A 576,716-nucleotide genomic window follows, 5' to 3' on the forward strand; every position below is an offset into this window, starting at 1 on the left:
TACGTATCTCACACAGTGAACCAAGTTTTACATACAGGGTTGTATTATTTTTCAACAATATTTTTGCATATGGTCTTTCTGTATACACTAATAAACCATTCATGTTCCTGTGCCATTAAAGTGTTCAAAAATGAATCACCTTTTGGTAGTAACATTGTTTAGAGGTTTTATCTATAGCACCTTCTGGAAACAGAGCTTTGAGTTATTATCGAGTTATTATCAGAAACTCAACTTATTAAAAGGTCAAAGTTTGATTGATTGATTGTCTATTTGTTAGCAGTCTAGCATCCACAGTTTTCAAGATAGTATCTTCACATTTTGTGTGATGACAGATACCAATAAGCTAGAGCTAATTTAATTTTGTTAAAAATTGGCTCAAGGTCACACTAAAGGTGAAAATCAGTAAAAACTTTATATTACCCACATTTTTTATGGATCATGTTCAAACTTCATAACAACATACTAGGCATTGGGGGACATGAGCACCTAGGTGGGCTAATCATTTGACCTTGCATTTAGATGTATTTGACTATCTCCCAGATCTTTTAACTGTCCCACTTTGCCCCACACAAATACTGTGTTTGTCCCACATTAGTTTGTCGGGATGTGGACGCTCGATTTCCTGTTTCCAGTGGTTATACACTGTGAGCTACACCACCTAAGCCCTCTTTGTAATGTAACAGTGACGGTGTAGTTCGAACTGCCGCTCGGGTGGGGTAGCTGGCTCTTGTGTGAGTGTTTCTATCTTTTCTTTTCTTTTCTTTTCTTTTTTTTGTGCCGACCAGACAACTGCAGAGGGCTCGCTTTGCGTTATGCTCGTTCCGGGGTTCCGCTGCCAGCCGCTGTACTCCGTACGCTTTCTGTCGGTGATACACACACAAACGCACACACGCACGCACACCGAGTGATGCGCGACCAGCCAGCTCCATCTCTCGCAAATCTCAACACGAGGTGACTTGAGCAGCATATGACATTTCCCAGGTAGGATGTGTTTTGTTTTGTTTTTATTAAGAAAAGATACAAGCACGGTTGATCCCCGGTAACGGTTACAACCTCTACGCCTTCTTCCCAGGCATCGGGAATGGGGGACAGGGTGCGTGGATGCTGATCGCCCTAGCCCGTGGATCTGCCTTTAGCATCATTGTTAACAACGGGGCGCTGAGCTTTGACCGAAATCGTTTCTTGCTGCCGAAGTTTATGATTCAGAGTGCTTGTTCTCACGGACAGCTCAGTTAAAAAGAAAAAAAAAGAAGCTCGGAGTAGGTCTGCTCAGACCTGCTGCTACAATTCTCGGTGATTCATCCATGCGCAGCCGAGTCTACGCCTAAAATTATCGATTGTACTTATATTGCAAATAGGCCTTTAGTTTCTCACGAGACGAGGAAGGTCATTAAATTTGGATGTCCTTAATGGGCACACATCTTCTCCAGCATCGTTTTATTTAAGGGGGGTGGAAACCTCAGGCGTGTGCAGTTCTCTTTGTGGAAATGGCCCGTTTTCCATGATATGTGCCCATTTTCTTATAAATATACCCCATCCATGCCATTTTCCCACACGTGCCTAGTAATTGAATGAGATATTAGGTTAAGGAAGTAAAGTTAAAAACAAGTAAGGTGCTTTAGTCCCCACCACTTATACTGTTATATCCCTTTACTTGAAATCAAGTTAAGCAAACTTGAATGTATCTGAAGCCTGTGTTTAATATTAGATTTGTGTATCATGCAGTTCCAGCCACAGATGCTGGTGAGGACAGATGCTGACAGCATTGTGTCTGGCTGTTCATTGTGTTCAGAGGGAGCAGGGGACAGGCTCACAGGCTCTGCTTTGTATCACGCAGCATTTACCCTGATCCAGACATGCAGAATGAGTTTCAGTGTAGCCATCATCCACTTGTATGGCATCCCCCTTTTTAGCTGTTTATAGTACAACTCTTGTTTTGTTGACTTCCCTGACAGCAGCAGCAGCAATGTCGATGCTGACCCACGGTCGGATAGATTTTAAGCTCCGTAATGTTATTACGAGTTACATAAGCCTTAAAGGATTCGCAGTGATACAGCCATTCAGTATTTTATAGTGAATCTCTGTGGCATGATCAGGTGGCGTCGTTTGATCTGTGAAACAGGCCATGATAAGATTATGTTCACAATCTACAAACATACAATGAAAGCGTTTGGATAGTAGGTCACTGACATTATATAGATACATTTGCAGCATCTTACCCATGATTATAAAAAAGCAATCCTGCAGCCACATATCACCCGTTGCCAAAAAATCTAAATGCTTTATAACTGATTTACTAATCTTTGCAATTTGTTAGTGTGCAGGCAGAGGAAAAAATGAGGAGAAATTTATAAAACTGGTACAAGTCAGGAGGTTAAAGATGGGATTGTGCAACAGCCTGAAAGAGAAGAACAATGGCTGTGTTCAGCTCAGGAAGAGGGTGATGAACAGGACTGTGGAGGATGAGTGCAGAGAGAGGAGAGTAATGTATGGCTATTAAAGGAAGTAAAGGGCCCCTGGAGAGCCATGACAGATACTCATAAGGATGTGCACAGCATGTGAACTCGCTGGCGTGTTTAGAGCAGAGATGTCAGGTTTTTATCATTATCACCCCCTCCTACCAGCCGACCCCTCCCCAATCACCTTCCACCTTCAGGGCCACGCTTTCTCTATAACATCCTCCTGTGCGTGGCTCTTCCACCACCACCCCTGCTTTGTCTCAGGGAAGGGATCGTTTTCTGTGTAGCACCTGCAGTGAAGGACAGTCACCTTTTCTGCAGCCTGTTGGGATCTTGTTCAAGGCTGCAGTCGCAGGATACCAGATTGGACTTTGGGGGAAAGCCAGAAGAGGGCAACAACCTCTAGCCCTGCAGCGGAAATAATAAAAGATAATTAGTATTTGGAAATCTGTGATTAAATCATGAATAAGCTGCTCAGTGTAAACATGCAACGGCATAAATGAGTCTGTCTTAGCATTGTGGATAGCTGTGCCATAGGGGAATTTCAATATCCATTACATGATATCATGAGCAATATCTTCTTAAAAGATTTGGTCTGTAAGCTGTGGATTTCATGTGCAAAATGTTTACAGTTTGTAATCTGTTCATAATGTTTGCATAACTGAAGATACAATAAAAGACTATCGTGCCCTTGAGCGAAACATTCCAAGATCAAACCTACGGATATACAGTATCTGTTCATTTTCACGTGCCATTAAAATGAAATCATGACTTATGATGGGCTTTCTCTACAGTCTGGTGCTGTAGTGTTGTTACATTGGGTGAAAAATTAGAGGAAGCAAATTTCCTACACAGAACGTCTTGATGCATTCTCAATCATCCAGGAAAGTAAATCTCCAAAAGTTGATTCTGTTCATCTGGACGTAGCGTTTTGTGGGAGAAACGTTTCGTCACTCATCCAAGTGACTTCTTCAGTCTCAGCTGACTGCAGGTTTCCCCAAATCTTACAACACAGAGCGAACACCATCCCCACTGACACAGCGGCCAGGGAGGCAGAAGAACAGCACATCAAGAAGGCCCTGAGTAAATGTGGTTATCCCAGCTGGAAGCGGGAAAGGCACCTAAAGAAAGCTCCAGCCGATCCAGGAGAGAAGGACAACCGCTGCCCAAGCGAAAACCTGTAGTGATCCCATATGTGTCAGGAGTATCGGAGCAGTTGAGACGCATTTTTTCTAAACACCGGGTCTCTGTGGCTTTTAAACCCCAAAACACGCTGCCCCAAAAATTGGTCCACCCCAAGGATTGGGTCCCCGACACAAACAGAGTAACATAGTGTACGCTGTTAAGTGCCAGGAGGATTGCCAGGATTTATACATCGGAGAAACCAAACAACCTGTGGCACAACACAGAAGAGCTACCTCATCAGGCCAGGACTCTGCAGTCTATTTACACCTTCAGGCCAGTGGACACTCTTTCAATGATGAGGATGTACACATCCTGGACAGGGAGGAACGCTGGTTTGAGCATGGAGTCAAGGAGGGCATTTACGTGAAAAGGGAAAGACCATCTCTGAATCGAGGAGGGGGCCTAAGGGTACATCTTTCGCCATCTTACAATGCTGTGATTGCAGCCATTCCCCAACTCTCTGTGAATGGTACTCATGGCCATTGATCAGTGGTCTTTGATCAGTGGGTTTTGGTCAGTGGTTGTTGATCAATGGTCATGAGAATTTGCATAATTATGATTAAGGAACTGACCTCCCAGCCCATTGTCCCTTCAGTGGGCTGGTTTCAGTCATTATGCAAATGTACTGTTTATAAGATTTGGGGAAACCTGCAGTCAGCTGAGACTGAAGAAGTCACTTGGATGAGTAACGAAACGTTTCTCCCACAAAACGCTACGTCCAGATGAACAGAATCAACTTTTGGAGGTTCCTACACAGAATTTAGCATGAAGCAGACAATCTACAAACCACAATGTGTCTGTATGTTAACTAGCAAACAGAGAGGTGCTGAGAAACTACTAATAAGTGAGATATAATTTCCAGCTCAGAGTTTGTTTCCGTCATCCCCTTTAAAATGAATTTAAATTAATATGACTTCCGTTCAAACAGAGAAACCAACCAAAGACATGAATCTCTTACCTGTTTATATCAATGCATAATTTATTAAATTTTTGGTTTGCACTACAATCATTGCATCCATTTACTTAACTGCTTGTCTAATTTTGGGTCATAGTTAGGCTGGAGCCTATCCTACTTGTAAAACATAGCCTGGTCACCAGTCTGTCTCCAAGCCAGGTTTTGGACTACAACATCTGATATTTTGCAGCAATACTGACTCTCTCAATACTGTCGGTAGATGTCCAGGCCTGAATCCAGTCACCTCTTACTTCTGTATATTTTGCTTCCAAGGAGTCAGACTTTTTGGTAATCTTTCGGTAATTTTGTTAAGTGGCATTAAATAATACTTTTCCAGGCTTCTGAAGAACTGTCAAAGTTTTGCTTTGGACATTGGCTGCTTTTTCACTCATTTTCACTTCAGTCCTTGGACCTAACAAGGTGATTCCCATAGAACTAATAGTTGAAAACATAGCATGTCTAGGCATGGTGTGCAATGTGTCCTTGAAAAAATTGAGGAAACTGGAGAGGTGGAGGACAAAAGAAGAAAATGATCATGCCTGAAAACAATATAGCCAGTAGGACAGTATCTGAAAGTCTTAAGAAACAGTTGATCCATCTGCTGTTCACTGAAGACTCATCAGAAATGGTCTCGGTGGAAGGTTAGAATTAACCTTTACTCAAGAATTACTCAAGAACTGGACTGAAAATCAGCAGTAACAAGTCTGATGGAGTGTTGCGTCTAAATTTGAAGTATTTGGCTCAAATTGTCGTCAATATCTACAGAGGAGGTCAGGAATGAGGTATAACAGTGAATGTCTACAGCCACTATTAAAACATGGTGGGGGATCTGTCATGGCTCTGTTAGCCAGTGGTGGAGGTTTTGTCAAAAAAAGAGTTTTGAGTGTCTTTAAAGAAGACTGGAGAACTATTCCTGAAGACTGCTTAAAGAAATTACAAGAACGCTTGCCTAAGAGAGTTCTGACTGTGTTGAAGAATAAAGGTGACACCAAACATTGACTTACAACCTTCTTAGAATTGTAGATATTTGCCTTATATACTGTATTTCCATGAACATTTGCACATTTTCAGGAAGTCACTGCACCAACTTTGCTAGCAAAACATTAAGTAATTCGGGTTGGCTTTTGCACAATCTGATAAATTATATATATTTACAATATGAAATGCCTTCAATAATGTACAAACCCAGAGAAATGTGTTTATTTCAGTGTAAGGGACATTTAATTTTTGGTTGTCTGTCAATGCAGTCGTTTCCCCTTTAGCACCTATAGACAACCATGGTAATAATGTTACTACAGCATTTATAAATGCGCATGTAGTTCATTTTAGTGTGAATATTTGTACATGGATATCTATCTACTTTTTGCTTGACTTCACAACGTGGCTGTATGTGTAGTCCACCTCAATATCATCGGTCCACCTGTTTAATGTTAAGCAAGCAGTTATCATTACATTAGCGATGTAACAAAACTCCCATGATCCCACACTACTTCACAAACACCGTCAAATTGGATCTTTTGGTATTGACTGAGAAGCGCCTAGTGGCAGAAAGCAGTCTGATCATTGAAAGCTTTTGAGATCACTGCTCTGCTGTCGTATTCTCCTGTCGGTATGAGTTGTTCAATTATTCACCATCTATGGAGGGTTTATATCCAGATGGCATCATCGCTAGAGTCAGTCTCGTTTCTTCATAGCTTCACAAGCGAAGAGCTGTGCAACACAGGGACAAAACATATATGAATCAAAATGAGCAGCCAGAGTCTGACTGCTTTTTTTTCTTCTTAACATGATTTCTTAATAACACTTAATGCAGTGGTGGCAGCTATTCACACAGTTTCAAAGGGTGGACTGTGTAAACCTCTGCTGATTTTGTTAAATTAGTTTTGGTGCCGTAAAGAAAAAGCAACTAAAATCCAAAGTAATATCTTAAAAAACAACAAAAAGTCGTCTTTTGAGCAAGCTTAGCTTAACTTTTATTATCCTGCTACCTCATGTGAACCAGAGTATTTGTGTACTGCATAACAAATGCCTGATGATTTTCATGGTTTCTAGCATGTAATTTGAACTCATTATGCAGCATCTTTAAACGTTTCAGTGTTAAAAGGTTGTGCTCATTTTGTGAATTTTTGTCAGGACTAATTGGCTTCCCCCCACCCGCCAGACGTCAGTGGGATTGCTCATCATTGCTCAGTCTTCACTCACTCAGATTTAGATTTGGATGGAGATTAAAAATAAGTCTAAACATTTAAGCTGTTAAAACATATTTAGAGGAGAGTGCATCCTTGGTAGAGGTATGTGCGTTTTAAATGCAATGTTGTTTGGTTTGGCAGTCTACCATATGGGGCTTAAATTAGATTAAAATACTGAAAAAAATTGTTGCAGCCAGCCAAAATAGTCAATATGAAGAAGAACATTTTGAAAATTAGAGCTGACAGAACGACATCTACATGTACAGGGAGTGCAGAATTATTAGGCAAATGAGTATTTTGTCCACACCATCCTCTTCATGCATGTTGTCTTACTCCAAGCTGTATAGGCTCGAAAGCCTACTACCAATTAAGCATATTAGGTGATGTGCATCTCTGTAATGAGAAGGGGTGTGGTCTAATGACATCAACACCCTATATCAAGTGTGCATAATTATTAGGCAACGTCCTTTCCTTTGGCAAAATGGGTCAAAAGAAGGACTTGACAGGCTCAGAAAAGTCAAAAATAGTGAGATATCTTGCAGAGGGATGCAGCAGTCTCAAAATTGCAAAGCTTCTGAAGCGTGATCATCGAACAATCAAGCGTTTCATTCAAAATAGTCAACAGCGTCGCAAGAAGCGTGTGGAAAAACCAAGGCGCAAAATAACTGCCCATGAACTGAGAAAAGTCAAGCGTGCAGTTGCCAAGATGCCACTTGCCACCAGTTTGGCCATATTTCAGAGCTGCAACATCACTGGAGTGCCCAAAAGCACAAGGTGTGCAATACTCAGAGACATGGCCAAGGTAAGAAAGGCTGAAAGACGACCACCACTGAACAAGACACACAAGCTGAAACGTCAAGACTGGGCCAAGAAATATCTCAAGACTGATTTTTCTAAGGTTTGATGGACCGATGAAATGAGAGTGAGTCTTGATGGGCCAGATGGATGGGCCCGTGGCTGGATTGGTAAAGGGCAGAGAGCTCCAGTCCGACTCAGACGCCAGCAAGGTGGAGGTGGAGTACTGGTTTGGGCTGGTATCATCAAAGATGAGCTTGTGGGGCCTTTTCGGGTTGAGGATGGAGTCAAGCTCAACTCCCAGTCCTACTGCCAGTTTCTGGAAGACACCTTCTTCAAGCAGTGGTACAGGAAGAAGTCTGCATCCTTCAAGAAAAACATGATTTTCATGCAGGACAGTGCTCCATCACACGCGTCCAAGTACTCCACAGCGTGGCTGGCAAGAAAGGGTATAAAAGAAGAAAAACTAATGACATGGCCTCCTTGTTCACCTGATCTGAACCCCATTGAGAACCTGTGGTCCATCATCAAATGTCAGATTTACAAGGAGGGAAAACAGTACACCTCTCTGAACAGTGTCTGGGAGGCTGTGGTTGCTGCTGCACGCAATGTTGATGGTGAACAGATCAAAACACTGACAGAATCCATGGATGGCAGGCTTTTGAGTGTCCTTGCAAAGAAAGGTGGCTATATTGGTCGCTGATTTGTTTTTGTTTTGTTTTTGAATGTCAGAAATGTATATTTGTGAATGTGGAGATGTTATATTGGTTTCACTGGTAAAAATAAATAATTGAAATGGGTATATATTTGTTTTTTGTTAAGTTGCCTAATAATTATGCACAGTAATAGTCACCTGCACACACAGATATCCTCCTAAAATAGCTAAAACTAAAAACAAACTAAAAACTACTTCCAAAAACATTCAGCTTTGATATTAATGAGTTTTTTGGGTTCATTGAGAACATGGTTGTTGTTCAATAATAACATTATTCCTCAAAAATACAACTTGCCTAATAATTCTGCGCTCCCTGTAGTCATTTAAAATATGCTGCACCTTTCTCTTCCTACCGGCTGTGCTTCCTAAAGGTAATATGAAAAAGTAGCGTCCAGCAATAGTATAGTGTTCATCATTTTCCCTGCACAGCTTCACTGGCTGCTCTGGATGCGCAGCAAAGACTTTAATCTTGTGCTTTTCAGCTTACGCCAGCTGTTTTTTCTTCTTTTTTTTTAAGTTTGTAGTCTAATCAAAATTCAGTGTTTGTCACAACCAGAAATGGTTTTCTGGTTCATCTGTGGGCTTGATTACAGCATCAAAACTCAGAGGAGACAAGATGTGACTCACCATAACACAATGATGAGAATACTGCTCCCAAGATAGCCTCATGACATATTCAATTTGACAATCATTACAAAGTTGTCCTTTTTAAAAAATAAAAATCATAATGGCACAACATATTTATCCTTTTTTCAAGCTTACGTGATTCCAAATCATGAAGCTGGTGAAAGATAATTCTCTCTGTCTTAACCATATAAAATGCCAGGCTGTTTAACATCTACAGTCAGATGTCTTTGAATGAACCATGAATATCCTGAAGGACTTAGGTCAAGTTAGGTCAGGCTCTGTTGTCCAGCTCTTGATTACGCCCATGAATACGACAGCCGTATCAGTGTTACTTCATTTGTTTGGACAGCCGTGTCTCATTGAATTTCAGTTTTTCCTTGAAAGTGTGGCTGTGTCTTCCCCTGTTAAATGCATTGGTATGGTTGGTATATAGATAGCATGCAAAGTTTACCGCAGTTTGTATTTATAGACAAGGGAAAAGATGAAGAAAATAACCAACATTTATCGGCTGTTGGCTCTACATGTTATCCTTCTCGTCAACAACAGGTTTCTTTCGTGTTCCTCTTGTTCGTTTGCGAAAACCAGAGTCTCCTGATTGTGTGAAACTTTTCTTCACCTCCTTCAGTGCATTAGTGGCCAGCACCTTCAAGTAATCAATTTCAAAGCAGTGACGGACGAGTTGAGGCATGAAAGATGGCGAGAAATGTTTCAGGCCAGAAGGAAGTGTTTACACGCTCCTGTGTTTTCAAAATGACACCATGCTGAATCAGATGTGAAGAGCAAGAGCACATTGTCTGGAGCTCTTCAAAGCAGACAAGTGGCGTCTGCTACACAGGTATATTATCTAATCGAGGCATCTTCAGTGTAGTAATTAAGTTATTACATTCTTTTAATAAAAATACAATGAAAAGATATTGATGAGATGATGAAGGGGAGGATGCTGAACTAAACTGGGAGACTGGCTCCAGACAGAATTACTGGCCACATATTCATGGATTAGAATTGAATTAAACACACAAACATATAATTAATTCAAACCTTTTAATGAGCTGATTAGAAAAAAACCTTGACTTTCAAGACATAATGTGTATATGAAAGCATGAACTTCATGAAAAAAACAAACACAATGCAGTAATACCAACATTAAAAACGTCATTTTCTACACAGCAGTGCAAGCATTTTACCTCTTTTTGCACGTAACTGTGAAAATGTTGTATAGCACTTAAAAGTGTGTCCCTTCGTGTTGTTCCCTGGTTGGATTTCTGAACAATGAGTCTGTGAATTATCGAGTTTATACTGCACATTATTTCTTCCAAATGCGACGGTGTCTCCTAGAATCAGTGAGGTGATACTTACACATCATTTTACCTCTCTTTATGGAATTAGCATGCAAATGAGTCCAAATCAGTTTCACACTCTGTGACTAAATCAGGTCACATTGGGAAGAAAGCAAAATGGCAAAGGAAGAAAGAGAGAAAGAACGAAAGAAGCTGTTCTCCCACAGTGCTCGGGTGAAAGAGAAACCCATTCATAGCTGCATTAATCATGGGTGGCAATAAAGAATGGCTCTGAGGCGGCGCTCGGGGAGGGAGGAAGTGAGAGAGACGGGGAACGGAGCAGCATTGAAACCGTCGTATTCGTCAACTGGATCTGCCTGAATTCAAACTGTCCTCTGTAATTGAGGTCATTGCAACTTAAACATCTGCTGAATGTACAGTAAAGTAAAATGTGTTTGCCCTCTTCTAGATTTCTTAGGTTGTTTCAGATTATCAAATAAAAATTAAATGATGATTTCATTTATTAAGGGATGAGAAACTCTTCCTGTCAGTATTTTATAATACATGCTAAAATAATGTCTAAAATAATGTTGTACATACTGTATGTTCCTTTCCAACTTGTCATGAAATTACCAAGCAGCATTATTGCAGGGTGAAAACTACTGCTCGTTAAATAAAAGAAACATTCAAAGGACTCAGAGCAGCAGGTCTTCACGTTTTACAAAAGACTCACAAAAAACAGCGAGAAAAATCTGTTCTGTGTATCACACACATGCCAGAGTTTATCATAAGAGGAGGTTATGGAGGACCACGAAGGTTGTTGTAGAAGCTCTGCTTCTTTTCTGTGCATTTTAGTATTTTTAGGTGTTTTCACTATTTTCTTTCTGCCCCTTGTGCTGCTGTAACAAATGAATTTCCCCAGTGAGATGTTATGTAAAGTCCATGTCTGATGTGTACAAACCTGTCCAAATGTACGTAATTGAATGACCCCCAAACCTAATAATTGCATGTTTTGCTCTTGGCATCAAAAACTACAGTCAAACATTCGTGATAGCTTGCAATGACTCTTTCCAAAAACAGATTTGATGTAGGGCTGTTCGATATAACGATATATATCGGATGACGATATAAAAACGTCTATCGTTTCATTTTACGCTATAGTTTGTTTCGTGGTGTCGCAAAATAAACTGTTTACGGCAATATTTTTTCATCGTTCTGATGGTCACTGTGGTGCCTATATTAATTTCTTAAAGTTCTCTCTTTCTTAATATAACCACAATACCGACGGAAAAGCGCCTGTTTTTTTGCGTTGTGGTTAGCAACAACAACGGTAACAGCATCGCGTGTCCGCTTGTTTATGTTCCACATAAACCTTTCACAATAAAGCTCAAGATCCTGTTGAGACTTTTCAAAATAAACTGAATCACGTGAAAGAGCAGATTATTTACGGATGAGAAGTAAAAAAGAGCCGCCAGGTGCTAAAAAATAAGCCTTAGACTCAAACGTTAGAACAGGCTAACTACTTCAGGAGTGTAATAAATACTCACAAAGAAAACGGCGGCCTTTACAACTTATGTCTAAAAATGTAAAGTTTCATGCATCGGTTAAAACACTCGACTCCAGCTACATGACGCGCAGCTGGAAACACTTCCCGCAAGACGAGCTGCCCGAGATTCACAGAATTTACAGAAAATGTTACATTTTTGTGATTTATATCGTTATCGGGACGATAGAATTTTTATTGAGATTTTGGTCATATCGCACAGCCCTAATTTGAACGTTTGTGGGTGATTAAAAGCTTTAAACAAGATTCAAAGTTACAGCTGAGATCTGTAATTAAGGTCCACACTGTCTGAAAATAGACTACAGTTTTGACTGGCAGGTTTATTAACTTAATGTTCACAACCTGTAGCTACAATTTGATAATGAAATATGCCACTGTCTTCCCATGTAGAGTTATTTCAGAGATCGGTTTTTCTTCTGTGATAAGATTATCTGGGCCAGACTGAAGAAGGTGCCTTCAGAGACGTTAAAAACATGAGAGCATAGGTAGACCAAAATTAAGAAGCAGCTTGTTTTGGTAGTGAATGCTGTCACACGGTGAATAATGGAATGAATACTTACAAAAAGGTTTTTTAATACAGTTGAAACCCAATAAGGAATATTGTCTTGACAGCCTTAAAAGAAATTGTAATGAATTTCTTTTTTGGCTCAGCAGGGCTCCATTTATTCATTGTAAGCTGCTCATCACTGGCTCTCAGCAGGTCTCTGCATCCCATTCATAATCCCAAGTCATCATTCTGACTCTTATTCAGGACTTAAAGCCTTTGCATTGTACTTGCATGTACTGGATACCCCTTTTAGTTATTTTTCAATAGCAATAAACCCTCCCGGGGTTGCAGGATGCATAACTGTGCCAGCCATAGACATTTGCAGTATTTTGCAGATGGTAGAAGTTTGCCTTTTAACTTGTGTAAAAAACTGTGAATGCCTGTGTTTTCCTTGCCGAAGCCTAACAACATAATTTTGAACCTAAACCTAACCAAACAGAAGAAAACCAAAGTAAGAGTCCAAATGAAAAAGACTCAGAACTCCTGTCTTCATGCTGGTTGGTCATGTGATTGTGCCATTCACAATCTCACCTCTCTCCTAAAGCCGTAATAACAGGATATCAGTGTAATTGTCATAATAATGCCCTGTGTCGAACTGTTATGTTAAAATAGGATGAGACGAGCCCAGCATCAGTATTTAACTAGCTCGGACTAATTTTTAGTATTTTTCCCTTGTTTCAGTTCAGACACTGTTGTTAGTATCCGTGCATATGATAAGACACTATGCAAACAATTGTCTTATGTGACATGTGAATTTCAATTTTTTGCGCAAATGTGCATATTCCAAAAATCTCTATTGCAGCATTTTCAGACCATATAGCATAGCCTGTCAATCCCACTTCTAATACTAAGTCTGGTGCATTGAAAATAACAGTTACAGTTAATAATGTCCATACCACGACCCCCAAACACCTCAACAGTGATGTTATATAATGTCAGTGTGTGATGAAAGTCTTGGCTAGCTAGCAAGAATTGACATTTCCATGGCCACTGATGACATGTCCTTCAACTCCTAAATGAAAATTGCAGAATTAACTGTAATGAACTGCATGAAGCTGTAGTTCCTGAGTGTGAATGCACTTACATGCCCAAAGTATAAGTGAGTATAGACTTACATGGCTTGAGATATGCATAATTGCATGTACTTCTTATCGAGCATTTAAATTATTCCTAAAAACAGTCAAGTTTGTTCATACAAAAGTGGAAATATTGGTATTAAAAGATGTCATTAGAAAACCAGGAGTTACAATAGAATAAGCATTTGGCCGTGATTAGAACTAGTGTGTGACCTTGGCGCACCCTTTTTAAATTTGGTCCTGCTGTGTTGTGAGTCATAAAAAGAGCTCTGTCCCTCAGTATGCTGTCACTTATGTCATCAGTTAGACTTTAGATGCATTCACCAAGCCAGCTCATTAGCTACCGCTATTGTCCGAAGAGCAGCATGACATTAGCATTTAGATGTGCAGAGAGCCTCACCTGCTGCTGTCATTGTTACAATGTGCAGGCAAGTTCACGTTGAGTAAATTTATTTTCTTAGCTGCTATTCCATAAAGCAATGTTGTCTAGAAGATGCAGACGTAAATGTTTTTTATTTTTCTCCATAATGCAACCTTGTATTGTTATTCAAGCATGATGAATGCGAGCCAGGCTGATTTTGTATTGCATTGGAGTGCTAGCCTCTGGGGCATTATTTCTATAGCCACACATGTTTGTTGATAGGCAGCACAGATTACTGTTTATCGTTTGTGTGATAAAGCTGAAGGAACGTAACCAAATTGATGTTTTATCTATAGTGTCAGGCTTGCTCTGGGAGAAAAGCATGAAAAAGTGGAAGAGAGAGAGAGCGAGACGAAAACAATGTAATTCTGAAACCTTTTTATAAAAATGGCGCAGATGAGCTGGCAGCTTTACTTACAAAGGATTCTTTTCCTTCATACCTGATCATAAGACGTGTTTATTCTCAGTGAGATCAGCAACTCCAGCTTGACTCAGTGTTGACAGTTGTGCTTAACCCTGATGATCGGTTTACTTAGATTTTGACTCATAAACGTCACCGAGTTATCGTAGATTTACTGAACTGAAAATATTTCTTGAAGTCTTGAACGTTCAACTGTATAGTTTGTCATGATGTTCTGAAAAAGATTTGAAATACTTTCCTTGTCCATGACAATATACCTCAGACCCTAACGCATATACACCAGACTCACACTCCTTGATGCATCTCTGCAGTGCCATTCTGTTTCTTTGGATGTTTTGTTATAGGTTACGTGTTATAGCAGGAAGGATGCATTTAGATATAGCAAAAGATCCCATCGAGGATGTGCTGTCTATTTCTGGGTGTGTTTGGTTGTTTTTTGCCGTATAATTTTGGGGTTTAAAATGAATTTCCTCACTGGACAGTTTATTAAGTATGGGTTGGACCCCCTTTTGCTTCGATTCTTTGTGTCATAGATTCAGCAAGAAACATCCCTCAGAGATTTTGGTCCATTTTAACATGATAGCATCACACTGTTGCTGCAGATTTGTTGTCTACACATCCATGATTTGGATCTCCTATTCTACCACATCAGAGATATTGTACTGGTGACAGTCGAAGGCCATCGAGTACAGTGAACTTATTGTCACATTCAAGAAAACAGTTTGAGTTGATTTCACTGTGGTCATAAAGTGATGGACATGGTCAGCAAAAATCCTCAGGTAGCCAGTGCCGTTTAAGCGATGCTCAGTTGGTATTAAGGTGCTCAGAGTGTACCAAGAAAATATCCCCCACATCATTACGCAGCCATCACCAGCAGTCTGAACTGTTATTACAAGGCAGGATGGATCCATGCTTTAATGTTTACACTAACTTTACTTACCCTAGCAGACAGTTTCCCAGTCTTATTTGCACACGCTTATTTTTAGTGAGCTTGTGCACACTCACCTAAAAAGTCTCGTTTCCTGACATGAGTGGTTTTCTGCTCTTGAGCGCACCTAACTCAAGGTTGAGTGTGTTTGGAGATGCTCCTTTGCATACCTTGGTTGTAATGATGTAATACTTGAGTTACTGTCCCCTTTCTCATGTCCTCTGGCATTAACAAGGCATTTTCACCCTGAATATTTTCTCTTTTTTGGACCATTCTCTGTAAACCCTACAGATGGCTATGGGAAAATCCCAGTAGAACAGCAATCTGTGAAAATTCAGACCAGCACGTCTGGCACCATTAACCGTGTCACACTCAAAGTCGCTTAAATTACCTTTCTTCACCATTCCGAAGCACAAATTGAACTTCAGCAGGCTGTCTTGGCCGTGTCTACATGTCTAAATGCAGCCATGTGATTGGCTCAGCAGATATTTGCATTAAGGATCAGTTGAATAGATGTCGCTGGAGAGCAAACGTCTTGCTATGATGACTGCAGGGTATATATGCGTGTCTCTGTGCCTTATCTCGCCTTGAATGAAAATTTGCATGAACATCATCACACGTACAGTGATTAACATCTAAGCCTATTTTTTTTTTTAAAAAGACAGATTTATTATAAATCCAGATTCTTTGGATTTTCATATATTTTATGTTATTTCATCATCCCCCTGAGAATCCTATGTCACGTTTTTAACCGGTTTTCTTCACCGGAGTTTCTTCTACTTATGCATCATACACAGGCTTGTTTCTCAAAACAGGCCCATTCTGAGCCATCTATAATCTATAACGCTCATCAATAATTTTGTTGTTGTTGTTGGTTGGGAGTGACTGCCTTAGCTTTTGTTTTCCCACGACACGCTGCAACATTTTAGAATAACATTTGAATGAAGAACAGGACAGGAGTCAACAAGTCTGGGTGTGTGTAGCTGTGCCAGGATGCCTAAAAGACAGTCAGTATTTCAGTAATACTCCTGAGCCTCGATTATGTTGTTGTGCTTATTCTTTTGTTGTCATTTTATGGTACACTGAAGGTTTATTTTGGATGCTTTATATAATCCACAATCATCAAAGGACAATGCAAAACACAAACATCTGGTTTAAATGAGGACTGCAGTTGTGGATATAATCTGCAGTTATCGCTTGTGCTTTATGCACGCTGGTGTGCTCAATGGCAGGAAAGAAACTGGGAATTGTATGTTGGAAAACTGCAAGCATTCAAAAAAAGATTTCATTTTTTTCGGAGATAAGCAGCTAAAAAAAGAAAAGAAAGTCAGCTGAAAATAAAATATTGGTGCCTGACATTGAATGTAGCACTGCAGACTTGAAAGGTGCACGCCCTTTTAGAGAGTACTCACACTGAACCTTCAAGCAAATAATGTTCACATCACTGGGAAACTGAATAAAAGGTAAGTAATGCTGCATTGCTACACTGCACATTTAAAAATCTGTTGATCATTTAGGGAATAGTAGAATATTCAGACAGACTGACAGAATATGAGACTAGCTTTCACCAAACCATTCTGTTTCCTGTTTGCTGCTTTCTACAATGAGGTGTTTTTTTGTTAAATTTTGAACACTATAAAATAAAAAGCAAAGGTTCAGGGTTTCTATAAAAGACTATGCATCTGTAGACACACAAACTAGAAACCCTGAATGTGTATTGCACTAGATTAAGCTAATTGCAGATGCACTGCATCAGAGAATTTCCCATGCCTTCTGATTGTGGTTCAGGAGGTACTTAAAGGTCATGAAAGAGCTTCTGTACTTACGCCAAAAAAAAGAAAAACAGTATGTGTGTTTGGTCTTACACGCTGAAATCGGAGCTGCCTGTGCTGACCTCTCAGCCTCGGTCGACGTGAGTTGGCTGAGGAATACTAATGAGAGAACTGGGTTTCAGCTGAATGGATAATGAATTTAAAAACAACAACACAAGTTGTTGTCTCAGTGTTCACAGCGCTGCTTTGTCATTACGCTGTTGTGATGGTAAACCCTCTATACGGCAGTATAAAACAGAATCGGTGGAATAAAGCATTTGCTTTGGCTTAGCACTAACTGCTAAACATTGCTGCAGGTCAGGACAGCTTGTTTATCTGTGCTCTGCCTTTAAATCCCACTCAGTTCACCCTCTGTTCAATCTTTAGGTGCCTTAGGTCTGCAAGACAGAAAGGATTGCTTAGTTGTTGTTGTGGAAAAGGAGGTCAAAGAAGCGTGGTGTGAGCAAACCTGTATGCTGATGGGATGCTAAAACCAAGGAGAGGCCCATGCGAGGCTTCAGAGTGAGCATAATATATGTTTTTTACCTTTCATGATAGAGGAGGAAGGGAGGATGGAGATCAGTGGGGTAGATTTCCTACTGGAGATGAGCTCTGAGTGGATGTGTGGGTGTGGCTTCAAGGATGCTGTAAAGCTGTCAGCTTGCTTTTATGTGCGTTTTCACCCATACAACATATGAGTAATATTGAGGTTCACTGGCTATCTACTGCTTTTAGCCCTAATTAATAATTTTTGCAGTGACTTCAATCAACAGCAAATCATTTTACATTTTAGTAGCTGCAGCCTTACTACGAATATTAACTGTGTCAGAGTTCTGGGCAAAATGCCGTTTTGAAATTTCTTCTTTGTGCTGTCAAACAGTCTGTCATTCCTGTCAAAAGTAAAACTGTCATGTGAATAACTGAAAGAAGAGCAAAGTCTCTGGATAAACTAAGAGGTTCGCGGCTGTCAAAACAAAGGGAACTTGACATTTTCTGTTGGCATGTTTGTTCCCTTCAGTTTTTTTTCTCATACAGGTTTAAGCCTGATTGCTCTGTATTACCACCAGGCGATGTCACGCTCAGCTAGCGGAAATCAAATCTCTGAAGTTGCATGGTTATTTTACCAACCTTTGACAGTGTGAGCCAATACTTACATTGAAGAGTTTGAACAAGTGCTGTTCTACATAGTGCAGTGCTGAGACTGAGTACAGACAAATAACACTGCTTAAATAGTAACTACTCTTGGAATAAGGGCAAAGCATGACTGTTTTTAATTGCACTAAACAAGCCCACCATTACCTTTGAAGAGTGGCTATGTAGGCTAATTTCCATCTAATTTCCAAGACTTGCAGTTGGTGGGGAGGTGTCTTGTAATACCATAAAAAATAAATGCCCTTAAAATATGTATTTAGTATTCAGTCACGAGTGCATGTGCATAGAGTTGCCCTTCTAATTTCTGGGTTGAATGCTCACAAACAATTATTACTTTACAGTAAATCAATTTGTACTTAGAGCTGTATGGCTTTGATAAGGCAATTAAGAAAAGCAGAAACAAGAGAGGCAAATATTTATGAAAAGTATTGCTTATGTAAGAAACTGAAAAACATGTGCTCTTGCCACACTGGATCACATTGGCCTTAGTTAATATGGTGCTGGGAATTACACTAGTCCAAGGTTCCTAGATTGCTGCTGAGTTGAGTTTTGTCTGCTATTGGAGGTTTGTTTTTCTTCCCCTGATTGGCCCGAAGTGTGATCTGCTGAGGGTTTTGTCTTTAACACTGCAGTGTGCTGCAGTATGAGTTGGACTTTTGGGACCAAAACAAGCCTCAGGGCTGCATGCAAGTAGGAGAGGAGCCATTGTAAGCTGTGCTAAAAAGGAAGAGACACTTTCACTGCTAACATGCATATATTTGTGTCGTTGTGGGCACAAAAAATAGTGGAGATTGATACCATGTGAGGACTAAGACTGAGTTTGGGTTTCACCCTGGTCAAGGTTAGGCGAAGCATGTCATGGTTTATTTTGTGAAAAACCTTTAGAGAGTTAGAAAGTCAAAGCAATTTCATTACGAGCACAGTACAAATTACAAGCGTGTGCTGCCACAGATAATGAGAAAATTGTCTCGAATGTATCCTTTGTATTTCAGAACAAATCACAGAATAAATACAGTGCCTGTTTTTCCTCACATTATTTTAGTAGCTCCTTTGTCTTCTGTCTTTCGCACAGGTATTGCTCATCTCTTCTCCCATGTGTCTGCTAAACTTTGTTTTTTTAGAAGAGTGACTCACTAAGTGTTCACTTGCAGTTCAAAAGACTAATTTATTCCTGTCTTCATTCTGTCTGTGCAACTTTTGCGAGATCAACAAGATATGTTGTGTGAGGACTTAAGAGTGTTTGAAACCTGCTGTTTTGAAGCATTTTTAGTACATCTTGTTCAACGGTACCTATTGCATTGGTTTCTTGAGCTGTTCTATTTTATTTGGCATAGAAGTGCCGCCGTTGCTGACTTCATCACATATTACACACACCGGTGCTTGACCACCTTCTTTCTGACCCCTGTTGCTTTTATCAGCACATCCCCCACTGACTGTCGTGAAGGAGCCATTATACTGATGCCAGCAGTGTGTGTGTGTGTGTGGTGTGTTTTACGGTTGATCTGATCCAACTGCTAAGTGAGGACAGCAACCCTGAAGTTGTCACAAGAAGGACTCAGGCTGTGAGCACGAGATGTGACATGTGGGTTAGGCTTAGCAGCAGATGGTAAAACCCAGCTGATTTTGGGAGAAATTGCAGCTGAGCTAATGTTGCTGATTCAGTATGTCTTGCCACATGTCTGTGAAGGTTCTCAGTCATCCAGGTCATCGTAGTCAAAGGAGCTTGCAAAGAAAAGCGTCTGGACTTCTTTAAGTTTACTTGAAGACGTTTCACCTCTCATCCGAGAAGCTTCTTCAGTTCTAAGGTCAAATGGTGGAGAGTCCCAGATATAAACCTAGTGGGAGTATCCCCCCACAGAGGGACAAAAGGACCCCCTGATGATCCTCTAATCGCCTGAGCCAAGGTGTGAAACTGGGTGTGGGTCCCAATCAGCCAGAGTTTCGGGTGTGTTCATTGTGAAACCTGGCCCCACCTTATCATGCGAATCCATACCTCTACCTGTAGAGAAAAGTAGTTGGTTTGATAGCTCTATTTGCTTTCTGAGCTTTTTGCTAAATAAAATTAAAGTCTTGAGACCAGCATAAGTTTTACTTTACAGTTTTCCTAACTCGTTGTGTAATTAAATCTATTGATTTTCTTTACCTTGAAATATAAAGCACCTTGATCTTCTCCCGTATAAATAAAATTGAAAAAAGCTTTATATTACCCACAATTTGTATGGATCGTACACAGACATATATATATATATATATATATATATATATATATATATATATATATATATATATATATATATATATATATTAAAAATGTTTATATCTCAACCTAAACCGATTTCCCTAAATAGCAAAAATTGAAAGAGGCTCTAAATCTTTGGATGCCTTACATTCAACTGCAAAAACCTCTGCTGTGAATTTGAGCCCTTATTTTCAGTCCAGTGACAGCCGGCCGCTCTCGGATGCTGTATCACCTCTCTGACCCAACAACCCCTGCTTGACATCATCACCACCCCCCTAATTCTCTGAGCATCCTGACAGGAGAAAGAAATCAAAGCTCAGTGTTCCCGCTGGATTGTGTCTTTCATGTGGCTTGTCAGTTTGATGCTTAGTTTTCTCCTTTTGTGTTTCAGGTCCTCCTTTGAACCAAATGCTAGAACTGCTCTGCCCACTTAAAGATATCAGTAAGTTTTCTTTACTATGCCTTGGCAGGTTATTATATTGTAATGGTATACTGGGGAGTGTGGGAGGAAATTCTTATGGAGCCACATGAAGCATCCTACCAAATTGGTGAGACAGCTTAGACTTGGAGAATGTGCACTGCAATAATAAAAAGATGATAGGATGTCCAATATTGCAGCCTCCTTTGTGCTGCTACATTTGGACTCTAAGCTGGGAACTGAACCGAAAAGCATAACAATGAACCCTTGGGAGCTCCTTAACTTGCCTGGATGTCCACTGAGGTTGTGGTGTAGACACAAACAATGAGTAGAGGAGGGAATAAGAAGGAATAACAAAGGAAGAGGAGGGTGAAGAAATGTTATTCTGGTGGTTTGTTGTCTTTAACTAATTGATAAATGTATCCTGAAGCTTGGATCTATTGTTTTAAAGCCTTTGTTCATTTTAATGCTGCAAATGTGCAAAACAAGTAAAACTTTTCTTGACATTGAGGCGATTGAAGGAAGTGACACCAAGAGAGAGTGAAAGACACCGTTGATTTACATACGAGGGAGAGGTAAATACATTAGAGGTTTGCCTAGGCAACCGAAGCCTGCAGTGTCTTCTCGCAACCAACCGTTAGCTGATCCACGAGGAGCAAATTGGTTTGCATGTAGGCACAAGGGTTTAGTTTCACACAGAGGATTCGCACACTTTAAACAGCCTCAGCATTTGTATGAATTAAGGCCATTAACTGATTTTCAAACTATAACACAGCCATAGCTGACACGTCTTTTGGTTACGGCTGACTCAAAAACAAAGAGTAAACTGTCACACAGACTTACACAACTGTGCTTTTTCATTTCACTTTCATTTTTATTTATATGGCAAGACAAATGTCGCCTCAAGGTTCTTTATATCGCAAGGTAAAGATATAAAGAAGAGTGCAGTTTTGCTTCATTTACCACCTTGTCGCTGTGGAGTTTTTGAATTCAGCAGCTGTACTGACTGAGTGCCGTTACTGTTGATGATTAAACCTGTTAGCACCGTCTCTCACGCTATTGAGTTTAAAGTTGTTTTAGAAGAATACTTTGATAAATATTCACAAATACAAGCTGGAGACGAAGAAAGTGAGCAAAGATTTTGTGCTGATGAAGGTGAAGGAGGAGCACTGTGGGACTACATCACTGAAGACATACCATAAGAAGGGGTGAAGAGGGGAAGATGTAAGAATACTTGAGCAATTCAAAGTGTTGTGAGCCTCTCAACACTGCCTTTCCTCATCATTTATTAATTATCTGCTAGAATATTCATCCTCCCTGGCACAGCACTGTTCTCCTGTAGGGAGGGAAATTAACAGAGCTCTGTATCATCCTGACACTCAACAGTGTATTACAGTCTTTGTTATTGTAGTCACTTGAATGTCATCCATCATTAACCAGCGTCCCCTGTCCACGTCAAGTTGTCCTCTTATATGATGTTTACTGTTGATTTTGACTCTCTCTTCAACAGTCAGTCTAAAATTAAGAGTCTTCATAGAGAGTGTAAAAGATGGGCACCTTTCAATAAAAGAGGCCACACCCTTACGTCCAGTATGCAAAGGAATAAATCATATTCATAAAATAATTCATCCCCCTTAGTGTTGAATGAAGGAGTTAGGGAGTTCATAAATGGGAGGCTCTGGAGATTTTTTCTTTGGCCACAGAGGTTGCCACTTGGGACTAACTTTATCTGCACTATATATAATATAAAGAGCTGAAGCTTTAGACCTCTTTGATGATGGGTGCAATTAGAGTCAGCCAATGCATTGCAGGGTTGTGCGTTTAGAGTGCCATCTTTCTGTTGTACCTTACTAATTAAATCCTTTGAAAACGAAGGGAAGGCCAAAGAATCATTAATATGTACACTGGTTCTGTGGTACAATACTGTGAAATTCTCAGATAACTAACCTCTAAATCATGACGGGATTTTGGTGGCACACTGTAAAGTCACATCTGTCATCACATATGCTGTTAACTGTGTAAAGAATCATTTGTATTTTTTCCTTTCTTCTGCTCTTCATGGTGCCTGCAATTATCTGAGTACTGCAAAGAATCTACTGTGTATCTATGCACGCTCGCTCAGAATCAGCCTATCTGGGTTGACTACCTGCAGTGAGTTCACTGTAGAGTCTGCATTCATTTATGCATTTTCCTTTTATTTCTTTAAAAAAAACAAGAAATGAAATACATTTCTAACAGCACTGGTAATTTTCCTTTGGCTCTGGCTAAAATCTCTCTGGCTAAAATAATTTCCTGAAGTTTCCCTTAAAGAAAGACCTTTCAGTAGAGACGATGTAGGTGAGCAGCTGGAAGCAGCTGAGGTGGGTGTGTTTTACTCAGGGTACAAACTGAAAGACTCATCAGGTGGGATGAAAGGGTCCTGAAAAGACAAAAAACATGCACTCATAGCTGAAATCCAGCAGGGATGTTTTATTAACAGGTGACTAAAGCTGGTGATTGTGGATGCAATGGGTAAAATGAAGCCAGTGGCAGTGGCAAAAACGGCATCTCCATAGACTTTCTTGTCAAGCACATTTACAGCCTGGTGGAAAATATTAAATGTCCTCTATGGACAGCCTCACCCTTCATAACAACTCTGAGGTGACGGTATTTATATTTCCTCCACCTGGATAACTGAGTTAGGGGTGGTATGTGTGTGTGTGTGCTGCTGCAGCATTTTTAATGGATTGTTTGACTATTCATTGATTGTTTTACATCACAGAAGTCTGCGCTTCAGTTTTGGTGAGTGAGATTCTAGTTTTCTCTTAGCCCTTTAGATAGCACTCATAGACGGTAAGAAAAAAAACATGGATGAAGTTTCCAGGTCAGAAAAATGTGCCTTAAACCTACATTCTATCTGAAGGCCACCAGATGGTGATAGCTATGACTGCAAAAAGACTTCTGGTCCTTTAGAAGTCTATGGGAAAACTGCTTTCTGTCTTGGCCTCTGCAAAGATTTTCCTGTTAAGTTTATGGGCTCAGTCACTTGTTTTGAATCATAATCAAGAAAAAAAAAAATTCTGTTTTGAAAATCTTGGTGATGCCGTGTTTCAAAATGAAACCATATGCTCATTTGCTAATGGTTTGTCAGTAACAAGTCAGTAGCCAATGAGCGGGCAGTTTCACAGCCAGCTCCGCCCCTTCCTCTCAAGCGATCGCAAGCGTTCAAAACAGGGTTTCACAGTAGACTGTCACGGCATCAGCATCACGTGGCTTCGTTCATATTTTCTTTCTCATTTAATGAAAGCATTTTATGTTACCTTACCTAAATGACATCTACATATTTTACTGTCATTTTTTACCATTTAATAAACAAAACCGTATTTGTTCTTGAGGAAATTAAACACCCCTCTATATTTATTTATCACTGTGTTGGTAGGTGGTTGGTTAGAGCCTTATATGCAGGAGCATTCCTACAGCTGAGTCAAGCCTTGCAATTTTAACCCCAGCTGAAGGTATTTGGTTAAAATTAAAAAGAAATTCTTAAATGTAAATAAATATTTTTTCTTTTCTTAATTGCATGGACAGTCTTAATCGCTGTCAGTATTCTGTGTTATAAAATAAAATTTAGTTTCTGAATATTAACTGAAAAAGTAAACATGGGCCTCTATTCAGAAGAGGCATAAACAAGAATCAAACAAAATAGTGTGACGATAATGTCACGACTTTATTCACCACTGTATTTCTAATGGTTAACATACAATCAGAGTGCATGGTCAAATACAAAAGGCTGAACCTGAACCTTTGGTTAGCATCCAGTTGACTGCTTTGATCCAGAGGGCAGCGGTAGGAACCTTCAAAACATCTGCAGTGCTGTTTTAGCGACCAGAGACAGCAATGTGATGTAAGGGGATTCAAATGAGAGATGCAATAATCCAGATTTCTGGATCAGTGCTGCGTGTGCCTCTGTTGTGGTCAGCCTGTCTTGCTGAGCCCCGTCAGACCTTCCTCTGCTCTTGCTGTCTCTTATGATTCTTGGCTCCATCCCCGGAGAGTGAAATTAGTACTCAGCACACCACAATGAAGTGACTGAGGCAGTGTATCAGCAAGCTGCCATCTTTGCATTGATTTTTCCCCCACCTCCTTTTATCTGTCATTTTGTATAAAGATAAAAGCATGACACTTCAGTTTGTAAAGGTTGATGGAACATAAACATTATCAATTAGAATATAATTCCACATTTATTACCAGAGTCTTGATTTTTAAACATATGTAATTATGCTTGGAGAAACTTCCCTTTACTTTTTGCATAGGCCAATTTATCCCACATCAGTTTGCAGCATGCTAGAGGGGAAATAATCTTAAGAGCAGCTATAGAGACATGCATTAATAGAGCAGGCTGTGATAACAGTAGCCGCAATAAAATATGGGAAACAGGCATATCATTGAGAAAATAAAGGGTGGATGCAATGCTGTGTTTTATTCATTTTTGTGAGTCTTTTCTGTGATATATCTGTGCATTGTAAGCCTGTGTTTTTATTAATAATCCTTCTTATATTTTTCTGTCTGGCAATTTATATTCCACTTACCTTTGGTTTATGCATATTCTGATTTTATGTGTGTGTTTTTTAATGCAAGAAAATACTGCTTTTTTTTCTGATGCAGTTATTACTGTAGAGCAGTGAGGTTATTGAAATGTAGCTTTCTTTTAACTGGGAGACGTTACTCTAGATTCATGTGCACATACAGCAGCGGACATTCATTATGCTGCCTGCTCTCGCTGTAGCATTTGGGACTCCCTGTGTCTGCAGTATTTATGGGAAATCCATGGATTTTAAACCAAAGAGGGAACTGAAGTATTAGACTAGTTTTAAGGATGGTTGCATGTGCAATTTGAGTCAGCTAGTGCATTGCAGGGTTGCTAGCTGGGCATCCATGTAAACCCTGGGAATAGAATCAGACAGACAGTTTATTTTGTTTATTTAATTAAATTATTGAAAATATTACATCACTTTTGTAAGGACTTATCAGTGTGAGAGAGTACCTGAAGAGAAGCATTTACTCAAAACATCTTGAAATGGTCCAAAATTCATTCTTGTTCAGTCTGTTCAATCCTGCACAGCTAAGAGAGGTGCTTGGAGGTGCTTTTCCATATTTGCTGACATATATATTCTGTAAAACTGGTTTTGAAAAATGATGTGCACAATGTTCCTGACAGTTTTTTTCTGTTTTTGGCTCCATTTGATGTCAGGGAAAATGGATTTTCCTTAATACGGTCATGTTAAGTACATAGCTGTGGCAGTGAGAGCAGAAGCCCCACTCACCTGCTGTTCAACCCTCCTGTTTGTGAGAAGCAGCCAATCAGAAAAAAAGTGACTTAAAAGGAGGGAAGCCTTAAAGGGAAAAGAAATAAAATGGCTGAATATGAATTATTCTTAACCGTTAATCACAGAAAGCTAATAATAGTAATAATAATAATAATAATAACAATAATAATTTAAATAACAATAATAATACTGCAATAAAACTGCAATGAATAGTTAATCCATTAGTCAATAGACAGGATTGTTGTCAGAAATTAAAACTGTATCAGTTTTTTTTCTGTCTATTTTAAAATGGCATTGCTATTCCTACTTATTCAAATAAATGACTATTTTACATGATCATAAATGTTTGGTTTTTGGGTTGGTCGACATCATGCAGACATCATGTTTGTCTCTAATTGCTTGTTTTGCTGACATGTTGACAAAGTGATGAACCTGCAGGCTGAAAATGGTCCTCAGACTGATCATTAAGGAAGACGCAAACCAAAACACCGGCTTATTTGTTGCTTTACATCTGCCGCAAGGGTTAAAAACATTTGGATGAACTAGAAAGAAATTAAACGTTTAAACAATCTTCATCAGGGATTAATCATCTAAAAATGTCCCTCATATTCATGCAATGATTCTAAATCAACATCATATTTTATGTGAATGTGTTGTGACTCTGACCTTTCAGGAGGTATTAGTAAGTTTAGGTATTAATTAATCATAAGAGAAATGAAATCCTTAACAGCTCATTTGATCTTGGTGTAATTTCCAGTTTTCTTTCTTTAGACATGCTGAGGATTTTCACTAAGATAGGAGGGGGAGAGAAAGTGGTGCTGGAGACGGCTGTAATCAGGCCTACTCTCAGTTACCTACATGTCCTGCCTTCATATCCACTATTTAAGCCATGACAACAATGACGAGACACAGCCTACCAACTCCAAATATTGCAGAAACATGTTCCCCACCTATTCTTGGTAAAACACAGAGCCCGATCCAGCCTGATTACCAAAAACGAGCCACTGACTGTGCTCCTACTTGGCATAGTTTCTACTGAGCGATGTGAGTGAGATTTCCCCAAAGAAATCTAGGTTTAGCAATTCACAGTCTTAAAATAGCTTAGAATCATACATTATTACATAGCAGGCCTGCCTCCTGTGTCAAAATGCGCTTGCTGCTGTAATTATTGTCTCCTTGTTTTCTCCAAACTTCCACATTCGAAAAGATACCCTAACCTTATTAGCATAGCTTTATAGCTGATATGAAGGGACTCGCAGGTGTGCTGTAAGTTTCTAAAAAGCAAAGTACTTTGTAGATTGAGCAACACGTGTGAATAGAAATTGCTAAAGTTTGTAAAATAAAAGCAGTTGCTGGGGAATACAGAAAATATAGTTTGTGTCTAAGTGGAGTGGAGGTGGCCAGATTTCAATCTTCCAGCCTGACTCTGTGTGTTTCCTTTGGGTACAGTAAAGCATAAAAGATGCTGAGAGGTGTGACCCCCCGCTGAAACCTCCACTGCTTCGAGAGGATTGATGTGACAGTTTCACACATAACGAACATGCGCGCATACACACGCAGTACGACAGGCAGTCAGATGCACCAAACTACTGTGTCAAGTGGCAGGTCACACACACGTGTGCACACACAGATAAATAAAATGTCAGTGCAACACGGGGCTGCACTGATTATGAAAACCAAGCCTCTCCGTGTGTCATCTGACTGTCTTTTGTTCTTTCGGGAGTGCCGCTGCTCCTCTGCGTGGCCGAGCAGGCGCTGTCTCAGTCATTAATCCTCGCCCTATCGGCTGGCCAGTGATACTCGAAGCAAACAAAAACCCACACAAAGCTTAGCAGCGTGCTCGCATGGTGCTTTTCAGGATGTGCAGGCATGCAGGCTGGGCTTGCAAATAGAATCAGTGCAAAACAAAGAAATGAAAAACATTAAAGCATCCCCCCCCCCCCCCACCCCCCACCCCCCCACCCCCCAAAATACACACACCCACTGGCAAACAGTGACCCTTTGGAAAGCTTGCCCTCAATTTACAGTTAATTTTAGTCAACACTTAGACGTGTTGTTTTCGAGACATTTCCATCAAACTATGCATAGATGTGGGGAAAAAGGTGAGAAAGGCAGGCTGGGGTTGATGGAATGAGTATTTCTCTCCTTTTTCCCCGAAGGTGATTGTGATTGACCGAAGCCAGAAGTTATTTCATGTGCCTGACTCCAAACTGTATTAGCGGGCCTGGCCGTTACCGCTCAGTCTGTCTGTCTCTCAACAAGATAAGGGGATATTACCCTGCCCAATATTGCTCGCTCTTTTCTGCACTGTCACTGAATACAATGGCCATCACTGAATCCTATGAATATTATTAGCATTTTCCTCAGGATTCTATCAATGTGCGAGACAGCTTTGTGGGAGCAGAAGTACACTCTGTTTTTGCTGTGGTCTGATATTCGAGCTGTCTCTTGGTGAATAGAGTTAATGCTGCAGTGTATTGTCCAACTTAAATCCAATTATGAGGACACTGTCAAATGTCCATTACTGCTGCTAATTAACAAAAGGTTACCTGGCTCAGCAGTCTTCCAGCCGTGGCCGGCGTTGCGATTTGAAAAGACCTGACAGAAGTTAAGAGAGTGAACACTGCTGAAGAACAGCCGCTGTTGATTAGAAGTTGACAAAGAATGAGGATTAGAGGGCCGAGAAGAGGGGTCAACATCAAGGAGGACTGTGAAAAACCTCTGACTGAGGGATCAGGTGGAGCATTGTGCCGGCTTGGGAGCAATTCAGAGATAACACAAGAGGAATGGCAGGTCAGTGTGTGGCAGACTCCTAATAATGTCCATAGCCAAAGTCTAAGCAATAAAAATGACCTACTCCTCCTCAAATTAATGTTAGTATTTATTATTTAACTGTGTAATTATAATACATACTTATATAGAAATCAAAAGGGTAAAATCCTAATTTATCAATTAAATTCCAATTATATTTTTCCCAATTTATAAAGGAAAAAAAGATCACTTTCGCCTTTCTCTTTTTTTCTTTCTACTCATTTCTAGTCCTGTTAATGACAGAGCATGGACAAAAAAATAACGAATTTAATCAGCCAAGACTGCAAACAGCCATATATTTTAATTAGCAACATCCCCATGTGCAGCTACATTGAACCCCATATATGTTGCTGTCAGCTTTCAGCCTGTTAGGGAAAGAGCAGCGTGGAGAATTTCTCATTGCATCCAAGTCAAAATATTTTCCCTGCCAGTGATGTGGGTGCACGGCGGCAGTCCCGACCATGAATGGGAGCTGATGGGATGTCAGGGCTGCTTTTCCTGTTTTCCACCAAGTTCATCTCTCTCAACTCATTCCTTCTCATCAGTAACCAAACCCAGTTGGCAGCTTCAATTAAACCCTGTGAAATTGCCCCAGTATCTGTCTCCCTCTGGGGCCATTTAGCTGTGTTTAGCTCTCTGCAAGCTGGGCTTGTCGCCAGGCAATCTTTATGAAACAGTGTTTCATCTTCTTTCTTAAAATGTAGGTCAGTGTAGCCCTACGACCCACCTGGCCAGATCATAGATGTACTCACTGTGAGTAAACCTGCATGATGATCACTTGTTCTGGTTGTATTTACGTGTAGTAATGACACGGAACAAGTTTCAAAAAGGCAGTTTGTCGACTCAAAGACATAAAGATCAGAAACGCTGCATCGTTTTGAATCATAATTCAGGTGTTTTTGAACAAATCAAAGACAACAGACGGCATGCAACTGCGCACTAAAATGTGCACAGCATATGTGAGAAGCTGCATTTATTATCATTTTTTTAAAGTTTCAGAATTCGTTTTGAAGTTATACTGTTATATTGCATAATCACACTCATTTCTGTGGTTGTTTAATGACAGCCTTCCTGCACAAAACAAGCATATCTCCCATCTGTTGTTGTGGCTTGACCACGCTATAATGAAGCAACATTACATAAGAGGGAATCCTGAGTACTGAATATCAGAGTGGCTTTGAATTAGTCGTAGGCACAAAGCCGCAGGACGGTCATTTATTTAGCTCAGCTGGCACAAAAAGTTCTGCAAGTAGGTTGGAAGTGGATCGCTGCCAATACAGGAATGCTTTCTGCACACTAACTTAGTTTGTTTAGACCTTCACGTTACCAGAGGCAGCTACTTTGTGTCAACTACATTTACTGAGTGTGTTTTTCCATTTGATGTGTAACCAGTAAAATGAGAGCTTGTCAGTAGTTACTTCAATACTATGTGAGACTTAGAAGAGATCAGAGGTTAATCTGAGAGCTCTGTTGCTTTTAATTCATTGTATAAACTAAACTTTTATTGAGCTTTCAGACAAAGTTTTTTGGTTTCTAATTTTTGTTTATATTTCAGCAGTGACTCTCAGATTTTGGTGTAAGGTAGGTAACTCATCTGACTGCTGGTTACCCCTGAGGAAACAGAACCCCCCTGTTGAAGCTGTTACCCCTCCCAGGGCTGCAGATAGAGGGGCTGGAATTTTGTTTTTTCAGAAATACTGTCAAGCCAAGGGGATTTTTTTCATTCCTCAAGAATTTTTTTCTCCCCGTCTCTCTCCAGTGGCTCTTGTTTCCTGTGTTAATGCCACAGTGAAATCCATGATAAAATTCTTGTCACGTTTTATGGCAAATTAATCAGTTTCGAGATTCGTATTAGCACACTTCTTTTATTATCAGAATATGCTAAGATGTGCTGCTCTTTAGTTGAAACCGGGGGATTGTGTGTTCTTTCCACTTTTTCCTCCCCTTCCAATGGCTTTTACAACACCTTTGAAGACATTATCTGTTGAAATAAATTCTGAGCCCTGCATTAAATCCCATGAACAGTTAACCTGAGGCTCATTCACACAGCAGTTTAAACCCTCCGTAGCTGCCGGTGCTCCCCTTTTGTTGTCCACATGGATCTGCAAAACTCCCTCAAATATTCAGTATTCTGTGAGGCCTTCTTAAAGAAATGAAAGTTTATTTTTTACATTTTTTTAGTAAAGTCTGAAAGAGGTTCAAAGCCCACGTTGTTTGCCTTACGGTATTGCCTTCATTTTTGCTCTTCTCTAATTGTCCAGTTCGGCTAATTTTATATGAGCAGGATGCTCTTTGTGAAAAAAAGACAGAAAGAGGATGTTTTTGATTCAGAAAGCATAGTGGGCCTGTATAAGCCTACTGAGTAACCAATATTTCTTCTGCAATATCCTTCATGTCATCTTTGACTTTCAAGGTCGATTTGGAACTGAAAACTGTTGTATAGATCAGCGGTCCCCAACCTTTTTTGCGCCATGGACCGGTTTATGCCCGACAATATTTTCACGGACCGGCCTTTAAGGTGTCGCGGATAAATACAACAAAATAAAAGTAGTACCGGTACCGAAAAAAATAAGATTCATAACACCCAGGAAAACCGAGTTAACGATCAAAACGATAACAAAATAACGCTGAAAACCGATAAAAACCCTGAAAACCATACATTTCACACCTGAGCCTCAACTCTCGCGGCCCGGTACCAAACGACTCACGGACCGGTACCGGTCCGAGGCCCGGGGGTTGGGGACCGCTGGTATAGATTCTTTCAAAGTGCAGCACCAACATAATAAGAGGGGAAGATACTAGGAGTGCAACAATACTCGTATCGATATTGAACCGTTCGATACAGTGCTTTCGGTTCGGTACGCATATGTATCGAACAATACAAAATTTTTTATTTATTTTATCAACTTTTCTTCTGACGATGCTGTCTGTGTTGAGCGCTAATTGGATCTGCGTTCGACTACTCTGCCTAGGCTGCACTGTCGAGCGCATTGGATAGTTTCTTCTTAAGTTGTTTATTTGGTGGCAGTAACTTTTTAGATATATGGCTATAAATCAGTATAAAAAAGTGACGTAGCCACTGTGATGTTTGGCTAATGGAGTCCCATAATTAAACCTCAAACGAGCTAGCGAACACATAAAGCCATCAGGAAACAGTTTACAGAACAAATTAGCCAAGGGCCATTTTTCCTTAGATTTCTATCCAACTGTGGGTCTGATTCAAGGCTGAGGAGATGCCCCATGCTGGCTATTAGAAAGAATACAGGTTTAAGGCAGTTCCACATTGGTTTCACCTTTCAGCCCTATAAGCTGCGTCCATGTTTTATATACAGAATATGCTTGCTTATGTAACTCAACACCACTGTGAATCTCAACTGATCCGTGTTACTTGTGTCCTTGTAGCTACTAAATATCGTCCTCTGATCCACCCAGAAAGCAAAACACCCATCTAGTGGATTCTTTGAGGATTCATTTTTGCAGAGCAGAAATTTAATCTCTACACCAAAAGTCTCACATTTTTCACCCTGCTATAAAAGGTGGTAACGCACAAATGGATTGTTTGAATCATGCAAACGGGTGTGTTTATTCTGAACTAAGGTTTATTTGATGATTGGCTTAGGCAGTCGTCCTCAAGAGACTGAGCTGGAAAACAAAGAGTTGCCATGGTAACAGTCAAGGGTGAAGGAGGAGGGTGTGTCTCTGGTGTTGTGCTTGAAGTGGCAAAATGGACATTGGCAGGCAGGATGGCGGGGGAGCGAGCGATGCGTTCTGTGGTCCTGTGCCATTCCTGCTGCTCACCAAGCCTCTCTTTTTTCCTTCCTGTCTTCCACATATTCTTTCTTGTTGTCATCCTGAAGTGAGTGGGAGACCATGAGGAGAACAAATGTTGAATCTTAATGAGACAGCTCAGAAGAAACTCATTTTCTCCCTCTGTCTCTCTCTGATAGTATTTCTTTATTTACAAGCCGCATAACTCAGCACAGTGATGTTATTACACAATTTATCAGCATGTGTGTAATGGTGTAGAAGCGCTGTAAGGTCAGGTTAATGCCACACTGTTAAATGTTTACAAGATCATGTGATTGGCGCTGGCCCTAATAAAGATGAAGGATGAATGGCAGCCCTGCTTATTTCATGGACCACTGGGTATTTACATGCTTGGTGAATCCCCATCATGCTTGAATTACACTCCTTGGTTCATCAAAATGTGTCCAACAATTTAACACAGCTGGTTGTCTGAAGAAGAATAGCACATTAGCAAGTAGGTACACTGATTAAAGTTTATCCTGGGCTTTATCTGTCTGAACTGTGCCCAAACAAAAGAGTTAATAATGCTGAGATGCAGCAAAATGGAACTTTTATAACAAGCCACGTGAAAAAAAACAGCATTATTATCAATAAAAATTATTTTTATTTACAAAACAAATCACATTTACCTGTTTATTGTGGTTTTCATTTTCCTTTTTTGTTATCACCTATTTAGAGCTAAATAGAAAACAGTTCCATTTAAGGATGATTTGACGGTTGTTTGTGATATAAACAGTTTGATCTTAAGCCATAAAACTGCCATTCATTGGATGTCTTCACTTTTTTTGGATGATTCTCTATAAATCCTAGAGGTCGTTGAGTTAGAAAATCTCAGTAGGTCAGCCTGTCTAGCCCCAGTAACTATGCCACAGTTAACAGTCACTTTTCACAACCTTTCTTCTCCATTCTGATGCTCGGTTTAAACTTCAGATGGTCATTTTGACCATATCGACATGCCTAAATTCATTTGGGTTGCTGCCTGTTCATTGGCTGGTTAGATAATTTTGATAACAAGGTGTTCAACAGGTGTATATAATAAAGTGACCCGTGAGTGTATGTCACAAACCGAATGATGATTTGTTGATGACCCGTCTTATGTAGCTAGCAAGAAAACACCATGATGAAAGACACCTGAGAAACAAAAGTGGATAGTCAGAGAGTTGACATGAGAGTTTCAGCTTCGCTGCGTATAATGGGTGCTGTGGTTCAGTTGTGATCCAGTGGAAATGTTGGTTTCATGCATGAATATTCTCCAGAATGCATATTTTTGTGCAAAGATCAAAAGAATGAGCTTCAGGGTAAACAAATCTTTAGTGTTAGGTCAAATCTAAACAGAGCGAGGCACTCAATAGTCAGTGACTTTGAAATGTCAGTGATCTAGCTAATGCTAATAGTGTTTACTTGTTTAACTGCATGTCAACAGCACTTGACATGCAGTGGCTTGTTGTTGGTAGTTTGCCTCAGTTTTGAAATTAGCTTGTAAAATGAGAGACTGCAATGCTCCAGCCTTTCAGTAAGCTAATTTCTCCACTCCCACTGCTCCACTTTTACTCCATAGAGGTCAGAAAAAGTACCCATTTGCTCTTAAATGATGATACTTGTGGTAAATAAGCAGCTGATCGGCAGCAAACATGTTAAACAATGACACATTTCAAGTTAATTTCCATCCATTGACAAAAATAATCAAATTTCCTCCCTGTGCTTGTGTGGGCTTTCTCTTGGAGCTCCAGTTTTTCACACATTGAAAAACGTGCGGTATTAATGCAGCCTATCAGGGACCAGGATGCTCTCACAAAAGAGGCTCTTGATCTTGAGTTTCACTTCCTGATTTAATAAAGCTCGATAAAAATTCAGTGCAAAACATGTTACGATCTAGAAGTGTGTAATGGATTGAATGTGGAAGATTGTCACTTTAATCAAGTTAACCCCCATCAAGAAACTTGATCTTTTTGCAGGACGCAAAAAAAGAGAATAATAAAAAAGAGAACCTTTAAAATATGAAAAAAAGCACAAAACAAGAATCCAAAAGACAACTTAACGACTCACATTGGGGAGAAAAAATACAAGAAACAACCAGATCCAAAAACTGATGTCTGGGAAAGAAAAGACTATATAAACAACAGGGTAATAGGAGCAAAGCACATGATCAAAACAAAGGGGAAAAAGGAGGAAGTGAACCTGGAACAAGGTGCAAGAAAAATAAAGATAAAAGTAGTGGAACAGGAAGTGACCAAGGAACAAATATCTACACTGAGCCTAACTAACTAAACAACATGATGGAGACGGGAACACACTAAAGGCACTACCGAAAAAACAGGGAGAGGCTACACTGGGAAGAACTGGAGAAATCAGAAAATAAGATCATTATTAAGAGTTGAAATTGAGTTTCACTGGAAATGTTAAGAGTTAGGTAAGAAAACAAACATTGAAACATAGTTTTGTAGTTTTACACCTTCATCACACCATTTAGCTGAATGTTTATAAATGAGAATTGCCCAGTAGAAGCAATATCTGTGATAGACGGGTCGCCTTTCCAGGGTTTACCCCACTTTCCACCTTATGACAGCTGAGATGTGCTCCCACAACGCTGAAAAGCAAAAATGGAGAAAAGTGGCTGGATGAATGGAACCCCCATTGGTGCAATCTCGGTTAAATAACTCAGTGATCATTACTTTTCCACCACCTAATCATTCCTATCCTAATAGCATCAGTGGAGATTAATTTCTGTCTTATAGCATTTAAAGATGATTTGAATAGCTGTGTAACAACTCGGTCGATAACCTTCAGTCTTTGTCTTTCTGTCCCTGCCTTATCTGTTTTCTATTTCTTCTTCCACGGTGAAGCCTGGCTGTCTAATTCAGTGGTGTGATCAGAGGTCATAACTTGAAATTCAGAACAGAGAGACATTAGCATTCCCAAATCTCACACTATGACCAAGCCATCTGCTTCCCTTGCCCTCTGTCTGCTCCTCAGCTTTGCACATCCACACATATGCACACACTTTAAGACATACATGTACAAGGGGAGTGTCCCAGGATAATTTAAGGCTTTGTCTTACTGTAGCTGAGTGGCCCCAAGAGCAGCAGAGAACAAACAAATGGGATACTGCAGGCAGGTCGGCTCATATGCTGCTGTTACTGCTGCCTGTGTGTGCGTATATGTGTGTGTCGAGCCTCTTTTAGCGCTGAAGGTTGCAGCTTGAGTCAGTGCCTGTATTTCAAACGTTTGTGTGGGAGACAGATACTTGGTGAGCGTGCAGGTGTGGATAAATAAGTGTACAGTGATGGAGCCAGCTGGATTTTGATTTCTTTGTGCACCAGGCACTCATTTGTTTTCTTATCCATTGCATTTCTATTCAGATATTCTATTCCCGTGGGGCTGGAACATTTCCCTGCATGCATTAAGTAAAAGACACAGAAAACAGCTTGTCCAGGAGAGACTAATATAGTTAAAGTCTTTCAAGTTCAAACAGGCAGACATGTGCAATTTAGAGGTCAGACACAGTCACAGCGTTTCTCTGAAGGGCTAACACAAAGCATCGTGCAATCATGCATACAAGCTGTGTAGCAGCAACTTCTTTGCAGCTTGTCGAAGTAGAAAATCGAAGAAGACCAAAGAGAGAATTAATTCACAGTGAGTCAATCCAAAACATTTTCAGCTCTTATGAAAAAAGGCTGACTGCATTCCTGTACATTGCCCCAAACTTAACAGCTAACTTTGAGCTACACTTCCCATTTAAAGTTTCACAAACTGCAAAGACTACCCCTGAGGGCGAGCTGACAGAGTATAATCGCATATATTCAGCGCTTGCAGAAAAGTATTAGTCACTAGTCTGAATTTACCTCCTGAAAGTATCGCTGCAGAGCAGTAAAGAAGTTAAACTCCTTCGTGATTTTCATGCCACTTTGAATGTAGGTAATCTCATCTCGAGAATGTGTCTGAAAAATAACAGCAACTGGTGCTTGTCTTATTATGACTGTCAAAGAGGAATGGAGAAAGTCGAGATGAAAAACACTGAAAAAACCTGCACTGAACGGACGTCACTGATACAATGAGACGGTGAGACAGGACCCCGCCCCTTCCTTACTGAGTGCTTCCTTTGGCAGTTCAGCATCAGCAGCCGCTGTCTTGAGCTGACAAGAGCTACCTGCGTGCCCACACATAGCCTGATAACATCTGACTACCAACTCCTGGCCTAGAGCATGAGAGCCCGATATTTTCAAAACTACATTATCCTTTAATCAGCAATGACGCTAAACTTGATAGAGGTAACCACACACACTCAAGGGGAAAACACAAAATGCAGCATGCAGCTGACAATGTGCCTTTATCTGGTTAAAAATGTTTGATATTTTACTCTGTTGGAGGATTGTTTTAACAGCTTATGTCTCGTTAGCTGTTTGACAGCTGCTGTTTCCAGCTAAGGCATTTCTGTCATAATAATGCTAGTTATAGCTTTCTGGGTTTTTCTCATTTCACTCTAATACAAGCTGCTGTAGCTCAGTTCACAGAATTTTGATGGCCTACATTTGGATATTTGGCTTATCACTGACAAAATGCTTGCATCACACGTAGGCATATTGAATTTCAGGATCCCACACTGTTCCCATTCTTCCTGCTGATGCCTCATGTCTTATAGCCGGAGTCTGCTTCTGTTTCCTGCAGAGCTTGGTTTTTTTGGTTGGCACCATAATGAAACATAGCTGCTGTTTTTCTTGTTAGGAGTGCACCACATTTCGGTACAGAAATTACTGTTGTGTTGGGCAGAGAGAATGTTCTGGGTGCAAACCTTTTGGTGAGCTGGAGCGTTTCTATGTATGTTTGCATTTTTTTAAAACTCCAAAGGTTTTCTCACACAGTTTAAAGACATGCATCTTAGTTTTATGTGATTGGCCGTAGGTGTGTATATGAGACTGTGTGGTGTCTGTGTTAGTCCCAGGCTGTACCCTGCCTCTCACCCACTCACAGCTGGTATAGACTCCAGGTCTCTTGCGACCCTAAATTGGAAAAGCTCTTAAGATAATAGATGGATGGATGTTTGTGCTTATAAAAGTGGGAAATGTGGGTGGATTAGTAGATAACCAAAACATAAACAAACCAAAAGAAAAAAGTAAGCGCCAACTGACTTTTTACCCGTGTAAAAGCACAGATGGATTGTGTGCCGTGATTTATTCTAAAATTACAAAACAGGTGAGACACACCCCTTGTGAGTGTTGTTATTATGGCATTATCATTCAAGTACAAATTCATGCAAAGTGAATAAACACAGTCAAATCCCAAATACATGCCACACAAAGCTGATTTGGGAAAAGCCACCTGGCTAGGGACTTACCGGATTTCCAGAATTACATGGCAATTGTATTGGCGCTGGGGTGTAAATAATCAAAAAATGTGATGTGAATGCAGTTGCTGCATCAGTCAGGCAACACCACATGAGGAACAGGTGACTTTTTTTTTGTGAATCTAGGAAGCCAAGAGGAGGTCAGAGGGTATCAGCCCCCAGGGGATGCAGTTACCCATAGTTACCGATCCTTCCCCCCAGCTCTGGGGATTTGTATGAGGCGTGGCTGTGCTCCAACAGGATGATGCTGGGTTACAATGTGAAGAAAGAGGGAGGGTGGAGTCACAGAGGTGCATGCTGTGGAGCAGCTGGTGGGGGATGGGAGGAGCGAGGAGCAGAGGCGGAGGGAGGACTGTTGTTACAACAGATCGTAGTGCTATTGTACAGCAGACACCAACCTCAGGATACCAGGTAAGAGATATGAACAATACATGGTTTAGAATACGTTGAACAGGTGAAGGTTTTAATAGAAATCACTGCCAATAGAACAGAAGGAAAATCTTTCGGCGTGTCGTGTCATGTACAGTGACGCCTCATTAGGTGATAGTGTTGCTGTGTTTCATCAGGTGTGTCCATGTCTCTGCACTTGCAGAAACTCGGTGAGCAGAAACCTTCATGTTAGCGATGTCATTAGAGCCCGGTACATATGTACATATCTTTGTGTGCACATTTAATCTGACTCCCTTGAACAATCTCTTGTGTGTGTTTCTGTGTGCTTTCCCGCCTGTGTTTTATGCCAGGTTGTGCAGAGCTAATTAACCAGTTTAATCGCTGGTGATGGAAAAATGTTATTATGGCGAGTGAGAATGAGGGGAAAGTCGTAGCAGCAGCCCTCTGAGGGAAGTTGTTTATGGCAGCTGGATGGCACAATAGAGTAAGGGTGGTGGCAAAATGGATGGCAGTGCACAAAGGATGCATCTAACAGAAAAGTACACAAGAGCTGAACTTTTTCAGTTGGATGTTGGGATTCAGTGCAGCAAATATATCTTCATAGGGCCCTTGTGATTTGTTTGTGCATTTATATCATACTATGTTCTTGTTTTGGAGCTATGTGTTTGTTCTTCGCTTGTTACAGTTGTGTTTGGTTGTTCTTAGTTCTTAAATATAATCTGTGCAAACTAGCCTCTTTTTCTTTGACTGGATTGTCTAAGACAGCACATGCATATTTTGGTTATTCAGTCTTTTCATAGTCCTTTTATTCAGTCTTTTTGTATTTTAGAGAGTGGCATATGTAATGTTTACAGCAGTGGGTTTTAGTAATGGTGTCTCATTAATAACTATTTTCATAAAAGTGACATCTACTGTTTGATCTTCGCAGCTGAAAGTACAAAAAGTGCCACCAAATACCGGCTTCAAAGAAACCTCCTTACCAAGAACCTTTTTCACAACTTCTGTTAACCATCTATAAATCATGAAGAAGAGGGCTTATATTCTTTGAATACAAAGGCCCTAAAGTGAAAAATACATCATAAACTTGGACCGTTGCTCTAAGACACAGCATGACACTGACACACTAATGCCTTTTTCAGTAATTCCTCTTGATTTCTCATTTTCATTTTCGATTCCAAAGGGAAAAATGGTCATTCATATGCGAGCAAAAATCTTTCATCATTCTTTTAGAGAACAGAGACAATTTGTTGTTTCTCTGTCTGCCTTGCGTAAACAGATCTTGCATAGGAGCAGCTTTTACCGTGTCCCCACATTGAGTATTCCCGGCGAGTAAGCTTCAGAAGGATCAATAAGTGTCTTGATTGACTGATCATCTGCACTGGTATCTGTGCACATGTTCAGCACCTATGTGGAGATGACCTTGATTTAACTATTGATTCTTTGTCTGGCAGTGTCCCATTAGGTTTATGTGCAGGCGGTATGCCTATAAAGGCTCTGTTCTTTGTGTTTATGGTTATAAAACAGCCTGAGCAACATGTCAAAACCACTGTTGTGAATTTGGAGTTTGAAATTTGAAGTAAGCACCAAAGTGTTCTTTAGACTGTACACTGTGAATAAACCATGTCTTATTTAATTACAAGAATATATTGGAGTCCCAGAATGTGTTTGTTTGCACATGGGTCTGTTTGATAAAGGGAATCTGTTTATAGAAATGTGATAACACATTTCATGGATTTGTCCTAAAACCTTATAATTATACCATCTTTGGCCTTTATTATTTTCTTCCATTACTGTAGAAAACTCTACATGTGAACAATCATGTAATGCATCTGAATTTTATGCCATTCTGAAGTCTTTCTCCTGTTTTTCCTCTGTCACGTAGGGTAAAACCCACAACAATGCATGGCCTGTAAGCCGCCAACCATGGCTCAAAGGAAGAGGCCAGGGACCAGCGGAGGAAATAGTATGACTGCCCCAGGTCCCGCCTCCTGTCCTACCACTCACGCTACAGAGTCATGTGATCTGAAAGCAGTAGCGGCGCGGCAACGCCCACACCGCTACCCCAAAGAATCACATGAGCCGAAACCTTTCCCTCACTCCTGCAAGGCACAATATTCTTCTCCCAAGTCTCAAGACATGGGGCGCAGTCATCCAGAAGCGGATGCAGATCAGGAGGAGGAAGTGAAGCGGTACAGCAACCACGAACCAGACGCAGAACTTCAGGATCAGCGTCCAGCAACACCATCCACGCCGGAACATAACCACAACCGAGATGACCCTAACCAGGGGGACTTCCACGGTGGAGCCGACAGCCTGGATGATGATTCCAGCTCTGATTATATAAACAACACCTCAGATGATGATGACTATGATGACGGTAAATGTGTACATGGTCAACTTTTCTGTTTTACCTTTTTATAATATTTTAATATCTATTATTATTAATTCTGCTAATTGGCACAATATTTGCAGTACTGATTTTTTTATTGGTTCTACAAATCAAAGGAAAACCCATACATAACATTTTGTAGCTACCAAAGTTTGTCCTTTAATTAGAAATTGAGCCTGCTCATGCTTAGTAACTGTTTGCGATTTAGACATCAGTAAGCTAAAGTATGCATACAACTTATAGACTTATATTAGTGAAGAAGCTCCAAATATAAGGACCACAACTTAATGTGATTATAAAACTTCTTCAGGGTTGGCAGAGGAGGATGAAGGTGTTACTTACTACATCCGCTACTGCCCAGAGGATGACAGCTACCTGGAGGGCATGGACTGCAACAACCAGGGAGACTGCAACCACAGCCACAGCCGGGGGGACTGCACCAGCACCATGCAGCTCGGCGGGTCCCACACTGATGAATGCCAGGAAGCTGTGGAGGGCTGGACCGAAGAGGGGGAGGGGCAAGCAAGAGACGAAGATTGGGTGGAAGATGAGGAGGGGGAAGGGGCAGCGAGGGAAGAGTGGAGAGAAGAGGAGGAAGAGGTGAGGGAAGATTGGAGAGAAGAGGAGGAAGAGGTGAGGAAAGAGTGGAGACAGGGAGATGAGGAGCCGCGAGAGGAGTGGAGGGAGGAGTGCCAGGCCAGGCAGGAGCAGTGGGCGGGTCGTGAGAGGCACCGAGTGGAGGAGTGGGGTGAGGGAGAGGGAGAGGTCCGCTGTGAGGTGGTGGAGCAAGATCCCGATGAGCAGATATACAACGGACGACCGGAGCCCATCCTGGACCATCACCACCACCATCATCACCACCACCAGCCTGCCACGCAGGATGCCGCACACACCCGAAGGGCTGACAGAGAAGAAGAGGAGGCGGAGAGCGAGGACTACTGCCCTAACGAGGATGAAGAAGAGGAAGGCGAGGAGGAGGAGAGAAATGGAAGGGCCTACACCGGAGACTACTACGCCCCTGAAGACAACGGGAACTCGGTGCGAGTCTCTCCCTACCGAAGCCGTAAAGTGCTGGTGGTTGAGGGGGAAACAGGGGAGGAAGCTGAGGAGGACATTGATCAAATTGTTGCTGAGATTAAGATGAGTATGAGCATGGGGAGTCTCAGCAGTGGCACAGACCAAAGCCCGGAAGAGCTGGCACAGGACCCCGCACCAAGTGACTACCCTCACTCCAAGCCCGACGCAGCACCTTACCCTCCACCTCACCACCGACACGACAGTAGGCCCAAGTCCCTCAACCTCCCCTCCATGCACCACAACAACCCTGATCTCCAGCGGGGCCACAAGACGCATCCACGCTCCCCTGATGACAGGCAGAGATGGCCCCAAGAGCAGGTGAGCTGAAGAGTATTGCTGTTGTGTTATATTTATATTTAATCCCTGAACTGAATGAGTTCAGGGCCTCATCTTCAAAGTAATTTATTGCACAGAACAACAGAAGAACTAAAGAGATGAGCCACACATTATCAGGCTACACTGATTTAATTATATAGCCCGAAGTAACTGTGTTTACATGGTTTCATTCCCTTGTTCAAGAAGAAGGCTTAGTTTGTTTTTACATAAATACACTTACACTAGAAATAGGGGAAGTCCACAGTCTATATAAATGTACCCCCATAGGGTTAATTACTGGACCTCAAGGGCGATCGTGGCTCAAGAGTTGGGAGTTCGCCTTGTAATCGGAAGATTGCCGGTTCGAGCCCCGGCTTGGACAGTATTGGTCATTGTGTCCTTGTGCGAGACACTTCACCCGTTGCCTACTGGTGGTGGTCAGAGGGCCCGGTGGCGCCAGTGTCCAGCAGCCTCGCCTCTGTCAGTGCGCCCCAGGGTGGCTGTGGCTACAATGTAGCTTGCCATCACCAGTGTGTGAGTGAATGGGTGGATGACTGGTTGTGTAAAGCACTTTGGGGTCCTTAGGGACTAGAAAAGCGCTATACAAATACAGGCCATTTACCATTTAATTATTGGACCTCAAGGTAACTGTGTGTACCTTCTTAATGGCCAAAAAGGTGTGTACATGTTCCCAAGCAGTAAAAAAAGACCATATTTGCACCGTTTCTCTAAGATTTTGAGGTGCAACCCCAGGAGATTTGCCTTTGTTGGGCCAAACGCAAAAAGAAATTGGGCAAAATACAAATTTTACTCTTTGGTTTTAAGCTTTTATTGTTTCTTTGTTGATCTAACTTACATGAAAACACATTATTTTATGAGGAAAAATTGAATAATAATCATGCTGACACCCCGGGGTTAATAAACTTGAGCCAAAGCCTCCTCATGACGATTATGCTGACAAATTTGACTTATTTCCTGTATGTTTTTCTTTTATTTTAATGAGTTCTATAAGGAAAAATATTGTTCCAGTGAGTTGTTGCATTTTCATTTTCATTCTCAGTTACTAAAATGTTTTGTATTACTCATACCTTTAGGTTTTAGTTTCCTTTTAGATGCCATAATAAATGATAAGCTTGGCAATGCTCCAGTAACAACAGGATACTTTATTTTTATAAGCATGTATATATTAAAAAAATATCAGTGTTTAAATTCCTTTACTTTCTTAATTTGGTCTTTTACATCATCTGTTCTTATGGGCATTAGAAGAAGACATCACAGGGTATTTTCATTTCATGTTTATAGAGTTTGGAAAAAAGCATGAAGGTGCATTACTTCTTTGTCCAGAGGTACGTGTATATATTGCCCTCCAAGTATAAATAAGCAAAAAATAATAAATACCGATAAAGAAAACTGTCTGCTGTACGCTGTTCACTGAAGTCGAGGCTATAAGAGAAAAACAGAACATGAGAGGACATGAATGTAAGCCCCTGCACAGTATATTCTGGCCATGTACAACAGACCGCTGCCACTGGATGTGATTTAAAGAGATTTGTGGTGATAAGAAGGAGATGAGTTACAGGTGACATGTTTGTCATTACCACCTACAGAATAACAGGAGTGTCACCCCTCCCCCGCGTTACCTTGAGATGTGCCCCTCCTCATCTCTCTGCTTCTCACGGATCTTGATTAATGCACACATGCTGTACATGCACGCTGATAGATTCGAACACACGCAGAGCCCCTCCACCCTCTAAAAGTCAGATGGTAAAAGGAGAACAGGGATAGTCTCCTGTGGGCAGCATGCTGATACCCACCTGCTCCACGGTGTGCACGAGCGCTGGTACATTCACTGTATATATGTAGCTCATTTGTAGCACAGAAGTGGGTCAGGCAGTGTAGTGGCTTGATGAAATTGAAAAACACACACACACACACACACACACACACACACACACACACACACACACACACACACACACACACACACACACAAAAAAAAAAACAGTTAAGTGCAGATGGAGATGACTCCCAGGCTCACTGAGATAATTCGGTCATTTTGTTCTCTCTTATTCAAAGAAATGTTCTCTGTGCACCACTTCAGAATGACCCTAGACTAGACTGGGACAACAGTGAATTTAAAAAGAGATGTGTTTTGCACAATGTGGAGCCAAAAGATTATGTTAACTGAAGAGTTACAAGACTGTTCAGGGAGGTCATCTACACACAAATACAAGTATACACAAAAAGATGCTGTGCTGATGTGTTTTCAGCGCCAGTGTGCTTTGACATTTGGCAAACAGAATTTCTCACAATAACCTTTCTCAGTTACTTTTCTTTTTACTTGCTTAAAATTTATTCTGGGCTCTTTTTCCTACCGTAAAGCAATCCAGTTGGGTTTTTTTAGAGCTTGGTGTTTGGTTCACTAAAAGAAGCCATTTTCACATTAATAACGGTGCGATTTTAGCAGAGTTTATTTAGGTGGATCCAAAGCTTTTCTTAAAAAGGCCAGTGTTTAAAGACTATGCTTGTACACAAGTAGTATTGCAATTAGCTATATTTTAAAGGAGACCAACTATGTGTTCTCTTATTTTCAGTCATAAATACAAAGCCAACCTTAAACAGTCAAAATGCTGGGCGAGTAAATAAAAATAAAACATAAGAAAATAATTACAAAATCTCATAAGTCTAGATTTTATTCACAATACAACACAGGAAAAAAATGTCAAATGTTTAAATTCTGACATTTTAATATTTCAGCAAAAATATTAGCTCATTTTTAATTTGATTTCAACAACACATCTAAAAAGGTTTGGGCATGGCCACGTTTCCATCTGTGTAGGTGACCAGTGTCCTGGCATTTTGGAAGAGGAATGTTGTCCCATTTTTGCCTGATATAGGATTCTAGTTGTTCAACAGTCCTGGCTCTTCTTTGTAGTATTTTTCATTTCATTATGCTTCAAATGTTTCAGTTGATGAAACGTCTGGAGTGAAAGCAGGCCATTTCATTCTGGACTCTTCTACTACAAAGCCTTGCTGTTCTTATAGCTGGAGTACATGTTTTGCATTGTCTTGATAAAACATTTAAGGGTTTTCCTGGAAAAAAACACCACGTTGCTCTAAAACCGAGCGCTGATAACAAGCCTGATGGAGCCTCTCCTCTTCGCTCTGCAGGACTTGGAGTCCATGTATTGTAAATGAATTTCAAATTTGGATTCAGCGGACTACAAAACAGTTTTCCACTTTGCCTCAGTCCATTTTAAATGAGCCTTGGCCCAGAGGATGGTGATATTTCTGGATCATATTCACAGATGGCTTCTTCTTTGCATCATAGAGCTTTAACCTCCATTTGTGGATGGCACATTGAACTGTGTTAACAGACAGAGATTTATGGAAGTCTTCCTGAGCCCATGCAGTGTTTTCCATGACAGAATCAGGCCTGTTTTTAATGCAGTGCTGCCTGATTTTGATTTTTTTTTAGCCTTTTGTTTCCCAATCCCAAGTTTTTTGATAGTTGTTGCTGTCAGCAAGTTCATGAAATAGTGAAATGTCTCACAAGTTTTTTTTTCTGTGGCAAATTCTCGTATCTCAAATCCAGGGTGTTAAATATTGAGATCCCAGTTTTTTCTGCTGTTGTCTATTTATAATGTCAGATATAGCAGATATTCTCAATATGGTAATCTAAGACAAATGCCCCTGTCTGAGCACAGAAAATGCAACTAATGTGCAAACCTTCTGTGTGGCAGCCAATCAGAAGATCTGCATGGAGCAATATTAGATAAATTAATTAGAACTAGAACTGATCTAGTAACAAAAATATGGAGCTTGACATCACAGAGAGACTACTTGAAATGCTTTTTACATTTTATTTTATGTGCGTGCCATTATGTGTTAATCTGATGAGCATTCATCACAGCCTGATAAAGGTAATTATCGCTGAAGACAGCTGAGTGATATGTTGCTTCTAGCTGAAGATACTTTATAGAAAAGTAGCGGATGTCTCCTAATTTTAGTTCAGACTTGAGGGTGATTGGATAAGTGAGTCCTGTCTTGTACATATGCACACATTAGCAGAAGCTGCCAATCATTTGGTGTTTGTCTTGTGAATGCTATTTGCACCGATGATTGAAGCAGTGCTGATTTATTGATGGTTCAGTTGCACATAAAGGCTATTTGTAAAATGTACAGTGGGCTGGATTCACTTGGGATGCTGCTCATAAATGTAGTTTTGTAGACCATCACAGTTTGGCATTCCATCCCTCCCAACAACAACATGAATCTCATCAATTTAATGGTTGTTTGCACAACTGAGTTGGGCGGCACAGTGAATACTGATTAGAACTTTATGTCTGCTTTTCTGTTCGCAAAGGAGGCTATGCAGCTGCATGACAGCATGGGCTTTTCCTCTGAATTTCACATTTCTTTACTGCTTTGCTGTGGAGGAGGAGTGGGGGGATTTCTTGGAAGGAGGATTTTATTTGCGGCACTAATACAATTAAATGTTAATGAGCCATTGTGGACTGCAAAATGGGCATCCAGGGGAATGAAAGGGTGTTTTCCATCCTACTAAGTTATGGTTCTGGCTATACTGACTGCTGCACTGGATAATTGAAAGACGCATGCCATCATCAATGATGCTCCAGTTTTTGAACAAGTCTGAGAACAGACAAAGACTAATTTTCATTCATAAAGTTTAAATACCTGTGGTCAACCAGCCAAAGAAATGGACAGTGCACAAGAGAAATGAAAAAGAGAGAGCAGGCAGGGTGGAGTAGGTGGATTCAAGTTTCAGGGTGATTTGTGACAGAAGGATAGCTGCAAGAGTGAAAGAGAAGGTTTTATCAGATTGTAGTGAGACCTGCTGTGATGTATGGTTTGGAGACATTGGCACTGATAAAGTGATAGGAGGCAGATTTGAAGTGGGCCGAGCTGAATGAAGACCCACAGGACCTAAGGAGAGGATTAGAAATAAGTACATCAGAGGGACAGCTCAGGGTGAGCGGTTTGGAGACAAAGTTAGAGAGGCAAGGCTGAGATGGTTTGGACATGAGCTGAGGTGGGATATTGGATATACTGGACAGTTGAATATGGAGCTGCCAGGCAGGAGGAATAGAGGAAGACCACAGGGAAGACTCATGGATGTAGTGAAGGAGGGCATGCAGAGGGTTGGTGTGACAGAGGAAGATGCTAAGGATACGATGAGATGGAGGCAGATGATCCTAAAACGAGTAGCCGAAAGGAGAAGAAGAAGAAGAATACTGAATGTGATGATAGACTCTAAATGATTAATCCATCATTAAAATATGAAATACATTTAAAATATGCATCTGTGTGGCATCTATTGGATGTATTGTGTAATCGACAAAAGAGCAGACTGTTAAAAGACCAAACTGAACTATATTCCAGTGGTTTGAACCGATACTGCTTGTTTTCTTAACCTCTTAAGCCCCAAGCCTAACTCATCTCCTGCCTTTTGCCCCCGTATCAGGGGGCGTTGGGGCTTAATTTCAGTAGTATTTGTGGTTTAAAACTTCAAACAAGTACACAAAAAGAGACTTGGATACAGCATTTTGACTCACCTTGTTGGTTACAGTGCTGGCTACACATTAAAAACCTCGGTTTCCTGCACATTGTAATTTAATTGCACCTGTCCTTCTGTGTTGGCATGCCAGGTGAGCAATGGCGCAGAGCAACCCAGAAAACAGCAGCGGTCCGACCTCAACGTCCCCCTGGAGAACAACAACGTACCAGAGGTAAGACGTTCTCTGGATATCCTGTCGCAGCGTTTCCTTCTTTGTCATTTATCTACCCCGAGGTTGTTTGCACAGGATATATTGTTGTTTATGTGTGCGTGCATCCATATGGTTATGTTTGTGCGTGCATGTGTGTGTGTGACCATTTAAGTAAATGAGTAATTGTGTAATTACAACCTCAGCTCATGTCCTCTGCTTTCGGCATGATAGCATCCTGATAATTGACTAGCATTCTGCTTGTGGTTTTATGAGAGCCATTTCTCATCGAGACGTCTGCGGTGGGAGGATGCCCCCGTTCCACCCTCCCACCACCCTCCCTCCACCCTTACTTCCTTGTCCTTGAGGGGAGTAGAATCTCTGAATATGGAGGGAAGGCTCAGTAGTATCACCAGGATCAGTGTTTGAATTTCATGAATCTCCCTGTGGCCATCTAAAGCTTCCTCATCCCTCGTGGATACGATATCTCTTTGCAGTCGGGCTTTACCTGCTTCCATAGTGCTTTTTAGCAAGTCAGGCACGTGGAGATTCTGGAGCTGCAAGGTTTAAATGCTTTTATCTGTGTCAGTTTTCATTTTGACAGCAAATTCTGATCTAGCTTTAGTCATAGTCTTGTGACTAAAATGTCATGCAGCTGTAGTCATAATTTAGGCATCTAAGTTCTTTTAGTTTCAGTCTAGTTTTATTTGACTAAATTTGACTTGTTTTGCTAGTGCGTCTTTCATGATGGCAAATTTAAAGTCAAGTTTATTTAAAGAATTTGAAGTTTAGCACGTTTATTTTCAAACAGCAGAGAAGTACAGTATGTAATTCACTGTAAGTCTATTCATAACATTTATCTGCTATTACCTGTTTCTGTCTTCCAGCCTACAAAGAAGGTCGCATCCTTCCCCAGCTTTGTCGATGGTAAGTTCATCTGCACATCCGTTTGGTGGTGAAATTAAAATTTTGGAATAAAAACCAAGTAATCACAATAAGCAACACTACTTCCCTGCCTTTGGGCATGATCTAGGGCTAACAGTATGTTTTAAAAGGCTTTAGTTGCCATCAGATCATGGTGGCACATTGTGCTCCAAAGTGGGTGTCTGAGAGTCCACATCTAGATATCACAGGATATCACAGATGCAGATTAATCACAGCTCCTGTTAGCACTGCACCTCCATTAGCTCACAGCCGGTGGCCATTTCACTGCTGAGGCCTATACAGCCGTTTATCACTATATCTCCAGTGTTTGGCTCCTTTTTCTTCACGCAGCACACTGACTGCAGTAATTACAATACCTTCTCCGCTGCACGCTCCACCCTTTCAGTCTAAACATGCTTTGTCTTTCCCTTTGTCTCCCTCTTAATCACCATCCTCTCTGCCTCTCCCTGGCTCAGTCCCAGGACCCTGTGAGCCAGAAGACCTGATTGATGGGATTATCTTTGCTGCTAACTACCTGGGCTCCACTCAGCTGCTGTCTGAGAGGAACCCCTCCAAGAACATCCGAATGATGCAGGCCCAGGAGGCCGTCAGCAGGGTCAAGGTACTCAAAAACACCCACTCGCGCACCGATTCACGCACAGTTACCGCTGCATTTCTGAGTCATACAGACAATCACACTTCCTTATGCTTTCACAATATAGGTGTCACAATATACTGGTGATAGTAAATAATATGAAACAGCAATATCATGTCAGAAACACGGATATGACAACATGGTGATAACAACCCAGTGCCAGCACAGCCATGATTCAGCTCAAGAGTCAAGCTTATTGCAACTCTCCAATTTAATCTGTGCTCACCTACACAGGTGGAGTCAGGCTGCTGTTGGGTTGTTAAGTGAAGCAGTTGGAGATGAGCAGGCTGGACTTAATTCTTAATTTAATTACCAATTTGTTGTCTGCCCTTGTTACTGCTTTTCCTTGCTTTCTTAATACTAGCCTCTTAAAATGTGCAACTGTGCCCTGCGCCTTGTGCTCTGCACTTTCCAGCTGGCCCGATTGAGTTACAAGAGTTTGCTGCTCTGTTCTAGCTGTGCAAACTGAGCACTGCACATGTCAGTGACATTTGGTCAGGCTGGTTTAGGCTTGTTATTTGCCTTATTAGAGACAACAGAATAATCTTTTCAGATGTTCCGAAGACATTTACACAGTTTGTTGGTTCTGTTAGATTACAAATGGCTTTATCCTGTTTTTCCTTTTTTAAAAAAAAAAATTGCAACCCACCTCCTCTCTGCACCCACATGGTTCACATAGCCTCTGTGTCAGATCCACAAAGCACAGCAATAAATAGAGCTAAGTGTGCTAAGGTATGCTGAGGAGAGGACACAGAGGGAGACAGAGTGAACCGATAGCAAGGCTTAAGAGGGCTATATATACACGGAGAATTGATTGAATGATGAGACGTACGTGGAAAACTCTGGGGATAATGCAGACGATCACAAAGGAGTAAAAATGCAGCTGTCAAAGCTAAATAGAAAGTAAAAAAAGACACAAATCATTGTAACAGAAGGCAGAGGAAGGAAATAAGTTCTCACAGAAACCACAGGGACCATTTTCATTTCTTTTTTTCTTTATTTTTTGCAATATTTCCTATGGCTAACATAACTATGTAGGGAAAATCTCACATCGTGACAGCCCTAACAACATTAAAGAGTAATTTTGGTTGCAAAGTGTCTTTCCTCTGGTTCCATAATGCTTTGTAGTCCCTAATTGAGTCTGAAGAACTGTGAATATCAGAGCCAGCTGGGTCGGTCATGGGTTGTAATTTACAGCTGCCCTGTTGGGTAGGCAGCTACATCATTTGTAACTTCAACAAATATTGATGCTGAGAAGTAGCACTAGTAGCAGCAGTGAGGCTGCGGTAGTCCCAAGTCACCAGGAAGTACTGCCGGTGATCCTAAGTATCTGGAAATATGTATTAGTTGAATAAACAGTTCCTCCAGTAGGAAGCTGCTGAGAGGCCGTTCCCCTCGGACGGAGCTTTTTATTCAGTGACGGTTCTCTAATTTCTAACAGATGTGCCATCATTCTGTTGTTGTTTAAGCAGCACCAGAAACATTCAAATGTACCTAAAGACATATAAAAAGACATAGAAGCCTTACAGGAACACTCAGTGGCATTACATGACTAATACAGAAAGTGTATTCCTGATACAGTGTCATTTTTCACATTACTGTACATGCATAGAATGGGAAAACATAAACAAAATCCTGGTACTGCAGAATATTCTGTTATATTTAGTCATTTATAACAGCTATGACATTATTTCTTAACTCATACCCACAAACTTCCAAATGAAATATACAGTACATGGATATTAATTATTTTTTCTAAGCAGTATAGTCATGTATTAAGCATCAGTGGTCTTTTAGGGCAGCTGAAAAACTTGGCCAGATTAGACTTCAGGGCACGTGTGTTCGTCACAGCCGACTGGATAATGGGGCTTCTGGCATGTGAGCTTCCCTGCTGTTCACTAATATCATTACAAAAATGATGTTTCAGAAAAGTGCTGTGGATGGTGCCAGTGCAGCTCAAAGAGGCTCATTTGATGTTAGTTTGGAGAAGCTTTTCATCAGTGTTGCTCTGTCCAGAGCTCTTGTGATAAAACATCTCTTATGACAAACTAGACTGTCAGACTTATGGTACTGGTCACATTTATCTGTTTTGGGCTCGCAGTCCCTCTGCCAGGTGACTGATGTCATCTCGTGTCGTGACGAGATGACATTAGTGCTAACGTTCTGGTGCGTAGTTGCTAACCGAGCACCGGCCTCTTTTATCTCCCTCTCGTGTGAATACAAGCTTTGATGTTATTCTAAATATTGCATGACCGCCTCCGTAGTGGTCTACTTTTAGAAAGTTACATGCTGAAATAAGACTTTTTAATCGACGTGTGACCAAAGTCTGTTTAAGCTTCTCATATTGGTCGTATTGTCTCCGTTTTAGACACTTTTTGCAGGTTTCTTATGCTTGTGTGAAATAAACAAACATATAATTTTGTTCATGTAATTATTAAGGGACAATCCTACATAATTAGAGTTTCCATAAGGTTTGTATATGAAAATATAGGGAAAACACACATAAACTCAAAGGAAAACGTATGTATCTTGACTGCGCTGACATGTTTCACAAATATAACACACATATCAAAGTGTAGTCACAGCCTGCTGCTTCATGGTACTCGGTGAAGCTGCTGTGAGGTGGCATTGATATCTAAAAAGACAATATGGCTAAACATTTATACTTTTCTTCAAATATTTAGGTTCATTTCAGCTCATTCACTGAGCTGAGCATGTGTACAGACTCATATGGATGCTGTGCTATCCTATGTCATGGTACTTAATGGGCAGGCTTAATAAATAGACATGTGCATGGGAGAAGAGAGAGTATATTTCTGAGTCAGTATTGAGCCAAAAAATAACATTATAACTACTGTTAGTAGCCCTTAGTCTTTTTATATGTCGCTGAATCAAAACGAAATAATCCACATCACTGAATTACTAAATTGATTTAACAGTAAATAACATTCGTAGTAAAAATAAACAAATATATGCAATCTGGAAGTATACTAAAAACTTCTATAAGGTCATAAACGAACAAAATCACATGTTACCATTTATAGCTTGAAAATGCCTATAAGTTATATATCAATATATTATTGACTACTATTGTCCTTCATTTATGATAAGGATTCGTTTTAGAGATAACACAAGTATGGTTCACTAGACTGGTGTATGTCTAAAAATGGACTTCTCATGTCTTGTGCTAATAAACCCAATTTCCCAAATTCAGGAAGAGCACTGCTGATTGATCAGATGCAATAACATCCCTATTTGTTACATTGTCGGATCTTTGCTGACCGGTTAGGAGAAATCCAAATTCAAAGAGTCCAGTCCTACACCTGGTTCAGGGCCCGAATAGCCCGGGGGGAGAAGCTCCTCCTCATTCTCTCTGTTTTATCCATGTAGTTTCACAACTTCACAGTGAGGCATGAGAAAGCCAGTTTTGATGTCAGTTTAAGTTAACATTTAGTTAGCATTCCTAGCTTCATAGCTTCCTTGCCCTATAAAGGGTTAAGACAGAACACTAATTATGTCACATAGCCCTCAGCCCTATCCTTATTGTCGTGTTCTTCAGATTAGTTTAGGGTTGAGAGTTAGCAGTGCAAAAATATTAATACATATCAAAATGTTCCTGAGCATTGCTAGAAATGTGTAAATGTTAATATGAAAAAAATGTAGTGTGAAAACGTCAATACAAAAGTTAATGGGTGTACATTTGTTTATGACAGTACAAATTTTGGAAAAGCTACCGAATGAATGTTTAGTTGATTTCCTTTAGTTATTTTTAATAGAATATCTATTAAAAAAAGTTGAATCTTCAGTGTTGTCGGCCAGTCTTTCTGAAAGAGTTACAGTGGGTTTCGCACATGCCCCGAAGGCCTGAATTTTTCGAGGCATCACCTGGAGAGGCAGTATGTGATAGACCAGCATGTGTCCAGATCAGTCAGACTCAACATTAAACAGACTTCATTCTGCCAGCTCTACACTACAAAGACTGCTTGTGAATAGAGCAGGTACTGCAAGGGAGTCCTACCCCCTGCATCCTTACCCAGCATCCCTAAACCGCTTTTCAAGAAGTGAAGACATGACTGACACAAAGGTCTCTTATAGTGTGTTAATTAAATGTGTCATTCAATCAGCAGATTTCACTAAAGAATGAAGGTTGTTTACAGCCTAGGAACTGAGACCTTGGTTGAACAGGCAGAGCTGCTGTAAACATTGCCCACAATGTCATCATCGCAACCATGAAGCGCAATTTACAGAACTGTGTCGCTGGCATGACTGTCCATGTGCACTTTTATCACTCGCTCTTTGCCACACAGTTGTCTGCCTGCACAAAGTCTTCTCCAACCGACTGCAGCAAATCAGCTGTTATCTCTCAGTGATCTCCCTCGATTGGCCCTTCATTATATAATTCATTTATCCCTTGTGAACCGAATGAATAGCACTATAGCAACCGACCTTAAACGCTGAAATGGAGACTGTCGGCTTAACGCAAACCACACATAGAAAGAACCTCGTGTCCTCTCCTGTTCTTTATAAATATGTGCTATTTAAATAAAAACAAGTTGACTAGAGTATATTTCAGCCACACTTGTATTTTTGCCTCACATCAACCCAAGGAAGCATCTGTGTAGTATAGTAAAGCACAGGTTCGCACCCTGTGGTGCTGAACTGAGCAAAAAGAAGTATGGCAGGTAAATTGTAGCAGAGCTGTGTAGGCTGTTTATGCAGATCTTTGTGCCATGATGTCAACTCGCTGTTTGATGTAATATTTATGAAGTTTCAACCCCCCCATTCCCTTTCACTACCCCCCCCCCCCCCCCCCCCCCCCACACACACACACACACACACACACACACACACACTCTGCTCCTCGTCAGCAGAGTAGTAGGTGTTGCTCGAAGCCTCAGATGTTTGTCTTCCTGAGAGCTGATCACAGAAGAGGAAACTTTACAGATTGAAAGCTGGAAAAAGACACTTCCCTCTGGGCTGTTATTAATACTGTGTTGGTGGTTACAGCTTTGCAGCAGTGGCTCAGGCAAACATCCAGTCCTGCACTCGCAAATGTAATGTCAAGATAATTTCCTCTGGTCGATGGTAGATGGAAGGAAGGCCAGCAGCTCAGCTTGAACTTATACGGAGGGGATAAATTGAAAGATTAACGAGAGCTAAGAGTCCTCCTAAAGATTAGTTATCTAAGGTCAACTGTTAGAGCCCACTACATGAACAGTGTTACTGATGAACTAATCACACCCATTAGCTCAGTAAAACTGTCTCCATATTAGCTAAGCTCTTTAATTCCAAACACAGTGACTTGACCTTGAAAAAAAACCAACCCAAAAACCAAACAAACCCAAAGCAGAGAGTTGAAATCCTTGCACAGGGCTTATCGCCCCCGTTCTCTGTGTGTGTTGTTGATTGTTTTTTCCAGCATGTCTTTTCTGCTAGCAGCATTTAGACTGTGTCGTAAACGTGAAAGTCGGTAAGAGCAGCGCCCGTGCGTTTGATCTGAATGACAGAGTTTGTCTGCGTGTTGATTAAATGCTTTGTTCAGCACAGTAGCTTAAAAAGCTTTGTGAAGAATGCAGGAACAGTGTCAGTCCATGTCTACACGCTTTTTTTTTTTTTTTTAAAGAAGCAATTATTACCATCTGTAATTGCTGTTGTGATAACCAATATGGCTGTGCGAAACGCTTTCTCAACAAACACACTCCTCCTCTCTCGCTCTCTTTCTGTCACTCTTCCTGTTTGTGAGAGCAGCGACAGCGCACCTGCCTTTTGGTTTGGGGCTTTACTGTCTTACCTTCTTTTATTTACCTTCTTTATTTCCTCCTCCTCTTCCTCCTGTTTTTTGTGCTCCTGTATCTGCTGACCTTGTCCCGTCCCGTCCCAACGCCTGCCTGCCTGCCTGCCTGCCTGCCTGCCTGCCAGAGGGTACAGAAGGCTGCCAAAATCAAGAAAAAGGCGGTGTGTAATAAACGGAACAAAAAGAAAGACCCTTTGGCCACTTTACTTCCACTCTCACCTTTTTTACTTCATATTTGCCTGTCTGTGTATCCTCTTCCATTTGTGTCTCAAACACTTGAATGTTCATGCACTGAGTTCAGCAAATCTGTGTCAGGTTTATCTCTGTCCTTCTGTCTGCGGAAAAAGAAATCTGTATCTCCAGAAATATTGTAGAACTCTTTAAAACTAACAATTATATTGTTATTTATTAGGCAAATACCAATGTGAGTCATTTTATATACCCAAATTTGAGCCAGCCCACTTCTCTGAGAAGCCATAAATTATTCAAGCATAACAGTCAAACTAATGTTTTTGTTCAGGAATGCAAGTAAATAACTGTAATTTAGGATTTTAATCAAAATTAAATGATGTGTTTTTCAGTCTTTTGTTTTTTAGTATTAGAAATATGATTTCGATCAAAGAGCTTGCACATACTGCAGGATTAACCATTACAGAAGCATTAAAATCCTTTGGGTTATAACCAGTACTGTCACTTAGACTGGGTGGTGGGCTAAAAAAATTGTCAAGCACTGTATATGGAAAGAACAAAGAAATAACTGAAATAAATGTGATGCAAATACATCCCACGCACACACATTAGAGACTATTTTTTTCTTTTATTTCCAGTCATATTGTTATTCGTACATATTGTTATTCTCCAAAACATACCGTAGGGTTAGAGTTAATTTTCTATTGTACTGATATATCAGGGGGTATATTTAATGTGTTTTTGTATGTTCTGCACGTCTCATACTGTGACTCATTCAGTGACCCTTTTGCCAATTTCTTATGTAAAATAATTAGGATAAATTGAACCGAGTGAATATTATGTTACATCAGAAAAATGCGAAAGAGATCAGTTTAGTGATTAAATCACATTCCCGTATATACAAGATAAGCATTGCCTATAGACAACATTAACATTTACTATTGTAGGGGCTAAAGAGTGCTTTGTTTACCTAGAATATTTATTTTCCTTATATGGAAACAGAGGTGCTTTTATATTAGACTAAACAACCACTGAAACAAAGTAGCATAACGTGTTACTGACATGAATTATTATCATGAATTTATAATAAGAGGATATCCCATCAGTTATTCTGTGTCTGAAGCTTCTATCCCATTAAGACTTAATGCTGATTGGCTGTCCTTCTCAAACAGAACAGCAGGTGGGTAGGGCCGCTGTGCTTACAACCCAAGCTTTGTGTCCGAACTGACCATATTATGTGTGTCTCCAAGACACAGTACAGACCAATAGTAACCAATAGTGTCTGAAGCGTTTAGATCAATGTGAAGCCTGAATATTTTGTCTGTCAGATTTAGTCTGACACTGTTACAGTATAAATATAAGAAAAAATAAGGAAAAGCATAAGAAGTTCCAGAGATTAAAAATATTTATGTATTTTCTACCATAGGTTCAAAAATCTATAATCATTTTAGTCATTAAAGTGATATAACTGGCTTTAATCATGTGTAAGAGTTGTCATTTCTTCTTTCTAACCAAAAAATCTGAAGCTTAAAGGGTTTGCAAGATTTCTAGAAAAGGGTCAGCGAGCCAGCGGTCGTAGCTTCCTCACACATACCAAGACCGGACAAGGAAATAAAGCGTGACATATTGAACAGAAAAATCTTCTACCTCAAGGCCAAATGCAGGCAAATGTAAATCACATGGCAGCCACAATTTATGTTTGCAAAAACTAGTTTGTCCCCTAAAGAAAATTAATTACTATTCATTGTATTTTCTGATACTGGATATGGACAGAAAATGATGAACTAATGACAGGTCACAGTCCCCCCCACCCCCCCAAAAAAGGTTTACCGTTTATTGCTTGAAACAAATTTTAACCACGTGTTTTATTTCTCTATGAGATTCGCCTTATTTAAGTACATAAGACAGTTTTAATTCAACTAAAACAAGCATAGTTTTATTAGATTTCTGCACAGAGTGATTAGAGGGAAATGTGCACAAGCTTGTTGTGTGCTGAGGCTGCATTACTCTCACTGGTGTAACAGCCAGCTGGTATGGGTTTAGTGTTAAGCTGTTTCTTGTTTCCGTGCCAGCTCGCCCATCCTCGTGCCAGGACTATTGATGCAAACTAACGCTACTGCCAAACACTTTCTTTTTCTTCCTTTGCCACCTCACCTCTAGACTCAGTAACATGTCCATGTAACAAGGACTTTTCTAACTGGGCACTAAGCTTTAGATGCATGAGTTTTGGCAATTAAAAAAAGGCATTCCCACATTTAAAACAGACACTATTCAGACAGCTGCGTGCACAATGAACAGTCAGGCTTGACACAAACATCTTAAACAGCCAGACGCAGGTGATTTAACAAACTCTTCTGTCTGTATGTTGCTTCAGAGCGCAGATGGAGACGCCCAAACCCTTACCGAGGTTGATCTGTTTATCTCCACCCAGAGGATCAAAGTCCTCAATGCAGACTCACAGGTAAGTGCTCCATGTTTCTGTTAAAAGTACGATTTTTCACCTGTGAGAACAAAAGCTGCTTTCCCAGAAACTATGAGTCAACGCCTCAGGGGAATGATGTTATGTCATAATTGTCAAAACAACAGCTTAACTGCTGACACCAGCTGCATCCTACAGCTACCCCAGCTCTGATTGTTGTTTGTTTAATCTCATGACGTCACTCTGTGAATTCTTTTTGACCGTGGCTAAAAATAGATTCTGCAAAGCCAAAAAAAAAAAATGGTGCAGGATCATCTGTGCAGCACTGCCTTTACTTTAATGTCACAGCAAAGTGGTCCTTCAGAAGTTCGGACCCCAGACTTAATGGATGCACACAGCAAAGTTAATGGCACAATGATGAATAGTATTAGCTGTACAGAAAAGGCAAGAAGCACATAAACAGAGCATCCTAAACACAACAAAACTACAGTGACTAGGAAGAGATCTCAGGTTTGTTGTTTAGCACTCAATAAAAGAATTAACATTACCAAGCTCACCTTTTTTGACTTCAGTGTGGCTACATAGTACAAGGATTCAAAGGTTAACTAAAAATAAGTGTAAAAATTAAGTGTAAAAATCACAAAATCAGTGATACAACAAATGACCATGTAGCAAGTAATTCAATCAGTGTTAGCTAGGTAGTGTGCTAGCAAACTGTTGCTATATATGCTTCTGTAGAGCTAACACGTGCCAACACACCAGCTCCACAAAGCAAAATAAAGCCTTCATAAGGCACAATGCAGTCCTGTGAAAAACTGAGTACGGTGTTATTCCCTCCATAGCCACGTCCCAATAGTCAAATGGCCTTGATCGATTGATCATCAGTAAGTTTGATCACCTCTATAAAGGCTAAAGTGTTGGCAGTTTGTGAGTCTTGCTCATTGAGATTGGGATGCATGGTAACACAAAAAGCCAAACATTCTTCCCAGGAGTGGATTATAAGGCTTTTCAAACAATTTTGTCCATCATTCTACACTAACAAAGACTACATGGAAAACATACATACATACACACTTGTCCCAGCAAATTCACATGAAGTTCAGACCTGGAATGCTCAGAGAAATTGCAAAAAACACAAGAGTAACATGTTAAGGACCCTAAAGGCCTGAGATAGCAAGTGAAATGTTAAAGTTCATAGCAGTAAAATTAGAAAAAGACTGAACAAATATAGGTTATTTGGAAGGGTTGCTGGCAGAAAGCAACTTCTCTCTAAAAACAACATGGCAGCACAATGTATGGTTGCAAAGTTGTATCTGAACAAACCACAAGTCCTCTAGAACAATGTCCTGTGAATAGACAGCACCAAAACTGAGACGTTTGGTCATAATGCACAGCACCGCATTTGGTGATAACCTATAACAGCAGGTCAGCATAAGCACGTCATATCAACGGTCAAGCACAGTGGTGAATGGGTGATGATTCGAGCTTGTTTTGCAGCCAAACAACCTCCTGAACCTTCAACCATCAACTGCCGTGTATTATAAAGTATTCTAGAGTCAAATGTGAGGCCATCTGTCCAACAGCTACAGCTTGGCCTAAACTGGGTTGTGCAACAGGACAATGACCCCCAAGCAAAGCAGCAAATCTACAACAGCATTGCTTGGAAAAAAAAAAGAATCAAGTTGTCAAAGTCCAGACCTCAACTTGATTGAAATGCTGTGATGGGACCTTAAGAGAGCTTTCCATGAACAATACCCACAAACCTCACGCAACAGAAACAAAATTATAAAAGAAAGGGCCAAAATTCCTCCACATTGATGTGAGAGACTGATAATGTCATACAGAAAACAAATACTTGAGATTATTGCTACTACAGGTAAAGCAAATAAGTCATGTCATACTTAGTTTTTGGTGGAGGGTACAAAAAACATTTTTTGCAGGACTGTATATATTTCAAAAGTATTTTTCTTTTCTGTGGAACACAGAAAATTTCATTTTCACCATCCATCAAGAAGAAGCTCTTATCCTCATACATTTAAGCTCTGAGGCCTCTGCACTTGAAAGCCTCACAGATGGTGAAGCAGCTCTTTATCCTTTTCCGATCATAGCCCTTCTTTCTCAGTTTTGATTCTTCTGACCTTTTCCTCTTTGGCTGTTTCTCCGCCATCTCACCTTCTTGACAATGTGATTATGTTCAGCTGTCCCTCTTGTTCTGCTCCTTTTCCCCATCCTGTCTCCCTCTGTCTTGTTTACAAGCACAAACATGCCCAGTTGTTAGTTGTGTTTTGTCCATAACTGACATTTAGTAGATAAGTGTATAAGTGTATTAAATCAGGAAGAGTTATTCCACCTCCAACCTTCAAAAATGCCTAAAGTTATAATATAGACTAAATTTTCTCAAATCATCAATCCCTCTGAAACTGGACAAAAAGTCAAAAATTCACCTGGAAGTCTGATTTTATCTGTCGTATTTCTCCACGTTCAAGTTTTTACATGAAACCCCGTCTCTGCACGCTTACAGAAACTTGCCTTTTAGCTTTACAGCAAGCTGTGTTGTGAAGCAGCCACACTAGTCTTCACAGGAGGTGTAGTGCTTTGATGGAAGCGCTACACTTCCGAGAGATTTGCTGTTCTACAGATCATGAATAGAGCCTTGTGCTCACAGTAACAGTTAAATGTATATGCGATAGATGATTCATTGGCAGTATTTCAGGCTTAGCTGCTGCCTGGCCATCTGAGCAGTGTCAGAATTGAGTGTGTTTGTGCGTGCGTGTGTGTGTGTGTGGGCAGCCGCCTGGCAGAAAATAACGTGCTGCAATGCGGTGTCTATCTTCCTCTCATTTTTCCATCTGGTTGCCACTGGTCCCAGATTTTAAATAAAAGCCTTTTTGTACACATAAAAGCTCGATGTAGCTTACATGGGGTTCCTGACATTGATTCATAATAAGAACAACTCCAAAGGTGGGCTGGAACAACAGCATTTATTAGGCTGATGTAATAAAAGTCAGCTCATAGTTAATGACATTAAGTAACTGAAATTAAATTTAGCATCTTACCTTAAAACGTCAATGAACAAATGCATGCTCCTCTCAACAAATCCACAGGTTCATGTCTAGAGTCCAGCTTTTCCTCATACATTATAACCCAAGACAATTATTAGGCTGTCCTAACAAACAATCTTTTTTTAATTAATACGAATGCTCTTAGTTTTTCGTGCACCTATTCATTGCTCTTAGATGAAAATCTACTCAGTGTTTGCTGGGTTGTCATTGAGCTATAATCAGATTATACAGCAGGCTTGAATTCAATCAAAAGTAGGCATGTTTGTTCTCTGTCAGCGATACTTTCATCTCACTTCTCACCCCGAAATGAATGCTGCAGTTTTGATAATGAGAGGAAACAAATATGCTGCTCGGTGGTTCTTTAATTTTCAAATATTATAATAATCAAAGGAAACCAGCTGCTGTCAGAAACAGGATAATTAGTCGTAACTGTTACTGCTTTTCAAATGCATTAGTAGGAAAAAGCTCATTTCCGTAAAGCTTTTTGTCAGTTAAAATGTGTAAATACGAAGACGTTTTCCGCTTTTTGTGGGGTTTCTGCATGGATTCGTTGTACATGGGTTGTGTATTTTCTCTTTAGGTATGTTGTTTAGTGCAACTAGTTTTAAAAACAGTAGTTGGGGAGGATTAATTTCATATTGCGTGGGCATTGTGTCGAGACTGGATGAACTCTAGCTCCTCTGCAAATCAGAATTAGACGAGTGGTTAATAAAATAGATTGCTTGATGAATAGACGGCATTGTGTCATTATGGCAGTGAAAACAGTATTAGCGACAATTAAATATTGACACTGTGAGTGTGACATAGCAAGTCTGTGATTAACCCCAAGGGGGGATTTTTTTCCTACACAGGCAGGCTGGGTAAGTACCAAATTAATATTTACCCATACTCACTAATATCAGGTAATTCAGATAATTCCAGGTTTTGATCAGCACCATGGACAGCAGCCACAGTCAGTGGTCACATTTATAGACTCGTTTATCTAACTCAAACTGTCTTCGACTAGTCTGCCACAAGCCCAAAATAGATTTGACTTTGCTAAAGTATTATGAAGACAACTGTAATGTATATAAGCATGGAACAATAATAGTGGTAACAGTGCTTTACGCTCAGCAAGTCTTTGACAATACCACTTAAATCCAAAGTCCTAGCAGTATACTCACTGTGCCCTCTTCTCTGCTTTCTCGTTTCAGCGCAAACTTTTTTTTTTGCTGTGCTGACAAACTGCTCTGTAAGATAAAAAAAATTAATTGTTGCGTAGTTGATGTCAACAATTTCACGGGCATATAAGTAGTATACATCCCAGCATGTCCCAAGTTTTCAGAAAAGGCCCTTATTTTTAAGTCTGAGGAGTATAAAATCATTAAAAAAATATCTGCAGCCTAAATTCAGCTCATAAGGAAAAATATACCTTATAAATAAAGTTACGCTTTGACACACATGATCGAACCGTGACTTAGACATTTAGTGGATCACTTATAATCTGTCCAATGTTAGTTAAAGGCAGCAATGTCATTAGCAAAAGGCGAAACAAACCAGAGACACCTAACTTTCTGCAACTAGAGGAGCCCCCTGCTGACCTTTGGAAAAAATGCAAGTTCACTTTTCAGACCCAGAGGAAACATTCCTCCTTTTTCTTATCTTGTCAGATATTAATATTAAAAAGGAAAAGCCCACAAATTCAGAATCATTTCTGCTTTCATACTGCTACTGCATGCAGTCATAACAACCATAGCAAAGGATAGATGGATAGGTAGATAACTCTCAGTACAACAACAAAAGTGGCATTCATGCTGAGCAGGTAGTGTTAAACCAACAGCAGCAAGAAAGTGACAAAAACGAAACAAAAACATTGCTGTCATACATGTATCATTACAGCCTTGCCTATGTTAGCTTATAAACTCAGAAACAGAACAACAGAATGCAGAGCATAATTAAAACGTGATTTTGGTTGACATCCCAACAGGAAACGATGATGGACAACGCACTCCGCACTATATCCTACATTGCCGACATTGGGAACATTGTCGTCCTGATGGCAAGACGCCGGATGCCACGCACAGCCTCACAGGACTGCATTGAAACTACACCCGGAGCGCCCGAGGCAAAGAAGCAGTACAAAATGATATGCCACGTCTTTGAGTCTGAGGATGTAAGCAGCTCTTAAAGAGTTTTCCGAATGACAAACCCACTGTGCCTCTATGTGTTTATGGGAGAATCGTCTCAAGAGAGTGGGTACACAGATGACAGATGTTATTTTTTGTCATTATGTAAGAGTTCTCATTTGGCAGATCCTTTAACATCTAAAGATAGTGAAGATGACACTTGCGATTGCCTTTCAAGTGCTATGTGAGTGTCAGAAAATATTTCAGCTTCCCACTTCTCGCTGCTTTTTAACTTCCACAGTTTGACTCCGAGACACAGTTTTCTTGCGTTTTTTCCCCTGAATTGAGTGTTGTTAAATTATCTCAAATGCTGTCGCTAATATGAAGAAGTTCTAGAAACATTTTTTGGAGCACCCTGCAGTAATCACTTAGGGCAGCCCAGTGATGTGAAATGATGTAAATTGGTTGGGCACTTTTGATTTTGATTTGCTTTCCTCGTTCAGATTCAGCAGGAGCTGGCAACATGAACAATGTTGCGCAGAGGAGCCAGCGACTCAGTTTCTGTGCCAGTCAGTATAAAGGCTGGGCTCCAATCTGCAGCCTCCTCATCTAATTTTGCTGCCAGGCTTTAAAGGCCGCCCAGAGTTATAATGGAACCATTCAGCCGCTCATCCATCAGCTTATAAACAGTTTGTGTTATTGTGGTTCCACTGGCTGTATGTGGTGATTCCTGTCTTTTTTTCTTCTTCTTCTTCTTTTTTATTTTTTATTGTTGTACATAACTAGTTCATGGTGGGACTTGGGGCCATTACTGTCTGCAAAGAGGGATTTATATGCAAGTGTAGATTTCAATTAAACAGAGGAAGTATGGTTATATCATTCAAATGTATACAAGGTTTATTATTGCTGTCTGTTGGCTTCATTAACCTCGATTTCACCTGAATGAGAGAGCAGGAAACTGGAAAGTGTCTTTTTTCTTAGTGGCGAAATACAGCTTAAGACAGAGAAACTCAGTAGAAACTTAAACACCTTTATATTTATTCCACTACTGGTTGATGCCCTTAGCTCCCTGTGTTGTTATTTATATGCTGCTGGGTTTGCTTTTGTTTACAGCCTGACATTTCTGTCCGCAGGCCCAGCTTATTGCTCAGTCCATCGGCCAGGCTTTCAGCGTAGCTTACCAGGAGTTCCTGAGAGCCAACGGCATTAACCCCGAGGACCTGAGTCAGAAGGAGTACAGTGACATCATCAACACCCAGGAAATGTACAATGATGACCTCATCCACTTCTCCAACTCTGAAAACTGCAAAGAGGTGGGTATACCTCAGAAGGAAGAACTGGGAATAAACAGTGAAAGACTTTGCATGTGGGACAAATCACACTGGCGCTGCAGGGCTATTAGAGAAATGTACTACTATAGTTGCTGTTAGCTAATTAGATTAAGAGGCAGATGGTACAGTAAAATCTACTCCAACAGTGTCAGATCTAGCTTATTTTCGCTGTTGCATTTTTGCTTTAGCTAATGCCGTGCCCTGAAAACATCGCCGGAGGCTTTTGGTGAATTACAAACTGTGAAACGTTTACTGGTTTATGAGCACAGAGGCTGCAGGGGCACCATCACACAGCTGCTGTATTAGGGGCACATGAGTAATTTACAGTAATGAGGAACCTGGGCTTTCTTGAAGTAGTAAAGTTTTCCCACCTTACTAACTGTTCGAAGAATAAAGTCATGTCTTGAGGCTTGGTGTGTAGATGAGTAGTATCAGCTGGTCTGAAACAGGAAAACGTATCCGGCATTATGACAGTACTGGAGGATGAGCAAAAGCTGAATCTGAAAAGGTCTGTAAAGTCAAACATGGATGCGATAAATCAATACAGATAAATTATTGGTAGTTCTTCGTTGTTTAAATACATTTTACAACCAAAGTAAATTTGTTTGTAAAATGTTGTTCCTCTTAGCAACCTTTCCAACAAGCCAAACGTTTTCAGTCTTTTTTTTTTTTGTACTTGCAAAGCAGGTGTTTTTCATACATTGCTATTTGAGACAACCAGTACAAACAGTGCTGACTTGTTTGCTAAAGACAATTCTGTTCTTTGTCAATACATCAAGAAGTTCAAGAATACACTGACCAGTCACATTTATATCCATGTCTGTCCAGGCTTGGCCTTTGACCCTTTGGATCTAAAACGTACCACTTTATGATGTTATCCTACTATAAGTTTGTTTTGGAAGAATTAGTGTAAGATTTATTGAGTTCAACATTTAGCCCTGTTCAGTTCGCTGTTGAGTCCAAGTGAGCAAATCTGCCAGATTTAAAGAAATTCTCAGCAGTTGGCTCAGATGCATTAAAAAAAGACAGAAAAAGATCAGGGGGATTGTGTTACTGGAGGCATGTAATCCATTATGTACTCCAAATGCAATCATAGGACTTCTTTTGGCATTTTTTATTATTGTTATTAAGGCTCAGAGGAAATAGGAAGACCACACAGTAATGGAGTAATGGAGAAAACACAATGTCCTTAATTAAATTAGGCTCCAAAGTGTCTGTAATGTGGTGAGTGTGTGTGGAGGTATCTGAAAGAAAGAAAGAAAGAAAGAAAGAAACCTCCTAGGACCTGGTGTCCACATATGTGGGTTGTCTAGACCAAAATACTAAATTTTGTTCTACAAAGGCCTGATATCCACTTAGGAGGACATCATACTGCCGCTGTTCTATCGGAATTTAAAGCGAATGTCTTCATATGTGGATCTCATTTTTCTCAGAAACAAAAATCAGGTAAAAAAAAATAAAAAAAATCACGTAATTCTTTGTTTTTACATTCATCAGGTCCCAATCATCCCAAATAGCAAAGAGAAATTAAAAATGCATGCCATGGAAGAGTTCAGGTCTTAGGAGGTTAAATGACAGGCAAACAAAACCCAAACCAGCCATGACCCCTGCCTGCTGGAGAGAAGCAAGAGACATGTTTAGCACTAAACCCTTTTAAAAAACAAGTTCTAAGCGGAGCCAGACACTTACCTCCTATAAAAAAACAAAAAAACAGAAAGATGAAGGAAACAAGGGAGACACAAAGTAGTAGAGAGGTCATCACATGCCATGTCATGTCAAATGCTGTTATTAATCTCCACTGTTAGCGAATGTGCTTTAATGAGTATCTCATGCAAAACAAGACATGCAGATAAAATATGCAGATAGAAAAGTAAAATGTCATGTGAACTAGGGCTGCCACAAACGATTATTTTGATAGTCGACTAGTCACCGATTATTTTTGTGATTAGTCGACTAATCAGATCATGCATCCATTGGACATAAGACGTACAGCTTATTGCACCAGCATGCATCTGCTCTTATATAACTATCATTAGCTTACAGCTTGAAGTGTTTCAGGTATGTGCTAACTAAAAATAAAGACAAGATGATAGTTTATTAAATTTTAATGAATTTTGCAGATTGTCTCAGTGGAGTTTAATAAACTCAGACATCTGCTCCTTGCTATCTAAACTATAACAGGACATTGGAGTAAATTCTACAATTTCACACTTCTGTTTAATCAGTTTTCTGTTTGACATTTATTCAGCTGTGTAAAAACTTTAATCTCAGCCAAACTGATTTATTCAGGAACAAATAAAACACTGAAAAAAGCCAAATAATAACAGTTTTAAGTTATCTAAGTGACTTATATATGTTTAACCTGAGTAGCGAAAGACCGCGGTGGGTTTGAAAACGATTTGCCGGGAGTCCGGTGTTCTCACCGGCTCTAGTGAGCCTTGAACCCCGGCTAGCTATCGAGCTGGTGGGTAACAGACGTCTCCGAAAACGTCGGCGCACTTTTACAAATATGTGATGTCTTGATAAACCGAACACATATTTGAAGTGTACACAGCTACATTCTCGCCTGAAAAATATGTTAAAAGTTTATTTTGTAACCTAGAAAGAGAAATAAAAGTAATATTAAAACTAAGTAGCTGCCGCCATTGTTAGAAACTGGATTGGGCTGAGCCGTGCTATGAATTCTGGGATAGGTTGGGCCATACGCCCGACCCATCCTTCAAATCTGGGGAAAAGTAGGACGCATTTGTCGGCTGCATTTGCAGAAGTCTTCGAATTTGGAAAGCCTTCGTCGCGTCGCTGCAACGTAACCGGCCGTCAAATGTGGCCGCAGCTACGATACCGGACACTGCTCTTTCTTCTTCGGGGTTTAACGGCAGCTGGCATCCTTGTACATGCAGTGTTGCCATCTTCTGTTTCAGTCCGTTATTACACTCTTAAATCCTACTACTTACGTCTTTCAGGATCTTACAAGGCTTTAAACGACGCGTCGACTATTAAATTTGTCGTCGACGATTTTGGTAGTCGACTAATCGTGGCAGCCCTAATGTGAACTAATCCAGACATTAAGGTAAGAAACCTTGGACCAGTAGTCCTCACTGATTTTCAACATTAGCTGTAGCGTTCTAATCTGACCAGAGATTTTAATCTATTTCTGTATAAGCAGTCATCCGTAATCCATGTTAAGAGACTGTACAGTCTCACTGTTGTAAGTATAAAATAAAGTATACATTAATATATATGAAGGATATTAAAAACCCCACCATTGTGGCTCATGTGTTTTCAAATGCAGTTGGACAGTTTCTGTTCATCATTAAGGTTTTGGTTTTTTTTAAATAACAAACAGACTCCATCCCCTGCTTACTTCTCTCTCCACAGCTGCAGCTGGAGAAGAGTAAAGGGGAGATCCTGGGTGTGGTGATTGTGGAGTCTGGCTGGGGCTCCATCCTGCCCACAGTTATTTTAGCCAACATGATGAACGGCGGCCCAGCAGCTCGCTCTGGCAAGCTCAGCATCGGAGACCAAATCATGTCCATCAACAACACCAGCCTAGTGGGGCTGCCGCTCGCCACCTGTCAGGGAATCATTAAGGTACTGAGACACTGAAGAAGTGGATGGAAGAGGCAGCTGAAGTCATGAAATACACCCTAACTTGTTATTTTCAAAATTCAACTACATAATTTCTGTGAAAAAACCTCTTATGTTTGTGTGTTCTTCTCTGTGTTAAAGGGCTTAAAGAACCAGGTCCAGGTGAAAATGAACATTGTCAGCTGCCCTCCTGTTACTACAGTCCTCATTAAGAGACCAGATCTAAAGTATCAGCTGGGCTTCAGTGTTCAGAATGGCATTGTATGTATAATTTAATAGAGCTGTAAGTGGGTGGCTCTGATACTATTAGTTATTAGTTATTATTAGTTAATTAGTTAAATGATCAGGGGGTAGAACGAAATACCTTTATAATGAGCTAATTTTCTTCTTTGTTGTTGTTGTTTGTCTTTCCTCCAGATATGCAGTCTGATGCGAGGAGGCATTGCTGAGCGAGGTGGGGTCCGGGTAGGTCACAGGATCATAGAGATCAATGGTCAGAGTGTGGTGGCCACAGCACACGAGAAGATTGTCCAGGCTCTCTCGAACTCTGTTGGCGAGGTGAAACTGATGCACACAAACATTTCACAAAAAACCATCTACAAAGAAAGCCATAATTTTCAGACACAAACATTTGCAAATCCAGTGCAAATACTGTGATGGTTTCAGTACAACTACCGTTTTTTACTTTTGGCTGAATATAAATGATGGATTTCGTTATTGTGGCTTCACACACTCGTTGTCTGAAACCAGACATCACGAGCTAGGAGTGGATCAGACTGACAGTCACTTACAGGGTACTGCTGTATCTAGTTTATTATAGATGGGAGCATAATTTACCAAATAAAAATCACATGAAATAAAGTTGTTAAGACTATAAACTCATCAGGATTAAATTCAGTACAGTTTAAAATGTTTAAAAGGTTGTTTTCTCATAGGGATGAGTCACCTGTTATTGGCCATCAAAGGAAATAACTGCTGATGGTGCAAAGTAGGTGAATCCTGAATTAAATGCTTGCCCTCTTTGAGACCAAGTATTGAAGCAGCTAACAATAAGAACAAATTTATGCTGATTGACATATGACAGTGGGGTTACAGAGGCAGCCAGAGCCTGGAATGGTTGCTAGCCACCGACTATCAGCTACAAAGTGATGTGTGATGAATGTCTTCCTGTGTGAACGCTCCTTTATACACTGGTTTCACCATCCTGCATCCATCTATGCTGTCATGGTCACTAAATTGAATCATCTGTAAAAATAATGCACAGCAATGATTGTTGGTAAATAATCGCAACAATTACTGCTCTAAAGCAGGCATGTCAACTCAAATTACATAATGGGCCACATGCTTGATCTTAACTGGGTCACACTAGTGAAATTCCCCTTTCTGTCAGTGAAAAGTAGTTTAATTACACATTTAATCCTTGAGATATCTTAATATAACAAAATCAAGTGTGAATTTAACATTAGGTCTCGGTTTTTCTGCATGATATAGAAATCCTGCTGTAGAATGAAAGAAATCTGTCAGCATTACTCTTTGAGCTTAAATTATAAGAAAAAGAAATTGTTGAATTAGAGAAAAGGTTCTGGTGTCTCATTGACTGTCCAGAAATTTGCTTTTTTTTACTATGTACTTGTAGTGAAAAACTACAAACTTTTCTGTCATTTAATTACTTATCTGTTGCGTAATTCGTTGGTGAAGCCATTGGGGACGTCTTTGTCAGAAGGAAAAGTTCTTAAAATATGGGTAAAAGTCATGCACATTTCCAGCGCCATCCACTGGGTCAGATTGGAATTGTTGCCAGGCTGACTCTGGCACCTGGGCTTTATGTTTGGCACATCTGCTGTGAAGAAAATAACTTTTACATGTGTCTTTAACCCTTTAGACCTCTACATCATCACTGTGGTTTTTCTGACCAGAATAAACAAACCGTGAGCGATAAATTGCACAAAAATGCCGTATATAGCAAAAATGATACAAATGAAAATGAATATATGCTAATTTATATTTCATTTATCTTTCAGAATTTGTCAGAAGGTTCAATAAACTGTCCAGTTTCAAAACTTTACAATTTTCTGACAATTATTTCATGGTTCAGGCTTTACAGGGTTAATTTTGACAGATGACATACTTTTAACAGAAAGCCTGCAGTATAAGCAAACAGTGCCGTTGATGTAATTCTTACATTGCTAGGAAAAATCGTAAACACGGAGTAACCTCGGATGAGTGAAGTGTAAGAGCAGAACTAGATCACTGTCAGAGCCAAATAAGTCACACTGCTTAAAAAAAATACCCAACTGAAATACACGGTAGATGGAAGTGTCGGTTCACTTATTCACTACTTAGTGTTCAGGCACTTCGATGTGGGAGACCATAAATTGTGTTAGTACAGTACAGTAAAATATTCTGCTCAGATCATTACTTTTATACAGTTGAGAACCCTTTAAATTGTCTTTTTTTTAACTGTGTCCTTATTGCCTGGTGACATTTTTCAGTGAGTGTCCATCGATTTCATTTGAATTTTATGTTGTATTTACAAGAAGAAAAAACCGTCTTATTCTTTAGTTTTCAGCTGATGGTCCATTTCACAGAACCCCTGGTGTTTTCTCTCTCCGTCAGATTCACATGAAGACCATGCCGGCAGCCATGTTCAGGCTTCTAACGGGACAGGAGACCCCCATGTACATATAAAGAACAGCCAAGAACCGCCCCACGGGACAGGCAGTCAGCTGCGGTGGGTTATCATACAAACAAACCTGACTGGTTACGGGGTGGAGGATTACTCCTCCCTGTCCTTTCAATTCTCTCTTCTTTTTCTTTTCTTCGTCTTTGGGCTGATGACTCCAACTCCTCATCATCTCTCTAGTCTGTGCTTAACATGCAACAGCCATTATATTGATACTGGATGCCTAATCCACTCGACCAGCTGAAGAGACAGAGTGTATGTGTTTGTGTGTGGATGTGCGTGGATACTGTTTGCTATTTATTTGTCCTGTCTGTGTGGACTTACCGAACGAATACGTCACAGTTTATTTTTTTATATTCATGTAATGCAATATGATACTTCTACTCTACTTTCTTGTATATTTCCATTTTCATTTCTGTTAATTTATTCTCATGTAAATACATATTTTGCTAATATTGTGAGTGCAGACGGGGGGGCAGCGCTGTATTGTAAATATTTACTGAATCTTGCCATCGAACTGAGGCCACGATGATGGCAAAGACACAACTTAATGCCGGATATCATCAAAAGGGGAACGAGTTACGTGTCTGAAATGTTGGGTTTAGATGTGCTAAGTGAATAAAATAACGTACACGTGACTCAAGCCAATTCTTGGAGCAGGGGTGTACGGGAGAAACGCCATATCCTTTTACTTTACGACATTTTAAGGCAATACACGAGTTCAACTTCTGAATGGCAAGTTTTTTCTAAATCAAACATTCACATTTAAATAATATTAACATGCATCAGTTATGCTTTGGATATCAAGTCACAGGTATGAAAAGTTTCTTTTGTGTGCTTCTCTGCTGTGTGTTCATCTCTAGTGTTCTGACTGAAACTCATGCATACTTTGAGTGGACTGTGAATGTAACTTTGTTGTGTGAGCTGTCTCATTGCCATACGCAGTATTAGAATGTCTGTACATAAATAAAAAACTTGTCTAGTATTGTGCTCATGTTAAAAAATAAAATAACAAAAAAACCCAAAACCTCACAGGTTTAAGTCACCGCAAACGTCCTCCCAGCTATATGTTGCCCTTCATTCTTGAGAGGGAAAGAGAGAACTGTGAATCACACACTGTGACAGACAAAAAAAAGCCTTACTGGGGAGTAATGGCTTTCCAATGCATTGTAGTAAATTTTAACCGTAAGAACATTATCTGTGTGCATGCCTCGTAAAGTAGAATCATGTCATTGTGACAGGATAATAAAATATGAGCTAAACCTGGCTGTGATTTATTTTTTTAAACTGCAAATGCTTTAAATTACTCCACAAAGACTTAACTGCCTGAAATCTTCATGATTCTTCATGAAGGTTCAACGAGGAACTGCAAACAATCCTTAGAGATTTTGGTCTATATTGACTTGATAGTATCACAGTTGCTGCTGCAGATTTGTGAATCTCCCAATGCACCACATCCCAAAGGTGCTCTGCTGGACTGAGATACGGTGGGGTGAAAAAGTATTTGCCCCCTTTATGATTACCTACTTTTTTCCTACTTCAATGTTTCAGATCATCAAACTAATTTAAGCATTGGACAAAGATAACACAAGAAAATATAAAATGCAGTTTAGGTGTTTATTATTAAGGAGGGGAAAACAATCCAAACCTACATGGCCCTGTATGTAAAAAGTGGTTGCCCCACCCGCTCCATTATAACATAAATTAATTGTGGTATATCACATCTTTGGAAAGCTGAGTTCAACTTCTCTAGTCACACCCAAGCCTGATTACTGCCACACCTGTTCTCAATCAAGAAAAATAGGACCTGCCAGACATAATGGAGTATCCAAGGAAATTCAGAAATGATGAAACAAATGAGAAACAAAGTCACTGAGATCTCTCAAGTCTGCAAAAGGTTATAAAATCATTTCTAAAGCTGTGGGACTCCAGCAAACCACAGTGAGAGCCATTATCCACAAGTGGCGAAAACATGGAACACTGGTGGACCTTCCCAGGAGTGGCCAGCTGACCAAAATTACCCGATTCTTCCAAGAGGTCACAAAAGACCCCAGAACAACATCCAAAGAACTGCAGGCCTCACTTGCTTCAGTTAAAGTCAATGTTCAGGACTCCACCATAAGAAAGAGACTGGGCAAAAATGGCCTGCATGGCAGACTCAAGACTAAAACCACTGCTGAGCAAAAGGAACATTTTTGCCAGGAAACATTTTTATTATCCCCAAGACTTCTGAGAAAATATTCTGTGGACTGACGAGACCAAAGTTGAACTTTTGGGATAGTGTGTGTCCCATTACATGTGGTATAAAAGTAACACAGCCTTGCAGAAAAGGCATATCATACCAACAGTAAAATATGATAGTTTGATGGTCTGGGGCTGTTTTGCTGTCTCAGAACCTGGAAGACTTGTGTAGTAAATGGAAGCATGAATTCTGCGGTCTGCCAAAACAGCCTGAAGGAGAATATCTGGCCGTCTGTTCATGACCTCAAGCTGAAGTGCGCTTGGGTTGTGCAGCAGGACAATGATCACAAATACACCAGCAAGTCTACCTCTGAATGACTTAAGAAAAACAAAACGAAGACTTTGGAGTGGCCTGGTCAAAGTCCTGACCTGATCTGATTGAGATGCTGTGGTATAACCTTAATAAGGTGGTTCATGCTCAAAAACCCTCCAATGTGGCTTGGAAAGAAAGCAACTGGACTTGAAGACGTTTCACCTCTCATCCAAGAGGCTTCTTCAGTTCTAAAATCAGTGGTGGAGTTTTATCTGGGACTTTCAATCGTTTAGTTTTAGAACTGGAGAATCCTCTTGGATGATTAAAATAAAATAAATCAGGCTAAATTGAAGTGTTTATGATGCAAGTTGAAATTTTGATTGGCTGCTTTAGTCAGAAGTAAAAACAACTTAATATCTCTGGTAAAAGAATTGTTACTTATACAGCACATTTCACACACACACAGACACACAAAGATGACACTCAGGGGCAACTCAAGGTTCAGCATCTTGCCAAAAGATACTTGGGAACATGGTCTGTAGAAGCCGGGGAATGCTCTACCAACCTACTGAACAGTAGATGACCCGTTCTACCACAGCCATCACATGAGATGATTACTATGACTAAATAATGAAATTACTATAGACGCTTCAGGTAAGACTGATTCTGATTTGATTAACATCTCTCAATTGAGCAGTGAACAGTAAAACATCTCTTGCTGTTATATATTATGTAGTGTGAAATTTCAATGCAGCTGTTTTGACTCGTCAAAAACTACAAATGAGGTCATTCAGCAGGGATACAGGATACCCAAGCATTATCCAAACAGAATAGAGGGAGCCTTAATTATCAGTTTTACTTGTGTTTTTCCAAGGCGCATAGGATTATAATTCAGCCTGTGTGTGATGAAGGGCACTTGCTATGTGAGTTTCATAATAGGTATTCATTCGAAAGCAAGGCTGCAGTGTTTTCTTCTTTTGATTGCCTAAAACTGTCAGTGTAGAAAATACATTAAAAAGCAGCTTTGCAAAGGCATTTCTTTCAATGGTCTCTCGTGCACATAGAATTAGTCTCAGATTGAGACCAAGCATAAAACAAAAAAAATGGTTTACCATCAAATATCAGAGCCATGATAGAGGTGACCAATTAGCTGTTAGAACCTCATTTACAGCCATGCAAAAGAGGAATATTGCATAGCATGATGCAGGATGCTTACTTGCTTCTCAACAAATACTTTACTGAACATTGTTTGCTATTATTTAATTACATGCATGTTTTTGCATAAGGCAGCTTTGTGTAATTATAAGTGTTCCGAGTATTCATCACCTTATTGGGGGACAGGAGTTTATAAGTATATGAAGTCAGTATTACTGCTTCAGAGGAACCGTGTGCTATAAAACTCAGCTAGTTTGTCCATACTGTGCATGACTCATTCTGGTGGCACTAGTCTCCAAACAACCCACTGCATGAAGAAAACAGCAGCTCCAGAGGAGAAAGAACTGTGAGGCTGCTCCCGATTTGGATAAACACACTGTAGCATAGTATTTCAAGAGTAAACTCCATTTGGCAGGTTTCTTTGCTCAGTTCCAGTTTTCTGCACAGCTGAGTACATTGATTTCCTGCACACCCACTATAAAAACAGCACACTACAATTAACACATTGTAAGCTCCAGTACGACTGACATCGATTCAACTTTGAAGTTCTTATGCCCCCTAGTGTTGACATTTGTAAATGCAGAACCTACAAATGTACTCTACTTTAGAAATACAAACTTCAATAATTCAAGATTTGTTTTTATTATTACAATATTTAAATTAATCCTTAACTTACAGATACCAGAAAATTGCACATTACATACAGTCATACAAGCATTATGTTTTAGTATTAGAATCATTAGGCACTATGAAATCCTTTAATCGTACCATTTAATAATTCTAATTACATGTGTGCCCTGCAAGCAGTGCAGCAGTCACTTCTTTCACAGTGTGGTCAAGTTAAGGGATTGTTTTGAACTAGCTCTGTTATCTTTGTTCAGGTCAATGTCCAGTTTGTGCTAGTCATGCAGAGTTGATCCGTTCAGGGGTTTTGGTCATTTTTGTCACACTTCAACATAACCTTTATTCCAAGACCCTGACGTGTGGTCTCAAAGGCTTGGACTGCCTGCTCCAGAGGGAAACGATGGGTCACAAGGGGCTTGACATTCACTTTACCTGACGCCAACATGGCAATCGCTATTGGCCAGCTGCAACACAAACAATTGTTTAAGTGCAATAATTACTTTAACTTAGGCCAAAGAGTTAAAGTCCACACATTACTGCTTTTAAAATTGATGGGACCTAACTGTTAACATCTGCTTGTAGATGAAAAAGTATATATCTATATGGGCGTTAGCTTACGTATTGCAGTAGCGGAAAACTCCTCTGATGTCTACTTCTCTTACAGCAGCATTGATCAGAGGAACTGTAGCCAGCTCTGAGCCAAGCCCCACCAGCACCACGACACCTCCTGAACGGGTTGCCTGATAAAGGGGAAGAAGAAAAACAAAACAATGTGATTATTTTATGAGTCGGCAGAGACTGAACCCTGTTTATGTTGGGACAGATACAGATAAGATGGTGTCCCGTTTTAGTTGGTGCCGTTTTTACCATTTCACAGTGTTTAACCTTGCATCATATCTCATGAGCTCATCAGCTATTATGCAACTAAAAACTTTTGCCAACAACTATAGCAATCAAAAGGACATGTCACTGCTGAGTTGAAGTACAAAAGCTGCATGAAACTTTGAAATATTCAACTAAATTAAAGAACTATACTTAATGTGTGAAGAAATGAGCTTTAGATCCCACCACTGATGGCAGGCAAGAGAACTTCAAGTTTCGACATCTCATGCAATAATGTAATGCAGATTTTAAATTCTTACTCGCTCATCTATTACTTGCATGGAACAGTTTCAGAAATGTGACTACAACTTTTGACTTTACTGGGCCACATACATAGATGGCAGTTTGGATGCAGCTCTCAACACCAGTGCATTCAATGGTAATGTGAGGCTGTGCCCCCAACATTTCCTCTACACTCTTTGCCAGCTGCTGGGCTCCATCTCCTCTCTTCACAGTCAGCAGGAAGTCTGCACCCAGGTCTTTGGCCATCAACAGACGCTCCTCAGACAGATCTGAACACAGCAAAGGATGGTAACCAGAGTTAAGCTGAATTATCAGAATGAATACTTCTGTTAAGATGAGTGCTTAAAATGACAAATTGTGTTACCAGATATGACGACCTGCGAGGCCCCCGTTGCCTTGGCTGCAAGCAGACAGACCAACCCGATAGGTCCTGTGTAAAGAGGGGAAGCATGCACAAATACTCCAAGTGAACATGTGTTACACAAATGTACATTTAAAAAGAAGGTTCAAGACTGCATCACGTATTACTGACAACAGAGTGCTTAAATGAACTTGTTTCCAGAGGGGGAGGGGGGGGGGGGGGGGTTAAACATTAAGGAGATTTACCTGCATGCATCCCCACATCACTCTAGTTTTGTTAAGTCAGTAGGACTCACGTTTTAGTTGACACCCACCGTGTGCCAGAGATTCCTTACTTGCATGAGCATCTTACTCAAATACCCTAGTTCTCATCTTGTTTATGGAATATTACTAGCAGTTTCGATGACTTTTGTCTAATTTTTACCTGCACCACAGACAAACACAGTGCTACCAAGGGTCACTCCAGCCCTTCGGCAGGCATGGATTCCCACAGACAAAGGCTCAATGAGCGCTCCCTCCTCAAATGTGACATTATCAGGCAACCTGAACAGTTTTTGAAGAGGGAAACAAGGAAAGAATTTATGCATGTTAGCCAACAGACAGATGAGGCAGCTTCGCAATTGATGGCGCAATCTTGGAAAAACACCGGTACTTGTAACAGAAGTTGGCACTGTGCGTGTAATAGCGACAGAGGTTTCCATCGTCAGGGGGTGTGGCACAGAAGAAGATAGTGGGAGATAAATTATAGCGTCCAGTTTTGAAGAACTCGTCCATCTCACGGGGCACACCAGGCTCAATAGCCACTCTGTCACCTAGAGAAAATAAAAGTACAAATTAAAGCAGATCGTTTCATCTGTGCAGCTATCACCACATAGCTGAGTGAAAACTAGCATAAGGTAGAAGGATTCCATAGCTTGAACCTTAATCTAAATTCAGTTTGTGTGATGGGTAAATTTAGAATAAGTTTCTTCAGTTCAAACTTTAGGAGACACTGGCTTTGGTGCACAGCTCAGAGTTACGTACTATATTTGCACTTACCCACTTTAAGGTGCTTGACCTCTGAGCCAACCTTCGCCACTCTCCCCGAGGCCTCGTGCCCCAGCACCATGGGTTTTTTGAGCACAAAGTCCCCTATCCGGCCATTCTGCCAATAGTGCACATCCGAGCCACAGATTCCCACAGAGTGCATCTGTAGCAAAACCTCTGAGTACAAAAGGCAAACCAGGAACGCAGTTAGGACACAGCTGCACTCCCAGACTGGTCTGAGTAGAGATCATGCAATTTTCTACATTTTAAGCTGCTTGCTTCAACACCACACTAATGAAAAAAGGCAATGCCCATGTGTTTTAAGTCAAACGCTAAGAAATGAATGGCATAATTAAAATATAATGACCAATAACTCTATTCATTGAAAAAGCATTTAACATAGCAATAACAGCTTGTTTGGACGTTTGGGTTTGTTTGCTCTTTGATGACGTATATAATATAAGTTGCACTTGAGTGCAGTACTATACCATTAGGTCCTGGTTCCGGGATAGGGCGATTTTCCTGTGACAAACGACGAAAATGCAAAAACGTTGCAGCCAATTGAAGTCACACAGCGTGTAAATGAACGTGAATATGTAACGTCACAGCACAGTTTCATACCAGCCGCAGGTCTTCTTTAGCGTGCAGCACCAGGGACAGATTGTCTTGCGCCATGACAGAGAGAAATGCTGGGCTTACAACGACGTGAAGTCAACAGAAAGCACGGCAAAGTGCAAACAGACAGACCGGCCAGGCCGTGTCGAGTTCCCCTCAGCTTCAAAGTACTCAAAGCAATGGCAGGGCACTCCTTCCTAAACAAACCCCGTGATTGGCTTAAAACGCTGCGGAGCAGTCCACTTTGTAGGGGTGGACGCTGCGACGCAAAAACATAAAACTGCACAAGTGTGACACCAAAACTACTCTTTGTCCCTCGAGTAAAGATATAAACTATATTTTTATTAATCGCAAATTGATATTAAATCTTCATCATTGATATGGAGCGATTTAATAAGCAAAATTGTTTTTAAATTGCCGTGGTGCTACTTGAGTCAAATAAGAGCGTCCATTTGAAAAGGGGAGGGAGTAAAAAGGTAAAACTGAGTGGATCGTTAACCAATCCGCGGTACAGAGGTCAGGTAGTAACTAAAGTTTAGATCAGATTTACTTATTTCAGGTCGATAATGAATAATTATATGTATATTTATTCAGACACTAAATCAAGAGGTGATAAGAGGAGGTAATGCTCAGAAAATGTGAAAAGACAAACAAACAAACAACTGGCTCCACAGGTGGGACGCGAGCACTGTGCAGTATAAATAAAAGTCAAAGCAATTCATTTTCAAATAAAAGAGAAAAGAGTCAATCTATTTTAGCTTAAGAGTAGGTCGCATAAAATTATATACGGCTATGTAATTATCAGGAAAACACAACACAGCACAATGTGACGAGGTAAAGAAGCAGTTCTGATGTAATGGAGTCAGAAATGCTTAAGAAACGTCTAAACATAAATACAGGTTCAAGAGGGGAAACAAATTCCATTGGGGTTGGGTTGTGATGAGCATCCAACATAAAAATCTGCCCAATCAAACACGGGAAATCATGCAATGTAGCAACTCTTGTGGATATGGGAGCAGGCATTAAGTTTAAGTGCTTTATTGCATGTTGTGTTTTTAAGATAAACAGGAAATATAAATAGAATCTGGAGATGAAACGTGAAATCCAGTAGTTGGTTTCTGTAAGGGTACAAGTTCTTTGTGGGATGGGAATCTGCAGTGCTTTCCAGCAGGCTTGGAGACTAGTACCATCACCCAAGCCAAGCAGGTAGCTGGAGTAATGCTGTTAACAGCTGAAAAAGAAGAGGGACCCCAGCTGGCCAGTGGGTTCAAAACAGAAGGTGTGTTTTTGTGATGTGACAGTGCTAACCACTGCCCCGCTGCACCACCCTCACAGTTTCCAAATTTGCAATTTGGATTCTTGTAACTATGCCTCAGTCACGCAGATAGGTGTAATACACGTAAATGTTGTACGTCAACAGCCTAAACAGATGCAGAAGAAATAGTAGCAATATTTTTGTTATTCTCAAGGTGCCCCTTGTTAGGTGGCTACACTGAAGAGAAAACCTTGTCTACTTATCTTATCTTTTTGTTATTCATTAATTTCTTGATTGCTATCAGGGGGATGCAGGCTGTCCCAGAGCAAAAGTCTGAGGTGCACACTGGATGGATCAAAAGTCTTTGTACTCGTGGGAGCTCAGTGAAAACTCTGCAGGTAGATTTTTTTATGAATTTAGTAAACCTCCTGTAAACTAGAAGACTATTAGCTGGTGGCACACCCATCTCTCACCCTCACTAGAGTCAATCCAGGTCGCTGTATTTGTCATGGAAGTTAGCAAAGTTAAAGCATATTCAATGAGCACATAAATTTAATTCCTGTCTCAAACTTTGATTTGTGGATTTAAATAGACAGAAAAAAAGTTTATAATTTTAAGTGTGGAGCCACTAATATGAGCCTCCTTTCAGCAATGGTTTCATCAGGCAACAATGAAAACTAGGGACAATGTCAGAGGGATAACATAAATAAAAGGTCACAGGACAACCAGCATTGTGTGGCAAATCACCATCATTTATGATATGAAAGTCAAAAGCTAGTGGCACACAGAACTGTAACAAGAGTACAATAAAATCACAAAATGACATCAGCAGTAGCTATAACATACTGATTACTAATAAATCAGTGCAGGAAGGCAATGTAAACATAATAAACAAACATAATAACTCATCTTGTAAAAACTGCTGGTTTTCTCTAACTATTTGCTTGCTTATGAGTGTGGCAAACAGCAGAGTGTTTTACATCTGAAGCATCGGAAACACCCGCAATAGAAATCGCACAGGTCACCCGAGTATTTCTGCAGCTTGTCCATGCTGACGTACCCTGCAAGGAGTAAGAAGAAAATAATAATGTGTAGCACACAAATGTCTTCTGCCTTTTACTGTCATCTATTATTACACTACACCTTTGATACAGGTCAATAATAAACTGTGAAAAGAACAGTAACTAACAATTCTTCACCTGTAATCATGCTTTTAACTGGATATTTTTGCATATGACCACAAAGTGGTGTTTCATTTTCTGATGAGTCGGCGTCAGATAGTCCAGAACTGCCAACAGAGTGATGGAGGCTTTATTAGTTTATTAGTCAGTCTAAATTTTTTAAAATCAGAATCACAATATTTATAGTTGCAAGTCCACATACTACCTTATGCTGATTTCTTCTTCACTGAACTCATCATCTGTTGGGCAATTAAAGCTTTTCAGGGAGTGCTGTAAAACAGGAGTTACTCTAATTAAGTTTATTTTAAATCCCATTACATGTAACACAAAACACAGCAAGTTCCTGAGCAATGTGCCGCGATGCAAGTTCAATTAATCCAATTCAGGGTAAGTGGAAGAAAATGGATGGATGAATGAATATTCTTTATAATAAATAGCCTAGCAGACATCTACAAACATTTGTGAAAGAAAGGGTCGTTCTCAGGAGCTCAGTAAATTCCAGCGTGGTTCTGTGATAGGATGCCACCTCCGCAACAAGTTCAGTCGTGAAATTTACTCGCTATTAAAAGGGGACATGAAATGCTACACACATAAAAGCTCATTTACATTGCGGAGCCCTCCTCTCAAAAACTGACATACATGTAACTCTGTCTGTGGATTTAAGAAATAAGTGCTTAAAGTTAAAGTTTTAAAAGCATGTTTAGCATCATCTTCTGTCCAGCTGTTGGCCGTAATGTTCAGGTTTGTAAAGCACTTTATAAATGAAAACAGTGTGGAGGAGAATTTGTTTGAGTCACCAGACCGGCATCTATGTCAGTTTTTGAGAGCAGGGCTCAATGGTGTAAATTACCCTTTATGTGTGTAGCATTTCATGTCCCCTTTAAATATTCCACAAACAGCTGTTAGTGGAATTATAACAAAGTGTAAGTAAATGCGAACAACAGCAACTCAGCCACAAACAGTGTATACTGGTTTATCACAAAGGGAGTGTGGCATGTTTCTGTATAACTGCACGACCAACAGAGGACTTGTTTGGCTAACTGTTTCAGCATCTCACACACATTAGTGTGGAAACAAGAATTACAGGCGTAACCTGTGTGCAGCTTATCTTGCTGCTGTCCGTACCTCATCCGCTGACTGCTCATTACACTCCCAAATCAGCTGCCCAAACACTTTTCTCACCTCTGAAATGATACATAAATGAGAAGCTGTTTCCATCGTCATGGCAGGTTGACATTTTTTGAGCTGGACCACTCAGAAAGTGACAGTTCTTGTAAATGTTTTCAGGAACCTGAGGAAAAACTATCTTTTTTTTTTTTTAAATGAAGAGGCAAAAATCTAAAGAAGTGGCTTATGTAGAAAATAATTCAGGGTTTTTCCTTCATTTCAAAAAGAGGTTGTGGTCCTCCCGCACAAATAAATGACCAGGATTGTAATATATAATATTTTTTTAACACTTTTTTAGTTAATTTATCCACTCATATAATATATTTTTATTTATCAAATGTCCAGAAAAAGCAGTGAACAAACTTTAAGTAGGTTAAATCAATATCTGTCAACATCTCTTTGTTATTTCCTATTATCTCTGTATGCCTCAGTCTTATCTACCAAGGACTTAGTATTGTTTAATCACAAATTAATAGGCGTAAATTGATCCTTACCATCTTGTACGGAGGCTGGAGGCAGCACATACTGACCAATGCTCAAAGACTTCACACTCTGCCTCTTTTCACAGGCGGACAGAAACAAGCTGTGAAATACTGTCAGCTTGTTCCAGAGGTAATCCTTGCTCTCAAAGATCCTGAAAAACAGTATTTACATGTTAAGCTTTAAAGGGATTGTGGAAAAAATGCCTTACAAACACAAATGCTCCGGAGGATGATAAATGTAAAGCTTTTCAGCTCAGCATGCTAACCTAAGAGTATCAGGGCATGTAGCATCTTCACTGAAAAGGTAATCCGCTGTCCTCCAATGAGCAATGGAGCCCCCCTCTGAAGCTAAGAGATAAAAAGCGATCAGAACAAGCTAACAAAGGTGTTTCTATAAATGCCAGAGCACAGTACTGTGAAAAACACTTCCTCCAACCCTCAATTCTTGATATTCTGCTAGCAAAATGGTACAGTGATTTATTGAAAGGTACAAACATACACTACAATACAGTATGTAAGGCAAAAATTGGGCTTCAACTAAAGAAATGCAGATTTATTATTATTTTTAAATATATATTTGAATAATTAAACAGGTCAGTGTTTGGGTCGGTCAGGTAGAAAGAGTGGACTTGAAAGACCTTCAGAAAGATTGGAGAACTATTACTTAGACTACTTTAAAAAATGCACAGAAAGTCTGGCTTCTTTGAAGCAAAAAATAAAGACATTAGTGGTACCTCAAGACTTGTGCACAATACTAGAGGTCCCTTTAAATCAAGACTTTGTTAAATTACTTTAAACTTACCTTATGACAGCAGCAGCATCTTTAAGATAATTCTATAAACTTTCTTTGGTTGCTAGGTTTATTTCGATGGCTAGCTTAAACCAAAGCTAAAAACAGGATACTTACTCCAAAACATGTGACAGGTCTGTGGCACACTGCTAGAAAACCAGGCAGTCTTATAGCGAAACATGGCCAGAAAACTACGAATTAACTACTATTAGTGTAGCTTGTTTTTCATCTGCTTCTTATTTTCAAACCGAACCCCTCATCTGTGCTGCCTTAGCCATCACAGCCAGAGTTGGCGCTTAAAATGCTCTGCTGCATTCAAATGCTGTAAAAACGGTAGGAAATGTTTTAGATTAGAGAAAGAATCTGTAGAATCTCTGGCCTGCAGGTAGCCAAGTGAAAATTTGGCAAGAAAAACAACTTTTTATAAATTATATTTTCTTAGATATGTCATTAAACAACAAAGCCAGAAAACCTCAAACATGAATACTTGAAATGAAAGTGACCAAAATAAAACAAAATAACTTTTTTCTAATTTAGTGATCTGAGTTAGCTGTGTTAAATCATTGAAAAATGACAAATTGCATGTAAGTACCTGATTTAACTGTCATTGTTATTTATACTATTACCGTATCTGACTGAATGAATAAAAGGTATTAAGTGGCTGTTTTTAATTTGCTTCCTAAATGCAACAAAGAGAGAAACAACAAGGAATGCACCAGGGATTTTAATTCTAAAACAGAAAGTTTCTTTTCGTTCACACAAAACGTCCTGATGTTTTCTGTTTGTTTGTTTTTTACTGTGGACCCACTGCAACAGAAAACTTCTATAGTGGATTGTGGAAAAAGCCAAACCAAAATAAACTCAGTTTTATGATGTAATATGAATGGCCATGGGAGAAGTCATCATCAGCAGGAAGACCTGTGAAAGAACACTTAAAAGTCCAGAATTTATGCCCTCCTTTATACGGTCCAGATTGGAATCTTTGCCAAGCCAAGTCTGGCCTCCAGGCTTTATGTTCACAGCCCTGAGCTACACACTGTAAAGAAGAAAGACAGATGAGTTATGGGCTTTGCATGTTCTTCAGTGCTCTACATTTTACAGGTAAAGAACGTACAATTGACAATTTATATTTAGCATTATTTCTTACTTATATTGTAAAGCCACACAGGGATATGCTCTTATGCTCTTCTCATAAGCATGAGAAGAGCAATAGTGCATCCTGCCGACTGGATATTGTGCATCTGCCCGGTCTTCACATTGTTGTTGTTACTGAACATGAAGCTTACTTGAGTTTGCATTAATAAAGTACAATCCTGATCTCAATCCTGCATTAAAATACTCAGTATTTGTAAACTCTTTTACGACCACTTTTAACACACAGTACTGTAATACCAACACTTTAGTATGTAGTTCATTAAAAAAAAATATATATATATATATAAATAAAAATATAAATTCTTTGCTGGTAATGCACTTTTATTCCCCAACTTAACTTTCCAGAATTGTAAGGTTTAATGTATGGTAAAGGAAAATACACAGTAAAGCATCTATTCTTATCCTATTAAAGCCTGAGCCATGAAAACGTTACCAGAATCTTTTTAAAAGGTTTATTGAACCTTCTAACACATTTTAAAAGAGAGAGAGAGAAAGAAATGAAATATTAATTTGCACACACCAGCTTTAATTTCTATCATATTTGTTACATCTGTGTTATTTTTGTTCTTTTTTTTGTTTTGTTTTGTTTCAATTTATTGCTTTCAAATTTATTGTACAATTTATTTAGGTTTTTCAGAGGGATACTGATGATGTGAAAGTCTTGTATCAAATATGATACACTTAACATTACAGGGTGAAAAATACATTTGCTAAACTAGTGTTTTGAATATAGAATAGGAGGACAGGATGATTAGTACTATTTTTTATCCTTGTCAACCATTCAGTTATATTTCTTTTGAATATATTGTGGTTTTCCTTTTAGCTTATCCCCTGGTGTCGATGTAGCCAAAACCCTCAATGAACACTACTTGATTGGTAAAGGTTTATACTTAAAACTATAGCATGTTATCAGCCCTCTGACATGGACTATTAATGTATGGCACAGCAATTTCTGCAGTACTGTATTTTAACACCAGATGGTAATATTTGCAACATCTTATACAGTAAGAGTCCACATTAGATGGCTGTTAACTACTTAGTCTGACAATACACGATAAGTATAAGCCTGCCTTAATGAAGCAGTTTTGATCAGTGCTTTTTAAAGCACACAGAAGCTGCCACTGACTTTGTCTAAATTCAGCAACCCCCTGAAAGCAAACCTGGCTCGAAATGCAGCTACATTTGTAGCAGATGTCTGATTTATCCTGACCTCATTTAAAGAAGCTATCTATACTCAGTGAGACAGCATGGAGGTAAATGTGTTATATTTTTATATTGTCAGTTTTCTCACTTGTACACCGTAACATAATGAGGTACACAAAGGCTTGTAGACATTGACAGCAGTACAGATGGACTGTATGTACAGCAGCTTCTCTGCTTTGTGTTGTTTAACCTCCTCGTTGGGGTTGTCTACAGGTCATGTTTTCAGTGCTATTACATGGCCACACACTCAGAGTCAATGAATAGACAGTAACCTTGTGCTTTATAAGGAAGATATTCCTGCATCCTGGACAGCACTATTCCCACATTGCTGCTGGTATAAATCCAGAATATTGATAGTGGCACATTTGAATGGGTTTCATCCCATGCTATTACATGTCTACGCAAAGAAATTGCTTAGAAAACCACCAAGCACCTGCTTCTCCATGCGTGTGCTCAGTTCTTGCTTTGCACTGGTATGTCAGACATGACACGCATGCACAGAGGCTCAGCCTGAGCCAGTCGGCTTAGCTGAAATATTGTACCAATAAGCATAAATAATGTACATCACCAGCTTCGCACGTATATTGTTATTGGCGGCTGAGTTTCACCACTCTGGTGCTGGAGCTGGTGAAGCAGTTTAAAGGCAGTGATAACTCTGTTGCCATGAGAACAGCGAAGCCACACCCAGTATTTCTTCCCAACCTTCCCCCAACAACCTGCTCGAACAAAGCACTGGAAAGAGGGGCTGGTTGATGGTACATGCACTGAGGTTTAACATGTGCAGAGAAGCAGGAGAAACACGAGAGTATCTCTCTATTTTTTTGTTTTGCATATCTAATTAATCTAGAGATGTATTATCACGGTGCCACTTCGTTTTCACTGTTATATTTCACATGCGCCATTCTTTTCTTCAACTCTGGCCATGTTGTTGTTTGTTGTCCAGAAATTATTCAGAAAATCTCAGTTATGTAAATAAATAAATAATAACTAAATACAGGGTTTTTCTCCTTCCCTTTTTGCCTCATGTCCTGATTTTGTCCTTTCAGTGTCGCTCATGCTGGACAGAAAAATGTTCTGTGGTGGCAGAGCTGAATGCCCAGAGCTCATCCATCTCTCCTCTGACCCTCATGATGTTGTTCCTTTGTGTGGTAGCCTGGAGTTTTGCGCAGTATTGCCATAGTTAGTGTGTTGCTGTTGTTGTTATTGTTAGGGCTTTAACTATTAATTTTCATTTTGTTCATTTGATAATTATTGTCTAGATTAACTGATCAGTATGCGTGTGCTTGCCACTTTGTTAGGTACACATTGCTAGCACTGGGTTGGACCTTTTTTCCTTTAAAACCGTCCTGATTCACATGACATAGATTCAACAAGGTGCTGGAAACATTCCTCGGAGATTTAGGTCCATATTGACATGATAGCGTGACAGAGTTGCTGCAGATTTGCTGGCTGCACATCCGTGATGTGAATTAGCCGTTCCACCACATCCCAAAGGTGCTCTGTTGGACTGAGATCTGGTAACTGTGGAGGCCGTTTGAGTACAGTGAACTCATTGTCATGTTGGAAGCATTTAGAGATGCTCTTCTGCATACTTTTGTTGTTACAGTAGTTGTTTGAGTTACTGTTACCTTCCTATCAGCTTAAAGCAGTATGCCCATTCTCATGTGATCATTGACATCAACAAGACCAACAAGACTCAGAGAACTACTTCTCATAGGACGTTTTCTCTTCTTGGATCTGTTCTCTATAAAACTAAGAGATGGTTGTGCAGGAAAATCTTTGCTGTGTCTAAATCGAACTTGTCATGTGACTGGCTAATTCCATATTTCTGTTAGAGAGCAGTTACCTAATCAATAATTTTAAAAAATGTGTACAGGATTTTGACTTCATAAGAAAGAAGATTGGAAACCTAGTGAAAACTGTAGCTTTTTTTTTTTTTTTTAAGATGGCAGCACATACACACACATGTATTGACACAGCACTCCCATCTAAAGTGCATCTTTTTATATTTTTGTGTTTTTTTTTAACTGCGTTTTCCTGCAACGCACTGAGCACTTTCAGTCGTCAGGAACCGATAGACTGGAATAGACAGCCTCAGTATAGGACTACAGGTCTATAACCCTCACGTCTGTAGTCATGTGTAGCTGATAGTGTCTCAGCACATCAGAAACTGTTTACCCCCTGCCTCCCTTCCTGTTACATCCCCATGTAACAGGAAGTGTTGCATGGAGATGCTCTTCGTGGACTATAGCACAGCGTTCAACACCATAATCCAAACTGCAAGTGTTCCAGTTTGGACATCCTTACCACCAAACTGGAGCACCTCCACGTCCTCCCTGACATTTCATCATGGATCAAAGAATTTCTCATCAATCAGCCTCAATGAGTCCAATTTGCAACCCCATCACCAGCTCCTCCTGTCTCAGGAAAACCAGGGCCATGACAGGTGACCCCTCACAGTCCGATCACCACCTGTGTGACCTGCTGCCCTATGGCCGGTGCCTCAGGGCATTTAGTTCCCACACCTCCAGGCTCACAAGCAGCTTCTTCCCCTGGGCCATTCAGACTGTTAACACTATCCCTCCCACACACCCCACCTCTACATCCAAAGCACTTTGCAACTCGTTTTCTAATGTGTGCGTTTCTATTATTTTTGTAAAAATTTCTCTTGTTTTGTGTGTGTCCCTATCGATTGTTTGTTGTACATGAAAATAAAGGGTTATTCTATTCTATTCTATTCTATTCTATTCTATTCTATTAGATTATAACTGGCTTAAATTGTTGACCAGCTAACACATTTTATCCCACATGACAAATTATTCAAGGATTTTAGCTCAGATTTCTTTCATAATATATGAAAAATATAACATCAGTAGTCTCTATTTCTTTTCTTTTTTCTTTTTTGCATACTAGACTCGTATATAGTCCTGATTCGCTGATTTATCAGAATTTGCTAAATCCCTGCTGTGGATTTATTTTAGAGGGACTGAGATACATATGAAAGCTACAATCACAGAGGAATTCAAGGTTGTAAATGGAGTTAAATGTTCAATGAAGCACATTGACCAGAAGCATTTAAAAAATCAGCAGAATGACTATAAATCAAGATAAAATAAATAGGATAAGAGGAAAAAAGTACACTTGTCACTGACTTCCCTGCCACGTGGGGGCTGTAGAGGTGTTTCTCGTGTGAGGGGACTTTCCAGCACAGAGAGGTCTCGATCATGACGGGATGTGTATAAAATAGTGTCCAGAGGTCTCAGACAAGCTGAGTGTCTTTATGAATAGTTCCTTTCTCTGAATTTTATATACTGCTTCCAGATGTCACCAGATATCCAGTCAGTGGTCTCAGCGCAGCAGTTTATCAGTGCGATGGAGCAGTAAACCATCCTGCCGTTACATCACTGAAGGTTTCATTTTCTATCCACACCGGTCTGTCACTTTAACTTGCATTCAGTTTAGTTCTGTGTTAAATGAGCAGCCTATTATCCACACATTTCTCTCTCCCTCTATCAAGTCTCTTTCTCTCCAGCTGAACCAACAACATCAAAGGAGTGTGCTTCAAATCGCAGGTGTTGAAGGATTAAGGCCACCGCAGGATGGGGTTTTTATTCTCGGTTTCATCTTTGATGTTGTGTCTCTTTCACTCAATCGTGTCTCTAACATGTAACATGGATTTGTAGCCTAAAGGCTCCACTGATAACCTTAAAGTATGGAGTGTCTTCAGTCTCACACAGCTATGCCTTAATTGATCAATGTTAGTAGCTGCACATATCAATCAGAGGAAAGGGAACAGGTAACAATTGTATTATTATTATTATTACTATTATTATTAATAAATGAATATTAATCATTATAAATTACATAATTGTGAGCAAAACGTTGATCCAGACAGTTTTATGTGACCTGTCATCTTGGTCCAAACCAAATAAGCTCAGGAACTGTGGGACAAAAGCTGTAAAGTCTTCATCCATAAATCCATTCATGATGTCCAGAGAACTAATCCTAATGACTCTGGTGATCCCCTTAATTAAGAAGTGCCACCTAGGTTGATGTGTGTTTGCTGCAGAAAGGGGAAGTGAATACATTGACCATCTTTTCTTTCATTGTAATGCTGGGATACACCTTTAAGCTTGTTAATCATGTGTATGTTTTTCACATGAACTATCCACTTAAACTTCACTGGTAAGCACAATGGCAGCTTTCTGCCCCAACAGGATGGTGTACCTCACTACATCAGAACACCCAAGGCAATGATTTGACCTTTACATTCCCTAGATCCCAGACCAATTGAACAAGTGTTACCCATGGAGACTCCCCCTTATAACCTGTAGAACCCAAAGGATCCACTGCTACAAATCATCAAGACAGAACTTGAAAAACTTGAAACTTTCATGACAAATACTTTTATGACAAAAACTGACAAATAGTCATGAAAAGCTGTTATGTTTTTGTACATATAGACACAAATTGTTATGCTTTGTGTCAGGATATCTCTGTGTTGTCCTTTTAAAATTGCTCTCTGAATTCTTGGCAAGCGAAGGGGGAAAAATAAGAAAAAATAAGCATCTTAACTGACACATAAACACTGATATTAAAAACTATTTTTTTCTAAAATATTGGGTCAGGGTTGGATTATCACCAGTGAAGCCATAGAACTTGGAAGATTACAAGTGTGAATTATTTATTCTTCTACATGAGGTTGTATGTATGGGATTGTTCATATGATAATTTGTGTCAAGGAACACGAATTCATACATCACAAGATGTGAATACAAAAACAGTTGCCATCAGACTTAGGATCCAAAATGGAGGAAGCCAGAAATGACAGGGAAACTCAGAAACGGCTTTATTGCTGGCTTTATGGAAATTAAGACTCAAAACAAGGAAATTAGGCTAAACAAAAACTAAGAACTCTTTCACTAGGAAATAACACAGAACCTACAGGGTGCACAGCTACAGCAAAAGAGGGATGAAACAACACAGAACAAAGGGAGACGGAAACAATAAATGCACACACGGGATAACGAGAGGACAGGAAGCAGGTGGGGGAACAGCTGGCAGCAATCAAGGAAGACAATACAGGGGAAGCAAAACGAAACATAACACACATGAGACAAAGACTAGCAAAATGGAAGTGGAGATTTGACTTGACAAGACACAGGGGAGGCAGGATGACGCAAGGAAATAAACAGAACCCTATAACTGTAACTAAGAAAACCCGAGAACACGAATACTAGACACAACAAGAACAAAGAACAGCACTGAGGCGGAGAAATCAGGAAACTAAAGACTAGTATGTCTTAATGAACATAAATTAAAATGAATGATAAAAAGTTCAGAAACACAAAACGTTGGACCAAAATCTTGGATCATGAAAAGACTGTGGTGCCCCATAGGCTTTAACAGGTTGTAGGATGTTTTGAGAGCATGACAGGGGCATAAAAAATACAGTCTGAACAAAAGTATGGGGCTATGTATATATTACACCTGTAAGAGCTGCTGGAACATGAAAACCCATATAATGAAGCTCCTAGCGAACACATTTTGTGCTTATGCAAAAGCCAGAGGAGGTCTGGAACAGATATCGAGACAGCGGGGCATTGGTGACTTTGTGCACTTTGTGCATCAGTAGATGGTGACCACACTGGCTAAATGCTTTCACTTTGTAATAAAACCTTTCACAGATGATTGGGGAATATCTAGAATGGGAAAAATAACCACACTTCAGTGAACTCTTTAGGGACGACCCATTTTTGGCAAATGTTTATAAAGACAGACTGCTTGGCTAGGTGCTTGGTTTTATACACCTGAAAACACCTGCATTCAAATCTAAGATGGGGTAATCAGGGTATGCCTCCACTGTTATTGTATGAATCACTATCACTAATTTTAGCATCCTCAGTTTTGTATTTCATCAAATTAAAATGTCTTCTTTGTTCTTCTTCGTTTTTCTGAGCAAATTTCCTTGCAAATGTTAACATGCAAACACACTAACCTGGTGATCGTTGCCTTTATTATCAGAAAAATTTCAGTTATGTATCCTGAGATTTTGGAATACATCCATCAGTCATCCTTGTCAGGGGCTTTTTATTTTTTAGTCTTTTTTTATGGAACTCAGTCTGGTAATAACTTGCAACACTGTGTGCTTATTTTAGCTGTAATTACTGATTACCTAGACAGGTTTGAGCTGCTTGGACTGCCTATGGCCAAGTTATCTACATATAAAACTAATTTGATATTTAATGAAATGCTGCTATTGCCCCCACTCCCACATGTAGGCCACAGCCACCTTTTAAAGCAGCGTCTATGAGTCTAAGGCCCATTTCAACAGGAAAAAGCCTCATCACAAAACTGGACTGTTTTCAAAATCAAACTCATTTTTACTTCATTGAATATCCTCAAAGTAATGCTCCATTTAAATAGCTTCAATATACACAAAGTGTCACTGTGTTGTTTGATTATGGAGCCACGAGACACAGCACTTTTTAAATGCACAGATCTTAGCCTGATAGCCAGAACTATCATGTTCATCTTGTTTTGTTCCTTTTCAGTCCAATGGAGCATCCGCTCGGGCTGATTTACACAGATGTGGAAATTTGAGTTTCTGATTTGCTAACTGATCACTGTACACAAATGTATCTGCCTGAAGCTAAAAGCATTTCAGGTTGACGCTGATGTGTTTATCCATACGTACAATATGTGGGTTTTGTTGGGGTTTTAAGACTGAAACGGAGTGGAGTAAAAACAGTTTGGTATATTCCTCCGTTTGTCGCTAAGTAGTGATGTGTCCAGGGTACCATATACAAAGTAATGTTCCCTGTCATGGCGCAGATTGGGTAATTGCTCATTCTGGTGCAGCACTCATTGGATAGATTGCTTTTTATTTTTTTCTAAATGAAGAAACCACCATTTAGTGTTACATTGCCTGGTGAATCAGTCAGATAAATGGAAGATTCTGGATCCCGGCAAGCATCTTTTTCATCTTAATGAAAGGATCTCAAAACCCTACTTATGCTATGAGTAGCTGAAATCAAATTAGTTTTGTGAGAAATGCAAACTGTCACAGGCAAATACTGCTGTCCAACTTTCTAAAATCACGCTTTTTCACTTGTCGAAAGGGGGGACAAGGAAACTTTTCAGAGTGATCGTTCTGATGCTAGCTGTAGGCTCTGTGCCGACCTTTAACCCCGGTTGGGTCATTGGGGTGTGTTGGTGTGCTGAGGAGGGACATTGCTTTCCCGACCGTATGAACCAGTGTAGACAACAGCCGAGCAGCATCTGACAGTAGGGTGAGAGGAAATGTCGCAGCCTCCACCGGCTAACCTTCAGGGCAACGGGCTCACTCTTAGGCAGGCATATATTGAAGACTCATACATGTCTCATCACAGTCATGTGCAAACACATGGCACGTGTTCATCAATCTGCAAGACTGCACGGAGGTGTTGGTTAGGCAACACACAGAGAGAAAGATGCATTTGAACAGAGGACACCTGCGAGACAGACACTGCCAGCAGAATCAAAGTTTTAACTGACTTGATGAAAGTTTGTATCTCACCAAGGACTGTCGTGCTGCTAGGCCAGACCACGTGTGAATCTTATTTGCCCTTTTAGTTACTTGGGTCCATGATGACTCATCTTTTGGAGTTTGGAGGAAGGCATCACTAAGAAATGGTCACTCCCTGGGGTTAACATCATGCTGAGCACCAGCCATGTAGACTAATGACTTCACTCCCGTCATCTTCTGTCATCTCTAACTGTGCCCTTGAGTTTATGAACTTATGTTTCATCCAACTTTCCAACGAGTCATCCAGCTGTTATTTTCAGGCTTGAAATTGTAGTTGATTTTCACAAGTTGTTCTAACCTAGTCTCTCAAATTAATATGACTTTAATGAAGACGATGATAGAAACACACCCATTTGAATTATCTCAATGCTCTCCTTATTAGAACCACACCTGTGGTTATCTGCTAGGGGGATCTCGGTGTTTATTCAAGGATAGTTATGTTAACTACTCTATAAATTACCTTAAAGCTGGTTGGTTAAAAGCAGATGCAAGGAGACTCAAAGATAGCTCAGGTCACCATTAATCAGATCAGCACAAAAACTGAATTCTCCATTCTCCTTTGTCAACTTTTGGCTTAAAGTGGACTCAGTGAACAGACTCAAAAAACTGTCAGTAGTTTTAAAAGGTTTATTGAAAGGAAGGTGAGTTTTTGCAACCAACTGTGAGTGAATGGGGAGGTTGAATATTTCACAGGGCAGTGACCGGAAACTCTGCCAGAGAAGATGTTAGCAGCTGCCAAGGTGAGTTGAACAGTTTGAAATGAACTTCCAGTGGCTTACTTGTTTGTTTTCCTCAACAGGAACACCAGAGGGGTACGCGATTTGCAGGGTCGAATCCATGACTGACGAGGAAATGGAGGTGGAAAGTGGAAAGGCAGGTGGAGAGCTGGTAAGTCATTTCCCTCCAGGGAATGAGAGAAGTAAGACTGGAGGTGACAGGTTGGGCTGAAAGTTTTTGCAAGACTTCCTGGGATAAGTGAAGATGCAGAAGGACAGGTTTTCAGTTCAGGCTCCAAGCAATGAACAGGGAAGAATGATGGACATAAGGGGTTACAGAGCAAATAGGTAAAACGCTGCCAGGTAACAAGCAAGGTCTGATTAGCACCATAATGGCAATGATGATCTGGTGCAGAACAAGATGTATAATCCAGCGTTTTAATACCAGGAGCCTAATTACATAACGCAGAACACGTATGGAAAGGAGACTCTGTGCAGGGCGGTCAGCAAAGCAGAGCCAGCCCAACAATTCCACCTGAGACTAGAGAGAAAGGGTCAGAGTTAAAACCAGATACAAGTCAGTGTGCAGACTATCTGCAATAAGACCAGTACGGCCATAAATTCAGATGTTGCAAAGAAGTTGTGCAATCTTGACTGAATCTAAATATCACAAAAGAGTGATTCAGTGCTAGTATCAGAGATACTGATACTAGGTATCAACACCCAACTAATAACACAACTGATACTAGGTATCAGTATCCCTATACAGCATAGGTGTCAAACTCTGGCCCACGGGCCAAATTTGGCCCGCAGCCTAATTACATTTGGCCCGCGAAGCCATACCAAATTATTATTAGAGCTGGCCTACTGGTATTATACAGCTAATATGTATATTGTTTAGTATTAAGCTTTGCTTGTTCCATATTCAGTTTTTCAGCAAAACTTGTTTGAGTCCATAAGAAGAGATTCATTCTTAAATCTGGAGGAAGATTTTTTTTTCAATAAATATTAATGTTAGCCCACGACCTTGTTCCAGTTTTGAATTTTGGCCCAATGTGTATTTGAGTTTGACACCCCTGCTATACAGCAATTGAAACCTTTGTATTTGGGTCTTTTTACTTTTATAAACCACTGAATTACAAATAAAACATGTTATGTATATAAGTTTTAAGTAGCACTGAACGGCCTCTATCACCTTTTTATGTGTATTTTATTACTACCACTGAATGAATGTCAAACTAACATTAACTAAGTACTACATTATCCTCCTATCATTGTAATACAAGTACAACACAGAGAAATACAGTACATATGAATTTGACCAATTTAAGAGCTTTTATAGAAACATCAAAATGATTGGAGTAATTACCAGTACTATTAATTTAGGCCAACTGTGGCATAAACAGTACACCGAATCGTGGTGTGATTAATTTATTTATATTAAACATAGCATTTTATTATTACTACTGACAAATTTTTGTGTCACCAAATGTCAAGCCAGTTAGTAAGTATTATTTTATCCTCCTATCACTGTAGTATAAGTATAAAGAAGAAAAATATCTAGTATAAATGAATAATTATACTATATAAAAGTATGGTGCCTGGAGAACATTGGAGGGTATATGAAAGCATTCTCCAACATCCAGATATTTATGCTCAGGTTTCTCAGATGTGCTTAGCTTCATCCTCTGTGATCAGATTTGTTGCTTGTTGCTTGCTGCGACTATAACAAATGAATAGCAGCCCTTTAAATGTTTGAAAGGTTTTGTTCCCACATTAACAAGGTTTACACGCAGCATCCCTAAAACAGAAACTTACTTAAGCGTCAGCACGAACTGACGTAAACACGGGACAGTTGTGAATAACCTAAAGAATATTAATGGATGTCTGGCTTCTTTCACATTGCGACGCTGTGATCTCGAGACGCGCTCCCGCTCGTTTTTTCCAGCGCAGGATGCCCCTGTCTAAACACAGGCCACATCCTCTTCTTATAACACTTAACACACATGCAGCTTGCGTTTTGGCAGTGTCTCTAAAACCTACATCTCTGTTTTCTGTTACCTGCTGTCACAGTAAAAGAAATGAATTAACCTAAACTGTATCTCTTCAGTAATAAGCCTCTGCCATATCAGGGAGAAGCTAACAGACAATTTACAACAATGTCAACAATAAAAAAAGCTACATTAAGAAGAAAAAGAAAAACGTTACTGTGAATAGTTTAAAAGCATCCTGGTGTTTGTAGAAGGCTGCTTAGTTTACGGACAGTTTTTCCTGCTTGCGGAGGCCAAATAGCACAGAAGCTGAGGCTATCATTATTGTGGCAAATTCTAAACTGTTGAGACTTATCTGCCAGTTTGGGTTACTGTTGTAGATCTCCCCTGAGAGGCAGCAAAAGCAGGGGACAAGCTGACTGGAGTTTTACACAGAGGAGCGCCATTTTGTTAAAGTGTTTCTGACTGTTGCTCTGCATGCCTCCGCAGGGCATCGAAGCACAACGTGAGTCACTCCACTGTCAAAACCCCTGATGAAATGGCCCACTAATTTACCTGAGGTCATCTATGATTTCATCATTAACATCTCGCTCCAAAACTTTAACTTTCTGTCGATGACATCAGTGATGATAAAACGCCTGGTGCGCTCCTCCACAGCCAGCTCGGATGTTATCTTGTATTAATAATTGAGGGTAAGCTGTGTCTAACCTTGACTTTATTGTGGATTAGTATGGGAGGTATTTATATATATATTACCATCTTTGATAACCAGTGCCATATCTACCATATCCACCCATCTGAAACATTGAGTTTAAGTGTTTCTGACACTTCTATGGCCACAGATGGACATAATCAAGCAACTGGACATGCAGACTGCTTCTATAAACATTTGTGAAAGACTGTTGTGGTACCTGTGCAAGAAGTCCACTCATGAAATTTCCTTGTTACTAAATATTCCAACAAAGTGGAAGTGACTTGGAACGACAGCGGCTCAGCCATGAAGTGGTAGGCCACGTAAAACCACAGAGGTTTGCGAGGCACATAGTGAAAAGAGGTTGCAAACTTTCGGCAGAGTCAATCATTACTCACCTCAAAACTTCATGTGACCCTTAGATTAGCTCAACAACTGTGTGGAGAGAGCCTCGTAGAATGGGTTTCCATGCCCAAGAGCTGCATCCAAGCCTTACATCAGCAAGCACAATACAAAGTGTCAAATGCAGTGGTGTAAAGCACGCTGCCACTGGATTCTTGAGCAGTGGAGACGTGTTCTCTGGAGAGACAAATTTTGGAAGGATTGTCAAAAATTCCCACAAATATATTCCTTAACCTTGTGGAAAGCCAGAAGAGTTGAAGCAACACCCTACAGATGAAGAATGGGATGTTACTCAAGTTCATATTCTTGTGATGACACATGAGTGAATACTTAGTACAGCAGTACAGTGAACCTAATCGTAACATAATAAATGTTAAGCTTGCTGAACTCTCATATCAATGATTTGATACAGTGAAGTAAAGTGGAAGCAACACGAATGCCATTAATGTCAAGATGAAATGTTACAGGATTATTTATTGACAATGGGATTTATAGTTGATTATAATTTAACAAACGCCTCATCATGCACAAAGGTGAAAACAAGACAAAACTGAGCTCAATAGTAGACCTGATAGACATTACCCTAAAAAAGAAAAGCGTCAGGCTATCTCCAACAAAGTCAGTCAATTCCCTTTGCTTGTATGTTAAAAATGTGCCTGTGTTTCCTCAGCTCTCTGTTCACACCGGCACAAGGGCAGGCATTTTTCATTTCACACTCAGGCTGGAGATTGTGAGTTCTCTCTTGTGTTGCAGTTCTTGGTTCAGGTTACCGCTAACTCTGGCGGGAACTCAGCCTGCTGTGACCTTCACCTTGGCCCTGCATATCTGCTCAGTGCAGCAGGATCTCAAATAGCAAAATACCAATACTGTATGTATACGTATGTAGAGTTCCCTAATTAGGATGAAGCTGCAAATACACTTTATACTAAACATTCACTGATTACTGGCTTAATGCGGGTGCGATATTGAAAAGCATTTGCCCCTTTTTATTAAATGAGGCTAAAAACTTAAAGGTATTTTGTTCTTTTGGCCAATGGTTTAAATAGTTTGCAGCATGTAGTGTTTAAATAACAGAAATGCTTCTGAATATAATGCACTGTTATTACAAAAGGTAAAAAGTCTGTCAATCACGATGTTGACTCTGATTATCCTGTTAATACTTGGTTAAATATTGATCCTGCTGTTATGTGTTTTTGAGATGTGAACAAACAGTAACAATTCTTTGTGTAGATCAAATGCTGATCGGTTAAAAAGGTTAGTTTTAACAGTTCACCATGATGGGGAAGAAGTGTGAATATAAAATAAATGAGCTGGTAGTTATGCAATGCTTTTGTACTCTAAGCACTACAAGTGCTTTTTACTATTAGCCTAATTCATCCAATCACCCACACATTCACATGAGCGCTTCTTTTGATACCTAAGGGCCTCGTCTAACATTTAAACACATACTTACACTCAAATGGATGCACCAGGAGCACGTCGGGGTTCAGTATTTTGCCCAAGGATGCCTCCACATGCTGACTGCTGTAGCTGGGGATCCAACCACCCACCATCTGACTGGTAGATGACCTGATCTACCCCCTGAACCACAGCCACCTGCAAAGTCAGGGATGAGAAGCACAACAAGGGTTAAACTGTTTTAACTGTGTTTCACTTCATTACTCCAACAGTCTTTGTAAGTTTGTTCTGATTTCTCTCTTCTCCACAGCAGGGACTAAGCTAAAGAACCAACAACAGCATCCACGAAAACAAGAGTACACACTTTACTGTCATCCACAGCTACAACAAGTAAACATGGGTCTGCAAAGCTCTGTGTAGCACCTATTATGCCTTTAAAGAAAAAATGAATGTGGATATCCTGAGTAAAAGGTCAGAACTCAAATTAAAATATATTTGACATGATTTTGTTCTTTAAAAACAAAATATGATTGCCAAGGACATTACCCATCTATCATTATCCACCCTCAGCTATCTCTGCTGATGTAACAAGCTCGTGCTTGACTGGTTTTTATTTGTGTTCTCATATTGCATGATGTGGCCTGAGATTGTTCCTGGAGGAGTGTTTTTTTTCCCTTAAAAGTGCATCAGCTATGTGTATTAGGGAGTACACTTTAAGTGTTGTTATGTAAGAAATGCATCACACGGTGCATTCATAGTAATAAAAGGCAAAAGATTTTTCTGCGTGCAAAAACTGCAGAACTACTGACCAGACCGGATTCTGAGTTTTCCCTGTTTCCAGTTTGTTTTTGACGTGCAAGTTGACTGGCACTGCTATGGTTTGCTTGCTTGCAGAGTTAATTGGCTGGAAAAACCAGACTATCCTTTCCAAGTGAATATCAAACACAGCATGTTGAGCGACACTTTGGATTTCAGTTCTCCAAAGACACAAACCAACACACAGTGGTGCTTTTTTTCTTCACCCAGTTACTTATTTTGCTTTTCCCAACTGTTTTTATGCTTGCCTGACTAAAAACCTTCATCTCAGGATATTCTGCTGTAAATCTAATTTACCCAAACTCTTGAACTAAGTGCACTTTATGATACGAATAAAGCAGCAATCTTTAAGAAAAATATTTCAAGCCTGTGCATTAACATTGCAAAAACCATGCCTCCGCATAGCGTGCAGTGACATTACTGTAAACACATTCTTTGGCCCATTAGGTTTACAGTGAGTCCTCATGACATCAGTACTTTAATGTCTGCTTCTGGGCTTTTACTTGTTATTACTGTTTGTTTAAGAAAAGCCGCAAAGCACTTTTTTCTGCTAATATTCATTAAGAGAATGAACTTAAAAATCAATGACAATGACACTTAATCATACATTCTTTTAATTAAACACAACTATTGTCGCAGGACTTTATGTAGTCCTGTGAAAATGCCAGTCTGGAGTATTGAGATGTGCACAAAACATCACAACGTTCTCAACAAAGTCACTGACTGTACAATGCTTTGAGGAATTGCAAAAAAATAATAATAACTTAAAGTGCATGACAGAAAAAGACTTGACAAGTACAGAAGGGTTGGAGGGAAACCTGTTCTCTCTAATGGCAGCGCAGCTTAGGTTTGCAAAGCTGTATTTGAACAAACCACAAGGCTTCTGGAACAATGTCCTTTGGACAGATGAGACCAAAGTGGAGATGTTTGGCCATAATCCACAGCACCGTGTTTGGTGAACACAAACACAGCATATCAGCACAAATACCTCGTACCAACTGTCAGTACGGTGGTGGAGGAGTTTGTTTGTTTTACAGCCAGGGGACACGGACATCTTCCAGTCATTGAGTCGACCATGAACTCTTCTGTATACCAAAGTATTCTCGAGTCACATGTGAGGCCATCTGTCTGATGGCTAAAGCTTGGCCTAAGCGGGGTCATGCAACAGGACGATGATCCCAAATACAGCAAACTTGCTCTAGCAGCAAAGCAGAATGGCTGAAAAAGAAGAGAATCAAGGTGTTGATTGTTTTAACCTAAACCTGAAGCTAAATGCCCGCCAACCTCAACGAACTGAAGCAACACTGCAAAGAAGAATGGAACAAATTTCCTGTGATAAAGTCATACCTGCTTAAAGTTATTGATGCTGGAGGTGGTTCATGCATTATACTTTTTTATTTTTCACAGCACTGTGTAGTCCTGCGAAAACATTATTTTTCATGACCGTATATTTGTTATGGCTGATCCAGAACTGCACTCTTAGAGCAGCAGATTTCCATTCTGCATGACTTGCTTATATAAAGCAGGCATACTTAGAGCATATACTTCTATATTTTCACTCCGCTGAAAGTGCTGTGATAAGATGCATGACGGCAGCCTACACAGCACGCATATCGTTGCACGGCAGCACCTACAGCACCTCACTGTACCGCACATTCAACTATTATTAGTAAAAATAAATAAATAAAATCGCTCTTGTCTCCTATTAATAATTTAACTCCCGTAATACAAAACTAAGTAGATTAAATGATGATAATGGAAAATGTAGAGTGAGACTACAGATCTAACCAAACACTGCAGCTTCTTTGTGAGTATTTATGTATCTATGGGGATGCTGACCAAGACATTATTTAAAAAAACAAACATCACTAAGTAGCAAAGATCCATGGATTGTGTCATCTTTGTGGCAGCCGTTAAGCACTCAGGAATGTTGAAGCAAAGCTTATCTCATAAATCCTCTATTATTTATCCTCTATTATTTATATTGTTCTTTACATTGTTTTTGGATCCCTGTAGGCAGCGTACAGATTTCAGAAAAAGGAGCCCTAAAACTTTTAATATATATTATCTTTACAAAGGAGATGCACAGTAGCTAGTGGGACAGTAGCTAAAGTTAATGTGCAGCATTAATTCAGGTGGATCGTTCATGCTATAAAGATTTAATTACATTTTACTTATTTTCATAAGAAATGCTTACACAGGGAGACAGACAACCATCTATGAGAGGAAGCCGGATTACCCTGAGAGAACCCATGGAGTCACGGGGAGAATATGCAACAGCCACACAACCCAAGACCTCAAAAGTAACCCACGCCACTGTGCTGCCTAAACTGGGGCTTTAGTCATCAGTTTCACAGAGACTGTCACTAACCTCTTGCCAGCCAGGTGGGACCTTTGTGATTTGCTTTCTGAAATTTTTAAAATGAATAAATATCAACAAAAGCTGCGGTGAAGAAGAGGTAACTCAGGCGCAGAAAAAGATGCAAATTTAATGAAATGATCAACAGTGGCCTTGTGCCTTTTTAGGAAATGCTTTTCTTCTTCAGTTATACTAATAATGTATCAAAATAGATGGTATGGCAGAATTGCTTTTTTACGATGAAGTCATTAGTCTGGTATTTCCGCCTCTATTCATATTCAGTGAGGCTTTGTTTTGATTGGACAGCCTCAAAAAACCAGTGGGTACTAAAGAGTGGGTTTTATTACCTTCCACGGTGTCCTTGCGTCCAAATATGCAAGATGCAATAAGTAATGTAGTCGTGTTAGCTAGATGAAAGACATAAGACATCAAATATGCTAACATTATGTTGTATGTTTTTTTAGGAGGGGGCAGATTAACTTACTTCGGTAAGTCGGTCTACTGTATTGCAGTGTGGTAAACAGACTGTATATTACTGCTTTGTGGTACCTGTAAATAGTGCTTTTTAACACGAGACACACCTGCTCCCTCCCACAGGCTCTGTGTACCTCAGCTCATCACTTATCTCAGCAAATCCGAAGCTACATTGGGACACAGGAGAGAAAGTCTGCACCTGGCAGACAGTTAATAAAGGTGACAGTGGGAGAGCAGGAGGAAAGGAAGCTGCTGGTGTGAAACCCTGCTAAGTGGAGGCACAGGAGTCGAGTATTGCTATCTCTGAACACCTTCCGCTCCAAAGACAGTCTCACACACAAAATTCAGTTTTCTGTGCAACTGTCAGGCAGGTCATCTGTTTACACGAGGATTCTTCTTCATGTTCAACCATTCTCTTTTTTAAAAAAATTCCCCACACACCCTACGCCACTGGACCGACACAATAAATCACTACAGCAACAGCAGTCATTTGGTATCCAGGGATCCTGGCGTTCATACGCCGTCTCTCCGTCTGTTTGTCGTCTGCTCAGCTTCCTCACAGCCTCCATGCATCTTAAAACTGTGCAACGCTTAATAACAGAAGCAACAGATGGTAGAACTTCTTTTTTTAACCTAACATATCTTCAATGAAAAACTGTTTTTTAATCACATTTTTACCCTTTTCATTGTAAGTGTGACCAGAAATAGTGCAAATGAAAAACACCATACAGTGTGTGCATCTGTTTCTGCTGAATCTTGTCCCATGCAGATCTTGTGCACTTTTGCAGAAGTAACAGCAGGCGCTTTCCTTTCTACAAATGTTTCATTTACATATTGCATTACCCTTGGTTGGATTCATGTATTTCATGCATCCTCTGCAGCTGCCATATCTGGCGGTCCATGTGGGCATTGTTATCACAACAATTCTCTCTGGCAAGTCTCACACACCTCACAGGCGGGTTTTTGTCTTGCAGATACTGCTGCGAGTTATTGCTTTTTTTCCACTGTACATTCGTTGTAGTTCTGTACTGTATAGTGTTTTTTCCCCTTATCTTACATATAAACCAAGGATAAGGAAGGTAAAGTATACATTCCTTAATGACGCATAAAAGACATTTTAAAAACATAGCAAGCTCAACATTGCAATCTAGCAATACATCATAGCTACATTGTCCTGTAACTCAAGTCAAATGCATTTGTATAGCACTATTCAGGCAAGACTTTATATGAAAAATGTAAGTAGCCAACATGACAACATCCATCCATTTTAAAGCTTACATTGTAGCATTTTGCACTTTGCTATTTTTGTTTCTACTGAAGTCAGAAATGACCATAATAGCAAGCTTCAAGATTCTTCACCCTCAATAAACATGAAGCTATCATTTTGAGTAAAATGCAGCTGATATGTACAAAAACAATGTTTTATTTATTATAATAAATAATTAATCACTGAGGAAAATGTGCTTTGTTTAAACTGAACGTATACCAATCAAATAAATTTCATATAATTTCATATATAAAGTGAATGTTAATGTAAAAAAATTACATGGAAAATTTACATGTACTTAAATTAGTTAAATGTGCCAAAAGGGTACCACTTTAGGCAAAATTTGTTCCTTTGATTGTTGTTTAGGAATCAGGCACACAAGCCTAGAGAGACCAGTCACGCTGTGACAACCTTCAGTCACTGGGAAAGATGTGTACTGGTTAGCAAGGTGTTGCTGGCAATGTGCTATATGGGTGCTGTACCAAAAACCTTTCCTGTGATTGCTTTGGATGCTAGCAGATGGCCGTAGTTTGAATGGAGGATGCTGGCTTAGTGAGACTGTAGGGAAACTTGAAAAATGTGACATAAACCATGTGCGTGTTCACTGTACAGACAGGTACTTGTGCTACGTAACATACAATTAAAATATTACAGGCTCACTAACAAGAACCTGAGTGCAGCCTTGCGGACCATCTATTTGTACTCAGATAATAATTTAAAAGATAATTCAATTTAAATGTGTCTAAAGGTACCAAAACAAACACCTTTGACAGGTTCAGTTCAGTGACCCCAATTATCTGAGGTGACAGCCAGCAGAGAGATAAGAGCCTAGTCATCATCCACTTGTCAAAGACGTTCAAGTTCATAATCATACATAATTTAAATATAATTTAAACAAGTGATGTAGTTATATCACTTGTTTATTCAATTCAGTTTTATTTATATAGTGCCAAATCACAACAACAGTTGTCTCAAGGCACTTTACATTGTAAGGTACAGACCATACAATCAACTATATGAACCATACGTCACAGAGAATAAAACTGTCCTATGCAATGGATAAAACATTTTGATTTCCACCATCATGATTGATCATGATCATTAACATGAATCTTTGGGGGATTGACTCCCATGAACAGCTGAAGAAGTTTTTGGTTTCTTTTTTCAAAGCTTGTCAGTTGATTCTAAGTCAGTTTGCAAACAGAGGGACTGAAATCTTAAATTTCATTTCGACTTTACAATAACAGCTCAAATTTACCAGCGGTCTTCGCAGCCTCACAGTGACACCATTTTAGTGCTTATATCATCTTATTCAGTGTTATTTTAGTAACACTTTCATGTGCATTGAGTAACTCAAAGTATTGAACTTTTACTTGTTTATCTTACATCATCTTGCTGTTGTGTATGAAGCCATATCAGGTGTCAGGGCAAAATGTGGCCAAGCCAAGAGACAGTGATGCTCTGCAGTGGAGTGTTGAGTTACAGCAAGAGTGCAGCATCCACATCGCACTGGGACACGGCTATCCTGGTTTTGAGTCTTTTTTTGGATCATCGATAGGATATGATGTTTACGTGGAAGACGGAGAAATCGAGGTATTCATACCCCCAAAGGTATCCTGGGTAATTCTAAAGTGGCTAACCCAACACTATATCCATTAAATGAACTTAACCGACTTTCCAGACTTTTCCCACTGTATGCTCTGGGAAACCAGAGTTGTGTAATCTCTGACTCTCAGACTTGAATCGCTCTGCTTTGCCTTTTGCTTCTTCACATCTAAATTTCACACTTCCACTACAGAAAGACATAACTGATTTTCTTCATCACTCAAAAAGTGACAATTTGGCCTCTGGCAGTGTTTTTTTTTTCTTTCTTTGGCTGTCGTTGAAGGGCATGTGAGTATAGGACACTTCAAAAAGTGGTCTATAATAACAACTGGGGCAGTCCCTGTGAGCTGTACAGACACCACTCAGAGCAGGGAGAGACAGATGACAGGTGAATGATGACACGCATCAGCCATTCGGTGACTAATTTTCTGTGCTTACTCAGACGTAATAATCTGCCGCTGTATGCTCAGCTGATGTGGTCCATGTGTCTGCTCCTGCTGCCTGCTTATTGGTATGAAAGAGAGGCCGAGCAAGAGTGAGACAGGAGAGCAGTCCAAGGCTACAGATTTAATCTGGCTGCTGTGGTCATGTGATTAATCGTGGCCAGGGGCCAGTGGATAGTGTAATTTATGGCAGTGGGGGGGGATCAACACATTTGGATGGTTGCTGCTCCTGAGGGAAATCTCACTCTTAACCAAACCACCATCCCTCTTTAACCCACCATAACATCACATCTGTGGCAGCCGGGCTTGGGGACAGTTAGCCTTGTTTTGTTTATCTGTGGCTATATAAGGAGGTGTAGTTTTATGTTTGAGGCCATAAAATAAGTGCAGAAGAAGCTAAGTGAAGCCCGGAGAATCTATTTTAAACATTTGGGGCTAATGGAGTCAGTAAATTGCATTTAATACCAGAGATTAAAGGGAATATTGACAGCCTGCTGAGGACTGTGCGTCAGTTTTCGCTGTCCTTTTTGGCTTAAAACCATATCACTGCTGTGGTGACCTCACCCTCCTTCAGACCACTGGCGCGCTGGTGGGTGTATGTGTGTACATGTTAATTTAATCCTCTTCCCAACTCCAAGAACTGTAAATAAACATCAGAGGAGTTTCATGAGAGGCTGTGTTCAGTTTTTTGGGGTGAATTTTCTGTTGTTTTCAGAGCTGCCAATATCAAGCAGTGCTGATAACAGCAGTTTCCTCCTGACCTTCCCCACCAGCTGCTCACCAGCTTGCTCCATCCAAAATCTACCTGCCTTTGCATTGGCTTGCTTTGCATTGGCTTGCTGGTCAAAGATAGAATTTATATCTACATTTGCTTTTTTCTGGTGTATGGGCTGTGTCAAGGGGACTATGGTTTATACTCAGTCCTTCTCCCATCCTTCATTCTGTTTATTAGTCTGAACAAATATGTAAATACAGGGATAGGGACATGCTGTCTCCCCTCATGGTGCAGCTTCATTATAAAATATGCAGGATGCAATCCAGCTTCATTGCCAAATTCTTTAATGGGAAGTGGTCCTGCCCAAGGGGTTTATGCAGAAGGAGTCTGTGAACTCTCTTTATGGTTACATCATAATCTAAATTATTCGACAGCCCTGAGAAATGCATTTTACTTGTTTGACAGATGTCACGCACACGGGGAGTCACTCCTCCTTAGATCATGAGCGCACAGGCTCCTCTGAGTCCCCTCGTCCTTCAGGTCTCACTAAAGACTTGTGTTTACTGGGCATTTAAATTTGACACCGAATCAATCACTGAATTGATTATCATCTGTAGACACTCTGTGAACTATCAGCCCCTAAAGGGTAAGTAATTGTAACCTCAGCCTTGCATTTAGTATGGCTTGGCATTAGGAGGTATAGCATAGATGTTAAAAACAAAACACATTCGTAATCCATCATAATATCTACATTATAATGTCAACTATAATATTCTTTAATCTAGTTATTGGCAGAAAAATGTATTCATGTGTGTATAATATGCACCATTAGCAAGTATATTAAAATAAATTAAGAGGAGATATATATCTTGTTGCTTATTACAGTAATTTTGATTGTCCATTTTATTCAGTTGGAGCTGTGTGGTGGTTTAAGATGATCCAAGATTTGAATGCACAGCTCATACTTCCAAAAAACTGGAAACTGAGAAAAATGTCTAAAAAAAAATAGTATAATGCAACAGTTTGCAAGCTCTGTATTTAACGAAAAATATTACAAATACAACATGTTGTTGCTTATGTTGAATTTGTTGCCCACAATATGTTTCAAAAATGGTGGTACAGTGTTTTTTTTCACTGTTTTATCACCTCTTCTGTGAAAAAACAAAAAAAGAACTTGGGAAGTGGAGAGAATAATACTGAAGTATTTAAAGCAAAATGTTTTCCTACTCCAGGCTGATGTGCGAGGTCGGCTTTGTGTAGAGCAGGGATGTCAAACACACGTTACCACATACGGCCCCCGTTGATCTTACGAGGGCGGGACCAGTGAAACACCCCTTTCTGTCAGAGTTACCAACTTTACACATTCGATCCCTGAAGTATTTTAATGAAAGAAAAAGACATACAATTTCAACAGTACATCCCATTTGTTCTACGTGATAAAGAAAAGTCTGTCAGCATGACTCATTGGGATTAAATGTGTAAAATGACAGAAAAAGTTCTGGTAGCTCATTGTGTAGACAGCCCTCTAATAATATTTTTTTTTATGTAAACCCATTATCAAAAGCACAAATTTCTATAACAGACAGTGAAAAACAAACTTTTAGTCATTTAATTGTTTATCTATTACTTAATTTGGTGTAATATGAATGGCTGTGGGGGTGTGTCCAAAATGTATGTTCTCCTTCACATATTCCAGAGCCGCTCAGGGACCCATATTGGTGTCTTTGGTGGGCTAGTTTTGGCCCCTGGGCCTTATGATTGACAGCTCTGGTCTAAAGCATAATTTTTTGTATTTTTAATTTTACTGAACATTTTTTCAGTTGGTCAACAGACATGCTGTTTTAATACATGTAGAGCGTGGTCATTAGTAGAGATGGCACGATACCACTTTTTTATGTCCGATACCGATACCGATATCATAAATTTGGATATCTGCCGATACCGATATGAATCCGATATAGTGTGTTTTTTAATCAATAAAACTGTTTTTTTAATATCTTGCTGCTTTTTGTATAAGTTCATACTCAACTTAAAAAACAACAACACTAAAGCTATTCTGTTATACCTGTATGTAAAAAACAAACAAACAAAAAAAAAAACACTGCACCCAAAATATTTCATAGATCAGCAACACTGATCAATCTAATAAAGTTAAACCTACTCCATCCTTCCTATTCTGGTATTTTAAAGAGTACTTAGCAGAAATATTAAGCAACCTAACTAATAGGGTTGCAAACTCCCAGCAAAAGAAAATAGGGAACCAGCCTCTTCCTCATGATGCTTAATCAATGTAATCAACTTTAATTTGATGCAGGGTGAAAAAAATTCACAGAAATAAATTATTTTTCAAGAATAATTAAATAGATTCAACATCTTTCTTCAACAGAATTGCAGAATTCACAGATGGTACTTTCCCAAAGGAAAAAGTACTACAGCTTACTAGGGTATATTAGACTTAACAGTTACTATATATAGTAATGGACTTCTATATATTTTACATCAGATTAAAACTTTGGGTGTAAGATTCAGATAATTATTAAATAATTAAAAGCTAGATATTTTAAATGAGAATAAGAAAGAAAAGTATGTCTTTGTGCCCCCTTTTCCCTGTTAATGCCCTATCGGCCCCCCTGGCTAAACTTTGCTAGATCCGCCCCTGCACAGTTACCAGCTGTCAGCTGCGTAGAAAAAGATCCTGGTGTAGAAAGTAATATTAAATAAATTCTAACAACAGCTTATCAAGCTTAATAGTGCTGCTGTTGTTCAGCCGCTGGTTTCCTCTTTCTGGTGCAAAGTGGGCCAAAAACAAAGAAGAGAGAGGGACTCGCAACAGAAAAGCCGATCAGCTGATCATTAAGCAGTTTCACGATTGAAGTAGCAGCAGGAGAGAGAGAGAAGAGGCAGTTGCTCTATATATCGGTTGTTAAGCTTAACGCGGGAATGCTTTACAAACATTCAGAGATGAACTTACACACTTGCTTTACTTCTCTCTGGGATAACTTCATCGAGATGAAATGTTTGCTAGCAGGCTACAAATACACACAGCTCTATCACGTGACCACACTGCTCTGACGTGCTACGGTTATGAGCCGAGTTACTCCGTGTTGCAAGTTTTGTGAGGTCCTTTTTTGATATTTAATGGATCGGATTACATTTTTTATTTCTCTCCGATATCTGATCTAGTAATTTAGGTCAGTATCGGACCGATACCGATACGTAATATCGGTCGGTCCATCTCTAGTCATTAGTAAACAACATCATTAGTAAATGTTGCGCCAGAACTTGTATTAAGCTTTAATGGTGCCTTCACAGATTTGCAACTTACCTCTGCTTCATGGTCAGATGTGCCTCATAAAATCATGGATGCTGACTTTTGTACTCATTGGTCTCTCTGTCTTTAGTCTGGAAAATATGAGCTCAGTGGTTTAAAAAAAACAAACATATTTTGACTTCTGCAATTGGAGGACATTTTTTTTCCCACTTTGTGTGAAGCTCAGAAAAAGCAGCCTTTTTCCTGTATCATTTGTATTTATGTTTTTAGTCTTTATATAGGGGCAGGAATACAGGAATAGTTCTCCTTTGCAATACATGGTTTTGTTTCCATTCTTTATACTTAAAGGTCCAGGTTACCAAATCTGGTCGTATTAGGTTACTTACTTGCCTCCTGATTATTTAATTCCATATGAGCTGATTTGTTCCTCTCCACCTCCACTTTATGATATTTAAATCCTGCCCATGCTTTAATTCGGCTTAATGGACCAATCTCACAGAAAGCAAGATCGAAAACACACCTTTGTCTCGGTTTTACAATTCTGGGATTTCTCTAAGAATCACTTAGACGAACCCCCCCAACACACACACACACACACACACACACACTAAAGCCATTACATAGCTTCCTCTCTCCTCCTCCTCCCTCCCTCCTCCTGTGTCACTCTCCTGCTCTCTCCCTCTCTGGCTGAACACACGCGCACTCTCTTTCCTACCTCGCAGACGCTTGGGTGCCGTCGCCGCTGCATCCTACCGCTCACTGTTGAACCGCCTCTTTCTCTCGACTCTTTTTCTCCACACAAACAAACCGGCATTTCACGGTTTGGCGGCCGGGAAAGTGTCCGCCATGCGAGGCAAACCACAACAATGACCCGGTCCTGACTAAAATTGAATAGATTAGCCAATCTATTCTGAGCTCTAATGAGATTAGAGGGTCAGCGCGGGCATGGGTCGTGGCGGCGTGGCACTTTTCCTTGAACTCCTCCGGGAACGTCCTCCCTATCAGCGGTGTTTCCAGCGTGGAAATGGCGTTTTTGACACCGAGGATGCCACGGATGACGCGACAGGACAATAACAGACATTTGAATGCACGCTCACCTGTGCCGCTTTGGTGGCGCGCGGATTCCTAGAAGTAGCAGCACCAGCAGCAGTAGTTGTAGTTGTAGTAAAAGTAGCAGCAGCAGAAGCGGCAGCAGGAGTTGCAGAAGGAGAAGATGAAGTACCAGAAATATATAACGGTGATGCAGATGGCCATGGGAGTGACAGCCTCCAACAAAGACTGCCTCCCCGCGAAGAGACAGCTGTGGTGAGTATGGACAAAGAGGAGAAGGAGGAGGAGGTGCGCGCTTTGGTTCGGAGCGTGTGTTGGTGCGTGTGGAGCGTGGGGGAAAACAGGTTTGAAATGAGCCTCTGGGCTTTGTTGTCTTGTTTGAGAAGCTCCAGTCGCGCTTTTCTGCTATGTCTGTTGTGAAGTTGAAGCTCAGCAGCTGCTGGCGGAAGCGACTACCTCCATCCGCCTCTGTGTCGCTCTGCCTTCAACAACAGTTTGATGTGCTCGCCGGTGACATCGACACCCAGCAGGTATTTAGGCGGGGAGGAGGAGGAGGAGAGGGGTGGACAGTGCGCGCTCGCCCCTTCTCCGTGTTCCTCCTGGTGGTCTCTGAGTGTTATGATCCGCTGGTGAGGCTTTCACTAAACATAGCAGGTGGATTTACAGGAACAGCGAAACGACGCGGACACACACCGCTTTCTTCTTTCACCCGCACGCGCTCGGCGATTTCAGTTTTCCGAGCAGCTCTCTGGTCTCGCGTCTATTTCTGCGATCACGTGTAGTAGTAAAAAAAACCAAAACCGCTCATCTCTTATTTAGCAGCTTCTTGCCACCTGGATTTGTGTAGGAGCGGTGCTTGTGTTTAACTCTCATTGGCTGATCACGTCTCCGTGCGTTTCCATTTAAATATGTCCACCTAGTTTAATACACGTCCACGTTTGATACCATTTATCCGTCTAAAATGTTCCCTGGTGTTTCAGGATGAATCAGCAAAACGTAACAGGCAAAAGACTTCTAAAAAAATTTTTTAGAAAGCTGTCTCTACATCTCACCTCTGTTGCAATTAATTCCCTATCGCTTTCCTTCTCTCCAAAAGTTCCCTGGATGCTTTAATACTGTAAGATTTCTTTTTTGAAACAAAACGAAACAAAATCTATCTTCTCTGCTTCTAGCTTTCACAGCTACACGACAAGATGACAGCAAACCTAAGATATTTTGAAGAAATCATGTCAACATTTATAAACTCCAGATATTTTTTTACATCACAAAACTATTAAAATTTACCTGAAAAAAAGTTTGATAATGCTGCACTGTGCTTCTCTTCAAAGATGATTTAAATATGATACCAATGACAAACTGACCTATTTCTTTGTGCACTCCATGAATTGATTAGTTGGTGTCAGGGAGCAAGATGCTACTGCCTTAACCTTAGCTGGCTTCTGACAACCTGTCAGAGGCTGTTATACTGTGATACAGTGTGAATGTGGTTGCACTGTAGGGCATAATAAAGGAAACTGTGAAGAACGTTTCTTTTACTAATTGAAATAAGGAGCATTATAAAGAAGAAAAGGAACAAAAAAAAGAAAACGTGACACAGCAGAGTGGTGTTCAGTCTAATTATAGGATCTTATCACAATGAGCAGATTCAGTCTTTCTTCTACTGTAATCCACGCAGATAACATTAAGCATGCAGCACAATCCTTACAGATTTGCACTGCTTTACACTGAGAAGACAAACTCTGGTTCCTTGCGTAGGATGTGCAAGGCTTTGAGGGGGTCCATCTTACATGTGGGAGCAAATAGGTCCATTACTTTGAATCAGAAATGATCTCACATGGGAGAAAGGATAGGTTTTCTCCTCTCCAACCACTGTCAAACGTGTAGGACAGCGTACAGCGGCGACTTGGTTTTGACACTTCTCCCTTAAGAGAGGCGCGGTGGTATGTCCGGGGCCATCACATCACGGTGGGGGAAGGGACACGGCCATTAAAAGTGGATTACTGTATCGCCTCCGACAGCCACTTTAAAGGAGCGTAGCTGAGCCAGCGTGTAGCTGCAGTGTGTGTTTCATGGAGTCACCCTTGGATTCGCCTGCCTGCCATTTCCGTCTTTATTCGGTGAAGTCAGAGTCCAGAGTCAGTAGGCTCACGTGCACATAAGTAACTAAAATGTAAGGTCTGACTTTAGGTTGGAATACCGAAGCAATGACCCAAGTTTAGGTGATCAACGTGCATCATAGAAGTTTAATCCTGATGTGTTTCAACTTGTTATCTAATAGAAGTTGACGAGTCGTAGTTTCAACTTCAATCTGTTTTATTTAACTGCTTTCATATTTAGAAGTAGTTACTTTCTTAATTTCAGTCCTCCAGAGGGAAAAATGCATTGCTTTACATTCACCTTACTCTTTGACTTGTGCAACACAAGAAAGGAATTTAAACACCCAAAGAAGCCAGGCTGAACAGTTTGTATCTTCATAACTAAATGAAATGTCAGCGTCTTTTCAAAGGTTGAGTGAGTGGTCTGGTTTCCTTCCATTCATACCACAAGGTTGAAATTGCACAACACAGAAATAAGCTGCTGCTGGAGGACCTAGCTCATATATGATTTATATCAGACTCACTTGCACTCAGGTAATGGGAGATGTTGTTCCTTAACGAGCGTAAGAACAGGAAGAGACTGGCCGTGATGTCGCGAGAGAGACCAGAGACCACGAAAATGTCTGAAATTCAGCGAGCTGCAGCGATAACATCCCAAATAACTGCTGCCAACATCAAGTAGGCGTGTAGAGCGATTAACTAATCCCAGCATCAAGGTTGGACAGCGACTGCCTCCAGTACTGTCGTGGTTGCGACAGTACTGCAACTGGTTTGAGTAATTTTGACTGATGTATAATTATTTTGTATAATCTTGAGATCACAAATATTTGTCAGGATTCTTCACTGATTTTAGTGGCAAAAATTGTTTTATGTAAGCAGAACATGCAAAGATTTGTGTACATCTTCACGTATTATGAGATTATTAGAATATTAAAGGTAGGGTCTTTCACTCCATTCCTTGCACCTGCATGATGGATAATATTAATAGTAGCTGTGAGATCTCTTTATTTTACTCCTGCGACAGGTTTTGTCTCTTTGGAAAACAAAGAGTGTGAGGGGATAACACGTCTTTTGCACGGTGTGACCCTTGTTTTTATCGACATGTGAGCTGATGATTAATGTTAGCATTGCACAATTTTTCTTTGACTTCATGCATTAATTATACTGCAGTTTTTGGTGTTTTATTTCAGACAGCTGAAGATGCTTTGTTGCTTTGCAGTGCAGACACACACCACTCTTTGCAGATTTTCTTCACTTGCACTAAATCCAAAGTATTTCCAAACAACGGACGATGATCTGCTTTGAGAAATTAGATTTTTGTCCCAAACATTTGATTGTTGTTGTATCTGTCTTTGAATGTAGTATTACTTACTAGTCCAGGTAACTTCACGGTATGTGGTGCAGAGAATGGTTGGTTACTTTGTAACCTTGGTTCTCCGAGTGAGAGACTATCTCTCCAACTTCATGCTGGAGAACAAAATTGTTTAAAGTGTTACCTTTACAACTATAGCTTAGCGATCAACTGTTGATCACTGACAGATGGTATATACGCGAGCCAGTCTCTTTACATGCAGAATGGCTTTCTCTCTGCAGAGGAAACAGGAGGAAAGAATTGAAATAAAACTTTTTTCCACAGTCATATAAGCAACAAATATGAAGAGGCGGCTACGCAGCGGCCCAAAACACTCGACCCCCAGCGATTAATAAACGACTCGAGGCCATCGATCACGCTTAAAGAGCAGCTAATTGCTCTGACACAATAACAAATCACAAAATAATGAACTTTATGTACCTCAGCTGATTTACATCAGATGCTACATTTGCATTTCGCTGTTTTTGTCACTATTGTTTTGTACCTGCGGCAGGAAGAATGAGATTTAAATAATGTGGAAAACTACAGCAGCATCTCACGTGTTTGTGTTTATGAAGCGTGTGTATTTAGAGAGCTCATTAAGAGCTTGTTATGTTTCCATTCCTGTGTTGTAATTGGTCTTTCATGACACAGTGGACATAAGGGCTAACACTGAAAACAGGCGAGGGAAAACAAACATAAAAGACACCAAGTTCAGAGTGGAGTACTGTTTTGCTCCAAATGCCAGATTAATCGAGCTTTATCACTGGCTTTATTCTTAATTGAATTACGACCTTAATATCAGATTACTTGGTTAAGGTGGTTAGCTGTAGTAATCTGAGCATTGTCTTACTCTTCTTATAATAAGATAAACACAGTGAACCTCGAGCCACAGTACAGCCCCACCACCACAGTACAAAACAAGCCAGCACATTGTTATTAAACAAAACACATGGTGTCCTGTGATAGCCAGGACACTGTAATTACTTTGTGATCATCCACATATGACAATTAGCCCAATGACGACTGTCTAATTTGTAGGCAGTTTTCCATAATATGTGGGTGTATCGCTGTGTATTGTGTGCCAGATGCCTGCTCAGCTCCCCTCCACGGTCACAGCTCCGCCTGGTGTTCTCAGTCCACCTGCCTAATGATGCATAAAGTCAGCGTCTCCTCTTCCCCCCGCCCCGTGCCACGAACACACACATGCAGGCGCCCTCTCTGCCCTCTGATTTGCCTCTCCACACTTCCTCCCTCCTCCACATTTAACAACTCCTGTCTGCCTCCCCCCCCTGCTCTCCACTCCTAGTCCCACTCACGGAGTCCACGATGCATAATCTCACACAAACTGACAACGCCTTGCATTAGTTACCTCGGCGGGAGCCCAAGTTTATGGTGGCCCTGCCATGATAATCAGTACTTTTCTAAAAATAACATGCTGACATACTATTTTTTTCACACCTACACTCAGTAAGTCTGATCTTATAAACATGAGTCATGGCTTTAATCTTTGAACATACTACTCTTGCTCTACAGCCTTCACGGCCCTCGTATAGTAAGTATGAGGGTTCACACACGTGTTTGTGTGTCTGAGTGTGTGTGAGTGAGTATTCAGTGTTTCTGTCCATTAGGAACTCGCATGTTCTTACTTTGGCAGAACGGTTGTAATCGCCTCTCAGATGGTTTATGCCACTAAAGGGAACAGATTACACAGGGTTTATTGACTCGTGGCTCACCCCCCTTACGCCCTCCCACTCTCCGAGCATCCCGTGGGTGTGTGGTTGTTGCTGTCGCTGTGTGTGAGCGTGTTTGTTTGTGTCTGGGTTAGGCCCTTTAGTGAGAACTTTTCTGGTCTGATTTAAATGGTGCTAACTGAGGAAAAAACGTTATTTTTTTCGTAGTATTGGCTTTGTTGGATGTGGTCACAATTGGAAATGAGTTTATATATACGCTGCACTTTATTCAGATGTGTTTTTGCACTTCAAATTGTGCAAAAAAATTACTATTTCTATCTTTGCATTAAGGCTCAGTGTAAATGTGCCACTGAGCTCAGTTCTGACTGCAAAAACATCCATTGGTCAATGCAGAAACGATGTCATCACATGACAGGTCTGTCTGAGCAACTTGGATTCAGTTGTTTACAAAACTGTCGACATCGTCTGCAGCGCATGTAGCAACGTATCAGAGCTGAGCAGGTGGTGGCAACGCATATTTGTGTGTATAAAGGATCTATGGAGCTAATACAGAGTATGCCATTTAGTGGTGTGTTAAAGCCTTGACCTTTTGGGCCATCTCAATGTTTGACTGATGAATATTAAAGCTTTCCTTATTTATTAGCATTTTGTATTGTAATGGGTATAAAAGTGTAGAAGATGAGTATCAGTTTGTATTAAATAAGACTTTAAATTAGTGCCAGAGGCCATAAATGCATCAACAAAGTGTTCACAAAGTTGATTTATGAGGCTTTTTTTGGGTTTATGTTTTTTTCCCTCACAGACATTTAGTATTTTTGAAATCAGAAGAGTCGCTTACCGCTGGCCAGTATAAATAATGTACATTTAAGGTTAATGATAATTAAATGACCCCTGATGAGCAAGCAATTAGCGACAGCGAGAGGGAAAAACTCCCTTGGAACAAGAAGAAACCTCTGACTGAACAGCCATGACCGACTGGGAGTGAGTGGAGGGAGACTAACTGAGATGAGCTGAATAAGAACATATGATGCACAAACTACTTTACACAGTAAACATAAAGCCAGTGTAATAAAGTCTTTATAACACAGTATGCTGGAAAATTCTTAAAAAACAAAACTCTGAAAAAGTAGCATTCATAACAGAACAACAAGATGCAAGATGCATGTGTGGTTTCGTTTTTCTCTCCATGCAACTTGCCGTAGGTCACTGAAAAACTCAATTGATGATGTTATTGCTGCTGATTAGTTACTGAAATTTGTCTCTGCAGCTGCATCCTCCTTTTAACATAGTTGCAACCCAGCGCATGTCTGCGTTCATGTAATGTTGAGTCTAAATAGGCGTCTGGTAATCGCTGCTTAAAGAGCCTGCTGGCGACAGTGATGCTAGCAGAAGCCTATCAGAGACTCATCGTCTCCAGTCAGAGTCAGGAATGACTTTAAGAATCTGTGAGTCACACGTTCGGGGCCTCTGGTGACTCCCGACTGTCACAGTGGCTCACTGGGGGGCCGACAAGATGGGATCCATCACTGCTGCCCCACAAACAGAGAAGGACACAGCAGAGGGGATCTACTTAAATTTGACAGAGATCCGAGTGGTTTTTTTTAGGATGTTATATTTGTACACGGCCCTGCCTGTCAACATTTTTATTTTACGTAGTTGAATAGTCATTCAGCAGCATGAGGGAGTGATTTAAAACACTTATAAGACTGATTTGGGTTTCAAAGATCACAGTGTAATGATTTAACAATATTGATGCATGCAAACAGAAAATTTTGTTTGAAAAGCTGGACAGATATGAGGATGCACACACTGAACGGCTGCTCATCTATCACCACTAAATAGCAACGAATGCCAGGTTTAATTAGTTGCTTCCTTTGACGTAACCACCTCAGTGATAAGAGAGATCGTCTGACAGCTGATAGCTACTAAACATAGTGTTCAAAACAATTTAATATCAGTTGACAATAAGTTTGCCGAAAGAGCTGCAGTCGGTGGGTGAGGTGCTGATCATGCACACATTTGCACATGCAGAGTGGCCTGCAGCTTTCCAAACATGATGTATCAAGGGAGGTTCCCTGCTGAGACGTCACTGCGTTTGACTGATGTCAAAGTTTAACGGTAAACAACTTCTAGCCAAAGTGTGAAGACTGCTTAGTTTGACCAAGCTATTTCAAATTGACACTGCACTTCCTTGGGTCTGCAGAAATACATCGTCCAAAGCAGTGAGTGGATTGGATTAATCGCACATACAGTCCTTTATTTATTAGACAGATGATATAATACCTGTAATCTGTGGAGAATGTCTAACGTTGTTTGATACTGCCGCAAAACAGGTTGATATGTGTCCTTACCCACAGGACCATCTTAGTGATTACACAATTCTCCTTATGATCCATTTCAGATAAAAAAAAAATTAAAAAAATAACTCATGCATAGAAACAGACCTAGCAATTAAGTAGTTTATGACTACACAACAAATACAACCACACTGGGATAGTACTTAAAAGATTAACAGCTGTTAGTAAACATTAGATACTTGCTGACAGCTGTTAAACATTTTAAATGGCTTTGGTTTTCGGTCTTCTGTGAAACTCGTATGTTGGGAATAAGTGTGACCCTGCTTGCAGCCATGGGTGGTAATAGTGTCATGATAAAAACATTAGTGTTCCACTGGTACAGGTTAATTTGATCTAAGAAAGTTTTATGTCCTTAAAGGTTGACTTTGACAGCATACTGAGGTAAAACAGGTTTTGGGGCATATATGATGTGCAGATGCTGAGCAGAAGTAATTTATGATGCCTAAGCATGCAAAATCATTACTCAGTCCACATTAACTATATGCTGCATTTATACAGTTTACCTTATTTTAGCATTTTCTTGCTAATGTTTGCTTTTGCCGTGACTTGTCTTCACTACAGATTTATGCTCATACCTGCATGGTGCAGTACTGTGCAAAGGGCTTGAGCCGCCCCTAATTCCTTTATATATTGCTAGGAAACTGGGAAATAGTCAATTTAGCTAAACATGTTTATATAAAGAAGTATTGAAATATAGTATTGATGCAAAAACTGTTCAATTCTAATTGCTTTTCTTGGCATTTCTTTATTAAAAGAAAGCTCTTCTTTGGATGTTGGCTCCCATTTGTTCTGTTTTCAGTCAAGATGATCCCACACTGTTTCAGTAATGTTGAGACCTAGGTTCTGGGGAGGCCTATCCATTGTTCCATTGTGTGTGTTTTTTATCCACATGTGCTCTTACTGCATTATTTTGAAGGTGCTGCTAATCAGATGCCTTCCAGAAGCGATACTGTAGCATCCACTGTGGTGGATGAAAACTGGATGGTGTCTCTGTCTCTGTGTTCATAATTTCATCACTTTTAACAAGATGCTCAACTCCACTGGCTTAAATATAGCCCCAAACCATAACAGTCTCCTCCTTAGACCTGCCACTGTTTTGTCCTTTATTTTTTCAGTTTACTTAATTTTTTAAGGACAAACTGAAAATTGTGTTGAAGGTCCTCTCTTACGTTTTCAGATTATAAATCTTTAGGAATCACCAAAAATACTATTTCATGTCTGTCAAACCTTGTTACCTTTAGCATCTTTTGTATATTCAACTAAAGAAATCTGGTCTTTAAATCTGACGTCATTAGCCATTTCCGGGTCCAAACTCCGCTTCAGGTCCCAAAGTAAAACGAACACTGCAGCATCACTGAGAGTTAAAAACTGTCTAAATTCTTTCGTTTTTAGTAAAATGATCAGCGTTGCTGCTCTACCAGGTGTAACAATTAAGTTTAACACCCAGGCATCCATGAAAACAGAATTTATTAAATTTAATGGAGAAGTTAAGTTAGCAGGAAGTTAGCTCGCTAGTTCCCACCTAAACATGATAAAGCATGTTCTGACTGAGGGATTTCTGAAAAATTAAAACGTACACTCTGCTATCACTTCCAACATAAATGAAGACAGAAAACTAAACAGCAGTGACACTTGTAAGGTTACTGAAGTTGGGCTAGCTGGTATATAATGATGTGCTACATGGTGGCTAGCTACACAGCTATGGTTAGCATAATATAAACACAGTGAAGCTGGGGGATGAACGCTAACTTTTTTCCACTCAATAAAAGTTAACATGAGGATTCCCAATGGTTAGAGACAAATGCAATCGCATGGCAGGATGCTGTAAACGGACCAAACTTCAGTCAGGAGAACAACTGAGATAATCCATTTGTTGTCCAATGTCCAATAAAACACCTTCAGAAGCCCACTTTAAAAAGTTACAAGAAAGTCTGGCTCCTTGATAGCAAAAGATAAAGTAATGAGATGAAATTTAAAACTTTTGTAGAGTTCTGTACAAGTGCTTTGAAGTTGTGTTTGTGTAATTTTGGAGCAGCACTTTTTGAAATCAGCCGCTGACCTTGCTGTCACCCTCCTCTCCGCGGGGGTGAGACAACACTCAGACATGACCGTTGTCTCGCCTTGTTTGATACATGTCTATATGACTAATCTGGTCTGTCCATCTGTCAGACCTGTCTGGCCTAATCAGAGTCTTGATCCTGCTGCAGATTTTCATTCCCGCTCGTTTCTGCCCAGGTGGCTTTCAAATGGCTTACAGGCTCCAGCTTTCAAAGATGTTTCCTTTATTTCTTTTGCTTTTAGACACCCAGTTAGTCATATGTTTCATTCCTCTGTTTGGGGACATCAGTGGGGTTTTCTAGATCAAGAGGATGTGTCATGTACCTCTTGTCGCCACTTGTCCCATGTAGCAGGAGGGGCACCCAAGAGCAAAGTGATGCATGTTCATCGGCCACCATCACTTCGAGCTGAACAGTCAGGCATTATGAAGCAGTCAGGGCGACCTCTGAGCCATATGCTGACTGTGTCCCTCTGTGCTTTGTCCCTTTGCATTATGGTCATTCTCCTTCCTTTTTTCCTTTGTCCTCTTTCCACCAACTCTGCCTCTCAGCACCATGTTCCTTTATGCTTTGCTCACCTGTCTCCTTTATTCCCTGGTTTCTCTTTTTGTTCTCAATTTATTTTCCCCACCTGTGCAATGGGAGCAAATGGTAAGTGTTTGTGTTTATATGGAAAGTAAAATGCTGGCTAGGTAAAAGCTTCTTTGAAAAGGTCTAGGAATATAAATGGAAAGAGAAAGTCACTGGAGCTATTTTGGACGCGCCGCTGCTGCCTGATGAGCTGGAAGATATGAACAAAGACAAATCCCAGGGTGGAGAGGCATCCCAGGACTCTATTTAACGTTCTGGTTAGAGCACAGTCTATTGTTATTGGACATGAGCTAAAAACATAGATAAGGGTCAAAAATAGTAAGACACCTGCCTGTAGTTGTAGAAAGATCTGACACCAATGTTAACTTCTAAGTGCTCTCCAACTCCTCAGAGGAATTCCCCCAAAACTCAGACTTCACCTCGTTAACACAAATGAAGGAGGTTAGAGTTTAATTTAAAAATTGTCCTCTGCAAACATTTTTGAATATTAGATGTTTAGATTCATATTCATCGCATAAAACAACAGTCAAAAAACAAACTACCTTGGCAACAGTTGGAAATTTTTCTAGTCTTCTGCTAACTAAATTTCATGGCAGGCCGTTGCTATAGTTGCTGCCACTCGGCAACATCATTGTTCGGTGTTTAGAGCTGGCAGCAGCAGCAGGGTGGTGGAATAAGTCTTATGACTCCCATAATTTCTTTTAAGATGTTTACTTAAATAAAAAAAAAGGCCACAGTACTTGAGTCCATGAAAATGAAAATTTACCCAAGTGGGGAAGAAACAAAGGGAACAAACTGAGGGACAGAACAATAATACTCTAATGAAGGCATAATCCAGCAGTGGGCAACAAGCTGTTGAACAAAAGGGTAGAACAGAGTTCTCGATGGACATGAAACAAAATGAAAGTAAAGTGATCTTACCAAATAAAACAGGAAATAAAACTGCCTCACTTAGTATATCTGTCTCAAATAAAACACAGCTAGCTGTGCACATACTGGAAACAGAGATTTTAGTGTTGGATTGGGATTATCAGGCCAGCTGGAGTTGTTTTCCAGGCTCTGAACACAGCATGAACTGCTAAATACTGAAGCTCACAGTTCAACATGCTTCCACACCAAGAAAACCCACAACCCTTGTAGACTTAGTGCCTGAAAGAAATCAGTTGGTAACTATAAAATCACCAATGGCAACTGTATCGGCACTGACAGTGCACTCTTTTCTAACTTTTCTAACGTTGTGATCATGTGTAGTTTCTACTTAAAATTGTTTGGTGACTACTTTTATGTTATATAGCGAAAATGACATGTACAAGTGTACAGCTCTCCACATTCAGTGCTCCACCAGGTACATGTTCCTATACTTGGTAATGTGAATGCACTTATGCAGAAGTATGAGATCATGTGTAGTTTCTACTAAGCCTACTGAATAGATATTTTCTTGAGGGTGTTTGTTTCAAATGAAAGTTTGTCAAAAACTAACTTTTTTTGCTTCTTTTGTTCTGCTGATGTTCTTCTGGTGTCCTAGCAACAATGGTGCCTGTATACAGTATTATTTGAGATACTATTATCTTTTTCATATCTAACTCTAAAGCTCTTCACACACCGAACACGTAACTTTGTGCAAATTTTATGAGCATTAAAAATACTTGTCAGACTCACCTGTTCTTAATGCAGCCGCTCACACCAACTGCAGGTGTGATAATTTGGCAAGACAAAGTTGCAGCATTTATTCTTTTAGAATCAAGTTCAGTTTTTCAGATTTTCAAATGCATTCGGCAACAAGACACTCAAAACATGCCCTGGTGCTGAATATGCAAGGATATCTACAATGCAAAATAATACTATTTTACCTCAGACACACAGCTGGGTCCTGCCCCGGATCAGATGTGGTTAGGTCTATTAACAATACTGCCCCACTGACATCCTTAAATATACACAATAGCGGTTGTGATATATCTTCAACTCCTGGATCAAACCATGAAATTCTCCTTGCTGCTGCCTTCTCCTGAGAATTGGATTAACCCAGAATCTCAGTTTTTTCCTTTTTTCTGTATATATAATATATATAAACCCACTGAATTCTTAATTTAAGCTTGCAGCTTTCAGAGAGCAGCATTTGTAAGTCTGAGTAATACAAGGGCAATTTCCATCCTTTTCCAAAGAGCAGCTCTCATTGACGATAAACTTTTTACCTTGGTGTGCAGCATTATAGTACAATAGTAGTGATGCAGCAGAAATAGTCAGAAATAAGTACAAAAGCAGGCTGGAAATTATAAGTAAAAGTATAAAAATAACTACTTAACACTCTAAGATGACAAAAAATAAAGTAACTTAACCTTGTAACTTGTCAAGAGCTGCAAAATGTTGTCACCTAATAAGACTGAAAGATGTTCTCTACCTGGGATGCTGTTTCTTGGGTTGAGCTTTTTAAACAACTGCTTAAATCATGGCTTTTCCCACTATTTCCACCATGTACTGTTTGCTCTTCCTGTCATATAGAGCGAAGCTAGCGAGCGTTCCTGCGAAGCTCAGTTTAGCATCAATTGCTAGTTTCGTTGCTAGTATTGTTATTTCCACCTTTAGCTAAAACAGTTTTCTTGCATATTTTGCAAGAAAACATTTTGCTTTGTTGGAAGTTGTTGAAGTAGCTTCGTGGTTAGGTGTTAAATCTCCGCTGGGCTCTCGCTCTCAGACATGCCCGGGTTTGTCTCATTGTTGTGGCGCTAGGAAATGTAAATGCATGGCCTTCCTATAGCAATGATATCACAATATGACATTTTTATATCACATAAAAATTTATACCAGCGGTATCACTGGCGATAAGATGTGGCACAGCCCTACTTAAAACATTAATCAAAGAATGTTTTTTAACATAAATAACATTACTTACTGGATGAGGTAATCTGTTAATCTTAGCTAGTGGTATTGTTAATCTGTGGACATGAGGGAGATTCTCTATTTTGGGCTGAAGTCTCATGTAATATTTATCCATTTCACCTCTCTCTACATTTAGTGCCTGATGTGTCTGAGTATTTCTTTACTTTTTGTGCTGTAAGATCCCGTCATTGTCTGTTCGCACTGGAGGGAACACTTTGAGTTTAGCTCCATGAGTGCACTCCAGCCTGTTTGTGAGTTTCTCTGTATTCCTCCAGAGGCAGTGAAAAGTGAAACTAACATCTGTCTGAACAGACAGAGAGACTGAGTCTAATCCACTGCCTTGCACAGCTAAAGATATCACACTAAATTCCTGCAGTATAGCTGAAAGTATAGTAAAAAAGTCCACAAAAACCCCCCAAATTGGGCTTAGTGGAAAATCGCTTTTTAAAGAGTTTGGTTTCAGCAAAATGCTTTGAAAAATAAACTTGCAATAGGGCGCTTAGTGCAATAGGGCGTATTGCATTACCTCTTATTTTAACAACGCTGAGTATTTCAGAGCTCTGGCTTTCTGCAATAGTCCAGCATGTCTGTCAGCATAATAGGGGATTCATAAGGGTGTGAACGTGAGCAGGAATGTTTGTCTGTCTCTGTGTCACCTGTTTTCCAATATTTGGGAGTTTTATAAGGTGCCAAATATAAGTGACAGGTCCAGATTGCAGTCAGGTCAGTTTAGCACCCCGACTCTTGTGCTGCAGAGCCGTGCTCCTGTTTAAATCTGCAGAATTTGGCACCGTCTTGCTCACATTCACATACACAAGGCGTCATTTGGATGTCAGCATATGTATTGTTTGTTCTTTAATGTCTCATTAATTAACAGCATAAATGAAAGACCACAGAGGAGTTTCATGGACGTTGTGAAGGAGGACATGGAGAGAATTGGTGTGAGAGCAGGGCGATATGACCAAAAATATTTATCACGATATACATTTGAAAATTTGCAATAACAATATAACTGACGATATAATTGACACTAGACAAAATGCTTTACAACTCCACAACTTTATTAGTGCAAAAAACCCCATCAATGTATTTTCACTTAAACAAGCAGCTGTTTTTTATGTGCATTAAAGTTATATAAAACTGTAACAGTGCAAATTCCTTGCTGACAGTTTAACCAAAAGGCATTTACAGTGGAAATTGGCCAACATAACCATCAGCATAACCATGTATAATATCCACAAAACTTAAAAAGAGGTTACACACACACAATACGGTAATATTATGTTGAAGCACAGTACGTATCACTCCGCGAGGCGCCTGCCTAATATAGCCGTAATGCTCCGACGATCCATCAAGCGGTGCGGGTTCGTAGCTTAGCAAAGTTGTACTAAAACATTTGACAGATTTTTGAGCGCCGTGTACCACATAAAATCGTTTCGAGGTCAGTAAACACAACCAGAATTCATACATAAGGCACACGGGATTATAAGGGGCACTGTCGATTTTCAGAAAAATCAAAGGATTGATTTTAAGTGCGCCGTATTTTCCAAACAACACGGTAATAACGACGGCCCGCTAGCATGCTCTACCAAAAATAGTGCTTTGTTGTGTATCTGACGGACGAAAGCTAAACCAGTTCCACACCACTGAAGTTGCAGCATTTTTACAAACCAATTCTGGTTCATCCGTTTCATTTAACGATCCACTTTCGCTCTTCTCATTCTGCGTCGCCACCATGTGCGTAAGTAAACAAAGGCACTGCGCATGCGCGTTTTACCCATATTCTATCGCGATATTTCATTTTCCTATCGTTGCCCAAAATTACACCGGTATTACCGTGAACGGTATGATATAGCCCAGCCCTAATCCTAAATGAGCTCCTACCCAGAGAAGGCAGCAGCATTTCCTGGTAGTTCATGTGCATGTGCTTGTTTTCTTGTGTATGCCAAAGTCTCAATTCCTATTTTCGGATGAAGTGTGTTTACTGGCAGTGGTTTTCAGAAGTATTTCTAAGCCCATGCAGTGATTTCCAGCAGAGAACTGTGTCTGGAGTTTCTGTTTTGTTTTTTTCAAAGATCACGACCATTCATTATTGGTTTTTGGCCTTGCCCCTTGTGTGCAGTGATTTCTCCAGCTTCTCGTAATCTTTTAATAATATTGTGAGCCAGAAATGATGAAACCCCATGCTGTGTTTCAGTGTGGCACCCACTCCATCTTTCCTCAATCTCTCTGTGCACAATCCTGACCGTTCACAGCCAACATGACTAATAATGCGTGATCATCATATAAATTAAAAGTCTGTTTTCCATGTTATGTCATATCATTGCTAATATGCTGACGTGTTTTCTGTTGAATCTACGGGTGATGTATGAATCTTGGTAACATCTGCATGAAGCTGCTGCCTTGTCTGAACCACATAACGATAATGAGCTATATTAAAATAATAAAAGTCAAATGTTGTAAGAAAAATTCAGTTTGCATTAGTTATGTCCTCATTGTGAGTTCTGCTTTATTGCCAGCAATTAATTATTATGATTATCATTATTTAATGTGACTTTAGTCTCAGATGCTGAAAGCCTTTAAAAAAAGGCAAAAGTTTAAAAGTTAAACTGGATTTTCTTCAGCGGGAAGATCAAATATAAGCAGGCAGGAGGGTGAGCAACTTTACTTAATACAAACATTTCTCTTTGCCTTTGTTCTGGTAACTTGTTTTTTTTTTTTTTTAATTCCAGGCTTTTCAGGAAGTCACGTTAATCACTTTTACTACATTTATCCAGCTTGCATATAATAAACTGCTAAGAATGCACAGGCAGACATGTGTAAGGTCTAAGTCTAAACATGGTAGTGTGACCACAGCAGACCCACATCAGCAACAGCTGCTGTTGCAAAGTTATGTAAGTGCAGTGAAACATTGAGCAGTTCTCTTGTCCTCATGAATTCTCTGTTATATCTTTCCTCGACCTCAAAAAGTATTTGACTGCGACTCCAGCCTTTTCTTGCTCCTGTTCCAACTTTCCTGAAACACGTTGTTGGCATCAAACCCAATATTACCACGTAGTTTTATTTTAAATCACTACATATGTTGTTTTTGTAAAAGCTCCTGTAGGCTCCTCCCTTACATTTTTTATTTGGCAGATGTTTTACGCTGGAAACTCTTCCTGATGCAACCCCAAATGGATTCGTGTCTCCTCCCATATTTTCTTTGTACTTGCTCTAAATTAATCATATCAAATAGCACATCAAAGCAAACTATGGTGGTCTGGTTTTGTTGAAATTTATTTACAGGATACCAGCTGCTGTTGGAAGCAGCGTTGTGCCTCAGCTGCAAGCGTGAACTTGTTCATCTTCTGCTACTTCTAGTATTCTGTATAGTTTTTATATTTGTGCTCTGTTTTTACAGTTTTTGTTAAGCAGAAAATCAGCAAGCTTACATTTTCTGACTTTCAGCATATATGTTATCTATTGATTATAGTTCAATTACTGCAAAAATAAAAACAATTGTTAAAAAAAAAAAAAGGCCCTATTCAAGGTATATTACATTTTTATAAAGTCTCCTCACAGATTTTGGAAAGCACTGCTATAATAGATTTAGATGAAACAATGATGAGTCCATTAGGGATGTAGGACTGACAAGTCTTACAGTCTCTATTACATCATAAATCGTATGCTCTCGTACATGACTCAAAAGTAAAGCTGCAGAAGGTCTTTCAAAGTTTTCTTTAGAAACTGGCTGCTCTTTCATTTTCAGTCCAGTCCCTGTACCTGACTATTTTCAAAAATGTGTTTGTTTTTTAGTCACTAAACACTGACCAATGAATTATCCAGTCATAAAAAGAGTCTCTGTCTGAAGGGTTGAACCAGTGTTGTGGCTACACATAACAGACAACTTAGCAAAGAACTTATTTTAAATTGTATCTTTAGGGAAATTGTTACTAGCAGCCTGTCGCAAAAAAAGCTTCATTTGTCAGCATGGCAAGGATCCCAAACACACTGCCATTACAGTAAAAGCATATCTGGTAAGAGGAACACGATCAGTCGTGGATAGGGAAAGCTTGGACCTTAATATTATTGAATCAGTCTAGGAAAGTAGAGCTTTGAATGTCCTTCAAGAAGCCTGGAGAACTATTCCTGAAGACTACTTAAAGGATTTACAAGAAAGCTCGGCTAAGAGAGTTTAGGCTGTGTTGAAGAACAAAGGTGATGACTTTCAAGCTCATTAGAGTTGTAAAGACTCATTTTTTACCGTATGTGCTTTATTTCTGTGTTTATTTGCACATGTTTCAATAAATGACTTAACCTTTTTCTCATTTTCTTTGCATAATATAAAGAAATGGCTCAGGACTTTTGCACAGTATTGTATCTTGCCAAAAAAATAAAACAATTTTATTTTATGTAAATAGACATCATATTCATATGAACATAAAATGCAGTGCCATGTAAGCACTAATACCTCAAATCCTTGAGCCACATAGTTCCGGTTTCTGTTACCCTGTGATGTCATCTATTAGTGTAGGATTAGCAGGATGACCTACAGGTTGTAAACCAGCACACAGATACAGGCCCTATCAGCGCTCCTCATTCTTAGAAGTGTGTTGTTAAAACCAAAGAGCTTCATAAGCTTTGTGTGTAAATGAAATCCCCTTGTGAAAGTAACACTGGGATTACAGTGACAGAGACTGAGCTCTGTACGTGCGTTCTAGCTGTTAGTAAATACAAAGATGAATCAGGTGCAGGTCGCATATAGAAAAGGCAAACCTTGAAGATGAAGGGCAGTGAAACTTTGCAAGTACTTCTTGATTCCCTCAGTGTTAATTAGGGAATTAACACTGTAGCCACAGTGTAGCCACAGTGTAGCCACAGTGTAGCCACAGCGCCCCAGGGAGGCTGTGGCTACACTGTAGCTTGCCATCACCAGTGTGTGAATGTGTGTGTGAATGGGTGGATGATTGTGTATAGTGTAAAGCGCTTTGGGGTCCTTAGGGACTAGTAAAGCGCTATACAAATACAGGCCAATTAAAATGGCTTTCCTCGAGTTCACGTTGTGTTAATGATAATTATCAAATGCTGGCATGATAAGACGTTAAACTGAGAAACTGAATATGGAGAAAACTGCCCTCTAACACAGCCTATAAAAAAGAAGAATTCTACCTGATTTAATACCCAATTTAAATTTGGGTGAGTTTCCTCTTTAGTGTCATCACCTTGGGAAGTACTTCCAGCACAGATGCTATTTTTAGATCTCTATTTTTAGATTTCTGTCTGAAGGTCCAGTTCAGACCAATTGCACCAGGGTCTCCGGCTCACACTGGATCTACTCCAGTATGTCAAAATAATCACAAATACGACAGATAGGACTGGTGATGATTGAAGATTGTGCTGGTGTATCCAAAAAAAAACTAGCTGGCATGCACCCAAATTCATCCAGTCTCTTACAATATATTACAGTAGAACGTAATGTACAGTTTGACCCTTGGGATGAATTTACAGCACGTTGTTGACATTAAAAACATTATTTTTAAAAATCATGAGCTTCCTCCTGGTCACTTTCCTGACCAGATGTCCCACCTGCAGGGTTGGAGAATGTGAGCTCTTCCACTAAAAACTGCTGTTTGGTCTCTTTGTCGTTACTCTAATAACCTGGGATCACTGAGAAGAAAGCTGAGTTAGTTTGTCACAGATATTTGCCATAATGTAATCACAGAGGTACAGAAGTGGTCATAAAAACCTTGTGGAGTGATGTGGAAGTAGCAGCCACACTGGTAGCCGTGGTGCAGAAAGACATGGCTTTGAAGGAGAGATCAGCCAAATTTAACTCCCCCCCCCCCCACCTGCAAAACACTATGTTAGCATTATCATCATTATCATTAGCATTATCATCGTCAGTATGTTAGCATGCTTTGGTTAGCATTTAGCTTCAATCATCTATGTGCACTAAAGGAAACGTCAAAGAACTGCTACTAAGATTTTACATTCTCAACTCTTGTTAAGAAGTATGTTTTTAAAGTTGTTTAACGCATTTGCTAAAGAATTGGAGGCAAATCAAATCTATTAGCTCGGTCACCTTTTATCCATTTTTAAAGGATCAACAGGATAGCAGGACATGATGTCTACTGAGGTCTCAAGGCTTACATTAGTATTCAGCTCAGACACTGTGAAGCTATCGATCTGCATTGTCTTTTTTTATCCTGTTCCATATTAAAACAGAGTTGGAGCTGCAGAAAAGGGAACACAAAAAACACAATATATTCTATTTAGCTAATTACACTTGAAAGTGTTCCTTAGATTTCACCCCCTAAATGTGAGGCTATAACTGAGCCTTCTGTTAATAGACTCATCTTGAAATCCAAATCCTTTGCTGGACAAAAACAAGCAAAAACAACGTTTATTGACAGTTTCAGGTCTAAATGCAAGTGCAAAGTGCTTAATGTGCATGCATTAAGGCCTTCTGATACACAACACACCACAAATAAATCGTGCTAAAATTACCACAAAGCGTGTGTTTTCAGAAACTACTATGGCTTTTGCTTCAAAGTTGACAGTGAGGAGACTAGCTGGGAACAAATACCATCATATAAGAGGCTTAATGAGCTTTAGAAAGGAGCAGCCAGATGTATTGACAGTATAGGCATATAATAAAGTGCTCTGTCATGTATGGCTGTGAAGGTTCTCAGTCATCCAGGTCATCGTAGTCAAAGGAGCTTGCAAAGAAAAGCGTCTGGACTTCTTTAGTTGCTTGAAGACGTTTTCACCTCTCCGAGAAGCTTCTTCAGTTCAGAACTGAAGAAGCTTCTCGGATGTATGTCATGTATGTTATGTAGCCATGTTGCCGTTGGTTAAGAAATAAGAAATAAGAATAAGAAATATTAGTTAAATATATGTGGTTAGGTTTTTTTATATGTTTGAATGGCATACAAATTATTACCAGGAAATCAGTCTTTAGTTTAAACGAGCCTTTGGATGGGATTGGATGGTTTTGAGCGCAGTATGTGTAGCATGTGGTGCCACCTTCTTTTCTTTTTACTTCTGCTTGGTAACTATAAAAACAGGCTGGCTATTAAAATGCTCAATAGACAGCGAAAACCCCTGATCATGTTCCTGCCGTCCTCATGCTCAGAAAGACTGACAGCCTGTCAGTAGGTTTTTTTTTTTTTTTCCTTGACACTGTCATGCGTTGTCAACTTTAACACATGACAGTATAATACTTTGGTACGAGTATTTGATTGATGACTTGTCATTACGATAGATTTGAAGTGCAACAAATAGCCCAGTGTTTGTTTTAAAAGGCCTCTACTGCAGAGCCGAGATGGCTTAGATCTTAAAATGACTTAAATGCACTGTGTTATTGTGTATTTAAGAAATATATTCGTGAACACCTCTATGAAAGCAGATAATTGGTCAGTTTGCTGGTCTGAAGCATTCAAGCATGTGTAAACACGAAGCCACAGAGAAACGATATCAGCAATGATCTTCAGTTATCATCAGTTATCATTAATCATTAGTTATTATTAATCTCTGGTGCTGTGAAGCCAGCCACCCCTCCCTGAGCCTGGTTCTGCCTGAGGTTTCTTCCTGTAAAAAGGGACTTTCCACTGTTGCCAAAACGCTTGCCAATAGGGGGTCGTGTGATTGTAATCAGAAGGTTGCCGGTTCGAGCCCCGGCTTGGACAGTCTTGGTCGTTGCGTCCTTGGGCAAGACACTTCACCCGTTGCCTACTGGTGGTGGTCAGAGGGCCCGGTGGCGCCAGTGTCCGGCAGCCTCGCCTCTGTCAGTGCACCCCAGGGCGGCTGTGGCTACAATGTAGCTTGCCATCACCAGTGTGTGAATGTGTGGATGACTGGATGTGTAAAGCGCTTTGGGGTCCTTAGGGACTAGTAAAGCGCTATACAAATACAGGCCATTTACCATTTGTATAAATAAAACTTGGATTAAACTGAATCAATCTGGGAAGGATTCTGAGAACAATTTGAAGTCTGTCATTCTACAGTGAGAATGATTTTTCACAAATGGAAAACATTCAAGACAGTCACCAATCTTTCCAGGAGTTGACGTGCCAGCAAATTCACTCCAAGGTCAGAAAAAATCAAAGAGCTAGATCTCAGACTCTACAGGCCTCAGTTGGCTTGTTAAATGTTAAAATCCATCACATTAAAATTAGAAAAAGACTGAACGACGAGCTTCTTCTCTCAAAGTCCATGGCAGCACGGCTTTGGTTTGCAAGGAGAGCAAAGTGCAAATGCACACCTGCACACCACAACTCCTCTGCACACTAAAGCTATTGCCACTAAAGGTGGTTTTAAAAGCTACTGAATCATGAGGGGTACTTAGTTTTTCTCACACTGCTTCTGCACTTTGGCTTAGTTTTTGTTAAATAAGTAATGAAATGTGATATGTCACTGAGCTTGTCTTAAAGTAATTTTAAATTTTGTAAGGACCAAATTATTGTTTCATGATGTCTTAACATGTTAAACCTTTGAACTGACAGAGTGTTCTTTCTCTCTACCATGACTGTATCTTTATATCCTTTTCCTTGTAAACCACGTATGTAGGTGGTGTTTTTTAAAAGTATTTATTCCTTTGAAGAATTTGAAATAACTTAAACAATTGTATTCTGTTAACATTTTAAGGCGTGATTAAGGAAACAATCAAAATTGCAGTGACTTATTTTTCCAGGCAGTTCACCTTAAAAGACCTTTGCAGCCAAGCATGTAAGAAGCAAAGCGTCTTCATTGTGGCTTAATAATAGAAGACAAGTGGATGCTGCCTACCTAGTGCCCATCTGCAGGCTACCCGCTGACATTCAGCCCAATTATTCACACTTGCTTAAATGGCACTACAGCCAACAGGAGAAGATGTCCTTTAAAAAGTAAAGACAGCAAGAGGAAAGTTATGTCACTTTGATGCTTCAGGCATCTTTATGTTTTCCCTCAGATACAGCAGTGCTGTCTGCTAGCATGTGTGTTTTTTGTGGCTCGCTCTTGGGAGAAATCATCTTCATTGTGAGCGCTGTTGTTTTTAATAGATATAGCTACATCAAGTGTTTGAGCCCACGAGCAATGCATTATGAGAAACAGTCAAGATTTTGGAAGATTTTGTCCCCAGAAATGTTAAATATGAGTGTAACAGGTGAATTCAAGTGAGACGTATGCGTGTGTTCATTTTCTCAATTTATAGCTATTTTCTCAAAGTTTTGAATGAGTAAGGCTAAATGCTGAGATACCTAGCTTGAAATTTTGAGATAATAACCAGAAATATTGACTTACAGGTGGCATAAAATAAAACCAGGGGCAGAAATGATCTTCCAAAGATTTCAACTAACTTTTGCTGTAGATTTTTGGATTTTTATCAACTAAATGCAGTTTGGTGCTGAGTAGATACACTACATTTCCAAAAATAGAGTTGATTTGATGAGTGTGAAACTTAACCCCACTGACTCTTTACTGACTATTTCTTGACTTTTCATTGACTTTCTGTGTTTCTGTTGCAGGGTGACCCCGGCAGATGGAGAGTTATCCCCCTCAGGTGCTCCTGGATGTTTAGACGAGCCTACAGGTGCTACTGGTGGCGCTGGTGCTATGGCTATGCCTGCCACATCCACTCTCTCGTTGCCTATGAGCCAAGGTAAACCTTCTCTGCGTCGCATCAAAGGCCGCATTCACCGCAGCAAGAGCCTGGACAGCCTCGATCTGCTTGACTCCAATGTAAGGCCCATGCACAGCTTCACTCTAACTTAACTTGTACAGAAATAGGAGGAGAACTGGTGATAGATACTAACACCACGACAACTGACCACGTTAGGAGTTTGAGTCTTATAGGAAATGTGCTGTGTGTATAGAATAAAAGTGCGAATGAGGGAATGTGACTTGTAATGTGCTTTGAGTGGTTAATAAGATGAGGAACTTGCTTTTTAAGCAAACTCCATTTTAACAGAAATAGAGAAGTTGAAGGGAAATGATTTACTGTAGTTTCAATGCAAACTAAAGGCCCAAGAGGTATCCTAATGATTTCATTCAGATTGAAGCCACAGCATTAATACACACACACACACACACACACGCAGAGGCTGACCTTCGGTTATGTAATATTTCTGTGGTTTTCAGATGAGCACAGTTTAACACTTTCCATATGTCTCTCTCTATGACTGGTTTATTCTCATGAAAAGTATTAATCTGATAAATGATTGGGTAAGCTGCTTGGACTTAAAAACCCTTCCTATCTCTGGGATTGTCTATTGAGCTGAGAATGGCGTTTGGCCCACTCTCACCGCTGGTTAACTCGAGTGTACTTGTGTGTGTTTGCTAGGGTGTGTGCGTGTGTGTGTGGGCAGTTTGGTATTTGGGAAAGCAACCAGCGGTTTATGATGTTAACAAATGCCAACCTGCTACTAATGCATGCTGGGTAAGGCTGTGGTCACACAGATAAAGATCTCCTTCCCTGCATGGTGCTACTGTATGTCTTTCTTTTCCCTCTACTACTGTCTTTGTGTCTTGACCCTCTGTAGATGTCTCCCCCAATAAATGTTCGCAGCCTGATGTTTCCTCATCTGCACCCGACCTTCCTCTCCATGCTGACAGTCTGCAGTGTGTGTGTGTGTGTGTGTGTTTGTGTGTACACATGTGCATGCTTGCTTTACTTGTTCAGGGCATCAGCCGGCCTTAATTGAGAGTTGCCCGGTGTCTCTGTGCACGGAGCCTTTGTTCTTCACAACTGGGACTCATTAAGATTACGTTCAAGAGAGGCAGCATTTGCAGCTTGCACAAGTTAATCCATTTTTGATGTGAAGGTGGGTTGAAGGTTGAGAGAAAAAGTCACAGGGTGGAGGTGACAGTCAGGAACATGCTCCGAGATGACACAGCACAGCATCGGTCTGAACGATGCAGCAAACACACACAAACACACACTTACGACCGCTTTTGTCAGTTTGATTGACTGCTGGCATGAGGTCTCCTGTCAGTTTCTAATTTTGAGACAGAGGCGAAAATATCTCATAGATTTTTAAAGCAACCTTGAGTGCCCTGCTGCATAATACTTGGCAGTGAGCCGTCTGGTCTAAATCAGAGCATTTTTTTTTTCCTACCTTGCAGACGTGATTGAAGTAAGACCAGAGGTGGGTTGCACTGGAGCTGTAGAGGCAGATGGTCAATGAAAGTTAGACGTGAAAACAAAAACGTGCAGCACTCATGGCAGAGTTTTGGTTGAGTGGGAAATGAGCCGTGCAACTACTGCAGTGCTGTTGCCAAGGATAAAAATAGGGCTGAAAGATTTAAGGAAAAAAGATATATAAGTAGGCATATATTAATTCTTTTATTGACAGTAATGTGCTTTCATTGTCCTTCCTTTTTATTAAACCCCTTTGACTGGTTTCAGAAGGGCTTAGGGTGGAAAAGGTGATGCTTGCTCTATTGGTTGTTTTTGCTAGTGTGAAATACTGAAATACAAAAGCACTTTTTCTTTGCTTGAATCAGAATTTTTTTTAAATAAGACTGCCACCAGTCTCAAGGGTAGAAGCTGTTTATATACCAGCAAACCCAACTTCAGCAACCTTACAAATGTTGCTGCCATTTAGTTTTTTGTTTTCTGTTTTCTTTTATGTCCAAAGTGACGTATTTGTTTTGTAGAAATCCCTCTGCAAGAACTTGAGATGTCGCTAGTTTCCGGAAACTAGCGAGCTAACTTCCTGCCAGTGTTGGGTGTAATTAAATTACTTTTCCACTGAAAAAGTAAAGTAACTGATTACTGTTCATTTTTAGGTATTTTAATTACAGTTACTTACAATGTACTTGCGTTACATTGTAAAATAATTAAACTCGCTGAATATCATTATTTAATTTTAATAATTTATCTTCTAAACGTAGAAGTTAACTCTGCCGCTTTAACATCGCTGTATTACAGCTGTACGTCATTTCGCGCCAGTTTGCTGCATAGTTGTATTCTAAAGCAGAAGATGTCGGACTCGGCTGAAGCGAGTGGCTGTTTTATGAAATGGAAATATTCACGTCACTTCACTTTTCTGAAACAAGCAGACAAGAACATTATGGTAATATGTAAGCTATGTCCTGGGGAGAAAAAACTATCGGCCGTTGTTAATAGCACGAGTAATCTACTGAAGCACCTGACACGAGAGCATAGACGAACACTTCTGAGTGATCCTTGTTCATCATCCATGGATAACACCGCGGCAACTCCTGCTAAGCAGGCAAAACGTGATTTTACTTCAGCAGCACAGAAAGCGTCTGAAGGTGAGCTTAAAAAAATGATTGCAGGCTACATTGTGGAAGAGATGCTACCGCTGCGTACTGTAGAGTCTCCGTCTTTAAAAAAATGTATTTATTATTTAAAGAGTTTAATTTCTATTGTTTGTCCACTCAAGGTTTATAGGGATTTTAAAAAGTATTTAGTTAAATTACTTATCGAGTAATTAAGTTTAAAAAAAAAAACAGCTAAAAACTCAGCTTTTTAAACTTGCTTTTGGTTGATTTTTATTTTTAGGTTTTAGCTTCTGTGAAGGAGTTTGTGATTTTTATCTTGAAAGGTGCTACATAAATAAAATTTTACTTACTTACTTACTTTTCTGACACAGTAATTAGATAAGTATTTTAAATACAATTTTGACTAAGTAATTAGTAATTAGTAATTAATTACTTTTTTAAAGTAACTTACCCAACACTGCTTCCTGCTAACTTCTAACTCTTTTAAACTTCCTCTTTTACATTGATGCCTGGATGTTAAAATTTACTGTAACACCCACTGAACACTGAACATTTTAATGTAGAGTAAGGAATTGTAGTGTGGTTATATTAAATATAAGAGAAAGAGAGAACTTTAAGGAATTCTAAAGTGACCATCAAAACCATGAAAAAATATTGCCGTAAACAGTTTATTTTGCGACACAATGAAACAAATGATAGCGTAAAATGAAACGATAGACGTTTTCATATCATAACAAACTGTTTATCTGTCCTATAGGTAATATGTATAAATATTAGCAGCACTGGCATGAATGTACATAAAAAAGATTAGAATTTTGTGTCACATCAAATTGAAAAAGAAAAAAACGTTGCTTCAGTTTCACGAACTTTTCACTTTTGTTCTGGCACAAGTCCTGCACTTCCCAATCTGTCAGCTAGCGCTCAATTTGTAACATGCGCCGATGTGACTCCTGCAGGAAGTATTTTAGGCATCAGTGTAGGGAAGCCAGAGTTGCTCTGAGACTCAGAGTCAAAGCGATGCTTCACAGTCTTGTCTTTAAAGACCATCCATCAGCAAAGATAGTCTTCAAACACAGCCTTGAGAAAACCTGTGATTTAAAGCAAGCCTTCCTTTCTTTATTTATTTGTGTTTATTTTTTCAAGCTTACCTTCTAACTGAAACATAATAAAAGTAAATCTCAATACTTTACATTTTGCATTAAATATATAGACGCTGCAGACTGCAGACTATCCATTTCATCTCACTTGCTCCTCGCTCCATGTATCAGAGCATGTTACACAAATACATTTTCTCCCATTCGCTTGCCCTGCTGTGGACCTCCGCATGACGTCCATGAATGTAAATTCGTAGCATGAATAATAGATGGAAGAAATGATCCACGTCGTAATGTAGCGTTTTCTTTCTTTCAGTTGCAGCTATTTTTGCACATTAAAAAAATCAGCTCAGTGAGGACTACAGAGAGGAGAAGCTGAAAAAACTGTGGTTAAACTGGGTGAAGCCATCTGAGATTTTAGTTATTATTTATTCAATGCAGACCAATAGTTCATCTATTTATCTTCTTATGCAAAATACCTGCCAATGTATATTTCAGTAGGGGAAAACACTGATTCCCTACAACGTTGTCAGTGCTTAGATAGATGTGTGTATGCATATGTGTTGGTGTAAACTGTGAAGTGTGACCTGATATGCAGAGACCTTGAGCTGAAAGTACACAGTGTTTTAGTGAAATCTGTGGGGCACAATGCCGCGTCTGCTGCACTGTAGCGTTTATTTATCACTTAGTCTGTCCAAATAAGAAAACAAGAATTGCAGATTTTAAAAAATAAGAAAAAAAGGTTCATAAGGTAAAGTTAATAGTACTTCCAACACCTAGTAGCTTCTGGACTTTTTGAGTGCGGTGTTAATATCTGGCAGGAACATATCCTGTGGACAGTGAATAGCCTTTGATGAGCAGTTGGCGATGAGGTAGGCTTGCCTGCTTTCTGTCGGGATAATGGCCAGACCAAAGATGGCAAACCCACAAACACAGACTGACAGACGGGTGTGAAAGAGAGATTACAAAATAGAGTCATAAATAAAAGGTTATGACATGAATGGCCGAGGGAGGGCTGAGTGAGTGGTTTGGCAGCGGGTGCAGCATGTACCTATTAGATGAATATATTTCCCCTGGACAGACAGAAGGCTCTGCAGACACCTTATAACTCATTCTCCTTGTCCCTTGTTTTCAAGGCACAGTGGCACAAAATTGCACATCACATAAAGTCGTTTATTTCACCAGCGCTGAAACAGTCTGCAGCCTTTGTGGTTATGAACGATATGCTGTGCCTAAAGTGTGTGTGTGTGTGTGTGTGTGTGTGTGTGTGTGTGTGTGTGTGCATGGACTGAATATGGTATTACAGCAGCAACAGTGGTTATTTCTGAACAAATTATTAAATCTGCAGTAGCGCTAAGCTTCTGGGATCATCATCATCAGTGTGGGAAATGAACAACAAATAGGAGCCAAGTGCTGGTGGGTTTTGTAAGTTACATGGCTCAGCCAGCAATGGACTATGAAAAAAATACATGTCATCAAAATACATGTAAAAACTAAATCATAAAATGAAACAGATATACCTGAAGTTCACCACCTTAATAGAGAGGGAGTATGTATGCATGTGTCCTGTTGCCAGGTCAAACTCTTAAAGCTGTCCCGTTTCTTGGCTGTACAATGTTACTGCTGTTCTGCACAAAAGCAGTCCTGATGACGTACACCAACACAATGAGATCGTTAGATGTGATGCAATCGTGAGAAATCTGCCACAAAAGTCAGCATGCAACATCTGTCAGAGACCACAGCTCTACTCGTTCTTTGCCCGCCTCAAGTGGAAGCACAAACGCATTTCATGTTGACACTGGCACATAAATCCAAAAGCAGGTATGGAATGTATGATAGTGTAAACCAAAAACTGGCAACATGAAGTCAGATGTGTTTTGGCACATTATTATTATTTTCTTGTCATGAAGAATAAAATGAAAGAAGCTACATTTAAACAAAACATGAGAAAGTTAAACATAATGGGGAATTTAATTTTATTTAATTTTGTTGGGCAACAAATTGCATGTATGTACGGTGGCCCTGAGAGGCCAAACGGACTGCAACTTAAGAAAACACCAACATTAAGAAAAACACTGCAAAAGCACACAATACACAATGGAAATAGGAAAAACGAAAACGGAAATAGAAGAAAACAGATTTCCAAAAGCACAAGGGAAGTGTTTCCTGGGAGACAATAACCCAACGGACCAGTTGCAGCACTTGTGGTAGCTACCTGGGTAATGTGCCACTAAAGTATCTATTGCTGTGTGATTTATTACTATTAATGAAGGCTACATTACAACCTGCTAGCTACAAACAAAATCATGTGCAGTTGTGATGTCCACCCTAATCTTACTCATTTTAGATTAAGATTTAAAAATGTAGTTGGTATTGCTTTCAGAACTGCACATGATTATTTGCAGCTAGCAGGTTGTTAATGCTATCCATCAAGTCTAACAGTCTGCGGTCTACGAACCAACCTCAGCTAACACCAGCTAACAATGTTAGCTTGGTGACAAATAGCCTTTAGTAATAGTAACAGATCAGTACACTCATGTAGTTGTAAAAAGCATGACAATATATCAAGTAATCCAAAGTATTCAGAATATGTTACTCACATTGAGTAACTTAACGGAATACATTACAAATTACATTTTGGACCATTTTGTATTCTGTAATCTGTAGTGGAATACACTTTAAAAGGAACCTTCTCAACACTGATTATATTGAAGTATATAAATAAAACTGATAAGACAAATAATGCTGTACGATTAATACTTTTTCTTTTGTTACTTACCAGGATTCTTGCTTGTGCTCCTTTTACTTGAATAAAGAGATCTTGATTGGCAAATGGGACATTCAGTGAAGCATTATCACTCCTCATTATTTGCATTAAGCAGCAGCACATCTATAGGCTGTAGCTTTCATGCTCCCTATGGCTTTCGTTTTGATTCCAGTGATTCATTAGCTTTGTAAAGACCAAAAGCCCTCTGCATAATGACATGCTTTTTGCCTCTCGTGTTAGCTCGTGCTGCGGCCGCTGTGCATTAGTAATGTCAGGCAGGAAGGGCGTGCAGGATCAATGATGGCTCTATAGATAGATGAAGCTATGATCTATGCCAGCCACAGCATGAAAGTGAGAAAGCTTTATATTTAACACAGGGTCATTTGGAACCATTCGCATTAAACTGGTTTAATCAATCTCTCTCAGTTTGCAGGGTCAGTTGGATGGGACATCAGTGGTGATGTAGCTAAAGGAATTCCCGGCCTCATTCGTTGAAGATAGCGTTCGTGTTGGTACGTCTGGCAGTCTGCTGTCCTCCGTGCAATATTGATTGGTCGCATTAGGGAGTCTGCAGGTCAGCGTTTCTCTAATGGGGGCAGAAGAAGATGGAGGAGAACAGAAAGTAGGGGATGAGTAGATAGAATGAGGTAAGAAAGGAGGGGAAAATTAAAGGCGATGAGACTGACGGGATGTCTGACTTAACGTGTAGCTGTACTGGTGTTGTTTTTCTCACGCGACCTCAAGCACAACCCCATCACCGCTCTGCCTCACAGTATTGATTAGATGTGCTATAGTTAGTTAAAGAGGACCTGTTGTTCTCGCCTTGATGGTCTTTGTTTACAGCATATTAATACAAATGTTTGCCCACCTTCACCTGGGCAACTGTCAATATTAAATAAATAACATCAGCGAGCACTGTACTGTGCTACTTAATGGCTCAGAAGAATTAATTTTATTGATCAGGTCTGACTGGCTGACATCACAGTGGCATCCATGTGAGATGTTTTTGGACAGCAAACTACTCGTGGTGCTTGTGATAGGTAAGCTTTAATTTTGTCTTATTCACTTGCTTGTTATTTAACAGCCTCAGTGAGTGGCAGCGTTTCCTCAGTGACCTTCGGTAGCTCTGGTGTTTTCGTGTAACTTTAGATCTTGCTTTCACATCCATCCTTGTTTGAGTCTCTGGGCTGTTTTAGTAGCGCTGAAATGTTGTCTTCTGAATAATTTATTATTCTTAAAAGCAACACCTTGAAGCCCCGGGTAAAATTAAGCCAAATGGCACGACGGATTCCCCATTGTTTGTTTGTTTTTTGTTTTTTTAAATGTTTGGGTTGGTGATGTGTCCGCTGGAAGTAAACAACGGGTCCTGCATGAAACGTGTCGGATTATGAAAAGAGAAGATCGGGTTAATGTATGACTTCAACATTCATCCACATGTCCACAGCAGCAGCAGCAGCAGCAGCCGCGTCTAATTAGATGGGATGGAGTCTCAGCAGCTCCGCTGTTTCCATGGTAACACAATTACTGTGCCCTGGGTGGGAGGTTAGGGTGATAATGCATGTAGGTTTACACAATGTCAGCGGACAGTTTTTTTTGTTTGTTTGTTTATGTAAAGAGGAAATATTATATTATGTTTAGCTTCTCAGATTTATTTTTCTGTTTGTGTGTGTAGAAGAAGGAAACGCTCACACAGTAATGGCGAACATAAAAATTAATATTTACCATCTGATGTCGAGGCTTCGTATATGATGTTGTTCATGAGTGTTAAGAGCTTCAAATATTTCATTGATTTGATATGACTAATGTGATGGTCTTCAGTCTGTTCTATGTTTGTAGAGAGATCCAAAGGAAAAGAAGAACTGATTGTAGCATTATGTTATGTGCTGTAAGATATTTGAAAAGCAAAAAAGCTACTTTATGCACAGGCTACTCCTGTTAATGCAGTCGAATCACTCACAAATAAAACAGTTCCCTTGATGAAATACGCAGAGAAAATTCAATTCAATTTGAAGCTGGCAGAAAAAGATGCAGACACTCGAAGGCATGGAAGTGGGAAAAACAGACAAGTGCTTCAAGGAAGTTGCAGGATCAACCGACCAGAAGTCCGACCAAGTCAATCGGAACTCAGAGGGCAATGTTGATCCAAGAAAACAGATGAAAGCCATAACTCTGGGAACAATGGTCCATAGTCCGATTATCGTGTCATGCCCCTGTGGTATCATCAATAACCAATAGCATCACCGCTAGAAGATGAATGGTGCACCCGTTATGGTGGGACTAGCCACCCTCCATAATGCACGATGACTCTTTACCTCCAGGTAAAGTGGAGAAATGGGGGGGTGGGGGGTGGGGGTGATGTTGCAGTGGAGAAGCCTCCACCTCTAAGGCAAGAAATCCTGAAAGTCTGAAGAAACCGATACAATTATCTCCAAAGAGGAAGTTAGAAAAGATGCAACTTTCCACAATGCTTCCACAGTTAAAAAACAAAATACAAACAAAGAAAAAAAATAAAACAAACAAAGTTTGGACATTAAATATCATATTAAAGAAAAACTAAAAAGTAAACCTAATTCTCCAGCATCAGTGGGATAGCACCATGAAAATATTCTGCACACACCTAGCAGTGACATGTTATTCTTGTACACACAATTTACCCATGCCTACTGTTTCTAAATTATGGTCAGCGTGTGGCCCAAAAAACAGCAACTTACTTATTACTAAGTAGACGGATATCAGCTGAACAGCCAAAACAGTATTAAGTTTTAACATTTGCCAACTCTTTACTTCTCACCTTGGAAGTGCACAGTTCATAGTTTGTTTGTACTGTTTTCTACTGTGCACAATATGGTCTCTCCTTCCTGGGCCCTGCACTGCGCCCTCACCACACACAGCCCAGTTTTTTACTGAAATACCCTGAGACATGAAGAAAATAAAAAACTTAGGACACATCTCCTGAAACGCAGTCACACTCCAATTTAAAAATGAGCCCAGCTGTCAGAAATATCCTCCGACTGGATCAGCGTAGCCACTCCACACACACACACACACGCTTATGTGAAGATGCAACGTGAAACTGTAACGAGGCCTGCTCAACTTAGAATGGTTCTGATAAAAAAAAAAAGTTTTTAAAATCTCTGACAGGACGTACGCAGCACGATTTGCTGGGTAACTTAGCACACGTACAAAGACTGATGAAAGACCACAGAATGAGCAGGAGACATGAAAGGAGAGCAGCCTAAAAAGAGAAAGGTGAATACAATCAGCATCACTGAAGACACATGAGAATGACTGTCAAAGTAAAACAGGAAGTGGCAAAAGGATTCAAAAAAGACAAAGTACAGAGGACACAAGGAACGGGAGAACACTAGTAAGAAATACACACACAGAACAATGACCATAAATATCCGCCCTCATTTGTAAACTTTAAAATTGCATTTAGTTTGCCTTGCTTTTCTTCAGAGTTGATTATGAAAAAGAAAGTTGCATATAGTAATATAAAGTTTATGTATTAGAATTTCCTAATATCACTTGTAGCCATTTTTATTCATCATCAGCAGCTTGTAAAGCAGCATTGTTCTACTTAGTATCTAAGATGTGTAATTAATGACACCAGTGTAATCATATACCTGAAAAATAATTCTACTTTTTCGACCCATGATCAGACTTAGGGATGTTTGTTTTTACATATAAAAAGTATTTATTTATACTTTTATATATTTTTGACTTCTTCACTTTTTTTTTGTTGGTTTACCTAAAAATTGATTGAAACAAAAAAACAAAACAAGACTGAATTTGCAAACCAATTGTATTGTCTAGGCATTTTATGCAGATTACAAATCTTGAAATATGAGTATTTATTATCTTCATAAACCCCTGGCTTATCTGATGTGTGCTGTAATATTAGTTAAAGCGAAGATGATCGCGTGTCTTTTGTCCCTTTTTATCATCTTTCTATGTTACGCTCTTTCAGCAATGTCAGCCTCTCCGATGCTGCTGTACACCGAAAGATCTCTCTAACCTTTCCTACCGTGCAGGCACCTTCAGGGGCTCTCATTACACGTTTGACTTTTATTTTCCCTCTCAACTAAATCGACCACCAGAAATGTGAAACTTTGTCAAGTGAGACACCCCCAGGGGAAGTCACGATGGCAGCCTGCACCCTGGCTCTGTGGCATCTGTCTGCAGAGAGGACTAAATCGACTGAGTCGAACAAACAGAGGACCGGAAAAACAAGGAGAAATGAACGGGTTAATCAGATCTGATGGATGGAAGGAGATACTATGTGTGTGTCTTTCTGCTTGTCACTGTATCCGTGTGCCTCAGGAAGACTGTTTGCTTGGGGACAAAGGGGCTCTCAGGATGGATTCGTCAGAAGCCGGGGGCTGTGCTGTGCACCATTAGGATCAAGGATGCTATTTCAGGATGCTACCTGCTGAGGGATGTACTCTGCTCACAGTTTTGATGGCCCCCTCCGCTCAAGTCCATTAAACAAGGCAGAGATGGCCTCTGCGGCTGCTGAGTAACCGTGATAGCGCCTGTTTTCACAAGCTGACCACCTATTTTAGGTCTGATATTTATATGTTTAATGCTTGCATTTTGTGAATGATTCTGGTCTTCTTCTATATTTAAGCTCCTCACTAATATACAATCTAACTCCATCACTGACGAGCGTTTGATTTCATCTCTATCTAAGATGCTTGTCCTTAAGGCATGACCTTTTGTGGGGTTGCATAACTGTCTCCACTTTAGGTGGGGTTATAAAAGCCATGCAGAGAGTCTTCTGCTGCTTTCCTAAAAATTAAAACAGGTACAGGTGAAAGTTCTTATGATACTGAGTTTGTGGGGCTGTGAAGATCTTTAAACAGTCACTTTGTACGTACTCAGCTTTTTTGGAATTTAAGTTTTTAAGTTTAAGACTTAATTAAAGGTTTAGGTGAAGAGCAAGCAGCTAGTCTTTATGGTGGTATTGTTGTTAGGCACCTCACCGGGATATGAATATGCCTGTGTGTGTGTGTGTCTGTGTGCACGTCTGTTTATTTGAGGAAGATGAATCAGCATTGTTTGCTGACTGACTGGTGCAGCACGGGGATGCAGAGTGACCTTGGTGGCCTTTGGGGTTAAAAGTCATGTCTAGTATGACATGTTGTTTACATTTTTGTTTTTGTTTTTTTCATTTTTTCCACGTAGAAGATGTGCGATTAAGTAAACTGAAAGGAATAAAATGTGATAGACTGGCAACCCTTCCGGGCTGTTCCCCACCTTTTCTCCAGGATCCAGCCCCCCTTCAACTCTTAATTGGATAAGTGATTTTTTTTTTTTTTTACAATTAAGATGTGGTAACACTTAAATTTTTGTTTTTAGCACTTTGTTTCTATTTGATTAATCTTATTTTAAAAATATAGAGACTGTAGGGTGGTATCCTCTCCTTCCTCCTGTTGTCACAAGTGGCTTGTTTAGTGTGGGCTGTAACGAGTTACTCTTTCTCTGACATTATTGTTCTGTAATTCACCTGTGTGGCCACTAAAAGTGCTTTTGCTGCACCAAAAGAATTAAAAAGGCTCCGAAGCTCATCCTCCCCACCAATCAACACGTCTGGAAAACAGTGAGGGCTTTAATCCTGCAGAGGGCAGAGTTTCACTACGAACCTCCTTAACCCTGCTGCTGAGGGGACTACTGACCTCCTCAGCAGTGGTCTCCATTTTAAAGGACAGCATGATATACCCATAAGTGGATATATGTCATATGCTGCACACCAGATTTAACTCTTACATAGATAATTATATCTCTACCATATTTTTGAAATTCAGTTTGTGATGAATTGAAAAACAAAGATCAAGACATCAGAAAAGCAAGTCATCAGCTTTCATGTTAGTCTAAAGACAATTAGAATCGAACAGCCTGCTTTACTGACATATGAACAGACATAATGAGAGTCTCCGCAGTGAATTTCTACTATCCCCAAATTCAACCGCACTAATATTACATTGGATAAATATTACAAGGTAGGCCATTTATATGGATACACCATAATAACATGTTTCAACATAACTTTATTCTTTCATGAGTTATTTACAAGTTTCTGACCACTTATAAAATGTGTTCAATGTGCTGCCCATTGTGTTGGATTGTCAATGCAACCCTCTTCTCCCACTCTTCACACACTGATAGCAACACTGCAGGAGAAATGCCAGCACAGGCATCCGGTATCCGTAGTTTCAGGTGCTGCACATCTCGTATCTTCACACCATAGACAATTGCCTTCACATGACCCCAAAGATAAAATTCTAAGGGGGTCAGCTCGGGAGACCTTGGGGGCCATTCAACTGGCCCACGACGACCAATCCACTTTCCAGGAAACTGTTCATCTAGGAATGTTCGGACCTGGCACCCATAATGTGGTGGTGCACCATCTTGCTGGAAAAACTCAGGGAACGTGCCAGCTTCAGTGCATAAAGAGGGAAACACATCATCATGTAGCAATTTCAAATATCCAGTGGCCTTGAGGTTACCATAATGAAGAATGGACCCACAGCCATTGACATGTCAATGGCTGTGAACAAAGAGAAACTTGTAAATAACTCATGAAAGAATAAAGTTAAGTTGAAACCAAGCACACCATTGTTTTTCTTGTGACATTACCAATAAGTTTGATGTGTCACATGGCCCTCTTCCTATTGAAAAAACAAAAGTTGTATCCAAGATGGCCGACTTCTAAATGGCCACCATGGTCACCACCGCAAATCGAATCGCAAAACCTTATTGTGGATGTAAGAGCCAAATTATGTGGACAATTTGCATCCAAGTCATTGTGTAACATTTTATTTGGTGGTATTTGATGGTTTGGGCCCCAGGAAGACTAGCAACCACTGTTGTGGAAGCTAATGGGGTTCCTTATAAATAAACAAATAAACAAATAAACACCCATCTTGAGGAATTTGCCCCCTCACATATACTAATGTGCCACAAACAGGACTTTAATATCACCAACCATTCCCATGTTATTATGGTGTATCCATATAAATGGCCCACCCTGTATATTTAATTTGCAATAAACTTCAGGCCTGTAGCTATTGTGCATCCCTCTGTGACTTCATGGGTTAGCCTTCAAAGCAGATGCCAGAAAACTTGATTAACTGAAATCGACATATTGGGGATCGCGCTGCCAAGCAGAGAGAGAGAGAGATCTGTGTACCAACGGAGAAACAGAGGGGCACGGGCACAGATTCATCTGCAGATTAACCACATGCTTCTTGCTAAACATGCTATCTAGTAGTATTTGAAAAATGAACTCAGAATCTGGCTTTAGCATGAATGTAATCATCATTACATCTGCACTGAAGAGGAAGAATGAGTGAACAGTGAAATATAAAAGTTCTGACGTTCTGTTCTTGTTCTCGTTCATGAAACTGTAAGGGGCGACGTGAACTCCCTGGCAAGGCTGGTCACATTTATGAGGTGGTGTCGAGCCTTAGCTGGAGATATTTTATTAAAAATAAGAGAGGGGGCAGAAGGGAGAGCAGGAAGGGATGACTGATCAGTCAGCTGACAGGGATTTTATCATCCATGGGTCAGCGCCTTCACTTGAAGCCTGCCATGGAGTATTCTCTAGCTTTCTTTTGAACATTGAATGCAGTGTGCCTGGTGCCACTGGTAGCCTTGAAGTTCAGCTGGACTGTGCACAGTTTCAGAAACTCCGCATGGTCAGAGGAGCAGTGTTTAAAGAGGCGCCCTCAAGCAGTATATATATCTCTGGCTCCTGTTCAGTGGACGCTCCCTCTGAGCCTCAGTGATGTTGCCAGTGGATTAGCTGTGCTCATATCCCTGTATCCTTTGTTATATCGTCTGCTTGTTTTCTTTTAATAAAGCTTGCTAGCCTCCTTAGTCCCGGTGGAGGCTGGCAGACTGACAGGCATACGAGACACCGAGCAGGTGGACAGGAATAACAGGTAGGGAGGGTGTGATGGTGACAAACTGGGCGGAGGGGGAGAGGTGTTGCACGGGTGCTAGAAAAGGTCACAGCACCACAAACCCCTCTGTTTGTTTGGCGCAGTCACAGTTAGCGTCACACCCTGCGATGTTGTCGCTTTTGATTGTGTCTTCTTCTGTGACGAGCTACGTTCTTGTCAGTCGGAGTTGGAGCCAGATTTGCTTTCATGCATATGGGCACTTTTACAGTCACAGGCTTTGGCACGAGCAAACCTGCTCGGAAGGGGGAACATCGCTTACCTTTGACACCCCCTCCCGTCAGTAGCAAAGTACAAATTTAGCGTGCAACATGAAATGTTGTTGCTCATTTGATTCTCCGGTGGAGGCAGGTGGATGTATTGGTGACCCCTCATCGACTGGCCGAGCTCCACCTTCCTGCAACGGCAACTTAGTCATCATAGCCGCTGATGGTTTGTCCCTAATGGTGATCCATAAATAAAGGAGCAACCAATGAAGAGAATTGATTTCCACAAGCATGGAGGAGATTTATGCTCTGACTTGGACTCCTCTTCGCAGCTGTATATCACTCCTCCTGAGATGTTTTGCCCTTCATCTTTTTTTTCTTTCCTGTCTCTGACTTTAACATCCAAAACAGAGAGCTCCCTCTCTCTCCCTTTTTTTAGACAATAACATTTGCCAAATGTCTTTCTCTTTTGCCTTTGATCTTTTTTCGCTTTCGACTCTATTTTATTAGCCCACATGCTCCTTTCACCTGGCCTGTAGCAGTTGGGTTTTTCTCCCTGCTCTGCATCTGTCTGTTGTTTTCTTGTTTTCTCATTCGCTCACACGCAGACAGATATGCACGCACACACACCTTCACTGTGTAAAAATTGGCCAGACTCTAACACACCAGCCTCTGACTTTTCTGGAATTTGCTCATTTTGCTGATTTTTCTGTTTGACTGACTCAGGTTAAGGATCTGAGAAGTGGACGTTTTAACTTCAGCATATGCAATAGCAGTGCTGTATATCAATAAAAAGATGTTCTGGGGGGGGAACAGTTTAATTTTATTAAACTGATTAATAAAATGTCATAATTTGCTGGTTCTTCAGCATTTTATTGACCTGATCTATTGGGTCTGCATGCTTTAAAGGATCATACAGTTTCCTGTAATCCAGCCCTCTGATTCACTTACATAGTTAATCCACCAACGTAGCTACATATGCATTGGTTTGCTCCAGATTTGCATTTCATGTAGCAGATGTTCTCTGTGCTTCTGTGTGTTTGTGTGCATGCTTTTATGCTGGTCCACCCTGCCGTGGACATCCAGGTGCTTCTAACACTAGGAGCCATAACAGACCTGAGTTTATTAATGTTGTTCATTTCCTCTCGTCTGTTCGCCTCTGGCTGCCTCGCTGCTCGACTCTCCAGTCCAACATTCCACACACTCCACTGGAATTAAGGGAGAGGCCTGCGGCGAGGCAGGGAACGAGCTCAGGAATGTCTCTGTTATCACAGGGAGAGATGATGGAGGGAGGAAGGGAACAGGAGGTCAGGCTTGAGGGCCTCAGCGTTGTTAGACTGATTTCAGTCAGGACCGCTGGAGTCGTAGGAGTTCCCAGCATCAAAGCTTTGTGCACTACACACAGCTCTGCCCATAGGCTCATATTACCACAGAGGTGCGGGCCTCTGGCCCAATCAGAACACATAGGAATCTAATTTTAGAGCTGCGGCTTTTTAAATCAATATCTCCAGTCCTATCAGTGGCAGTGTCATGTAGATTATCTCACGGCTTTCATAGATGTCACACCAGGTTGGCTCTGCTCTCAGTCCACAGCGTGCGCTGTTGAGGATCACCCCACATTCACTCACGCAGGCAAATGCACTGGCTCGCAAACTGCACGTGCATACGGAGGGGCACATACGCGGGCAAAAGCATCCCTCTGGGTTAACCATAGCTGGAGTCAGAGCGTGTGCAGACATATGCACATGTGTGTGGTGAGTGAACGTGAGAAACAAATTGATATGGTATGACGAGGACAGATTAAAATCAAATGCCATATTTTGGGAGGTTAGGCAGAGGCATCATGTTTTGCATGTGAGTGTTTGAATATCCGTATGATTAATTCAAGCGTTTGGTCTTCTGGAGAAAGAGGATCAGAGTGCAATTTTGAAGGTAAATGTTTCAGTGCTACACGACATAAGGATATTTTCTTGTTTTCAACACTATATTTTGAACAAGAAATACAAAAAGGCGTGCAGTATAGTTTTAATGGGAGTGTTATTTTGTTGGTATTTTGTGCTCTGACTGATTTCAGTCATCTTTCAGCTCTTGTGTCTCTGTTGTGGGCTTTGGTGATGGTCGTAAATTAGAAATGAAGAGAAAGAAATAAAAGAAATACAGAGCTTTTGAACATTAATGACAGTGACATCAGAAATTCCGGGTTAAACCAAAGTGTTTTCTGAGATGTTCATAACAAAGCAAGAGCAGAAATGACGGTGGAGCACAGCAAGAAAATTTATGGATGTAATATTAAAATGTTTTGGTTTTTTTGTTTTTGACCAGCGAGGAGGCGTCGGTTTGTTTGGAACACAGAACAAGAAGATCTTGTTTCAAACATCTTTCTCCCTACTTGCCTTGGTTTCCTATAAATACTCTAGATTCCCTCTACCCCAAATCCATGCATATTAGGTGTAATATTACAGTGTAACAATTCCCTTCTGGTCTCTGCAGAGGAGTTGAAACCTGGTTTCTGCTCCTATAGTTTATGTGTAAATGCAGAGGGCACATTTCTCCATGGGAAGTAAAAAAAAAAAGTTAGTAATGTTTACAGTGATGGTTTCATATTGAGCTTTAGCTGCTCTTCAGTTTTTCTCCTTTGTCATGTGAGATAAATGAACTATTTATCACTTTTTCCTTACAGGCAGTTCAGTCCTTTAAACAGTTCACTGTGTCAGTGTGAGCTTTCAGTGAATGGATTTCTGTGTGAAATCCACTCAATCTTAGGCATGCATAATGTTGAATAGTCTACCTATTAAAAATGATTGTTTTCATCCTTTTACTAGTTCTACTATTATAGATTTAAGACTAGGCTTACCATGCAACAAATCAGAGTTACATTAAATTCAAGTTAAATTCATTTGATGAATAAAGCTGAATGGAAGAGATGTTTCCTTTAAGTATTTAAAAAGTCAAGCTGTTTTTACAGTTTAACATTTATATATCTAAGCAAAGGTTAACTGCTGTGATCCAGATGCTTTCTGGTAGAAAATCCTGTTGTCCTGTAATGTGTCATGCAATCTGACCTTCCCACAGGACTGCTGCCCCTGCACATTACACACTGACTAACAGCATGACAACAGAACTAATCACAGCCTTGTAGCTGTGGTCTGCATAATGTTCCCTCACACACACACACACACACGCACACACACACACACACACGTAGCACCTATTAGATTAGTTTTTAAATCCTTCGTCATTTTAAAATTATTCTCTTTTTCCCACTGGTGTATTTAAAGTGTTGTCTCTCTCACAGTAGAGAGATGTGATATGAATTTTGATTTTTTTTTAATGAATTTTGATTTAGAGAATCTCTTCAAAATTCATGGAATTATGAGCCGAACTCTAATTTCTTTTTATTTTGTTTCCAAGGAGCCAGACTTCCTTTTCATTTTTTTAAAGCGGTCTTGAGCAAAAGTTCTTTCAAAGTTTCCTTTGGACATTGGTTGCATTTTTCCAAGCAGTTCTTGTACTGAACCATGATTTTTTTTTTTTTTTTTTTTTGGGGGGGGGGGGGGGGGGGGTTGTTTATAAAGCCTCCACTTAGCTTGTTGTGCAGTATGGACAAGTGGAGATTAGAAGAAGTGGCAGCCCTAAAAAAAACTATGTACAACAGATAAACAGTATCTGAAAGTCATGTCCTTAAGAGACAGGGAAAAAATACAGCAAAGATCTGACACAGGACCTCAGAGATGCATCTGGACCCTCAGTTGATCCATATGCTGTTCACTGAAGCCTCATCAGAAATGGTCTCGGGGAAGGGATGGCATCCCAGGTTCAGGCTGCATTTTAGCCAGGGGTGTTTGGGATCTTTTCAAAATTCATGGAATTATGAACTCAAAAATGTTTGGTCACATTTTGATCCACTATACAGTATTTGTTTGAGGATGACAATGATCCCAGACACACTGTATTAATACAGTAAAAGCATACCTGGTTAGAAAAAACCCACAATGGAGCACAAAGAGAAGCTTTGAATGTCCTTCAAGAAGCCTGGAGAACTATTCCTGAAGACTGCTTAAAGGATTTACAAGAAAGTTTGCCTAAGAAAGCTCATGCTGTGTAGAAGGTGGTCGTAGCAAATATTGACTTTCAAGAGTGGTAGAATTGCTGTTTATTTGCACCTATTTCAATAAATTGTGCCACCTGTTTCTTTTCCTAGTGCAATATAATGAAATGGGGTTGGCTCAAGACTTAATATAATGTGTAATAGGCAGGTAATTATAATACTATCTTTCAGATTTGTAAAACCTGTCAGATCTATGAAAGCAAAACTCAGCTGGCTTGTCTGCTCGGTAAAGTGAGGCTGTGGTGTTTTGTAGGTGTATTTTTGTTTTTTTAACTCCCCGGTGTTGTTATCCTGGCAGTGCTGCTTCCATATGCGGTTTACTGTACATGTCACATGGTTAGGCCAGTGGCACTAGTTCAGCTGAGGGAGGACCCAGGTGATAAAGAGCTGTAAGCAAACAGAGGCAGATAACAACTCTACGCAAGCCTACATTCCCTGTTGGTGGTGCAGCAAACGCAACAACAATGTACACACGCCGCCATTTTTAAAAAATTTCTTTCTTCTATTTTAGAATGTGGCACAAAAAAAACACATTTTATTCCAAAATTCTCTCATGTGACTCTTAAAAAAAGGGTAAGTTCATTTTGTGTATTTTGAGAGTTTAAGGGGGTCATACAACGTTAGAAACAATGGGCTTCATTCACACAAATCTGTGCTTAGACCACGCCGACGAATGAGTCACGCACAAATCTGGGATGTTATGTGAAAAAATTTAGAAGTGCTTCAGAGAATCTTAAAACAGTTAAACACCCCCAATAATAATAAAAACAAGAATAAGAATAAGAATAGGTTCATTATTTTCCAGTTTTCCAAGACATCAGCATAAACAAAATTAAGTAAAACTCAAAAATTTGTGTTTTTCCTAGTCCAATCAAAGCTTTGGCATCATTTATGATGTCACAGTGTGTGTACCAGGACATTCACTGTACTGCAACCCAAATGCAGTTATTGTAACACTTTGGAAATGTGTTCATTTTGTGGCTTCCTCCTCGGACATTTGGATTGTTTCGCGTTCTTCAGCTGTAAAGTTATCATGCTTTTTTGCTTTTAGCTGCCAGGCTTCTCTTGTACCACAGCTTCTCCACTTTCACCCCTCAAGCTTGTGGTAAATGCTCTAAAAATGGAGAAATGTGGGCCTGGCAGTATGCAGATTGAAAAGCACAAGCCTATCGATTTAGAAATGATTCAGATTCACTAACAGATTCATTCACCTACAGTTGGTGGTCAGGGAAAAGATAGCTGGCGTGCACATTTTTATGAGGGCTAATGTATTCCCAGCTCATGCCACTAGTATGCTTCAATAGCTCAGTCATTTTAGAATTGTGGGCCTGTTACACTCCTGTTGTTTACAAAAATGTACATATCCGCTTTCCAGGTTGGCACCCATCCACATGTCACTACAGACTTTAAAATCAAATATATGCAAATGCTCTGTTTGCCCGGTGGATCCGGATGTGTGCGTTCAATGAGCTCACAGGAACTGGCTATATACTGGAGGATAGGATATTGTAAATCCCTGCCCGCCACCCAACTCAGTCCTGACCCAGCTCAGGCCCCACAGCGTCCACCATCAGAAAGGTGGCTTAGAACAGCTTTTTTTGGTCAGCCCCCTTTGTGCTGAGTTCATCAGGCTCGTCCTCTAAACAGAGAGCCAGGGCCATTGCCTTGTGGCTCTTTCTTTCTTTTCAGGCAACAAATGTGCTAAAACAGCACTCCATAATCACTTGGCATTAGGGGCTGTTGTGTTGGGCATTAGAGGTTAGAATTGACCAGTGGGACGTTATAAAAATGAGTCTGACAAGGGAACACCAAAGCTGATGAGTCTGGATCCTGGCACTGGACGGCTAGAGGATTAGTCAGCTAACACACTGGCTGGGGCTTCTGCAGGGTCGGGTCCCATCGCATCTCATCACCACCAGGCTAGAAGCGGCCCCTGTGGCTGCCGTGTCTCCATCCGCCTCTCTGGCTGGCGTGCTAGCTTTGGTACCCATCCTCCACCGCTCTCCGTTGGACCATCGTGTCTTCTTGTAGCACGGTCCTTTCACTGGAGGAGCGGTATGATGTCATAAGCTTAGGATTGGAAGGGTTAAGTGGCAGTGGAGGGGCATGATTCAGTTGAGTTCAGAGAAATTTTGGTTATCACAGGTCAAAACACTTATCAAACACACACAGACTATATTTAGTCATTTTCAAGTCCAGCTGAATGCCCTTTGTCTCTGCTGAGACTCTCGCTGAAGTGATGTGTGTCGATAAGGAAAGCGAATACACAGCAAGCTGCTCAGTTCGCTTCTCATTCTCCTAATCTACCGTATCACATTCGCCTTTGAAAACGCTTAATCGACGCTAAAAAAAGGAGCACAAACGTTATTTTTTGCAAATGGAACTCAGATTTGATGTTCCCCTCGGTATTATCTGCCAGTCACAAGGAGAAACGCATTTACCTCGTTATCAGTGAACCATTAAATCACATTTACCGCGCAGCAACTAACCACTTATTTTGCTTTTGAAGTTAATTCAATGGGTTTTTTTTTTTTACTGAATTACAGCCGCTTTTGTCCGACAGGCACATCTCAGCCTCTCCTGCCTGTGCCTGTTTCTCTGGAAGCTCCTGCTGTTACCACTTCTTTGCCCAGTGTGAGCAGCTTCATACTGCTGGAATGTAACAGTAACAGGCAGTACCATGGGAAGAGTCACCGACTGGGGGTGAGCTGCACGCCCTTTATTCAGGCCATTGCCGAGCTCACTGGACTTGAGACATTTCCTCATTCATCTTCATTTTTTTTTTCGCATTGTTGTGTAGCTTGGCCCAATCTTTGTTTGTGTTACCCCACCCACTGTTCTCTACTCATCAGCTCTCACTACTTTCCCTCTTTCTGCAATAAACTTAGTCTTCACTTTTAATTTCGTTCTTTTCCTGTTACTTTCTCCTGTTTTAGCTTTCCTCTGCTCTTTTTCACTTCATAGTCCTCCTAACAAATTATTTTTTCTCTCCTTTCAGTGTCTCGCCTTTCCTTTACCAGTTTCCTTCCTCTAGAACATGGGATCTCCTCATGATTTTGTCCTGTCAGCATAATAAAGGAAGACTTTTTCTCAGTTATGATACTCTGTAAAAATGTACAAATACTTTACTGACATAATTAGCTGGAAATCAAACTATACTGTAGTGGTCACACCTCCTAGTATGAGGTCAGACCTGCTTTTGGCTTCAGAGCTTGTCTTACAGTAACTCTTCATGGTATTGACTCAATAAGTCGCTGAATTTTCTTCCATATTGACATGACAGATGGAAGCATCACACAGTTGCTGGCGATTCGTTAGCTGCACATCCATGATGTGAATCTCCTGTTAGGGATCCACGCTTTCATGTTGTTTATGCCAAATTCTGACCCTTCCATCTAAACGTCACAGCAGAAATCAACCCTCATCAGACCACGCAACATTTTTCGACTCTTTTACTGCCTTATTTTGGCGAGCCTGTGTGAATTACACCCTCAGCTTTCTGCCCTTAGCTGATAAAAGTGGCACCTGGTGTGGTCTTCTGTTGTTTCAGCCCATCTTCTTCAAGATTTGACTTGTGCATTCACTGATGCTCTTCTGCACACCCTGGTTGTAACTAGTGAGTATTTGAGTTACTGTTGCCTTCCTATCAGCTCAAAGCAGTCTGGAACATTCCCCTCTGACCTCTGGCATAAACAAAGCATTTTTTGCCCAGAGGATTGCCACTTGCTGGATATTTTCGCTTTTTTAGACAGTTCTCTGTAAACCCTAGAGATGGCTGGTTTGGATTTTCCCAGCAGTTTCTGAAATACTTCTGAAATGCTCATACCTGCCCATCTGGCACCAACAACCACATTCAAAATAACTTAAATCACCTTGCTCGCTTTGAACTTCAGCAGGTCGTCTTGACAATGTGTACATGTCTAAATGCACTGAGATGCTGGCATGTGATTGGCTAGTTTGATATTTTTTTGTTGTATGTGATAATGAACTAAAGATTTGGAGAGGGGGGGGGGGGGTCATGGTTAGTCAGACAAAGCAAATATTAAAGACTTACTGTTCTGTGAGAAAATGAACTAGTCTCTTATCAGTTATGGCAGTTTCACATTGCTCAGAAAGAAAGTAATTATCAAATACTGATGTTTCTCTAACTCTGTATCTGTTCCTGTGATTAAAAGTGACAATTTCAGAACAGAGTGCTCTCATAGCAGCTTGTTCCTTTTTCTAGATACTGTATCTTTGTAAGGTAACTTTATATGGATGCAACATGTTGATCAGAACTTTGAGAAAAAACAACCCTGAATACAAACATGTTTGTGTTCAAGGTTGTAAGTTCCCTGTTGCCATTACAAACAGTGGTGTAACTTGCATGGCAGCATATAGAATTTCTTTTCTTTTGGTCAGCCAGAAAAGTTAAACAGTTAGATGGAGTGAGTGGATCCATTCAACTGTGTCTTATACACAAATACATAAACACATAGAGACAAACAGTGAAATGACACTAAATGCCTAAAACCTGGTCCTTAAAAGCCTTTATTTACTTCTTTGTTTTAAAAATACTGACTTACTGACTTGTTTTTATGTTTTCTAAAGCATCGGTATTGAGTTTCAGGTTTACATGAGCGACTGTTGGATAGCAGCAAAGTAAATCTTCTTTCTAACAGAGGTTAGTTGTGTTCACACAGCTTGAAATGTGCAGTTGCCCCCTCTGTTAGCCCTGTAAGTCTTCACTCTTCCTTGAAAATCAATTACATGCCACTTAGAGTATGTGTCAAATGGCATTTTGGTGCCTGCTGCCCGCTGTCAACACAGTAACTTGAGCTGCAGCTGTTGGACTTACCAAGACATAATCCTGACTCTCAGTTTAAGTGGGGCAGATTTGGAGGCCTTGTCTCCAAAGCTGCCTATTTATTAAGACGGAGATTCAACACATGCGTGGCCTCCGACATATGTTGACACGCTGACATTTGCACGCGCGCAAAGTCACTGCCTTTTGGAGAGCAAGACATCCCTCGCTTGGCATCACTTCTGATCTGTAGCCAACGGTTATTGGCACGCTGAAAATGTTAGGAGAGCACTGCATTTTTCTTTAATTTGGCTGAATAGAAACACACTGGTTCTGGCATAAAAGTGCAAAGTCAAAGTAGTGACTCTGGCTGCGCAGTGTTGAAGTCATGCTCCTGTTTAGACAGGCAATGGAGCGGTTCAGATACATTATATATTCAAAGCAAACGCAGACCTTTTATGGCCACATGTAACAATTCTCAGCTGTTAGGTTTCAATACAGAAAAGAATACATTTCTGAAAAAAACATAAAGTGAAGCTGACTTCAGGATGGAGAAGGTCACCAGGAAAGTAACCAGCTGTGTGTTGATGCCTGCTGACTGCAGACTCATATGATGACATATGATGTTCTGCCCTGCTTCACCTAAAATTGTTAGGATGAATTACAGATATATTGTAATAATATAGCTGTTGTATTGTTTCATATCCAGCTTGGTAGAATAATGCACGAGCAAAGGAAAAAGTCTCATTATCCTAATACTTCTTGATTTGAATGTATTTCTATTTGTGTTGTGATTTATGATGATAAAGAAAATAAACTGCACAGTACACATTTTGTTTCTGGACTGTTATTATAGCCTGAGGTGAGCCTTTATTGGAATTGATGGCGGACAGTTTAACTGCTCCTTTTATTAGACCCCTTAACCCTGTGGTCTGTGGTGATCAGAGATGGGCAGTAACGCGTTACTTGTAACGCGTTACTGTAATCTGATTACTTTTTTCAAGTAACGAGTAAAGTAAGGGATTACTATTGCAAAAACGGTAATTAGATTACCGTTACTTTCCCGTAGGAACGCTGCGTTACTGCGTTACTAAAACCGTGATTTTTTTGCGAGAATGTCTCATGACAGTGACGTAAGCGAGTGCGACGTTCGTGACAACAGCTGTGTGCAGATCAACAATGGATAATATATCGAGTGCGGTGAGAGTATGAGCGTGCAGCGTTTAAAGCGTGGAAGTACTGACCTTACTTTGAGTTTGATTCCATAAAAAGTGACAAAAACATTAGTGTCCGTTGTGCGTGGGAAGAAAACTTCTTTTTACACCGAAAAAAACCCTAAACAAGCTCGTGCGCAACGACGTAATGGGAAACTCACAGAGAAACCCGTGGATTCTTCCACTGACCGCTGCAGCACACCTGCACCAGGGTAAACCTCCGCCTACCCAACTCCTGCTTTACAGGTGAAAATAGAGCAACAGGACCGCTAGTCTTTGATTTTATTTATTTTCTGCTGTGTTTTACTTGCATCTATTTGAAAGACTGAGTGTAAACACAAAAAATATTTTATTTTATGTGCTGGAATGTGCAGAAAATAGGTTTAAATGTTAAACTAATTTCTTCAAGTCAGAGAATGGTGCATATAATTGAATTTTTGCTTGATGCATAAAGTTAAAAGATTAAAACTAATAAAACAATTTTAAAAAAAAGAGACTTTTCCATTTGATTACATTTTGTATGATGGATTATACAGAAAAAGTAGAATTGGGCTGAAAGATCTATCGCTTTATCACCTATTTTATCACCTATTCAGGTTGTAAATCGTGTTTTTAAAAAGTAACTAAGTAACTAAGTAATTAATTACTTTTGAAAATAAGTAATCAGTAAAGTAACGGGATTACTTTTTGGGGGAAGTAATCAGTAATTAGTTACTGATTACTTTTTTCAAGTAACTTGACCAACACTGGTGGTGATATGCAGAAACAGTATGGGATAATTGCTGTATTTTTCTGCGAGGCTAAAATTGAACTAATAGCACATCTCTGACACCAGTGCCACTGTTTGGCTGTTTTATTTTTGTAATTTAGACCCGGTAAAGCCTTAAAAGAGGAATTTACTACATTGACATAATGGTTTGCGGTGTAACCTCCAGCTGACAAGCACCTTCTGGAAGAACTCTGGCTGAAGGAAAGGTGAATGTCCTCTTGTCATGGTAACAAATTATGTGGGCTGAGGAAGCTAAGCGTGCAAAATATTGTGACACATTCATTCTGTGACCTTGAGCGCAGGTAAACATCGGCCATACTTGACAACTTCATCAAACTGTTTGCGGGAATTGCTTCCAGAATTCCTGGACTAGTCAACAGTGGTTTTAGGGCTTGCAGTGGCAAATATTAAGGCCATTCACGGTTCCCAATGTGTATGTAATGTGAGGATTTTCAGTAGTTCACTGCACTAATGCACTGTTAACTCAGAGTTTTCCCTTTTTAAGCACTTTCTCTCTGCAGCTCCACTGTTATAAAAGATCACCGAAAGTTTCCATTTTACAGACTCGTGCATGTTTTCTTTGAATTTATGTATTTTTTCTGTACCTATTCTCACTCCCTTAACATATTTTTGAGTTTCTTTTATCTCCCGTAACAAAGGAGCTTGGAAAACTCTTATACCATGTCAGCAGATTTCATGCACCAAGCTGTAACCTAGTGCGCCTTAGTGTGTAAGTGGGTGATAAAAATCACATACAGCTGCAGCCAAGGTGAAAGTTATTTGACACGCTTCTGTGATTTTTTTCTTACTTGCTCTTTTCCCTATTTTTTTTTCTTTTGTACAAGTTGCTTTATTTTATTATCAGCCTGCACAGATTGTGGTATGAAATTTTGGAAAAACACTCGGCACTTTGTATCTGCGTAATGATTTGGAGGCCACACTGGCTTGGCACAGGCGCACTGTAATCCATTTATCTTAACAAACAAATTGGACTGGGTAGCAACAAAGTGCTGCTTGAAGTTGCATTTGCATTGTATGCCAGAACAACAATGAAAGGAAAAGCTTGAATTGTTGTTCATGAGGTATTTACCGGGAAATCACACACAGACACACACACACCGAGACACAAACACACACACTAGATTGAGCTGAGAGAATTGCAGCATGAGATTTGACATGTTTTCAATTTATTGTCTCATTCTGCAGCAAACAGTGGGGCTGTCACGTGGATGTAAAGCAAGACGTAATGGCTTAGTTTCAGTAACAGATTTGTAAAGCACGCGAGTGTTAACGGGTGTGGCCCACACACTACACAGAAATAGTGATCTGATAGTCTGTATTTAGGTTTTTGAGGGGAAGAAAATCTTATCACCCTGCTGAATGGTTATTTGATAGACCTGCAATGAGGCTTAACTTTGGCCGTCCCTTGCTGAGCTGCTGTACTGCAGGTATTTACTGAGAAGCAGAGTGAAGTTCAGCCAGGTTCACTGCAGCACCGCTTCTGCTCTCCAGCTATAAAAGGCACAGCAGCTCCTGTCTGATGAGAAGAGAGAAAGAGGAAAACTTTCTTGGTTGGTTGATCACAGGCTGCCTCTTGGAGTAAATGTTTTCAGAAGATTAAAAGGAGCCAGCTTCACTACTATCAGCCACTGACCCACCGTGGTAAATTTAGTACTCCAAAAGCTTCTTTTTTTTCTTCCCTTCATCACAAGAAGAAGTGGAACTAAGTGTCGCTCGAAATAACAGCACTTCAGACTGTTCTCGCGCACGTTAACTTGTGAATGATTTGGATAAAAAAATATATATATAACTGACAATGGCAGGGACGACAAGCCAGCTGCTTTTAAAAATAATGCCATTCTCGGTTCGGTTTATCTGTGCAAAGCTCCTCCAAAATAATGTGTGCTGTATGTAATCGGGCTTGATTGATGACTCATGAAAGAAGGGCCGCATGACTGGTCGCGTCAACAGGTTTAGAGGCTATGAGCGTGAACTCCTCGGCACTGTGTGTCCTCTGCGAGAACCCTTTTCTGACATGTGGTGAGATATCAGCTCAGATAATGAAAGGCTTTGGGCAGTTTGTTATACTATTGTTTTTTTTTACCCCGTATTTTGAATTATCTGCATAGTGGAATGTCTATTTTTGATTTTCATGGTTTTATGGATCAATAAATTTGACCTTGGAGATCAAACTATTTTTTATGACATGTTAAATCCATGTTTCTTGAATTCCTGAGCCCACATGTGTGAGCGTGTGCCCATGGGTCTGGTGGACACACAGCATCATTAGGTTTTGACTACAATTGAAGGATAAGAATTTATTTAAAATTCCTATTCTTAAATTTCCTAATTTCCTTTAGTTTAACTCTGTACTTCTAGATTCACGGTGTCTATGTGAGTGTGTGTGTGTTGCACTTCTTGCACTCAATGGCATGTGTACTTTGTCTTCTTGTCCTACTTGACTACACAAAGGCTACATTGCAGCACTTCATTTTGTTGCTACTGGCTGAAACCTTGAATGATGAGAGCAGTTAGTGCAAGAATAACGCCTCTCTCTTCCTCTCTCTGTCTCTCTCTCTCTCACACACACACACACACACACACACACACACACACACACATACACACACACACACACACACACACACACGAGGAGGGAAAGGTAGGAGGGAAACTGAGAGAACAACAAATACTTTTATGTTATTTTCACCTAAAATTTCCTACGACATATGACACGCAATCTAAATGTGTAATGAACAGACACTTTGAACTTTTTTCTATATGAATGACAGAAATGAACCTAAGCCAAAGTATTTGGTTAAGAAGAGAATTCTTTGAATAAGTTCTTGTTTCACTAAACACTGAAATCAAATCCCACAATCCTGAACTCCACACAAAGCTTAAGTCCTCACAAACCCTGAGCAATATTGATCTAGAAGGTCAGGGGTGCGTTGGTGAGATGCCTACTAATCCTGTCATATGATACTAATCTGGTTAAAAACAATTGACCTCTTACCAGAAATGTGACATTATATGCTGATCATTAACGATTCATACCACACCCCTTCCCCTTGTACTTTTTTTCTTCTTCTTTCATAAAATCCAGTTGAAAAGTATATTTAAAGTATAAAACTGCAACTGATTGGATTGTAAACTAATCTCACTGAAAAAGCAACACACACAGTTGTGTATAATAATTAAAAAAAATATGATACCTGCATGTTAACAGTTTTATTATTGTCAAAGCTGAGGATTAGCTATACTTCACTTGTGTGACATAGAGAACTTCGGTTGCTCTTGTCTGTCCAGAAGGTTTCTATTAGCATAAAGAAACAAAGAAACTCGTGCTGGATCTGCAGAGCAGCCTTGAGTCAACAGAGAGCAGGAGGGATCAGATGGCCTCTCAGAGACTCCTAACTCAGGACAGATGAAAACAGGGAGTCAACATCTGCTTAGGAGCTTTTTCCCGTGTTAAACAACTGGTATAGATCAAACATTGCATTCTTCTTTATTCATCATGGTGTAATTCAGTGCCTTGATGTTTGTAGGCGCATCTACATCCGGTTTTACATTTTTGGGGTGTGCAGTGCACATTAAGCGGTTTCACTCTACATTAGGCTTTTCGCTGCAGGAGCGGCAGGGTTGAGTGAACCTTGTGATGTGCTCCAGCCGAATGCAGGTCTGCATGTTCACTTTTGTTTTCCATGTGCCTGCTCTTCCATGAGCGCACCTGAGCTTTGAAGCTGCCTGTTGTCCAAAAAGAGCTACATCTCCGTGCTTGTGTGTGTGTGTGTGTGTATTTGTGAGAGTGAGAAAAAATAGAGATGGGATCAGGGATGCGAGCATAGAGGACAAAGATAGCTTTCATCACACGTGTCACTAATGTCCCGATCCTCTCTGTAAGAACATCTGAGGTACCATCACAGCTGCTGATGAGAGTGAGATGCGAGCAGCAGAGGACTTACTTCTGTTTTTTTGTCATTTTAGTGCCATTTTTAAAGGCGGTTAGTTGTATTTTTTTTTTAAATTGCCTATTTTGATTTTAAATTATTGTTATTTGACACCTGAGTGACCATGTTAAACATCCTGCTGTCTGCCCTGATGGATCCTGACAGGCGTTTAAGGAGCTTCAGGAGGAGCGAGCGACTTGCATCCATACTAGTACGTATGCCCTGGTTTAAATGGGTTTTTTTTTTTGCCTGTTTTGTGCATGCACTTTTGCAAGACTGTTGTAAAAACGTTACCAGGAATCTTTTCCTTTAATATACTTTAAAAGTGGTCATGTGTGTCCCTGTGTTAATTATGGCTGCAGGTTTTAGAGTTCTTTGTCTGTGTTGATCTTCTCAACTTGACCTAGCCTTTTCCAGTGGTGACCATTTACTTGCAGCCTTCAATATATAACCTGACACTTCTGCTTGGTGGTATTTATTTTTTACTTGTTGGATTAGATCTGGTGGAATTAACTCCTTAGACCACCTACACTGTCTCCAAACCCTCCTCCACGTTTGAGGCACAGAGGAAGAGATCATTAGAGGAGCTAGATTGGGGGATGAGATTGCTCGGTTTGTTTGGAAAAAGACAGGGTGTGTCTTTGTGTTCATATGCTCCTCTTCACGTTTACCGTATGGCTGGACACTGAAAACCACTGCTTCGTCATCTCTTCTCCTCTAGCCTATTTTAATATTTCAAAGGCCATTGTTTGCTGGAAAGAGAAGTAAACTGTGAAACAGTGCAAACTGAGATTGTTGCATCCTGAGGGCGGATTCTGGTTTAGGAAGTCATAGAAATTTCACTGCATTGGCTTTTGGGGTTTCCTGTGAGGTGACTTATCAACCGCAAACACCGGCTGTACCTATACGTGCTTTTAAATACGGTCTCCCTATTTAGTTTATCGACTCATTTTGTAATCTGCCAAGCTAACTGCCCCAATACGACTCACACAAACACAAAGGACAGGGGATAGAGTCTCGATCATTCCTTATGCAACTAACTTTAGATATTCTGCTCACGTTGTTTTGCTCTAAGGGCAGGCATCCCGTGGCCTATTTTTTTTTCCACGCCGATATGCGGTGAATTTCACTTCTCTAAACAAAAAGGCCCAAAAGGTGTATTTATAAACAGAGTGCAAGCTGCGATTTCCCTCTCCTACAAAATTAAGATTTGAAAGGCTGCAGTAGTCCTTGTGTAATAAACCATTCCCTTCGTCACACAGGGAAAGTGAGCATTCAGCATCAGCAGGGACAGCGGCGTCGCTTCTCCTCATTGTATCCCGGACTGTTAATTCCAAGCGATAGTGGGGGTGTGCACTTTATCGGTAGCGGTAAAAGTAGATTCAGAACAAGAATAAAAACAAAAACACGATGAGGTAATAATATATGGATGAGTAAAGTTTAACAGGAAAATGATGATAGGATGGTCATAAATAAAGTAAATGCGCGATGCCTCTGTTTCCCCCCTGAACTCACACCCCTACTTAGGCGCAATGGTCCGCTCCGTACAGAGACGACACGGCCGTTGCTCAGTGAGCGGAGAGCAGGGAAAGGTTTACTCAGCCTGCCATTGCTGCACACCGTCCTGGTGATGCCTACTCTTTCCAACTTTTCATCCAGAGGTTAGCGACGGAAATACCAAAGTAAGGAGGTCTTGTTTGGGTCGTACTTTCCTTTTTTTCTCCATCCCCACAACCCACACTTCTTCCATGACTTTGTACCCGAGTGGACTAACGATTCTGGTGGCGAAGATAAGATAATGAACTTTAGACTTTCCACACGGCTATTCATGGCGTTTCCCGTCGTCCTGGATCAAATAAAATAACAACGTAGCCCGGCGTGGCGGCAGCTGGGCGAAAAGTGAACTGGACTGGAGGGAAAATAGCGCACTCAGCCAAGTGATTATCAAAACAGAGACAGGGACAACTTTTAAGCTGCCACTTTTCAACCGGAATAGTGGGGGAAATGACCTCCAGAGCTTCAAATAAGGTGGGTACCTGACAGGGGAAAAAAAATCTTGTGTGGACATTATGCTGCTGGCTTATGTAACGCGTATGATATACTGGAAGGCTAGCACGGGCCAAAATACAAACAAAGGTGAATTTTCCAGCCAATCAGCTGTTTATAAGTTTGTAGAATATCAGTAGGCTTGTGGTAGTGAAGGATGCTTAGTGGTGGTGGTGTTTTCATCTGTGTGTGTGTGTGTGGCTCAGAGGGTGTTTTGAAATCCACACCTTGTAACACAGCCTGCAAGCAACTATGCAGTTTCTAGTGAGCTAGATTAAAATAATCTGTCTTTTATTGATTGTCAGTGTTAAATCGCCTGGTGGTTTTTATACCATGTCTCAGCTGAGCTACCTGTTGATTTTTAGTCCTCATTTTATTAAAAGGGTGGCAGGAAATCCCCATGGATATGAACAGTAAGTGAGCCTCTGAGGCAGGAATTCTGCTACGGGATCTTCCTTTCTTTACATTTCAGAGACCCAAGAATGGATCAGACCACAAAGTACATTGAGTTTGGGGGGGATTTAACACTACACTTTTAGGAAAAACTGTCAGTATTGCTGCGAAGATGATGAAAACACCACTTTCCATAAGTAAGAAGCAATCTTATTGTAGGTGGTCTAACTCTAAATTAAGTTGATTGTACTGGGACGTCCCATAGCATGCCTCTCAGGTCCCTGCTGTGTGTAATTATCCATTCATCTGTCTAAATATCTGCTAAGCCTTGATAATTTCCTAGTTTATATAAAATGTAAGCTGTGTACTGATGGTATGATGTATACCAGGCGTTTATTAGCAAAACAGTTACACACATGTGATTGTGCTGTTTTATAAACCACTTGTATTTTACTCATGTCTAAATAAAAAAAAAAAAAAAAAAATTCTGGAAAGAGAATTTAAGTAGATTAGACCTCATGTTGGCTCTAAAACACCTCCCGACGATTATGTAGTCTTTTGTCTTTTAGGGTTTTACTGTTTATTAGTTTTTTCCTCACTTTGACGAGTTAGGAATGTGCTGTGTTTGTCTATCACAAGTAGTGAGATTCAGGTTTGGGCGGTTGTTCCAGTCAGACGAAACCTCCTCCCTCATGCGAGCTGATGACGACATGCTGTACTGTTTCTTATGGCTGTAGTCACACCTTCTCATACAACTCACTACTGAGTGATACTTGAGGCTGGTAATGAGCCCGCTGTGGTTAATATGGTGATTGGTGTAAAATTAGCTCTTCAGTCTTCAGTTGTTCTCTGTCTCTTGGGGAATCTGTGCTGAAACGCTGACTTTTACTACAGCAGGTAGGACTGTCTGTTTAAAGTGAAACTACCATCACAATGGCAGTTTCAGCTGGTTACTTTTAGCACCCTGCTAGATCACAAGCAGCCAGTTTCACTGATTAAACTCAGATAGACCAAAAAGGGAAGAAAATATGTTTTGTTTAGCTGTAACATGATTGCTAACTTAATTAAACTAGCTAACATTTTCTTTATATATTTGTGAATAAAAGCTTTTCTGTGCTGTCTGGTAAAAGTGTTAGCATTAGTAGTTAAGCAACAATAGCCCACATCCGCTACTATTATGGAATGACTATAGGTTTAGTAACACTGATGAAGGCGGGAGCTGAAGAACCACAGTTGTCTGACCATTACACGTAGTAAGGGCAGGTTGGTTGATTTTTTCACTAGATGGTCAAGCTTGTTACCTTTGATAGTTGGCACCAGTGGATAAAAGCTGGTGTGGCCAAACTGTCATGCCACGCCAGTATTATTCATATTTTCCTTGTTAGAGCTACAGTTTTACATAGCCACCCTCTCTCTGCATGCCAGTGCCTTAACATTTTAGATCAGCAAGTTGGAAAGTAGGATAGATGTTTTGTATTGTATTGTCATCTAGAAGATAAAAATGGGCTGTGGCAGAATGAAATGCAAGATAAACACAGATGACCATTTTAAAGAAAGCGAGTGTGTAGACTTGCTAGCACTGCAAACGTTAGCCACACTTTTTTTGTGTTTTCTTATTTTCAGACTAGTCAGTTAGCCTCCTGTTTCATTATCCATGTAGTTGTTGGGACAGTTTCCAGTTGATGCTGTTGAACAATTCTCCAGTTCATGGCTCAGTTTGATGAATTGGTGTAATTTAACACTTTCTAGTTATGGGAAGCAGGGATGGGTATGTAAAACAAAAATACTGTTAGATTTTTACTGGAAACTGCTTGACTTTTCTTGGAAGATCACCCTCACGTAGTTTTGGTACAGTTGCGACATGCTTGTTTAACCTGACGTAGTTTTCAGGGGGCTCATTACTCTTTATTATTTAAAGAGTTCTTTGTGGCTGTAGTCATCTTTGGCTTTGCATGTTTTTCCTGTTTGTTCAGTATTGTCTAATCGCAACAGCTAACACATTTTATCAGTTTCATGCCTGGTACTTGAAAGTACATTCTTTTTAAAAGGTTGTTGTTCAACAAAAACCATCTTAGGTGCCTTATCACCCATTACATCCTATCATGCAGAGGTAAAAAAAAAAAAAAAAAACAACACAAAAAAATATATTTTGGACAAAAAAACAGCTAAAAAAAAAAACAGGATACAATTTTGTAACTTAATTAATATTTTTGTATTCAAAACTCATGCCAGAAACAATCCCTAATGGGAAGGTTATGTTTCAGCTTTGGATAACTGTTCACACTTACTTCTCAAAACCAAGGGTCTTCTTTTCAAATTCAAGAAACGGAGCCAAAAAAAACCCCAAACATTTTTTTTTTTAAAATTCCATCTTCCACTGTCAATAATAAAACTTATACCTTCTGTTTGACTGTGCTAGCGTTCCTGTATTCCTGCTGTTAGCTGTGCTCTTAACGTTATTTGCAGTCCAGCATCAATAGCCACATGTTAACTCCCACTAATGAGTAGTGCTGGATTCCTATGCCACACCGGTATTTGTCACAGTCCACAGAATTCCACAGTTGATGATCAACTGTAATAAAATGTTGCGGTGCATTGTTTCTGGAATAGAGTTACATATGTGGGTGTGTTGGCCTCATGTCTCAGAGGTCACTCATGTTATTGCACAATACTGTCCACTGCTAGTGTGCCATTGGGTTAGTGTGATTTATTATAAGCATTTAACTTCCACTCAGTTGTTATAAGGATATTAGAGTGAATAGGAGTAAAGCCTTTTATCTAGCCGAATCTTAGTTCAAGCTGATTTTCAGTTTGTTTTGGTAGATCTGCAGAATAAAATAACAGTTTGGGGAGAATATGTCTCTGTCATAAGACTGAAAGGGAAACTTCTTTCCATTGGGTGCCAAAGGTCATGTTGTGGCACTGGGAAGAGAAAAGAAACTATATCTGGCTGCGTTTGTTTCCAGAATTTAGTGAAAAGTGTTTAAGTAATGATTGTAAGACTAGACTTGTCATACCTAGCATTTATGGATTTTCATTAAATCACTATGTAATATAATCAGTCATTTAGCTGATATCTAACTACTTGAAAATGAATACACGTTAATCCAGCGAGGAGTTGGCCTTAACTTTCCTTCACTACACTAAATGTTGGCCTCATTCTGTGTGTTTGGCCTTCAGTCATCCCTGCTTACTTCTTTGAATGTACAAGAAAAGAGATGCAGTTTAGAGAAACAGCCATCCCTCTGGCTTTTTAGACGGCTGTGTTTTGAGTAGACGGACTGAAATAAATGGAAATTACGTTTGGATGGAGGAGGTTGTATTAATTAGAGTTGCACAGCGGGCCAAGAACAGCCTCTGTTTTGCTTTGATGATTACACATCTCCATTTACATCACTGAAGGAGGGAAATGCAATTAGACAAGCAAGTGCTAAAGAGAGAAAAAGAGTCCTGATGATGTTTTTGTCATGTGTCTTAAGCTCTCCATCTTTTTGAAGAACTGGGGCTTATATGGCAAGTGATTAATATATCAGCCCTTGTGTCGCCTTGTGTCTTTGACACAGAGTTGCACCGCGAGTTTATTAATTATTTGTCCAGGTTTTTGCAGATACACTTCTATGAAGATTTCACACAGCTTTTGTTGTCCTCTAACAAGTGTGAACAAATAAAAACTCCCAAAATATTTTTAGGAATATCCATGAAGACTGGGCATTGTTCAAAACAGATGTGGTCACATGATAGAATAGATATTTGTACATGCAGATGCGTTTACACATGTTTGTCATTGCATACAGCCTGTTTTGCACAAATGCTGGGCGTTGTGGACGCCCACTCTTGGTCTCACTGAAGGTCATTTTGAGATCTGCACATGGCAAAGAGTGATGAGTGGAGGGTGGGTCCTGCCTTTCTGCTGTCTGAGTACGCAGCAGCTCTGCGATCTTTTGAGAACCTCAAAGGAGACCAAAATCCCAAACACACCTGCAGATGGGTCTTTGATTAGCTCTTGATTCAAAGTCCTGTCTCAGCCCTTTTAAGAGCAGGTCTAAGCTGTCTTTGTATAGGATGAGAGGGATGCCAGTTGAAGGCAGCAGCCGGGAGGTTGTTGGTGCAGCTGGACTTCAGTTATTTTGTGTTTTGTTTGTTTTTCGGCTAATTTGTCCCCGGCTGGGACCAATCTAAACATGCTATTTTGTCTGGGACAAATGTTTAGGCATTGATCCATGAAAAAAGACACAATGTAACTTTTAAAACACACGTAAACTTACTTTAAGAGAGGTTATGTTGCAGAAGAGCCAGATAGTGAACTGTTATGCTGTAGGCATCACCTCGTGCCGTACTTTAAGTAAACGCACTGAAAGAAAGCAGCTGCTTGTGATGTTTCAACATCAGGGGACTCGAAAGTGTGGCAGTTATCAAGGATATCTGACCTGCTTATCCTTTCATCTCTGGAGGGAAATCCAGGGCAGATACACACAGCAGGAGGCAGGTGGATAGCAGAGAGAGACAGAGAGAAGGAAAACAGAAAATGCCTTCTGAGGGAGGAGGGGTTATCGGAGGGGTGAAATGGAGAAAAGGAAGGAGCGGGAGGGAGAGATGCACCGGCTATAATCTGAGTCACATGGCAGATCTTAAAAGACTGCTTCTGTCTTCTATAATCGTGGCATTATAACTTTAGTCTAGCCCATTAATATCTGCTTTGATTGAATTCAAATGCAACATTAAAATAGAGGGAATAAATTGAATTTCCCAGTGTGGGCCAGAGGCTTTTGTGGCATAGCACTAGTAGTAGTTTTGCAAAACAGTCCACACATTTTGTTTAATGCATTGCATTACAGTTGATGCTGTGCTCTGTCTTGAGATGGATGTTCTGAAACTGGTGAACAACAGATTAATGATCAGTAATCCCATGTTGACTGGAATTACAAAAAACCTTAAATGTTAAATACCACTAACACTCCTTGTTAATTCTTAGTTCTTTCTCATGCAGTATGAATATAAGCATTTCTGTCTCTTTTCCATGGATGTGATTGCTTCACTGAGACATCAGTGTGAATCCTTGCAGTTTACTAAATGAGCGCACCACATCCTTGGATGTGATTGTTCCACATCTCTGATTTTGTGCAACAGCATTGGTGTGGTGTGAACTCTTGCTTTCTCCTGCCACCATAGTCAGTTTAAAACAGGATGCATTAAGTTGGCAATGAACTACTTGATGAATTGCATTTGATTTTAGTAGCTGTAAGGGTTTGATGATGCGTTTGTTTTGTTGTGGCTCACTCTTGAAACTGACTGGGCTGAAAACTGAACATGTTGTGTGTGTGTGCGAGGTTGTACAAGCTCGTTGTTTCATGCAAAAAAGATCATAGCAGGGGTCTGCCCAGGAAGTTTAAACCTTGCTTTAGTTATGACGAGCTTTAATGTTAAGTTTAAATGTCATGTAGCTCCCTCTGGAAGATAGACTTGTTCATTCGCAGTTGTAATGTCATCTAGGGCTGTGGGAATAAAATAATTCACCACCTGTCTCATACCTGCTAATACCAGTGATTGAGATTCAAATTTCTCTGTTGTTACTCTTTGATAGTTTCTTGTTCCTTACTATAAAGCCCATCCAGCCAAGCAAGGACCACTCCAAGCCGGCCCTACGTCCTTTCTGGCAGGGCAGTGCGGTGCAGGACTCCGCAGGGATTTATCATTCCCGCTACAGGCATAAGGGATTTAACACTGTGTGTGTGTGTGTGTGTGTGTGTTTGAGAGAGAGACAGAGTGAGAGCAAGAGAGAGACGATGAGAGAGAGGAAGAGGGGAGGTACAAGAGAGAGTGCATGTGGCAGCCGTGGCTCAGCTGGTTAGGGGAGAGAGAAAGAGACTGGAACAGATTCATCCCAAGGCTTGTTGCCCTACATGCCTACACACATACACACAATCTCTCTCTCGCTCTTTTACTTTCTGTCTCTGCCTGCTGTGTGTTCATTTGCTTATCTTCCACAGTGTTGGGAGCACTGCACTGTCTTTTCATTTTGGCAGCCAGTCGCCCACCTATGGAAGACACTTTCTGCAGCTTAAGCTCAAATTTTGGAATAATCAGATGTCAGAATTGATCCTCATGAATTTGCTTTTTTAAAATTTAACAAACTGTCAACACATATTCTGCCTGCTAGTGACATATTAGCTCAGAATTGGTATTATATATTCACCGAATCATCCTCAGCTGTCACTGCTGTTCTCCCTCAACTCTCCCATCAGTGTATTTGTTACGTGATAATCAAGCAATTTGATCCCAGCACCATGTTGTAGGCAAGAGCCCATCATTCATCATCATTAAGCATCATCAACAGCTTAAGCACTCTCTATAAACAACCCTTTGTCCATCCTTATCTTCTCTTGCTGTTAGTTTGGAATCCTTTATCTTCCTCTCTGTCTCTATATCTGTTCCTCAGCTTTAGCGTAAAATAGATGGGGCCTGTAAACTGTATTGTTCAGTGTTTGGGGAACTGCTGTCATACTAGTAAATTTTTAAACCTGATATTTGTTGCTTTAAAAGATCGTTTGCTTAAGGTGGTAAGGTTAAAACATTGTGCATCCTCTGCTTTTTCTGTTAAATTGGCAGTCAACAGTGTTTGGGTAGCACAGCCTCCATTTTTCTGGGACACTTCAAACCTGGTGGCAGGCAGAATTACAGAGTAAACATGGGACATACACGGAACCTAAACGATGTCATTGTTCTGTAGCCTTTGTAGCATGTCATTTTCATAAAGGAAACAACTTGGTGAACCTGCAATCTCTAACTCACTCTCTAATGTCTCTAGGTTGTAGTTGTAATAGTGGGACTATAGTGTTTCCCTTGGTTAGGTTCTTGTACATGTGCACGTCCACACGCATGCTGTCCTGAATGAATGATTAAAAAAAGTTTTGACTCTTCAAATATTTGAATTCCCTAGTTCCCTTTTTGAGTTTAAACAAAGTAAAAAGGAGCCAATACATTCTGCTGCCTCTCTAGTGTGCCTCCTATGCTGCTGACAGACTCCACCAACTTGCAGCTGGCTAGTCAAGTTCTCGTTCTGCTCTGTAACCACAGCTCGCAATAGATCTCCAGTGCAGAATCAGTTCCACCATTGCCAGCTGAGTTAGTGAGTCTGATTGCAGAATGAGATCCTCTCTGAAGCAGCGAAGCAGGTGATTGCAAAAGTAAAAAAATCAAAGAAAGAGATGCGTTAGAGGTAGCTGGTTTGCAGTGTTTGAAATTAAAAATAAGAGCAAGGGATTTGTTTGCTAGTAAACTGATTGCATATGGAAACGTATAAACAAAGATAAAAATAACAAATGCTTGGTGAGTCACCAGGTGTTTCTCCACCTTGGTAATCCATCCAAGTGTGAGAAGCATAATTGGTTTCCTCAGAAAGTCAATCAAGAACTAAAATATTCATTATTCTAAAGGTTCTCCAAAAACATAATCCAGCATTTTATTCATTGATCATCTTGTAATTTTCACATTCCTGCTGTATTATAACATTAATTATGTAAGATTCTTGGTCAAATTTAAAAAAAAAAAAGAAAAGAAAGAAAGAAAAGCTTTTAAGGCTCTTGACTTAAAAACTCAAATGAAATGGATTCTTTTCATCACTGGAGTAATATGTACAGCTAAGCTCCCACACATTCTGCGTGCTGATAACCACGTATCATGCTTGGGTAGGACTGAAATTAAACAGGCACCTGTGCCTACTTGTTGTATTTGCCATCTGAGATGCTTTAGCTTCATGTGCTCATGCATAGCAGTTGTACTGCTATGACAAGACATTTGCAGTGCTTACACACCAGATCATCGATGGTTATCTGCATGAATCGCTGTAACACAAGGGATAAGGACGCACTGATTATGACATTTTTGGGGGGGGGGGGGAAATCTTATGACTGTCATTTTTTTCACCGCAGTTTATCAATATATATCCCAAGCTTCAAGGTTCATTTTTACTGCTGATATGTGCAGAGAGGAGGTTAATTTTGGTTTAAGTATTCTTTATTTTTAGTCAGATGAAGATAAATACACTGTCGAACAGTATAAAACTTTAAATACATTTTAAATGAGTAACATAGGAATATAAAATAGAGTAAAATCTTAATTCGTACAAGTAATACGCTCTAAAGTGTTAGAGAAGAGCACAAACAAAATGGAAAACTAAATTCTTTGGTCAGTTCTAAATAAATACAGTAGATATTCATACAAAAATAAACATAAAAAACACCTGTATACTGTAGCTTTCCTTTTTTTAATAGATTGCCAATAATATCAAACAGTTTGAAAAACTCTACAAATCAATAGACAAAAAACCATTATGAACATGAACTCAGTAGCACCTTGAGGCAGCTGTTATTGTGATTTGCTGCTATATGAAAAAATTGAATTGAGTTGAATTTAAGAAATGTTTCACGTGTGAACATGAGGGGGAGGGTAAACAAACTTGTACATTTACTCAATTGTGGTCACCCTTTACTCCAAAGCAAAACAAAAATACATTTTTTAAAAAGACGCAAGAAGTGCAGTAGTGTCTCAGTGCTGTCTGACAGAAATGTTTATGGCCAGGTTGGTAATGAGGGCCAGTTACGTAAATCACAGAGTTAAATCTAATATTTTTGACTGTGCTTTTACAGTAAAGTTTTTGTCATAAGGTATGGTATGGAAGAAAGAGTCTTGAGACTGTATGGTTTTGCATTGTGTGTAACCTAAAGTATGGCACTGCTTCACATGACTTGTGATGTTACCTGCCTTAGACACAGTCCTACTCTGCTTCTGTTTCGGACTTTAAATAGCCCAAATTTCTCCCTTTTATCTTGCTAACACCCCCAAATACTGGTGTGTATGGCTGCGGTAGTTCAAATGTTAGCATATGTGCTGCACTACACTTTGTGCTTTGTGTGTCAGCCTAACCTGACGTGGCTCATACTCTATTCCAGTCACATGATTGGTTCAGTGTGGCCTTGTTCTCATTGTCATTGGCCGTTCGTGTTGTTTGTCGAAACATGGAAGGAATGAGTTCTGCCAACTTTATATTGACCAGCTGTGTTTATGGCTTTATTGCCAAAGACCCAAATGATGCAATTTTGTTTCCCTTTGTTTTTATTTGTGTGTGTTGTAATTTCTTCCCTTTTTTGCGGGGGTCAGGAAAACAGTGAAATGATTCAATAAAATAAAATAATCAAATATATTGTAAGATAACAAAAATGTTCTACTTAAGGTAAAATATCAATTGAAAAGTGAAAAAAAAATCTTTTTTTTTTTTTTTACATGTGAATGTCTCATTTTTAGCGAGCAATACAAAGATTCATAGATTCAGATAATATTAATAATACTTAAATGACCTACGCCTTTTGGTTACTGCACGTTCTACATTACTGAATAGTGAGGTAAGCCTTTATTACTCATTTGCGTATTCTAATTAGATGAATTCCAAAGATAATCTTCCTTGCTCAATATTTCTTCTTGTTGTCTTGGAGTAGTTTTGGGTGTTGTTGTCTTTCTGTAGTTGTACATCTTTGTAAAGAATGCACTGACCCCTCCCGATCTACCATCACTTTGTGGAACGGTAATTGTGTTGCCAGTTAAGTGCTGGGAAAATTTGTGCTCAATGGTAACTCATTAATTCACTATAGATTCTGGCCCACAACATGCCTATTGTAGCAAAGTCCTCAGAAAGCTTGGGAATGCCATTGAGTGGGTTGGGCCTCTCGTTTTATGGCACCATGCGACTCTGCTCACTATGAGTTGTGGTTTCTGAGTTGCGTAGTTTGGGAATGTTGTGCAATGCAAAAGGCATCGTGTTTATACTTCTGTGGATTACTAAATTCTGCTCTTATCTTCGTAAGCTCACAAACTCTCTGTACAGTGGTTTTTGCTGCTTGGACTAATTTTGCCACTCCTGGAGTGACATGAGTACAGCGGAAAGAGGCATTGCTGAGTCACACCTGTGTTTAATGTGTGCATACGCGTGTGTTTGCCTCCATGGTCTATGTAGTACAGTGACTTCCAGCCGCAGTGTGAAGCAGAAACCATAATTTACATAAATGAAGAATGCCAGTGTTTTGCCAATGTTTAGTGTGTAACACGGACACTCTTTGAACTCTGCTGCTTGGCTTTGCCATAAAACAGCCTGCTGTGTGTCAAATGAAATGGTTAGGCTCTCCATGAATATGTTTCATATTGATACTTATTTTAACATAATCTTAGTGTTGATTTAAACGCCAGGAAAAGGCATACCACAAGCAGTGACAGCTTGGCTAACTACTTGTATAAATGCTCAGTTTACCCTTTGCACACAGTGTTTGCATAAAGTCCCACAAGCATAATAGTTAATATAGTTGAAAACATTTAAATGTTCATATCTATTTTTTTGAGCAATTTTAAATACAAAATGAAAATGTATAAATGGTTTGCCGTTGCCCTAACATTGCACCTGACATCCTGATGCTCCCACTATAATCTCCCTTCTTTGAACAGCTTTTTATTTCCTGACCATGTGTGTCTGTTTCCCATCATACCCGATGAGCTAATCAAAATCTTAACTTTAATATAAATCAATTGTCAGTGTCAATCCACTGCTTTCCATTTGACTCTCCCATCTCAACAGCCGAGAGTTGTAACTAAGCCTTGGCTGAGTGCCTGTCAAATGGTTGTATTTCACTCCTTTGTCAGGCACAAACCGCACAACACAGCCGGGGAAGTTTCTGGCAAGCTAGCAAGACACAAACAAGCTGAGAGATGCACAACAGTGTTACCAAGATACACAGACTAGAGAAGGATGCCCTCCGTGCTAGTACATCAACTTAGCATTACAGTTATTTGCTAATCTCAAATTTGGGGAGGAGAAAATTTGGGCTAACAGTGTAATTGCTATTCACTCTGTATTTGTTTTTCTCTTTTCGAAACCAGAATGACAGCCTTTGTTTAATCCACTTATCAAGTTGCTAGTAGCACATTATAAACTGAGGGGATGTGGCTGCGCAGCCATACATGGTACATAAAGATGGACTGTGATCCCACCCACTGGTTTTTAAAGTCCTGTTTTGGAGCTGAGTTGAGCCTTTGCATGGTTGTCATCTTGGTGTTTTAAACCTGGATTTGACAAGCGAGGGGTGGCTCTGACTGTGAAATTGCACATTCATTGACTAATTAAAATCACGTTCATGTCATCAGCCTGGAAAAAAAATCATTTTCTGAAACTTAATGTAACCATAACTTAAACGTACATCTGTTATACTGTCTATGCAACCAGGTCTGCACACATTTGCACAGAAAAGTTGTTTCTCTGGGTGGGGGAGGGTGCGCTTTTTTTGTATCGCATTTGAAAAAAAAAAGATGTGACACTCAGAGCAAGCTGCCAAACATTAAGTATATTCAAGATATTGCCCATGCTTACTTTGATGCCCAAAACGTAACTGAGATTCTTGTTTAAATTTGTATATAAATTGACCTATAATATATATTATAGGTCAATTTTCTTGTTGAACTTGCGGTTTCTTGTCATTGGTTATTAATTCAATCAATAAGAGTAATTTAGATTTTAGTACCCCTGAAGTACTGAATTTATCACACCTCTGAGCCAACATGTATCACAGTACATGGCAGCACATGTCTTCAGGTGAATAGACAATCACTTATATTGAAAGCCACTGTGGGTTATTGTCATTTTTCACCGAAATCTGAATCTGATATATTTTGTTTCCCTCATATTAAGTCACCTCAGTCCTGTTCACATTACACTCGCATTTTCACTTGTGCTGATCTGTGCCAGAGTTTTCATTTTGTGCTCACTGAGTGTTAAAAGGAAAAGGAAAGAGGAGTGAGAATGAAGCAGAGAGGGCGGTTATGGCAGAAAGCTGCAGAGCGTAATGTGAGGGAAACCATTTGGAATGAGAAATGAGCTGAGTGAGAGCCTCGTCTCCTTATCTGTGCATTCCTGTAATGTGTGCATGTGTGGGAAGGGAGGGGTAGGGTGGGAAAACTGATTGTTGTGTGTTCGGTTATTGGCTGAATTCAGAGTTCCAAGTGCTGGATCTGGTTATCATTCCAGTGCTTTGGCTGACAGTTTGTTTCCACCGACACAAAAATAAAGCACAGTAGTGGATGTTTGTGTTCTCTGGATACAGTTCACAGTGGCAAAACAAAAGTTTCACCTCCTGTATGTGTCCTTATGGCATTCAGGATACCACGCTATCTCCACTGAAAATATAGATACCTAGATACCTGCATATACTTTAATGTGATAAACCAAAGACTGCTGATAAACTCACTGTTAAATTCTACAAAAGAGGTTGACTCGTAAAGCGATTTCCTCTCAAGATGTCAAAGAAATTTGAACCCTTTCTCACATATAGTTTGATGTTTAGTAGAATAGTTGAATACAGCCTCTAAAGCATGTTCATGCATTGGATTTATGTTCATTGGTACATTCCACACCCATCTGCACACAGAAAAAGAGAACAAAAGAAAACTAAAACTGCTCGTTTAAGCAAAACATTGCCCACTCCTTGGATAAAAATCACCAAAGTATAAACTGCTGTCAATGAGGCTGTTTGAAATTTTTAAATATCTAAGAAACTCGCAGCCTAAACTAAACTTAAAATGGAAAGTCAGAATCACAGCAGAAGTTACTGTTGTCCTCTATGACCTCAGCACTTCCTGTCTCCCTAGGCAGAGAACAATTAGTGTGGTTGGGCTGAGATGACTTTGCTGCTGGATAAGCTGCACATGAGATGTTAGCCTAGCCTAGCCTAGCCTAGCTGTGTGTTTGGGTCAGTGGATAGCAGTGAACAGCCCACTGCACACCAGCTCTGTGGAGCCTGCACCTGACACAGAGCCTCTAATAAAGCAACAACATCACTGCATTCATTGCATTGAGATCTAGATACAAATATAAGCTGCAAATGGACATTATGCTTAAAAAAGATCAATGCAGTCACCAGTGTAATCTGGTTAAACGCTAAGAGCTTCTGTATAAATGATCTAGATGAGCAATTTCTTTACAGAGGCTGTAACTCAATTAACTGACAAGATATTCTCTCAAAATCGAATTGAGAATCAGATTTAGTTCAAGCTTTGACTGGTCGTTTCCTAGTTGGCCGACATCCTCAGGGTTAAGACACGGTTGTTTGCATGTATGTTCTGCTTCTTTCATTTGAGTCTTAGCAGTTCTGCAGTTTACTGTAAGAGCCATTCTTGCTGACAAGAGGTGTTATACATCTATCCATCCTTCCTGTTCTGTCTGCTCTCATGAGACGGCAGCGGTAGACTTCATAGAGAAGCGTGGCTCAGATTAACGTTTTAATCCAAAAGCCTGGATTATAGGTTTTGTATTTTATTCCTACCCTCACTATTCTAGCACTGAGTCTGTCAGATCATTTTAGTCAGAGGTGTGTGCGTGTGCGTGTGTGTGCGTGAATGGTTTTATTTTTTGTGACTGTGTATCTTGGGTGTTGCTTTAAGGAGAGTCCTGATGGGGAGTTTTTCCCCTCTCTCTCCAAGGAGCTGTGTGACAGAGTAGAGCTGCTATTTGAAACTAATTATCTCAAGCATATTTGAACATGTCAGCACAACCGTACATCATTGCTGACTGAGGCTCTGCATCATCGTCATCGCTGTCATTGTCATCTGCCTATTGGCTACAAGCGCTCGTCCGCGCGCCCTCTCTCCTCCCATCATAGTAACGACCTGCCTTTAAATTTGCTGCTGCTGAATTCATCTGTTTACCGCTGAAGGTGACGGGAGTCATTTTCTTGCGGTTGTTGTTAAATGTGTTCTTCGTGGAGCTGCACAGTAGACATTAATCTGAAAGACAGGATGTAAAAGCATACCACTAAGGCTTACACATCGCATTTGTTTGCTGTTGAGTGCTTGCCCTCCGGAAAGAGCGTGTGTGTCTCTAATTAAGTGTTGTTTGAGTGTACTGCTGCCTCACTCTTTCCTTTGGGTCTATTAAGAGGGGAGATATGGTTTCCATGGATATAAATGCCCCAGTGAAGGACTGAGTTTTTTTTAGTAAAGGGTAGTGATACTGTCAGAGTCACCAGTCTATTCATCTTAATATCATTCTCTATTGTACCTGATGCATTGATGAATTGGTTGAACATTGGTATCAGCCTATGATCAAATAAAGATGACAGATGGTAATTGCTAGCAGCTGATTTTTATCTGTTGTGTTGTATATTAAAAAGAGACGTTAGGTGTTTTTTTTTTTTTTAAAAAGGAATATTTATTGGCTTCGCTAGCCGGGAAAGAAAATTGAATGAGAACAAAATGAAACGTAGAAATGATGCTGTTAGCCAACTTTCGACAGCAGTATCAGCTAAGAAGATCGCATCAGTGCATCCCATCTTCTCCTCTTCAATCTACATATGCTTACATGAGTAACTTTTTCTTTCTGCAGTACAATTGAGCAGGTTGGCAACAGGGTCAGCTAGTAACAGCAATGTGACCCTGGTATATTTGATTAAGATCACAGTGAGATAAATAGCCTCCTGGTCATCATGCGGTGGCCACTCCCCCTCTAACGTTCCCTCCCTGTGAGCTGTGAGGTTTCATGTTATGAGATAACGCTATGCACAGAATAGTTTTTAATAGTTTGCACAGAGATTTCTCTGGAAGCTGGAGCTATTTCCTGCAAACAGGAAATGGAGTGTTTTCCTGTGGGTGCTGTGGCTGTGCTTGCCTACATCCTGCCTCAGGCTATCAGAGAGGAGCAGGCACAGTGACCTAAACCTTTGCAGGAATTTGCTTCACACTTGTCGGCATCTCGACACTGGCTTTCGCTTGCCTGCAGTTCAGCATTTCTCTTTGTGCCGCTGAATAACTTAATGTGAATAATGAGTGTCTCTCACTCTGTGGCAGAAAGGTCAGTGCTGACCAAATCTTTCATCTTTTCTTCTTTACTCATCCCACATTTTCACCCCGTGGGTTGCTGTCAAAAACGGCACCTTGGACTTTGATACGCCTTCTTTATAAAGCATTCCTGTGCTTCAAATGAAGGGAGGTGGTGAGTAATGGGTTACTGGAGAACAGTTTCATTGGTAAAAACTGATAAAGAGCTTGTGTTGTTCTCCTTGAAAACCTCCCCTTAGCCCATGGCATTACTCATAAGATGACCTCATGGTCACCTTCTGCTTTGTCAGGATCCTTTCATGCTAATAACTGGATTAAGTGAGTAAAGGTGATAGATAATTAAGCCTGTGTTGTATATGTTGTTTTTTTTCTTACTATTTTGTAGTCAGTGCCACCACCTGGGGGTATGAGACCAAGTTTTTGCATTAGTGGATGTTTCCAGATGAATGCTTGAATTTGTTTGCACAGAATAGATGGGTGTGTAGTACACATATTTTTAATGCGCTGACATTGTGCACACAGTTTGTGTAGATTATCTGTAAACGTGCACACATTTGAAGACTACAGGAACTGAAATGCACATGATGAAAACTTCCACGCATGCTCTGGACACTATTTATCATTTCTCTCTGCAGCAGGTTATTATTGTCCTTTTCATCATTCATTTCATTCCAGTCGGTTCATCAGTATGACCCAAAGAACTGGATTAGTCTGTGTCTTTGAAGAGCCTGAGTGAGCTGTTATCATCTGTACTGGACTGCGTTGTGGTGAGCCAGGCAGGGCCAAGTAAGTCTGGCTGTAGCTTGAACAAAGAGGCCCTGTAGTGTTAGATCATGGCTGGTGGGTGTGTGTTTGTCCGTGTGTATGGACAAGTACACATGTGTGTAGTTTGATGGCTGCTCTTTGTTTCTCAGCCCTAGGCCTCACTGGCCAGGGCTCAAGCCTGACTAATATGGCTGTATAAATACACTAGGCTGCCGTCAGTTTGTGCAACATCAAGCGCGCCATTGTTTCACGCAGCTCTGCGACTTCAGAGATAATCCTCATCGTTTGTTCCCGTGTGTATTTTTAATATTGTTTTGCTCCAGAAAACGAGACACACTTGTGTTCATATTTGTTTTGGCCCCACGTGTTCACTGATCTTTTTTGCATGATCGAGAACATTACTGTAATAAAACATGAGCTCACCGAATTACCTTTTGACACTGAGCTTGGGTTTGATAAAATCTTTTCCACACAGAAAATTCCCGTCTGTGTTTATTTGTTTTACACAAAATGAGAGCACACTTGCCTCCCGTATCCAAAGACCATTTAATTAGCACTTTTGAGCCTGTGTTTGTTATTCTTTTGATGTCTCTTAATAGATCCCTTGTTTTAAATATGCTAGTTATTTTCCTCATGGAGTGCTTTCATTTACCCTTATCCCAGTTTTCCTTAAGCTTCGCTGCTGCCTGCTTTCCATCCTACTTATATCTCAGACTCAATCAGCAAGGCTGTTAATCGGGACTTCATATTACAGTGTTTAATTACCGCAGTAATCTCATCTGAGAGGCCTAGCTGTAGTTCCAATAGGGTAAATGTTAGAAGTAGACTAAGAGGATGACACAGTCTCTCTTCTTGACCATCTTTAATGTAAACTTTGCGTTTATAATAAACACAGTATTTCTTATGTGGCATATGTCCCTAGGGAACCTCCTTTTAGTCTTAGAAACATCAGTAAAGACAGTGTTGTTACGCTTAAATCCAAATTAAGTAGTACGGTCAATTAATTTTTAAATTTTTTTTCAGGCCTTATGATGTGATTGGAGGTTCAGCTGACATCTTACACATGTGCAGTTCAATCGAAAAGCACGCTTTCTCTCATACCGCCTCCACTCAATAAGTTAATTAAATCCAGGCCATTATCTGTAAGTTTCCCATTTTTCTTATGAGTCTTGTAATTAACCTATTGCCCCTCATGGCTCATACACTCAGTACTAACTGTACGCCCTCCCTAGCATGGCTTGACATCATTGTGTGAGCGCTGTAGGTTTGGACGTGTGGGATGCTTCAATGTTCAAAGCACTTAGTTTTGATGGAGCAAAATGAGTTTCATCCCATTTCTTTTTGTTTTCTGAACACATTCAGCTCAGTGTGTGTGTGTGTGTGTGTGTGTGTGTGTGTGTGTGTGTGTGTGTGTGTGTGTGTGTGTGTGTGTGTGTGTGTGTGTGTGTGTGAGGAACAAACAGGAACTCTTCTCTCAGCAATCACATGCCTACGGTTTAATGTACAATATTATGACTGTCAATGCCATATATTGAATCTATACGCAGCCAGCAGTCACACCCTCCTGCTGCTCCTCTCTCTCCCTGCCTATCAGTGCAACCCACAGTTAAAGAACAAGGCCGCCTGACCGCCTGGTCACATGACCCAAGCACATTGTTGTTTTTTATAGTGTAGCCCCACTCTGCCTGTCTGCCTGGACTGTTGGCTGAATGAATGGATGAACGGATGGACGGATATGTCACAAAAAACTTTACAGGAATGGATGTGTTTAGGAATGTCGTTGGGGGTGCTTTGGTTAAATGGGTCAGGTCCCCACACACTATAGAAGTGTTTCTGTGGGAATCATACTGGCTGACAGGAGGGGAAGGAGGGATTTTGGGGGGGGTGGTAATAGGGGGATGCCCAAGCCCTCCGCTCCAATTATGGACATAAATAACATACACACAGAGCTTCAATGGAAATTGGGATCAAGGGGTTAACTGTATTCTAAAGATTCAAGCCAAGTAATTCATTGGCATCGAGTTCAGAGGAGTAAATGGGAATGACTGACCACAAACCCAGTAATAGCAGCAGAGGCTAGTGATTACAGAAACACCCTGCTATTATTTTAAGTACTTAAACATGCAATTTTTACACATTTAGTTGGAGTTGTTTATCAGTAAGATTAATCAGCAAATATTCTGCACACGTAAAAATGTTCAGGCTTCCTAGAAGCCTGTGCCCAAATATAACTTTTGGTTATTTGAAAGGCTCTTCTGGTCTCCTTTTACCAGGTTGACTCTTTTCATTTGATTTCAGCAAATGAAGGTATCTAGGATCTTGCATCCATCTTCTGGTTTCTTCGTGTTTAGCTAAACTATTATGTGAGGCATGTCAGCAAACACCAGACACTGACTGTTGGTCACATGCAGTTGGCACCTCCTGTAAGCTGTATATTTAGGATAAGGGACGGTGATGACAGTAATGACCATGATGATGTCGAAGATGATGGGTGAGATGGTTTGAGGATTAGGTGATAATGAAGGGGTGCTGCAGTGGGATTATCACGATGACAGGGTGGACAGATGACATGGTGTGTTGTGTTTTTTTTTTTGTTGTTTTTTTTTTAAGGAAGATTAAAGAAGGTGTAGTAAATAAGCACCCTTCAACGTGCAGTGGTGTGGGTTGAGTGGGGTTTTTTGCTGTTTACTTTCACAGTGGACTGTACTGAGCACTCTGCCACAGACAGCTGTACCATCACTCCCTGCAGGCAGGCAGACATGACAGCAGTGTTGCTTCATCAGCTGGAGGAAGGCTGTAATTTAAAACTAGATCCATAGCACTGTGGGAGTTTAAATAAACAGTGATGTTTGATAAACAAACTGAAGACTATCTGTTTGACCCAATAATAGCAGGAATGTTGCAAGCTAATATTTTATTAGTTCAAAGGCATTATTTATCCCATTATTCGTGTGGATATTTCATATGAAACGTAAAAGTAAAAGCAAAGCCTGTATTTAAAGATGAAAAAGAGGGGAAAAAATGATGATATAACTTTCTAAGTAAAGGCAGAATGTGCCTGCCTGGAATCAGTTTAATCCAACACAGCAGCACAAATGAGCAGCTAAATATCTTGGTTGTTTTGGCTCTCCGAGTTAACCCAGCCAGGAATAATATAGGAATGCTCACTCAATCTTTGAGGCCTCAGTTAGTCTCTGCCAGCGCTTTACTCATGCTGCTGTCATTCATAATCTTTTCACATGCAGACTTTTGGTACTCCGGGACGTAGTCATGCAAATAAGCAAGAGAGGTTACCTTGCTGGTAACCAAACAACCACGCCGTCTACTGACAGGGAACAGAATATGGAAATGTTATTTGTAGCTGCAGTTTAGCCCTGTAAAGTTACATATTTAAAATCCATTAGATGTTGTCATTAGTTTAGCTGAGTGAGATAATGTCAGAAATCTAAATGAAGCCACATAGATGATGATGTGCATACTTAAGACTGTTCACGTTTTTGTGTGTTGAACTGAAGTAATAAAAGGTCTTTTTGTTTGGTATTGTGCGTGTTTGCTGATCAGTCAAAGGGCTTTTACACTATAGGTCACATTCACCCGTTTGCACACATTTTCATGCAGTTTTTATCTGTTTTACTCAAACTCGTGCATCGATGGATGCGTCAGGGTCAGTTTGAGGTTTACTTTCCTTTTTTTTTTTTCCCCCAAAGATGCTTTCACAGTAGCCAGGGATTTATAGAAATATGTTTGTTTTTTAATTTATCAAATTGCATTTGAGGTACACATGTAACTCACTAAAAAACTGCAGGACTGATCCTTTCTCTCTCATCTCTTGCTTTGCAGAGTGCGGCGATGGAGGAAACCGTCATATGGGAACAGCACACAGTTACCCTTCACAGGGTAAGTGTTTACAGTTCTTTAATCCACTCTTCCCTTTCTCCTCTTTTGTCATTCTTCCTCTCTGCCTGTCTCTGACACCCAGATCCTGTAGTATGTCTTCTGTGTTTTTCACTTTTCCCTCCCTGCTGCTTTCTGTCCTCTGCCTGTCCATGTCTGTTTCTCTCTGCTGAGTCGCCCAGCTGTAGCTGCAGGATATGCGGTAGTGAAACAATAGTCAAGGAATCCAGATGGCAGGAAACAAAGCAAAGGAAGACAAAAATCAGCATCCACTTCCTCGCTACTTCATTTCACTTCCTTCCTGCTGGCGATATGCTCTTCTCTTTAACACAGCGCTAGAGAGCCTTTTTGTATGTGCTTTTTGTCCTGTAATTATGCTCAATTGCACCACCTAACCTCTGCAGCTATTGTCAGATTGATGAATCACTGACTCGCCACTCTGGTGCAATTCACATCGTCAGGCTAACTGTCAAGCTATCAAAGAGATAGAAGAGTGTGCTCTCTGTAGGCTTAATGTCTGAATGTACTTTGCTTTGAGACCTGAAACTCTTGTTAGTTGATACTGTTGTGTCGTGAGATTGTCTTGAGCACCTGTCTAGACTGCCCTGCTTGCTGTAATCTAATTAGTGGTGGCTTTATTGAGACTGAAGGAGTGGCCCAGTGCAATCTGTGGTTCTCAGCTTTGCAGCTCTCCTGTATTGTTGTGGTTGTAAGATTAGCTGTTTGCATCACATATCAAGATCTGTTGATGTGAAGACAGGAACAGAGCTCTATGCTACAGTTTTTGCAGATAATTGTCTGAAGATCGGCTGTTAGCAGATCAGAACAATACTAACCCATCTTTTCTCCTTTGCCAGTTTGATCAACATCGCATAACCTTACCTAAGTTGTCAGGTGTTTAGAGCATTACAGTTACAATGCATTCACCATTTGTCTTCTTTTTTGTCTCATTTGTCAGCTGTGGTGTATATTTGTCTTTGTATAGGCCCCAGGATTTGGGTTTGGCATTGCAATCTCGGGTGGGCGAGACAACCCTCATTTCCAGAGTGGTGAAACATCTATTGTAATATCGGATGTGCTGAAAGGAGGTCCTGCAGAGGGTCTGCTACAGTAAGTGTTGACTGTATTTCCTTTATTTCATTGGCAGTAATATTTTAAGCAGCATTACACGTAAGCTGCCCTAATATACGTAATGCCGACTCATTTTTCTGCAATGTTAATTGTTTTCTATTTATTTATTTTTTCAGAGAAAATGATCGAGTAGTAATGGTCAATGCAGTCTCTATGGACAATGTAGAGCATGCCTATGCTGTTCAACAACTTCGAAAGAGTGGCAAAAATGCAAAGATAGTAAGTACAACGCTATAAATATATAGCATGAGTCAGGGCTAAGTACTTCATGGTCAGAGAGCTAGGGACTAACAGGCTTTTAACATCGTAAATGTTCTCTCTTTCAAGACTATTCGCAGAAAAAGGAAAGTACAAATCCCAGCGTCACGGCACGGGGACAGGGAGACGATGTCTGAGCACGAGGAGGAGGACAGCGATGAGGCCGATGCTTACGATCACCGCAGTGGACGCGGTGGACAAGGTGCAAGCGGAGGCACAGGCACTGGCAGGCGTCACGATCGGGAGCGTAGCAGCAGCGGGAGGCGGGATCACAGTGCCTCACAGGAGAGAAGCATCTCACCACGCTCCGATCGCCGATCACAAGCCTCTTCTGCTCCACCCAGGCCCTCCAAGGTCACTCTTGTCAAGTCCCGCAAAAACGAAGGTGGGTAATGTGTCACCAATCAAAAGGTTTGACTGCTTGTTTTGTGAATTCATCCAATTTACATAAAAGTCAAATTATTGAATGCGCAAGTTTCTCATTTACTGATATTCACAGTAAGGTTGATCACATTTTTAATTACCTGCTAACTTTATTTGAACCAAGTGATCGGTAACTGTCTTGTAGTGTAACTTTGTTATGCTTAATCACCCTTGAAAACAGAATATGGACTGCGGCTGGCCAGCCATATCTTTGTGAAGGACATCTCTCCGGAGAGCCTTGCAGCCAGAGATGGAAACATTCAGGAGGGAGATGTTGTACTGAAGGTGAGAGGAAAGACGAGCGTATTTGTCTGGCCTGAGATGAGTTTTCAAAGTGGTTAAAGCACAATAACTGGGAAATCAACTGGTCAAAAAATGTAATCTCATTTAACAGTAGTGGAGTAGAGCGTTTATCAGACGCCCTTTTTACTTGAAGTTCTTACAATTGTGCCCTTGTAGTTGGCGATCTGCTGAAAGTGGCTTTCAGAATGAGGTCACAGTTCATTACTATTCAGACTCACCAGCAGAAATACAACACATTGCATTATTCCTTTAATTTTTTCCCCTATTCATTCAGACTTTGAATAGATAAATCCCCCTTCTTCCCAAACAAATGCCTGTTGAAATCCAGTTTAATGTTTCAGTTTTACTGAAGAGAAGTTGAATCATTTTCTAGTTGAAACCTGATCACAGGACAAAGTATTACATAAAATAATGTGTGTATATATAGAATAGTTTTGCTTTAATATGTGTAGTCTTGGCTTATTTTCACTCTCTGTGCTTATGACCGCACCCTCTGTGTATTATAAACACATTAAATATGTTTATAGCTTCCTCTTCTTCTTATAAGCTGTGCTCCTAACTTTTACTCTCATTAGTTTGTTATCACAGCACACTGTAGGCTCCACAGAAAAACTGCAAAGAGGATATTATGTACGTTTACCTCTTGTGCTGACTTGTTCCTCTTCCTCTGGCAGATTAACGGCACAGTTACAGAGAACCTATCACTGATAGATGCCAAGAAGCTGATTGAGAGGTCAAAGGGCAAGCTGAAGATGGTAGTGCAGAGAGACGAGCGGGCCACGCTGCTCAATATTCCTGACCTTGACGACAGCATCCCATCAGCCAATAACTCAGACAGAGATGGTGAGACAACAAACGCGTACTCGTGGATTGCAGCTAACATTTGATTACACAACTTGTGTGACGGTATTTTTTCCAAGAGATGTGATTTATTTTAATGACTGCGATGTCAAGAAGACGGGTTTATTTATAGAGCGCATTTCAAAACATCTCTAAAACTACAATGAGAAACAGAGAACTGATCCTCGCAGATCATTCCACTCTTAACTAAAATAAATATTGTTGTTCCAAATCTCAAATGTCAATTTATTTCATTTTTTTGTTGTTGATAAAACGGTAATACATACTTCAACTCATCTTTCACAGACATTTCAGAGATACATTCACTGACATCTGATCATTCCAATCGATCCCACGGGAGAGGAAGTCAATCCCGTTCGCCTGACAGGGTTGAAACATCCGAGCATCTCCGCCACTCACCACGGCAGATCAGCAATGGCAGGTAGGACACACACACGGACACACACACAGATACACACACACCTCTGACAACTATTCTGGTTACAAGGCACACTGTCACCCACCCTCTTCGACCTCATATATCTTGCTCAAGACATAACATACATAAACCATCACAGTCCCTCTGAAACCATCAATAATTTCCAGTAATGGATTTCTCTGGGAAAGAGCTGAGGAAGGAAGTAGGGACTGATCTGCTGGCAGATTAATGCCTTGCTTTTAAAGTATACTAGACTGTTTAATATTAAACACAAACCTGATTTTGAACCTTGCTGGAATAACTCTTTTAAGTAGCCTCACCACTGAACCTTTAAAGTGGAGTATATATGAATAATAACACACACTTTTAATGATTATAGTCCAATTAATAAAAACGATTTGCACACATTATGTGTTGTTCTTTTTATCACTTTACTGTCTGTTTGTCTTACTTTCTCTTACTGCCTGTTGCATCTTTCAATATGTTGTCAGTCTTTACTGTCATTTAGATTGCATAGGTTTTTGCAGCTGGTTTATAGATGGATAAAGATGGCTAACACATGACACTCAGTGGGTGTGGAACTTGGGCATTGAGTGGAATGAGGTAATTAGCTTTTCAAGACTTTAATCCAGTTAATTAAACAGGAATGGGTGGTGAAACAGGAATGGGAATGTTAAGAAAGAGACCCATTTTGCAATGAGAACACGTTACTGGTTTGTTAATGTGGTCCACAGTAAAAGTCTAACTGTGAAGTAGGGGTGTTGAATCAGGGCCCTCCAGCGCTTGTTCCAGACTGAACTACTGTTTCATATCAAAACTCCTTTGGTTGCAGATACAGTGGGCTGAGATACAAACTAAAAATGCTACAGAGACCGTATTTGTAGCTAGATAGACTAGAGGTTCTTGTCATTGTTACATTCGATGCTAATTAACTTCATCTTTTGATGTTTGTGTTTTTTGAGATGATCTTTGTGCCATATGAGGGCAAATAAAAAAGGGTAAATCCCTCAAATCTCAATGGGGTAAAAAAAACAAAACAAAAAAACCCAGGCCAATAAAAACTTGACTTATTGAGATGGTTGTTGAGAGGTTCGCAAGGTGTTCCTGATGCTCTTGCTTGTGTAACTGTCTGGTGTATCGCGCTGTGCCAGACTGAGTGACCCTGCATCAGGATGAGTGCAGGTTCGCCTTTGCTTTGACCACACTCTTCCACATGTTGTGTTTTGAACTCTTATCCCTCTGATAACAGAGTATATACGCACAAAATGTTGTATGTCAAAGTCAAAGACACACATTATATTTTTCATGCATCCGTTTGCGTAACGGGTGAATCTGATAAGCATGGAGATAAGGAGGAGTTTCACCTGCTTCTCATGTGGCTGTGATTTATCAAGTGAGTGAGTCTGACTGTCACCACATGGTGATGTAAGGGAATGTTTTTAGGAGCGGTGAAAGGAATTTGACATACTTCCCACAGTGCTTTGGCCCAGACGAGATGGTTTGTTGAACCTGATTGGCGTGCAGCGCAGGCATTGTTTTCTCTAGGGCACAACGCTGGTCCAGGCTTTGTGTGTCCAACAGATCATCAAAAAACAGCCCTTCATTAAGCGTCTCTCTGTGAGCTCAGGTAAAAGTTGTGCACAGGCAAAGGGCTCCCAGTGTTGACTGTCAAGGAATTAAGATCAAATCCTTTATTTGATAATGGTTGAACTTGCAGATGCACATGTGTGAGTAATTATTGTTTTCTTCTTAAAATATTTTGCAGGTCTTTTTTATTGTTGTGCATGATTATTTGATTTCTAGTTTTGGGGCATACTTTGTTTTTCTGAAATGCATCTAGTCAGTGTTTCTGAGTGAATTTCTTTTTCTTTCTGCAAATATTCTGAGGCTTGTTAGTTATAGATAAAGGGATTGTTGTTCAGTCTGCCTGTGCAGCCACTTCTCTCCTGTTTCTTCACTTTTTCTGCATCTGCCTTCCTTGCTGTTATTTTGCCTGTACCCATACTATAAAATGTGTAAGTGAGGGGGTTGAACAGAGGGTTCTGTCAAATGGTGTTTGTCAGTGTGACGCCTTTTTTAGCACCATTCTGCGGCAAGGAGCAGCAGAGATTTAGGCCACTCCACTCTCTCTCTCCCTCTCTGTCCCTTGCTCTTGCTCAGTTTGTCTCTTTTCTTTTCCTCCTTCTTCTCACACTCTTCATTCATCCATTCATTAAATGCACTCCGCGTTTCTCTTTCTCCAATTACAGTTATGTTATTTATCCTCGGGGAGATTTAATTGCACTGAAGGAGTACATTTGTGATACTGAATTGTCGTGACAACTGCTGGACAAATTTGTGGGACTAGAAAAGGCCAAACTGTGGTGGAAACTATTGCAAATAAGTGCCGCATGCTGCACTTACTTTATGCATCAGTCATTTGTGTGTGTATGGATGTGCATGCCTCATTGTTGTATGCGCATTAATGACTGCAGTGTGCAATATATTTTATTGTTTTGTGGGGGGGTTTGTACTATGAGTGCTAAACTGAAAGGGCAGGAATCAGCAGAGCTGTGTAGTCTGAGCTGCCGGTGCAGCCTGCACCTTCATGTTCTTGTACAAAAGCTTCTGAATACAGCTCAAGTACTGAGCCAGCAGTCAGTCATGTGATCAGATTGGAATTCAACCATTGTTTTTAAGCAGCAGAGGCCTTTCTACCCTCTTGGACATGACTTGCTAGACTTGCACACACACACAGTTTTCCCTTATTTATTTTACCCAGGTTAAACAGGAACTGGGACTGAAACGTATCCCAACTAAAGAGTTTACACTGGGAGCTTCAGTCGGTTTTCTCTTCGTGCCTGCCTGTGTAGTCTGTAAAGTGTGAATTTATATTCTTGGAATCTGGTTTGCCACCTACGTACTGCACAGACCACACAATGTGAAAAAGGAAGAAATAAAATGCTCCACTGCAAAGAACACACAACTTTGAATCACTAGCAGATGTGCAGGATCTTTTTGACAGAGCCACACATCCTTGTTTTAATTGCTTATTGTCTATTCATTAAATACTTTTGTCCACATGCCCTTATGACGTAATCTACTGTTCATGCTATTTCCTTCTAGGTTCATTTAGTGTGTGTGTGTGTGTGTGTGTGTCTTCCTGGTAATGTCAGCACAGGATGAAACTACCACCAGTCAAAACATGAAGTCATTCTTAAACACACTAGTGGAAAAAAAAAACAAAAAAAACCAATGTTACTGTAATTTAAGAAATTCATTAACATGTCAAAACTGCTACCTTTAAATTCTCATGCTTATAGTTTTAATTGTCCATGAGTACTAAATTCACATTTTTATTATAATTATTTATTTATTTATTTTTTCATGTCAGCCATCGAAGTCGAGATGAGGATCGCATATCCAAACCGGGGTCCGTGTCCACACCAGTCAAAAACTCTGATGATGTCCTGTCACAGGCCAGTGACCAAGCCAGCTCCAGAGATGACAAACAGTTACCCCCACTGCCTGGTAAAAAAAGCCTGACATCTTCATCATTATCACCACCATCATTATCGTTAGCGTTAGTAGTGTGTTCTCTCGTGTTTGTGCCTTTCACCACCTTATATAGTTCGCTCTGTTGGAACCTTTAACGCAGTGACGTACAGTTTAAGTCTTAAGGCAGACAGATATTAACTCGAGCTGAAAACAGACTGCTGCCATGGCACATCATATGAAACATGTCAAGTGCCGCCCTTAGCATAAATGGGAGGGGTTGTTCTGCAGAACGTCAACACGAAGGGCACACACAGGATTATGTGTCTACTTTGTTCCTCTCTTTCCCATCACAGCAGATAGAACCAGGTTTGGGCATCTGTCTGAGATTTCTTCCTTCCTGTTAAAAGGGAGGTTTTCCCTCCCTCTGTCATCACCATGTGGTTGCTCATAGGGGGTCATCAAATTGAACACAACTACTGTTCAACGTATTAAAGTAACCGTGACAGTTTGGGCAAAAAGTAACATGTAATATATAAAACATCAGATGCTTTAATTTTTAAGGGTGGTTTCACTTTATCTCCCACTTGGCCGTCTCATTCATACAGTGTGTTTGTGTTTATGCCAGAACCAAAGCCAGTTTATGCACAGCCTGGTCAGCCTGACGTGGACCTGCCTGTCAGCCCATCTGATGCCCCTGTACCCAGTGCTGCACACGATGACAGCATTCTCAGGTAAATATTCTTGATGTGGTGTCTTCCAAACTGAGTGCAGTATATGCTCTGTAGATAAAATATTATGAGTGTATGAGAGTCCTTTTTTAAAAAAAAATGTATTAAAAAAACAAAACATGAATAAAGCTTCGTGCCACTTGTTCAAATTGTAGTTCTGATTCAGGCAGAAACTCTGCTTTGGCTCTGTTGTTATAACCTGTCATATTTGCTTGAATAACTGGCCGTATTTTTTTTGTGTGTCTCTTAGAATGATTGCTGATCTTTTTACTTAACTCTGTGTGTCCACCTGTGTTTTCCCGCAGACCAAGTATGAAGCTGGTCAAGTTCAAGAAGGGAGAGAGTGTCGGTCTGAGGTTAGCAGGCGGAAACGATGTGGGAATTTTTGTGGCAGGAGTTTTGGAAGACAGCCCCGCAGCCAAGGAGGGGCTGGAAGAGGGAGACCAGATTCTCAGGGTAAGATGTGTTGATAAATTAGGAGAACCCTATTTTTTTTTTTTTTTTTAAGAAACCTGACATTTTGTTTATGCACTGTACCAGATTTTGGATGCGAGAACGTTTTGCTGCAGTTGACTGGTTCAAAAGGAAAAAAAGATAAAGATTAGACAGATCTCTTCATTTCATGCCATGTAACTGCCCTGTACGGTCTTGGTATTACGTAGCTTGTAAGATGATTATAAAATATTCTTTTCATTCGTGTTTTTGTCCTAACTGTCGCTATTTTTGTCACGTCACATGTTCGAGAGTGAAAAGAACATCTGGTGTTGTTAAAATAGGCAAGCCATAGCAGCTAACACTAACTTAGATAATATGTAGGAAAACGATGTAATCCGTGGCCACAATAGATTTGCTTTTGCACAGAGAGACCTTGGGAATACAGTACAATGTACCCATCAGTCAGTGAGTCATTCTTAGGCCCTGCTTCATATCAAAACTCCCCTTGTTTCCAATGTGAAGACACAATAGGGGTCGTTCTCGCATTCTGACCTCGGAACAGTCGACTGCCTGTTTCACTGAACACTAGAGTAACATTGTGGATGAGATGATGGAAACCCTCTTGATGTCAGAGTTGGATTTATTCTGACATGTTTATACAGCAGCAAGACACCTGCTGTGAAGCCACACAGTTTAACATGTAAATTTAGCACAAGCTGGGGGGAATTGAGCCTAACATTTAGAAACTGTTTATCTATTAAACCATTTTGCTATCTTCTTCTCTTAATGAACAAAAAGTGTCTTCTATTCCTCCCACTCTACACCGTAGACCTCTTTTGTGCCTGTGTTCTCCCTGCTGTACAAACAGATCTTAGAGACTTCCAGGACATTGTTTCCAATCTTTGGTGGTTTCCCCTCGGTCATGGTGTGCTAGCTGGAGATAAAGACGTCAAGCCCTTCTGTTTCTGAGAAGAATAAAGGTGTCTTTCTGTGGTTCAGTGACTCAGTCCATGTGTTTCTGGTTCCCCTGCTGCCCCTCAAGCAGAGTCAATAAACAGTAGTTATTGTTTTAAGGGCAGCAGCAGGAGAAGAGGGGGTGGCTGCTCGGTTAAAAGGGGAATGCTTTCTTTTCTTCTGTTCCTTTTTATCCCCTAAGAAATCAGATGAGTTGTGGTCAACAAATAAAGTTGCTGAGGCAACTGTGGAGCCAAGTAAACTTAAATCCAGTAGCTTTCAGCAGCCCTTATAAGCGTTTAACAGCCATTATTAAAAATAATATTAGCCTTGAGTTGGCTTGTGCTGTTTGTCCTTCAGTAATTTCATTTCTTCTGCCTCTGCAGGTGAACAACGTGGACTTTGCTAACATCATCCGGGAAGAGGCTGTGCTTTTTCTGCTCGATCTTCCAAAAGGAGATGACGTTACTATTCTGGCTCAGAAGAAAAAGGATGGTGAGGGATGACGGCGTCGAGTAACGTTTTGTAGTGTAAACATGAAAGATTGTACGTCAAAACTAATCCTCTCTGTTATTATCTGCTTTGGCTTCAGTGTATCGAAGGATAGTGGAATCTGATGTGGGTGACTCCTTCTACATTCGAACGCATTTTGAATATGAAAAAGAGTCACCATATGGGCTGAGCTTTAACAAGGGAGAGGTTTTCCGTGTGGTAGACACACTCTATAACGGCAAATTAGGCTCCTGGCTCGCTATCCGTATCGGCAAGAACCACCAGGAAGTGGAAAGAGGCATAATCCCCAACAAGAATAGGTAAAAGATGTTTCATGGCACACATATTACTACCTGTACAGTTGGTTCTGGCATTTGATGAGTGGGCTAACAATGCAGGGAGAGGAATTAAAGCAATATAAATCTGAAGAATTAATTTTATGATCTACTGTATTTCACACATTTATCACAATTTATGATTAAATTATCATATCAGCCCCACCAATGATGACCTGGGCCTGCTGACTTGTTCAGCTTAACTCAGATGGTTGGTTAGCTGTACAAACAGGGCTTTTAATGACGCAGACAACGGTCAGCTTAACTTCTAATGTGATGGCAAATCCATAAAGACCATCATAACTGGATAACCAGTTAGCATTCAGTGCTCTACATTATTGTTGCAGTTACAGTAGGAGTACGTTACCATGAGTTGTCTCTCCAGTCAGTGTAAAGTTTTACACTTTTACACCTTTTCTTCCCTTTCCAGAGCCGAGCAGCTATCCAGTGTGCAGTACACCCTTCCTAAAACGCCTGGGGGCGACAGAGCTGACTTCTGGAGGTTCAGAGGGCTGCGGAGTTCCAAGAGGAATTTGCGGAAAAGCAGGGAGGACCTGTCAGCCCAGCCTGTTCAGACCAAGTTCCCTGCATACGAGAGGGTGGTGCTGAGGGAAGGTAAGAGTACAGAAGCCAAAGGCAGTTACAGCAATAAAATGGGAGGCTTTCATCCTTATTATGCTTTATTCTATACTTTACTGTAGGACTAAGAAATTTTTAGGTTTGTGAGGTAGGGCTAACTAGGATTTGCTTTGTAAACACTGAAAAATACATGTACACAAAACAAAGGTAGGCTTTTGTGTATAAGCAAAGCGGTGTAGCTTCACTTTTCTCCTCTGGCCATGTAAGGTCTTGAATCTGTGTGGTTTTACACCAAATGTATTGAACACGTCTACAAGAACTGACTGTGATGTGATATGTGTAACACACACGTGATGTTGTTGTGATACAGCTGGGTTCCTGAGACCTGTGGTTATCTTTGGGCCGATCGCAGACGTGGCCCGAGAGAAACTGGCCAGGGAGGTGCCCGAAGTGTTTGAGCTAGCCAGTAAGTAACAAAGTACCCTCATGTCTAATATCTCATGTTTCTCTGTCCGTTTTATCGAGACCGTAATCACCCATCACACACGCCAAAGCTGAAAGCTGCTTAAATCTCAGCATGCAGTTCTCACAGGAATGATTAGTAGCGAGTAGATGTTAAAGTCACTGTTGTGTTCTTATTATGTAGGCGACATCTTTAAAAATCCACACTGCTTATTTAGATAAATAAGGTCCTTATTAAGGATATATAAAAATGTTGTTTATGATAACGTTTTTAGCCCTTTTGTGTTTTCATTTAATTAATTTTACATAATTATCAGAAGGTGGGGATTAAAATAGTCGTTATTCACAGGGCGCAGTTTGGATTTCTTTACAAAACATTTGCCCAGTGAATTTGTTTTTTACTTGATGACCTCCTCCTCCTATTACTACCTACTTCCTGTTCTTTTAACAGGCCTGTTAGTCAGGTTTGTCAAGCTGTGTTTATTTCCCCTGTCACTCTTTCAGTCTTCCATTTCCTCTGTTTATCTTTCACTCTTTGATACTCCAAGCAGAGCTAAACACTCGTCATCCACCTCCTCTCACTTGTAGAAATTTTGAGCATCTTTTAATGTGCGGTTTTCATTTTAATACTCGGTGTTGAAATTCAATTACCTGAAGTGCAGAGCCGCACATGCACCAGTGTACCCAAACACACGTTCAGTAGACACATCCACACAACTGTTTCCAGTCGTTGATGTTCATTTGCACAACTCAGTGATGTTTGTGTAACTGTATTTTCTTTTCAGAAACACATCAGCAACAAGGAGGGGAAAGTATGTGACTTGGTGCATCAAGTTTTGTTCCTTTTATTTAATTGAGTGAATGGCAGATAATCTATAAACTAGTGTTTGGTGGCTAGTTCCCTATTCTGTAGATGTTTAAAGAGCTATTGCCTGGTTTATGCATATTAGGGAATAGCACTTTATTTAATTTTCTTTTGTCATCACATTTGGGAGTAACTCTATTATTACATTTCGGCCAGTGACGCACAATCTTGCAAAACTTGACACATGAGACTCGAGACAAAAGAAATATTATGTTGTACTGACTCGCAGCTTTGTAGTGCATGTCTCTGTTTAATTAAAACGTGGAGAATAAACTTTTTGCTGTTATAGAGTCTGCACAATTGACGTCTCTGATCCTGTGTGTCATCGTGATAGCTTCTCTTGTCCTAAGTTGCAGAAGAGATTAGCATGTGCAAATGAATGACAAAAAGCGTGCTTCCTGCACACAACAACATTTTTTTGTTCGAATTAAATCGAGTGCTATTCTCCGTCTAAATGCAGGTTTCATGTTGAATGACAACAGCAAGGCTGCATGACGAGCCGTGCAGTTTAACATGCAGTGGAGACTGAGCTGGTATTTGAAAAACACATTGACAACCTCATGTGCAAATACTGATAATAATCATAGTAACGATAACCATAACAGTATTGATGATCGTAAAAGGTATGAATGAAGATCAGGATTTACTTGACTAAGCATATTTGTACTTTCATCACCTACTTTTTGCCCATTAATTACACCACAGTGACTGTTTAAAGGGAGGCTCATAAACACAGAATCAAAGTGGACCTACTATGCTTGTTTCCAGCTACATATTTCTTTTTCTTGGACTCCAACAAAGTAGCTCTGCATGATTCACAGTTCCTTCTTTATTACACGGCGTGTCTTGGTGGAGCCCCTCAGTTCATCATCAGCCAGAGCTGTGTGCCTGAAATGGCCATGTCAGTGAGAGAGGATATCCTCTCTCACTGACATACAGAAACAAGAGTATTAAAAAAAAGAACTAGAGTATTTAGAGCAGTCTAAAGTCTGAGCTTTTTTTTTTTTTTTTCCAGGTACAAACACTCTTGTTGAATATGGGCAAAAAGCTTTTAAATGGAAGTGCCAATTAGGAAAACTGCTCAAGTTTTAAGGTTTATTTTTAGGCCGTTTGCTTTATTATTGGATTCAAGTAAGTGGACGATCGAAAGCAGGAAAATGTAAAATACTGTCATAATTTACTGGTGGTGCAAAGAAGGTTTTCAATACATTTGTTGTTCTTTTGACAGCTAGTGTCAGTGTCTTGTTTCTCTGCATGCGCCCGTTGCAGATTTAATAACAGATTTATTTAGTGACTGAAAATGGATAGATGTCTCACTTACTGGCATTTTTAGAATGGCAGAAAAAGAACTATTGATTTTAGCATTTACTTTTAACATCGCTGCATATGCTTGAACCTGTGCATGATGTTTATTTGCCCTTTAATAAAACCCTTTTGATAGTTACAGCCAATGATTGCAGAGCTTAGATGCTACTAGATGGGGCTCTATGATGTATTTGAGGCCTTGCTATCTATTAAGCCTCCTGTGGTGAGCTGACTGCCCTCTTCTGAGCCTTTCTATGCATTTCTAGGCAGGAAGCAATTGCTTGTCTTTGTTTAAATTATAAACCTCTCTTCACATCTTTGCTTAAATCCTCTAGGCTTACAATGGCACCTCAGTCTCATTAATCCCAAATGACCCTCCTGCTATTGTATGTGCTTATTTAATGTCAGTGTTCCTCACGTAACACATTTCCTGCACCATGTTTTAAACTGCTACATGCACTTGCACACACACATTTTAACGCTGGATTTCATTTCCCGAACCTCCCCAAAAATCCGTAATGACCGTTGCATGAGTTGGCTGCTGTCCTCATTTTTGTGTTTTATTACGTAGCTGTTTGTATAAACGTACACTTGTCCTCTCCTGTACGAAGATCGTCATTCCCTATTTAACTGCTCTATTTATGGGAGTCGACAACTGCACGCTACAAAGATGTCTAATTGGGGCACAGCCTGTGTTTCTTGTTGTCGTTCTCTTTTGTTGATGTGATGCAGTGACTCTGTCCGTTTGTCTTCCAAAGAGAGTGAACCCAGGGATGCAGGAACAGACCAGAAGAGCTCTGGCATCATCCGCCTGCACACAATTAAGCAGATCATTGATCGAGTGAGTTGAAATGAAATACACACTTGTACTGATTTGAAATTATGGAGGATTGTGGATAGAAAATGTCTTTGTGGCCCATTTGTTTTGGTGATTTTTAAAAACATTGAAAGGAAAGCCGATAACATGTGCAGCTCACTGCTGCCATCTGGTGTTCACTCAAGGAAATTATACATTACCCAAAGTAATGTGCTAAACTCAAGATTGCCTGTATGTGAATAGTGGAAAAGATGGTTCACAAAATTCTACTTTATGGAGACTCAGTCCTTAAATGGCAAATAATCACATTTATAAAGCGTGTTTTTTGTTTTTATTTGTTGTCTGTACCTGAAGGACAAGCATGCGGTGCTGGATATAACCCCGAATGCAGTGGACCGACTGAACTACGCTCAGTGGTATCCAATTGTGGTGTTTCTCAACCCGGACACCAAGCAGGGCATCAAGAACATGAGGACACGGCTCTGCCCCGAGTCTAGGAAGAGCGCAAGAAAGCTTTATGATCGAGCCCTCAAGTTAAGAAAGAACAACCACCACCTCTTCACCAGTGAGTCCAGTGGAAGGAATAAAAGGGTTCATCCACAGGGCGGGAGGGGTGGAGGGTTTAAGTGGGAGATTTCACAGGGAGCAAAGACGAATTTCACACAGTTGACAAGTGAGAGCTGCAGTGCCGGCTGCTGTCGCAACAGCGCACTTGTTGTGCCTGACCCTGTTCTGTTAAAGTCCTCACAAGTGTGCCCCCAGGCCTCTTTCTCAGCGTGCAGTCTCCCTGTCAAAGGATGTGCTCTAACCATGTTTGAGGAGCATCTGTTGAAGATAAACCGAGTGGGCCGAGAGAGCATTGCCATCAGCTTCCATTCAGGCTTAAACACACATTCTTCTCATAAATCATCTTTCTTAACATTATCGTGCAACTGTGCCTCTTTTTAAAATCCGGATGTTTATCTGGTTATTGATCTGTAACAGCATACATACTGGGTCACCAGTGGAGAAAATGACTGTCGTTTAGTTTCTAGTCCAGAGTCATATTGCTCCAGCGTGCAAAACTTAATTTCTAGGTATAAGTGATACAAATGGGTTTTTTTGTTTTTTAAAATAATTGTGTGAGTGGAGAGTTTCATTTTTGGCCCTCCCTCTTTCTGCCTTCAGCAACCATTAACTTGAACAGCATGAACGATGGTTGGTTTGGAGCACTGAAAGAAATAATCCAGCAGCAGCAAAACCAGCTGGTGTGGGTTTCAGAGGGCAAGGTAAGACATGCGCACACATACACGATATTGATGAGATTTCTCTTATCTCAGTCCCCTTCTCATTGTATTCTTTATTTCACAGGCTGATGGAATTGGCGACGATGACCTGGACATCCATGACGACCGCCTTTCCTACCTGTCGGCGCCAGGCAGTGAGTATTCCATGTACAGCACCGACAGCCGCCACACCTCCGATTATGAGGACACAGACACAGAGGGAGGAGCCTACACCGACCAGGAGCTGGATGAAACGCTGAACGATGACGTGGGTCCACCCACGGAGCCTGCCATCACACGGTCCTCCGAGCCTGTCCGTGAGGACCCGCCTGTCATCCAAGAGCCCCCTGGCTATGTCAGCTACCCGCACACAGTGCAGCCGGACCCCCTGAACCGCATCGACCCGGCCGGTTTCAAGGCACCAGCGCCGCAGCAGGTAGCGTTTCTGAGACCTGTACGTCTCCCCTGTTGTCTGGAGGACGCGGTGTGCGTTAGAAGGGTTTTCTGGAGGCGCTATTGAAGTCACTTTTTTTGTATTTGCAGTTAATCTATTAACTGTTATAAAACAATATCAACGGGAAAGTGAAAACTTTTGTGGTCAGGTATTTATCATAATACATATATATATATATAATATATATGCAACTATAAAGAAATATATATCTTTATTTATTATAGTATTTATTTACCTATTTGCCTCTATGTGTGTGTTTGACTGATATTTGTGGGCGTGTGTTTTTTTTTTTTTGTTTGTTTTTTTAATTTTGAAGAGGAGAAGACTTCATACCTTTACTATTACTCTTGCACTCTGTATTACCACAAGCTGTCTTATTAGTGTGACTATTACTAATGTCACTGAGTGAGGGGAAAAAAGAACCAAAAAACCCCACTTCTGTCTGTCTAAGTGTCTGTATCAGTATTCACCTATGTGCACTTCCTGCCTTTGTTCTACCTATGATTGGGACTGTGACAATATGACACCAGAAAGTATTATGTGCATGTTGGAAATGCCAGTGTTAATCCAGTGTACCTGTGAAATGTATTTATCACTACTCTATTGGTAGTTGTGATATTACAGTCTAAGCATTTGTCGTCTCATGATGTGTTAATGAACATGAAAAGGGAGAAAACGACTTACTGTATTGTAACCATAGAATTAAACTCGAGTTAGTATCACCTAACCTTGAAAACTTGTCCTGCTGCTAATTCCTAACCCTCACTTGCTATTGGTTGATCTGTAGCTACTGTTAAATACGGCGGCGAGTGATAGGCTGTTTGTATCAATGTAAACTGTAGGGGTAAACAAAGAGCAGACCACTGTGGGGGTGGGGGCTGAGAAGGTAGAAACACTTGTACTTCACCACAGTGTGTCAGCGCATGTTATTAAACATTTTTGAACCACTTCACAGAAAGCAGAGGCCGCTGCTGTCCCTAGCATCTCCCAGCAGCCTGAGCCCAAGGCTGAGACAATGCCCCCTGCTGTCGACGTTACTGTAAAAACTGTAGGGGCTCTGAGCTCTGAGTCTCCTGCACCTCCCTACAGCCAGTCAAGCCCCATCCCAGAGGCTGGCTCACTTAGAAGGCCCACACCTGAGGTAGCACCTCAGAGCATCTCGCCAGAACCTCTACAGTCTGGACTGGACAGTTCAGAACCAAAGGTATCCATCTGATCGTCACTGGATGCTCCGTGACCCGGCCTGGCTCGGCTCGGCTCAGCTCGGTCTGACCTGGCTGAACTTCTGTGCTGCTGCTACTGCTGCCTGTCCTCCTATCTTCCTCTTGCTGCCACGTTTCCTCTCTTTTCTTCTGCCCTGCATGTCTGCTGACCACAGTGCTGCCCAGAAGAGACAGATGTGTGTGTGTATGTGTGTGTGTGTGGTGTGGGGGTGCAAATGTGTGTGTGCAGATGCTGGTAAACAACAGTGGGCTTGAAGGGTGATGGCTGCGCTGATAGGCCTACGTGTAGAAGAGCAGTGGATATCCTGCAGCTCTGACTGTTGCTTATATTCTTTGCATGGCTACATTGCGTTTGCCTCTGTTAACCAATAGCAGCAGATCTCTTTGGGCTGTGTTTATCAGTGCAGACTGAATGGATTGTTTCTTTGTAAAAGTAGCCATTCATTTTCCTGAAACTTTATCTTCCTCCTGTCCTGCATGTATCTATGAGGACAAAACATTTGGCCATGATAACCTTTAACAGAAACAGTGTTTAGATGTTGATGGAGAATTAATGGTTACTTCTTAAATGTCAGGGTTTTTAAATGTGCTTCTGTAAAAGGAGTATGTGCTTTGGTCCTTAAATACTGTTTATGTTGTTTTGCGACTGCACCAAGACAGTGGGTGACATTTTTTTCGTTCCCATTTGTTTACTACAGATCGGCACGTCATGCCTGAAGCAACCAGAAATAATTTTTCTAATTAGTGAAAGGAGTTTTAATTAAGCGTTATACGCGCTTAATTTTGTAATTTTATTTTCATTTTTTTTTAGTGAAGGTGAGAAAAATGAATCCCATTGTTTTGTTGCGCATTTCAAAAACTTTATTCTTTCTTTATTTAAACTCTGTTTATGTTTCTGTGGTACACTGCAATTTTTTAAATTATTTTTTTAAGCTGGAGTATTTGGCTGTGCTGCAATTTCTGTTAAATCTAATATATTATCTGACTAGTAACTCCTCCCTCTCAGTTTCTCTATTTCAGGTCTTTCCCTTCTCGTTTTGTCTTCTGCAATTCATTTTGCAGATTTGTTTTTTCTTTAGTCTGCGTGTGTCCAGTTTTCCATTTCACATAATTCACATCTTTGCTGTATATGTTGGAACCTGTGACGTTGTTAACCTCCTTTTTTTGTTGTGTATTTCTTCGGTAGATGTTTCAGAAGGATCCGTACAGCACAGACAACATAGGCAGAGGTGGTCACGGCATGAAGCCTGTGACGTACAACCCTCAGCAGGGTTATCACCCTGACGAGCAGCCGTACAGAGATTACGACCACCCACCCAGTCGGTATGACATCAGCAGCAGTGGTGTCGGCGCTGGCTACCAGGAACCAAAGTACCGTAACTATGAGAGCTATGACAACAGCGTGCCTCACTACGACCAGCAACCGTGGAACCCCTACAACCAGCCGTTCTCTACTGCCAACACCCAGGCCTACGATCCCCGTCCTCCTTACGGCGAGGGCCCCGACTCTCATTACACCCCTCCACTGCGCTACGACGAGCCGCCACCTCAGCAGGGATTTGACGGACGACCTCGCTACGGCAAACCGACAGTTTCAGCACCTGTCCGTTACGATGATCTTCCACCTCCCCCTCAGCCGTCTGAATTGCACTATGACCCAAATTCTCACCTGAGCACATACCCCTCAGCTGCCCGCTCACCAGAACCCGCTGCCCAGCGGCCGGCCTATAACCAGGGACCAGCATCGCAGCAGAAAGGCTACAAACCTCAGCAGTACGATCCTGCTCCCGTGAACTCTGAATCTAGCCCCACCCTTCATAAAGTCGAGACTCCCTCACCTTCACCTGCTGATGTTCCAAAAGCTGCACCTGCAAGAGATGAGCAGCAGGAGGAAGATCCAGCTATGCGGCCTCAGTCAGTACTGACGAGGGTCAAAATGTTTGAGAACAAACGCTCTGTGTCCGTGGACCGAGCCAGAGATGCCGGGGATTCATTTGGGAATAAGGTAAACTGGCATGATACGAGTTTCCAATTCTTCAAGTTACTTTCAACTTTTAGGAAATTAGCAGCTTAGAAGAAGAAAACATTTGTTTTATCTCTTTGATAAATTTCATTGCTTTTCCTGCTTCAGGCTGCAGATTTGCCCTTGAAAGCTGGTGGAGTAATCCCTAAAGCAAATTCTCTGAGCAACCTGGATCAAGAGAAGACCTTTAGGTAAGCCTATAGTTGCTGTTCAAAATGTCTCAGTTTAATTTTGGCTCTGTATTGTAAACTCCTTTTCATCTGCTTTGCTCTAACTTCTGCCATGTGTTTTACCTTCTGGACTGTGTTGTTACACCAGCAGAGGGCCAGAGCCTCAGAAGCCTCAGTCCAAGGGATCCGATGACATCGTGCGCTCCAACCATTATGACCCTGATGAGGATGAGGACTACTACAGGAAACAGTTGTCTTACTTTGACAGACTGCAGGTTGGCTCCAATAAACCCCAACCACAAGCACAGTCCAGCCACAGTTTCCCCAGGTGATTCTCACTTTCCCTATTATTTCCATATTTGTGTCTTTCTTTTCTTTTCCTTAATGTTTTTTATATTTAAAAAACCATTTATCTAACTTATGCTTTTCATTTTGTAATGTAGGATGGACTCAGTGGAGAAACCAAGTCCACTGGAGAAAAAATATGAACCAGTTCCCCAAGTGACACCAGCTGTGCCACCGGCCATACTGCCCAAGCCCTCACCTGATGGTAAAATTGACTGTAGTCAGGATTTTTATCTCATATAAGATCGCGATCAAAGGGGAAATACACTTGTGTACTGTACTGTAGAGCTTTTTTTGGCTGATGTGCGTTGCTCTTCTACAGCCAAGCCTCCTGCTCGAGAGGACACGGTCCAGACCAACTTTCTTCCTCACAAGAGTTTCCCTGAGAAGTCTCCAGTCAATGGCACCAGTGAACAGCCTCCAAAGACGGTCACTAGCACTGGGGGTTTGCCCACATCCACCTACAACCGCTTTGCGCCCAAGCCCTACACCACCTCTGCCAAGCCTTTTTCGCGCAAGTTCGACAGTCCTAAATTCAACCACAACCTCCTGTCCAATGACAAGCCTGAGAGTGCTCCCAAGGTAAACCGATTTTGGCCCGAGGTCTCACAGAGTCAAATATATGATGGTGCAGGGGAGGTTGCAAGCTTTAAAATCAATGTGTGTTTGAATCAAAGTCAAATAACCGGATGGCGCTCTTAATGTAACCTCGGCTGTCAGCCTTCGTGTCACATTAAAATCATGAACAGGGTAATACAGTTTTTAAAACGTAAAGAAAAGTTTCCAGTGTTTTTTCAAATTTAATGATCAACAGGTTTTTCTGAAATGTTGGTGGCATATGCTAACATTTCTAAAATGTTTAAATGAATAAAGTGTCTCATTTAAACCTCTTGCATCTGTAACAGAGCTCGAGTCCGGTAAAGCCTCAGGTACCCCCACAGCCCCATAACACAGACCAAGACAGTGGCCTGGACACTTTCACACGCACAACGGACCCCCGATCCAAATACCAGCAGAACAACGTAAACGCCATGCCCAAGGCCATCCCTGTGAGGTAGGAAGCTATGTCTGAGTAAATTTAAAGGTAAAGGTTTATTATTAAATATAACAGTGTGACACTAAAGCCGTTTGTCTCCCAGCCCCAGTGCCCTAGAGGATGATGAAGATGAAGACGAAGGTCACACTGTGGTGGCAACAGCTCGTGGTATCTTCAACTCTAACGGTGGCGTTCTGAGCTCCATCGAGACAGGTGTCAGCATCATTATCCCGCAGGGTGCCATCCCCGACGGCGTGGAGCAAGAGATTTACTTCAAGGTCTGTCGAGACAACAGCATTCTGCCGCCACTCGACAAGGAGAAAGGTAAGATGTTAAAAAAAATGGAGGAAGAAAGAAAACAAAATGTATTTTTTGTTTTTGTTTTGGAGGCTTTTTGTTCTTCTGCTGTCCATATGTACCGCCATATATCCATCTTACTGATCAACGCCATAACAAAAGGAATGATTCTGAGTATCCTCTGAAAGAACAGTCTGTTCTGTCTCTCCCTGATGAGGCTGTTATGAGTCCAGTCCAGTTTTTTATTGAATTGAATGGTAGGGTAGTTTCTTTATTGCCCTCCCCATTGATGAAAAAAATGAAGAGGTGAAACTTTCATTCCTGTGGAGTCTGTCACTGCTTTTTGAGCTTAAGAAGATCCCATTCCACCATGTAATGAAGCTTTAGATCAGTCCTTGTAACACAGTAATTCACTGTACCCACACAAATCAATAGATACCTTAGTTTTATGAAATTGCCTCAAGGTCTTCACTCCATTATTTATATGAATCTGGACAGAAATGGATGTAAGCTCTGCAGGTTGACTGGATGGTAGAGGCAGACTTTATATTCTTAGATCAGTGTGATCAGTGATTATGTGGAAATATGTGACAGTGTAGAATGGTTCACTTTTTAGTGATGCACATTCAGAGAATCTGAAACTGCAGCTGCTTTTAGCTTTACAGTGAGACTTCACTCAGCAGGCAGCTGTTTTTAGTGAACCATCTGTAAAAACCCATTGCACGCTACCTGCTCAGCCTCAAACTGCTGGCAGACGGTGACTTAGTGGTGAACATGGAGAAGAATTCAGCAGCTAAGCAGACAGATAATTCCCTCAGGAGCTGGTAGAGAATAATCAGAGGCAAATATTGTAATCAGTTTTGTTTTAAAAAGCAGTGATGCTGGTGCTGTTTCAGTAGCAAATGAAGAAGTTGGAGTAAAATATGTTATTAGAACTAGTACAACATAAAAGCCACAATTTTCTGCCGATGCTACGTGTGAAAAAGGAAGACTGCTGAAAATGTCTACAGCTGGTTCTCCCGCTGTCACAAAGATTTTTATCCCTTTGTTGCAGCCATTATCATCCACATTGTTAGAGTCTGACCAATTTATTGGCAGGTCGATATTATTGGTGACTATTTTGTCGATCTGTAAGTATTGGCATTTAGTTAAAGTAAAGAGGAGACGGGAGAAACCCCCTTCAACCATGTTATGAGTGCTGATTGTGCACAGTTTGTCCACCAGATGGCACTCTGCAGCTTTCCTGTTTGAATCGCCACAAACGCAGCATTCAGCTGATTGGCCAGGATCATTAAAAGACTCTGATCCCTTATTTGATGCTATTGCTTGGGTGTTGTATTGATTGAATGGCTGTTGGGTGGATGAAATACGTAAATGAGCATTTATTAGTTCAGTTTCATCTCAAAACAAAATGATGATTCAATAAATTGTTTTATTATATAGATTGTCATGAAACCCAATCCAAATAATCTCATATGCCTAGAAACGAAAAGCCAACAAAAGCTTTAGGCTAAAAGGACATTTTATACCTGTGTGGGTTTGTGACAGAATGTTTAACCCTGCTGTGTGTTTGTATTTGCAGGAGAGACTCTGCTCAGCCCTCTGGTGATGTGTGGACCTCACGGCCTAAAGTTCCTGAAGCCTGTGGAGCTACGCTTACCTCACTGTGCGTCAATGACCCCTGATGGTTGGTCTTTTGCTCTAAAATCCTCCGACTCCTCGTCGGGTATGCTGTGCTCTCTCTGTTCTTCTGGGGTCGTTTGGGCTGGCTGTGTGACAAACTGAGGGTTTTGGGGTCACTGTTTTTAATCAGCTTTTACCCCTAGTTTTGATTCTTCTCTTTATCAAACATCCAACTCTCAAAGAGAATCAACCAGATGATGTATGACACGATGTTTGAGAATCAATGTAGGGGGGAAAATCCACCTTATTTCATAATTCTGGCTTCAAGTCGATTCATTTCCTTTATTTTTACTGACTAACCCACAGTCTCTTACACTGTACCACTGGTTTATTCATTTCACATGCTGAAACTTCAGCATTTCCCTCTTGCTTCCTCTCAATCATCTTAACAAGCTCCTCTCATTTTTTCTTTTCCATTTAACATGCATGCACTGGATTCTTGGCCGCACTATAATTGAACTTCATGAGGTGTAATTACTCTGTAATGCATGCTTCTGTGCTCAGATTCATATTTTTCACATAGCCGCCCAATCCCGACCTGAAGAACAAACAGCTTTCACAGATCTTCTGGAAACTGGGACGCTGTCATAAACGATAACTTCTGTCATTATCCTGCATAAAAATTAAAAAAACACAGAGACATGTTGCTATGATGTCAGGCTGTAGCTTTCTAAATTTAGCTCTCATTTTTCAAAGTGTTCCTATTTGAAGGCAGCTTTCAGGTGGTGAGAAATTGAATCTTCATGCTAAGAATTCTTCCAGACTTACTGGAAGAGTTCGGCACTCTTATCAGTTTATAGCTAGTGTCACTCTGCTACATAGCTCCAAAAAATTTAGCTACAATTACAAATTAAACATACGCAGACTGCAGAATTAGAGGGCCTGCAGTGTGACGCAGGACTTAGTTTAGTTCAAATGTGTCGCTGCAGGTCCTTTTCTTTTCATATTTGAGTTATATAAAGCAGGATATACACTACACTGTCAAAGTACAAGTAAAAGCACAAAGGAGATTATTTCTGAATACTAAATTCTATATTTGTACTGTACTGTAGACAAATAAAAACAAACCTCTTCAAACTGGTTTTCATTTAATCTATAAAGTAACTGAGCAAAGTAACCAAGAAAGACCCAGAGTTCGAACCCAGGTTAAACATCTGTATACAAAGAAAAATGAGAGCTGAACACATATGAGGGAAGCAGCTAAATTAGCCTTTTCTTCATACTGTCCTTCCCATATCCCATCTTCAAAAACAGTGGTCATTTTGGCAGTGGTCAGGATTAGCTGTTAATTAGCCTCATTTTAAGGATGAGACATGGAAGGCTGAATGAGATGTCAGCTCACTCTGTTGTGCTGCTGAATTGTGGGCGGATTATCGGGCTGCGTCGTAATCCTCTTATTGTAAAGCAAGGCCACTCTCCGGCCTCCTCCTGTACCCTTCTGTGGTTTTCTTCGCACTTTGCTTTGTGCTTCTCTCTTTTTTTTCTTTTTCTTTTTTTTCACCCGTTTGCAAGTCTCTGCTTCTTGTTGCGTCCTTTATCTCTGCTCTGTTTAAATACTTACATTACAGCCAGTGTGATGCAGTTTTGCTCTGTAGAAGAATTTGTTTGTTGTTTCTAATAAAAAGCAGAAGTTTGGCATCGTAGTATATTTGAAGGGTTGATCCCATCGGTGACCAGAGAGTGAGATGAAGCTACGATGCTGTACTTTGATAAGCGACTGTTTTGTTTGTAGTTCTTGCTCATTACAAACAAAACGGGGACCTCCTTTCACACATTTTAGGATACACCTGTAATGTATTTGTTAATATATGTTTATTAAGGATACAGTGAGGGTGAAATGACCGATTAACAGAAACTTAATCGACTGTTTTGACAGGGTTTTTTTTGTCATCTGTAAGTAAAATGTCAGATTTCTGCTCTCAGGTGTCACTTTCAGTTGATATTTTCTATTCTATGCAATTTAAAGCTGAGTTTTCTTTTTAAAACTGCTTTATCATACATGCGCCGCCACAAAATAGTTTCTGACAACTGGATATGAGATTTGTGACTTCCACATTGGAAGAAAGTTGGCGGCTATTCTTGTAAGGTCACATACTAGCATCAAAGGAAGGAGGCGAAAGCCCGGAACTCATAACTCAAATGCAGTTTTTTATTTGAAGTTTTAAAGGTCGGCATTTTGGCTCTCTGCCTTCCGTAGGATAAAATTTAATGTATTGCAATTATCATGAACATCAAGAATTACTTGCAGACAGACTTTATTAGTGTCTAAGCTACAGGCGCTCTGTGAAGCGCGTGTGAAAGAACATGGCGATAACTGAAGGACAGAATTGAAAGCTTGTTTTGTGCTTATGTCGAGCACATAAGCAGTCAGCTCAAGTGCAGAGCTGACAAGCGGCCAATGAGTTCATCGAAATTAATGTTTTTGTGTTCTGTTTGGACTAAAAAGGAAAGATAAATGTTGGTGAGGCATGTTAACAGCTCTCAGAAAAAAGGCAAACAGGTGTCGACTCTGCACACATAAGCTCTACACCTGAGCCTCAGTCGGTACTGTTATTCAGAGCACTTTACACACAGCTGCTCGAACTATAGCTCGCACGTCTGTGACAGTGAGCGGCCATGTAAGTGCTGGTCTGACCACTGGGAATTAGTTGCATCATGCTATACCTTCAGAGCCACAGCCTGCCCACAGTAAACAAACTTTCAATTAAGGCTTTCATCTGAGTTATAAGTGCTGCTTTTAATTTACCTGAGCAGAAGACGTGGTTATCTTCGCTTTAATCTCTTCCCTGGCGCCGAGTCTTTAGATTAAGCCCTCCCCTTCTTCTATACAAAATATGTGTTTTTACTCATTTCTGCTTCTTTTGGATGTAAGAACATCCCTATGGAGATTACAGGGAGTGCAGAATTATTAGGCAAGTTGTATTTTTGAGGAATAATTTTATTATTGAACAACAACCATGTTCTCAATGAACCCAAAAAACTCATTAATATCAAAGCTGAATGTTTTTGGAAGTAGTTTTTAGTTTGTTTTTAGTTTTAGCTATTTTAGGGGGATATCTGTGTGTGCAGGTGACTATTACTGTGCATAATTATTAGGCAACTTAACAAAAAACAAATATATACCCATTTCAATTATTTATTTTTACCAGTGAAACCAATATAACATCTCCACATTCACAAATATACATTTCTGACATTCAAAAACAAAACAAAAACAAATCAGCGACCAATATAGCCACCTTTCTTTGCAAGGACACTCAAAAGCCTGCCATCCATGGATTCTGTCAGTGTTTTGATCTGTTCACCATCAACATTGCGTGCAGCAGCAACCACAGCCTCCCAGACACTGTTCAGAGAGGTGTACTGTTTTCCCTCCTTGTAAATCTCACATTTGATGATGGACCACAGGTTCTCAATGGGGTCCAGATCAGGTGAACAAGGAGGCCATGTCATTAGTTTTTCTTCTTTTATACCCTTTCTTGCCAGCCACGCTGTGGAGTACTTGGACGCGTGTGATGGAGCACTGTCCTGCATGAAAATCATGTTTTTCTTGAAGGATGCAGACTTCTTCCTGTACCACTGCTTGAAGAAGGTGTCTTCCAGAAACTGGCAGTAGGACTGGGAGTTGAGCTTGACTCCATCCTCAACCCGAAAAGGCCCCACAAGCTCATCTTTGATGATACCAGCCCAAACCAGTACTCCACCTCCACCTTGCTGGCGTCTGAGTCGGACTGGAGCTCTCTGCCCTTTACCAATCCAGCCACGGGCCCATCCATCTGGCCCATCAAGACTCACTCTCATTTCATCAGTCCATAAAACCTTAGAAAAATCAGTCTTGAGATATTTCTTGGCCCAGTCTTGACGTTTCAGCTTGTGTGTCTTGTTCAGTGGTGGTCGTCTTTCAGCCTTTCTTACCTTGGCCATGTCTCTGAGTATTGCACACCTTGTGCTTTTGGGCACTCCAGTGATGTTGCAGCTCTGAAATATGGCCAAACTGGTGGCAAGTGGCATGTTGGCAGCTGCATGCTTGACTTTTCTCAGTTCATGGGCAGTTATTTTGCGCCTTGGTTTTTCCACACGCTTCTTGCGACCCTGTTGACTATTTTGAATGAAACGCTTGATTGTTCGATGATCACGCTTCAGAAGCTTTGCAATTTTGAGATTGCTGCATCCCTCTGCAAGATATCTCACTATTTTTGACTTTTCTGAGCCTGTCAAGTCCTTCTTTTGACCCATTTTGCCAAAGGAAAGGACGTTGCCTAATAATTATGCACACCTGATATAGGGTGTTGATGTCATTAGACCACACCCCTTCTCATTACAGAGATGCACATCACCTAATATGCTTAATTAGTAGTAGGCTTTCGAGCCTATACAGCTTGGAGTAAGACAACATGCATGAAGAGGATGATGTGGACAAAATACTCATTTGCCTAATAATTCTGCACTCCCTGTAATGTGCAGTTTGACACTAGAAAGCTGTTTTCACATCATCCTGGAAAGCTTCACGGTGCTCACCTGACATCTCATTTCTACTATGTGACATGACAGCTAAACGTGGCACAAAAAGTACGGAAATTTGCGTTTGATCGATTATTTCTTTGTTGCAACGATGCTTCTTGGCATTGAATTTTATACCGTTGGAAAGCCTGTTTATTTTCTCTTGATTAGTGCCACATTTGAAAGGAAAATGTGGGTTGAGCAGCAAAGTTGAGTGTCTGCGTTGCCAGATCTTTTCTGCCCATGCCAAACAGCTTATTCTGTGACCAACACAACCACAACTTGGTGACCAGCATGAGGAGGAGGAGGAGCCAAGCTGTCGTGGCTATTTAAGGTTCTTCCACATGCTGCCGAGGTCCCTGTTTGTTAATTGACAACATGTCTTGTTTCTTCAGAATACAGTAAACGATAACACTGCACCACTCAACTCTGCTGCTCAACCAACAAAAGCATTTTCCTTATAAACGAGTCAACATTTAAGGGGAAATAAAACGGCTTTCCAATGGTGTAAGAGTTTAACGCCAAGAAGCATCGTTACAACAAAGAAATTATCGACCAAACAAATGTTCCTACTTTTTTGGGCTAAGTTTAGTTCAGCCAGCAGCAAGTCCACGTATGCACCAGGGGATGGACAGCGATGTCCACCAGTTAGTATTTTCATGTCAGACACAGACTGTCTGACACAGATCTAAAGTGGAGCATTTCTCTTTTAAGAAGAAGCTTTTAAAGTATGGCTGTATCAGTGAAGAGGCTGCACACACACTGTGACATGCACTGTGGTCAGTCCTGTATTGATGGACCTCTGCTGAGCTCGCTCTGCCTCCTTTGATTGATTCCTCTTGGCACAGATACGCATGTTTATAATTGCAATTACACTCAGACCTCACAGTGACCAAGGTTTAATTTGCAGTCAACAAGAGGCTGGGGACATTCAATAAAAACACCAAAGAGGTTTTACTAGTCTCTCGCGCTCCTCCGCCTCGGATACGGGCTTTAAACATTCACATAACGTGGCTCACAAACCATGAATATCATTAACTCATGCAGGCAGGGCTCTTTTAAAATGAAAGCCCGAGTTCATGACTGTTAAAGAGAGGTTTGGGTGTGAATTTTTACATTAAAAAAAAAAAAAAAAAAAAAAAGCAGCTAATATCAACCCCCCTGCCCCCCATCTGTCTGTCCTCAGGTGATCCAAAAAGCTGGCAGAACAAGTCGCTCACCGGAGACCCCAACTACCTGGTGGGAGCCAACTGTGTCTCTGTGCTCATTGACCACTTTTAAAGAAGAAGCAGCAGGTGTGATGTTACTGAATGTGGAAGAATGGCGGATGAAATGAAGACGATGGGCACGCACGCAAACACACACGTATACCACTACACACACACTGACAGACGCACTCCAAGCAAACAAACACACGGAATAATGGAGCATGAAGAAGACCCAGACAGTGCTGGACGAAGGAGAGACACCAATGATCGCCACGAGCTGTTCTTTAAACTCAATTTCAAAGTTTTGATGTAAAATGATGCATGCCCCACGTCACTGACGATTGACACTTATATATAAAGCAATGTTTAATGTAATTTTTCTTTTTTTTCTTTCTTTTTTTTTTTTTTTTACAAAAGTATAGATTGATGTATGGCTTTTGAGGCAGCATACATGCTTGAAAAATCTGTGTCAGTGTATTTATGCTATATATGCCTACAGTATATATATATATATATTTACTTCAAATTGGACTCAAATTCGATTGCCAGTCGACATCTTGTTGTTTTTCAGTGCAGGGGACTGAATTGTTTGTTTGTTTGGTTTTTTTCCCCCTTCCACATTGAAGGAATCTTACTGAAGGTTTGATACAGTTGGTTTAAGGAGGTGGCAAGACATGAACCCAAGAAGCAGCAGCAGCACATTTTTAGAGACGTTCTTCCTACACTTCTCACTCTGTTCTTCCTTTTCTTACCTTTTGTAACTTCCTCTCTTACTGAGCACCACCTCTCTCCTTCCAGCCTGAGGGAGATCTATGCATGTTCTTTACTCAGGTCCAGTAGCCTCCTCGGTTCCTTCCTCACATCTACTTAATATCTTTCCTTTCTCTGTGCACTCTTTGCACTCACACAAATAAGCAGTGATGCCTTATCTGCAGATTATTCACTTTTCATTAAGAAAAAAAAAAACTAAGTTATGATAAATTATGGTATAATGTCATTTGTTTTGCCATTTTTTGTGAACCCTCTGTATAAATAAACTTGGGTTTAGCACACGCAGAAACGGTTGATAAAAGATAACAAAGGTATGCTCTTCTTTTATCTGCTATGCATTGCTTAAAAACAAAAAACCATCTGAGAAGAAGTGGCTGTAAATAAAGCTAGCATATTGCCTTGTTTCTTTTTTGTTGTAAATGAACTTTTTGTATGTCTTTCTTTTTTGTATAAAACTTAGAGAAAACATGTTTTAAAAAAGCAGAAGGAAGTGAAAGTGGTTATCTTTGTATTATGGGCATACCTTCAAGCCTTTGAATTGTAACCTAACAATAATACATCACACCTTTTCTACCGATATGTTGCCACCGCTATTTTACGGTCTCAAAAAGGTCGTCTTTTTTTTTTTTTATTTCTATTTTTATTACTTTGTCCACGTAGGGTTAAGGAAAGTATTTGCGGCTCAGATGCATTTAAAACATCTTCATTTGGAAGGGTGTGCTCTCAAAGTGTCCCTCTCACTGATTTCTGATACTGGATGCTATATTGTGTGCCCTTAAATGTATTTTTGTACTAATAGACAATATATTACGTATGGCACACCAGTACTGTTTTACTTTTAGATATAACACGGCTTTATTGGATATTAGCTCTTCACTTGTGGCTGACTTTTTTTTTCTCCTCTGCAACACAATTTTAAGTATACCACTGTATTAATAAATAAAATCATTTTTAAATTAAAGAGTGGGTAAGGATTTAGTTATTTTTTTTTAACCTACAGGGTTTTGTATTTCCGTGGAAATGGGCTCCCTCCGAAGGGTGGCTGGGCTCTCCCTTAGAGATGGGGGAAGGAGTTCAGCCATCCAGGAGGGGCTCAGAGTAGAGCCGCTGCTCCTCCACATCGAAAGGAGCCAGTTGAGGTGGTTCGGGCATCTGATAAGGACGCCTCCTGGGTGAGGGGTTCTGGGCATGTCCCACCGGGAGGAGACCCTGGGGCAGACCCAGGACATGCTGCAGAGATTATATCTCTCGGTTGGCCTGGGAATGCCTTGGTGCTCCCCCAGACAAGCTGAAGGAGGTTGCTTGGGAGAGGGAGGTCTGGGCTTCTCTGCTTAGGTCTGCTGACCCCAGATAAGCGGAAGAAGATGAATGGATGGGTATTGTATTTATATGTAATATGCAGTATAGTGCAAAAGGTTTTAAGAAACCGCCCATTTCTATATTCTTTTCAGATAATTGGTCGTAACAATGACCTCGAACACACTGCTAATGTAGTAAAAGCATACCTGGATATAAAACCACAAGGTCCATAAGACCCACTGCAACAAGTTTTATGGAAAAATGAATCCAAATTGGAAATTTGTGGTTAAAATTATGGTCAACATATACAGAGGAGTTCAGGAGAGAAGTGCAACACTCAATGTCTACATTGGATTTATCAGAGGTCAGATTTTGGCCCACCATGCAATTCCATCGGAAAAGTGTCTGATTGGCATCATTTTTCAGGATGACAACGATACCAAACACTCTGCCAGTGCAGTAAAAGACAGAGAAACGACACCATGACACTGTCAGTCATGGATTGGCCTCCCCAGAGCGGGACCTCAGCATTATTGAAGCAGTGTGAGATCATTTTAACAGAAAACAGAACAAAACACAGCCAACATCCAAAGAAGAGCTTTGAGTGTCCTTCATGAAGCCTGACGAACTATTCCTGAAGACTACTTAAAGAAATTAAAAGAAAGCTGCCTGACAGAGTTCAGACTGTGTTGAGGACATCTTTCAAATAACCAGTTTAATAAACTGTATTTTAGTTTGAACTATCCACATGAATACTTGGCTATATTTTATTTCAGCAGCTGATACATAAAATATGATTTCATCGTTATATCATGGACTTACAGTCATGAATGGATTATAAAATATATTTACACTATTTAAAGGTTTCAGGATTAATAAAAAATAAATGTAGCACTTAGTAATCAGAAAGCAGTAAGCAGCATCTATGACACTAAAAAGGAAAAAAACAGATTAGGGTATATTGTGATTTAAATAAAAAACAAAAATCACCGCTGCTCACCGCTTGGTGGCGCTGGTGAGCTGTGAATGGGTCTTTTCCGCAGGACGGCGCTAATCTTTCAGCTGTGATTTTGACGTGAACGTACCAAATCGTGATGGAAGTAACGTTTATTATTATTATTTTTCCATGTATCGACGCGACTTTAATGGTTTTTGCTTGGTTTCCTTTGAAATATTTTTCATAAAATGCGTGAAGAAAACCACGCAGCACCTGAAAAACCGGTTTAATACAACATCTGCAGAGCTGAAGGAGCCTTGCAGGATGCAGGTTGCTATCAATCCCTATGAACCGTGAGGTCCCAGCACAAGTTGAGAAATCTTGTTTGGATATGTTAGTGATCACAATTAATATCCATTCGTATCGGACTTTGCTTTGCATGGCAAACTCAGACCTGTGACATATTTTACTGATGATAATTGGAAGGTCTAACTCCTCGGAGCTCCCCTGTAGTGAAGCTTTACTTGCGTGATGAAGGACAGGACAAAGTCAATGTTAGATGCCCCGATGGAGCTGCTGGAGCTAAGGTTAATCCGCACTCACTTTAAGCCATGAAATCCAGACACACGTGGACTTAAAATGTCAGTTTCTTTCATTTATTTTAATGAACCAATTACACATCAGGAGGGGTAACAAATGGCGGGCAGATTTTCTTTATTATTACTAATATTTTTAGTCTTTACTGTTTCCTGATAGCGCAGGAGTCCTCCTCCCCTCCTTCACCATCAAGAGTAAAACACACTCCGTGTAGCCCGCCGCCATGTACACTCACAGAGTGGCACATCTCCAATACGCAGTGTGCATCTCCTGTCCTGGCTGTTAGATTTGCTGTCGTCTGTGAAAAGCACGGCTGGTGCCTCTCACACCGAAGAAGAGAAAAGCCGCTCGCTCAGACCTGAGAGGGGGGTGTTCAAACACTTAAAGACCCAGAAAAAAAAGAAACCCATCAGCGTGGGCTCAAACGTTTAGGCGTTTTAGTGCGTTTAGGAGTGTGGGTTCATTGTGTGTGTGTGTTTTTTGTCCACGCGCGTCTTTATCCAGGCTTCAGCCCTTGCTTTTGAGTTGTTGGAGAGCCTGCAGAGGCGAGCATGACAGGCTGACAATGGTGCAAGGCTGGCTGACAGCAGGATGAAGCGTTTGGGGCTTTTTTCCTCTCTTTGCGTCTTGACTTTTCAGGAATGGGCTCTTGTTGGAGCAGTCAGCGAGGAACTCCGGAGGTTTATTGTCCGTGTTTCGACTTGAAGACGTTCAGAACATCTGTGCGTATTTTGGTAAACATCCGGTGGCTCGTCCAGCCCGCTCTTTGCTCACCTTTCTCCTCCCATCAGCCGCAGAGCATCTCTAATTGGAGGGACTCCGAGCATCTTAAGTGATGGAGAAAATCTTCCACATCGGACTCTGACTTCGACTCACGCCGTTTGCCAGATCACTGCGGGCCAAATACGCGAGGCTTCTGTTTCTGATCGGATGTTGTTACCTTTATTTGCTACACCTGCATTTGTGTAACCCGGTTCGGTCGCATCGTTTCGTCACAATGCCGGTGAACGCGCTGCCCCGCGGCGGCAGCAGTGGCTTAGGCGGCCCGGGGTCTCTGAGCCCGGCGTCGCTGTCCCGCAGTCTGTCCCGGCTGAGGGAGTACCGTACCCGGACGAGGATCATGCTGGCTCTGGGAGTCTCTCAAATGGTCCTGGGGAGTCTCATCCTGGCTGTGAGCTTCGCGGCTCTGGCTCTCACCACATCACCCAGAGTCCGGCACTCCTGTCCGTTCTGGGCAGGCTTCTCAGTGAGTAAAACACTCGCACAATACACGCATTAGGAATCAGTCTGGATCTGAGTTATCTTCAGGTGTTGCAGTCTAATTGGAGACTAACATCATCGGCTTTATTTTATTTTCCAAAGCATGTGGAGGAAATTGGCTATTTAGGGAACACTAAGTTGATTTTTTTTTGTAACATAAGGATTTTAGAGGGCTCTAGCTGGTTTGTCTCAAGGAGAGAGCTAAATCACTTGGCGTGGCAGTGCCATGACAGAAAGAAATTAGCTTCTAAATGAATTTTTGGAGGACAGAGCCAATCTTATGCAATTAGCTTTGAGGATACAGAGCCTCTGTGGTAACCAGTGATACCACACACACACACACACACACACACACACACACACACATAGAAAGATGAGGATATTTTAAAGCCTTCAGCACTCCAGTGTTCATGTGTACAGTAAGATACTTTGGGATAATCTTTTTTTTCTTTCTGTGTGAAATTTTCATGCTGTTTTCTGTAAATATTCATGAACACACACTTCCTTGTTTTTTTTTTATTTTTTATTATCCTACCAGAGACCTTGAGCAGGGCTTGCTCCATTAATTATAGAGGCGGTGGGACACAGTACAAGGGTGAGGGGAGGTGTGCAGCATGAGGGCCATCTGCCTGTGTGTGTGTGTGTGTGTGTGTGTTTGAGAAATAGCATGCGTCAGAGCCTGTGTGTGGGAGTGTATGGGGAATAGTAAGAAACCGCAGGGATCAGAGTTCAAAGGTCAGCGCACTTTCTTGATCAGTGCCTTGGGCAACTTTTCTGCAGAACGTGTTACAGGTCTACCAGCCTGTTGTGGTGCACGTTGGAAATCTGAAACCTGCATCTTTTGTGCCTTGATTCAGCTGTGCACGAGTTTTCCAGCCCACGTGCCTCAAGTTTGCAGAAAAAAAACAGTCCTTAAAATTTAATATAATGAGATAAATCATGAAAATGAGTCTAAGCAAAAGCAGATGAGAAACAAGTATTTTCTGTCTTCAGGAAAACCACAAAACCTGCCTAGTAACCGATGGCTCCAAACTCGAACATGTTCTCAAGAGTGCTTCACTGTTTGTCTTTTACACGAAAGTAGGTTTGCAATTAACATCAGTGAATGCTGTAACATAATCTCAGGGGGGAAATGAAATAAACGAATCACACAGAAGAAAGATTTTGCCTCTCTAATCCTAAGATATCCTTGTAAAATGTCCCAGTTAGCTACCTTGTGGCTTGAAATCAATCCTCTGTCAGGCCATTTCAGAGGAAGGATGGTGTGTGACGTTTGGAGAAAATGCTTTGGTTGAGAAAGGTGCTGGAAACAAATAGCTCACCAGCAGAAAGAGACCATCGGACACTGTGGCGCCAAAACCCGAGATAATGCGGTTGAGTTGAGCTGCCTATCTGGAGACAAATGATGGCAGTGATTTGCCCACAGGCAATGAGACACTGAAAGTCACTCTTTGAAATATCGAGAGCTATAAAATGCTCCGAATGACTAAAATATTTCCACAAGGCTTTTTTCTTTTCTTCTTTTTGGTCATGATAAATGTTGCAAAAAAGAAAGCAGTTTTTCAGCACACTGATGCCTCGCATCAAATTGGTCTTAAAGGAACATGTTGCAGCTATTTCAGCTTCAAAATCATTTTGATGTTTCAGTGATGTGTAATTTGTCACCTGATACCTTTAACACCTGTTCCTGTGCTCTGTATCTTGGGTCAAGTGGGTATGATCTCCCAGAAGCGTGTAACACGTTAAGCCACAATGCCACACGCTATGAACTATTAGTCCTCAGCTGGCTATAAGTTTTCATTGTTTCTTTGTTCTCTCTTGCTGGTTTGTCATAAATGAGACTCTATGTTGTGTACATGTGCAGAGCAGCCTGTGTGTAGCTTTTTGCTAGCAGTACTTTTGATAAACTAAAGCTTTCTCTCATTTGTTTTTATGATAGCTTTTATATCAGATGTTTGGTTAAATTACATTTTACACCAGTCATTTCTGTGCAATATCCTATATTCCTCTACCTTGTGAGTCAACGTGGTTTCTTGGCTTCTGATGGAGCCTTCGCCACTTCCAGAGTGAAAACAGGTGCAGCAAAGCATCACTTTGTGCATAATAGGACTTGAAATGTCAAATTATAATATCAGCAAGAAAAATGAGCGAGTTCAATTTAAAGAAACTACATTTGCATTTTGCAAGAAGATGATGAATCTGCAGCGTCTTGATCGGGTAGAACAAGAAGCTTTTTGCAGCTCTGTTCTGTCAATTGACTCAATAATAAGATGAGTGTATTTGTACACAAAAGTCCACCATGTATAGTTTTAAAGACTTTGTAGAGCGAATCTGATTTTTGATACAGAACGTGTCTGTTTCCATCACTCGATGTGAGTGAATGTTGTTTTTGAGCAGCTGGCAGTCCTCATGGTGTGAAGACAAATATGTATCCCGGTCAAAGCGACTATACGAGCCTCGCCTGCTGCTGACACACGTCCCGGACGCCGGGGGTAAAATGATAACGCTGTGCTTCTTAACAGCAAGGTTCTTCGAGCATGTTAATTTAGTTAGTATTGAACCTTGAAGCCACTGAGCTAATGATGAAGGTGGCAACAAATAGTCAGCCTATGTACTTATTTGTGTGTGTGTGTGTGTGTGTGTGTGTTTGTACTCTGGGAGTGTCTGTGTGCAGTAACTGTGGGACATCATTACAGATCTCTGTGTGATGACTTGTGTTGTGCGATCTCATCACGGTTGCATCGAGAAGAAAAGGCACAATCTTTACTTCCTACACAGGCCAATCACTGCTCTGCTGAGGCCGCTCCTCCTCTTCCCACACACACACACACACACACACACACACACACACACACACACACACACACACACACACACACACACATACTTGTTTTCATATCTTAGTGATGACATCTCATTGACATAATGCTTTCCCTAGCTGCTTACCCTAACCATCAAAAATGAATGCCTAACCCTAACACTTAGCCTAAATCTAACCATAACCTAATTGTAACTCTGACACTAAAACCACATTTTGAGCCTCAAAAGTGCCTTCAAACTCGTGGAGACAGGCATTTTGTTCCCATAAGTGACTGTTGGTTCCCACAAGTATAATAGCATGCCAATTTTCTGTCCTCACAAAGATGTCTAAAGATGAAGACACACACACACAGAAACATTAACACGCTTATCCCACCTCAATGTTTTGCATACCTCCCTCAGACCCTCCTGATTTTCCGCACTCTGGAAAAAATATTCTTTTTGCAGCTTTGATGTTCAGAGTTTGCACACACACACACACACACACACACACACACACACACACACACACACACACACACACACACACACACACACACAATTGCCTGGTCTACAAAGATAAATCCTTCGAATATCTTGCACTTTCTCACAGCCAACCACGGCCCAACCAAAAAGAGGACTCTCGGCCGCAGCGTCGAGCACCGCAGGCTCTGCGCGAGGCCAGAAATCCCAGTGCGTTTACCTGTTGGCTGCGACTCACACCACCCTGCCAGGTTTGGTTAATGAATGAGACGACATGGCCGAGCGAGCCAGAGAGCGAGCCGCAGCTGTCAGCAGCTGAGATGCAGAACAAATTACCGTCCATCTCGCATCTCCTCGAGTTAAACCTGGAACTTATCCAAGCGCCCGGACACATAATACACAAACACAAACTGCTTGTCTCTTTTTTTTTTTTCAAGAAGAAAGGCAGTTACGTGAATATTGAAATCCATCACGGCGAGTTATTGCAGGCATCGTTTACAAATTCAGACTCTCTCGGTCTGAATATTCCTTCTCCTCATCTCTTGAGCTCTGGAAACGGATTTTACTCCTTTTATTTTCCCCTCCCCCGCTTTCCTGGTTGTGTTAAAGGAGAGGGATGTTGCTTCTGTGTACAGCTAGAGCCTCTTTAAAAGTAACAGTCCAACATACCAGATCTACAGACTGGGCCATAACAAAGGCAGCTTTAGATGGTATTCTTGGTGTTTGTTGTGCGGCAGCTCTTTCTGCTGCATTTTCAGCACCGACCGTCAGCAAATTCTGCGCTAATCTGCTCAAGTGTGTTAATGTGTGACTGTTTGTTGAGTGTTCTTGTTGCGTTGCAGGCACTTTCTTTCTTTGTACGTGTGGAAAGAGGGCGAAAGCCGATGTTGAATGAAATATGGCAACACAAAAGTTGTCCTGTCTTTCTGTCTCTTTGGTTCTCTGAGGTGTGTTTGATATCCCCGTGTTGGTGTTGTTCCCAGATTATCAGTATGTTGGTCCAGGTCTAACATTGCAAGTGACCAATCACATTTTTATGATGCCATAGTTTTGGGACGTGGATAAAACCTGAGGAAACGATCCAACAAAAGGGGGCGATTAGAGTTGGGGTTGGGGATTAGGATGTAATTGTGGTTAGGGTTATGGGGCTGTTGTTAAAGTTATACCTATAGCTTTGGGGTTAGGGTTAGTGTTTGGCGTGTAGTGTGATGGTATTTCTGCATCTCAAAACTATTACATCACAACAATGAGATTTGCCACCTGAAATTTTGAATCTGGACCAGCTTTAGTTGTGGTAGTCCAGGAACAACACCAACACAGGTTTGTGTGTTCTCTAACTTGTATTGCATAGAGGATAGTTCCTTGTCCTGTGAAATATCCCTAAGCTTAATAAAGTATGGTGGCAAACAGTCAAATAAACAGGAGAGTATGTCTGTGAGTTATTTTTTATTCTTTCGGCATTTAGCTCAAAGCATAACTGTGTCTAAGTACACCTACTATACATCTGTAGTATAGCTGTCGGCTCCAATTAGTATTCACTTGAGACTCAAGCAGTGAGTCAGTCCCAGTAGATTCCCATATTAAAATACCAAGTTTTAACTGGTAGGTGGGTGGTAGCATCAAGCGGCATCCTCCAGTGGCTACTTGAAGCTGGCTCTAAAAGTGGGTCAGTTGAAGTTTTGCAGACACATGACCACTAACCATTTGAGGTTAACTTATTCACCATTTTGGATGTGTGACAATCGCAATGACAATGTAGGATCAAATGAATGAGGTCCCAATCACACATGCCTAGAAACTGGTCTGCAACCATCTTACAACCATTATTTGCAAAGGAAAAATAAGTTCATGAGAGGTTTCTGGAAGTTGATTCGCTGGGAAACTTAAGAGCTACACGCCGGCTTACAGACTGATCAGAAGCTGTGATGTGTGCCACAAACTGGAAATGGATAAGGTTCATTTTCAAGGCAATGTTGTAGACAACTTGTTTCATAAGTCAAAACTTCTGCATTTCCAGTGTGTGTGGCATTTGTTTCAAGTTTTTCTACTGCTGGTGTAGTAGAGAGCAAGTATTTGCAAAAAAATATGAAAAACTACTGACAACCGTGCCAGCAACCAGAGCAGAGGAGGTTTTTGGACCAGCACCTTCTTTGCAACTGATTCACCCAGAGGCAGCCGGTCATCTACGGAAAACCACTGTCAACCAGCTGGGGAATCTAAATTTTTTTCCCTAGCAACCAGTGGTTGCATCGTGTTAAATATGGCAGAAAACTCTGGAGAAATATGTGTGTGGCAACATGTGATAAACCAGTCATCATAGATACCAATGTTCATTAAATGGCAAATGTTTGGAGCGTAGTACACAAAACCACAGATGGTTTCACCCTTTCATAACAGCTATAGTGGGATTGATAGGCTTAGGGCCTGCCATGATTGACAGGTGTGCCGACACAGGGAGCTGTTGCAGATAGCTTGTTTGCCCAGGTTCACTTCGACTAATTGGAGTCAATGAGCTGAACCCTCTCCAGCCTGTTTGTGCTGTCTGGAGCATTTTGAATGGAATGATCTGACTAATAGTGTGGCTCAGTTTGTGCTACACACTATCCAAGAAGTGAAGTACTTCTGTTACTGAGCACATATGCTACTTAAGCTAGCAAACTTGCTAACCAAGCTCGCTAGCCTTAGCTTATAAATTCAGCCGGCACTTCAACCTCTCATCTGGATGTAGTACTTTGTTTTTCCAAAAAAACAAAAGACGTGGATAATGCATAAACTCTACTATGAAATGCTCAAAAACTGTGACAGGAGCTTCAGAGCATGGGTTTCATTAGCCAAGGACCTCTTGTAGCTTCTTTGGTCTATATAGCACATCTGTCTGAGCACTTGCATGGCCAAAATGCTTTCACTTCATCGAAAAGAGACATCTTCAATGCAGAGTATAATTCAAATATACTTTAATTTGGAAACAGACAGACTAGTGTATATATAATAGAGTACTTCTATACCTTTACTTGGAAATAATATTATTTGAATGGTTTTTGATCGAGACATATGTAATCATAATCGGCTGTAGCTGTCTATGGTTTGTTTCTTATGAAGGAGACCAGTGGGTTCTAGTAGTAAATGAAGGCAAATGTGCAAAAATTGTTTTGATTTCTTCACTTATTTCTTTTCTTTTTCTTTTTTTTACTACACACAAGTGTGAATCAACATCAATTAAGTGGCGTATTAGGCTTAAGCAGTATCCTGGCAACAGGTTTCATGACACAAACACACATGTGCACAAACACAAACAAAGGTCTATAGTATTGTTGCTGTGGAAATCGTGATGATTTTGACAAAAAGCCTTTCTGTCTGATGCAAACTCATGGCTGTTGTCAGGAATACTGATGACATATTTAATAATGCTTTGCTTTTGGCTCATGACTCATATCATGAAAGCAGACAGAGAAGAGAAGTATAAATGTTACACTCAGTAAGCCTTTCTCTGCCTTTAAAGTGAATATCAGTACTTTCACCTCAGTGTCAAGTGAGTCTGGTGCGTTTCTAAGGTTTCTTTGTGCGTGTGTTTAGAAAAGGGTTTGCATGAGTCATAGTTTCAGGTCCAATAAAACTCCAAAATATATAAATCGGCACATGAATAGCTCACACTTACATGAGTGATTGGTCTTTAGAATTTGTGAATGGGCGTGTAACTACGGTCAGGCGTTTTTCAGCAAAGCAACTTACGTCTTATTGGTGCTACTTTCTGCACTTTGCCTTTCATTAGAGTAACTTCCTTCTTGTTTGGGTCTGTGTTTTGGGTGCTACTAAATATGAATATAAAATGGAATATTTTTGTTCAGCACTATAAAGAGAAGATTTTTTTTCTGTTATTTAGTTGCTTTTTTGTGCATCAACTGCTTCCCCAATCAAGTTTTGTGTCACAATACACAATGATGCCTGATTCACATTCCCTGGATTCATCAGCGTACAGGGAGATATTGAGTCACTTCACTCAGTGTAGTAAAACACATTTTCCCACTTTAAAAATAAAAAATAAAATGTACATATTTGAAATACTCATCTCTAGCAGTTTTATTTGTGATGGTTTGAACTCAGATGTTTTTGGAGCGTCTCCAGAAATTATGTAAATTGAGTAAAAGAGGACTGTGATCCTGCAATTTTCAGTGCTGCAAATGCAATAGTCACAGAAAAAGAGGACACAACCGCAGGGCACCAAACACAAGCAAAATCTCAGACTGCAGTCATAAACAGGCAGTCGGACAGGAGCAGCCAGCAGGTAAGCGGCATAAAATGGATGAAAACTCAACACTAGGATGATGATCGGAAACCAGAAAGTAGAAAATAAGAAGAAATTACAGGAAAACATTATTCCTGGGAGTTCAAAGACAGTCTGATAAGAGGAAAGTAAACAACAGGTGGTATATGTAGCAGAATGACTGATTGGATAATTAGCAGCAGCTGGTGTATAAAACTGGAGGGACCCTGAACAAAGACCAGAAGTAAAACTACCTGAAATGTGAGGAGGTGAGCGATTTCAAAGTAAAACTGGAACTAGTAAAACACAACCTCCAAACTTTAAAAAATGAATTATATTCTGGATGAAATGACTCTTAAAAGGATCACAGGTTGTCGAGCAAGTTTACAGATAATTTGCCTAAACCCACTCAAAGTCTTTTTTTCTCTTTCTCTGATATTTAGGGCTGTGATCAGAAGTTTACGTAATTTGGGGCTTTTAAGATTTCTCTGTGTAATTTTGAATGATTTTACAGGAGAGGTGGGAATCACCAGACACCCCAGGATATGATATTATTGTGGTTTTTAAAATTTTGTGTTGAGTGCCGAGTATTTGTGCTAATTTATCACTTTTTTCAACTGCAAATTATGTCCTCAAAGTTAAACTGTCAATATCTGTTTTATCTAATAAGATAAAGGTATCTCACTTTCAGCAGGCATGCCGGCACTGTTGCTAAAACCTGTGATAAATGTTGTCATAAGACAGAGTCAGTCTGCTATCAGTCTGCAATTTAATGGGGTCAAGTTGGCAATTACATGCAATCTGTTTCTAATAATACAGCAATTAACTGTGACAAATTGTTGAAAATCACATATCAGTTGCTAGACAGAAGTCACATTTAACTATTACATTTGTGCTCAGCAGCCTTCCTATTCTATAAAAATCTAACCAGAATACAAACAGCCAGTTGGGTTGAGACCCCTCGAGTTGTGCTCATTGACAAAGACTCATTCAGAGTGATGGCAACATGTTGGAAATCTGTCTGCATGTATAAATTAGACAGAAATGATCTAAAAAATCTCTGAGAGCTGCCATTTAGTCACCAAAAGTTGCAGCTGGTTGCAGACTTATAAAAATTAGATGCAATCTCTAGGCAACCGATTTAAAAAAAACAACATTTATTTGATTTTAGATAAAAGGAAATTCCTTTGCTAGCTTTGCTCATGTGACTGATCCATTAGCTTGCTCTGATTTAGGAGGTAACGTTGTCAAGCTAAATTTGTCCAGTGTTGGACGGTTTTCCAGTTTAGCTGATTTAATGTAAGTTTGCTCGGATAACATTATCTCGGGATGGTGGTGCATGAGATTTTAATAAAATATTGATATCTAGTGTCCTTGTATTGATACAATATTGTAACGCAAAATACTGAAATACTATGCTTGATCATCCCCCCCACCCCCCCACCCCACCCCCTATTGTACAGCATACACTGTACAGTGATTTAAATGACTAAAAAACAAGAACTGAGTCCTTTTATTTTTATTTTAGATTTCATTTTGGATTTTTTCCAATACGTAGTCAAAAGTATCCATACCGGCTCAAATATATACAGACAATCACACAATCAGTGTATGCATTGTATAATAGTGCGTTGAGTTGACCATAAAGCTCTGTTTTGCTGTTCTCATGCAGCCATTAGTTCCAGCCTGTCGACAGAGAACGTGGCTACTCATGCACACGTTTGATTGATTGAATTGTATTTTCAATCGCAATTTCATCTTCCAGCAACTGGGAAATCAAATTCATTAAGATATTAAAATAAATGTCTCAATGTTTTATTCATTGCTTTTTAAAAAAAAAAAAAAGATACTGTGATCTCAGTATTTTTATTTTTTTATATATTATTTGCAGGCTGAGTTGCTGAGTTGCTCCTAGCTCCTCAGCCACTCCACTCATCGTGTCAGCTCAGATTAAATGGAGGCTGTGGTCAGCACACATGCTCTGACTCAGACTCTGACCAGACCACTCGTGGCTGATCCGCCTCGTCTTAAATCTCATATTGATCAGCTAACAAGATGGGCCCCGATCAATCATCTGATTTGTGCTTACTTTCATTTTCACTCTTGCCGTCGGTGGTTTTCTAACATCTCTGTGGTGATCTCACTCGCGTGTTTAATGCATGCGTGTGGTGTGATGATGTCATGTAGTTTTACAGTCCATCCCGAGGTGTTGCTGAACCGCTGTAATTCACTTTCCTTCCAGACTTTTCCATATTAAGTAAGTAGGCACTCAGCCTCGTGTTACTTATTACTCTGAGGACCCTCCAGTGCCTTCTCCCCCCTACTCCAGTGCTACCAGTGAGCACCATAATGGTGAAGAGAACAGTGTGTCCTTGCCACCATTTCACACACACACACACACACACACACACACACACACACACACACACACACACACACACACACACAACACACACTGTAATATTTCAAGTTGTCAGCTTCATCTAATTCCTTTGCGGTTACTCACCCGGGCGCGTCCGTGCTTTCTGCCTCACCTCGCTCCTCCATTAGCTCGCATCGCTGATATTTTTGGGTTTCTCTGTTTTCAGCACCACGAACAGGACGATCTGAGCTTCTTCAGGTCTCTTTGTTACATGTTGTCCCAAATAAAGCACACAATTAACCAAGCTGGAAAAAACTGGCATGGTCCTACGCCTGGCTGACAAAGCAGTCATCTGTGAAGTGGAAAGAAAAAAAAAGATAAATGTTGGGGTTGTATTTCAGTGGGAGATCTGACAGTATTAATTGTATCCACTGCGGCCTCTTGTTGTGTTCTTTGAGGAGACTAGATAAAGGGAATTTTCTTTACAACATTTTGAACAAATAGTCTCCAACAAAGCCTGTGCCAAAATGATTGACAGCATTGATTAATCCAAAAAAAAAACCCTCAAAACAAAAACAAAACAAAAAAAACCACCCACCACCATAGTCCTGTGCTGCTGGGAGATAAAATGTGGTTCAATAAATTAATTAAAAAGCAAGTCATGGTATTGGCTTGTCAGATTGGTGCAACCATACACACCAGTTTGAACATTGTAGGTCTGATACGCTGTAAAACTTAAGAAAGACGACCAAAATTGTGAAATTCGCTCTGACTAAGAGGCTCAATCCAAAAAAATACGTTATCAACTGTAACCGTAACCTGTAACCTGTAACCTGGGAACACCACATGTTTTTAAACCATTAATCAATGAGCCAAAGAGTACTTTTCTTTCTGTCTACACGTCCCGTATCTCATGATCTCATCACTTCCCGAACCAACACGTGCACGCCAACACAGCGCGGGCTTTTCATGCTATTTTGGTCCTGTACAGTATGCGTCACGTTTTCAGAGGTGTTGAATCAGATGGTGATATAAACGTGTTTCATAATTTTATCACTAATCAAAAATGAAGCTTGAATGCTATTAGGAACATTTGTTGGGATATTCCTGCAGCTTTACAGCATTTCAGATTTAGTTACACAGAAAAATATTTGGAGGTGCCGCCCTACCCAAATTTTATTTATTTATTAATTTTTTGTATTTTTTTTAAACAAGTTTTAATGGAATGCCCAGCGATGTACTGGTAATCTGTCCATGGTGTACCCACGCTCCTGAGTTCACACAGAGGGAGCGCCTATCCTGCCTCCCCGCGCTCAGGCAGCTCTCTCAGGTAAACCAAGCAGTGAGACTGCTTCTGACACTGACTGTCTCCTGCATTGTGCTACATGTGGGAGAGGACAACTCTGGACATGTCCCAATGTGATTCTTCAAGGAGACTCCAAAATACAGGTGAAAACTGCCTCAAATTTAGAAGGAAGTGTGATGATGCATTAGCCCTATGACAGACTGTTGACCTGTCATATTAAGGCTACTAGTGAATGAAAACTGGGATATGCTCTAGGACCCTGCGTCCTACAGCATATGGATGGATGGATGGTGTGGAGACATGAATCCAAGTCCACTGAGAAAAGTCCTCACAGGGAAAAAAAGAATTATCTTCTACCCATTTAGTGTCTTGAAATATTATTTTCAGAGAGGGAGAGGATGTAGATTTCTTTTAAGAATATTTAACAAGTCAATTAAAAGCTAAGACTTTCTGTGAAAAACGTATTATCATAACTGGAGGGGATCCCTAAATTCCTCACATTGATCAAACACATATCTTTACTCCCACATTTTATCTCTGCATACAGTCTTTTATATTCAAAGACAATTTTATGCACACCCAAATACAAAAAACCCAGTAAAAAGCCCACATTATGCATGGCTTTGATCTCCGAAGAGTGGAGCTTGTTGACGTGCGATGAAAGCTGTAGGTTTTCCCTTCTTTTGGATGTTTTCAGACCCGAGCTGACCCCTATAAATATGTCCAGGAGGACAGAGACAAGAGAAAGCGGGTTCACGTGTTTAGGGAAATAGTTTCATGTTTGGAATGCTTGATGTATTTCTGTGTGCAGAGATCACAGATTCCCTTCATAAATCCTCTGTTTTCTCTCCTCCTCTGGCTCTTGTTTTGCGGTGTGGCTGGGCGTTAGTCTGACCCACAGCCTGGGACGTGTCAGAGAGAATGCTTGATGCTGCACTTCTTTACAAACAGCTCTGACCCGGCCGCCAGCAGGTCTGCCTGCAGACTGTGGAATAGAAAAGGCCAGCAGGGTTGAACTGAGCTGAGAGGAGAGGGAGGCTGAAAACGACCAGAGGCAAACGTCTAACGTGATACTTTTTTATTCTGTTGTCGGTTTAGAAGATGGAGGTGTCACACTAAGAGAAACACTCGCAGGTGGTTCAACTATTCGACACCGGTGCTTATGTTTTATCTTGCAACTGTATTCATGTCAAATGTTACAGAAAAGAGGGGCTTTATGAAGCAGACCTGTGCTTTATATCGTCTGAAAGGCTAGTTTTCAGTGGAGAGATGTTTACTACTTTCTTGTGGCTGTGACCTGAGAAAAGATGTTTATTCGGGTTTCTTTCTTTTTTTTAAACTAAAAAAAAGAAGCTTTTTCCATTGGCATGCTGCAACAAGCCATGAATAGCATGGGGGTCTAATAACAGACAGCCAGCCAGACATATGGAGCTTTGTTGATGTGTTTGACTTTTATCCCCTACCTGCAATTGAACTGTATCTTCTTCCTGGTGTAACAAAGCTGCCTGCCGACCCTCCCTGCTGCTTTCTATAGCTGATCACTGGAAAAGCCTGCTGACTGGAGTCTCTCTTTGTTCTATGATTAGCAACTAGTGTTGTTTGGGATGGTGCTTTTATGTGTGTACACATGTGGGAGGGGAGGTCACAGGTGTGTGACTATGCCCCTCTTTGTATCTGTCTATACAAGGCTGGAGTAGGACTAAGAGATCTAGCTTGTGCACCTTTATCTGGTTTGAATGTTGTCTAGAGTGTGTGTGCACACAGGCTAAGCAACAAAGTGGGTTTATCATAGCTACAGGCGGCGCATACTCCTCTATAACTGAAAGCAGGGGAAGAAGAGCGAGCGCGAAACATTTCTTTGCTCTGAAGTATTTATTCTTTTATCTTATTCTCTTTTCGTCTCCCACTCCCACAAAAAGTAGCCGGTCTCTCTGCTGAAAGCGGTTTCAAGAGGTTAATCAGACTGTACGAGAGGTCATTCGAGAGCCCCAGGACAGCCTAAGAGGCATTTCCGTTATAACACAGCAGCATAACAATGTAACTCATTCCAAGAGCAGAAAACTTCTTTCATAGTCACAGTGATATTTTGGAAGGCATATATTTATAAGCAAAAGGAAATAAAAAAAATCCAGATTCGCACAATAATCCCAAGAACTCCAATCACTTCCATGTCTACATGTGTATAAAATCAAGCACCTAGCCACGCAGACTGCTTCTACAAATAAACAACAGGTCGCTCTCAGGAGCTAAGTGAAATTCCTCGGTACTAAATCCAAGGAGCTTGGAAAGAAAAGTGACTGGACTTGTTTAAGTTTTCTGAAGACGTTTCGCTTCTCGGTTGAGAGGTGAAACTTCTTCTGTTCTAAGACTGAATGGTGGAGAGTCCTGGGTATTTAAACCCTGGGATGTGGGAGTTGTCCCTTAAAAGGGTAATTTGAGCCATTATTGATCATGTGCCTCATCACATGAGCCAAGCTGTGAAAAAAGGTTTCGGTCATTATCAGCAGAGGTTTCAGGTAAAACCATTGTGAGACCTTGCCTCATCCTATCATGTGACTTATTAAGAACAACTGATGGAGGATGTGAGTGGTCGTTAAGGCGCCTGGAATGGGATCTCCAAACTGGAGTGTAGGTGGCAGACAGTTTGTGTCGTAAGCTTCCCCCTCTGTTCAAGGATGGTCAATCGCAGTGAACGCAGATGGCTTCTTTCACTCGTCTTTCAAACCATCTGTCTTCTATGTCCAAAATGTGAACACTGGCATCCTTGAAAGAGTGACCTTTGTCCTTTAGTTGCAGATGTACCGCTGAGTCTTATCCTGTCCAGAAACTTAAAGAAGTCCAGTTGTTTTTTTCCCCAAGCTCTTTAGATTACTATGACCTGCATGACTGAGAACCTACACAGACATCTCGCTACTAAATATTCCACAGCCGGTTGTTCGTGGTATTATAACGAAGGGAAGTGATTGGGAACAACAGCAATTCAGCCATGAAGTGGTAGAGGATGTAAAATCACAGAGATACTGAGGCACATATTAATCAGAGGTCACTAACTTTCTCCAGAGTCAATCACCTTCAAACTTCAAGTCTTAATGCTTTAGCACACCAAGACATTTCTGACGAATTCATTCTCCCAACTTTGTGGGAACAGTTTGGGGTTGGCCCCTTCCTCTTCCGACGTGACAGCGCACCAGTGAATAAAGCGAGGTCCATAAGGACATGGATGAGAGAGTTTGGTGTGGAAGAACTGAACTGAGTGGAAGAATCGAGTCCTGACCTCAATCTGATGGAACACCTTTGGGATGAATTAGAGCACAGACTGCAGAAACTGCAAAGTCTTAGTGCCATACTTGAAGTGTAAAGTTAAAAAAGGTTTTATAGTCGGTAGTGGGTGGATATCATAGATATCAGAAAAGCCATTGTGCAGTGTTTTTCAAATTTTAGGGGAGCTGCAGTTGGATAATAAATATCTGTTAAAATTGGGCCATATTTCCTTATTTTCTGTCATATGTACTGTTACGGTGTTGGATTCTCACATTAAACGTGGCTGAAGTTTCCAATAATGAGGTCAGTTTGTATTTACAAAGAAACCTTGCAGCTAAGAGCTTGTTTTCTATTCTTCTTCTGTATGGTGATGACTGTAACTATGCTTACTATCCTTATTATGCTCTTCTCTGGCACACAGCTCCTCTCCCCTGCTGCTCAAACCTTCTGTTTGCAAATGGCTGCCAATCAGAAGCAAGTTTGTGGAGAAGTTTAAAGAGAGAGGAGCCAGATTGAACTCAGGAGCTGCAATAAGGGCTAGTTTAGATTTCTAAGACCAGTACTTTTACACTGATTTTATTCTGATCGGATATTCTGACATCTCGCCTGATAGTTTTTGTTCTTAAAGACACCTTCACTCCATTTTCTTGCAAATACCACGCAGAGTTTGCAGAGTGCCCTCGGGTTCACAAACTGGTGACTAAAGGATGTTTCTCCCATCTCTCCTTTTAAAATTTCTGTTATAAATGGCAATATCATTAGAGTAGCAAGTAGCTAATATTGGTCCCAGCCTCCAAGTAAATTGCCAATAAATAATAAATAAAGATCATTGTGGACTGTGAACCGTGCAGGTTTTAACTCTGTCAAAAAAAGCAAATCAGTCTCTCTGGACAGGTGAGCCTTGAAGATAAATTCTTCGGGTCAGAGGTCAAACCTTTAACAGCAGTTAATGGCTTACAAGAGTCAGAGGGAGCATTTACCGTTCAGTGGAAAACACACACATGCACACACGTAGCAGAGCAGCGATCAGATTTTTCACCTAATACATAACGTAATGGCTATTGTCTCCCAGTAGAGTCCAGCAACATAATCTTTAAGTCATTCTTCATTTAAATGATGCATTTCTTTGTGGTTTTCTGCTCTTCTTGTTGTTTGATCGATACTGATGGAGCTGGCAAGAGCGAGGCAGGCCAATAAATTAATATCTGGACATTTTCCAAGGACTTGTGCATATTTGTGCATCTGCCCAGTGTGTATATGAGTGTAAAACAGAACCAAAATCAAGCCGGAGAAGGAGGAAACAAAGTGCAGCACTGATTGATTTAACAGTCGAACACATTAAAACTTAAAAGGGGGAAAAAAACATAAAACATTTGGGCATCTTATTTTCACTCCACATTGTCGTCCTGCTTTGTAACTTCACCTTTGCCGCTCTGTCTGTTTGCTGGCAGCCTCCCACTGCACACCTTGGTTTTAGTTTCTCTTTTTAATTGTCTTGTAGTAAACACTGACGGCTTTGTCTTCTCAGATTAACGTATCTTCATCCGTATTAGCTGCTAGTCCCGTTTTGCATCTTTGAGTATCTGTTGACTTTGTTGTGGTGCACTGGAAAGACATCAAAGATTTAGAGGAGATGAGTTTTTCCTCAGTGTTTCTTCCTACAGGGAATAGTACTAAACGCTAATTTATTTCACGCGGTCCTGAGGCTGAAGTGGATTGTGAGAGTTTGTGTTTTCCCTCTTAATTCACGAGTAGATTTTTTTCTATCCTTTTTAAAAGAAACAAAAGCGATAAAATGAGAAGAGGAAGAAATGTATGGTGAAGTAAAAGAAGAGGTGCGGATTGCTGCAGAGGATGATTGGCAATGTGGGTGTTTGCTCAGCACGAAGGAGGCCAGCTGCCCCCAGGCCATCAGCTCCTGCCTCAGGTTGATATTTGCAGCTCCTTCTTGCCAGTCTTTCCTTTGGCATTGCTTCAGCTTGGTTAGCATACCTCATCTCCCTCCTACCCGCTCATGAGCTACACTCTTTTTGATCCGACTCGCTGCCTGTTTCTGTCCCTGGAGGTTACGTCTCTGCAGGATGCATGTTTCAGCTGTGGCTGCAGGAGTGCGAGCACTTCTGGGAATGCACTTTTAAATTTCAGCGAAGGGAAGGGTCGGTGGTGGTGGGGGGTTTAGTCCCCACTGACAAGCTTAGTAGACAATGAAGGATTTATTTCAATCTGAAACATTAGACAGTAGATACGTCTAAAAGCAAGCCTTTCCTTTCTATTTTGAAAAAAATTAAACCACAGAAACAAACAAAACTTTTCAACTTTATAACTTTAATAACTCTGTACTCAGCACAGGTCTTTATTGATACTACAGCACTGCAGAGCAAACCTCCAAAATATGCTGTTTATAAGCTTTTTTTTTGTCACTAAACATTATAGTCGGTGCTTAGTAAGGGAGGACCAGAGCCAGGAATCTCTCTGCATGAAACTCTCTGCATGTGTTTATTTTAGAGCTGGAGGAGTGGGACTGGATAAACAGAGCAAGGAAGTATTTCTGATAAATAGCATTTTCCTTTTTAAAGCAAAAATGTCTCACAGTCTGTGTTTTTACTTTTTTTCTCTGTCCATCTGGTTTCTGGTTCTCTATTTTTCGCATAGACTATATATAAAAGATGGACAAAAACAGTGAAACCAGTGTTTGCCCGTCTTAAACCTGCATTCTTTCCAGTCCCCATCAAATACACAGATTAAATAGAGGTCTGTGGGAAAAAACGACTTTCCTGCTCACCAGATTCATCCCCAGTAAACATTTTCCAGATGAATTTATGGTCTACGAAGCGGTTCATAATTTAAGCTGTGACTACGTTGTGATTTTTTTTTTTTAATTATTAAATTTTTTCAAATAGGTAAAAGATGAGAAAGACATTCACATTAAAGAAAGAAACAAAAAAAGAACAGATAGAAATAGTACAATGGGGGGGATGAGCTTTGGTTGCATGTACAAATGATTGGGGGCAGCCTTACTCATGTTTTATACTATCTAACCACATGCTGGGTATGATAAGAAGAATCAGCTGTGGATAAAATGCAAAATTAGAGATCGTGGGTTTTTTTTTTAACCGGGTCAGTTTTCTCTTGAATGTTCTGTTAACAAACTGAGCGACTGATTAATTGATAAATTTGTGCCTATTTTGTGCTCCTTGATTTCTCATTCAGATCCAACCCTAAAAGCTCACCGCGTCCCGTTCGAAAGCAGAGATGGAGACGAGCATAATTAAGACTTCAAAATTGACTGTAGCCATCTTTTATATACAGTCTTATAATATTTAAGGGGACCACGCACCAACTTGTTTGCTCCTGTCTGAATAGAAAGAACCTGAGCAGGTTTCATCTAAATACTTAATATCTCAGAGTAATCTTTTCAGTTTTCTCCCGACTTTAAAAATCGATGCTGTAAAACTGTTTGACGAGCTTTTCAGGGGTCTTTTTGTTTGTTGTGGCGCTCTTTCTTATACCATTGTATTTCAATTGTGAAGAAAGCTGTGGGCATGAAAGTGGACAGCATGCAGGGTACAACGCTGCAGTATTAAAGGCTGCTGCAGGCTGTCTGAGTAATGTAAGAGCTTCTCTGATATTCTGCTATTTTCTGGGCAGGAGACACTTAGCAGTACTTTGGGATTTTGATATGGTGTCGTGGAAATAAAAAATAAAACTGTTTTCCAGAAAAAAAAATTCAATCACATCACCATTTTGCAGCATTTTAGTGCTGCAGGAAAAAAGGGAAAATTCTTTGACACAAATTCACCACAATCAGCAGCCGAGTGAAGACAGATGGAGGGCTAACACCTAGAAAATCACTTGTTGCCTTATGAGACTGTTTGAGCTACCAGCTCGGTGCAGTACTTTCATGAATCCTCGGCACACGTGCTGCGTTACAGTCACACTCGGTATTCCTCCAAGAAATAAGGCTTATGATCCAGCGTGGAAGCATCTCGATGTGCTGACGAGCCACCTACAATTGTGAAAATCGAAGCAGTATTGTTGCTAAACATCTGCTTTGATTGTGACCTTGTCAAGGTTGGTTACTATGGCAACCGGAGACAGTTACCATGGCTTGTTGCTGTTCGGCATTATTCGAAGGCGGTGAGGGAATTGAGGTGGGGTATGCGTTTTTGTTGTCTGCTCAAATGGGCATTAAGAAGAAAAAGAAGAAGAAGAGGGCGACGTAGGAAAGAGAAAGCTCTCCCAGCGAATGAGGATCAGAGTGTCAGGCTCGTCTGCGGTGAAGTGACAGGCAGACAAGAAATATGAAAGCAATGGCACAGCAAAGGGCTAAGAGAAGAGTGACTTCTATTAGTGGGACGAGGAAGGAGAGTGAAATGTTTTTTGGTTGAAGTCAATTACAGCTGCGGCTCAGTGGACTAATGAGTCTGCTGCCTCTGTATCCTTCTCATTAGCTGCCACTGGAGGACTAAAAAAGTGTTTTGACAACTCTAGTTTGTACATCTGTTTGTGTGTGTGTACTGCTGGTTTCTCCTGTACTTTCTGCAGGGTCCTTCAAGCCGTTAGACCGGACAGGATAATAAGTGTAAAGCCATGTCTGTATTCTGCACCATCTCTGGAGCTCGGTTTTTCTCTATGAGTCACTCTGTTTCTCGGCTCACAGTCTTCTGTGTGGTGTTTTTTTTTCTGCTCCTGTTCCTCCATTACAGCTTATTCACCATTGTTGGTTGCCCCCAGCAACATGATCCAAAGTAGTGACATTTTTTAGTAGCAAGACACTGCATCAGATAGGTCCTACCAGGAATTATGCTTGTACTGGATCACTTTTGCAGTGCGTTTACATCTACGGTTAAGGTTGGCTGCCAATTCAGGGGATGGTGGTGTTATTGGTGTTAATTTGGTAGCAAAAACAAAGGGGAATAACTTGGCGATTTTATTTAATGTACTTCATGTATATGATGTTTGGCTGTGGCCTTTCTGAGTGAAGTTTGTGTTCTCCCTGTGCCTGTGTGGGTTTTTGGTTAGTGTTACCTCCCACACTCCAGAGTCACGCATCTTACCTCGGATTGATGATTCTAAGTTGGCCATAGTTTCGACCATAATTTGTTGTCTCCCTCTCTGTGTTAACCCTGTGATAGACTGGCAGTTTACCCTGCTTTTTGCTCAAAGTCAGTATATATACAACCGCGATTGACTGGTTTAAGAAAACTGGTGGAACATGAACAAGAGAGTTTTCACAGGACTCTGTGTTGACCTGTGAAAGCGTTTATTTTCATATTCCTGTACACATAGTAACCTGAATAACCTTAATACAGTGACTCTGAGAGCGTGTCTTAGATACTGACAAAGCTATCAGTGTGCAGTTTGGCAAGATGAGCTTTCTGTTGACAAGTATGATAAGAACAAGTCTTTCTGCACAAGTTTAAGTTGTATCCGCTGATGATTAAATTACACGAGCAAAGATGGTATTTCAATACAGATTAAAATTTTATACTGCATCCGCTGTCGTCTTTGGCGCTATAATAATACATTGTTTTAGAGTCACTGTCCATCGGTGATCTGGTTGGCGAGTGGGTTGTTCATAACACATCAAAGGACACCTCAGGGTACATTTGAAGCTGTGCATGTGGGGACGGTGCAGCAGCTGTCTTTGAACAGCTGGAGTCAAAAAACAACAGAGGACCTGTGAACTTCAAACATGGAAGGGCAGCAGTGCTTTTGAAACATGACAAGTAAGGATCTGATGAGAATGTCACACTGTCAGTCAGAGCCAGAGCAGAGTTGAACCTCTGCTCATGAAAGCATGTTACCTGGGCTGCACGTCACAGTGTACTTCCTGAAATTTGTATTTCTTTTTAAATGGTCAAATTTCATACTGTGCCTTAAAATGATATAATAAAAAAATGTTAAATGCATTTTTTGCTTGCCTTAAAGCTCCCACTCTTGACTTGAGCAGACAGACAGACCAACAAGCACAATTCACCAGTGTTGCAACAAATAATTGCATTTTTTGAGACTCTAAGCCTCCCCGGTCTCTCAGTGGTGAACCACAGTCAGAACGACATGTTAACTTTTGCACCTTCTCTTACCTGATCAGTGTAACAATATGGTAGGGGGATCAAGGAGTTGGGAGAGGACAAAGTGAACAAGCTGAAGCATGTTAAATTAGATTTTGTCCACGCACGCTGGCTGCGGTGTTCTCACATCTTCTAAGAGGACAAATTACAAAACAAAACTCATGGCGGGATTGATTGTCCCACATCTGGGGCTGCGCCCAGAGCTCTGTTCAGAGAAGCACATAATGCGTTTATCTCAGAGGTGATTGTGTTGGAGTTTGAATACTGATGTGCTGCATTTGCAAGTGTTTGCGGCAGGATGGGCTGTAGATGTAAGGCTGTTTGATGAATAATCAATTTGTAGATAGATCGTTGTATAGTTTCAAATATGAGAATTTGTGTTATTTTCTACCCCCTACCACAGAAACACTGATTTTTAAAAAGAAATAGGGAGACAAAAGCGGATTCGTAATGTTGGTTCTGCTCCTGATGATACAACTCGTGCCAAGCGATATATAATAACAGGATTTAACTGATGCTAATGGCATCACTGTTTCTGCTTATAGATCAGAATCTTTTTCAAATCCCTATTGATAGCTGAATTATTTTCTGTGTGGAAAATAAGTAATTTTTATTACCTTTGAGTCTGAACAAAGTGTGTAAAACGAGCTCGTACACGTCGCAGTTGTGTAAAAGCAACACATGCAAATTCTGACTTAATCATTTTGCAAGAAACATAAGAAGTAAAATGCCAACACTGACAAATGGAATGCGATTCGACTCAATCCAAATCACAACAACTGTTGCCTCAAGCCACTTTGTAAGGTAAAGACCCCGCAATAATACAGAGATAACAGAGAAACCCCCAAAATCAGATGACCCCGTATGACCAAGTGCTTTGGCACCAGTGGGAAGGAAAAACTCCCTTTTAACTGGAAGAAACCTCAGGTAGAACCAGGCTCAGGGAGGGGCAGCCATCTGCCATGACCAGTTGGGGGTGAAGGGAGGAAGACAAGACAAAGACACACTGTGGGAGAGGGCCAGAGTGTAATAATAACCAATGATTAAAAACAGAGTGGTGTATAAACAGAGTATAAACACATATTGAGTGAAAAAAAAGGTGAGTGAAGAAGAAACACTCAGTGATAAGTGTCAATTTTGGCTACATGCATCTTAAATGGAGGCAGAGGAGTGTGTGTGTGTGTGTGTGTGTGTGTGTGTGTGTGTGTGTGTGTGTGTGTGTGTGTGTGTGTGTGTGTGTGTGTGTGTGTGTGTGTGTGTGGATGTGTGAGGTGAAGTGTTGACAGGAATCCCATTATTAGCCTCCTCCTCCCCACACAGTGTGTCCTTCTGTGTCATTTTCAAGAGCCAGCTGATGTTTTTATCCATGCAGAGACTGTATTTTAATATCAGGTTTAATGCTGTGTGCTTGCATGTGATTTAGGTCGATTCTGTGAAGCTTCAAGGTGAGAATTTGGGCATACTCATAATGACTCAAGATAGTTTAGTGGATTTGCCTTTTTACCCCCCATCAGACCATGAGAGGTTGTGAGACTCTGTATTTGTACAAAAGAAAGAAAGTTCTCTTTGTACATTGGAAATGAAATTAAAGTAGGATAATTTCCAAGGGTTTAATCTCTAAGTAAGAAGGAAAAAGAGTTCCCGTGGGCCTTATGAGCCTTCATGTTTATGAACTATTAACTACACTGTTAAACACTTATTTGAACATTTTAAGCATCTGTTTATTGACTTTCTTTAAAATTAGATTTGATGATTTATAATGCACAAAGAAACTTTTGCATGGCTCAACAATGACTATATAACATTTCAACTGCAAACTGCCGCAGATTAAAAACAAACAAAAAAACAGGACTGGTCATCCTGTCCCAGAAGGGAATCAGTCACAAAGATTTACTACATATTAAAATCAGCAAACCAGGTGAAGATTGTCGTAGGCTGGTGATAAGAACGCATTTATTTTTGTGAGGTGACCTTGTGCTTCTGAAAGACGCCCTCAAATAAAATGTATTATTATTATTATTATTATTATTATTAGTTTTCATGACTGAGATTTTGTATGCTACTTAGCATAAGATGGTATCAGTTACATGCATTGCAGCCATACAGACAAAGCACCTTGCAGGCCAAGCTTGCTAGCATTAGCTAATAACATGGGGCTCAGTTACACAAGGCTATAGGGTGGTTGCCAACCCCCTGGCAGTTGCTTGGGAACAAAAGGTGTATTCCCCAACTGCTGAGTGGTTGCTGCAGACTGCTGGCTGTCACTGGGGGAAACTGGTTAGAAAGCGGGTGCTGGATCAAAAACCTCTTTGCGATTACTTTTGTTGTTGGTAGAATGCTGCAGTGGCCCATGCATGGCTGTAGTGAAATTTGAGATATGTAATGGAAGCAACCTTCAAATAACTAGTAGGAGCTGTGCCTCATTGTCATAACCAACATGTCTAAAAAGGAACAATATTTACTAGGCAGTGAGGAGTTGGCGAGGTTTGCAGACAAGTCAGTTTCTTGCTTTGATGCATGCTCAATCTTCTAGGTAAGGAAATCCAGAAAGTCGACACTTTTGCTCTGGATGTTGCATTTTCAGTCCCTCATCCAAGTCACTTCTTCGGAAAACCGAACATCCGGAAGAACAGAATCAACTTTCTGGAAAGTCTCTGTCTTCCATGCAAACTGTGGGCTACTGCAGCAGTCAGTCTTCTAGTAGCCAATGCAATTTCACCTAGCAACAGCATGGGACTTCCTGCAACCTTTTTCCTTATAATTGGTTAGCAGTGGGACACTGATTGGTCTTTAGGTATGCATGATTGAAGCTTCAGACCACTTTACAGTGACTTCCAGCAACCACTTGTCTCTAGTGACCAGTGGTTTACCAGTTTCTAAGCCTGTGTGATGGGATCCTTAGCCCTCCACCCTCTCATGGAAAAATGATTACTTTTGTCTTTAAAACTGTAAAACTGAGGCTTCAGACAGAACCTTTAAAAAACAGTTATATGGTGGCATCTTCTATATACAGTCTATGGTCCTGTTTCAGTTCTTTGTGGTGTGTACATGCACATGTATCAGGTCACATTTCACTGCGTGTTATACCTGTATAACCATGCACGTGACAAATAAAGACAAATAAAGAATCTTGAATCTTGAATCACATTTAACTTTCTAAAAAGTTGAATAAACATGTTTTCTAACTCTTCCTTTAAGGCCTTAACTGTACACATTCGGATTACTTGGCTTATCTGAATTTGTCAGGTGGGGTGGAATCTCCTCTCATCATTGCATGGTGGAGCTGTGCTGACATTAGACAAGGTGACACCTACTGCTGTGGAGGATGTGTTCACCATTTGGATTACAGGGATAATCCCTTTATTATTTGGCAATATGTTACCCGAGTCTGGTCCGACCTCTGCAGTGACGTGACTGTGCGATCAGAGTTTGTGCCGTGCAGAGTGTGTTTGTGCTCGTAGCTGTGTGAGTGTCTTCTATTTGCTATTTATCCATACTGAGATGATAGTTTTGCTTTTTCGCTGTATTTGACTTATTGCCTAAACTAAGACACGGTGATGTGATCTTTGCCTGTGATTTGATCAATAGACAAAATTACCACGGCCTCCCAAAAGGCCAATATTGTTGTGTGGTAATGGAAATGCACTGCCACATGAGCAATGCTTTCTCCCAAAGTAATCCACATTGATTTGTGGGGCCACTTTGATAAATTGAGGGGGTTTTAGGTTTCGAGTTGGTCCATTGCACAATGCTCACTTCCCTCTGTGTTGCTGTGCATGTGGGTGTTATAGTGTAAACCTTTAAGGCCCTGTGAAAAAGTGCAGAAATCATTAAAAGTTGTTTTTTTTTAATTTTTCCCTACTGTTTTGACCACCTAAATAAAGAAAGTTCTCACACGGGGGATCCTTGATTGTGTCAGCCAGTTATTTTCATATGCTAATGGTTAGTTTGTGGGTGACAATCCTTATTAATATTTATGGGAGTGTGGGGGTTCATTTGCGCATTCAATTTGTTGCAGATATGACACTTGGCAATGTGCAGCTCATAATCCAAAGCAGAAAAGTGAAGAAAAAAGAAAGTCTTTTTGTATTTAGCTTTAGTGGAGTGATTCAGCCGGAGCTCCTGTAGGTGGGATATGCTTCTTTTTTTTTTGCCAGTGCAGCTGTGACCCACTGCTTTTTTTCAGGAGCAGGAAGGTGTTTGTAGCGATAAAGAGATTAAAACACCCCTGAATGCAGAATATATGTGCAAGTCAGTTGACGTTTACCTTATGCGCTCTGTAATGCGTTATCCAGGTGTTTTGTAGACAACATTGAGAAATGACAGAAATTAATTGGAGCAGGAATGCCCTTGAAAGTTAATCACACAGCCGTGAAATTAAAAAATGAGGGGGCAAACAAAGCACAAGTGCACAGAGCCAGCGGAAGGACAAAAATGCTGACTCCACAGAAAGCACATCGTCGCATCAAACGCAAGCAAAACCACTAATCCACCGAACCAAGATCTGTGACACACGCAGTGGAAAAACCACTCATCAGTATTCATACGGAGTAGATGTAATAATGAAATAAAACAACAATACGCTTGGCATGTCTTCTTTTTTGCATATTTCGATTTTTTTGCATGAGTTTTTGCACATATTTCTGACACTTCCATCCCGTAATCTATATTTGAAAGATTTCTGCATCTCTATCCAAATATACGTGTTTGTATGTGCATGTCTTGCTGTTAAATTATGTTGCAGAGTTAAAAAAAGAGTTAAAAGTTGAAAAAAAAAAAAAAAATCTGCTGGTATTTCTTCTTTTGAAATCTGCTCTTTGGTGAACAACAACAAGGCGATACCTCTTATCCTCAGCCTCAGTCTGAGGAGCGTAAACGAGGAGTAGCAGATCTCGAACATGACTGCTCAGTGCATCGATTCTCTCCATGTGGCATTGACTTGTCTTTCATCCAAGGCTGCGCTGCGTTTTCAGAAGAACCGCACCTCCTCGGTTTTAATTGAGTTAAACAGAAGGCAAGAGAAGAGAAGGCGTTGCAACGTGACTCGGATCTATGGTGCTTTTTTCTCTTAGGCTGTGAAATATCAGGGTGGAAAAACAGTAGCTAATGGGTCAGTGGTTTGATTTTTTCCCTTCGTAAGTCAGTGCAGCTTTAACCTTTTAAATCTTTATCACGATGGACGATAAACAAGGCTGTTAAAACAATATTTTGGCAAGCGTTTAATCTCTTTCTGTAGAGGTAGATGAGATTTGATACCACTCTTATATCTCACCTTCATATTTTAGGGGTGATGTAATTAATTTGCTATAATTCTACTGTTACACCCTTTGCATTTATTTGTCTTTGTACAGAATGTGTTTCCTGTATGTAACTTTTATGGATATAATTATTAGAGTTGTTATGTGTGAAGTGTGAAGAAGAAAGCAACAAACAGAGGTTTTCAAATGCTTTTGTATTTCTTGCAGGTTTTGGGGAAAAAACCCTCCCTAGAGGAGAAACCATAAATCACATTACTTGGAAAGGGATTATGCCTTTGGGGCATTCTCAAAGCAATATGATTTAGCAGATTTTTCTAAGGAATTTATTTCTTTGTAAAACTGAAACCTTTGCAAAAGGGTAAAATAGAAACTGCACTGGGTAAAAGTTTTGAACCAACCCTCATTTCTTTATATTTTGCTGGGAAATGGATAAAAGTGCAGTGATTTAGTGAATCGTGGATGCATACATGGAAATGCAGTTTCCTGAAGGACATTTAAAGCTCTTCTTTGGATGTTGACTGCTATTTGTTCCATTCTTTCTCCATTTGATCCCAAAAAGCTTCAGTAATGTTGAGGTGCAGGCTCTGGGGAGGCCAATCCATGATATTTATAGATCAGTGTGACAAACAAACAAAAAACTGGTCAGAAGAACTGGACTGAAAATGGGTAAAACAGCAACCGATGTTGAATGACTTTCAGAAAAAGTCTAAATATTGCTCAAATGTCCATCACATTCCTATGCCTCTGTAGATACACACCTTTTACATTTGCCTTTAAAGAAGATTTAATGAGGGGGCAGTGATGCACTAAAGTCACAGAAAGCAGTGCTGACGAGGTTACGCAGCATCTCACCCAGCTTCAGAGGTGGGGAACATTACATAATCACACATAAACTGTGATTTGTGTGGAAATTGCCCTTGGCCGTGCTGGAGCCAGCATCGCTCATTTATTTCTGCATTTGTTGATGAGATGATGAATGTGCTCTGTGCACTGCTGCAGTCACTCCACACCGCACAAAATATATGTGCATAATTAGGCTTATACATGCTTTTCTTGGGTGTTGCTCTACAATATTTCTGGTAATGAGAGTGCTGAGGAAACATCTCACAACGCCCTCAGTCAACATTATCTGTGTTTTCTACGTATGCTTCTCTCCACTTAGTGCGTTCAGCATTGTTCATTAGGAGATTCTCACACTGAAACATTTCCCTGTAATCAGTGTTAACAAAACAAATTGAATTTAGTTAGATTTTTCTGGAAATGTGGGTAGGGTTAGCTGAGAACTGTGTATGACTGTACACTGTGTGGTTTTGCCTCTTGAGCTAAATTAGATTAGGTTAGATGACGGTAGTTTCATATTAATGTCTGGGACCTACTCATTGACACGATTTATGGTCTGGACTTTCCCATTTGAGGATAAAACCAAAACCATCAACCTCCAAGACACTCCAGACAAATACAAGCATCCTTTCTGCATCATAGTAGTTGTACTTCAGTGTATTGACAGTTAAAAGTGTCATCCTTCTCAATATGGCCGGTCTGACACAGTTGCTTGAAAAGTAATGTTAGTTTTCACACACTAAGAGCCTCTGTGGCTGTGTCAGTGGATGACATATCGTTTCTCATTAAACATGAATAAAAAAGAGCTTTTGGGGGATGCTAAGTTCCTCGACGAATTACAAGTTCATCTGTGTAGGAGGATGATGTGCACGGTGCTCAACTATTACATTTTGGGCCTTGAGAAGATGAAGTGTTCTTTCAGGAGAGCGCATAAATATTTGCTTGTTGTTTACGCGTAAAAAACTTCAACATTCAAAAAACAAGACCTGTCTGTGCAGGTAGCATACAGAGGCTTTAAAAAGGTAAACAGCTGTAAATAGCTGCCAGTAGGAAAATGAACAAAAGATTACATTTGAGGGCTGGACACAAGGCCGTGAAAGGTGCTATGCATCGCACAAGGATGCTGAAGATCCAGATTTTAATTTTCCGTCCTCTGAGCAAAGCAGCAGTGTAGATTCTTATGATTAAGTTGTTTGTTTTCTCAGATATCTTTGGATTTAGTCCACCAGCATGCTATTTTTTTTTTTTAGTTCTTGGTGGTGAACAGAGGTTAAAGTAGGATTTGCAGATCTGGGATTCTTAAGACTGTGTGTAATGGTGCAGCATGGAGAATTACTTAAAAAGAAGTCACATAATACGCATTGTTTTATGAGCTCAGTTGGAATTTTCGTGTGTACACACTCTGATCAGCTGACCTGTGCTGCTACTCTGATTTTCACTGCTCCTGGTGAATTTAGCCAACTGAATACAACAGGATAAGCGGATGTTTCACGAGCTGTATCTGATGTCCACTCCCTAGACCCTTTAAAGCAACTGCAAAAAGAAGAATTTAATGAGCAAATTGAATCTATTCTATCCGTGTTGTACAGCATTGACCATGAACACCACAGCCTGCTCTACAGTACAAACAGTGGTTCGCAGTATTTCACCACAGTACTGCAAGCTAACCAGTTTAGCCTGCACTAAGCTGTATTTTCATGCAAACTTACAAAGTACACCTTAAGTAGTTTTGCAAACTGTTTCACAAAACCATTTTTTAAAGGATTCAAAATGTAAGATTTAAATTAAACGCCAACTAAAAAACTCCACCACCAACAACAAAAACTTTAAAACAACAACAAAAAAATAACTCAGTTGTATTCTATCCTCTTCTGTTCTCCCATCTAGCCAGATGCTGAGTAGCATGGCCACAACTTTATTTACATCTGCACTATGAACACATCATAAGGGTTAGAAGAAATGTGGTGAAGGTGTCACTGGACCATGGGACGACATTATTTTGGTGTCATTGCCCAAGGATCTCTATCTCATCAGTGGAAGCAATTCATTGTGTAGGAATATGCATTAACCAGCCCATCAGATTTTACTGTTTATTAACGGAAGGTACTGCAACAATATTCTGGATCTTTTTTCCACTTTAACCCCTGGTGGAGAAGTGCAGAAGTGAAACTGTGCCTTGGACCAAAACTGTGCTGTATATAAAGAAATGGCAGATGTAAAGATTCCCCTCATATATGTGCAATGACAAATATTTTGTCAACTTTTTACTCTGGAATTAGTTTGAAATAAATAGAAAAACAGAAAGAAAGAAAAAACAGCAGGACGTTTGAGAGGTTTTTATGTCTGTTTTGGTGCTGTATCTGACATGGATTTGTGCTGACTGCAGCTGCTGGTATGAATAAAGGAGGAAAATATTGCATCTCTACACCAAGATTTAAAGCCTAGGAGGAAACTGTTTGATACTCGAAAAGATATCCGGGCTTTAAAGCACTTGGGCTTTACTTTATTTTTGGAGAGTCGAGGTGAGGAAAGGAGAGGAGTCCTTGGGTGCTGCTGCCTGTCTCTTTCGCTCTCTTCAAACCTTGTAGAAGGTCATATCATATGAACTGCTCTCACCCCAGGCCACAGCACCCAGCTGATATGTAAGTGAGAACATTACCCAGTAACTGGCTGGTACGGGGGTTTGAGCAAGGAAATGTTTAATCAACCATCTTTTAGAAAGAAGCCAAAAAAAGACTAACAGAGCTTTCTCAGAATTAGTGAGACTTATGGAAAAGCGAGGTCACAGGCAGATGGTGAAGACTGTATTTCTATAGTTTATAGCTGTAATGTAGTGTAACCAGTGTGCCACACATGTGTACTCATAAAAGCCCGGTTAACTGATTAAAGCACAGCCACGGTGGCTTTAAATCCTGCAGCTTTAATTGTGGTTGTTCAAACCAACGGATGCCAGCTGCCCCACTTCAGCATAGTTATCATCATTTAGATGTGTTTACTCAGTAGAGGGAATATTGTGCCCAGAAACAGAAACATCTGAAACCCAAAACCGTCCTTTAAGTGTCAACCAAATTAATCTCATTCAAATCGTGTCTGCTGATGCTCAGACAAGCTGGTTCAATGAGCTCGGGACCAGTGGTGGAGTGCTCATCTCTCTGTTTCGGGGAGCTCTGTCATCTCGCGTGCGCACAGATGAGAAATTAGAAGGCACAGAATGAAGCTTGTGGTCGTAATCATCTGCAGAGGACTCTCTGTGTGTTAATTGGTTCTTGACTTGAAAGTGTTGTTCCGCCGCCTCGCTGTAAATGACAGTTTGCTGTTTTTCTTAGTTTGTTCTAATGATTTGCAGTTTCCTGGCTGTGGAGCGAGCAAGTTTCCCCACCAGGGCTGAGAACAGAAGAGTATGATGAGACAATCTCATTAGGGTATAGAAAGTTTGCAGCAGATGGAAAACTTCTTCAGAATTTAAAGCATGGAGTTTAGAAGAAGGCGTTTGCAGTTTTTATTTGTTAAACCCAAACCTAAAAGTCTGCGGGGATTTATAGGGAGGGAGTAACAGGAAATCAAACAAATCGCAATCAATAATGCAAAATTAAGGAGACAGTCCAAATTTGAGTGTGTTTTTTTTCCCAGAAATAATGATAGCCATTGCATTCATCTTGTCTCCCTTTTTAAAACTGCAGTAAAAAGTGCCTGCAAGCTGAAACGTCTTTCCGTCGAGATAAATTCTCGGCAAAAAAAATGTTTCCAATCAATTCTTTTTAAAAATTCAGAGATTCCTGCAGTGGAAACAGTTTTAACACCCTGAATCAGTCTGCTGAGGATTGGAAATCCCTTCTTAAAGAAACTGCAAAATAAAAAAATGTTTTTAAATTTTTTCCTGTTTCTCTTGTTGTGACATTTGTTTAGATATATCTGGTTATATTCCTTATATATTAGAAAATAATTAACATTTCTTTCTCTTATCTTACTGTTAAAGGTTTTGATGACTCATCTTGAGTGATAGTCTTTGCATTTATTCATGGTTTTGCTCATATTCTGTAGTTTTTCCTTTTCTCTCTGCTCTGATTTATCTATGTGAATACCATTTCTGTGTTTTTGCTTCCCACGCTGTTCCTTTTTATTGTCTTGATTGAGTTCACCTGCATCTTATTATCCGTCTACCTCGTGCCGTTTAGTCTGTGTTCCTTCTGTCAGTCTTTGCTGGTTTGTCAGTTTATTTCTCCTGCGTAGCTTCACTTCTCTTAGTCGTCCTGTTTGGATTTTTATTTTTCGTCTGCTTTTTCATTTCTGCCATTGCAAGTGCGTTTTTGTTCAGTTACATGAATTTGAAATTCTTCGTTTTGACTGCCTACCCTCCCTCTGCCTTTGTGTACGTTACTCAATCAATTTAAGAACATGTGAAGCTCCAACTGGACCAAGCAGATGGCCGCCTCTCCCTGAACTTCGTTCTGCTGGAGGTTTCATCCTGTTAAAAGTTTAAAAAAATTCTCTCTTTTTCAGACCATCCTCTGTAAACCCTCGAGATGGTTGTGTGGAGAAAACCTCACTACATCAGCAGTTTCTAAAATACTCAGACTAGCCCGTCTGTCACCAACAACCATGCTATGTTCAGAGTCACTTAAATCACCTTTCTTTCCCATTCTGATGCACAGAGTTGCTGCTATGTGACTGGCTGATTAGATATTTAAGTTTATAAGCAGTTGAACAGGTATACCTAAAGAAGTGGCCAGTGATTGTATAGATACAATATTTTTAAAGATATAGGTGGTATTTTGGTCGCCTTGTAAGATGAAATGATGCAGTTTACTCAGCCACTAAACCACAACCCACCCTGCCTGTCACTCGTGCATACAGAGACAAACATCCTCCCTCTCTCTGTGCTGTGTGACCACCTCTCACTCCTGTCAGCTCTGGTTGGCTGCAGTGCACGATTATCCTGTCAGCACAGGACTGCAAGCCTGACTCAGCTGTTAGTGTCACTGTGTCCAGGATGGATGTGTGGCTCACTTTCCCTTGCACACAACTGAAAGTTTTGGACCTTAGTCCCTGAATTACATCCGAACACCCCTGAAAGTGCCCGTCACAACTCTGAGCATAAATTTGAGATTAAAGTTGGGTTTGTGAGTTTCCTTTCCAGGTTAATTAGTACCTCTTCTGTTTCTCTTTGGCTTTCACTTAAACTGTAGCGATCTGCACACAAATTCTACTTGTGTGAACCTGTGATTGTGGCTTTGTGTTGGATCATTTGCCACAGCTTTACTTCGAGAAAACTAACATTTAAAGTAAACAAAGGAAAACTAAGTTCATGCATAATAGAACTGCTGATCCTTGAGAGACACTTTACGGGTTGACAAAGAGCAGCACCTTAAAGGTTCTTTGCTGCATTCTGTTTAACCTTTCCATGCTCTCTAGTTCACTTTCTCTGCACTCTTATGGGGCTAACATGCGGACGTAACACAGAATCTGCCATGCGTTACTGAGCAAACATCTGGATAACTGAATTGAAACACTGGTGTGATTTCTTTCATACTCTGTCTTCATTTGTTGCCGCATCAAAGAAGCGTTTCGGAAATGAAAAGTGGCAGCCCATGTGTAACTCCTCATGTTTGTGTGTTGCTGTTCATGCATACATGATGAGCCTGCATGAAGAGAGAGAGAGAGAGTCAGATGGTGATCTAAATCTCTCCTCTCTTTTTCTCAGCTCACTGAAAACAATCTGATTTTCCGTGTTCTCGCAACGCTCGAGATGCACAGAAAAGGGTGAAGGGCTGTTTGCTATAGCCGAGCTCTCTTCTTTTGCTTCAGTTACTTTGAAATGAACGCTTTGCTGGAAGAACGCTGTGACTGAGCAGTCGGGTATGCACGAGCATCGCACATCAGAAAGCGAAGCATTAAATTCACCTCAGGCTTGTTATGTGTGGAAATGTGTAAGCGTTTTAGAATTTAGATGTTAAGATATTTTTATCAACCAAATATTGATTTTGAGTTCTTTATATGTGGAGTACTTTCTATGTCTGAATTTGCTAAAATAAATAGTATAATTTATGGAAGCTTTGTGACTTCACTCTCAGTAGCTAAAATTGTGCACATTGCTGCATGGGTGTTTAAATACGCATGAGACTTGCACTGACTTGAATGAAAGTTCATACAAATTGTGCAGTGATTTCTGCTCATCTCAGTCCTCCAACGCTTTTCATTTTCATTCTTAATCATTTTCAGTCCAGTCCTTGTACCTAACCATTTTTAAATGAAGTCATGTCCTTAGAGATGCATGTGATCCTTTAGTTGTGTTCACTGAAGACTCATCGGAAATGGTCTCATTGGAAGGGTGGCTGTCAAAAAGCCATTCTTAAGGAAGAGAAACAAGGAGAAAAGGCTGAGACATGCCAAAGTATACAAGAACTGGGCTGAACGTCAGTGACTACGGGTCTTCTGGAGTGATGAAGATGAAGATCTGGAGGACAGGAGAGCGGTACAACAGTGAGTTTGTACTGCCAAACTACCAACTTGTGATCATCTTAAGAGATCTGTGCATGTTAACAGTTCAGCTGAAGTGTTTTACTCCTTCATTTGAATAATTGTTGGAGCACGACAGAGGTTAAACTTTATGGCATTTAAAAAGAAAAAGAACAAAGGCAAAAAAATAAAGGTATAATATTTTGTCCTTGCAGAAAATCTTTTTTATTAAGTTATGTGTAATCATCCCGTGCCCTTTTAGTTCGCCTCGGGACACCTGAAAGGCTGAGGGCTTGAAAGACAAATGCCAATGTGGCGTAACTGCAGTGTCCCCAGTTTGAATTGATGCATGAAAGGTGCGTGGAAGCCTTTGTTTCGAATACCTTTACACACTGACCTTGGTTCTACTTCCCATGTTAAAATGCTAATTGTAGCTTGGTAACTTATGCTACATTCTGAGGTCACGTATCACCAGCTTTCCTATATCTGGGATCAATGAACATGTGCAGTTCCAAAAAAGCAAAGTCTATCTGCAAAATAATATGCTCATGTTTACAATGATGCAGATGGTTGTAGTGGATGGCAGAAGATTTCTCTTTCAGAGGCTATTTTCAGGTCTGATGAGAAATGCAACACGGGCTGATTCATCCAGGTGTTGAGAGCCATGCTCACAAACTCAGCATATGAGATTATACCTTAAAACACTGAGGCTCCAACCTGCAGGAGAAAGCACGGAATAAACGTGTTGTTTAGCACTGGAGATCTCACTGTTTATCGGCAAAGGCTCAAACAAAAATGTCAGATGTATATGGTTAATTATGTGCAATTATAAGTGTTGCATGGGAGCATCTTCAACCTCCAGCATCGTGTTGCCATTGTGCATCACACTCTCTCCTGAGGTATGTTATTGTTTAGCTGTGCTGTTGATTGATTCACATTCCTTGTTCATGGATTTAGCGGAGGTACTGGAGACCTCTCGGTGAGAGGTGGGAGAAGAGCATAGGGTGGCTGAAATGCCACACCCCCAAGCAGCCGCAATAGCCAACCTGCTGTTGTTCCACTGTTTCCATAGTAACGGTGGTGGGGTGCTGCTGAGCTCCAAAGTGAAGTGATGATATAGAAGGTTGGGGGAGGGGTTAGGAAATAGAAGCAGGTGGTGGGTGGGGAGTAAAGGGAATACTATAGGAAGCAAATGCAGGGGGAAGAAAAAGGGGAATCCGGAGGAGGACTGCTGCTCCTGTCGGTGAAACAGCGGGAACACACGGAAGCCGAGCGCCTGTCTGTTAGCTTTGTCAGCATGAGCTTCAGTTAGACATGCTGCAGTAGAGATGTCTGTGGAGCTACAGCAGCATCAAACACCTCGTGAACCCCCTCAGCGTTCCTTGCATGATTTTTTCAACTCAAACCTAGAGGTCGTAAATGAACATGCAAGGACACACACACGGCACTCACACACACACACACACAGTAGGCTTGGTTTAAACACTTTTAGCAGACACATTTTAGGTCTCTCATTCATGGCCAGCAAAGGTGACTTGGAGGTTACAACAGAAATTGTCACAAAAGAATTAGGAGATCCGCTCCCTTGATGCTGCAGCTCACCTTCATTTGGCTTTCATTTGGGGACATGTGTGCACACATGCACGCACGCACAAAGAAATATTCTTCAAGGTGAAACACAAGGTCATTTTTCTCTCAGATTCTGTTTTATCCACATGTAGAGCTTCAGTCTTTGTGTTTTCATTTAAAACGTGTGGAGCGCTAGTTCAAGTGAAAATATAGCTTGCTTCTCTTTCATACGCTCCTATGGTTTTTAGGCGACTGGAAGAATTTTAACGTTAATAATTGCAAACATTTTTAGTTACCCTGAAATCTAATGAGACTTAGCAGTAGTGCAGACTTTTTACTGTAAACGTTATAAATCCCACTGTACAGGATCACAAAAAGATATTTAGTATGGGATGCAGAAAATTAGTAGTGAAGGAGATTGACTCCCCAACTATGCTAATATATATTTTTTATTAATATATATTATACTGGACTAAGAGAGGGTGGGTGGGGGACTGAGAACCATCAAAGGTAGCAGCCAGGTGTTAGAGGTTCTTTGAGGCCCTTTGATAGCCCTAACATCAGCAGGCTAATAAGATGAAGCTATAAAGCTTGATTTATACTGCCTCATGACGTATACCTCATATAGCTCCAAAGTTCAGCATCGCAGATCTGAACAGGACTTTCTACAAAAATAACATCTCTGTAAAACCAGAAATGATATGTCATAGGTTATGTAGGTTCATAGCTTGCTCTTTATGCAAATCGTATAGCCAGTATTCTGCTTTATTGATTTACTCAGTCGATTCCATCATCTTCTCTCTTTCATGTCTTTTAGTATTATTTCAGTAAAAGTAGTTGCTGCACTCCAACATGGGGAACTCAGTTTCGAGAGCTTTAAGGTATGAGGAGAAACTCAACACAGTGGCATAGAAATTCACCAGCAGCGGGATGCAGAAGCAAAAGCGGACAAGTATAAAGAATCTGAACAGAATCAGCCACTTGCTTGGTGTGTGTTGTAAGCTCTGTACGCATATGACAGTATAAATTGAGCTCAAGGCTGCATTTTTAGAAAGGAAAAAAGCAGTAAAATATGAGATCTTTGCACTCTCAAAGAGCAGGCAGTTCTTTTAAAAAGACATTTCCCTCACAGACCTCTGTCTAATCAGCTGCTCTCCACTTCATTAAAGGCCAGTTTTCCTGGACACCTCCTACTCAGTCTTAACCTGCAAATTCACACATGCCTTCACTTATAGGCGGAGACACACTCACGCAGGGTAAAACCCACATAAATCTATGCACACTGTTTCACGCTTGTATGTACTGTGTGTCAGATCAGTCTGAGCTAAGATCATGCAAAGCTCCACAAAGAGCTCAGATGGTTGACTCTATAGAACGACCTTCTTTTCTTGACCAACATAAAGCAAAAGTGAAAGGAAATAAAAGGGCCTGTTTCACTTGAGACAGCAGGGGAGGAACTGATTGAGAGCGCATTATATGTTTGTGTTAGTGTGTGTGTGTCCGCGCGTGTATGTGTGTGTGTCAAGCAGTGCTGTCTCTATTCTGGCTTCTGTGTTAAGTGTTACCATGCATTACAAGGTTTTGACAGTGTGTGTCTGTGTGTGTCTGTGTGTGTCTGTGTGTGTGAATAGGTTTTGGGGGATTCATGTACAATCTAACATTTCTGAACCGACGAGGGTCCCTGCTCTTCTCAGTGCAGCAGCTGATGGGAAATCATTATGGATCCTGGCAAGTGGCCAGTTCGTGGTTACCACGGCAACCGCGCTGGCTCCATCCATCTTGGCTGTGATGATGTTTGAGAAACGGCCTGCTTTCTAAACCCTCACTCCCGGTAATGGCTTCTTTGATTGGCGCCATGCATAAATGAATAGGAATAGGTCAAGACTGTGATTTAGGTAGAATCCATGGCGGTTTCACCAGTCATATATTTTTTTCTAGTCAGTAATATGAGGCCATAAACACCTCCACTGCTGCCTGGGTAAGATGGGAAGTCTCCACTGTGAATATTAGTTTAAAAGTTTGTCTGGTCACTCTTCACAAAAAGACTAAAGACAGACTTGTAGCGCAGAAACATGTGGATAAACTCCTAACACACAAACATGCTCCTGGCAGTGCACAGGGGAGGCTGGAACTAAGTGCACTTCACAAGAGCTACTTGGATTCAGGTGTTTCAGAGATGACAAGAGGACACTGAAAGTGTGGTTAAAAAAATGATTGGTTGGTCTACGCTTCACAGGAGCTTAGAGGGAGCTGGGAAAGACGACAAAAGCAGTTCTGATAACGGTGATGTCCACTGGTCAAAAAGAGAATAGTCACCTACGATTGGAGGGATTTGAATTGGCAACAAGAAATTTTACAGTGGAGTGTCAGGGCAGTAGCATTTGACTGGAAGCTGAAGTGGTGCACTGGTTTGCCACTGACTGTTGGTCTCAAGTGTGCATTTCAAGCTCTATTGCCTAGGTAGCCCTGTGAAGTATTGACCACCCTGTCATATTTCACTTAACAGTATCCTGTCCTCTGATTGCTACTGCACACCTTGAAGTTGAGAAAGGTTTGGCTTGAAAGCCACCACTTTGTTTTGGTAGCTGTTTTTCACCCATCATTGCTTTGAAGTTGCCAAATATCACCAACTTTCTGTGGCCTCTGGTTGCCAGGTTGCTCCTCGTTGCTTCTTCTTTAGGAGAGTGTTGGTAACCTCAAGTAAAGAGGACATCCCACAAATACTGATGAGCCTAAGCAGTTTTGTAGGAAGGAGGAGGAGGACAAATTTCACTTTGTTTCTGCTGGAAATCCCTGATGGATAATGCTGCTGCCAAAGAAGGTTCTACAAGTTACCACGTTCAAGAGGTTTAAAGTAATTTTGTAAATGTGCTGGGCTGTAGTACAGGTTGATCCGCTTCTGCCGACAAATTGATATTAAAAAAATAGCAAAACAAGTAATGCCCAAACATACCAAATCACATTGGGAAAAGTAATCCATTTATTTTTCTCCACTTATGCGGGGTCAGGTCATGGGGGCAGAAACGTAAACAGAGCCAGCTGAGAGATCTAATCTAATGTCCTGGTCGGACATGCCCGGAACAACAGGATGCGTGTGTTTATAGGCTAAAGATGGGTCATTTTAACCCCTTGCTAGAATTATGCTGTAATTTAACTTTCATAAATCAGATTTTGTTATTTATCCATCCATCCATCTTCTTCAGCTTATCCAACTCAGGGTCACGCTGGTGGCTGGAGCCCGTCCTAGCCACCACTGGATGAGAGACTGGTTACATGTTGGACAAGCTGCAAGTCCTTACTATTGTCATAAAAAGTAAAATGATAGCATGCTTTTGCTGTTGTAGGTTAAAAACCAGATTATTTGAACCCATTACCAGGTGGTCACCAGGCAACATGATGATATGATATCTGAGATAAAAACCTTCAGGGTTGCTCAGCCTCTGACATAGAGTTTTGTATACTAACCAAACTTTTTCAAAACGTGGTATTACTAAAAGTCTAATGTCTTCTAAACATTCATTCTTCACAATATATTGTAAAGCTTAACACGTTGAAAAAATTTGTTTATAAGTCCATGCACTTCTCTATTGGATTGGATTGTAATTGTTAAATACTGTTTTAATGTCAAGCATCTGTATGTAAAAACATCCTTTTTACAAGGTTTATGTGTTTGCGATCCTCTGTGTTTCATACTAAATTGAAAATAAAAGTGCAGAATAATAGAAACATGAAGTTAGCAGTAACAATGTATACTGCCAGAACAGTTTCTGCAAACCAAATGGAAGAATTACCAATTAGTCGCTTTTCCCCTCATTTTTTCTCTTATCAGTGAGTTGTCTGTTGTGTTTTCTCTAATTATCATCAAGGTCAGGTTACAGACTGTACAGAGCAGAGAAAGCCTGCTATCTTATTTTTTTTAAACTCCTGTAACTCCTCCTGGGGGTGCTCCCAGAACAGCTGGAAGATGCAAGTCCTCCACTGTGTTCTGAAACTGCCCCGCAGGTCTCCCCACAGTTAGTTATGGCCAGCCTGTTCGAGAAGTGACAACCAAGCAGCCGAACCTGTTTTTAAACTGTATTCTGTAGTTGTCCAAACAAAGTGTTTCTCAAAACTTAACAAAATCTTCACATCTGGGACAAAAATAACGGCGAAATAACTGAGAACAAAAGACGGTGTGTTTTATTTTTGACCGAAACACTATTTTTAGCCTCCGTCACCAATGTCAGAGCATGAGATTTTCTTTTAGGTTTGTATGCAGGCTTTGTGCACTGCGCTGCGTTGTGCACAAACGTTGGCTGGAATTTGCTGCGGCAGCTACACACTGATTCCTCGCTGGGCTTCTCCCATCTGAGGATCCAGCTGGGCTAACGTGCCTTTTGTCTGTCAGAAAGCTGTTTGAGTTCAACCTTTTCACACTGACTTTGCAAGAAGGTGCTAATCTCTGAAAGGGAATTTTAAGTTATATTTTGCAATGTTTTCTTTGTTGTTGGCCTCAAATGACACGTCCCCCGCTGCAAGTCACTCTGTGTTTCTTGTGACTGCGGGTGTGTGTGTGTGTGTGTGTGTGTGTGTGTGTGTGTGTGTGTGTGTGTGTGTGTGTGTGTGTGTGAGCGCATGTGCGAAGGTATTAGTCGTCTCCGTCGGAGTATATCAGAGTGAAACATTCTTTCATGGCTGTGACACTGGCTCTTCTCATGCAGCCTTTTGACAAGTCAAAGCCTTACTTTTATCTCTCCGTTCCATTTGTCAGTACTCGGTGTGTGCGTCTGTCTGTGTGTCTTTGTTACAAGAGCATGTGGGTGTGTTGTGTGCACATGTCAAAATGCACACATAGGAAACCAGTATAGGTTTACGAGTGTTGAAAAGTTGAACTATTAAGAATTAATTAAGCTTTTATGCTCACTTTATCGTATCACCTGTCATTTAAAAAGTTGTTTCCTGCCGGCTGTGTGTCACTTAAGCTGATATGCTTAATGATCTGAACATCCTGCTCAAAGATTAGACGTCTTTAAATGTGATCCAGCTCCCAATTAAGACCCTGGTTGTTGTTCCTGAACAAATTATACGGTGTTACCTTTTTTTCTTCTTCTGGAGGCTCTGGCTCTGATTTCTATGAGTAAAATTAATTATGGTTTATATTCCTTAAGTTATTTCTAGTCTGTTTCTCATGATTTGTTGACTTAAAACTTAAAAATAATCTATCATACAAGTCCAACAATAGTACTAGAGAGCATTCACCTCAGATCCCAGTTGTTTACGGTGTACTAATTTAATTTAAATACCCCTTATTAAGAGTTTCAAGCATCATTTAACCTTAAAGAATCCGCTGCACCAACACATCTCACCGCTGTTATACTAAAAGCTGCTCTGCGGTCCAACCTCAAACCAATTTACTGAAATGACTCTACCTTATCAAGAGTCGGCACGTCTTTAAAACTACTTTACAGACTTCTGTTTTTAGATAAAAATGTTTTTACTGAGTCATTTGATTGGTCAGTGTTTTGGCCAGCGTTTCATGAATTTTAGATAGAATACCTTCTGGGAAAGAGTCAGTATTTTTTCAGCATGTTAGTGGGTGTGTGGTGCCCAGGTTTCAGTGACTAATGCTGCTAAGTATTGAATGTTAATCTTGTTCTGGACGCAGCCAAGAGGAAAAGCCTCCAGTGACTGACAGCCAGCACAGCTATCACATGGTTCCTGCTCGCACATCATTTCACTTCTCAAACAGGCGCACAGGTATACACATTGTCCTCCACACACGTCTACTCAGGGGAACCCGGGAACGCGTGGAGAGACGAGAGAAAAAAAGAGCTTCGTTCCAGGTACATTCTCTGCTCCCGCGGTGGTGACCATGCAGCCATGAGTGTTTGCGCTGTATGCTTGATGGCACACTTGATATCTGCGGTGAAAAGCGTGCTTGAATTCCAAATCTTTTTCTTTACTCCTGATGTCATACCAGTGCAGAAGTGAAGCAGGCCAAGCACATCAGTGTGATAAGAGTCACAAACAGAAAGACAACATTTGGAGCCCAGTGCTAAATTCCTGAAGGTAACGGAGTGAAATCGTGTTGCATAATTATGGAAATCTGGGAGAGCTGGATAAGTAAGAAGAAACCGCTGGGTGACAGGAGCTCAGTTCAAGCTTGATTGTGCATTGTGCAGTGCATTTGCTCTCTGCAAATGGAGCATCACCAAGCAGAGAGAGAGAGAGGGAGAGAGGGGAGTCTGTAACGGTGACACAACGTCTCTGGACTCCTTGTCGCAGTGCCTGGCACCAGTGTAAAGAAGGTGAATATACCTGCAGTAACACAAGCCCCTGTCTCCTGGTGCAGTTTATACCAGCAATGAGCAGAGGAGACAGAGCAGAGGCATTATTAGTCCAGAAAGTGCACACACAGTCAGTTTGATGTCCACTGACTGTGGCTGCAGCTTTTTTTTAAATTTATTTCTTTTTTACAGTTTCTGTCTTTGTTCAAATACATTTCCAAAACACTTCCTTCCCTGCTTTAATTAACTGTGTACACTTCATTTTCGGTCTGTATTTTCCAAATGGTGTGTAGTAGAAAAACTAGCAGTGTTGATACTTAACAGATGGAAAGTGATGAGACAAAAAGAGCAGAGAGCATGCAGTCAGATCGAGAGTAATAAAAAACGAATAATAATAGCTTGTAAAGACAGAGGGATGATAAAAGAGTCAGGAGACGCTGGCATGATCGCTAGAGCGGCTGCAGATTGTCTCTTGTCAGCCACAGCGTTGGAATAATTGTGCCCAGTGGACATGGCAGGTCACAGACTTGGAGATGTCCGAGCTTTACTGCAACCTTGATCCACTCGAACACTGTATACAAAAGAAGGGCATAGCACCATGATGTCTCCCATTGGGGTCTAAAAACTTTAAAACCTCAAGTTGGAGACTTCAGTCGGTCCGTCTTGTCTTTTGGAAAACAGCCATCAAACAAACGAGGGGTGGATCTGACTGAGAGACGGACACCGTGGGTAAATCACACCCTGCTTTATCATGTATGTACTGTAAGCGTGACCATAACTTATAAAATGAACTTCATGATGGTTTAAATAAGAGCTCATTATGCTGATGTGTTAAATCGAGTTAGAAGTAGCATAAAAAGATAAATCTGAGTATAAAAGCAGATTGTGGCTCCCTTCTTAGCTTCTAATATAAAAGCCTCACCATCTAAATTTATGAATTTAAAACCATTATTTGCATTTAATCTTTACAAAACTGTGAACTTACTGAATGAGCAACAAAAGTCCAATGTAATAGAAAGTCTAATGTAGCTGTCATGCTGTGTATTGTTGTCCAAAGGCTATTCTTAAAGATGCAAAGACTGCACTATTACATAAAAGTTCTAGATACTTGAGTTCTTTGGCTGTGGGTTTGATGCATTCATTATGGGTTTAGATTTCTTTGCTTCTGTCTGTCTTTTTTTTCTGAATTTGTTTATAACCACAAGATATAAATAAGAAAAAAATCCAAATTAAAAAAAGACACCTGTGTCCGTGTGTGTCTGTGCGAGTGAGCGCTCAAATGAAATATTGACATCCCGTTCGCCGGGTCCTGTGGGTATCAAGGTGAGCACAGAAGTAGAAGATTGACTAGAAAGTGGAACAAGATGGAGAGGGGAAGAGAAATGAGAAGTCTGGATGGAGCTTAGTGAAAGCGAGTGTGTAAGTGCAGAAATATAGTGCGACTGTGTGGGCGCTGAGCAGCAGCAGCAAGAAATGCAGCGATGGAGTGTGATACAGGGAGAAATTGGATAGGGGAAGGTGGCAAAACTTGGAGAGAGACGGTGGATATCGAGAGAGTGGACAGAGGGAAGGAGCGCGGCATGAACGGGGGGAAAAAGGAAGAGCATGGTGGTGTTAAATGGAGGGTGAAGATGGGTGAGAGGCAGAGAGGGAGACCGTGGACAAATACAGAGCCGAAGGCTATCAGTACCCTTTGTTCACACGAATATTTTGATGATGCGCAAATTCACACCTACAGTTACACGCACTGTAAAAAAAAAATTAAGCCCACACCTAGAGAGAAGTGTGAAAAAAACATTCAGCGTGTGTGTGTTTTAAGTCTTTTTGGTTTAATCAGACAGCTCATTTAAAAAGGCAGGATTACTTGGATTTAAATCGAAAAGGCACATCAACAGCAGATGGGAACAGAGGAAAAAACAGACATCACAAACACAATTGTTTCATTTCAGCAGAGGCTTCGGGGTAACTGGTTCCAGGTAGATGGAGCTCGAAATCTGAAAGAAAATCAGTGCTAATAGAGAAACCTGAAGCTCCTGGGAGACACTTTGATGGAGTCATGGCAGCAGCACAACATGCTGCATTTTTAGCATGACCTGCAAAGAAAGGAAACCATCCAAGGATGAACTTAGCCGTGCTAGGGTTAGGAACACGATGGTTCGATGGTCACGGGGAAGAGAAAGCGATGTTTTCTACTAGGGCTGGGCGATATATCGAGTTTTTAAAAAATATCGATATATTTTCATACGAGATATAAGATGTGACAATATCCTTTATATCGATATAGTCTATGTTACGTTATAATTATACTTGTGGAGCCACAAGTTTGCCTGTCTTTCGTCCACTTTTGTCTCTACGCAACGTTACTCGGCCTCGCCTCTCCTTCACTGAACACAACTCCCCCTCCTCCCCCATAGCTTCACCTGCAGGCAGCGACAAGATGGACACGGCAAATCTCCGTTAGCGAGTTGTGGGGCTGGACGCCGTCAACGTGTTAGCGAGCTAACCGCGCTAACAAGCTAACCACGCTAACGACATGCAGCCCACAGGGGCTGCACGGCCTAAAATCCTTTCATTTTCTCAAAAGTTGACAGCGCGCCTTATGTATGAATTCTGGTTGTGCTTACTGACCGCGAACCGATTTTATGTGGTACACGGGGCTCAGCAATCTGTCAAAAAATGTTTTAGTACGACTTTGGTAAGCTACGGAGCTGCAGCGCTTGATGGATTGTCGGAGCATTACGGCTACCGTAGTCTAGAGCCTCGCGGAGTGATACGTACTGTGCTTCAACGTAATATTACCGTATTGTGTGTGTATAAGGGCCATAAATGGCACCTGTTAAGAGACATGGTTACGAAGCGGATTTCAAACTCCAGGCTGTCAGTCAGGCAGTAGAAGTTGGGAACAGAGCAGCTGTGAAATCTGTCTTTGTTATTATGCTCAGCGTCTGTTAGTTTACATTTTGACTGCACAATTATGAGCTTTTTGTTATGCACAAAAACAACATTGTTTTCTTTTATTTATGGAGCATGATTATTTAATAAATGCTGATAATTTATTTTTGAGTAATTTCTTCATGTAAATCTATGCTGTATGTAAATAAAAGTGCCTGTGTGACATCTGGGACACAGTGTGACTAAGAACTCTCTTTTTGTTCTTAACTTATGGCTTTAAAAAATTATCGAGATATATATCTTATATCGCCACCCAGCTAAAAAATATCGAGATATGAATTTTGGGTCATATCGCCCAGCCCTATTTTCTACAGCTGTCTCCCGTGTTTAGTGGTCCATTTTCCTCGGAAGGGCTGCCTGTTTTTTTTGCACATTTTTATTCATCGCTTCTAACCTGATGTGTGCATTTCACGAGAGCTCAACTCCTTTGATGTTCCTCCTTTGATTCATGCTGTCTGTCAGTGTAAATCTAAACAATACTTTAAACACACCTTTCTGGAGTTCAGTAAGATGGAAATTCACTTTGAAAACCTTTTTTTTTTTTAACAAACCCCAAATTTAAACTGGATCAAACAGCGCATATCGCTATGGATTATAGAGATATGCTGAATACTGCTGTATTTACCCTTAAACCAGTAGACACCATCTACAAAACGCTGCATACTCTCTACCAGTGTGCAGGTTTACATGTGGTTGTCTCACTGCTCATTTATTTTATGCATACAGCACTTTTTTCTGTCACACACACACACAGACACACACACGCACACTGATGGATGCAAATGCACTTTGACATGAAGAGAGTAGGAGCCAAGAATCTAATCATCATCCATCAGAAGCAGAGGCTCTGCTCAACTTATAAGAGACCCCACTGTAGCTGTCCTGATTCGAACTGTGTAGCTTCTGTAACATATAGATTAATAAGGTCATCGTTAAAGGTTTTGTGCTTCTGTGTTGGAGTCATTGCTCCAAAAACAGCCATGCATCACTCATTACTAATAATTCTTTTAAATATAAAGCATTATGTTACATTTCTAGTCTATAGAAACGAGTTTGTTACATTAATTGTCACATAACGTTTATGTCACAGCATGGCCTGAGACGCATTTTTGCATGATTACCAGTCAACAGCAAATTTTAAACTGGTTTGAACTGTTGTCGCCATTGCTTCAGTGTTGTTTCGGCCTTTTTCAGTGAAATACCAGCTCAGGAGCTCAGATAGTCTCAGATTATACAGAGCGAGATGCTGCAACAGTTTGAAAGGATGAGACTTTCTAGAGAAATCCTTAGAAAAAATAAAATAAAACTTCAAGGATTTCTTTGTTTCCTGTTCTCATTACTTCTACTCCTGTACCAGCGCTGGTGCAGAGGTTTGTTTTCTGAGCACCAGTGTAAAAGGTGATGGGGGTGTGGTGACATCACAGTTGCCGTGCAACAGAACAAATGGAGTGACCATGAACCAGACATTATATGGGAGTCACACTGACAGAAATGCATTTCTTAATAAGAACACATACAACTTCTGTAGTTTTTTTTTTTCACAAAACCAAAGTTAGAAACTGAAAAGTGAGTAAAGAAAAGTGTTTCAGCTGCAAGTGTTCACTGTAGAAACTGATACAGGTAGAACAGAGCTTCAGTGCTACCAGCCTGATGTCTCATCACTGATTGTTCTGAAGCATCAAGCTTCACCTGTATGTGGTTGGGGTTGGCGTTCACTTAGCTTCAACATTATTCTGGGTTCACCACCACTAGTTTTGTGTCCCATGCTGTCCCAGATCAGATAGTGTGCAAGCAACAGTGAATAGAGTTTTCTGTCCTAGATGCAGTGTGCACTTTACCATCAAATTCTTGTCCTTTTGTGCAAAAATAAATAATAATCTGCGTCCCCAGGTCATTGTAGTCTTGAGAGCTTGAAAAAAAGGTGACTGAAGTTTTGTAGCTTTTTAAAGACATTTCACCTCTTCAGAGACTTCTTTAGTTTTAAAACAACAATGTTCGGCGCAGTGCAGCGAGGAGTGCTCTGACCTCTACGTAGGAGAAACCAAACAGCCAATCCACAAATGCATGGCTCAACATAGAAGAGCCGGCTCAACAGGACAAGACTCAGCTGGTCAGGATGCCGGGTTCACTAAGCTTTGTTGGAAGTGCTGCCAGTCTGATGTTGTAAAATAATCTAAAAGCTGCGGCTAATGTTACAGCTCACATTATCAATAGTGGGGATAATGACATTCAGGACCACCTCCAATAAACAGCTTTCCTTATCAACAGGGAATTGTCTCCAGGCCTGTCTAGACTTTAGACTGCACAGGTGTACCACAAAAACTGGACATAGACTATATCTGCAGATCAGAGGTGCAAAACATTCTGAACTCACTTAAAAAATTTCACTTAATAAAGCTTGATGTTGCTTTTTTTTGTGGGTTTTTGCATGATGACTTTTTGAATTTTGCCTCTTGTTCTTGTTGTTGTTCACTGGCCAAAAATAGGCTCAAATAATTGTTTTGTAAAACAAAACATCCGTCAAAGTTCTATTGAAGTTATAGTGAAAGCAAACAACCTTTTCAGCTTATTTCAACCACTGACAGCAGCTCAATCAAATGAACAGTATGAGCGCAGTTTCCTGTGTGGAGAACTGAGTGAGTCACGCTTGAAGCCAGAAACTAATTAGAATAGCTTTTGAAATTCAGATTTTTCAAAGTGTGGCATCACATTTATGCACAGGGAAGCTCATTGTTTCAAAAACTAAAACACACAGAGAGTTAATGTCTGTGATTGCGCCTGAGCTTTGTTGGAAGCTGTTGTAAAATAATCTAAACAGTGTGACCACATTTCATCGGTGTTACTGTCCCATCATCTCCATCAGTGGTTTTTATATGTGCTTTGATTTCATACGTCTGAGTATCCACTCTTATAGTATCTGTAATTTTTCTCCTCTAGGTTCTGCTCTCTGGTCTCATTGGAGTGGTGTCATGGAAGAGGCCGCTCTCTCTTGTGGTGAGTGTCCTCTGAACGCCCACACTGAGCTGCTAACCTGACAACTCTGAGCAAAGAAACAGTACCTTAGGGGGAGTCTTTTATTGTCATAATGGTTACAGAATGTCCTCTCCTGTCAGGATCAACACATGTAGAAAAGTAAACATATCACAACCTTGTCAGAGAATTAAGCTTTTCTGTAAGTGAATCAGACCCATTTTGAATTCATGAAAAGTAGCGCTGAGTTTCAAAAAGTTGTATCATGGTATTTGTTATAATTCTTAAGTCTCCTTTCAGTCAGTTTACAATGGTTGAGTATACTTTGAAAAGTATGATATGCATAAAATTATATATAAACAGTTGAATACAATCATAAAAATGACATAAAATATAAATAAAAAGCATTTTAGTTTCATATAACAATACTTTTTGGCGCTTACATACAGGAAATACAGGAATCCAAGTATTCAGGAAATACTAGTAATGAGAGAGATGGAAACAGACGGGAACCAAAACACAGCTGAAAACAACTAAGGAATCAGTGATGGCAGGGACAGCAAGAAAAGGTAGACACATGAAGGAAAATGGAGCCTTTCAAGGTAAAATCAGGAAGTAACCAAAGAAAGCAGGCAGACAAAAAGATAGACTGAACACGAGACATGGAGAGAGAGAGATGAGTAAACTGTGGATGACAGACACAAACAAAGACAAACAGAAAATTAAAATTCAACCAAACCCCCACACAGAACCCCAAACCCAAAGACTTTAATAATAAGCTACTAAACTTATAATAAGCTAATAAGGCAAAAGTACCCCAAAACACAAACAATGTGGCTCAAACACAAATGAGTCCTCAAAACTAAAAAGAATCAATAAACTCTCAAAAAACTCAAAAACCATGAAATAATCACTTTGGTGCTGTAAAGAGCAGCTTTGAAACAAAATGATTCCTCCAAATGTTGTAGTGAAAATTGTTCTGTGGTCAGAAAAATACCTGCTAGCTTTGTAACACACTGTCTTTCCCTCTCCTGGCTCCCTGTGGCTGTGTGTAGAGGATCTCTGGTCCAGGACAGAAGCAGTGCAACCAGAAATGACTACAAAACAAATCTCATCTCAAAACCAAACCTTCCAAACAGCAGGCACGGCTCCTCTGCTGTTATTTTGGAGTGCCGCTTTTTTATCCTCCTTGCTTTCCCCAGCTACTAACACATTCGTGTTAGTGTTGTAAATTGTCCCCGTTTCACTATTTATTTATTTTACTGTGACGACTGCATATAACTGAATGTTAGCATCCCAAAGCTGGAGTGACTGTTTTGTCTGTTTACTGCTATTGCAACATTAGAAAAATTGACATTATGTATTGAAGATCCTTGTTTTTCTATAAAGAAAAGGATTAGTTGATTCATGACTAATGAAATTATAAATCATAATTATCTTTAGAACATAGAACATGTCCATAGGAATACAAAAATAATCAGGTTTGTATTCCAGCGGCACAAATGCAAGTGTGTCTCGTTAAAACTGTGACTGATCACATTTGCACAGATGGAAACTGTGTTCCTGATTTTTTTAAAAAGCAAAACATTTGTAAGTTCAATGTCTGGAGCACCAACCTCTGTGGCTCAGATAATAATCTGAAAATGGAGAAAAAAGGTGTTTTTATTTTTCCTTTTTTCTAAAAGGCAGCTCCATGCTGGAAAACTCCAAAGAAATAAGAATTCATACAAGTTTGTGTTACCCTTTACAGAAAAGCACTCTGGCCTAAACCAGAATAGAAGGATAGGTAGGAGGCCGTGGTGCACAGCTGAGAAAAAGGACAAAGTACACACAGAGTTTGTGAATTGTGTGTTTTTTGAGAAACACACACATCACAGGTCCTAAATGGCCAGCCTTCAAGGCAGAGTTGCAACGGGATAAAAAAAGCCACTGAAAGGAAAAGATTGAAATGGCTAAAAGTACACAGATACTGAAGGACTGATGGGTATAGGTTTGATGTTTGGGTCACTAATAACAACTTTTGTGAGAAGTACAGCCAATTAAAGGTGCAGCAGGAGTGCTTGACACCATCTATCAAGCATGATTGAGAAATGTCTTTAGGAGGCTTTGGTAGTGGTAAAGAAAGAAAAATGTAGGTAGTCGTGCCATACCCACTGCACGCTGCTGAGATTGGAGGAAGAACAAAACTGGAAACTATGCAAGAACTATGAGAGGAAGCACTCTGCTGGAATTCTGTCTGTAACACAGTGGCTATTGAGATGTTGTGTGTATGAATTTCTCCAGATTACCCCAACATACTGAAAAACTGAAGGTCTGCAAGGCTGTGTTAGCAGCAAAGGGTGGATTCTTTAATTGTTTTAAATAAAAATCTCATGCATGTTTATATTACAAACAATTTGCAAACCGCTGTTTATCAGCTCATAAAACGTCCTCACATATTTAGCGTTAACGCTGAAGGCGCCAAAAAGATGCTTAACGCTGTCATTTCAACCTGTTAGTACATTGTGACAGAGTCTGTGACTCCACACCTTCTTGCTGGTAGCGCTTTGTGGCTTTGCCAGAGCTGTAGAAACTGGAGCTGTCGGAGAACACAGTTTCAACCTTAGTGCATGTGTGCACGGTTGTGTCGAACAACCCCGTGCGTTGTGTGTTTTCACAGCCGCTGACCTGAAAACATCACAACCAAAGTCAGAAGTCTTAGCTCTTTTCGCTTTTCCTGTCAAAGCCTGTGCAGATAAAAAAAAAAAAATAAAGATCAAATAAAATAAAAAATAAATGCTCTACTGTGTGACTCAGCCCAAATGTTTGTCTTTCTGAACTCAGACCGTGGCATCAGAGGACCGGTGCATGAATTTATGTCAGTGCCACGAGTGCAGTTTCACACTTAAGAAGAAGATAAATGTGAAACTCATTCTATTGTTTTTGAAAAGGGATGAAATTGTTAATTTCTACAATGAAAATAAATGCCACCTTGTTTTGTTGTTGGTCGCACCCCTAACAAAGACAAGAGGGAAATAATTAATGTCAAATCCTTTCAAATGCTCAAATCAAATCCAAATAATAGTCTTTTCTGACTCATCATTCAGACAATGTATTATTCATCATCGCCAACAATCACTCCAAACTCTTCTCAGAAGGTGTCTCTTCTGTTTCCACACTGCAGACACCCAAACGCTCCTCTTAGCTAAGTTAAGAGAAATGTTCTAAATGGAGGCGCATTTTAAAACTGTAAGTGGTTATTCTTAGGATTGTGAGTGGTATTTTTAAATGTAGCTAAAACACTCTGTATTTTTAAAGATGCACACAGATCCTGCAGTACTGCCTTACCTCTGAATTTTAAGTTTCCTTTAAAGACTTTAGAAATTATTAGATGACTGTTGTGTTCTTGCTGTAGGCCTCATACCCCGTAATTGTGATAGCGTACAGTGCATAACAAAAATCCTTCTTTCCTCTCCTTTAAGACATGCAGGTTTATTTTAGAGATGGCACGATACCACTTTCTATGTCCGATACTGATACCGATATCATAAATTTGGATATCTGCTGATACCGATATGAATCCGATATAGTGTGTTTTTTAATCAATAAAACTGTTTTTTAAATATCTTGCTGCATTTTGTATAAGTTCATACTCAAGTTTAAATAAACAACACTAAAGCAATTCTGTTATACCTGTGTGTAAAAAATACACTGCACCCAAAATATTTCATAGTTCAGCAATACTGATCAATCTAATAAACTTAAACCTACTCCATCCTCCCTATTCTGGTATTTTAAAGAGTACTTAGCAGAAATATTAAGCAACCTAACTAATAGGGTTGCAAACTCCCAGCAAAAAAAAAAGAAGGGAACCACCCCCCACCCTCCACCTCATGATGCTTAATCGACGTAATCAACGTAATCAATTTGATGCAGTGTGAAAAACAAATGCACAGAAATAAATTATTTTTCAAGAATAATTAAATAGATTCAACATCTTTCTTCAACAGAATTGCAGACTGCACAGATGGTATCTTCCCAAAGGAAAAAGTACTATAGCTTACTAGGGTATATTAGACTTAACAGTTACTATATACAGTAATGGACTTCTATACATGTTACATCAGATTAAAACTTTGGGTGTAAGATTCAGATAATTATTTATTAAAAACTAGACATTTTAAATGAGAATAAGAAAGAAAAGTATGTCTTTGTGCCCCCTTTTCCCTGTTAATGCCCTATCGGCCCCCCTGGCTAAACTTTGATAGATCCGCCCCTGCACAGTTACCAGCCGTCAGCTACGTAGAAAAAGATCCTGGTGTAGAAAGTAATATTAAATAAATTCTAACAACAGATTATCAAGCTTAAACGTGCTGCTGTTGTTCAGCCGCTGGTTTCCTCTTTCTGGTGCAAAGTGGGCCAAAAACAAACAAGAGAGACGGACTCGTGACAGAAAAGCCGATCAGCTGATCATTAAGCAGTTTCATGATTGAAGTAGCAGCAGGAGAGGGAGGGAGAGGCAGTCGCTCCATATATCGGTTGACGTGGGAATGCATTACAAACATTCAGAGATGAACTTACACACTTGCTTTACTTCTCTCTGGGATAACTTCCTCGGAGATGAAATGCCGGTTTGGTAGCGAGGCTACAAATACACACAGCCGCTCTATCACGTGATGCACACTGCTCCGACGCGCTACGGTTATGAGCCAAGTTACGCCGTGTCCCAAGTTTTGTGAGGTCCTTTTTTGATAATGGATCGGATTACATTTTTTATTTCTCTCCGATATCCGATCCAGTAATTTACATCAGTATCAGACCGATACTGATAGTAATATCAGATCGGTCCATCTCTAGTTTATTTATGATTGATAACTTTCTGTCCTTTAAAGTCGAGATCAGGTTTCGGGTATGGCTCATGCTAGAAGCTCCTGACCAATTCTATTTCATACTCCCTCAATGCCATAAATAATCTCATCTAATTTTTGCAGCTTTACCCAGATCACCTGCATCCCTCATCCTCCTCACTGCATACTTGTCTCTCACCCTTTGGTTTTATCACCTTGCTTCCCCGCTGCTTATATCAGCATCCTCTCTTCACATTTCCCTCCCCTCCATCTTCCATCACTGAGGTGTTCATAGAAATCAGTCACACTTTGTGCTCTGTGAAAGAGTTAAATCCTCTTATGTCTGTTTTCTTAAAAAGCATGGCCAATTTACTGGAATAATCTGTGCATACTAGTGTACAGGGGTGTCAGTTCATGGTCGCTGCTTTCTGTCTTGAGGGAGGTGGTCCAGTAATTTCTTGTTTTTAAGACTGTTACTGTAGCATCCAATGTTCAGTTCTGACAGGCGAGCTTTTCCGTTTCTGGCCTGGACCCAGTGATGACTGGCAGGTGACTAATACACCGGCTGGACAAGCTCAGGCCTGGCAACAATGCACCATCCCATCTGCCAACTGTGGGTGGTCATGCTCTGCATCGTGATTCGTAATGACTGGAGTTTCTCCAGACTGTTTAGGCATATCTGTTAAATACTTGGGTTTCTAAGCTGACTTCTGTCAGATTGGTGTCTGAACACAAGGTCCAGGGGACAATTAAATGACCTGGGAAGTTTTGGATTTTGCTTTGCAAAACAATTCAGAAAACAGAAGATTAATCTGGACCAAAGGAGAAAGTATTTGGAGAAAATATGCAAAATGATTATCTTTTAGAGTTGAACAATTGATTGGGCAAAAGAAGATGCAGTAGAGACTATAGTATATAAAACATACATCAAAATCATTTGGTTTTGATGGTCTCTCCTACCATCGACTGACCCTGCAAGTGCTAACCCCAACTCCTGTTTGTCTACACAGACACTAGATAAAACTTATTTATGTTTCAGTGTTAGTTGATTCTACTTTAAGCTAATGTAAATGAGTCAAACACTCATTACATAGACCTGTTCAACCACTCCCTTAACACAAATGTCTAATCAGCTACACAGAAGCACCTCAATGAATTTAAGCATACAGACATGATCAAGAAGACCTGCTGAAGTGAGTATTTTCCTTCACAATCACCAAAATTGAACCATGGAAGACTGGAAAAACATTGCCAGGTCAGATGAGTCTTGATTTTTGGTGGGACATTTGAATCACAGGTCATAATTTAGAGTGAAAGTAATGAAAGGATGGAAAGGATCCATCCTGCCTGGTATCAGTGGTTGAGGCTGGTGATGGTGGCTTAATGGTGTGGGTGATAGTTTTACACTTTGGGCCCTTTAATACCAGCTGAGTGTCATTTAAATGCTTTAGCCTACCTGAGAATTGTCCATATCCATCAATTTATGAGCACGGTGGCACCGTGTGCCCATCTTCTGATCGCAACTTCCAGCACCTTGTCACAAAGCTCAGTCATCTGAAAAAGAGTTCACTGTACTCAAATGGCCTCCGCAGTCACCAGGTCTCAGTCTAATAGAGCACCTTTGATGTATCGTGGAACACGAGATCCATATCATGGATGTGTAGCTGACAAACCTGCAGCAACTGTGCGACGCTATCATCTCAATATAGACCAAAAGCAGTGTTTCCAGCACCTTGCTGACTCTATACTGCAAATAAATAAGGCATTTCTACTATTAGCAAGAATGATTTCTATCTCCTGTGATGTTATTTTTTTGGTAAAATTGTCATGTGTTAGTTGCGGCTGTTAAAAAGCTCTTTGTATTTATCACAGATACAATAAGTACTAAAAAAAGCCACGTATGAGACAAAAAACATGAAAGAGACAGAGAAAGAAAAGCTTGTGTGTTCTCTTCAGCTCTGACACGTTGCAGTAAAGTCAGCGCGTGACGCTGAGTGCAATGCTTGGGTGGTTGGAGATGGGACGTTTGTATGTCAGAATGGAAAAACAGGTGCACTATTGTGGAGACATGAGATGTGTTGAATGAAAAATTCTTCCTAGCCTTAGCCTCTCATCTAAATGCCACGCAAAAGATTTATTCAAATAATGCACACAGCCAAATGAGAAACATACAGCGTCCACGTTTGAGGGAAATCCCCTTCGTCCATCTTATCTAAAACAAGCAATAAACATTTTCTATCGACTTTTCTCGCTCAATCCAGCCTATTGCATTAAAGCCATGGCAGATTTACTCCACATCACTCAGAGCAAGGAGACAGACAAGACTACCTGCAGTCTTCTGCTTTTTGTGACTGTGATGGATTATGTGTTTAGAGAGAGCGGCGGAAAGACAGAGAATGAATTAGAGGGCAGTAAGTCCTTGTTTGCCCCGTCAGAAAACAACAGTGTGATAGTCTGCACCAAAGAGTGTTTGTCTCAAAATGTCTCAACTTTTATAGCTATTGTCGCTTTGATGATGGTTTGTTTTTAGTGTAAATGCATACAGTACCCACAGCACATGCATTTTTAATACATAGTTACTTTTTTATCAGTGAGCTTCCTGCGCAATAAGCACTTCATCATATTTAATCACACTGCTGTTTTATGCAACAATCTGATCTTGGCTAAGCAAGAAGGTTAGTGTCGCTCTGAAGTTAGTGCTACGAGGAATTTACTTTCAGACTCTCTCACAGACACCTAGAGACTGGGCAATGACTCCCTGGCAACCTTCAGTTGCTAGGGAAAAGTGTGTATTCTCTAACTGGTTGGTGAGTGGTTGCTGACAGCGCTCAGGGAGTGCTGCATTAAAAAGCCTCCTTGTGATTGCTTTGGTCATGAGCATCTGCAGTCGACCGCAGTTTTCTTGAAAATCTGTGGAAGCAGAGAACATTTGACTTCAAATTAAATGTTGTGCCTTACCGCAGCAACCAACATGTTTTAAATGGTAAATAGACCTTTTCTTATATACAGCTTTTCTATTCTGCATGAGCACTAAAAGCAGTTTATACAACATGCCTCATTTACCCATTCATACTCACATGAATACACTGGAGAGCAGTTTGGGTTTCAGTATCATGCCCAAGGATAGTTAGGCATGCAGACTGTTTGGGTCCACTACCACTCTGTAGGGACCACTATCTAAACCTATGTGACTGCTATATAAACTCTGGTGCAAAAAAATTGTGCATTACAAAGAAGCTACTTTAAGCTGCTCGCTTGACACTAGGGATCACCACATCAGGCAGCTCCACATGTTTGATTTGGAAATTTTACACTAGATTGAATGGCTCACCACGCAAATGTGTAAAAAAACGCTACAGTATAGAGCCACTAAACTGGTTGTGTTATAATTAAAATAACAACATAAGAAAATGTAAAGATATTGTTTTAAGGGGAAAAAAGCCAGGGGGTTACTTGTTTTTTTAATGCACAAAACCTTCGTTCATTCAAATGGAGCAGCATCCAAAATAAAATCCTTACACACACTCAGGAGTTTATTTGGTAGTAAGAAGTACTGTAAAATGAGAGTGTATGCATTTTTGCATATATGAAAAGCCACGCGTAGCTCAGTGGGACTGTAATTATGCAGCAATGAACTGCCAGTAACAATGTTGAAGCCACGATAAAGCACACAAATGAAATAAAAGTAAATTCTCAGAAAGTAAATCTGTTGCTTTTTTTTTTTTTTATCAGTTTGATTGCTAAACATCAGTTTGAATACTAAATATATTCCCCAAAATGTGGATCTAAAGGTATAGATCTAGTCTGGTATAGCACCAGACTTTAGTTTGTCCTGTTCATTCATAAAAATTAAGAAGATTTTACACTGTAGTGACTCCTCTGGTCTGAGCTGTAGCATGAAAGGGTTTAAATAATAGAGAGGCCCAGCAGTCTTGTGGTGAAACGGTCACTGCACTTGTGAGGTGTCAGGGGGTAACACGGTCTTACATGTGCAGCTACTTTATGTTCATGTTTCCATACGAATTGAAGGGCAAGTCGCCCTCCAGTGAGAGCACACAGGGTCGGAGTAGGGATGTAGTGCGGTAGTAGTGTGTCTGAGTGCTTCACCGTGTCACTGACTTTGGCTGCGTGTACCGCAACTATCTGACTCTTGACCTTTTTTGTGGATCCTGTTTTTGCTCTGTTTCCAACAGAAATATATCCCTACTCATGAAACACAGAGCAATGAATGATTAAAGATGCCATTCCCTCTGCCTTTACTGCAACTGTGAACATTTTTTTTTGCATGAATTTGTTTTTAGCTGAATTTTAGCCAAGCTAGCAGTTTAGCTGTCCTTCACTTTGACCCCAACTGTAATATCTCAGCAACTTTTGTTTGGTTTGCCATAAAATTTGGCACAGACATCCGCTGTGCCCGGAGGATGGAATGCACTGACTCTTTGTGCACTGTCATTGTGACCACGTTAGCATGCTGACGCTTGCATTTCGCTTAAAGCTCTCCTTTGACAGCCACGCAAAGCTTTTTTTTCCTTCTTCTTTCATGCAGAATTTTGGAGCTAACAAGCAAATGTTTGCTAAATAAATAACTCTGTAGTTTGATTGCGTTCACCCAGGCATCACATGCCTCTTTAATAAAGTGGCTAAAAATAAAATTCTCTGCATCTTTCCGATGATTAGTCAAACTTTGACCTTGTTTTGATATAAAAGTAGCACAGTAATAATACCGATTTCTTATTCTCAGTATTTCCTAAATCAGCTTACTATAATTTTGCAATATTACATTCTATGTAAATGTATTAGTGGGTTGCATTAGAGCAACGCACCACCTGGTTAGAGTTTGTGAAACAAACAGGGATAAATTCTTGTGGGTTTTCATTTGAATTGAGTTACTGTCAGATCCGTTCATGGCTACCTTCCATCGTGATGCATAAATCACCCTCGTCAAAGGTTTATCCTGACACCTCTAAGTGCCTGACCTATACTGTATGCCCAGAGAATTTTAAAGCTGCATTACTGCTGAGAAAATCCTTTTTTTTTCTCTGCTGGCCTCATTTTTTTCATTGTTTTTAATGGAAGTGAGAAGCCGTTGTACATTCCCGAGAGTGCTTAACGCTAAGCAGGTTTTCAGCTCTCATAACACTGTTGGACTCCTTGAGAATACTTCAATTATCACAAAGAATAGCCTCGACGAGCACTTATGGAACTGAGAACTGCTATTGTGGCTAAACAGAGGTGTCCGCGAGGGCAAACGTTTCATCTGCACAAAGATAGTCACCTCAGTTTGTGGCGTGGTGAGACTCTCCAATGCATCCATTAACCTTTACGTTGACAGTCTGCAACTATAGCTTTATTTCCCAGCCTCATCCAAGGGAAGTGATAATAATCCCTCTGCTGCCTGCTTTTACAGACTTCTGACAATAAAAAACAAGCATTCACATTTGATCTTTAAAGATTAGACTCAGCCATTGTGTCCTTTCCCCACATTTGTTGCACCATTTAGCAATGTTTGTGCAACTCCTAACAGGCGCTGTATTATGAGCACGCACATACTGTACTATACCGGGCAGTTTCATTGATTTTCAGTTTTAGAAACTTAAAAAGGAGTTTAAGTTCTGAAACTTGAATTCTGCACTGTCTTTAGAAGCTCTACAGCCTTTAGGGAAAGAAAAAAAAGTAAATACCTTATTTTGTATTTCCCCCGCAGACCTTTATTTAAAACAATGTGAGTTGGATTTGTTGAGGACTTCTCTACAGAGACAAATGACAGCAAATTCTTCCAAAACCACACACCCAAGTTATCTGGCATGCAAAGCAGTCTGGTGATGCTAGGAGAAAGATAAAGTCTGAAAACGGGAGAAGGTTTGAATTACAAACAACTGCTAAACCGTCTTATTTTCTGGAATTAAGTTTAGACCCAAACATTGCTGTAGCTTTTGTCCAAATAAACCCCACGGCAAACAATTATTCTCCCAGTCTAAGGGTTTTGATTCAAGTCTGACACATCTTAATATAGTGTGTGAATATATAAACAAAGAAGAAGCAAGATAACTGGGCGAATAACTGATTAAGTGATCCTTGGAAAGCAACAAAATCATTTATAACAGCATATTTATAATAACGCTCACATAGTCGCATGTTTTAAATTCAAAACGTGAGCGCAGATCAGATTATGCAGTAGCACGTTCAGCCTGAAGAGTAGGACTTTGGTAAAGCTTGCTGGATGAATGTTATTTTTCCTGAAGACGGTGGAAAATGTGCCGGTTTACAGGGATGTTTTGTTGTTTGGGAAACAAACAACCAATCAGCAGCAATATGTATATAAACTGCATATAAACAGGCAGAGCAGACAGTGAATCAGCTGGCATTTGAGCAAAACCTTCATGAATAAAAATTTCCTACAGTCTGTCAAGGTAGAGTAAAAATATACCAAATAAAATGACTTCGAATAAAACTGTAAAAGTTAGACATGCATGTAGCAGTTTCAGGATCTGATGTCACTGCATGCTAAACTTTAGTATAGCTTTATTTCTATATGCCCGCATATAGAAAGGCTGTATGTGTGTGTGATCTACAGCAACATTTCAGTGGCATGTTAATGGCCTTCCTGGGGATGAATTTAGGAGTCCAAGGGAAATTTTCCAGCACTCTGAGCTGTTGTTTTCTTGCAACACATGCACACAGACCTCAAATATGGTCATGAGGGCAGCCGCTTCCCTTATATGAACACATATCAATGCGTTCCACATCTCCAAATATCTAGCTAACGATGCACACAAATCACTAAGAGAACATACACATCATAGCTGTAGACTTTCCATTACGATCACATAACTACAGCCGGGCCAGCAGGACATCGGTGAAAGGTTTTATGAGGTGCTCTCTGTGACAGGCTGTGACCCTGACAGCCCGTAAATATTACTGCCTGTAGCAGATGAAAGGGGGAGGAAGAGAGAGCGAGGGAGAGAAAGAAGCGACGCAGTGACTGATTGTAATGGGGAAACAGACATCAGTGGAATGAAGATTTATAATAACCACAACAACATAACAGAATCAAAACTGCATAGTTTGTGAGTGCAGTTTCTTATCATCCATTTAATTAAACGATTAAAATGTTGTGCACAGGCTAAAACGGTGGGTTTGTCCGCTCAGTTTTGCCTTCCAGTTGTTGAGCTTTTTTGTTTTTTTCACACAGACCATAATGGACAAATTAATCCTCTCATTAAGAGTGAAATTAGCCCATTAGCAGCCTCTGTTCCTGGCTCTGTTGTAAGCAGGGATTGGTTTGGATGTGGGTTTTTTTCCTTCTGCGCCTTTATAAGCTATAAGTAGTCTAACTTAAAGCTTACAGATATGAACGAGACTCATGATGCCAGGCAGTAATTTAAAAACCCATCCTGCTGTAAGGCCAGCTTTAATTAAATCTTTACTTTGTCAATTGGCGATGAGAAACAAAAGCACAATAATGAGTTAATGGTTTGTCTTTATTATACATACTTCATGGCAGATATTTATATCTCTGCTGAGAGGTGATAATGTGACTGCACAGCTTTGCCATTGTGTGAAAATTAGTTTTTCTATTTTTGTCCACATGTAGAAATGTGCAAAATTATCATTAATGTTACTAAGCCTTCTGCTCGACCATCTCAGGTTTGCATAAAAGATTACAATAGAAAATTTGAGCATTTGTTTAATGATTGTTGTGAAATTTTAGCTTCATTTAGCAAAAGCTTTTCAAGATATATTTATTTTAACGTTTCATTGCAATTATTGCATGTGTACAAACTTTAGATCATAAAAACTTTAGGAAAACCATCTCAAATGAGCGATTCATGTGTTGAAAATGAAAAGTAGGCACATACATTTTAAAAAATTGTTTTCTGAATTATAACTAGAGTACCATCTGGAAAGTATTTTGTTCTATTTGGACTATTTATTCATTTTGGTATTTATGGTGCAATTTGTCGTATTTGTTCAATCCAGCATGAAAGCTGAATGACTTTTGCGAATAACACTTTCATATAAAAAAATATTCTACATGCCGTATTTTGCAGTATTGTAAGATTCAGCTACATATCATTTAGAAATGGTCTGTAATTGTCTTTTGCTATGTGAGTGTTTTTTAGTAGCATGTGCTCAAACTTGCAGGAGTGCTGGACTTTTTTGTCATATTTTAACACGACATTGCTCAGACATTTTTTAATATATCTGTCTTAAATTACAGATCCTGTTTTTTGGTTGTTTTTTTAAGGTAAGAAAGACCAGTGAAATTTCCCGGCTTTTATCATCGCTACAGATTTCAATATCTTTGTTTTCCAACCAAAAAAAGTGGTTGGAAAGTTCACAGCAATTATTACAAACGCTCAAATTTTCTACCATGACATTTTTTGCAAATCGGAAACAGTTGAGCAGGAAATAAATGGCTAATTTGAGATGGAATGACCCGCAACTTCAGAAATGTTGTTGGATATTAGCAAATACCAGCTCACCTACACAGGATTAGGCATCGCATCCATGAAAAGAAAGAAATAAATCCAGATATCAACACCATCTGGTGTTTCTATAACCATCTGAACACACACACACACACACACACACACACACACGCTTAACTGATAGTTTCTTTGCCAAGCAGGCAAACAAACACATTATTGTTTTCATACAAAGCTTATAATCTAGAGTTTATTAATGTCATTTTGTGTTTAATCATCATCTGCGCACAAGTTTTATATGTCATGCTGATAAGCCGGGTTTTGCAAAGAGAGAGAGAGTTTATTGAAAACAGCAGTAAAGCTCGTCTTTGGTGAATTTATTGCCACTCCAGATTTTATTTGTCCATATAAACTTTTGTTTTTAGCCTTTGGGGAATTTCATAAATTCAGCCAAGTCATTACAATTCACACTGCATTGATCTCAAATTCACTTGCTCGGCTACCCATCAGCAAACCTGCCAGGTTTACAGTAGACCGGAAGAACAGCTGTTGAGATACATCTAAAAATTTAAGATAAAGGCTCATCTGTCTTATATCCGAATGCTCACTATAGCAGGTTTTGGCATTGGTAACATATCAGTGAGCCCACCTGTAAAAGAAAAACATCATATCAGACATGCTGTCGCTTTTCATTGACTTCATTCAATTTAATTTCAACCTTTTCCATCCATCCATCCAAACCTTACTGCGTATCCAGTCCAGGTTGTGGGAACAGCACTCTAAACAGAGAAGCTGAACCTCCCTCAGTTTAGTTAGTTAGTGTTGCTGGATGTCAGTTCAGTGTAAGCTAAAATCATGTCAGGAGTAAGGGCAGATGAGGTCCTGCAGTATGTTTTATGTGTTGCATGTGTTAACAAAAGTCTTTCAGTCAGTTTTGCTGCTACTTTTCCATCTGCCTTGCCTTAGTCTCGGTTCCAAACCCTAAAGAGGTTGACGTGTTTTCAAGAGAGGACTTTTGTTGTGATGTGGGTGAGAACTTTGGCCATCTGCAGAAAACAAGAATAATAAGAGACAATTTATTATCTGTATAAAACTCTGGTTAATTTGTAGAGTTTGATGTTGCATTACTGGTACAGCTGTAGTTTAAAAGCGTCTTTAAATAAATATAAAGTCTATTGAAGCGTGTTGCAACATGCTTCTGTGATACACGCGCTAAGAAACGCAATAAGGATGTCCCATTTTTTCTTCGGTAGCATCCCCGCCATATATGCCAATAAATAAATAAATAGCTTCAAACAACATCAAAGAGAACAGTTTGACAATAGCTGCTTGTTTGTATAGAAGGTAAAAACTATAAAGAAATGTACCATTACTTTTGGGAAAAAAAGCAAATAAAGAAAAGTAAAATGTTCCGGAAATTCCTCCCACAACGAAGCTCTTATCTAATCTTATATTCTCAACCTTGACCGGGCACAGCAGGCACATCAAGCTTAGAAAACTGTTACAGTCAGTGAAAACAGGCAGTGGTGCACTAAAAATGCTTCAATTCTGTCTAAATCCACGAACCACCATTTGAAAAACGCCCACTACCATTACCACAGGGTAATATCTAAACACACGCCCTGATATCAAATAACACGTCAAGTCATTTTGCATCACGCTAACCTTTACACGTGTCATTTCGCATAGCAGAACTTAAACTGTGCAGACGTGAGGTGTAAAATGTTCCTGAAATGGCATGCTGTTTACATGTAATCCTGTGATATAACATAGAAACGCGCACTGTGTCTGCTAACACACCTCTGTTTTCACAAACACTCAGGTATGAACACAACAGGGTTCACAGAGGTGCACACGCATTTAATGGACTGAAAATAAAAAGGAAGAAAGCCTCTTTTCTGTGTCTTGTAATCCTGTTCAGTACCAAAATAAAACCGAAATGGCTCGCCGAGATCACACAATAATAATAAAATCATAGCTGATGAGAACTTCGCTCTTGCCATTCAACGCACGACCACACATACAAAACGACGGTTGTGCTCTTCTTTCAGCTATTGTTAAGTGGCACAAATAGGCTCCTCTCTCTTCTCCCTCCATTGGTGCCAATCTCTTTCTATTGCAAACGGTTAGAACTGTGTGTGACATTGCAGCGATTGTGTTTTGGGCAAATAGAGGCATTAGACGCAGGGTCCACCAGTTCAAATTCCACAGTTGACTGAACAACTAGTGCTCTGTGGTCACTTGTCATAGACTTGAGACGTAATTGTAGTTTGCACACAATAATGTCAGCCATATTTTACAGCTGAGTGAGTTGATATTGCGGCATGGCGACAGCCGCTACTTCACAGCTCTGGCGTTTCCGGATTATACTGTAAGCATAAAGTTGCTGTATAGTCTTCTGAAATTACATTCCCATTCAGCCTTAACTGCAATTAGGTTCAAAGGGAAACATATACCATATGGACAAAAGCAGTGGACCACATAAACATGCTTCTCAGCCATGGAAACTCAGCACATGAAGCTCCTGGCGCACAGTTTTTATGCTGATGTGAATCAACAGACTATCCCATATTATTACATCCAAATTTAAACCACATCTTGTTTCCCTGTAGCTGATAGTTTAACACCAATATATTAAACTTTGTACATTTCCCTAACATTAGCAGGACTATTAGATTTCCCAGTCTGCGGTGAGTTAGCTGTTTCCTTTATGTGCAAAAATAATTATGTTTCATTTGATGCAAGCGCCATAATATACTATGGTTATAGAAGGCAAAGCACCTGCAACAGCCTGAATTGTCTTACGCTGTAGTGAGCTTTCTTCTTTGAGTGCAAGACCCTTTTTCTAATTCATAGTAAATGCACTCAAGCAATCACACTGCTGCATGTAAGGGAGGCAAGAACAAAGGGAATAAACACTAATAGTAATTCTGTTTCTCTAAGGTACTTTAAGACCGTTGCAGTGTGTTTACTTTAAATATATGTGCAAATAATATTAACTTAATAGTAGAGATACTCCTAAATGATACCCATGCACTAACATAAAAGGAAAATTTCAAACATCAACATAGAGATGCACAACAGTGCTGCTTTTGTTTCATCCTCAATTAAGATTTTGTAGCAACAGATTGATGTCCATCAGTCATATACTGTAATATCTCTGATAACTGATAAGAACAAACTAGAACGACTGACTGGCATCATCCATCTATGTGCCTTGTACTGCACTAAATGCTCTTTATCAAGACAAACACATTAAAAAGTACTGCCAGGATTTTCCACTGATTTTTGTTTTTATTAGAGAAGCCATAAAATGGAAACGCAGCTTCTATTTCTTTCCACTTCATTTCTTTGAGGCTGCTACCAGCTTGGAGGGTAACTTCATTCAATTCACGGACATTTTCTTCTTCCGTTTTCTTTAAATGCATCTTTCATTTTTTATTTTTTGGCAATGCTTTTGTGACTGCTATTCAACTGTTTTTACTGTGTTGCATCACCATAGCTCTATTAATTCAAACTGTCTTCGAGAAGGAAGGAAAGAAAGTGTGCAACGATTTCAGGGGACTCATTCGGAGTATGAAAATGGTCTAAACGCTGCCACCGCCGCCTGCCATCCTGTGTAATTAGGCTGCTGTGAAGAGACACCAGGCTCCAGATTTTATCACAACTGTATGTGCACATGTAGACTCACAAATGCACAACACATGCTGACATAAAGGACGCCGAGCGATGTGACACTAAGACTCAGAGACACCTGTCATGATACGCGCATGCATTCACAACGCTGATGCATAAATAATTCATGCATACTGATTTCAAATCAGTGTCTGTGTTTGTGTGTGTGTGTGTGTGTGTGTGTGTGTGTGTAAGTGCATGTATCTTTTGTCTCCATCTTCCTCAGAGGCCTGTTATTCTCTGACTTGACCCAGATGGAGAGGTTTTAGTGGTAGATGTAGCCTACTGCCAGCTGAGATTGGCCCCGCAGGACCACCTGTCAGGAATTGCTAAAGAAAAACAGAGAGACAGGAAGTGTGTGTCTGTGTGTGTGTGTCAGACAGACAGCGAGAGACGAAAACAAAAATGCATACGTGTGCAAATGTGTGAGCTGTGAACGACTGAGTGAAGTGCGGTGTTTGGGGTGGAGACGGTGCAGTGTCAGAAGGAATGCACTTAGATATGAGTTTGCTTACACCCATTCATTATGACTTTACACTTAGACTTGCTTTTGTTTTAATATCAGTTGCATTGCAGAGCTGACAGGAGACCAGTACTAGGAGAGGGCAATAAAAAAACAGCAAGCCTGATGTGTTTTAATATTAAAATCCATCTTTTTTACTCACTCTACACAAATAAGCGAAAAGTTAACTTCTGTAAATTTTAATAACCTCTTTTTGGTAGCAACACACATATAAATAGAAACATCTTTCACTTAAATTATCAAGTTGAACTGACATGATGTGGGAAATCTTCATTTTTCCTGATTTTATCCCTTAAAGACTTAAAGTGACACTTTAGGGGATAAAACTATCGTCTTGCACGTTTTTTTAAAGTGTGTTTATGCACTTAATCTACAAAAATCTAATCCTCACCTGGCTTCTGCAGACAGAGCCCTTCCTGACTGACATGACCATATAAGGAAATCCATGCTGAGCTGTCAGAAAACATGAGCTTGTGTCTTAAAAGGTTTTCTTACATCTTTCTCTGATCTCAATATTTGAAACACTGACCACTCTTAATATGATCGTTGATCTTTGCAACGGTGTATAAATGACAGAAAACAGGTAAAAGCACAACCTTTTAAACTGTACTGTGATTAACTATAAATCACACCACAGACAGACTGCATGTAATCCTACAGTGATGCACATATTGGACAAGCTTGAAACAATAATGCCAACGTATAAGAGATTTAAATATTAAAACACTTCCTTTAGTCTATACTGTTGCATAAAAACAAACATGAAAAACAAAAGTTTAATATCACAGTATAACCCTGTTATTAGTTTGTGGTGACATCCAGCAGATGGAGATGGATAAAAACAAAACAATGATCTAAAAGAGGCTCAAAGCCTTCTCTCTCTGATGGAAGGAATTAATTAAATATGTTGCATTCTCTCCTTCTAATTATTACACAAACACGCCTGCAATCTGCCACTCTGAGACAATAAAATGACGCAACAACCACCTGTCGTGTTTTATTAGTGACTTTATTGATCACTGGCTTTCCAAAACATCCAACTCGCAGTCACAATGAAATGTTTTTTAGCCATGCAGTCAAAATGCTGCATTGGTAGAGTTTTATGAAAATGACAAATGCTAAAGTCCTCATATAAAGCAAGATGATTTTCTTTGAAATGCCTGCTAACGCTCATTTTCTGTATCCACATTAAAGATTTCATAACACAGACGGCTTAATCATAACCAAACAGGAAGGTTAAATAGTAGCACATTTCAGTTTATCTCATATTACTGTGGAATTTTCTATAGTAGTAAATATGCCTGGGTCCATACCTTTTGAATTTTTCCACTCCTCAGAGCTCACTAAAGATGGAAATAGACTCTGGTATCAGGCAGTAAACATCTGCATCTCACCACAGCTCAAAACAGCTCTTGCAGTTTGGGGCATGGATGGATGCAGGACTGTGGAAGTGTGACTTTGGAACCAGATCCTTTAGGTCCTGTGGTTGCAGGGTGGGGCCTCAGTGGACTTGATTTTGGGGCGAAGCCTTGAGTTCTTCATAAGTTGCTGCTAGGCAGAGCCATGGTTGTGAGGGAATATGCTTGGTTTTCATCATTACTCGGATGGGTGGTAGTTGTCAAAGTAATGTCCTCATGAATACACAAGGTTCCACAGCAGAACTTTGCATCGTTGCAAGGAGATTAATCTTTCACTTCACCTGTCAGTGGTTTCAGTGTTGTGGCCAATCAGTGTTTCAGCAAGTTAACTCATAACATGTTTGCACATTGACCCCTATTTAACTGAACTCCTGTCTCTCGGGGAAAAGAACTAAACAGTAACGTACGAGAAGACGGTTTCGTGGTGCTGCGGTGATGTGGTCTGAGGCACAGGGACAAAGGCAGAGAAACAGGCTTTGCATTTGTTTTGATGAATTTTCTTTGGTCCTCAGCCAGAAAAGGAATATTTTTTCTGTTTCTAGGCAACACCTTTTGCATCTTTCCCGCACCCTTTGTTAAATCTTAAAGTTCATTTTGGATTCGTGTGGATATTCGTCTGTACGTGTTTATCCAGTGCCATTTGTGATTCACTGTGTTTCTAGAAGGAAACAGAAGTTCAAATGCAATCCAATCTGCAGGTTGGAAAACAGACTTCTTCTTTTTTTGTCTGTTTCTTTGTTGTAATGAAAGCTGTCTAGCAAGTGGAATTGCTATAAATTTGTATCATTAAATGTGACAAAACCAAAAAGACCTAACTTGCCAAATATGAGTGTGTTTCCAAGTCCCTCTAGAGTGTCTTCTACCTAGTCACAATGCAATAAATGCTGTACAGTTAATCATAAACAGCAGCTGTTGGTGTGAGTTCTGTTAACCTGGTGCGTGGAACTGAAGCGTCTTGTTTAGAGATGCTCGAGGAGGGTGGCTGCCTGCCAACACGGAGACTTCACCCCAAGTCCTCCTGCTGACGAGTGGCCTCTCTAAAGCCACCTCTCTGCCAACCTGAATAAAGAGCGTGTGTTAGTTCTTTGTACGCCAGGCGAGCTGAGAGATGTGCGTGTGAGTGTGCTTCAGGAGTGTCCTCCCTCTGGTCACAGTTTGCCTGTCACTTCTGGTCAGTTTGCATTAGCGCTGCCACTCTCCCTCTCCCACTGCTCCTCAGATCACCTCCTTTCTTCTCACATACTGTGAATCAATCTGTCGAGAATGCATTCAAATCAGTGAGTCAGAGCATCTTTGCTCTGCAAACCAACTTCAGTCTAAGCAGCTGAAAGAAAAACGAGGAGGGTTATTAAAGAAATGTCTTTTGAGTAACGATTCCTACCCAGGGGACCATGCTCACATCACCCCCTCAGTACTAAACTGTGTGTGAGCATAGTGGCTCAGCCTCAGGCAACAAAGCTCTACTGATTCAGAGACTTTGCAGGATGTTTTACAATGCATCTTTAATTTCACGTTTGTACAGTCATCTCTGTTTTCAGGCTGGTTAACCATTTCAGTGTTTCTCTTCATTGTGTATGTGTATACTGAGGGAGCGGCACATGTGGCAATACTATTGTTACACTTAACAGAATCACTGTTATCGTACAAGCAGAACTATACCAACTAACTAAAGCATCTTTATACAAATGAAAGTCTTAAGCACAGTTCACATGTACTTTATCTGTATTTGAATTATACCTCCACGTTAGAGAGCTCATTACATACTAAATTAATAATACATTACTTTTATATTTTGAAAACCTCAAACAAGCATATCGTCTACTAATGTGTAAAGTACAAGAGTGCATAAGATACTTGTTGTAGGCTTGTTGTAATATACATTTTATTTCAGTTTTGCACATTGACCATTTTGCGCAAGGATTTAATATATAAAGCATATGTAAATATTCTTTATTATAACACTTCCTTGTTCAGCCTTACATTCCATAGAAATAAGACTCCCAGGACAGTAGTGGCAATGGGCTTTACTTACTCTCCTCCCTTATTAAATTTCTCCAACTCCAAAAGGGATCAGTGCTGTAAATTTTTTTTTTTTTTCCAAAAAACCAGAGTAAACACTCACCGGGCAATTCATTATATATATGTGCTCTGCTGCTAGTTGCTGCCATTTCTGACTACAGTGTGCCCACCTGCACAAAAGCTCAGATCATCTGAAACTGGTTTCTTTAACATGCCAATAACTTCACTATACCTAACTGGCCTCGACTAGAGCACCAACAAATCTGCATCGAGTGTGTGATGGTATCATCTCCACATGGATCAAAAGCTGGGGAATGTTTCCAGAACCTTTTTCAATCTGGGCCACAAAGGGTTAAGGAAAAGACGCCAGTTTAGTTCGCTGGGTTGACCAGACGACCCAAATTCCATAAGGCTAATTCAGATGTCCGTGTTTGAATCCACCCCAAGGCCATTTACTGTGTGTGTCTCTTCCCCTGGTCCTTCTTCCAACTTCCCTACCTTCTCTCTAGAGTCTTATCAAAAGGCTAAAAAGCCCCAAAAAACATATTTTTAAAAAAGAATAATGCAGTTCAGATCCCTAAAGGGGTCCAGCTCATTACTAGCAAGCCAAATAGTGTTTGGTAAGTGTATGTAAAAAGTCGGTAGTGTTTTATTTTGACCCACTGATACAGAAAGCACTTGCATACATGCACAGTAAGTGTAACTGCTTTACAAACCCACTTATTTTTTAATAATATCATGAAGACTGATTTGATTGTTTTCATTATTTTAGTAAGCAGAAGATTTTGTGTGAGAGTGTGTGTGGTGAGGGTGGGTGGGTGCGGGGATGTTAATGATTAAATGCATCTCATCGCTGCCTATGCCTCCCCTACGGCTACTCTGCACCAATGGCTTCTCTTTGTTTTGCATTTATTTATTGTTCATTTAACTGCAGGTGCTGAAAACTTAATTTTATTCCTCCAAAACAGTCACAATGAAAGAACTGAGTCTAGTATCAATAAATAGAAATGAATGCTCCATACTGTGAGAAAGACAGATGATCCACTCCGCGCTGTTTCCCACATAAGCTAAAAGATGCTTCCCTGTAGGCAATTTGAGATGCTTTTTGAATCCAGTTGCCTCCTTTTATTCACTTGATGTTTTTCCCTTGCATTTATATCACCTTGTTTCATTGAGTGTTTAAAAACATCCCCCCTACACGCACAAACACATACACACCTACAGTAGCTATTGTTGATTTATTTTATTTCTGTCCTCTGCATGCTCATCTTATGTGCAAAATGACAGGAAATGACGGGTGAGGGATTGGACAAAGGTATGAACAGTGCGAGAGAGCACTGGGGCAGAGTGTAAAAGAGCACGGCTGGCTGGATGAGCGGTAACCTTTCGGCTCAAGATAATGCCTGATGAATGGTGTCCTCCCCTAAGGCCCTGAAACGCAGGAAGTGAGGCTCCATATTAATTAGAATATGAATTAGATAGACCCTCTTATCTGATGGCTCATTGGAGCTGCAGCAGCATGATCCAGGCAGCAGCAGCATTTCAGCAAAATAGTTACAGCTCATCTCACTTTCCTCTTCTTCTACCATTATGATCACTGTCAGCACCTAAAACAGAAATAAAGAGAATTATGATTACATTTTGGCCTTTAGTGGATTATACCGAGGCATTCATGTAACCACTTGTACTGTATGTGATGGTGATGCCAATAAATAACAAGACCAAATTTTTTCATCTTTATTCTAAAATTATCAAAATATCAAATATTTAGTGTTTAGGGTGTGTCTCATCCTTTAAAGTGGCATCTTTCCCTACTCTTTATTTGCATCACCCGTCGTGTTTGCTTTCTTTGCCTCTTTGCCCCACTGAGCTTTTTGTTTTCTTCTTTGTTTTCTTCTTTTGTCAGGTTGAGTTTCCACAGTTACCTGTGCTTTTTCCAGCATTCACCATTTCAGCTACCTGGGGACATCTACAAATTACCTGGGAACACAAAAGGGCTTTCCGCTTCCGGTTTTGGTTATTCAATCAAGCTTTTATTTCCCCAGGTGTTCTTGTACCCAGAATTGCATTTTGAAAGAGAGGCTTCTGGGGAACTTGGCTAAATGATTCTGTGTTTTGCTTTGCCATGAGTTAAAGTAAATAACTTTCCCATTTCTTATTTACATAATTTAACATTTTCTTAAAGATACAAATACAAATTCAATACAAAATACAAATATCATTAATATTGTAAACCTTATTTATATAACAATAAGTTGGGGGAATAGGGTTAGTATGCTGATGCCACAGTTCCTGGCACATTTATGTTTCCAAAGTTACTTATTATATGATGCTTTTTACCAAGTCTGTGTGAGGCTAGTATCGGCTGCCATGCTAGCAGCTTGGTGATATCGAATGTTAGCTGATGTCAGCAGAAAAAATTACATGTAGCCATTAGTTTTTGATTGGATTCCCTTAATTTAAAAATATATATGGAGAAATGTTCACATGGCGGTGCTAAACAAAAGACTATAGCTGTGGAGGCATTTCACTCAACAGCACAAAAGTCAACCTGAAGTGACATTTGAGGAAAATATGGGAGAGCACCAATGTCAGCAGACTCCATCATCACGTCGGGGGGGCCTTAAATGTCTGACTAGGGTTTCACAGCAGTCTGACTGAGAGTGTTTTTAATATGAGAATCAAGGATTAAAATGTTGGTGTATACACAAGTCTAGCAGTAGTTCAGTGGTTCTTTGATTGTGTCAAATAAACCACAGTAGATTAACTGAACTAGTGCACGCCCGTTCTACAGTATTGTTTGGCTTGTTTGTGCTGTTGGGAGAGTGTGGTAGATGTTGTTTATTTGCTAAAAATGGTTAATTTCAGCCTGTTGCTAGGTGGTTGTTAGGCACGTATGATTCAACTTTTGTGGCTATAAAAGAGATGTTGCTGTGAAAGTAAAATGATAGGATGCTTTCATAAGGTGTTATAGGTGCATAAAGACTATAATCAGGACATTTTAGTCTGTTGCTAGATGGTTGCCAAATATGATGGCAAAAACTTACATTGCTGTCTGAAAGAATGCAATTATTTGCAATAGAAAAGATATTAAATATCTAAACTATCTCTTACTATGTCTTGAAAAATATTAACTTATTTGGGGACAAATGACAAGGACAACAAAAGTCCGGAAAAGTAAGTGGTACTAAAAGGAAACAGCTTTAGGAATGTTTTGTAGGTTAACTGGCAACAGGTCAGTAACATGACTTGGTATAAAAAGAGCGTCTTGGAGAAGCAGAGTTTCTCAGAATTAAAGATGGGCAGAGTTTCACAAATTTTCAAAAAACAACATGGAATTGCCAGGATTTTGAATATCTCCTCATCTGTGGATAATAATATCATCAAAAGAATCTGGAGAAATCTCTACTTACAAGGGACAAATCCAAAAATCAGTATTGGATTTCACTGATCTCTGGGCCCTCAGGCAGCACACTGTTAAAAATAGGCATGATTATCCATGGAAATCACTGCACGGGCTCAGAAACACTTTTAAAAATCAGTGTCTGTGAATCAATCATAACATCCACAAATGCAGATCAAAGCTGTATCATGCAAGAAGAACATGATCCAAAAATAATGCCGTTTTCTCTGAATCTCTAATGATGAGTTGGATTAAATGGTGGGGGAAAATGCTGGACAGGCCTGAGGTGCCTAAATGTATAGTGAAAGTGTACTGGGAATGTCTGGCAGAGGCCTTGGTCCATGAGATCTACAACTCCCGTATTCCAAAGGTGTCTGGGGACACTGAGTCCAAATAGACAATGCACCACATGCCTATTGGTTCCTGTCGGTAACTTTTCAACCACATAGTGGAAATCAGAGGTGGAGAGACCTATCAGCTGCTGGGTACTGGTAGGCCAAGCGGAGCACGACTCTGGTGGTAGCTGAAGCAAAAATTTCAGTGTTGGAAGAGTTTGGTGTAGCCATGGTACAAGACTTTCAGTCTGCCTTGAAGCAATTCTGGCAAACTGTCAGGTCCCTCAGGACTCAGACAACCTGTCCATAACCGTAGTTAAATAACATTGTGGCCTGGCCCCTGGGGTGGATGAGCTTTTTCCCTGAGTTCCTTAAGGCCTAAATGTTGTAGAGCTGTCTTGGTTGACATGTCTCTGCAGCGCCATGTGGAGAAATAAAGTGGTGCATCTGGATTGGCAGAGTGTGCTTCCCTCCTGGGAAGTTCTATGCCAGGGAACTAGAAAGGGGAGTTCATCCAGGAGGAACAATGATGAATGGGATGAACAATTCATCTCAGTCACAGAATGCTAGATCAGGTCTTTATCCACTTGAGGACATTTTGAGTGCACGGCTGGGCATCCTACCTACCAGGAGTAGACTCGTGACACACTGGAGAGGTTATGTCTCTCTGCTGGTTTGAGTTTTCCCCCAGGTGAGCTGGAGGTGGTGCCTGGGGCGAAGGAGGTCTAGGCTTCACTGCTCTCCTGCTGCCCTTGCAACCCAGCCTTGGACAAATGAATGGAAATGGATGGATTCATTGTTTGTTGTGCACAATTCAGCTTTTGTGGGTATAAATTAAATTGTTGTGGAATATTTACTTGTGTGCCATGTTTGGTTGCTTTGTTCCAAGTGGTCTAGCAGGAGTTTGCGGCCAAAGAAGTAAGACACAGACAAAGATTTTTTTCTATTATGGTAAGATTTCCAGTTGTTTGATCCTTTACTTTTTTTAGAAACAGAGATTTTATTCTGTACTACGTTTTGTGCTTTCCATTGTATGATTCGTTTAATTGGTACAGCATCATCATTGGTTTTCAGTGAACAGACAAAAGCAGTCGGCATCTTTTACAAAGTTCCTCCTGTACTTCTGTGTGGTGTGAGTGTCTTCTGGGACCAACTTCATTATAGGCTGTCTCATTACAGCAGCCCCCCTACTAAGAGCCTGCAGAGAGGAGCAGAGAAGGCAAAGCCTTCTTGTTTTAGCCCTTTAGAGGTCAGCAGTTGATTAAAATGTTGAGAAGTAGAGGTTAATCAGCTACTGACCCTCAGGGTGATATTGTCTTTCATGGTCGGTTTTAATCAATAAGTGCGAGTGCTGGCACAGAGACGAACTTCTCCGCTCTCTATACAGAGCCTATACTTCTACTTCCCAAACACTGCCTCCCTGATTACCTGTCATATAAATTCTTTTTCTCATGTGAACATTTTGAAGTAGAGAGCTATACTTTAGGTGTTAAAAGACATTATTAAGAAGTCAAAGGTTACATTCAAGACAATCTTGTAAGATATAGTGTAATGTGCACGCTGTTCAGACTTCAAGTCTCATTTGCCACAAAAAGTTGTCGGACTGTAACTTCCGCAGCCCGTCTCAAACCAAAGACACCAGTCCATCACACCTGGCGATGATGTAGTCTGACATGCTGTCAACACGACTGCACATCAAAAGTGTACAAAGTCAAGAAGCAAGGGGGTCCTTGCTTCTTGAGGGGGTCCTTTTGTCCCTCTGTGGGGGGATACTCCCACTAGGTTTAAATCTGGGACTCCCCACCATTTGACCTTAGAACTGAAGAAGCTTCTTGGATGAGAGGTGAAACGTCTTCAAGCAACTTAAATGGTAAATGGCCTGTATTTGTATAGCGCTTTACTAGTCCCTAAGGACCCCAAAGCGCTTTACACAACCAGTCATCCACCCATTCACGCACACATTCACACAACTTAAAGAAGTCCAGACGCTTTTCTTTGCAAGCTCCTTTGACTACGATGACCTGGATGACTGAGAACCTTCACAGACAAGAAGCAAGGTGCTTTTTTTAATATTACAGTCAACAACTAAACATCTGGTGTAAGAACAATTAAATACAGCTGGTAGGAAAATAAGAAAATATTACAGCTATTTTTAGTGCTGTGACCTCTGCAGGAACAGCTTAGGTACGACAAAGAGCAGTCAACACTTCATCAATCCCTCCATAACCCCAGTTTCATATTCATTGCAAAATACATAAAGATGGGAATTTAATCCCTGTGGAGGGTAAAAAAGAAACAGTACTGAGAATATGCAGATTTGTATGCTGCATTTAACTCTGTTTATAGTTGGGTGTACTGGTGTTATGACTTCTGCAAATTAATATGTCTCCCGTTATCCATAAACACATATCTGTACATGGCTTAGGCTTTAAATTGATGTGCTCTCCTGCAATGAAGCCATTTCCCATCAGGATGAGGAGTGTATAAAGTCATTACCTCTGGTTTAGTGTGGTGTCTCCTGGGTTCAGGTGCTGAGAGTTAGTATCAACACCTCCACTGTTTATTTGGACCAGCACTGAACTCGGGGTCACTCAACTTCCATCACACCTAATCCTGATGATGTGAAAACACAGACACACACACAGACATAAATATACCCCTTCACCCTCACTACAGGGGAAAGCAGAAATGTACCTGTTAGCAGCGAGAGACAATGAGATCCAGCTGTTGCTGCCCTCTATTTGATTCCTCCTGTGTTTTTCTAAGTCAATATGACAGACGCCAACTCACTGTTTTCTTTCTTGATTATGTTTTAACCCTAAAGCTTTGTGCAATTTATGTCCGTAATGTAACATTACTTAAAGAGGCAAAGCAATTTAGCTCATCTGTAATGCCAAAACACAGCACACTGTTGCTTTTTCCCATTATAAACTCAGTCATGATCTGTCATTGTCCGTAAAAATGCTTTTTGCGTGCAGATGTTTCTGATCTCTGCAGGGGCATGAGGATTGATATACAGTGTCAGAGGGAAACTGAATCAGAGGGGTTGTGATCTGCTGAGCAGAAGCAAAAACAAAACAACATTGCCTCCATCTCTTGTGGCTCAGGGATAATTGAAAATAAATAGTGTTGTGTCGCAGTGCTGCTGCAGACTAAATACTAATTTGTGCTGCAGTCAGAGGACGTTAACACTGATTCAAATTCTCCTTTTGTTCTGTCCCCTTCTGATCAAAACTGTCAAATCTTATTATTATTTCACCCTCCAAACAGTTAAAGCACAGCTGTTGATTATAATATCTTTTAAAAGAGGGTTATTTAAATGTTGTTATACCCTACAGTGTAGTCACTGGAAGCACTACAACATGAGCCCGCATCTCATTGTCATACCACATTATTTAACTTTATCTGTTGCTGTGAATTTTCGTTTGATGTCATGATGGCTCGTCCATTTGAACCACTCCAGTTTGCACCTGCCTGACACCTATTGGTCACAAAAGGAAAACTTTAATTAGAGCTGAAAGTTAGATTCTCAACATTAATATCCTGCCAGTGGTAGAGATGGCTTATCTTAAGAGTAAAATATCTTGGAGTGCTTATCCAACAGCAACACTACTGAACACTTTTTCTTTATATTCTGTCAGGAAAATGGTCAATAAAAAGGGAAAATAGAAATAAAATACAGTATATAAGGCGAAAACAGTTCTAATCAGCTTGAAGGTGAAGATTTCAAGTCATCTTTATTCTTCAACACAGCCTGAACTCTCCTAGGCCTGCTTTCTTGTAATTTCTTTAAGTTGTCTTCAGGAATAGTTTTCCTCTTCTTGCAGGAATTTCAAAGCTCTTCTTTGGATGCTGGTTGTGTCTTCTTCTGTTTTGTTTCCAGATGCTTTCCAGATGGTATGTATGGTGGATCAAACTCTGATAATACTGTTCTGCATTCATAATTACATAAATTCTGACAAGATACCCGACCACTGACTGAAACACAGCCCCAAATCATGACAGAGACTCCACTATGCTTTAGTGGAGATAGTGTTGTAGACACTTACTGCAGTACCTCACTCCTTTCCCTACTCCGTGCTTATTGTTGATGATTTGAACCAAGAAACTTCCAGATTTGGATTAATCAGTCTATAATGGATCTCTGAGGTCGTGTGTCAGGTCTTTGCTGGATTTTTCTTCCTGTTTCTTAAACTCATGACTTTCAGATTCTGTTAATCTGCTGTAGTTTTTAAAGCCTGCCACTCCTTCTTTTGTCCTCCACTTGTCCAGTTTCTTACTGGACACACACCATACAGGAGTACAGGAGGAACTTTGTAAAAGATGCCAGCTGCTTTCATCCATTCACTGAAAACCAATGATGATTCTGTGCCAATTAAACGTCTTCAGCTAATAACTCTTTGGGAATGAACGTGTTGGTACAAAAATACGATTTTATGCACCTATTTCATAGATTCACCTAAAGAAATGGGAAGAAATGTTTTGTTGCCTTGTGTAGACACATCATTGGTTTATCCATTGAGTTAGGTGGGGTTTTTTTGTCTTGAATGATTTATGGCTGTTAAATGACTCAACAAACAGCAACAACAAAATTCCTTTGAAGATGGTTAGGCGTAAGGACAGGACTGAAACTTAGTGAAAGCAGCCAAAGAAAAACATTGAAAGGCCTGCAGAAGAGAGCTACTGCTCAAGACCACTTCTAAAAAATATAAGGAAATCTGGTTCCTTGGAAGCAAGCTATAAAGAAAAGAAGCATGGCTCAAGACTTTTGCACAGCACTAAAAGTAATGACTCAGCAACAAATAATCTAAATTGCCACCATGTAGAAACTCGATTCTTAAAAAAAGTCGACCCAACATCACTCACTGGTTTGTGGCCATCAACGTGTTAGTTTGGTTTTTTAACTGATGTGATATGTGAGAGCTACAGATGATTAAGTAACTGAGGGTATTTCAAGCTTATGTTAGTAATTTGTCGCTTGCCTGATAAGACACATCATAAATCATTCCCTGCTTTAACTTGTGTTTCCTTCTAAATAAGACCCCAATTCACTTGATTAACACATGCTTTGTTGAAAAACACTGCAGAATTTTTTTTTGAAAGTCTTCACTAAGGTATTAAAATAAGTGAGAATTAGAGCAATTTTATCAATGATTGTTATCCAAATAAAGTAAAATTAATGACTCTCCACTTTAAGGAAATGGATTGATGGGAATTATGATTGAATAAAATACTGGTTAAAACATCAGCTGAGCTCTGAGCTTCAATATTAAGGTTTTGACAGCTTTAAGCACTCAGTGTCGAGTGTGAATTAGTTTGGATTAGGGATTCAACATAGCCCCAACTAAAAACTAAGATCTTTAAAATCCAGTAACTTCTATCCCTAGATCTTGCTTAAAAAACACCTCTTGGTACTGATATATAGTGGGTATTACAGCATTATCATTACAAAGCTAACTGGCAGACTTCTGATGGTTCTCATACACACTAAAAAATGCTGTATATCCACTCGAAGCGGTGAGATTTGTGAGTACAAGGTGTACTCTGAAATCCATAACATGCTGTGGTTTGCACTTTCAGTGCATCTTTGATGAGCCGATGGCTGTTGGAATTTCTGCCTTTGCATCTGCCTCGCTCCACAAACCAGAGTAGCTGTGCAAATACTGTTTTCAATTATGCTTATCATTTTGTAAGTTAAAAAAATTAAGTACAGCACAGTCAGCAAACATGAATGTTAAGTTAGTCTGTCTAATGTTGTTAATGCAGTTACTACCACACCCTACTTTTCAAATGAGGTTGTGGCATGTGAAAAAAAAAAGAATTCAACATCTCAAGTAACATCTGGATGAGCTAGTAGTTTAAAAATAAGTGCTATGGACAAATGAAGTTAAAATTAAGTTAACCAACAATTTGCCAGCAAGATTAATTTTTTAAAAATGGCCAATTTTTTTTAATCCTTAGTGGAGTGGTGGAGCATGGGCAAAAGGAGAAGCCATTAAATTTCGGTACACATCTGATTCCCCTTCCTGAAAATTTCCATATTGGGCACTGGCCTTGGTAGAGGATTTGCTTTCTCAGTCTTCCTTAAATATTAACCAAGCATTGGGCTTGTAGCAGCCAGAGGCAGAAAAACTAGACTCGCCAAACTGACAGACTTTGCTCAACATCAGCAAATTCTTGATGCAAATGTCGTGCACCCAGACAAGAAGCAAACACTGAAACGAGACTGGTTGTTATGAAAGCAGAACTCAAACTGTGCTTCAAGAAACACACGCTGAAGGCTCTGATATGACCTAACCTGAACAACGCTGAAAATGTGCAGATGGAGCTTAATGCTGTGTGTCTCACACCGCTAATAGGGTGTGATGGGTGGGGTTACAGTAGTGACCTATGTTTCATGAAAAAACAAGTTGCACTCCATTAAAAATTTAGGAGAAGCTCATATTCATTTCTGTTTTTGGTTTTATTTATTTTATTTTTTATTTCATTTGCCAGAAAGATTTGCACACAACTGTACAATGTCTTGTTAGAACATACTGTACTTTCTGTATGACAGCTGTGCAAATGTGGCAGCTTCAGGCCATAAAATATTCCATTATTCCTGCTGAAAATACTGCTGACATTGTCATTTGGTGATATGCAGTAAGAGCCCCCAGTTTCCTTTGATCTTTTTTCAATTAAATACCTTTAGTAAGCTTATAATAAAGCAATGTGAGTTCAGCTCTTCAGCCCAAGGCTTATTTGTGATGGTGGTCATGGAAGCACATACATGGAAAAAGGGCTTTAACACAGAAAAGTGGAGATTGCAGCACAGATATCTCTTTTTGCCCTGCTTCTTTAGACAGAATTTTTAAAGATGAATGTATAGTTTATATACATTATTATTATATATATATATAATTATATATTATATATAGTTTATATAAACCGCTGAATTGACAACTTCTGAATTCCTTTAAAAGTCCACATTCTTAAAGGACTACTTTGGCATTTTGGAGATTTGTGATGGCCAGAAGATCAACACGACTCTCTGTTAAATATGCAGCTACAGCCAACAGCTGGTTAGCGTAGCACAAAGACTGTAAATATGCCAAACAGGAGTTCATTGTGGACGTTTGTGTTTTGCAGACTACTTGGGTTGATTTTCAAATATGCCCCTTGATAAGATTAAACCTTAACTTCTAATGCAGAGGAGTATCAAACATGCATTTTTGATGATTTGGGAATGACTCACTGCCTTACTGTCATTGTGAGCATCCTTGAAACGCCTGCAGCTTTGATTGAATAACACTACTTGACTTGCTGGTTGGGCTATTTCTTGAGATGAAAATAAAATGTGACAAAAAACACGCCACCCGGAGTGGTGTTGGGCTGTGAAGGTTATTTCACCATCCACGCTCTGGAATAACATGGATGTAACAGTAACAGATGTTCCAGTCAGCACTGTCCAGGGTGTACTCAAACTCCTGCTCTGTGGCAGCTGGGACGGACTCCAGCACTCCCGTGACCTGGATGGAAGGATGAAAATGGATGAAGATGGATGGATATTCATCACATAGAAAACCCCATCTTTTTTAATCATACGAATCAGAAAACCTGAAGCAGCAAGACTTCTGATCGCCATGCAAATCAACTGACTTTTCTATCACTATTGTTAAGAGCTCTTTTTATAGTATGTGTTTTTCAGAGTATGAAAAGTGAGCAGCTTTCATAGAAATAAATCAGGCAATCAGGCAGCTTCCAGTCCTTTAAGAAATCCATAGAACACGCTTGGGAAAATGTTGCCCCGGACAATATAACTGTAGCAGTTTTACAGTTTTTGTATGGATGCATGCATCCATACAAAAAGCATCATCACTTTTCTTTGCATGTGAAGAACAAACTGGATGCAGAACACTAAGAGGCTAAGCTGCAACCAAATGATTTGAGCCTCAGTGACAGTTATGGAGAATTACAGCGGCACACCTTGGGCCTTATATGCTAATCTATGTGTGTCTGATGGAGATGAATGGTGATTGTATTATGGTGTATTGTCCTCCGTAGAGAGTGTTAAACGATGTGATGATGACATGCAGCGTAAATCTGCCACGACCGAGTGCCGTGTGTGTGGCTTTTTTGTGTGTGTGTTTTCCTTTTTGGCATGCAGAGGCCAGCACAGCAGTAATTAATGACTAGCTGCTAATGGTGCTGTGTGATCCTACATAGTAATGAGAAAGTATTGTATGAGGCCAGGCATGACAATCAGTTCAGCAATGAGAAAACATTGTGGTGCACAGGTGAGAGCCTCAATCACACAGGCCTGGGGAGGACAAATCAAAGGGATTTATTTGTGGTCTTTTCTAAAATAGAAACACACACACACGCACACACACACATTTGGGTGTCTGCACGAGCGGCATAGTAAATCTGAACCGATGAAGTTGGCTGCACCTGCTCTTCTGTTTCATGGCTGTGTGCTTTTTATTGTAGCCATATATTGAGATAAAGGGTAATTGTAAGATCTGACACAGATTCACGAAACAGTTATGCAAATGCGCCCGACTAGAAATTAAATATCCTTTTAAAGAAACATGATATTACGGCGCCGCACTCCAGCAGTCACTGGAGCTTTGATAAAGAAAAACAGTTTTCTCCTCTGTTTGAATTGCAGCTGGTAATTGTTTGAGGCACAGTACTGTATCTGACTGGCTCAGCAGGCAACAAGGCAAACACGGAGTGCTTTCAATAATGTGCAACTTATGGCCGTGTGTGTCAGCCAAGGAGCTTTTACTGTCATCACTTTGCACATTACAATAACCTCATCATGGTATTTTCTGTCGTGGCATCATTCAAGTTAAATGCTCCTGCAGCCCCAGTTGAACTAATGAAAATGCCTTCTGCTTCCTGTTCACTTCCGCAGAACAGCCGTCTGCAAATGTTAACTATTACTGTCAATACAGGATGAACCAATTGGGGATATTGTGACAAAAAGTCTGTTTCTCTGCTTATTACCATATTCATCTACAATACCGTATTAATTTCCACACCAAAAGAGCCCTCACCATTGCTGGGTGCAACCTGAATAGAGAATAATAAATCCAGGATGCCAAGAGAAAATTGTGCAGCACAGCCTTGCATTAGTGATGTTGCTTTTTACAAACCTCAGTTAGATAGTTTCAAAACACTTGTCAGAAAGAATGAGCAGGAACAGTAGATCCGTGTGTTTATGTTTTTTAAACTGTAACAGGAAGATCCTGTTGGTTTGGCTGACAAATGTCAGCCCTGTGTACACAGACACTTCCACACTTTGTCCAGCAGTCAGAAAATCAGTCATAGCTGCTATTTACAGATGCATCTAATCGATGATAATGAGCTAATGTTTTGTCAAGGAGACAATTGATCAAATTCCCTATATGACAGTGTGTTTGACAGCACTATACAGTGTGTGTATACGTGCTTTCATGATTTAGCTATTGTTTTATAAATTAGCTCAAGCAGTACAGTTTAGATTTATGTATAGCCACACGCTGCGTATCATTTTCCATGCATCTTAAAAGGAAGAAAAACTCACTCTGTAAGAAATTTATTCTGTTAAATTATGGAAAAGTGCTCGCAGCTAGATTTGACAGTATCAAAAAATTGTACTTATTGTGAAATAAAAAACAAAACAGTTTCTTACTGTAATAATACTGCATTATACTTTCATCAAACAGATTATCACTGCGCTCAGATGACTTAATCCACTGGTCATGAGGGAAAAATGCCTATTAATGAACCAGTTGTGAGTTGTTGGTGGAGATTACTGGCAGTTGTTTGCGAAGAGGTACAAACCCCCAAAAATTGTGACACTGTGTAAGTTGTGAATATAAACAGAATGTAGTAATTTGCAGTTCTCATGAACACATATTTGATTAAAACTAGATTGTGGAAAACATATCAAAGTGAGAAAATTTGCCATGTTAAGAAAAAGCTTGTTTAGCTTATTTTCTTTTGAATTTGATTGCAAAAAAAGTGGAATGAGCCAACAAAAGGCTGGTAAGTAAGAAAGTTAGTGGTATTAAAAGGAAACTTTTGCAGCTAATTAGATTAACTGGTAACAGGTCAGTATGGGTGTAAGTGAAAGACGCATAAGTGATTATGCTCTCAGTTTGTGCAATAGGTTGCTGTTAATATAAATGGAAAGATTGAGGAGAAGAAGAAGATATAATTAACATTTATCAGAAAAGCTGGGAAATGACTAGGTTACAGTGATTTAGTAAATTAAAAATAATTTACAATAAGGAGTTTTGAGTTGTTGTCTTTGTGTCTGTCCTTGTGGTGATTGTTGTTAGACAAAGTGTTCAGCTGCATGTCCAGCTTGTAGTGCAGATTGTGATTCATTCAGTATCCAAATCCATTCACCAGAGACACTGTCATGTTTATCTGCTGATGGAGGAGTCCAAATATTATGCTGATTATAACTGCATTTAAACAACAACAGCAAGGATTTTGCTCACGGCACGTGGCCATCCTGTGCTGTTTGGTTGAAACAACATTATGTCCTTCATGTTGGACATGTTTTGTCATCCACTTTGAAACATTTTTTTTTTATTTTAACAGATGGGAAGTCTATTTTTGACTAATGTCTCTCAAGATGTCACCAATGGTCGGGCAGCAAGTTACTGAGCGCAGTTGTGTCCTTGCAGTGCAGAACTTCAAAAACATGCGTAGTGCCACATCGGTATTAAATATATGAGACAGGCTCCTTGTTTTAGAGGTATGGAAATTTTTTTAACAATACATTTCTTGAAGACCAGATTGCTCAGTCTGGTATTGTTCTTGCGCAGCTATTAAGCCACCGAACCAGACAGCTAATATCACATTCAAATGAAATACTAATTAAGAAGATATACACATCATTACCACCGATGCACCATGGGACTCCAGAGTCATGCTCTGTCTGTCTCCTCCCCTGCATGTTTCTGTCCGCATTTATTACCGGTTGTCTCCTTCGTTTCTTTTTTCTTTTCTCTGCATTCATCCTCACTCTTTTTTTTCTTTTCTCTGCATTCATCCTCACTCTTTTTTTTCTTTTCTCTGCATTCATCCTCACTCTTTTTTTTTCTTTTGTTTGCATTCATCCTCACTCTTTTCCTTCTATTTATTTATTTGCTTTCTGCCATCTAAGGAGTTGCTCCTCAAGCTTTCCCATCAGCCCCTCAATCTTTCAATTTTCTGTCATGGAAAAAAGCACTCAAACTTATCGCTCCATCTGTTTATTACATGCCACCTCCAGCTCCTTCCCTTCTCCACCTCCTTGTCTCTCTCTCCTCCTCTCCATCTGTTTATGTGTGTTCCCAATAACCTTTTTACGCATCGAACTCCTCCTTCTAGTGACCTCAGTGTCCTCGGCCAATGCTGTTCCAGTGTCCCAACACTCTGCAAAAGCAAACTTTGGGAATAGCTCCACATTACAGTTTTCAATCAGATGCAGCTGTGGTGTCAGTTTTGGTACACAATGCAGGGGACTGGTTTTCAGTTTCCTGGACAGGAGTCATTTTCAAAACTCTTTTCTTTTACGCTTGACCTGCAATGTCAAGTTGCAGGAATAGAAGCCATGTTTCCACTAACAGGATTGATATCCAAGAAAATAAAAAAGAAACCTTTACCCCCAGGAAAACGGGGTCGAGGGAGAGACACCACCACTGGTTTAGAGTGTAAGACAATATTACATCTGTTGAGGTTGTACATGTGTGTCTGAGAGAGATGAGCTACTTCACTGCTGTGATGATGTTGAGAAACATAGAAATAAGTTTTGAATTTCAATCCCTCAGTAAGTTGTTTCTTGTGTCATTGTGTGCCTTCAGACTGTGGAGGCCTGAGGGGGAACAGGTTATTGATTTCTCCTGACATCAGAGCTAATTTCCTCTTTGGTGATCTGTTAGAGTCACTGTGAGTAACGATTGATTAGAGAAGTACACTGCGCCTCTGCTACTTTCAGCAACAGTATCAGAAAGTGCTGAATCAATTTTAGTAGCAACAAGCAGGGACAATTTGCCATTAATACCATTATGATTCAAATATTTTCTCTCTTCTTTCTCTCTTTTTCTCACAGATCACATTCTTCATGCTGCTGTCTGCAGTTTGTGTGATGCTAAACCTGGCGGGCTCCATCCTCTCTTGCCAGAACGCTCAACTTGTCAACTCTCTGGAAGACTGTCAGCTGGTGAGACCAACTGGACCTTAGCCCATGCATGCTCCAGCTTTGCAGTACACTCCAAAAAAGACATTAATCTTTTAATGTGGCTTTTTGGAGGCTTAAACTTAATTAAAGATAATTGGAAGAAATGATGCAGTGTTTCTGATCTGTACTGATTAGACAGTGTATTGAACCTAGTACTGAACTTGACTCATACAAAATAAAGAAAAAAGCTCTTGTTTTCATAAATAAATTAGTAAAATCAGAGCACACAGACATCAAATCCAATCAAAACTTTGCTGAATAGTATATCTAGCCAGTCTGTCCATAGTTCATATTTACCAAACAGAGCAGCCAATCAACATTTTTCATGTCTAGAACTCTACATAACCCCTTGTCACCAGAATGAACACCTGAGTTGACCCACTAGCAGTCAATGATAAGTAATGGATCTTAATATTGATATGTTATCACTAACATTTGTAGGGGTATGCACTAAGGCTGTGAATAAAAGTGAAAACAATATATATGGTCGAAAGGGATCATGAAGAGTGAGTGACTAATAGAAATGTGTTGTCTGCATGTGAGCCTACATCTACGAATGCGAGCACACGATGGGCTGACGGGCAGCGCTTCTGTTCCAAACAGGCTGCAGGACTGAGTCAGCACCAAAAGTCAGCTGAACTATTTGTCTGTTGATGACTAATGGCTCCCAATAAACACATCCATCTCTGCCAGAGCTGAAATAAAATAGATAAACAACTCTGCAAGAGAAAGCCAATGTTTTTTCTTTCTTTCTGTTTCACTCCGATAAAGTTGGGAGACATTTTTAAAAAGTGTGGTCAAAACAAACACAGCAGACGGTGAGAAACCCCGACTGTAACGGTGCGTTCAAGCATACAGATACATTAAAGGGCCCAAAATACGCCACCAGAAGCGCTTGTCACTTCTTGCTGGAAATTTCCTCTCCCCGAATGTTTTAATGTCAGAATTGGTGGAGCGGCCGTCACCAGCAATATGTGTAACTTTCTCAAACTGTTGTCCTGACGTCTACATCCACTTCATGCTTTGATTGGTCAGCTGGGCAGAGGTGTGAAAGCTGGGAGAACTTCTAACTCAACTCAGTGAATGTCTTGAGGAAAGTTTCTGAAATGTAATTAAAAGTGAAAAATAGATATAACTTTAAAAATTCACATGATATTTAGAGGAATAATCCACCACCAGAACAGTTGTGGTCACACTTTCCAGAGAGTTGCAACTCCTACTTTTCATGAACTACTAGACTGCAGCCTTAGTGTGCACACAGCTATGGCTAACTAATGGCTCGCTCACATGAGAGTAAAAATAGGACAGCAACCTCTTTGTGTCTGCTAAAAATTGGTGGTTGCTCAGGGATTGCAGTAAACTCTTTTCACTTTTGGCAATCAATTGCAAGAAGCTACTGAGCATGCAACACCCTCAAACTCTGGGCAGCCACTTTTGATCACTGGTGTCCTTGTGGGAGGCAACCTGTCTCCCAACAATCACTGCATCAGACTCGAATAGCATTCACTCTCAGACAGACTGGTAAATGTTTAAAAATTATTGCAATCTAATTTATAAACACAGACAGATTGCGAACACACTGCAATCAGTTGGAGTCAGTCTGCAGTGATCAATGCAACTCGTCTGCAACAGGAGACTCAGCACTCGTTTCATTCTGGTTATATTCCTATAAAATAAAATTAAGGCTGAGGTGAGCTTCTATATCATTTTGCAGTTAAATTGCCAGTATCTACGTCACTATTTGTAGAAGGATTTGTGAATTTAATCTAAGTTTCAAACCTCCAGGTTTCTGGCAGGACGATGAAATTAAGCAGTTAATGTGAATTTCTGTGTATATAACAAATTTGCAATTTTCACTGATTTAATTGTCATATCAACACAAAGAGATAGCATGTAACTGCCAACTTGACCCTATTCAGTCGCAAACGAATAACAGACTGACTTCACCATTTTATCACTGTCTTAATGCAAAGTACCCCCTGTTCCAGCATTCATTTCTACGGCAACAAGATTGCGAGTTCATTGAACACTATCGCAATAGTTCTGCTCGTGCTGCTGTTTTCCACCACTGTTTTCCCTAATGTGACCATAAAGGACTTATTTTTTAATATAATTCCAGATTTGTTGTCTTCTCTCTTCCTGCAGTTTCTTTGCTCCTCTCTGCACCTTAAGCGCACTGAGCTAACTGCTCTGTTAGCCTGTGGTGCCGAGCACTTTGACTCACAGGTGTTTCTACAGTTTGTGGCCTGATTAAGTCACTGCACATTGGTGCTCTATTTTAGCCTCGCTGTAGTGTATATATGTCTGTAGTGCATCTGAATATATCGGAGACATTTGTTCATGCTGTTTTATTTATGTTAGGATGCTTTGGTGTCTTTTACGTTTTTCGTGTTATGACATTCGGGTGATGGTGATGGATCTGTCATCTGTAACCACAATCACACTGCATTCACCTGATTTCATTTTTTGTCGTGATTTCTTTTGGCCTTGATAGCAGCCGAGTGAAAATTTGATCTCGTCATAGCTCTACCTCGGACACATCTGAATGGAACTATGAATTAGGACTTTTCAAGCTTGAAGTATCTTTAGGTATTTGAGTGAGCTCCCATTTCACAACACAATCAAAACATCATGCAGATTTACATAATGAGATTCCTAGTTGATTTGTTTTTAATTCAATTCATAGTACCAGGGGTTTCTATCTTTTTCATGACTGATGCAGCCCCTGGTGATTCATCTGGCACCCAACCCACTAACCTGAGCGCTTCCACATTATAAACAGCTTTTGTCCTTATGCAAGTGGGAGCAGCCGACTACACCAACTTCACCGCTTTATGTGGCTCCCCAGAGACCCTCCCACAGTCGTGACTGAAATATTAATGTTCTTCATCTCCTTTCCCCAATGTAATTAACCCATACTTGTTGGGTTCATGTCCTGCTTTCTCTCAATCTGGGACACATAGCAGAGGTATGCTCTACCGCTGTCCCTTACTGGGAAGCTCATCATATCTCACAGTCCTTTGTCTCTTTATGCATGTGCAGGTGCCTTTCTCAATCACAGCGAAATACGTTTTGTGCCTCACGCGTGAACTTTGTCATCAAAGTTTTTGATTACACGCCCTGTAACTGAGAATATGTTTTATGTCAGGGGTAAATATGTCGCTCGTCACTCATCTTCAGAAAAAAGTGACATCAGAAAACCAAGCTCAGGCCTGATTTGTGCGTGTATGTGTGTGTGTGACGTGTGTGTGCCTGTGTGTTTCCGTGTATGTGGCATGCATGCATGAGTGCGGATGTGTGTTCTCTCCTTCACCCCCCCAGCTCAAGTTTGACAGCGATGGAGTGTGTGTATGCTGCGAGCTACAGAAGCAAAGTTCGAGCTGCAACAGCCTGGGAGAGACGCTGAAGCTAAATCCACTGAGGGACTGCAATACGATACGTATACGTCTCAAGGTGTGTCTGTTTGTACATTGTGACTGGTATATTTTTTTAACATAAAAACATTCTGTATGACTGAACTACACTTTACATTTGTCTGGCATTTGTTTGGCAAAAACCGTCATGGCCAGCTTTAACGACTCAGTGATGTCACATTTTTAGAGACATTTGGGAGGCCAGACTGAGACACAAATCCAAACAGCTGCCTTTTTTAAAATGCTCATCATTTATTCATTTACTTGCCTTCTTGTGTTTTTGCAATCCAGAGCTGGAAATTGAGGTCTGATTGAACTGTGTCAGGGAAAACTCAGTTTGGATCCATAAACCACCTCCTGGTGCTTGTTTGTCACCTGCAAATGTTGTTTTTCATGATCTTTCCTCTCTATTTTTAGTCATGCTCCGTCATGGCTCATGTGACGTCAGTATCATTCAGTGGAGAGCAACACTTTGATCCAGACTGAGAAACTGTTGGATGAAATTTTGGTAACGTTTTATAATATGGTCTGCATCTATGAGTGTTTTCCCAATTAAATTAAATGAAATTTCAATGTACTTAATTTGAAATTACAATGTAATTACACGGTAAGGACAAAAGCCAGACTTGGCTCCATCAGTATAAAGTCACATAGGCCTGCAAATTGTTATGGTATTTATTTTTTCTCTGAGCTGGAAAGGGAGAGTAGTCCTTATATAATTAATATTGGTAAAAGAAAGGGACATTTGAATAATAGAACATCGCCATGCACATCAGGATAATGAAAATGTAAAACTTAAACTTACTTGCACTATAATATATGTCAGTTTTCTTGTAAAATAACCAGAAGGTATGCGCCGCTCGAAATTACTTACACAATACTTAAAATTACTTACAGAATAATTTGTGTCTGCTTTCTGCTAAAATACCTGACAATACATACAAATTACAGTACTTAAATGTACTTACAATATAATTGTTTCGTTGTTTCCTTTATTTTTGTTTTATTCTTCCTTTAACTTCATTCTAGTGAACCTACCTTTAAGTATTTGTAGATAACTAGAATTAACATACCCTGATATTCTTTTAATTACAGGGGAGTGAGACCCTTAGATGCAGGTCATGCATATAAACTGTTACCAAAGTTTTGTACAGATATTAATAGTTCCAAGATTGGGAATGTTGCAGTTTTCAGTGAAACATCTCAACAACTTTGGTTAAATTGCTGAGCTTAATATTTTTAGGATGAATCTTCTTTTGTGTCTTTGAACGATGTTTTTGTTTGTGATCAAACAAACCTACAGATATGGTTCCATAGTTAGAATTGTAGCTGGTCAACATGTTGGTTTTAGAGCTACATCTTCTGAGAGTCACCAGACTAACCTCATGTTTCAGATTTCTTTTCTTACTGTAGCATTTGCCGTCAGGGAACAATACAAAACAATGCTGGGTTTCTTTCTCAGATTAATTGAGCAGAAAGCAGCAAAAGCATTTGTCTTTCCCCAATAGGCAGACCTCTTAGTATGCAGCATGTATCTACTCTGGGCTGGCTCTAGTTTGCAAGAGTATGACCTCGGTAGATTATCTTGACTCACAGCATAAGAGGGAATGATATATAATCTGTCCTACTGCGCCGTTATTGCATAACGACAATCATATCCATTCATTTTATATCCTTGATTGATTATAAAACATTGATAACCAAATAAAAGACTTCTCAGGATGAAGCATGCTTATGAAAAGAGGAAAGATCAACTACATTTGTCACTGTAATCATAACTCTTTGGAAGAGATGGAGAATTGGTGCTATAAACCTTTATTAAGTGCCAAAGAAGTCAGATGTATTGAGTTATGTCTGTGAGGAAGCTGTCACACACAGGTCCCCCAAGTCTCCGGCTATTTCAGATGGCTGTTAGATGAGTGCTGACTCTAATGAACTCATATAGTGCCTCGATCACTAAACGACACAGAGTCCTGAATTATAAAAGCAGGTGGACTGAGTAAAATTGGTTTCTCATTCGCTTATTAGTTGTTGTTACTCAGCAGTAGCGCTTTTCTTTAAAAAAAACAAGAAAATTAAACCAGCCACCGTTGCTGCTAATGTCTGTCATTCGCTTTGTGCTGGCACATTAATTTCCACCCCATTTTTCTTTTCATTACTCTGCCCGGGGCTATAAATCATCAGTGAGGGGGAGTACTGAGGTAATTTGCGATTTCCTGTAAAGGGGCGGATGTGTAACCTTATTCACTAACCTGATTGACCTGGGGCAAGGTATCTTTCAGAGGTTAAATATCTGCTGAGCAGCCATGCTACACCCTTTACGTGTTGGCGGCGTTATTAATTTTCTTTGCCGGGCAGGATTTATGGTGGCATCGTGAATGCTGTAGTCACAAGGGAAATCAAAGAAATGCATCTTCTCACATCTGTGTGGCAGATGCACTACCAAATTCGAAGTCACACAAAGCCATCGTAAATATTTCTTGATTCTTGCGCTGAGAAAAATCACTCAGTGCTGCAGTGCATGCAGTGGTTAGACACAGGTTTGTTTCCCTGTGCAGCTGTGTGCTACTGTAATCTCAGCTTTGTCTCAGGGTAGAGTCTTTACTATCAAAGCTGCACAGCAGGATACGTAGATGATCAACAGAGAACATCTGACAGTCAGCCAGCTCACAAAGAGTGTATCTATTACATGATGGTACTGAGTTGCACCTCTGCGCTCCCTGCAGGGGTACACAGTGGATTAATCTTTTTTTTAAAAACAATGATGCTTTTAACTAAGTGTTGCCAGCAATGTTTTGTGTGTGTGTTGCATTCAGCAGTGTTATCAAAAAATCAACAGAGTGATTTTGTATTTATTGTATTTGCTGCTTATTTTTCTGTCTGCCTTGGCACCTTCCACATGTAAAACTCAGAAGGATAACATCTGCCAACAGCAAGGCAAGGCCATATTCCCAGACATATTCTCTATTTGTATTCTTGGTAAATAATGGTTTTAGACTCACAGTGAAAGACTTGTCTTGCTGGTATCTTTTGTTACCCTCTATGCAAGGTTCTTTAGAGCACAAAGAACAGACCTCTTTGCTTTGCTTTGCCTGTATGGACAGCATAATAAAATATCTATAAAGTGCACCATCTTCCTGGTGTTTGGAGTTAGGAATAGGTACTGTATTCCCTTTCATACTGATGCCAAATCTGAGTTCGTGTACCATCAGTATGCCCTTGAATGATAGGGGGATGAGTTTTAAACTTGTGAGTGTGTGTCACCTTCATACAGGTTTTCAGGCAGGAATCCATAAAAATGATTTTCTTCTTTTAGGTGTTCATGCTTCCAAACCCCTTACATATTTTTGCAGTAACTCACACAATGGTAAAAACCAAAGTTTATGAGTTCCTTATTGACTTATATGAGGCATATATTGTGATTTAAATATCACTGCAAACTTTCAGAAAACCCAATACAATGTGCAGTCGTAGTTGGATCCAAATAGGTTTTGGGCAAATTGTTTTTCTGTCACACAAAGACTGAATAGCACTGCAGGGTTTCCCAGTTTTTGCTGTTCTGCCTTTTTCATTCACATTTTTATGAGTGCAAACCCGCTTTTTTGTATTCACCTTGCACCATCATCTAAAATTGCAGTTAATGGCTTCTCTGCAAACTCCACTTCAGAGCCTTATCGGCTGCCACATCAATCATTGACTTTCTAATTCAATTGGCATTCGCTGCAAAAGGGTTTCTAATCCAACCTGACTACCTGCTTCTCACTGAAAATACTCATGAACCTACACGTGTATTCTGCTGAAGTGAGCCCTGACGACAAGCTGCTCGCCAGCTTTCGACATATTGTTTTTGCTCGGAACTCATCCAGTAATGGGAAGGCATCATTGCCCTAGTGAACTACAACAACCGTTTTCTGATCCATCCATCAGTTTTAAAAGAGAGGGTCTGAAGTCCTGCATGAAGGTCATGAAATCTGGATAAAAAAGTGTCAGCAAGGAGTCAGGCTATGTCTTTAGACTAGCTACACTGATGCAATAACAATGTTTATCTCAGGAGTCCCAGTTAAGAACCACTGATCCAGGGAAAAAAAAAGAAACTGGGAGCAATGACAAAGGTTACATCTTCGGGTCATGAATAAAACGCTTCTTTTCTAAATATTTAACACTTTATGGGGCCAGAACATCGGCTGCTTTCAGTCACTGGAGTTTAAACTGCTGTAGCTCTTCCTAAAGGAGGTCCAGGATTTTCTTTCAGATCCCATGAAGAGCTTTTGTAGCCTGCCAAAAAGAGGTCAGAAAGACTTTTTAACAGAAACTCAGAGCCGGTTGAATAAAAGCCAGGTGCACCTTTGAAACGGATGTATTTTGGTCAGCCACAGGGAGCAGCTAATTGAGGTGTATGTTTAGTTTGTGTCTGGACAAGATCTTCACGGTTCGAGGGATAACAATTGAGGATCAGTGATGTGAAAAACCAATTAAGCCCTCTGCCACAGAAAGGTTGTGGCCAGATTAGGCAGTAGGACTGTATTTGTTCTATTATTACAATTATAATAATAATTATTGCAAGAGATTGAATGTGCACAGGGGAAAAAATGTTCTGATATCCTAGCTGAGCCTAGCTGTAGGGGCTTCAGAAATAAAGGACATCAGTCTTCTGATGTGCAATTTTTTATCTGATCCTCCCCCAAATATTTTTAGACATATTGCCTAGATAGAAAAAACAATGCAATTCAGTGTGTGAAATATTTGCCTTCACTTATCATTTCAGTAAGAGAAAATCCAAAAATCTACCCAGTAGAAGGGTTAGCACTATTGTGAAGTGTAAATGGGATAAAATATGCAAAAACAGTGGTATGTGAGCCATATTGTACTCATAGAGCAATAATAGTCTTCTTTCACCAGTTCTGTTCTAATGGTCGGCTTGTGGTGATTATTCATGCTTAAAATGTCAGACAGGCTTGTGCTCCATCCAGACTTCCCTCCAACACAAAACATGTTTCAAAACTGTTATTTTCCAAGGGAAACATGTATTAGCTGCATTTTATAGTTGGCACTGCACAACCTAATTTTGGTTCCAACTGGCATCATTTCTGCTTTAAACTTCCAGCTCACACAGGCTTGATCTTTGGCAACTAGATGCTGGCTATTGAGTGTGTTTGAAAAACAGTGGCAGGGCTGGTAATTCTGAACACTGAAGATGCTAAAATGATTTATTTTATGACACAAACTTTAAAAGGAATAGGCAAGTGACTATTGGTCTGTTTGAGTTGTCATCTTTTGTCATGCCACATAGGTTGTTGAGCTGGGGTTGTGAGTTGTTTGGATGTTTTGAGTTTTCTGTAAGTTCTTGATTTGCTTCTTTGGAACATAGATGTAGTGTATGTTCTAGCTTTATATCTAGTTCTTTCAGTATAATATTTCTGTTGTTTCCTTTGCAATATTTAGTTATCATCTGTTGTGATCCCCTTCTGTCTCCCTAGTCATGCTCCCATGTGCACGTGCTCTCTCTCTATTCCCTGTACTGATGCCCTGTCAGTGTTAACACATTTTTATTCACAAAGCAGTAACAAACTGTATAGCTGTTAAACTCGCCACACTTCCTCCAAACCTCCTTCAGTGTGGATGTTCTTATCATTATGATCAAGGTTGTGGTTGTTTTTTCCTAATATATGATCTACTGCATCAAATGTCCATCATACGAAGCAATCCAATCATCAATCTACAACATCAATGTTTTCCAAAGGAAGTTGCTGTCTTGCTTGTATTGGTGATCATCAGGCACATTTTACTGATGTACCATTGATAACAGGCCACTGAAGTGCATGTGCTAATCTATTCCAATATCAAGTCTCAGTGTGCATTTCATTTTGAAAACTTTCAACAGGTTTCACAAGTGATTTAAAGCTATTTCTGCGGTTCTGTTTTCACTGCATTCACTGAAATTTCACATGCACTTGGGGCAGCTGTGCTTCAGGTGTTAGAGCGAGTTGTTCTTTATCACAGGCTTCTAAACTTCAATGTACAGGCACATGGCAGTGTGGGTGTGTTTATATGTGTTTTGTAGAAGCTTTAAATGTACTTGGAAAAATGCAGATAGAGTCTATTTTAAATAACTTGGTATCGAGTTGCAATAAGGACAAATAGCTTAAATCTTCATATTTTTGTAGTTTTAAGGTTCATTATTATTATTATTATTATTATTATTATTGTTTCTAGCAGTGAGGAATTCAAGCCGCGCAAAATTGTATCGTCCCATTGACAGATTTGTATTTATTTATTTACTTTTTAAAGTCTAAGATCAATTTGATTGTATAAAAGATTATTTGGCTTATATCCATTAGGACATTTTTTTTTTTGCATTGCATGACTTGATAAACCTCAGCAGGTGAGGCGGCCGTCCTCTCTGTGGGCCTAACACCAGTTGAGGTTTCTAATGTCACTGATAATTATGCACCTCGTGAATCCAGTGAATAATCTGTGAGACAGGCTGGAAAACCACTTTGTATGGTAACTGGGGAGCTTCCTGTGTCCACAGAAAGTCCACAGTGAGTTTTAGCTCCCATCTCATCTCTTCTTGTCTTTAAGGAGTTCATATATTTTAATTGAACACATTTGTTGAATGCACCTGTTAGTTGTGTCTGTGCACCTGTCCACAGGGGTTGACTTGGAAAACACAACTCCAGTTGTTTTTCTCTGTGAATAAAGTTGAAATGTGAAGATTAAAGCTGCTGTTTCACGTCAAACAACTGCCACGGCTGCTGTTCCCTGCATAAAATTCCTTATGTAGATGAATTGGTGAAGTCGTACTTAAGAATCGGTTTTAGCAACAAGGAAATTATTTCTCTTTTAGCACACAACATGGTGAGAAGTGTAAAGATGTTAAAGAGATGGTGCAAAAAGAGACAAACAAACAAACTTGGAAGAGTTGGTTGGATTTATGCAAAATGATGTAGCTGGCAATGGACAGATACAAGGATACTGAAGGTTACATCCTCTTGCAGTGAACAGGAGGCATGTCGTATCACAAGCAGAAAATGAAAGCTGATCAAGTTGTTTCACTAACTCATCTACGCAAGGTATTTTGTACACGGTGGCTGTTTAAAACTTTAATCACCACTTTTAGATTTTTTTCTCAAAATTTTGACTTTATCCTAAAAATAATGAACAATCATAATAATAATAATGAACAAAAAAAGCCCTTCAATTCTTTTTATTTAACTTAATCTGCCCCTAATACTACCACACATCCACCCGTCTCTGCTTCCCCTTCCTCCTTTCCCTTTAACTCTCTTTTTTTTCATAATAGTAATCCCGGGAAGTGAATCCGTCTATCAGATTAACCCTTTGGACTTTTCTTTAAAGGATTCTATTCAAGCACATGAGTGGACAGATCATGCTTCAGACTTCTTTTGTTCACATATGAAAAAGTGTGTTTAGTTTATCTTATTTTGAATGAACATTACAAAGTGCTGTCGTCCTTTGTCCTTTCAGTGCATTGTGTGTGCCAGACAGTTGCTATTCTCTGAGCTAATTCTTAAACAGATGTTGTTCCCATGCCTTCTGGAAATTAATTCATGCAGCACCTGTATTACAGCTTTATTTGTTAAGACATACCAAAAGCTGATATTACTGGAAAAACTGAGCCACTTAAATATGGGAAATATGATCGTAATAGCCAATACGGATGATTTTTTTCCACATTTATCTAAAAGAATAGCACAAACAGCAGCATAATGGGACTGCAGTCATATGAACTATTTTCTCTGATTCAAGATGCTGGTCTAGTATTTCACCAGCATGCACTTTATTTTGCTGACAGATTCAATACTGGTTTGTACCCTTGCTGTTCACTGCATTGGCAGAGTGAGTGTGTGTGTGTGTGTGTGTGCGTGTATCTACTGTAAGTTCATGCTTTACCCTGGATTTTAATGATCTTTAGAGTGTGTTTGCAACAATCCACAAAAATGCACAGGCGTTTTGTTTCTCTCTAAAGGTACTTAACCTTTTAAAAGTATTTCAAATGCATTAACACTCTAGTTTATTAGTGTTTGTATAGTTGTCTTACAGAACCAGGCTTCTCTTACTGCAGTGCCACCCTGCTATGTGCCTAAACTTATCCTATCATGGCTTCTTTACCTTTAGACCTCCTTTTGTTCTTATATTCCCAACCTTTACTGTTCATAATACCAGCTATCTTTCTTTCCCATTTCCTCCTCCTCACTTTCCCTCCTACATGACTCTAATTCCTCTTATTTGTCACTCATATCCTTTTTGCTCTTATGTTTCTTGTTACTCTAACATCCTCCTCTTCTGCTCTCTCTTTCCTTTAGGAGCTGCTTTTCAGTGTATGTGCCCTTAACGTCATCTCCACCATTGTGTGTGCTCTAGCCACTGCAATGTGCTGTATGCAGATGGTCTCGACTGATGTGCTGCAGATGGTGAGTGTGATCGAAGTGCAGACGGCAACGGTAGCTGAATTAACTCTCTCTTCAGTGACCACCCTGCAGTTAAAAACATGCATTTTTTTCATGCTTTCATCAGGGCATGCGGCACATTGCCGCAGATTTGATCTGTTTTAGGATGGTAGGGACTGTTTTAATCAGAACTAACATGGTCAAGATCATCTGATTTGCACACCAAAAGCAGTTATTTCATTCCTTTAAACACATCAACTTTTTTTACATAGTGCTAAATCAGTACAGGAGGCACCTCAAAGGTGATTTATGGTGTAAGGTAAAGACCCTACCGAAAGATTAAAGGAGTCTCAACATTAAAACTGGTGCTTTCACCTGTATGTGACATTTTACCGTGAACTTTGCAAGGTTTGAAGAAATTAGAAGTGTTATTGCAAAAAAATATGATCATAAAAATTGACTTTATGCAAACATGATATTATTTTACTTTGTTTTTTTAATCTATTTTATAAAATGTAACAAATAGCAAGACAAAGACAAAAAATGTATTGATGAGTACCAATTAGCTCTCATATTTATCCTGATTAAACAAGGGAAATTAATAACAAAGGACATGAATACATTTATTATAGGCTGTTTGAATTATACAGCATTTAAGAATGTAAATGGAGGAGGAAAATCATTCACAGTTTGAATTAATGCCTTAAATCAGAGCACACCCTGCTTCAGTGCTCAGCATAATATGTCTGATGAGCAGACATAGATCTTCCTCAGACTTCTTTGTATGGAGAAGTGTAGATATAAATGCATTTTGGTGCTAATGCCTTTTGTTGCTACAGTCTGATAACAAATCAATCATGAATCAGTCAGGAGAATTTTAACCTTATTGTTGGTTCAGCTGAATATAATACATCATACATGCCGTGCAGGAGTTAGATAACTATATGACAGTAGGAAATTATACTGTTTGATAAGAGCAAACACTAAAGCAGGAAAACCTCTGTAAATTAAAGCGGCTGCTGAACATCATGACTTCTAAGTATTGATTCACAGAGAAGCAAAGGACAAAAAAAGCACTGTCTTATCTCCACCAGTCGAGTTTCCAAGAATGGCCTCGTTTCCCATTAGCTACAAAGGGTGTCAACCTTTTGTTTAGCTCAGTAAATTTAGCCGAGTCAATAGCAGCGGCGGCAGCCTGGAGATTAGAAAAGCAGGTTGACTGTGACTGGAAAGTTGTCCCACTTAGAAAAGGCTGAGTAAAGAGCCTTTGAAAAGAAGCTGGCCCCATGCACGGCACTTGCATCAGTTAGACCGTGTTCAGAGATCTGAATACATGTAAGTGACATACTGTTCAAGGATGGTTGTTCACAGTGGTCATAGATGGCTTCTTTGACCATCTGTCTTCTCTGTCCAAAATGTGACCATTGGAATCTATTCACATTTTGGACATAGATCAATAGTCCTCTTAAGCGACAGCTCCTAGTAGGACTTAAATACCTGGGACTCTCCTCCATTTGGTCTTAGAACTGAAGAAGCTTCTCAGATGAGAGCTGAAACCTCTTCAAGAAACTTAAAGAAGTCCAGTTGCTTTTCTTTCCAAGCTTACTCTGACTGAGAACCTACAAAGACAACTTGATAATGCCTCTTTGTTTAAAATGTTGCTGCTTTCAGTTTATGCCACACAGAGCTCGAGCCCTGAACGCTGACTGTATGACCCCCCACGGAACAATCCTCCACCAAACACTGGACTTTGATGAGTTTATTCCTCCCATTCCCCCACCGCCATACTACCCCCCAGAGTACACCTGTACCCCCTCAATGGATGGACAGAGGTGAGAAGCAAAGCAGTTTTGATCATCATCCCATTTTAAACTATAGATACTTTCAAAGTTCACATATTAAAAATGCAGTCTACAGTATTCACAACAGCTTACGTTTTCTTTGTAATTCATAATAAATACTATGTTATTAACCAAAAACTCAATAGTACTTAATCTGGGTTCATTTTTCTACGACACTTGACACTTAACGATCTAAAGTCACCACTTTACATCTTTGTGCAACTGTCAAAGAGTTACATAAAAATTGCAGTGTAATCCAAAAAAGCATAACTCGTTACATTAAGTGGAACACAAACTACAAGTTAATGGCACTCATTTTAGGCTACAGACAAATGAGGAATATAGCTGTAAATATTATTTATTTTGAAGCATTGGGCATCCTCCCAGAGGGCAGCAATTCAAATTGGGTATCAAGTAGCTGTATGTTCTCTTTAAAAAGACATTAGGGATTATTTCTGAGGTTTTATTTATATTATATAATCTATTCAATGAAAAGAATTGCTTACGGTCATTATTTTGCAGTCTAGTCCTTATGCCTGACCATTTGCAGAGGAATATTTTGTTTGTTTAGCCATTTAAAACTGACATATGAATCATTCAAGCATAAAAAGGCACCTAACTCAAGGGATGAACCAGTGTTGTGTCTGCACAAAACAGACAACTTAGCAAAGAACCAATTTTAATTTGTATCTGTAGGCATTTTATGCTAGCAGTCTGTTGCAAAAACACAGAATTTGTTCCCAATTCTTTCGATAGGAAACCTAGTATAACACAGTTTGACAGCAATCAAATACTAGTTTTGCACAAATGGCTTCACAGAGAGCTATTAGAGAGAAACTTTATTAATCTATTAGCTAAAAATCAGCATATCTCAGCATGGTGTGGAGTGTATCCTTAAAAAAAACTTTCTATAGCAGATGAACAGCATCTGAAAGTCATGTCCATAAGAAATGTCAAGAAGCCATTCTTAAGGAAGGGAAACGAGGAACAATCACTGAGCTGTACCAAATTACACAAAAAGTGGATTGAATACAGCAGGTCATAAGTAGCGATGACTTCAAATGTATAATTTTTGGTTAAAATAAACATCAGTATTTATGGAGGAGGGCAGGAGAGAGATGCAGCAGTGAGTGTCTACAGCTATCTGTAAAACACAGCCAGTTGTATTGAGCAGTGTGTTGATGGAATTATGAACACAGCCCAGATCTCAACATTGTTGAAGTGTGGAATCTTCTTATGATCAAATGAAACAAAAGGCAGCCAACATCCAAAAAAGAGCTTTGAATGTCCTTCAAGAAGCCTGGAGAACTACGCATGAACACAACCACAAGAGATTACTAGAAACCTTACTTAAGATAGTTCAGGCTGAGTTAAAGAACAAAGATGGCCATACCAAAAATTGACTTTGAAGCTCAGTGGAATTCCACAAACTTTGTCTTTGCTTCATACACCATATTTTATTTATGTTTGCACATTTTAATAAGCCACGGCACTTATTTCCCATTTTCCTATAAAAATAAAAAGAAATTAGATGTGGCTCGACATACATTTCTTCTAGCTTTCAGTTTTTCAAAGTAGCACCAACATTCAAGAGTCATTATCTTAAATATTTTTTTAAAATCCTACACAGACTGTGCAGATCTGACTGTGAATCTAAGCGACACTGCACACCCATACATCATGGGAATTACAAGTTCATTGTAGTATAAATGCACACTTGAAACTAGAGAATAAGACCATAAACTCATCAGAAAAGTGTTCAGTGAGGCTGTAGATCAAGCGAGCTGAGGCAAATTTTTCCTGTACTCCTCTATAAAATCAAATGTTTTACAATCAAAGGATTTCCCCCTGCTGGTAAATAAAAAGAAAAACAGATTTGAGGCATTTCGACGTTGACTTTACATTTCAGGAAGGACCAGCTTTTATATACAGACTATGGGATTGTTCTGTATACTCTTGTGCCCCTTCATAAGCACCTATAATAACAAGTTTCACTTATTATTATAGGTGTGAGGTTTTCGGATGTGGAAAGGACACACATCAAAGCGATGCTGCTTAGTTTAGTAGGCGCTAAAAGCATAATAACTAATGCATTTTCTTACTGGTATCTGTTTCTAGGTTAAAGACCATTTTCACATTAATATTTAACCTCTACTTCTGTAAATCTCACCAGGATTTCCTATGAGAAAGTAAATATACAGGTGCACGAAGCAGTGTTTGCATGGAAAAGGCAAACCCATCATATTAAGCAGCAACGGCGACATCTCTTCACACGTGTTATTATCAACCACATTGAGCTCAGAGCATTTCTCTCCATTACGAAGCTGTGACCGCGGTACTCAGCTGCAATGGAAGATCATTTGACCCCCTCCCTCACCACCATCTCCATTTTCTAAGCCTTTGCAGAGAGAGCGGTGCTGTTGTGTCCATTTGGCAGGAAGCCTCATCTGTTTGTCAGTTATCCCATAAATATATACAAGGCAACGGAAGCATTTATAGCATCCATGCTCAGGGCCAGGGATGTGTCATGACATCATTATGCATTGAATGACTGGTGGAAACACTCAGGTTGTATTTCATGCTCTGCCAGTTTAGAGGAGAATGGGGTTGTAATTAAAAGATATGACAGCACGCATGGCTGCTCATTCTTAATTGGTACCATATGAAACATAGTGCTGCACGCCGAATAATACAGCGCTGATATATATTGTTAGGACTGGAGTGTAGGAGACAAGAGGATCGCTTTCATCCATTCTTTCTTAAGGCTTTTATAGACAATACCATATGTTTGACTTGGATATTCACGCTGGCGGTGACAGTTTCTTAAACACAACACTGTGCGACTGTCTCAGAGCACTCTCTCTTTGTATTCCAAGTATCCGAGAATAGTTTTGTTGTTTATTTAATCATTCCTCGGCACATGTTTTCTGGTTGTCCTCCATTCGTTTGTCCATTTCAAGATCTCATGAACACCTTCAGAGAATTTCAGTTACATTTTGCTGGTCAAAGCTCATTGCCATTTCTTCTTCTTCCTCTTTCGACCGCTCCCTTTAGGGGTTGCCACACTAGATCATCGGCCACCATTTCGCCCTGTTCCTACCATCCTCTGTCACGCCAACGGTCTGCATGTCCTCTTTCGCTACATCCACTGCGATCCCCAAAAAACACATTTTCTCAAGTATTCATACTCTAATTGTGACAACATTTCACAGGAGTTTCCATTAGAATAAAAGTTTTAAATGATGAGCTGTTATATATCCAAAAGGTCAGAGGTCATAGTCTCTGTGACATCCTCTATAAACTCTTTTCTGCCCAGAGCAGTGGGATATTTTGTGGACATATTTCACAGCTGGTCAGTGTTCACATGCATACAGGTCCTTCTCAAAAAATGAGCATATTGTGATAAAGTGCATTATTTTCTGTAATGTACTGAAAAACATTAGACTTTCATACATTACACACAACTGAAGTAGTTCAAGCCTTTTATTGTTTGAATATTGATGATTTTGGCATACAGCTCATGAAAACCCAAAATTCCTATCTCAAAAACTTAGCATATTTCATCCGACCAATAAAAGAAAAGTGTTTTTAATACAAAAAACAGCCAACCTTCAAATAATTATGTTCAGTTATGCACTCAATACTTGGTCGGGAATCCTTTTGCAGAAATGACTGCTTCAATGCGGCGTGGCATGGAGGCAATCAGCCTGTGGCACTGCTGAGGTGTTATGGAGGCCCAGGATGCTTCGATAGCGGCCTTAAGCTCATCCAGAGTGTTGGGTCTTGCGTCTCTCAACTTTCTCTTCACAATATCCCACAGATTCTCTATGGGGTTCAGGTCAGGAGAGTTGGCAGGCCAATTGAGCACAGTAATACCATGGTCAGTAAAACATTTACCAGTGGTTTTGGCACTGTGAGCAGGTGCCAGGTCGTGCTGAAAAATGAAATCTTCATCTCCATAAAGCTTTTCAGCAGATGGAAGCATGAAGTGCTCCAAAATCTCCTGATAGCTAGCTGCATTGACCCTGCCCTTGATAAAACACAGTGGACCAACACCAGCAGCTGACATGGCACCCCAGACCATCACTGACTGTGGGTACTTGACACTGGACTTCAGGCATTTTGGCATTTCCCTCTCCCCAGTCTTCCTCCAGACTCTGGCACCTTGATTTCCGAATGACATGCAAAAGTTGTTTTCATCCGAAAAAAGTACTTTGGACCACTGAGCAACAGTCCAGCGCTGCTTCTCTGTAGCCCAGGTCAGGCGCTTCTGCTGCTGTTTCTGGTTCAAAAGTGGCTTGACCTGGGGAATGCGGCACCTGTAGCCCATTTCATGCACACGCCTGTACACGGTGGCTCTGGATGTTTCTACTCCAGACTCAGTCCACTGCTTCCGCAGGTCCCCCAAGGTCTGGAATCGGTCCTTCTCCACAATCTTCCTCAGGGTCCGGTCACCTCTTCTAGTTGTGCAGCGTTTTCTGCCGCACTTTTTCCTTCCCACAGACTTCCCACTGAGGTGCCTTGATACAGCACTCTGGGAACAGCCTATTCGTTCAGGAATTTCTTTCTGTGTCTGACCCTCTTGCTTGAGGGTGTCAATGATGGCCTTCTGGACAGCAGTCAGGTCGGCAGTCTTACCCATGATTGCGGTTTTGAGTAATGAACCAGGCTGGGAGTTTTTAAAAGCCTCAGGAATCTTTTGCAGGTGTTTAGAGTTAATTCGTTGATTCAGATGATTAGGTTAATAGCTCGTTTAGAGAACCTTTTCATGATATGCTAATTTTTTGAGATAGGAATTTTGGGTTTTCATGAGCTGTATGCCAAAATCATCAATATTAAAACAATGAAAGGCTTGAACTACTTCAGTTGTGTGTAATGAATCTGAAATATATGAAAGTCTAATGTTTATCAGTACATTACAGAAAATAATGAACTTTATCACAATATGCTAATTTTTTGAGAAGGACCTGTATATTACCATAAGACAAAGGTTTTAACTGCAGCTTGATCAGTCAGTGGACAATTATATTTATTTGGCATTCTTTGTATTTTATTATTTGTGTTGTTTGATTGACTCTTTGCTTTTCTGTCCCTTACAGAGGCTTGCATCTGGACTTTCCCCATTCTCCCTTCAGTGCCATATATGGGGTTCCTATCAACAGCCCAGGCACCCTGTACCCAACTGACCTGCCCCCTCCATATGAGTCTGTGGTGGGTCAAACACCTGCCAGCCAGGTGAGGAAAAACAACACCACATAGGTGCATTTTTATCTGAGGTTCACCAGATTCTAATTATTAATGAATTTTCAGTTTCGTGTTTTCTTTTAGTTGTGCATTCAGTAATGTGAAATGACTTCTTTGTAAAATGTAGTATTTTAGGAAGAGTCAAAGTGACAGGTGTAAACTTTTATGCAATCGCTCTCAAAGCCAAGTGGGTTTCAAGGTCAGTGGGAAGATCTTTAGATTAGATGTGTGTTTTTAAGGGTTACAGGCCTTAATAAAATGGTTAGGATTTAATTATGTGTCTACTGTTTTCCACTTCTAATTAATATTTGTTAGAAACATTTGAATGTCATGTCACGTGCAAAATTTACAAGCCCAAAATCACAACAAATATAAGCTCAGTATCATCCAGCTGCCTCGACTGTCTGGGTGAAGTGATCAGAGCTTCTTTTTTTTTCTTTGCTGCGTCTCATTGTTCAGCGCTAAAAATAACTTGCTAATGTACGAGTAAATCCTTCTGTTATCTTCTCAACATCGTTTAATCACCCCTCACTATTCTCTGTGCCATTACAGAGATTAAATCTGCAGTTCTCTTCATACCTATTTTTTTTTTGGTCTTTCAAAGAGGAATCAAAAGAAAGGTCTGCTCGCCTGAAATAGATAAGCTGTTAAAAAGTGACTACAGCCATGCAGCAAATGATTTGATGTGTGAGAAATCATCAGAATCTGATGGTTTCAGCATTGAGATGCCATGAGATCAAAAAAGTTATGTGAACCTATAAGTATCATATAATGTACCTCAAAAAGGTCATTAGTGCTTCTAATTAAAGTTCCTATTCAGCTCAACATTATACTGTAATTTTCTGCACTGGTACCCCTGCTCTTTATAGTGACAAATTACTGGTAAGTGTGTTGTGGTCTTGCAGAGCCCTCTACAGACCAACCAGTGGTACTGAAGGTTAGGCGCCACGCAGCTGTTGTGCGATATAGCACACGTCAAATATCCATATTTATTGAGGAGTCCTGTTATGTTTACTAATAATTTCGTCTTCTCAGGTTACCATCAGCATAGAGCAACAGGCCACTGAGTCCAGTCTGTGTGAGAGAAATACTACCGCAGGTCTCAGCACTCAGGGTAAAGACAGTTTGAATATTCACAGTGCTATTTGTTCCTAGATATCTTTTTCCACTGGTGATCATGCTAATGATGCATTTTTGCAGCCTCAGTGGACAGTGCCTCTCTCATGGTGTCAGAGGTGGCTGACCAGGACCAGACTTGCTCCTCAGAGGACTTGTGCTCCCTGGAGGTCCAGGGCTCTGACTCCTCTCCCTATGGCACGCTCCACACTGCCCCCACTGATGGAAGCTGCACCAGCCTGGAACTTTGTACACGTGATGCCTCACGTTGCCGCCGTGGCTTGACTAACACTGATGCTCGCCCTAGTGATACTGGATACAGTGAGTCCTCACACACGCAGGAGTCGCTGGAGCGCTCACCTGACTGGTCCTCGGAAAACTTTAGCAATCTGGACCAAGAGGACTCAGCAGAGAACACACATCTATGTGAGGAACTCAAGGCTTCAATGCACATATGCGACGAGCTGGCCTCAGCCAAGCATTTACCAGAGGAGCCACCTAAACCCACACCACACACCCTTATCAAAGCAAGAATGACAAGCCGGAAGCTCACACTACCGGTTACTATCCCCCCGCCACCTCAGCCTTGCTCCCCCACCTCTGTGGCTTCCTCTGGTGGAACTTCAGCTTTCAGCCCTTTGGCTGCTTCCCCTTCCCCTTCACCTCCTGCCAGGCCACGCGGCCCAAGGCTGTGTTTCAGTGTTTGGTCACCTTCCTCTGCATCACAACCCCCCTCTACCTCAGCCCAAAGTGGACACTCACCTTCAGAGAAGCCTCGGGTGCTCCGAGCGGCCAGGAGGTACCGCAAACTGGCACGCATTGTCCGTTCCACCAGTGACCCTATCTCGTGCTCCACTATGACAGGAAGTAAGTGCAGCAAATATGTTACCGTTTTACACTGTAAATGGCCTGTACACTGCAGCTTAATTAGTCCATCTAAGAATCATCATCAATCTTTCACTTCCAGATTCTCCAACATCATTATTTGCTGCATTTTTCTGGGTTTTACATTTAAAATACATTATTTTTTCAGCTTGTTTTTGTCCCCTGTCTACAGGAGAAAATTCTGGGTGCACCCCTGGAACTGATCCTGCTACTGAAGAGTTAGCTCATGCATCACCAGATCAGGGTAAGAGCGTATAAATGATGAATTCATGTGATAGTTAGGGAAACATCAGAAATTTGCACAGCTGCTGCTATACAGCACTCTCTATTTTGTGAATCAATGTAACCTGGTTGGCTTACTATAATAAATTAAAATGCATTGTCAGAAAGAAGAAAATAGAGTTGTGTGTAAAGATGATTGCAGCTCATTTAAAACTGGCTTTGGCATTCTCTCAAATGCAATGCAGTCTTGTAAAAGCCATGTTTCTCAAGAAACTACAAGTGGCATTAGCTCTAATTTTAAGAACTGTGTGTGATTTAATGCGGGGTTTTTTCGGTTGTTTTTGTTTTATTTTTGCTGCTTTTTCCCCTCCTTAGAGCCAAGGGACAATTCAACAGAGGTAGTTGGAGGTAAACCCACACATATGTCTGCCAGGAAGCAGCAGAAAGAGGGCAAGAAAGTTGACATCCACCTTAAACCCAGATCGCTCCACACACACTCCTCCAACGAACGCCCACACTCCCTGGCTGACCTTAAGATGTACAAAGACACCAAAATACTAGTGGCTAAGTTCCTGGAGCACTCGAGCTGCAGTCTACCTCCTGAAGTCCAGCAAGTTGTCAACAACATCAAGTGTGTCATTAAATCGGATGAGAAACACATGGAGGAGGCCATCTTTAGTGCAAATGTCATAGATCAGGTAACCTGAATATATTATGGATAAAAGCCTTTGATAGTTCAGTGCATTTTAGAAATCTGTATACCTTCTGGCTTTGGTCGTTAGTGGTGAAAAAAAATCATTAAACTGGACCAGCTTAGCAGTGTTTTACAGGCTTTTTACACCAAAACCAAACATACAGGGATGAAAATCAGGAAGACATTTTGGATTGGCTCAATCAGCATTTTTCTATTTTGAACACAATATTATTATTATTATTGTTATTATTATTATTGTGGTGAAAACATTTCAAATATTTCAAAAATAATAATAATAATAAAGAGCATGTGCATTAAATTTGGAAAAGAAATTCCTATTAATCAATTTTATTTTCAGTACTGCTATTTCAAAGGGTTTATCAGTTTGAATCATGTGTTAAAAATAGTAATTTGTTATTGGATAAGTACCTCTGCACAATCTGTAACTTAGAAACATCTGGAGACTTCGAAAAGATACATAACTGAATTTCATCTGTATTGAAGAGATATGAAATGTCTCAAAATGCCTCTGTTATGTGTCTGTCACTGACTCTTGGTGGTTTTGTGCTCAAAGGTGATGACCCAGCGCATCATAGGCAGTCCCAGAAAGCGTGGGCATGAGGATCTTCATCTCCAGAGCTGCGGCGCTTTGAGTTCATCACCGTCCCCTTCCATGCGCCGTCCAAAACATCTCCCACAAACATCCACTGCCTGCACCAATCCACTGCGTTCCCCCTCCTCTGAACAAAGCCTTGAGTGCAGAGAAACTATTCTCTGACCACTCTCCTAACAAGGACTTGGGTCTAAACTCTGAGGGCATTCCAGGATGCTGGTGTTGCAGACATGCTGCCCTGGGAATCTGATGTCTGTGAAGCGCTTAAGAACTCTTTGGGTGTCGTGAGATCGTTTCTTGAACAATGTGACTGCAGCACAAAGCTACTGAAATGCCTTCATACTGTATTCCCTAGTGCCCTGTGAGACTGTGCCAAGTCATCAGCAGAAATGGTAGCAAACTCAGAATGAGCCTACCAGTGTCTGTAGTGGCTTATTTCTCATCAGAAAAACAAAAGAATGTTTCTCCCTCAGGGGATCTTTTCTACTCAGTTTCATCTCTTAAAAAAGACACAAATACGCAGCTGGTAAGTTTGGATCAGTGACTGAAAGACAAAGGAGATTGTGTAATCAGTATTCCTCTTGTCCTCATAAGAAACAGAGAAAATACATGTTTGTATTAAACTGTGAACTGAATTGACAGGACATTGTTTGCAGACTTTGTGGATTTGTTACTGATAGGGTGGTGACTATTTTGTGGTTCAAGAACATCACAGATGTGGATTATTTAACTTACCTCATTGTGTTACAATTCTTATCTGTGTTACAATAAAATATGCGTTTGTATTTTGTTGTTTGTGGGGTTTTTTTTTCTGTCTTACTAGATTATTTATATTTGTCTGCAGGTATTCACATGTTGGCTTTGAAAAGGAGTGGCTAAAGTAATGAAAACACCAGGTAATGCAATTACCTGGCATGAATTCCAGTTTGGTGAAGCTGTTCCAGTTAGTGTTGTTTCATAACCAGTAATTCATTTTCCTTGAATGACTATTATTTGTTTTGTTTTTTTAACACCTGGAAAAATAACCAAAAGTACTTCTTCCAGCAACTAGACCAAAGTTAGACAGTTTTTGTGACTGATATATACCAACTTTCTCATTACTGAGCTGTAATTTGGCAACATTGAAGTCACACAGTCAATTTTGTATTTACTTGGTGAATAATTAGCATGGTACACCTGGACTTTTGAGTTGTTGAGTAATAGAAATGTAGAAATTTCAATAATTTTCATCAGTTTATGGAGATTACATTTTTATTTACTTTTATTGCGCAAAAAGGAAATATCGCACCGTCTTCTGTGTACTAAAGCCAGATCAATCACTCTTCAAGACCGCCCTGCTTCCGGTCATAACGTATCGTCCCTGTTTAGTGTTTTAAGGCAGGTTTAATCGCTTTTGTCATGTAGACAATGGTTTAACAGATAATGTAAAACACAAATATATAAAGTATAAACTAAAGTCTATAGCGTTCAGATGTGCTAAGAGTTATGAAAGAAATTTAAATACCAATGTAGACTTTTATTTTGAAACGCGCACGTCCGCTGGCAGCGAGCGGAAATTAAAGTGGCTGATTGCAGCTAACTTCATGCAGCGCAGACGTGATGTGTGGAAGGCAGTGAATCGTGGACAGTGTATAACAGAAACCCATTATTCACAGTGGGTTTTTTAAGGTTTAATTGGCTGTGTTACGAGATTCAAACCAGTCCTTCGCAATTAAAGACGATGTGTTTCTCTGACAGCAGCCGCTGGTGTTTTCGCGTCTACGGTTGCTAGCTAGCAGTTAATACGAGCTAACGTAACGTCGGGGTCAGAATTCAGGATCAGCGGTAGTCCTGTTTGACGGCGATTTTAGGGATTAGTGGAGTTCCAGACGTCTGTGCGTCCGGTACTGCTCGATTTACCAGAGGGACACAAAGTAATTAGCTAAAGGCTAACGTTGTACAGCTAGCTTATATGGTTTATAGCATTCCTCAGTGCCACGGCGCCGTCGTGTCCACGTCTCGTCTGCCAGCTGAGCTAGGCCACGTCCCTGCGGGCGTATTTCACTTACTAACATTGGACGAATTGCAGTGAAGATGCCTAGTGAGCGGAAGGAGGAAGGAGAGCAAAGATCACTAGAAATGTGAAGGTCCTTTAGCGTTCATGACTGTCTGTTAAACGTCTGGACTTCCGAGCGCTTGCCGCATATACACGGCATGTCACGTAGACGGATGTGTTTCACACCGGGAGAATAGTCTTCACTGAGCTCGTTGGGTTGCAGTAACAACCTGAAATATCGTTAGACTTTGTTTGGGAAATGGTTGGGTTTGGCGCAAACCGACGGGGAGGTCGCCTCCCGTCCTTCATCTTCATCTTCTTGATGGTGATCATCGTCGTACTGTCTTTCAACTACTGGACAGTGTCCAACAAGCACGGCCGCTTGCTGGATGAGCTGGCGGAGGTGCAGACGCAGGTGAAGCGCACGGACGCGGCGCGGAGCCGGCTGGAGAAGCGGAACTCGGAGCTGATGGTGCAGGTGGACACGCACAGGAAACAGATCGACCAGAAGGATGGGGACTACAGCGTCCTGGAGAGCAAGCTCCAGGCCAAGGATGCTCTCATTAAAAAGTGCACAGATGAAAAGGTACATTTCTCTTTTTGCCTTTGTCTGGGTTTGATCGAGTTAAGTGTCGTTTTTACTGAAATTTAACATTGCAGGTCACGCAAGGTATTAGAGCAGATGAAACATTTCCTGGGCACGGCACAGCATCTATACAGAACCAAGCGTATTCGTCTTTGACCGAGTGTAACTGTAATAATTATGTGTGTTTGGGGGCAAGACTGACTCGCTCATTTTTTTTTTTAATCTAGAGGTGGGTGTCATGTTCTCGGGAAACGCAAACAGGAATGACAAGAAGGTTCTTCATTACACCAAATCGGGGGTGTATGGACAAGTATTACTTTTAATACAAGTAGGAAAGGACAATATTTAGCCTCAGTCATATCACCATGTCTAATTTCACCACCTTATCTCATTGTATTGCTGTAATCTCAGCACTTTATATCAGAAAGTGCAAATATCTTATGTACTTGAGAGGTGAGGCAGGCTGTCTTGAGTATGAGCCACATAGTTTCATCTTCCTCGATTGCTTTCACCTGAATATTTCTCCACCCAGAATATCTTGCTAGAAATTAACAGCTCCCAGCTTCCTGAATCAAAAGGGTGTTTATAGGCCTCTTAAACTGTGGTTTTGTAGGTGATTTTCAATTATTTTGTTATTTGAGATGTATTATGTGATGCAGGCTTTGGAGCATACACTGGTGATGTGGTGTGTGCTGTTGGTCCAACTTCAGAGGTGCTTGTGCTAGACAGAGCAGTGTTTCATTCATCTAGAAACAATTCATTTGTGCTCGATTATTTTGGTTTGCACTGTTAATTGTTAGATTTCCCTACATTACTGCCAACTATCTTCCTGTGCATAACAGGGGAAATTACATTCACAAAAGAAAGCAAATTGAATTCAACTTTATTATGTTGTTTCTGTTGCTGATTTGCTCTTTCATTCTATCAGCACATTATTACACGTCTGTGGGGGCATTTATGTATTCACTGTGAAAGGCACATCAAAGCGCGCCACATGGACATTCCCACTTCTTGTCCTGCACAGTTACCCAGCCAGTATTTCACTGGCTTTTATGTCCCAGCACCTTCTGAACTTTTGGTCCGAGTCCAGCCGCCCTGGGAGTGTAATTTGCATCCAGTCTGGCTCGGTTTGATGTTTTTCAAAAGCAAAAGCTTAAAATTGTTTAGCTTATGTTTATCCAGTGTGGATTGTCGCTCTCTGGTTTGACCACAGACAGCAATAAAACAAATGCAGCATTCATGATTTTCAACTAATCGTTTTAACTTCATGCAACCTTATACAATAAAGCAACACATTTATTGCATAGTTTCAAGTAAATCTGCAGGATTATCAGGTTGGGTAAGGTTGCGGGTAACATTGCCTTGCTTTGCTCAACATTTATTGATGAGCTGTCCTTAGCCACAACACACACAACTTTCTCCCAACGTTTGGAGTCAGGTTACTGGTAAAATGTAATTGACCTGCAACATAATACTTATATGATACTTATAAAGGGCTATACATGAACACATTGGCTGAACACATGAACACATTGTCTAAGCTCCCTTATTTCTTGACTAAATTCCAAGATCCGGCTCTGTGTTTCCCTATTCAGGATAAAGGTAGCCATTAAAGAGTGGTTGTTCTCCTCCTTTCTTCTGTCAACAGACCAACCTTGTTTCAACAGTCTGCCTGCTACGTACATTGTGAGAAGTGTGTACCACAAAGAAAGTGACAGATAAGTCTGATAAGTGGCTTTCAAACAGTAGAGTCTATAGTTTTGTAAGTTCGGTGCAAGAATGAATTATGGAGCCTTATACTTCTTCATTTAGCGTGACCATGTTGTTCTAAAGAGCCAGGCGGCACAGGGAGGCCATTACCCACTTAGGAGTGTCTAACAAGCCTTAGTCTTAGAGCAGTTGACATTAATGCTGTATTTCCTGTCCAGTCTTATTGACCACCTTCTGGCGCAGTCAGTCTGCCCAACTGTTTCAAGAGCTCGAATGCCTAACAATGACAAGTTTTTGGTAGAAAGGCAGATAAAGTATATCCATAAAAATCAGTACAAACCCCTTAGCTCTGCAAATTAATATTTTCAATATGTTGCTTCTATTATTTTCAGAAAATATGGCTAAATATTAATGACAAAATGGTGGGTACATGAATACATGCATCCTAGTGAGCCTCCAAGATCTTTTTGATGCTTTGGAAAACCTTGCTGCCACCTCAGTTGTATTTATAGAAGTATAACTTCAACTTAACCATAGCTGCTGTTTTTACATTGCATGCTTTGAAATCCATATTTGTAATCTAATGGGACAGAAAAAATGTAGCTTTTGGGTGTCACTGTGATGTCCAAAGCCTCAAGTTTCCTTCCTTCCCCCTGCTTAACTTTCTTGTTTGGTATTTTACTGCTCTTCATGAGTTTTTGCATGCCATTTATTTTACTAGAACACAAAATAAAGCGCAGCCAGCAGCTTCAGGGTAATAGAGAGACTTTTAAGTTTCACATCATTAATGTTTATTGCGTAGCTGTATTGGATTTTATTATGGTTTACCTGGTGGCAAAGTGTAAATAAAAAAGCCAAAACCAAAAAGGAAAAAAAACTCATAAACTAGCAATAAATGAGCATTCAGTTTGTGTGCTGGTGCTTTTTTCTTTTCTGTGAAATAAATCCTGAAACATTTTGTAGATTGAGATCACAGAACAGGCGTTGGATCAGTGTCGCATGACTCAGAGTACTGGAATAAAGAAAAGGGTTGTACTGACTACAACCAGTTTTCACTATGAAGCATAACAGGATTAACCTATTCCCCTCTTTTCATTCGTGCAGCTGTCTGATAATGCAGGAACCTAAACTGGTTTTACCTTTACCATAACTAATACATGTTTTTTTTTTCTTTCTTTTAATGTTGCAGATGAAGCTGCAGGATGATGTCACAGCCCAAATGACAGAAATTCAAAGGCTTAAAGGTAAGACTTCAGCCTGTGTTGGCCAACAGAGGGCACTCTGGCAATTCCTTTAACACAGAATATGTAACATACAAAGGAATTTCATATAGCAGTACAAGTCTTTCAATAAACCTCTTCAAAATGTTTGTTTTTGTGTGTCTGTTATTACAAACAGAGCAGCTAAGGGAGCTCAAGCAAGAGTTCATGAAGCAGGAAGAGCAGCTAAGAGAAGTGAAGAAAAATAACACTAACTTGGAAAGAAAACTGGAATATGAAAGGTATGTTAGTTCTTTACATGTGCCTGAGTCTTAGATATACCCATATTCGAGGAACTGTGAGCTCTCAGAGATTAAGGCTGCACAATTAGTCTATCACAATTTTGGTTTTCCACAATTAAATGAAGATAATTAAACAATATTGAACATGCATGCTACACCAACAGAACACACAGAAAAAAATCTAATCAGGCACTTCGTAAATCACTGCCTGATGATGTGCCCAGCATGTGCCAATCACAGCTTTCCCCTGCACCGCACAGCATGAAGTTCCCTCATTCTATTTGACCGTACTTATGTGGTACAGGTAAGACCATCAGAGCAGAAATCAAAAGTGTGGCACAGCAGGAAGTGAAGTGGTTGCTCTTCGAAGCAGATTATTTGACTGTTTGAAAGTACTTTGGATTTAGGGCAAGTGATGTTAACCAAGAACAAATTCAACAAGTGCTGTAAAATTGCGTCTGCATGGCAAAGCAGTGCGGCTAACTTGTGCTGCAGTTTGAGGTGTGTTTTTTGTGTGTTTGCTTAATTGACGCATCAAGGCCAAGAAAAACAGTGTAGTGTTTGCTAACATGAATCGTCAAATTCTCACATCCACAAAAGTGAGCTTGTACAGTGTGTCCGTCCAGCTCACAAGGATTCACTGAAATTACCTAGAGGCAACACTCCATTTGGCCAAACACAGTTATCCAGTAGACAAAGTGAGTTTAATTAAAAAAAAATTGGGATAATGGTCAACTTACTGGACAAAAGATATCTTATCCCTTTGTGCTATAATTTTTGCAAAAATGGCGCTGTCTGCAAGAAATCGCAGGAAATTATAGAGGGATTGTACAGCTTTCAAGTAACTGGCTACATGCCTATCATGCAGGTATCATGAATGGAGTGAAATGCTATATTTGCTATATTTTGCTTCTAGAAGTCACACATACAATAGTGGAATAAACACATTATTTGTCTGCAAAGGTTTATTAACAGGAGTGTAGCGCAGTGTAAAATAGAGAAAAGCACCTGTTGATTTGATTTTGTTTTTGTTTTATAGTTTCTTTATGTATAAAACTGAAAAAATTCCTTATTGTGGAGATGAAACTGAATGAATACATGTTAACTAGTTTACAGTGTGGACGCCAGATTGCACAACTGAAAGACGAGTATGAAGAAGCAAAAAAGACTCTGGAGGAAGAAACACTAAAGCTAAGACAGGTTAGTCTGATTAATCTTAACAAAAAGGATAAGAGCTATTCTTGTGTTTCTTTAGTAAATGATGAAAAGTTTTGTCTGTGTGGCACATTGCATTTATTCACTACTTTTGGATCTTTAACACAGATGTATTTAAAATAGAAATGAATTGTCCTGTGTTTCTGTTCTCTAAGCTTTCCTGTTCATTAAACAGCTTTGTCTTTTCTGTAATCTGCTTTCCTTTTCAGAGTGCAGTGGATGGTCACAAGAATGTAGTGGGGGGTAGACATGCAGATGCAGAGCCTGGTGTGGAGACGGCTGGAGAGCGCCTTACAGTGGCCACTCACCGGCATGACAGACACTCCGATCTGAAAGGTAGAGTGTTTAAGTTGAGCAACGCTGCTATCGTTTACTTTATGTTGCTTTCTACACGTTAAATAAAGATGTTGACTGTTAGGAGAAAATCATCAATAATAATTGCTCACATGGATCTTTTAATATTTTAATTTGAATAGTAGTTACTTCACGCTGTCTGGTTGTTAATCCTGTTAATATGCTAGCGCTTCACTCCCATTCCCTGTGCTGTGTTACAGAAGAGATGGGTAAGCCCGGCAGTGATGCTGGCATGCCTGGTATTGAAGACAGTGAGGTGGGAAAAATCGACGATGTGCAGTTTGGTAAGTAATGAATGTAAACTTTCAGAGATCAAGCTCAGCAAATTATTGATTTGAAAGAATTCTGTAGCTGTGTAATGACAAAAACATTTGGACTTTTTAATCGGCCAGTATAGGTATTGACAGACCATAATCAGCATTAGATTAGGCCTTAATATAAGTAAACATGTTAGTTAGATTTAAATTCACCTCATCACAGTTTCCATGAAGGAAGAAATTTGCTATACAGACTGAATCTGCTTTTCTTTTTTCTTTTCTTTTTTTTTTTTACCTGCCTTTAAACTTGTTGACTCTGCTGTTTGGCCATTTTAACATGAGAGTCTAAAGGGAATGAGTCACTTCTGGAGTCAGCCTCAGGTGCCGCTTTGAGGAATTATGGTTCTTTTGTGGGCAGCACGGTGGTGTGATGGTTATAAACATTGCCTGATGGGTTTGAATCCATTAGCTGTCCGGAGCCTTTCTGTGTGAAGTTTGTATGTTCTCCCCTTGTCTGTGTGGATGTCCAGGTTACCCTTCCTTTTGCCCTATGGCAGCTGGGATGGGCTGCAGTGAAACTTCCAACTCTGAATTGGACAAGTGGAAGAAAATGGATGGATAGTTCTTTGGGTTTTCAACTTGGGTTTCATTTTTCAACCCCTCAAGGTTGCTTTTTGGTGAAATACAGTGAAACTGAATCCGTAACTAGAGAACAATAACTGACCCATATAGCTTACTTACCTGAATAGTGCATATAAAGTGAGGAAATCCTTCTCCCTTCTGTCACTGATTGTAACCCTACCCTTTTTTTAAAAACAAAATCCTTGTGGCAAGTAGGTCACTGACCTTTCTCACATTGTCTTTGGCCTACAGGCTTGAAGAAACCAGCCATTACCCAGAAACACGACGAAGCCCCGGATGTGGTCGTGGGAGCCGGTGCTGGACCTGGAGTCGGGGGAGCTGATGGTCCCGGAGGCCAGGGCATGTTGCTGGACCAGCCCGGACTCCAGCAGGACAGACTGGACGGCCAAGCCGTAGTGATTGCACCTCCAGGCATCAACAAACAGGGAGACAAATCAATAGTGTTTGAAGAAGACAACAAAGTGGGTATCAAGGCAGACGAGCTGGGAGAACAGCAAAGGCAACTTCGAGGTGCAGTAACCACATCCATATAACTGCTATTAATTTTAACAATGTTTATTTTGAGCCTTTAGGCATGGGATAATAATGTGACTACAGCTTATTATAGATTTTTAGCTTTTGGGTGATTTGTCTTTTGCCACATCTAGACTGAAAGAGGAGAGAACTGTTATCGTGTTACATTATTTGTTTACAGTTCCTCCATTTGTAATGAGTTTTTCAAGTGATGTGTAACCTCTTTCAAAAGTTTGAGTGCTCCCTTAAAGAAGGCAAATATAGCTTTGAGAAAGCAGTACTGGGAACAACTGCGCCTGACTTTTGAAGTATTTGTTTTGTTTTTCTAATAATCAGTTCCCAGTGATGTCAGAGTTGAAGGTGAACACTTGAAGAGGATTCCTTTGCCCCCCAACCCTGCCCAGGTGCCCAATCCCATCCAGCCTCACCACGCCAAAGACCAAGTTCCAGCAGAACCAGTACACCACCGCCAAAGTGAGTTCCTCTACTAAACTCTGAAAAAGTGAACCCTGCTTTTGGCAATGAGGGTAGTGATTATTTTCTTTTCTTTAACTCATTGATTGATTCCACTCAAGTAAAATTATAGCATTTTATGGTAAGTTAGTTCTGTTTATACTTTTCTGAATATCTAATAAGGGAGGGATTAAAATATAACTTACTGTGGTGTCATGTGTACAGTTTTTCCAGTTTCTAAGTCAGTGCATCCTCCTAAACATAACACATTTTCATGAAAGATGGGACTTCTAAGTATATAAGTCCTATCTGAACATGGTTAGGGCTGTTACAGAAGGCTCTCTTGCAGGGGGAGGGAGACAAATGACACACTTGGCTCCTCAATTTTCCTTTCCTGTTACCTCACTTCTGTTCTGCTCTACTACGCTTTCTTCCTCCTTCTCTCTCTTTTTTAAAATGTTCAGTTCTTTTCTCTCTTTTACACTTCCATCTCATCATCTGCAGCCCTGCTGCTTAAAAAAACCCACTAAGTTTTCATTTTGTTTTTCTTCTGCTCTGATCCTTCTAAATTGCAATTTAGTGTAGAAGTTAACACCCTTTAGGTGATTTGTTTTTGCTGTCATCTTTGTTTACATTATCAGCTTACAGACTGCACAGCTCATCCCAATTCCCATCCCGTTTCGAAATCTGTGAGGGTCTAGACAGGAACATAAACAGTCTTATATGCTGGTGTGAAAGAAACTGCAGCAGTAAAAACTCATTTTTTAGATTGATTATTTTATATATATTATACATCTTACAGTTTGGGGGGGGGGCAATTTTTCAGATCTCGAGTTATTTTTCGAGTTAGTTTTCAGATCTCTCCAAAGAGGCCTCTTATTTGAAGCCACATTGGACCACACTACCGCCACCACATGCTGTGAATCTTGTGGTAGGCAAACTCTAATTTATAATACTGCATCCAAGACCACAATTGGCTTTTTTTTTTCTCTTCAGAAGGCACCATGTATTTACCTCATCTTTCTCATCTTTTGTCATTCTCTTAATGCAACTACTTTTTCCTTCATGCATACATGATGCAGTATTTCCCCTCCCTATCTTCCTACAACTGCCTTCGCTTCCCTTCCGTCCTGATGAGGCCCTTCTCTGCCTCCTGCAGGCCGATTCTTTGATGAGAACGAGTCCCCAGTAGATCCGCAACACGGCTCTAAGCTGGCGGATTACAATGGGGATGATGGGAACGTGGGTGAGTATGAGGCTGACAAGCAGGCCGAGCTGGCCTACAATGAGGAAGAGGATGGTGATGGTGGGGAGGAAGACGTTCAAGGTGAGCCAGGCCGGGGGATTGGACTGTTTGTCCAGATGTTTATCCACCATTCCTCCTTGCTCCCTCCCTCCACCCCTGTCCTGCCAACCTGCTGCATTTATCTTAAGTAGCTCACAGCAACCCTGAGTTTGGTCTTTACGTCATCGTAAATACAGATATTTAAAAAAAAAAAAATGTGGCAAAAATACCTGAGGATCAAAGCAGAACTGCTTTGTGTGCAATTCAGGAGAATTGCATATTTTTACTCGGCCCTATAACAGTCTTAATAACCTCTTATATTATGTAGAGGGAGAACTTGACCCAGGAACTTACGGTTCTGTGAGAGTAATTGAGTGGTCATCTAGTGTTTTCTGTCCTGCCTATGTTTCGTTTTAGCTAAACCACCTGTCTGTGCCCACCAAACATCTGACCTACATCTAGCCCAGTAGATATATATATAGCTCACTGTGTTCCTGAACGTGTCTGTGTTCTCCTTGAAATATTGAAATGCATGTCCATGTTTTGTTTTGTTTTTTTATTGTTTGTTTTTTTCTCTCTTTGTTTTGATTGTCCTTTGGATTTTAAATGAAATTGCACTATTTCATACCAAAACTACAATAGTATTTTTAGGGAAATTGTGTTTTGTTTGAATCTATCAAAGGAAAAAATAATTTTATTTCTGATCTGCCAGTTCTGTGATTGGCTGTTTTTTCATTTGTCTTACATTTATCAGATACATATGCCATAACATGAAGTCTCTTATATATACTTGCTATTTAAAGTTACCAACAGGAAAGCTAATATCCTAGAATGATGTGGGTTGAGATCCTTCTAAAATGAACAATCTGTTGATATATTTCTTGTACATAAATCAGTGTTGCTGAAGGGAATCAGAGAGGGCTCTGTATATTACACAATTCACAGAAGGTTGACATCAACATCCTTTAAAGCTTAAAGTCAGCACTACGATGCTACATTATGGTGTCATCCTCATATACCGGAGATTATTCAGAACGCGTAGTAAATTTTGCATCTATTTAATTGTGCATTCTCTAATATTTGTGTTTCTCTCTTCTTCTTCTTCTTTTCCCTCTAGATGATGACGATCGAGATATGCAGGGAGACCGGGCTGTGGATTATGGGAAAAAAAGACATCAAGCCAACGACATTCTTTGAATGGAAACTCATACAATCGTATCTCATAAAAAACACATTCAGACCCATCTCCACAAGTGAGATTTCTCTTGACAAAAAAACATCAGTATGTCTAAGAACTTTTATAGGTTGCAATCTCAATGTCATGGACTATTTTGAAGAACAGACATTGCAGCTAATGAAGTAATTCTAAATAATGTAACATACTATGAAAAAAACACAAGGCATTTCCCCAAGCTGCTGTTAATTTGCTAATGGCTTTAAGTTATGACAGTAGAGATAATATACTGTACTTTGACTGTTGAGTATTTGATAACTGCACCGGCTCATGCCGGCCCTAATGACCCACATCTGAACTTCAAGGATAGACCATGTTTTGGTTTAGCTACTCTTCTTCTTCTCACTTTGCTGTTGCTTGGTACAAACTCTTCATCTGAGATGTTTATCAGAGACTAATTTGGCATTCTGCCTTTCTAACATAATCGTGGGACTCTTATATGGAAAACTTTTCTGTTTGTTTGTTTACAAGAGTGGGAATACATTACAAATGCCAAGGACTCTACTCATGGCCTGTTGAATCCGTTTCTTACTTTGACAGACTAAAAAGTGCTTCTCTTTTTTCTTTTTTTCTTAAATGATGCCATTGCATGCATTTGAAACTTTTTATTAATCAAATTGAGCAAAATACTCATGCTTAAGCAATACTTAGAACAATGTTGGTGTCCTACACAGTGTGATTAACCAAGCACACGTGGAGCTGACATACTGTACAAATGCTTCCATGAATGAGGTTTCTGTGAACATAAAATTAGTTCTGTTTGTGCAACCAGGAAAATTGATTTCTCATGGAAAGGCACAGTGAATGTAATTTTATTTTATTAAAGGTGATGCTTCATGTCATTTGTGACGGTACTTTAGAGTGAATGCAGCTGCATGAATGATAGGTTGTCATCCTCCTCAAAATAGTCGTGTTTTGCCTGGGTATCTGTAGTGCATCATATCCAGTGGGGTTTTGTGTTTGTTTTATTTATTTGTTTATTTTGGTTGTTGCTTTGTATTTCACCACTTGCTTGCAAATGATGTCCCACAAAGACGAGCAGTCCTTTACCTTTATGATCGCTGGCAAAAGAAACGGTTCGCGGCAGTGATCATTGCAGACTGGCTGGTGTTTTTGAGAGGTAAGGGGGTGTGTCTGTGTCCCATACGGGTATCTGCCTCGGAGAGACTGAGCAGAGGCGGGAAATGGCGCCTGGTAACACAACGGTGTGTCATTTTGAAGACAGTCCGTGAGTAGCTATAGAAGGAAAAACTCGGAACCGATCACAAAAACAAACCAGTCCCTCCGCTGTGATGGTTAATCAGCCTTGAGTCATCATCTCCAGCCACTGCGGATCACTGTAAAGTAAGTCGCTCACGCTAACCTACCCCGTTCATTTGACTTATTGTACTCCTCATTTATGTAATAGTGGCTAACGACAAGATAGTTATTTTTCCCCTGTCCTGTGCACATCTATTTGCCAGAAGCTGATTTTTAAGAAGGCTCGGTTAGTTAACCCAGCGGTGCTAAGCTAGGTTACATAGCTAAGGACGGCTAAACATGGCCTACCACGGACCTGGCTAATTCCTGAACAACCCGATATCACGTTTAGTTACATTTTATCTACTCAGTGTTATTACTAAATTGAATACATTGTTACTAGCTCAACAGTCATATAGAATGTACCTACTCTTACTCAAATAAGGTAACAGATGTAACAATGCAGATTGTCGCCAGGTAAATCCTGCTAGCATCCTTTGAAGCTAGCATCCAATTTGGCATTCCTCAGCTGAGTTCCGCCAGGGTCGCTCTGTACCACCGTGCTTTCCGTTTAATAGAATTCAAAGGGCGCTCAGTTAGACGTGTCCGTGTACCCCAGCAGACCGGTGCATCAGCTGCATTGTTGGTTAAATGTAGCGGTGATGGGATTAGCAGATAAAATAGCGCTACTGCTGGCTGTTTTGATTGACGATTCCGAGTTTCCGCTGACAAACATGAAGACAGTAACGCCGTTCGAGTGAACCCCTCCACCAAACTTTACGCCAGCTTGGATGACCTATGCTTCTTTTTATTAAGTCGTCTTATTCATTTTTAACGTCATTCCGCTGAAGGTACGATGTCGCACTGGCTTGCAGACGGTAAGTTAGCCTATTTGGGGGGTTTGGTTCGTTGAATATGCTAACGTTACTTTTAGCGACCAGAGTGCCAGGTCGCATAAACAATGCAACGTTACTTTCAGGCTGACGCAAAGCCTGACAGTATGATATCAAAGTGCGTTAAAGCAGGATTGTGTAGTCAAGATTTTTTTTTGTTTGTTTGTTTTTTATTACAATGAACAAAGCATAATTTGACCTCTTGTACTTGGTTCAGTTGATTAGCTTTAGCTGCTCAATTAGCTGGGTATGGTTGGTTCATAACTGATCAAACATTTTCAAACGCCTGTTTTCGGGTCGCTAAGTGAAGTGGAAATGGTGTGAAATACGTCTAAATGTTAGTGGTTTTTTGCCGGTTATGTTGTATGATTCATCTGTTCGTTAAGCAACTTAGCCAACCCTAGCCTCGGGGTAAATTTTGCAGAGCGGACGGGTTGTGGGAAGGGCCTCACTCGTTTTTCCAGTGTGTTTTCAGGGCTAGCGGCTAGCTTGCTCATACAATCTCAGCTGCATGCATGTTCCTATTTCCCGCTCTCTTGCTGTGTGCATGATTCTCGGTCAGTGGCTGATTTCCTTGGTGAAGCACACATTTAGTGCATGCTGTGCTTGAAAGGTAGACCTTTAGTAGCTTTGCTGTTGCCGTCTTGAGCTTTAGTGGGGTTTGATCGTACAGCAATTAAAACAAGCACTTAAATGATTCTTTATTTAGCAGCAACTCGAAAGTCCGGTATGCTGCGCACATTCCCGTGAAATGCACAAGAAAGAAAGGCATGACTACACAATCTGCACAAAGTAATGGACATAACTGTGTTCCTTCATTTCTAGAAAAACCCCTATGCAAAGTGAACGCGTAAAGATGACATATTTCTACTCATAACACTTTGTAATTGGGAGAACAGCGGTGTCAGAAGTTGTCGTTCTTTGCTAAACACATTACCATAACAAAAACAAGTAGTTACAGTCTGCAAAGATTAAAGGTAACCGCTGGGATATTGGAATCAATAATACTTGATACTGCAGGCTATAATGGCATATCGATCACTTAAACAAAAACCAGTGTGAGCTTCACCATTATTTTGAGTGTTTTCACTGTAATGTAGAGGAAACAAGAATACATTAAACCAGTGGGCAGAATAGTATCAAAAGTAAAGTTTTAGTTATTGTTTTCTAAGATTTAACAAGTAGTATGTGCTAACATAATTGATATTTTATATATTAAGGGCTGTGTAAGGAGTGCTGTGGTGGTTTATCTACAATGTCAGTTATTTTGGAGAGTTTAAAAGTTTAAGAAAAATGAGTATAACAAAGAAACTCGTATGGTTAAAAAAGCTAAATACAAGATTTGATAACGATATTTCAAAAAAAAAAAAGCTAGCTGAATAAAGGTAGCAGGTAGACGCATTTTAATCCTATACATTTTTTTTCTTGTATACTTTTGTGAAATCATAAAACTCACTGAGAAGGGAAACCTGAAATTGTTTAATAAAGAAGCTTTTATTTTGTGATCTTAGTGTAAGTGTCTGTGCCAAATGATGGAAATGCGGTTTTCTATAAAGTAAAACAGGATCTTTCAGGAGAATTAACGTGCACAAGTAGACTAAAATAATCTTCTTTTTAACTCTCAAAAGCATACACATACAGTTTAAAATGTTCTAAAACTGGATTAAATTAGCAGGTTTATTACAAAATCTCTCCTCATGGCCTTATTTACATTTTTTTTTTTTTTTTTTTTTTCTCAACAGCCCCCTCAAATGAGAAACTTTTTTTTTTTTTAACTTTTTTTAAGGAAACCTATGTATAATAAATCATGGACTGCATCCTTCCCTTACGAGTACAGTTACAGTGAAGTAATCACACTGTCTTCATCTGCTAAGTTATTTGATACTCGGAGCAGCCGCAGCTTTCAGGCACACTTTCAGCATGCATGCTCCTGGTGATGTTTATTTTTTATTTTATTTTTTTTTTATTTTTTAAATATTTTTTTTCTCTCCCCTGTATGTGGGATTGGGCAACAGCGTACACACTTGTGGCATGTTCATGGATACACTCCTGTGTAAATGTGAAGCAGATGTAGAGAAGAACATTTACAGTATATGAGATGTGTACTGTATCCAATGAGAAGGTTTGTGTGTGTGTGGACTGCTGCTGGATATGTCTGGACACATTTTTAGTTGCGTAACCACAAAGGCCAGGCATGCTTGACAGTTTTTGTTCACTGTGAATTGTTTTTAAGTTTTCTGCAAAGGTTGGTGAGGACAGTGCTAAATCACTCAACGTTAGGAAATATTTGTAGTTCCCTCAGATTTTGTTTTGGTTATATTTATGTATAGTTATTCAGCTTATGTCTAACACGGGCTCGCCTTTAACATTAATCTTACAAGCACACTCGAGTGGGAGTGTTTGAGTATATGTACAGTAAGATCCTGGGTAACGTTTTTTTTTTTCCATTAGTGGTACAAATGAAAGTAAAGCCAGCTGTTGTTGCCGGATCCACTGATGTAAGTGAAACGGGATCTTGAATGCATCCAGATGTTGGTAGAAAATTCACCAGTGTTACTCCTCTGCACACAGCTGCACCCCGTTGACTCACCCATTTTAAAAGTTAATGCATTCGAGACTGCTAGAACAACTTGTTTGTACTCATTACCAACTGAACGTTTGCTTAAATCTGTTGTCTCTACTGTACAGCCATAATGATTTCCTCTGTCTCTTCCTGTATTTGCTCTTTTTTTGTTTCCTTTTTCTGAAACAGCCTTACATGTGACTGCTAAAACAATGAGGCTGAGAATGCGTAAGGCGTCTCAGCAACCGAACCCCACTCTGGCAAGCCGCCCATCCCGAACCAAGCGGAGGCATTCAGAAGTAGAAGAGGACACTCCTACTACTGGGAGAGGATTGTTCTCCACCATCAAGAAGTTCATCAGAGGAAATGCTGTAAAGGTAACCTCTTCCAAGCTCGCATCACCCAGTCTGTGAGCAGTAAAAATAAAAATTTGTAGGCAGAGAAGTTATTCTCCTGCTGTCTTTTTTTTTTTTTTAGCTGTTAAAGAGATGAAAATTTTTTGGGCACGTATGTTAAACACTGCTTTAAAAACCAATGCGCTATCAAGGTCTCTAAGTTTAACACAGTGTTTCTTGGTGGAGAGTGTCATGTTTCCCAGGAAATGTCTGGTGGAATGCAGCAGCTTGTCTGAGAACTCGGGCTCTGGTCTAATTTTAGCTTCTGGCTCGCAGAGTTGGTGTGCAAGGACAGGAGGTGGTAACAAGTGGAAAAGTCAACTCTGCTAAGAGACGTTTGTCCTATGAAAAGACATATGGCCATTTTGATAATAACACTATATATTCTAAGTTTCTCCCTGCAGTTTCCTATGAAGTCCCAAAAGGTGTTTTATTTTTGTTGTTTTGTTTTTGCCCTGTCTCTATAAATATGTTTGTAACTCCTTAGTGGGGGGAAAAAAAGCTTAATTTAGATTCTGACCTTTATGACAATGCACTGTGTCATGCAGATATTTTTGTAGGTTCAGTGGAAGCACAATGAGAGTTTGCATTTGAGAAATATGGGGGGAAAACAAAAGACACACTTTTAGCAATATCATTTAGCTTTCTCTTTGTTGTTCATGTGTCAGGGTTACTGTGCATGTAAACACGGTGGGTCCACATTCAGTAAAAGTTGGGCGTTTGAATCACCTTATGCTTCAGTGACATTATTAAATATGCTTAAATGGCACCACCAGATAACAAAAATGACAGACTGTAGCTGGTAATGGGTGCCAAAAATATCTCTACATAAAGAAAAAGGCTCTTCTGTGTTTGGTGCCTGATGAGCCTGTTATACTCTTTGCATGTTATATGCCAAGTGCGAGAACTCCGTACTGATTATACCAGCACTGTCTGTGCGAATGCTTGCTGCAGTATTTAAAGCAGAAACCAGTGTTTTTGTTTATTTAGGGTTTTTTTTTTTTTTGTTGTTTTTTTTTTGGGGGGGGGGTGTTTTGCAATGTTGCAACATCCCCTTCTGTGTAATCTGTCAGTCGCTGAGCTTATGTAATGGTGCATCCTTAAACTGGTGGTTAAAAACAAACAAACAAACAAAACCAACCAAAATTTGGAGATGCATGGCCGGCCAAATCTGCACCAGAACGTGACTTGCAGCAGCAGATGTGGCATCACTTTTGGCGTGCAGGGCAGTTTACAAGGGCGAGAATAACTGGTCTAATGGATCGGTTAGTCAGTCTATAGTAGATGTGTCTGATGGTCTAATCTAGAACGGTCATTCTGAACCATCAACAAAAGATTTTTCCCTTTCTCTCTCATGGTTGTGAAATATTTAGAGGTCTCAACCGAACAGAGATAAATCTGTTTGCCTGTTATTTAATTACAGTTGCACTCGTTATAACTTACACAACTTCTATAATGGTGTGTTGTCTTGTCAGGTTCAGGAGGAAACCCCAGCAAAGAAGACACGCCTCCACTGTGATGTGGACAACAACCTGATCACCTCTACACCCACAGACCCCAACACACCCAGGAGGAATATAAGCAGAGTTGGCAGGAGAGGATCCGTCAATGGACGTGAGTAACTCACATAAACAAGATTAGTTATTTAGTTGTGTTTTCTCTGCTAACACTGTTGAACGTGTCCCCTCTCCTCCTCTGCAGAGGCAACCAATCACGACAGGAGTAAAGAGAAGCCCAATGGTAGTCTGGAGGAGACGACAGCCGTTGAGGTGACCACCAGCCCTCCCAGAACGACCCTTCTCGGGACCATCTTCTCCCCCGTTTTCAACTTCTTCTCACCAGCTAAGAATGGTAAGTGGACTCCAAAGTAGTCGGGGTTGTGCTTTCAATTGTAAACAGAAACCACGTTTTATCTTTTTATTATTAACTTTAAAGTCAAACAATCTAACATAAGCTGATTTTGACAATAATCAGCCCCTCTTCCAGTTGTTTTGGACTGCAAGTTAGGATGAAGATGCATTTCTTGTTAGTTAGTTCAGAATGGCACCATCTTAAATTTTTCTTCTTTCCCCCCCTTTTTTTTTTTTTTTTTCCCCAGCCTCTTCTGGCTCGGACTCTCCAGACCAAGCATTAGAGGCTGAGGAGATAGTCAAGCAGCTGGACATTGAGCAAGCTGTGGAGACGCCCACCAGCACTGCTACATCCACGCAGGAACTGTGCGTCACCACCAACTACTACTCGAGCGTCTCACAGCTCCCACCTCTGCGACCGCCACACATCCTCGAGGCTTCTCCCACAACTGAAGAAGGAGAGCTGGATACGGATGCTGACCTCCCCCCTCTCACAGGTAGATACCACAGCTGAGAAAACATAGTAACAATGAAGATGGTGGCAACTGATTGCTCTTCTTGTGATGCTAATTTATGGTCTTGATTCTAATATTTGCATTTTTAAAATACTCTTGTTGCACTCCAAGCCCCAGGCACCAGTCCAGATATGGCACATGTGGACACCCTTCCAGCTACAGTACCACCAGAGGCATCTTACGAGGAAGACTGGGAAGTGTTTGACCCGTAAGTTTAAAGGCTTGCTACACTTCACTGAACCGTTTCCACAACAAAAACACTACAGTGATTATTTCAGCTTAATCAAGCATGTGGACAGGCAGACAAATTAGGGATAAAGGCTAATGTTTCTTTTTTTCATATTGTTGAAAGACCTTTGATTGAACTAAGTAGAATCAAAGTGAAGAGACGTGACACTCAGACCACCAACCTGACACCTTTATGTACAGAAGTACCTCACTTATATAGTCTTATCTTTTTAGGAAAAAACATAATTAGGAGCATGGTCAGTCACACAAGGCTTTTAATTTTATTGTCTGCAGACTCCAATGGTAGTCATTAAAAATGCGTTAAGTAAAACATTTTGGCTATTGAATCTAAGGGGATCGATATTTTAAGCAGACTCGAGTTTTAAGTTAAACCCTTCTTTTAATGGTTTCCAAATTACTGTGAATGTTGTGGCATTTACTGATGAGTCTGTTTTGGTGTGTAGGTACTTCTTCATTAAGCACGTCCCTCCACTGACAGAGGAGCAGCTCACTCGTAAGCCAGCCCTTCCCCTGAAGACGCGCAGCACACCTGAATTCTCTCTGGTCCTAGACCTGGTCAGCAACACTTTTTTTTCAAATTAATGAATCTCTCTGGAAATCTTTAAACGCCTCCAAAGACTCAAGACATTTTTCTGTGTGTCGATTAGGATGAAACTCTGGTGCACTGCAGTTTAAATGAGCTGGAGGATGCAGCACTTACCTTCCCTGTCCTCTTTCAGGATGTCATTTATCAGGTATGTCTTGTTTTATTATTATTTTTTCTTTCTTCACGTTGCCACTAGAGGGGGCCATATTCATGTCTCTAAAAAGCCTCAAAGGACAAATTTTTCTTATGGGATCATATTTTCATTCTAAATTATCACTGACCATTAAACTGTCCTGTGCAGGTGTATGTGCGCCTGAGGCCATTCTTTAGAGAGTTTCTGGAACGCATGTCTCAAATATATGAGGTAATTACAAGCTGGTTCTTTCTCTTAATTATTCCTAAATGCTTGAAGATGAGGATTTAAAGTTGAAGATTTTTGAACTTTGTTCTCTTTTCTAGATCATCCTCTTTACAGCCTCTAAAAAGGTGTATGCAGACAAACTGCTCAACATCTTGGATCCTAAAAAGCAGCTTGTGAGGTATGTTGAGCTTTATTAGCTGGTTATTGGTGCACAAGAAACTTTAAAGCAAAGTTTAAGCAGGGCGAATCAAGAGTAGAGCTCATAAAGCAGATGTTTAACTGTTTACTAATTTTGCTAACTTTGTCACACACCCCCCTCCCTCCTTTCTTTCTTCGCCCACTGTGACTGCAGGCACAGGTTGTTTCGTGAGCATTGTGTCTGTGTCCAGGGAAACTACATCAAGGATCTCAACATTTTGGGAAGAGATCTCTCAAAGACCATCATTATTGACAATTCACCACAAGCCTTTGCATATCAGGTGAGACACCAACACCTGATATGCAGGTGTTGCCTGGTTATCAGCAAGCATCAGATTCTGACAATGAGTAGAATAATTAAAAAATGTTTTGGGTTTTCATTCGTTTGTCCCTCTACTGTGATTTTGATATTACTGGGATTTATTCCTGAATATTTAGCACAAAAGTCCACTTGAACACAAGTGATAGTTGAACAGAATTTCAAATATGGCTCAACACTAAATGTCAATGTCTTTTTTTTGGTACATCACTTGAAACGTGTCTAATACAATGAAATTGACAGTTTGTATCAAAAAGGGCACATAATGTTCCTCCAAAACCCCTTTTTAGATCAGGTTTAATGCCAGAATTCAGGAACAGAAGCTGTATAGATAGATAGTAACTCCCCAAGCAGAGGATAGAAGGATGAAGTGACATTACTAGATTAAACAGTGAACTGTTACAGCTACCACTTTTGACTGCTCTGTTTTGGGATAAACACAGCTGATCATCCTGCAGCTAGTGGTATCTTTAGCATCTTCTTGTCAGCGCCAACCATGTGCATGTCCTTCTTCACTACATCCATGAATCTTCTCTGTGGTTCCTCTTTTCCTCCTGTGTGTCAGCTCCATATTCAACATCTTTTATCCAGTATATCTGCTTTCCCCCCTAATCGTATATCCAAACTGTCTCAGGTTTGCTTCTCTCTTTGTCTCCAAACGGCTCAACCTGAGCTCTACTTGTTTCTAATCCTGCCTATTCTGGGCACATCGGTTATAGGGAGTTATAGGGAGAAAGCACCACCCACCCCACTTAAGATCTTCAGCTACTTCAAACACAACAGAACAGCAGATCTTTTCTTCTTTGGTCACAGTTTAATTAAATAGATTTTTTTTTTCTTTGGTCTCTGCAGTTGTCCAATGGGATTCCCATAGAGAGCTGGTTCATGGACAAGAATGACAATGAGCTTTTGAAGCTGGTGCCCTTCCTTGAGAAGTTGGTTGAGATGGTAAGCTGTCCTGTCTTTCATTTACTCTTGTAGGATCAACTACATCAGCAATAAGAGTAACTTGACCATGTGAGTAAACTTAATCTAACCCCCCACCCCTTCGACTTGCAGAATGAGGATGTGCGGCCGCACGTTCGGGAACGGTTCCGGCTTCACGACCTTTTACCCCCCGATTGAAGCCAACCACAAACTCTCGAAATGGGGACAACATGAAAAGACTGAGAACAACACGTGCGTGTAAAAAGCCTCTCTTTGGATTACAAACTACAACATTGCCATTACTTAAAAAAAAAAAAAAAAAAAAAAAATTAGCCTTTTTTTGGTTTTGTTTTTAAATTCACCATTGCTTTAACAAGAAAAAAAAGAGAACTTCAAAAGAAAACCTTTTTAAAAGATCTGGGTGAGATTTTCTAAAAATCGTAAGCGCATAGATGAAATTACACACTATGGACAAGCCCAGGTCGTCGACACTTTTTAAGCAACTCTTCAGCTGTGGGGCCAGATATCAGCTCCACACTAAATTCTGAAGTCTTGGTGCTGGTTTAGTGGATATGAAAACACCACCTGGTAAAGAGGAACTCCACCTTGCCCAACCGCAGTCCAACCCTCTGGTGCTCACGCTGTCAGTACTGACGATACGACACTCTGTGGCTACAGACCATTTTTAACAGGAGTGACTGGCCTGTAAATCAATCTGTGCATGTGTGTATGTTTACTCCTAGCCACACACACTCACTGATTCGGTGTATGGGCAAGCCTACAAACTGTAGCCTTGAAAGTCATATGCATTCCTCTGTAGCTTCGTCAACTTTCTGTTGTTGGTTGCAGTTGTTTTTTTTGTTTGTTTTCTGGTAAAACTGGTGTTTTGTTTTTTGTTTTTAAAGATGGGGTTTAAAAGAAAAATTTAATTTCTGTTTGTAAGATACGAGATTTTAAAAGGGTCATGTAAGTTTCATTGTTAACCATTTCCCCATATAGGAGAACCTGTAAATGACAGTCCGCTGCATAGTCAAATAAAATGGAATGAATCCAGGACTTTATAGCTTGTTCTCATTCTGAGGTTTAAATGAATGTGTTGGCTTCACACGTGGACACAACATGGCTCTTTGATTTAAATGTTAAGGATCTTTTTACCTGTAAATCTGACGCATTGTAATGATTTAAGGGCATTCATTCTCAAAGTGATGTGTCACCGTTAACTCCTCGTTTTAATAGCAGTTCGTCATTCGTGTGTAATCAGTATTGTCTCCGGCTCCTGAGCAAGTATTCTCGCTAAAACCTCGATCAGTTTCTTTTAATTGTCATGTGTAACTTGATGGCTATATCAGTAGCATTATGACTAATGTAGCACACCTCTGCCAGTGTGTCATAAAGTCTACCTGTGGCAGAAGTCAATGGCCAGACCGTGTACCAGCTATACCTGGCACCAGCAGCATACTGTTACTGTCAGCTTCACCATCTGCCCCTCTGCCTGTTTCACATGTTTTTCGTAGTATTTTTAAGCGTTTGTTCTTTGTGTTTAGCCGTTAAAAGGATTGTTTAAGAATGGTAACTAAACGAATGTGTTTTTGTTTTGTTTTTTATTTGTTTTTGTTTTTTTTTGCCCAACTGACTCTCAAGCCAATCTGATGTTTTACTGTTTGTTTTTTTTGGTTTTTTTTGGGGTTTTTTTTTTTCTCAGCGTAATTTATTGATGATGAGACGCACCGTAGGGTGAAGTGTTGTCCATGTTTTGGCCACCGTACAGGCCTAAACTTGGGAGGTCACGGAAACTCGGATGCCCGTCGCTAATACAAGCCTGTGACGGTGTGGCAACGTTTTCTTTAGATTTTGTTGGAATCTTAAGTGCATTTTATGTTACAGCGAGCGTGCGTGTGTGTGCGTGTGTGTGTGTGTGTGTGTGTGTGTGCGCGTGTGTGTTGCCTGTATAGTGCCATACAATACAAGTTCCTGCTCGTGGCTTTTCTCCCATGCTCCAACCCATAAAATATTTCACTGGAAATAGACAATCAAACCTCCAAGCTTTGCTGATGCTGAAACATGGAGATACCCACCCTTTGACAATTTATTAATTTTTTTTCTTCTTTTTCCTTGCCGATAGTGTGCAGTATATATATCGTGTACTGTGATGCCATTTGAGTCGTGCCCCCATGTGGAAATTGGCTAGGTTGAATCCTACTCTTCCCAAACAATCCCTGCTGCTCACTGTTGTTTTTTGTTTGTTTTTGCCTTTCTTGCCACAAGTAAATTGCTCTCCAGAACTTAAAAATCAGCTTGTATTAAAGTTGCATTGTTAAAAGCCACAACGGTGTTTGCTCAGACACAACGTAATGAGTACACATGTACACAGACTATGAATGTAACGTGTACGTGGGGTGAAGGCTCAAGTGTCTTTCTGATTCCACGCTGTTTTCGGTCCCCATTCAGAGTCAAAGGTAATGTGCTTGGAATAGGGGACCGGTCTCGAGATCCCACCGTGGTAGCCCAACTCCCCATCCACCCAATGATCTCTCACCATCCTGACCATCTTCTATTATGCAAGCCTCACTCTGTGTGGTGCGATGCGCTCAATCTCGTCAGTGGGCTGTGCGATTATGTAAAATTGTCAGTCATGGCTTTTATTCTGAAGGGTCAACAGGAGGCATTGGATACATTTCATCCAACTCTTTTTTTATGTGCATTACCAGTTTATTGTACACTGAGTGTTGTACAATACATGCAGCTTCATGTAAAAAAAAAAAAAAATTAAAAAATTAAAAAAAAATCCTTAAAGTAAGGAAAAAATCTTTTGTATTTTTGATTTCTAAAGGCATGTCATATCTACTTTTAAATGTATTAATGAAGATTTAACTTTACATCAGATGGAGTTTTGTGTTTTCTTTTTTTTGTTTCTTACAAATATCTGTATGTTTAGTTTAGCGCTATGTCACTGAACTGTTAAGCTTAGCATGTAAAGAGTACAGCTTGCTTTTGTGGGAAAGTCCTGAATTAAATTTAAATCATGGCACTTTTTCTGCCAAAAAGATCAGTCGTGTCGATGCCTTTTTTTTTTTTTCTTTTTAATTTTCAGTATACATCAAGCCATTTTACTTGCAAGAATTGCTATTTGTGCTGAAGATGTATTTAAAATGTTTTAGGAGATCTTTGTTATCTGTCAGGCTGTATGCTATTGTAAAGTGTATATACAGTTCATTTCTGAAACAAAGTTTTAAAACAGTTAAAAACATCTTGAATGCCCTTTTTGTTTTATTTCCTCTACAGTTCAGATGATGCTGAAAGATGTTCTTTAAATTCTGGGAGGACAAAGGTAGAAGTCTGATATCGTCAATTCTACGGGAATGATGGCACAAAGTATTAGAACCTACAAATGTTGGATTTAGTGCTTCGTACTATTTATCTCAACAGAGTTTGATCAGCATAATGTTCACTCAGTGTGTTTTGTGTTACGTCGAATGAAGTTAATCCAATATTTTTGCTTAAAGCTCAAAGGCTGCACTTAAGTCAAAATCACACTTTTTTTTAATCCATCTTCAAATTCCAAAAACTTGCTTTTGAATGGTACAAGGGTATTTATAACCTAAAGTTCATTAACATTTACAGCTCTGTGAAAAATTAATTGCTACCTTCTGTACTTTCACATTTGTCATTGATCATCAAAAAATTTTTATATTAGACAAAGATGACCTGAGTTAATATAAAATGTCTAAGGGAAAAAAGCTATCCAAAGCTACCTAGTCCTTTTTTTTAAAAAAAGGTAATTGAACGGCCTGTTTAAGGTCATGCCAAAGCATCTCAATCAGATTTAACTCTGGACTTGGACTAGGCCAATCCAAGACCTTTTTGTTTTTCCAGAGCCATTTTGGGGTTGACCTGGTCGTATGTGTCAGATCATTATCTTGCTGCACACTCCAAGAACGCTTGAACTGAAAAACTGACTCTCATTCAGTCCTTTAGAAGTTGTTCTGGTTCTTTTGTGATCTCCTGGATGAGCCTCTTGGATCAATTTTGGTCGTCTGGCCCATCCTGGGAAAGTTCACCGCTGTTGAAGTTTTCCTTATTTGTGGATAACGGCACTCACTGTATTTGCTGGAGTCCCAAAGCCTTAGAAATGGCTTTCCAGACTGATGTCAGTCTTCTCAGCAGTTTCTTTAGATCATGGTGTGATGTGTTCCTTTTTTCTGATTAAAGAGGTCTGCCTGTGGCTGGTGAAATTGAACTCAGATTACCCCCCCCCCCCCCCCCCCCAAACCGCCCCAAGAAAACCTGTGGTTAATACAAGTCGATTCATAATTCAACAAAGAGGGACAACAACTTTTTAGGTTGGTTTGGATAACTTTTTCCCTTTAATAAATTACATCATTATTTAAAAAGTTCATTATCTTTGTTTTATGGTCTGAAACACTGAAGTATGACAAGTATGCTAAGAAATTAGGACGGGGATAAACACTTGCTTTTATTATAATCACCTGTACAAACAAGATGAACAAGTCATTTCCAAGAAGTGAAAGATGTTGGGAGAATATTTAACTCCTATTATTTGCTGTATTTGCACTGGTTTGATTTCATTTTTTTATGTGAGAACCTCTAACTTGCCTAGGATTTATGTAGGTTTCTCTCCTCTGCTCTCTGTTTCTTTTGTAAGCACTTTCTCCTCAACATACAAATGGAGCTGCAGTCAACCAAGAGGTGACACAAGGAACATAAGATCAATTTTAGCAAGTGAGACATACTCATCTAAGGCATACACATCATTTTTCTTGCATATATTTGGGGAAATAGTATGTTGATAAGAATTGTTATCATTTTATGGTATCCTAGATTCAAAGATGTTCTAATTGTACTCTTTTTAGAGGCTGGATCAGGTTGGATATGGGAGTTGTAGGTAGCAGATGTCATATAAATCTTCCAGCAGTCAGTCTGGTGTCTTCTGTCTCTTCCTGACAGGAGTCCAGTTTCAAATGGAGGACTTAATCAACACACTCGATTAATAATGCAACATTTTGGCTGTGCCCATTGCTTAAATCCCTTCTGCTTTTCACAGCCCTCATTTCACACCTACTTTTTCCCCTTTACCAGTGTCCTTAATTACGGTGCTTTCAGACCAGGTGTAGAGTTGCAGGCTGACACTGAAGTGAAGAGTCGGCAGCTTGTTTGAGCACAGCGGCACCGAAGAAGGATCGAAGATAAAATCCTAAGGAGGTTTAATACTTCTTCAGCAGAGACAGGCATTATAGTATTAGCAGTTATGAAGATTGTTCTCTGGCCTGTTCTCTCAGCAAAGCTAAAAATTTTCTCTACATCAACAAAAAGGATTTAACAAAAACTTTTCTGAGGGGGTTTCCTGCTTACATTTCAGGACATTTACAATGTGGTCAGCACCAGCTATTTGCATTGTGTGCATCTTATTTGGTGAGTACAAAATACAGTTTTTAGCCAGTCTTAATTTTAAAAAATAAAGTAAAATGTTCCTCTAATGTAGTATTACATGATAAATAAAACAGAAATTGAATTAAAAAATAATCAGTTAATTTAGCATTATTAGCTAATAGAAAGTCTTGACTTTTCCATTGCACGTATCATATATTGTGTGAATAGTAAACTTGATTGTTGTTTCTCAATCATAAAAGAAATCAATATTTGTTTCCTACTAAGCAACGCAGTCATTTTGTATGATATGGGCATGGATGTCACAGTTTTTAATGATTTTGTTTAGCGGTTCTTTTTCCAGGGTGGAATAATTGTACAGCATACATCTTTAAAAAACAAAAACAAAAACAAGTATTGGTTGCATAAGTTTGGATTCATTTTGGTTTTTCTCTTTTCCACACAAGGTCAGAAGGATGCATACAGGTTCAAATACATACACCCACTTTTAATACGTGATGCTGAAAGCTCTATGGTGTCTTATAACTTGACAAGAACAAGGTGTATTAAGATCTCGTCACTGATCATGATTGAATAGAGGTGGTAGTTTCTCTTTGCCAACATAAAAAGGATTTGTCTGATAGCACTCACTGGGGTGGCCAAAGTCCAAGGAGCCATTTCTAAACAACTGCAGATTCCATGATCGTCAGTTGAAATAACTGTACATAAAAAGTTCTTAAGGTGTGTCTCCGCTTTGCAAAAATCTGAAAGAAGACCTGAACTGTCACCTTCAGATGAAAAAAAAATAGTTAGGATGTTCAGGAACCACCACAGCTCAAGCCAGCCACGAACTGGAAACGGCCTAATGTCTATGACAATACTGAGCTGTTTGGCCACAGTGACGAGAGGAATAAAAGTAAGGCTTTCAAACACAAACCTCTGACCTTAGCCCTGTTAAAAAATTGTGGATTATGCTAAAGCCAGGTTGGTGTCAGGAAACCAACCACTTTAAATGGACTCTTCCAATTCTGCCAAAAAGAGTGGTCAAATACACAGCCAGAATGATGCCACCAGCTTGTTCATGCCTGCCAAAAACATCTGGTCAAGGTGAAATTTTTTAAAGAACATTCAACCAAATATTAGTGGGGCTGTATGTATACATTTGAGCCTATATATGTATGCATTGTGTCATTTTAACCCTGTGTGACTTTGGGAAAATTCCAGATAACTTCAAGCTTGTGCACCAAACTCGTTTTTTCAAGTCATTAAAGATGTATGCTGTACAACCATTCCACCCTGAAAAAAACAGTTCAAATAAACGATTTAAAGCCCCCAAAGTACCAGGACATTCATGCCAGTGAACGTTTGACAACAGTTGTAACTTTTTTGTTGTTGTTGTTTTTTGTTTTAAATTGTCTATATTGTCTATTTTGGTACCTAACGTTCTGTTTCTTTTTAGCCTTTTGTGTACAGCGCTTTGTGATTGCCTGTCTATGAAAAGCTCTTAACAAATAAACTTTACTTACTTACTAAAAGAGGCTTCAGACTTCAGTTAGAGTAAGAGCTTGCTGAATACATAGTATAAAAATAACACAATGACCCTCTTTCTGTCTTTCTTTCTGTTTAGCATCAACAGGAATCATATGTGATGTCAAGCAAACGGGTTTGCAACCCAAATTAATGCAAAGAACCACAAACCAGACTCCTGGTGAGGGCACCAAGTTAGAAGAAGATATCCAAAAAGTTATTGATCAAATCCACTCTCTATCTAATGGAGATACACGCAGCTTCGGCTCCTCTACCACCAGAGCCGGTTTTGACTTAAACACATATTATGGTGCCCTGATGAACTTGTACAATATTTTTCAGCCACTGCTGAGAGAAAACTTCTTAGATGATCTTCCCAAAATAACAATTTGCATTCTGTCCGGGAGAGAGGACTGTGGACTGGAGGCAGAGCTGACAAAGACGGTGTCTCTGGAGTTAGCGAAACCACTGCTGACTTTTTTGACAACTCTGAGGTCGCAGACATGCTCTTCACTGACCACTGATGAAGAGTCAGGCAGCTTCTTCAGGACCTACCTCAGGATGGGGGATTCAGCAGCGTTAAGTGGTTTCCAAGAAACACTTATAAATATACTGTCGAGTCTCTCTCTCTCTAAAAACTTAATAAATGTGTTAGGTGGACTCATAGATGCAACAGTAACATACACCTTAAGGTTTGTGGCATTATTTATCCAAGTACCAATGGATTACACCAGAATAGCTTTACAGTTTGGAATAAAAGTCCCAGTTTTAGATGAAAAGGAGACCTGTCAACAAGGTAAAGCATTTACAAAAATACTTCTATTGTTATATTATGTAATTTTTTTGTATTCCAGATATTATTATTATGAATTCTTCTACAGTTTTATGCTAATTAGATTTCCTGTGTGTTCTCTAGGAGACCTCCAGCAGCTCATTATGTGGTGAGTCATTAGTAAAATTTGCATAAACTTCATCTTTAAGCTGCCCTGTGGAGCTTTTTAACTACATCAGCACCACAGGGCAATGCTTTTCCTTCTTTACAAAACAAGGTTGCTGATAAAGCAGGAAGAATTACTGCTGTGAGTCGTATAATAATCCTTTGAAAGTGCCGGCTGGACACATTATGTAAGTGTTTTATACCTCAGTTAAAATTGTCCACAAGATGGATGTAGACACTAAACTAGTAAAGCCGCACTAGATCTTTTTACCATGACTTTACCATACCAGTCAGGCACAACATTATGACCACTAACAGGTGGAACGAATAACACCAATGATTTTGTATATTATATTTGATGTATAAAATGTACAATAATAATTAACTTCCTGTTTTGTTCAGGGGAATCAAGAACAATGTGAGCTGGTCTTTGAGTACATCACTGATCGATATCCTCCTGGACATCTTCCTCCCTCAAGATCAGTCAGCATTCATGCATCCAGGACCTGAATGCCAGACTCCTCCCAGTGCTCCCTCTCAACGCAGCATTTCATATGCTGAAAACAGCACTATGAATTATTATGACACCCTGTGTGATAGCTACAATCTGGCCACCATCAACGACACAATGTGTGCTGAGATCCTCTCAAATTCAGGAGTAGAGTCTTCCACGCCTGTGGTCACGTTTTGCGAGGCTCTAAGCTCCCTCAGCTCCAACCAAATGAAGAATGTGTGGAGCAACATGTGTTATGTTATTCAAACACTGGCTTCTCCACTTGTTAGCAGGTCATCTGACTGCAGTTTCGACAACGCAGGGCCAGCCCCTGCCGCCACCCCTCTCACTAAACCTCGTCGAGTTGCCAGGGAAGCCTCCAACCTCAAACAACTTGCATGCAACTATAACGACTGGTTGCAAAATAATGTGGACCCTGTCCTTGTGTCACTGTGCAGTGACAATGAACGTGTGGAGTTTGTGAAGCAGGTCTGTAGCAATGCTGTATTGATGCGGAAGCTGCTATCTGACAAGATGAACAGCTGGTTGTACGGATACTGCGCTAACTCCTCTGCAGACCCCGGCTACATGGTCAGTGAGTTCTGCCGGTATGACCAGTGGCTTAACAAGTTCACAAACATGGTGGATACCTCCCTGCTGGCGTTCTGCATGAGCCTCGACAGTGTCAGACTGACCAACCTCATCTGTGAGAACACTGGCTTCTTCATGTTTATAATGTCTAACCCTGAACATTTTCAGTTCATGCCTAACTGCACAAACGTACCTCCTCCACTGCCAATCCCTGGCTTGGATATGCAGTTAGATTTTTGTCACTACTCGGAGTGGCATGAGGTGGAAATTACCAATGATCTTTTGACAATGTGCATCCTCTTCGACCAGAGCGGTTTCACTAAAAAGGTTTGCTCTAATGCAACATTTTTGGATAACCTTCTTCTTAGCACACAAAATACCTGGCTTGAGGAACACTGCCGCACCTCTCTTAGCTTTCCACCCCCCGAGCCTACACAGGCCTTCAACATTGGAATGTGGTGTGACTACAATACGTGGGGAGAACGACAGGTGGACGATTCTGTGATCGGACTTTGTTGGCAGAATGATCAGAGTGCTTTTCAGAAGAGTGTCTGCTGCAAACAGTCTGTGTTGGAAAAGCTGCTGCAAAATCCTCTGAACAAATGGCTTACATCAGTCTGCACAGACATGGAGGAAATAACCGTACCACCTCAGGTGGGTGTTTTACCTGGCAAGAATGAACATATAAAAACCAATTAAGTAGCACAAAAAAGAAAGAACCGTTATTTTAAGCCTTATGTAGTAAAATAAGCCTGCATGAGTCTCTTATAAACAAAATCATCCCATTATATCCCAAAGTCTGAACATTTCTGTTCTGAAATCTGAACCTAAATATTCTTATCCACTCGTGCATTTTGTATCTTTACAGAAAAAAATGAACTAAAGATAACAGCATTAATTGCATATACAACAGTAAAGCCATTTTCTAACTGTTTTCTAACCATTTTCTAACTTTTTATTCTGATGTTGTGTTCACCATAAATGGTCCTGTAGGTGTGCAAGTACTCTGACTGGACGCGTCCCATCATTGTGGACATGACTGAGGTGGCTCTCTGTGCTGAGATGGACCAACTTAACTTTACCTCCAAAGTCTGTGCCAATAATACAGTCCTACAAAACCTGTTGGCCAATCAGGACAACACCTGGCTAATACAGCACTGTGCCAACTACTCAAAAGACCCAGGGACATCTTCTAATAAAAGTGTGGAAGGCGTGACTAAACAGTGTCAGTACTCCAGCTGGATCACATCTCCACCAGATGCTGCACTCCTGGCTCTATGCTGGGAGAATGATCAGACCAATTTTTTCTTATCCATTTGCCCTAATGATGGTCTTCTCCTGTTTCTGTCCCGTGAGCCGTGGAGCCAGTGGGTGAACAGGATGTGTACCACCTACACCACCTATACCAATGCCACCACCACCAACAACAATAGCAACAACAACACTAGCACCACTACGGACCCTAATTTTTGCCTAGCAAGAAATCTGGTGAAGGAGTTCAACTGGAGCTGCCCTACCATCTTCGCTTCAGCCTGTCAGCCGTGTGCCACTCAGAATATGGTCCTGCAGACAGTAGTGCGCTGTTGGGTGGACAGCGTGCGGTCCAAGATGGTGGATCTGCTGACTCCACCTGTGGCTAGAGCTTTGGAGCAAGCAGTCAGCACCACTGTAGTTGTCCTGTTATCCCTGGAGGAGGTTCAGATCACCCAGTGGCATGTCACCGAGACAATACGACCAAGTGTGCTAAAATCTGTGATCAACTATTTCAAGTTGGAGGACAACTCTGACAACAAGAGAGTCTTGCTCCAGTGTTTTGGGGTAAGTGGTTCTTTCATGCACTCGTGTGGATTATCAGTAGTGCAGTAGTAGATACTCAGTAGTGGAACAAGTGGACAGACCAAAGGTTTAGAAATGCTCAAAAAAGGTTCTTTGCATTTTGCTCATGTTAATGTATTACAGTTGGTGATATATACGATTTTTCTGTTTTTTGTGAAGCTGGTAAAGGCAGCTCCACAAGAACGACTAACTACTGTGTATTACCTCCACAAATGTTGTACTGACAACATGTCGGCCTTTGGACCTTTGACGTCTTCTTTGAGGTCAAATAAGGTCACCTTTAAAAATACACTTAAAACGTTGGTGTGTTGGTGGTTCTTAGTGTCTGGGGCTGGGCGCTCATGTATGTACCGACTCACTCCTGGTGGCTGATTGGCGGGGCCTGGCGCCTGTGGCCCAGCTGGGCCCCTTCCGGGGGGTGGGGTGCCCTCAGGCCTCTGGCCTCTGGGCCTGAGGCTCGGTCCTCTCTGGCACAGCTGGCTGCTGGCAATGCACTGCGTACTGCACAATAACATGTAATATTTAGTATCTACTGTTATCTACTGTTAGCTAGTTTATTGTGATGGTGTTGCATTTGTTATGTTGCTCTTTTTTGTTTGTTTTCTCTTCTGTTTTTTTTTTCTCCATACAGGTGATCCAGGTGTTTTGTTTGTTTTTCTATTTTTTTTCTTCCTCCCTTTCTCACCATCTCTTCTCCCCTGTATTTTTCTTTCTCTCCCTCTCTTACTTTCATTCTTTCTCCCTGTCCTATGCCCCAGTCATGTCTGTCCCGTCTGTAACAACCGAAAATCAAACAAAATAAATACATAATTATAATAAAGGTCAATCAAATTGACCAATATGGCAAGGCCATGATGATCCACTTGGTAAAGTAAATCCGCTTGGCATCTTTCTTGGCCTTCAGACAACAATTCTGATGGCTAAAGATCCAAACGGGACAGGCAAAAAAAACCCAAAACCAAAACCCCCCCAAAAAATACACTTAAAATTTTGTTGCCTTTGTGTGTACTGGGAACATGCTCATTTCACCGACCTTTGCTCATTCAAGAATTTAAAAGGTGCCCAGCTCAAGGACTGAACCTGCCTTGTGTCTACACATAACTTAGCATCAATGTTAAATAGGGTTTTAGGCACTTTGTTACTAGCAGCCTGATACAAAAGATTATCTGTTCCCATTTCTTTAGTACAATACAGGTATAAAATTTTATTTTTCCACCAACAAGGTGATTCTTAAAGGGGAATTCGCCAGAAACTTGGCATATCTGTGTGTCCCTAAAATAAACTAAAGTGAAAAAGTGAAGGACAGAAAGAGAAGTGTCAGGCCTAAAAACTATCTACAGGTTGTGATATCTGAAAATCACGACATTTAGAAATGAGAAAAAAATCCAGCAAAAACCTGACACACTTCCTGAGAGATGCATCTGGCCCTTCGGGTCTTGTGTCAGGTTCTTGTTGGCTTTTTTTCAGTGGAGGCTCTGTCATAGTTTGGAAGTCCATTTCGATCAGTGGTATTGGAGATCTTCAGATTTTGATCCACCATGCAATACAATCTGGAAAGTATCTGATTGGCAAGGACTATTCTGGAATTTTCTGCCGTAACAATGATCCCAAACACATAAAAACATACTTTGATAGAAAAAAATCCCTATAAAAAAACCTCATAAAAAATGAGGTGTGGCAAAGTATTGCCCAGTGCTAATGCATATGTACTATGTTGATTTCTGCAACTATTTTTATTGTCATATTATTGAATTGTCATTATTACATTGATCTGTTTTCTATGTAGATTTCTTGGTGGTTTGAGATAATTTGCTGTGCTCTGTTTTGCTTTGAGGCTCAGCGAGAGTCTGTTAGTCAATGAGAGCTGATCGAGTATATTTTAGCACCTTTCTCAGAAATTTACTCTGTAGGTTAATCAGAGCGTAGTGTGAGTACAGATTCACCTCATCTTTTATTCAGAAAGACTCAATCTGTTTCTGTGTAGTTCCGTTCATTGGCTTTATCATTCATCTAATTATTCATCATATCACTTACCATTAGCGTCATTTGACCTTCAGTGTACAGCCGGCCTACAGCTGGTGTCCAGTTACACTTCTGTCACTGATATCCAGATGATGAGTCTTTTCCTCTGGGTGTTAATCTCTCCTGGCTCACAACTGATTTGACACTTACAATAATGTGTCAAAGGGGACAATTGTATTATATGTGTCTGATGCTCCTTCTATAAGGTGCTATTATAACTGCATATTTCCCTTCTGTAGACGGTGCTAAGCAGCCTGCTGCAGACGGGAAGAAACCTGCAGAACACTGACGAAATGCTTCTCATTAAGGTAAGATATGTTGTATAATAATACTAATGCGAATTGCCACAATATCCAGTATGTGTTCATTGCTTGCATTCTTTCCACATGTGCAGGCGTACTTCAGTTTATCGCTGAGCAGCCTGAGGCCAGTGCTCAAAGAAGCTCACAATCATACCACCAGACTCATCCTTCAGTACTACGCCAGTGTCAAAGACACACTTCAGGTGAATAAGACCACCACCACCACATCCGCCTTTTAATTTCCCTTCCCAGAAGTCTTAGTTGTCAGTTTATCTGTTGTATCTCTGAGGCACAGTTTTCTCGCTGACATTGTTTTCTTCCGTTTGCTAGTTGCCCAATGAGTACCTGTCCGCCATGGTGTCAGAGATACTGCAGACTCACCTGGTAAAAGATGTTACTCTTTTCCCTGAGCTCGCTCCAATGCTGACTAAAGCCAGCCCAGCTGACATCCAAGCTTTGCCTCCCTGGCAGAACAACATCAATGTGTAAGTGATGGAGTTTCTTTACTAATGAGCCCACTACTCCTGCATCTAAGCATTATTATATTTGGAACTTACCACATGTCCCGTGTGAGGGATTAAAACGGTGTCTCTGGTTCCTGAAAGGCTAACATTTTCATTTTGTTCTTGCGAATATCTTGGAAGTAGGACATATTTTGCTGGACATAATTTTAAACCAAAACTACGAGTTTTGACTCTAACTGTGGCTATGTTGAACCCTTACAATAGTATGTCCACAGACGGCCATTTTTTCAGGTACAAATTTGCAGGTCTTGATTGGACCTCCTTTAGAACGACCTTAATTCTTCCTGCCATAGATTCAACAATGTGCTGGAAACCTCCCGCAGAGATTTTAGTCCTTATTAATATGATAATGTCACATAGTTCCTGCAGATTACATTGGCTGCAGATTATGTTTGGCTGCACATCCATGATGTGACTCTCCTGTTTTACCACATCTGAAAGGCGTTTTACTGGATTGGGGCCAAAGTGTGCTGAGAAAATGTTCCTCGCACCATTACACCACCACCACCATGGTGACCTTACCATCTCAGCAGAACTTAAGACTTATCAGTCCTATCTTCTATTGTCTAATTTTGGAGAGCCCATGTAAATTGCGGCCTCAGTTTCCCGTTTGTAGGTGACATTAGAGGGACTCCTTTGCTGCTATGCTTCATTTAGAGTCACATAAATCGTCTTTTTCCCTCCTTCTAATGCTGGCTTTGAACTTCAGCTGGTCATTCTGACCAGACTTACATGCCTAAATGTGCTGAGCTGTCCATTTACATGAAGAAGCAGCTGAACATGTGAGGCTATTAAAGTGGCTCCTGAGTCAATGATAAAAAAAGAAAGATAGCATAATAGGTGTGAAATTTAAAAGCATCCATTCTCATTTTCAGGTTAGGATGAGGTGCTTTTACTCAAAGAGATGGAAAATGGGTCATGCTTTGTATCATTTTACTTTGCTCATTGCTGAACATTCACTGAGATTCATTTCAATATTTTTCTTCCCTGAGAAAATGCCTCTGGGATCTGAATGAAGTCAGAAGTGAAATGATGCATTGCCATGCAGAGTCCAGAGCATCCATTATACATTGTAAATAATGTAATGCAAGCTGGTTCTCAGAGTTATCTTAATCCAGATAACGCTTGTTTTCTTTGTTGCAGTTGTTTTCCAGTTTCTCACTTTGGAAAATCATTTTCTTGCTGTAATAAATCTGCATCTTAAATATGTACCTGTTGGCCATGGATATTTAACCTAATATATAATAATGAGACTGGAAAAAAAGGGGAAATGGTTTTAGAATGAATTTAATCATTAGGCTGCTATTATACTTTGATTTTTATATGACTTAAACTTAAGAGAGTTGAAGTCTCTGATAGTCTGTTAATGAGCTTTAGGCTTGTTCAGGCCTTTTTGTACCTTTGTAAGAATTTGAATATCTTTATTCTAAGTCAAGCTAAATTTAATGATGCCAGCCAGTACTATACTATATGCAGTAATTCAAAGAAGGTCACATATAAATAAGTTTATTTAACTCTTCAGCAGAAAGTTCAAACAAACCTTATTATTTTAATGTTTTTGCTCCAGTCGGGACAAAATTAATGAAATCTTAAAGAGCATGACCCCGGACCAGCAGCAGGCCTTTGGATTGTGGTACAGCAAAGCATTGTCCCCCTCCAGCATCACCAGAGGTCAACAGTCGCTCATCAAGGACACAGGAAACCTGATCGCCTACCTGCCCTTCCAGAACTTCCAACACCTCTCAGCTGCTCAGGTAACGGCCCTCTGAGCTCTGACACCTGCCAGGGAAACTTGAGAAGCAAGCAGCTAGTTGGATCGGCCCCAGGGCAGAACACAGCCACTTGTCACACGCTGGTCAAAAGAAAGCACTGACTCATCTGTCTCTGTCACTACTGTGGGTTTTATTCTAGGCGCCAGTGTTCAATAAGTAATATTGGGAAAACATGAATTAGGAATGAGCATGGCTACTGATATTTCAATACTAAAGTAAGAATAAATAAAAGGTTTTAAAGGAATCATTTCAAAATTTTTTCTTAGTCTTTTTATCCTCAAATTTTACACTGTGCTGTTTTTTTTTCTTTCCTTGTCACTATATTGCAAAATGTATTGGCCCATTTTTAATACATAATTGTGATCTGTCACTTTTGTAATGCTTTCATCGGCAGCTGCTTGATGGGCTGGATGTGTTGCAGAGAAACACCCTCACTCCACTAAAGCAGGAATTCGTAGCACGCAACCTCATCAGCACCTACAGGAACCTGACAGCTCAGGACTTTTCCAGGTTTGGAATGACTATAGGAAGGCATTTCCAACATTTTCCTTCCATGTTTTCTTTTTGTAATCATAGATAAAACCTGACAGAACACAATGTGTTGATGCATGCTTAATAATCCAGGAATAGAAATAAATCCCCCAAAAGTTTCAGCTGTATGCAGCATTTTCAGCAAGGGAAACGTTTCTTTATCTCATCCAAGTGAAATCGCTGAAGAAGTTCTGGGACAACAGTAATTCGTTTTGATGTAATGTTGCTGGATCTTTTTTTTTAGGTGCATTTGAACCTTTTATTTTATTAATATAACTTAATAGTTTGTCATATATACAATCTACTTGCTTGACTTCCAATCCTCATAACTAAATTTGCTTTATTTAAAAAAAAGTATCACCTACACACAATATTAAAATTTCAAGGTTTGTTGTAAAGGTTTTTTTTTTTAATTATTTGACAGCATGTGTACTGATTAGTTAGAAATGCCTTGATTTCTTTAGGTTATAGAAACCTTTAAAAATGACACAAAAACCTTTAAAATAACTAATCAAACCAATTAAAAAACTAAGATCTTTCTTTCTTTCTTAAAATTAAATACATGTAACATTTTGGCAGGTGTTTCCTGTGTGTGTGTTGTTGAAACATTGCTTTGTGATTTCAGGCTGGGTAGTATTGCATGCCTGGCAGACCCAGCTGATCTCTATGTTTATAAAGGCACCGAGGCTTTCAGTGTGATCCGGGAGAGTATTATGAGCTGCACACGTAAAGGACTCCGTTTGCCAAGTGACCTGGTAGGAACAGAACTCATGTGCAGTTCCTTCACTGTTTTTTTAAATGTATGCTTTCATGTAATAATTGCTCTTTTTGTTTGTCTTAACTTTGTTGGCAGGTTTTCAATATTTTACTGAACACCACCGAGCTGCAGGTCCCGTCTGCGGTCCCTGCTGAGCGCCTGGCAGAGATCGCGCTCCTCCTGCCCTCGCTGGGTGTGACTTTCCTGCAGGGTCTCTCTACGTCTCAGCTGCTTTCTGTCCTCCCCACCCTGAACTCTATTCCATTCAGTCCTGCACAGGTAGAGGAGTGAATTAAACCTGAAATCTATACCAGAAGCTGGTAACCACAGTCATCATCTGTAATTGGTGTAATTTTCTTTCTTACTAGCAAATTGACTCTTTTCTTTCCAAGGCCCGGTTTCAGTGAGTGTACAATCATGTGTTGGCAGTAGATGGTTGGATTTCGTAGCAGCTGGTGGGAGTTTTATATCTTAGGAACAGCTGACAGCCTGGCAGCCTGTCTCCAGCACTGGTGACAGGCCTCATGAAGAACAGACCTAAGCTTTACTTCATCCTCTGCTCTCATCTGAACTGAGGCCTTTTGCGTTTTCCTCAGCCTCACAGCTGTTGGTTTCATATGTCTTTAAGGAGTCTTGCAGAGAAGTAACATCTTCAAAGCTGCACATTGTTTGTGCCATTTCGACCGAAACGGTTGTGTGAACAAGTGTTACTAAATCCCACAAGACTTTCATATTTTAGGAAACGGTGAATTTAACCAACATGTTGACGAGGTGTTTGAATGATTACTTGTTTTGTTTTTAATGTTTCAGGCAGCTGTAATAGTAGACAAGCTGTCTTCAGTCAATGGAGTAAGTTATTTTGGAAACACAGTGAAGTGAGTTCAGTTATTGTCTCTGTATTTTTGGGCCTTACACTTACATCATCATCATCTCTCTCCCTGCTGCCCAGTTTATCCCAGACCGGCTGGGGGAGCTCGGCTCTCTCATTGTAGGAGTGAAGACAGAGACCTTGCTGATGCTTACATCTGATAAACTGCTCTCAACCCTTGTTGCTATTTCGCAACACACACAAGGTCTCTGTCTGCTTGACAGAAAAGGCCTCCTCCTCCCTCCACAAGCCAATGCTATAGCCACCAAACTCTGGGTAAAACACACACACACACACACACACACACACACACACACTAAATGCCACAGTTTAATTTGAAGCAATTTTTTTACTGTATTTGTTTTTGTTCTAGCCATGTAATTGACTTTGAAAATTAAAGGTTAACTCTTTTCTGTCTCCTCCTTTAGTTCAAACAGGGATCTTTGGGCTCAAATCAAGGGGTTCAAAATGTGGGTTTACATGAGGGTGATGGACAGCTTTACAGATGAGGTCTGGAAACTGTGATGTTTGCAGATTACATTGTGATCTATTGTGAGAGTAGGGAGCAGGAGGAAGAGAGTCTGGAGAAGTATCCACTGGAGAAAAGAGGAACGAAAGTTAGTAGAAGCAAGACAGAATACATGTGTAAAAGCAAAGCTGCATGAAGGTGAAGGTAGATGAGTTTAAATACCTGGACAGTGCACAAGCGAGGTGAGTGCAGCCAGGGTGGAGCTGGTGGAGATAAGTATTGAGGGGTTATTTGTGACAGAAGGAAGCAGCAAGCGTGAAAGGGAAGGTTTACAAGATGGCAGTGAGAACTGCTGATGTACGGTTTGTCTATAGCTGTACTAATAAATAAAAACACAGGAGGCTGAGCTAAAGATGGCAGAGTTGAAGATGCTTAGATCTTCATTGGTAGTGACCAGAATGGACAAGATTAGAAATAAGTACATAAGCTGAGCTGGTTGAGCATGTTGGACAAAAAGTTAGAGAGGCAAGGCTGAGATGGTTTGGACACGTGCAGAGGAGGGAAAGTGGATATACTGGCCAAAAGATATCAGGCAGGATGAAAAGGGGAAGAACACAGAGAAGATTCATGGTAGTGGAGGAAGACGTGGAGAATGCTGGTGTGACAGAGGAGAATGCTAGGGATGGGGTGAGACGGAGGCAGTGGCACCTCCTAAAGAGAGCAGCTGAAAGAAGAAGAATGCATCTGTGTCGAGCACCTGCTGCAACGCTTTGTGTTATCGTTACTGTGTTTAGGGCTTCCCAGAGGTGGTCACCTGGTTGAACGATGTAGCTCCTTTGCTCGGCTGCACACCCCTAATCAGTGTTCTTCCAAGGAAACGTCTACTTGTGAACAGCCTCTCCAATACATCTACAAAACCCTGGAACACGCAGCAGGTATCACAACAGCGCACATCTGTGACATTAGCGCCTGCTTTGCATTACCGCAGAGTGGTAAACAGCTCGGCTTGAATAAATATAAAAGAAAGTTTATGAGTGAAACATTATTAGGAATTGAAAAAGGGGAAAGGAAAAGGAAGGAAAGCGTAGGAAGTTTACATCTTTATGCACTGTACCAACACTTCCGGTATATGAATACGTAAAAGCTTCTCACTGTGAAGCAGGGAGTTCTCTGTTGTGTTTTGATCTCTTCATGCTTCCTCTTATTGGATATGCTTCCTCTCTGTTGTGAGGTGTGCATGACGCTATCTCGATTAGCTGCTAAATTATTAAGTGAAGAATGGCATCATCAGCGACACTGTGAATGGATCAGCCTCTGAATGCAACCGATCACGCAAACCTGCACGCTACCACTACAACGCCAACACTTTTCCACTTTCTTCCCCAGGCTAAAGGAATTTTCAGAGAGGTTCTTGATACTAATCCAAATCTGATCAAACAACATTTCTTGTAAGTACACTTAATCTGACGGACAGATGAACATGCAATCATAGCAATTATTTTCTTGTCTGTTTTCAAAATATACGAACCCCTTTGATGGTTGATGCTCTTATTTTCCAGCAATTTTGCAGCTTTATAAATTAACTATTGTGCATCTATTGATTCTAGGAGTCTGGGAACGCTGGGGCAGGGTGTGAGCTGTGCTGTCTTAAGAGATCGTTTTCAGGCAAATCGGTCACCTTCTTCAGCAAGAAGCATCCTGGCCTTGCTCAGGCAGCAGCCTGGTCTTCTTCACACCTCACTGGTAATTACACATCAAGTAATTCCTGACATTTAAGATATTTACGTTAATTCAAGGATCATTAATGTGTGACTTCTATTATGTGTCTGTTGTTCTGGACAGAAAAACTGTATAATCGAGGTGCTCTATCAGTTTGAGTTCTTCTTTGAACTGCTTGAAGATCTTGGAGGTGAAATTGCACTTTCAATGCCGTAAGTCCAAAGCTGGCATTATAGTTACTGCAGAGAAACTTTAATCTCCATAAGAATTGCATCCCTTTAGTGAAAAATGAGTATGTGTGAAATGCAGGAGACCCTTCTGTACTCTTTGCCCTGAAACAAAACTCTGGATTGTTTTGGTCTTGTGTGTTTGTGTCTTGCAGGGTGAGTGCCATAAAAAGGTTTTCCACAGATATGATGAACAGTCTCAGGAGGATGATTATAGCAGGACCGCATCACTTTCTCCTGCTGTCCCGAACAAAGCAGCTGCTGCTGGTGGATAAAATGACGCAGAGGTTGGTAAGTAGAGCCTGATTTCCCAGTGTCCCTTTTGTGAGGTTCAATGGAAAAGAAGCTACCAAAAGAAGACAAAAATGATAACAGTTATCTGGATTTATTCTTGTGTTTGTCTTAAAATATAATCTGAGCTTCTTCCAAGTTTTAGCTAAGACCAAAAACAAAAATTAGCAACTGTCAAACATTTACAAACAGCGGAAAAGTTAAAATATTCATCCATCATCAGTTAGGAACATAAGAACTGCACAGTACTCGGTACTCACCACAGAAATGAGCGCCTTGCTAAGATAACACACATCAAAAAAAAGGCGCATCAGTGTTTCTTATAGGTTCATTTCAGTGTGGACGTCTGTGAGATCAAATTCAGTAGATCAGATTAGTTTGGAGTCCGCACCTCACCCCCATACAGATACTGTTGAAGGATCTCAAGAGTGTATGACACTTTTTAAAGTCTGATCTGCAGGTATCAGAAATGTTTGTTTAACGTTACTTCTGCCATAAAAGGTGCCAGCAGTTATTAAATCCATTAGCATGTTGAATTTTGAATGTATGCAAGCAAAAAGGTTTTTATTACGGAGTATACACTGCTTCTGAGTTTTTGTTAAATAAATAATGACATGGTGTAATATGTCATGTGTTGTGTAATCTCAGGTTGTAAGACATGGTTAAAAGCTAGTTAACTTTTTACCATGTCCTAATAAGTAAAACCTTAGAATTGCATTTTGCAGACTTGCAGAGGGTGTACTTTCTTTTTACCATGAGCATAGATGAAATGTTAGAATTGAGATAATCAGGATTTTCCAAAGAGTTAATAAATAGTTTTTCTCTGCCAGCTTTTAGTTAGTACGGTTTTCTTGTTTCCCATGTCTCTTGAAATATCCTATTTTTTATTTATATTTTTTTTTGTGCTTTATTTCCAGGACATGTATACAGGCGTGTTCACGGAGGTGGAGTTCCGTTTGCTTGGCATCATGGCACCGTTTGTGGTAGATGAGGTTTTTATTCAGGTGGACCGCAGGTTCTTCATTCAAAATCTGGATTTCCTTCATGGGCTCTGCTACAGCAGCACCAAGATGGAAATCGTGGCTCGTATTCTCCAAGAGCCTGCTGCCTTTGGGTAACATTACCACAAACCGAACTGTCTGCTGAAAGGAGATACAGTGTTATTCAACATTTATTCAACAAGTGATTTTCAGGGAAACAGCAAGACTGAGCATCTGTGTGAGCTGTAAAATAAATAAATAAATAAAATTAACATAAAGATCTGAAATGATAACATGTTACATAGAAAGGTTAAATTGGTCTTTAGGTTAAATGAGAAATAATGACAAGAAACAGTATTTAAGAACCCTTTCTGTGGGCAGCTCTTCTTAAGGTCACAAGTTTAGAAACACATGTATGCTAATCCACATTTTGTCTTTTGGCCCGATTGTTTCCTATCAGTCCCAACCAGCCGCAGCAGATGGCTTCCCCTTTCCTGAGCCTGGTTCTACCGGATGTTTCTTCCTGTTAAAAGGGAGTTTTTCCTTCCCACTGTCACCCCACTTCTTCAGGAGTCATCTGATTGTCAGAGTTTTCTCTGTGTTATTTTCCTTATAATTGATCTTACAATACAAAACACCTTGAATTGACTGTTTTCATTTGGTGCTATATAAATAAGAATCAATTAAATTGAATTAATCACAAAAATAATTATAACATTTTGTGTGGCGACTGAGCTCAACTGCTGAAAACTGAAATTAAGGTATATAATTAATTAATTTCTGGCATTTCTACAGCATCTATAGCAGTTGAGGTGTAGGATTAAGATGACAAAATATCTTTGCATTCCCTGTAAGGTGACTTACCCAGCCTACGCTAAGCTTCAGCTGAAAGCCCCCATGACGTTAAAGCACCGATAAATTTGATCATTTATTTATAGCTCAGTGATGATGAGCCGATTCCCTTCACCACACTTCATCTTTTATTATGATGTTTTTATGTTGATATGCACTGCTCTTTTTACATAGATTTGTATTATTAACGTTGTATTAAATTGGATAACTAATATAATATTAATATTCCCAAACAATCTAACTGTAGTTTCATCAGTCCACAGTTGGTCTGGGTGTTTTTTTGGCATGTCAACCTTTGTTGTGATCATAAGTTTAGAGTTCACGTCATTTTTCCAAGCTACATTGTTACTGTTGAAATTATATATTCATTGTGAAAAGGAAGAATGCAATGAGGTCTGTGTTAATCATTGAACTAGACTATTTGTTCATAAGTGTAAGTTAGATGTGACCATTTTAGGAATGAATTTTAAAAAACTGTAGTTCACTTACTTTTTCTTGCACTGTATTTATTATGTTTTGCCACGTCAACTGCATCATATATATACTAAATGGGTGAGAATTTCAAGAATGTGAATGTATCCATAGAATATTTAGTTCACAGAGGCATGAATTAATCAACAAAGTCCAACGCAGCAGTTTTTAGAAGTTGGCCTTGTAAGGATGTTTCTTTTACAGTTTTTATAGGTTTTAAAATGAAAATGAAGTTATATGAAATTTATTTTCAAAACTTTCCACTGATAGAGGCTTTTCACACAACCTGAGATAAAAGGAACAATGATAGCATGATCTTGTCTCCCCCTCATAGCCCAGTGGAGAACTGGGACCAAACAACACTCAGTCAGGTCGACCGCTTTCTCTTCTTCCTGCCTCAAGACAAACTGCAGCAGATTTCCCTGGTAAGTTTATTGCTGCACTTCTTTCAGTATTTAATACTTAATATCTGAACCCAGAGCCTGAATAGTTCCCCATATTATTATTACTTTTTTCAAAGTGCAACACATTCGCTGAGTGTCCAGAAGTCCACAGTGGAGCTTTGTGTCAGAACTTGATCCAATGACATGTTAAGTCAGAGCCTGTAAAGAAATCTCTCGGGTGTCACATCTCCAAAAGGTGTCAAGATCAGGTGATGAGGTTGCTGTCTTCCTGTAACCCATTCAAATGTGCGTGTTGCTGTCTGTGTCTGTGTGCCTGCAGGCATTGATGACTGTGGAGCGAATAGAGAAGCTGTTCATGAGCCACCATCAGTGGGAACGTGGGGACATCGGGATGCTGTGTTCAGATGAGACTGAGAGGAAGACCATTTTTGAAAGGCAGCAGTTTGTTCTGCAGTTTTTCCTGGGCTTCCTTAAACTAAATTCTCAGTCATGTAAGCCTTACTTTGGTTTCCAAAATCTCTTACAATAACCTTGTATGGTTTTCATCAAATTTGGTGGGATTAAGAATTTCTTCAGTGAATGTAGCATTCTCTGCTGCCTTTGAAGTGTCACAAGACATGACATGGACCCATACAAGGGCTCTAGGGAGGAAGAGGTTCATATCAGTCTACAGAAAGCAGACTAGTTTAGTTAGCTTATGTTAGCATATACTCTTGAAAAAAGGTGAAACAGCCGGCGAAGATTTGTCCAAATGGAATCATTTTTAGTTCTGCAAAGAGCACTTTTAATTTTAATACTTCAAGTAAAAAAAAAGACATTTTAATTATGTGCAAAGGTGTTTCACGATCAACAGTCAAGTTGCCAAACAGTGAGGGGACATCCACTGTAAAATGTATTTTAAGGTACAGCAATCATACCAAAAATGAATGTTCACTAATGCAACTAAAAATTTCATTATTGTGTTTCATCCTTTTTGTAATTTAATACAAAAAGGTGATCTTGTACTTGGACTTTGTACATGCTTTGTCTCCAGGGGCCACCGTAGATCTTGTATATATTCTACAGTCAGTCATCATAAACTGAAATATTTAAAGGCTTTTATTTAGATTTCTCTCTCAGATTTGTGGAACAGTTCATTTTGAATTTGAAGGAGATGACTATCATTCAAACAGTACGAATATCATGTTAGTGGTAGGCAAACAGCATATTGTGGACCAAATGAATGAATGAAAAATAGGCAGTGGGGTAGTTAATATAGCTTTGTGATGCTCTCTATTTAGTATGAATAATGTAGTTAAGGTAGTGAGTGAATTGGAAATACAGAAGGATAATGTTTATTTTTTATTTATTATCCAATCACATGACCAGGCTTGATGAAAAAAAAAACGTTTTATCACCTCTAAGTAAAGACTGGAAAATGAACTGAAACAGTGGTCCAAAAAACCCGAGTTATTAACGCAACCATTGTTTTGGATGGAATTGTTATCCTTCTAAACATTGTTTGCATTATTGTCTTTTGGTACAGCTGAAAGCGCAATACATTTGTGCGTATGAATTTCTTTGCAAATTGACTTTTGTAGCAGGAGAACTTGCTGATCTTCTAACAGTGAAAATTAGCTTCTTGGATTAAATTTTTCAGAAAGACTTTGGCTAATACTTTTCAGAAAACAAAAAAACTTGACAACTTCAAACTAAGCCATGGTTATATTACATTGCTGACCCATTTTCATAGATAATCTCCTGATCATATGTTTGTGTGTGTTGCTGGCCAGTGCCTCCAGTGGTTCCTACTTGTGAGATTCTGCATACAACAGCCCCCTCCGTTTGGCTCTCCAGCAGTTTGACTAGCATGCCTTCATCTGCCTTCTCCAACTGTCTGGAGCTGATGGGTCACGACTCGTTTCTTGCATCCTACCAACGCACTGAAGTGCTCAGGAGAGTCAAGCAGGTCAGACTGATTGTTAATCTGAATCAGTCCAACAAAAACCTCTTACATGTGTTTCATTTGATGATGGCCAAAGTTTACAGGTCTTAATACTGTGTTTCTGCTCTGTCTTTGCTCCGGGCCTCTCTGTATTAACGTGAATATATGAAGATATATGGCCCAGTCTCTTCCTTCTCCCAGGCTGTGATCTCTCAGCTCGGTGTAATAGCGACACAGCTATCATTAGACGAGCTGAATGCCATTCGACTGACTGAGCGGAGAAGCATCGCCGCTCTGGGCACAGTCAGTGACTGGAATAGCAGACAGGTAATTACTTTAGCCACTGCAGTTCAAATATTTACATGTTACATCAAAATTGCTTTGTGTTTTGGGCAGTTTTTATTTCGTCTGATAAGAATAATACCAGCTGTGGCATTATTGTGCCGTATTAGACTGGTTTATAACTTGTTGTCTTCCTAGCTGGCCACACTGTTTTCCACCGTGTTAAACTCCACCAAGCAGAATCCGAGCCAGCTTGACTCCAGCACTCTGGTGGCAATGGGATACATTGTGTGTGGTGCTAAAGCCACAGAGCTGAGGTCTTTCAATCCTATAGAGCTCAGGTGCGCACAATATCGGAAAATGCTTAAATGAAGCGCTTTTTTTCAAGCCCAGCTTGACACTTAAATTTACTTTGTACTCTGTCTCCCTCTGATGGCTGCAGTAAGGCGGTTCTCAGGCTGGGTCGGCTGAGGCTGTCTTGCTCAGAGGAGCAGCTGCAAGCTCTTGTTGAACTGCTAACCCACAGCCTCGTTTTTGGACTCATGAGTTCCTGGGGCACCGATGTGTTCATTGAGATCGGAGTCCTGGCAGGTATTGTCTATTCATTGTCTTTTCCACATGAATTTTAGTTGTACTATGCATAGTCCTACATCTGCCTTAATGTGTGGTGAGAGATTTAAATCAAAGACATTTTGTTTTCCTCTATGCTTTGCTGTAAAAGCATTTGATTCATTGTTTCTAGCACCCTTTGCTCTGTTTCACTGGAACACTTTGCTTGTTTTTCAGTGGGTATCCCAGACATGGCCATGTCAGCACTGGTAAAAGAGCAAATTGAGGGAATCGCACCTTTGGCTATCTCAATGATGGCACCAAAAAAGTTTGCTGTGAGTCAAGATTTAATTAAACCAACCATATCTTGGGTGTTAAACATAAAGCACAGGGGCCAGAAATGAACCAACAAAGACTCCGATCCAGCCAACTGGATGGCTTTAGAAAATGTGTTTTAAATGTGTTTTAATAACTTTTACAGCAATTCCTGCTAATGACAAACTCTCCCACAGCAATCCATACTACACCACAGTATATTATGTCAGAGATTAAACGGGTAGTAAACCTTCTTTTCACTGGCAGAAAGATTAGTTTCACTGGTCAGGGCCGATTATTGTAATATCAAGGTGAGCTAAACTACACTTACATATGTGTAAAAAGTACATAATTTTTTAGTAACATTTGTTTTTTACAATAAAAAAAAATGTATTCCTGTTTTTGCGTCCATCTTGACAAATCTTTATCATGTCTTTAATTTATCTCTTTAAATCTATCCCCCCGCTGTGTGTTTTGTTTTCAAAAGGTGGTATTCTCCCAGGAAAAGATCGCCATGTTCTCCTACGAGCAGGCTGTTGCAGTAACTGATAACCAGCGCTCTGTTCTGTCAGACCTCCAGAAAACAGCTCTAGCTATGGTGCTGACACCCTGGGACGATAAGCTTGTAGACTTCAGAGGTAAAACCTGAATCACTGCTGTCCACTGATAACCATTAAACTTGATTTGTCTTCTTTATGCATTAATCGCTTTACCTGATGAAAATATAATCGCCCTTAACAAAACTCTTACCAAAGTTTTATGCTAGTTTAGGTACATCTTGCTATTATCAGGTTGGATCCACTTTTGCCTTCAGAACTGCCTTACTTCTTAATTCCTCTGAGATTTTGCTCCATATTGACATGATAGCATCATACAGTTGCTCCAGATCTGCAGACTGCACAATCTCTTGTTCCACCACATCCCAAAGGTGCTCTACTGGATTGAGATCTGGTGTCTGTGGAGGGTGTGTTAGTGCAGTGAGCTCATTGTCATGCTCAAGAAACCATTTTGAGATGATTTCAGCTTTGTGACATGGTGCATTACACTGTGGTCATAATGGGATGAACATGACACATCAACAACAATACTCAGGTAGGCGTGCGTTGTTAAAACAATGCTTAGCTGGTTCTAACCTGCCCAAAGTGTGCTACGGAAATATATCTATCACACCATTACACCACCAGCAGCAGCCTGAACTTTGAACACAGTGAACCAACAATCATTTTTGTGTTTCCATGCTTTTTAAGCCAAATTGTGACCCTCCAATCTGTTTGTCCAATTTTGGATGACCCAGTGTGAAATTTAGCCTCAGTTTTCTGTTCCTAGCTGACAAGAGTTGTTTTCTGCTCCTGTTGCCCATTTTTTCCACACACTTTGAGCCGCTTAGTACCATGTGAGCATCATTTAAACACCACAGTCTGAATGAGTACTGTTGTTCATTACATCCATCCCATTATGACCACAGTGTACAATCTTCTGATAGCAGTTTCCAGTAGGAGGAGTTCACCAGCTCTCAATCCAGTAGAACACCAGTGAGATGTGGTAAAACTGGAGAGTCGCGTTATGGATGTGCAGCTAACAAATCTGCAGCAACTGTGTGATGCTATCACGTCAGTATACACCAAAATCTGTGAGGAATTAAGAATTAAGGCAGTTCTGAAGGCAAAAGGGGACCCAACCAGTACTAGCAAGCTATACCTAATAAAGTGACCTGTGAGTATATAAATTATTACTGTAATTTGACTCCCAAAATCAAGGCTGACGATAGCTGCTGTTGTTTGCTTGCTGGTTTCAGCACTTTGTTCTCATTGTACTTCTAGATGTTTCCAGTGTGCTTTCTTTTCTAACAGAGATTATGAACATTATGCCTTGCTGGATATGCTATGCATGGATACTCTAGGTGTGAAGAGAGTGCCTACAGTGATATGATTGTCATTTTTCACTGTGATTATTTTTTTTGTTAATGATATTCTAAGTCAGATAATCTGCCTGAACTATATTTTTGCATAGCTCTACATTTGTAATGCTTTTGCTGAATTCCTGTAGGGAGGTCACTGGGGTTGGCGTTGAGCCACAGCCCCCTGTGTCTCTTATTGGGACTGCTGATGCTGCTGACCGTCCTGCTCTGCCCTGACACATGACCTCGTTCACCCCAGCCGAATCAGGAGACCCCCTCATTCACATGATGATTGTCTGTCTGCGCAATTTCTTTGAAATAAACAGCATTTACTTTCCGTACTCTTTTTAGCAACACTGTAATTGATCTTGTATAACTGTTACTTTACCATCAACATTTAGCACTGAAAGAACAAAGTTAACAGTTTGAGAGAGTAGGAGCTGTTTGTTTTAATCAGCAAGTCTATCTAATACCCACAGATCCTAGACTATTTATTTATTTTTGTACAAACCTATCTAAACACTTTACTGTCCCATATATATCCTTCTCAGGGATGCCATACCTAGAAATAATACTTAAAAATGATAAAAGTTAGAATATAATTGTTGTGCAGTTATTATGAGAGAAATCTGTTGTACAAAGTTATTTATTTTTGGAGAACTATAGGTTTATGTGAGTAATAGTGATAACACTTTCTATATATCTGTCTATTTTGAGTTATCTTGATTAAAAAACAATACTTAGTAGGGCCTGATTGTATTAGTATTGATCTGTTGTTGCTGTGAGTTTTGTAATGTTGTGCACAATTGGCGGTGTAATTAAAATGAATCTAAATGATCAACAAACAGAACCAATCTACCTCTGGTTGACTCTTTTTATTGCTTTATTGCTTGTTAACAGAGCTGTGTAGTCTTACCCACAGTTCTGTTCACCATTCAAAAAGCATTTGACACTACAGATGGGATGGCACATTCCTGGTTAAATAGCTACCACATTGATAGATACCACTGTGTGCAAATAAATAATAACTCCGGTTTCATTGTGAGGTTCAACAAGGAGGGCCCTAAACTGTTTATACTGTAGAAAAAGTTTGGAATAGCTTCTGAATGCAGTTGAAATTACCAATAAATCAGATCAAAACAAAGCTTATCATATTTAGTAACAGACAAATAAGGAATGAAGTCAAAATCATGATCACTGATGATGAAACAGAAAGAGTGTATGAAACTAGATTTTTTGCAATCTGTAATTGGATATTAATCACATTTGCAAGGGTCGTATAAAGAATTCCTTTTCTTCTTTCAGTTGCTTCATTTAGGGGTCGTACATCACTCTTATTTTTAAAAATGGGTGCTAGTACACTTCTTCTCCATCCCCTAGGCATCCTCTCACACTCTAATCTGGTCCACTGCCCCCTCTCCTGGATGTCTCCTCCACAGTTATGTCATGTGGACCAACTGCCTTTTCACTCTTCATCCTATTTATAGTTTTCCTTGCTTCCTCTTTACTAATCCTCTGCACTTCCTCATTCACTGTCCTCCATCCATCCTCAACTTTCTCTCATTTTCGTCATTCATGAGCTCCCCAAAGTAGCCTTTCCCCTTTCTCAGCAAACTTTATTCATTACTACATTTCCATCTCTATCTCAATCACCCTAACCTGCTGCACATCCTTTCCAGCTCAACCTTGCTCCTTCAAAAATATTATTTATTTTAATATATCACTGAGGAATTATTGATCACCATTTCAATTTCAATTCCCATCAATATCATACATCTGAGGCACTGCGCTTTCTCCACAAGAATGATTAAAAACTATTTTTAATGTATATACTTTATTATACTCCCTTATGAGATTCGGTTAAAATTAAGGCTATTAATTAATTATTTTTCTTCGATTAAAATAATATGTAGTGTATCCAAATGTATCCAAAAGAGATTAAGAATAGGTTTTGACTCTTTATGTAAAATGTACTTTTAACACATTTATTTTACAATGCTCGACTTAAAAATGTGTGGAACTTGGCTTCAGCTAGCTTGTAGCGTCTCATGTTTACAATTGAAATAAATAAAGGCGTGATGAGATTAGTTATATCGGGGTCGTTGTGCTGAAAGTGCACCGTGGACGTTAGATAAGGCCGGAGTGCCGCCCAGAAGGTGGGAGCTGTTTCTGAACGTGGCCAACGGGCTGCAGCACTGACTGTACAGCGAGCCTGTCAAACACAAGCAACACAGCCAACATGGCGGACTGGGGTGAGAAACTAAGTTGGGAAGGATGGCTATCTGTACAACATTTACTTGTCGCACTCGCTGTTTTAAAGGCCTAATACACCTCTCATTGTTAACTCCGGGTGTCAGATGTGGACTGACCTAACGACTCTCATGTTGTTGTTTTTACAGACGCTGACAACTTCGAGCCGGAGGAACCGATTAAAAAGGCGGCAGCGCTGGACAAATGGGAAGGCGAGGACGAAGATGAAGATGTTAAGGTACAATATTGTGACAAACACTCGGTACAGTCTGAGCCGCTTTTTAAAATCGGCCACCGGTTGTTTGCGAGCTGTTAGCTGACCGAGGAAGCGATAGGATGTAATGCCACGCTTTGTCGTGGTTTCTCGTCGCCTGTCAGTCCGAACCTCCGAACCCCTGTTAGCTTTATGCTAACTCATGTGGCTCCAACAGGCAGCCTCTGGAAACTCTAGCTCAGCTAACGGTATGCTGGTATTCGAGTTTCAGTCATTCAAACGTATTGTTAACAAACTGAATAATGGCGTGCCAGTTCATACTTATGGGTTTAATCAAATTTTGGACGTTAGTAGTGTTCTACTTCTCTTGGTGTCATGAATTTTGATAGCGGTGCTTGGAGCAAATCTCTCACCGGACGGGCCACTTGAGCTAGCTAGTCTGCTAGCTCTCGTGTATTGTTGCGTCTGTAAATAAGCTTTAATGTTGGGTAACCTCAGTATTGAGTGATTTGGTCATGTGTTCCTAATATACAGGTCCATCCCATTATTACACAGATTTAGTTACATTAAACGATTATTGGAGATTAGCATAATTATGTCTACTCTGGCAAACCCACAGCTTGAGTCACGTTGAGTATGAGGCGGCGTTAGCGTGCTAACCAACTTTAGCCCCATTCAGATGAAATCATCCACTGGGTTGATGACTCAACTCAGCCAAGAACTAGGCCTGGAACTTTCCGACTTTACAGCAGGCAGTAGGAAGCCGCTGTTCAGCTGATACCGTAATACAGGTGGCTGCTACGTGAAAGCTGGCACGGTCTCTGTCCAGAAGCCTCAGATAATTGATCCTGTGGAAAGTGCTGGCAGAGGCCTCTTCAGTTCTCCCGTTTTCTGTCGCATATGGCGTCCAGACTGAAGAGCCTGGTGGTTTTATGCCCTCTGTAGTACAAAATGGTCATTGTTTAGGAAGAAGGGTTAAGATTTTTGTGGAAATCAGACAATAGCACAAAGTTAATTTTTACTCAAGATAATTACATTTATTCCCAGGCGACTTTCATCCTGCTGCTGTTGTTGTTCATAACCTGCTGGAAATGCAACAGGCCAGTTGTCAAATGTTTATTGTGTAGTAATTCACAGTTTAAAGTATTGGATATTTCAGTTAGAAATTAGTGTCTTCTTGGATAGGATTACATTTATTTGTAGTGACACTTAAGGTGGATCTTAATATACGACAGCAATCTACAGGATCACAACCCAAGTGATGTCTGAAGAGTCATCACCTATAAATTAATAATCTTTTAATTTTTTTTGCCTGTCCCGTTTGGTTCTTTTGCCATCAGAATTGTTGTCTAAAGGCAAAGAAAGATGCCCAACGGATTTACTTTACCAAATGGACCATCCCAGCCTTGCCGTATTGGTCTGTTTGATTCACCTCTGCTTTTATTGCTTATTTTATTTTCATTTGCTGAACACGGGACAGACTTGACTGGGGAAAAGAAAAGGGGGAAAGAAAAAGAGCGGGGAAGAGGGACGGTGATAAGGGGCAAAAACCAACAAAACAAACAGACAAAAAATACATATATCAATCACCTGGATCACCTGTTAAGAAAGGAAAAAAGAGAAAACAAGCAAAGAAAAAGAGAGCAATATAATAAACAACATCATCGCGATGATCTATGTGAATATAACAGTAAATACTAAATATTAAATATTATTGTGCAGCACGTAAGATCGACAGTGTACAGTGTGCTTTGAGGTAGCAGCCAAAAAGGATTAAATTAATAAATTAACACTGTCATAACTCGTAACTCATTGTCATGAATTACAGAATCTTAAGCTTTAATGTTGTTATATTTTTTGATTCTTAACCACTGTTTAATATATACAAGTTCTGCATTATCACACAGTATTAAGCACTCACTGTGTGCATGTGGTACTTTCAGTTTTTTAATGTAGACTGTACTATTTTTATTCTTTATCCTGGTACTGTAACACAGTAATTACCCTTGTTGGATCAGTAACATTGATCGATTCAGCTTATATACATCTGCACCAGTGTAATCAGGACTAGAATAATTTGAAATAGAGGTAGAACAAAAGTTATTCATCTTCAGAAAATGAAGTGGCAGCTGTTGCATATCGATAACTGATAATTTTATGTTTGAAAAAGTTTAGATTTTTTTGTTATTTTAAAATAAAAATTCTGACTGATTGCAGCCTTTGAACTAACTTACATTCTTAAAGTTGTCTAGCTCTGTAGGTGTTAAGATGTTGCTCAGAAAAAAAAGACTTTTCAAGGCTTTAGCATGGCTCTGGAAGCCACATTAATGTGTCGTTTTATTGTTTGTTTGTTTGTTTTTGTTTGTTTTGTTTGTTTTTGGTTATGTTGTACATTTTTGGCTATATATTTACATCTTCTAGCATACATATTAATAAAAAGGCAACAATTACACACATTATGTTCTGTGTGTTCACAGGACAACTGGGACGATGATGAAGAAGATGAAGAGAAAAAAACAGATGTGAAGAAACCAGGTTTGTATTCCAGTACCGCTTGCCTTTCACTAATGGATTATACTTGATTACTGAATGATTTTATGTTTCTTATGTCATTATTTTAATTTGCAGAACCAAAGGTTTCTGAAAAGAAAAAGCTTGGTGAAAAGATAAAAGAGAAAGAAAACCGGATGAAGAAGAAACAACAGGAGGCAGTGGAACAGCAAGAAGTAAGTCCCACTTTCTCATCTGTAAACCTTTTGACTCTATGCTCGTTTATCTCTAATAATATCTTAACTCTTACATTTTTATTTACAGGAAGACGAGCTCACTCCTGAAGACCAGCTGGCAGAAAAATTAAGAGTGAAGAAATTACAGGAAGACGCAGACTTGGAGCTAGCAAAAGATGCTTTTGGTAAGACCGGATCAGGTGTAGAAACTTTTTATCAAGAATATGAGGTCTTCCACAAAATCAGGTTGTATAACTGATGCAATACATTTAGTTTGCAATACATTAGTCGCTGTTGCTTGTAGTTAACATTTAACTAAGACTTAAAAGGCTTAAATACTTCTTTGGCTTTTACATTTTACACAGATGTCCCAGTAATCCAGCTGTAGATGCCACATACTATACCTCACCTCCAAAGGAACAATGCACCATTCTATTATCTGTAAAATGTTTAGAGTAGACTCTAAAAGCTGAAGCTTTAAGTAAGATCTTTACACATGCTTTAGGAAAGCTGTGATTTGAGGAAAATATTTGTGTTTTGTGGTCCTGATGCTGTAGACTCTGTGTTTTTTAAACTGCAGCATGTCTAACAAAAGTATATACTACAGATATGGGATTTTTGAGACCTGATATTGTTCATCTTGTTGTGATTAATGTATGTAATGGTGACCTTTAAATATTTTTCAGGTGTTGGCAGCACTTCAAACAGTGTCACTGGAATTGATGCCATGTGTCCATCTTCCAAAGAAGACTTCACAGAGTTTGAAAAAATGCTAAAAGAAAAGATAACCCAGTTTGAAAAATCTGTGCATTATTCAAGTTTCTTGGAGTCATTGTTTCGGGAACTTTGTATTTCATGTAAGTCTTTTTTTCCTGCTTTTACTGAACATTTTTTATTACACTTGTCTTAAATTTAAAATGCACTGGGCTTGTCCAATAACTACTTATTTTTCTTCCTCTTACAGTGGAAGTAGATGACTTGAAGAAAATCAGTAATTCCCTGTCAGTCCTACTTAGTGAAAAACAGAAACAAGAAAAAGTAAGTGACTGCATGCTTGCATTTATTAAGTTTCTATTCAGCAGGGGGTGCTACTCACCCAATACTTACTCCATGTCCAATCATAAAAAAGTAAACTCTGGCAAAAGTTTGTAGTTATATAGTCGTTTTCAAATATATATGTATTTAGTTTAAGTCGCTTTTATTTGCCTTCTACAGCAAAACAAAGGAAAAAAGAAGAAGAAGGGGGTCTTAGCTGGAGGTGGTTTGAAAGCACAGCTCAAAGATGACCTTGACTATGCAGCGTTTGATGGAGGCTACCCCCAAGACTATGAGGACTTCATGTGACACTGGCTTCATCACTACTGCCCTTTCCCCTTCTCCCGACTGTCAGAAATGCAGCTGTACCTTCTCATGCTGTCCAGTGCCATCCTGGAAAATCTGAACTGTGTCTTGCCCCCTTCATTTTGCTTCAGTGACCAGAGGGACTATACCAGGGAGCATCCAGTCTCACCACTCACGGTTTTTTTCTTCTTCTTCTTCTTTTCTCCTTCCATGCAAATGGAATTGCCTTTTCTCTCTCATTCAGCCTCAACTCACAAACAAATCACGCGGAATCTGTTGCTCGACCCAGCTACAACGGAGAATACTACCATAACTGCTGTTATCTGAGTTTTGCAGGGCTTGTTTTTGTTTTGTTTTTTTGTTTCTTTTTAAATTAAATGTTGCTCCTGTCAAAATGTCAGATACAGTATTGCAGTTATAAGTCTAGTGACATAGAAACACATGGTTCTATGCAAATCCTTTAAACAGAATGTCATGTATATATTATAGGTCTCACTTACCTGTGGATGATTTTCTTACAGGCAAGTGTATATAGTATCTATAACTTCAGTTGCCAAATGCAGACAATTATTCAGTCCATTATTCATCTTTATTTCTGGAAAGGTTGCATTGTGGGAGACTGACGCAACATGAACGTAGTAGTTGTAAGCTTGCAGAGAGCACACAACATTCACTGTAAGATAAAAGGGATAGAGAAGTATAATAAATGTGACTTTAAAACCTCACAGCCATTCTCTTGATATCTCTGGAATATCCTTGAAAATATGGAGCAAACAGTACTTAGTTTTTTTTTTTGTTTGTTTGTTTTTGTTTTTTGTGCATGACAGAAAATTACTAATTGATTTCTACTAATGCAAAAAAGTATGGATCAGGCAAGTGGATTAACTTGCTACAACTGGTCTCCTAATTGTTGCTTCTGCAGGCTTGTATCAAGTGTGATGAGGAGCGGGGGCTTATGGGCTTCACCCCACCATGTCTTCATATGGGCTACAGTTGGCTGAAAGGAGAGTTTTTCTCCTGTCTTTTTTTTTTTTTTTCTTTTCAAGCAGTTGACCAGTTTAAATGTTACATGGACAATTGGATACATACAATGTGGAAGATACAGCATCTGCAGTGTTTTATAAGCATCTAATTTAATAAATCACTGGTCAAAAAAATATTGTTTTTGTCCTTGTTTATAGTACAGTTGGAAAGATGATAATACTTGTGTAATAAATACTCTATTTACATTTTCAAGTAAATATTTGCCACAGTAATGTAAAGTGAGAGTAAGAAACATTACATATTCCTTGAGATGAAGATGCAAGAAATTAGCATAACAGTTTAGTTACTCTTCAAGTGGGGGTGGGGGATATTTATGGATGTATAAACCAAAACATGTTAACACCATCTGGTTTCATTTTAGCAAGTCATCGTCTGGTCTTCATGATGTTCCTAGGTCTCCTCTTGTCTAGTTTCTGGCTTTTGTACGTTTTCCCTCAGGGTTTCTGGTGCTACGTCTACGACTGCTGCGCAGTGCGTTTGCCCTCTGCCGGCGCTGGTTCTGCCTGCTTTCCCCTCTCACGATGCTTGTTCCTACTATCTGACCTTGAGAGCGCTGCATTGTTTGAAAGACGTTCTGGCGTGTAACCTCACGGTCTCCGCAGGTAAACGTTAGCGCTATGCCCTCATTGGTTTTCATGACCCGAGATGTGCCGTCAGAAGTACCGTCAAAGCAGCGGCCAAGTGCAATCTCTTTGGCTGTGCGGGGATCCTGGTCTGTCACCGTATAAATTCCGTAGTTATGGCCCAGAGGGTCAAGAGGCGCCAGCATGGTGAACTCATTGGTGTCATTGTTGACAGCTAGGGGCAGGTGGTTGACTAAATACTCCTGAAGCATTGAGTTGACATGATCTCTCTTGCAGCTTCCTTGTGGGATCACCTTCACCAGTGTACGATCTACACGTTCCTGATCGTACAGCATCCCACTGCACTTGAATTCCAGACACACTGCTGAAACAGATGTCTGGTCCATGTCGCGAATGCTGCGAGTGTCTCGAAGGCCGTACAACTGGCCTACGGTCTTGGGATGGGTACCGCCCATGTTGCGGGACCGCACATTGATCTCATGCGGGCTGTTGATTTTGACCTTGATGTAGCAGGCCCGGTATTCCATAGGCTTGGGCCACCAACTTAGGTAATCCTCCGTCCAGCTCATGGGGTCATCTTCATTAAAGGGCACTGTGTTGTAATCGTAGCGATCTCCTTCAACTCTTGAGAACCGGAAGTGTGCTGCACTAAATGGGGCCTCCTCACATTCTTTCAAGTTCTCAAATGGGTACACTGGTCCGTTACCTTCCTCGGCTGTGTTGGGGCTTGGTTTTGCTACATTGATGCTGAACGCTGTCTTCTTCACTCTGGGGTCCTCGTGGTCAGATCGCATGTAGTTTAGTTTACCAAGGTAAGGCTGAGGCACTCCAATGAGGTTGGGATTGAATTTGGGAGCAGACGGGACAGCTTCCAGTTCCTCTCCACCGAGGTTGGCCATGACATAGGCGGTATAGGCGTCAGCTTTTTGTTCATCGCAGAAAGCAGGAAGACAGGCTCCATTGGGACCAGTGACCACACTATCAAATCGGCCCCAGGCACGCGGATTGGTGGAGTAGCCAGCTTTGGGCTCCATATTTATGAGACTGATCACAACTCCTTCCACCTGCTCGCTGGGCATGAACCGTTCACTGCGGAAAGCCCGCACTTTCACATAACACCTGCGGTTCTCTGGGACGTCCAAGTTAAACAGTCGCCTTTCTCTGATCTCCATGTTACCAATCAAAAATGTTCTCTCCTCCCTTTTGCCTCTTTTCTTCTTCTCCACCTGCAGACTCCCCTCCTCCTCCCACAGACCAGTTTCAGGGTTCAGTGACCACAGCTTCATGGTGTTGAGGTGCTCTGACATCTGAACCTGAGCAGAGTCCAGTGAAACTGTTACTTCACCTGCATTCAGTGGCTCATTGTTTTCTTCACCTCTAAAGTCAACTGAAAACATGCCATAGGTCCTCAGTGGCATGGTATCACCTTCATCTCCGATAAAATTTAGATCACTTTGAGCTGCGGCAGCTGTGGAGATGTCTCTGGGGTCGAGAAATGTTACACTAGCACTGACGTTACCCGTGAAGACCTCGCCATTTTCCTTGTAGAAGGAATAGGGAGGAATCTGGATTTGAACCATTGGCTCCTGGCTCTCTACCTCCCCAAGCTCAAGAGTATTGGTTTCTGTGGAGCTGATTGTCACAGGGGCTTTTTTTCTGAGAAGTTTTATCTCATGGTAAACAGCCCCACCTTTGGTGTTAAATGGAAGCACTTTTGTGGTGTTGACAAATTTCTGCATGTTGTCCATGAAGGTTAATACTAGCCTCTCTGTATCTTGGGGTACTTGGATAGAGAAGGTTCCTTTGTAGCCTGTACGACTAATTCTGACTCCATTCATAAAAATATGACCAAACCGCATTGGTTCTCCATTGTCTGCAGCAATGGCCCTACCATGCACAATGGCCTTAGTGTCCACACATTTCTGGCAGCCACACTTGGTCACCACCATGGTGGGCAGTTGGTAGCCCTGACATGTTAGCTGTCTTCCCTCCATTTTTGCCACACCGCAGCAATAAGCCACTTTGTCTTTGCACCTGATACCATTGTCGAGCTGTTCAGCACATCTACTTGGGGGACACTTGCCCACATCGTAGTAGAACGAGTTGGTACTGTTTTGGAAGCAGTCGTGTGGAAGGCGGATGAGGTGTGATTCAGGTTTAGGGTTGCATGAATGCTCATCTCTGCCTGTTTAGATGAAGAAATTAAAATGATTTAGTTTGCGTATATTAAAATTCTCACTTCTGTGTATTCAGCACGTGTTTTCACTTAATTAATACTGCACCTAAGATTCTGAGAGTAGCTGTTTTAGTCTTAATGGCTCCAGTTGGACCACTTGCTCTGCAGTAGTATTCTCCAGACTGCTCTGGATGCAGATCTCTTATGACCAAGGTGCTTTCTGACTCCTTCTCCATGAGAGTGTTATTGTGAAACCTGTTGGTTGACAAAACAAATGAAATGATTCAATAGGAGTTCAACATGTCTACTGTCTAAAATTCCAATATAACTAGTCCTACCATTGGTATGCATCCGGCTGTGGCGTTCCTGCAACTTTGCAGCAGAAGGCAGCACTTTGTCCTGCCCTCCTGACCTTGCTTTCAGGATTGCTCAACACATGAAGTTTCTCTAAAAAACAGAAATAAAATATTACCTCTACATGTTAAACAGATTGTACTTTAGTAAATATGCAGCTCAGAATTATTCTTTCATGTTTGGATCCACAAGTAATTCTGTAGACATCTACCGGCTCTTTTTAGCTGGACACTGAGGACAGAGGTGCGCTCACTGCTCTTGGGCACAACAACGTCAAGGGGGGCATGGCCCTTGAGCCTGACAGTCAGGGTTGTGTTGCCATCAGGGCAGATATTGGCTATGCGGAAATGTCCGTTGTGGTCTGTAAGGGTAAGGAATTTGCCAGAGCGAAGGATGGCGGCCCCTTCGGCGGCGAGACCACCAGCGCTGCGTACAGAACCTAACATTGTGTGTTCTTCACACATGCATTCACAGTCAGAGTTTGCTTGCCCCATCACACACTGCAGGGAACAAGCTAAGGAGTAACATGAAAACAAACAAAAGTTTATTAGTTACAAATTTGTAATTGCATATATGTGCTATGTTATTATCTGTGTAGCCTAATTAAGCCTTTTTTTTCACCTGTCTTTGGGCACTCAGGTCCATTACATGCTTTCCCATCTAATTTTGGCCCACTGCACGGCAGCGAGTCAGATTGACAGTTTCGATAGCGAAGTTGCACCCCCACTTGGCCACAGAGGGCAGGACATGAGCTCCAGTCTGACCATGGCCCCCAGGTTCCCTGAATGTTAATACTGTTATGTGCTGGGGGAAAAACAAGCAAAATTTTATAGAAGTACTCTGAAAAGTAATTTTACTTAGCTTATGAAAAAAAAAAAATTTAATAAACAAAAAAAAATGGATCTTTTTTACTGCACAGAGGCAAACAGAAAAAAAATGTTCACGGCCAAACCTTTTGGACATAGGAAACGGACTGCATAGTTGGAGCAGTTGAGCTGGGGACCTTGCTCTTCATTCAGGCACCAAAAGCCCACAGTCGGGTCTGCATGGACCGTCTCCCCAGTTTCACGCGCTGGGATCCATTCAGTGGTTCTGGCTTCGATTGCCTTTGGAGTTTCGCATACACGGGTACGGTAATAGAAACGAATGGCATCCAGCTGTTCATAATCTCCACGGCCTCCAGGATGATCAACATTGAACCATGTCGACCACTGATAGTTATCTATGTGCAAAGAGAGTGCGGAAATAAATATGGTCCTAATAGCACCTCATAGTTACAGTGTTCAACATATCTGATAAAACTTAAGACGATAACTTAAGCAGAAAGAACACTTTATATCATTCAGAAAATTTATTGGATTTTTAAGAAACAAAAGTTACCTTCTGTTTGGTAGACAGCAGAACTAGACTCTTTGCCACTTTGTCTCCATGATCCTGCAAACGACATATCACAAACATTTGATTAGCTCATGTCACGTTTGTCATGGCGATGTAATGTTCCATATTGACAGAAGATGGCGCTAAACATATTTTAAAAACTTGAGCTTTTATGCATTAAATCTAGCTTTACAGACATAGAGTTACATCTATGTCAGTTTTTGAGAGCAGGGCTCAGTTGTGTCAATTTGCCTTTATACATGTAATGTTTAATTTCCACTTAAGTGGGAAAAAAAATTATTAAAAAATTATTAACTTAATTAAAATTTATTTAAAAAATTAAAATCTTTATTAAACAGCCCATAAGAATGGGAAAGAAAGATTATTTAAGTGAGTTTGAGTGTGGATGTTGGTGCCAGAGTAAGAGACCATGCAGTGATTTTTACTGCGGAATCAGTTTTGTGTTTAGTACAGTGCCTGTTGAAAGACTAAACATCACAGACATTTGAGCAGTGGTTTTGGCCAGAGATTTCTCCACATTCTGTCAATGTTCTTACAGACTCCAGATGAAACACCCAAATTCTTTGTAATTTTATGTTAAGAAATGTTATTCTGAACTGTTTCCCATGCAGTCTTTCACAGAGTTATCAAGCCTTCCGGCCCCCCATCTTTAGTTGTGAAAGACTCTGCCTCTAGTTTTTTTTAGTACCCAATCACTGACCAGTTGCAGTTTAAACTACACACCACATGTTTTTAGCATTACTGAACTTGGCAGTCACGTCCTTTTTTCAAACATTTCGCTTTCATCAATGTTTCTTTGTTTTTTTCCCGCACAAAACTTTGAAAAACATTTACGATTTGATACATTGTCATCAATCATGCTAATCAAATGGTTTGCAAATCACTGCACTCTATACTCTTTACACGGCATTACGATGCACAAATGCGTGTTGGCTGTGACGCTTTGTAACTTTTCTTTAATCATCTTTTTACTCAAATGATGACAAAAGGAGCTTTTTGTGAGAGACCCACCTTGAGCTGTAACAACAGTGGCTGCAGTGATTCCCAAGAAAATGAACAGACACCTCAGCGACATTTTCACACTCTTCTGCCACGTTCGACACTTGAACTTTCACCCCTGGTATGTGTGCTTCTCACAAGGAACTTCAGTGGAGCTGAAACTGCTGGTAGTTGATACAGGCAGGCACATAAAGTTTTTAAAAAAGTGTTTCATGTTAGCAGCGTTTGATAAAACCATCCAAATTTTAAAATATGTATTGACACTCAAACTGACTTATTGCATTAGCTGCCAAAAGTAATAAAATAATAGTTCATGTTTAGATTGAAAATTTGTCCTTAAGTATATTCACCATTATACATTTGATCTTTTTAGCTTTTAGGATGAAAAAACCCCCAAACACGGCTGGACAGAGCCCCCCTTCCCCCTCAGATTACACATCTGTGTTAGTCATCAGTATTTGTCAGGGGAACACTCAAACATTTGTGCATCCACTGTCGAAACACTGGCCTCACCGTCCAAATCTCCACACAGAAGGTTCAGATTAGCACACTTTAAAAATTGTACACTGCAGACTAATTTGTCACCTTTGCTTGTAAGATGAAAGAACAGAGAAAGTGTTAATGAAACAACACGTTAGTTAGGCTTGAGATGGATGTGTTGAAGGAAATGAAGAAAAAAAGACTAATAGTGAAACTCGTATCAGCAAGACTAACCCGGAATAAGGCCACAGGTAAGGCACCTGATTCCAGTCACAAATGGCACTAGTTAAATTCCAAGCTCTGGAATTTGAATAAACCCTCCACTTTCTGTAACATAATCAACCAACATCGGCCATAAGTACAGCTGCTCACTTTGATGTAGTGTTGCCACATCTCTGTGCAGTCTCAGCAGTTAGTAACAGACTTGTGACGCATGAATTTGTGTAGCCCAGTAAACTGATTTTTACTTACCTCTCTCTGTTCTGAGCTTAGTTTTTGTTTCTCTCTTAGAATGTCCTTCTTTTCTCTCCAGTTATACTTCTGTTTCACATTTCTTTCCTCCTCCTCAGTTCTTCCCTCCTCTGGTTCAACACACACTCCTTCATGTCTCCTTTATACCTCTTCCCTCTTTGCCTCAGCCAACACCCCCTCCCCTCCCTCTGTGGCAGCGTGCCACAGTATCTTTTGATTGCACTAATATCTTTATAATTCATCACATTTCTTATAAAAGCCATGACACACAACAGCTATTATATAGTCTTACATATAAAAGATGGGAAATTCAGAGGTTCTGACCAACACATGCTGGTGTTAATAAAATCGATCCCCGTGCCCAAGATCAATGCTGTCAGGGTCAATCTGGGTATTTGTCCTCTGCTCTGCTCTCAGTCTGTATGCTTCCTTCTTAAGCTGGAAGAGCCGGGGATTCAGATATTCCACATCAACTTTATAATCTTGTGATAGGCACAAGAAATAAAAAAAAGCCTTTGTAGCAATTAGAAATTCAGATTTTGACCATTCGAAGACGACAAAATCTTCAGTTATACTTTTTTCTTTTGTTTTACTCTCAGATGTGAAGCAGATTTGAGCGAATTAATTGTTTGCATGTGCATTTATCTCCATTTTGTTGTGTAATCAGTGAGCAACCTCTGTGCAGTGCCCCTGGACCAGCTGATGCCTAGATCAAGGACACAGTGAGAGGAGAATTAAGGCAGCAAGTTTTTGGTGGCAGAGGAAACCAAATGAAACCTAAACAGGTGCTGTCAAATGCAGGCTTTGATTACTTATCTGTATGGATTACGTACTACTAACTGAAGATTTGGTTATTTTGTACAAGGTGATAATAATAACATTTAGAAATGCACATTTTTAAAAAAATGTCTTATGAGTCAGCAACCAAACAGCTGCTTATAGACACATGTACCCAGGAAGCAGCAACATTTTACCGTTCATTTATTTCCTGACCTAGTGAATGTACAGTCTGGGGGCCCGTTTTTGGTCTCTACAAAGTCCTGAGGGACAAGTCTAGCTCTTTAACTGCTAAATGCTCCACTATGTTCACCAGATAGCTGCTACCTTTGTCTGGTGTTTGGTATTTAGAGCTTTTCCAGACAAAAGAGAAAACAGCTGCAGTCTGAAACAACAAAAAAGCTCTGCAGAGATGAGCTGGAGATAACACTGAATTGCTCATCACTATTAAAAACATAGATTTACGCATCTTTAAGTGTTTTTTTTCCCTCAGTGACGTTAAACCAGACAAAGAGGCACAGAGTCACAGAGCGAGCTAGAGGAGCAAAGTCCGTCATGTCTGTTAGAAATCCTGTAAAATTGTCAGTATCTGTTGTTTTTCCACAGAACATTTATTAGCTGACGTCTTTTTGTCAATTACAAGGCAAAGAACAACCTGCAGCGGAAGAATTTAACCGGGTCCTGCACCACAGGCCTCAGGCCAGGTAAAAGGACAAATGCCAGTGGCAAAGTTTGGTCAACTGCTTATTACATAAAACACATACAGTCGCATGTCTGTGAGCACAGGGTTCTCCGGAGGTGAAAAACCCCCAACACAATCAGGTTCAACAACCTTGAAGCTTCATGTTTAGTTTCCACCAATTACTGACTTTCCTTTGCAGAGGTGCTTTGGTTTGGGGAGAGAAAATAAGCGTCAGTGTGGTCAAGTTTGGAGGCAGATAAAGGGCCAAAGCAATGCTCTGCCTTTGTTTACGTGTAGAAAAGGCACTCATGGAAAAATAGCGTATTCATCGACACGGTCGAGTGAGCGTGAAAATCTGAAATTGATGTAACGTGGCTGTATTTACAATACTTTTGACTAAAACAAATTTATACTCTGGTTAAGCGTAATAAATATCAATCACATATTTGCCAGAAACTTAGACACCAGCCACCACTTTCACTAAAGACGTTTTTAGTGAAGACAACTTTATGGCACTTTATGACAAATGAACTTTGTGTCTTTATAAACGAAAGGACAGAAGAGGCGAGTAATGACTTCATGGGAGGAAAAGTGACTGAATAAACAAACACACAAAGTCAGGTTTCCAGGCAACAGAAACATCTACAGCAAAACTGCAGACACTGCAATCTTGTTGGGCAGAGTTTGTGGAATTACATCAAATGAGACAGGTTGTTTTTATGAAGTGAGGATGAGGCTGATCCTCATCACACTTTATTCAAGCTGCACTGTGCCAAGGCAGACGGTTGTTTACCATCAGGATGGCATTAACTCAGCCTCTGGCAAGATCTCCCATCAACAGGCCATTAAATATCTGTTACAGTTTACATTTAGCAAACAAATGGAAATTTGTTTTATCCACCAGTTGTTTTATTAATTATTTAAAGTCATGTGAAAACGAAAGTTTGTGCAATACTGTGAGAAAAACCTTTTGATAGGAATTAAGAGAGTATGTAGCAGCTGCACCCAAATGCACTTTCATCAGCAAGTCTGAGCACCTCTATAAAAGCAAAAGTTTTAGTGGTTGGTCTGGAGGATTCAGATGTGGGTTACCACAAAGGCACACTCTTCCCAGGATCAGCATCCCAGAAAAATCAGCCCCAGGTCAGACTGTGCAATGTTCAAAGAAACTGCAAAGAAAGCCAGGAGCTACATCTCAGACTCTACACTGAAGCTAAAACACACTCTTAAAAAAGTTTTGCTGTGAGAAAGCCTCTTAAAAAAACAACATGGTAGGACAGCGTATGTTTGCAAAGTTGGATCTGAAGAACCCACAAGACTTCTGGAACCACATGTTTAGGGATAACAAAACATTACAGCACATCAGCACAATCACCTCATCGCCTCATCAAGCACTGTGATGGAGGGGAGATGATTTGGATTCATTTTGCAACCACAGGACACGGGCACCTTGTAGTCATTGAGTCCACTGTGGACTCCTCCGTATATCACAGTATTCTAGAGTCTATAAGGTCATCTGTCCAAAAAATAAACCAAACTGGGGTTACGTAACAGAACAATGATCCCAAGAAAAGCAAGCATCAAATCTATAACAGTGGTATAGAAAAGTCATACGGAAAACTATTATCTCAAGTTAATGCTGCTAAATTTGATTCTATAAGCTACTGAATCACAGGCTGTACTTAGAGAACTGTGACAACTTTCTTTTTCACATGACTGAAAAAACTGCACTTTTATTCTGTGATCATCATTGGTTTAATTTTGGTCTTTTATTGGTGACTCGTCTTTTGTCTTTGGTCTGTGATGGAAAACAGATTGAAGCACTTTACTTAACTATATCCATTTCATATATATACTTAAGTATATATATGAAATGGATACCTTCATATCAGACAACTATAGTCACTGGATACATTTTAAATTGCATTTTTACACATAAGAAAAATAAATCCCAAATGGTAAGCAGTCAAAGCATTTGACATTTGATACCAGAGGTATTAGTGTAGCAGTGGATACTACAGCAGCATAAATTCCTGCATTGTTTGTGGTTAACAGACTGTTTTAGCCCCCGTAGGATACATGCCAATCATCCAAATGGGGGGAGGCGGGTTGCATTCTTTCCTGATAATAAATATGTAGGTTCTTACTGGCAGCTCTACACCATTGTTATACAACCTTAGAACATCCTGAACTGACACACCATCAATTACAGGACTGAAGTCTCAGGAGATAGGGTTGTAAAGCCAGAAATATAGAGAGAACAACACTAAACTCCTTCCTCTACAGTCAAAATACATGATCGCAACAAATTTGTGCTGCAACTGGAGCTATAGAACCCCAAAGAGCTCACAGGTCAGATAAGTTTCAGTTTAAAGTCTTCAATTTAGATACTGATTCACCTGCAAAATTTAAGTGTAAAATTTAACATTACTAACAATTTGATGATCAGGCATCATCAGGACATAAATAATATTAATATGTATATATATTATTATAATTCCTACTGCACTTTATGTACATATAAAAAGGAAAACCTTGGTGTTATTTACTGAATATATTAACCATCTGAACATTTGGCTTTTAAAAAAATTGATTATTTATTATTATTATTATTATTATTATTATTATTATTATTATTATTATTATTGCCAGTCTGCCCCCCTCCCTTTTTTATTGTTTTCTAATGCATCTCTAATTCCTCCTGTCTCCTGTGCTGCTGTAACAAGCGAATTTCCCCAGTGTTGGGTTAAATAAAGTTTATGTCTTTGTCTATGTAGCTTCACAGAGGAAATTCCACTAGTGGTGGAAAATAACCAAGTGAAGTAAAATGTAGCATTTGTATAGGAAGAGGTAAATGCAATTATTATCAAAGTGAAGCCCACACTGATGCATCAATTACAGATCAATAAAATAGTTTATATCGTTCTACACAATGCACAGATTTTCCTATTGTTTCCTTCTTCAGCCACACTAATTTATTCACTAAAGAATTGATTAAATTTCAGAAGCAAGATAAGATAAAAAAATAATCTAAGTGATGTGATTGGTTAATAATGGCACAGCATTAACATCCACACATCATTTTGAATCCTTGACCTGTGATGGAATATAAAGACTGAAGACCTTCCTTCTCCATCAACGCTGAAACTTTAGTTACTCTGGGCTTTAAACCTGGTGCTATATTCAGTAAATGATGAATGAAGGCATCAGTTATTTTAATCTAATCCCAAAACACAAAACCATCTTTTGTGAGAAACCCCTAAATCATTCTATCAGGAATTGTTGGTTTTCATCAGAGATGTAGTTTTTGTGCTCTCTGATGATGCTGAGCTTTCTCCAAAGTCAAATGTGTCTTCTAAAGGTTTTAAAATCTTGATTTTCTTGAGTTTCAACCACTTTTTTCCCCAGAAGGAAGTAGAGTGGGCTCTCTCTCCCTCTGTGTGATGCCGGGCCCCTAATGACAGAAGCAGAAGCTGCTCTGCATATTTTCACTGGTAGAGTCATTAAAGGGACCAGTAGCCACCCCCTCCCCCCAGTGCTCTCTGCTTAACCTCTGTTTTCTTGCTGTCCTGTCTGCTTTCGTAACGTACAGTCTGTCTACAAGACATACAAGTCTCTTCTGTTTCAGTACACTAAATTACTCACCGCTCTGCGGATTAAAGGAAAGTCCTGAAACAATACTCACATGCCTGTTTGCACTTGGAATACAGTTATTCAAACAGAATGCACAGATCTTGCTTTACGAAAGTTAAACAACACTTTGCATGGTGATTGTGGAGTTTGTCTCTCATCTCTTGCAGAGCAGCTGCAAACAGAATTCGGACAGAAGGTGCAACTACAGCAGACGGTAGGGTTACAGGATACATGAAGACTATATTGTAAGATAAGAATGGGAGGAAATATGGTGGAAAACTGACTTGTTGTTTAGATTATCGCATAATCTGGCAATTATCTCTTAATTAAAATGTTATAATTTACAGTGTGTGTGCCATCAAACACATTCTTTGGCTCAAAAAACAGTCCAAAAGTGAGAGATAAACTGTGGCAGCTAAAGAAACTGAAGTGAGCAAGCGACAGAAATGATGTGTGATTTTATTGCTGTTTATAGAAATACAATCATATTACATCATGATAGAAGACTTTGTGTTTTCTTAAGCCATAATGACACATGAACTCTAGTTCTATTGTTTCAAGCTGCCCTTCTTTATCTGTAAGAAACAACAGATGCATTAATACATCTGGAAATACTGCTGCCTGAGCAGAATGTGCAGCTTCCATGCATTTACCTATTAACTGCATTATTCTCACACTGGTTCAACTGGACAACACACAGATATTCTACTAGTGATCTTGGAAGTTAAAGACCGTTTTATGTCCGCATTTGTTTTCTCACACATACCTCTGTGACAACAGCTCTGGTGTGTCATCTTCCTTTAATGATTGTGTCAAACTTACAACATCTGCACTAAAACGGTGTGGCCTGGATCAAAGTAAGTCGTAAGTTGCAGAATGTAGCCTACCACACACAATATGTTTAGTTGTAATGTATTACTGTTGGATTGGCCCACATAACTCACGGTCAGGAAAGCAATAAAATAAAATTGGCTGTGTTTGTCTCAGCAGTGGAAATGTTATTGAAAATGTGCCGTGAAAGAGGTGCTTATTTAAGTATGAGTAAATAAACCACAAAGGAAGTCAGCAGCACGAACAGACTGAAGGCTGGCAGACCTCTCCTTCACATCTTATGATTACATTAATTCAGGCTGTTTTATCGAAGAAGGATTTTTTTTCTCCTTGAAGCTAGAAAAAATAGAAACTATCATCAGAGATCAAGTTTTTTTTGCAAATTTTTTAAAATGTTGTGAGTAAAGGTAAAATGCTGTTTTACAGCACTGAAGACTGAAAACCTATCGATTATCATGGATCACAATGTGTGTAATGAGTTACTGAGGAAATAAGGACATGTAAGAATATTTAGTTAATATTTTGTTACTTATTGTATTATATTATAAGGCTGTAACTACTGATCATTGTTAATAGCAAGATATATATTCATCCATCCATTCTTTTCTGCTTATCCAATTCAGGGGAGTCAGGAGCTGGACACTGTCCGAGATGTGATAGGGTGAGAGGCAGGAGACACCCTGCACGAGTCACCTGCCTATTTCAGGGCTAACACAGCGAGACAGACAACCACTCACATTCACACCTATGGCAAATTAGAACCACCAATTAACCTATTGTTCTCTTTGGATTGTGGGTGAAAGCCAAAGCACCACGAGAGAACCCACACAGGCACAGGGAAAACATGTTACTCCACACAGAAGGGCCCCAGCTGGGAGTGGATTTGAACCCAGGACCTTTTTGCTGTACTCACCACTGCACCACCACGCTGGCCCTGACTCACCACAGTAGGTAGCTCTGTATGTTTGATCTGGCAGTTTTCATGCCAGATGCCTTTCATAACCTTTCATGATGGAAACCCAAAGGGATTTGTGTCTCTTTCTGTGATCGAACCGGGAAGCTTTCATGCTGCTCTGTAAATGTGTTAACAAGTTAATTAGACCACCTGTCATAAAAACAAGAAAACACAAATATTTAGAAATCTGGGTCCACATTGTTATACCCGGATCTGGTTACAACATGTGAATTCACACTGAGAAGTCAGAAATCACATCACATCCAGACACTGAAACGAATTCTTCTATTCAGGAATGCCATTAAATAGCAATAATTTCTGCCTTTTCCTACAAAACAGTACATTTGAAAATTTATGGATAACAACAATAGTTATATTTTAGCATAAAAAAATACAATTTCAAACAAAAAAAAGACATGTATGTCTGAACCCTATAAATTTATGGCAACTGAGACATAAACCTCACATTAGGTAGTGGTTTGTTAGGTACGGTACATTTAATTGTTAGTTTAGCAAGGTGATCTTTAAACGGCATATCTGAAGGAAGAGAGGGTCATAAGTAAAAACTACAAACTACCATGCTAACTTATAATCAGCCCGAGGGGTAATGAGTTAGCTTCCTATCTTCTTCAGTTCCTGTTTTCAACAACAAGCTGCAGCTACATTTAAAGCCAGAAATAAACATATAAGGGCCACATGGTGCTCTCTGGAGCCATACTGGTGTTCTGGGACATAAAATGCAACACTGAGGTCATTGAGCATTCAGGTCACCAGAGGTAATGAAATAATACCTTAGTTTATGCATACAAGCTTAAACTGTCATAATAATGCTTTGCCTATCTCCCCCAGGCCAGTTACCAGATAATTTATAAGCATTATGCAGCTTTAATTTACACGCAAAATGATGACATGTTACAATAAATCATACAGCAATGTTCATCATTTCAAAAAAAACAAAGTTATCCAAGAAAAATATATCTAATCGATATATCTAATAAATATGTCAGACAAGTTGGAAGGCGCTAATATTAGAAACCTGATACTGTGCATGTTTATGAAATCTGCTTCATGCTACTCTTTACCCTCACTAATGACACACTTACATCAGTGTTTTAAATGGAGAAAGCATGTTTATATTACAAACAACTAATCTGGCATTTGTACAAGAATGTAAACACTGTTTGTCTAACATATCGCCGATGTTCTTAGCTTAATGACACCCAGTCACTGAAGTGGAGAGCGAACATCTGCGAGATGTTAGGACCAATCCATTACTGCACATGACCAAAGTGCAAACGCATTTCCTCTTAAATGACTGTAAAGACATTTTAACCTGGAAACAAGCAAAGGGAGAGGACATATGGTTTTCTCCCTGCCACGTTATAGAGAACACAAGTAAATGTTCGAGCATCGCCTTCATGTTTTCTGGCTCTAGCTCACTTAAAGCATGAAGACATGCAGAAATAAGGGCTAGATTAGAAACATGTGGCCACTGACTTGGAAGACAGATGATATGTGCTCAACAAGGTCATCCATTTACCTCTTCAACCAGAGTATGGAGACCCCTGGGGATCCTCAGTGCTAAAGGTCTGAGGAGATGGGGATATTTGACTTAGCAGGAGAAAACAAAATAAAACAAAACTACACTTTTTTTGTCTTCATCTTATTGTAGTTCTTGTTGTATTTAATAGCATCTTAGTTTTTTTTTTGTTTTTATCTCCAAACCAATGCTACTCTTTTCAAAAACTATCTAGACTGAAAATTGCACATTTTGTAATTTCTGTCTTAGCGCTCTGGTCTCGTTTGGTAATAGACATTATAAATCAAAAGCAGGACTCACCAACATCGTAGGCCATAAATAAAAAATAAAACTGTAAGAAAAGTGTAAATGTCGTGGCTCTTTATTGGAACAAGGGTGTGATGCAGTCTGACATTGCAGTATAGATAAAATACTAGTAGATATTGAAAGAGTCTGCCACAGAATTTGGTCAGTAAAGTAAACAGGAAGGTGAGTCAGTCTTTGGGAAAGATTATGAGATGGAAGAAGATGTTAGGAGAATCTTTAACATTTGAGAAACTGAATCCTGGTCAGTCCAACATGACACCGCTGGCTTCAGAAGCCTCTAAGATGTCACATGTCCACACAGACATTTGTTCAGCTCTTCCACGTTTTATGTTGCTCTTCTTGAAGTGTTCATATTGTATTTTATTACTTGGAGTATCCTACAAAGAGTGCTGCTGCAGATGTTTGACACACTATATGGACAAAAATATTGGGTTACACTTCTTAGCCTGTGAATTTAGGTGTTTTCAGTCTTATGGCCTCAGCTGTATAAAATAATGTGACCAGTCTTGTAGTCTGACTTGATAAAGATTTGTGAAAGAATGGCTCATTTTGAATAGCTGACTGAACTGAATTTCTTCCCTTTTAGATAGTCTATGATCAAGTGTTATTATTGCAAAGCTGAAGCATTGAGGAACCTCAGGCACGAACACAAAGTAACAGAGGTGTAAAAGTCACCGACACTCAATGATTGCAGAGCTCTAAACCTCCACTGGCATTAAAATCAGCTCAGAGCTTCATGGCATAGGTTTCTATAGACAGGCATCTCCTGTAGATGTAATGTGTCAGTGACCCAGTACTTTTGGCCAGGTGGTGTATTTATACAACTTATTATCAATAGAAGAGGATTATAAACTTTGATCCTGTCCATGAAGAAAGACATTTATATGAAGGTTCCTCATTTATTCGTGCTTTTTTTCTCCCAACAAGAGTGAAAGACAGGAAACTCACACAGCTGTGTGAATCACATAAGATCACGAGTTTTCAGGAGGTTAAAGTAATTCAAAATCTGGCTTCATTCAATTTCACAGAAAAAAGGAAATGGTACAAAACCAGACCACACTTGGACAAGAGGCTATTCCCCAGTCACATGACTCACTTTTAGGATCCCATCCAGGCAAAAAAAGAAAGAAGAAGAGGTAGAAAATGGTCCCTGTGAAACCTGACTCGCAATGTGAAAACTTTAAGCATAACTACACTTTGGATCTTTATTTTCTAACCAGTTTTCTTTGTGAATTGCTGTCTATCATCACGGATACATCTTTTTGATACACTTGGGTATAGTCTGTCTGTAAGACGTGAAGAGACAGGAAATGCAGTTTTTTCTTCCCACTGTCACTAAAGTGCTTGCTCACAGGGTTTTTTTTCCATTGTGGGGTTTTCTTTGTATCATTGTAGAATCTTGACTTTATAACATAACAAACACACCGTTATGTAATGTTGTTGTGATTTGGAGCTATAAAAAAATGAATTGAATTGAATTATGTGTCGGTTAAGATTTAATTCTAACACTGACAATGAAACTTATCATTAGCTCATGAAAAGGCAAATTTAGCCCTTTAAACTTTACTTAAAAAACTTTGTTCTTTTACAATCACTTTCTGATATGTAAAAAGCACAAAATCATGACAAGCGGTAGTTTTGGGTTAATGTAAATTCCCTCAGGGATTTTAAGACAAGTTTCCCCAAACAAACAACAGCTTAAGAGTGCAGGAGTCACAGTTTATCATCTTGCAAACAATAACTATACTGGACAGGACTTTAGTGTTGCATGATGTGGAAAACTGTTGCAGGGAGAGAAAAAAAAAGTTTGTTCACCTTCCGGCCAAGAACAACAGAAGATGGGGAAAAACTTTCCTGGTCCTGGTACTTCATTCAGAGCTATAATTCAGTGGTGCCTCATTTTATGTCCATGTACCAACACTACTCAAACAGCAAAAATGTCTTGGAAGTCGAAATACCATAAGCACAAATAAGGACCATGTATTTGGACTACATGGTTCAAATATGGTGTGACAACCTTTATAAAAACAGTCAACTCACACATACATTTAGCTCTTGAGCAGGTTGGTGGACCACTTCAATGACCTCAATCACTGCCAATGACTGCCAACCTCTGAATCTGTTTCTCTTAGAGTCAAATATGAGAAAAGTTCTCAGAATCAGCTGGTGCTCTTTTTGTACAATAAACACATCTAACATATCTAAAGAATCCATGCATAATTTTATTATTGGGAAAACTGTTTTAGTTACATTTAATGACTGTATAAAAGTAATTTGGCTGTCAAAGTAATTTGATGCTTTTTAAATTGCTATATTTTTTTTTCCACAGTAAAGGAAACCTTCACCTATACCACGTGGTGATAGTGTCACACAGGCTGGACTCAAAATTCAGACACAAACGGGGGTTTAGTGACTTTCCAAAAAGGAGAATGTTTATAAATAATACACAAAACTTGAAACTATGAGATGTAGCTATACGTGATGCAAGTGGTGATAACTAAGGCACAGCGCAGGAAAGGGATCAGGATACGAGGTGCTGGGGTCAGAAGCTTTGAGAGCAGGTCGGAGGAAGCGTGGGGGAGAAGACTGCCGACGGGTTTCCGGTGAATAATCGTTTGGCTGTGATCCAGAGAGTCCAGAGTTCCAAACCAGAGATGATGGCAGGTGCAGCAGGTAATCTGAGTGGTGTAGTGACCAGCGATGAAAAAGGTAGGCGAGAAACTGCACAAGGTAAGTGAATGGCCCTAGAGGTATAGGGTCAGCAGAAGGTAGCATCCTACCCGTTGTTTCTGGAGTTGGACACCCCTGAGCTAGAAGCATACTCTAACGGGCAAAATTAAGGGGCAAACCGTCCTACCTATTTAAATTTATGCTGGAATTATTGTGCGACAGCAGAAAGGTGCATGAACTACAGAACACCGGTCTTAAATAAAGCCAGCTGAACAGTCAACAGGTGTGGAGAACAGGCTATGAGGCTCCACCCAGGAGTGGAACCGTGACAAATACAACACGTGGCATAAAACATTTAGAAACAATTTAAAACTTAAAGACAACAATTTTTCTTTAAATTATTAGCAGAAAAGAGATAAAACATCCAGGGTATGAATGATTGTTACTTTCATTTTATGTCATCAACATTAGACTTAATGATGCACAAAGTTGGTCATAGAAAAAATAATTTTAACAAAGAGGGATTTGAGCTTTAGATTGTGACACTTGAGTTAGTTTAAGTTTTAACACACCTTAAGTATGTTTTGTCAGCTCAGAAAATTTCCTGTTACGAGTGGTGAAAAATGTTGGAAAAATAACATAACATTATGCACTTCAAGAGGCTGTGATGCACAGTTTTCATAGTATGACGGTAAAATTTTACTTGTTTTATGAAATGTACCAAAGCAATTGTAGAAAAATCACAACTGATATTAAGGTTCAGGGATTTACTGATTTATTTCATAAACTGACTGGAAGGTAAACAAACAAGCAAGCAGTGTTGAAAATTACTCACTTATCAAACAGCTGATGATAAAGGTAAGAGCCAATAATTGTAGCTTTAGTTCATTCTGTAAATACTGGAACTCACTGAAGGGTGATGAGAAGTAATAATACATTAAAAGTAAATTAGTATATACAAATGTGAAGGTAAAATGTTAATCATTGTGGAAGATCATTATTATATAGCCACGGAATTAAAACTTGTTTGCAAGAAAATAAGCTGCCAGTGCCACACAGAGCTCTCAGTGACATCAGTGGGAAAAAGTCTGTCCAGTCGCCTTCTGGTGCTGATGTTTTTTCTAAAACGTATGACATCACCGTCTAGGAGCTCCTTCAGTTCCTTCCTTCATCCGACTTATCAAACCAGCCACAGTCACAGCAGAAAACAGATATCTACCGTTAGGCTGTGTTTAATATTCACGTTCACAATACAAACAGGAGCTCAGTCTCGGGTGCTGGAGTTCTCAAACCTAAGCTTGAGATGTTCAGTCCTGGCAATGTTTAAGTCAAGCGCTTGGCTTTCATCTGTGGAAGTCAGGGCATATTTTGTTCTGATAAAACAGCTATGTCACATGATTATTTGGCTCATAATTACTGTGTGAAACCTGCCTTGAATTAAGGTACTTTGGAAAATTGCAGGCTATAATATTGGCACGCTGGTCTGCGTGACTATACATGAAGGATTATCCAAGTGTTCCATACTGTGGTCCTGATGATCAAGCTAAAACATCAGGCTGTAGAGATACAGTCTATTGTTATGTCTTCTTTGAATCAACATCTGTTTCTAATCTTAGCTACTTAATCGGGAGTGTGTGTGTGTGTGTGTTTATATGCCATGTCTTTGAGTTTAGGGAAGAAATATGTAAACATTTGCCAGATGTTCATAAAGCCCACAAGTGCTTAAACCTAAACTTGATAGTGTAATTATTCTGTCATCTGCAGGTGTTTGACATCTAATGCAATGAGCTGTAGTAATTTTCATCACTCACCTCCGTCCCTCCCTCCTAGGATCCCATCATTGACCCAAAACTCAAACACATGATTTTAATTTTTTTAGTCTTTTCAACTCCACTTATTCATTTATTCATACAAATAACAATTTCTAAGTGTTCATTCATTCCTTAAGGTATGAAATACAACTTCGTTCTCAGTCAGCTATGTTTACTTTAAATTTAAACGATTCAAAATTGAAATCGATTCAAATTATAGTGTTTTTAATTTTTAAAGCAATCTTCAGGCAAAGTCCCTAATGTTTAGATGGCTGTCAGACAGCAGTGACGTTTGATGTTCATGTGAAATACACTTACAGTAGAGACTCATCCATCCATGTCTTCTTGTTTATAATTTGAACTTTCATAAGTCATAAAGTTAAAGACATGTTTGTCTGGAGCCAAACAGAGCAAAAATAAATAAAAAATAAATAAAGTTTCCCTTTAGAGCCATTTATAATCTGCAAACAGGAAACCTTCATGCTGGGAAAGACATCAAGCCTAAACTGCTCCAAGACAGATGTGATTGTGTTTCCATCACTGCAGAGGGCATTTCATTTACTTACATTCATGTTGCAGTGACTTACCCTACCTAAACCCAAATTTAAATCAGCCTCTCTTAAATTAAATCCTTTACCTGACATCAACAACCTCAGACGGTATGTCTTGGTCCATTAACAAAAAGAATTAGCCAAGGTCACCGTAAGTGCTTGTCTTCAGGAAGCTTCTTTTCCTTGGAAAGCCAGATCTTTCCTGGTTTTCTCTTTTCCCCACAATTTTTGTCCAATTTTTGTCCAAATATAATCTGGATGCCATAGGTTTTCTTGAAGGTTTTCTTCAAGGTCATATATCACAGTGCTGCTCTCTAGTGTTGGTTTTTTATCACCGCCTGCCAAAAATCTCTGAGAAGAAATCAAGAACTAATGAGACATTATTGATGCTCATTTACTCTGTGATAACAAGAGAGTGAAAACTGGTGTTGACCTCTCTTCACTGAGGAATTTAGCAACCTGAAAGGTGGGATTTATTGCTTTTGAAATTAGAGAGCATAATCAATTTGTACACTCATGTATTCAACTGCTCAATCAGCCAATCACATGGCAGCAACTCCAAGCATTTAGGCATGCAGACTTTAGTCAAGACAACCTGCTTAGGTTCAAGCTGAACATCAGAAAAACGGCGATTTAAGTGACTGAACCCAGCATGGTTGTTAGTCCCAGAAAGGCATCCCTGTGTCTCAGAAGCTGCTGATCTACTGGGATTTTCCCACACAGCCTGTAGGCCTTACAGAGAATAGTCTGAAAAAGAGAAAATAACCAGTGAGTGGCAGTTTTCTGTTGATGTCAGAGGTCAGAGAAGAATTGCTAGATTGTTAGAATCGAGGTAAGCAGAAGAGCATCTCTGAACACACAGCACGTCAACCCTTAAAGCACATAGGTTACACCATGGATCCAATCTGCCTTGCATCACCAGATGAGGCTGTTTTAGTTGAGGATATATTTGTGGCTCAGTTTTTGAACCTTGACACGAATTAAGCATTGTGAATGACACAGCCCATCTGACTATTGTTGACTATGCTCATCTGTTGATCCATGGTCTGCTTCAAGCAGGCTAACAGACCACGTCACAAAGCTCAAATCACCAAACTGGTTTCTTGGTCATGACAATGAGTTCACTGTTCTCAAATAACCTCCATAGTCACTAAATCTCAATCCTATACAGCGTGTTTGGGGTGTTGTTGTTGGGATGGGAGAGTCACATCATAGATGTTCAACCAACGAATCTGCAGCATCCATGTGATGCTATCATAATTTTACCTTGTTAAATCTGTGCCATGAAGAATGAATGTACTGTTAGTTCCAAAGGTAAAAGTGCATCCAACCCAGTGCTAGCAAGGCATCCCAAAAGAAGTGGCCTGTGAGTATAACTTAGCATGTGAGGAGCTCAGTCTATTGATTTTTGTTTGCTTGTTTGTTTTTGTAATACATTAAAGTTGTTTAACTAAATAAGTCTATATTTATGGATTTCTAAATTATCAGTTTGGCTGATAAGTTTGCATAAAAATTAAAAGGGGATCATATTAGGTGGTAAATATATCTTTAACTTGTGGTAAATGTGATAAAAATGGTAAGAAGGAAGGAATCCTGATCTAAATATTGTTTCGACCAAGGTCATTCAGAACTGTCAGTGTACACGCTTTCTTCTCCCAGCAGGTGCCACTATTTGGCAGCTGATTTTCACCAGAAGACTCGCACCATCACAGCAATACTACAGGATATGACATATGACTAATTCAGCATGAGATCCATCACTCCGAGAAAATTCACTCCCAGCAGACCCCGAATATGGAGCTCTGGTGAAAACAAAATGTTGTGGTGAGTGAATGCACACGGCCAGCCAGCTGTTCTGTTATGATTCACATTAAACATGATGGCTTTTAAAGGTTAGCGCAGATGGCCTTAAAGGTCAAAACTGGCATAACCTATCAGTAAGAATGTTTTCTGAGGAAGAAGTAGGCGCTTCTTTAAAATTTCAACAAGACGGTGTTTCTCTGTGAGCTCGTGGAATCAATCTTCCTTTTCTAAAATTGGCTTTAAGCTCTGGAAAATGAGAAACAACCCAGAGCAGCCACAGCTTTTTATCTAGATTATGTGTGTGTTCAGGTGAGTAGGAACGTGACAGCGTGTTCTTCTGTGTGTGTGTTTCCCCAGGTGTGAAGTTGCCACCCAATCCTGAGTAATGGATGTAATTAACTGGGCATGGTAGCATTGAGCCTTTACATAGCATAAGTAATAGTCATGCTCGAGAAAATCACTGGGTAATGGGCAATTCCCCTCCCAGTTGGGAAGCTAAATCTCTGATCTCCTTTTTCTAAATTACCCAATTAAAGCTTATGCGGCAGATTTGTTTTTCTTTATAATCTTCTGTTTTAGCTGGATGGCATGAAGTGCCTTACAGGATTTATTTTTTAACAGCACAGAATCAAGAAAACAGCAGCAAAATTGTGCAGAACACAAGCCAACATGTTATGTGGGTTCAGTAAAGGGTTTCTTACATCTGTTCAGACAAGAAAGCAATGCAATATAGATTAAAAGGTATTTATTGTCTGTACACTAAGAAGTGAGAATTTATGTCAGACAGGTGGGGGTTAAAATTTGGTAAACACAACCTCAGATGAACTGCAGAAATGCAGAAACAGTGAATGAAAAACTAAGTGAAGGTTTTCTGCTTCCATAAGAATTATTGCACTTCATTTGTTGATCACCAATAAGTTTTGTGAGTTTGCTCGTCTGGAATATTCTCAATGCCACGGAGGAAAAACATCAGCAATGATCTTACAGAAGAAATTGTTGCTGCCTTTTGATCTGGGAAGGGTTAAACGAACATTTCCAAACAATGTGAAATCCATCACTCTGCAGTGAGACAGATTCATTGGAAATAATTATTCATTATTGGAAAACATTCAAGGAGCGCAAGGAGTGTACATCCTAACAAATTCACCCCAAGGTCGGACCATGCAAACTGCAAAAAAGAGCTACAGCTCAGACTCTACAGGTCTGTGCTTTGGAAAGACGACACCAAAGTGGAGATTTTCAGCCAAAACGTTTGGTGACTATCAGCACAGACACTTCATACCAACTGTCAAACATGGTGGTTGGGATGATTTGGGTTTGTTATAGCAAATCTATAATAGAATGACTGAAAAAAGACAAGAAAAGAATGAAGGTCCAGAACTCAACCTAAATAAATACCTGCAAATGAACTGAAGCAGTCTTGTAAAGTAGTTTTGTAGCGTAGGCCAAAATGAAATAATTTTCCTAATTTTTCCATACGCTGCTTCTGCATTTTGGGTCAGTTTCTGTTAAATAGATAACAACAGTGTGTAATATCTCATTGTAATTCATCTCAGGTTGGATTTACCTACATTTAGAACTTGGTAAAAACTAGATCTTGATATGCAAAACCTCAGAATTCACAAAGGGTGTACTTTTGTTTTACCATGACTCATGTAGCATAGACGAATATCATTCACTGCAGCATTTTGCAGCCTAAGCTAGTTTGCCTAGACAAAATATAAAATGCCAACTTCAAACATTATATATACATTAGATTAAAAAAAAGCTGGAGATAAACAAAAAGACAAACAGATACTTTACTGATCAGAGGTTTTTTACTGAACACAGCTGACTGTTGTAGAGGCATTTGATAATTTTCTATATATTTATAACTACCTGCACCCTGTTTCACAGAGTCTTCATGTTGCCTTTGATATACTGCTGTGATAAAAATACTGATCAAAGCTGCTTTAATATCAGACACAGTGTTGCTAAGCTGCTGCTACAGACTGTCACTGCTGTGGAAGCTGCAGATAAAAGATGACATGTGGCAGCAGTCAACACCGGTAGAGACTGAAGACAGGAAGGAGCTTCGCAGGGAAATCTGTTGCAAAGGCTGTAGAAAAATATGAGTACCACAGATCCATTTACTAAGGCTCACATAGCTTTAACTGTTAATGTCTTACCATGAGTAGCTCTTATACACACAGTAGTGGTAGAATGGGGAGTACTGCATACTCACATGGTAAAGCTTGACTTTAAAGGTGATGTCAGAGCACGAGGCTGTCAGAGGAACTGAGGACCCATATGTTGTTGAGAACTTGTTACAGGTGTTGAACTAAAGTGTGGTGCTTATCTGTCAGTGATAATAGATAAGCCGGGACTCACAGGTTGGTCTGCGGCAGTGGCAAGGTGGTTACACAGATGGGTACACTGGCGGAGCTGTGAGAAAGGGAGCAGGTGGCAGACAGCAGCTCTCGGCCAGTCGATAAGGGACTGTTATGATGAAGCTCTGTGTGTTAGTTTGATGATTCGAGCAACGGCGAGGTTTGGGTGGTAACCACAGTGCAGACAAATCAGCTAATGAAGGAGCTGCGGGTGGTAACCGGTATAATTAGCCCTTAATTGTCGCACATCCAGACATGTTTGATCATTTGGGTTTGTTTCATTTTTTAAGGCAACAAATTACACTTGGCTCCACTTTCCATTGATTCTACAGAAATTAATAGAATAGAATAGAATAATCCTTTAATTGTCCCACAAGGGGAAATTTGGTTGTAACAGCAGCCAGAAAGACACATATACAAACAAACAGTACACAGGACACAGAACAGAAAATACACAATTTTTCTTACATATTTACATATGGACAATGGTTACTATAAACAGAGTACTGTACAGTTATTAAATTAAATAAAAATAACTACAGATAAGAGGCAAACCAGGTTGTAGTGCGAATCGGTTGATTAAATTATTGCAGTTACAGCGCAGATGTAAACATCTATGTTTGTTGGGAGCAGTTTTGATTGTACAGTCTGACAGTTGCAGGGAGGAAGGACCTGCGGAAACGCTCCTTCATGCATCTAGGATGCAGCAGTCTGTCACTGAAGGAGCTCTGCAGTTCAGCAACATTTACATGCATGGGGTGGGAGACTCTGTCCATCAGAGATGTTATTTTGGCCAGAGTCCTAATCCCGTAAGGCATAAACACCATGCCTCTGAATGCTCTTTAACAACATATTGATGCCACATTTTAAACATTTAAAATTAAATGCCTATTGATTTTAAGTGCCATAGTTGGAATGGATGTTGCTTTTGAGCTAATGTTTGGTCTAGTGTTTGCAACAATTTAAACAGCTATGCAGTAATGGCTGAGGGTTGTCACAGTACTAGAATTGCAAGATTTACCCAGGAAAATACTCATTTTCATTTCCGATGCCACAGGGGAAAAAAAATGATCCGAAATTAAGAGGAATTATTTGTTTCATTAAAAAAATAAAGATTGGAACAATACAAATAATAACAACAGTGCCAATGCAATTAAATTTAATTTGTCTTACACCATGTGGAGAAAAAACAAACCTACTTTAAAATAATGGTAAGGTGTATATAAGATACATTTTTTAATTTTCCCTTTTTAAGTTATCTGAGGTTTGGCTGTTCTGATAATTTTCATTTATAATCAAATAAAGTTATTAAGGTAGGCTGCAATGTTTTCTGTCCAGACACAAGTAATTGTCCTAGCCTGTTAATTTAACACTGTCTATTAACAGTACAGACAGGCAGGACTGGTGCAGTTTGCTGCGTAGCTCCAGCATTGTTATTGTTTTATTTTTAGCCATAGCCCCTACACTAATGATGCTAGTGTGGCTATGGAATACCAGTTAAATGGCTAGTTAGCATGTGTATAGCTCTGATTATCATTAACAATACTCTAGGAGCTTTACTAAACTCTGGAAATGCCTCAAAGTGTTGCTCAGGTTTGTGAACATCAGCTTCTGTATGACGTCAAATCTCGCAAACGAGTATCTAATCCAGTAGTGATTTTAGTGTTAATTATAATCCGAGTACTGATTTTTTGACAACCATAGCATTGGCTGCAGTTCTTTATTGCTTCTTTATTTTACTAATATGTGTGCTGTGTTTATTGTATCTGTTATGGTTGTGTAGATGTTACAGTTTTGTTACTACTGAAGCTACAGTGTTCTTTTATAGCAGACAGTTGTTGTTGTGGACAAATATAGATGTAAACTGTGATCTGACTAGTTGGTGAAGGCTTTCCTCATTGGTAAATGAGGCCAAAGATGTAGAGAGGAAACGTGGGAAAAAGAAAGCTTCCAAAATAAAGCACATCAAAGAAAAGTGATAATGCGATCCCGAAAACACGAGGTGATACGGTGATTATTTGTTGTTACGGGCACTTAGTTTAGATAAAACAATGCGTAAACGACATAGAGGCAACAGATCCAGTGGACTTCTGGATGTGTTCTCACTGAGAGAAGACATAAAACACATGTATAAAAGTGAATTCATGTGAAGTCAGTTGTCCTTGATATAGGTGAAATGTCTGAAACTCTGCTGTGGATGTGAAAAACGTTTTTTATGTGGTTTAGCATATTTGTCTAAAAATCTCTGCAGGTTTTAAGTTAGGTTGACGTCTGGTGACTTTGAAGACCATTGCGTGACTCACATCATTTTCATCCTCAGGTCATTCACTCTTGTCGTCCGCGAACAGATCGGCACTAGTCACGTTTCTCCTCTTATTTGTTCATTCGTCAGTCATCTGTAAATGTGTCAGTTTCTGTTTGTTGGTGTGAAACCTCTCTTGACTGTCTTTCTATCCTCCCTGTGGGCCGTTAGCTGCGCTGTGCACGTCTGTTACTGTCCCAGTAGTGTGCTGCACACACAGAAGGAAAGAGAAGAGGCCATCTGGACTGGGTCACACTGTAGCAGCGACCACACGGGACGCAGCCAGAACTCCTCTCCAAACCATAATAACCGCCCGGGTGAGAAGAATAATGACAGCAGCTATGGGAACATTTCCCCTCTCTCCTTACAGTCGTGGTCTTTCTTCCCATATACCCCCTACCCCTCTCTGGATCTCACTCTTTCTTAACACCTCTTGAGATAGTTCTGCTTACATGAGTTGATAAATCCTTTTTTGTGCTCCCTCGTTTATCCATGCTTTGTCTCTGCACTACTGGCTTTGCTTCATTCAAGAGGAAAGCAGTGTATCTGCAGAGAGGGAACATTTGGGAAAGAGCCTTTTGTTGCTGATTTGAATGAGCAGCTTCCAGTCTGACAATTGGTGGCACACCGATAGGGGACAAACTGTGGTCCGCACGCATTCCCCGACACACTATTTCCTAGCAGTTACACACACACACACTGAGAGAAAGATCAGCTTCGTTCCTGCTTAGTTTAAGTGAATGTCAGGAAGGATAACAAAGCGCCACCACGAGTGACACAAAACCTACAATTCACCTTTTTAATCATGCATTTCCATAACATTGGAACAGTTGCTGGTACAATAAAGTACACTTCTCTTTCCTCTCTGGCATTGTGGAGATGTCTACGCGCAATGAATGCCGTGTTGTGTTTTGTGTCTGACACTCTTGACCTGCATTTTTTTAGACCAGCATCCCTCCTGCCCCTCTTTAGAGCTCTGAGAAATTCCCCACTGTGTACGGGATCCCCAGTGAACACCTCTCTGTGTCTTTTCCTCCCTCCCTGTGTAAGATAATGAACTCACATGAGGGAGTGGGTGACCCTCTTTCATGCTGTTCCCATCTATCTTTGCTGTGTGACAGAGAGAAGCAGTGTGGAGTAAAGAAAAAGGATGAAGTGCAGACTGGCAGTAATATCACAGAGACAGAGATTGAAGTCCTCTGGACTGCCGTGTGCTGGTCTTGATAATAAATGAGGTTAAGTTGAAAGTGGCCTCATCTCTAGCAGATGAAGAAGGAAAATGTCTCTCTTTTGGCCTGCCCACTTCAGCACAGCATTGATTCACTTCTGGACGGAGCAGAAGTCTATTATCTTGGAGAATACTTTCAAAGCTTTTCATTTTGTCCTTGTGCCCGTGGATTGGCCAGGCACTACTGGGACTGACTGAGTGCCCTGCAGCCACAGGTTTGACCTGAATGCAGGCGTGGACATCGGGCTCAGTGTGGACAATGGACACCATCTAACTCTCACTCACTGTCACTCCTCTGGCCTCTATCCTGTCCTCACTTCAGCTCTTTCACAGATGCTTCTTCTTTCCTGTGTTCACCTCCTCACACTGCTGTTACCCTTTGGCTCCTTTTTTAACAAACAGCATTCATTAGAAGTCAAAAGCTTTCACATCACTGTTCAGAAAGAGGAAAAAGCTGTTTCTGTAAAGAAAAACTAGAGTTACTGCCTCATTAATGCCTCAATGGGCCCATTAATTGTTGCTTAGAGTGGGGATGTCAAACTCATTTTAGCTCATGGACCGCATACAGCCCAATTTGTTCTCAAGTGGAGAGACCACTCAGTCCAGCACATAATTAAAGAAAGTTAGTTGTAGAATATTAATTGTTGTGTTGTATGCTTGGTGATATAATTAGAACCATGAGTAAAAGGGGGAAGTAGTTAATAGGGGTCTCCTCATTCAGAATTCGAAAATGGTCAGCCATCCAGCAGCCTGAGGCATGCCTTCAGTTTAAAATTGCTGTATTATGGCCTTCCTCCCTGCAGTAATTACACTTTGCAAAGCCTTCCAGTGGGCTGGATTGGACTTTCTGTCGGCTTTAGCCCATGGGCTTATTTAGAGTCACATCAATACTTCTATAATGCTTCATGGCAGACACTGATGTTATTCTGCTCTCACATTTTGCAGTCACAGATTACTGTAATGTTTTTGTTCATGTACATTTCATGTCACATATACAGAATACATTTTATTGTAAAAATATTAATATACAACATTTATTATTTTTAAAGCTTTATTCGGCTTATTCTCAGATTGTTTTTGTAACCTCAACTGTTTTTTCAAACTTTAATCTAAATGAAAAATCTCATTGCTGTATTTTTACCTGATAAAATTATCATCTCTTTCCCTTTTATTCTGATATATAACTGCGAGGTCTCAGCCTAAATTGCATAATAAAAGAGGCCCTTGCAAGTCTTCATATATCGCTCAGGGAGACTTCTGATTGGAAGCCTTGAGGTCAGGTACAGGGTCAAGCCATCATGTTCCAAAAAGAGGTTCAGTTTGCAGGCCTTTTCAGATGTAACCTTACAAAGATCCTTCAAAGTTCAAAAAGTTAATCGTACATAATGTTAATAAAATAGCAGCTAAGCAGTGTCTGACTCTGTGGAGGGTCTTTACCTCGCAATATAAAGCAACTTGAAGCAACTTGTGATTTAGCACTATATAATTCAAACTGAATTGAATTGAACTGAACAGAGTTTGGAAACATTCTAGTAAAGAATCCCCAGCTAGCTAACAGAGGTACTTGTTAATGCTATTTCTGTGCATAAAAGCATCTCCCTGTTGCGAAATCATGCCCTCTGCAGCACCAGTCCAATGAAAGACTATTTGGACCATCAGGAAACACACTTCTTTTTGTGCGTTTCTATTTTCACTGGTTTAGTACACTGAAAGCAGTCTCTTTACTGTTGATCTAGTTGGTTCTCTGGTTCTTGCTGCAAACCCACATTTCAAGCTTCAGCCTAACCTATATTTGTGGGAAATGCTCGACACCAGAAAGGGTTCTGTGCTGATCCAAAAACCCACTTCTAACAGCAACACCAGCTACCAGTAATTAGCGATACTGATATAGGTGTTTGTGTTTCCATCTGTTGTGGGTGATCTGTGATACTCACAGTTTGTGGTAACAGAGTGGGATTGGCAGGCGGTGTGAGTGGTTTGTTTACAAAAGCAAAATCAAGCCTGCAGGGTGGATGGTTGGCGGATAAGCATTGTGATTGGCAGAAAATTAGTAAAGACAAAACTGAGACAGCAGACAGAGAGTTTAACAGTCTGTCAAGAGAGGGATAAATAACATGGGGAGCCGAGGACAGGTGAGATGGGTGTGGTGGATGGATAACTGACAGCAGAAAGTTAGAGGACATCTGGTGAGTGAGTGGGGTGTAAAAGGGAGGCACAAAGAGGCAGGGGAAAACAAAACAGGGAACACAACACAAGGCTTCAAACTGTGACACCTTAAGTGCTTTCTGTTTTCTCAGTCTTATAATATATAATTGTGTTCCTGTGCCTCTGTACACAGGGCTGAGTGCATTTTAATGTAAGACACATTAAGGTTCCAGTAATGAAATGGGCTAAAGATAAAATTACCTTGCATAATGTAAATGTCTCTTCTTATTATATTCACCTTGTTCTGGCGATGGTCTTTTGACTGTCAGGCAGTGGGTGTCAACGTTTGCAGTTTTTCCTTATTAAATTGGTTGTCAGCTGTAAGTAGAACAGCAGTGAATCTGTTGATTATGTCTGTTTGCTTTAATATTATCTGATTGCCACCGATCTACAGTTTTTTCTCGTTGGAACTGCAGTTAAGACATTTTGTTTACTGTAAATTTTGTGTATTTGTATGCAAACACAGCCTAAAAGGTCAGCAAATTGTTCCTTTCCTTTCCTTTCAATTCCTTTCCTTTCCTTTCCTTTCCTAATCCTTTTGCCCCCATTATCTGGACCATCTGTCCATCCATCAGCAGGGCACCTCAGATGGGTCCACCTTTCATGAAGCACATTAAGTATTCCCTCCAGCTGTGTTGGTGGATGAATCAGTCAGTCATCACAGGTGCATGTGTCAAGCAGTCAAGTACCATGATTACTTAAAGAGCGTCCCGGCCAACCTGTCATTAGAGACAGTTATGCAAATTAAAAGTGAGATAAATCTTTGCCTCTGTTTTGTTGGCTTTTAATTTTTCTAATTGATTTTCAGCGGGTTTCACTACTCAGCAGACGAGGAGCCAAAATTAGTTGCTCAATTCTTGTCCTTGGCAATTGATTTTATGGCAGGGTTTCTACTGTATTCCCTGGACCATCCTGATCAATTAATCATGATAGATTTCCAATTTTCAGAGGCCAGAGTTTGTAAGATCCACCTTTATTACCTTTGGGACTAATAGAGTAACCTTTGTTGGCCTTGAAGACACCATCTAGACTAATGATTTCTTTTTTCACTGTACATATGCAGTGGGGACTATTAAATAAAAGCACACTATGAGTTTTATCAGTTTTATTGATTAAAAGATTTTACTGGAAAATGGATGAGACTGTAAAATGACACTGATAGCCATTTTTATTGAGATCCTGCGAGAGTAACAGCAAATTTGATGCGACTGAAAAATAATGAGTGACTGATTGGTTGTGACAGTTAAAGCATAATTGGTCTCAGTGCACCAATGGTGGCGCATTCATTAAAGACTATTATTGACACCTCATTAAAAAGGGGCTGCGATATTTGTGTTTCCTATATTGAGAAGTCAAATTACATTCTGCAGTACTTTTATTCAATAATAGCACTTGGTGAGCTGAGCGCCTCATAAATATGCCAGATTGTGTACAGTGCTTGATGATGGGGCTCCTCCCCTTCTTTGATTGGTGTCTAAGTGGTTCAGATGAAGGGCAGAAGGTGAATTGATCCAAGTGGTGTCCGGTTCATAGGCGGTGACTTGCCCATTTGATGGAAGTCAGAGGGTGACAGCTAGTCCGTCGGCAGGGACGCGGCAGACCGAATGGCATCGCTCTGAGTTGGGGGTTGGGAAAGATGGAAAGGGAGAATGCAGGAGAACAGATCTGTTGCTCAGTCTGGAGATGACCTTGAGCACATCATCCACAGACAATAATAATGTAACTGCTACGCCTCCCTCTGCTCTTACAACAAAGTGTGCTTGACTGTTGCTTTATTCACATCTTGAGCCTTGACAAGCACTTATTTTTGACCTTGTGAGAATGTACAAATAACTGCCACTTTCTGTCTGTGGACGCCTTGTATGGGAGCCCTGTTTCCTGCAACCTGCATTCATGTACTCATATACTGCTCACAAAAAAACTTAGAAACACATACAATCTCAATGGGGGACAAAAAAATCCTGCTTGAAATCTATACCAATATTTAATCTATTATGTGTGTTAGGAACGAAAGGATAGTACATTGTTTGATGGAAATGAAAATGAAAAAGATTTGCTGAAATTTCACTGCAGCAAATCAAAGTGGTATTCAGTAGTTTGTATGGCCACCACGTGCGAGTATACATGCCTGTCAACATTGGGAAGACTACGGATGGTTTCCTCGGGGATCTCGCAGATCTGGACCAGAGCAACGCTTAACTCCTGAAGAGTCTCAGGTGCAACTTGGGGCCTAACACCTGGCACAGGGCACCATTGGTAAACTTGTCAATTCTGGTATTCAATGGCAAATTCCAGTCTGACTCCAATGTGCTGGGCAGTGAGCACAGGGCTCACTAGAGGCCCTCAAGCCACCCTTTATGCTGTATGTTTCCAGCATCTAGCTCTCCTAATGTAACTGCTGGTCTCCTGGAATCTCCTTCATCCTCTTGATACTGTGCTGGGAGGGACAGCAAACCTTCTGGCAATGGCATGTATTGATGTGCCATCCTGGAGGAGTTGGACTGCCTGTGCAACCTCTGTAGTGTGCAGGTATCACTTCACATTAGTAGCAGTGACACTGACCACAGCCAAATGTGAAACTAATGAAAAAACAGTCACAAAAGAAGAGGAGGGAAAAAATGTAAGTGACCTCCACCTGTAAAACTCAGGTGGATGTTGCCCCTCTAGTGCACCTGCTGTCAATTTCATTTTCAAAAAGAAGGTGAACCTGATTAACAAACCCCTCTGCTCAACTGATCAGATCAATATCCAAGTTTAACTAACTTGAGGCTATGCTTTGATTTAAAAATGTACCTTTGATTTTTTTTTCTTTTTTGTCATGTAGCTTGCAACAGCCATATTTTCATCTTACTGTTTTATTTTTTTAAAGTTCAAAACTGTGGAAAGCATGCTTATTTGTTCTTTGGGTGGTGGAGGAAAAAAAAAATCTATTGTTCTTGTGTGTTTGTGCTGAGTATGAACCCAACTCCCCAGGCAGTAAGTTTTGCATAGTATCTAATGGTAACAAGGGAATAGCTATTTTAATCTGGCTCCAACAAGAAGCTTTATCTGTGTTGTGTTTATACTTCACTATCGCTGCTACAGCTGGTGGCCTGACCACCTTACTATGATTATATGACAAAATTGTATTATTGTCACATCTCTTAACAACTTTATGGGCTTTTTTGCCAGAAGCATTTCCAAATTATTCATTCACTCACCCTCTGTTTATGGATATTGATGTCATTTTTTTCAGTATGCTAATTAATGCTAAGTACATGCAAACAACAGTACACTGTTTGGACACAGACTTATTGGTGTACTACGTACAGTATGTGGCTGGGCTCCATCACTGTATTCAAGATGGCAGATCAATGTGGTGTTTTCCACAAGTGCATGAGAGTGCATCATATTGTCTGAAAACATAATTACACAGTAATCAGTGTATATTTATGAGTATAATATTCTTTTTGCTATTAAATAATCTCAAACAAACAAACAACTGCACCTATAAGTTAATTTAGTAATTTCAGTAATACTCTTTTTCAGAAAGAAGGGAATTCCAGGCAATGCTTACTGACTGATCACTTGTCAGTCATAAGTGAGCAAACAGGTCAGTTAAATCCGTCCCTTGCTCGTTTTAAGCCTAAGAAGGATGTAAACATATCTTATTTTGTTGTAAATTTAGTCATTTTAACATGGGAACAAAGCAGGATTGACTCACGTTGGTAACAACCTCAAGTGGCCATTTGAGGAACTGCATTTTTGTGTTTTGTTGTATACCTCCTCTGATCATTAAATTTACTCAGACCCTAGCAGTGCCTTGCAGATCTTTGTCACATTGTTGAAATGTTTGGAAAACTATAAAAATAAGCATTTAAAAAAGGTAGCAAAACATTTCCATTTCCAACAGTACAGCAATCACATTTATGCTTCGCTTGTGTTTCCTATCAGGCAAGACAAATTAGCTGTGCATAAACATAATTTCGAGGAGAATGTATGCCTCGCTGTCAAAGATGGAGATTTAGGATGCAGGGATGGAACAAAAGAGCACCTGAAAGAAAACAGGGGAATTCTCTTCAAAGCACACACATGCTTGTTTTGTTCCCAGGGCATATTCATGTCATTGTTCAAGCCGACCGTGAAGCATTAGTGACAAATTGATGACTTTATAATTATGAATCCTCATACATACTGAGCAGCAGCAGGCAATCTACGAATGTGTCTCCAGCTGCAGAATCTTCTCTGGTAGTCAAGCGACTCTTTTAACAACCTGGGTGGAAAAAAACAAGAAGAAGAAGAAGAAGACTCCCCCGTTCAGTGTTATTGCCATGTGCTTGACAGGCATTATCGCTACCAAAACTACATGTGGCTCACCAGCTATTGAAATGCAAATATGAAAAACACAACAGGGGTGTCAAACATCAACATATTCTCATATTAGAGCTGGAAGGCTGGTGGGCTGTTTAGTATCTAACTGTGCTCAGCCCTGAGGAAGAGAGATGTAATTTAAAACAACGGAGAGCAAACCCACTTCTGTAGTGGCTCTAAAAGCCATATGCTACTGCATACTGCATGCTTGCTTCCATCAGAATTTACTTTGTATTTTCATTGACTGCATTTAATGAAAATGAAAATGAGCACGAGAGATGAGGCAAAGGGAAAAAAGAGCATTTAAGGTAATTGCAGTATCCATATACTGTTTGAAGTCCTGTTTTTTGTGTTCAGATGGCTTCAGTCACTCACTATATATTCATAGAAATCTCAGGGAATTTGAATGTGAATTTGTGAACTTCTGCTCTTTGTTCTTTGTTGCAAAAGCATCTACGATTCACGCTGAGAATTAACAAGTAGATTTGGCTACCTTTGAATTCCTTTTTTGCTTCCTTCCCATCTCCATATGAACTGGCTGCCAGTGTGATGCATAATGAATTATTCAAGATTTGCCTTGTGTTTGTGTATGTATGTAAATTACTGGAGATAGTTACAATAATTAAATAAAGGTGAGGCTTCAGTCTGATTGAAAGTGATGTGAGGAAACTCACAAAAGCTTTACCTTAGTACATTTCAGTGTATTGATATGCTCATTATTGACATTTTTTTCAATGCACATATCAACCCTATAAACAGCACGCATGCATACTTAATTGCGTTCTCGCATTAAATATTTGTTTATGCCGCGAATCATTTAGTCATTACGGATGAATTTTTCAGTGCCAACAGACGAACTGAGGAGGCATCTTGTGTGACTGTGATGTTAAACAGAACTGAGTGACAGAAAGAGGAGGCAAATGTGCATGTGTGGAAAAGGCTGCTTGTTATTGTGACACATATGCTGACCTTAATGTGCCCCACAGTGAGAAATTCTGCGGGTGCAGGAGAGGGGAGTGCTAACTAGGGCGGAGACGGGGCAAAGGCTAATGGATTAAAACATATATATCCTTCCACATTTTATTTATCTCTTTCTCCATGAGAGACAGTTTTACTTTGTTAAAATATTGACATTTTGGCCTCATGGTTGCTATTAAGCTTCAGCTACTGATAAATACAAACAGATACATATATTTAAATGTGAAATAAGAGTAGATTACTAAAGCATTTATAGATTTGCTACTGATTCTTGCCCAAAATATTCTCATGGCCTTTTAGCAAAATACACATATACTGTAACATACTCTACAAAAGTCTTGAAAATGCCAAATAGTTGCAGGGATTTATTGAAACAGCCACAAAAACAAATTTTTGCACATTTATAACAAGCTTGAAAGTGAATATTTGGTATTACAATTTTTTTTCTTCAATTTCTAGTGATCCACTCTGTGTTTATCAATCCAAGTATGCTTTCACTGCATTGGTAGTGTGTCTGGGATCATTGACATGCTGAAATTAAGACTTTGCTTTCTATGTATTATTGCATGGTGGTTTAAAATCAGATGGTAGTTTTCTATGTTCATAATTTCATGAATTTCAACAAGATCCCCAACACAACACACAACACAGCCCTAAGCCACGACAGAGCCTCCACCACGTTTTACAGATGGCTTCAGATACTGTTGTACCTCTCTCCTGACTCCGTCCCCTCATATTGATGACAATTTGAATCATCCATCCGCTTCCGCTTATCCTTTTCAGGGTCGCAGGGAGCCTATCCCAGCTGTCATAGGGTGAGAGGCGGGGTACACCCTGGACAGGTCGCCAGTCTGTCGCAGGGCCAACACACAGGGACAGACAACCATTCGCGCTCGCATTCACTCCTGCGTTCACCTATGCCCTATGGGCAATTTGGTTTAACCAATTAACCTATCCCCACTAACTGCATGTCTTTGGATGGTGGGAGGAAGCCGGAGAGAACCCACGCAAACATGGGGAGAACACAGAAAGACCCCGGCCTGATGGTGGAAGTGAACTCAGGACCTTCTTGCTATGCGGCAACAGTGCTAACCACCGTGCCACCGTGCTGCCCTAACCACCGTGCTGCCACAATTTGAATCAAAACTGTCAAATTTGAATTCATCACTTCATAAGAGCTGTTGCCACTGATTTTGAGTCCAGTTCTTGTTTTATCTGGCAACAATTTCTCCCTATTTCCTACCTTCCACCATTTCTGATGAGACTTCAGTGAACAGCACATGGATCAGCTTAAGGGTCAGGTCTTTGGTGGATTATTTTTTTAATATTATTTTTTCAGATACTGTTTATCTCCTATAGATAGTTTTTCAGACTACGAATTCTACTTTTGGTCTTGAGACACATGGCACACCATGCCAAGATAAACCAAGGTTTTGGCTCTTTGGGAATCACCTTGCTGGTGATTTTCACAAATTCAACTAAAAACATGAGAACATATGATATGTTTTTGTTGAAGTTTGTGTTATTTTGTCTCCATGTCTAAGAATACAGTTTAAATTGGTTGTTTGCTTAAGTGTCACAACACAACACTGGTTCATCCCTTGAGTTAGGCACCTTTTATGTTATTTATATAATGTTTCAAAGGTCACTTTTAAGTAGCCTTAGAAACCAAGAAACCTTCTTCTGAAAAAAAAAAAGTACTTTGAAAGACTGTTTTGTAAAAGCCTTAGAGAACTGTTACTCAAGACGACTCTGAAGGCTATAAAAAAGTCTGGCTCCTTTGAAAAAAAATCCAGAGAAATGAGGGGTGGGTCAACAGTTTTGCTCAGTATCTTGCACACAACGCATAACATTCATTAACTTGCAAACTATAAAAGTCTTTCCACCAGTTCCTCTGAGCTGTGTGTAAGGCATCCACCATACAGTAGAGCAAGTTGTGTGTGAAAATGAAGAGGCTTGAACAGGATTACAAGGAAATAATGGGCTGTGGGAAGAAGCTGATGCTGTATTACTAATGAGTGGCCTTCTTTTACATCATTTGAGAGTTCAGATTAGTGCTGCAACTGCAAACAGGAAAAAAGACTTAGATCCTATGTAGTTCCCAGGGGGCTCCCCAGTGGGCATTTACCCACAACTGGAGCCGAAAACTTTTCGTTCTGAAAATTGCTTACGTGAAAACATTTCATACAGTCTATTAGAGCTCCTCATCTCTGCCTCAAGCTTCACTTTGAATTATTCTTTTTAAAATCTGTGTCTAAGTAGTTCAGATTCTGTTTCAATACAATCTTAATAAATTATGTTTCGAGGCAGCCTGTGACCCCTTTGTGAGAAAAGAAGTTACAGGGTGAGTTGGGGTCATCCAGGGTCTTCCGTCCAAAGTACTACAACTAAAATATACTTCTTTTATTTCTGTGGTTGTCTGGATATTGTTGTAAGCTATTGTGAAAACATAATTAAAGCATGTTAATGAAGGAGAGCGTGACAGAATTTCTAAGAGACAAGGTTACGTGCTATGAAAGCAAACAATATTTAATTTTTTTTCATCTGATATGAGCTCAGGCAATCTGGCAAAACATATAACTCAGTCCCTGCTGAGTGAAAAGAGATGATTTCAATAACTATAAAGCTGCTAAATGGGGAACAAAAATGAAAAACCATTATATAATTGATGAAATTCATCAATAAGAGAAGCCTGCGAGGCTGAAAATATTTATTACTAGTAATCCATGAGAAAAATGAATTAAAAACATTTTTTTTTCTGTCACTTGGCTCATTTCACAAAAAGACACATATTAAATGCGAGGCAGTAAATCCCAAGTTGAAATTTCTTTGTGTTACTTTAATTAAAGCACTGAAAACCACCACACCAAAGTAATGTTACAGTACTTTTCTAAACTGCATTTGCACCGAATCGATAGCAGCGCGCGATGGATTTATGAGGTAGCTCTGAAGAGGCGTGCCAGGCACAAGTGTGAAGTCAGCCGATGCAGATGTGTATGCGGGTTTGGGGGGGAGGGTGATGCCAGGCAACTTCTCATGGGAGTGTTGACAAATCCCCAGATATTGATTGGATGCAGGAGCTTCTGGACACGTATGTCCAAACTGATCCCCTCAAAGCCCAGGTGAGAAACCAGAAAGTACAAGCAGAAGACGACGCTGAAGAGGTAGTAAATGTGACAAAGACATATGCACTGCCAAGAGAAAGACTGTATCTCCCTGACAGTCTTATTGCTACTTGGTTTACTGTACATAGCAATAGCCAGCACTGGATGACTGATTGCCCTGCAAGGATTTATGGTTGTTGCAGAGGCACGTTGTGCATGCGTGTGTGTGTGTGTGCTTCAGAGAAAGAGAGAGAGATGCGGGTCCGCTTGTATTGACATAGCAAAGTAACTGCACCCTCGTCAGCAATACTCAGCAGGACAGTCAATCACTGAACCGACGACCTGGATGCTCCCGTTCTCTGGGGTGCAAAACATGCACATGAATGGAGACACACTCTGACGTACACACTGCACCCAGATGATCACATGTTTGACAGTGTGAAGAATTTTTTTTTATTTTTTCAGTTAAATGCTACCAAAAAAAACCAAACACAAAAAGGAACAATAAATATTTCCAAATTAATTCTCTGATTGTGGAAACAGTCTTGGAGTTTAACTTATGTTTATATATCTGTACAATGAATTACTGTTGGTCACTTATGAGCTGAAATTTGCAGCCACTGTCATCAAGCGTTTGCTCACAGGGGGTCATGTCATTGTTGGTGTTTCTTTGTATTATTGTTGTAGTCCCATGCGGTGGCTGTTGTTGTGATTTGGCGCTATATAAATAAAACTGAGTTGAACCGAGTTTTCCAGACCAAAGATTTATTGCTTCAAATCACTCTCACCACTCACTGTCAGTTTCAGCTGCAGCAAATGTCACCGAAAAGCTTATCTAACATGTCACCAGCTCTAAATCCTGTTTATAAGGAAAATTTTTAGTATTAAATAATTTTGTCATTGAAGGGTTATTACAACACTAGTAAGTATGGTTATGATAATCCATAACAACTCGACATTGAGCTGTAATAGGTTTGAGTTTATAATGTGCTGCATTCACAGAGTCTGTGATCTCTTGTGCACACTGTCACAGGTCCACTGATGATGTCATCACAGATAACATGTTGTTTTCGCCCAGGGGGAGGCAACGTCTAGCCATAAGTATGATGACTACTTACCGAAACAGCTTCACACTTGACATTGCATCCCCTTTAGTTCCTTTAGGTCAACAACTGTACACCCACCAAGTGTGAAGCAGTGTGAAAGCTTATATAATAATACACACAGGAAACACAGTATTCTACTTTTTCTACTTATTAAATGCTTAAATAGTCAGTCTGTAAGTTTGTTAAGAATTTAGATGCCCTATAATGAAACAAATGAATGCGGCTGCAGCTAAATAAAGCAAATGCCTATTAAATCAAACCCTCCTGAATGTGGTGATGCTTATTTGAAGCACCTCTGAACTGCTTCGTTCCACTGTCATGTCAAAGCGATTATGTTGAAACAGTATTTTATTTATTTACTGTGTGTGTGTGTGTGTGTGTGTGTGTGTGTGTGTGTGTGTGTGTGTGTGTGTGTGTGTGTGTGTGTGTGTGTGTGTGCATAAACTTGAACTTAAACTGATCAGGGTTTGAGTGCATGCATGGGTAGCTTTAAGCTGCAGTTACTCCCTCTGACCATCTGGTGGCAATGCTTTTCTTTCCTTTGCATTCTTAGACCTTTCTTATTGAGCTTTATTGTGTTGCCATCCATACATTACCAAGCATGCAGTGTCTATAGGCTGAAACAACAAAGGAAAGCCCAGTCTCTGTGATGGTTATAATAACAAGACAAATCAAGTCAAATGCGATGTTTTCCTGTGAGACTGAGCCAAAAAACGATTCTCAAGTTTTAGTCTTGGTACGTTTTGCTTGAAAATGATCATAAAGTACATCTGAATCTCATCTTATTCTCCTGTCTTAATATGATTATACTGCTGTGATTAATGCGTCTTCCACTCTTTAAACAAATAGATCCCTCAGGTGAGCTCACTGGTATGTTATGGTCAAGTATTGATCTGGGATTAATGGCCCTGCAGACTCCACCCACTTCTTGTCCAGCTGAGAGTAATGGTTATTGAGTGAGCTGTCGATGGTAAAGAGGGACACTGGCCAGAGGACCGTTGAGGTGGTGTTAGTGGCCAGAGGGGGGGTTGGGATAGCAGCAGCAGCCACCCTGACCTTCACCTTGCCTCTACACCAGCCCACAGATTTGATAAAAACAAACCAGCAGCCACAGTGACCTCCACCTGTGATCATTCATCCACTCATCTCTCCACCTTAACCTCACTCTTGATCACACAAAGCTTGGCAATGGGTCCCGAGTTTCAATACATCCATTATTATGACCATCTTTACTCCTGCGGGCAGTGATGCAATATGAGAGCAATGCAGTCATTGCACGTGATTCTGTGTTGGTGAAGCATAGGATTAAAGTGGCCCCTCGGGCTAGTCCTTGTGTTTATATGTTTGTGCTGTCAATAAGACAAGCTCAGTAGCTTCATATTACATTTGTTGTCCTAAAGCTTTAATCAAAGACCTTGTATACATGAAATGTTATTGTTGTTTGCCTACTGTTTCTCTCACGAATGAACCTTGAAGGAGGAGGATTAAAAAGAATAATGAGTTCAGACACTGCTCCACAGTTCAATAGTGGATACTATACGAGCATATATAAAAAAGAAATTTGAAGCTGTTGATGGTATATGTCGCCCGTTTGCTCGAAAATCTCACAATCTATTAAATGGGCCTGTTTTGTACCGGATTATGGATTTGCATGTTACATGCGCGTTTCAAAGGATTTGGAAAGGCAGAGGAAATAAATTCCCGTGGGACTTCTGAGCAGCAGAGAGGCCAGGTGAATAATGGAGTTCAGCGTATGAAAGGATGTGAGTGCAAATGTTTGCGAGACGAACATCAGAGGAAGCCGAGGCATAAGTGATAAGCAGCACCTGGCTTGTTAAGATTATTCTTCCACTGGTAACTAAAAATAAAATATACAACAAACAGCAAAGAATCCATTAACTGCTGCTAAATGTGTCAACTATTAAACTCTCTACAGTGCATGGACTGAAACTTTAAAGGTACAGTGTGGAAAATCTCACTGTTATAGATGTCAGTAGATGTGTTGCGAAAAAACAACGTGAAATTCACCATTTTTGGATCCAAAGTTCTTGTGTACACACACCAAACGCGTTGCATTTTTGCAGAATTCGTCCTCAGAAAACAAACTATGAAAAAAGTGAAGTCAACATGAGGTGATGATGAGCTGATCCTGATGCTTCTAGACAAGAAAAGGAAGAAAAAGAAATTCTGAGTTCTCAGGAGAAGGCAGCAGCAGGGAGAATTTAATGGTGTGATCCAGGATTTAAAGCTGTATCACAAATGCTTTCTTACATATTTCAGGATAGGGATCCCATCACTCTCAAATGGTCACAACAAAAGGCTGCCCCTCGCTGAGCCTGGTTCTGCCTGAGGTTTCTTCCTGTTAAAAGGGAGTATTTCCTTTCCACTGTCGCCAAGTGCTTGCTTAAAGGAGGTCGTTTGATTGTTGGGGTTTTCTCTGTGTTACTGTACGGGCTTTACCGTGCAATATAAAGCATATAAAGTCAGATCTGTTTATTCGGATCCAAAAATCAAACTTGGTTTGAAAAATAAATACAATAAATTTGTCCAGTGAATTAAATGGACATTGTAAATGGCTGCATTAAGAATAACAGAGTCCGAAAAATATTTTTACAGCAGAAAATATTTGCATAGATTTTATGTATCTGGTGTAAAACTAGGTGTAAAATTATTCCCATTACTGTCAGCAACGAAACAAGAAGATTAAATTTACACTGCTAGGTTGAATTACTATGAAGCTAAATGTTTTATTAATTTGAAAAAGTGATTTGAAACTGAAATTCTACCGTTTGAATTGTGCCTCATCCTTTGATACATGACCACATGCAAAAGTGGTCAAAAGTCTGAAGCTAAAAAAATGAGATTTGAAGCTGAAAAATAAATTTAAGCTGTAAAAAAAATATTTGCATTAAAAAAATTTCAAGTAAAAATTCCTTTTTTAATATCAAAAGTTAGAATTTCAGTTTTAAATCACTTTTCAGATGAATAAAACTTTTGATCCTGATTTAGCTCCATAAATTACCTGCTGAGCAGAGAGCAGGCGACTTCTGCATCAACCCTTCCATCTGGGAACCGTGCCGTTATTTACTCTGATTTTATCCCGACGCCGTCATGTTGCCTCTTCCTGTTTTCAGTTCTCCTGTGAAGGCAACGCTGCTCAAACAAAGGTGTGATCCTTCATCCTTCATTTGATCTGGATTCCAAAGGTGCAGACACAATTAAAAATTGCCTCAACAGCATGCGGAAGTCTCTTCTTTGCTTATGATGCTTTGCTAAGTACTCTAGCCACATACATAAAACACAATGAAGCGAAACAGCGATGTCCATCTCAGCCACTGTTTTCAAGATGGCGGAGGAACATGGTGGCTTCCACACATCTGTGTCTGCTCCTGTGTGTTTTTAATGGATTAATTCCAAATTTACAAGAATACACCAAACAGCTGGAAGATGTAACACCCTAATATATATTTATAAGTACAGTGGTCCCTTGTTTATCGAGTTATGTTCTAAAAATAACCCGCGATAGGTGAAATCCACGAGGTAGCCAACTTTATTTTTTACAGTTATTATAGATGTTTTAAGGCTGTAAAACCCCTCACTACACACTTTATGCACTTTTCTCAGACAGGCATGAACATTTTCACACTTTTCTCTCTTGTTTAAACACTCTCAAAGTTCAAACAAACAAGTCCAGTATCATAGAATGAAACCAAAGACCAAACCCTATTTTCAGGTCCAGAACATGGGAATAGAGCAGCTGCGAGAGAATTCAACATTAATGAATCAATGGTACAGAAGTAGAGGAGGCTAGAAGAATTATCTGAGTAAAGTTTGACTTATCTGACTGTTTTGTTTCGCTTAATGCGAAAAATACTGTAACTTCTACCTACCTTTAGCATGTCCAGAAATCCAACTTTTTGTGCGATGGTTAGCATCTTCCTCTTGGATGCTACCACAGCTGCATTTGACGGTGCAAAACGTTTTATCAACATTGTTGTGTTTGCTGGGGAGAAAACTTACAAACATACAGTACAGCACTTCAGAGTCACACTGCTGGCGATAGAAGATTTATGTAAATTTGACAAGCTGAATGCATTCTGTACTGTACAGGAGACACGGCATTAGATTGATTGACAATGGTCTACAGCCAATCAGGACACAGAACCAGTGCGCTGTAAAAAAAAAAAAAAAAAAAAAGCATGCAAAATTGTACAGAAAAAAAAACGCGAATTAGCGAGGGACCACTGTATAACATTCTTTTTTTATTAAATAACCTAAACAAAATGACTGGCTGCACCTTGCTACTAAATCTGCAGTCTATATTCCTGCATCTTCATGCATGATAATGATCTGGGGTAAACCCAGGCTGGTGTGTAAATTATAAATCAATTCATTAGTGATTCATCACTGCTTCAATCAGATAAAAAAAAGTAGCAGCTGAGTTTTCTTTATCATCTTTGTAAAACAGAGAACTGAACCACGGCGCCAAGTGGAGCAGACAGATGCACAACAGCAGCTATTTATATCTGTTTTCTCATTGTTTTTATTTATATTCTTACTACTAAGCATAAATATTTATTAAAAGTTGAACTGTTGCTTTCTAAACGTTGAATCTGTCTTTCTAACCATGAAAGTGAGCAAAAAATGAGCTCCCCACACATGCCAGTGTGAACTCATTTAACTTTGTTTACTACATCATCTGATTTAAGCTTAAAATGTCAGACCAATTAGTCCTGGTTATTGATCAGCGCATCAGACTGAAGGTCTGAGGTCTAACACGGGCAGAAATTGCATTGTGTTTTTTCTGTAAGAGAGACACTCAGTCCTCCTTAATTAAGGGAAGTATACCACAGCTGTGCTTCAGTCCTCAGCAGTTATTGTGGTCACTATGTTCTCCCTAACAATCCAACAATTCCAAGAAAAAAATGAAAAATACAACAAACATGATCTTTTTACGAAGACAAATCTTTTTTTAAAAATAATTATAAGAACTTAAAATGAATATTTGCATGGCTGATCTTTAATTCCATTGATATAAACTCAGTACTTAAAGATACTAAAGATACTATACTAATACTTAAAGATATTAGTATGCTAATGCCCCCACCCATGGCCCCAACTCAAAAGCAAAACAAAGACTAAACAAACACGCACATTGCCCTCAGATAAATAATAGTCCCGAATGGCACGTGACATCCAACATCTCCTCTGACCCAGCTGTTTCTATCCAGTAACCTTCTTTACAACAAGAGGACAGCTGGGCAAACACTGACCCCCATCTGCCCCTTTTGCTACAACCCCTTGAGATGACCTCACCCTCAACAGCTCCCCAAATGGCCCCCCCTTTGGACCTTTAGTTCAAGCAGGCCGCCTCAGCAGCCAAGCAACTCGCCCTGATGCCCACCCAGGTCTGGGGTCCCTTAGTAGGAGCGATGAGCAGGACTCAAACACAGACCTTCTGCAAATACAGAAGGTCGTTTCACACAAGGAGCAGGGTCAGCCCCTTTAGACAACAGCAGCTAACCACACACTGCTTTCTTTCTTTCGTTCTACATATCCTCACATAGAAACTGTTAGTTGCTCAATGAGGAATGAGTGAACCATTCTTTTTTTCCTCCTCCACACACACGCACGCACACACACACACACACACACACACACACACTGAACAACCCACTGCTTATTTGTTCCCTGGTGAGTTCACTCTTCAACTCCTCCAAGTCTCAGGCTGCCAGCCTTATATAATCAACACAGTACAACAAGTTCAACTCTCATTCTAAACAAAAGAAATCTTGGCATTTCTGGACCAGACAGACTGAATGTCTAGGATAGTTTTATGTAAGTAAGTGATGTATTGAACGTACATGTACGTAAAAGCAGATCAGAACATGTGGCTGAAAATACAAGATGTGATTCTCTTTGTTTAATATTACTGTTGGTTGGATGGGGGGATGGATGGATGCTAAAGCTGTTGCTCTTTCTGATTTGTGTATTTGAGAAACTAGAGAAATATTTTGGTGCACCTGACACACTCTACTCAACCAGGTTGCAATTCTCCTAGTTTATGTTGGGAGGATGATTCCTTCTCTCAGATTTGCAACTGCTGGAGTCCCTCATGTTCCCGGTGTGTGGCCACGCCCTGGAGTCTAATTAATACAACATACTGTGCATCCATATGGCTCTGTGTGATTAAACAGATAGGAAAAGGACGGGAGAGAAAAGGGGAGAAACACAGGAGATGATGCAGATAGGGTCCACTCTTCCATATTTCCATCACTGATATGGACTTAATGCTATCCAGTGGCAATGAAACAGGAAGCCAGCCTTGGCAGAAAACAGCATAAATAAATGCTGAAAAAAATCTATTTGCAAAATCTTTGAAAAGTACCTTTTTTCCATTTCCTTTGCTGTGAAACAACACACTTCGAAGGTCAGATATAAGTGCAAATCTTGAGTGGGTATGTATGCATTAGATACCAGGAGAGGGCTGATGGTGATGGACAGAGACAGGCTGGGTGAGAGGCAGTAGGTTAAAGTGTAGAAGAGCAGAAAATGAAAACGCTGCAAGAGACTGAATAAGAAGAACTGAGAGTGGAGAGATGAAACACAAGTGTCATCCCTCGCCGACAGCCATCTTGGTAGTGTCTCAGTGCCAGGGCGGGGTGTAACACTTCCAAAGTAATATGTTACCGTAATCAAGTTAAAACAACACATTCAATAACTCACTAATGTCAGGAAATGTCAGCAATTGGGAAAGGAATTGGTGGAGTGATCTACAGCTCGTTAGGAGAGGAGTTGTGGACATTACTTTCACTGTTGCTGCATGAAACGACAAGCGTGATGGTGAAGAGCAAACTGCCTCCAGGGGTGAATAGGTAGCAAAGGCAGTGATGAGCAGTCAGGTTTGCAGGCTTGTAGTGTAGAATCGCTTTAAAGTCTCATTGGACTGAGTTTCATCTTTGCTTCAGGTTGTAGGTTTTATCTGTAAAACCTAAAAGAAACATTTTATGTTGCCCTCATTAGGATCGGGATCTGTGTTGGTGTGTGGGACGGTAGCTTCAAATCAAGTATGGAGTGGTTCTTATATAGCACTTTTCTACTCTTCTTAAGCACTCATAGCACTTTATACAACATGTGCCATACTCCCATTCACACTCACAGATTTGCACAAGTTCTTTTTTCTACGTCTAAGTGCTCTCTGTGTGACACTCACAGTCTGATGAACGCATCAGGAGCAACTCAGTGGCCATTTCTCAGTACGCATACTTGCGTGTTCTTGTGTAACGTCATCAGTTGCAACCCAAATAATGTATGCATCGAGTCAAGTACGTTAAAAATGCAATAAATGAAATAAGACACAAAATAAACATTTATGATGTTTTTAGGTGAGAATGTGTAAACTTCAAACATCTGCTCAGTTGATCAAGACATGGTCAATTTTCAAAAGGTCTTCAAAGTTTTTGGAGATGCCCGTTCCCGCTGGTCTAACAGCCAGCTCGCCCCACCAGCTGTCAGCTGACCGGGAGGTCGAGGCTCACTATCACTATCGTTTTCAAAACACCAACTGGCTTTTGCCACTCACTGGAGTTAAACACGAGATATAATTCACTTAAATGGTTTCTAACAGTTAATATTTGGTATGTTTCAGGGTTTAATTTGTTCCTGAGCAAATTCGTTTGACTGACATTAAAGATGAGCTTCATACCTGGATTGTTTAATTTAATTTTAGTGTGTCAATGTAGAGCCGTGAGTATATTTGGGGATAAATTAAATGTACTATACTTATTTTAACCAATAATCCTGAATTAAAACTGACATTAAAAAAAATTTAATTCGGGAAGAAAGTGCAAGAGTTTTCAAGAACAGACTTACATACTCAGGTATTGAGAAACATCCAGTATCTTGCCCAAGGTTTCAAATTGGAGCAGCCTGGGATCAACCCACCAATCTTCTGATTAGTAGATACCCTGCTCCAACTCCTGAGGCACAGCCACCCTACAATGTGACAGTGTCAGGTCCATTTACAGAGTAACACAAGCAGTGAAACAAATGCATGCATTTGCATGCAATAATGACTAATGTGTAGTACATTACTACAGGCCTTTACAAACTGAATGGGTTGCAAAAAAAATGACACGATATTTCAAATTTTCTGATCTGAACTTGTTGTGTAACATACACCGTTCAGCATTTTTGCTGAAAATTCATCCTCAAAAAACACACTGTAAAAAGTGTAGATGAAGGGATGATGAGCTGGTCCTGATGATTATAAACAAGAAAAGGAAGAAATGGAGATTCTGAGTTGATCCAGTTCTCATGAGAAGGCAGCAGAGTGAATTTCATGGTTTGATCCAGGAATTGAAGCTGTATCATAACCGCTTTCGTATGTATTTCAGGATGTCTGTGAGGCAGTTTGAATTTGTGTTAGCAGAGTTCGGACCACGTCTCAGCAGGCAAAGAAATCATTTTAGAGAGCCAGTTGATCTGAAACAGCATCTACTGTAGCTGCGTGTCTGAAGTAAAATAGTATTTAACTATTTTTATCGTATTTGTATTTAGTACCAGTGTGTGATTTGAGTTACGAGCGCACTTGTTGCCAAATGCAGTGGTCTGATTGGTCAGATCTGAAAAATTTGGCTTGGTTTGAAAAAAAAAAATGCCCCAGTTTCATCTAATGAAATTACACCACTGGTATAAATGGCTGCATTAAGAATAGGTGTGTCTGACAAATATTTTAGATGGATGTCCAGTGTTTAAACACCTTAATAGTGGGGATGATTTGTGGCCAGTCTTAGATTTCACACAAAACCACAAATGTCAGCTTCAGTAGGTGAAAAGGACAATGAATGCCAGAAAAAAATTCACTCAACTCTTTCCACTTGTTCACAAATCACTAAAAATTTACTCAGTATGTGCTCATAGAAACAGTTTTACTGTTAAGGTGGATAAACCACAGGCTGCTGCAGACTGACCAGTTTTTCATGGGAACTGCCTCTACACAGGCTGTTCGGGACTGTTACACTGTAAAGTGCTTCACGGGTCTCTCAAGCCTCTTTGAGGCATTTCTTTACACTTTCCCTAAGTGTTCAATGCATCAAACATTCCCGAGGGAATGTCGACAATTCAGGGTGTTCTAATGTTGCAAATGATGGCAGGAGAAACTCATATTATGCCTGCAATCTCTGAGCAATGAATAGTGGCTAAAATATCAAATCCACACATTTATGTGCACCACTAGATGCAACTAAAGCTCGCAAAATTCACATTTTGTGATTTGCATGTTAAAGCGGTATATGCCATCTTCTTTTCCCTTTACGGCTTTGCATCCTCACACCTATTGCCACCTCCAGAATCATTTAATCTTCTTTCTTAGAGCCACCTCACACCTCCATCCCTTGCTCGCTTTGTCCCACCCTCCATCCTTTCTTTGTCCTGCTCTTCACTGCCACTGTGCACACAGGGGATGTGATATCTCTGCCACTTCCCCTCCCCCACACTTTACCCACCTCCCTCCTTTGCCTTTCTTGAGGGCACTTGGGTGCACTGTACCCGTTAACCGGTGAGTAGTCATTCAAGCCCTTAGTGTGTGCATGGATGTGTGTTTGAGTGATAAATGAAGCAAAATCTTTCTTAGATGATGAGGGCCTACCTCTGCATGTGAGCCCTACACTTACTGCCAAAAGAAAAGGCCACAAAATTTGTTTCTCAAACACATCTCAATGTGTTATGAGGTCAGGAGTAAGGTCTGCATGGTCACTCTGCAGAACAATTCCCCCTGCACACATTGCAATCACATCAGCCCACCGTCTCTCAGAACCAGTCACTCCATTAATGCTTTCAGTGCCACGTCTCCTGTGGCCTCAGCACGTTAATGCCCACATTCTCCATCACTCACCATCCACCACATGGCACTCCATCTCAAACCGGAGCCACAGGCAACAGCGTGGGGAGAAGTGGCAAAAATTATATCCTCTCTTTCAAGCACACAATCCTTCGCCAAAGCACACCCACACAAACATTTACAGCAGGCGATTTATCTGCAGATGTTCCATACATGAATATCTCCATTATTATCACAGTTTTAGCACTTAACAATCTTTCCCTCATTTACACTGCTGGTGGCATAAAAGTACCACTTATGCATATTAAAATGTTTCATTTTGAAATGGTCTAAAACATAGACCGTATTCAAAGAATGGATGTGAATTTTGTATCTGAAAAGTAAAGACAAGTGCTTTAAACCTGTGTTGATGTTTAAAAATTGGCCTCACACTGGTGACATCACAGTGGCTGCTTTCTGCTTTTACGTCTACTTCCAAGTGGGGAGGGTGTCCTATTTTGCATTAGCATTTTTTCACCCAATTGGAATTGTTAGTCTGCTTGCCTATCGATGACTCTTATCGGTTCCACTTCAACTTGCGTTACAATCTGCTGATTTCAGTTCATGTGCCGGAGAACCAAAACAGTGGCACCGTCTGCAGCGTGGATATGGACATTACTTTTACTTTGATTGCACCGAAGGACGACAGCGAGATGGTAAAGTACAATTTGTATCTAGGACAGAAACAGCTGCATTACACTGCTATCACAACTTTGGCTCTTTGCAAGCATCTGTACAGACAGCATGATAGCGCAAGCCAAGAACCCACAGTGACGTTAACTGAGTGAATGTTGAATCCAGCCCAGCAGCCAGACCCTGAACTTCAACAGGTAACAAAAGCAGTGATAAGCAGTCAGGCTGCAGCCTCCATTTCTACATATTCAAAAGTATGTTTCAAAAGTAGAATTACCGTGGCGATCGCTTTAAACCCTCTTTGTGCCACAGATAAGGGAATCGATAAGGAATAACAATAATGTCACGGCCAGGGGATCAGCAGGCCGCTGACTAGTAGTGTTCTCTCTCTTGCTCTCTCTCTCTCTTGCTCTCTCTCTCGCTCTCTCGCCAGGGCGGAACTCATGGTGGGTTCATGCCCTCGGCCCACGCCCCTCTGAAGAGGAAATACCTGGGCCTCATCAGTGCAGCCAGCATTTAAGCCAGGGAGTGGCTTCTACTCATCGCTGGATCGTTGTGTGTGTGACTCGCGTCAGTGCAGCCCGGCTCTGAGCAAGTTCTCTTTTGCTTCCCTGTGCAAAACTTCTAACGTGTGTTTCCTTCTGTACATAGATCCCCTGGACCCGACTCTGCATTCCCCGAGCGGATTCCCTTTTTGTGTGAGTGTTTGGAGAGAGAGTCAGAAGAGGAGCAAGTGTCTTTTCCCTACCTGGATTTCCCCGGAGCCTTTTCCCTGTCACCGCTTTGTATATAGCACTATCCCCTGCACTGTTTGTATATACACCTGGTGGAACTGTAATAAATACTGACTGTGCCTCTGAGTCCTGCGTGTGAGTCCTCAAGCGAACCGTGACAGATAATGTAATGGGAATCACTAAATTCTTATCATTCCCATCCCAGTTTATCAGGCCATCTACACAGGTATTTTGCAATTTGCCTTTCCTCGATAACTATAACTAAGTGGCATTTTTGGTCACTGTAAATTGAGCTTTTGAAAAACTCCCTTCAAGGTGAAGTATTTCCTTAACTCAGTTTCTGCATTTGCATGTGGGGGCGGAAACCAGAGATTTTGTCTTGCAACATCAGCAGTGCGAACCTCTATCTTCTTTTTTGAGGTCGGACTATCAGGCTTCTGATTGGCCAACATTTCTATACAGTAAGGTGTATATGAGCATCGGTTGTTTGAGCATGCTCATGATAGCATTAAACAATGTTTTATGCATTTTCGTGTTGACCGAGATGTTTTTCTAAACAAAAGTGGAAAATACCCATGTATGTGAATGTAGCCGTGGTGTACACTTCAACTTGCTCTATGACAGTTTAAGTAAGCTCCACCACATCTATAACTATAAAAGTTAAGAAAACTGAAAAAAAGCCTAAAAATATGAAAAATAACCAGACTTGTGCCACAATAAGGAGGTTAAAAGCTAAAGGTTTGACATTAAAGTGGATTTTTAGATCATTAGTGACATACGGGTAAAAAAAAATGCTGTGCCGACTCTGACTACTCTGTACCTGAAAGTCTGATGAAGACTGTCACTGATGAAATGTGATCAGGTTATATTGAACTCATGATCAACTGTGGTCTCCCTTTGTTGTTTTGTTTGGATTGTTTTGTATTATTCTGGAAATGAATCCATTAATATGAAAACACAATGTTATGAAAGTAAAATAGTTATAATTTAATTGTCTTTGCTATAAAGTTTAATTGTGATGCTTAGCTTCACTTTGAGTGTGAAACATTTATTTTTTTATTGGAGCAATTTAACTAAAGGGCACACACACAAAAAATGAGAGCCTGTTAAATACACACACTCACACACTCTCTCTCACACACACACACACACACACACACACACACACACACACACACACACACACACACACACACACACACACACAGAGTGATAAACACGGAGGATAGCGTTTTAAAACGAAACAGGAGCTGACAAGATGGTTTTGATTATTTGTGACTTGAGAGGAGGGATGTCACCTGGGAAGTGTGTTACGGCTGGGAAATCTGGACACAGTAAAAAAAGAAGAGGGAAAAACAGGAGAAAAAAACCCTGGTAACATCAGAAGTAGGCGGGTATAAAAGTTGGCTGGTGTGACCTTTGGCCTCCCTCTCTCTCGGCTACTCCCTTTGAGCCGCTAAAAGGCGTGCGGTGTGAGTAGCCAGAAGACAGCTGCGCCCCCACCCAGCTCTCTCTGGGAAACCGAGGTCCTCTTTCTCAACGCGTTTTAAAAGCAGTGGGGTCAGGAGCAGCCGGGGCCCAGTTGAGGTGGTCCAGCCACGGATAAAGTTTCACTGCTTTACATGGCCAGTCTGGACTCTGTGTGTGTGTGTGTGTGTGTGTGTACATTACAGAGACAGAAAGAGAGGCTACTTGTGGAAAACTACTCTACTGTTATCTCTCTATAAAAGGAGAAAAGAAACTCGCTATTGTGATTAAAAACATCCTCTTTCTCACAGAGCAATCTTCCACACAGCTATTAAAAATCTATTCACATCCACACATGCTGCAGCTCCTGTATGCAGAGAGACAATGATTTAAATTAAATCCAGTAACTGTACAGGGAGTGCAGAATTATTAGGCAAGTTGTATTTTTGAGGAATAATTTTATTATTGAACAACAACCATGTTCTCAATGAACCCAAAAAACTCATTAATATCAAAGCTGAATGTTTTTGGAAGTAGTTTTTAGTTTGTTTTTAGTTTTAGCTATTTTAGGGGGATATCTGTGTGTGCAGGTGACTATTACTGTGCATAATTATTAGGCAACTTAACAAAAAACAAATATATACCCATTTCAATGATTTATTTTTACCAGTGAAACCAATATAACATCTCCACATTCACAAATATACATTTCTGACATTCAAAAACAAAACAAAAACAAATCAGCGACCAATATAGCCACCTTTCTTTGCAAGGACACTCAAAAGCCTGCCATCCATGGATTCTGTCAGTGTTTTGATCTGTTCACCATCAACATTGCGTGCAGCAGCAACCACAGCCTCCCAGACACTGTTCAGAGAGGTGTACTGTTTTCCCTCCTTGTAAATCTCACATTTGATGATGGACCACAGGTTCTCAATGGGGTTCAGATCAGGTGAACAAGGAGGCCATGTCATTAGTTTTTCTTCTTTTATACCCTTTCTTGCCAGCCACGCTGTGGAGTACTTGGACGCGTGTGATGGAGCATTGTCCTGCATGAAAATCATGTTTTTCTTGAAGGATGCAGACTTCTTCCTGTACCACTGCTTGAAGAAGGTGTCTTCCAGAAACTGGCAGTAGGACTGGGAGTTGAGCTTGACTCCATCCTCAACCCCAAAAGGCCCCACAAGCTCATCTTTGATGATACCAGCCCAAACCAGTACTCCACCTCCACCTTGCTGGCGTCTGAGTCGGACTGGAGCTCTCTGCCCTTTACCAATCCAGCCATGGGCCCATCCATCTGGCCCATCAAGATTCACTCTCATTTCATCAGTCCATAAAACCTTAGAAAAATCAGTCTTGAGATATTTCTTGGCCCAGTCTTGACGTTTCAGCTTGTGTGTCTTGTTCAGTGGTGGTTGTCTTTCAGCCTTTCTTACCTTGGCCATGTCTCTGAGTATTGCACACCTTGTGCTTTTGGGCACTCCAGTGATGTTGCAGCTCTGAAATATGGCCAAACTGGTGGCAAGTGGCATCTTGGCAGCTGCACGCTTGACTTTTCTCAGTTCATGGGCAGTTATTTTGCGCCTTGGTTTTTCCACACGCTTCTTGCGACCCTGTTGACTATTTTGAATGAAACGCTTGATTGTTCGATGATCACGCTTCAGAAGCTTTGCAATTTTGAGACTGCTGCATCCCTCTGCAAGATATCTCACCATTTTTGATTTTTCTGAGCCTGTCAAGTCCTTCTTTTGACCCATTTTGCCAAAGGAAAGGACGTTGCCTAATAATTATGCACACCTGATATAGGGTGTTGATGTCATTAGACCACACCCCTTCTCATTACAGAGATGCACATCACCTAATATGCTTAATTGGTAGTAGGCTTTCAAGCCTATACAGCTTGGAGTAAGACAACATGCATGAAGAGGATGATGTGGACAAAATACTCATTTGCCTAATAATTCTGCACTCCCTGTATGCTCACTTTAAATTGTTAAATTGTTGATATACAATAAAACAAAAGAAATGCTTGAATCTCCAGGTTTAACAGCCAAACATGAATTAAGACCTGGATGACCTCTGATTTCCTATTTGTAAAACTGAGGTTATTGTACGTGTCCCTAAAAATCTTAGAAATATGGTGTTTAACCAGGTACTTAGTCTGGATGGCATTTCAAACTCCAGTAACACTGTGGGGAATCTTGGAGTCGCATTTTATTTGAATATGTCCTTCAATGTGTGTATTAAGCAGATATATACGACTATGTAGGATTACTTCTTTGTATTTGTGCAATAACCTTAAAATGAGAAACATCCAGTCTCAGAACGAAGCTGAAAAACTAGTTCATTACTTTTAGGCTGGGCTCCTGTAATTCATTATTACATCAAAAACTCCCTGCAAAGACTTCACTTGATCCAAAATGCTGTAGCGAGAGTACTGACAGGGACTAAAAAGAAAGAACATATCTCTCCCATATTAGTGTCTCTTCCTTGGCTCCCTGTTAAAATCCAGAATCAAATTTTCTCCTCACATACTTGAATAATTAGACCTTATATTTAAAGACTTCAAGTCAAGTCAAGTCAAAGTTTATTTATATAGCACATTTAAAAGACTAGTGTACATCAAAGTGCTTCACAATAAAACTGCAGTGCGGGCACAACAAAGAACAAATAGTACAATTAAACTTAAAATTGAATTTACATGGTGTAGTGCAGGCCGAATGAAAGTCAAACTAATTTGTTTCAAAAGCTAAGTTAAACAAGTGTGTTTTAAACAGGATTTGAACGACTGAATTAATTCCGAAGTACGGATTTCGACTGGGAGATTATTCAAGTGTCTAGGGGCAGCAATGGCAAATGCACGGTCACCTCTGGTTTTTAAACGAAACCTTGGTTGCGTTAGGAGCAGTTGGCTGGAGGATCTTAGTGATCTCTTTGGGTTGTACGGATAGAGGAGATCAGTTAAGTAGCTAGGGGCCAGGTTATTTAGAATTTTAAAAGTGAGCAGAAGGATTTTGAAATCAATGCGATATTTGACGGGAAGCCAGTGTAGGTTAGCGAGGACAGGGGTGATGTGCTCATGCCTTCTAGTGCTGGTTAAGAGGCGTGCTGCTGCATTTTGGACTAATTGCAGGCGCTGAAGGAGGGAGAGTTGGAAGCCCAGGTAAAGAGAGTTGCAATAGTCCAGTCTAGAAGTGATGAAGGCATGGATACATTTTTCGCATTCTTTATGTGGTAAATAAGGCTTAGCTTTGGAAATTTGGTGTAATTGATAAAAGCTGGTTTTTAGCACAGTGGATACTTTCTTGTTTAATTTAAAAGAACTATCCATGAGCACTCCGAGGTTTCTGGCAGAATGAGAAAGGTGGTTGGCGAAAGTCCCATTGTATCAGTTAGCTGGCCCAGGGGAACGTGGCTATCAAAAACGATAATTTCTGTTTTGCTTTCATTTAAGATAAGCGAGTTCTGGGATAGCCAGTCTTTAACCTCCTGCAGACATTCGAACAAAGGCGAGAGTGGGGACAAGGCATCCAAATTTAGAGGAAAGTAAATTTGGATATCATCTGCATAGTAGTGATAGCAGATGTTATGTTTTTTAAAGATGAGTCCCAAGGGCAGCATGTACAGGGAGAACAGCGTGGGGCTTAATACGGACCCCTGAGGCACACCACAATTAACAGGGGCAGAAGAGGAAGAGTATTTCCCCATGGTGACAGAGAAGGATCTGTCTGATAGATACGATTTAAACCATGAAAAAACATTACCTTTAAGGCTACATGTTCTAGCCTTGTTAGGAGAATATTATGGTCTATCGTATCGAAAGCAGAAGTTTGATCTAATAAGACTAGAGCCACAGGGTGCCCAGAATCGGCAGTTAGGAGGAGATAATTAATAACTCTCAATAAGGCTGTCTCGGTACTATGACGGGGTTTGAATCCAATTTGTCACTGACACCACATGTCTCTAAGAAGGACTGAAGTTGCTGGTGAACTATTTTTTTTCTAAAATTTTAGACATGAAAGGAAGTTTAGAGATTGGCCTGTAGTTTGAAGGGGTGTTGGGGTCAGCGTTGCTCTTCTTGATTACAAGTTGTCCGGCTGCGTGTTTGAAGGTAGTCGGAACACAGCCTGATGACTGTGAAGAGTTCATTAGAAGTAAGATAGAGGGACCAATGGTAGTCAGAGCTTCCTAAATAATGTGGGAAGGAAGAATGTCATGCAGCGTATTAGAGCTTCTCATATGATCAATTATTTCTTTCAGAGTTGAAAAAGATACAGGCTCAAACTTTTGAAAAACCATAGCGCATTCAGAAACTGGGGTTTGGTTAACTGCCGGTAGATACGGTGCCCTTAGTGCTGAAATTTTATCTATAAAGTAATGTAAGAATTCATAGTATTGTATCATGCCAATACTTGGTTCTCAGACTGCTGGCTCACTTTTAGTTAATAGGATATGTAAAAGTAGAATGGGAGACAAACCTTCAGCTTTCGGGCCTCTCTTCTGTACAAACAGCTCCCAGTTTGGATTTGAGAGACAGACACCCTCTCTTCTTTAAAGATTAGGCTTAAAACTTTCCTTTTTGGTAAAGCATATAGTTAGGGCTGGTATAGAGGTAAATTGAATTACAAAGAGTAGTGAAATGTGGCTGTCTTTTTAAGTTCCTGCGTGGGTGTCTTGACTCCTCCAAGATAAACATAATGGGTTTGTGTGCTGCAACTGTGGTAAAAAGTAGATTGAATAGTTATACAGCTATTACAGCTATACATCCACCTTCAAATGACTCAGAAAGTGCAATGATTAATTTTCTGAGAATTTCACCATCACTCCTATTCATTATCTCAGGTGATTTATTTAAATGATTTGCTGGGATCAGGAAAGCTAAATAGAAATCCTTGGCAGTTATAAAAGGGTCATTTTATGTTGTCTTAAGTGGAATGTAAAACTGAAAAGTGAGCACACTTAATATGAAGTTGCTGTGCAAACCCCCCCCCCCCCAAACAAACAAACAAACAAAAACCCCCAGAAAAGACAGCAGGACTGTAAACACAATAGGTCAAATATAGCTCAGGAATTAATTGAACCAAGGTCAAGAGCAAACTTAAAAAATGAGAATTGGATGCAAAAATGCATAAAATGTTCTTTGACTGCTCAGAAATTCAGATTGAATAATCAGTCTTCTAGAATGTAATAATAAACATCCTGTGTAAGCTTTCCACGCTGCTCTGCAGGACTTATTTATTATTATGTTGCTGAATTCACGATGCATCCGTGAGTACAATATATAATAATATTACTACCAACAGGTATGCTAGCAAAAAAAAAAAAAGCAGCAAAAACAAGCAGACAAAAAAAATTGGAATCATATTAAAGAGAGAGCAAGAAAGAGAGAGGACGTTGATTCATATTGGACTCTTCCTTTGTCTGCAGTCGTGCACTGGGATTTACAGTGATTAGAAGTCCGGCACCACCCTTCATCGACCAGGAGCTCTGGGCCTGGTGCTCAATACTCTTTGTCTGGCCACGGAGGCCATGAGTTAATGTGCTGAACAGGAGAACAGGATGGTGATGTGGGGAGGGAGAGAAGCAGCCTGCACCAGATTGATCTGCTGCATCTCAGCGGACTGCAGGAAGCAAGCGAGCAAACTCACGACTGTGCTATAAATTACACTATTTTGCACCAGGTGCACACACTCACTCACTCACTCACTCTCTCTCTCACACACACACACACACACACACACACACACACACACACACACACACACACGCACACACACAAAATAAAGACAGACTCTGGATTCATTATCACTAGAGCTAGTTTATTATCACTGTTATTGTTTTTTTTCTCCTATCAGTGTTGCACAATGAACCCTAAAACAATACAAACCACTAAAAATGGTCTATTTTTCCTTTAAAGCATATACATACACACATACAGTATATACAGTATATGTGGATATGTATGCAGATTACAATTTATAGTTGCACCAACATGGTCTCTAGAGAGAGCATAGAAACAAAACCTTTTTATACAGCAGTGATCCATGACAGCTCTCTGAGAACACTTTTAAAACTATCTAGTGTTGACCTGAAGTAAACTGTGGGAGAGAAGCAGATATCGGCAGTGACCTCAGCAGACAGACGGACAGACAGACATGATTATGCATGATCATGAGCTAAATGTAAAATATTGTGCTCCTTTATTCCTTTGCAACTTTTTTTTTTTTTTTTTTTAAACAAAATGTGAGTAACACAGGCTACACCATATAGTTACTCTTTTTAAACTTCTGGCACCTCATTTGAACTGGTTATATGGTTATAGAATTGAACAGAAATTTTACACATTTTAATACAGCATGTAAAGCCAGTAGAAACAAATCTACAGGGCAGATTTTTCCTACGGTGCCCTTTATCGTAGTTCAGACTTGGACCATAAAGACATTGCTTTTAGAACCAACATTAAAATATAATAAGATATTTATATAATGATGAATTTCTTAAAAGATGTTGATTTAAAAAAAGCATCATGAGCCAAATGTGCTTAAAAGTAATGCCTCCTCTGATTAGAGATTACAGTGAGCCCCGAGTCAATGTTTGACGCAATATATTGACAATGTATCAGCATGTAAAAGAAGATGCATTTTTACCAGACAGCAAATTGAATGTGTTTGGATGAAGCAGATTAAAACTGAATAATCAGGGAGGTTTCTTTTCTGAACTGTTTGCTTCTTATTTATTCGTGAATATTTAATGTACTAAGGAAATGTGTTTCGTGGGCTTTAAACCCAGTAATTAAACTTCACCGATGGAGCAGTCTCGAGCTCTGCAATCACTTCTCAGCTCTGGAGGTGGTGACAAGGTGTGGGAGGTTTAAATCCTTGGCGTGGAAACATAGTTCATTTAAGAGGTTTAATAATTAAAAATAATCCCATCAGCATTTTTTTCTACTTTTATACAAAATTCTTGGTGAAACCAGAAACTCTGGGTAAGAACAGGTCACACATTCATACGCCTACATGGTTTAGTATGTCAACATCATATTGACATAACTTTCTAAATTTCGTTTTGCCTGCAGTGCTGCAAGTTGAAGTTGCTGTGCATGTGGAAATTTAGCAATGCATCTCTCGTACGAAGCTGTTGCTCACTCCAGTGCTTGGCACTGGGGTTTACAACTGCAGTGTAGATCCTACTCAGGAGCTATTTTTTCCATTTAAGCAGCTGATTAAATGATGACTGAGCGGCTTTAGCTCATGCTGACAACATCAATATAAAACACACATTGTCCTCAACCGCAGATGCTTTGTGAAGGAAAACAAAGACACCTTTTTCACTTTAACTGTGACAGCACTGGCAGGACCTCAGCCTGAGTCACTCATGTGAGGATGACTGGTGGGAACAGGATGAGAATGAAGTGATCATCAGGCATCAGCGAGGACAAGAGAGACTTAGATTTGTCAACAGAAAAAAAGGTCACTCAGCCTATTTCATCAATATACACCAGCAAAACAGACTGACAATCAATAGTACCATATTGAGAATACAAGATTTTTTTTGTATTTTTTTTGTCATGATTTGGCTAAATATCACAGTGTTGCCAATAAGGATTAACTAAAACTTTTCAATTAGGGCTAAAATAACACATCAGCTTTTTGTTTCTCATGCAGACTCACTGTAGGGTTTTTTCTGCCTTCTACTTTTAAACATACTGAATTCAATCTGCTTTCTCAACAGGAGCGTGTAAAATATAATACTGATATCAAACATTAAAGTACAGTTACAATAAACCACCATTTGACAACAGTATAAATCACTCAGAAAATCCTGAAACTCAGCATTATTTGACACATACAGTCATCAGTGTATCAGAGCAAAACACCATAGAGATAAATGTACTGGAAATGTAATCAATTTACAGTCAGCTCAGATAGTCATTTGGTGCCACAACAATCAGTACCACATAATGTAAAGGACTTTTAAAAAAGGGCAAAGTTTAATTAGAAAAAGAAAAAAAGTTAATATTTCGGGTCTCCTAAACGTCTTTGTCACTGAGATCAACCACAGAGTCACTAACACTCATAACAGACATCATAGAACAATACAGTGCCAATCTAGCCAGACTAAGCCTATCTTACCCCCCTGACTTGATCTGGTTACCTGTGTTTAGTCAATGTATTATAAGAGCATGAAGAGTTGGAGTCATATTGGCACCATATGTGAAAGAAACCCTGCACATTCCCAGTCCAGGATGTTTTATTTTTAAGAACCTGAGGGTAGTAGAATAAGTATGAAGAAATGACAGCTCCAGCCAAAGGTTTTTTTCTTCTAAACACTTTCTTAGTCAATTTGATCAAATATTTGGTCCATCTAAATTTAAGATAATGGTGCTTTTACTAATTTTTCTAAAGCTCAGCTAACTTATTTAAAATGTTTTTTGTATTTTTGTTTTTTCTTGCCTGACCCAGAGTCGAACCCCCAAATTAATCCATTTAATATACAAAGTAAAGAAAAGCAGCATATTCTTATAAAAATCTAGATTGTCCTTGTGAATGTTACTGTTGTCACATGATTTCTTCTGCTGAAATTGTAACATGATGCTAATGTGCCTCCCTGTTTTCATCACCCCTCAGTACGCTTAAGAGGCGGATGAACTGTTTTATGACAAATGTTCCTTTTCCTATCAGAGGAGCCAAACAAAGGCAAAATGACAGTTAAATAACCATTATCCTGCCAACACCTGTGGACCTATTATGCTCATTTATAATTGAATATTTTTGATGAGGATAGCTTTGTACGATTCACAGTTCAGAGTAAACCTTACCTATCTTATGCTGGGCTTTGATGAAGCTCTTAATTTTATCTTGTCTGAAACAAGTAGTACAAACTTCAATTACCAACTTTCTTCTGATTGGCTGCCGTTTGCAAACACGACGTTTAAACATAGCTGGAGAGACCTGGTATGGTACCTGAAGTGACCATACCAGGTATATCCCTCTTTTTTTTTCTTCTTTTTAGAGTAGAAAAATCTGTCTGAAATTGAGAATTTAGAGCAGAGCCTGAGATTTTGGGCTTACTTGCAGATATTTTGAAACCACTGTTTGAATCTTTGGTCATGACCATTGCGACAGCCATGTATATCACAGAAAGCAGTAAAAGCATAACAATTCCAGTTTTAATGACAGACAACGATGGCATTCTTTGCAGCAAATCTGTCTGAACTGGGCACAAAGCAGAAATTGAGGAAATTCAAGTTCAGTAGGCCAACTGTATGGCCGGCTGAGATGCATATAACACAGGATCAGAGAGTCCCTGAGCACACGCCCTCCCTGACCAAAGGTCAGGATTCTTGAACAAGGAACAAAGGAGGCTGTCTCATTGACAAGAGCAGCGTTTAGTGATGAAACACTTCTCAAAACTGCAGAATATGTAAGACAAAGGCCTCAGTTTGACTAACCATATCAGCAAAGGAATCATCTGCTCCCCACAGCTGATGGATTACAGCACCAGTCAGTCAGTGAGAACAGCTTTAAGCACCCCAATAAATCACACAGGTTCTAATATTATACAGCTATATGACAACCTGACCTATCAAAGTCTAATCAAGTAAACATGATGATCACCGCACTGCATCCACGGTGAATCAGGTTAAACGTCCGTATGACACTAACGCCTGTCAAATCCACAGTGGTGTACAATTTCCTGCAAGAGGACATTAACCTTAAATGACACCAAGGGACTGAGGAACAAAGTAAGGAAGAAAAAAAATACCCATTGTGTCCTTTGTGAAAGTTCTCTCCACAGAGGTGAAAACACTGATTAAAGCTGCAGGAGCCCCGGAGAGAAACTAATCTGCAGTTAGTGAATATACACAGAGGAGACATTTAGGTCAAGCATTTGTTCTACTGTTTTGACAGTTGCCATTTCTTTTTTCCCCCAGCACTGGTTATGATATCAACAACATAGTGTACAATTAAATGCAGGAAATAGATACCAGAGAAATGCAAAGAAATACGCATATGCAAACAAATTAAAAAGGCATAAAACATAGTACCTAGGATGATCACTAAAGTGAGATTGACTCTAATGCTGGTTTGCATAACACATTAAAATGACAGGTGAATTACTGTTTTTGTGGGGACACGTATAGCTCTCAGTTTGGATGTGGTGGAGGACCAGACGGTGCATGCTTTTCAAAAGTACTCCTATACTGTATGTATGATGCATAAGTAGAACACAGGTCATTTTGCATTAGTTGGCTCCACTGGACTCAAAAATGCTGTGACCTTTAAACCATTGCATGCCCTGCCACCTGGCAGAAATGAAGCTGTTAATATGCTTCTTAATATTAAGGCTGATGAATGGATAACACAAAGCTGCCTGAAGAGTAGCACCAGGAAGCATTTTGCATTCAACACCATGGATTCAATCAAAGGTGTTTGCTGATATTAAATGCACTCATCTTACACTAATGTTAGTTACTTAGGGCAGCAGAGACATGACAAGCTCATTTTCATAAAAAAAGTGCTAGTGTCAGCATTTTACTGTTTACAGTATCCCAAACCTGGATGCACCAAAGAGGTTTGAAAGCATTTTTTTTTTTTGTGTACATGATGTCGAGTTGTACGTGCCACCCACTTTTGATTCAGTTAAACTTATTTATGTCTAGAGAAGACATAAAGTAAATCACTACCGAAAAAAATTGATGTGCTAGTAATAAAAGTAACAATCACTACAAATTAAGCATAAACTTGAACTGCTTAAATAATTAGTGCTCAACATAAAGGTCCTAAAATGTTCCCCCTCCTATTGTGTCTGTTTCTATTGACTCTGTCTGTCCAGCATATTTTGACAATTGCAATTTTTTATGTATTTATATTATACAGTCGTGTGAATTTATCTTTTGACATATTGGGGGAAACATTTGGTCCCTTAGGAAACAATGCCTGTAGATAAAGGTGATATCTATAAGGGGGGCGTACCAGTTGAAAAATCCACCTGGGAATTCAACTAAGACGCACCACAAGTAGCCACAGACACACAGCTCACAAGCCGCAATACAAAAAGGCTCTCTGGCACTAGAGCGCTCCTCTCTCTGGCTTTAAGTACTCGCCACAGAAATAGCTGCACAAAGATTTGTTACTCCAGGCTGGAGAATGAGCCAGATACATCCTCTGGAGCAAAATCACAGCAGGCCCTGCTAGGGTACCGATAACAGGCAGCTTTTCAGGTGAAGAGCCTCGTTAAAACTGAGCAGGTGGCTTACATGATGTAATTACTGCTATATTGGGCAACACTAGCTTCTGATGTATTTGATTTTAAGTTTAACTTCTTTTGCTATTTTTGTTCAGCAAAAAGTTGAGCTGTTATCTTCAGGCATTATTTCAAAGATGACCTGGTTTTTGCTTGCTCCAGTATGTAATAAAAGCTAGCAATTTCCATGAGATATACTTACTGTGTCACACGACTGTAGATATATATATACATTAAGTTCATTGTTTATACTGTGTACGTGTCCTTCATTAAGACCTGAGAGAAAGGCCAACAACAAGGTTGAGGTAGGTAACCATAATGCATCAAATCAGTACTTGTACAGCAAGTGACAACACTGAGCAGAGAGCCGGCGAGAGAAAAGCCCTGTAATTGTTTAGCTACCCAACAACCACCCATCTCCCTCAGCCAGCTCTCTGTCTGTGCTCGTCAGTATTTAAAGATATTATAAGCACCTGAAGCACATAGTCAGCGTTGACAGGAGGGAGAAGGCCGAGCAGCAAGTATAGCTTTGAGAAGAGTAACAGTAAACGAGCTTAACCGGCAACTGTTACGTCTACTGGGCACCAGAAGAGAAATAAAAGGCTACTGCTGCGTTTGTAAAGGAGGCTGGAAATGTGATGTGAAAACAAAATAAGAAGGTGATGCTGACACAAATATTCAGAAAAAGTTTAGAGATACACTGCTGTCAAAAAAAATTAATTAGAGCTTGTTTTTCTTTCTTTCCAGAGGTCAAATACCGCTCTCATATCTCTGTTGTCAAAACTACAGTTAAATATTAGATAACGGGACAAAATAAAAGCAATAGCACATACGTGCATTTAATGCATAAATCTCTTCCAAATAGTTGTTTTTAAGCTTTGGCTTTTTTACATATTAAAAAAAGATATATTTAATAGCATGTGTTAGAGAATTTAGATTTTTAATAGCTCATCTAAGCGTCTAAGAGACCGGGGATGGTTAACAACAATTTTGGAATTAGGGCTAGGCTACTTGCCAAACAGCTATGACCTTAAAACTGAGAAAGATCAAATGAGAGCGGTTTCATCTGCCAACAAGAAAGCCAATAAGCAGATTTTCCAGAAATATGATCCAAACTATTCGTAGACACGGGCCATTTTCTGTTAACATTTGTGCTCAATTTAGTTTTATCTATTTAAAAACATATGACATCTCATCTCATGCACAGTTAGTCTTTAAGATGTCATTAACAATGCAGTGTATCTCTAACAGCCTTGTCATTCAACTGAAGCAACTACGGTGGAAAAAAGAAATTACAATCTTTAAAATAAAGTCAAATCTATCAAAAGGCTTACAATAGATTAGCATAATTCATACATATTTCCGACACACCGTAACCGTACAACATGTTATCAGTCTGTCAGCTTGCATGAGGTACTGACGCTGTATCTACAAACACCATATTCATCAACAGAGGGAAGCCAGGACTTCACAAAGGGCCAAAAGAGGGTTTTTCATTATGCAATAAACAGACAAACAACAACAACAGCGACAACATTAACATTGTTATCTTGAGGTAGAACATTAATTTCAGCATTTGGAAGTGCTTTACGTTGGATACTTTTTTTTTGTTTTCTTTTTTTTTCTGTTTTACTTTGACAAGCAGGAGAAGAGAGATGATTCTTGACATCTGAGGTAGAGCGGCACCTGATTTTGTCACTTCCAAACCAATTCCTCTGCATGTAAAGTAACTGTGAGCTCAGGGGAAGGTAAAGTCCCTAAAAGCTTCCCACTACACATTCATTCCGGCTGAGGTAGGTTTCTTTCTTTTCTTTCTATCGCAAGGTTCACGCAGCCAAGTCTAACGCCTGCATGAAGGCCGAAAACTCATAAAAAAAATGTTGAAATCACTGAAACAAAGTCCTGAGGCAGAATATATCGAATCCCTGGAAGAAGGCTGAGATCTTCTGTGAACAAGAAGGTGGAATCATTGGTAGGTGAGAGTAGGCAGCAGGAGTCTTTGACATCCACAGAAAAGTAGAGATAAGACCAATAACTTATAACCGCTTTGACATATAAGTGATAAAGATATAGTGTATATATTTATATATATACATATATTTATAAACTTAAAAATAAAACCATTGTATAACAAGGATATTCTGGGGCCTCTGTCTTAGGTGCTGCCCAACACCAGGAAATTAACCAAAGACCAAAACAAAAACTAAAAATTCATCGGGCTTCAGATATACAGTCCTAGATCCTCCAGAACTCCTTTATAAAAAAAAAAAAGTCTTTGCACAAAAGGAATGACGACTTTGAAAAAACAACAACAATCTGTCAACCTGAGTGAGAGAAAAGTCTGCGTGGACACTGGACAGTGTCGTGTGAATTGGCCTTCATACATTATTAGCCTTGGTCCTGCTGAGCTGCTCCTGCTGCAGGAGTCTCTCGGAATTGGGTTTCCCTCTCCACGGCAAACTCATCCAGCGGTATCGTAGACAGCTGGGTGTTATTCAGCATGTAGGAATCAGACTGAAAACACGTGCAAACAATCAGACTGAGTATATTTCATTTAGTTTCAGCTTAGATAGAATATACTTTTTTTCCTTTAACATAGCTTTTCTCACTCTTTTTACTCTGAGGACCTACCATGCACATATCTCTTGTGTTCGGCTGCATGAAAAGGCTCTCGAGCTCATTGCTGTCAACCACTTTCTTCCTCGCCGCGCTGCCATTGACCTCCATCTCTCTTCTGGCAGCCCCGTTAAGCCCAGAGGCTCCCTGGGAAGACGAAGAAGAGTCCACAGCAGCGCCGTTCCCTGCCTGAGGGGTGGCCTGAACTGTCTTACACATCATTAATCTGGGGATTACACGAACATGCACACATTAAACGTTTTCCTGATTCTATACACACGATAGAAATAGACCCTTTAACAGCAACTATTGGCAAGTTATTTCCCTGGCACCATTAACTGCCTCATGAATGTGCACGTCGTGCTAGTTCTGACCTGCCACGGTAGCTGAAGACGAGGAAAAGCACGCAGAAGATGATGCAGGTAATGCCGATGTGAATGCCGATTATGATGCCCGTGGTGGATGTTTTGCCCTGCTCATCTTTCACACAGTCGCACGGGCCGTCCAACACTGAGGAGATATTGCACACAACAAGGTCACATCACAGCTGGGTGAGCTTGGACTGTTTATGTGGCATGAAGGTCAACTTGACTGATACAAAAGATGTTATGTGAGACTAATCTACTTTCATGCTCCGTATTGATGTGGGGCAGTGTGTAGCGGTGTGAAAATATTTCCATATTTGGTGGGTCACTGCAGCGGTATAAGGGGTAGTGGCAACAAGTGAAGACATCTCTTCTGTGAGATCGATATACGGTCATATTTAGTTCAAATCCACCCTGTACTCCAACCACGTTTAGCCCTTATTTTGAGTGATGATTCTTGTGATTTATTGCGTTTTTCGAGCTGTCATCTCAGCTAAACCATGCCTCAAGTCCTGGACCAGTCTGATAAAGATTAAACTTGGAATCCAAGTAACAGAGAAACAACTTTGTGGAGGAGGGCTTTGGTGATGTACACCCACAGCATGCTAGATGATGCAAGATTTGCTTGGCCTTCACTACACTTCCCCAGACTGCTCGTAGAATCTTGCAGCCCACACTGGGCAGACCTTTTGTGTTAAAGGTTCACTTCTTCCAAGATAAAGTGGAACGATAGAAATGCAGCAGCAATACTTGAAAAAAAAAACCCAGCAAATCATTTTTAGTGAGGATGAAGTGAGTCAGGTATGTCAGCTCATATGCGCCATACTGAGGATCAGAGGGCAGAAATCATTTGATGAGCCTGTGTAGGCCAAAGTCTACACTTTGCAGACAGATACGAGATTGGGAGAAAGAGAAAGAGGCGAGAGCCCCAGTAAAGATACTCTTTTTATAGCAAGATCAAAGGAAGGCATGATATAACTGTATTTCTCTTTATCTTTGTAGTACATCAGTCTCTTGTATTCAAAAAGCACACCTCGAGAGATCCAAATTGCAGGATTGGCCAGGACTTTTCAATTTTCTACATTAATATTGGGCGAACACTATTTCTAAATAAATATACTAGACAAACAGACCCTCTGTGATCTAGTTTTTCTCGCTGGCATCACTGAAAGATTAAATCCTGTAGTTCAAAATGCATTAACTCAAAATGCAGATCCAATAAAGAAAACATTTAAGTTTTTCAGAGACACTTCGCTTCTCTCAAATGACCTTTAACCATTTATTTCCACTCCGACAGTTCATTCTGGGATTCAGATCCTGAGTCCTGGTTTTGGATTTGTCTTATTTGCTGACCCATCTTGGAATGACACACCATTCATTACTTTTTTCTTACATTTCCAGGCAAACATTTATTTTTCTTGAAATATTTTTCATCCTACCTAAATACCGTCAGAAAGACTTATCACATCAGGCTCACAAAATCAATCAAAAAGGATTAAACCCGTGGACACGTAGTCTATGATATATAGAGATGATGCATATGGGAAGCCTCTCCACCTCTGGAAATAGACATTGGTGAGATAATCAGATGACCTGTGGGACAGCGCCATCTCACTAATCCATACATCATCATGTGCATGATGATAATATTTGATTTATTTTTTAATTCACATCATAGTATTTGATTCAAACTTCAGTTTTGTTTTTCCAATGAAACAATAAATGCATTTCTATTATTCTCAGTTTATTATTTTCCTTTTTGTTAGGTGTATTGTTATAATCTTTTTTCTCCACTGTCTGTCTTCCTGAGATTTTTTTGTCCTTGGACAACGTGATATGGAAATGTGGGCAGACTGTACACTTCCATATATCCACATTTCAAGATGACTATATTTTAAATGATGGAAAAAATGATAAAGAAAAATTCACCTGATTTGGCCACTGCCTCCCGAAGTGAAACAAATCGTATGGTGGCATTCCCGTCTCCATGCTGGTTGTGAGCAATCAACTTTATCTCATAGACCAGTGAGGAATCTGAACAAAAGGAAACAAAGAAAGCAATCAAAACTAAGCACCACGAGCTTTTAGTGACACATATTTTTAGCTCTTGGCAAAAACAACTATGTAAACCCACTAAAGTGCATTAACAAACCATTCTGCATCACAGGCCCGCTCATCAGCGCTTACGACGCGTGACGCTAATTACCAATAAAAGCAATGATACAGTCAGCTGTCATGTCTCACCCAGATGAGTGATGTTGTACTGGGTGATGTTGCGAGGGAAGGCGATGGGCCCAGTGAACAGTGGTGTGTGCGCTCTCCTGTAATACAGTCTGAAGCCCTGAGGCTGGCCCATCTTGGAGGAAGACTCCCATGTTGCTTGTACAACACTACCGTTCACCACCTTTGTGTAGAGGGAAGGAGGAGCTGGCACTGCAACACAAAACAAAATGTAAGCCACAGTAGTTAAACAACTATCAGAAATTTGATCAGGTGTGGGAAAAATAAAATGTGAGCAATAATATTTTTACTTTTTTCCTCAGGATGAACAAGCTCTAAAATATAAAGCAGTGCGCGCAGCCCAATTTGTCTTGTGTTTTATGGATGTTCTGCAATAATTAAGGTGAAATCATGTGTTTTACCTGTGCTACAAATCTTGTGGGAGTCTTGATATTTCTAATTTTTTTTTATTTCCGCCAACTCACCCTCTCCGTGAGTGCTCTCTGTGACACTGTCCGAAGGTTTGCTGGCCCCATGGGATGTGTAGGCCTTCACATAGAAGGTATAATTGGTGGAGGGCTCCAGGTCCCGGATGATCTGCTGCAACGTGACCTTACTGACAGCCTCCTCGTATTCCATCTCCGCCGGGTCTGAAGGAAGAAGGGTGGAGGGAGAAGAGGGGGAATAAAAGAAAGGAGGAGCCAAATTTTGAAACGGTTTGTAAGAAAAATAGGAAAGACATAAATGGGAAAAGGAAAAAAAATGGAAAATAATATGTTTCTATTAGCACTTGTGCTTACTGCCCACTTCAGTGGGTTTTATCAAAGCATTTACAGTATTTAATAGCTAATTTAGTATCACTCTGGGCCTCAGGGTGAATTGCAGGGGCGGCATAAGAAGGAATCGGGAGAGTTGTTCAGGATGTGTTAAAGCATTTTATTGCTTTTAATTCAGCAATTCATCCAACCATAACCACTATCTACATCTAGCCCTCAATCCATTGGGCCACGCCACGCTGGAGAGGAAATTACAGGAGATACTATTAGTCGTCTCCCAGGTCCCTTAATGATCAGTTAATAGATCAACTGAGGGGAACATCAGCAGGTGCTACAGTGGTCTCCCCATAAAAACAAGTAAAAAACATACACAGTTAATTGTACCATACCCACAAGGTAAAGAAAATAAGTAAATGAGACATGCATTTATCAAGTAATCATTATTGTAGCCATCTGTAGTGGCATTAGTGGCATGTAGGGACTTTTCTAGACACCACCTGACAGAGGAGCACCAATGTAAACATCCAAAACAGTTGGGGATCAGAGATCAGTCAGTCTGTAACCCCCTAACACAGAGTGTTAAGTTGATTCTGTTCATCTGGACGTAGCATTTTCAATAGGAGACACTTTTCATCATCCAAGTGACTTCTTCAGTCTCAGCTGAATGCAGGTTTCCCCACCTTATAAACAGTACATGTGCATAATGGCCGACACTGGCACCACTTGAGGCAAAGTCGGTTTCATGACCTTTAATAAGTAAATTGTCATGATTATTGACCAATGATCATGATCTATTTGACTATTTGCAGAGAGCAGTCACAACATTGTAGGATGGTGAAACATTGTAGGATGTTTCACGATCCTACAATGGTGGATTCTGAGTTGGTCTTTCCCTTCTCACGTAAATGGCTCACACTAGCCTTCCTCTCTGTCCCGGATGTGTACATCACAAATAAAATGCTGATATAGCAAATATGCTATAAATTAAAACTCATATATGGAAATTTTTTGTGAGAAGGTTTAATAAACACTCTGGCACTTATTTCATGGCTCAGGCTTTAAAGGGCTAATCTACCATTTTGCAAAGTTGATTTCTCCCTGGAGGTTTGAGGTCACATTGTTGAATTGTGCAAACAGTTTGATTCAAGGTGCGTGTTGGTTGCATCTTGTGAGAAAGGAAAACTGAAAATCACCACAAAAACAAATTATCCTTAAATATTATGAAGCTGACATGTGAAAACAGCTTCTTGTTGGTTTTTGATTTCTTTCCTTTCTGTAGACCTCAGATCCACCTCTTTGTTTATCGTTAAACAAAAGTATGTGTCAAGGTAATTCAGTGTAAATGTAGCATAAAATACTAAAACATGAATTTTCCATAGGCACCATATCACCTTGGTCGTTGTTTCTTGTTTCTCATTTAATATTAACGTGATAACTCTTCCAAAGTCTGACACACCAAACTACACATGAGATTTGACATCCCTCATACTCTACTACTAGAAACCTGCGCTTACCACTAATGAAGGGTTTTACCTTACCAATAATTTGTATGACTGTTACAACGATGGCTGCTAGTTTGAAGTGGCGCGATAAATAAATGAAATAAACTGAAGTAAAGCATTAGCCTGAAGTGACGTGTGTGTGTGTGCGCGCGTGCGTGTGTGTGCTTGCAAATCGCTTTTGTGCCTCAGGACCATCTTTGTCTGTGTCAGTGCTGCCCCTCATAATTTCATTACTGTAGCAGCTTATTTACATAATTGAATTGCAATGAAAGTGTGGCAGCGTTCTCTTGTTTGCTGCCATTTGTAGTTATGCGAATGAATTTAGCCGCATCCATTCCTAATTCTTCAGTGAAAATGTCATGGGGCTCCTCAAACACTTATTTGCTTTCAGAGCTGATTAATCCACGTTAAGAGGCCTGTGTTTTTTCTGCCTCCTCTCATCTCACCTGGCATGCCTTTTGACACTGACTTCATGTCACACTTGTTTTAACTAAAGCTTTGCTTTAAACTGTATCTGGATCTTCAAGAAGCCCCACCTGAGGTCCGGCGGATGTGGAGCACATAACCGATGATGTCCTGAGTGTTTTTATCGGGTTCCCTCCAGGACACCTGTATGGTGGTGGGGGAGAGGGCCTCTGCTTCCACGTGGGTGGGGACGCCAGGCAGTCCATCAGCCCAGAGCACCGTGAGGCGGGCACTGGCCTGCGTAGAGCCCGCGCTGTTCTCAGCGATGCACTGGTAGATAGCCTCGTCATTCTGACTGATGCCATATATCGTCAGTGTGCTGTGGAAGCAGCAGAGGAGAGAAGCAGGAAGCAGAGAGTGTGGGAAAGAAGAAAGGAAACAAGGAAGTTTAGTTTCTCTGGTGCAAATGTGGAACATAAGATTCTTACTATTGCTTTACTAGCAGTGCAATAGCTGCACCTCGTGTTTGAGCAGGTGAATTCTCTGCCTTAAATTCTAACTATGAGGAATTTAGGTGCCTTCTTTAGCCTTTAAACCTATCACTTTGATTCAGTGCCAGTGATAGCAGTAATGCTTCTTACAAACTGTAAGAAAGAAACTGTTCTGTACTATGTGACTCACATATTTGAAGTTTAGATGAAATGCTACAAAAACTGTTAAAATCTGGGGAAAGTAACTGCCCATGTTGGCTTAAAAAAAAACAAAAAAAACAGGAGTTGCAAACATTTATAAGTTTAGATTTTGAAATTTTCTGCTCACAGCATCAACAACATATCCTCTTTAATTATAGCATCGGGGGCAGACCCATGGGGTGGCCATGGCAACCAGACTATAAAGTCTGACCTCCACACAAGACCAGTGGTAATGACTGGTTTTCTCCTTGGACCTTTCTGTTTACAGAACTGTTTCTCTACCGCTACTTTTCCTTCATGTACTCATTTAAACGGTGAACTTTTTTAAATTGTAAATATCTTATGAGCTTTACAGTATCAGCAACGGTTCACAATTAAAAAGGAAAAAAATATAAATCGTGTATATTAAATAAGAGCGAGTGTTAACAAAGAAAACCCAAAATACAAAAACTGTTTTTCCTGTAGCGTTTTACCTCATCTCTATGCAAGAAATGAGCTAAACCTCCCCACCATTATAAAAATTGTCTTGCTCCAACACTGTGTATTATTCTCTGTACTGCTGTCCAAACATTACTACTTATTTTCACAATTTGAATTTTCAAAACCAACTTTTGACAGTTTACACACATAAATTTCAAGAATAACGTTGGAACATTTTTTTTTTAAGTTGTCATTACACAAGTGTAGCACACCGTAATGTCTTTGTCCAAGAGAGCTGGTAGATTAAAGAGTGCTTAAGCTGCTAGCTGAAAACATCAGCCATCTATACAGTAACATGCATCTCTGATGGGCAATGTCTAAACAAGTCCTTCTAGGCTCCAGCGCGCGTCGAGACTGAAGTCTTTAAATGTCATAAACTAAAAAGTAGTGTTTTTTAATAAAGTCTCAAGAGGTATTCATGCTTGAATAAATCCATTTAATGTAGTATATCTTTCTCCTGGTAAGGACCACACAGAACAAAAGATGACTGTGACATAAAGTCAAGAGCACGAGTTACTGTGTTCAGCTGGGTGAGAGAAAAAGTGATTTGTGGCACAGGCAGCAGGCAGCAGCAGTAAGAACAGAAGGTCCTCAATCATGCGGAGCACACACTAGATTCATCATGAACTGAATCTCCCATGGCAGTAGATAAATTCATATCAGTGCTTCAAAAAAATCAAATTTGCCCACATCGGTATAAACTGTGACATTTCCATACACACATGTGAACTCTACCTATGGACACACACAAACACGCACATACCTTTCTATCAAACCTCTGACACGCTGCTCTTTGTCCTCATTTTTCTCTACTTCTATCGCTTCCCTCCTACCTGGGTTGTCCTCAGCTATAGAATAAATATAGGGGAGCACTGTGTGTGTGCATGTGTTTACCTTATGTATGTACATGTGTAGGTTGTGTAGGTGTTTTTAGACAAGAATACATAATCCACTTTTCACATCCTGCCTGTCTTCAAGCAAAAGAAAAAAAATAGTAAAACATTTAACATACTATGGAAATGAGGCACTGCAGTGTAAAGCATTTCTTCATGTCATTGTTATGTCAAGGCCATTTCTGCTGTATTTAAAGTATAATATATGCCGAACAAAACATGAATATGAAATGGACTGAGCTATACCTTGAAGATGGTGCACCCCTTGGTCATATTATTTCTAGAGTTCAGAAGCATTTGCCAGATAAAGGGAAGTAAACTGTCGGGTTTGTGGCTCTCACGCTGTGTTTTAACTTTAAGCGAGGAAACTGAATGCAAACTGCAATATCCCGCTACTCAGAGGTGGAAAGTAACGAATTACATTTACTTGCGTTACTGTAATTGAGTAGTTTTTTTGTGTATTTGTACTTTTTAAAGTCATTTTTCAAGTCTGTAATTTTACTTTTACTTAAGTATATTTTTTAAAAAGTATTGTAGTTCGCTACGTTTTCAATCACACCCGTTACTGAGTAAATTAAAAATTTAAAAAAACATTGCGCTTCGGAAATACTGCAGGGAACAATGGGTAGTAGAACAAATTGGCGCTAAGGTCACGATAAAGATGGAGTCTGACGTCGGTGTTACGGATCCAGTGAAAAAAGAAGCCCCGTCGAATTCTGCTGACCCTGAACTCGAAGAAACGGATGTGAACCCCTGGCCGTATTTAAGGGACCATTTCGGCTTCAAGTGCAAGAAAGGCAACAGCTTTATTATGCAGTGTAAGCTGTGTTTGCCCAGAGAGACCGAGTTAGCAGCTTTTAAAAATTCCACATCAAACCTGCGCAAGTATGTAGAGGTAAGTTAAATACAACTCGTACCGTTATGGTAGCAAAAAGGCTGTGTTCAAATTAATCACATTACGTTAAGACATCTGTGAAGAACACAGATAACGTTGGTTGGTACTAGCAACTTGCTGTAATCGGGCACGTTGTTGTCCACGCAACTTACATTTTTTTTACTGGGTTGGTAAATTGCCAAAAGAAAATGTGTTTACCTACGTTTTTCCTGTTTGTTAATAATAATAATTTCTTTTAAAAAATAGTTAAATTAAAGACAGAAGCGGCTACTTTCTTACTTAACCCACATATGTTCACACTGCAGGCAAAAGAATAACAGAGCGCTCACTTACCTTAGATTAGTCAAAGACAGCTGACTTCTGTTACTTGTTAATTAGCACTTGCAACCTCCCGTTAACTAGCCTGTTATTGTCCAATAAAAAAAAAACCAACACGAGGTATATTGGTATAATTTACCAGCGGTAGCTATGTAATGCATTGATGTCTTATTAGGGACGTCAAAAAACTTTCTCTCAAACTTAACACTGGCCTGCCTGCCTCAGCTGCCTTCGAGCGTCTCTTTAGCTGTGCTGGACTACTGTTCACTGCAAAGTGAGCAAGGATGAACTCTACTAACTTTGAAAATCAACTGCTCCTCAAAATTAACAGGAAGTTCAGAGAGTAACACTCTAGGATGGATACAAAGGAACTTTAATCTAGAGGTACAGTAGGGCAGGGCCAAGTTTAAAAAATTAAAAAACATTTTTAAAGCAGCTGCCGTTCAGTTCAGTACTTGTTCTCTTATTTGACAGTTTAGAACACATTCTCATGTGAAAGAATGATATGGTTTTGTATTGAAAACACTGTGATACCTGACAGTTTGGTTGATTGGTTTGGTGACCATTATCCATTTTCATGTATAAACTTGCAGTTTACAAATTAAAGTGCAGTGGCAGTTAAAGTTTTTCTTTTCACTAAAAAAGAACTACTTTGAGATTTATATCCCACTGTCTTTTTTTGCACTACTCAGAAGCGGCTGTCCTCCTGCTGACAGAAAAGTAACTATGTAACTTTTACTCTGAGTACATTTTAAATGAGCTACTTTTTACTTTTACTTGAGTACATTTTTAGACAGGTAATTTTACTTGTACTTGAGTAAAATTTCAGCAAAGTAATAGTACTTTTACTTGAGTAAAATATTTTAGTACTCTTTCCACCTCTGCTGCTACTCCAGTTTGTATGAGTTGGTACAGCAGAATGTGACTTTTCTTTGATGAACAGGAAGCATTATATTAAATAAACTTTCCTCACAACGCTGCTATGAGGAAAAGAAATCAAAATATAGATGGGCTATTAGAAAGTAATGTGTCAATCTTGAACTATCCCTCTTCTCTTTATATTTTTCTGGAAAAATGGGAAATAGATGTAGTGATTTAACAGTTCTAACAACTCTATATATTTTTATGTGATCACCTTTATTATTCAATGAACTCGCTTAGGCAAGCTTTCCTGTAACTTATTGGTTGGTCTTTAGGAATAACTCCTGACATTCAAAGTTTCAAATTTCATCACTCCATCAGACCTCATCCATTTGCTTCCGCTTATCCTTTTTTAGGGTCGCGGGGGGCGCTGGAGCCTATCCCAGTTGACATAGGGCGAGAGGCAGGGTAGACCCTGGACAGGGTAGACCCTGGACAGGTCGCCAGTCTGTGGCAGGGCTAACACACGGAGACAAACAACCATTCACTCCCACATTCACACGTATGGGCAATTTAGACTGATCAATTAACCTATCCCCACTAACTGCATGTCTTTTGCCTGTGGGAGGAAGCTGGAGTACCCGGGGAGAACCCTGGCAAACATAGGGAGAACATGGAAACTCCACACAGAAAGATGGTGGATGGATTCCTGATGGTGGAATTTAGGACCTTCTTGCTGTGCGGCAACACTGCTAACCACCATGCCACCGTCCTGCCACAGTGCTGCCATCAGACCTATTGCCACTAATTTTCTGTCCAGTTCTTGTGTAATTTGGCAAACCTCAGCCTTTTATTCCTGTTTCCCTTCCTTAAGAATGGCTTCTTGACAGCCAGCACTAGATGGATCAACTGAAGAGCCAGATGCATCTGTTAGGTCCTGTGTCAGGTCTTTGCTGCTTATTCAGATACCCTTCATCAGTTTTTTAGGCCTGCCACTTCTTTTGTTTTCCACTTGTCTGGTTTTATCAGATTTTTAAAGGACATGCTGCACACCATGTCTGACAAACTGTGTTACGGTTCACAATTTTCATAGAGTCGCATAGATGGGAACAAATTATGTGTTTTGTGACAGGCTCGTCCTGTGCTTTGTGCTTTAAGATAGAATTTGTTAATTTGGTTGTTATGTGTAGACACAACGCAGGTTCATCCTTTGAGTAAGGTGCCCTTTTTATGGTGACTTATGGTTTAGGGGTCAGTGTTAAATGGCTTAACAAACAACAACAAATTCCTCTAAATATTGTATAAGGAATGGACTGAAAACGAGTGAAATAGCAGGTATTGTCCAAAGACCCCGGTAACATTATTGCTAAGAATTTTACACAGTACTGCAGGTATCCTCCTAGATCGGTGAAAGGGAACACGAGCAAAGTGGCATTTCAGTTCTCAGCAGCACTGACATCACGCCAGCCTCAGTGCGTTTCATGCAGATGGATTTTTAAGGTCAGGCGAGCCTCTTCTGGGTCAGCAGGTAGGACAAAGAACTGAATTATTCCATTTCCTTTTCAAAATTGAAGTGTTGTTACTGGAAGTTTCTAATCTGGGTCAGAGAAAGCTGCGAGATGGAAGAGTCATTATTCGCTCCAGGCTGCCAGGTGGACTCAATCTGTATAATTATCAGGTCAAAGAGGTGTTCTGCATTGCAGCCTCTCTGAGCCAATCTCACCTCTGACCCCTGAGGTGGCAGCAGTCACCAGCCCTCAGCTCGCTACTCAACCATCACGTTTCTGACAGCCTTTCATATCAGCGATGGATGGAGTGTTTGCAGACAAGCAGCCTGACCAGACGCAGCAAAGAGGCCCCCAGGGATGCCCTACTCAATGCCACCGCGGCCGGATGGGCCCCATGAGTGTGAGAACGGAAGGCAGCGAAATTTCACAAGAAGTCGCTTGTTTGAGGAGGTACAGTAGCGTCCAGCCGCATGTATGCTAATTCACACACGCCCACGCACTCACACATTCATTTCATAAACACATGGATGGACGCTGTTAGCTGGTCACTTGTGAAATTTCACAACTGCTGTCAAAACCTGCTTTATAACTTCCAGGAGGAAAGCTCTAGATGTTTTAGACATTTTAGAGCAGGGATGTTAGTTAATGGGGCACAGTCAGTCGACTTTGATCCTATATGTGTTGTACTCTCCTCCCCCCCCCCCCCCAAAAAAAAGGTGAAATGTCTTCAAGAAACTTGATGATTTATATGATTATAAAAAATGTAATGTAATGTAATCATATTCATGAAGATTTGCTTTTTTATCTCTGTTAATTATCACTGCACAGTGATGACTGCATTAATTTAGGTATAATGATTTCAGTGCTGATGCACTTAATGTCTTGCACTTAATTTTGGCTTAATGTCTTTAGTTCAGCCTCAGTGTCATTTGACAGTTTAGTGACACGATGTTTCGTTTCTGAGGTCATTTTTCTCTCTGTTGCTTCAGCTGGAAATCTAAATCACATTGCTTTTTGTATCAGATCACTGCTGAGGAATGATGTGACAGATGGCGGATGTTTAGATAACTACGTCACAAGTATTTGTAAAGACCAAGAGGAACAAAACATACCTTTTCATTCCAGGAAACTGTATTAGTTATTGAAGAAATTCTCTGCAAGGTTTGATGCTGCTTATATGAACTCATATATGGACAACTCTCCTATCTCTACACATTAAAAGAAACTTTTTCCCATTTTCATGCACACAAGTCGATGAAAGGTTTTACAAGTGGCATGCCCTCTTTATTAATGATGTCAAGGTTTTCAGCACCGACTGATTTTCTAACAGCCAATGTGGTTCAGTAGCGCAGAAAACTGAATGCAGCAAAGGGAAACTTTTAATTAACGGAAAAGTTTGTGTGGTCATTTTTTAAGCAGCTGTGATCGGACTTTTGAGGTGTGCAGCCTCACGCCTGTAGCTCTTCATCTAACAGCTCACTGTGGCTGCTCCGTCTTCTTGATCCATTACTCCCTGCAGTGTTACAAATTGATCCACTGTCGAGAAATACTAAAAATGACTTGTTTTATAGATGCACTGTTGATGAATGGCAGCAGTAAATGCTAAGCTTACTCAAATTGAAACCTCTGAAACCTTCGCCATGTTCAAATACTTTCTGACTCAGTTTCTTTTCAAATAGATCGGTCTGTATTTATAAGGTGTTTATAACACCTCACCAACGATCCAAACATATGTGAGGGGATAAAGCGAGTGACAGAGTTGAAAACACACGGGAGGTGTATGGCCTAAATTTGGACTGTTTGCTTGTCTCATAGGAGCTCCTGAACTGAGCTGTCCCATCCTGACAGGTTGACACCATCATTTACTCATCAGTTCAAGGTCACTTCACAGATTGACAGATAAGGCTGTGGACCGGGGGGATAGCTGACAGTGGGGCTTTGGGTCTGTTGTTCAGCTGCTAAGGCTGTGTTTACTCTCCGTTGTCTCCGAGCAGCACCCCATCAAAAGCCAGCTTTGCCATTCTGGATTCAGTGAGAGTGAAAGGAAGAAGAAGAAAAAAAAGTCTGGGGACAAAGAGAGAACAGGAGGAAGAGGCGGGGAAGGGGGGAGGGGAGGAGTGATGAGCTGTCTGTGGCCTGAGAGGAGGGAAGGGCCCAGGGATATGACTGATTACAGGCGAGGTCAGAGTTCAAGGCCAATGCTCAGGCCAGAGCTCGCTGTAAAGTGGGCAGGAAAGGGGGATGTGGGGCACAGAGAGGGGCCTGCAAACAAGAAAGGCAGGTCTTGGTGAAAGAAAGTTAAAAAAAAAAAAAAAACCCTTTGAAAGGATTCTGCTACAAAATGACCAGGTTTGTGTGGTGCCCTGTTCCTTCAGATGTTGGCTATTAATTTGAAAATACACCACACCTCTCACACACAATTGAAAATGTTCTTTTAATTACTACATAACTTTCTACACAGATGAAAAAGGATTGTTAGTCGATCTGAATGATTAAAATTTAATGATTTTTTTTCATTCTTCTCTTTTTTTTTTCACCACAAGGGAGAATTTAATTTTCCTCCACTGCAGTAAAACTAAACAGGCTGACTTTCAACCTCTCAATTATTAAACTGTCGGAGATCACAGCTTGTGTTTGTTGAGGGATCACACACGGCAGCTTTGGTGATGTAAGAACAATGTATAATGATCCAACTCTGAGAGGGTTTAAATAACCAGGATAGCATATTTCACAGGAGGCTGGCCAGCAAACACTAATAATGAAGGGGCTTCATAATAATGCTGGCAGTGTGTGTCCGTGGTGTCACATTTGTTGGGTTGTGTCAGGAAGAACACATGCCTCGCGTGTTTACAGAAGCAGCCAATCAGCTTATTTCTGACATCACTGCATATTGCCGACACAGCCTCGTCTGTTTCCTGCATTTGGCGAGAAAAGCGTTCGCGCGGCTGAGGAGTAAAGGGCATCACACTTGTGAATTGTCATGTTGGATTATGTGTGAGTGCAAAATGAATGATGGCATGCACCGTGGGGCTATTTTGCACATACAGACTTGCTTTTTGATTAATGTGTGTGCATGTGTATGAATGAAATGTGCAATCGATTCCCCTTCCTTCCCTCTTTGCTCTTGAAGGTCAGCATCATAAGAGTCGGCTGTGTGTGTATATACTGTTACACCGACCACACACACTAATTAAAATCTTTCTCCTAGGTATGTTGCATTGTGTACTCAAGCCTACACTATCTGATAGCCTCTGAATATATCTATATATATGTACATATCTGTGAAAACAGAATAATTGTGCTACCCGGAGCTGTTGAATGAATTTGCATATCATTATATATAATTTGTTTTAGCTTGGATCAGCAGGTAAATTCTGCCTGATCCCATATACGGTATATATTTTTTAGGACCTCCAGAAAACACACTACATGGTCTTTCAGGCTCTTGGTAAAACTCACCCCACTGTGAATTGCCAGCTGAGTGAATTTAATATACAGCTAAAATCTGCAAGATGTTTATACCTCAGTGGGAAAGTCACATGTATTTTTACCCCTTTCCCCTCAAATGTATACACATGAGATATAATGAGTGCAGTAGATGAGTAATCTTATGTAATTATGACAAAAAATGTTCTTTTAAATATCCAGAGATTGACTAATGAATCTAAAAGTGTTCAGAATTTTTCTCCACATCATCAAATCTTGGCAATTAATGCATGATTAATCTTAAATGTAGACATAAGCTGTGCATAAATGATGGACCTTCAATTCAGTTCTGTCCATGTTTATTTATATAGCACCAATTCACAACAACAGTCGCCTCAAGGTTTTTTAAGGTAAAGCTTCACCTTTACCTTAAAGCGCCTTGAGGCGACTGTTGTCGCTAGTATTTGGGGAGAAAACCCTGACAATCAGACGAGCCCCAAAGATCAAGGACTTTGTGATGGTGGGAAAGAAAAACTCCCTTTTAACAGGATGAAGGTTTTATGACCTGAATGTGTTTTACTAGGTAGGAGTTAAACCAAGTGATCAAGACCATAAACCCACCAGGAAAGACTTTACAGAGGATGTAAATCAAGGGAGAAGTCAAACATGTGTCTCACAATTTTCTTTACCATCTTATTTAACCCTTTAAGACCTACCATAGAACCAAGGCCGCCAGAGCTTATATTATATTTTTACATGCTGTAGTGCCATTTTTGGGAGCATTTCAAGTTGATATACATCAATACAACCATTATAGCCCAAATTTTAATAATATGTCTGCATTAAGTGCATAGTAATTACATAAATTGCAAAAAAGTGCAATAAACTACAAAAAAATTTTAAATCGTTTTTGTTTTTTTAACATATATTTCTAGTTAGAGAAATTTAAGAGGCTTATCCCTCAAAACTGTAAATACAAAAAAGTTGCACAAAATAGTTTCCCACCACAGGAAATTTAATTTGAGTGTCTTCATAGTTTTAGTTTTGAAATACACCAATTTTTATATACTGCAGGAAAAAACGAAAATAAATATTATAATGCAAATTTGCAAAAAAAACAGCATATGCATCAAAATAAACTATTTCCAGCAGTGCAATATGAGTCCTAAGCATCCCAGAAACGACACAGAAAGTCATAAAGTCAAACATAACTTTTAAAAACACCAGTATAGGCTCATAAGGCCCTGATGGTAAAAAACTACATTTCTGCAAAATGACGTCACTTCCGGTTTCGGGCAGGACATGGCGGACATGCGATAGTTCGCGCTGATGGACGTAGGAAGTGTTACGAACAGCTGATCGGATCGGCAAAGGATGTTTCTGGAATATTATGTTTTTGTTGCTGCACGTGCTTTTTATGCAGTTTTTGCAAAGTTATATGTGGAAGGAAACTGTGACTTAGGACAAGCTGATGGCATACGATGTAAGTACAACTCCTCCGGTTTCATATGCAAAAAAAATTATTGCGCTAGCTTATGTGGTTGCAGTGCTACCGGGATTTAAAAATAGTTATGCAAAACAGAGCCTGCCCCTCCGACTGGCTTTAAAGGGTTAAGTTGCCCCCTGCTGGCCACTATAAAGAATGCAGACTTGAGGCACTGGCTTCACTCTGCAGACGACTACACCCATCTTTTCAATACAGGCTATGTCATTTACAGAGGTTTTTTGTTTAATTATAAAAGGTTGACTAATTCATAGTTTTTTCAGCATAAAGGACTTTCCCCTCCTACACTCACCAAATTATTTTAGCAATATATAACTACCGAACAAATATACAGCATCTGTGAGGGGAAAATTATACAAGGAACATATAATATAGATTCTGGATTTACTACTGTTTGAGCCTTGCAGCATATGTTTATATATGTTATCTGTCAGTCAAAGAGAAAATTTTCAGTTTCTAAGCACAAATTTCAACATGATTCAGTTGTTTTATAAATGTGAGAATTTCTTGATTTTCATTAAACAAACTCCCTGAACAGAAAGAGTTTAACATTACACTGCAGACAGACAGACAGTGCAGAGTCTTAAGATGCACAACAAGCTGCTCGGTTCTCTAAATAGCTGATTGCAATTCCTGTTTAACCAGCTGAGTTTGTGATGTAATTAGCTAATGGGAGATCTCAAGCTGAGGCCTGCCTCCTTAACCAATCAGATAGTTTGCATAAGATTCATGTAACAGCAGGTCATGCAGTAATGGTGTAGAGTAGAAATACTGTAATGCTCTGGCTACCCTTTTTCTTTTTCTCGTCTCATCTATTCTTCCTGCCAACTCATCACTTCTCTATTGAACACAAAGTGAGATTCATTTTTCTCACTTTTTCACCACATCTAAGTCTGGCCTCTCATTTATATCTTCCCACTCTTCTTTCCTTCTTTGTTAGCCCCTCGTTCCATCTCGCTGACAAATAGAGACTGGTGGAAGGCAAGTAGGAGTGCAGCAGTGTGTGTGAGCGATGAAGGTGTCTGCTCGCATCACTCACTGCGATGTAGTGTGAGTATTGATTCTTTTTGGTGCATACTGACTTCATATTTCGTATAATATGAATAATAACAGCATATAAGGATAATTGGAGTATCGCAGGTTGAAGTTATGCCTAGCAGTGTTAAGAAACAGGCTGGAAACTTTGGGTTTCTCCAGAAATATCATAAAATCAAGCATGGATTTTTAAAAAACCCCAACTCTTGGCCATGAAGTGTTAACAGCCAAATATACTATACACACACACATATATATAGTTTCTGCTGTAACATGTAGCCTTTACAGTGTAAGGTGCTGAGAGCAATATATAACAGAGCTGGTTCCACCTCCTCATGACATTCCCGGGAAGTGCCATGGGAAAGCAACCAGCATTGAGTCAATACAGCGCACACATAAAGACGCAAAAATAAATTGAGGCTCACGCCTTGGCAGGAGCGAATTCCAGCAGCTGCTGCGTTATAGAAGCAACACAAATGTGGAGAAAATGAACGTTTGATGATGCCAATGATCAGATCATGGCAATAGCAATTAATACTGACAACCATATTAGTCCTGTTAGCTGGGTGCAGCTTTGTAAGTGACGGCTGGAAAGAAAGAAAGAAATCTGATCTGTGATAAATGCAGTTATCACGTTATGTAACAGCCCAGATGATGATGACTTAATAAAATCGCTGTAACATGTGACAGATTCGTTACAGATCATTTTTAAGAAGAGTTTTTGGGTTGTCATTTTTGTTTTTCATGTAAATATAATATCATAAGCATATGCGGGTTTTTTTAAGCTATAAATAAGTTAATATGAGTTAATAAGTTAATAAGATCCTCTGTAGGTTGTTGTACACTGTTCAAGTGGCGATTTCTATGGGACGAAATGCACTTGACATTTTTGTTGGGCTGCCTAAAGTTTTAGGTGAGGAAACAAACAGCTGTTTAAACAAATTTATGGTATCAAAAGGGACCATTTTGTAGAAAACCTCTGACAGAATGAGCAAAAACTGAGCAAACTGTCTTACTACAGAGCTCTGTGCCTCTGTGAGCATTTATGTATATATGAATACATTTGAATATGATTAAAGTTTATTTTTTTGTTTACCTGTTGTTGTTTCTGAGTTTGACGTGCCCCCCGGGCTCCAGAATCTGCCCGTTCTTCAGCCAGGTGAGCTGCGGCTCAGGCTCACCCCGCGCTTGACAGGTGAAGATAGCGGTGGTGCCGACGGGGCGGGCGATGGACTGTGGAGGCTGAACGAATTCTGCTGGAGCTGTAAGAGAAGGCAGACTGAGAATCAGATCGAGTAACCTCAATCCGTCAAGCAAAAGATGTTGCTGGATAGATCGGTGCCAGAAAAATAGAAATAGAATTTTGGCAGAATTAAGAGGTGCAGAAAAAGAAAAAGCCAAAGGGTGAGAATGAGGAAGGAAAAATATGAAAGCCTAGTGTATGCATGAATGGTATAAATACTGCTGTAGAGATATAATTCAGGGTCAGTTGGCAGGATTATGATAGACACCAGATCAATGCAGATGCAGGAAAAGGGGGAAGCAGGAAAGCGAGATAAAGCCATAAGACTTGTGCAACCAGAGCAATACTTGGCAGTAATTTGCCTTAAAACAGCAGTTCAGTTTTTATCATATCTGCTCTCATCACTTGATTCAGGCTTCCAGCCATTATTCATTATTCAAAATGGCAGGTGCTCTATTTTAATTTAAAGAGTAATTAAAATTATACCTGCTGGATTATAATTTTCTACGTTGGTGCTTTTGAATTATCTCCTCTGTGCTTATAATTGTCCCAACAGCTGTAAGTGATCTGACAGCCTAATTTATTTATGACCACATTAGCCGAGAAAATTTGATGGTATTATATATACGCGGGTTTATATAATGCCTTTACTGGAGGCGTATCATGATGCCTTTAGTAAAAAATACCACACTGTTCCACCTTTTTTTTTCTGTCCCTGTCATTTTCTTCATCATCATCAAGGGAGGATGAGCAACCTGAGAAAACCTGAAATAGCTTGAACACAAATACCGTGAGATCAAAGTGACTGAATCAGAGAGGTGACTCTTAAAGAGAAACTTTTGGACCTATAATTTGATGGGATTATAAGATTACTTAAAAAAAAGTATTTAAAAAGGTAATGAGTAATGTGCAACAGATTACTGTTTATAAAAAAAGGCTGCACTTGTTTTAAATAGGTTAAGTAATTTTAGCTGTCTCTCTTAGGGACAGCACATTTATGACATATATGGAGTATTGAGGGCTACATATTAAAAGTCCAAACTAAGAGGAATGAATGAAGAAATACAGTATTGTGCAAAAGTCTTTAGTCACGTCTTAATATTTTGCTTCCAATGGAGCTAGACTTTCCTGTCTTTTTTTTTTTTTAAAGCGGTCATGAGCCATAGTTCCAGTAAAATGGACCTAATATGCTCATTTTTATGCATATTTTTAATTCTTGGCATCTATTAGTGTACATTTACATGATATACTTTTTTGAATAATCCTTATTTATCCTATACTGGCCCTTGATGACCCTCAGTTCACCGTGTCTTCTGTTTGACTGCCTCTAGCAAACAGAAGGTTTTAAACAGGCGCTGCGCTGGCCAGAGCTGTATGCTTGAGATAAACATATTAACCACATCCTGCTTCTACTGACATCATACAGCCAAGAGTGGAAAAAAATCCCTCGAAATAGGGTCTTACACATACGCTGGCCTTATTTGAAAGTTTGGCCATATATAACGTGGGCATCCACCACTCTATGTGCCTTTATTTGACAAAAAAATAAAAAAATATATACTAGGAACAAGTCAAACAGGTCAACTTTAAAAGATCTGTCACACTTTCGGTTGTCAAGTTGAATCCCTGTTTATTTTGTTTTCCCCGCTCTTCTGCCCTCCTTGTTCCAACACTAATAAATAAAATGTTGTCTGACACTTTCTCAATGTAAGCATTTCCATTCTCCCCAGTGGAAAAGCTAAGGGGCCGTTAGGCACTTGAATGAAGGGGGCTGACAGCGTGAGATGGTCCTTTCATTCATCTCAGTCCTTCCCAGCTTCATTGTCTGTTTTGTGCACACTTGCTGTGTGCTTTGAGGGCTGACTTGAAGGTGAAGGTCAGAGGGAGCTCAGGAAGGCATTGATTTGCACCTGTAAGGGTGTGGGGTAAGACCGTGAGCACCAGCTATCCATCTTACGCTTGTTTTTCGCTTCTTTGGCCGCTACAGTTTTACTCTTTCATTCTTTGTTTCTCTCTTCTCTCTTTTTGTACCCCAAAGGAGCCAACATAAATCCAGCTTGTTTACTGTGTAAGTGCTTCTTTAAACTGTGATTGTCTTCTTAGCTTTATGCTTATTGAAGTTCCTAATCAGTGACAGCCACTGAAGCCCTCTTATAGTAGCTTATTATCTATAGAATAATGAGAATTACTAATTAAAGCACACTATTCCATCATAACGGAGCAGTTCGAACACATGTGTAGTTAATAAGGCATTTGTTGTTTCCTTAAATCAATAACAGAAACCAAAAACAGACAGCAGCACATCATGAATGTCCACATCTTTTTATCCTTAGCAGGTGAGGGGCTCTTCGCAGACTTGACAAGCAGATGACATGAAATATTGATTGCGATCGATGCTGCTATAGGCTGGAGCAAAGTATGGTCCGTCTTAGGGCTGCCACGATTAGTCGACTAGTCACGATTACGTCGACTATCAAAATCGTCGACGCCTAATTTAATAGTCGACGCATCGTTAAAATGCCGTAAAATCCTGAAAGGTGCAGGAATAACAGTAGGATTTAAGAGTGTAATAACAGACTGAAACAGAAGATGGCGGAAATGCACCTACAAGGATACCGTTAAACGCCAAAGACGAAGAAGAAGAAGCAGTCTCCGTTATCATGGCTACTCGGAAACGGAACTCGAAAGTCTGGGAGCATTTTGACCAAACAAAAGAAAAGAAGGTCCAATGCAAAATCTGCAAAATGGAACTTGCCTTCCATGGCAGTACAACAGCGATGCACGAGCATCTAAAAAGGAAGCACGTCGTGGCATCCGACGACGAAGTGGTACAGTCGTCTCGGTAAGCCAATTGGCTAGTTAGCTGCTAACATTATCGTAAACAGCAAGCTGCTAATTATTTGTGCTGTCAGCGTTAATCTCGTTAATATGATGTTAACGCCATAACCGCATTAACGCGGCAAATCCCCGTTAGTCAGTGCCGTGCAGCCCTCGCACCGCGTTATCGCGCTAACGGGGATTTGCCGCGTTAACGTCGTATTGACGAGATTAACGCTGAGAGCACTACTTATTATTGCTTATATTAATAGCTGTTAGTTACAGGACTGCTAAAAAAAATACGTTCGTCTTCAATGGACGACTTTGTCACCAAGCCAACAACATGTACACCTCGGCAAGCAGATGTCCTGACTGAATCAATCTTGAACATGTTGGTGACGGACATGAGACCCCTGTCTATGGTTGATGATCAAGGTTTCAAAGAGATGATCAAGCAGTTCAACCCAGATTACCATGATAACTACCTACCAGGCCAATCCCACTTCACCAAATTGATGGAAAAGAAATATGATGCTACCTTTGAGAAGGTTGGTCTCTTTCTCTCCACTCTCTCACACCACAAACACAAAATAGCAATTTGTATTAGAATTTAATACATTTCATGATGAAATAATATTAAGAGCTTGCTGACTGAGCAACCAATAAATTAATCTTGGTTAAAGCATGTAATGGAAAGTTGTTGGTTTTTTTTTTTTTTTTTTTTTTTTTTTTTTTTTTACTGATATGTTGCATGTTTATTGTTTAACATACATAACTGTATTTGATGTAACTGAATTATTCAATTGGTAAATTTAAATCTTAATGCATAAACTGACAAGCATTATTAATAATGAAAAAATATACTGTAATATATTTCCCTAATGCTTACTATTGTTCCAAATCATCTCATATCTTTAGGTAAAGCAGACCCTTGGTGGTGTCAAAGGTTTCTTCACCCTGACTGCTGATGTCTGGACCAGTCGTGCAACAGAGGCCTACCTTGGTGTGTCTTGCCATTTCCTGAGTGAAGATTGGAAGATGAAGAGCTTCATCCTTGATACCATGCCTCTTGAGGAGAGGCATACTGGTGCCAATATAGTGACATGGATGGAAGAGGTGCTAACAAAGTTTGACATCTTGCCTGCCAAAATAAAAGCAGTAGTACATGACAGTGGTTCCAATATGGTGGCAGCAATGCAACTGCTTGAAGAAAAACATGGATGGGCCTCTATCCGCTGTGCTGGACACACACTCCAGCTCATAGTCAATACTGCTCTCAAAGAAACCACCATCAGCAGAGCACTAGGTGCTGCTAGGCAGCTAGTGGAGCACTTTAAGAGAAGCGAGCTGGCTAGTACAAGACTAAAAATGAAACAGGAGCAAATGAATGTGAAGAAAAATACACTGATCCAAGATGTCAGTACAAGATGGAATAGTACATTCCACATGATAGAGAGACTCCTCGAACAGCGCTGGCCTCTCACTGCCACTCTTTCAGATCCCGAGGTAACGCCAAGGGGGAAACACTACTTCGACTTGAAGCCAGAGCAGTGGGTGCTGCTTGAAGAACTGAAGCAAGGTTTGGCACCTTTTGAGACTGCTACTGTTTACCTTAGTGGACAGCAGTACACAACGGTTTCAGGTCTTCCACAGGTGGTCAAAGGCCTGACACGGGCTGTACACCAAAGCCAACTGGAGACGAGCTCAGGAAAATCTTTCATTGCCAGTAAAGAAAAAGGCATAACACAGAGATGGGGGAGTATATGTACTTTCTCAGCAGACAAAGAAAACACTGTTATTCTCGCAGCTGCCTTGGACCCCAGATACAGAAAGTTGAAGTTTTTGGCTCCTGAAGATGTCATCAGAGTGCAGGGGACTGTTGAAGTGCTTGCTGTCAAAGAAGCAAATGCTGGGACACATGAGCATGCAAAAGTGCAGACGGCCAATGGTTCAGGTAGAACTGAAAAGACTGCTCTGGACAACCTCCTTGAGTCTGACACAGACAGTCAGGGTGACAATGAGGAAGAAGCATCTAAGGAGGACCAAGATGTCCAAGTTGTGAGAAGTGAAGTTCAGCTGTACTTTAAAGAAGCCACAGTTTCTAAAAAGGATGATCCTCTTAAATGGTGGAGCGAAAATGAGGGACGTTTCCCCACACTATCAAAGCTAGCTAAATCTTTTCTGTGCATTCCTGCAACCTCCACCCCATCGGAGCGGATCTTCTCCACAGCAGGGAACATCTGCTCTCAAAAGAGAGCAAGCCTTTCTGCAGAACATGTAGAAAAGCTAACTTTCCTGGCTATGAACAATAATCTCGTGTAGATTGCTATACTGACTATATAGTCCCAAAGTTCAATATAGTTGTGAGGACTGAGCACAAAATGCTATTTTGTTATATTTGTTTTCGGTTTGCTTCAAACTTGAAATTTCATTAAAAGTTTAATAAACTATCATCTTGTCTTTATTTTTAGTTTCACATACCTTAAACACTTAAAGCTGTAAGCTAATGATAGTTATATAAGAGCAGATGCATGCTGCTGCAATAATCTGTACGTTTTACGTCCAATGGATGCATGATCTGATTAGTCGACTAATCGCAAGAATAATCGGTGACTAGTCGACTATCAAAATAATCGTTTGTGGCAGCCCTAGTCCGTCTGATCAATATGTGAGTGAGGCAGACACTGGATGTTTCCTGCTTGGTGACAATTAATGCACAGGGCAGCCCACACCTGCCATATCCTTTTGGTCAAAAGCACCTGTCTCTTAACACTAACATCAAACACCTTCATGATACTGGCTCCAGCTCTGTGGAGAATAGATGAAAAGAACAACAACATTTCAATCAAAATGTTAGAAAGCACACAGAGAATGAAACTTCAAAGGGCTATATTTGTTCTGCATGCTGTGGCAGAGCAACAGATTATTGACCTTTAAGTTTTTGTCTAATATTAAAGTTCCCCACATCACATAAAATATATTTTCTTTAAAAAGACTTATAGGATGTATTAAGAGTTGGTTTGCCTTGTTTTCACATAACCTGTACATACAGTAGTGTGTAATCAGCTAGTACAAATAAACTAATGACTATAACTACAGGAACACCTACACGTAAGACTGGCAAATCAAAGATATGTTATTATAGGATATTTTGAATTTGGATTTAATCATTCCCAAAATGATGCATAAATATATAGCGTATCTTATAGTATCTAGTATATTGTATTGTATATTGAGAAGAAAAAAAAAAGAGAGGTGCTATGGGTTTACCACTTTCACCAGATGATGGTGTTACTTATTTATTGTAGAAAATCTGCATATTTATCTCCTGTGAGACTCACACAACTGTGTTATAAAACAAACAAATCTAAAATTTAATGCTAATGGCCTGTTATTTTTAAAAAAACTGATTATACGTGTCATTTGAGTGAAGAAAAGGCTCGCAGATACAATACTGCAGAGGCATAGTCTCTTGTTGCAGAGCCTGTGAAGAACCGCGGAAGAATTTTAAAAAGCTGCAGACATGAAGGCGCGGCTTTTGAGCTGAGGATATCAGTGCCAAAACAAAGACACAATAAATCAATTTCTAGGCGTTTTGAAAACCAACAAACAAAGAAGAAAGAATCTGTGTTGCTGTTTTTTTTTTTTTTTTTTTTTATCCTTCTAGTGTGGCATCTAAAATCTGCAAATCATATCTCCATATGTCATTCTCTAATTTAAATTTGATGGTTATATTTATAGAATTTCCCAGAAGTGCCCACAGTGTGCATCTCATTTTTGTAGCTCAGATTGTAGTATAACAATTTTTATAACGTGGCTTCACTAAACCTCACCAACCTGAATCGAATAAACAGGGCAAACTCGACTGGGCAAATCAAGCCAGGTTTGCAATGTCCTTTAAAAGTGGGCAGTGCTGATGTTGATGTACATACTTTTCACAGGACTAGCAAATTATAATGGCTGTGAAGGCTGACTTGCACATCTTAGACCAACACGTACAAGCACTTTGTAGTCTAAGGTCCTTTCAGTGGTCAGTAAGACGAGAGAAGTACTATATAAATGCAAGTCCATTACATTACAAGACAATGAAATTGCTCTGAAACTGCTTGCGGCAAAGCAAGCAGAAAGGCTGAGAATCTGTATCTCTTAACGATGCTTGTCAGGAAAAATGAAAAGGGGTTTAAAGAGTTTCTAAAAAAAAAAAAAAAAAAAACCAGAGCTCCTCTGAAAATATGCACGCATGGTCTATAGGATCTTCTAGGAATGGTGTCACAGAACTGATTAGTTAGTAGGCTATGCTTTGATACAACTTGATCTGTAATCTCCAACATAGCCTCTTAACCTCGCTAAACCCCAAATCCTGCTTCACGGTACACGTCCCCTGACTCTCCAGAGTCCCATCTCTAATCATCAAGTATCTCTGTGCTCAGTGCCTCCAAATACAAAACAATCTTTGTTCATTCTATCTAAAAAAAAAAAAAAACTATTTGCCATAAAAGATCTAATCACATGTGCCTCCACAAATGTAATATACTGTACATGATAACTTCCCAGGGTTGGTAAAAACTGCGCCTGGTCCCTAAAGTGTATTTCAGAGACCACGAAAGCCGATGTTGAAGGACTGTCTGCTTCTCGGTGTGATGCTGCAAATCTATTTTGCTCTGTGTTTTTGTTCTCCAATATTAAAGAAATGATGATTCAAATAAACCTCTGCAGTTATATTTTTTTTTATCTCTTCCTAACAGAGTGTTGAGGATTTGAAACCTGAAACTATGACTGAAATTGCAAAAGCTGAGAGTCGGAACTCTTCGTGAAATGTTTGTAATGCCTACCATACAGACTCTAGTTCTGAGCAACAAGCAGAGACATTTTAGTGGTCTTGTATCTTGCTGGAGGCACAAAAAGGTGTAAAAGTATGCTTGGTATACCAGAAATAGCCGATAATTACTGCTTGGAAGGTAGCAAAATAAAAATCAGCCTGAAATGTTTTGGTATGCTTTGCTTTGCTTTGCTTTGGGGGAAAATCATTCAAAACCTTCTCCCTGAAAAATCTGCACCAACCACTAGATCAGAATGAGGGTTTTAAACTAGAGACCACCTACATAAAACACGCTGGTGGCACAGGAGCAAAGCACTTGTTTATCAATGCAGCAAAACTGAGGTGCTTTCAGTCATGGTACAGTAATCATGTTGCCTGATCCACCCACATAGTGCTGAGCTGTACCTCGTCACGTTCCCCAGGATGTTTCGTAGGTGCTTTTAGTTTAACCCAACTGAAAAGAAAAATGTCATTGCTTTTATCCAGAGCTCACCTTGGACCACCAGACGTCCTTGAGCAGTCCTGCGCACACGGGTCCCTGGTTTGTTAGCGGCACATACGTAGACCCCGGAGTGCTCCACACCAACATCTGAGATCATCAGGTTTCCTGTGCCGAGCACCTGGATTCCCTCCACCCCGATGGGACGGCCATCTAATCAGGGAGAGAGAAAAAGAAAACAGTTGAGAAGGATGAGTAAGAATCTATGGAGGTCAGCATAAAAAGAACCAGGTATATGGGCACAGTGGGTGTTTATGTTAGATGGGGGTCAACTGAACTATAGTAAAGATCAGAGTGGGTGTAAATCACTAGCAAGACATCTAATTAACATCATGCAAGTTTACGGCCACGAGCTGACAGAAGCAGCGCTATTTCTGTCCCCCCAAGGATGCAGCGCTCACAGCATGTGTTCCTCAGGACTATAATGTGATAAAGCTGCCAGCACACCATACACCAAGAAAGGTCAGCGAGTTTGTGTTTGAGTCGTGTACACGCTGCAATTTTTTAAAACTTAATTGGGACTTTGTGATAGTTTCCAGTGAGAATCATCTGGCTTTTGGGTGCTTTACAGTAAATCAATGCTGCTTTTCTGCTTCTCCCTAACGGATGTTCAGCTAATTAAAACTTTTATGCTCCAGTTGAGACATTCATCTTTTTCAGGAATTTGTCTGAAAAATCCTCAGAGTACATTTTCTTTTAAGCTGGTTTGCTTCTTGGCACTGGAAATGTTTCAGCTGCCACTCTGGGACCAGAAATTCTAACTGTAACTTCTAATCTTATATCTACTTACACAATCCATAGCTGCCTCCTCTCTGCTTTTGCTGTAATTACATGATAAGCTCACACACTTTCCTGTGCTCCCTTATCTGCAGTGTCAACTCCAACAATGGCTTCAGTCTGCCTATGATGTTAGCTATGGGGCCAAAGGGGCATTTTAATCCCATCTATGAGGTCCATCTGCAGCCTGTAAGCCTGTACGTTCCAGATATGATACACTGAAAGGCCAGGAATGGAGGGAAGGGAGACAGGTACCACAGTGGACAAAGGAGCTCCAGTCAGAAATGCTAACTATGTGGTCAATAGTCAGTGAATACTTTTGGGTTCGTCCCTTATCTTCAAACTTAAAGCAAGTCACTTTTCAACAGAAAGGTTACTTTGGATAATGAGTTTGACTGAAATTCACTTGCACATATGCGAGTGAATTTCAAAATAATGCCACTAAGCCTAAAAATGAATTTGCTGATCAGGATTATCAACAAATGATTTTTTTAAGGTTTTATTAGCAAAAGACTGTGAAAACATATTGTTAGTTTCATTTTTAAGTACTAAGATATATGATGTTGAATGCCCATCACAAACGTTTAAGTTTACTGTCGTGACCCATATGACCAAGAGTTTTGTGGAATACTGAAACTGCCATCAGAACAGCCTTCTATCACATACTGCTGGTTGCAAGACAAACGAGAGATGATGGTCTATGGGACTACAGATCTCAGAGTCCTCTGTGGTGGTAAAACTGTTGCTGACGATAACAGTATGATCACCACTTATCTAAGTGGAAAAAAAAGACTAAAAACTGTAAAAGCGTACTTTGAAAACATAATGGCATACTCCAAACCAATACACTGTGGCATATGTTGGCCTAATCAAATTATATGATGACAAAAATGATTACCAGACTCATGATTTTGTGTGTATATTGTGCATGATAATATATCCAATTACTTCACATACAAATGTGCTTGTATCAAAGATACTTAGATTATATAATGGTGTGTATTTTACATTACAGCCATATGTGACATGAATATCTCACTAGTGTGTCTACACAACGAGTTGATGAATGTCTTAATTCATCAAGAGTACATGAAATCTTATAATATTTTAAATTTTATATACACTGCCTTATGAATGTGGCAAAAACATGTTATTACTGTGAAGCTAGTGCAAGTGTGTAGGCATTATGAGCACCTTTGTCTTGCAACTGTTATTTTGGTTTCTTCAGCCAAACTGTAGTGATGACACATACTGTCATGAAATGTAAAACAATGAAATCAAAGCAAGCCTTTATTCTGGGTGATACAACAGGTCCAAAACCTAAAACTCCAAAGAAGTGCAGGTAAAACAGAAAGCAAAACATACATAGAGCCAAGGAAGAAGGCTGCACAAACAGATAATGCTACAAAAGGGTGACAAGATGAAATTAATAAATGCAGGTGAATACAACAAACAGAAAGTGACCCAGATCATGACGCAGGAGACACCCAGCTACTGGAGTACAACAGGAAACGACCAAAAGACAACTACACTGACACCAAACATGATGACAGAGAGAAAAGGAACCCAGGAGGAGAAAGGGACAAGCCCTGTAACAACACAGAGATTTTGCACACCAGGTTTTGCTCTTAAATCAGATATGATCACCAGGCCTAAACTGCAAAAGGAAATCATCACAGCAAACACACAGACCAAACCTCATCACATCTCAAGCTCACCACTCAATTCATCAGAAGTGATGAAAAAAATCCTTTGAGTTCGTTTGAATCTTCAAACCAGCCAACACACACACGACTCGTGTGACAAATGCTGCAGCTTCAATTAGTAAATGTGCAATTATGTGGCGATGCCTAATGAAGACAATACATGTAATTAATGCAATTAATCACGACAAGTCATTGAGATCTAATAAATGTCTCCAACTTGTGTGACACGTGTTCGTCTTCTTCGAATGCTTTTTCCGCATTTTTTCCATTATCACACTGGGACGCTGTCCTAACAGAAGCAGTCTTGTTCTTTTCTTGCATTTTCCTGTTATATTCCTCTCTCTCTCCGGCTTTGCCATCACTTTCTCCCTGTCAGAGACTAATTAACTTAGTGTCAGAAAAAAAAAGAGCACAACCTAGGAGGCCGTGGTGCCGCTGTTCAATGAATAGCAGCAAACCAACTCTGGCATTAAGGAGTGACTGATGTGAAACTATAAGATTCATTATGCGGCTTATCCTAGCCTCCCTGCTGTAATCTAATACATACAAATCCCATCGTGTTAGCATTTCATTCTGGTAACACTGTGTAAGGCAATACTGGCAATCTGATTACACCCAGATGCTGGGGAGAGGCTGTGATTTACATTTGGAACAGAAAATCAGATTGAATGAGAAGTAAAGTAAACAGATAGGAGATTGAAAAATTGTTCACGACAGAATCTGAGTGGTAGTCAAGAAAAGGAAAAATCCGCATGAAGAGAGCTGTCTGTGCAGCAATTACTCAGAGGCTCTCCGCTGCTTCCAAGGAGGTTTTAGCATCATGAGGACACGAAGCAACAGAGTCGAACATCATGTTTAGCCCTAAGACTTAATCTTCAATCCCACTGCCTCATGTGTACACAATAGATCTGTGCTGTAACAAATCTATTCTAGTAGAGTATGACCAATATAGGAATTTTACTGACCGATACTGATACCGATATTTGGTGATTTAAAAATCTGACATGAATATCTGATATAGTATGAAAAACTATGCAAGCATCAGCTTGTTTGCACATGCTGTTAAACTTTTTAAGTTTTGATTTGTCAGCTGCCATAAATGCTGATGCCAACATATCAGTGAATAACCAATATCGACTGATATATCAGTCTGGCTCTGTATACTTCACAGTGGAAGACAGAACACACAAATGCCACCTAATCTCTCAAACACACAAACAAGAACACCAGGTCTGATCTGATCAGGACTTTTTTCTCACCTAGTCTGCTCCATGACACAATGGGCCGAGGGTATCCAGTGGCAACACACTCCAAGATAGCCGTTTGGTGAACAGTGAGGGTTAGGTTTTCTGGACCGACCACGATCACAGGTTCTTTGTAAACAGATGACTGAGAGCCTGAAGGGAAAAGGGAGACGAGAATTCAAGATTGGAATGAGCATGATGGATAGCTTCTTTTAATTGGATTTCTCCAAGTGCATTAGCTCAATATGCTGTATCTCTTAGATCTGGCAGCAGGACAATAGGTTTGGAAAAGTCTAGGAAATGTGCTATACAGATAAGCAGAGGCGTATTAAGTGACTGTATTTGATCAGTGATACAGAAAACTAAAGACCCGAATAAAGAAAGCTCATTTAAACCAAAGTCAATTTACAGTGAGGACATGTAGGCTTTCCTCAAATGACAACACACACACAAAAAACCAGAGGTTTACTCAGATGCGTGCTCAACTATAGATACCAACCTGAAACTGTTAGGAGTGCCTCAGCACTGTGTTTCACTCCTGCACTGTTATGAGCCACACAGCAGAACCTTCCACTGTCCTCCTCACGCACACCTGTGATCTGGAGAACGCCTGTGGGCAGGAGAGTGTACCTAAAAGACAGAAAAAAATCACGAGACTTGGCAACCCTTAACCAAAGTGCTGCAGTTTCTTAAAACAAGAAGCCCAAGTGGTATTTTGATCTAACCTCTCATTACTGGTGTCCACTTGACGGCTGTCTTTTTCCCAGCTGATGACCGGCTCTGGCAGGCCGTGAATCTGGCACTGGAATCTGGCCACGCCGGACTCCTCAGCATGCACCGACTCGGGTTGGACGTGGAAATCTGCCATGGCTGTGAGATAGAAAGAGGAGCAGTTGAAATATTAGGTCATAGCTTCACAAAACAGCTACAGAGCAACAAGCTCAGTTGCTTACAGAAAAAAAAAAGCAGCGCTGCAACAGACGGCGTGGCCCCCACAGATCCCAACATCAGAGAACCAATCTTGGACTACATAAAGAGACAGAATATCTACCAAAGGAGTGCTGCAACATGCTTGGAGCAACTGGCACATTTTCTGCAAGGGAAATTTATTTTAGTATTTATATTTATTTTTAGTGTGTTGCTTTTTCACAAATAAAGAGCAAGTATTACAATTTCATGGAAAATCCACACTTTAACTGTTGTCGGAGATACTTGGGTTTTTGCACAAAATGGCACTGATTCACTTAATGCACTTCATTGTTGAGAGCTTTAACCTACCTGCTAACCTTACTATTTCACATAAGCCAATTCAGAGACAAGCAGAACGTTTCTGACATCACTACAAATGTGTAAAAGGAAGCTTTTGAAAAAGAAAACAATCCTACAAATAACAACACAATGAAACACATTCAAGAAGTAAAAGCATAGCTATTTCTGTGAGAGCATGCAACCTGCTTGAGAGGATGTGATACATTTTTCTGCTGCCACTGTGCTTGTCCTTCATATGCAGCTGATGAAACATTTTGTATGCAGGTAAGAAATATATGTTTCCAAAATGCATGCTAACGCAAATAAAGACAACATAGATAAGGCCAGCACCATATAGCCAAGCCAGTATCAATATCTCCACAGAGAGCCTCATTCAGCTGCAGTTCACATATCCACTCCCTGCAGAACAAAGGCGGCATCGAAGGTGGAGCCAGCAACAAACTCAATTAGAGAGAGGCCCTCTTCTTCCACAATTCTCCCACCTTCTTCAACAGAAGTGCACTCATTTAAATGTCAACCATAATTAACTTGGAGGAAGAGGGGTTTCTCCGAAAACTGTTAGCATAACAACGGGAACAGACCCCTTATTATTTCATAAGACCCCTCCACCCCCTTCCAACATGTAGCCTGCATTAAATTATTACTTGCAGGACCTTTATGTTGCAGGCAGCAATACCTAATAAGCGTATTTATGCTTGGTTGCTGTCTGGTAGTTCTTTCTCTGACTTCTTGGGCTGGTGTAGCATTAACTTTGTTGTACTGACCTACTGACTGTGTGCACTTTGAATGTTGTCAAGGTTTTCCTGTTGTGCAGAACCAGAAAAGAAATATGTATAGTTTAAAATATGCATATAGAAATGAAGAAAACAAACCTTAACCACTGATGCTGAAGGATGAGAGCACAGAGAGAGAGTGGATACTTCATTTAGAGAAGCACTACTTTATACCAGCGGCTGCAACACTGTGATTATTACATTTCAGTGCTTAATGAGAAGCGTGGCATTCTCAAACACGACTTGACCTTAGATCTTGGAATAGATGCATGGCACTCTAATGAAAATTAAACCATGGTAATCTACTTTTCTTCCAGTAGTTCGCTCTTCATAAGCCATGACTTATGAAGCTGCAGCATATTTCTCTGAAGATACCATGTGAAATCATTTCTCTTAAGAAATGATAAGGCCTCACAAAAGCAGCGGTCCATTTTTACTGGGGTAATTCAGTTTGTTCGTCAGTCTCAAAGGGCCACACGGCTCTCACAATGCCCTACCTAATAAATGTAACTTCACTCTGAAGCATACATGGCTTTAAAGTCACCGAGAGCATTGGAAGTATTTTATCACCAAATCACCATTATGGTCCATTTCAGCTCTTTTTTTTCAATTCTTCCTTCTGACACAGTAAACTGCAAGCTTGGGAACACTTCAGTTTATAAAATGATGAAAACCCACTGTAAAGTTGTCAGAAGTTATTATTGTATATTTCAAGTGGCCCCATAGAAACACTTTTATGGCCTTGCACTTCTTTCTAGACAAAAGCAATCAACAATACGTTCTGCCCTGGCCTGCTGTCATACTGAGCCTGGGGCAGAAAGACTGGCAGAAGGCACTGAATTAAAGCCCTGAAGGTGCTGCCACTGCTGATGAAGGACGCTTAGGTGAAATGGCTAGAAATCCTTCAGAAAAACAATGTGCGGAAAACAAGAAGGTCAAGGTGACCGATATGATGCAAGACGAGCGCTGTCCTGGAATAAAGTCTCAAATTAAGATACAGGCATGCACGCACACAGCTGTGTGCACTGTCCGTGTGTACTGGGAACACAGAGGCACTTGAATGCTGCAGGACAAAGGAGGACCAGTGTCTATAGAAGTCTTTCTTGTGCATCTCTGCCAAGTAGTCAGGGTGTCTGCTGATCTGGCTGTTGTGTGTGTCCACTGACACAACCCTCTAACGGGCCCCACCCTTTGCCCTCATGCATAAAACATAGTCTCTCTAAGAGGCCCACAGTCCTCCTATTATTGAACCCTCGCAAAATCAGACACAATTTCAAAAATCACAGCGGGGTCACACCCACAAATGAATGCATGCGGCAGAGAATTTGATTAACTCTAAAGAAAAACAGCCATTTATAATCTGCACTTTAGTTGACTTTTATGGTGTATGTTGCAGAAGCAGATCAACGTGATTTAGCAAAGCTATAGCAAACGCATACGAAGACATCCAAAGAACTGCTTCCCTAGAAACACACAACCCTATCAAACCTCCTCCTTGTGCTCAAAGCATAATAAAAGCAGTAGACAACAACAATTCATTTTACTCATCCAAACACACACCTCCAACAAGACCTGTTCTGCCATTGTTTGTCTATCTCCTGCTCTGCTAAGTGTTGACAGACACTCTCACATGATTAAAGACTGTCCACTACCAGCGTGACGCCGCCGGCTTAAATGGAGCAGGTCTAATTACTGCAATAGGGGAAAGAATGGTTGGGGTGCATACTAAATGGAAATCCATACACAGGCGCACAGTGAGGAGATCACTCCTCGAACATATGTTTGACAGTTTCTCGGTGACAACCACAAAAGAATGATTGAGGGAGTAATATGAGGGAAGGTCACAGAGAGGAAATGTGAAACAAGGAGCTAAGCTGTAAATCAGATCTTGTCAAAAGTGACTGGCACTGTCCTGCTGCGTGTTGCACAATTTACCATGAAGTCGCATAACAATAAATCGGAATCGGGCCGAAATTAACATGAAAATCTCTTTGAAAGGAAAAAATGTCACCCCCGCTTTCCCACAAAGACGCACAAAGGATGAAATATGAAAGCAAGTGAAAATATACCATCGCTGACTATCAGACTTGAGGGCCGATGATGATGATGCTAAATGAGAAAACCAAGTACAATGGCTTCAACGTTTCGAAAGCAGATTTTTAGCTCTGTCATGTGAGCAGCTTGTATCTATCTAATGAAGAAACGTAGATTAAACGGTGATTACTGAAATGACCCTATTGGTGAAGTTTTGGCTAATAGCCCCAAGTAATGATCCATTTCTTTATCGCTCTGTGAAACACTCACACAAATACTCCACAGATAATAATTAACACCATTACTAAAAACCGCCCAAAACTGCCCTATTTTTTGGCATCTCCAACTGCAACAACTAAATCAGGCAGCCAGATGAGAAATTTTCATGATTTCCAAGCACCTGTGGTCACATGTGGGTCTTCAGTGATAGGACAGCGGTAATGATGCTAGCAGAGGGGCAGATATCCTGCAGTACTGTTCAAAACAGCAGCTGTCGTGAAAAAGCTTCTCCGGTGAACCCCTATGTTGTAATGTCATTGCCCTTCCTTCCATTTGCCTGCGGCCACCCTCCCGCCCCACTCCACATTTTAACCATTCCCAGCTCTTCATCGCACCTCTCTCCCCACCCCCTCGGGTCCTCTCAAGTCTGTGACATCATTAAGCACATGTTGTTCGAAGCGGCAGTGATGACTGCAGTGCCCACCCCACCCCCAACTCAGTAAACCAGAGATGAGACCCATAAATAATGGAGATGGTGTACATGTACGCCGCTATAACGGCGTGCAGAGTCCGTGCTTCCACGGCCTTTAAATAGGTATCCCTGAAATAGCAGGCCGTGTGCTGGGACCCTGGACTTGGCATTTTAATGCAGATGTGATATTTTATTAGCTCCCTGCCCCACTAGCCCCCCACCTCTTTCTCACCAGTCCCGCTATCAGGCTTTGGTTTGTGGTGTGTGATGCTTATCACCTACGATACGTAGGGCTACACCTGGTCTTGTCTATCTGCCTCTGACACACACACACACACACACACACACACACACACACACACACACACTTATTTCCCTCCATTAATGCTTCACGCTGACACATGAACATCAGAACCTGCAGGAGCAAAAGCATGAGCTGAGGTGCAACACCTGCCACCTGAGCCCAGAAGTACCAGATGTTCACATGAATGTGAAGCTGAGAATCCAAACTGATTGATCATTTATATGACAAGTACTCCAACCAATATACTATATGGGTAATAAGATTTATAAGGCAATTTGCATGTGCACGATCCTCTTATTTTTTTTCTGTCAGCTTCACTCTCCATTATGAGAAGAAAAAGGCCCTGTTTACCTTTTTAATTTTTTTGTGATATCACCAACAAATCTGATTTTTATGGTTAATAAATATCAGTGGACGACTAAAATGAAAACAAAATTAAATCCCTTCAAATCTCAGCTTGAAATACAGCAGTTGGTAAACCACTCAACAGACTGACACTACATTTCCAGGACCACACCGCTAACACAGTGTGCAGTGTGACTCTGCTCCATATAGACGGAGAATGAGTCATAGTCTTGTAATTGAATCAAACACCAAGGTATGAGGCCTTTGTGCACAGATGGCATTGAAAAAACACAGAGATTAGCTAAAATTCATACAAACTAAGCATTGTGTCCACTTCAGTTTTGAGTGTAATTTTTCTTAGAGGGAATTAGCAACCTTTGCTTTGCTTTTCTAACAGCTAAACATGTGAACTCTGCCCCTCTCACATTACACAACAGTTTTGATAAGAATATAATGGCCTTTTCTGATTGTGTTGCAGGCTTGTTTGGCTTTCCGGTGGTGTGATTGTGTGCAGTTTGTTGTGCTGATCAATAGTGTTAACCATATTAAGATTGATGGCTGCTATTAGGGGTCCCTGTCGGAGGTAGAGAGAGCAGCAGTCCTACAAGAGTTATCCCTCAGGAGAATGAGACAATATAAATAATGACAAGAACGATGACAAAATATGATGACCAGAAAAAGTGATGAATAAAATCATTTTTACAGTTAGACAGCTAAAGCTTGAGGGGATTAAAGCCAGTCTGGTGACAATGAATTGAAAGATACAGTAATTTCTCACAGCACTGTACTGTATTACGTGGAGATGAAGACCTTAAAAAAATTGGTCAATTAATGAATTACAGTACAATGCAAAATTTTGCTTCCAAGAAGTCAGACTTTCTTGTCTTCTTTTTTTTTTCAAGTCAACTCGTGTAACAGTTCCTTGACATTGGCTGCTTTTTCAGAAGCACCAAATGTAACAAAGTAACAAAACTTTTCAGAAGAATGTTTTGTTACTTTGTTAAGCCACTTACCAGTGACCTATGAATCCTTCAAATATAAACAAGGGAACTAACTGAAGAGATGAACCCATCTTTGTCTACACGTGACAGAAAACTTAGTGAAGAACTAATTTTAAATTAAATCTTTTGTCACTTTGTTACAATTAGCCTGGGACAAAAATGCCAATTAGTCCCATTTCTTTAGCTGAGTCTGTAAAAACTGCCAGTTAGTATTTTTGTATCAAAAAGGTGTTTCCCAAAACTAAATACTGTCCATTTTTTTTCCACGTTTCGTCCACATTTCTCCTGCCTCTGCTCCACCCACAACACCCCCCTTGTACTCCCACTCTAGACCTTAGCCCCAAATCTCCATGCTCACTACTGCAAGTAGACCCTAATTAAAGAGAGCCCTATTAAAGCACAGCAGATGCTGTAAATTAGGGGATTATTCAAATAATTCCCAGGCACAGCTTGGGTAAGATTAGACACAAGCAGGAGAGAAAAGAGGAGAGTGAGAGGGCTGAGTGAGGACAACAGAGAAAGGAGGCTAAAATAACAGACAAGCCCATAACAAGAAAAGTAGAACTGATTTGAAATTAACTGCAACTCCTTCTCCCTGTAGCTGTCAACCTTGTTGATACTGTTTCCTTTTTACTGATTGAGGAAAATAACAACTGCCAAATAAGAATTTTGTGTATTCAGAGACTCTCGAGCAATTAAGAAGGGATTTGATGCAAGAGAACAAAAAAAAGCGGGCCTTTTGAAACATTTAAGGCCAAACTAAGCGTAAAACTCCATACTCATTAAAAAAACTTCAAACACCTCCTCATGACCATCGCAGCTGGCTTCATTGGACTCAAAAACTGTTTCGGCTTTCCAAAGACTTACGTTGTTTATTCTAGAAAACAGCTGTCTCTCTTTAACATGCAGGTGCATGCGCCTAAGCTTGTTCTTTTATCGCATGAGCACATGTCCAGCCTCAGTGTCGCCCAATGCCTGGATTATACTCTGTTGGACATGCACGTGGGCAGCTGTGGATAGTGTGGACGTTTTGTTGTTTGTACTCTAATAATTATAATTCCACTTGAAGGATGCGTGCGCAGTTGGTGCCTTTGCAGCTTATTTTTAGGGCATACACCCCCCCACCCCCGGTGATAAAATTTGCATCATCCGGACACTAGAGGACCCTCGCACACTCGCAGGAGAGGAAAGTATATCAATAACAGTGACGTAGGGTCTCGTGGGGGTTCATCCAGTGTGCACTGTTTATCGTCTCAGACACAGAGCCCAAGGGCCTGGATGAATAAATGATGAGTATGCACAAAAACCATGCGTATGCTTTTTCCCACACGTGAAATGGCATTCATAAAGGAAGAATGTGTAATTAGATTGTGTGCATTTAATGCATGATTCACACCATCTAAACCTTTTTAGAGATTAAGCCTGACGTGGTGAATTAGACAAAGAATTAAGTAAAAACAGAAACAAAGTGGCCTTTATTGGTTATAATGTTATTAGTAATACACTTTTAATGCTAATTGTTAGGGGTGTAAATAGCTGCAGCTGTGCATACTAATCATTCACTGGTCTGATGACCTTGTTTGCCTCTCTTCCTACTGTGACCATTTCTTTTGTACATCTGCCAGAGTCCTTTGCTCTGAGCTTACACAGTTAATAACCTCAGTCCCTTTTTTTAAGTCTTTGGTGGTTTTTGTTCTTTTTTTTTTCATCATCCCGGAAAGCCACGTTTCTTTTTCTCCAATTTTCCAATGATCATTTAAAAAATCACATTCCATGAAATTGTGTGTCTTCTTGCTGCTGTTTTCATGGGCAAGTCTAATAACTTGTGGGACAAACAACATGTTTGTATGCAAATGATTAATTAAGGGACTGTCTACATCCATTCGTGACTACAGATTGGGATGGAAATCAGTCTTGTGCACATGCATGCAGCTTTACAGTGATTGAGATTTATCAAAGAGGACCACAGATACACACGGCTTTACAAAGCTGCCAAAAAGAATGCAAATGTACATTTCTGCCTGTCGTGTGACTAAGACGCAGTTTTAGCCGTTAGCCAAAGCATTAATAAGGTTTGGCCCTGCTGGCCGTCTTTATTTGCGTGCTTACATTTTGTGCACTTTTGTATTCTGTCCTCCTGCCGAGTATAGAAGAGGAGAACTGAGTTATAGGATTAAAGCATGGCACCAAGCCACCCTGTCTTGCTTTAAGTAGGAATGAACACAGCAGTGATGCCACTAGAGTACATGGTGAAGGAGAGCTCCACTTCACACATCACACATGAAGAGAAACATTATCTGTGCTCGCTTTCCAGGTCTTCAAAGTGTAGAGGAGGTGCTGTGACTCAAGTCATGTTTGCATAATTGTTCAGTTTGGAAGCAGCTTGGCGTCCTCCTTGATATGCTGCTCATATTTTCCACTATATTGCCACCTTCTGCTGCTCTTTCTGAGTTTTGTTTTTATCAGTCTTTCCCTGTTAAATGTTATTTTTTTGCATATCTGAATCAAGAATCCAAGGATGGGGATGTGATATTCTGCACATATTGGAAAGCCCCCCCGACCCCCCCACCCCAGGGTATTTTTGTGTAATGTTCATTTAACCAGGAAATGAAACTCTTCATATTTAGAATCTCATTCGCAAACGTTTCTGGGGCCATAAATAGGCAAGAATGCTTTTTGTGGTCGTGCGTGAAAACAAACGCTCAGAGAAAATGTGAAAACATCAGACATCACGCAAATACCATACAGAAAGGACCAGAAACCCGAACACAGGGAACCAAAATCACTAACCAATGAGCCCCTGTGCTGTCTCTGATATGAATAACATTTGTCTTGACTTGAGTTTCTGCCTCTTGTCCACAATCTAAATTTAGATTAAGAAAAAGATCAAATAAATGAATAGTTAAAGAGGACATGAGGACACAAACGGGTCAGTGAATGAACATTTCTCCCATTAGTAGAGCCTCTCATAAAGAATGTGATCTCTTCTTGCTTAACTTGACCCACTTCTTTGTTTATCCCTTGGACACATTACCATGTTATTATGTGTGATGGCCACAAACACATTAATTAATTAATTCATATGGCTCCAAAAAAACTAAATAAAAGTACCAGCAGTCTGGTCCAAGGTAAAATCATTATTCAGCTTACTTATGTTGATACAGGATGCATGGGAGGAAACTAAATGTTTTGTACCTTTACAGTACAGTCCTATATATAATTCGCAGAAAAGCATATTCAGCTTTTCGGAGAAGATAATAAAAGAAAAATGAGCAGACAGTTGAAAGCGGGTCAGGTTTTGGGCTGTTAATGTCTGACTTTTTCCTTAACTTGCGAGGCAGCTGAAAGTAAATCCTTAAACATAATGAAATTCCTTTCTCTAGAGCGTTTCAGGGAACAATGGGCTTTTTCGTAAGCGTCCTCAAATTCATTTAGTCGTAGAGGAATACATTTCACTCGCAGTTCCACTCATGCCGTACGCATCGTGATGATTTTCATGTTTTCCAGTTGATTTTTTTTATTTTTTTGTTAAACCTCCTACTCGCCGCACATTTATTGCTGACAGTAAAAAAGAGAAAAGAGTCTACAATCTTTTTCACACCTGATTATTGCTGGGAAGCACCATATGTCTTCTCCATGCAATTGTCTTCTTCCCCAGAAGTCACATATCTAATTATCACCAATACTTGTGCTTCAGAATTCAAATGAGTCGCCTCTCCTATCAGCCGCATGAATTATGTGCTGTCCTCCATTCAGCTCATTCGCCGTATGCTCTCTGCACAAAAGTAAAACCCTACATTTCTTAATCCTTGACTTGCCGTTTGTTGAAATATTTTCCAACGTTTAGAGTTATCTGGGGTTAAATGAGATTTATATTCAAATGGAAATGCCACTAAATTCTTCTTTGGATGGTCTACGCCTCTTGTTTTGTGAAGCCAGAAATGAGCGAGGACCTCAGACAGCAGAGGCTCTGAATAACAACCTGGGTGAACATTTGGCATCACAATTCTCCTCAGTCTAACACTCATTACTTCCCCCTCATTAGAGGACAACTGTTGGGTTGGTAAGCCACGCTGAAGAGGCCACGATGAATCTCCCACGAAAAGGTTTTTTTTTAAATTTGTGCTGCTGTGTCTTGATAACAGAATGCTGCTGAAAAGAACACAAATGTAAAACTTGAATTTTTTTAGATACATATGAACGTGTGTGTATGCGCTGCTTTCTGAGAGTGCAGCACGCAGCATTAACTACACATCTGAAAATGACTTTGAAGGGAGGCGCTTGGTCTGAACCCTGAGTAGATGGATGACCCCACATCTGGCACTCCCATGGGAAATCTGAAAGACGCAGGGCGGGACCGGTCCGTGCGCTCCACTGCATCTCATAGCACCCTTAAATGCTTGCTCCCCAAATGGCTAAAACGGCTGTGTAAATCTCACCTCTGCATCACTCCATCCCTTACAACACAACAGAAGTCCCAAAAGGGAGGTCCAGTTGGCCTGGGCCCCCAGTTGTGCAGTTACCACTGGGAATTTATCACATCACAGCTTCCAAACATGCAAACCCGCGAAAAGTTACCCGAAACAAATCAGTCACTGTGACAGATTTAGAGTTTTAATCCTGCTTGCGGGGTTTCCAATACATCCACTTTTTGTTTCCCCCAACATTGTGGATCAGAAAAAAAACCTTAAAGGATTTTTCTTTGCACAAGCTAAAGCTAAATCAGCAAAATATGGATTCTTGTTAGGATCGATCGTTTCTTGAAGCTATACAAAACAATAACGGCGTCAACAGCAAATGTAAGCACTAATGCTTTTCTAGATTCAGCATTAAGACCCATAAATTTCCCAAGTCTGAATTATAATTTACTATAAACAAGATTTATGTGGCTGCTTTCCATTCAGTGTATGAGCGGGCTTTGCCTGAAAGCAGGTAAACAGCCACTGTAGACAGCAAAAAAAAAAAAAGATACATCTACTGAAATAATTCATCTTTTATTGGCTTTTTTTTCTTACTCTATCTGCATTCATAAATAATGGCTGACTCACAGAACTGTAACTCTTTGCCCTGATATCGACTGGTTACACGAGAAGCGGTGCCCAGAGACGATAATGGATGGGTTTCCAGGATTTCAATGTAACTTCTCAAAAATACAAAATTTTAATTGTTAAACAGATCTGTGAACAAGGTCTCTCGTGACTGTCTGCATTAATGGAGAATTTAGATAACATGTTATATGGAAATAACATGTAAATATACTTAAAAGAAGCTGATTTCAGCATTTTCTTCTCATTTACATTAAAATATATTTGCTTTATGTAGCACATCAGAGTATTCCAACAATGAACGATATCATAGTGATGCTAGACAGAGTGAAACCCCTCAGTGAACCAACTCCAACCATGCACTCTTAGTTAGCTGTCCAACAAGCTGATATCTTTGCATCTTTTAAATCTCTGCAAGTCCATACCTGCCATTGTCACTTTCAAATATTCATGTATTTGGTGTTTAAAGCAAATAATTTGATTAAAAAAAATGTTTGACAGAAAACTAGAAAAAATATACTGACACTATGTATATTTTGCAGGCACTAAACAAATAGAATAACTTTATATTGTTTCCAATCATGACCCAGTGTCCTGAACTATACAGCAAAGCCACACATGCAGTTAATTTTCATCCATGCGGTCCATCTGTACGTCCTCAAGTCTTCATTTTGCCCCCTTTGTGGTGTCAGTGAATGTAGATAGCTATCTCACAGGGAAAAGACACATGCATTTGCTTATCCGTACTGTGCAGACTTACTCTCATTTTAGACGTCTTTCTTCCTTTTTTATCTTCATTCTTGCTTCACTCTCTCACCATCACATCCTCATCAATAAGAATAGGGAGGTAATTATAGTTTTTAAAAAGATTTTTTGTCCATTATTTAACAAGAAATTACTTTAACAGAGGACACAAAGACGTAATATTTAAATCACCTGTTTTGTGTATCTTAGTAGCGATTACAGACTGTTTTTATGAATGGCAGATGGGAATTATAAAAATAAGAATCCATATATATGCCAAGTATATCTAAGATATTATAAAGTAGAATGGTTGTTTGATGAAGCAGTGGTGTGCACAAGATTGTCCATTAAAGACCTGAAGCTGTGGTGGTTGTGTGCGGTGAGTTAGGCTCGTTCATTTCTCAGAAATGATCCATGTTACTTAGACACCAGCCCTGGGACACGCTGTCACTTTTACCCTCAGCTTAAAACACGTGGACACACTTATTCACGCATGATGGCTTCTATATGGAAAAAGGTGAAGAGACTTAGTAACATGCACAGAAATTAGTTTCTCTCCCTCCCTTGCACGGACACGCACACGAGCACATGTACAATTGCTCACACCAGTCTCTATGCCGTCAGCTCAGCTGACAGCAGTAATGAGTTTCTTCTCTGCGTAAGCCAACTGGCACCCACTCAGGGGAATTTATCAGGCTGAATTGTGGCCATTAATCACAATCCTGGGCAACACATTGCCATCAAGTGCGTGGCAAAGAGAGATGCATAGATGGGGGGTGGGGGGGATACACTGATGAGAACGACATGAGAGAAAAGAAAACATAACAGTGCTGGTTGGGTAAACCACCTGCTTCTTTCTGGGCTTTGCCTGATGCTGAGCTAAATGGAGGATAAAAAGACAGTGAGAGAAAAAAGATCAGACCCTGAATGCCGTAAATATCAGCTCAATTACTCCAAGAAGAGATGCTGTGACATCAATCACGGCGACAAGATTGGTGGAAGATATTTCTAGCAATTGCTTTGTGCTGTTCTTAACTTCTTACAGGAATACGCACACACATATCCATGTGCACTGAAAGAGATGAAAAAAATGTATGCGCTGAAGACTGGAAAATATTGCGTAACAGGAAGAGAAGCAATAGGGAATAATGTCACAGCAGCTTTTAAAGCCTATGGAGCATCTTAGGTAACAGCAGGTGCTGCTAATGTATGGAAAACTGCCATCACCTCATTTTCCAATATTGAGTCACTGACACCAACACATCCTCTCAGTGAGATGCCTGGAAACTCAAAGCCCGCCTCCCATTCCTCTCTTTTCACTATCTTTTTAACCCTCCCTTCTTCCCTCCAGCTGACTGCGGTCACCAGGGATATTACTGCCCCTTGCTCATTCGGGGAACCCAGCCCCCAATGCTCGCCTCCACCCTGAGCCCGATGAATCCATGATAATGATAATATGCAGTCAGTAACCTCCCCCCCACCTTAGCCCCCTTTGTACGCACATGTGTGTCTCCCCCTGCCACGCCCACCGCATGGAGCTTAGCTCACGTGAAATCATGAGAAAAAAATCACCACAGAGGAAGAAGAGGAGCAGAGAGGAAAGGCAAGTGCAGAGCCTGTCACAACCGCTTAGTGTTACAAGACGGTGGGTGAGAAATGAAAGCCCTTTGTCTCTGCCGCTACCTATAGCGGGTGCAAACAAAGCCTGTGCAGACACTACATTCAGCGACAATTTGCTCCATCTGATAACGCGACACTACATGCGGGGCCCGAATAAACAAAGAGCAGCTTTGGATTTACATAAATTGAGAGAAATATTTTGTTTCTGAGGTCCAGTGAACAATGAAATTAAATGAAGGCCTTATCTTTACAGTGATTCCTGTAAATCAAATTCCTGTCAATCAGTGAGGATTAACGCGAGATCACAATGATTAATTGTGTTTTCGAGCAGCCAAGAGGGATAATTTTAGTAACTTCCCTATATAGTCTCCTGTCAGGAGCACGCCTCTGGGCTGCAATTACAGATTATATTTATGGTCAATTAATCTTCACCCGGGAATATGGAAAGCCAACGATTGATTAATTTAATAGCACTAAGAATACTCAGTTAATATTTCTTTTCCACTGAGATCACTTCTTTAAGGTGAAATTTTGTGACATGCTGTAAAACGCATCTTTAATCAAGAGTCCTGTCTGAGGAAATCCCGCTCAAAAACACGAGTGTTTCAGTATTCGTATAATTTATGTCCACTGACAAAGAACGCATAAGCAACCTGTAACATGGACTCTGTTGACAGTCATGCTCTCATCTCATCTGTTCCTTGCAGTGGATAGGAGGGGCACAACTATAAGCTGTCAGACATAAGCACATATCACCGACGCGTCCAAATCGCCATCACCCTCTAAAGCTGTCTTACCTCTCACAAATAATGCCCATGCTGGAAAATGGAGAGGGCCATTACACCGCTAGTATCATGTTTCATCTTTTCAAGCTGTGGCAATGAAATGGTCTGCCTTACGACTTACTAACACATGACATGAAACCACTTCTGCAAAGAAAAAAAAAATCTGAGATACATTCATAAAAATGATTAAAGACTGCATTCAGACGGATGATACAAATTCTTTATAAGGTTACAAAATAAACACATCTCGCCTCGCAGCGCTCACTGAAAGACAAATTTTTAAAACAGCTCTTGCAAAGGATCCGACACTCTCAGCTCCGTCACATGAGGATTGGAAATTAAATGTTTCATTGATGCTTTCAGAGTGAAACACACCTTCATGTTAAGGGAAAGCGGCAGGTCAACGTATTGTATGTACAGTCTCTGACCGCAATCCTGCGCACATGTCCTTGTCAGATCATTTAATTGATCGCAAGCGAAGGTAATGTGCGAGTTACAGAGATGAATTACGAGCCCGGGGTCGGGGGAGCAGTTTTCCGGCATGTTCAAACGGCAGAGACGTGCTTCTTTGAGCTAAGTGAGCCCGATGTTGCCTTGTACCCCTGGTGACTGTCGAAAGCAGCCCTGGAAACAAAGCTGTGGGGGTCAGAGGTCCCGGCACAGCATCGGAATGGAATGTTCCTTCCTGGTTCAAGGTCCAGCCTTCAGAGCCGGAGAGGCCGAGGGATCACTCGAGACCACCGCCACATGCTCCACCTATTTCACTCCCTGCTGCGCTCCACTTTCATCTGTCTCACCTATTCCCTGCTTGGATTTTCACGCGGCTTGTTTTGCTGTGGCCTTAGGAATATTTTCTTCGTTCCTCCCCCCGTTTGAAATCATTTAAAATGCTCACAGATTTTATAAGTCTCTGAGCATCATCCGCACTTGTATAATGTGTTGACATTCTCAAATGCTTTATTTCATACAACCCAGTGTCCAAAACCTGTGGACAATCAGTTCACAACAGCGGAAGAAAATTTTCCACTATAACCTCGACTGCTCTGTATCTAATGTATACTGACGAGAAATCACTCTAAACAGCAGAACTCATAATTTATAATGCAAAATTGTAATGAAACTGCGCATTTTTCAATTATTAGATTTCCCCAAAGTCATACAGAACAGAGCTAACAGAACTATAGACACTGCAAACAGGTTGCCAGCAGGAAACTGGCCATCTCAGAAATCTTTCATCCTATGCCAGCAGTAGCCGCTTCTAATTGGTTCCTGTGGAATTCGTTTTATCCCTGACGACCAACTCTGCACACACTGTGGAGCCTGACAGGCTTTTACCCCCAAACGCTTCAAATACGTGTAGTTATAGAGGGAAGAAAGTAAAGATTATGGACCTCAGTGAGTTTATGCTGTTATAACAACTCCTCGTTTCAGACTGACTGTAAATGCAACAACAATGCATGGATGCTCACATGGAAGCTAAAGTATTTCAACACGGCAAAAAAAGAAAAAGTTACAAAAGAATTTGGTCAGCCCAACTTATCTTACCCCAGTTTACTTATTGAAAATATACACACTTTATTTTTTTTAAATCAGTTTAATTATCTAGATTTTATTTTTATTTATTTATTTATTTGCACTGCTCAGAAATGGCACAAAGGGCTTCACAGGCTGTGAGTTGCAACCACAGTTGTAAGAGGCTGGAGACAATAGCTGACCCAAGACAGGCTGAGAGTCTGTCACAGGCCAACAGAGAAAGGCACACACTTCACATCTACTCCGCCGCCAATTTAAAATCAGCAATTAACTTAACATGCATGTGTTTGGATGGAGCACTCTGAAAAAAAACCCACGCAGGCACACACAAAGGCCCCAGCTGGCCAGGAAGTCTGAACCCAGAGCCAAAAGTTCTCAAACTCAGCTGAAGAAGAGTGTACGCTGAACACTACAGTATTCATTTTATATGAAACTGGCCTATATAAACTATGAAAGGAAGATAATCACACTAGGATAATTAAACTTAGATAAATTAAGTTTAAGCATTTCAACAGACTTCCTGTGACACTCATAAACTTCTTTTCTCTTTTGAAAACAGATCTAAAGGAAATTAGAGAGCTTTAACATGTTTTACGATTATGTCACAGTTTTATGATGTCATGATAACAAAAGTATCTAACTACAGCAAAGGTTAGCATTAAATTCAATATCTATGGAAGCAGGGTTGCAGGCTGTGCAGCAACATGTAATCAAAAACAACTTACCTGTTCCATTTAGACGTTACAGTAGTAAGAGCGCTCATTGTTTATATGTCTAAGAATGGAATTCCCTTTTTCTTAGACTACACAACAATATAAAGGTGACATGTTTACTTTGAGGTCATGACTTAAAAGCTGTAGTGTGTAGTCACTCAATCCTGTCACTTTAGGGCAAAAATAGCTCTAATGCGCAACTCAGTCATTATCGTCGCATGAGCAGTGTAAAACACTGCCATGCATCTTCCCTCTTACTGAATCAATAAATTAATCGATCGATCAGTCCTGCAGCCAGTATTGTTTGAAACGTGTAAATATCAGCAAGATCAAAAGCAACACTGAAAATGTGACAGGCACAAATAAATATCTTTACTGATATTTACAGAAAAAAAGACAGGCTGCTGCATCGCTTATTTGGGAAAGGGCGGGCTTCGTTCTCTGGTGCAGTGGCAGGGTTGGGTCATTTTATTTCACAGCCAAATCCAAGGTCACTGCCATTGCCCCGGGGCAATCATACCCACTGGGGAATAAGACCGAGTGTTGGAAGAGGCGAAACGTGATGGGAGTAGAATTTAAAAGAAAAAAGGGGAGGGGTATTCTGCCCTAGTGCACACAAAAAGGTCACCGTTTCCCAGATAAGGACCCCCTCTCATCGTCCAGCCCCTTATGACCTCTGACCCCTTTATTTCTACGTCAATGCCAAAACAGAGGGGGAAGAAAGAGGCAGGAGGGAGCACGGGGAAACACACCCACCCAGAGTCAGGAGTGACAAAAGGGGGCCTCAGCCACAGCTAGCTGTGTTGGTCAGGAGAACAAACGGTCAGGGCCACCGTCACAAAGCAGAGCCACCAGAGGCTGAACATCTCCACAGCCTCTGCCTGTTCCCAGCCACTCCACTGCCCCTGCATTTCATAAATGACAATAGCTGCTGGTCTGCTCCGAGAGGTACCCCAACACACACAAACACAAACAGAGCCGAGATAGTGGGAAAGAGATGGCAGAGGCCCAAAGGAGAGCTGCTGCCTGCCCATCACTGACAGGCCTTTGTCTCAGACTCTTCTGCTTGTTGGCAGAAAGATTTCCTGATCCCTGCTTAAACAAAATGCAAAACTGGACTGAGGGCCCCCCTGTGTGTGCGTGTGTGTGTGTGTGTATTTTGTGAAAAACTGAGAGGGCGATAATAATATCCACAACTGGCTCCACCTCCCGCCTGTCTTTGTCCTTATTACACATTTTCACAGATGCAAAAACAGAATGCATGCCAAGAAGGAGACAAAAAGAGGGGCCTTATGTGTTTTTATTGGTGGATGGTGCAGACCCCTGTAAAGACTTTTAACTGCGCAATCTGGCCATAAAGGCTCTGTTAAGTGTAGTGAAGCGCGGTGACGGGGCAGTAGCGAGAGCTAACCAAGCCCTTCGTCAAGCCTGGAATCACAGGAACAACATAACACGCGCTCAAAACAAGCTCACGCGTCCTTATCTTTCTATCCCTGGGAGGACGCGATTGATAAAAATGACTTCCTGCAGCCAAAAACCTACGTGGTTCAAACCATAATATAAAATCTTAATGATGTGGGGCCAAAGCAAAATTCCACATTTGGAGACTAGTCCGCCTCTTCCAACCTTTGGCCTGGCCTCTGCTCTCTCTTCTTTCACCTCTCACCTCTATTACTCAGGAATTCCTCCCATGAGCCTTAAAAGTAGACAGAAGGAATTTTAGGCCCCCTATTCATTTGTTTGTTTGAGAATAGCTGGGGTGGTCCAGAGACGGCCGCAGACTTCATTAACAGAGTGCCACTTTAATCAAGACACACAAGCAAAGGTAGCATCATATGTACGTACAAACAGAATTGCGTACACATCCACTGACAGTCATACACAGGTTGAACTTGAATTTGAGACTAGAGCTAACCTGTTGTTTCTTCCTTTTCACGTGTTTGTTTACCACACTGTCAAATTCAAGGCACATCGAATAATCTACATCGAATAATGTCTAGAATCTACCTAGCGATGAGCTGTTTCTTTGAGGCATTTACTTTCTAAATTATGTTATTCCAGGCTGTGTTTTCCAGAGGTGACACAAAGAACTATGAAATATGTAGAACAATGAAATCTGAATGAGCTACAGAGTACACAGCTGCTGAGAGCAGCTGCTTAGAAAGTTGGCGCACTGACAAAAAGAAGCAAAGTTTGTGTATGCGTAGATATCTGTTTATCAATTTGTTACATATGGTGCACGCGTGTGTGCGTGTGTGTACAATGTGCGTAAGTTTTTTTCTTAGTTTTGTGGCGCAGATTTATTTGCATTTTCAAGAGGGATCCCATAAAAATAACAGTGATGCGATTAAATCCATGTCACAACTGAAGTGCCTCTAGAGGACTAAGTTAAACACATTTAGTCTCTGAGCGGCATCGACACCCTTCTGCATCCTTTTCCTTGTTCGTGGGCTTCACTTGCCAAGTGATGCTGTTTATGCAGGCAGTTATTTTTAAAGCTTAAGGATGCTGAATCCAGCTCATCCTTCACATTATGGAGCAGCTAACAGTGGATATTTAGAGCTCTCCATGCATGTCTGTGCTCTGTACATGGCTGAAATCGTCTGAGCACAGCTTAGGACTTGAGCACAGTGGCAAACATTGCGCTCTTAATTTTGTTGGTTCAGAAATTGTTAAATGGATAGAAATTCCAAGTTTTTTTTTTAAGATTCTGTTTAAAAAAACAGAGTAAATGAAGATGATAAGGCATGCCATGAGCAGCATGGAATCCCTTGGCGATTTTCCACCGCTTTTAGGTGAGTGATGTGCCATCTTCAGACATAATAGAGATTCGCTCCGCTCCTTCCCCACAGGACTGCTGGAGAAGTTTCAGCGTTTGTCAGCATAACTACCCACAGGAGGTTTTTAGTATTGCTGTTTACTTAGCTTGCTGACAGCAAACAGCATCTTTACTTGAAGTGGAGCGTGTTACAGATAGTCAGACGACCATCGTCGTTGCCTTTTAGAAAATGAACCTGCTCTCAAATCAGAAAAATAGCGTGCTGTAATAAAACCGCTTTGTTGTTTCCGATTTTTAAATGAGCCAGAACTGAGCATTCATAATCAAGCAATGAGAGCTGCAGATTGAGTCAGCAGGTGCAGAGTAATAATCGGTTTCTGGTGCAATTACACAACCGAGGTCAGAGCTCTCATTAGTTTAGCTTGCTCGTTATGAGCAAAAAAAAAAAAAATTCTTTCTCCATCAGTTCATCTGAGCTATGCTGGCAGACAGATGGAGGAGTGCTGACCACACAGCAGGAGGGAACACTCTCAAGTTAACATCAGCCTATGTACCTGCCCACACGAAAGGGGGCAACAACAACAAGTCTGCAATGTTTTCAAAGGGATACATATGGATTACTGTTCTATAAGTGAAAATATTTATATTAAACTCATTCTCATTTGGCAAGAGACAAAGGAGCCCGCCAAGAGGCTTTATGTTTAAATATTAAAGCTATGTTTTGCTGATCAATATGACAGAGAGATCACTTGCTTCACGGCAAGCTCGGAGGAGCAAGGGAGGTGGAACAGGGAGGGGGGTTGATCGAAGGCAGGGTTTGGCCTGCAGACAAAGGGAGCTAACAGGAGATGTAAGGATGGAGCTTCAGCGGTCACCCAGGCAGGAGCTCCTGAAAGGGGTGGGGACAGGAAGGTCGGAGCGTGATCAAGAGCTACACGTGCACGCACAAGTACAAACACGCTCATGAAACCTACCATCAGCTCCACATAAATCACTCTTCCTCGCTGCTGTCTGAATCTGAGTGGCCGCTCGTGGCAATCTGTCCACAAAGCTCTGAGGAGTGGCGAATCGCAATTTTGCAGCTTCTCCCACATGTAGACTGATGAAAACATGTTTCTTTACATTTGCATCCAGAGAGGAGTTAAAGTCACATGAATGAGTGGCGTGGGTATAAACTGAGGCACTTTTACAGGCTTCCTCTGTCATGTCCTTTAACCCCCCCCCCCCCTCGGTTTCTTGTTTTTTTCATTACAGTCTTGTTGAGAGGCCTGCCATATAACAGTAGTTCAATTCACGTGATGGTTTTTGGACTAAACAAGGTGGATATTATGCATACTGAAGCGATTTGTAAAATAATAACATAGTCACGTGCACATATGATGCTATTTTGCTACTTATTACTTCAGTCACGACTCATATTCACAGTGAATTAGCTTATTGCGTGCACACTGCTGGCTTTTTAGATCTCTTCAAACAGTCCCTGAGGTCAACTGCAGTCTCTATATAAGAGTCGAACAGGGTGAACACATATTTCCTACCAAAGCTTCAGCTCTTTCCAAATAATTCCAGACAAACAGACAAAAGCAAGTCATTTCAATTGATCCTAAAAGCTATTTTGTAACAGAGGGCTTTTGTGGTGTGTTGCCTGGTGACGAGGGTGTGCTTGTGGGGGAGGGGCGGGAGCCCTGGCTGGGTCCACTGTACCAGGCTTGTCATTCATCCAAATGATGAAAAGCTTCCGGAGCCTAAGCTAATGAGGAGGTCTGAGAGAAAGTGAGGAAAGAGAGAGAAATGGACTATCAAAGAGATAAAATTTGGGAGGGAAAAAATTCCAAGTGTTTCCTGGACCGACTGTCGATTTAGAGGGGCAACAGGGAGTCAGTCCTGCACTAGCTCCCGACTGTGAGCTCACACAAACGGTTGTCAAGCAAATAAAAAGTAAAATTTATGAAGGGTGGTAGTGTGCAATAAGATGGAGGATTCATCCACTGGGAGGGCTATAAAGAGGCTTCAGTAATCGCACCACCTATTGCATCACAGTGGTGCAAGTCACTCTCTGTTGTGAGAGGGACTATAACCCAGCAAATTACCACTAAAACACAAAGACAGAGGCAACATTAACAAACACTGTGAACAGGAAAAGAAACAAACACGAGTCACTGGCCCTGTTAAGGAGAGCATTTCTTTATTTTGTTCCATTTTTCTTTATAAAAATGTTGAAAACACTTTGTCCTATTTAATCCATGCCCACTGCATAACTCTGGCAGGCCAAGAGAAGATGAAATAGAACAAGGTTTTATGTTATTTACCTAATACCTGGTGATGAGTGCCACGAGAACACATCTGGGCTAAACAGGTGACCTCAGAAACATGGAGTTGGAGGAGTGCCAGAAATTAGGTTTAGTAATAAGGAATGCTATTTCACTCTTTACAGCAAATGTATAGTATTTCAGACACATACTGCAACAGAAATAATACAGGCTTGAAAGCCATGTCGTGTTTCCTGTTTCAAGATTGGGAAAAAACAAGATCTCAATTACAACAATGAAGAGAATGAAAGATAACAATTAAATGAAACTGTAGTATTTTATGGCATATGTACTAAAAGTATCAAAGACATGACAGATAAAAGAGTTTATTTCATTTTAAGACTACAAGTTCTTACTTTTAGTGATGGCTTTTCATCGAAACTCTATTAAGGAGGAAGACTGACGACAAGAACAAAGCCTTGTCTCATTCAACGCTTCGTCAACAAACTGGTCAACACAGCTCAGAGGGTCAAAGCTCAGAGGTCAGAATGTGACTTTCAGTAATTCACTAGTCCCTACCTAATCAATACCAATCAAGGGTAAACCCGGAAAAGGTCAGAGGGAGAACAAAGCCAAGTCAAAACAGGATAAATCAACCGTGAAAGATTTTGAACTTGAGCTACCATGTTCACTCAAGGTTTGCTTTGAGGTTTGCTCCTGGTTAAATTTATTCACTGTTCACTCATTAAATCTGTTTTCATTCATCGAATTTTCCAGAAGCAGAGGGAGCGAGAGGACTGCGTCACACTTGCATAATTCTTAATTGTTCATGCTAAAACCCTAATGAACCATTGAACTAAAGAAAGATTAATTTGCTTTACAGTTAAATAACAATTAGAGAGGCGTAGCTTGACATTGTTGCGCCCTTAAAATTAAGTGTGATTATGATACGATTTGGAATCATCAGAAAGGATTTCAGATATATTCAAGGCAGATTAGTAATGCAGAGTGTTGCATGGTTGGAGAGTGGAATAGATGCTTTCATTGAATCACAATTCCACACTAGAGAAACATTGATATATATGCGTGTGTGTCTGTGTGTTGTGTTGTATTTTAATAACACCAACAACAGTAAAACAAAAATATCAGTATAGACATCGTCCATCAAAAAATATTGCTAATGGAATCGACCCAGAGAATAATAACCATCTAGCTAATGCTATACATACTGAAATATTTAACAGCTTTACATAAAAATGCAAATTAACTATATTTGAGAATAATGTATTTTAGGTCACAAAACCTTATTATCCCTCCAGGACCATGTGTTAGTCTAACTGGGATTCAAACTGAATCTCTAAATGAATAGAGCCTGACTCATATATCAGCTTGAGTCAATATATCGCCTATTTCCTGGTATGTGTTAGCTATTTGCCGTTATATCTGCGGAATCTGCATTTCTAATGGTCGATAAATACAAAGAAAAGCAAAAATGGGGGAAACACCCTTCAACCGCTGTATAAGTGCTGCCAGCAACTTTTCTGCTAGCAACACATGTCCTTGAAACGACACAAAGACAACAACCAGCTGATCTGAGCAGAGTTGGGTAGAGCATAAACGAGCAATCCACAACTTTTTGTCACATTTAAACATGATTATTTTTAAATTGTGATGTTATATTAGATCAGCAAGGATTCAGAACTAGTTACACACTGCATGTGTGAGAGAAAAAAAATATTCGATGATATATTGTATTTTTCAAATCTCCAAATATCGGTGTGGGCATTGTTAAAAATCGTACATCAGTCAGGCTCCACAAATTAATGTGGGTTTTTTTTTCCACCAAGTATTCCTACCCCTGATTCATTTTGTGAAATGAAGGGGCACTACTGTTGACTTTTCCCTCATGCAGAATCAAAAATGTGCCGCAACAGAGGATTCAATATGACCTTTGAAAAGAAAGACCTTTTAGGGAGGCTGTGAAAGGTTGCATGTGCTTGACAACGCCAGCCACTGAGCTGCAGTGACTTTTCCCTCTGGCCAGTGAGACGTCCATGCTAACCTCCCTATCCCACTGGGTTAAAAGCTGTATTGGGCACAACAGCACAGCAGTACCCTGTCTACATATAACCACAGGAATCAACAGGCTTCTGTGAGCCTTTGTCCATCTCTGTGTTTGAGAATATACATAACAGAGCCTTCGAAAAAGACTTAACTCGGCACAATGTGGAGCAGTACAGTATCACTAAAACTGCAGGAGGAGTGTGGATCCTGGATGCCTTTGATTTAAAGTAAGTGGAGACATGCGAAACGGTGACAAGATTAAAAATGCAGTAACAATTAACCATGGCAACAACGCAGGGAAAACGGCGTTGAACTAGAGGGACTTCAAACAAAGGGTCTGGTCGTCATGCTTGAGAAAATGCACCTTGATGCCTCTACCAGTGAGTGGGTTGCTGGGTTTCTTCGAGCTTATTGCACTCTTACAAAGCAGCTTGGAGACTCTCAGTATGAGCGCTTGTTAATGCTAAATTCAAAAGGCTTCTATTTCTAAGCAGCACTGCAGATGAGCATCAGAAAGTTCATTACACTCAAAGACGTAGATTAAATTATTCAAGCAGCTGGGGATATATTAAGAGCATTTACTTGAGCATGCACAGCAGCAATACAGAGACTAAACCAAAATACCTGAGGTAAGCTTCCATTACAATGTTTACATTTTATTTATAGAAAAATGATCATAACTCAAAATCACAAGTAAGTGCTTGTGATTCTGCTTGTGTTGTAACTGCATTGACTTCCATTCAGTTAATACAATCAGTTCGAGACAAACTGATATATTGGTATCCTGATATAGGATAATGTAGGATGATGAAGCCAGTATCTCATAATGACAACAAAAGAGCAATAAAATCAACAGAGACGTCAATCATAATCATGGTCAGCTAATTCCAGAGTGAAGGAGACTTCCTCTACACGACCATCAGCTGGACTCTTTTTTTTTTTTAAGTCCAAAATACAACTGAAAAAAAATCTCTTAGTGTAATTCATATATGTCGTCAACTTTTGCTGTTTATTTCACCGTGCACTTTAATATACTGCAAGGGAGCACCGGTGTATTCAAATAAGTACGACACATTTAAACCAAGCAAAATCCTCCCTGGCTGAAAAATTTCACTTCCAGAAACTACCCCCCAAAATTCAGTAGTTACTGGAGACTGCTCGCTGCTACTACCATTTATTTATGCTGACGACCAAAAGAAAGACTTACTGGCTGCCTGAATGCGTGCCTTACGGCTCACCACCAACCCAAAGGAATTCTGGGCGATGCACTCGTAGTCACCCTCATCAGAGGAGCCGTCAGATTTGGTCTTCTGGAAGTGTGCAATCAGCAGCGAGCCATTGATGAAGGTGGTATGATGCTGGTCCTGAGTTAAAAGTAGGCCATTACGCCTCCACTGTGTCGTAATCGGGGGGATGCCATCCACCTGGCAGTGGAGCATGAGAGGCTGCTCCTGCACAGCGATAATGTCACTGGGCTCCAAGGTGAAGGACAGCTCTGCCTCACACATCACACCTGAGGAAACACAAACACATACATTTTAACACAAAAATAAATGGTAAAATGGACTAATATTTATATATTTATATAGTGCTTTTCTACTGTAACTCAGGACTCAAAAGGCTTTTTACAACAAATTTCCTTCAACCAATCACAAACCGTTTGTTTCTGTACCTATTCACCTGGTCACACAGATGCACCGGGCTAACTCAGGGTTCATCTTGCCCAAGCCAGGGACTGAACCACAGACCTCCCAATCAAGTTCCATTACAGCTCCAGATTGAGCTATTGAGTGTGCGTGTAAAATGTGGTGGCGTTGGCTGTGTATGATTACTGGAAACCACACGACCTCGAGTCGAGTAACTTGCGTTACCCACATTACGCTCTCACTTCCTTTAAGTCTATTTCATTCACACATTTTTACTGTTTCTGCTTTACTAAACTACAATCTCATTTTTATTTTTATCACCAATTCAGTGCTCTCCGTTTAAATGTTAGCAGGAAGAGCGCTGCAGAGTTTGGAGTAACTGTCAGTTTAAAGATTCTTCACAGCTTTGCTTTGACCTAACATTAAACACAGGTGCATATAAAGCTCAGAGGAGTCAGCTTTAATAGTAATGAGTAAAAGCTGAATTCCTAACATTAAAAAAAAAAAAAAATCTACACAGTGAGTGTAATAGTTGTAAGATATGTGTTATGTGACCTCCACGGTAGTCCTTCGGGGCCTTACTGCAGCATTCTATATAAGGTGGAGAGATGAATGGACCGAATACCTATAATACATAATCCTTATGAAAACTCCTTGTGAAATCATACATTTATTATCTTATGTGCGTCACAAAATATCTTCCTTTTAATTTACATTTATTTTTCTCTGTCAAGTTAGTGAAGCTTTTTTAGCCTTTTTCAATACCATCCATCCTTTTCAACAACCCTTACTACCCGGGGTCACAATGGATGCCAAACAGTGCATCAAAGCTGATAATTTCCACATTAACCTCTGAAGCAAACAGTAACCATGTTCCTAATGTCCTTATAGCTGCTCACCAGGCCTCACACCTGATGAATACCCATATGGAAAAGAAATATTAAAAACTTATATGATTTACTCATGAAAGTGGCCACTCTCTCATTACTTTCATATATTGTTTTAGTAAGTGTCCAAAACATACAAGTTTCATTTATATAATTTTTCAATGGATCTTATATCTGTTTTCACTCTTGTATGCTTTTCATACAAGTTTCACACAAGACAGATACAAACTTTTATTTATATATATCTTTTCCATCTGGGTAAAACGCCTTGGCTGAGCCACCTCCGGGCTACAGTCACAAGAGGATTCACCGTCTGTGGAGTGAACGCACCCCAAGCCAGTGTATTCTTGTACTAAAGACATGCACTTCTAGTCTTCTAGTGACTGTACCGTTTAACCTGTGGCTGTAACACTGTCACAGCTCATTCGCACTTTCATTTTCATCCATCAGCACAAAATTATGCAGTTTTTCTTAACCGCGCTCACAAATCTAATGTGGTTAGTGCAGATCAGATTTTCAGTGTCTGCAGTCTCTGAGGGTAAAAGAGGTTGCCGGGAGAATAATAAATAAAGGATGTAAACAGCCTGACTTGGCTTGGTACTATAAAAGAGGAGCTTAGCGAGCTCTCTTGGTATCACGTTTCAGCTGCTCATGGACTGAGCACTACCAGTTTCTGCCCCAGGCCTTGGAATCTGGTGGGACGGGCTAGGGGAGGGCAGCAGAGGGGGGCAAAGCACAGGGGTCAAAACACAGAACCTCTGGCTTCATCATTTCAAATTCCAGAAGAGAACCACTTTCCCTGAGGAAAAGGCAGGGAATTCACTGACACACTCCACGAAGATCACATATGGAGCATAACGCAAAGAAGCAGCTCTCCCTATGTTCTGTGTCCCTTCCTTACTTACACCCCCCCCCCCCCTTCTTACACTCAACAAGCATGGTAAGTGAAATGACCATGAGACCAGAAGAGACATCAGTGGTACCACTTGTGAAAAACAAGGGGGTGGTAATGGAGAAATAATTAACCCTTAGCTGTCAGATCCTGCTGCCTGAGCTGCTGCTCTTTAAAATGATGCCGGCCACAGAGCTCCATCTCATTTGATCCAAATAATATCCCGCTTTCAAACAGAATCAGGCGGCAGATTTAAAAGAAAAGAAAGAAAAAGGCAGCAGCCACACACCCAGGATGTTTTCCACTCAGCTCTACCTTATTTGTGTAAACTGAAAGTGTATTGGAGGCTTTTTATTCTCCTCTTTCAAAGCTGGCAAAAAAGACATTAATCAGTGTTATCAAGCCTCGGTGCAGACAGGATAATAACATTTTAGTGTTCAGTGTGTATACGGGCTCATTGATCTGGAGTGGATTAAACAACTTTAATGATTTTGTGTTCAAGCAATCAGAGTTTCTTCCATTAGCTAAAACAATCTGAGGTTGCTGGGCTCTGGCTTTCCCTATAAATATAGTGTGCTGCTAGAGTGATTGTTTAATGCCATTCTGAGCACTGGCTTGGTAGAAGGTTACAAACAACAGTATGAGAAAGGTCAGAGAAAATAATTTTCACCACAGCAGCAGATTATAAGACAGATAGATCCAATAATGCACAGGCAGAAGGAGGACAACAGAAGGAGGGGAGAGCCGGATTTTGCGCTCTGTGCGCTTTAGGTTAAGGTCATCTGTGAATGCCGAGCATCCAGGGGTGTGCAGAGGGAGAGGAAATCACAGCTGTACAAATTAGTGGCAAAACCAGTGGCCTAGCCACAGAAAGACGTTTGCGGGCATCAGGGTCTGCAGGCTTGGCTCTTCGTGCCTTGACGAGGAGACAGACACACATTCACACAATTTTATGCTCTTTTCATGCCCAGAAAACAGGCACTAGCGCAGGGGATTAGCGGGTAAGACTAGAGACGACCATCAGCTAAGTGCAACTCATCCTTTGGCTTGCTTACTATTGACAGATAAGTGTGGCGGGCTGGCACTAAGGTTTATTGCTGCAATAGTAGAGTGAAGATGACACCCAGTGACTCACAGATCAGAGCTAGCAGACACAAGCGCCACTGACAGAGCTAAGTAAGCTCAGGACACACCACAAGCAAAGTGAGGATACAAAGTTACTGACATCATATCACATGATAGCACAATAATAATGGGTGTAGTCCAAGTCCAGACATTATACTTAACTAAACTTAATCAACTAGATTAGAATTACTTACAAAAGGCCTTAGTTGTTGTCAACACTATAAGATTATCTTGAAAAACTATGATCTGTGATATAGTCTTAGAGATTCAAGTTAAATATGACATTAAAGGAAAAGTAAAGTTGACTAAAGCAGTTTTATCAGTAGTTACCTGCATTCTCTTCTCACTCTGTCATTATGTGTGTGTTAAGTGTGACTCTAAATACTGCATTAACTCAAAGATGGGGTTTATTTTCAATGCATGGCTTGATTGAAATGCTTCCCACACTTCACAAGTACACACACACACACACACACACACACATATATATATATATATATATATGAACTGTAGATGGAAAAACTGCGGCGGCACTATCTTGTGAGTGTCAAGAATTAAATAAAAATAGACTTTTGAAAAAACACCAAAAACTTGAAACTTTAAGTATGATTGAGTGCGTAAGTGCAGATGAAACAAACGAGAGTTGTGAGCATGAATAAAACCATTAAAATGAACAACTTCAATTCCTTTGCTGGTTATAAAGCCTCTAATGTCTGGCTAAAAACAAACAAACAAACAAACAAACCAATATTTATTTCTTTTCCTGGGGGAAAACTATATGTGCAGGACTGATGCTAAATTTCCCTCCTATAGGCTTCAGCTTGATATATTATTAATCAATACTCTGGTTTTCTAGCTACCTTTATGCTCCATCTCATTAAAGAGCGTGCTGCTTCAACTGATATTTACCCATTATAATAGAAGCTTGGAACTGTTTAGTGATGGTAATAATGCTAAGAAGTAGCCCATGAGGTGAAAAGAAAGTAGTTGCACAGTTCAGCTCTCTCCATCACTCATCTGTTGCCGGCGAACTGCGCAATCTTCTCTCAGATAAACCAAATCATTTTGAATTACAATGCAAATCAGTTTGGATTTTTGATGCTCTCGTTTTTCTCTGAAGCTCAAAACTCACAAGCCACCTCAGAGCCGTCCATTCAAAGCAAATAATTAACCCTCTGATAAACTGAACTTTTTTTTAATCATGAGATCTTCAGAGTGCTGCTCTGAACTCTTCCTGGCTCTCTGACTTCTTCAGTCCCCGTGAGATTTAAGGCCAGCTTTGGTCTGAATTCTTTTCTCTGTGTTATCAAAACTGCCTAAAATATCATAAAAAGTGCCTTTATCTAAACTGAATCTAATCTCTGCGGCGGCCAGGCACTTGAAAGCGCTTCATTTCCTTAATGTGATGGGAAGATTGGAGCTTCATCCATCACAGAGCTCTGTTTCTGACGTTTTTGTTCCCAGCCTTCTCGCTGAACATGTTATGAACCACTGTGTACAGGCCTTTATGATTCCAGTGGGGCCTTTGTGGGTCCCTGTGTGGTATGCTTTGCAAATACTCAATACTCTCTCTTGCCTTTGAATTAAGGGGGCCCCACATAGAGCGAGAGAGAAACTGTCTGTCACATTGAACAAAGGGATGTGAAAGAAAATTTGAAAAGAAAGAGAGAGACAGTCTTGACATTTAATCTGAACAAATATTCTCCCCAGCAGGCAATAACCACAGTCGTTTAATCTATTCTGAGAGCAATAACCACTGTCACCTCACCCAGTCGCAGGGTGGTGTGCTCTGAGGACTGGACAGTCAAGACCTCCATCTGCTTTGAAAAAGTCCCCTGATATTAAATGAAACTATTTATGAGAGGCGCATAGTCACTTTTTACAAGTTAGCTTGAAGAGTTAAGCCCTTCTACCATGCACACTGTTGGCTCCTGGAAACGCAAGACTTTCTCTGTGTAGGCAATCATAGTTCACCCTTAACTTTAATCTAATGTGGATCAAAATACGTGCAAATGAGATATCGACCCTGATCATTGGGGAGCTACAGCAAACTTGGGTGGGATGCCTCGTATCGTGGAGCTACCTGGACATCTGAGTGCTCCGAAGCATCTGTGCGTAAAAACACTTACAGTACAAGCGCTGCAGAAAGCACAGAGTACAACTTTAAGCACACTCCAGGTGTTGGTGCACATGTCGGCAAAGTGCACACAGACATTCCGCGGTGCACGAGACACAAGGGCGCTCACTCCGGCTCTTACTGCCCAGAATACAAACAGACACCGGAGAGGGGCCAAGTTCAGGGTTACTGGTCACTAACAGGCTCGTTGCTTGCTGTAAGCACCGGGCTGAGAGAGGCTGTCCTCTGTCACGCTGTTACACTCTGCTGCACACTACGCTATAAGATGATGCCACTTACCGATTAAAGCGTTCAGGAGTATTCCCAAAAAGCACAGAAGGCGGCGGCGCCTTGTGGATGCCATTTAAACACGGAAGATATTCCAGCACTCGCAGAGAACAACGTGAGATGAACAAACACGGGTCAAAGAAAAAAAAAGAGCGAAAGGAGCGCAGACGTCCAGCTTCAGATACTACATGTTCCGACCTACAGTGCTACATTGAGGTGGTGGCTCGCAGGGGTCGAACGAGATTTCGCCATTTTTAACCATATATCAGCAGTCTGTCAGCATCCCGCTCTCTCTCTCTAGCCTCCTCACTCACTCTGCTGTATCCTAAAAACTGCCTCAACCCCCCCTCCCTCCCTCTCCCTCTCTCTCTCTCTCTCTCTCTCTCTCTCTCTCACACACACACACACACACACACAGAGAATCTGGTCTCAAACAAAAGAGTCGACTGCAGACTGTTTTGCTCTCAGTGCACGAGAAACCTGCACAAGCGGCATGATTTCTGCATGTCAGGAAAACAAAGCCAACCTTGTATCAGTACAGATGACTGCTCCTAATTACAGCAATCAGTCATTATCCCAATAATAAAAAAGAATAATTAATTGAAATGATATCGATTTTCATACGGGAAATATGACGTAACAAGCTTCAGATATCAGAAAATTAATAAATAAATTAACAGACTGTGACAATGAATGATTTTTATTGTATGAAATTGGTTGATAAAAAATAGCAACCATCTGGTTCCAAACTGAACACATGACATCTGTGTTTTTAATTGTTCGTTAGTTTGCGTTGGTTTGGGTTTGTTTTCAGCTTCAGTTCTACGAGGACAATGAAACCAAAACGGTGTAACTGTGTCAGGTTGGCTGTATGTGTTTTATTTAAAGCTGATGGTTCAGCACAAGTGAACCTGATATGATAAATAAGGAAGGAGGGCTTCCGAGCACACGGTTACGACAAAGCTCAGCTGTTTAGCTGTAGACGAGCTCCTCCTAGTGGCGGTATTTATGAATCTGTGTACACCTTATCTGTGTCAGCCACGCGCTCCGTTTTTTACTGGACTAACACGTGTCACATGTTTAAAAACCACACTCAGTGATGACTTCATTAGGTGCAGCCTGCTAGTACAAGGATGGTCTTCAGATCGATTCTGCAAGTTGCAGGAAATTCTGGTCCATGTTGACATGACAGCATCACACAGTTGCTGCACATTTGTTGGCTGTACATCCATGATGTGAATCCTACCACATCCCAAAGGTGCTGTACTGGACTGAGAAATTTCAAGCCTTTATTTGTTATAATTTTGTTGGCCATGGCTTACAACTTGTGAAAAACCCCAATTCAAAAGCTCAGAAAATCAGAATATTACACGAAAACAATAAAACAAAGATTTTAAATAGAGAAATGTCGGACCTCTGAAAAGTAATCATGCATATGTACTCAGTACTTGGTTTGGGCCACATGAATTACTGCCTCAGTGCGGCATAGTATATATGCCCTATGCCACTGCTGAGGTGTTATGTAAGACCAGGATGCTTCAATAGTGGCCTTCAGCTCTTCTCCATTGTTCAGTCTCATGTCTCTCATCTTTCTCTTGGCAATGCCCCATAGATTCTCTTTGGAGTTCAGGTCAGGTGAGTTTGCTAACCAATGAAGCACAACAATCCCATGATCATTGAGCCAGGTTTTGGTACTTTTGGCAGTGTGGGCAGGTGCCAAGTCCTGCTGGAAAATGATGTCAGCATCTCCATAAAGCTCGTCTGCAGAAGGAAGCATGATGCTCCACAATGTTCTGGTAGACGGTTGTGTTGCCACAGGATGTCCAGAAGGCAAAGGACAAATATCAGCCAGAGAAAATTCATTGAATTTATTTAAAACAGCTGTTTTAGGTCCTCCTCCTTTAACCCTTTCATGCGTGGATTATGACAACTTCAGTCAGGATTTTTGTCTTAAGTACTTTTATTCATCTTTTCGTGCCTAAAGATGAATTAAAATCCCTATTGAGGTTGTCATACTTCATGCATGACAGGGTTAAATAGCAATAATTACAATGAAACGTGTCATACATCTCTAGTAACATTAAATGACCAGTGGGCGGCAGGGTATGGCGTGACACATCAGTGTCCAGTGTAGTGGTTTATGTGCAAGTATACCATCAACACTGACACAAATACAAGAAAACAGCCTTTGAATAGCTGTCCACTGTAGTGACCACTATGCGTGAAAGGGTTAAGGAGCAAAGTTACCTTTAAGCCAACCCTGCTGTGATTGGCTGCCCCTCGCAAACAGAAGGTTTGAACAGTAGGTATCTGTGACATCCAGAGCTGTGATGCTGCCTCCCAAGCAATATCTCTGTCTAAATAAATAAATAAACCTGGGTAAATTCCCAGATGATTAAACATGCAACTATTTTGCTGGTAATACCTGAAATGAGTAAAGAAAATCAACTTATTTAAGATAAGATAAGATAAGATAAGATAAGATAAGATAAGATAAGATAAGATAAGATAAGATAAGATAAGATAAGATAAGATAAGATAAGATAAGATAAGATAAAACTTTATTAATCCCTCGGGTGGGTTCCTCTGGGAAATTCGGTTTCCAAAAGCACAGCACCGACAGAAGTTACAGAGTTACAGAATATTATATATATATATATATATATATATATATATATATATATATATATATATATACACATATATAAATACAGAGACATATATAAATAAAATATACAAAGGGGATAAATAGAATAAATAGGAATAAAAATAAAAATACAAGTGAATTGCACATTTCAAGTATTGAAGTCTATATATTTATGCCTATTTATGCAAGATAATTCATAATTTTATTGAGGGGGTTATATTGGTTGGGTCTGATTATTGGGGGGGGGGGTCATAACCTCCCTAACCACCCTGGAAATTACACCCCAGCTCCCAAGTGTCCTCAGATGCTTCTATCAGTGTGTGTGTGTGTTAATATTAGATTAAAAAAAAAACAATTAGGCAAAGCAAAAAGCTTGTGAGTGAATGATGTGTAGAATAGAAAGTGCTTGAGTGCTCAGTTAATGTAAAGAAGTGGTCTACGAGTACTAAAACATCCTCGTCAGCTACTGAAAATCATCTTTAGCATCTTTAGTTTTTGCATTTGTTGTGGTCAGGAACTGGCAGGAGAAAATGAATGAGCATATTCCTCTGGTCTTTAAGATAGAGTCTTTTTTTTTTCTGCTCATTTCCAGTTAAAAGTTTTATTTGTGGATTCCACTAGAATAGCTTCACATAACTCAGTTTTCTCTCTCTCTCTCTCTCTCTCTCTCTCTCTCTCCATATATATATATATATATATATATATATATATATATATATATATATATATATATATATATATATATATATATATATAATATCCCCCACTTGCCCCTGCGGACAGGATAGACAGGATAGACTCTATCCCTCTATCCAGAGGCCTGGGAGCTTGAGGGTCCTGCGCAGTATCTTAGCTATTCTTATGTTCCTAGGACTGCACTCTTGTGGACAGAGATCTCTGATGTTGTTCCTGGGATCTGCTGGAGCCACTCGCCTAGTTTGGGAGTCACTGTACCTAGTGCTCCGATTACCACTGGGACCACTGTTACCTTCACCCTCTACATCCTCTCGAGCTCTTCTCTGAGCCCTTGGTGTTTCTCGAGCTTCTCGTGTTCCTTCTTTCTGATGTTGCTGTCATTGGGAACCGCTACATCTATCACTACGGCTGTCTTCTTCTGTTTGTCTACCACCACTTGTAAGTGCTCCTGAAGGTTTTTCATGTTTGAAGTAGAATAAAGGGCCATGCTCCAACTGATGTTTAGCCAGTATTTTAATCTTCTTTTCACCAGCATACACCATGAAAAACTATGGTGAAATGGTCAATGAAAAACACAGATATTACATCAGCAGAACAAAAATTACATAAATAAATAAATAAAGGGTGGCTGTTGAGGGTGGCTGGCCTCAGTTTGGGGTTGGAGCAGAGATCTGTGCCAGGATCATGGAAGGTCCTGCCTTCAACTACCTGGATTCTCCTGTTACCAGAGTAACTGGCGTGGACATCCCCATGCCATACGCTAAAATCTTGGAGGACCACAGCCTGCCGCAAGTCAAAGACATCATCTTCTCTGTGAAAAAGACCCTCAACATCTGAGACCCTCATCCACCGGAGTTCTTGTTTACAGATGGTGGCAAAATAAAACATACACACAAAGAAAATGCACCAACATACCGTCTGGGCCTTTCTACTGAACATTCATGAGCAATTGTAGTCCATATCGTCCATATTTCCACCTTTTACACAAGCCAGCCTTCTCTTTCTGGCTCGAGCCTTCAGTCTCTGGTGACATGTGCGCTTAACTGAGCATCACCCCAAAGCATGCGCACCACAAAGCGCCATACTCAGGTCCACCAGTAGGTGGCGACAACACAACATGAATCCAGATTAAACACAAAATTTTGAACATTGCAATCACATAATAATTACATTTCAATGCGACAGCTACACCACTATTTCCAGTTGGTTAGCCACCACCATTTTGTCCGTCTGTATCTGGAAGTCCCACAGGATCTTAGCTCGGTCATTTTCCACCACCCTTGGGGGCGTCTCCCATTTTGACCTTGGGACTTCCAGGCCATATTCGGCACAGATGTTTCTGTATACTATGCCGGCCACTTGGTTATGGCGTTCCATGTATGCCCTGCCTGCTAGCATCTTGCACCCTGCTGTTATGTGCTGGATTGTCTCAGGGGTATCTTTACACAGCCTGCACCTGGGGTCTTGCCTGGTGTGATAGACCCCAGCCTCAATGGATCTTGTGCTCAGAGCTTGTTCCTGTGCTGCCATGATTAGTACCTCTGTGCTGTCTTTCAGTCCAGCTTTGTCCAGGCACTGGTAGGATTTCTGGATATCAGCCACCTTCTCTATCTGTCGGTGGTACATACCGTGCAGGGGCCTGTCCTTCCATGATGGTTCCTCGCCTTCCTCCTCATTCTTGGGTTTCTGCTGCCTGAGGTATTCACTGAGCACGCGGTTGGGGCCATCTTACTGATGTATTCGTGAATGTTCATTTTCTCATCCTGGACTGTGGTGCTGACACTCATCAGTCCCCGGCCTCCTTCCTTCCACTTAGCGTACAGCCTCAGGGTGCTGGACTTGGGGTGAAACCCTCCATGCATGGTCAGGAGCTTTCTTGTCATGATGTCAGTGGCTTCTATCTCCTCCTTTGGCCAGCTTATTATCCCAGCTGGGTACCTGATCACGGGCAGGGAGTAGGTGTTGATAGCCCGGATCTTGTTCTTACCGTTCAGCTGACTCCTCAGGACTTGCCTGACCCTCTGCAGGTACTTGGTGGTTGCAGCTTTTCTAGCGACCTCTTCATGGTTCCCATTTGCCTGTGGGATCCCCAGGTACTTGTAACTGTGCTCTATGTCTGCAATGTTGCCTTCTGGTAGTTCGATCCCCTCAGTTCTGACTACCTTCCCTCTCTTTGTTACCATCCAACTACACTTCTCCAGCCCGAACGACATTCCGATATCATTGCTGTATATCCTGGTGGTGTGGATTAGTGAGTCAATGTCTCGTTCCCTCTTGGCATACAGCTTGATGTCATCCATGTACAGGAGGTGGCTGACAGCTGCTCCATTCCGTAGTCAGTCTTGTCAATTATCTCACTGAGGGGGTTCAGGCCAATGCAGAAGAGCAGTGGGGACAGAGCATCTCTTTGGTAGATCCCGCACTTGATGGTGACTTGTGCTATGGGCTTGAAGTTGGCTTCTAGTGTTGTCCGCCACATCCCCATTGAGTTCCTGATGAAGGCTCTTAGGGTCCTGTAGATCTTGTATAGTGCTAGGCATTCCAGGATCCAGGTGTTGGGCATTGAGTCATAGGCCTTCTTGTAATCAATCCAGGCAGTGCACAGGTTGGTCAGTCTGGTCTTGCAGTTTCAGCTGATTGTTCAGTCTACTAGTAGCTGGTGTTTTGCGCCTCGGGTATTCTTGCCCATCCCTTTCTGTGCCCCACTCATGTATTGAGACATGTGCCTGTTCATCTTAGCTGCTATGAGGTCACTGTCCGGCCTTCAGTTAGCCATTCTTGGTGTCTCTCGTCAACTAGCAGCTGGTTCATTTGTGCTGCCAGATGCTCGTGGAGTGCAGCGTATATATATATATATATATATATATATATATATATATAGATAGATAGATAGATAGATAGATAGATAGATAGATAGATAGATAGATAGATAGATAGATAGATAGATAGATATAGATATTAAAACTTAAAAAGGTAAAGTTTCACAGCTCCTTGGTGCAGGTTTGAACAAAAGATGGGATTCTGTGCTCATATCAAGAACTGCACGCCCATAGAGATCACTTGCACATATACTGACCTCAGTTATTTGAACCTTTAGCCGTGTTGAATTTATTGTAACACTATATGTATATATATGAGAGAAAATAAGGTAAAGTCCCTTCAACATGAGCCTGAATCGATTTTAACTCTTTATTTTCAAACTCTTCATATGAAACATTGGCTTGTCTCACTACAATAGGAGGCTATAAAAATAAAGGAAGTTAAGCTTCAGTACTACAAAATGACCACAAGATGGTGCTATTTCTCAAACAGCCTCGCCACATGACAAATTTTTCCTACACGCTCTCTCTCTCTGTTGCACACACACATACACCCAGTTTTGCCGACGTAAAAAACAGAAAAAAGCAGAGCCACTCCCCTTTATTCGTGCCTGGTCTCCTCGGTTAGCACTCAGGAGCCCTGTTGGGACCGTTTCAGTGAAAATCGATTATAGTGTAAATATGATCCATCTACCCTCCCTTGACCTGGATCTCTTCGCTGATTTCAGCGTGTGATCACCCAGTGTTGGTCTTCACAGACACCGAGAGGAGACAGCGGCATCCTCACCGCCTTACCCACTTTCCCGAGAAGGTGAAGCCGTCATAATAACAGCGCTAGCCGCTATGAGACGAATAACTGGTAAGGCGAAGGATGAGACTCTGATCGAGCTGCAGAGCGCCAGGGCTGCAGGTAACCGCATAAATGCACGGTTTTATTTCTAAATGTGGCAGCTGCTGTGGCAGAGCGACGCTCTACAAGTTACAGTAATCCGAGGTTCATTGTTAACACGCAATTCAGCAGTGAAGGGTGAATATTTATATCGAAATTATGTCCTCTAGTTATTTTATCTTACGTGGCAAAACCATTTCTACATGTGGCTGTAATTTGGTTACTCGGCTTGTGCTTGTATACAGCCCAGTTAGCGATGCTGGGTTGCACCAGAGATCCCATGACCAAAACACATCAAAACACACATGCTGTTTGTTCTTCTTAGTCTACTGCTTTGATACAGCCAAGTCCCTTACAACTGCAGGGTGACACTGAGGTCACACACATAGTCTGTTTCCCAAACTGAGTCAGACTGCATATTTATTTTTAGCGCACAATATCTCAGTGTACACTGTAGTAAACTATCCTAGAAGCATCTCAGGCATTTTTTAACGAATTAAATTAGAGAAGAAGACAAATTGATCCATGCTGTAAAGCATGTGAGTAAACATACTTTTTGCTATCTGTCAAGCCTAACATGTGTCACCTTATCTAATGGGACTAACCCCCTGTGAGATAGTCAGGCTTTACTGACTCTTCGCCTAGTCACATGAAGTCACCTCTCTGGAGGTTCACAGTCTGAACAATGTGCCACCACAGGAATGCTTTCAGACGTGAATTTGGTTGAATTATGTCGGCTTACCGTGATTTGTTGCTTCTACGTGGACATTAGAAAGTCAGTTAAGTTGATGGAGCACTGTGAAAACTAATGGTTTGGTTCTGCGGTCGTTTTAGTCCTGAGAGGATTGTATGACATTGCTGCACAGGACTTGTGTCCTGAATGAATCTTACTAATGAATGAATGAATTAAATGACTTGCTTTCACTCCAGTATCTAAAGTAGCAGATCTATGAGTTAATAACACTTTTAATGTTTTGAGCACTATGTGTCAGTCCATCCCAGTCTGAATAACCCATGTCTTTGCCTCACAAACACTAAATCTTCATTTTTATGCTGTCCTCTCGCTGACATTTGAAACTCCGCACATGTGCAGTGGGAAACTTTTCAGCATTTCTAAAACTGAGCCACAGACGTCTGGAGGCATCCAGCAGGATTTTGCATAAGTCAGGAGACGCTCTGGTTTCCAAAAGAAACACAAATCCATAACAGGAAAAATACAAAGTATACTCAAGTTGCAGTAAGAGCATGGCATGTGCTGATATCTCCTGACCTGCTGGAGGACAAGATGAATTAGGTGCACTGGAAACCTCTGTTGCTTTTGTGACAAGAGCAGCCGGGCCTTTTAATTTGTGAGCCTGCTTACCTCTGCCTAACAGACCACTGCATCACAACAAGACCATTATGAGAAGAGAAAAACAAAACGTTTATAGAACACATTTTCCAGCATTTTCATTCAATCAAACCATGTCTGAGTTAAGATTACGATGCCTCAATTACACCTTTCCCTGTTTGTATTTGCATATCCTCCGCTGTGTGTATTAGAGGGTTGTTTATAAGGACACGTGGCTGTTTATTTAGAGTGAGCAGTAGATTAAAAGACTGCTGTTCTACAGAGGCTTTGTTCGGGCTCTTATCAGGCCAGACTTTCAGCCACAAGTGAAAGGGGAAACAAAGGAGAGGAAGGATTCAGTCCTCACCTCAGTGTGTGTGTCTGTATGTGTTACCTTGTTCACAGCTGCCCAAACACTGATTTATAATCATACATGACATTCTGCTGCTGGATAAACACCAGATGTCCATGGACAGCGTATACCGTTTGGTGGATGGTTTTCTAAAATCAACCTGCTGCTTGTTGTCACCCTCTGTCAGTAAATCTTTTTCTTGGCCAGTTTACAGTCAGGGAAAAAATCTTAATGACTCCACTTTTAAGTGCCCTCAATAGTTATTAATTACTCATTTATATCGGGATTTGCCTCCTTTTAAGGTGATCTCAATCCGCAGTCCAGCTGATGAAGTCATCTGCCAGTCAGAGGTGAAGCAGAGCCAAAGAGTTGCTATGGAAACAGGCCTTGTAATTAAATTACTCCCTTTGAGGAGGCAAAATACAGAATTACACATGGCAGGCAAGCAAGACGTCCTCTCACCACAACCACAGTAAGACTAGATGAGGTCTTATTGTGCTGCCGGAACATTTTTCAGACTACAGACCTTTTGTTTTGGGCATAAAATAAATTTTTTGCTCTATAAATCTTTAATCATAGGTGACATATGCCTCTTTTTCCCCCTGGGCTTTCAGCTTTTGGTACGTTTTTGTAGAGACAAGTGACAAATAAAAAAAAACATCATGTGTCTTAGTAAGGTGTCAGGCCATCGCACGATGCCAGAATAGTTTTAGCGGATTTTCAAAAGTTGTTTTCACACTTGCACTGCGGCCCTGAACGTCTCTAGCCACTGCCTGACAGAGGTGCACGTGAGAAGGCTGATTAGCTGGATCAGGCATTAGACACTCTTTAAATGTCAGTTCCCAAGTGCAAAGGCTGCGTGATGTTACGCTGTGCTGATGTGTGAACAGCGCTGTTTAGAATTCGTTGCATTTACAGCTAGTGAATGGGCGTCGTCTGTGCCGCCTCCGGCATGCAGGGAGCTCCCTCGCCTAAACCACACAGAGCATGTGCAGTAGCGCGAAAACAGCTGAAGGGAAGTGTTTCCTGTTGTGTTTTGTTTGAGAAAGAACAACAACATCTATCCTGACTCGATTCTTGCAAAATTTGCCCAAAGCTCACATGTGAAAACACCTCTGAAAAGTCGCTGGGACTCTGATGAAAACATGGAATATTGTTTTTCCAGAAGATACACCCCTGATTTGGTGCTTTGATGACTGTAGAGGAACGCACTATCTGTCACCACCATCACCGACTGGGTGGAGATCTTGTGAGGGAAAGTTCAGTAGCAAATGATTCGTGTCATTTTCATACTGATCAAAAGATTCAGTGACCCATCGTGCCAGTCCCATCAGGATAGACGTGTTTTATCAGGGCAAAAGGTAACACCTCCATATTGATTCTTTTCTTAGGTGATAAGGACACTCAAAGCAGCAAACCATTCCCCCTCACCAACATCCTTACTGTAGGAGTGTAGGAGTTTTTCCTTTAATATGTCACCAGTCCATATGGGTGCTCTTTACAGGGCAGCTTTGGATGCAGGAACCTGACTCACTGTTGTGCCGTCTCTCATTGGTTAATGTTGTTAATCCAACACCATCCTGCCTCCGTGTTTAGTTTCATCTCACTGTAGTCCTGTTTGTTTAGAAACAAGCCCCCAAGGCACTTTGTCCTTCTTTTGGCTTCCTGTACCACTTGGGCTCAGGAATAACAGTAAAGTTGACCCAGCTTGGACACAGTATAAATAATGTTTATCCTTGATATATCTATGATATGAAGGCCTTGGGCAAACAAAACGCCCAAGGCCTTCATATCATAGACGCAAGAAAGCTACTTTTGTGCCCTAATCTGTCTCGTCCAGTCATCCTTTCAAAAGATTTCGTCAAACTTCTCTTCCTTAAAAGACCATCAGACATGTCAAGTGTTGAAGTCCAGGCGTGTTATGTTGTGTCTGTTTAACGCGATGAATTATGACTTCTGCTCTGCATATGACCTCTTCAGCTGGCACTGTTCAAGATTTCCGGTAATTGTCAGGAAAGTATCAACAATTTCCTGATGATAAGAAAGGAAACTTGTGTTCTTGGCAACAACATGAGCATGATACAAATGTGAAAACACAACTGTCAACATTTCAAACAATGCTTTCTAAAAATAAAAGACACCATTAAAAAAAACCCAACTTTATCAGTAGCGTTCCCTTGTATATGTTTAAAGCCTCACGTATTCAATGTTTTTAAACAACATTTATATTAATCTGGATGCATTTTGAATATAGTCAGCTGTATTGACAGGAAATGTTGAGTGGCAGACTTTGAGGATCCTAGAAGACAGAGGCCCTGGGTTTGAGCTCAGGATGTTGTGGTTTGACTGAAACGGTGTGCACCGTGCTTGCAAGATTAAAAGTTCTTATTTGCGTTTTTGCATCAAATGTTAAAATTTAATTCAGTTCTTTTTGTAAAAGCCTGACATACTTGCCTGATGCTCTCATCAAGACACACTTGTGGTTCACGTGATCCTGCATATTGGATGACTTTGAGTGGGAACCCCTATTTAGACTACAGTATTGTTCATCGCATTAATATTTCATATACATCGATTTGCAATTGAGCCCTCATGCCCCATCTGGCATTATTAAACTCATGAATAGAGAGAAGTTGTAGAGCAGTCTGTGATATGTTTGTATTACTTCTCTTGAGAAAGGATTATGTTGTCATAATAAACCAGTGCTGTGTTTTCCATTTGTCAAAGTGGAAGGTCGAACGACACTCTGAAGAGCTCTTAATCGAGTAAAATATAGAACGCCTGTTTCAGTACAGTAAGCAGGACATTCTAGCTCTGTGCCAGGCACACTGAAGAGCTACACGAGTTGTTAGCGGGGCCTCTTTTCAACCGTAGGCGCCCACGCATGTTGCTTGAGTCATAGTAAAAACTATTTGCTTGATACTGAATCAAAGGTACAAAAACACAGCGAGTGCTTTTCATCAGTGGTGTCGATGATCTGCAACATATAAAAGTTGTGGTCTGATTTCCAGCAGTGATAGGACTCTCTGTTGTACTTTTATGCTGTTTATTTAATGCTTGTGTAAGTGAAAGTCTGATGGCTCAATACTTAATAACCTTTGTGTTGTCCTGATCTACAGTATAATTCCACCTCCTAACCACTGTCTGTCTGTCCCTTAAAGATGTTCCTGCTGTGTTGACTGCATTCAGGATTAACCTCCACCCAGGTACGGGCAGATCAGAGGCTTTATGTGACGCCTGTCTGTCCGTCCTCGCGCCATTGTAATCTCTGCTATTTCTCTTCGCACCCTCCATCACGTGCCGTCATCATGTCGGTTTAATGTCACTGCGTATGCTCCATTTATGTAAATTTGTTACGGCTTTCCTGTTTGTTTGCTGATAAGAATCAAATGCCTCTCTGTCTACTATCTCAGCTTTCATATTGTAGCCATTTGCTTAAGTGTCTGCCGTCTGGTAGCTTAATGTGCTGTGTACTGTGTCAAGTTTGTACTATTTGTACTGGTGCATGCACCCAGAGGCTGAATTAAGATATGTGCCCATGGTATTTCAACTTGTGGCTAGGCTATTTGATGATTTATATAATAAGCAACATGTATAACTTTTTATAGCAAAGTTTTGCTAGTACTATAAAAGCAGAAAAACTCCTGCATGCATAATTTTACTCACAAATGCAGTATGTAGCACAGCCTGTGGACTGATTTCTGTGGGCCCAGGAGAGATATGTTGAAGCTCTAACAAGCTTCTGCCTGAATACTTTGCCTCAGTGCTTCCACTACAGCATCAAGAATGAGCAACCTTTGATAACATTACCCACTAATCACCGAGAAATTAGGGACTACCATATTCAAACATAAGTCTGACATAAGAAGAAGAAAAAAAAACTCATTTGGCTTCAGATAGTCTTTTGCTGAGTAAAGAAGGATAGCTACTACAGCTAGCTTTTTCTTTAGGTAGCCATCAATCCTTCTGCAGTAGCTTATTCTTAGCCTGTGGTATGTTAGCCTGTAAAGTATGCCTTCATTATTACAGGGAGTAACACAATCATACTTTGAATGCATTCTTATAGTTCAAAGTAAACATTAAATACAGCGTGTTCCTCTCAAATGTGGTGGCACAGAAATGCAAATAAAGCACAAGCACTCAAGTAAAATGTAAGCGCAGTCACAGGACTCCATGCAGGTTTGTGAAAAACTATGTTCACCCCACGAGTGATTAAATTGTATAACCGTCCTTGAGAGCAATGAGTTGAAGTGACTTTATCAGACTCTGATATCATTTTGGAGAATACTGTTCTTCGAGTCATTGTCCTGTTGAATGATTAAGTTTAGCTTTTGGACAGATGACCTTTCATTTGACTCCAGAATTCTTTGGTATACAGAGGCGTTCACAGTGGGAATGAGGTGTTTGTGTCATGTTGTGTGTGGTTTCTGCCAAACGCGGTGCTGTGAATTATGACCAAGCATTTCCACTTTGGTTCCAGAAGTCTTGTGATTTGTTCAAATGTAACTTTGCAAACCCAAGTCTTTTAAAATCTGAGATTCAACTCTTTTTTGAGCATCGCATTGAGGTGCATTTGCTAGAATGTGTTCTTGGGAAGAATGGAAGCTGTGTTGTGTTTTTCACTTATGGATAATGTTTCCCACTGTAGAAGGATGAACTTCAGACGGTGTGGAAATAGCCTTATAATCCTATCCAAATCAATGAGCAGCAATTGTTTTTCTATTATTGATGTCCCTCTTGGTAATATGTAATAACACATATTGTGTGTATTGTGATAATAACACACACCTAGACCACCAAAACTTCTGCTTTAATAGAGGTGTTCACACTTACAGTGATCTTTAAATCAAGTGTATTTGATTACCAGCACCTGCCTGCTACGATTCCTCATAATTCGTATGGAAGCAGTAAGGGTGTACATTAGCTACTCATGTGGCTAATGTACACATGAGTGGGTGACTGAGTGGGTAGGTGATGTAAACTTTCACATCCTCATGTTAGATAAACACTAAACCCAGGATGCTGTTTCAGATTGAGAAATGCGGGTTGACTTTCATAATCTTTGTTTCGGTGACTCAGTGTGATGAGGCTGCTGGCCTTACAGCGTCACATAAAAAGTGAAGCTATGTGTGCGTCTCATCTGGGGGCTGCATGTGTCCCCAAAGCTGCAGAAATTAGAGACACCTTTTCTGTAACAGGCAGTCCTGTAGCAGAAATGATTGTGATTGTGCTGAGGTACATTTGACTACTTTGGTTGTACCTTAGTCCAGCTTTGCATATATCTTCATGAACACTTATCATCCTTCGAGCAGGCTGCCTGCTTAGGCAAAGAGTGGAGCGAGCACAGAATCAAGTTTTGTCAGTTTACTGTAAATAGAAAGGCAGCACGGGCTTGTCTGTATTTTCATATCATCAGATTGTCTGGATAAAGATAGATTATTGTTAGATGATAGCAGTGGCAGAAGTGTCATAGCCCCTGCTTTCTTTGCTTTCTATTCTGCAAGATCAGTGCTGTCTTTAGGGAACCGGTATCCTGGCACAAGGTCTCCTCTTGATAAGGTGGGGCCAGGTTTCACAATGAACACACCCGAAACTCTGGCTGATTGGGACCCACACCCAGTTTCACACCTTGGCTCAGGCGATTAGAAGATCATCAGGGGGTCCTTTTGTCCCTCTGTGGGGGGATACTCCCACTAGGTTTATATCTGGGACTCTCCACCATTTGACCTTAGAACTGAAGAAGCTTCTCGGATGAGAGGTGAAACGTCTTCAAGTAAACTTAAAGAAGTCCAGACGCTTTTCTTTGCAAGCTCCTTTGACTACGATGACCTGGATGACTGAGAACCTTCACAGACAAGGTCTCCTCTTCTCTTCCACTCATGTAATGTGAATTGATTTCTGATTTCTTTAATTATTTAGAGTAATGGAGATTTTCCAACTCTGATGCTGGTCACTAGGGGTGGGGGAAAAAATCGATACTGTGTAGTATCGTGATATTTTGTTTGCTAATAATGTATCGATACAGGGACAGCAGAAATCGATATTTTGTTACAAAAAAAGTTTTTGTGGACTGGAACATGCTCTGACTTCAGAGCATGTTGATCAGCTCCTTTTTCTGAGCAAGAATCCTGACATTCCTTCACTGTCCAAATGTGTTTAACTTGTTTTTTGGCAGCAATAAACATGACAGTTTACTTATTTTAATTTAAGACATGTTTTATTTTAATTAAGTTTAAAACTTTTTTATTTAATGTAAAATTATATTTTGTTTTAATTTACTTTCAAATTCTTCAGTTGCTGAATGGGCTGCATAGTTTTCATAAATTGCATAGTTCAGAATAGCTATAATTGTACCAGATGGTTGCATTCAGTTAAGTTGGACTAGACTGTAATACAAACCGTTCAGTTTGTCAACAATAAAACTGACTGAAATGAGAGAAAGACTGAGTGTGAGACTTTGATATTAGATAAAATGAATATTGATAAAGTTTACCTTTATGTACAGAATCTGAATATCGCAAAATATTTAAAAAAATTGCAATAATATCGTATCGTGCGTTAAGTATTGTGATAATATCGTATCGTGGGATGTATGGTGATTCACACCTCTACTGGTCACTCCTCACTGTTCTTAATCTTGCTGACGGAATAAGTTTGATGTGAAGCAGTAATTGAGGGGAGATATTTGTCTGGAACGCAGCGCCAAACCAGGACGGAGCCTCCACTGTGTTTTACAGATAGCTGTAGACACTCACTGTTGTATCAAACCAAAGGTCTGAAAATTGGATTCATTTATTCATTTAGTCCATTCCTTGTGTAATTTGGCATACCCCAGCCTCCTTTCCTGGTTCTTGTTCCTTAGAAATGGCTTATTGATATTTCTGATGTGACTTCAGTAGATGGATCAGTGGGTGCATCTCCCAGGTCCTGTGTCAGGTTCATCTCTTGAGTTGGTGATTTTTTTTTTTATTGTTGAATGATGATTAGGTCAGTTTTAAGTGGCTTATAAAATAAAACAAATGTTCCTCTGAAAGTGGGGATTTGTAAAGAGTAGACTGAAAATAAGTGAAAAAACAGCTAATGACAAAAGAAAACTTCGAGAGACCTTTGGAAGGTCTGAATAGCTATTGCTGAAGCCCACTATTACAAGAATGAGGGGTGGCTCAAGACTTTCGCACAACACAGATAGACTTTATCTTAAAGATCTTAATGATTGTTATTTCCTAACACGATTCAAATTCCAATGATGCAGAAAGTAAAGATGCGAAAATAGTTTTTCGATTGTTCTTATGATAAAGCTCTGAAAGCTCAGTGCATACATCTGCTACAACCTTGTTCTGTTTACAGCTCATAACACCAGCAGATGCCTCTGCTTCGGCTACATGTGAATCTTGCCTTCCTCTGCTCCGTCTGAACATCAGTACAGCATCACGTCTCTGGATAGAATCAACTCATTTAGGAAAAGAGATTAGTTGATTCTGTTCTTGGCTGCATCGCACATGTATAAAGTCACTACCTCCTGGATGAGTTTGCACTGATCTACTTCCAGTTTTGGTCTTGTGGTGTCTCTTACAGGGCAGGACCCATGGGCATGAGGTACGCACAACTTTTTATGAACTGGAATCACTAAAAGCACATCTCTGAAGTGCATCTCAGTCATGCTTCTCATGGCTTTGAAATTCTGTTTGGCTATATCAGGGTCAATACTCAGCAATGGTGCTCTGATTTGTTTTGGAGATAGTTCAAAATGCCTCTGTTCAGTTCCCATGAAGTTAGTAACATGTTTTTGACAATCATGCTGACGAGAGAGTATCTCAGCTACTGTAAATAGATAGCAGGAGAAGTGTAATTGGGTTAAATGGGTGGAAAGTGGGTAGTTAAAAGAGCGCATGCCACTTCTCACTTATTCAGTTTTGCCCAAATTAATAGCTGTCTCATTTTAATACGTGGTAGTAATTTCCAGTGAAGACTCATTTATGGCCATCTGTTCTAGTGAGTGTGTCTGTTGCACTGTTTCACAGAGGGAAAGCTACTTTGTGTTTTCCTTCAGTCTGTCTCTCTGTGGAAGTTCCTGGCCTTTTGCCTTTGTTTGCTCTAAGCCAGGTTGCGATAACTGTGGACGGCTTGGCACAGTTGGATTTAGACCAAAACAAGTGGGATGAAAAAGACAGGAGAGGAAAAAGCAGCTCACACAGGGTTAATTGGATAAGACATGGTGTAAGATGCTCCTTATATTCCCTGTGCATTCATATAGTCTAACTCACAGGTTCCCAAAGTGTGGGGCGGTATGAAAAGAAAAAAAAAAAAAGAATGCTTGGGCACTGCTAGCATAATTAACAGGTTTTTGACGGGGCTCCCACACAAACGCAAAGCAGGAGATGAAGCATCGCCAAATATGTTTCCAAACCAACTTCCTTCCAAACCAAAGACTAGGAAATATGGTGAAACATATCTTCCCTTTGGCTTCACCTGCACAAGTGCCAAGGTAGGTCTCCCCTGCAGAATTGGTTTTCCCAGTCGGGAGCAGCGCTGGGCTGTTCAAATCACAGACAAACAGTATCCCACATTCTTGATTTTTAGTTCACAAACACTTCTTGTAATGACTAACTACTCCTGACATTTTGGAGATGTTAACTCTTTATACAGTAAAGTTACAGTGGGATACAAATAATATCAGGATGATCCTGCTGTAATTTGTTCCCCCGATTCAAATCACGGACTAACAGTATCCCACAGTTGTTTATGTTTTTGAACCCATTTTGCACAGAGAGGCATTTTTTGAAAAATGTATTGATAGCAATATTGAATATTATTACACAGGAAAAAAACAACTACATGTAAAATAATTACACCGTGATGCCTCTGCCTTTGTAAATGGAGGGACAGTAACTGCGTGTGTAAATGTAAGCGTGTAAAACCTGCAGATAGTCAGATTAACAGTATTTTGTCTCTATCTGCCATTCTGCAATTCATCTCATGTAAACAATAACGTGCGCACAGCGTGGCGTGAAAAAAGGCACATACCTTTGACGCTGCGTGACGAACTCTGTATTCCTCGTCCACACGTAAACGCAAAAAAAGAGTTTAAAAAAATCTCAGTTTTCGGTGATTCGAAATGCCGTTTACGCGTGGACGAAAGGCCCAAACGCATAGAAACAGCTGCATTTTCAAAAATACCCGTGTAGGTGTGGACGTAGCGTAAAAGAGTTAGTAGTGTATTTTATTACTACCTGATTTTATTGCAGTTTACTTGTATTTGCTTAATTGTTTACTAAATGTTTGAGGTGTGAAATAAACTGCAGTGGAGTTTGAAAACAAAATATGGGTGTGTGTGGTTGGAGGTTGTGTTTGCGTGGTGGGGGGGCTCGAACATTTTTCTTTAAAACAAAGGGGGGCCTAGCAAAAAAAGTTTGGGAACCACTGGTCTAACTGATATGCCACATTCTTACTCCAAGTGCCTCTTCAGGCCTCTCAGTAAAGTACTGCTGCTATTGGCTCTCACTGCTGTCTGTCAGACCCTCCTGCTTAACGAAAGGTCTCTGCGAGTGCAAGCTGAGGGAGACTGAAGCGCTTTGTGTTCTTTGTGTGCTGCGTGTGTGCTTCTTTTAGGAGGAGGCTGGACCCTTTGATACAACAGCAACCTCAACGGCCAGCTCCTCCCTCTAACTGATATTTTCATCATGCAGCCTCCCCCACAGGAAGTGCAGCTTTCCCACCATCCAGGAATAATAGGGGAGCAGGCGGCTAGCAGAGCAGTGCAACATGAGCACATTTCCTCTGCCAGAGTCTGCCACGCAGGGCCAGAGAGGCTCTGCTGGAATGTGGCGAGCCATTGAATAAGTGTGTATGTGCAATGTGGCCTTTGTGTTTTCAGCTCTCTCAACTCAGTACTTGGTGATAGTCAGTATCTCCTGATATTGCCTCCTGTAGGCTTTTTTTCATTGGCTCTTGTTATATTGATGCTGTCTACAATGCATTTGCAGCCATAACAGTAATTTGGCAGCTGATTCTTCTTAAAGGGATGTTTTTGTTATGAGTGAGCTTTAATTTATCCTGCGGTCCAAATTATTTGAACTAGTTTAACAGTTACTTACTGTCAATTTAGATGATATATGTGCAACTACTGCTTTTGAGAAGTTTGAAAAATCAATCATGTTTAATTCATTAATCATGTTTTTTGCTTAAAGTCTGCAAATTTGTAAGTATGTGCATTTTAAGCTTAATTCACTTCAACCAGGTACCCGTCTCTGGGTTACCTGTTTAAGATTGGCTATGTTTGAGTTTATGTGCTGCTAATCCTTCAGCAACACAAACTAACATGAAAAAGACCACTAAGTCCTACGTGAGACAACCATTTGCTGACATGAACAAATATATAATTTAACGAATCGACTTATTCGACCTGGCAGCAAAGTGGTGGAGTAGTTAGCATCTTGTTGCACCTCAGAGCAAGAAAGTCTGGAGTTCATGGGACCGTTCTGTGTGGAGTTTGCATGTTCTCCATGTGCCTGTGTGGCTTCTCTGCAGATATTCCTCACACTGGTCAGAGTTGTGTGTCAAGTTAACTCCTGTCTAAGGTGTATGCCACTTTTAACCCTATGGCAGCTGGAGGAGGCTCCACCACCTCCGTGACCCTGAATTGGATTGGAAGTAAATGGATGGATGAATGGATGGAGTGTATTTAGACCAGTTCAATTACAATACAATAATACGATAATAATTAGATAATTACTATGCTATTACATACCAAAGACTGAATTCTAAAACATGAACAGCATTGTTACTGCACTCTTCTGTACAGCTGTATAATTCTCTTGATGTTATTCTTTTCTTCATTTATTTTGCAGATGAAAGCAGCGGAAATGGTTCTTTATCTGAAAGGGCACCACTGCCGGGAAATACAGAAGTGAGTGCTGGTGTATCTGTGAGCATTTCAACACATTCCCTTTCTATCTAGCTAGCTAAAAAAAATTAAGACATTTTGGGAATGACAATTAAAGGTTTATCACTTTTTTGCTAGTTGTATGAGAGGAGCTGGTCAGCTCAGAGCAACTATTTTTCAAAAGTAAACCGATGTGCACACAAAGCACCGATTAATGTGCTATGCCTCCTTTGTTTAATACAATACATACTGGATGCATTGAAACGCTGCTAGTTGCTAACTTCATGATGATTCCTATCTCCCTACTAAATGTAAACAAGCATATATAAAAATATCTATTTCCATTAAGATTTCCATTAACAGTTAATTGAGCAGCCTTTTGTCTGTGTGTTATTTCCTTTGTAGTCAACTAAATTGTTTATGTCAGTGTTCACTGTATGTATGAGTAATAATCTTAGATGACCCTTTGGTGACTCACCCCTCTGATTGATGACTCTGATGAGTCACAAGATAGCCATGTTATCACAGAGTGCCTCTCATTTCAGCAAGACTGAAATAAACTGTCTCTTTGGTTTTTCAGTGACATAATGAGGTCATTCCACAGATGCACTATGTATCTTAATAATACAAATGATGGTATATTTCTGATATGTGTGTATGAGGTTTCAGTGCATAACCATTGAACACTGAATCGCTATATTTTTAAAATTTTCTCATTAGGTCAAAAAATGTTTTATTAACGGTCCAAACAGGGTGTAGTTGGCCAAGCTTTATTCCTCTGCCTCTGGTCTATATGTCCCTGCTTCTGCCAAATTATTTTTACCGCCCCATCTGATTTTTAGCACTGCATCTGAAACGATCCACAGTGCAAACAACACTTAAATCAGATGCTGTTTTTCACTTTCAGCACTGTGATCCTGTGACAGGTATGACACAAAGTAGGGGAGGGGAATGATCTGGAGTGCTTCTATTCCTTTTTTTTTTTTTTATTAAACCACTAAGCACTGTTGTTTCAGAGTTAGCTAAATTACCTGGAGAAATTAACTGGAAACTCACAAGAAAGTCCCAGAAATATTTCTACTTCGTGTGGAAAAAAATACTTGAAAAATACTGATTATCCCTGATTGTTAACATCTGAATTTCCTACAACTATGAGTTCTGCAATGCTGCATTTAAAATCGTTGAATTGGCCGCTGTCTATGAAGAAATGAAGTGCACTGTTTGCTGGCTTTGAAAGTAATGGTGCCGCTGCTGTGATGGGCCGATAAAGAATAGCAGCCACACTCCTGAGTGAAAAGATCGAGCCTAACCTGAGTGTCATTCACATGTGGTTCAGGATGCTGTAAAACACATAACTTGCATATATGTTAACTCTAAAAATCAGAAAGCAGATGATTTTCTGCAGGATTGCAGAAAAAGTCTGTTTTCTAAGCCTAATATTGCTGCATTATTTTTAAACTGGCAGCATTTTTGTGCATTTGAAATTAAGATTTTTTCATTTAAAACTGAGGTTAAATAGCACGGCTTGTCAAATAGCAATAAGTGGAAATGTGATTTAATCTGGGATGTTAAACCGTTTGTCTCGACTGGGTCACCTGTGTTTAAAGCCATAATAAGAAAGATAATATCACAGAAAAATGTTGTAATGTTATTTTAAAGGCTGTGGTTGTGTGATCTTGTTTAGCTGAAGTTATAATTAGTTTAGTTGTTATAAATGGGAAACTGACAGCAGTAATAAACACTAACAGGATTCAGACTATAAACCCTCTGTGTTTTTCTCTCCACAAATTGCACCCTGAATATAAGAAGCTGAGTCACACTCCTTTAGAGGAAAGTCTGTTAGTCAATGACAGCGTCTGATAAAAAAGAAAAAAAAAACCCTTGGTGGAGTGCAGCAAACTGCTCAGGCAACATGGCACTTCAAGTCCTAGTCAAGTCACTATAATAGTATATAGTTCTTAAAGTATATTTTGGTTTTTTTAAACATTTCAATTCAAATGTATGTTACCTTTTTTATTTTGTTATTCTTTCATTGCAAGACGGGTCATGTAATCAATGACAGACAAAAATTATTAAAATAAACAAAAATGGAAAAGCAGCAAAGATTTAATATCGTAATAAGAAATGAAGCCATATAAATGTGAAACATACTAATAGAGCAACAAAGCTAATCCACAAAATTACATAATTCAAACTCAAGTTTTTCATGTAGTGTGTTTTGGGCATTAAATTAATTAACATTATTTTTAGACTTTATCTATAAACATTAAAAATATATATATACAGGCAGTTCACACTAACTAGCTCAAAGTGGAGTTAAGACATGCTATTTCTCACTATTTTTATTGAATATCAGCTCAAATATCTCGTTTTGCTACCTACCATGCAGCACCAATTATTTCGAGATCCCAAGCTAAATTATTTAATGTATAGTACAAACTCAGATTGCCTTTATATGCAGAGAAAACTAACATACATTCAATTTCTTTTTTTGTTTAATGATCGTGCATGCATGGATGCATGATAGATGAAATTAGAGTAGCTGAAAATAATGGTTATTGTTTATTTAAGCGTAAAGGTTTCTTATATACGGAAACAGTAAAGATGAATTTCTACATTAATGGAAAAGTATTTAATGTTAGAATTATAAATGCATTCAGGTAATCAAATACTGAAATTTAAGTAACGATACAGACACGACACATTTCTCCTACCGTCCGCTATTTTTGTGTAATGTTAGGCTTTGATTGTGCAGCGTTCAGGCTTTGCAGTTAAATCTGGTTTCTCCACAGTCATCATTGTTGCCCTCTAAATGTTTCTAGTCAGAGAAAGTGTTTTTTCAAAAATGCTTTTCGGCTGAGAAGTAGATGTCCCTGTAATCAGTGGTCTAAACTGCATATATCATCCTAAGACCCAGCAATTAATTTTTTTCCTGTGTTGGGGACATGAGTTTAAGATCACTTTGTCAAGCAGCATTTATGGAATCTGCATGACTTCTCTGACTTCATTTCAAAATGATGGAAATTTCAGCTTCCATATTTTATGGCCACAAGAGAGGTTAAGTAACACTGTTTGTTTTGGGGACTTTTTGCAGATATTATAATTCTATTGCATAAGAATTGTTTCTTCAATTTGAGAGTCTTAACTTTGAGTTAGTAGGATATCAAAATTGCACAGTAATTTTACTACTTCCAAAACTAAACTTTTATTCATTGTCCTCCGTAGTGGACACCAGGACTTACTACCTCTTGTCATGTAGTCTTCAAATAGTCCTAAAATAGAGTCTATACTGATAACACACAGACTTGTTTTTCAACTTCTTACCTTTGAAAAATGCATATCACACTTCTCTGCTGCTATATGATTATGGCACGGCTACCGTGTATTGCTAACTTTTGGAAATTTAGCAAAGCTCCGTGCTCCACCATTGCTGTAAAACAATGGCCAGTTGGAGTGAACAGAGATGACGCGACTTTCTATTCAGCAGCTCTGGTTTCAGCATGATTTAGATAACCTAAGATCTGAATTTACTAGCTCCTAGTTATAGCCGATTCAATAAGCTGAGACAGATGCTTCAAGAGTAAGCTGTCAGAGTAACAAATGATCTTGATGTTTCTGATAAGTGGGAAAACCATAATCAGAATGCTTTATTAATCCCAGAGGAAATTATGGTAACATAATTTCCTCCAAGACAGTAAAGAACAGTAACTAACTAAACTAAATCAAATAATATAATCAATAAATATTATACAACAAAATTATAAATAAATAATAATGCATCTAATAATAAATATCCCAGTATATTACACAAAATTAAATATATATAGATCACATTGTTATATTGACTTTGTAATTTTCTCTGCAGAGGATGTGATGTTAAGGATGTGCAACGATTGCAGTGCGTACGTGTGCATTAGATGGAGGATTGTACAGTGAGACAGCAGGTGTGATTTCCTGTGTCATTGAGCGGTGCATTTGGATAATCTCAGTCTCTCACTGAACGTGCTCCTGTGACTGACCAGCACTCATGGAGTGGGTGTGAGCTATTGTCAAGCACTGTCTTTATCTTGGACAACATCCACCTCTCCGACACCACCTTTAAAGAGTTCATTTCCACCCCTACAACATTACAGGCTTTGCGGATGAGTTTATTGGGTCTGTTGGCATCCACGATCCTCAACCTGCTGCCCCAGCATGCAACAGCAGTATGGCACTGACCACAACAGATTCATAGAAAATCCTGAGTATTGTTTGGATAAAGAAAAAAAGAATAGAATAAAGCCCTCTGGAAAGTGAGAACTCTCTTAAACAAAGTGGAACAAGACTGCCGTGGAAAGATTATTTCCTTCAAACATCTATCATATACAATACTCCTTATCCATAATGGACTTTTGAAGTTGTCATTTTAGCCCCTTCTCCAAATTTTGACACAAGGTGTTATGTCATCTGTATGATCTTTAAGTATGATTTCAGCTTAATGTCAAAATATTTTTTTCTTTGTGACTCAGGAGGGTATATTTCCTCTGTGCTTTTTATGTATTCAATTGTATGAGTGCAAGCCTGAGTCAGTTTAATTTGTTTCTGTCTGTATCTGTCAAAGGTGGACGTCTGTTTGGCTTCCCAGCATGTTTCAAAGCTAAAAGCTCTACTTTGTGGTTGTTTCTCCTGCAGACAGACAAACTAGACCCAAGCAGAGACACTGTGTTCTTTAGGGACGGAGTACGAAGAATAGACTTTGTATTGTCCTACGTAGATGACAAGGACGGAGAAAAGAAACAGGTAAGCGTAACAGAAAAGGGCCAAATTGTCATTACTTGCCTACTCAGCGTTTTAAAATGCTAGCAGACAATATTATTATGCAATTTCTAACTGGAACAGGAATCCATGCTGTAAAGAGGAAGTGAGATTCAACCCCTTTTCTGTGAACATATGACATTTGTAAATGGAAACCCAGACTGTTAATCATGTGAGCCATCCTATGAGCCAAGATATGAAGCAAGGCCAAGATGTGAAACCTCTATAAGACGCTGTGCCTCCTCCTCATCATGTAACTTATTGAGATCATCTCAGGCGATGTGAGAATAGGGCTTTAAACATCCTAACAGCAGTGGGTCAACAACCCTCCAAAGAGAAGATCCTCTCAAGGGGTTAAATACCTTGAGTTCTCCCTCAGTTATTTAAGAAGTGAAGGTACACGAAATATCTTCATGAGCCTTCATGAGTTGCCTTCTTTTCAAGCAGTGAAGAAGGAATAGTGTCATACAATTGCAAACTATGACACATCCTTGTACCGGACACACAGTCAGCACTAAATCAAGATTTCAGACACTTAACTGGTCATCATCAACTTTGCATTATTCATCACAGTGATCGCTGCGGTTCCATTATGGGAATGTTTACAGAAACTAATATACAGGCCTTGGAAACTACTGTATGTTGCATTGTGGATTTGGTGGGTATTGTAGAAGAAACAGATTAAACAGAGAAAGATAACATTGTGCGTTGTTATATCGTGCCCTCGAAAGGGGCTCTTTTGGACACAGAAGCTGGATGGTGAACATAGCGGACCCAAACAGCCAGATACGTCCTTCAGGAGACTTTAAAAGCCCAAAAACAAAACTTTAAAGAAGTGAATACCTGCAATATTTCGCTGTGTGCTTCTTTTGTACTCACAAATTTGTTTTTACTGTCCCCAAGTGGTCAAAAAATTGCTTGGGGAAAAAAGTAGACGTGCAAACATCACATAGATACAAAGCTATTAAAGAAACAACAAAGGAGTGGTCACCTGAGGAGTGGAACAAGTTTAACATTGCCAGGCTTTCTTTGCATTCGCTGGCTCATGCCATTTAGCTCTGTTTATGTACAAAATTGGCTTTCTTTTTACTCCAATCAGAGACAATATCAGAGGAACTGATGAGAGTAATTCTGTGGAAATTATCACAAGTGCACAGAGTGGTAAAATAGGCGTACATTTCGATACGCTCTTGGCACTACTGCTTATTTCTAATGTGAAAACTGCACTTTAGAGCTCTGAAACTCAAAACTGCATACACTTAAAGACTACAGGTTGCTCAGTGTGTTTAGCTTTTACACTTTTCCTTAGCCTCCTAAAGGAGAACTGCTTAAGTTTGTCACCAGATCAAAGTGGAATTAATTTTGTTAATTGAATATCTTCAGTGGTTAATATGGTGCAAATATAAATGGTCAGTTTTCTAATTTGTGTTCTAGAAGCTTCAAAACAAAGCAGTGTTTAAAAAAAGGCCAAATCTAAAAATGTGCATGACCTTCTGAATATAAATGAAGGGAAATTACTGTGACAGTGTGACGCAAGGCTAGGCTTTACTCAGTAGTGTTTAGTCAGTTCTACTGATTATATTCTGGATAGTCTTTAGCTCAAGAGGTAGAACAGGTCATCTGAGTGGAAGGTTGGTGGTTCAGTCCCTGGCTGCTTCAGTCTGCATGCCAGATACTGAACCCCAATGTGCATTTACCAGGATGTGAATGTTACATTGGCACTCAGGTGTAGAAAAAAGTGCACGTTGTATGAAATGCTTTGAGTGCTCCAGTAGAGTCAATTTACCGTTTATGGAACATATTCAAAGTATCTATATTACACTTACAGGATACGGTGTCAGAGAAAATGCAGCTTACTGAAACGTACAGTAATCTGGTCTGGAGCAGGTTATGCAAAAGTTACTATGCTGATGTTGCTTTATAGTACACCCCTCTGAAAACTTATTATGTCATGCTTAAGTTTAACACATAAGAGATCTGATTCACTACTTAATGGCAAATTCCAGTATTTTCTTTTAACAATCTCCAAACTCGAGACAAATGCCAGTAGACTGAGTCTTATCCCTTTTAAAAATACTTTCCTTAATCCTCCAGGAGGGACTTATCAGTGGGGTGCATACTCTCAGAGTATCACATACACCCACTGGATAACAAGGAAAACCACGAAGAGACACATGCTCCCACAACAAGTGGCATCTGTCTCATCTAATGTCCACGTGGCCTAGCATATATAAAAAAGACACAGAGCTCTAAGATCCAGGATAGCAGAGCACAGGAGCTGCGTCTGGATACAGGGCCAGTGCTGCTCAGTTGCATTTCAGGGAGAAAAATCACTGATGTAGTGACATAGAGCACACTAGATCCCCAAGGAAGTGCTACAAATACCCTTGCACTCCGAGGAGAAGATGTTTACATTTTCACTCTCACAGCCCTCACGGATGAGATTGTACGAGATCAAACATTCATATGTAGGTATGATCTTGGTAACAGTTTTTTTGTTAACTTTGCTGAAATGTATTTACTCAATCAAATGCAAATGTTTTGTCATTTGCTAGGGTACCCTCATGTTAACCACACCTGACCCACAGGGCGTATAGGGGTGCGTGATGTATAAATATGGGCGTGTTCACCTCTGTTCTAAAAGTTTGATCTGACCAAGATGATGCTGGATGTTGAATAGCAAAACGACAACGTTCAAGCTCACGTGGGTTTCAGCAGATGTTAGAAAAACAAACATGGTACACTTTCATGATGGCATCTGAAATGTTCTGCATGAGTTTCCAAACATCCAACACAAACATGACACTTTTTGTCATTTGCTTTAACAGGCTTGCCAAGATTTCAACTTTAACCACATTTCTGTATCTGTTATTTGAATACACTGAATATATACATAAGCTTTTTTATTATTATTAATGTCATCCTGTTATTTTTTTATAGCTCACTGTTGTCATGTTTTATTTTGATTCATTCAAAGTGTATCAAATAAAGGTACATTTTTATATTTTTAAATGTGTTTTTATTTTTTTGTTATGTGGCCATCCCTCCCTACATTAAGGAGTGAAGGTCACTTTTGTGCTTCTGTAGCAGGCATGTGGACTGTTGTGCTGTCAGTTACTGACATGCTCAGTGCCTGTTGTTGATTAAGATGTCAACTTTTCCCTGAATAAGTTGCTGGTGCTTTACCAGTTTTAATCCAAAACCCGTGCCTGTAGGCCTTCATACCTTCCTTTGGGAAAACTGTAAAGGTTTGAGTCGTAAAGACTCATAAATAAATAGGAAAATGTGTCTAAAAAGGGTTTGGCTGAATGTCCCTGTCATGGATCCGTAAAAAGGAAAACAGTCATGAGTCTGTTGAGCTCCAGTGTTTTTGGTTTGTGTGTTTATCCACAGGAGAGAAGGAGGGCGTTTGAAGCCAACCTGGAGAAAAGAGGACTGGAACTGGAGACAGAGGACAAATCGGTAAGAAATTCAACTGTGTAGTTCAAGCGCCACCTAGTGGACAGTGTGCTAAGGCACACCTGAGTCCAGATATAAATGTCTTAAAGGGATGGCTCAGTGTTTGACAATGCCATGATTATTGCCTCAAAAATCCTAACAAAGATGCTTCCTTTAAGTGTTCCTTATTTTTCCACCAGGACTCCAAGGACCAAAAGACCTATTTCCTAAAGATCCACGCTCCAAGGGATGTACTGGCCACCTACGCTGATGTCTTGAAGATTAAAGTTCCCTTCAAGAAGAGTGACATTCCTCAAAGTCAGGATGTCGCTCTGGAGTGGCTCACGCAGCCTTTTCGACTGCCGGGCAACATCATGCACCCAGAACCGGACTATTTCACCTACCACTTCGACAAGACCAAGACTGACTTCTTCCTCATCGGGGACAAAGACACTTTCTTCCCACCATCCACAAGAAATAGAATTGTTAGTATTTCAAAGATATATTTTAAATCTCTTAATGATTTTGTTTTTTATAAATTAAGATCCTTTTATGGGTTTTACCCCAATGACCACAAAGGTGTTTTGTATCAATCAGGCAAAACATAAAATGCATTTGGCTGAAAGGGTAAATCCAAATCCTTTAATCTTTTGTTAAACCTCCTCCTCGTTGGTAGGTGTTCTACATCCTGTCTCGTTGTGCGTACTACAAAGAGGGGCAGAAAGATAGAGAAAAGACGGGAATCAAGCGATTACTCAGCAATGGGACCTACACTGCGGCCTTCCCCCTTCATGATGTAAGACACGTGGTCAACTTCAAAGTGTGTTTTGTTCAGCAGGTCCTGTTTTGACATTGTGTCTTTTGCTTTCAGTGTCGGTACTGGAAAAAGGGCAGAAATGCAGAGGAGCGTTACAACCTGTACAAGCACTGGGCCAGGTTTCTCTGCTTTTATAAAGAGCAGCCCCTCAACCTCATCAAGTAAACAAACACGCGTCCCATATCATCTTACGTCTAAAATTTCCATTTGTCTTGATGTTAAACTCTTTATTTGCTTGCAGGAAGTACTACGGAGAAAAGATCGGGATCTACTTTGCCTGGTTGGGTTTCTACACAGAGATGCTCTTTTTGGCAGCGGTTGTGGGCCTTATATGTTTCATCTATGGAGTGCTCAGTTATGATGACAACATAACAAGGTTAGTGCCACCAGGGGGCATCGCAGCTGTTTGGACAAACCTAAGTAAACAATTTACTACACGAAGAAGTCTTTTTATTACTGTAAGTACACCTGGCTAAAAATAAGCTTATCTGATGTTGCAGTAAATCCTGCTTCTTGTGAAGATTATAGTTTTTTTTGTTTTGTTTTGCTTAAATTATTTTAGAAAGAGACTAATTACACTTCGCAGTCAATTTAAGCAAAGTTATATTTTGTCTGTGTTATGTAGTCTATATTGAGCAGAGTAGGCTAGTTAACATACACAGCGCTCTCTATAATGTAGAAGGTCATCAGCACCACAAACTGCAACCTTCCAAATAATAATAGCTCTCAGACTGTTTACTGTAAATCATAACAATAAAACTTTTCATGATCTGACATTTTAGCTGACTGCAATAGTTTAGGCTAGGGGAGACCATTAAACTGCCATTTAAGTGTATGTAATTGTTGACCACAGGCAGAGAGGTGGTACAGTGAAAAGGCCCTGGTTTCAAATCCATCCTTTCTCTGCGGGTATTCTGGCTTCCTCCCACAGTGCAAGGACATGCATTTAGTGGGGTTAGGTTAACTGGTGATTCTAAAATGCCAATAGGTATGATTGTGTGTGTGTTAACCCTGCGGAGCTGGTGAACTTTCCAAGGTGTACCCCGTCTCTCACCCTGTACTAGCTGGGATGGGCTCCAGCTGCCCTGCAACCCTGAACTGGATAAGAGGAGGAGAATAGATGGATAATTGCTGACCAGTAAAAACTAAAACCAGCAGGCATATTGTATAATAAGAACCTGCACTCTTTAAGGAAGGCACACTGATATTTTTTCTCACATTCACCAACAAGGGGGCTGGTGGAGTCAGTGATGGACTACTTGTTTCACCTGTTTAACAGTCATAAAGTGTGTGCTGGGATTAATGTCAGGGCTCTGTGCAGGACTTTCAAACTGGTTAATTTCTATATAAACTATGTGGACAAAAGTATTGGGCCACACCGCTTCACCTGTGAATTCAAGCGTTTACAGTCCCATTACTATAAATATATATAATATATATAAATATAAAACCAAGCACCAAGCTATGCAGACTGTAGCTGTTGTGTTTGTGCTCTTTTCTTTGTCACCAGTGTTTACATCCTATCACACTCTTGTCACAGATAGAAAGACACTTTTTCAATCCATATAAAAACCAAATATAAAATACAGGTTCTAGACTTCTTGCTCAGCCCTCTGCCTCACACCTCCTCCAGTGCACTTTGGGTCAGATTCAGGGTCTTCAGCTGGTAACCTGTCTCTGATGTTTCACCCTGTACCCTGTACATCTCCAGGTGAGGGGGCAAGTGGCTACATCAGGATATCCCTCTGCCACCCCCTGCATCTGACCCTCCTCTGTAGCCACAAACAGTAGCTCATTTCCTCCACCTCTTCGGCTAGTTCCTTGACAGACCTCTGCAGGCTTGCGCCTGTTGTCCCTGTAGCTGGTGGAGCTGGATCACTGAACTGTTCACAAAAAAAAACCCTGCACACCCAATCTCAAGTGAATAAATGGAGGCTGCCCAACCTGCAGTTCACTGCCAGATCCAAGTACTTGAGCCACTTTAGGTCATGTGCCGCTACTATGCCCTCTAGGTCTAGAATGGACGAACAACACACGAGGCCAGAGGAAACCGTGAATGTGCTTTGGAGGGATGAAATGTCCCTTTAATGCTTATACTTGTCACGGTACTGGGTCGTGTGACCCAGTGTTTGAGTTTTATGTATTTTTGTATTCATTTTCAATCTAGTTAATTTCTAGGTTGCTGTTCAGACCTTATTTCTTAGTTATTTCTGTCATCTCCCCTTGTACCCAGTCTCCCTGGTTCCTGCGTCTATGTTTCATGTCTATGTGGTTATGTTAAGTTCATGTCATGTTTTATCTCCATGTCTATGTCTCCGTGTTTCCTGTTTTATTTTGTAAGAGTCTGGTGTTCTTTGTTCATTGTAGTTAGTGTTACTCTCCCCTGTATTGTCATTATGTTTCATTCGAGTCAGCTGTGTTCTCATGTGTCTCCACTTCCCCTGATCACCTCATGTGTGTATTTAAGTCCTCTGTTTTCTGAATGTCGTTGTCAGGTCGTCTGTTATCTCCACCATTGTCTTAGTCAGTGTTATAGTCATAGAACTTCATAGTATTTGTTTCTTAGTGTTTTTTAGTTCCATGTTTAACTCCTGCAATCATCCAAATAAAGGATCGCTTTCTGTTTAAACCTGCAACTCCTCGTCCACATCTGCTTTTGGGTCCTGTTTCAAAAAACACACCGGCGCACCCCGCCGTGACAATACTATGGCAAAATACCCTTTTTAGACAATTTGTAATTATATAAAGACACTTTGAATATTATTTAATTTCCATCTATTGTGTGTACTGTATGTTCATCTGTGGGTTTCTTTATTTTGTTTTATTTTTAGCAAAGAAATATGTGACCCTAAAATAGGAGGCAGTATCATGATGTGTCCTCTTTGCGATAAAAACTGCACTTTCTGGAGGCTCGACTCAACGTGTCTCTCATCCTGGGTAATTATTCCATTTCATATATTAATTGGTCGCGTTATTATAATTTAATTTACACATATGTTACATTGTATCAATTTATTTAAATCAATGCAGTTTATGTAATCAGTGAAAAAAGGTCAACTATTATTACATAGACTAAAATGTTTTAGGTTGACCACATTTAATCATACAGCTACATACTGAGTAACCAGCATGTTACCCTGTTTGTTCCCAGCATGTGATCTCTTGTGCTTGCCCGAGGAACCTATACCTTTCCATATTCTCTCTTCCAGCAATCCCATCTGTTTGATAATGAGGCAACCGTGTTCTTTGCCATGTTTATGGGGATCTGGGGTAAGTGTCAGTCTGTGCTGCTCTTGCTGTTTTTGACTTGAGTAGGAGATCCAACGAAACCCCCTCCTGTTGGCCAGATTTTCCCAGTTAAAGCCCTTTCACACTAAAAGAGCGTCCAACTTTGCCTAAACTGCTCCAGCCCGGGAAGATTTGCTGGCACAATTATGCTGTTATGCCAAAGCAGCGGGGCTGTTTGTAGGTAGCATAGCATAAAATGCAGCATAAAGCCAAATGGATGTGAGAGTTATCAGAGTTTTGATCGATCTTGACCAGTTATGGTTTTTAAAAAATGCCTGTCTTTTTCTTGACTTTGACAGTAACTCTGTTTTTGGAGTTCTGGAAGCGGCGCCAGGCCCGGCTGGAGTACGAGTGGGACTTGGTGGACTTTGAAGAGGAACAGCAAGAGCTTCAAACTCGGCCTGAGTTTGAAATCAAATGCACTAACAGGAGACTCAACAAGATCACACAGGTGCTTTTCAAACTATTAAAGTTATAATGGGCAAAAAGCTTGGAACAAAAGGAAAAAATTGGAATTACACCGAGTACAAAGAGTGCTCCTTTCTCTGTTTTAAGGCTCCCCTCCCCAGGATTTAAACCTCATTCTCACAGGTTAAAGCCCTCATTGCATTCTGCACCCATTTCCCTCTTCCTGCTCCTTTACACTGCCAAACCTCCTGCCTCCCGCTCGGCTTTCTAAAGCTGGAAAAACAGTTCCATCGCAGACCTTAAAAGTTACATTTGCTGAAAAGGTTATTTGGTGTTTTTCTGTCTGTCTGAGCTTTAAATAACAACAATTTATCGTTCAGGAAATGGAGCCATATCTCCCCCTCCACACCAGGTGTACTCGCTACTGCCTCTCTGGAGCAACTGTTACATTCTGGGTAAGCGATTATTCAGCTGAAGTGCATGTGTGTGATTTTATAACTAGTCACAGCTTTATAAATCGTGTGTGTTCTCTCCACAGATTTCTCTGATTCTGGCCTGTATTACTGGGGTCATAGCATATAGGTTGGCTGTCTACGCATCCTTCGCAAGTATCATTGGCAACCATAAAGGAGAGTCCGGCAACCATAAAAACAAGACCCTGCTAGTGGGCGGATTGATCACCCCACAGCTGGCGACTTCTGTCACCGCTTCCTGCATCAATTTTGTCATCATCATGATCCTTAACTTCTTTTATGAGAAGGTGGCCATCTGGATCACTGATATGGGTACTGGGATTTAATTGGGCACACAGGATTTAGAAAATACAATAAAACTGATGATTTACTATCTGATCTGCTAACTGATGATGCTTTGCTTCCTGCAGAAATACCAAAAACTCACCTGGAATATGAGAACAGGTTGATTACAAAGATGTTCATGTTCCAGTTTGTCAACTACTACTCCTCCTGCTTCTATGTGGCCTTCTTCAAAGGCAAATTTGTGGGTTACCCGGGTAACTACACATACATGTTTGGCAAATGGAAGAAATTTAGGAATGAGGAGGTGAGTTTTAAAAGACAGCATTTAAGCATTGTTTCTTTTTTTCTGAACTGAGACGTATTTCTTTAAGCAGACATCCTCATAAATACAAGAAGTGTGACAGAAAAGCCTGTCTCTTGCTGTCCTAGTGTGACCCCGGAGGCTGCCTGATAGAGCTGACCACACAGCTGTTGATCGTCATGGCAGGGAAACAGTTATGGGGGAACATTCAAGAAGCTCTGCTGCCGTGAGTACCATCAAATGTTCGTCTTATTTGGCCGAAAGTCAGCAATAAGCCACAATCTGTGGAACCATCATCAGCTCCAAAGTCTGGAAAAAAGTCAAGGATTTACATGAAACCACAAAGATAATACATTAACTATCTATGGCGTAAAGTTTAGTTAAAAATATTTTACCCTACCCGTAGAAAGAAATGTCCAAAAGTAAAAAATGTAACTTCAATTTCAGCAAATATGAAGTTAATTTTCATATAAACATTTAATGCAACAACCAAATAACTGTGTGTTAAAGTCCTCTCCAACCTCCTGACACACACACACACACGTGTAGACACAGCATCATTTAAATATACACACTATTGCTTACCCACACACATCACAGTTAAGTGTATGACACTTAACTGACTAACTGGTCCTCAAACCTGACTCTGGGGTCTACTCTTCCTCGCTGTCACTCTCATCAACTTCACTGTCTTCACTGAGGCAATGACCCCAACTGATTGATTGTATTCTTCCTCACTTCCTGTAAGATGGTGCAAGTTCAACGTTTGACTACTCATCTATCGCACCACTCAGTATTCTCAAAAGGGTTACCACAGAGGTTCTCCTAAGTAAATGGACTGATTCTTATATAGCGCTTTTCTACTCTCCTGGAGTACTCGAAGCGCTCTATACAACACGCCACATTCTCACAAGCACTGACTCTAAACTGAGTGCTGTCTGAATGCTCTCTTCACACACATTCATACTCCGATGGATGCATCGGAGAGCAACTTGGGGTTGGTGTCTTGCCCAAGGATACTTGGCATGCAGACTGGAGGAGCCAGCGATCGAACCACCAACCTTCCGATCAGTAGGTGACCTGCGCTACCTCCTGAGCTACAGTCACCCCACTCCTAAGGACCTGAGTCCCTTCTTCAACACACCTATTTATAGTGATTAGCGTATTAAACGCCTGATAACAAGATGATCACTTGAATTAAGTGTGCTGTAGCAGGAAAGCACCTAAAAACCTAAACAAGTATCCACAAGGATCGACATCTAGAAGCACTAGCAAAAATTGTCAAACCAGGGCCTAACATTGGGGGTGGAGCCTATCCCAGCTGTCATTGGGCAAGAGGCCAGGTACACCCAAACCCCTCCATTTAACGCACGGAGCCACCACATCCAGTTCCCATTGTGAATTTGACTGTATTGCTCTTTGTATTGCCTCACCTTACCTGATTAGGTAGAAAAATCCCTTGTTTGTTGACAGTCTTCTATCATGCAGTAAATTTTCTAAAGCCTGAAAACAAAGCCCAGAGGCGGTTTGGAGAGTTTCCTCTCTTGAATTACATTAAACTGAAAAGCTGTCCTGCATTTTTTGGCCAGCCATGCTAAAAGAATTTCTGCCTATTCCAGCTTAAAAGTTTAAGTGAAGATTATTAGCTGAATTTTAAGTGCCTGGCGCATAAATGAAAGCGACTTAACAGAAAACAGTATTTATAAAAAACTAAAAAACATCACACTTTTTACATGAACCCGTGACAAAATGAAATCTTCTTGATCTTTTGGCATTGCTATAAAACAAGCAGGGACTTTAGAGGTGCTGAGGTGGTGTCTTAAACTCCCAGAAGAGAACTGCATCTGCTAAATCTGCAGCTTGACGTCACCATTCTTGCTCTGAAAATCTTGTTGTGGAAAGCTCCACCATATTTTTTCCATATTTTTTGTGCTAGGTTGATGCGTAACTGGTGGAGCAGCAGGAAGGGACGTCACAACCCCGAGAACCATTACAGTCGATGGGAGCAGGATCATGTTCTGCAGAACTTCAGCCAGCTGGGCCTGTTCTACGAGTACCTAGAGATGGGTGAGATGCTTCACTAGTCTCTCTGATAAATTCAAATATCAATTAAAAAGTCACATTAAACAGGAAATGTTTAACTTGTCCTGACTGCTTTCCCTGTAATTCCAGTGATCCAGTTTGGCTTCATCACTCTCTTTGTGGCCTCTTTCCCCTTGGCCCCCCTTTTGGCCCTGTTCAACAACATCCTGGAAATCAGGGTGGACGCCTGGAAGTTCACCACCCAGTTTAGGCGACCAGTGGCATCCAAGGCTCGAAACATCGGAGCATGGCAGGAGATCCTAAATTCAGTGGCCATCTTGTCTGTTGTTACCAATGTGAGGGTTTTTTTTTTCCCTTTCATCGCATTTAAAATGAGGTTAAACTTCATGAGATAGTGCTTACGTATCAGCCTGGAACTAAGCTTCAGAAACAACTTTTTGTGGTCCCTTTTGTTCCAGGCTTTCATCATGGCCTTCACCTCAGACATGATCCCCCGTATGGTGTACCTGTATGCCTACAGCAACAGTACCAGCATGAAGGGCTACATCAACAGCAGCCTGTCAGAATACAGAATACCGATAAGACCACAAAATATGACTGAGGACAACTGGTTTCGTCACTTCAATACGACCTGCAGGTATTAGAGCTGAAAGAAGCTCTTTAGATATTTTCAGCATATTTAAAGCATTAATAAATATCCTTTACAAAATATTGGTAGAATGAGTTAACCAGTGAAAGTCATTGCAAGACTCTGCAGTTCGTGCCTGTCAGTGGAGTGTTTTAGGATCTTTCATCTCAGATTCAGGCTCACTAATCTTACAGTGTTGTTTCCAGCTGCTACATGCAGCAATTGGTGGTGAAAAAGCTTTCGTGAGGCAAAAATCAGAGTAAATATTTGGCATTCTCACTGACTATAGATGAGTACTAATATTGTGTTTACATGTTAGCAAACATAACTTTTATGAAAGGCATTTCATCAAACTTGTCAGTTAGGTTCAAATTACTGTTTGTATAGATCTACTTACTTTTCAGTTTGTTCATGTTTCTGTCTGTTATGGGAGCCTTATTGTACACTCACTGGTAACTTCATTAGGCACACACTGCTAGCAGCATATTGAACCCTCTTTTGACTTAAGAATTGCCTTATTTCTTCATGGTTGGCTGGAAAAGTTCCTCAGAGATGTTGGTTCACATTGACATGACAGCTTCTGTAGCCCATTCACTTCAATTTATAAGGTTCTTCTGCAAGCATTGGTGGTGTATCGAGTGGTTATTTGCGTTAGTTTCCCCCAGAGATATCAAACACTGGATATTTTCTCATTTTCAGACCATTCTCTGTAAACCCTTGAAATTTTTGCATGTGACGCCACTCTCTTGTTGGTCTGTACAGATACCGTGACTACCGGCACCCTCCAGGCCACAAGAACGAGTACACTCACACCATGCAGTTCTGGCACATCCTGGCAGCCAAAATGGCCTTCATTATTATCATGGAAGTAAGACAAAATACACTTTTCCCTCACACGTTCCTCACTCGTAAAAAAATAATAATAATAATAATAACCTGAATTAATGTTGCAAAGTGATGATATCTTCACCATGTGATAACTCTCTCTTTGCAGCATGTGGTCTTTGTGGTGAAGTTCTTTATTGCGTGGATGATCCCAGACGTCCCGTCAGATGTGAAGGCGCGCATCAAGCGAGAACGATACCTGATTCAAGAACACCTGCATAACTACGAGGTGGAAAGGCTCAAACTGCAGCTGAGTGCCAGCTTCATCACAGAGCCGCAAACTTCGGAAATGTCGTTGACGCCAGACAAACACGAAGTGCTTTCTGAGTGCCTGTAGCGCCTGCGTCGCACCTCCAGCTAACCAAGCCGAGGGCGGACATGTCTGTGTGTTTTCTTCTCCCTGAGAACAGCCATATGCAAGGGCTTCTGTCTTTGAATTCAAAACGCTATTTGTTTCATTTTGGATGGACAATAAAGCCTTCCACATTATACTCCTATGTTAGGAAACGCATAGAAACAGCATTTAAAATCCAGTGCAGTATAACATTTTATTTTCCTTAAAATCAGCTTCTTTTGCAGACGAAGCGTTCATTTTCCATAGAAACTCTCTTTACATTCATCTTTCTTTGTCATAAAAGCATAATCTCTGTGTTTTCTGATACAGTTAAGGTTTGTTTTCTTAAATGTGTGACAGTGGGTTTGATTCCTCTTTAAAGAGCTGATTGTGACGTCAATTTAATATTCTGCATGCTAGTCTTTGATGAGGATGCAAGGTGAAGGACTGAATATTTAGAGAAGAAGATACGAGTCAGTTGTGAATATAGAAAACACTCATGCTTACAAATATTTAAAAATATATGCGAGATGAAACACAAGTCAACTGGCGGTGCTTCCTCAGACAGCTTCACCATGATTAGTTTTTTATTTTTATTTTAATAGGTAGCTACATAACAATATGTCTACTGATCTACAGCCGAGCTAGTAGACTATGAGTTTCATTGTTTGAGTGTTTATTATATGTAGAAAAAAGCTCTTTAAAACTGTGCATTTGAAAACCAAGTACCTCCATCACACTGCAGTAACACTGTAACAATCAGATGTGTGGTGTTATTCCACTCACTCTGACCTGAGTTAGCGACAGAAATAATGCGTTGAGACAGCAGCTGCAGGCTCGTGTCTGATCTTCTACGTGTATTACCAAGTTGCTGCGGGACCAATTATAAAATTTCTTTAAAAACAAACAAACAAACAAAATAGACTACATGAAGAACATGTTGTCAGGGTGCTGGACAGATCATGTGTTGGTTTTACTTTTCCCTGTTTATACAATAAATGGCCAACTTTTAATTTTCAGCTTTCATATTAGTTATGTCACCACATATTATTAATCATGCAACCGCAAGCTGAGAAATATATACAGGAAGCAGATCTTCTTGTAGCCTGGTGGGGATATGTATGAGTAACATGAAATGGTTTTAGTAACCAGCTCATTAACTATAGCTGACGTCTAAGTGCTGCTGTAGATATAAAGATGCTGTTTTTTTAAGGGGCTATAGTGCAATTAATTTATTGATCCATTTCTGCCCTGTGGCCTGAAGCATTTGTGTTTAGAGTTACTCTTTTTATGCTTTTACATTTGCCTATAAAAGACCTTGCAGCATTTGGGTTCTTTCTTTTAGATCAGGGGTCCCCAATCTCAGCCCACGAGGGCCAGTGTCCCTGCAGGTTTTAGATGTCTTCTTGATCCATCACAGCTGATTTAAATGGATAAATGACCTCCTCAACATGTCCTGAAGTTCTCCAGAGGCCTGGTAATGAACTAATCATGTGATTCAGGTGTGTTGACCCAGGGTGAGATCTAAAACCTGCACCGGCCCTCGTGGACTGGGATTGGGGACCCCTGTTTTAGATTGTCCTCTTCATCACCTCGTAACTGGCCAAGAAGCAGTGTTAGCTCAGACAGCTCTTCCAGCACATCAAGGCACCACACTAATGAAAAATAAGACTCCTGCTTTACATTTTACATTGCAGCAAGCGTCTGATTGATTATTTTTTTAAATAAGTTGATCATTTGTCATATAGAGTGCGTGTAAATCTGTTATGCTTTTTTAGGTTTCCGTGTTTGTGCTTTAACTTCTTACAGTAAAGCGGCTGATGCAATCAGCAGGATATATCTGACAGTCGACACTCACTCCAATCTCAGGATTTAAAATCTTTCAGTGTCTGTTGAGCATGACTGTTTACGGAGGCGTGCAAAATCCCGCAACATCCATGATGGACTTCCCAACAAACGAATGCCTTAAACATCTGTCTTAATTTGTTTTTGTATGTTTTTTTTAAAGAAAAAAAAAATTTCCTATCTGTTTCTCAACATCTGTTGCATAGTATTTGTTACTGCTGCAAACTATGTGCAGTGTACCAGTTTTGTGCATGAACTGTGGTCATGTAAATATTTTGTCAGTATCAATATGTAAGTTTTCTGTCGACTGTTGAACAGGAACTTATTAAAACTGTTAAAATTCCCAATAAATAAAGAAAAGTCATTTTTTGTTGGAGTTTTATTTTCAATTACAATAAGACACCCAGCGCATCTATGTTTTGCATCTTTCTCCAACATAAAGATCTCATCCAAGTTTATTTTAAGACATACCACGTTTTTCTCCACAGAAAAACGTCTGTACAATTTAAACAAGCTTAACAGTTAATATTTGGCACAACCACCTTTATTCTTCAACACAGCCTGAACTCTCTTAAGCTGCTTTTTAGTCATTTCTTTAAGCAGTCTTCAGGAATAGTTCCCCTGTTTTCTTGAAGGACATTCAAAGCTCTGCCTTTTGCTGTATTTTGTGTCAAGATGATCCAACACTGCTTCGGTAATGTTGATGTCCAGGCTCTGCAGAGGCTGATCTATGACTGACAGTGCTCCATTTTGTGTTTTTATATATTCGCTGAAAATACTAGAGTGTCCACGGCCATCTGTAAAACACAGTGGAGCCTCACTAAGGACACTGTTGTACCGCTCTCCTGACCTGTAAATATTCAAGACAATTTGAACTAAAATTGTCAAATCTGGATTCATCGGTCCATCAGACCTCTCGCTGCTGATTTTCAGTCCAGTCCTTGTGCAATGTGGAATAGCCTTTCCTCTCTGTTTCCCTTTCTTATGGTTTTTACAGCCACCTTTCCATTAAAACCATGTCTGGTGAGGCTTCTGTGAACTGTGGATGGATCAACTGAAGGGTCGAATGCATCTCTCACGTCTGCTGTCAAGTTTCTGCTGATTTTTTTCCCTATATCTTAAAGACATAACTTTCAGATGCTGTTCATCAGTGGTTTTTAGGCCATTTCTCTTGTTCGCCCCTTGTCCAGTTTCCTGATTTTTTTTAAGGAAACTTTTTTTAAGGTTTTTATAGCTCTTTGGGGAATCACCTTGTTGATACATAAGTACAATTTTATCCCTGTCAAACTGTGTTATTGTCGGCATTTTTCATATATTCAACTGAAGAAAGGGGAACAAATTCTGTGTTTTTGTGTCAACCACCAGGTGTCGCTCCATACCAACAAATAAAAAGAGAGAGCCTGGTCGCTTCCCCTAGGTTATTTGACTGTGAATAAAATAAGATCTTCGTATTAAAGCATATTATTATTATTATTATTATTATTATTATTCGATGTATGCTTTTGAGAAAGTTTTTTTTTTTTAATTATTCTAAGATTTTCTTCATGCTTTTGTGGGAAGATGTGGTTGTCAAGGAGAGGAAAACCGGGGAGACGGCTAAATTATTGATGGATTCCTGCGTTGAGGAGCTTTTTGGAGGGCAGCACTGGGATGGGTGGGGGAGATCCACCCCTGTTTCATTGGTTTCCATAGCACCGCCCTCAGGAGATCTGCAGCTCTCATATGTACTGTTGCTGTTAATATTCGTTTTTTCTTCAAAGTGTTAAAAAACACAAGTTGATATAAAATAGCTTCATTTAGTTTCACATTTCAGCTGATAAATAAAGAGACCGATTGAGCTATAAAGCAGCTCCTTCTCTTCCCCTCACTATTGTTTTTTTTTTATTTGCTATTAGACACAGGCTTATTTAGCCTTTATAGCGTCTGTATATAAATATATAGACATGGCGTTTGTGGGCATGTTGTGTTTTGCGTGTGGCCTTTATTTGGGCTGAGCAGCTGGCCAGATGTTTGGACGCGGAGCGCTGCTGTCGCTGACCTCGGTGCTGAACGCTACGTCAGATGAACCTGCGCTCACCACAGGAGACACGACACAGCCTCACTCGCTCTTTGATTTATTGAAGCCACTCCAAACGCCCACTCCCGCTTTCTGAACTTTAACTTTTGTTTTGTTGGATTTTTTTTAATTATTTCATATCCATCATTCATTAGCTCTGTTCCCCCCCCTCTCCCTTTCCTTTTTGGGTGCGAAGAGAGATCCATATCGCTCCACGACGCCGGCTATCATTTTTTTCGCTCGCTTTCGTCGTGATGGCACTTGGCTTGGCTACTGTACGCCAGGCAGGAGATGAGTTGGTGGTGGATGAAGGCGAACTGCTCGCTTGATCCCCCCTTTTTACACCAGGCTCTTTTCGCCTCTGCGCTTTCAGCCTAGCGCTGAGAATTATTCCCGGCTGTTGGATCGTCGCCTTCCTTGTGGGCTCATTTTTTTTCGTAATTTCGTTTGTTGTTTTCCTTGCAGCCGCTGCAGTCCAGCCACCCTGCGCTGTAACATGACGCCTGAACAGTAAAACAAATATTGAGAAAACAGGCCTGCATTCAGAAACTGGATATGGAGTCAGTAAAGACGAAAGCAACGGCGGGGGTGAAGGAATTTGCGGGGAAGACCCTGGGTCATATGTACAGGTAAGGACGGGCTTTTCTTTTTGTGGGTAAATCTGGACAACAGCGCGTTTGAAACCGTCTGAGCCCAAAATGCGATTATTTTTATGCTGGATTTTAACAAGGCACGACGTGTGGGTCCAGAGGGCACCCAGCACTGTCTCACAACTTACAGGGATGCTTAGTCACGCCTCTAGAAGAAAATAAGAAAATTATGCAATCAAATCTGTGTGTGTGTGTGTGTGTGTGTGTGTGTGTGTGTGTGTGTGTGTGTGTGTGTGTGTGTGTGTGTGTGTTGCTGGCAAGGGTATGGATGACACTAGATCCTGATGCAGGGGCCTGCACATGAATCTGATTGGCAGATTAGGTTAAAGAGGACGCGCAGGCCACGCGAGAAATTTGTGGGATTCCACTCGTGATTTTTAAAGCATTTCACGATGTCGTTATAACCAAATGAAAAGAAATTCTATTCATTTGAATCATTTGAATCTACAGCTATCGCTTTGATTAATTCAGCACCTGGATATGTGTGTGTGTCTTTTCTTTAATGTTGATGTTTGGTGATTAAAAAAACCCATTTAATTTATTTTGAATTTATTTTTGAGTGTTCAGCAGAATAAATGCGTTTTTAGACTTTCCGCTACATTCACATCGGGCCTATTCCCTTGCGAATTCATCTTCTCCGCCTTACATACCCTTGCACCGAGTGCTTACTCAAATCTGCAGGAGAAATGGAATTAAACCGATTTTCGTTAAACATCAGTGGCTCTCTGTATCCTCTCTGGCTTTACCCCCTGAACCAGGTCTTACGTTTCACCCCAAATACACGCATTTAATTCTAATATTTGGCTGTCCCTTTTATTTAACTTGGAATGTCTTCATTCGTTTGCAGAGACGGAGATTTGCATGTTTTGATAACATTTTAGATTTAGACAATTAACTGATTGCGACAAACGCGATTTTCCTGGACAGAAAAAATTAATACATAAAAAAGAAAAGCACGAGGAGTTTGAGGAAAGCCCACAGACGGGTTGTCTGCAGGCTGGAGCTGCTGCTCGGTCCCTGAATGCTAATGAGTGTGAAAGCGAGCTGGGTGCTGCAATGCGGTACAGTCAGGGGCATATTCGACTTAATTCTGCTCTACAAGGGGAACCTTCATTCTCGTTTCCCATTAGAAGCTTTCCCCCCTCTTAGAGCAAATAAAAGCATCAAATTTATTTTTTTAATTCGTTGTAGGAGTCGTCTGACTAGAGCCTCACAGACATGCTGTCCTCAGTGTGAGGAAATGCTCTCCATAATGTAAATACATCACAGAGGCCTAAACCTCCCACTACCTCTCTCTCATTATGGTGATCCTACAGGAAATGCTTCCAGGATTTACTTGACTGTTTGACAAGACGTCTCAGACAGTATCCTGGTCACACCCACCCACACCCACACACTCCCAAGCACCCAGCCCCTACTAAAATATTCATGCTAAATGGAAATATTAATGGGCCTCCATGAAAGAAAGAAAAAAATCTGTTGTTTTTATAAATTTGAGAATCTTAATTTCATGTGGTGTTAGTTGGATCCGTAGACAGTGTTATTCTTAAGCGGTAGAAATCAAGATAACTGGACTTTTGTGGTTAGTGAAGAAGTTTCACCTGCCATCCAAGAGAGTCCCAGGTATTTACCCTGTGGACAAAGGGTGGGTTAGATCCTCCTCCAAAGGGACAACCCCATTAGACAATAAATACCTGGGACTCTCCATCAGTTTTCAACGAAAAAAACCCCCCAAAACTCTTGGATGTGGATGAGGTATGAAATCTCTCCATGAACCTTAAGAAAGAAAGAAAGAAAGAATCCCAGTTGGCTTTATTTCAATCGCCTAAGACTGCCATGACCTGGATGACTGAGGATCTACACAGACAGAGTTATCACCCCCTGGTTGTTGCAGGGTTATAGAAAGGAGGCAGAAAACCGGGGAAGTGATCGAGCTCACGGAGGATGGAAGGCCACGGGAGGCCGCTGAGAAGAAACCCCCGCTGTGCGACTGCAAGTGCTTCGGCCTGCCCCGCCGCTACATTATCGCCATCATGAGCGGCCTGGGCTTCTGCATCTCCTTCGGCATCCGATGCAACCTGGGCGTGGCCATAGTGGGCATGGTCAACAACAGCACGGTTCACCAGAACGGCAAGATCATCATCAAAGAGGTGTGGCAAAGCGAGCGAGCGAGTACACCGTGTACAGACCAGGCACATCATTGCACATGGCCGCTGATTATTAAAACGAGTTTCTCTGCACATGATAAATGAGAAACACGTAAAGGCCTTCTATTGCTGGCACACTAGGCCGTGAAATAACCCCTCTCTAAGTTTAAATGAACCACGGCAGTCATTTCTACAGAGCTTTAGTATACATACATCTGTGTGCAGGGAAAGTAAATCCAAAAATGCGCCAGAGATGCTCCTGATTTAAATGGCACCAGGCCTTTACAGCTTACACAGGATATTCTTAGGATTAAATAGCATACATTGATGGTTCAATAAGATTTAAGATCAGTAGCGTCACTGTTTCCTGTGTATGGTGTAATAAATTACGTAGAACAGTGTCAGTGTCATGATGTAAAAGCCAGTCTTTTTCTTAAAGGGATATTACATACAAAAGGTGCATTAAAATGTCTGAATATTTCGGACAATTTCTATAAAACATGTATTTAGTATACATCCTGACCCCTATATTATACATTTGCATTATCTCAAATCTCGTCCAATATTCGTCTTTACCAAGAAAGCCAAACTGTTACATATAACTAGCTTGCTTTATATTTACGGGAAAATTAGGTGCTTTAGTAATCAGATCAATGAAAATCCAGTCGAAATAAACACATGCAGGCCTTTATTAAAAAGGCCCCCGTTTAGATTCATTCTTCGATAGAGTAAATTCGTTCATTTCTTGGTTAATTAGCCACAATAGAGCTCACATGCAACACATGTACATTTTTCCATAGCGCATAGCCCACTTGTTCATTTTAACTCCACTGTTTTTGTTTTCCATATTATCTGCCAGAAAGCCAAGTTCAACTGGGATCCAGAGACGGTGGGAATGATTCACGGATCTTTTTTCTGGGGCTATATCGTGACACAAATCCCGGGAGGATATATATCCTCCAGGCTGGCAGCGAACAGGTAGGCGGCACCTCCCCTGAATTACCATAAATACAACACAGCTATATTCAGTCGGCAGATTTTCGTGATTTGGTGTTGGGTATTAAAGGAATTGTTTGAACAATTGGCGTGACTTTCGTTTCCTCTTACTCCCTTTGTCTATTCATTTCTATATTTGCAATTTTTATCAACAGTGGGAAAACAAAAAACCGTTCAGGCGGGGAGTGGAATAAAATCACCTCCGATTAAAAAGAATAGTAAAACCAAATACAGCCAAAAGCAGGCATAAAAATATCCGTGTCTGAACTGTGAAACGGATGAGCAGGTCACGGTTATATGCAGAGCATCTCTGCACAAAGGGAGCAGACAGTCTGCAGCTCTGAAGTGATGCAGAGCTGCAGGGAGGGCACTGGGCTGGCAGGCCTGCAGCTCCTGGTGTCAGGGCTTTCTGCCACCTGTTAATGAGCTCCCTAGGGGGAGCCGGGTCTAATCTGTCGCTCTCTCAGGGCATGGATACCAGACCCGGTCCTGTCGCCAAAGGCTTTAATTCACATGAGCACTGCCAAATGCGTCAGTCATTATAATTACGTTAAACTGCAGAGACTGTATGCTGTCATATCAACAACACGACACACATTTTAGTGGATGGACGTTGATATAGTACCAAACATTTCTCATCCAATCATTTTGCTCAAATAAAACGGAAAAATGTTTTTTTAAATGATATTTTTGTGATATTTTTATTTAGGGCCCGCGACTTTTACAATCGTATCTCCCTGCAGTCCGTTTGTGTGATTGACACGAGGATGTAAGCGAATCAATCGGTCTCGTGCTCAACACTAGTCTCCACCGGATTAGGGCTTGTCCCCCCACGTGCGGAGGAGAGGGGCGGGGGAGGGTGGGACGTGACAAAAATGAGAAATAGCTGTGTGTTCGGCCTTGCTCTGCTTGCTCACCTGCTCCCTCCTAAAAATAAAGATGGAAAAATATGGCCTATCTATAAAATAAAAATAAAATAAAATAGCGATAATAAAAGCATTCCTGTTTCTACAACCTTCCATGTAAGCTTTAATATTTCAGAATAAGCAGTGCTAGGGCTAAATTTAACAGCCTGATGAATAATTAGCCTGCATGAATCTTTTCTCCCCCGAGTTATAATGCAGAGCAGTCATCGGTTAATTGTCCTCTTCGCTCTCGGTCAGCGTCAAAACTAAAATTAAACGCCATTCTTCAGGAGAAACACGTCTCTAGCTGTACGAAAGCGAAAACGGTTGCTAAGCGACACGTGACGTGGTCATTTACGGGGTGTTGCTACTTCAAATATTCATTAACATGACGTCAAAGAGCGCGTGTAAGGCAGAGCCAATCAAATCCGAGGACCGGCGAACAGACCTGCATCCACGAGTCTCCTCAGGTGCAATGATGGTTTAAAGCTGAAATGGAAGGTTTCGGCTTTTTCCAGCAAAACAAAGTAAAAACAAAGAGATTTAAAATTACCATTGGAAGTAACACATACTATTTTTTGTTTGTTTTATGGATTTGCTTTACTATGAGTGTCTGGAAAAAACCGGGCAATATTCACCCAAAAAGCACGCTGTCGACTGTTGTGATACTTGATTAATAAAATGTGTTGCCATACGTTCAGCACAGTTAATAATGAGGCGATTTGCTATGATTGAAATTTAAAACGCTGGTCATTGTGATATTTTCAGGGTATTTGGTGCAGCCATCGTCCTCACCTCCACTCTCAACATGTTTATTCCCTCGGCTGCCCGAGTCCACTATGGGTGTGTCATATTTGTCAGGATATTACAAGGACTGGTGGAGGTAAGACACTGTCAGAGGTGCGTCACAGCAGTCTATGTTTTATTTTATGGTTTTTTTTTTATTTTTTATTGTGTGCATGAATAAAAAATCAGCAATGAATTTATTCTCTCACTTTATTCGCTCACTGTATAATTTTAGTTCCGGAGAGAATAAAGAGTATGGCGTGCAGTTCAATGAAATGCGAGATGCACTGTATTGATCCAGTCCACTCCAACTGGTTCCATGGCTTTGTCCAGCTCATTTTTCTTTCCTTTATTGTGCCTTTTTTGTGCCTGGATACAAACAACAGTAAAGTGATCCTGCAGAGATGGATAATGGGGAAAATGTTGATTTGCAGAGGGATATCAATACTCCTGGCTTTGTAGTGAAATTAGACACTCATGTTGATGAAATATACCTATTGGAGTAAAAAACATGGAGGGCTTATAATGCAGTTCTCACATGGGCTATAAAGTCTGTTGATAGATATAAACATACAAAGATACAGTTTTTCCTGGACATATAAACACGTGGTAATATACACAGTTCATTTCCTTAAAGACCAGCGGGCCCTACTGTAAGGAAGCCTGCAGACTGGATTTAAAATCAGTGAAGTTGGTTCAAATTAGAGGCTGATTAGCATTTAATGTCTGCAGGCCTGTTTTGCTTCTTGAACAGCTCATCAGGTCATCACGGTGCTGAGCTGTTTGTTCATGGTAATTACAAGGGCGAAAATGTTAATTTTGATTACTTATGACATGTCTATTGGTTCAGATTCAAGTCTAACTGGGTATTCCAAATGGACTTTTAACACATCCTAAACCTGAAAATATCTGTATTCATATACATATAATAATACATCTGTATAATAATTTAAATATGGTTTGGTCTAGAAATCCTGAAAGCCTTTCCTGTTATAATAGTATTCATACAGTAGCCTACAAAACAAGTGCAAGCTAATGAAAGTACATGCTCTGCAATTGTGCCATTGTTCAAATCTTGCAATATTTTTCACACAGACCATATAGATTGGCTACATTTATATAATCCCTCTGGCCTCTGGGAGACAAGAGTACATGCATCTCTATAACAACAATAGCTTAAAAGAACAGGCCAAAGTGCAGAGAGTTGCACTGATGATTATTGTTTTACTGTAACAAATGAAAACAGACTGTTCCTTGTGGTTGGTTTTAGGGAGTGACCTACCCAGCCTGTCATGGGATCTGGAGTAAATGGGCGCCGCCATTAGAAAGGAGTCGTCTGGCCACCCTCTCATTCTGTGGTAAATACTTTTGTGTCTGTTTCTCCTTCTAGATTCAGATATGATTTGTTAAACTTTGCTTTACCTTGATGATGTCTGTCCTTGCAAGCACTGAATCGCTTTCTCCTTGCCAGGCTCCTATGCTGGTGCTGTGATTGCAATGCCTCTGGCTGGGGTCTTGGTTCAGTATACAGGATGGTCCTCAGTGTTCTATGTCTATGGTAAGACTGTAAGACTCAATGAGGGACTGCATGGGATAGGCATGCATATTGATGCAAAAAGAACTGGAGATAAATTTTTATATATGAAAAATACATGTAGGTTATAAATGTAACTGTTTTTAAGCTTGGCTAAAACCTAAGAGACTTCAGTGAAAGTCAAATGGATTTAGCCAGGCAGACTATGTATTGATTTTTTCCCCCCTGATGTTTTGGTGTGTCAATAAATAACCCCCATGTCTTTCTCTGTGGACTGGATACAGTTAGCTTTCCTGTCTGGCTTTTATTCTCTCAGGCATTTTAGAAAGATCAGGCTGCCAGAGTCTCTGCATGTGCTTACTGCTGAGGTCAAAATTAGTTGCAATGCTTCTTCTGTACACTTTCTAACTTGTAATTTGTCCGTACAAACAGGATGCTTTGGCATTTTCTGGTATATGTTCTGGATCTTGGTGTCTTATGAGAGCCCTGCTGAACATCCAACCATCACTGATGAGGAACGCTGCTACATTGAGGAGAGCATTGGAGAGAGTGCCAAGCTAACAGGACCTGCAGAGGTGAGGGGACACCGTCAAAAACCTGGGCTTAAGTAACCTCACAAAATACCCCGTTTTTAGTCCGTTTTTATTTATTTATTTATTTTTGTAAGAAGCATTACAAAAATATGAACACAGTTCCAGAAACTGTCAGTCGGGCAAAGCTCTTTACCTTTACGTGAACACAACCATCATTTTTCTTAATCTTTTCCAGAAATTCAAGACACCCTGGAGGAAGTTCTTCACCTCTATGCCTGTCTATGCAATTATTGTGGCCAACTTCTGCAGGAGCTGGACATTTTACCTGCTGCTGATTAGCCAGCCTGCATATTTTGAAGAAGTGTTTGGTTTTGAGATAAGCAAGGTGAGCTTACAAAAAATGTCATAAGACAACCAAAAAAAGAAAAAAAGAATAGAGACATGAAAGATTAAAGTCGTAAAGAAAACCCCTCACCACTCAGATTCAGTCTGTTTAAAGCTGAGAGTGACCCTTTGCTCTTGGACAGATTCATTGATTTATTATGAGAATCAGTGTGAGTGCAGCTGGTGGCCAATAGTTCTCTCTCATGAACTGATACACATCATAACAAAGTGATGCAATATACATTTCCACTATATATCCATGCTTATCTTTTAAGGCCTGTGTGAACTTTTTCAGATGATGAAATAAAAAAAAACACATCAAAGCAACTGTAACTTCAACAGGTTTAAATTTAAAAAACAAAATGCACTGTAGTTATTTTATATATTGCACAGAATCTCTTAGAGCAAGGATGTCAAGTTCATTTTACAATAAGGGCCACAAACAATCCACTTTAATCTTAAATGGGCCAGGTGAGTGAAAAGTTTAATTATATGGGGATTAAATTATATATTTAATACCTGCGATATATTAATATGAGATAAAGAAGTGCAATTTCAACAGCATGTGTCAGTTTTTCTACATGATGTTGTAGGTCAGTGCCGGGAATGTCCTGTAGTTTTAAAACATTGTTTTTTTTGTCAATTGATGAAAATTTTACTTGTTTTTAACTGAAATTTCTATATTAGACAGTAAAAAACTAGAACTTTTCAGTAATTTAATTGTTTATCTTTTAATTAACTACTTTGGTGTAGCATGAATGGCTGTGGGGAGGTCTTTATCAACAGAAAAAGGTGTAAAATGTAGAAATATACAGTTAAAAGTCCAAAAATTTATGCCATTCATCTTATTTTAGTGACTTTCAAATCAGAAATTTGTTATTTGCTCTATAAGACCAATATATGCTCAAAGTGTGTTTGAGTGTGATCCTTATTAGCTGCTCATTCCCTCAAACATTCATTTGACAAAGTATGAAAATGCATTAAAACAGGGATATTTTCTGCTCAGCTACTTTGAATAAGTGAGAAAATACAAATAATGAAAAATACAAATATAGAATGTCCTAAATTGTAGAGCCTTTTAAAAATTAATGGAGAAACATCTTCAAAAGTATCAATCTTCATCTATTATACTGGCATTCAGCTGGCATCCATCTAATTTTATTGATTTTCTGTATGTGACTTTAGGTCGGTGCACTTTCTGCCCTCCCCCACTTGGTGATGACCATCATTGTGCCCATTGGTGGCCAGCTGGCCGACTACCTGCGCAGCAAGAACATCCTGACAACTACCACTGTCAGGAAAATCATGAACTGCGGAGGTGAGAAGTCTGAACCGAGGATGAAATCAAAAATTTCCACACCTCTCTTTGCACGGCTGCAGGGTGTTACTTTGATGGTGTCAGATCCATAGTGTTGTTTTTAAGGTGCTCTTAACGGCCAGCTGGGCTGCAGAGATGGTTTTGTTTATATTTTTTGGTAAAAATCTATCTGTTCAATACTTCAGTACACGGGTTGACTCACTGATTGTGACTGTGCATTGATTTCATATCTGACACTTGTGTAATTGAGTGCGGATCATGTATCACGCTTAATTCAATTGGCACCACAATGACCAACTGCCCGTGGGCTTTGTCTGTGCTTGTGTGTGTGACACTACTGTCTCTCCCTGCCAGGATTTGGCATGGAGGCCACATTGCTACTGGTGGTAGGATATTCCCACAGCAAAGGGGTGGCGATCTCCTTCCTCGTGCTTGCAGTGGGCTTCAGTGGATTTGCTATATCAGGTTAGTAGGTGTAAAAAGATCAGAATATATGTGGTATGAAACAAGATGTAAATTAAAAGTGATTAAATAATGTAATCACTGTTTAGATTTAGCTTTATTTCATTTAATGTTTAATGATTTGGGGCTTCAGTGAAAAGGATAACAAGCTAGACAAAGAATAAATATACTTGTAAGCAACACTTGGTGCTACTGCACTGCTTTTTGAGACAATTTATAAAATGACCCAGAGCTTACAAAGAAAGTGTGCACTTTTTTAACATTAATACAGCAGCAATCAGCTGCCCTTTATGGACAAAGGTATTGGGCCAAGCCTCTTAATCCTTCAATTCAGGTATTTTTATTTGTTTACCCTTTATGTAATCAGAAAGTCCTTTCAGATTAGCATCTCTTTTTTTCAGGGGAGTCCTGCCCAAGAAGGCCCACCATTACAATGTTACAGTGTTTCAAATGAAAAATAAAATATAACATCAACATACATAAAACAAGTCATAGTCAAAATAATACAAGGACAAGCTGGAGAATGCTCTGAACTCACATAGGGAGACAAAATCATTCCACTTCAATGTGCTCTGACGGTTATTCTATGACCAAGGTGCAAAACAAGAGAGCGCTGTTCTACCCAGTTCAGACAAATTCAACCCAGTTACCGCAGGAGTATACAATCAGTCCTCTTTACAAGTGAACGACTGGGTCATTCTGAAGTGCTCAGTGAATTACGTATTTGCCACTATATTGTATCAAATTTTTAATGGCAAATAAAAATAAAATCCTAAAGAAGAGATGAGAGAAAAACCCTTTGATCACTCTGCAAGGACACAACAAACACTTAACTCAAGCTTAATCGGGCAGAATGCAAAAGAGTGATTAATGACTTGCTTTGATAACAGACAACATATATTTCAAAACTACATTGTTGGGTTATCTTAGTAAGGACTCATAAATAACTACACATAACAGTTGTTAGGAAACTCCTGTAACAAAAATAAATATCAGCCGAACAAATATATATATGCCTAGTATCAGTCTACCAGATATTGGTCAGCTCCTGTATGTATGATGTTAAAGGCACCTCGGTACTTTTTGTCTATATAATATATGTACAGTAAGGATTTGATGGAGTCATTGCATGCTCAGCAGAGATCATAGTGACACTCCCTCTGTGCGTGTTGTATTACAATTTATGTGCCTTTGTTTCCATTCAGGTCAGTTTCAGAGTCTGCTCTCTGTTTCACCTCAATCTCAAATTTGAATTTTGTCCGAAATAATTGTCATTCAGTTTGTTTTTAAGACTACCATAGGCTGGCAGTTGTGGCTTTGAGTTTTGGTTGCCTTTTGGACTTTATTTACAACTTCTTGGTTGAATGAGGCATAAAATAAGACGACGTGTGACAGATGTGCTGATTTGTTTTGGTATTAAATGCTGTTGCTCTGTGTTCTATATTAGATGCTAGAGCTAGGAGACTGTTAGCATACCACAATGAGTAGAACCAGGAGAAACAGCGAGTGTGGCTTTCTCCAGCGTTTTAAAAATAAAACAAGCATTTATGGAGCTAATTAACACATCATATCGTGTCTATTTAATTCATAATAAATAAAAGTGTTTATTTATTATTTATTATTTCTTAGCTAAGTACAGTGACTTCAAGTTGGATATTTGGACAAAAGACTATAAAAATGACCTTTGTGCATGGAAATTATCCATAATTAGAAAGCTGTGGAGAGTAAAAGTAGAAATTTAACTTCATTAATGATCCTAAACCTTTAGGCCAGCTATTCATTCAACAGCTGTTGTTATGTTTATGCTCAGTTATAGAAGCTGCAGATATCTGTGACTACGTGCAAAATCAGTTTCTTGCTGGTGTTCTCCAGTTTTCTCCAAGAGTGTTTAATAATTCAGTGCTAGCTGTCTCGGGAGACTTGCCAGGCAGGCGGCGTGCAGCAGCTCACGAGGACACTTACTCATTCAGCTAGTCAGAGTGGGGGAGGAGGTCGTGTGGCGAGTTGGTGCCTATTTCTGCAACAAGATGGTCACCATTTGTGCTACTTTTATCTGTAACTGTGTCATGCATCAGTTGCCTTTTATACTTTACTCATAGCATTTACCCTTTCTGTATCAAACTGGCCTTTAAATTATGTTAACCAGGCTTGTAGCTCACAAAGATAAAATCTTTTTTTGTTGTTGTTTTGCTGTCAGGCTTCAATGTCAATCACCTGGATATTGCTCCGCGTTATGCCAGTATCCTAATGGGCATCTCTAATGGTGTGGGCACCTTATCTGGCATGGTGTGCCCGCTGATTGTTGGTGCTATGACAAAGCACAAGGTAAGGGCTTTTCCTCCAAATGTGACAGAATCATGAAAATCATACATTTCAAATGTGCGCAAAAATTAATAAATAACTCTGAAGTTTACTTTAATTTTCCCTGCTTGACATTAAAAAGCATACAGCATACCTTTCATTAATGGTTTCTGGCAACATTTGCATAAACAGTTAAAGAAATAACAGCATGTTATACATTTGCTGTAAAAGTACAGAGAAGTTATACTTCACCCAGACATTTACAAATTCAATTCAATTCAGTTTTATTTATACAAGAACAAAATCGCACTACAGTTACCTCGAGGCGTTTTGTCTTCTAAGGTAAAGACAATAACAATAAGAGAGAAATGGCCTAAATCTGCATGCAGTGACCTTGTAGTTTTTTTCACGTAGCTATATGAGTATACTTTATATGTATTACTATATATGAGTAAACTCTAGAAATGTCTTGATTATCTATTATTTATTTAAATAAATAAGACTAAGATCATCCCTCTGGGAGCTAGCCCACAAAAGTATAACTTGCTTTTACTTTTGCTTCTCGGTACCATGATTAAGTATCGTTTTCTACATGGACTGATGTCATTTCTACACATAATTTGATGTGTGCAGCCACAGATTTACAAAGTAGACACCTTTTAAATATTTCTCCAATACTCTGCTCCAAGGTCACAAATATTAAACAGGCTAATTGTTGGTATGATCAGCGTATTTATGAAAACACTATTTTTTTTCTTCCCTCTTCAGACCAGAGAGGAGTGGCAGTACGTATTCCTCATAGCCTCCTTGGTGCATTATGGAGGCGTGATCTTCTACGGCCTTTTTGCATCAGGAGAAAAACAGCCGTGGGCTGACCCGGAACTGACCAGTGAGGAGAAGTGTGGCTTCATTGATGAGGACGAGCTGGCAGAAGAAACAGGTGACATCACTCAGAGCTACGGTGCTTTCGGAGGACCAGCCAAGACATATGGTGCAACCACGCAGGTGAACGGAGGCTGGGCTGCCAGCTGGGAGAAGACAGAGGAGTATGTCCAGGAAGAAGCACAGGGAGGAGGCTATGGATACAGGCAGGATGAGGGATACTCCTAGACCAAACACACACTCACTGATATATGAGTAGGTTTATTTTCCTGAGTGTCAGATTTAGTCTTAAAAATATCTACAAATGATAAACAAGAAAACCTACAATCCGTTGTCGTATTGATTGCACAAATTCTAAAGAAAACAAATAAAAAATGTAAAAAAAAAAAAAAAAAAAGATCAACTCAATGTTAAAATGAGATCATATAAATAACTAAAGCTATTTGATTAATAGAGGTGTAACACATATCAAATTGGCAGTCTGTTAACGTATTATTATGCATATTAATGATAGATATATTTATTTGGAGTCCAACTGTGTATAAACATGAACATTTTCATCCCATCAGCTAAGGTTTCCTGACCACACTGAAGCCTGTAGAAGTACATAGAAGCTGACCCTTATTAATCAAATGAACAAGTACAGTACAATGTCCTCCAAGCCAGCCATCTCAGTGTGTGAATATGTCACTGCACAATATTGTAAACAGAAACTAGACACTCTCTTGGTATAGATCGCACTGTCTCTCTCCTGAATGCACTCGCAGTCGTGTGTCCTTTTTAATGCACATTACTTTTGATTTCTCATCACCAGCTTCTGTGTGTCTTGAACATGGAAGCGACCTGGTGTGGAGGCTTGAAAAGCGGCATTGTAACTTGTGATGCTCATTTAGTTACACATGCAAACGATAAAAAAGAAGTGTCCTATCTGTAATTCCTTTTGTGACCCTGTACTGCTGCAGTTGAGCGTTTTTTTTGTGTGTGTGTGTTTGCAGCCCAACACATCTTAGCAGTGTAGTGAAGGAATTAAGCCGCTCCCATTGTAATACTCAGCATCACCGTCATGCCACTTAGAATGTAACTGTACCAATGCATTGTTTTAAAGATTTATCTAAAATAAAACATATATGAAAGAAATATTGTATGAATTCAGATATAGCTGGATCACAATAGTATAAGACCTTATCAAGGGTTTGTGCAATGGAAAGTCTTTGGGGACCAACCAAAACAAGTATGAGAGCCTTACTATTATAGAACTGCAAACTTAATATTATTTAAAAAGAGAAGAATAAATAATAATAAGAGATATTTAGAAATTTTAACAAACGGATGCATGAGGACATTTGAATGCATCATATTAAAAACTCCTGAAAGATTCATGTTTCCTCACAGCATCTATTAAGAGTTTAACACAGAGGTTTAATCAGATTTGACTGACAGTAACTAAGCAATCCTTCACTACATAAATGTTGTAATGTTGCTCTTTTGTTCCCCAGCTGAACCCCGCACACATAAATCTGTCATCTTACAAGAGTGAGAAAAATGCAGGTGTTCAAAGCAAGAGGTAAAAATTGTTTACAATCATTCCCCCCAAAAAGTATTTGTATGTTAACATACAGTATATTTTCACTTTTCATGAGCAAAATGGGAGATTTCTATTTATATGGATGGAAAACCAAAAGCAGCACTACAGAAAGGAGGCAGTTTATGCACTGATAAACAGTGTGGACGTCTGACTTATCGAAAGTGTTTTAGAGTCAGAATTAGACAGAAATGCAAGACAACCCAGAACCATCTGTTTGTCCTCAGTCTGCACTCACACTGACGAGATCTGAAGGGGGTTCATTTTCTTTATTTTGTCTCAAGTTGGCACTTCACAGTGTAGATGTGTGTGGCTGTGTATTTATGCATGGAACAAAGTGAAATGTGTAGTGTGTCCTTTTTTAACGTTTCTTTTTTCTTCCAAAGTTTTTCGTCTTCGTCTCAGAAACTGTTACTGTTGCTTCGATTTCTTTGCACAATTTACCAAAGGTGAAAAGCTGAGCTGGGTTTTAGCTGGAAGTCAAACATTTTTAAGGTAGTACAGACCATCAGCAGTGAGTTCAGTTCCAGCATATTGGACCTTGAGTGTGCAGGTGGCACCAAACATTACTCAGTGTACAAAGCAATAAATCCATAGTAACAGTTCTGGTCAGACATCATGAACACTCATTGTGTAACTGTTTTTTTAAAAAAAGGCATTTGTTAAACATGTCGTGTTTTTTGTGATAACAAATGTAGAAAATAAACACTTGTAAAGAAAAATATGTAAAAAAAAAGATACATTTATAAAATATTGTACTAGAGTCCAACGCAAACGTCTTTGACAACACGAAAAGTCTAAGGAGTTTGTGAAGGGGCTGCTCACCAGATGAGAATGATAAACTGAGCTCTGCCTGAGTGGCAAATGCTCTTCCTCTTCTTCTTCATGTTTCTGATTTTGTTTTGCCGTGGTCCACACTGACTTTGTGCTGTTGTTGTTCTTTCACTCTCTTTCTCTCTTTCTTTTCTCAGCACTATGTTGGGTTAATGTCTTTCATTCAGTGGCCGGACCCCCGATGTCTTATTACCCTCCCCTCCTCTCCTGTACAACCACTAATTCAGTGTCACAATATTCATTGACATAAAGGTTGAAACGTAAACATGCGATTTTGAAAAATAGCAAATGTTGCAACCTGAAGTAGTAAGAAGTTTCCTGTTTTTGTGCCTCTGAAGTTAAAGTGTGAGTCTATGGCTTCTGTTGCTGTGTAAATTGAGAGGTTTGTTGATGTCAAAATGAAATACTCTATATCCTTTTTGATATAAAAAATGATGATAAACAAATCTGTTTGTGTCTCGAGTATTTGTACTGGCAACAAAGGCGAATAAATAATGCAAAATAAAATTCAGGCAACACTGAATAACTTGTTGCTTTTACCTCATGCTGATCTAGTGAAGTAGTTTGCAAAGAGTTTCTGTTTTACACATCCTGCAGGTAATGAAGCAACATCGCCTTTAACTGTAGTCATGTTTCCGGCCATCTGCGGCCAGTGTTTCACTTCTATGGAGTTATATAATACCACTGAATCGATTACTGTCAGTGATTCATAAAAAGCTACGATCACATCAGAAGCAACAATTTGTAAAATGTAGGGAAAAAAATCTTGGATGATTGAATTTTTTGTCAAACAAAAATTAAGCTTTTGACATAGCAACTCTAATAAATCCTCATACATTCTTTGTGAATTGTTGCTTTTTTTGTCTCCAATTATGAGTTTATGTAGTTGATAAAGATTGGACGATAACAAATGTATCTACACTTGTCTGTACTCAGTGTCCTGGTGGATAGCTTTGCATTTAAGCGCCTTGAGGCAACTGTTGTCATGGATTGGTGCTATATAAATAAAACTGAATTGAATTGAAAATTGTCATCCAGAGGTAAATGTGGAAGATTAGAGCTTCACTTCCTGTGCTGGGTGGTGTGATGATTAAGTTTAACCCTTGATGCTCTATCAAACGAGCACTACGTCAGTCGTGCAATCAAACAGGGTTGAACTCTCAAATGCATATTTGTGAATGTATGTTTTGTTTTGCACTGATAAAAAAAAAGGTTTGCAGTGAAGCAGGTCTGAGGACAGAAAACATTGTGTGTTTCCCCCCTCGGTGATATTTTTTAACAGCAGAATATAAATAAAAGAAACATGTCACTGAGTTGGCTGTTTTGGATCTTTTGCTCTTTTTATTTAATCAACCAATTTAACATAATTGGATTCTTTCTCATCATAGCTTCCTGTATTAGAGTTCAGACAAACAAGGCCTCTGCATTTGTCATAGTGATGCAGCAGTATCATTCATGAGACCTGCCAAGTTGTATCTTATTGCTTTATTTCAAGTTTATATTCATAACATATTTCAGGTTTTTTGTGGACTTTGGTCCTGAAAACACAAAAGAAAAACAGGAATAGTTAAAAGAATTTGCTTTATCCAGGCAATCGTAACTGTAAGGCTGAGATTTACTGTTCCACCAAGGCCACAGGAAGTACACAGTTAATGGCTGCCCTCCTTCCCCCTTCGGTGAAATCAATAGGGTCAGTCTCCAGTGTTCTGGAAGACCTATTGACTGTTCTAACCTCTTAATGGAGATGAGAGGGAGGAGGAGCACTTATTGAGCTATTTGGAAGTGTTACTTCGATTTAAGTGCTGACTCCTTCCTCCATTCTCAAATCTACAGCACATGGTTCTCACAGATGGTCGCACATATACAACAAACTGAAACAGTGTGTCCCAGCCCGATGAAGGTCCCACTCAGAAAACGTAAACAATTATGAGCTCTTACCAAAAAATGTTAGAAATGACCCGGAGCGCACCCAACCATCACTGCTGAAGTAATTTAAGAGAGATAAATGCAGTAAGATAGATATGCAATTTAAAAAAAACAAACAAATCTTTCTGAATCTGGTGTTGATAAAGTGGAGAGATTCTGTAATTTTCCACTAACTTCCTGAAAGAAAGTGATCTGAAAATGTCTACAGTTTACCCTTTAAATTTATTTGGCTTAAAATACTTGAATGAAGCACGAAATTATTCAGTCTTGATGGTTGTACACTGTCCTTCTGCTACTATTTGCTCTTTAAGGACACTCTTTGACAATAAATACAAAAATGCTTAAGTGAATTGTTATCACCCAACTGTGGTCACTGATCTATTATAAATTAATACCGACACTCTGTTATAACAGAAGGCAGTTATTCCAGTTGTGAATGACTTTAACAAGAAAGGAATCTTTATATCTTGCTCATATCAGGGCTGCTGAATACACATATATGCTGGAAATGTGGATCCTTTTTTGGGGTACTGCTGCTTCGCTCTGAGTGTTTGACCTTGACTGTAAAGAATGACGCACTTTGTGAAAAGTTTGGCTCCTGTTTTACATTCTCCTTCTGAAGATGGAAAGTTACACTGTGTTCACCCAAGTTTGCCTACTTACCTCAGAGTGTGGCACCACAAACTGGGCTGAAAGCCAATTGTCAAGCAACACGTAGTTTATAAAAGTGTGTGTAGAAACACGAGTCACACAAATAGTCATGGACCCAGAATTTATTAAATAAAGGAGTAGGTGTAGATTTGCTTAAGAAAATACGACTGAAGAGGACTTTTTTCAGCAGATAATCACAGTCCGAGGACTCAAGGTCATACTCAAGTTTCACCTTAATGTTGCATATATATCCACGCATCCATTTTCAATGTGTACTTAAATCTGTAAGTTTATGTTTAAAGTCTTTTTTCTTTGGATCCCCGTCTGCAGAGCGGGATAGGTAAAATTCAGACCACACACTCTCCCCACAGCTGTGACGTCAAACAACTCTGCGGGCCTTCTGAAAAGCCCAAGGTGACACAGAGATCAGTGTTTGATTGATGCACAATTTCTGGATCAGGCGGATTCCCAAAACATGTCTCTGTCTCTATCCCCCCCGTCTCTATCTGCGTGTGTGTTATTCTTGTCTTGGAGTCTTGTCTTGGCTCAGCTCATTGCTCCTGTTAATTTGACAGGCTCAATAAACGTGTCACCATTCACCCATAAATAGCATTTTCTCACAGTCAACCAGCCTGAACCGTCATCCTGCCCCCAGTACAAGCAAGGGAGCTGACCCGTAACCCTTTGTCATCGTCACACCAATCACAGAAAAAAAAAGCCACAGCTACACCCTGCTGAAAAGGTAAAAAACCCCCGAAAAATCATCATGGGAAAAACCAAGCCAGCCGCTCTGTCAGCATACTGATGCAAGTTCTGTGCAGAAACACGTCATCCAGCAGCCCTTTTGAGATTTAACGTTTTCATTTGTATTGTGTGTTTAAATACCGCATGTGGGCACATGTGTGTCTGACAGCATGGATGCCAAACTGAGAGAATGAGTGTGCATATGTTCAGCATCTTAAGTTGCTGCTCAGACGTGGATGGGGGGCAGGTGCTGCTACAGCCTCAGGGGAGCTCGGGGGGTGGGGGGGTTAGTGTCGGGGGATGAGAGGAGGATGCCAAAATCACTTTTTAATTACTCAGGGGCTGTGCGCGTGTCATGCTCGGGCCCCTGAGATCCTGTGTGGCTCATAAATAAGCTCTGAATTTGCACAATGTGCCTCCAGCACCTGTGAGCATCACACAGGATGATGAAAGACTATCATTTTTTTTAATATAATTCATGCAATTTTTGCATGAATGAATAAAGGTAATTTAAGCTGCAATAAGGAAGGGCTCATTAGTACTTCAAGAACTATAATTCCAAACAAAAATATCTTTGTTCAGTGTCACTTCTGCTATCTGTAGTCACATAGACCCACATGTGAGCCGTCCATGGTGCTCACTAAAGGATTGCTGCATAACACAATCATGTTTGTGTTCATCGAGGTGCACACATATGCACACAGCAGGCAAAACACAGCATAGAATCCTGTCATGTTATTTGAAAAGTTGAAGTTCTACACAACAGACCAGGATCAGCAGCAATTGGTTTGGAAAGACACAGCGGGATCCTCCTCCTGCACGAGTCAGGAAGCACGATTGGTCCCACATGACAGCCCACAGCTGGTATATATTTAGCAGGCCACCCCATCCTCACGCACACCAACAACCCCTATTTCCTAACCACACCTACGTCTCCTCCCTTTTTATACCTCCTGCCACCTTGTCAGGAAGTGCGTCATCAGCTCGTCAAGGGGGAGCCTCTGGGGCGAGGCACTTTGATATTGTCTCTCCTGCATCATGAGTTCTTCAAGATCACACACACATATGGACGCACGTGCGCAGACACACACTGAATACACGACGGTGAGATGCTGGGTTATGTGCATGAGGCAGAGGGATGTGCAGGCACGTGCGTGGAGCGCACATAAGAACGCAGTCATTTTAAAGCAGTTCTACTGCGTAGTAAATTCTACCATTGTCCAGAATAAAACGTGGATTTAATGTCTCTTCTCAAAAAAGAAAGAAAGAATGAGATTGGAATTTGTTGTTGCTTCTCTCTTACTGACCATATTCTTATTGAATTTGCTGATAAGGATTGATATTTGGACCCTTCCCAAGGAGCACAGTGTTAGAGAGGAAAACTGGGAATTATGGCGTGAAAAGAGAAAGGAGGGGGTATTTTTTTTTTCTGGACTAATGCAACTAAGGCACCTGGATTAGAGTGTGCATTTGTGTCTGTGCAGAGACATGCATGCACTTGTGTGCCAGTAGCTCCTTATTCAGACTGGCCTCTTAGTGCTCTATCACCAGATGGGAGGCAGCAGTAGATGTGTGTGTGTGTGTGTGTGTGTGTGTGTGTGTGTGTGTGTGTGTGTGTGTGTGTGTGTGTGTGTGTGTGACAAGGGGTGGTGGTGGTGGTGGTGGGGGGCTTCTTTTGTCCTCCTGCCTGTCACCGATGGCTTCACAGTGGGGTGATGAACACACTCCAAATCTCATTAAAAAGTGAGAGAAGGGGGGAGAGGGCTTTTATGTCTGATGGGTTTGCAGGAAACACTGAACAGCAAGTCCAACTTGGTGCGCGCTTCGTTTAGCTTCAAATGGGTTTTAAAATCAGAATCATGTTTCATAGCTGCGAGATACGTTGCTCATGAAACACAATCAGATTATAAAGATAAATCACAAACACACATCCCTTGAAGCGTTATTGATTTCGTGCTGTCGCCACTTTTTGTTCATCTGATTTGATTGGGTATCAGTGACGTGACACGTCCTGATAGAGAGGTCTCAAAGCGAAGTGATAAAACAAGGACAACACTATCACCATCTGCCCTTTTGTTCTGCATTTAGAGCCCGGGCAGAGTACACACTCCTCACTACTAGAGCTGACTGTGGTGAATTCATTTTCTATTACAGTCATTTGTTAGATGATAACAACCCCCAAAATACATGGTAAGCAATCCTAATCTTCAAAACAGGCCTTTCATTATCAAAGTTAAACCACTCGCTGTAACTGCCAGTGCAACTGACACAACACCAAGCCCCCTTTGTAAACCCTGCAATTTACCCATTAGGGCTAGAAATTGGTTTGAAATTGCAGGCGATTACTTCTCATCTACAGCAGAAATCTCACGCAGTTGCTCCTCAACTGAAAAAACACCCTCAATGCTCCTCACACTCTCTGCTCTCCGCTGTCGACTTCCTGCAGCCATTTTTAATGAGAGCCTACCGACACACATTTGCATTCATCTAATGGATTTTGTGTGTGTGTGTGTGTGTGTGTGTGTGTCATTGCAGTGATAAAATATTGATGCCCGGCACCTTTAAGAGGCGAACCCGTGTGAGCAGACACCTTGGGACGAGTGTGTGGGAGGAAAGGGACAGACAATAAACAAATAGGATAAAACACACAGGAGACCCCGCCTCTGATGTTTGCTTCTGAAAGATCGCAGTAAAAATTGTGCAGCTCATACAAAGTAGGGAGCTAATACTACATCTCCCTAGGGTTTCATATCACAGCCCATAAATTCAGGCCAATTGTACTGCTAGATCGTGTGAGTGTGTGTGTGAGTGTGTGCTCTTTATTAAGTGATTGATTTATCAGTGATGACTGTCAATCACATAAATTCATAAAGAGGGCTCCTCATCAGTAAAGAAAAACAAACTAGTTCTTGATGTTCATGTAAGATATATAAATCAGTTCTCTGATTCTAAAATGACATCTTCCTTTGTCATTAACACCATCTCTTACAGAAATGTACAGCACCATTTTGGACAGATGGTGAAAGCCTTGTTAAAACATCCATTAAAAGCAACACCTGTGAGTTCTGCATTAACACAATATCAGTCAGACCACTAGACTAGACCTGTCAGACCAAAGTGGGCTAAGTGAAGGCTGCAGAAAAGAATCAGATGAAAAGGATAAGATAATGTCATGATCTTTCTTTCATCATATCAGCTTCCTTTGTTATCTGCTCTGCTTCTTTTGGCTCTCTCTCCCTCCCCTGTTCTTTTCCTCGCTCTGTCACTGCTGCATGGTGACTCAGACACTGCAGAGATGCTACATCTGAATGATATACCAGATGAGTCACACACTGATCGGCCGCTGTCCGACTTTCAATGTTTTATTTATTTATTTATTTATTTCACGCATACAAGCACCCACCGGTGGGTTATAACCTCTGGACCACTGCACAGGTTCAAAGTGCAAAGACAGGGAGCTGTCATGATGGACGTACCTGAGAATGCTTGTTTTCAGGCTCTGCTCTGCACCTACGCTCCACACTAAACAAACAATCTGATTTTAATGGTGTTTCCTTCACACCGCCCTGACCGCTGCTGCAGAAGCAGCATGCACATAGTCGGTAAATCTGTCAATCCTCTGCTCCACAGAGGGGCAAGATTTCTGTTCATCCCTCGCTCTCTCTGTCCATCTGTCAGTCTTTCTCCCGTCTGCTCAAACAGTGAGTCGGCAGACTTGGCATTTAGGGTTTTAAACCACATACAGACTTTATTCTGTGCTCTGACACATAAAAAATAAGAAAGAAGTTTTTGCTTCAACCAGTCAGTGAAGTTCAAAAAACTCCCAGGAATCTGTCATGCAAAGTAGGGACACTTACTTACTGCACTTCTACTGGTCTCTTTAAGGGTCACCACAGTAGGTCGTCTGCCTCCATCTCACCCCATCTCTAACATCCTCCTCTGTCACGCCAAACCTCTACATATCCTCCTTCACTACATCCATAAATGTCGTCTGTTGTCTCCTTTGTCCAATATATCCACCGTCCTTCATTCAAGCTCATCCAAACCATATCAGAATTTTTTTCTTTGTATTATTGTAGGGTCTTGCCTTACAAAATAAAGCACCTTGAGGCACCTGTTGTTGTGATTTGATGGTATATAAATAAAAATGAATTAAACTAACTTTGTCTCCAAACTACTCAATCTGTGCTGTCCCTCTGATGTACTCGTCGGTTAAGCACTAAAGCTTCCAGCTCAGCCTCCCGTCATTTTGTCAGTGCCACCGTCTCCAAACCATCCTCCATCATAGCAGGTCTCACTAGCATCTTGTAAATCTTCCCTTTCACTGTTGCTGCTATCCTTCTGTTACTGCTACTCTGTTCAAATTGAAGGTGTTTAACTTGAGTTTTTCCACTGAATCGCCTTGTGACCACTTTTGATAGTAAGGTGGTTGCACAGGTCACCTGGTGGAATGCAACCTGCCTCCAAAAAATCGGGGTAAAACTTAGACTGACTGGATTCACTCTCAGACAGACTGGCAACACGTTGCAATCAGTCGGACTCAGTGTGCACCGAACTTCAGTCACAATAATTTTGTTTGTTTTGCAGTCTCCAGAGATGGGTGTAGCATTGACCAAACAGTAAGTGAAATTCAAACTTAACAGCGCAGAAATAATACAAAACTAGTTCCACTTGGGACTTTAACCCACGTCTCCTGGATCAAAATCCCTCACACCACAAATCGGAATGCAGGATTTAAATCTGCGGCGTTGAGTAAACTTGTTAGATCACTGCTTGCACATAACGTCTGTTTGAGGCTAGCATCCACATCTACAAAAAAAGATCATATATTGTATCTGCTTCAGTGTAGCAAGTAATAAAGTAATATAGCAAGTAGTTCCTACTGCTGATAGAGACTGAAAGAGTTAAGTTGAAGAGTGATCACAGTCTTCTGCAAGGGTGAACCTGGATGAATTCACAGAATTTAAGAGAAAGACGTGTTGAACTACTGAAATGGCTCAGGGTCTTTTTTACAACAATAGAAGAAAATTCATTTTGTCAACGCTTTATAAGCTCCATAAGCCTCAAAGGCTGGAGTGATGTCCTATGTCAGTGACATACACGCCTCACTGATGCTGATATTAAATACGCTGGTGACAAAAGCATTGAATTATAATTTTTAAAAAAACCCTGACACTGTGAAACTTTTTTTTCTTATATCACAAAGAAACCATTTGTTAGAGCGGCTTTATGTTAGCTTTTGCAAAACCTGAATCATGTGGTGAAAAGCATCCTTGCATTTCTGTTCCTAGGTTGTATTGATTAGCACGTCGCTACATGTATTATACCTGTATGTCCTTGCCTATTTTGATTTTTTTCCTTTCTGTTTCTTTTGTCCATGTTTCTAAAACTGAGATGAGTTGCTATGGAGACCAGGATACATGTGTAAAAGGGAAGAGGCAAAAAAGCGAAATGTAGTGTTCGGGAGACACTTGAAGGACCATTCAAACTGAAGCTGAAAGAGCAAGCGTACACTGTACATCACTCACATTTCTTTTTCTTCTTTTTGACTCATTACGCTTCAAAAACACAAAGGCACAATTTCGTAAAGGTGCAAATGATAATGAACAAATCAGCATCTCTCCTCACGCACCTCTAAGTGTGAGTGACGGTCTGATCTTTCACGTGCTGACAGGGGTTAAGCGACTCGCCAGTGATAATACAGCCATTTCAGGCACTCCATCACTTGATAATTACATTACACCGGTACTCCATTGCTTCCACTCGCTTCCGGTAATCTTGTTAAAATCACAGTGATTGGAATCGTGGTGACAGAGACAAATGACAGCGGGTTGGCCGCCAGTGGAGCCAAGCCCTCTCCATGTCTGACTGAAGGTTTTGAAGTGCATTAAGCCTTTGTCATGTAACTATGGAGCTGTAGAGGCACATAAGCACTGAAAAGCAAAGGCAGACTCTTTAAGTCCTCTATTAAAATAAGTCCATTTGCTAATTTGCACTTTTAGGAAGAACCATGTATTCGCATTTAAGAAATGCGGATACATGGGTTTCCTACACAATGGCTACAGACCATGTCATTAAAAGTAAACATGGCTTCCCCTTTTTTTCCTTTTCCCCCTACTAACAAGGCCTCGTGATTGAGTTGCTATGCTGCCCTCTGGTGTCCATTTGTTAACACTCTACTCAAACCACTGGTGTTTTAGGATCCTGTATGCTGGTTTGCTTCATATGGAGTACAGACCTGTAAAAATGTACAGCTCTTTTTTTTTTTTAGGTTTCATTATTATTATTATATGTAGACTCAAAGACAAAGTACAGTAATTTACCAGCCCTGCTTATAGACCTGCTTCACATTTAGATGCTCAGTGTGACAGGTAGCTTAATTAAAGTAAAGGTCTGCCCTGCAGCTATTGACCGCCTGGCCTGCCAGCCTGTGCTGAGTTAACCAGCATTCATCTGTCATCTGCAGCACTGGCTGACATATTTTTTATTAGTCCTTTAAATGAACGCCTCACAGCCTGATATCCACAGACAGGCTGTGACACTGAGACAGTATGAGGGTGATTGACATGATTTAAATCAGAGCAAATACCTGTGAGAGAGAAAAACAAATGACAGACTTCAACATAAAACTTAACATTATGATGACACTAGATAAAAGGTGCATGGTCATTTAAAGGAGCTACATTTTCTTCTTAAAACTCTAAAAACATTTTATGACTTGACAGAGAGCAAATGAGGGTTTTAAAAATTAAACAAAGAAAAAAAAAACCAATAAGACAACAATAAAATTGATTTAAAGGCTAATTTAGTTTCAGGAGATTTTTAGGATTTATTTTTTTCAGGGGAACGTTAAGACCTCAAAACACAGCTATCCTTTAAATTATTCAAGCATGTAAATAATCACTATAAGGTGAATCCAACCATAGAAGACATCACGGAAATGCTTTCATTAGTTGAGAGTTTTACCACAACAAGTATACTGACTCTCCTTTCTTTCAATTTAAATGGGCTATAAAAATATAAACAGGTAATGATTTGAATGGGAGGAAAACAGTGCATATGAAGTGAATAAAAAGCCAGTGTATTCTTCTCAAATCAGAACAGAAAAAAAGCCATACACAAAAACATCTGCAGGACACACACACACAGATGCACTGAGTTATATGAAGGAACCTCATTCCACCTTAAAATGAAATCTGCTTTAATCTGACAGAATGATAAAACACTTGTGAGTCTCTAATAAGTGTGGCCCCATCTGATGGACCCCAGGTCCTTTTGACCCAGGGGACCAATTTGAGTGGTACACAGCACATGGTGCCGGGCTGAATTGTCGACCCCCACCTCCACCACTAGCTCCACTAGCACCAAAAGGGAGCAGGATTAGGGTTCAGTTGTCTTGGCAACCTAAGATGCCATCTGTCATGTGTGTGCTGATCCACGTCGTGTAGCTGAGACATTGTTTTAATTCAATCATTTTTTCATTGCCAGGCAGACTTGTGTCTGTGTGTATTTAACTAGGGTGGAGTTAAAAGACAGGGTCTGTGTGGAAATCTCAAATGTGAAGATTTAAGAAAAGCAATCCAGCAGTCGTCCAAGAAAACAAAGAAAGATGTAGAAGAACACGAGGCCAATTTCGGTTAGGGGGTCTTAAGAGAGGAAACAAAAACATGCTGTGAGTAGCTATGTTGTCTGGCTTTGTTTAACAGTCCAGGCTGTGCTCCAGATGCTGATCGGGGGACTATTTATTAACTCTGTGGGTGCATCTGAGTCATTGTTAAATTGGCTTAACAGGTCTTTAAAATATCATCAGTAGTTCCGCTCTACTATACAAGCCTCTGCAATTCACAGATTCACACAGCCTCTCTGAAAACAACTGTTGGCTGTTGTAAGAACTACAAAATGGTTTTATATCTAATCTCATATGGGTGTAGCATGAAGTGAGACTAATGCACACCGTACACACATTAAAATTCAATACAGCAAAGGTCAGCGAATGCTAACCAGTGCAAATGAGCAGGAGGGCAGCAGGGAGGTATACTTATCGAGGGAAGGGGGAGTGTCTGATAGACGTAGGAACATGAGGGGGTTGTCCCCCTTGGGGCAGACTGCAAATGAACCAGCAGCCACACCTGAGACACACACACACGCACGCACACGCACACACACACACACACACGGACAGACACCAAACACACACAGTGGGATTAGCTTGTAGCTACCTCCACCACCTACCTGACTGATTGACGCCCCGGAGCTACAACTATTAAAACAAAAACATCATCATCTGAGGAAGTGTAATTAACATCCATGCTGTCTTGGCAGCTTTAATTAACATATTATAATGAGAAAAAAATGTGTTACCACTACAGAGTCCTTAGCAGAAACACTGCTGATGTTCATCTTCTTAACCCTGAAGGGGCACAGGGACAAGAGAGCCAGGGACAACAACAAGAGACAACATCGTCACATTACAAAGGTATAGTAATCATCCACAACTATTTTCAGTTGCGGATGATAAAAGTTTATTCATCCCGTGAATCCTATGTATGCACTTCCAAGCAGGAAAACACTCTCCCAAAAAATTATCCCAGGCGTATATGACAGAGAATGTGCATCTGCTTTTTGTTTTGCATATTTTAATTTATATTTTATTGTGTTGTGGTTTGCAGTGTTTTGTGTTGTTTCACTTTAAATTTGTTTAAAAGGATAAAGCTGAAAATTTAAATAGTTAAAAGTTGAAATGTAATTAGTTGCTTTTTGTATTTTATAATTTATTTATTACATTTTATGTGGAGTGAATAAATAAAAGTATATTTACGGTGGCCCCTAGAGACAAAGCACGTACAAACTCTGAGCATGTACAAACTCCAAAGCACGTACAGCATGGAGTTTGTACATGCTTCGAAGTTTGTACGTGTTTTGTTAGTCCAAGGATCACTGGACTAACATCTGTTAACATCTGTGGCTCTGACATCTGTGGTCATGAAGTAATTTGAACACCTGGTCCTCTCCTACCTCAAGACCCTCACGGCCCCCCTCCGGGACCCCCTGCAGTTTGCATACAGAGCCAACAGGTCTGTAGACGACGCTATCAACATGGCTCTACACATCATCCTGCAGCATCTGGACTCCCCAGGAACCTATGCCAGGATCCTGTTTGTGGACTTCAGCACTGCCTTCAACACCATCC

General features: G+C 40.3%; 14 protein-coding genes across 41 annotated transcripts; 10 read left to right on the forward strand and 4 right to left on the reverse strand.

Annotated features, from left to right (window-relative positions):
- Positions 1 to 740: 740 nt before the first annotated feature.
- Positions 741 to 71,957, forward strand: apba2b (amyloid beta (A4) precursor protein-binding, family A, member 2b). 3 transcript variants are annotated; one of them, XM_084935297.1, is made up of 15 exons: positions 741 to 981; positions 20,753 to 20,803; positions 40,317 to 40,811; positions 41,134 to 42,218; positions 47,885 to 47,965; positions 48,829 to 48,868; positions 49,342 to 49,487; positions 55,440 to 55,475; positions 57,878 to 57,964; positions 62,951 to 63,136; positions 64,223 to 64,402; positions 67,799 to 68,011; positions 68,150 to 68,269; positions 68,426 to 68,566; positions 70,625 to 71,957. In XM_084935297.1, the coding sequence occupies exons 3-15, from the start codon at positions 40,337 to 40,339 to the stop codon at positions 70,694 to 70,696; spliced, it is 2,862 nt and encodes a 953-aa protein (XP_084791423.1). In that variant the 5' UTR covers positions 741 to 981; positions 20,753 to 20,803; positions 40,317 to 40,336; the 3' UTR covers positions 70,697 to 71,957. The 3 variants fall into 3 exon arrangements, with proteins under 3 accessions (XP_084791423.1, XP_084791443.1, XP_084791433.1); XM_084935317.1 differs by lacking the exon at positions 55,440 to 55,475; XM_084935307.1 differs by lacking the exon at positions 20,753 to 20,803.
- Positions 71,958 to 74,958: 3,001 nt separating this feature from the next.
- On the reverse strand, positions 74,959 to 78,312 carry sord (sorbitol dehydrogenase). The gene is made up of 9 exons (XM_084935362.1): positions 78,097 to 78,312; positions 77,964 to 77,997; positions 77,488 to 77,652; positions 77,102 to 77,261; positions 76,874 to 76,992; positions 76,454 to 76,519; positions 76,180 to 76,358; positions 75,583 to 75,704; positions 74,959 to 75,428 (listed from the first exon to the last, which is right to left on the reverse strand). The coding sequence occupies exons 1-9, from the start codon at positions 78,148 to 78,150 to the stop codon at positions 75,263 to 75,265; spliced, it is 1,065 nt and encodes a 354-aa protein (XP_084791488.1). The 5' UTR covers positions 78,151 to 78,312; the 3' UTR covers positions 74,959 to 75,262.
- Positions 78,313 to 80,076: 1,764 nt separating this feature from the next.
- terb2 (telomere repeat binding bouquet formation protein 2) lies at positions 80,077 to 110,221 on the reverse strand. Of its 5 annotated transcripts, none has more exons than XM_084935402.1 (10): positions 109,754 to 109,839; positions 98,144 to 98,286; positions 96,687 to 96,867; positions 83,083 to 93,856; positions 82,442 to 82,523; positions 82,188 to 82,327; positions 81,652 to 81,710; positions 80,732 to 80,796; positions 80,545 to 80,654; positions 80,077 to 80,406 (listed from the first exon to the last, which is right to left on the reverse strand). In XM_084935402.1, exons 4-10 carry the CDS (start codon positions 83,144 to 83,146, stop codon positions 80,294 to 80,296), a joined length of 633 nt encoding a protein of 210 aa, XP_084791528.1. In that variant the 5' UTR covers positions 83,147 to 93,856; positions 96,687 to 96,867; positions 98,144 to 98,286; positions 109,754 to 109,839; the 3' UTR covers positions 80,077 to 80,293. The 5 variants fall into 5 exon arrangements, with proteins under 5 accessions (XP_084791528.1, XP_084791519.1, XP_084791510.1 ...); XM_084935393.1 differs by having other exon boundaries at positions 83,083 to 94,147; XM_084935384.1 differs by lacking the exon at positions 109,754 to 109,839 and adding an exon at positions 110,136 to 110,221 and having other exon boundaries at positions 83,083 to 96,867.
- A 14-nt stretch (positions 110,222 to 110,235) lies between these two features.
- Positions 110,236 to 213,915, forward strand: tjp1a (tight junction protein 1a). 13 transcript variants are annotated; one of them, XM_084935182.1, is made up of 31 exons: positions 110,236 to 110,343; positions 132,597 to 132,810; positions 184,083 to 184,139; positions 185,122 to 185,246; positions 185,384 to 185,486; positions 185,595 to 185,910; positions 186,130 to 186,233; positions 186,926 to 187,094; positions 187,398 to 187,533; positions 190,904 to 191,040; positions 191,633 to 191,738; positions 192,041 to 192,191; positions 193,511 to 193,619; positions 193,717 to 193,936; positions 194,382 to 194,566; positions 194,901 to 194,996; positions 195,778 to 195,804; positions 197,921 to 198,003; positions 198,334 to 198,544; positions 199,147 to 199,247; positions 199,330 to 199,680; positions 200,654 to 200,902; positions 202,108 to 202,926; positions 203,053 to 203,135; positions 203,263 to 203,442; positions 203,558 to 203,664; positions 203,782 to 204,041; positions 204,365 to 204,513; positions 204,599 to 204,819; positions 206,375 to 206,518; positions 212,162 to 213,915. In XM_084935182.1, the coding sequence occupies exons 1-31, from the start codon at positions 110,252 to 110,254 to the stop codon at positions 212,254 to 212,256; spliced, it is 5,400 nt and encodes a 1,799-aa protein (XP_084791308.1). In that variant the 5' UTR covers positions 110,236 to 110,251; the 3' UTR covers positions 212,257 to 213,915. The 13 variants fall into 13 exon arrangements, with proteins under 13 accessions (XP_084791308.1, XP_084791344.1, XP_084791352.1 ...); XM_084935218.1 differs by having other exon boundaries at positions 206,375 to 206,479; XM_084935226.1 differs by having other exon boundaries at positions 206,375 to 206,458.
- A 2,052-nt stretch (positions 213,916 to 215,967) lies between these two features.
- Positions 215,968 to 323,958, forward strand: entrep2 (endosomal transmembrane epsin interactor 2). Of its 3 annotated transcripts, none has more exons than XM_084935330.1 (12): positions 215,968 to 217,033; positions 263,872 to 263,928; positions 300,606 to 300,716; positions 304,023 to 304,187; positions 312,475 to 312,582; positions 314,230 to 314,390; positions 319,499 to 319,634; positions 320,679 to 320,757; positions 320,844 to 321,626; positions 321,817 to 321,888; positions 322,242 to 322,564; positions 323,135 to 323,958. In XM_084935330.1, the coding sequence occupies exons 1-12, from the start codon at positions 216,785 to 216,787 to the stop codon at positions 323,336 to 323,338; spliced, it is 2,448 nt and encodes an 815-aa protein (XP_084791456.1). In that variant the 5' UTR covers positions 215,968 to 216,784; the 3' UTR covers positions 323,339 to 323,958. The 3 variants fall into 3 exon arrangements, with proteins under 3 accessions (XP_084791456.1, XP_084791464.1, XP_084791474.1); XM_084935338.1 differs by having other exon boundaries at positions 215,970 to 217,033; positions 304,056 to 304,187; XM_084935348.1 differs by lacking the exon at positions 215,968 to 217,033 and adding an exon at positions 249,996 to 250,171.
- A 764-nt stretch (positions 323,959 to 324,722) lies between these two features.
- golm2 (golgi membrane protein 2) lies at positions 324,723 to 335,800 on the forward strand. Of its 5 annotated transcripts, none has more exons than XM_084935455.1 (10): positions 324,724 to 325,794; positions 328,694 to 328,748; positions 328,903 to 329,005; positions 330,115 to 330,205; positions 330,430 to 330,556; positions 330,778 to 330,858; positions 331,705 to 331,983; positions 332,323 to 332,460; positions 333,578 to 333,766; positions 334,842 to 335,800. In XM_084935455.1, exons 1-10 carry the CDS (start codon positions 325,468 to 325,470, stop codon positions 334,919 to 334,921), a joined length of 1,470 nt encoding a protein of 489 aa, XP_084791581.1. In that variant the 5' UTR covers positions 324,724 to 325,467; the 3' UTR covers positions 334,922 to 335,800. The 5 variants fall into 5 exon arrangements, with proteins under 5 accessions (XP_084791611.1, XP_084791581.1, XP_084791573.1 ...); XM_084935447.1 differs by having other exon boundaries at positions 324,725 to 325,794; positions 330,775 to 330,858; XM_084935465.1 differs by having other exon boundaries at positions 324,727 to 325,794; positions 330,775 to 330,858; positions 333,599 to 333,766.
- A 98-nt stretch (positions 335,801 to 335,898) lies between these two features.
- Positions 335,899 to 348,099, forward strand: ctdspl2b (CTD (carboxy-terminal domain, RNA polymerase II, polypeptide A) small phosphatase like 2b). 2 transcript variants are annotated; one of them, XM_084935433.1, is made up of 13 exons: positions 335,899 to 336,302; positions 339,843 to 340,030; positions 341,524 to 341,662; positions 341,750 to 341,899; positions 342,147 to 342,395; positions 342,525 to 342,621; positions 343,106 to 343,217; positions 343,310 to 343,396; positions 343,550 to 343,612; positions 343,708 to 343,787; positions 343,962 to 344,088; positions 344,979 to 345,074; positions 345,186 to 348,099. In XM_084935433.1, the coding sequence occupies exons 2-13, from the start codon at positions 339,866 to 339,868 to the stop codon at positions 345,249 to 345,251; spliced, it is 1,431 nt and encodes a 476-aa protein (XP_084791559.1). In that variant the 5' UTR covers positions 335,899 to 336,302; positions 339,843 to 339,865; the 3' UTR covers positions 345,252 to 348,099. The 2 variants fall into 2 exon arrangements, with proteins under 2 accessions (XP_084791559.1, XP_084791550.1); XM_084935424.1 differs by lacking the exon at positions 335,899 to 336,302 and adding an exon at positions 336,337 to 337,075.
- A 1,848-nt stretch (positions 348,100 to 349,947) lies between these two features.
- Positions 349,948 to 373,785, forward strand: strc1 (stereocilin 1). Its single transcript, XM_084924694.1, has 29 exons — positions 349,948 to 350,483; positions 352,066 to 352,761; positions 352,882 to 352,906; positions 353,305 to 354,640; positions 354,980 to 355,804; positions 358,084 to 358,152; positions 358,239 to 358,349; positions 358,477 to 358,631; positions 360,238 to 360,424; positions 360,837 to 360,952; positions 361,599 to 361,728; positions 361,827 to 362,009; positions 362,541 to 362,579; positions 362,680 to 362,874; positions 363,862 to 364,002; positions 364,454 to 364,515; positions 364,675 to 364,810; positions 364,910 to 364,998; positions 365,169 to 365,304; positions 366,222 to 366,418; positions 367,942 to 368,032; positions 368,331 to 368,502; positions 369,784 to 369,959; positions 370,107 to 370,262; positions 370,416 to 370,558; positions 370,660 to 370,808; positions 371,004 to 371,101; positions 371,569 to 371,719; positions 373,128 to 373,785. The coding sequence occupies exons 1-29, from the start codon at positions 350,441 to 350,443 to the stop codon at positions 373,220 to 373,222; spliced, it is 6,102 nt and encodes a 2,033-aa protein (XP_084780820.1). The 5' UTR covers positions 349,948 to 350,440; the 3' UTR covers positions 373,223 to 373,785.
- Positions 373,786 to 375,103: 1,318 nt separating this feature from the next.
- Positions 375,104 to 380,234, forward strand: eif3jb (eukaryotic translation initiation factor 3, subunit Jb). The gene is made up of 8 exons (XM_084935518.1): positions 375,104 to 375,230; positions 375,378 to 375,466; positions 377,920 to 377,977; positions 378,071 to 378,168; positions 378,257 to 378,353; positions 378,855 to 379,025; positions 379,133 to 379,206; positions 379,384 to 380,234. The coding sequence occupies exons 1-8, from the start codon at positions 375,218 to 375,220 to the stop codon at positions 379,510 to 379,512; spliced, it is 729 nt and encodes a 242-aa protein (XP_084791644.1). The 5' UTR covers positions 375,104 to 375,217; the 3' UTR covers positions 379,513 to 380,234.
- Positions 380,235 to 380,490: 256 nt separating this feature from the next.
- Positions 380,491 to 387,114, reverse strand: cilp (cartilage intermediate layer protein, nucleotide pyrophosphohydrolase). 2 transcript variants are annotated; one of them, XM_084935507.1, is made up of 9 exons: positions 387,016 to 387,114; positions 386,077 to 386,225; positions 385,048 to 385,101; positions 384,620 to 384,889; positions 384,289 to 384,471; positions 383,879 to 384,181; positions 383,652 to 383,760; positions 383,420 to 383,568; positions 380,491 to 383,322 (listed from the first exon to the last, which is right to left on the reverse strand). In XM_084935507.1, the coding sequence occupies exons 2-9, from the start codon at positions 386,138 to 386,140 to the stop codon at positions 380,960 to 380,962; spliced, it is 3,495 nt and encodes a 1,164-aa protein (XP_084791633.1). In that variant the 5' UTR covers positions 386,141 to 386,225; positions 387,016 to 387,114; the 3' UTR covers positions 380,491 to 380,959. The 2 variants fall into 2 exon arrangements, with proteins under 2 accessions (XP_084791633.1, XP_084791624.1); XM_084935498.1 differs by having other exon boundaries at positions 386,077 to 386,228.
- Positions 387,115 to 438,728: 51,614 nt separating this feature from the next.
- igdcc3 (immunoglobulin superfamily, DCC subclass, member 3) lies at positions 438,729 to 507,996 on the reverse strand. Its single transcript, XM_084935532.1, has 14 exons — positions 507,694 to 507,996; positions 501,935 to 502,240; positions 477,504 to 477,648; positions 477,278 to 477,408; positions 476,794 to 476,931; positions 473,046 to 473,204; positions 464,770 to 464,935; positions 452,193 to 452,440; positions 449,864 to 450,028; positions 449,403 to 449,591; positions 449,088 to 449,192; positions 447,168 to 447,303; positions 446,809 to 447,019; positions 438,729 to 446,691 (listed from the first exon to the last, which is right to left on the reverse strand). Exons 1-14 carry the CDS (start codon positions 507,755 to 507,757, stop codon positions 446,566 to 446,568), a joined length of 2,289 nt encoding a protein of 762 aa, XP_084791658.1. The 5' UTR covers positions 507,758 to 507,996; the 3' UTR covers positions 438,729 to 446,565.
- Positions 468,018 to 470,418, forward strand: LOC146393805 (E3 SUMO-protein ligase ZBED1-like). Its single transcript, XM_084935544.1, has 2 exons — positions 468,018 to 468,281; positions 468,652 to 470,418. The coding sequence occupies exons 1-2, from the start codon at positions 468,048 to 468,050 to the stop codon at positions 470,053 to 470,055; spliced, it is 1,638 nt and encodes a 545-aa protein (XP_084791670.1). The 5' UTR covers positions 468,018 to 468,047; the 3' UTR covers positions 470,056 to 470,418.
- A 6,437-nt stretch (positions 507,997 to 514,433) lies between the features above and the next one.
- Positions 514,434 to 547,199, forward strand: ano5b (anoctamin 5b). 2 transcript variants are annotated; one of them, XM_084935556.1, is made up of 21 exons: positions 514,434 to 514,753; positions 519,576 to 519,620; positions 527,262 to 527,320; positions 531,968 to 532,075; positions 535,484 to 535,552; positions 535,729 to 536,013; positions 536,205 to 536,324; positions 536,400 to 536,506; positions 536,587 to 536,721; positions 539,177 to 539,282; positions 539,555 to 539,615; positions 539,933 to 540,084; positions 540,422 to 540,496; positions 540,580 to 540,826; positions 540,925 to 541,103; positions 541,229 to 541,326; positions 543,037 to 543,167; positions 543,273 to 543,478; positions 543,602 to 543,780; positions 544,534 to 544,639; positions 544,766 to 547,199. In XM_084935556.1, the coding sequence occupies exons 1-21, from the start codon at positions 514,687 to 514,689 to the stop codon at positions 544,991 to 544,993; spliced, it is 2,763 nt and encodes a 920-aa protein (XP_084791682.1). In that variant the 5' UTR covers positions 514,434 to 514,686; the 3' UTR covers positions 544,994 to 547,199. The 2 variants fall into 2 exon arrangements, with proteins under 2 accessions (XP_084791682.1, XP_084791691.1); XM_084935565.1 differs by lacking the exon at positions 519,576 to 519,620.
- Positions 547,200 to 548,841: 1,642 nt separating this feature from the next.
- On the forward strand, positions 548,842 to 564,651 carry slc17a6b (solute carrier family 17 member 6b). Its single transcript, XM_084935579.1, has 12 exons — positions 548,842 to 549,520; positions 551,436 to 551,691; positions 552,548 to 552,666; positions 554,358 to 554,472; positions 555,646 to 555,733; positions 555,847 to 555,933; positions 556,342 to 556,484; positions 556,678 to 556,827; positions 558,012 to 558,144; positions 558,499 to 558,609; positions 560,804 to 560,931; positions 561,676 to 564,651. Exons 1-12 carry the CDS (start codon positions 549,447 to 549,449, stop codon positions 562,015 to 562,017), a joined length of 1,746 nt encoding a protein of 581 aa, XP_084791705.1. The 5' UTR covers positions 548,842 to 549,446; the 3' UTR covers positions 562,018 to 564,651.
- The last annotated feature ends 12,065 nt before the right edge of the window (positions 564,652 to 576,716 follow it).

The sequence above is a fragment of the Perissodus microlepis genome, chromosome 1 (genome assembly GCF_051167445.1).
Source record: "Perissodus microlepis isolate ML-2025 ecotype Zambia chromosome 1, ASM5116744v1, whole genome shotgun sequence".
NCBI classification, from domain to species: domain Eukaryota; kingdom Metazoa; phylum Chordata; class Actinopteri; order Cichliformes; family Cichlidae; genus Perissodus; species Perissodus microlepis.

What these genes read in the sequence shown, in the direction of transcription:
- apba2b (XM_084935297.1), top strand. Translation starts at nt 40,337, where the DNA reads ATGGCCTGTAAGCCGCCAACCATGGCTCAAAGGAAGAGGCCAGGGACC. An exon ending in AGAACAACAACGTACCAGAG is followed by an intron (nt 47,966 to 48,828) that starts GTAAGACGTTCT and finishes TCTGTCTTCCAG; the next exon opens with CCTACAAAGAAGGTCGCATC. An exon ending in TCCTCAATGCAGACTCACAG is followed by an intron (nt 57,965 to 62,950) that starts GTAAGTGCTCCA and finishes ACATCCCAACAG; the next exon opens with GAAACGATGATGGACAACGC.
- sord (XM_084935362.1), bottom strand. Translation starts at nt 78,150, where the DNA reads ATGGCGCAAGACAATCTGTCCCTGGTGCTGCACGCTAAAGAAGACCTG. An exon ending in CTAAAGAAGACCTGCGGCTG is followed by an intron (nt 77,998 to 78,096) that starts GTATGAAACTGT and finishes CGTTTGTCACAG; the next exon opens with GAAAATCGCCCTATCCCGGA. An exon ending in CCCGGAACCAGGACCTAATG is followed by an intron (nt 77,653 to 77,963) that starts GTATAGTACTGC and finishes TTTTGTACTCAG; the next exon opens with AGGTTTTGCTACAGATGCAC.
- terb2 (XM_084935384.1), bottom strand. Translation starts at nt 83,146, where the DNA reads ATGTTTCGCTATAAGACTGCCTGGTTTTCTAGCAGTGTGCCACAGACC. An exon ending in TCCAGCCTCCGTACAAGATG is followed by an intron (nt 81,711 to 82,187) that starts GTAAGGATCAAT and finishes GTATCATTTCAG; the next exon opens with AGGTGAGAAAAGTGTTTGGG. An exon ending in GAAGAAGAAATCAGCATAAG is followed by an intron (nt 80,655 to 80,731) that starts GTAGTATGTGGA and finishes AAACTAATAAAG; the next exon opens with CCTCCATCACTCTGTTGGCA.
- tjp1a (XM_084935182.1), top strand. Translation starts at nt 110,252, where the DNA reads ATGAAGTACCAGAAATATATAACGGTGATGCAGATGGCCATGGGAGTG. An exon ending in TCGATCTGCTTGACTCCAAT is followed by an intron (nt 132,811 to 184,082) that starts GTAAGGCCCATG and finishes CTTGCTTTGCAG; the next exon opens with AGTGCGGCGATGGAGGAAAC. An exon ending in ATCCTCCGACTCCTCGTCGG is followed by an intron (nt 206,519 to 212,161) that starts GTATGCTGTGCT and finishes GTCTGTCCTCAG; the next exon opens with GTGATCCAAAAAGCTGGCAG.
- entrep2 (XM_084935330.1), top strand. Translation starts at nt 216,785, where the DNA reads ATGCCGGTGAACGCGCTGCCCCGCGGCGGCAGCAGTGGCTTAGGCGGC. An exon ending in CTCTGGAAGACTGTCAGCTG is followed by an intron (nt 300,717 to 304,022) that starts GTGAGACCAACT and finishes TGCATGCATGAG; the next exon opens with TGCGGATGTGTGTTCTCTCC. An exon ending in CGCAGGTCTCAGCACTCAGG is followed by an intron (nt 320,758 to 320,843) that starts GTAAAGACAGTT and finishes GCATTTTTGCAG; the next exon opens with CCTCAGTGGACAGTGCCTCT.
- golm2 (XM_084935447.1), top strand. Translation starts at nt 325,468, where the DNA reads ATGGTTGGGTTTGGCGCAAACCGACGGGGAGGTCGCCTCCCGTCCTTC. An exon ending in AGAAATTCAAAGGCTTAAAG is followed by an intron (nt 328,749 to 328,902) that starts GTAAGACTTCAG and finishes TATTACAAACAG; the next exon opens with AGCAGCTAAGGGAGCTCAAG. An exon ending in ACCAGTACACCACCGCCAAA is followed by an intron (nt 332,461 to 333,577) that starts GTGAGTTCCTCT and finishes CGTCCTGATGAG; the next exon opens with GCCCTTCTCTGCCTCCTGCA.
- ctdspl2b (XM_084935424.1), top strand. Translation starts at nt 337,054, where the DNA reads ATGTCGCACTGGCTTGCAGACG. An exon ending in GACTGGGAAGTGTTTGACCC is followed by an intron (nt 342,622 to 343,105) that starts GTAAGTTTAAAG and finishes TTTGGTGTGTAG; the next exon opens with GTACTTCTTCATTAAGCACG. An exon ending in TCTCTCTGGTCCTAGACCTG is followed by an intron (nt 343,218 to 343,309) that starts GTCAGCAACACT and finishes TGTGTCGATTAG; the next exon opens with GATGAAACTCTGGTGCACTG.
- strc1 (XM_084924694.1), top strand. Translation starts at nt 350,441, where the DNA reads ATGTGGTCAGCACCAGCTATTTGCATTGTGTGCATCTTATTTG. An exon ending in AGCTGTCTTCAGTCAATGGA is followed by an intron (nt 362,580 to 362,679) that starts GTAAGTTATTTT and finishes CCTGCTGCCCAG; the next exon opens with TTTATCCCAGACCGGCTGGG. An exon ending in CTGATCAAACAACATTTCTT is followed by an intron (nt 364,516 to 364,674) that starts GTAAGTACACTT and finishes TATTGATTCTAG; the next exon opens with GAGTCTGGGAACGCTGGGGC.
- eif3jb (XM_084935518.1), top strand. An exon ending in ACGAAGATGAAGATGTTAAG is followed by an intron (nt 375,467 to 377,919) that starts GTACAATATTGT and finishes GTGTGTTCACAG; the next exon opens with GACAACTGGGACGATGATGA. An exon ending in GCTAGCAAAAGATGCTTTTG is followed by an intron (nt 378,354 to 378,854) that starts GTAAGACCGGAT and finishes AATATTTTTCAG; the next exon opens with GTGTTGGCAGCACTTCAAAC.
- cilp (XM_084935507.1), bottom strand. Translation starts at nt 386,140, where the DNA reads ATGTCGCTGAGGTGTCTGTTCATTTTCTTGGGAATCACTGCAGCCACT. An exon ending in CACTGTTGTTACAGCTCAAG is followed by an intron (nt 385,102 to 386,076) that starts GTGGGTCTCTCA and finishes TGTCGTTTGCAG; the next exon opens with GATCATGGAGACAAAGTGGC. An exon ending in CCGTTTCCTATGTCCAAAAG is followed by an intron (nt 384,472 to 384,619) that starts GTTTGGCCGTGA and finishes TTTTTCCCCCAG; the next exon opens with CACATAACAGTATTAACATT.
- LOC146393805 (XM_084935544.1), top strand. Translation starts at nt 468,048, where the DNA reads ATGGACGACTTTGTCACCAAGCCAACAACATGTACACCTCGGCAAGCA. An exon ending in ATGATGCTACCTTTGAGAAG is followed by an intron (nt 468,282 to 468,651) that starts GTTGGTCTCTTT and finishes TCATATCTTTAG; the next exon opens with GTAAAGCAGACCCTTGGTGG.
- igdcc3 (XM_084935532.1), bottom strand. Translation starts at nt 507,757, where the DNA reads ATGGCATCCACAAGGCGCCGCCGCCTTCTGTGCTTTTTGGGAATACTC. An exon ending in GGCACGCATTCAGGCAGCCA is followed by an intron (nt 477,649 to 501,934) that starts GTAAGTCTTTCT and finishes TCTATCTCACAG; the next exon opens with CCATGGCAGATTTCCACGTC. An exon ending in AGAGAGCACTCACGGAGAGG is followed by an intron (nt 449,592 to 449,863) that starts GTGAGTTGGCGG and finishes TTTGTGTTGCAG; the next exon opens with TGCCAGCTCCTCCTTCCCTC.
- ano5b (XM_084935556.1), top strand. Translation starts at nt 514,687, where the DNA reads ATGAGACGAATAACTGGTAAGGCGAAGGATGAGACTCTGATCGAGCTG. An exon ending in GAGCAACTGTTACATTCTGG is followed by an intron (nt 540,497 to 540,579) that starts GTAAGCGATTAT and finishes TTCTCTCCACAG; the next exon opens with ATTTCTCTGATTCTGGCCTG. An exon ending in ATTCAAGAAGCTCTGCTGCC is followed by an intron (nt 541,327 to 543,036) that starts GTGAGTACCATC and finishes TTTTTGTGCTAG; the next exon opens with GTTGATGCGTAACTGGTGGA.
- slc17a6b (XM_084935579.1), top strand. Translation starts at nt 549,447, where the DNA reads ATGGAGTCAGTAAAGACGAAAGCAACGGCGGGGGTGAAGGAATTTGCG. An exon ending in GCAAGATCATCATCAAAGAG is followed by an intron (nt 551,692 to 552,547) that starts GTGTGGCAAAGC and finishes ATTATCTGCCAG; the next exon opens with AAAGCCAAGTTCAACTGGGA. An exon ending in AGCTAACAGGACCTGCAGAG is followed by an intron (nt 556,485 to 556,677) that starts GTGAGGGGACAC and finishes AATCTTTTCCAG; the next exon opens with AAATTCAAGACACCCTGGAG.